Here is a 576,716-nt window from a genome sequence, read left to right as displayed (position 1 = left end):
TAATGTTTGTGTTGTCTCCTTTAAGATATATCACAACTGAAGAATAGGGACAATTCTTTACATGTATTGTGTGTCTGTATGCATGTGAAGTATTCGTAGGAGGCAGCTGATACTTCTTAATACTTCTTTAGGTACATACCTCAATATTGTACAGAAGCATATATATATATATATATATATATATATATATATATATATATATATATATAGTAATTATAAGATACTTCTCTAACTGCTTCACCAACACTAACTTTTAAAATTCTCCTGGAAGCCCTACTACATCCTATTGCTGCCATAACCAATTACCATAAACTTAGTGACTTAAAAAACAAAACAAAACAAAACAAAAAAAACAAAAACAAAAAAAAACACGAGTTTATTATCATGGTTCCAGAGGTCAGAATTCTAAAATGTATCTCACTGAGCTAAAATCAGTTTGTCAACAAGCCCAGTTTCTTCTGGGGCGCCTGGGTGGCTCAGTCATTAAGCATTTGCCTTCGGCTCAGGATGTGATCCCAGAGCCCTGGGACCGAGCCCCACATCAGGCTCCCTGCTCTGCTGGGAGTCTGCTTCTTCCTCCCACACTCTCCCTGCCTGTGTTCCCTGTCTCGCTGTCTATCTCTGTCAAATAAATAAAATATTAAAAAAAAAAAAAAACCAAAAAAAAAAAAAACGGGTTTCTTCTGGAGGCTCGAGAGAACCCATTTCCTTGCCTTTTCTAGCTTAAAAAGGCCATCCACATTCCTGGTTCGTGACTCAATTCCACTATCTGCAAAGCCATCAGTGGCCAGTCATGCCCTTATTATGCTACATCACTCTGGTGCTCTGCTTTCATCGCATTTCCTAACTCCGAATTCCTGCCTATTTCACTTTTAAGGATTATTTCTCCATCTCAAGATCACATCTGCAAAATCTCATCTGCAGGAGGATTTTGTAAGGTACCATATTCAAGGACATGGACATCTTTAAGGGGCCATCATTCTGCAACACCTATAATCATCCTCATCTTACACAGGAGGAAACAAACTCAGAAGTGGAGGAATTAAAAAAAAAAAAAAAAGTTGATGAATTTGTCCAAGGCCACAGTTAATTATTGGCAGAGTTTGGATTTGAACACAGGCAAGTTGGCTTCAGAGTCTCAGCCTCCAACAACTAGTTTAATATTTGTAGACTGAGAGAGAAGAATGAAGAAAGAAAGGGGCCAGAGATCTATTTTTTTATCTCTAAAATCGCATACAATGCCAGCTGGCATTTAATGAATTAAACTATTACTTTTAGTCAAATAATTACAAGGGAAAAAAAACACCATAGAAAAGAGAACTTAAAGACAAAAGAAACAATGTCCCAAAATAATAACTATGGGCCAGAGATTGATAATGTTTGCTGAACCAACTGCCAGAGAAAGGCTGAAAGATACTAAAACACAAATAAAGAATCACAGTAAAAGACTGTATGTTAAAATAACAGACAACTTTGAAAAGCAGAAGAAAGTAAGGAGGCTCTGAAGGGCTGATCAAAGAAGCCTAACAGAGTAGAAACCATAAAATTAGTATTTTAATTGGTTATCCTGGAATGCATCTAAAATGAGAATCCCTTAACCCACCATTTCCACCACCAAACTACACAAAATAGCCAAAGTATTCAAAGTATTAGATCTTCAGTGTTGTGTTGGAACTCCAAGTCGAATGCCAGTAAGGGATCCTTAACCAATTTAGAGACGATGAACTGAAAGCAGGAAACTGAGAAAAAGTAGAACACAATAACACTAATGACTTTGAAATTAACCTCGCTGAAGTCAGGATTCAAATTCATGATCTTCAGTTATGTAAAGTTGTACAGCCATTTGTACGCATCCCATTAGGGACAGCATTCTGGGCACCACTAAGTAAATGTGTGTCACCTTCTCCAATTACGTACTCCTTTCCAGAAAAAATAACCATTCTTTTACTAAATACGTCTGCATTTATTCACTATTTAGGAACTCTTCTACAGTAAGCACTGTGTTAAGAGGCATAAAGAAGGCCATGTTCCCAGTCACACACATGTGTTTAAGATGTGAGAGGACTATTTTAAATACAAACCTTTACAACATCGATTCATCTTATTTCCAAAGAAATATTAACTGTAGACAGCTTAGAAAATATACATAACTAAATATAAAATATTCATCTATTATTCTAGCAATCAACTAAACATCCTATCAACAAATTTTGAATTGTTTCTATAGACTTTTTGCTCATGAATATATCTGCACTTAAAATGTAGTCAACTTTTTTTAATTTAACAATGCATTTTGAAAAAAAAAATGCTTATGGACATTTCCCCCTATCATTAAATACTATCTTGTCTAATGGCTACATACTATTCTGTTGTAAATGCACACCATAATGCATTTACCTAAGCCAATTTATTTGTAATTTAGTGAATTTAGTCATGGCACTGTAAATTTCTCTAAAATATTTGCTCCACAATCTCTGCAGTAACACAGTTCCGTGATATTTATCACTATTTTCCGTCCAACTTTATTGTAGCATTTCCAGTATCTTGAAATTTCATTGCAATGGATAATATCTTTACATTAAATACAGAATTCAGGAAGAGTTTTTAAAGTCCTATTTTTAACATGTCAGGCTAAGAAATATAATCAATAATGGTCACTTTAGAAAAGGTTGCTAAGACATGATTTTTTTATTGTTTCTTGTTGCATTTACATGATTTCTCTAAAAATTACAGACTATAAAATAGCCTACATCTTTCCCTGCACCACCACTGCAGTGTCCTCAAACTAGTGAAAAATACCAGAAAAAAAAATGTGTCTTGTAATCAACAAAACAGGTAATTTCCCATGAAAATACTTTTAGAGTACCAAACAGAATTATTCTCAGCAGTCAGAAATGAAATATATCAAGTGATAAAAGCTTTGCATCACTAAATATTGATACTGTTGTTACTATTTAATGTTAGATAGTGTGGGACAATGAAAATCCAAAAAACAAAATCAACAAGTGAAAATATTCTTTTCAAGTGAATTTCTTGTTTATTACCTGGTTGCCTTATAACCACAAAGCAATTTGGACCCATAAGCAAACATTGCCACACCCTTAATGTCTCATTTAAATAGCAGAAATAATCTTCACACAAAAAAGCCCGAGTGTGGGGATTTAAGTTTGTGTGGTGAAACCTAATTGGTACATACTAGGTTCATTATTTTCTCCTTTAAAAATACATGCATTTGACATACATTTTTTAGACTAACATTAATTTTTCAAAAAAATCACATAAGAGCCATAAGTACTCAAATTTAAGATTGAATTCAACAATATCCCAAATATGATTAAGATCAGTCTATTTTTACAGATCATTTATATACATAAAAGTGAAATATATAGTTCTAAAATCTCTGGTGGAAAAATTTCAACTCATAAAATTGATACTTCAAATATCAAAGCACTTCATGGTAAGATACTTCAAAGTAAAATTAAGGTACATAACAATACCAAAGAACTGTGATTTTAAAATATTCCTGATTCAATTACTAATGAAACCTGCAGATGACATTCTACCTTTAAAGAGTGAGGATGAGGGGTACTGGCTATGATTTTCAACCTCTTCTACTAGCTCTTCATAGAAGGAGAATCCTAGGGTAAGCCCAGGCTGGGAATTTGTTTTGTGTAAATGAATAGATGTTTCCAAGAGTCCTTATCCTCTAATAAATGCATACTTCACAAAGGACCAGAAAAGAATTGGTGCCTACTGTATCATAGGCTTAATGTTTGCAGTTTGGGATTTTTTTCCACTCCAAGAATTAGGAGATTTTTTGATTCCTGAAAAAAAACCACTTCTTCCCCTAAGAGCAGTGCCTAACCGTTTAGTGAACCATTCCCTAGAGCTGACAGCAGTCCCATTTCACCCAAGCCAGAACTTCATGCTCAAATATCTCAGCCTTTGAGCTCTTTTTGAAAACAAGGGGACTTGACAGCATAAATGGAGGCCATTATTTAGATTTATTTCAGTCACTGGAAGACCTACATCACCTGCAAATGAGCGGGGGCAGATCTGACCCTCCACAGTGATAGGTTATAATGGACTTTAAATGTACTGGACAGAACTAGGACTACTTATATGCCTTTTAAAACTAAATTAAGGGGCACCTGGGTGGCTCAGTCGTTAAGCGTCTGCCTTTGGCCCAGGGCGTGATCCCGGGGTGATCCCCCTGTCCCACTGGGAGCCTGCTTCTTCCTCTCCCACTCCCCCTGCTTGTGTTCCCTCTCTCGCTGGCTGTGTCACTGTCAAATAAATAAAATCTTAAAAAAATAAAATAAAAAAATAAAAAATTAAGCACACTTCCTGGTACAGAGAAATTTCATCATTATCTGTTAATACTCCAACCACTAGAAAAAAAAGTATTCTGAATGTCCTGAGTTTCTTTCCTGCTAGTATCAGGCAGGCATAGAATGACCTGACTAATGAATTAATTTCAAGAGACCATATAAAATCCCTCTGCCAGCATGGCCACCTTTGTTGCTTTCACTAACACTCGGGCTATTGTGAATAACCTACATTTTTGGGTATCCGTAATGTGACAGATGCTGTGCTAAGTGCTTAACACACATTGCCTCAGATGTATCTTGTAACACCAATAAGCATTTTAAGTACGTTCAAAACAAAGGCTTATGGAGGCTGTTGGCTCTGACTCAGCCTCTTTCCAAGGCCTGGCACTTCCCTAGGATACACCATCTCTGCCCATTTGCACAAACCATGTTTTGTGTTCATTCATGTAATGTGCGTGTCCCCTATTTATAAAAATAATCTAGCTTTAGGAAGCTGGCTGGATCCCCAAGTCAGGGCCTCGGCTCCAACCACAGTCTACCCTCTATGCATCAGTTACATGAAGAAACTTCAGAGTCTGACCTTGCACGCCACTCTGCAAAGCCTCTTCAGGCAGCCTTACATCCCAATTTTCTCAACTTCAGCAGTACCTTAATCCAAGCTTTCATTCTAACTTTACAACTTCACCTTATAATCATTTCTCTCCCTGTCTTTATATTAACATGCCAGGTACTTGAAGATATGATCCATGCCCGTAATCCTGGTGCTCCCAGGTCTTAATACACTGACTGGGAAAGAATAGGTATTAAATAAATAATTGCTGAATGAATTACTGTGTCTCAGGAAAGATGATTTACTGCAGAGGGATGCAAGCTGCCCCCTGGCAGGTCTGGTCTAGAAAGGATGTCTGACACTGCGAACTGTTGCTTGGAGCAGTCTTACTTCTGTGTAATTGTCTCAGCGTTTCCCACTTAATCAATATTGTCTTATACGTGTATTACCTCATTCAATCTAGCCATCCCACAATTTACTTCCTCTGATAGAACTCTTTTAAAATACCACATCTACAATTTGGTGCTGGTTACAAAGATGGGATTTGAGCCTTGTAGATCAGGGTCTGTGATGGTCAGAATTAGTTGGTAAGAGTCCAAGAGAACAAAAATGATCAATTATTTAAAGGTTTTATGGCATTTTTAAATGCAGTGGTGTGTGTGTGTGTGTGTGTGTGAGAGAGAGAGAGAGAGAGAGAGAGACAGAGAGAGAGAGACAGAGAGAGAGAGAGCTCAAGAGTGAGCATGGGGCGGGGGGCAGTGTATTCAGCAACTGTAAAGCAGCAATGTGTTTTGAAGATGAGTGGAGGAATTAGCCACAAATAGTTCTGAGAATTGAGAAGTCTTATAATGGTGGGAAGACAGAGAAAAACTAAAGTCTCTAGTAAAGGGCAGTATCAGGAAAAGATGTGTAATCAAGTTATAAAGTTAAAACTGAAGTACACTTCTGGAGTGATTAGCAGATATAAGAAAACTTTATTCAAAGATGTTTATCTGAATGAAACAAGGACCTGACCATTTCCTTTATGATAAAGTATATCAAAATTTCTAAAGATTCCTTTATTTTTAAGGCATCTATATGTTTACAGCATAACTAGATGTCCTCAACTGAGAAGAATATAGCCGTCTGTTTTTAGTTGTATTAAGTAGTGCTTAGGGATTTGGAAAGGCAGAGACTAGAAAAATCAAACCAGTTAGGTTATATACAATCCTATCAGCTCAACAGCTTTACTAGTATCTCTACTTTCATGCATTGTATCTATTAGATTTCTTGGTGAGCCTTTGAAGAATAAGATACCGTTGTTGCCAAAATGAAGGAAGAAGCAGAAAATAAGATCTAAAAAGTGATTCTATCCATGTTCTAACAGAAAAAATGGCGGGGCGGGACAGGGGGAGACAAGAAACAAAACTAAGCATTTGAGTCAGAACAGGTATTATGGCGGTGATGGAAGAACCCGAGGAATTCTGGGAAGCGATCGAGAGAACAGCACTGCAGTAAGCCTCTACCACCACACCGGGCTGTGAGGATGAAATGCAGACACGAGCGACAGGAACCCAGAACAGGGTCACCCGATCTCTCCCATCCATTTTGTGGCTTCACCTTCTCTGCAAAGCACATTTTCAGACAGACCTTCTTTAGAGGATCTTTACAGCTCTCTAAAAAGTTTTCATGAGGATGCCGATAAATTCAGAAAAGCTTCCCCACTTGTTCTAGAAATCATCACTGTGGCAGAGTGGGGCATCCTGATAATTAGGACTTGGGTCACATGTCATGTGTTCACAAGCCTAGGAGTAGATGTTAAAGACAGGGATATGGAATAAACCCTTTAAAAAACCCCACTAGATCTGAGATTATCACGGAATAGGGGTGGGAGGGCAGTAATTGTTCTCCAAAAGACTGATTACCACCGGAAATATTCACAGTAGCTGCAAAAAACTTAGCTTACCTGAGAGTTCTATTCTGTTCATGACACACTAACTCACTCATTCAAAAAGCATATTGGAAAACAAGTGAGATGAACTAGGGATTACCTTCGGTTTCCTGCATATGTAACGTTTGTAAGGACATTATAAACCTTTGCTATTTAAGTGTTAGTAAAGCTGTGTGACATTTATATATGACACATACTTGTATACGGAGACCACAAGTGAAATTTGATTTTCTAGAGAGGTACAGGAGCAACCCCAACTCTTTTTCTAGCAATATCAGTATAAGCTAATGTTTTCATTGCATGATAAAGTGTCCCCAACTTAATGTGGAAGGAGGACGCCCTGGCATATTCCGGATTCAGCAAGCAGCAGCACCAACTGCCACTTCAGAAAAGGGAAGAAAGAACAAAAAGTTAGAAGTTGGGAGACTCATCCATGTCAGCAGTTCTTCTGAAGGGGCCACTGTGATGGCCTTGGTATAGGACAAGGAAGAAGAATTTCCCTGGCTGCATCGAAAGCTGGGTTTTCACCCATTTGGGCAGTTACATTTGTGTGAGAGATGTTTACAACTCAAGCAATACATACTGTAAAGTATCAGCTGAATCAAAGCTTTACCTCTGAAAAAATATGCCCTGGATCCAATGTTATGAAATTAGGGCTTATTTTCTTATATCGCAGAGTTTCTATTCAATAGTATTAGGATGAAAAACTGAAAAGCAGCTTCGAAAAGTGATTAGAAGTCAACACTACCTTACAGGAAAGGGAGCATAAAATTTGCGAACAGCTTTTCATCACCTACGTCACACATAAATACCACAACAATAATACACATGACAGAGTATCTACTTAGTTATCACAATATTGCAATTCTCAGTTTTTATTCCAAATTTCATTTCAGAGTAATATAAAAATACAGCAGTAAAATTAAATAGCAATGGAAAATAAAGAGAGAAGGGAAAGGCATTAGTTATAGGAGTAGGAAAGAATGCTTTTAAGTGAGATTAGATTTGCAATACATAATAGGTCAATGAAGCAAATAGAGAAGTTGTATTAAAAGGCAAGATTTCAATATTACATGTAGGTGCAATAGGTGGCCAGAACGAAATCTACAACTAAATGGGAGATAGGAAGAGGAAGTGATTATATTTGAAAGTATAGGTTGATGTGTTTAACTGTGATTTAAAACACCAAAGATCTCCAAAAATGAAATCATCATCATTAATTACCTACAGTATAAAACATTTCAAATTAGCATTTCTCTATATGGTCTAAACCACTGCCTGAAGACACTTCACCTAGAATCGTGTTGTAGAAAAATTGGTCTGAATTTGTATCAGTCATCAGCTTTGAGCTTTCACAGGATACTATTCTCTGACTCTACGTCCAACATTGAAAGACTAAATTCTTAATGCTTATTTGAATTGATACTGTTTGCAGAAGTGGAGTTATTTCAGAGGCAGAAAATTTCTTTCACACTTAGGAAAGTAGGCAGCTGATACCAAATCAAAGAGACACTGGTAAATGAAGATCCTTTTCTCATAAAATTTGATGCCTGACTTGGAAAATAAAATATAGAGATCATAGTATACCAGTTTGAATCATATTTGAGTTTGCTCTCTTACTTACCTGATAGGTAATACACTCTAAAAGTAATACAGATGTTTAAGATAAAGGTCCAAAGATAAGGAACAACTACACTATTCCTGTTTGCTTCAAGATACAGTTGTGGGCTTATTTTATCCTTGACCAGATATTCAAATCCATATTTGTCCCTCTCAGTAATCCCTCACATGCCAGAATTCTAATTTTTTACTAATTAATATAATAGCATTGGCCAATTTCTCTGTCACCAGAGTCTCTCCTTTAAGGAAAAAACATCACCCAAGTTGGAAAATAACTTTTTTTTTCTGCTTTCTATTTGTTTTTGCATCACCACTTTTACGAATGAAGTCCTTAGTCTCCTTGATTAAATGCTTAGACTTCAAATTTAATCCCTCAAAATAAAACTTTCCCCCAGACATTTGTCACAGTAAGAATCAAAAACAAAATGAACTATACAAAAGTATAAAACACATAAAAGAAATAAAAATTAGATTTACTGTGGAGAAAATTTTTGTAGAACACAGAAAAAGTCTAATATTTACTAGAAAAGTCAAATGCAACAAGGTTAAGCTGTTACTAAATTAGATTTATGTTCCTCTGATGTGGGATTTTGAGAAATTCCACATAGACAAATAACTTTCTTGATGGTCCACATTTAATATCTCAAGGAATAATGAAACCAGTTCTTAAAAGAGTGAGCTACGAAATAGTGTACTAGAAATGCTTTTTGTACCATAAACATATTTTCCTTAGCAAATATATGGGTAGCACTAACTTGGATTTGGTAGAGAATTTAAAAATTTGAATTAAAAAAACTGGAGAAGGATTTGTAGTTAATGTAATTTATTATTTTGAGATAGAAAGTGTTATTGTGCATTGCCCATACAGCTAACCAATTTAGATCTATGTCTCCATATATGTTATCCATATAATTCTGTTAATTTTTAATCACTAGATACTTAAGCTTTAGTGGTCTATGAAAGGCAGATAATGACATTATGTAAGTCTGAAGAATGGAACAGATATCTGCTGATATTAGTGATTCTTTAAGCAGTCATTTTAAGCATTGTTTAGTGAACTGATACAAATAATTCACAATAAACCCAATAATTTCATATAGAGTTATTTGTCATGCTAGGTGGATGCTTTCAAAAGTTACAGGTTCAATTTTGTTTTAGTTTATTCCACATCTATGTTGTTTCCAGGCATTGCTTTAGGTGCTAGGAATGGAGTAAACAAAGTATTTGCCATCATGGAGTTAATTAGGTGTGTGAGTCAGAAAATAGAGAAAACATATAGACAGGTAGTGACAGATAATCCGAGAAAACAATTTTGCTAATAGAATGTTGAGTGCCAGAGTGCTAGACTGGCTATTTCGGTGAACTTTGAAGAACAGAAGACATGAGACAGTAAACCGTGCTTGGCACTTGGAAGAACACTCCCTGAATAATACCTGATCCACGGCCCTGAAATCCTCATGGTCTCAGAGAAAAGACAGGCATATATTCAGTTAGTTATCTAAGGTAGATGTGATTAAATGACATGGAAAGCTAAGCTGGCCTCAGAAGAGATATACATGGGGTAAAATAATTTTCCCCTTGAGGTCTGGAAGATTTTTTTGGAGAGCATGGCGTTGGCAAAATATACTGTAGAACATGTGGATGTAATCAGAGGAATTTTAGGTGGAAAAAGCCATATGATCAGAAATATGGATACAGAAAATAAAATCTAGACTGCCACTAGTAGTAGCAAGCCTATATTTTGAATATTGATTTTATTTTTTTAGAATGACCAATTTGAAGCAAAGCCAATTCTAGCTTAGAACTTTAGTCAAAATGAAATGTGACAAACATGGAAATGAGATTTCTCATGTAGTCTCTAAATGAATAAAAATGCATTCTCTAATCATACACTTGTTCTTTTTTCCCCTAAAGTGGTCATGATAAGAAAAGATGTCACATGCGAAAGAAAAAAAAAAGTGGTAAGGAGATATTTTTGTGGTAAGACAGTTACAGAAATAACCACAACCATGAGTAAAGATATATCCTTAAGGTTTGCTTTGATGGCAAAAAGTATAATCATTAAGGGAATGGTACTCAAAATCATGTTTATTTACTTCTCATTAAAAATGGATATATACATCTATACTGATGCCTTCTAAAGATTATGGTCAAAGTAAGTGGCAGGACTCCGAAGACTCTTTCAACTGTACCCAGAGTTTGGTTTTGATAAAGCTCTCCTAATTTTGGCGTTCTCTCCTATGCCCCAGCCCAATGCATGTGCAGACATCCATCTGAACCCCAGCATCAACCTGTGGGACTTGGGGGGGAGGGGAAACTGCCACAGATTGATAATTCTGCTTCCTGTGTCATGAGGAACAAAGTCCGTAGTCTCTGACCCAGGCATCTTTCATCTTTTGCCGATATACATGAAACTGTGGCAGGCTAACTGGTTAGCTTGCAAGAGGTAAAATATCAGCCCCTTGACAGCGGTTAAAAGGGTAAGAGAATTGGTTCAAAAGAGTTCTGGATAGATCACTTCATACCCACAGAGCCTCTGAGAGTAAAGCCTGGAGATTTGGATTACCATCAACCTCCCCAAGTAATTCCTACCAATGTACTCTTTCAGGATCACAGTTTTAGTACGTTATTCATTCTATCAATGATTCAAACAAGTTAAATGTCTATTTCTGTTCCGAGTGTAGAAAATCAGTGGAAGCCGAATGCACAGAGGTTGGCATAGTACAGACAACAGTTCGGCAAGTGAAGTCTTCTCTGTTCCAGGGGTTAAAAATTAAGTTAGATTTCTCTCAACTAAGAATTTTCCCTTAGCCTCTTGTCTGAAGAAGGACCTTTCTTCTGGTTTACGTGGGTGGAGTTCCTAGATGGATGTTGAAAATGCTCACTTGACAGTTCTTAGATGTGACACGCTGATTGCTCTCATTTACTTTGACTCGATGGCTAGATGATATCAATTTCAGAGACTTCGAAGTTTTTCTGATTTAATTCACTGTTCTTTTTGCTTTATTCCCTTCTCGCTCTAATACTTTCTTTCACATACTCCTCTTCTATGGAGTTCAATCACCCTTTATTTTTTTTTATTTCCTCTTTCTGCCCTGTCACTATTCGGTCCTTCGCCCGTCTATTTTTATCCATTATGCATATTTTGCTCTTGTTTACAGAAAATGGGAAACACACATATATACAAGTCAACATAATCTGTTCATCAAAGCAGGAGTGGGAATTCCCCGTATCTATCAAACTTATCTGGAGAAGGTACAATTGATGTTGTGGAATCGTGCGTAGTTATTGTTCCCAAAGGAAGACCTAGGAGGTGAATCCTGGCCATCGCCTTAATAGAAAACCAATCTATTCCATGCCTTGGATATTCAAATTGCTTATTCCAGCAACCTGGGCTGTGCCCCCCAACACTGTTCGCCTATAGTTCTTTTTGGCTTCAGTGACTTCAAAATTAATAGACTGTTAAATACATTCGCAGCCTGCAGTGGATAAAAAGGGATAAACATGCTATTTTGGAGAAGAACACATTTTATCTAATATAGTGTGGTAAAGTAGCACTAATGCCATCTCTCAGGGGCTCTTGCTGATTAAGTTGATAATAAGGGTCACAGTGGTCAATTTTGAGATATAAAGAATTTTAAAACCATGGAGGGCATTATCCAGTATGATCAACCTTCATAAAAACTGTATCTATGAATCAAAGTGGGGAAAAAATCCTGGGATAAATATAAAATACGTTTAAGACAATAGATCTATTGGCACTTACATAGTCAACTGATTTTTGCATTTAATATAACTCAGTTGCGTTAAGAAAAATCAATTTGGGTAATGTGAGATAATTATTTTTAAGAGGCATTCATTAAAAATACATACCCTCTATTAATAAACATTTATTCATTCTAACTTAGTTTTATGAAGTCTGCTAATATTTGTGAAGTATACTAAATGGAGTTAAGAATCTGTGTTGTGATGTCAGAGGTTGTTTGAAACAACTACTCTATTTAATAGCTGGGAAACCTCACACATGTCACTTCAACTCTGAGTTTCAGTTCCATTATCCATAGAGATCATGTAAGGGGAAAGTGTTGACCTCCAAAAGTTGTTTTAAGAATGGTTCCCTACCTGTATAGGGTACCAGGGTGGGTCTGTCAGTTAAGCATCTGCCTTTGACTCAGGTCATGACCCCAGGGTCCTGGGATTGAGTCCGACATCAGACTCTATGCTCAGTGGAGAGCTTGCTTCTCCCCCCTGCTCTCTCTTAAATAGAATCTTTAAACAAAACAAAACAAAACAAAACAAAACAAAACAAAACAAAACAAAAGGTGCCTGTGATCAGTGGAGGTGGTGAGGAGGTTGACCACAGTGCCTAATGTTTGGTTAGACTTAACTATCATCAAGAGTTATTTTTAATCTCTTTTTAAGATGTAAGAGTTTTGTGTTCAAGGTCAGGTTTTAAATTTGTATTTTTAACCATGAAACTATGAAGTTTAATATGCTGCATTTTTTATTAAATGGGATAGAACATTCTTAATATTTCATTGAAATGGAAACCAAAAATAGAACTTAAATTTACAAGACGACCATTTGGTAGGTTGTGAGGTTTTCTGTTTTTTGTTTTTTTTTTTAAATATGACATTTTCTTTGAGTTTCGTATGGCTGAGTTTTGAAACAAACGAAATTCTAGAACATGTTGTGAAGCCTTTACTTCCTAGGCAGATTTAGTATTCCCTCCCTCTTTGCTTCCATTATGCGTTCTGCACACATTTATCACATGCTTTACACAAGCTTTATCCCTTTTTAGGTACTGTTTTTAGTTCATGGATTTTATCACATTGTGAGTAATCTAAGGGAAAGATCTTATTTGTATTAGCTCATATTTAACACTACCTCCAATATTATAGATATTCAATCAGTTTTGTGGTATAAACTATATGGTTTGGATTCATGACATTAGAAACTGAAAATTTACAATTGTCATTTTACTGCTTTATTCCTAAGGTCATCATTATATCATTAGCCAAACACGTTGAGGCATATGGCAGGTTTGTACTTGCTGTCTCTCTGGTGACTGGATCAACCCTTCTACTGTTAATAAGAAGACATGATATAGGTCTGTAATGGGCATTTAATTGTTAATAGAGGACGTTCCAGAGTTCTTATTTCTTTGACAAGGCAATCGGCAACATTGTATTGGCACTGCTGTCTGCTTGAGACACTAAGGGTCTGAAATGCAAAGAGCTCCTGCTGACACCGTGTGTGACCATGTAGAGAGAAAAATATTTTTGTATTAAGCTGATATTTCTAGATTCTTCCCTGACTTTTAGACTATCCTATATTCTGATACAATGCTCTACCACGTTAGACAGAATTAAAAAAAAATAATAGGACTTAAAATGATATGGAGGACAAACATGGGTTTAGGAAAAAGGCTACACATACAGAATCCCAAGTACTCAAATTCCTTTCTATGAAGCTCATGTGTTTACTTCATTCAAGGAAGCAAGGAGACCTTAGTCTTTCTTAGTATGTGACTTTGAATGATAGCCTATGCAGATAAAAATCAAATTAACATATGTTACCAAATTATATATTTTCTAAAATAAAAATGATATAAAGATACATTAAAAATTCCCATCTGTGAGCTTATTAGAAGATAATCTCTAAAAATGAAAATGGGTGTGTTAAGGTAATGATGCTAAGAGTTATTTATCAGTTGTCACGATCTTAGGTGATTCCTTTTCTTAAATAATTAAAATAAAATTTCAGAACCCTCTGATCTGGTCCCCTAATGTTTGTAAAAGCTCTTTCAGATCTTAGAAACCACGACATTATACATTCAATCCTTAGCATTCAACAAGAAGAGATTAGCAAAGTACCTGCCAAACGGCATTTTATCTCTTTTATATTCCTTATTTTAAGGATATTTTATATCATAATTAGGCTTCTTGGACATCTTCAATTCAATTATTGCATTTGGGCTTAACATAATATATAGTTATATACAAGAAAAACAGTCAGAAATTACGTATGGTAATATTTTCATATAATGTGGGGAAACCCTTTATTAAAGAGAAATGAATTAAAAGCTCCATGCAACTTCAGAGTAGCTGAACTTCCTACGTGGTGGTGAGGCTCCCAGAGCAAGTATCCCAAGAGAGATCAGCAGAAACCTCCTAGAAGACCTTATCTAACCTGCTCTCGGAAGTCGCCCAGCATCACTTCCACTGTATTCCATTTGCTGACACTGTCAAAAAAGCTCACTTTTTCAAGGGTAAGGGATACGGTTTCTGCCTTTCGAGGGAAGGACATCAAAGAATTTGCAGACACGTTTTTAAACTACTTCTGAGATACAAAGCAACATTATAGGATTAGACAGCCCATACAATGAAAATGTGAATTTGCGGAAATCCACAGTCCATACTTAAGGAATTGTCTCATCTGAATCATGTAACTAAATGGCACTGTTCAATTTACTGAAGCAGGATTTTCCCAGCGAGATCAAGAAATGGTTGAACTCCTCAGCATGCAGCAATTTTACTGAGCAAGCAACTTTGTATCACCTGATGCTTCCTCTGCTTCCTCAGCAGCTGAGCCATCAATTGTCTTGAATTTCACATCCATTCAAAGCAATAATGTGTTATTGACGGTGAGACATGCATGCCAGGCATTTAGAAGTCCTGCAAGGCAGCTGTTTTGTTTCTTCCAAACATTAAACTGATTACAGAAGATTAAATATAATATTTGTTTGAGACCAAATAACACAGGACTTGGCAGATTGTACAATTAGAGTTTCGAAACCAGTGATTAAAAGAATGATATTATCCTTTGTCGAATGGCAACATGATTTACAAAGTGGATTTTTTATAATTCCACCAACATCTGAGCAAAGCAACTATTGATTTTTCTAAAGTTGGCTGCCATTTAAATGGGGCAATTAGTTAAAGACTGAGAATAAGCAAAATCTTGCAATGCTACTGCTGCTGGTGCCCTGTGACTAATTTAAATCTTTAAAAAGACACAGATTCTAGGTCTCTAGAGAAAAAGCTCAGAGGAAATTTTTTTCAGGGCTGGTGTGCCTAAAGTTACAGGAGAAAACAAGCTCCCTCCAAATCTGCCTTTTAAGGCTAATAACATTCTAATTATAGAGAGTATGGTTGCCACTACCAGCTGAAAGCATTTTGTGGATTTAAAAAGCAAATTGAAGTGAAGAAACACAGCTAATGTAACTGTAGCATCTGTGGTTCTCATAGGTTTACGCAGCCAAAACCAATATATCTGTCAAGGTGACCCAAAGTCTGAGGAGGTTATGTTATCTCAAGTATGTTAATAAATCATTTCACAAATGACTATGAAACATTTATTCTTCATGTCCTCGATAATATCAAGAACTCCAAATCACTTTAAAGAATTTTAGAAATACCTCACTATGAAGTGCTCCCTCCCAACAAACTTAAATTTTTAAAGATTTGAGAGACAGTGCACGCGGGTGGGTGAGCGAGAGAGGACGCGCACTCACGCACAAGGGGGGCGGGCAGAAGCAGAAACACACTGCCTGCGGAGTGGGGAGCCAGATGCAGGGCTTGATCCCAGGACCCTGGAATCACGACTTGAGCTGAAGGCAGATGCATAACAGCCTACCTGAATGGGCCACCCAAGTGCTCCCAAGAAACTTAAATTTTTATAGTATTGCCACCTTTTCTACATTTGTTACATTTGACAAGTTGAGGTAATTACTTGACTAGCATATTCAATTTCTCTCTTGAGCTATGAAGTTATTTTTTAAATGGAATTTTCATGACTAGAAACCATGCTGAGCTCAAGAGTTCTACATTTACACCTTGCTAAGCAGTCTAGAACTAGCACTTGCTTTGTTTACCTCATCATCTGTATGGAAAGTGTAGTTACAAAAGTCATGGCTGGCTTAAACTTTCATCATTTTGAAATGAAAATAGTAATAGATTAAATATTGTAAATGCTTCTTCCCTCTGAATGAGAAATTGCAATATGAAGGTCTACAAGAAAGAATTTGGAAGGCAATGAGTAATTTTTCAAAGAATAATTTACATGCATCGCTTGTGAGAGTTAAAGGGAAACCTCACTGAAGTGGAGTCAGGAAGACAGAAGAGGAAGCCATAGCCCTCAACATCGGTAACAGAAGGAATTGTCACTTAAAGACTCCAACAGACATGTCAGTTACAGACCCCAAGAAATAACCACCAACGGGAAAAAATCAATTACAGGCCCCAAAAGGGAAAGACACACATTGCCATCTCCTACAAGAAATTGGCTATCCCTGCAAGTCAGCCTATGAAAAACCATCATTACCCTGAACTCTTACTTTTCTCCAGTGGATTTTATTCAAAACAACCCCTCCCCAACTTCCTCCTCCTCTTCCATAAGGTAACTTCCCTCTCCTTTGCTGGACTTGCCTATGGTTTTGCCATCATTTGCAAGTTCTGAATTATAATCCTGAACCAAAGCCATTTTTACTGGTAAAATAACTTTTATTTTGAAGGTTCACATGCTTTTACCTTGTAAAATGACTTTTTTGGGCTGTGAAAAAGAGTGGGACTGACAACAGAAATGAAGACATAGCATCTTTCCTAGGGAGGCTGCAAGCAACATGGAAGAAAAGATTCTGGTAAAATTCTGACACTTGTGACTTCCTTCTGTTCACTGTTCAACATTTCAAGGATAAATATGATTCTTTATAGATTTTTATAGGACACATTTCAAAATTCTCTACCAAGACAGTATAATTTGATGTTTTTTTTAATGATTAGAGAATATATCTAGGTTGAGGGAAATTGAATTTTTAAAATATCTTACAACCCTAAAAACCTCTCCATGATGATAGAAGAGAAAGATGACAGTGTCATTATTGAATAAGCCCAGAATGTGAGGCCCATCACAGGCAGTCCACCCAAAGGTTGCAAAGACAGAAAGGACTGTCACCTTTTTATATAGCCACACAGATACTGCCATTACAGACATGTTTGCAAGATAAACAACTGGTCCTCAAGTTAGAGAGCTCACAGCACCACTTCTCTATGATGAGAACATAGTTCTCATGAGGAGAACAGAGTTCATCCCAAATTCACTCGGTAGTTGAAGTGACCATCTTTTTTTCCCCCTTTAGTTAAAGGCAGTTAGCTAAAAATCTTCCCCTATCTTTATAACAGGACACAGTTAAACTACTTGGAGTAAGCGGCTGCCAAAGTTAGGCACCTACAATTCCCTAGAGACTGGGAGATAGAGATGCTATCTCCCTTGATGATTACATTTCAAAAAATGGTTCCCAGGTCCTTAAGAAAGATGTTTCTGAGTCCTAAGGTCGGAGGCATATTTAGCTTTTAAGAAGATTTGTGTACATTTCATGAGGCTGGGAAAGAACTTACAAGCTTTCTAAAGTAAATGCTCTACAAAGAGAATACTTATTTTAAACAGGTAGAATTAAGCTTCTTAACTTATATTTTCTCCTACTAGGGAAAGTGCATTCTTACAGCAGAGAGAGAAATTACCAATTATATAGTACAAATTAATCATTCATACAAGGTTTTCTAATGTATCTACACTTATTTTTCCCCAGAAAATAAATTCACACAAATTATTCAATTTCGTCCTACCCAAAGTAGAAAAGTTTGTGCTCTCATTGAGATGGCCTCACCAACAACTGTGGGCTGTCATCCTCAGAGACAAATTCTAGTCTTGCTAGCTTTACAGAAATAACTGTAGGTTACCTGTACAGCTATTAAAAGGCTTACATGTGCTTACCGCTTGGTAAATAAGAGGCAGAAGTCATAAATTTGGAGAATTACCTCTGACTTTTGAAAGCCCTATTTCATCTTGGCTAAGTATGTTAAAAAGCCATAATTTTCTTTCGCTTTAAGGGGTTACAGGAAATGTTCTAACTCTCCACCCAGCTAGCGCGCTATGTGACATATAATGCCAACAAAGCCACTAATGTGGAACAAATTTACCTTAATTTCTCAAGTGTGTATCAAGTCATGTAAGCCATCTGCCAAAAGAACGATAGCTCAGACAAGGGCAATATAAATTCACTGATTTTATTTAAAGTGAAAAACTGGTTCTATTGCCAAACAGTCATAAAAACGAGAGCCAAGAGCAGTACTGGATGAGAAAGGTAATAGGTTAAGAGTTGGAGGGATTGTTAGAGGGCTATGAGCCAAGGAATACAGGCAGTCTCCAGATACGGGGAAAAAGCAAGGGAATGGATTTTCCCCTAGGGCCTCCATAGCGAATGCAGCCCAGCTGACACTTTCATTATTAGGCCTGTGAGATCCATCATCTCAGACTTCAGACCTCTAGAACTATAGGATAACAGATTTGTGTTTTAAACCACTGAATTTCTGGTGGCTTGTTACAGCGGCAATAAGAAACTAAAACAGTAATGTATCCCATATCTATCACTTTCACATTATCAAGCTAGCTGCCACCATAGGCAACTGGCTCTCAATTCCACTCAGAATTCTAGAGCCAAGACAGAACATGTATGTTAGCATTCCCCCCCCCCCAAGTAAGAGTGATAGGTGCTAGGATATTTATCTACCGACTTTTAGACATCTTTGGTTGAGGGATGCTCCTGGGGAAGAGGGGAGAGTGCGGTAAATATCCCCTTGTAGCCTGACCTGTGGTTTATAGACTAGGTTCCCAAGGTCAGAAAAAGCCCCAACATAAAGCAAGGCAGGGGCTGACTTTGGAAAATGGGCCAGTATATATGAGAATAATGAAGGCAGATGCTGCATTTACATCCACTCATGCCCGACCTTAATTTTATTCTATCCTGTCATTGATTATTCAAGGTAGTGGCTAACCACAATTTCTTTAAAAAAAAAAAAAAAAAAGGCTTTGGAGGGTTTATGTGACAAACTATACTCCCAGTTCTGTGGTTGTTACCAAGGTCACAAATGATATCATCTGTCTCCTGCAGTATCCGTTCTAGATTCTCTTTACCCTTGATCAGTACTTCTGCAACTCTAGATTGCTTTTCTAGTAGGAAAACCCAGGTCAACATCCCTGAGGACTTTGCACTTCTGTTTATCCTGCCACTGTCTGGCCATGACTGCTACAATTTCCATTTACAGTTACAACCAGGCATGTAAGTACCCAAAGTACTCCTGGTGAATCCCCCAAGCTCCAATACAGTCATTCTTGGTCCTATTAGGGATCAAGTTGGGCCAGCTGTTGGGTCAGCAATTTAATCTCCTCACGAAAATCAGGGTTATTTATCCAAGGTAGTGTAATAACTCCTTTGTCTGCTAATCTATGGTCCTAATGTGTCCAAAACGGCCAGGCAAAAGACATAATTGGGATTAGTGAGATTCTTGCTGTGCGACATGATAGAAGCAACCCTTATTCTGCTCCAGCAATCAGACCTCTGGTTCAGCAGAACTGAAATATAAAGGATGGGAAACACAATCTCAAGTGAGTGACTAGTGATTTCCAATACAGTCTTGTCCTCCACTGCAGGGGAAGAAAGTTTCTTTATACATGGTCATCGAGACCATCTGATTTTACACCAGACCCTAATCTGTCAATTCCTTTTATCCATGCATGCATCAATGACACTAAACAACAAATGCATTGCTCAGTCTTATAGTCACTATTGCCTTCATATCTCTAAAATGCTAGACATATTGCATAAGCCAAAACATTTTATTAATATCCACAAGGGAGAGTCATTTTAATTCTGTTATAACACCATGCCAGGGCATATCATACGATCATGTTTTTACAGCCTCTGGCCAGCCAGGGAGTGATGTGATCCAATTCTAGAATTCCATCCTGAGACTCTCTTTCCTATGTCCAGTTCCAATAAAAATTATCTTAGTTTGGTTTCTCCAGAAGCAGATCCCGTGACAAACATCCAGAGGCAAGTTGTTTATTTGGCAAGTGATCTCTGGAAACACTGCAGTGCAGGAGTCACGAAGTGCGATAGGGAGGTAAGATGGGGAAGGGAAAGGATGACACTAAAGAATGCCCTGACAGACAAGTACCTCTGTGGCCAGAGAGCTTAATTCAACTGAGAGACTGAGAGCCTGTATGGAACATGTGAGTCAGGTTATCCCACTGAGGGTCAAATGCTTGACTGCTGTTTCAGGCACCATTAACTCTCTTGCACTCTGAGCAGACTAAGCTTGGGGAGAAAACTCAAGTCCAGAACAAAAAAATCTTTAAGCAAATGGAAATTTATGCTGGAAGTTAGAAGTTGGGCCAGTGTGTAAGGGAATGGTTAAATATGAGGGAAGGACACTGACCAGCTTTGCTATAGCCAGTAATATTGCTCCTTAAAACCTACCAATATAACCACTTCCTTCCGTGGGTGATTTTTCTTCCTCCCACCCACAGAGGACATATAGGTAAAATAATAATAATAATAACCAACAGACCATCCTCTCTGCTTATGAACACGGATATATTTTTGACTTTATTTTTCTTGAAATTCCAGATTCCACACAAACATGTCCTGAGTCCATCCAGAACTAGAGACCACCGTTTCCAGCCCATTTCTGTATTATGTTATGTAAGACAGAAGTGTTGGATCTAAGCCGAAGCATACCTGCTGCTATGAGAATCACAAATCGCCTGTGTTTGCCTTGGAATCCCAGGTTAAACTGGCACTTGAATTTGTCTTTACCAAATTTTTTTGCTTCCTTTTCCAACAGTTGTAGTCATCTCACACATTTTCCTTCTACTTTCCCAAGAGATTTATGGGTACAGAGTTTATACTGGCTGGGCCCTATTCTGGTCACTATGTCAAAAGCATAGTGTAAGTAGCTATTCCTTAGGAGATCCAGATTTTACATTTTTTTTTTACTTTAACATTTGCTATAATAGCAACAGACTTCCTGCAGTGCTATTCATCATGGTGGCTAGTGATTCCAGTCCTTTTCCAAAAGCACTAAAAGATACATTCACTGGTTGTCAAAAATTCTTTTTCAAATATTTTCCCAACCTTCTGAAACCTCAAAGCAAATATCAATAACCTACAAATACACAGAGATGACCTTTGGAGAACTCAAAATTAGATGTTTATTTTTCATGAAGGATTCTCAACCAGTTTCCTAAGATTGTTATTCTGAAAAAGGGTATTATCCTTTCAATTTGTTCCTTAATGCACATGTAAACTATTTTTCTGTATTGACATTTTAAATATATTGTCACATACACATGCAGAAAAACTCTTTGTTAATTTGGAGATAACTTTTTAAAAATAACTATTGTAGGGGCGCCTGGGTGACGCAGTCTTTAAGCGTCTGCCTTCTGCTCAGGGCGTGATCCCGGTGCTCTGGGATCCAGCCCCACATCAGGCTCCTCTGCTGGGAGCCTGCTTCTTCCTCTCCCACTCCCCCTGCTTGTGTTCCCTCTCTCGCTGGCTGTCTCTGTCAAATAAATAAATAAAATCTTTTAAAAAAAAAAAAAAAAACTTTTGTCTATCTCAACTCAAATTTTGGGTTGGGAGAGTTGTCCTTCTTCCTGAAACATTTTCCTTATATACTGAAATATTTAAATACAATAAAATCTACATGACAATGGAGATTTGTGGAGTTTTATATGAAATGATAATTTTTCCAGTTCAGCTAATGTTCAATCAAATAAATACACATGGGTGACAATACCTTTAGGATAACACCCAGTAAACATTTGAAGTACAAATTTTAAAACATAATTACTGATAGCATATGTGGTAAGTCAAATAATAGCCCTCTAAAATAACAAAGTCCTAATTCCTTGAACCTCTAATTGTTACTTCAAATGGCCAGCAAGGTCTTTGCAAACATGATTTAATTTAGAATCTGGAGATGTTGAGATTATCCTGTATTACTTAAATGTAATCACAAGTGTCCTTATAAAAGGGAGGCAGAGAGAGATTTAATTGCAGAAGAGGAAGAGGAAATGTAACACAACAAAGGGGTCATGAGCAAAGAAATGCAGATACTTCCAGAAGCTAGAAGAGGAAACAGATTTTCCTGTAACCCTCCAGAGAACCAGCCCTCTGACACCTTGCTTTTAGCACCGTAAGACTCATTTTGGATTTCTGGCCTCCGGAACTGTAAGATAATAAACGTGTTCAAAGCCATTAAGTCTAGTAATTTGTTACAGCAACCATAGGAAACTAATACAGCACACAAAGACACTCTGAAAGAAAACAAAAACCACCAGGGTGGGAAGCTGGGAAACAGGATATTAGTTATCAAAATTTTATTACAAAGGTAGGAGATGAAATTTCCAGTATTTATGTGAATAAAATGACTAGAACTCTGAGGACACCTTTAGATATGGAAAGCCTTCGTATCTACCACATCTCTCTAATGCCTCATGAATGAAAAAACAACATCCTAAATGTTAACAACGTCTTAAAAACTGATTTTTGGCAAAATAGTAAAAATTGATTACATATGGCTTCTACAACTTTTTGTTAAGCAATCTTCTCTATAAAGGCTAGTGGTATCCATTCACTCTTACTGTCCTTCTGTTCAGAGAGAATGTAATACATTTATTCTCCATAACATTCAAGTTAATGATGGCTAGCTTTTATTTTAATATAGGTCATAACCTTAGCTCAGAATGGTAGAATGCTTTTCACTTGATTGTGAAGAAGAGGCAAACATCTCTGATTAGAGTGTTTTCCAAGGGTCTCTAAAATCACATTTAAAAATAAACTGCCAAATCTATATCAATTCAAGACCACTTATGGCCAAAAGAAGTAATATCGGCTCACAGGAGTCTGGTGATCCAGAGAACTAGAGATGTTCCACAGAAACAAAAAGATTATAAAGCCTTACATCATAGCTTGATATCTGTCCAGTAAGTTATACAACCTTGACATAGGTCTTTCCTTTTCCCAAATATGTGCCCCCAAAGGAGTGAATTCTGGACGAGTTTTGACGTTCCAACAGGAAAAGAAGACAGGTACATTGTGAAGGATAAGGATGAGGGCAGCTAGAGAACACTGACCCCACCAATGAGGCATAAGAGCATGCTGGATCAAACACAAGTGTTGGGGTGCCTGGGTGGCTCAGTGAGTTAAGTGGCCGACTCTTGGTTTCTGTTCAGGTCATGATCTCAGGTTCCTGGGATCAAGTCCCGCTTCAGGCTCCATCCTCAGTGGGGAAGATGCTTATGGATTCTCTCTCCCTCTGCCCCTCCCCCTCCCCATGCTCCTATTCTCTCTGAAATAAAAACAAAAAAACAAAACAAAGTGTTTAGGATAGACCAAACACACAGTTTCATTTCCTTCTTAGTCCACAGTGAGTTGAACTGAAAGGTAAAAAGGGAATTGGAAAATTCAGTATGGGAAGATCAAGAAGGGGAGAGTAGATGACAAATTCTAAGTAGGCTCTATATTCTGTGCCTTTTATGATCAGAAATAGACCATGAATCAGTACATCAGCTTTTATATATGCAGGGCTTCAAACAGATTCATAACAAAAACAATTATGAAAAAGTAACATCCAATATGCCATTTCTAATCAACCTGAACCTGAGGAAATGAGATTTATATGACATTTTCTAAGTTCTAAGAGACCAAACACCACCACCACCACCACCACCGCCACCTCTTAAATACAGACTAGAATTGTTGAATCACTATATTGTACACCAGAAACAAATATAACACTGCAATTATTCTAGAATTAAAAAAATAATATTAAACAAAAACACAAGAAACAAAAAAGAAATTTAACTTCAGACACATGAATAGGAGGAATAGAATCAATGAGTGGATTGGGGGGTACTCCAGGTTGAAAGCAGAGTAAGTTGTTCTAAAGGCATGGTTTTGAGCATAGGGATTCAGGAGTTTTCTGAAGACAGTGTTCTAAGAAAAAATGTGCTTTCACTTGGAAAGTGGAAACTAAAGAATTTCAGAAGCCAGAGACCAGTGGGGGATTTTGTAATCAGGAACCCACATGGATCTCATTTAATCCCTGGATCTCACTTCACAGTTTCAGTCTGCTTTGCTAGATTCTTTCCTTTGGTTCCCAGAGATTATCGTCTGGATATGACCAATGGAGAGGTACAATGGAATAAAAATAAAGGAGCAAGTACTATGAAAAGAACAATACAAATAAAAGAACTATTTGTGACTCATTGAGCTCTGTTGGTAGTGGTTCTACGCCCGAAGGAGAGGTTTATCGCCCTACAGAACCCACAGGGGAATTACGAGCTTGAACTAGACGGTGTAGCGATAGATGCCTCCATACCCATGAAATACAAGCTCAATGCTGTACATTCTCGGCATTGAGACTGCAGTTATTGGTTCCCCAGTCATAGATGAGACGTTAGAGTTTTTAGAAAAGAGCGCTACCAGAAGCTCTGAACAAAGAGCAGGTCAAATTATGAAGTCCTATAAATCAGGATAGAAGACAGGAATTAAACCCAAAATGACTAACGCAAGAGCCTAAAAGCCTACTTGCAATTCAAACAGTTGAAGCAGAACAGAGCTGGACAGAACATTTTCCAAATTTGTACAAACATCTGCATGAAGACACACAGGAAAAAATTGTAAATGATACTAAAACCAAAACCTTTACTTGCATGCAACCTATGTCTGAACTGTAGCAGAGTTTATGAAATTAACTAGTATTCTACTCAGGCTTCAATACATTTAATCTTCCCATTCCTGGTCCCTCCCCCCAACCACTCAATACTACCAAGCTTTCTGAAAATCAACTAAATTAGCAGTTGTACCTGTATAATGTATTAGTTTATTGTGAGGGTGCATGCGTGCTATTCACACCCATTGTCCCCTAACTTCCTCCAGAAGTTCCATTTCCAAATGTTCAATTTTCAGAAGCAAAATGTGGGTTAAAAAAAGCTGAAAGGAATGATTTTATTGCATTTTGGGAATAAAATTATTGTGTGTGGATAAGGAGAAAAATCTTTCCATCAATCCTTGCTGAGGGTGGTAAATTTCATTAATACAGTTGGAAATTTGAACTGGAGCTGCGGTTATCAATTCATACTTCAAATATACACAAGTAGCTGCAGCTAAAACCAGGAGAGCAACACACACACACACACTTTCTCTCTCTCTCTCTCTCTACTGGTAAACACTCCTGTGGGGTGATCTTTTCTCATTAAGAAATAAACAACGTGTTGCATAAACTATTACACGTAGAGCCGAAGGAAAATCAGCATCATACAAAAGAGGCAAACACAGATTACTTCAAAAGGCCAAAGTCTGCTGTAAATCTGTAAGGATTATGAAGTGCAAAGGGAATTCTACCAAATCAGCATCCATTCCCCTTGAGCCCCATTCCCAACTCAGTGGTGCATATCAAGTTCCTAAGCATCCAGTAACATCGTTCGGCTTAGTTTTGACAATAACCTAAGAGTAACTATTCTATTTACTCCATGTTTGTATCGCACAAAGAGAAGATTTAAATGGTTTGGTTCTACTCCTAGAGATCCATATTAAACACAGTTAGAAGCACTTGTGAAAGATACTAAAATAGTTTATTTTCGAGTACCCATATAACTGAATATCTTAACTCTTAAGCAGCCACCTACCATTTTTTTGTAAAGATTTTATTTGAGAGAGAGAGAGAGAGCGAGTGAGCATGAGCAGTCAGAGAGGCAGAGAGAAGCAGACTCCCCCCTGAGCACAGAGCTCAACACGGGGCTTGATCCCAGGACCCTGAGATAGGACCTGAACTAAGTCAGATGCTTTACCAACTGAGCCACCTACTATTTAAACTAGTTACCCCAAGGAGAGAGGAAGAGGGAACACCCATGCAAACTCATGCTCTTCCTTATTAAAATGCCTTTGCCTAAACTCAAGCCTAGTTTACTGATGAGTCAATTGTGCCTAGAGTCTTTAAGGACTCCTTATGCCTAACCTAATTTTGGCCAAATGTCTAAAGCACTACATGGTTTAAGTGGCTGACTTTTCCTGCTTAAACTAGACCCCCAAACTTTGGCTCTGCCTATCAGTGTTTTCATAGCAAAAGAAAGTACCCTTGAACAATGCCGGGGGCGGGGGGGTGGTTAGGCTCACTGATCCTCCACACAGTCAGCGATCCACATGAAACTGGACTCTCCAAAAACTTCATACCCTACTGTTCACTAGAAGCCTTGCTGATAACAGCCAATTAACACATTTTGTTTATGTGTTGTACTCTATATTCTTACAACAAAGCAAGCTAAAGAAAATGTTAAGAAAATCTGAAAAAATACATTTATAGTACTGCATTTATCAAAAATCTGCATATAAGTGGACCCCGCACAGTTCAAACCCTGCTCAAGTTCAACTGTAAAATCGAACAAAAGCAGAGCTGACATATCTGTTGCAAGCATTCTTTAGCCCGTTAGGCTATTGCTTTAGGTCCTGAGGAGAAGCTGGATGAGAGCATCTTCTCACAAACAGGGCAGGACCGGCTTTCCCTTCCACAGCCACATCTGCATTTGGTCATTACCACTGTATCCCCATCTAATCCCCTTATCCATGAAATGCAAGGTAGACTTTATTCCTCTAGTTCGATAAACATTCCTGGATTTTACTACATCTTTCGGACAGAGAAGGCTTGTAAAAGCACAGGAAGTTTCAACTGCAATGGGAAACACACAGGTCAGATTCAACCTGGGGTGTTGCTGTGCTCTTTTCAGAATAGAGGATGCAAACTGGTGGGGAGAGGACACTCAACAGAAAAACAGAAATACTTCGAACCTTCCTGAGGCTACTTCCTCTACGCCTTTGTGTCCAGCGGAGACTAATGAGAACCATTTACCCCCTCAAGATATTCTGACAGTATATTAGTGTTTTCCCCGACCCAGAGACCTTTAAAATAAGCAGGATAGTTTTTTTCCATTTAGTTACCTCAAGGCCACAGTGTGCATCCAGCTACGTTACACACTTTTGTTTTTCATTTCAAATTACATCTGCTAAGTCGTACAACAAACTCACAAGATAACACAATGAGCCCTAGATTGCCATATCACTAAAACACACTCTGTCTACCTATATGGACCTCGTATCAAGTGTGAAATACCTCAAGTTCACTAAGATTTTTTTAAAAACATAATACGAACATTTTCACTCTTTGATTCTCCTGTAAATCACTTTCTTGGTGGTTTTCTCTACTCAATATACCAAAAACTCTAGAAATTTTATCTCCAAACCAGACTACCCTACTAAAATTTCCACTCCTATATCCCACCATCTCCTTGATGTCTATACTTAGATGCCTAATAGACCTCTCATATCTTATGCACTTTTGGCATTTAGCCTCCAAACCTCCAAAATGGCCCTAGTAAATTACACCCCTATTATTCATGCCTTTGGAGACCACTGCACCGATTTTGGGTGGGGTTATGTGCTTTGCTTAATCCAAGAAATGCTAAGGAAATAGGTGGTACAAATTATGAAGGCCTACCACATTCTGCTTTTGTGCTTTTGGTGCTCTACACCATCATTTAAGCAGTCCAGTTACTGGACTGTAGAGACACCACATGAAAAGGCCCCATAAAGAGAGAAGCCCATCTGGTCTCCATGTCCTAGATTTCCAGCCATCCATACCAAAATACTAGATATTTGAATAAAGCCATATTCGGCATTTCAGCTGGGTCAGTTGCTGCCTACAACCCTATGAGACTCCAAACATGACAGTCCAAAACTATACAGTTGAACATCAATCAGTCCTCAGAATTATGAAAAGTCATAAAATGGCTGTTGTTGTACACCAGCATGATTTGGGGTGTTATTTATGTAGCAATTGATAACCTCATCTGGATGCCTAAGGTACATTGTCATCTGGATGCTTAAGAGATCTCTTAACCTGACATCCTCTTCCCACCTAAACATTCCATACCCAGGCTTTCTCATTTCAGTTGACGGCAACTTTGTATTTTCCCTGTTTTCCCTCATTCTATATGGTCATCTGTCATATCATTCTTCAGTCTCTATTTTTAAAATGTACCCAAATTCCAACCACTTTTTGCTACATTCAGACCTAACATTCTTCCCTAACCCATCATCATCTCTACCCTCGATTACTATAATAACCTTCTAACAAATTTCCCTGTTTCTACCCTTGCCCTGCTAGTCTATTCACAATGCACAGCAGTTAAAGTAAATCTTAACATCACAGCTCTTTTCCCAAATGTCTCATTTAAAAAAAAAAAAAATCAAAGTGTTCATAATTGCTTTAAAGCTCACATAACTTGGGGTGCCTGGGTGGCTCAGTCAGTTAAGCATCTGCCTTCTGCTCAGGTCATGATCCCAGGGACTTGGGATCAAGCCCCACATCGGGCTCCTTTTCAGTGGGGAGCCTGCTTCTCCCTCTCCTTCTCTCTGCCACTCCCTCTGTTTGTGTTGTCAAAAAATAAAATCTTAAAAAAAAAAAAAAAGAAAAAGAATGACTTCAAGAAAAATAAAGCCCACACAATTTATCCCCACCTCCAAACTTCCTGATCATTTTTCTTATTTTCCCATGTTCACTCTGCTGCAGGCCTTCTGAACCCCCTGATGTTCTTCAAACTTGCCTGGCACATTTCCAGCTTGGAGCCTTTCACCAGTTCTTCTCCATGCTTAGAATGCTCCTCCCCTGCATATCTGCAAGAGTCACTCATTCTTCAAGCAATGGTTCAAATGCCTCCTTCATGAGGTCTATCCGGAACATGCTATAAAACTGCAACTTTTTTCCCTAAATACTACAGATTCCTTTACTGCTTTTTTCTCTCCCCCACCCCCAGCACTCATTCAATATATAAAGCAATGTACTTACTACAGTGGTGGTTTCTGAGTATTCCTTGCTAGAATATAAGCTACCTAAGGGTAGGAATCTCTCTATTGGCTCAATAATTATATCCCTTACACCTTCTATGGCACACAGTGGGCAATCAACAAATATTTGTTGAATTAAGTATGACTCAATGCCAATACTTACGAAATTAGTAAATGAAATCACATGTATTTGAAATCACAGTAAAACTGGTATACAAGATCTGTTATTACTTCATGACTGGGTTGTACAGACACTGAACTTTTCCAGTCACCACATGAGCTTGGAAGAGGACCCCAAGCCTCATAAAAGGACACAGCTTGACTCACAACCTGAACACAACATTGTGAAACCCTAAGCAGAGGACCCAGTGAGATGATGTTCATACTTCTGACCAATGACAACCACAACATAATAAACACATGTTGTTTTAAGGCGCTAAGTGTGTGGTGATTTGTTGTACCACAATAAATAGAATTTCATGTACCTCTTACTTTTAAAAAAAAAAATATTTTCCGACTCACCAGTTTATACTTCATAATACCTAATATCTGTTAATAGCCTTTGAGCTATTGGTATTTAGTTACTTGGTTTAAGGATATATTAATGGGTTATATCTTTATAACTTGCCAGCTATTTTCCTTCAACACATTAATCTTAGTCTGCTCTCCACGTTTTAAGGCATCAGTCCCATCTTATTTTTGTACCTCATTTTTACATCACTTTGTTTTTTCTGCTTTGAAAATTTACTCAGATTTGGTTTTCGTAAGTTTTGATATTTGATAGTTTGAAATTTTTTCTTCCCATTTTCTCTTTATATTATATCTTCTTTCTCTTCTCCTTCTAGGACTCAAAGTGAATATATTAGACTTTTTCACTGGATCCCGTATCTTTTATACAATTTCCTGTGTTTTTCATCCTTTTTCTCTGTATATTTTATTCTGAAGTCTTACTGCATACTCACTTGCATTTTAACGGTAGTTAATCTTCTATAACATAACCTATTGAGTTATAAATTTCAATTATTGTAGTTTTCAGTTCTAGACCTTCCATTTGGTTCTTTTCAGATTTCAGTTCTTGACTTAAATTCTTAATATTGTCTTTACTTCCTTAACCATCACAAGCATTTTTATCCTAAAGTCCACATCTGGATTCACAGGGGTTTTGGTTTGTTTTTTTACTGTTTATAATATCTCTTGATTTGCCAACTGAAGTTCATGTTTCTACATATGAAGTTACCATCCTACTTGGGGGCAAGCAGCCAGAGTAGGAGGTTAACAATGACAGAACACATTAAGCCCGGTGGTTAGCAATGGCTGCTCCACTTTGGTGGGCACTGAATTCCAAATTCTTCCCCAGTGCTTGAATCCTCACATATCCTAATCAGTCTCTTAACTTCTCAGCCATAATTATGGAACTGGAAGAAGCCTTGAACTAAATTCCAAATGCCAGAGTTCTTTCCCTCTTTGTCTCACATTGTTTCCACAGTTTCTCACTGATTTCTTAGCTCTTCCAATACCATTAAGAAAAATATTTAGAAATTAATTTCTTCCAACCTCCTTAGCTATTCTCAAGAGGAGAGTTTGTTTCAACCACACACTATCAGAAGAATCTTAACGTAAGTATTTTATGTAACTCAATAGTCAAGTAATTATTCTTGGGAAAGGCTACATGTTCCAGGACAGGTAAAATAATTGCCCAGGTAACTAGGTAGCTGAAGCACATCACAAAGAGAGAAACAAGTTAAAGCCCTTGGGCAAGATCTTCACGTCTTATAAGGAAAATACACTTTTTACGTAAGAAATCTGAAGCAAGAGAATTACCCAGTATGGGCGTATAAAAGAAAAACATTCATCTAGAATGCAGTTCATCTGTTTGCCTTCCTAAGGTTCTACACATTTAGTCTGGGCTAGTTTATAAACACTTCCAAGAAAGAAAGTTCTCCGGTATACTTGAAGATTTTTTTCCCCATTCAAAACTATTTATGAATAATTAGACTATTTTATATTGATACTTATACCCAACACATCATAGCCAGCATCAGACCTTATCATCACATGGAAAACACATCCAAACTCTGATTTTTCTCTCTTAACCTTGTACACATATCAAAGCTACAGGATACAAATAGAAAGAGAGGCAAATAAAGTATTGATCATTTTAGAGCTTGAAGGATTCTAAAGTGGATAGCTCAACATTTGATTGAATAATTCCCTAAGGCATGACAAAAAAATAAGTGAAGTGGCCGCAGGATTTAGCTGTGTTCTTTTCTTTGATAAGTGGCCTGTTCTTTTGTAATAGTAACACTTTGAACTGTTTCAGAGCAATTTAATAGCTATTAGCTCTTTTTTATCCTCAAGGTAGGAAGAACAAGTGTTATTATCCAGAGAGGTTAGGTGAAGTGAGAAGATCACAGAGCAAATTAGTACAGAGCAGAGACAAGACATTCTTCTGGCTTTGTGTTTTTCCATTATACCACATTTCCCCCTTGTGATGTTATACGATACACGACACAAATGTATATGTATAATGGTGAGAAAACGAACTTCCTCTTACACATAAACTCTGTTAAAAACCACTTCAATGCGTATAAAAAAAAAATCTTGAGATGCAGTCGATTAAAACTGCAATAAGTGTTGTTCTCAGCACAAACAGCTGTTCACACAGTATTCCAAAGGGACAGGCAATATTACAAAGAGACACTCTAGAGTAACATGAAAGGAGATGAGGGAGGCAAATAAGGGAGCAGCTGGAGCATATCAGCAAAGCAAGAAAACTTCGGGAGCCAATAGAAAGGCTAGAGAGTCGATTTATCATGTCTCTAATACGCTGACTTCCAAAGAGGCTAACTTTGGGCTGTTCAGATTATTGCAGTAAAGACCTTTACTGGTATGTTTACATTTATCAAGATATTTATCATTCTTTTGAGCTATTCAAAGATATTAGAATGATTTGGTTTTTTTTAAAGGCACCCCTCTTTTACCAATGTCATTGCTCTAGGCATGTGGGACATATAAGCTAATATTGTTCAATAGTCTATCTTTTAGAAAACCACAAATTGGCCATCATTATCATATCATTATGTTTTTTTAAAGTCAGTAGTTGCCTTAGTTATGTAATTGCTAATATTTTGCTATTTTCCTTATATTTTAGAACTTCCAAATGTAATTTCTTATATAAACATTTACGTTTTTAGTCAAATTCCAGCTAGCTAACATACAGTGTAGTATTAGTTTCAGGTGTATAAGTGTGGAATTGGCCTATTGTACGACACCCAAGGCTCACCACAAGTGCATTTTCTTATTCTCCATCACCTATTTCTACCATCCCCCCAACCACCTTCCTTCTGGTAACCATCAGTCTGTTTCTTGGGTTGCTCTCCTTCCCCCCACCCTTAGCTCATTTGTTTCTTAAATTCCACATGCAATATTTATTCTTACATTTAGAAGAGCCTATATTGAGAATTTGGTTAGCCTAAAAATAGTTTCCACTACAATATTAAAATGGTTTCCTCAATACGTACTTTCAACAAGTTTTTTTCTTATAGTTGAATGGTGGATAGGACTTCCGGTTTCTATTATTATTATTGAAAAATTAAACGTTAGTCCAGTTTTTATTCTTTGCAGGCTGTTTCTAAAATCTTCTCTTTACCTTTGATGCTCTGTAGCTTGACTGGCTATCATAAACTATTTGGGTTATTTTCTAACTTTATTTTAGTTGTAGAAATTGGTTCTTTTTCAAATGTTTGGCTATTTATGAGTTACTACTTATTTCATGTTTAAGCTATTAAAATATGAAATGTATTTAGAAGAGAATTCTAGACTATGGACATGATAATAGACCTGTGACGTTTTGTGCATGATTGTACAGTTGGTTATTTCTCTGGACTAAGTCATGGTGGTTGGTTTTCCCATGTGATTTTTGTCTGTGGTTTTATTGTGAGCTATCTTCTTTAAACTTTCAGCTGTGGGGTTCTTTAAAGCCTGAATGTGAAATAACTCCACTGAGGATTTGTTTCTGTTTTGTAACTGAAGACACTTTAAATTTGTGGCAGTGCACTGTTCAGGACACAAAATATAAACTACAGAAGGTTCTGGTTCAATATGGTGATACAGGAAGATCCTGAACAGACCTCTACCCTCAGACTCACTGAGTCTATAGCTACATATGGAAAAACTCCCTTTTGAAAAAAAAGCACAAAGGTTAAGTGACTACACATTGGGCAAATGGAAGAAAACCGCAAAAGGGATTGAGAGGCTGAGACAGAATCTCACCATAAACCCCACTCCTGATGCAAAGACCCATAACCTTGGGGGAACTCAAAACTGGAAACATCTCCCTGAGGAGCCGAGGGTTCAAACCCCATGCCAGTCATCCAAGCGTTTAAAAGACATACGCTTGAGAGACAAGCCCTAAACACACGTAACTCTGAAAACCAACAGGGCTCATGTTGCAAGACCCACAAGACTGTAGCAACAAGAGAAACTTCTTTTAAAGGGCTCACACATTCAAACTCACCCCCCTCTAGAGCCCAATTCGAGGCAGTTGCTTGTGGCCAGACTTAAAGGGAAGAAGTTCACCTGCTTATATTAAAGCCTCAGCCTGAGGGGCAAGCAACTAATTTAACACACAAATCTAGGAGCCTGCCGTAATACTCTCTGGGGATGGAGACTGGCAGGCGCCATCTTCACACTCTTCCTTTGCCATGCTCCAGAGGACCAGTATCTCCCAGAAGGGAGCTTTTATACACTTCTGGTGCCCTGATTTTTTAATGGATGCCTCTTAGGGGATGCTTCTTGATCACCTGGCTCCAGAGGCCAGGGGAGGTGGCATTCTTGATCCAGTGGACTGTAGTAACTGGTGTCACACAAAAAAACTCCCACCTTTGTGCAGGGTCCTCATTTTTGTGACTCCTGCCAGGGAACACCTCTACATTGCCTGGTTCTGGTGGTCAATAGGGCTTATGTCGTGGGCCCCACAGCACTGTAACCAATAGGGAGAGGGAGTCCTTAGACAGCCACAACAAACCCAAGGGCTCAGTCTTTCTGTGAAAGGGGCCTATTAGCTAACCATTGTGATTGTGGCCTGAACACTGATTAAATAGACCTCTAGAATTATAATCTTATCCAGAGAACTGGGAGGGCAGACTATCTTTGTGCTCACCCTCCACTGCACTCCAGGGTATCACTGTCTCCCAGAGGTGAGCTTTACATGTGTCTGGGGCCTTGGATATTACATCTGATGACCTGGTTTTTGCAGCTGCTGTCGAGGAGATGCCCCCTCAATCACCTGGCTCAGATAGAGTGGGGGTTTGCATTCCTGGGACCCATGGGATTGTAACAGTTGCAGAGAGTTCTTGGCAGGTCACCATCTCTAGGGCACTGCATTGATAGCAGACGGAGGCTAACTTGCCTGCCAGTCTTTCTGTGAAGGAGGCCTCTTTGCTTGTCCTGGAGCTTTGGCCTGAGAGGTAGGCTTCAGGTTTGTCACATGTTTAGTGGCCAATGAAGCTGCCCTTCAGGGAACACAAATGAAATGACAGTCCACTGAATGGGAAGGTATTTGCAAATCCTATATCCAACAAAGAGTTAATATCTAAAATATATGAAGAATTCCAGCTCAGTAACAAATTCTAAAAAGTGGGCAGAGGAATTGAACATTTTCCCCAAGATAGCATATAGATGGCCAACAGGCATAGGAAAAGATGCTCCATATCCCTATAAACAGGAAAGTGAAAATCAAGACCACAATAGCTATTCTGAGAGGTATGACACGGAATTTATCAAAAGTCAGTTTTGACAAGGATGTTGAGAAAAGGGAACCCTCATGCATTATTGGTTGGAATGTAAATTGGTGTGACCACTATAGAAAACACTATCGAGGCTACTCAAAAAATTAGAACTTCCATACAATCCAACAACTACTTCTGTGTGGTTATCCAAAGGACGACAATAACTCAGAGACACATGCACCTCCATCATCACTGCAGCATTATTTACAATAGCCAAGATACGAAACAACCTAAGTATCCATCAAAGGATGAACAGATAAAGAAGCGTGTGTGTGTGTACACACACAAAGGGATATTGTTCAGACATAAAAGAATGGCACGTTGCCATTTGTGACAACTTAGATGGACCTCAAGGACATTATGCCAAGTAAAGTAAGTTAGAAAGACAAATACCATATGCTCTCTCTTCTATCTAATCTAAAAATAATTAAAAACAAAAACCAAAAAAACCCCTCAGATATGAAGAACAGACCCATGGTTGCTAATATCCCTTTTATCTGAAACCAAAAGAGGTGGTCTGTTTCCAGTTCATTCACTGGTATTCTTGCCTTTGCAACTCATTTTTAATGTGGGGTGTTTGATTCAACTTTGTATCTTGGGACCCAGGCTTTTTCTTCTTTCCTCTCATCTTTAGATCGTTTAAAAATCCATATGCTACACTACCAGAGAGTAGCAGAATTTTCCAGAATAAGCAATAGCATAGTGGATGGAATTGTGATTTCTCATCGTTTCTGGGATCTGAGTATTAACTACCTTCCTCTAGCTCTGGAATATATTTTTCTTTTTTAAAATTGACTTTGAGTTATGGCCCAAGTGAGAGCTCTGAAAATAGAAATGCCATTTTCATAATTTTGTCTATGTCCCTTTCCAGAAAGTCTTGCCCTTTTCAACCTGAAGTAATTCAGGAGTGAGGGAAGTCAAGTGATAAAGGAATTGATCAACCACATTTGAAAGTACGAATATAGCATAGTCTTTACTCCACTTGCATTCAAGAACAAGCTATTTTAAAATTAACACAAGTGGAATTTTTAAATTATTGTTTCTGAAGGAAAACAATCATCAATTGCCTTGAGAATTCTTTTGTTTATAATCAAAACAGCTTAGTTTAGACTGGAAATACTTTACCCAAGAAATGAAAGTACAGAACTTTCTTTTGGTTTTTAAGTCTTGTATGCTTTGTCTTGTCAAAGGGAGTATGTTTACTAATATTACTAAGTTCAGAGAAATGCCCACAGAGATACAGGTATTCCCCACTTTCCAGAAATTCACATTATACCACATGGCTTTTTTACCAGAGATCTACATTTCTGTACAAGCAAAAATTCTCTTCAGATTTGTTAGTGAAATCAAATACTAATGTAGGTCTTTCATATGCTAAGTGGTTTAATGCAAATTTTCAGCATGTGGGAAACACTCCTTGCTTTACTCCATTGCAGCTTATGAAAAGTTCCATGGAAGCACTCTACTTTCAGATTGTGGGGTAAACTTGTACTTATGAAAACATGTGAAATCCTGGTTCAAATCTCTTAAGTTCTGAAAGACAAGGTGGAGTTAGGTCAAGCTGAAAATTTTCACAAATATGAAGTTACATTTGGGAGAAGCCCACACACACATTTTGTACTCTGGAAGTTGATGACAAGTGGGAAGGTTTTGGGAAGGCCAGTCTGTGCGCTGAGTCTCAGAATGGGACTCTGCTCAAAGCAGCAGCTACAGCTGCAGTGACAGGACTTATTTCAAGACACTTTGGAGAATACAACTTCACAGCTAGATCTTAGGACTCCATTCACATTACGAACTAGGGAAAGTACAAGCAATGCATGCTTACACAGTCTGCACGTTATACCAGATAATATTCGCAGCACACTAAGGTGTGTGTGTGGGGGGGGAGAACTCTCAATACACCATGCCTCTGTTCCTGCATTCCTCATCTTAGAATAGAGAATATTGGTGAAAATACATGGATGTGAAATATTAACTTAAGATTCTGCTTTATCAAAATGGTCTACATGACATATTGGTCTTGTGATACTTATTAATCCCGTACAGTTTTCAGTAGGCTGCAGTCTGTTTAGTTAGGCCTCTCCAAACTCCAAGTGTATATATTGAAATATTTCTTAAAGTGTGTATATATTCTTAAATCTTACATCAGTAATTTTTTAGTTCTTTTGTATTTATCATTGAGATGATGAATTATTATTTTTTTAATACTTTATTTATTTATTTGAGACAGAGAGAGAGAATGCATGTGCACACATGAGGTGGGGGGGGTAGAAGTAGACTCCCTGCAGAGCAGGGCGCCCAATGTGGGGCTGGATCCCAGGGCCCTGGGATCATGACCTAAGATGAAGGCAGACGCTTAACCAACGCAGCCACCCAGGCACCCCAAGAGGATGAATTATTATTTCAAAAGGGGGCGCCTGGGTGGCACAGCGGTTAAGCTTCTGCCTTCGGCTCAGGGCGTGATCCCGGCATTGTGGGATCGAGCCCCACATCAGGCTCCTCTGCTATGAGCCTGCTTCTTCCTCTCCCACTCCCCCTGCTTGTGTTCCCTCTCTCACTGGCTGTCTCTATCTCTGTCAAATAAATAAATAAAATCTTTAAAAAAAAAAAATACTTATTGTGCAACAACTCTGTCAGATACTGAAGACCAGGAAAACACAACAGTTAACAGAGAGGAAAGGTCTGCTACAGAAGAGCTTTCATTCTAGTGAGAAGACAAGAAAATAGATCTGTAATTCATCAGGTGTGCCTAATCACAGGGCTAGAAGGTGATACGTTCTAACTTTATATTGTTAGAGATTGCCTCTCCAACATCAAGTGAAAAATAGTAATAGCAAGATGAATTTTCTTTCAACTTTCTTTTAAAGCATTGCAGTTTTTGTGCAGTGATTTGATGCATGTGAACTGTATTCAAGTAAGTTAACATTTACTTTGTAAAAATTTGAACTTACCCAATTACCTCTATCTTTTGACTCCTATTATGATAAATGACACATTTAGATCCAAGGTTTTATCTAGGGCAAGAGACATGATCTATTGACATAGAACCTAGCACATTTACTTGACTTATAGTAAATTAGTTTATTAGCACTGTGTTTAACCCATTTGTTTAAAATATATTTTGACTGGATTATGCTTGTTATTAATTGGCAACTCAAGAGCCAACACTAAGAACATAGACATCTACTGAGGTGGTATCTTCTGAGGTTATTCAAAAAATCTTTCATTATTAGAGTTCTTAATTATCTTGGATTATTTTCTTTTACCCTGCTGAGTTGATACATTTCTATCTGGGCCCTGAGTTGTAAGAGGGACAAGGAGTTCTTTATGTAAAATATAATTTAGGTAAGATGACTGTCATCTTGTTGACTGCTATGAGTTTATTTCTGCTTTGAAAAAGACCAACAGAGGTTATGCTTATAGACTTCTCCTTTTGTTGCTTGAATTGTTAATGAAATCACTTCCAGAATAGATGGGTGTGTAGTACAACAGAAGGAAACCTACTCAAGATTTAAATGAAGTTGTCAAATTCAGTTTTATAAACTATTCTTTTTCCAGATAAAACCTAAAAGATGTGGAAAAACAAGATGAGTATATCAATAAACATGCATGCAATCCAATATGCTAAATCTTTACTAAATTCCTTCTTGTTCCATTTTGCAAACCCCTTATATATTAAAGTTAGCTTTCCAAATATTCAAACTACACTGTTTATACATGCTCACACATAATCTGGAAAAATTGTTTTCATAGAAATCAGTGAATTAGTTTTTAAAATATGCCATTGCTAAAATAGTATTTTTAAAAGTTACATTAGGTATAGTTCATGTTTATAAAGATTATGATAGGCATATGGACACCTTGAGATTTCAAAGGCATATCTAAAACTTAGAAAATATTTTCACCTCAATTTCAGCTCCATTTTCTATGTTACTACAAGCTACTATTTGGAAAATATTTTATTGTCACTAGTCTTTTAACATTAATTTTTATCTTTTTATGTCTTTGTGTTTTTTTTTTTTTATAAAGATTTTATTTATTTATTTGACAGAGATAGAGACAGCCAGTGAAGAGAGGGAACACAGCAGGGGAGTGGGAGAGGAAGAAGCAGGCTCCCAGCGGAGGAGCCCGCTGTGGGACTTTATCCCGGAACGCCGGGATCACGCCCTGAGTCGAAGGCAGACGCTTAACGACTGCGCTACCCAGACGCCCCTGTCTTTGTGTTTTTCTAATTAGGAACATACACGTGTTTTGTGAGGAAAGTTGAGAAAATACAGCAAATATAGAAGAAATATATTTCCAATACCAAAGACTCATTATTTTCACCTCAACTGAAAACTATGAGTGGGGGGATCGAGTCCTTCTTGTCCAACACCGTATATTCAGTCACTAATAGTGTGCCTGGAACATAGCTGGACTAAGTGTTCATCCAAGGAACAGATCATTATATACATTTTTCCTTTTAGCTTCCTGTCTATACGTACTTGCACACCTACACACACACATACACACACACGGAGGGCTTTCTCTATATAGATGTTCTATAGCACGCTTCTCAACTTACTAAACTCTCTTCTCTCCTGTCCCCACTGCCGGTAACATCACTCTTTAATTCTTAGCAAATAACTGTAGGAACTCTCACCTTTCAGCTACTTAGGTGACAATCAATAGACAAGTTATCCCTTCTTTTTCCATCCAGCATGAGTTCAAGCAGTCCTCCTCTTCTTTCATAATGTTTTTTTGTTTGTTTTTACCTTCCTTTGCATTCAGTCTCATGACCTCCCCCATCTAATTGGCTCTACTGATGAGAAGTCCTTCTTCTGGAACCTACCATCCCACAAGCAAATAACCTTAAGGTTCAATTTGCTAAAACAAAAGCAAAAGATAAACAGTCCACTAACTCCATTTCCTTTTCTAGCTACAGCTCTCTTGCTTGTTATGTCACCGTAAAGCTTCTCGGAATTTAATCCTTTCTTTGGTTTTATGTTTCCTCATTTTCTAGTTAATCCTCAATCACTGCAATTTTCTTTCTGTTCTCAGTGCTCTTTCCTGTTTTCAAAAACATCAATAGGTGTCCATTGCCATATATACCAGACATTTCTTGCTGTTATGACAATGACAAGTGTTTTTTCCTTTAAAATCATCATAAGTAACCATGGTTATACTTCACATTAAACTTAATTATAACAGTGTTTATTAGAAAAGCCTTTATAATTAATCGTATTGCTTAGCCTCCATTCCCCTTCTTTGAATAAACAAGTATTTCCAGTATATGTATTCTTCTAGAGCTAGTTTACATATACACACATGTAAATAATATGTATTTTTAGCTCTTAATACATGACTTGAGACTTCTGAAAACTTTCTATACTTTAAGATGATTGTAAACTTGTCCTTAACACCAGAAGAATGCCAAATCCCTGAAAATGACTTTATGAAAGAAATGTATCAACTATTTGAGAGAAATCTTATTGATGTTTTCAAGGATATGTAAGAGAGAATGACAACTATAAAGATAAGCAAGAAACGATAATGAGAAATGGGTAAGATGGCAGAAACACAAAGCATAGTAAATAAAAATGAAAATCAACCAATTTCGAATAGTGCAATTAATATTGCAAAGGAAATAAATTTAACACTGCCAAAATTTTAATTGAGTATACTGTATTGTTCATCGGGGCTTCTAGTACACTGGATAAGGGAGTAGATCACATTTAGTAGAAATAAAATGTGTTAATTAGTTTAGGAGAGTGCTCAGAGGTATGACATTTATAAAGTTAGATAACACATAGAATTCTAGGAAACTGAAACAATTTTTGTATTTCTTTATCCATAGGAGTAAAGGGGATTTGCCCCAGAGTAAAGATGCTTATACATTTTGCTCCAAGGGATTAGTAATGTGGGAGCTCATTCTACCTTGCTGCTTATCTGGAGGAAAATCTCATAAAGCAGAGATGAAATGACAGGTAATATTTTAATATATAATTCATATATTTCAATATTTAGATGGGCTCATTCAACCTGCATTCCTAGAAACTCCTTAAACACAGCAGACCTGCTATAACTCCTGAGTTTTATCAGTATGAAGAACAGACTGAAAATATGCTGATTCTTGGTGTCTTCTATCAGCATGACAAAAGCACTAAATGGCAGACTGTATTTAATCATTGATCAGGAGAAAATCTGAAAAATATATAGGAACATCAATGACTATAAAAAGCTGGGCTTTTTAAAATTGCACATGTGGAAAGTAAAGAGTGAGGACCCAGTTTGACAATCACCAGTGAACAAAGAAGGAACAATTAGAAATAATTTAAGAAAATTTTCCATATGAAACATAGGTTTATAAATCAAGAATCTTTAAGTCACAAAGACCAGGTTCTAAAATATGTATATGAAAATGGTCTTCATTTAAATATCCCCCAGGAAATAAATAAAGGAAAATAAGAAAAAAGCAACTCAACGATTAGGCAGGGAAAAATAGGTCATCTCTTTTTCTTTAAAACCATGGACCCAGGGGCGCCTGGGTGGCACAGCGGTTAAGCATCTGCCTTCGGCTCAGGGTGTGATCCCGGCGTTATGGGATCGAGCCCCACATCAGGCTCCTCCGCTATGAGCCTGCTTCTTCCTCTCCCACTCCCCCTGCTTGTGTTCCCTCTCTCACTGGCTGTCTCTATCTCTGTCAAATAAATAAATAAAATTAAAAAAAAAAAAAAAAAAAAAACGACCCAGATGCTCTTACCATATTATATTTTTGCCATGAGGGATATAAGGAATTTAGAAAGGATATAAGATCCAACTTATTTTAATAGGGATTATTAAATTTGTTTATTCAAAGATTTCAAATATCACCTCAAAGGAATATATTTTACTTAGGTTTATATAGATATATTTTATCCCACAATTTCTAGAGGAGAGCAATTTCCTATTGATTGCTTTCTCATTTTCTTTCCATCTTCTGTAGAATACAGAGCAGCTTAGCTATAGGCTGACAGAATCTGGAACTAAATCATACCCTTATTTGTGAAGACATTACTTTATATAAGACATGTATAGCAGAAGAGATCATCTGACCCAGTATGAGCCATGAAAACGCATACACACAAAGAGAAAGACAAATGCATCCAGACAATCACAGCTTATATCTGCTTAGAGAAGCTGAAGCCATAAGCTGGAAAAAACACTGCAATTGTAATTTTGAACAGTTGCTGGAAATGCAGAAAGAGAAACTCAAGAGTCTTAGGGAGCTCCTACATGTCCATGCTCCTTAAAATCAGGAAACCCAACATGTTCTATAAAAGATTTCATACCAATTCCCTGATGGCCTATCAGAGACATAGAAAAAGTATTCACTCTGAAATACACCTGGAGAGTTATCCATAGCAAATGCCTACTTCACAGGGTAATATTTCGCCAGAGCCTTCTCTCAGCTAATGTAAGGTAACTCCTCTGACTCCAGTACCTTCTAGCCTTTTTGTATCACCTTAGAGTATGATAGTTACTGGACAACAGAGCTTCAAAGAAATAGACTGGGAAACTCCTGGAAACTGGACAAACACTTGCAAATGTCGTAGCCTCAAGACATAATCTCCCTGAAGCAATGACATTCAACTGGAGATTACTGAACATGCCTCCTCGCCTGCACCTTACCACCATATTGACAAATACAGGGCTCAAATATAGTAACAGTGGATTATAACTGGATTAGATGAGATACAGAATCTGCAAAGTATTTAGGTAAGACAAAAATCAGGAGGGATAAAAAATATATACAAAATTCAAGAACACTAGAAAAATCTGAAGCCACTGGCACCTATAGCTACAGCAGATATTCAACACAGCTCACTTCCTAACGAGGTCACCGTAAATCCTAATGCTAAAAGCCTGTTTACCTCAGTTATTTTGCAATACAACTTATCTTTCAGTTAAGAAATTACAAAGCATGTCAAAATATAAAGCAAATCACAGCCTAAGGGACAAAACAATCATCAGAACCAGACTCAGACAGGACATGTATTAGAATTATCAGAGAATTTAAAATAATATATTAAGGGCTCCAATGGAAGAAATGACTATAGGCAATAACAGATGAGTAATATGAGCAGAGACATACAAATCAAGGATGAATTAAAAGGAAATATTAAAAATCAAAAAAAATCCAAAGGAAATTAGGAATTCTTTAATGACATCAACAGACTAGACATAGGCAAGCAAACTATCAGTGACCCTGAATAGAAACAATAGAAACTACCCAAACTGAAGCATAGAGTATAAGGCAATGGGGCAGAAGATCCAAGAACTGTGGGACAATTTCAAGTTGTAATATACAATTGGAATACCACAAGGAAAAGATAGAAGGATCAGAAATATTTAAATACTGGCCTAAGTCTTTTCAAAATGGTCATAAAACCACACAATTAGAAAGTATACAAAGTACCAAAACAAAACCCGACAACACTTTGGCATATTTCCTTTAACTATAGAAAACCAAAGACAAAGAAAATCTTGAAAAAAGCAAGAGTAGGATAAATCTACTTTACCTATACATGGATTTAGTAAGGCTTTATGTGGCCAAATATGTAATTTTAGTGTGTGTGCGCATTCCAAGGTTATGGAAAGAACATATATTTTAAGATAACATTCTTTATAATATAATCTCTTAAATTGTGCTTAATTATATTCCTCAAATTGAATTCTAATTCTGCCCACATGGATTTTTATTATGAAATAAATTTTATTATAAAATTTAAGTTTTATTGTAACAAGTTACCCTGTTTCTAGAATTCCAATTCAATGCTTCACATTTTGCTGGGCAGTGTTATGTGCTGTATAAGGATGTAAGTTTCTTCTGTACATCTCCCATTGATGGTCATAAATTGCTATAGGCAGCCTTATTTTCCTTTGTCCTGACACAAATATAATGAAGTGTTAAATATTAATATTTTTCTCATTAAAAAATTTTAGTGGACTTCTCAAAATCACAAGCAAAAACTAAGTGATTTTTTTTAAACATTAAGAGAGAAAAACTTATAACTTAGAATTTTATAACTGGTGAAATATCCTGAAAAGAGGAAACTGAAATAAAGATTTTTTCTCTTCAACATTTATGATAAAACTTTCAAAACGGGTATAGAGGAAATGAGCATACTTCAATATACAAAGACCATATATTAATAAGCCTACAGCTGACATTATCCTCGGTGAAAAGCTGAAAGCTTTTCTGCTAGGATCAGGAACTAGACAAGGATGACCACTCTTGTCACTTTTATTCAGTGCAGTATAGGAAGTCCTAGTCAGAGCAATCAGGCAAGAAATACTAATTAAAATCCTCCATATTATAAAGGAAGTAGTAAAACCATCACTATTTGCAGATGGCATGATATTATCAATAGAAAAACCCTAAGACTCCATTAAAAAAAAAAGGTGTTACAACTAAATAATTTTTTCAGTAAAGCTGCAGGATACAAAAATCACTGTATAAAAATCTATTGCATTTCTATACAACAATATACTGTCAGAGTTATCAAGGAAACTATCCTATTTACAATTGCATCAAAAAGAATAAAATACCTAGAAATAAATTTGACAAAGGTGAGGAAAGACCTGTACACTGAAAGCTTTAAGACGTTAAAGAAACTGAAGACAACACAAATAATTAAGATATGTTGTGTTCATAGATTAGAGAAATACTTTAAAGTCTACAGTATCCAAAACGATCTTCAGATTCAATGCAATCACTATGAAAATTCCAATGGCATTTTCACAGAAAAAAGAACGATCCTAAATTTGTATAAAACCGCAAAAGACCCTAAATAAACCAAAGCAATCCTGAAAAAGAACAAAAGCCGGAGGTTTCATGATCCCTGATTTCAAAATATATTACAAAACTATAGTAACCAAACAGTACATTACTCACATAAAAACAGACACATAGATCAGTGGAATAGAATAGTGTGCCCAGAAATAAAGCCGTGCTTATATAACCAATTATGACAACAGAGCCAAAATACACAAGGGGGGCAAGTCTATCTCTTCAATATTATGAAAAGGGGAGAGTGCAGAAAGTTAGAGGAATACATTTCTACACTTTACTTGAACTGGTAAGTCTTGACACCTATTTTTATGGTGACAAAATAGTTCTGTATCTTGATTGCAGTGGTTATATTTATCAAAATGTGTTAAAATGGCATCTCTAAATACAACTATACACGTGTTACAACAGTTTTACTAGTGTAGATATTGTAACATATTAATGTGAGCTGTAACTACTGCTGGAAACTGGGTGAAGAGTACAAGAAAAATCTGTGCAAGAAAAACCTCAAATAAATAACATAGCCTTACACCTGAAGGAGCTAGAAAAAGAACAAAACCCAAAACCAGTAGAAGGAAATAATAAAGATCAGAACAGAAATAAATGAAATAGAAACTAAAAAAGCAATAGAACAGATCAATGAAACTAGGAGCTGATTCTTTCAAAAGATCAACAAAATTGATAAACTTTTAGCCTTGAGAGAGAAGCAGGGGGAGGGGGCTCAAACAAAAATATAAATGAAAGAAGAGAAATAACCACTGGCATAACAGAAATACAAAAGATTATAAGAGAATATTATGAAAAATTATGTGCCAACAAATTGGACAACCTAGAAGTGGTGGATAAATTCCTAGAAACATAACTTCCCAAAACTCAATCAGGAAGACACAGAAAATTTGTATAGACCAATTATCAGCAAAGAAATTGAATTGGTAATTTAAAAAGGAAAGAAAGAAGAAAGAAAGAAGAGAAAGAAAAGAAAGAAAACAACAACAACAAAACCTCCCCAAAAACAAAAGTCCAGGACCAGATGGCTTCACAGATAAATGTCTACCAAACATTTAAAGAAGAGTTAATACTTATTCTTCTCAAACTATTCCCAAAAATAGAAGAGGAAGGTAAACTTTCAAATTCATTCTAGGAAGCCAGCATTACCCTAATACCAAAACCAGATAAAGACACAACAAGAACAGCAACAAAAAATATTACAGGGTAAGATCTCTGATCAACACAGATGCAAAAATCCTCAACAAAATATTGGCAAACCACATCCAACAATCCACTAAAAAAATCATTCACCAAAATGAAGTGGGATTTATACCCAGGACTCAAGGGTGTTTCAACATTCACAAATCAATGTGATATATCAACGAGAAAGGATAAGAACCATGTGATCATTTCAATAGATGCAGAATAAGCATTTGACAAAGTACAACACCCATTCATGATAAAAATCCTCAACAAAGTAGTTTTAGAGGGAACATACCTCAACACAAAGTCCTTTATGAAAAACCCACAGCTAGCATCATACTCAATGAGAAACTGAGAGCTTTCCCCCTAAGATCAGGAACAAGACAACGATGTCCCACACACTCTCACCACTTTTACTCAACATACCACTGGAAGCCCTAGCCACAGCAATCAGACCACAAAAAGGAATAAAAGGCATCCAAATTGGTAAGGGAGAAATAAAACTTTCACCATTTGCAGATGATACTATATATAGAAAACTCTAAACACTCCACCAAAAAACTGTTAGAACTGATACATGAATTCAATAAGGTCACATGATACAAAGTCAATGTACAGAAATCCATTGCCTTTCTATACGCTAATAATGAAGCAGCAAAAAAATTAAGAAAGCAATCCCATTAACAACTGCACCAAAAAATAATAAAATACCTAGGCATAAACTTAAGAGGTGAAAGACCTATAGTGTGAAAACTATAAAACATTGATGGAAAAAAACCGATGACACAAACAAATGGAAAGATATTCCGTGCTCATGGATTGGAAGATGAATATTATTAAAATGTCCATACTATCCAAAGCAATCTATAGATGTAATACAATCTCTATCAAAATACCAGCAGCATTTTTCACAGAACCAGAACAAAAAATTCCTAATATTCATATGGAACTATGGAACGCCCCCAATAGCCAAAGCAATCTCGAAAAAGAAGAATAAAACGAAGTATCACAATCCCAGATTTCAAGAGATACTACAAAGCTGTGGTAATAAAGACAGTATGGTACTGGCTCCAAAACAGACACACAGATCAATAGAACAGAATAGAGAACCCAGAAATTAATCCACAATTATATGAGCAATTAATCTTTGACAAAGCAGGAAAGAATATCCAAAGGGAAAAAGACAGTCTCTTCAACAAATGGTGTGGGGAAAACTGGACAGCTACATGCTAAAGAATGAAACTGGACCACTTTCTTATACTACATACAAAAACTCAAAATGGATTGAAGACCTGAAAACATAAAAATCCTTGAAGAGAGCATAAGTAGCAGTTTCTCTGACATCAGCCATAGCAACATTTTTCTAGATATGTCTCCTGAGGCAAGGAAAACAAAAGCAAAAATAAACTATTGGGATTGCATCAAAATAAAAAGCTTCTGCACAGTGAAAGAATCAACCAACGGAAATAAACGGCAACATACTGCATGAGAGAAGAGAGTTGCAAATGACATATCCAATAAAGAGTTAGTATCCAAAATATATAAAGAACTTAAACAACTCAATACCCAAAAGAATGAATAATTCAATTAAAAAATGGGAGCAGACATCAGCAGACATTTTTTCAAAGAAGACATACAGATGGTCAACAGACACATGAAAAGATGCTCAACATCACTCATCAGGGAAATGCAAATCAGAACTAAAATGAGATATCACCTCATACCTGTCAAAATGGCTAAATTCAACAACACAAGAAGCAAGTACTGGCGAAGACGTGAAGAAAAAGAACTCCCATGCATTGTTGCTATAAACGCAAACTGGTGCAGCCACTGTGGAAAATAATGTGGAGGAGACTTAAAAAGTTAAGAACTAAATAGAACTACTCTGTGATCCAGTAATTGCAATACTGGGTTTTTACCTAAAGAATGCAAAAACACTAATTTGAGAAGATGTGTGCACCTGTGTTTATTGCAACATTATTTACAACACCCAAGCTATGGTAGCAGCCCAAGTGTTCATTCATTGATGGACGGATAAAGAAGAGGTGGTATACACACACACACACACACACACACACACACACACACACACACACACAATTAATTGCACTGCCATAAAAAAGAATAAAATCTGCCAATTGCAACAACATGAATGGAATTAAAAGGTATAATAAGTGAAATAAGTTAGAGAAAAATAAGATTTCTTTCATGTGAAATTTAATAAACAAAACAAATGAAAAAAAAAAAAGACAAACCAAGAACACACTCTTAACTATAGAGAACTGATGGTTATCAGAGGAGAGGTGGGTGGGGGAATGAGTGGGGATTAAGAGCATACTTATTGTGATGAGCACTGAGGAATGTATAGAATTGTTGAATCACTGTATTGTACACCTGAAACATAACACTGTGTGTTAACTCTACTGGAATTAAACAAACAAAAAACTTAAAAAGAAACTTTTCTGTGTTGTCTTTATTGCTAGCTTGCTGGGAATCTATACTCATTCCAAAATAAATAGAATTTAAAAGGATAACTTTCTCTTCCTATGGAAATATGCACTCCTTTTAAGTGTCCTATAATCAAGACATAGAAATCTTTGCAAACATATTAACAAAACACTTCTTTTCATCTGACGTTGAATGCCAGTGTGAGCCAATTCCAAGCAGTCAGCATTCACTCATCACTCATCTACAGAGGACCTCCTAGGTGCCAAACACTGCTCCAGTCACCGTTTCAGGCTGAGTGGTTAAAAAATATCATATGGTTGGTTTCAGAGTTAATCCCTTGGCTTTAAGTATTTTCAATACCGTGAGGACGTACTTCTCCATCTTGACTCCTGGGTATTCTCCTAACTCATTAACTTTCAAACTACTTTTCTTTGACACTTACCTCAACTACCAAGTATCTGAAGGAAGAGGAGTTTCAGGAATCCAACTCACTCATCCCTTCATCTTATAAAGAACTTAGCTTTTACAAAGTTTGCATTTAAGTTACATTGTGAAGAACGGGTTTGTGGTTAAAACAAAAATAAAATTACTTTTAAACCACAAATACTTGCAAAACTCCTGTCTGATAACTGCTCTCCTCAAAGAGGGGGAGATAAAAATGAAATGGGTTACCAGTCTTTTAGCCCTTTTCTGATTCATTCCCCTTTCCCTATCTGGAAACTTGATACTATCTGACCCATTTTCAAACACCCCTTTCTGAAGTACAAGCACTTTAGATAACGTAAAAACCAAATAATGAACTTTCACTAGATGCTAAGCTTCATCTTACTATTTAGTACCCAAACCAAAAGGGTTTGCCATTAGTTGCCTAGGATAGTAAGATTTCAAATCCTAGATTATTGCAATGAAGTCCATTAAAAAAAAAAAAAACTTACGAGATAGGAGCACCTGGGTGGCTCAGTCATCTAAGCCTCCAACTCTTGATCTCACCTCAGGTCTCGATCTCACAGCTGTGAGTTTGAGCCCCATGTTGGGCTCCACACAGGGCATGGAGCCTACTTTAAAAAAATAAAAAACAAAAAACAAAACAAAAACAAACCCTTATGAGATTAAAAATTAGATGTCCAGGAATCAAGAGAAATAGTGAAAGTTGAAGCAGATGGCAAGTAGGACGGATATAGAAGCAGAATGATTATGATGTTCAAATCTCCTGAAAGGAAGTCAGCCCCTTTCTTAGGCACATAGAGATCAAGCTTTAAGTATCTAAGCACCTGGAATCACAAGCCAATAGATGGGATAGATTTTTAAATATTTCAGTATTACTGTCTTTTGAATATCCTGAAAGCTTCCAACTCAATAATAATAGTATTGAATATAACAATAAATTATACCTTGTCTTTCTCTCATTAAATAATGTCTCCAAATTATATCATCCACATCTAAGTTTCAAACTGAGTATCTATGATAGTAAGTTATTTTTTCACATAACGGGAGCAATAGCATAATTCAACTCAAACAATTATCTCAAGAATGATATTATAGACCTAAAGTCTTTTTAACTATATATTAATTTAAGCATTAATGTTAAGCATTGGACATATATGCTTCAGAGAGATCTATACCTTAAACCTGCATAGAACTTACACATTCGTTTTAAAATATACATAAAACATAAAAAATGTATTACATTCTATAAACATAAAACATTTTTAAGTAATTATGTAACATTTACCAGGCACTTAGCTATTTATAAAGAAGCACTTTCACTTCTTTTGTCTCATTGGTCAGAACAAACTTTTGAGGGAGGCATAATTAAGCCCATTTTAGAAATGAAAAATGACTGACTCATGAAGTGGCTTGCCCACAGACACACAGCTAGAAAATGGTAAATCTGACCCAGGTGTCATTCTTATGCGTAGAACTCTCACATTCCTTTCAGTCTATCCAGATATGTAAATAATTGTTAAAAATGAAAATCAGTAAGAATGTAATATAAATGAACTATGGCTTTACCTAATCATTTGTAAATACATTAGAATAAAAATCAAATAAAGTTCTTTAATGTAGATAACAGCATGAAAGTTTTCAAATTGGTAAGTCTGGGTAACAGTAAGAAAAAAAAAGTGTGTTCAGATCAGTGTTGATTTCTGTATATTAATGAACCACAGGGTCAAAAAGAGTTGAACACTGCTTTTAAAGGGAGTACAATATAAAACTGCAGTGACGGGTAAAAAAAAAAAAAAAAAACCATGCCTGTTACCCAATACTTGCCTGTTTAGCAAGATTGTTTTTTGTTGTTGTTAGCAAGAACTTTAAGTGTTCCTGGTCTGAGACTGTAACAAGTGAAATTAATATTAATGGAGGAAAAAGTAAAAATATAAGAAGGGTCAGTACATTAAGATCACAAATCTTGAGCTTTTGTGGCTCAAACAAATCACAATATAAAGTATTGGTTTACCTATGGCTGAATGTCTTATACACCTTTTCTTGGTTAACAATTCTGACAGCTTACGTTTAATTTCCTTGTCTTACAACATTGCTGTAACTCAAAGATCTTCCTACCTTAAAACCTGTAATTTACAGACTGCATCAAAGAACTGAAGGCACAGTAATACCATGAAAGGACAGTACAGAGAACAGGGATCCATCGTGATATTTTAAGAAAGGAAGAAAGTGGGTTAAATTCCACTTTCATATTTTACCAGACTGAGCAGAGACAGAATTAAACCTCATCCTTACTGAATGGGAGATGTCCACAAACCTAGGATTTCAGCGATTACATGCTCACTGCACAGGAAATATGGCTAAAAGGACAAGATTGGGAACATCACAAGTTTTAAAATCCTTTGTGGTTAGTGATTTCAAGTGATCATCCCACATTTCTTCTCCACCAGCAAGAGCGATGGAGTGTGATGGTAATAAATATTGGAGGATCAGATTACATGGGTTTGGATCATGGCTAGAATAGTGAATAGCTAGGTGAAACGCAATGAAAATCTAGGGGAAACTTGATTTCTTTAATTCTCCATTTCCACTTTTGTAAATGTCCTTTATTTATGCTTATGGAAATAGTACACTTAGCGGCTGTTGGCCCAAAGGAAATGTTTGATGATTTCTCTAGCCATAATTACTAGTAGGAATGCATCTTTGTCAAATACGAGGACTTCTAGAAGAGAAAACTAAAAAGCTAAATATAGTTACTTTTGCCATCTAGGGGGGATGCTATGATAGGTTTAATGATTTAAAAAAATCTATTCATTTTCCCTCTAGCGTATTGGTAACGGAAAAGTGAACATTTCAAATCTTTGTTATCTTGGTCCTGTAGTCAATGATTCACTAACAGTACAGTACATTGATGTGTTCTGGGATACACACAACAGTGAGCAACCATACCATATAGAAGGGGAGAGTTAAATTGCTATGTGAAATGAGGACTGCAGAGTTTGAGAAATCTTAAGATCAGGTTCCAGAAAATTGTGAAGAAAATATGTGAAGGGTGTACTCACAGGAAGAAAAGAAGTCCTGAAATATACTAACATATAGGTCTGCAGGTGTCCCAACCTCAAGAAAATTCTATACATACACGCACATGCATGTGTGCCCTGGAGGACTGATATTTTCCAAGGGAAATCAGAGAGAAGATCTGGGTTTCATCTGGAACCATCAGCAGCAGAATGGGTACACATTGGGGGAATTCGATGATGTCCTCACTGATGCAATTTTATAGAGACAGAGATTTAGAACTTCAAGAGGCTCAAAATATTTTTCATTTCCTTCCCCATTCCAATCTGCAGCATGACTGGAAGATCTCCTGGCACCAATTAACACGCAACAGGATTCCAGCGGATTTGACACTCCGAGGAAAGGTATCAAACTGGCATCTGAGTTTTTGATCGAGCATTTACAATAGCTCATCTTGTAGCCCTCTAGCAGATCAACCTGTCATCTGTACTCCTCTTTGAAAAGTTCCAGCCTTGGGGGTGGTTGATTTTTTATCTCCGTTCTGGTTTTTGTATTTGTCCAATGTTTTCTGAGAAATGTTGGAGATTTCTCCCTGTTTCTATGTCTCATTTACTGTTTTTACAAACTTTTTAAGTTGTCATTTCCTACTTTAGCAATATCCATACCAGAACGTATGATTTCTTTTGTATGAATGTTTCATTTTTCTTCAACATAAAAATTAAATTATAAATTGCTATAATATTCTTCTAATCATTCTTGATTCACATGACAGAAATTTCTGTCACCCTCTGCTAATTCATCACCCAACAGCCTAATCTCCTTTATTGTTTATACTACCTCTAACTTTCCTAACCAGTTGTTCTTACCATTAAGAAAAGAAAGTGAACACTTTTATGCTCCTAAGTAACACTGTTAGAACAGGAACCCAAAAGCCTCGTTCTCTCCTAGCGCAGCCATCCCGAGAGAGATAGGAACGGAGTGTAGATTTGCATACCCACATTATGGGAGGAGTGAAAGCAGCAGGAAGAGCAGGGAAGAGGGAACAGGACAGTCGGGCAGAAGGAGCCCCAGATCCAGGCTATCAGGAACCGTGGTCGGTAGGAGGAAATTATATAGCAGAGCCTCGGCTCTAAGGAATCCAATCTCTAGGGAAAACCAATAGCAATATAAAACTGCGTTGGATTTGATTTTACAAAATATCATCAAGAAAGACTGAGGTACAGAAGAACCAATATAACTTCATAAGAATGGAGGTAAAAAGTTTAACATTCATATTTACTCATTCAAAAGAGGTGAACTGCGCATGCAGTATGGGCTAGGAACTGCTGCAGAATCTTAAGTATAACAGTGAACAAAACCGATTCATGGCAATTATAGTGGTAGGATATAGGAAAGGTGAGAAGAGTAAAATCCGGAGTATAGTAGATGCTGTGAAGTAAAAGGGGGGAGAAAAAGGAAGAAAGAGATCAAGAACGTTGGGTGTTCATGCAATGATGTATTATGACTGAGGGAAATCTCAGACTGAATACTGGGTGGGCTCTTAAGCGCTAATGCTTGACTGTTACCCATCTTCCGTTGTAACACGTAAGAAAAATGTTTACATGAGCAAGTTTATGGTCACCATTAGGATTTATAAGTAGGGAGCCAAGTCAATGAAATTTATATTTTATAAGAACTGTCAGATTTGCAACATTGGGGATTAGAAAGGGGCTCCACTGAAGATGAGGAATGAGGACACCGAAGTGCAAATGATAACCAACATTTAACGACAGAAATGAAAAATGAAATCCTCAAGACAGAGATGTAACGGCCAGACCATTAGAATAATACCAGCACCAGAAGGGTAGGAATCACCAAGGGAGGAAAGTTCCAAAAATGAACGCTGAAGAGACTCAAACCCTGAAGCATGTCCAAGTAAGAAAAAAATGGCTATAGAATAGAAATTAATTCATCACAAAGTAAATGGGATCATTGAATTCAGCAATGTCTGACTGGAGACCGTAGGGAGAATATCATCGGCCATGTTGTGGGACTGAAAGGCAGACCGCTGTGTGTCAAGTAATGAATGAGAGGCTAAGAGCATAAAATATCAGTTCGCATAACAGATGCATGGCAACAGTCAGTTCACCAGAAGAGTTTTTATAACATCTTTATACATCGTCGAGGTATTGCCTAATGGCACTTATTTAGATTTAACTCCCAAATTGTTGAGCACCTACTACATGCTGTATACGGTTCAGGACACAAAGATACAGAAACAAATGAGATACAGCCTCTGCCTCCCGGGTACTAATCCTATAGCTAGCCATTGATGGTAAAGATGAGCAAAGAACAGTTTATTAGTGTGAAATATCGGCTGCCCAGAGAACGCTCTAGGAGCATTGACAAATGTGCTCAATATTTGTGTGTGGTATGAGAAAGGCAATTTTTGAACCATGCTGTGAAAAATGTGTAAGACTTTTGCCAGCCTTAGAATAGAACATGTTAAGAAAAAAAAAAAGTGTACACAAATAAAAATTCATCAAGTGTTTGAAAATGGCAAGTAGTGTCAAGTAGACCCTCTGTAAGGTATACACTGGATGTGCATATGTGCCTTATGCATGTGTATTGGGGTTAGGGTGAAAAGAAATCAGTAAAAGAAAATGAAGCCCATTTTTTGAAAGTTCAAGTGGCATGGTAAAGTGTCCGGTCTTGTAAGAAATGGAAAGTTAGGAGGTGTTTTGTTTTGTTTTTAATCAGGAAAGTTTCATGACCAGAATTGTGTTGTAGAAAGATCCTCCTGGCAGTGGCTAGGAGGAAAGGCAGGAGGTAGAGCTGGACCGGAACAAAGAAAACCAGTTGGGCGGCTATTTTAACATTCCTACAGAAAACCAAGAATATACTGAACCAAAGCAATAGCAGTGGGAGTAGAAAGCAGGGAGCATAGACTTTAAAAGGTATTTAGAGCTTGAATTAAAGTGTCCTGGCAACTGACTGAATGATGGGGTTGAGCAGCAAGGAAGATTAAAAGATACCCACTTAGTTTCCCACTTAGTCCCATTAACAGAAGAAAAATCTAAAAGGACGCTTGCCAAAAAAATCAAGATGAGATTATGAAATTGCTTTTGGATAGGTTTCTTCTGATTATAAAAATAGTTTGTCCAATGTTGAATATATACAGTATAAAAGTAAAATGAGAATCATAACCTGACCCAAAAAAGCCACAAGGGTTAACATATTTAATCCAGCTCTTTTATAGTATATGATTTTTTTTTTTTAGATTTTATTTATTTGACAGAGAGAGAACACAAGAGAGCACAAGCAGGGGGAGCAGCAGGGTCCCCGCTGAGCAGGATCCTGAGATCATGATCTGAGCTGAAGGCTGACACTTAACCAACTGAGACACCCAGGGGCCCCGGTAGTATATAACTTTTAAAATATAAAGTCACATAGCATTATGTATCGTGTCCATTTACTTATTTAAGCATTGCCACAGTAAGTCTTTGTAATCATGCCTCTTATTTCTACATAACACGGTTCAACAAACCATGTTTCCATTCTAACATTAACAGTGATGGGAATCTTGTACATAAAGATTTACATTCAAGATTAAGCTTCAAGATTAAAGATAAATTCCTAGAAGTCAAACGATCGAGGCAAAGACTTAAGCACAAACGAGGCTTGTGATATATACTGCTCAGTATTTTTCCTTGAAGTGACTTTCTCTTACACTGCCCCAGGAGTTCTTTCTGACCACTTTTTTTCCCCTTACTCATTAGAATTTATATGTCATAGTTCAGAATTTGGACATATTGGTTTTAAATTTTAATGATTTGATGTTGAACTTATTCGCATTTACTCAATTTTCTCAATTATCTTTTTGTTTTGTTTTGTTCTTCTATTTACTTGAATGAGTACTTTGTTGTATCACTATAACCCATTTATTCTTTGGCTTTAATATAAATCTTTTATATTTAGAAGGATAAATTTTGAGGTTAATTCCATTGCTGTTTCTTCCATTAGTTTCAGTAAAATGGGAAGAACAAAATCTTTACCTTAAATTTTAATTTCGATTTTCTCAATTCATATCTCTCCTTGGAGTAGTATGTTAATTCACAGAAGTCATGTATTAAGATTTTAGGTTTAGTGTAACTGAGAAAAGCCTTTTATGTCCATGCATTTTTTATTCAATTTTATAAGAGCATATTTAATTTTTTTGATGATCATGGAGTCATTAAGCAAACAATTATGGTTCACATCTGTTTATTTTCACATTAAATATTTAGTATGTATTAGACTCCAGTTAATTTGGAGGGGGTGGGAAGATGTAGAAAAAGATGGATTCCTGGGGCGCCTGGGTGGCACAGCGGTTAAGCGCCTGCCTTTGGCTCAGGGCGTGATCCTGGCGTTATGGGATAGAGCCCCACATCAGGCTCTTCGCTATGAGCCTGCTTCTTCCTCTCCCACTCCCCCTGCTTGTGTTCCCTCTCTCGCTGGCTGTCTCTATCTCTGTCAAATAAAGAAATAAAATCTTTAAAAAAAAAAAAAAAAAAGAAAAGAAAAAGATGGATTCCTACTCTGTAGTTCTTAGGCAAATTAGGAATTTTGCTTTCATGCATTTCACCCAATCTACAGATTATAGATATGGATACAGACATAGATTGAGTCAAAGAATATACAGCTCCTGTTTCTTTTAACTCAAATGGAAGATGATATAGTACGGGTAGAAAATGTTTTTGGAATTCAACATAGTTTATCAAATTCTGACTGCTGCTTACTAGCCTCAGGCATTTATATAAATGATTTACACCTCTGTGTCTCCATCATTAAAATGTTAATAGCTATCTTTGAGGTTTTTGGTTTTTTTGGGGTTTTTTTAAGATTTTATTTATTTATTTGACAGAGAGACAGCCAGCGAGAGAGGGAACACAGGCAGGGGGAGTGGGAGAGGAAGAAGCAGGCTCATAGCGGAGGAGCCTGATGTGGGGCTCGATCCCGTAACGCCAGGATCAAGCCCTGAGCCGAAGGCAGGTGCTTAACGCTTAACGAGTGAGCCACCCAGGCGCCCCTCCCTGCAGCATTACTAACAAGGGATGAAGAGCATGAATTCAAAAGTAAGTGGTTACAAGAGGAATGTAAACTCATCAACAACTGTCTAATTTGATTTTTTTAACGGTAAATTACCACAGTATTAAGGAATGTGGGCACCTATTTTATGTTTGATGATTTATCAGTATTCAGAGATACTGAATTTTAAAAGTAGAATTTAAACAGATCAATAATACATTGGAGAAAAACTATTTAAGGATTATCTTTCTTTTTTTCATTTCTTTCCCCTTACCCCCAATCCATAGAATGACTGGTTCCTTATCTGATCATCCCAGGAATCCAATCTGTTCTTAAATTCCTTGTGACAGTTGATACTACACTCAATCCCTGTTTGATTTATCTTTACTTTTTTTTAAAACCACTGTACACATGACTACAGACAGAACATTCATTTTGTTGGAGTTAGTAACTGAAGTCCAGTGGGAATAGTTTTAGGATTTCTTCTGTAGGTGGTAATAGATCAACTTTTCAAATGTGGCCTTAACACATGTTTCACCTATCTGATATACTTTTTCTGCCATATTTTTCCAACTTTACAATGGAGTGTTTTATTTGCCTTAAAAAATAAAAGTGATATACCTGCACTGCCTAGTGTTCACTGGCTCACCTCAAAGCCTTTGGTATAGAATGAAACACCCTCAAATCAAAGCCGACTGTGAGCAATGCAGTAAATTGTGTCACATGCGTTTGTTTGCTTTGCCTCTCTCCTCCCTTTTGGAAGGTCTCTTAAAGTAACAGTAAGGTCAGTTACATTAGTTTTACTCCTAACAAGAATACCAAGTATTTAACTGCTTTTGGCATTCCAAAAAGTCGAAGTCAGATTTGGAAGTTGTATGTTCAAGTGAAAGGAGCTGAGTGATGTGAATGTGATTAGATGAGGTATACATGACTAGAAGTTCAAGCCAAAAATGATTTATCACCCTGAAAGGGAAATGCAAAACTATTTGGAACTTTCTAGATATGGGAACAACATCTGAAAACAGCATGTCATTTCTCATTACATGATCTTTCAGAACACAAAATTTATTCAGCTTCTTTTAAGATGTTGCAAATTTACCTGGGTAAATTTGTTTTTATTGTTGATTTTTTATTTTGCTTTCAATTGATTTTTAATCAAACAATTGTATGAAGTATATTTTACATAAAGATTCAGCAATTTTAAGGGCCTGTTTCAGTTTTGCCTAGTTGAGTAACCACCACCGTCATGATACTGAATACTCCCCATAGCATCCAAACTTCCTTTCCCACCCTTCAGTCAATTTTCTCTCTTGGCTCTTGACAACCAGTGATGTACTTCCTGTCACTGTAGTTTTGACTGTTCTAGTATTTCATATCAATGGAATCACACTGAATTTGGTCTTTTACATCTACCTTCTTTCATTTAGCATAGCATGATTTTGAGATCCAGTCATGTGATCAAGTATAGCAATAATCTGCTCCTTTTCATTGCTAAATCGTATAGTATGGCTACAGCACAATTTGCCAATGCAATCATCTACTGATGAATACTGGGTTGCTTTCAGTTTGCAATGATTATGAACAGATGCTCGGAGTATTTGAGCACAAGGTGTTTGTGTGGAAATATTTCTTGGGTAAATACCTTAACAGCAGCATTGTTAGGTCAGGTGGTAGGTTCTGTTAGTCCATGTGAAGCTTACAAAGCTTCTATCTTCTCTACACTGATTGGGGCAGTTCACAGGGTACTACAAATGGCCGATCAAACTTGTAAGTTATGTTGCTCCAAATCTTTACGTTTGTTATAATTTAGTACTATTCATCTCTTATCATAAGCATCAATATAAAATTTGCTTTGTAGTTCTAGGATTTTACTCAATATATTCTATTCATAGGCTCAATTTTTTGATGCATAAAACTTTATGATTATAATTATTTGTGGTAGAATTCTTTTATCGTGTCGTGTATCTTCTCCTAATAGTTTTCCTCTAATTTTATATAAACTTAACAGGCCTCATACAGTTTAAGTATAACTATGTTATGATGAAGAGACTAAAGGAAAAAAAAAAGACAGTATATCGGATGCTGGACAGTATATTGGATTAAGAAAAGGTACAATAGGAAAGAAGGGAAGAGAATTCTGGAGAGAAGACAATGCAATTTAAATAGGGTTGTTGGGAAAGGCATTACTGAGAATTTGTATTTGAGTAAAGATCTCAATGAAGGAATGAAAACATCAGATAAGAGAAAACCAGAAAAAGGGAAAAGCAGATAAAAAGGCCCTGCATGTTTGATAAATTAATAGGAGTCCAAACAAGTGAGGTGAGCCTGACATGAAGGGACAGAACAAAGGAGATAGTGAGTGAAAAGATACAGAAGAGATTCATCAGAAATGTGAAAGTTCTATGTGGGGCCTTAAGAAGCTTTGGGCTTTAAGTGGGAATAACATGAGAAGTCATTGGAAATATTTCAGTACGGAAATGCAAGGAGATGATTAAACCTTCAATAGTTTTTTTTTTTGGGGGGGGGGGGGCTGTTGTGTGGAGAATATGCTGAAGCAGGCTACTATAATAATCCGAGTAAGTGCTGTTGGTATCTTGGACCAGAGTTTAGATAAACAGAATTAAAGAGAAGTGACTGGAAGTCTAGCCAAGATCTGCTGATAGATTGTATGTGATTGTGAGAAAAAAATGACCAAGTCCTGACTTAAGTAAATAGGAAGTTGCCACTGACTTAGGGTAGATAATTGGAGGAAAAAGTTTGGAGCAGGGAAAAGATTAGGAACCTAGTATTAGCCCTATTACATGTACGTACAAAAATACATATTCAGAAATACACAAGAGATAGAAGTTTGGGTTTTGTTTTGTTTTTTTCATTCAGTAGAAAAATCATGGGCTTTGTCATCAAAACAGCAAAAGTATCATTAGTTAATACTTACTAATTTTATGACCACAAATGAAATTTAAAACCTCTGGCCCTCACTTAACTGATCTAGCAAAAGAAACCAATCAAACCATGGGTTTCTGTATATAACAACATTTAACCATATTTATTCAACTTTTACAGTGAATCTGCACAAAAGTGCTATATATTTTTATTTTATTATATTTAATATACAGAATTTATATATAGATAGATAGATATATGGCATATATAGCCAGATGCAAAAATGATACCCAATTTCTCCCCTTCCTGACATTCACACTCTTCTGTATTTCCCTCATACTGCACCAGGATTGGTCTGTGTGATCAACTGTATACAACAGAAGTGATGTATGTTCGCTTCTGAGATTAGGTTATAAAGACTTTGGCTTTTGTCTTGGCCTCTTGGCCACTTCTTTCTCTATCTCTTTGTGTTACTTTAAGTAAAGAAAATAGCAAGTGACATCCCAAAATTGAAAAGTAAATACTAAAAAATAGTAGTTGAAATAACGTGTTTCAAAATGTCACTAAAGAAAGCATGAAGAAAACTCCCAAATGCAATTATTGCTACACAACTTTTTGTTTGGTTTCGCCTTATTTTTAAAAATATACTCTGATTTTACTTCAAGCTCTTTCACAACTCTGTTGCTCTCAGCCATCTGTATGCTCCTGGCCTGTGCTACTAAACTGCAGTCAGCCTCGTTTCTGGATGGGATTATTAATTTGAGAGTTACTGAAAAGCGTTCATAATTTAAGAAGTAAAAATTACGAACAACGAAAGTCCAGAATCAGAGTTGGGATTCTATCTTACATTTAAAAATTAATACCAAAACTTGTCAAGTTTTAAAGATACCATTCATCCCTATGGTTTGGTGATTGGGTCCAGTTTGTTGTCTCAGTGCTACGCCAATGCCTAAGTCATGCAAATCAGAAGAGAATGGTACAGTCCATTTTCAAGTCCGGTAATTTGATAAAGATTTAAAACCAGATGTTATGCAATGAAGACATAAAAAGTGAGTCCTATTCTGTTCTATAGATGCCTAAAAATCATTCTTGCCACTTCATTGTGGTCTCTTTTACTTTATGTATTTTATGATGGGATAAATAAGAGCTAAAGTGATGAAATTAATATTGGAAATATGGGATATCGGATTTCTAAAACCTTTCAGTAAACACATATTGAGTATTTGTCTTGAGTCACTACCATTTACAATTCATTCCCTAAAGTGGATTTTGTTAATTTTAATTTTGTTAATACCATCCCTTAACTATTGTGCATCTCTAGACTATATATATTTCTAAGTTTATTCGACTGTAGAATAACCCATTTTTGTTTTACATAAACATGCATGTATATGACTATGTATGTTTTTGTGCATGCACATACATGTATGTTTCATGCATATGTTTAAATATATTCCATACCTTTGAGCTTTAAAGTGTTAGCTAATACAACTACAACAACAACAACAAAAACCAAAAGCCATAAAACATTTGGTAAAGAGGGAAAAATATTTTAACATGTGTAACAGAAAGTTAGCATTCAGAATTTTTTGAACTTTCACAAACCAGTAAGATGAAGACAGATTACAAGGGAAAAGGCTGTGAATAAGTAATATACAGAAGGTAAATGTGAAGGACTAAAAAAATAAGGAAAATATATTCAATTTCATTAATTTGGGTGAAATGTTAACAACTGTTATGGACCCTCACCCCAGACTCATGGAATCTGGAATACGAGCCTGAATCTATCCTCCCCAAATACTGTTCTCCAAAACATAGCAGTTCAAAGTAAATGTGGGAGTGCCTGGGAGACTCAGTTGATTAAGTGTCTGACTCTTGATTTTGGCTCAGGTCATGATCTCAGGGTCTGATGATCCAGGGTCCTGAGATCAAGCCCCATATCGGGCTTCCCACTCAGTGGGGAGTCTTCTTGTCTCCTTCTTCCCCTGTTCATACTCTCTCAAATAAATAAAATTAAATAATTAAATGAAGTAAATGTGCAATTTAACTATTGAGTTGATATGATGGTTTGCTGTGAAATTCATGACAAAATTTGCCTCCATATTGGCAGTGATGAGAGTTGGCACCACTTAACCACTTGGTTAAGTGCCAAGTATAAAAGATTTATCAGGAATGTAGGGGAACTTCCCACTTCAACTTCATGTTTTTTAACTAAGGTATCCTGAAATAGGGTAGAAATGCCTTACAGCTACACTTGGGATATTATAAGATGTCTTGGTGTGACTGCTATCTGGCTAAGCACTGAATTGCCATTTTGTGTCCTTTGAAGCTCGTAAAACTGGTGCTGGATTCATACCGATAGTATTTCTATCATAAACCAGAGATGAAATTACATTGAATCAATGGCCATGGAGCAACCAGCTTGGAATCAGAATGTACTAAAAAACAGAATAAACTTTTGAAGAAGAAATCAGTCACTTTCAAGTGTTAAAGATTTCAGGGTGATTAAACTCACATAAACTCATATAGTGACAGTACAACCACTTTCAAGAGAGAGATCTAACATGGTTAAAAGAAATACTACAGAAGTCTATTCCCACACATGTCTAAGAAAAAAAGTTTTACTGCTCTCTATACATTGGAGCTTTTGGGAATTATAAGGAGACACACAGCCATATACACAGGATCTGCTACTTCAGGAAGAATCCGGGATCCAGCTCAGGCAATGAATTTTTTTTTTTTTTAATTCCTTGGTGGATTCTAACATACAGCTACCGTTGAAAAACAACTTCTCTATAATGAATTTCTCCAAATGACAAAAGAGAGTTTTATAAGCCTATTCACTAAGTAATCTCTGTAATGGCTTCAAAATGGAAAGTAACCAAAAATCCATTAGTAATTAAAGGGGAAAAAATGTCATACTCAAAACATAAAACATAGGCAAAATTAATAACCTATTGACATAAATATGGACAAATCTCAATGGTAAAGACTAAAAAGATTACAAAATTAAAAAATATAAAAGTTTGCATGAAAAACACACACATGATTCTTTTAGGACTACATGCAGGAATAAAATCATGGAATACTGTATATATGACAATTTCCTTAAGGTGGTTGACTCAAATATAGTAGGAAGGAGAAATTTTGAAAAGATGAACATAGGGGAAATTCAACCTTATCCGTGTGGTTTTATATTTTGACAAAAGACATAATGTAATTGTGAAAAATATGTTAATATTAATTATTTATAATACCGGAATCCTTGGAATAAAATTTGTATTTCTGAGTTGTTCTAAAAACTATTTGTGTAATCTGTTTTACAGAAGAATTCCAAATACATGTAGTACTTTCCCCTCTAAGAAGTGGAGTTTAATCCTCTTTCACCCCTTGAGGGTAAGCTAGGCTTTATTTCAAAGAACAGAGTAGATAAGGAATATTATTACACTTTTCAAAAAAGTGGAGAAACCTGCCAACAAAGCTTAACATCACCAATTACAGTATATGGATACCATGTCATCTCTGATATAAATTGAGGAATAGGGCATCTCAACTCCAGTATTATTACAAAAATCCGTAACTTAAATCTAAGCATGAGGAAGACATCACAGGAGCCCAGGTTAGAGGGCATTCCACAGAATATTTGGCCATTACTCTTCAAGCCTGCCAAGGTCATGGAAAATAAGGGCAGAGAAACTGTCGTAGTGAATTGGATCCTTGAACAGAAAGAGGAACTTGATGAAAACGTTGCTAAACTCCAAAGAAAGTCTGGAGTTACCTAATGATAACATACCAGTAGGAATTTTAGTTTTGACAAATACACCGTGAAGTGTAAAATATTAAAAATAAGTTAGATGAGGGTCAATACTCCCCGTATTACTTTTGCAACTTTTCAATAAATCAAAATATATTCTAAAAATGTTAATTCAAAAATATTTATGAGCTGAATTCTAAATGTAAAAAAAAAAAAATTTTCCTTGTTCTTCCCACCAAAGAACAGTTCCTGTTCAGTTTTCCAAGGTGATATAAAGGTTTAAGAGTTCTATGTTTATTGTTTTTAGAATAAAATCATCATAAATTTTAACATGGTGACTTTTGCAGGGGGTCTACTATTCCTGATACACTTATCAGTAACCAGGAGGAATCACAGACAGAGAGCCGAGTATGTATTTGATTTCCAGCAAAGGACAGTAAACTATTTTTCCATTTCAGTTTAAATCTTGCTATCTAAAGGTTAATGATTCTTCTTTTGAAATTTGTCCCTAACTTCCCAAACTAACCAAATGTTTAAAAAAGATGTTAATATAAGAAGTCTTCCCTGACGTTCAAGGAGTACAGAAGCTTGTCTATTTCCCACTGTCACTGAGGCAAACAAGCTTAGTTATATGTATAGGATCGGCTTGCATTTGCTAGTTTCGAAAATCACTAGTATTGGCCTCTTAATTTCCTTGGCTTTTCAGCTCTTTTTCCCCACAAGAGGTATCACTAAATTTCTCGAGAAAGAATAACAATCTAATAAAAATTAAGATGTACTAAAATTAATATTTGTTAAGCTATAAACAGCACAGCCATTTCTTTCAAAAACATGACAAATATATTGATTAAACCATTGAATACTCAGTTATTTATAAACTAAAACTATATTTTGCTATGTCAGCAGATCTGATTCTTTTGTATGGGCACTTTCCACACTTTGTGCAACCTTACTCTTGTTGAAATCATGAGAGTTTTCATAGTTTTTATTTTAAAAGTTTTGGAGAAGGGGCACCTGGGTGGTGCAGTCATTAAGCGTCTGCCTTCAGCTCAGGGCGTGATCCCAGCATTCTGGGATCGAGCCCCACATCAGGCTTCTCTGCTAGGAGCCTGCTTCTTCCTCTCCCACTCCCCCTGCTTGTGTTCCCTCTCTCGCTGCCTGTCTCTGTCAAATAAATAAAAATCTTTTAAGTAAATAAAATAAAATAAAAGTTTTGGAGAAGCTGGGCACTTACTAAGGGCAGTGAAGTTTTGAAATTATTATGAAGTACTGATTTTAATTCATTTCTAGCATTTACGTCTTATATGTGCAAAGCATATAAGCATACAGTTCCTTGCCAACAAATGGATCTCATTATTCAAGCTCTTGTTTCAATAGTGTCAGTCCTATTAAAATTTTCCTTTTGCAAGCATAGCTATCAGTCTTCTTTTACCTTTTTAAGCAAGTCTTTGACTTTCTAGGTCCTTAACTCCCAACATGCTAACCAAGTCCTGGGCTTCAGCATCTTCTTTCATTTTCCCATTGTCCTTTCCTCATCTACCATGATCTATGTGTTAATCTCTTTATGCTTCTCCAAACCATCCTGTATACCCTGTCATAGTGAATTGGATTCCCTCCTAGTTTCCCTATGGTATCTTAAGAGTTCTATTATAGATTTAAGCTCAATCAGTGATGAAAAAAACAGACCAAAGTTCAAGGATCCAAACTGGTGGATAGGAGTCTTATAAGTAAATGATTTTTTTTTTAAATAACGTCATTGAACAAATCATTTAACCCATCCCCAAAACTGTACAAGGAGAAGGTTGAGCCAGAAAATTTGATATCCAAATTTTTCTTCCTGCTCTAAAAACAGAAGTAGAACTAAAACACTTTACAAATAATTTTTTCCTCATCATATTTTTTCTCACTTCATATAAGATTAAACCTCAACTATGAAGTCTGGTTGCACTCTAGGAAAACGTGTGCGTGTGTGTGTGTGTGTGTGTGTGTGTGTGTGTGTGTAAATATGTGTGTGAAACATTTCAGCTCAACCTTTGTGGCAAATCTTCTTTGCCAAATAAAGTATAAATGCTTATTTTAATTCAGTTCACTAAATATTATGCAACTGGATGGCATTATGATTTATGCATTTCTTCATGTCGTACAAAGGAGGAGGCCTCGGATAATTACCAATACTTGTTTAGGCAAGCAATTGCTCCATTGTCTGTATTGAAATCTACTTTCTGAAAGAATGATCTTTAATAGAACAGGATATAATCTGAATTTTGTTCATGCATAAATAAGCAAAGTCCTATCCGGTTTTGTTTTGTCTTTGGTGTTAAGAAAGGAAAGACCTAAATAAAGTTTAAATGATACAATTATTTAACTAGTCGTCTGGAAAATCCAAAGCAGGTAACATACCACTGACATGGAGAATGGAGAGTAGCTGGATACTTTTATGTCCATACATCAATGAAATCCACTGGCAAATTATTAAGTTCCGGTGTCGTTTTCTCTGTAAAATTATAGTTTCGATACCTGCTTGGCATAGTACTAGAAGAAATTGGCCTAATCATTTTGTTTATTTTGACAGAGGGCATAATACACTTGCGTTACTTTTCAGCTCCCTGTCATTAAACTATTGAACTGATTTTAATTCACCACAGATTACAGGAAAAAAATATGATCTTTGGAAATCAGATCCTTTAATTACTCAATTTGAATAGGTACACAACTGAATTATCATTCTATAATTGCTCTTTACTTTGTATTAAATGGAAAATGCATAATGTTGAGGACATAACAGGTAATACAGGAAAAATAGTGGTAAATAGAAAAAATAAGTGGGGCCTTGCACAGAACCATGAGGATGATGTGCCGTGAATAGGAGAATAATTAAGCCAGTCCTCTGCACCTGAGGTCCAGTCAAAAACAAAAGGGAAAACAAAAATACTCAGCCATATGAGACCTAGGAAATGGAGCTTGGTGTTGCTAGTTTCTACATTATGTGGTGTGAGGAAAAATATGACCTACTGGAGAGTGAATAGCCCAAAGGCTAATGATGTTGTTCTCAACTTTCGCTAAATATACCACGTATCTACTATACTATCAATTTTACTTTTTTTTTTTTTGGATTCTAAGTAAAAGCATGACTTGGTGACAAACATGCAAAACTGCAAACGTACCCAAAAAACCCAGGAAGTCCAATATTTTGACATTCTTATGTTATTAAAATGCTTATTCTTAAGGTATCTAGATCTTATTTCCAAATACAGGGCTCTGCTTGCTATCTAGCCTATGTAACTTAATAAAATGCAAAAATTAAAAAATTCAACATGCATTTCCTGTTCTCTCAATGGGATTGATCAATAAAATTTCTAAAAAATATAGACTTTACCAGATTCAATCAGGTAAACACCTAAGTTTCCTGTCTGAACCGATGTTTTACTTCTTTCCCATATCCGCACTCAATTCTGCATAACCTACTTTCTTCTTTTTCACAAATATTCCAGACAATTTTATTGGTTATTCCCTATGCCAGAATACTGTATGTCTAATTTAACATCTACTTTTAATTTCGCTCTAATATAGCTTCTTCAATAAGACCCACTCTGCCCTCCATATTTAAAATTTCAACTTTGCAATGCTACATTTTCCTTCCACCATGCTGATTTATTCTTTAGTATTCATCACATTTTAATTTAGCATGTGCTTATTCACTGTTTATTGTTAATTACCTGTGTCTTCCTACTAGATAACGAACTCACCAAGGACTATGACCCTTCCATGCTAGTTACTGATAGGACGTTAGAACTTAGAACTGTATCGGGTGTATCAGCGGCACTTGCTGAATAAAAGATGTAGATTAGCAAGAAACTAAATTTGTTTATTTGAAATACAGTTCTAGAACTTTAGTTTATTTTCAAGTAAATTTGTTGTAAAATTAATCCTTGAAAGATACGTATTTTGTTATTTGAAAGTATAGATCACTTAAAAGTACTAAGGAAAAAGAGTCAAGGATATTAGCTATGTTTAAAATATATTTCTTTTTCAGCATTCGATATGCTGTAACTACACAAATCCATGATTTATCCTGTCTGAATATTCAATCTAAAATCAGAAATGCTTATTTTTCTTAAACATTATCCTTAAAATATAAATGGAGGCATTCAATAATGATGTAATAATTGATTTACCAGCCTAATTTCTTATCATCCGAAACAACTTTTCAGCATTAGAAAGGACTATTCTACCAGTCTTCAACCTGAACACACAGAAGTTGCTATTTCCACAAGATATTCAGGGCCTTCAATGAAGAAATACATCTATTATTATTGTATTGAAGTTGATCACACCTTGCAAAGTAACCAGATCTAAAGCTATGAAAATAGGTATGAGGTGACAATAAATTACCCTGAAGGGGCAATGGTATAACTAAATTGTATCCCCCAAAATTAATAGTTGAATCACTGAAACTCTGTGGCTGTATCTGGAGGTGGGGCCTTTAAAGAGCTGTAGCTGAAGTTAAATGAGGTTATAAGAGTAGGTCCTACCAATATGACTACTGACCCCATAAAAAGAGGCACTAGGAGGGACTCAAACAGAAAAAAGTTCATATGAAGACACAGCAAGATGGTTATCTTCTGCAAAGCAGGGAAAGAGGCCTCTGGAGACACCAAATCTACAGACCCCTTAATCTTGGACTTGCATCCTCTAAAAGAGTGAGAAGATTTCTGTTGTTTAACTCACCCAGTCTGAAGTATTCTATTATGGCAGCCCTAGCAGGCTATATCGGGAAAATGAATGCAAATAATGAATCATGGAATGTTACATCAAACACTAAGGATATACTGTATGGTCACTAACAACATAATAAAAATTATTATAATAAAAATATATATAGGGAAAATGAAAGGGTTATACTATCTGACATTTGTTTTACATAGGACAGATTATTTTTAAAAAAGGTAGGAACGTGATAAAGACTATATTCTTGTCCGTTATTTAGAAATTGCAACAGTTTGTTTTCTCTTTTTCACATTCTCAGGAAAATCCATGTTGTCATGCCTTAAATTTTGACTATGAGAATAAAAGAAGTACCTGTCTTCCTGTGTTAAGCACTTTCTGATCCTAAATAGACTATTCAGTATTAACTTCTATTCTAGACTAATGAGCAGCAGATTAAAAGGTATTATTTAAATCTAGTAATAATTCTAATGACTAGACTCTAGTTTTAAATATTTAGAGTATTTTCATTGTACCAGCTTTTGATCATCAATTAAGTGTACATGGGCTTAGTTTATCAGACGCAATGTTTTCAGGTAACGGAGGCAATTCATGAACTGGATTCTTACTAGGTTATTTTACTGTTTCTGTATAAAGTTATCTTCTGTAAAGAGATACAGCCAACAGCTTATGCATTCACACGCTTTTCTACTGAACACACATAAGCACACATACCAAATTTATATACCACTATTGACAGAAATGACTCGTACAAGTTGGAGCAATGATGCAAGACTGACCTTCTGTGGAACATGGAAAATGGACACCAAAGAAAATGGATTGTTGTGATTTGTCAAATTTGGGCAACATACAAAATACTGTCACTCGGAGATTACTATTTATGAGGAAACTGTATATGTATTTTAATATGGGAATTATTACAGCAAGTTTGCTGAAGGAACAGACCTGGTTGAAAGGACAGGCTTACGTGAACGAAAAAAAGGCAACAGAATCTGACAGAGGGTAGTAAATAAAATCCACTGAATAATTATATTAATAAAATAATTATGCTGTGTTAACGATCATGTTAGATTACAGGGAGAACACTGTTGGAAACCAGTCATTTTTCAATTATGAGCAAAGACATTTTACTGACATTTTCAGAGCAGTGAGATCACCTTTTATTCTGAAAGCAGTACTTGCAAAAGAGTACTTTTTTTTTCCTTTCTCTGAGGTTTTAATTGAATACGAACTTATTTTAGACACAGCCTCTTCATTTTAACTGAAATAACCACCTGTCCACTGAGTTATAGGAGTGAACTTTTGTGAAGAGATTTGTCAGATGCTTATAAACGCAGTCATTCTTGTTATTAGTGCACTCACCCATGGGAGCTTGAATGTGGCTATTAGAGGCGCACTGAAAAGACAGAAACCAGAAAAAAAGAAAGAAAAATGAAACCTGAATTCAAGGAACAGCAGAGAGGTTAAATGACTGGCAGGAAAGTGAAACTCAGAGCCCAGCACTTTTCCAAAATATTTTTATAACTACTATTACACTAAGGTCCCCAGAAACACTAATTAAGGGTTTTTTTAGCTATTACATTTCCAGAGAAGTTTCTTTCGTCTTGGTCTGATTTTGCACATGCTAATTCTTCCAGTACTAGTGTTAAGCTTTCTGGATCTGCTGGTATTCGTTCAATTTTTCTAGGATCAACTCAATGTGCTAGTCTGCGTGAAGACACTTTCAAGGTGAATTATTTGTTTTGTGCACCCACATCCATTTGTATCTAATTCAGTTAAAGTATAGATTATGTATTCAACATTAGATTTCAGTATTTATCTCATGAAACTGCATTCCTTCAGAACAGAGTCAGGATCTTATACACGTGACAATGGTTTTTTTGTATAAATGTGCTGTGAAGAGTCAAATAGGAAATACTGTTTGGTAATTCAAATGAAATAATGAGGAAACCATTCCCAATGAATTCACTTATTGTCCTCTTAAACTCCAGATATATAGATTAGTTTTAGATTTAACCAGAAGAAACATGGTATATTGAGGAAGAACAAAGAGCATATACTCACCTCCAGGAGTATGGAACCAGAAGTAAACAAAATGAGATTTTAAGAGAATACAGAATCTTAAAGAAAGGTTACAAAGTCCCATGTGATAAATCCATTTAGTGAATTCATTATAATTTTTAGGGAAAAATGTACCAAATTTCTTTAGATTAGAAGTATTGGATTCTGATAAACAGAGGTGGATTGGGGGGTCAGCAAATAATAGCAGCTAGGGGAGAAAACAGAAAATTGCCTGGCCTATAGAGTGCAGTTTTGTTATTTTTTTGGCTGCCCGAGACTGGTGGTAGGTAGCACTTGCGGCAGAACTCATAGGAAGTTGGATATTAGACCCCTCCCCCCCACCTCCAGTGATTTTTAAGTTTTCCATCCTAAACTTTGGAAACAGAGACCTATTTGGAGATTTTAAATCAAGAATGAAACTATGCCAAGAGGTAAGAATCAGTTGAAAATCTATATGGTTGAATTGTATTTCTCTCTACTCTCCTGGGCTTGTCACATTTCTACTGTCTTCCATTTATTGAAAATTTACTGTACTCCTATCGATTGTATCTTTCTGTTAGATACAATATTTATATTGCATTTTGGTGGGGGTACTAGTAGACAAAGGAGATAAGTATCTATGGGAAATCAACTATGATTTAACTCTCCAATATTTGAAACTTCTATCCTGATTACATCACTTAAGTATGTTCTATTATCAGTAAAAAGTCATTGTAAAATTTAAATAATATTACAAATGGATTTAAATATTTTACTTAAGCAACCGATATTAGATATTTTATACTATTTCTAGAACCTTCTGTTAAATTAGGCATTAGAATGACTATCATCACACATAAAAGTTCTCTTATTAAACACACTGTATATATAAAAAAATAAAAAGTGAAGTTACCAGGAGGGCATGCCTAGTTGAATTTTGATACATATTGCAGATAACACCCAGTGCTCATCACAAGTGCCCTCCTTAATGCCCATCACTCTTTTAACCCATCTTTCCCCACCCCTCCCTCCCCGCTCCAGCAAGCCTCATTTTGTCCTCTATAGTTAATCTGTTTTGTGGTAATGGTAAGCCTTTTGAAGCAAGATCTTCTCCATTAAATATTTTATTTTCAATACCTAGTAAAATACACATTGTAGGCAAGAACTACTGTGTGAATTGATAGGGTTTTTTTTTTTATTGATGCTATGAAGAAGGTATTTCATAATTTTATTTCAAATTTTTATTATTTTGAAGTATTGCTGATTTGTACCATTTGAAACCTTTTCCAAAGAAGTGATCACTCCAGAAAATTTATAGACAAACATTTCAAAGAGTTTGCATATATCCTAAGTTTTATCATTGGGGCAAATAAGACCATCATAAAGCTTTGTAATTTATAAAGTAAATAAAGTTTGTGGCCTTCCCAATGTTTTCACTGATTTTTGTTTTAAGTGAGGGAGACTATAAAAAATGAACTCGTGAACTTTTCCTGCATGTACTACTGAAACTGTTTCTCTTGCTCTTTCATTACTAAGAATCTTTCCTCTCCCTTGGCAATGCTATTGTGTGCTGGTGTGTTGTGTTTTGCTATTGTGTGCTTGGGGCTTTCTCTTGCACAGAAGAAATCTCCAAGTGATATTTCCATTTCGCTTTATCCACCATGAAAGATTTTATCCACTCAACTACAGTAACTATGTAGGACCTAATCATTTCTAGGATTACAAATGTAGGATCATATTGTCTTGAACCTACATTTTACATTAAACTACATATGTTACAGTCAAGTGAAGTCATTTGTTGTCCTAAACAGATAAGCCAAATTCCAAATTGATTATTACTTATAAAGAGCAAAGCTTGTGATATCTACAGTTTGGCTTTTATCTGACCACTTTACCAGATTCCTTATTTTGATAGTTTAACATTTCCTTGAAATGCCCTTTTACTTACAGAATAGAATCATCTGTCTGAACGTATTAAATATTTATATGCCTTATTGATGCTTTATATCATTGTTTTAGAATTTTTGTATTTTTAAATAATGAAAGCAATGGTGATATTTATAACATTTGTAGGTAAACTCCTTTATGGACATTCATTCCTACTGTAAAACATTTATATATTTAAATTTTATTTTCTATTTTAAATGCTGTCATATTTCAAATATGAGCTCAGAGGGTGGAGGAATAAGGACTTCTTTTCAACAAGCATTTACTGAGCTCCGATCATATGCCAATGACTGTCCACAAACTATTAGGATTAAATAACTGTCACTTTCAGGAAATTCACAGGGTACTTGACAGTTGCAGTACAGATTGCTGTAATTCACATCACTGATAAAGCAGCTCAGAATATGGTTCTAACCCAAGACCAGCAGGAGGGCAAGTTTATAGGAAACTTTTCCTTGAATCCATCCTGTTCACATATTATAAATGTAAACCTTTCCAGTTGAAAATAAGTGCCAGAAATCTGTACAAAACTGAATTCTTCATTTTCTCCCCCAGACCTGGGCCATCCACAATCTTTCTTGTCTCAGTTATTGGCCAATTCTTTCACTTGCCTAGGCCAAAATTTATGTGTCAACTTTGATGTCTCTCTTTATTTCACACCTTGTATTATTTCTACCAGGAAGTTGTGGAGACTATATTCAAAGTGTTATCAAGCCTAACAAATCTCACAACCCTAGTGCCCCCCCACCACAATGATAGTTTATCCTCAATACCACAGCCTTGTGATCCTTAAAAAAAAAAAAAAAAAAAAAAAAAAAAAAATCAAATTGGGACACCCCTCTGCATACAACCCACCCCAACTCCCTAATTCAGTCAAAATAAAAGCCACTTCAAGGCCCTGATTACTTCCTCCCACTACCTCTGATAGCATTTCCTACCACTCCCTACCAGTTCCTACCACTCTCCCAATGGTTCACTGTTGCAGCCATAATGGTTTTCTTACATTTCTTGGGACTGATCAAATATGCTCCTACCTTGGGGTCTTTGCATCCACTCTAGCTCCACTTGTACCACTCTCCTCACCGATATCCAGATGCCAATTTCCTCACCTCCTTCAAGTCTTTGCTCAAATATCAGCATTTTAATCATCTTATTTAACATTTCATCTACTCTTCCATTCTATTTCCCTGTATCTTCTTAGCACTTTATGTACTATAACATGTATAATTTACTTACTATATTTACTGTAGGTCTTCTCAAGTAGAATGTAAACTTCATAAGGGCAAGAATTCTTATTTGTTCCTTTCACATAGCCCATCATCTGGATTACACCTGGCATAATTAATTAGGTGTTCCACCAGTATTGGACGAATTTTAAAAGGTGGGATACTGAAATGTTGTAGTAGTATATTGGAATCACTTCTGAAATAGTGAACATCTTAATAAAAATAGGATAAAGAATTGTTTTAAGAAAATTTCATTGAGAAAGTTCATTTGAATCAAGTATAGTTCTTTTAATCTTAAATATACCAATTATGCTTGTCTGATAATTCGAAAATTTAACTTTTTATATTCCAATAAGTATACTTTGCACATACTTTATAACTGGTTTTCCACGTTTAATAGTACAAAATTACAATTGTATCATTTCTAGTTTATGTAATAAATATATTGTTTCTTTTATCTGTCCCATGACAGAGTTTCTCCTTTCCAAACTTCGGGATCCAAACACCAAACTGAAAAAAACTCATATCCTGCCTCAGGGGGGAAAAAAAGAAAAGAAAAAAAAAAAAAAAAACCAAAGACTCCACTTTAGTCCTTTGGATGATATGATCCTTGACCCTGTAGTTTCCTGTAGTTTCAATAGCCATGTCTGCCAAACTGAAGATAGAAAACCAATTCTACCTCCTGCTGTTGCTGCTCAGGACTGTATCACTGAGCATTTGAAAAGACACCTTCTCAAAAACAGCATGGAGTAAACGGCTTTCTAATATGAGAAAAACAACCTTGACTCCGAACATCACTTGGGGGCGAATCTCATTCTCTGAGCTCTTTGCTTCATTTTAAATGAGTTTTTCAGACAGCGCTCTAGATATAATCAAATGTTCTTACTCACATACATACACACACACCAAATACAATTTTCTGTAACACTGCCTATAACTTTGCATTTTAAATCCAAGTACATGAGTCTTAAAATTGGGCACAAATCATCTCTCGCCTTCTCCCTGCCCCCCATTTTGCAACCTGAAGTAACTGGATTTAAAGACCTTAAATTTATTCATGAATGCAACATCTGATTTACATGTTGAAGTATATATTGGTCATGATCGCCAATATAGCTTAAATATTGACTCTGTACTGGTTTTTGTTGTGGTTGTTTCCAACCCAAACTCCATCACAATCATGGAGCTATCTGTGTCTTCCACAGCAACACACACTGCTTTTCATTCAGGTCATCCTATAAGGAATTATTTAACACCATAAGGTTGTCTGATGACGATATTTGTCAAATTTTCTTCTTTTTATATTTTTTATTTATTTTTTTATGATTTTATTTATTTATTTGACAGAGAGAGACAGCCAGCGAGAGAGGGAACACAAGCAGGAGGAGTGGGAGAGGAAGAAGCAGGCTCTTAGGGGAGGAGCCTGATGTGGGGCTCGATCCCAGAACGCCGGGGTCACGCCCTGAGCCGAAGGCAGACGCTTAACCGCTGTGCCACCCAGGCGCCCTGATATTTGTCAAATTTTCAAAGGCAGGGCTGTCCAGCGGCTTTTAGTTTTTAAAAATAATTTGGCTATATTCAGCGTCAATAGATGATTAAAAGCTACCTGATAAAACTCAACACCCATACTAAGAAAAATATGTAATATACAAATAAATTTTAACAAAAAGCAAGTATATTAAATGCAAAAACACCAATAACTTCAACATTAATAAAAAAATTTATCAAGTATCTGGATTCAAGATAAAGGTGTAAAAAAAAGAAGTTTTTTTTTTTATTTTTAACATTCTAGCAATAAAACACAAAATTGGCAATGGAAACTATTCCATTTTTAATAGCAACCAAAGTTAAAATACTCAGGTATTAACAAACATACAGGCGACCTATATGAAGAACGATATTAAGAAACACCAGAGTATCTGAATAAATGGAAAGATACAGGCTTTTGGATGGGAAAAAAATCTAGATTTAAGGACATCAGGTTAGTATACAATGTTAATAAGAATTTCATTTGAATTACAATAGAGTTTCTTAGATAAAGTGTTTGTTGAATTCAAGATTTTAACCCCCAAACAGCTTAAACATTACAGTAAATATAACAGTGAGAGTCAGTTTGTCAGCACACCTCATGAAGTCACTGTAATTTCTTGATAATGGCAAAAGCATAGTAAATGAAACAATGGGAAAAAGACAATATTTCTTAAGATACTGTTACTCAATAACCACAAGAAAAAAATAACTGAATATTTCTATCTTATATCACATAGAAAAATATATTCCAATCTGATTAACGAATTAGATGCTAAATATTGAATAAAAATCTTGCATGGACATTTAAAAGGCTAAATTTAATATACATGTACTAAAATATGTATAGTAAGTATAAGTTAGAGAAAGAAATACCATATGATTTCACTCAAATGTGGAATTTAAGAAACAAAACATGAATACAGGGAAAGGGGAAAAAAAAACTAAGAAGAGGAGGCGGCAAACCATAGACGACTCAGAACTGAGGGTTGCTGGAGGGGAAGTGGGTGGGGGATGGGCTAAATGGGTGATGGGTATTAAGGAGGGCACTTGTGATAAGCACTGAGTGTTATATGTAGTGATGAATCACTAAATTCTACTCCTGAAAACAGTATTACACTATATGTTCACTAACTAGAATTTAAATAAAAATTTGGAAATATAAAAAAAAAAAATCTAGTTTGTCTCCTAAGTATAGCTACTCTGGCTTTCTTTCGATGTCCAATAGCATGACACCATCCTCTCACTTTCAACCTGCACGTGTCTTTAGGTCTAAAATGAGTCTCTTGTAGCCAGTATATAGATGGGTCTTTTTCTTTTTTTAATCCATTCTGACACCCTATGTCTTTTGATTGAAGCATTTAGTCCATTCACATTCAGAGTGATTATTGATAGATATAAATTTAGTGCCATTTGTATTACCTGTAAAGTCGGTGTTTCTGGAGATTTTCTCCATTCCTTTCTAGTCTTTCTTGCTTTTGCTCTTTCTTTCACAGAGTCCCCTTTAATATTTCTTGCAGGGCTGGCTTAATGGTCACAAACTCCTTTAGTTTTTGTTTTCCTGGGAAACTCTTTATAGCTCTTCTTCTATTCTGAATGAGAGCCTTGCTAAATAAACTATTCTTGGCTACATCTTTTTCCTATTTAGCATGTTGAATATATCATGGACTCACCTGACTAACCCAGTTGTGTATTGCACTAATAATTAGCTTAAAAAGGCACAAGACTGTTAAAGGTCACATTTAAACTCACTAGCAAGTAATTTAAAGTTGATGAGACTGGAACTCTCCTTCCCCATATTTCTACTATATTGCAATTAACACCATGTTGACACTGAAAAATGTAACTTTCCCGCTAACACAACTTCAATGACTATCCACTGTGCATTCCTTCGAGAAAACTCTACAACCAAACATTCACTGCTATCCACAAGTATGAGGCAGTGTTGCAAACTAACCCACTGGAGTTAGATATCACGTACTTGTTATTTACTGGTCATACCCTATTCATTTCAGCTTTTTCATCTTCACAGCTGGAATTACTTAATGGGATTACTACCCTCTGTACCTAACCCTACTTATCTCTGCAGCTGCATCTAATATAGTTCTTTCAAAAGCTGTCTTCTGCCTTTTGCCCCATTGCCACCTATTGATAACCCCTACTTTTTTATTCCAGTATTTACCTTTATCTCTTTTAAAGCACGTCTCATATTCTATTCTTCTATCAGTGTAATTGCATCTCGCCCTACTAGACTATAAGCTCCTTGGACAAAGTTATCATGTCTTACTTTTATACACAATCTCCACATAAACATTTTTCTGTGAATTTAGTTCAAAAACTAAACAAATTTGAAGTTATCACTGTGCCAAAAGGAAAATAAAAAATAATACAAGAGGCAGGCTGTATTCCTCCCTGAAGTGACCAGAGTAACAGAGGATTGAGAATTTAATCAAACTTAAAATCATTACCAAATTATGCATATATTAAATTTTAATAGGTATGAATATATACAAGCCATGTTACATATAGGGGTAGGGAAAAGAGATGTGTGGAGTATCATGCCAGATACTAGAATAGGCCTCATTTTATTTTCTTATTGGAGCCCCACAGAAATTCTATGTAATGAGTATTTTCCCTCCTTTTGCATATATGGAAAAAGACAATTGTATCCAAGTCACACAACTAAAGACTCGCAGAGCCAGGATGAGATCCCCCATCAAAATCATGTCAAACCTCTTTTGTACAGTTCGTAATAAGCCTGGCCTTTTACCTTTCAAGCTTTTAAGATAACTGCCACCTCGTCAGAGAGACCCTCTCTGGCCATGCTGGTTAATAGAATCCTCCACTACCACGCCACTTAGTCTCTACCTATGACCATGGTTCCTTTCACAGTATTCATGACATCTTACTCTGTTTGGGCTCTTAGAACAAAATACTTCAAACTGAGTAATTTAAAACCAACAGAAACGTACTACTCACAGTTCTGGAGGCTGTAAGTCTGAGATCAGGGTGCCAGCAGCGTTGGGTCTTCTGAGTCACATTTCTCTTACTCCCCCCTGGTGAAAGAAGCGAGGAAGCACGCGCATCTCTCTTTTATAAGGATACTAATCGTATGCTCCGCCCTGATGACCTTATGACCTCCCAAATAAGCGCCCCTACTAATTCCATCACTTTGGGCATTAGGGCATAAACATGCGAATCTGAGGAAGACACACATATTCAGACCACAGCAATGACCATCAGTATCTCCCTGACTTACTTAGTTATTTGTTGTTTGTATCTCCCAAAGTAACATAATATCCACGAGGGTATGGATTCTTTCTTGACCACCGCTGCACCTGCACTGCCTAGACCAGTCATTCTCGTGGCCAGCAGCAGGAGCATCACCTGCAACTTGCTAAAAATGCAAATTCTTGGGCACCACCCCAGCTCTAGTAAATCAGAACCTCTAGGGAAGTGCCTGAGTCATCAATGTGTGTTGTTCCAAGCCTTCCAAGTTATTCTAATGCATGCTGAAATTTAAGAAACGCTGGCCTAGAACAAGGCATTTAATAATTATGTATGAACAATAAAAGCATACGAGTGATTTTAAGTAATAAGGATTTGAAACATGTAACATAATATAAATGAGATTATGAAAATAATATAAAACAGATAAAATCATTTCTATTTAATCGAGATGAATGATAATAGCATAGGTTTATTTTGCTTATTTGTTCCTCTCTCTCTTTTTTTTAACGATTTTATTTATTTGAGAGCGAGACAGAGAGTGAGCGCGAGCAGGTGGGAGGAGCAGAGGGAGAGGGCGCAGCAGACTGCAATGCTACGCGCAGAGCCTGACACGGGGGCTTGATTCTGAGATCACGACCTGAGCCAACATCAAGAGTTCGGCGCTTAACCTACTGAATCACCCAGGCACCCCCGTTTCTCTTTAGCCATTGGGAATTCTGAGAAAAAAAAAACGTACCCTTATAGGTGATTAGTCCCAACTTGAACAGATAAGATTAGCTAAACAATTAATTTCTGCCTCAATCTCTTGCTCTTGGTTTTCTTCCAAGAAGCATGAAAGTTATGTGCTTCAACACTAAGTATGAAGAACTAGTAAAGACCTGTTCACAGTCCTTCTCATAAGCTGGCATTTGAGAGGCCATCTTTAGCGAGAATGCTGAAGAACCGGGAAGAATCACCTGCATAAGCATTCTTCAAGTCTGAATTCTGATGAAGAGTGAAATCAAGTAAATATCCAGATTTAACGACACTTAGATGATTTATGTGGCTCTCCCTGAAGCACCAAATTCCCATTATAATAAAATCAGGTAAATCTCAAGTTAATCAGGTAGATCAATTACGAGATTATAGGACCAAGTGATCTGATCCATCCTTGGGAAGTAGAATGAACTTAGTTTTATAAATAAGGAAAATGATAAAGTATTTCAGTTCTGACACACAGTCCTTGGAGTTTAGTGCTTCTCTTAACCAGTATGTCTTTACTACATGATACAACAGCATGTAATTAATTTTTTCTTAATGCTATAATGACCTTACACGTCACAAATATGGCACAGAATTTTATGTCTAAATTTAAGATAGGCTGGGATGCCTGGGTGGCTCAGTCAGTTAAGCGTCTGCCTTCAGCTCATGTCATGATCCCAGGATTCTGGGATCGAGTCCCACATCAGGCCCCTGCTCAGCAGGGAGCCTGCTTCTCCTTCTGCCTGCTGCTCCCCTCTTGCTTGTTCACTCTCTGGCAAATAAATAAATAAAATCTTAAAAAATAAATGCATTTAAGATAGGCCTTGAAAATTAAACAGTTTCAACAAGAATCAGTGTGCCAGAATTTGAGCCCGTATTTGTCTATGTCTCCTTAATAAGCAGGCACTGTAAACTGTAAACAAAAGGACAGATCACTGTCATCTTGAGGCTAAAAATAACTATAAATAATAACAACATATAATTTATTTAAAATATCTTAATGAAATATTTTTTTATCATTCACTGCAAAATACCAAAAAAAAAAAATCATCCAGCTTAATTAATAAGAGAAAGACACAGCATCTATGTATTTGACTTTGTAGGGATTTTCCATCCCCTTAGATCTGCCATAATATTTTGAAATCTTCCCATTTTGCTGCATTGTGGGGGGCTCTACCTGATCCCACAACCAGCACTCCTTTAATATGTCACATCTCTAACAAAAATAACCTCCACATCCCAAAGGCACACACTGCATTTCAGTCCAAGTAACAAGGTCTGGAGATATTTGAGAAAATTGTTTTATTGTGAGTAGCGTCACAAGCTTTTCCCCCCTATTTCTAGTGGGAAACATTTTAAAATGTCTTTATAAAGAGCATTTTTACAACTATCTAACATGTCTTTCTCACAACTCCCTCTTCCTCTTCACCACACATAATTTCTGCACGTCCACCCATTCAGTGACCAAGTTTTAAATCCCCTACAGCTTTAGCCAAGAGGAGCTGGCTGCTGCGGGAGACAGTGGGCCCTCAGGCAATTTCAGGAAAACACAAAGGTAGTGATTTTATATCTTTCCAAAAGGCTTTACTGCCAATTTGGATAGACTGAATATTATAGGATGCCAGGCCCTGCTAGATTATTTGGAAGTTGATATCTGTCACAGAATGTGTCCATTTTCCGTTTTTCTCATTAAATAAATTTAATTGAGCTACTTGCTATAAATTTTAATACTAATAGAAGTGCAATACAAATCATTTGCCATATATTCAAGTTCTGAAATGAGTTGTCAACAAAACCTACACACTTATCTTAAATAGATGATATCTATTTCCTAGAGTTAATATCGTCATCGTACTTTCAAAAAATAACAGTAGGTATACCAGCTGCGAAATACTTGAACTTATTGGTGGGAGATTACTTCATCTGTCTCAGCACCAACATGGAAAATTTACACATCTTGTCACTGCACGGTGTACACACACACACACACACACCCCATTTAATGTTACACAACCACCCCGCACCACTCTCACCCAAAGACAGACTAGATGCGTTGTTTTAAGCCATTTGAGGGAAGGATGTGGCCTAGATCAGTTAAATAAATCTCTCCAAAAATTGACTAAAAGCCGGTTTACTTTCTGAACAATAAGAAAGAATTGAAAATAAAATCCAAAATAAAAATATTGTACTTTAAAATTGATTTTTCAAAAAAAAATGATCTAACTTGTTAGATATAATTTTAAAACATAAAAATTTAAAAAATTAATAAACACAAAGAAGTGAATAAGGACAATTGGTATAACATAATTGGCATGCGTACGACTACATCAAAATATTTGTGGTGCAAAGAGACAATGTTTTGTAGCTTTTAGCTTTAGCAAACATTTATTTCACACTTCCATTAAGTGCCTATGGCTGCAGATACCCTGATAATCAAGATTTACAGGTTTCCTGCCTTCATTAATCTTATGGTTTAGTAAGAAAGGGAAAACGACAAAAAATTTTCTAAATATCTTTTTAGGGGAAGTAGATGGTGCAAGTAAAGAGGAAAAAAAAAAGAATTAAAACAAAAAGCCAAACATGTTTATGCCATTTAAAAAATAAATTTGACCTGAAGCCATTAAACTCCTAGAAGAAAACACAGGCAGTAAGCTCCTTGCCGTCAGTCTTGGCAATGAATTTTTGGATTTGACACCAAAAGCAAAGATAACAAAAGCAAAAAAATAAGTGGGACTACATCAAAATAAATCTTCTGCAAACTAAAGGAAACCTTAATAAAATGAAAAGGCAACCTACTGAATGGGAGAAAATATTTGCAAATCATATATCTGATAAGGGGTTAACATCCAAAATATATAAAGAACTCATACAACTCAATAGCAAAAACCAAACAAACAACATGATTAAAAAATGGGCAGAGGATGTGAATGGACATTTTTCTAAGGACATACAAATGGACAACAGACACATGAAAAGGTACTCAGCATCACGAATCATCAGGGAAAAGCAAATCAAAACCACAATGAGATACCACCTCACACCTGTTAGAATGGCTCCTGTCAAAAAGAAACAAGTGTTGGTGAGGATGTGGAGAAAAGGGAACCCTCGTGCACTGTTGGTGGGGATGTAAATTGGTGCAGCCAATATGAAAAATAATATGGATATTCCTTAAAAAAATTACAAGCAGAACTCCATATGATCCACCAATTCTACACTGGGAATCTATCCACAGAAAACAAAAACACTAATTCAAAAAGATACGTATATCGTCGTATTCATTACTTACAATATCCAAGGCATGACACAACCTAAATGTCACTGACGACTGGAAGAATAAAGTGCGTGATATATAGATATATTTCAGCCATAGCACAGAAGGAAATCTTGCCATTTGCGACATCCTGGATGGAACTTGAAAGCATTATGCTAAGTGAAATCATAGCAGAGAAAGATAAATACCATATGATCTCACTTATATGTGGATTCTAAAAACAAAACAAAACCCCACAAAAATACAAAAACAAAAACGAGACACACCAAGCAGCTCATAGATACAGAGAACAGATTGGTGGTTGCTGGAGAGAGGAGGTCAGAGTGGTTGAAATGGGTGAAGGGGGTCAAAAGGAACAAATTTCCACTTATAGAAAAAAAAAAGTCATGGGGAGTAATGTAAAGCATGATGTCTGTCTATAGTTAATAACTGCATATTTGAAAGCTGCTCAGACAGTAGATCTTAAAAATTTTCATCACAAAAAAAAAAAATGTATGGGTGGATCAGCTGGGTAAGTGTCTGACTCTTGATTTTGGCTCAGGTCATGATCTCAGGGTCATGAGATCGAGCCCCATACTGAGCTTCACGCTGGGCATGGGGCCTACTTAAGATTCCCCCTCTCCCTCTGCAACCCACCCCTGCTATCTCTCTCTCTCTCTCAAAAAAAAAAAAAAAAGGTATGCAATTAAAATATCAGGTCATTTCTACAATAAATCTGTATAAATAAGATGAAAGTCGTCTGTAAAGGGGTGACAGTTAAAGTCATGAGACTAGATAAAATCTCACATGGGTAGAGTTATGAGAAAAAAGACAAGGCCTAAGGACAAAAATAACAACTAACCTAACTATCTCGACCTCTGCTTCAGATGGAAGCTTTGAAGTTCTTTAAGTCATACGAAGGTTGATTAATTTGGACATCAATCGTTCTGGGCTATACAAAGTGTTTTAGTTCTACTGCACATGCCAGAGCTATTGTCATGTGAAGTTACTTCTAACTTTCCTCCAATCACATTGCAAACACTTACCTTTCACAGGTTATATTTCTGAATCCAAGGTCATGTTTTACTTTAGAGAAATGTTAATGGAAAATCATTATATTGATTTTTTTAAAAAACTAAGTTTCATTTGTATTTGGATTACAACAAGATGAACCGGAAATAAAGCAAATTTTTTTAAAAAGCTCATTGGCAAAAAAAAGAGCTAAGGTCCCAGATTTTGTTTATTATGACTCATGAAAACCCAGAACAAATAATCAAAATTTATCATGAAAGTCGTAAGTGACAAGCTTTTGAAGATTTTTATATGAAAGCTTGTCAAGGTTTCAACTCCCACTTCATGAACCAAAAAAACTTCATTTACTATCCACTTGCATCATAGTTCTTGTTCATCTTACTCTTAGAATTGGGTTTAAAGAATTGTCCCTTTAAATATGTTTTTCCAAGCATTTCTCTAATATCCTTGGAAGTCAGTTCAGAGGAAAAATAGATGTGAAAATTAACCAGCATCATGTGAAGTGGAACTTCAAAGCAGACACATTAAAGTGTTGAATTCAACTTTTTTCTTTTATTGGCCATGTTTGTTTTAATAATTTTGATTATAACTTAGACTAATGGCTGTCAAGTACAGTATATCAAATATTTTTGCCAATAGAAAAGGAATTGTTTACGCAATCTGGGACTAATTTGTCTAAATTTCAGAACTTTGAATAAGGTCAAAATGAAGTAAATATATATGTGTAGTTAAAATGGTTTCTCAGAATTTCTTAGAGCTGCAGGTTTTAATGTTAAAAATGCACAATTTGCATTCCACATCAGGAATTTGGTGATAGTATGGAAAGATGGAAAGGGATTAGTGAAGTCATTATGGCAGTTACATTGATAAAATGTGATGATATACAGCCATTTAAATAATGCAGAGAATAATACTATTCAAGGTGAAAACACTGACCTTATATTGTAAATGAAAGTTGCCAAATATTAATTCTGGTTCAAGATGACTAATTAAATATGTTGAATGCTCTTTCCAAAATGAAAACAAAACAAAAAACAAACAAACAAACAAAACACAGGGGCGTCTGGGTGGCTCAGTCGTTAAGCGTCTGCCTTGGGCTCAGGGCGTGATCCCGGCGTTCTGGGATCGAGCCCCACATCAGGCTCCTCCGCTGGGAGCCTGCTTCTTCCTCTCTCACTCCCCCTGCTTGTGTTCCCTTTCTCATTGGCCGTCTCTCGGTCAAATGAATGAATAAAATCTTAAAAAAAAAAAAAAACACCCCAAAATTGTAACATTGGAAGCAAAACCAATGCCACTAGCAAAAAATGAGGAGATTCTTCACCCAGGGGAAAAAATAAAGCTACTCAAACACACTAAAGAAAAAACAGTCTGCAGGCCCGTGCCCTTCTTTTCCTTGTCAAAACACTGGAACTAGGGACCCTATCACCAAAACCTGTACTCCCAGACTTTCCCAAGTGAGCTAAGGAAGTACTGTGTTCTCCATTTCCCTATACAGTAGTCCCACCTTTTCCATGGGGGGATCCATTCCAAGACCCTCAGTGGAAGCCCGAAATGGCAGAGTACTAAACCCAATATATACTATGTTTTTTCCTATACATGCATACCTATGATCAAGCTTATTTTCTAGAATAGGCACAGTAAGAAAGCAACAACAGTAACTTAGAATAAAATCGAATGAGTATATTTATGCCCTGTAATAAAGGTTATGTGAATGTGGTCTCTCTCTCAAAATAGCTTACTGTACTATACTCATCCGTTTTCTTTTAGTGATGTGAGATGATAAAATGCCTATGTGCTGAGATGATGTGGGGTACATCACATAGGCATTACGACATAGCATTAGACCACTGTTGACCATCACCTGGCAGCACGTCTGAAGGAGGATCATCTGCTTCTGGCCTGCAGTTAAGTCCAGGTCACTGAAACCACGGGAAGTGAGACCATGGAACAGGCAGGACTACGGTATTGTTCAAATGACAGAGCTGACCAGTCAAAAAATTGCAATACATATGATAAAAATCAAACAGCTAGAAGGAAAGGCCATGAACTCAATAAAGATTTACCTTTCAAAGCCAAAGACTACACCAGAAAACGGGAAAATTCAAAAATAATTATAATTCGTGATTAATTTTCTCAAAGACTTTTGAGTAGCTGTCATAACCAAAAATGGAAGTCTTCTCAGAAGAAGAAATACTGCAGTTTTTGGAAACTAAAGATATGATTGTTGAAGTGAAGACAGTAATACTACTTTCAAAATGTCCTGATAACAAGAATTAATACCGCTGAACATTTAAAAATAAAATGAGTAGGGAAAGTAAAGGTCAAACTAAGGAATTTTCTAAGAATGTAGAATAAAAGATCATGGAAATTGAAGGATGAAATAAGTGATGATAATCAGAGACACAGAGCCTAAAATTCCAACACACACCCTTTTACTAGTTCTTGAAAAAAAGAAAGCACAAGTGATAGAAGATAGAAAGTAAAATAGTAAAGTAAGAAAATATCATATGCTACAAAAAGACCCCAAAACACCATTAAATATCAAATATGAATCTTGGTAAATTTTCCTCATTTTGGTTCATCCAGGTGAAATTTCTTAGCTGCAAAGATAAAGAGAAAATGCAGAGCATGCACCTTCTTCCCTAAATGTTCACATAGATAAAATTATTCTTACAGAATACAAGGAGTAAAATCATAACCTATGAACAGTGACATTAAAGATAGTAGTTTTATATTTTTAATTATTTTATTAAAGTTTCACTTACAATAAAGTGAATAAAATGTGCCCATTATAGAGTCTTATAATTTGATGAATGTAGACGATTTAACTTCTACCCTAAAGAAGACATATTTCTGTCTCATCAAAACATTTCCTCATGCTCCTTTTTAGCTGGCCTCTTCCCTACCTCTCATCAAAGGACACCAGTGATCTGTTTTCTGTCTCTAAAGGTTAGTTTACCTTCTAGAATTCCATACGAATTGATCAAAAAATATATACTCTTCTGTGTGTGAACTGTTTCACTCACTATTGTATTTTTTTAAATACCTCACTATAGTAGCATATATCAATAATCAATTTTTAACTTAAAAAGAATATTCCATTGAATATACACCATGGTTTGTTTATCCATGTTCCTGTCGATGGATATTTGATTTCTATCCAGTTTTGAGGTCTTATAAGTAAAATGATTGGGCTGCTAGAAAAAAATCAATCTGTAAGACATTTTCTGGACAAACACTTTAATTTGCCTTAGATATTCATTTCTCTTAAGAGTAGAATTCTTGAGTCACATGGTAAGTTCGTGTTAATTTACATAAGTAATTACCAAAATGTTTTGCAAAAAAATGTGTGAGTCCCAATTGCTCCACAGTCTCATCAACATTTGCTATCATCAGTCTTTTTTTTAATTTTAGGAAATCTAGTAAGTGTGTAGAAGTATTTTAGAGAGAAATTTGCATTTCTCTAAAGACTAATGATGTTAATCATCCTTTATTTTTTTTTTAATGATTTTTTATTATATTATGTTAGTCACCATACAGTACATCCCTGGTTTCCGATGTAAGGCTCGATGATTCATTAGTTGTGTATAACACCCAGTGCACCATGCAATACGTGCCCTCCTTACTACCCATCACCGGTCTATCCCATTCCCCCACCCCCCTCCCCTCTGAGGTCCTCAGTTTGTTTCTCATAGTCCATAGTCTCTCATGCTTCATTCCTCCTTCTGATTACCCCCCCTTTCTTTATCCCTTTCTTCCCCTACCGATCTTCCTAGTTCTTATGTTCCATAGATGAGAGAAATCATATGCTAGTTGTCTTTCTCTGCTTGACTTATTTCACTTAGCATTATCTCCTCCAGTGCCGTCCATGTTGTAGCAAATGTTGAGAACTCGTTCTTTCTGATAGCTGAGTAATATTCCATTGTATATATGGACCACAACTTCTTAATCCAGTCATCTGTTGAAGGGCATCTCGGCTCCTTCCACGATTTAGCTATTGTGGACATTGCTGCTATGAACACTGGGGTGCATATGGCCCTTCTCTTCACTACGTCTGTATCTTTGGGGTATCCTTTATGTTTTTAATGGTTATTTTTTTATCTTTTATGTATAAACGTTTATCCATTTTTAATTGGGTCATGTGTCTTTTCCCTATCGAGTTATAAGATTTTTTCTTATATTTGAATTAAATATTTAAATATATGCATATATAATAAATATAAAATATAAAATGAATATAAATATAAAATATTTAATATATGATATTAAATATGTAATAAATATTAAATACATAATATAGTAAATGAAGGTATGAAATGTGAAATATACATGCACTTTCATATTAAGGGTATGTTTCAAACCGAATATTTCTTAAGTTGATTAAATTCAATGTAACGTCCTTTTCTTTTACAATTGGTGTTTTTTTGTGACCTCTGTTTTTGAAATCTTTGCTTATCATAAAGTCACATGAATCCTTCCTCATGTGATCTTTGTTGTTGACTTTATGTTTAGGTGCATACTCCATTTTAAGTTAATTTTTGTGTATGGTGTGAAACATGAGTTGAGGTTCATTTTTTTCACATCAGGATCTAGATATTTCAGCACCTTTTTTAAAAAAGACTACCTTTCCATATTTAATTCCTTTGTTAATTTTGTCAAAAATCAATTGGGAATATTGTGGGGACCCACTCTCTGTACGTTTTTGTCCATTGTTCAGTATGTCTATGTTTATAGCACTGTCAAATTGTATTGATTATTGCACTGTTAGAGAAAGTCTTAAAATCATGTAGTTTAACCTCTCACTTTGTTCTTTTCCAAATTGTTTTGGTTATTCTATGCTATTTGCATTGCCACCTAAGTTTTAGTATTAGCCTGTCAATTTGCATTAGAGAAAGCTGATCTATGGATCAATTTAAGAGCTAACATCTTAGCAGCATTTAGTCTTACAATTCATGATCATGGACTATCTCCCAATATGTTGGTATATTCTTTATTCCTCTAGCAATGTTTTGTATTTTTTTTGCAAGAGTTCTTATAAATATTGTGCCAAATTTTTCCCAAATGTTTTATGACACTGTAAACATTTTTTTCATTCAACATTTTAATTGAAGTATAATTAGCATACAGTGTTATATTCATTTCAGGTGTACAATCTAATGATTCAACATTCTGTACATTACTCAGTACTCATCAAGGTAAGTGTACTCATAATCCCCTTTACTTATTTTGTCCATACCCCCATGCACCTCTCCTCTGGCAACTATCAGCTTGTTCTATGTATTTAAGAGTCTTTCTTTTTTTTTGGTCTGTCTTTTTTTTCTTTATTTCTTAAATTTCATATATGAGTGAAATCCTATGGTATTTGTCTTTCTCTGACTGGTTTATTTCACTTAACATTACACCCTCTAGGTCCATCCATGTTGCAAATGGCACAATCTCATTCTTTTTTATGGCTGAGTAATATTCCATTGTATATATACCATATCTACTTTATCCAGTAATCTATGGATGGACGCTTGGGTTGCTTCCATATCTTCGCTATTGTGAATAATGCTGTGATACCATGTTACAAATAATATTTTTAATTTTCATCATTCAATTGTTCATTGTTAGTATTATAATAGTATATACAAGTGGAAATATATAGGTTATAGCGCAATAATATATAGAAATGGAATTGATTTTTGTGTATTGATATTTATTATGCAACCTTGCTAAATTTACCTGTCAGTTCTAAGCAGCTTTTTGTAGCTTCATAAGGATTTCTATGCTCAAGATCATGTCCTTAAACACTTTTACTTTGTTTTCAATATGCATATATTTTATGTCTTATTGAACTGTCTAGGTTTCAAGGTTAAATTATAAGGTTAAATAAAAATGGAAAGAAAGATCATACAGCTTTGCTCCTTATCTTACAGAGAAATCATTTAATTTTTCACCACTAAGTATTTGGATAGCTACAGGTTTTTGTAGATGACCTTTAGCAGATTTTATTTTTAATTTGCTGAGAGATTTTAATCACAAAAGAATATTGACTTTCAGCATTTCTTCTACATATGTATGGAGATTATTATATATTTTTTCTTTGTTCTGTTAGTACTGTAATTCATTGATATAATTATGTTCAAAGATTTCTCTTATTTTTTTATTATGTGAAATGTCTATGGTGAAATCCCCCTCTACATTCCTAATAATATTAATTTTGTTATTTTTTTTTCTTGATTAGCCTACCTAGAATTTTACAAATTTTAATGATCTTTTAAAATAAAGTTTTTATTTTCACTCATCTCCTCTATTGTTTGACCATTTCTTCTTCCATTAATTTCTACTCCTATCAGTTTATTTCCTCCATTTAGTTTGAGTTTACTTATAGTCTTTTTCTTAATTCTTAAGGAAATAATTTAAGTGGATTTTTCTTATTTAATGTGTTTAAGCTGTACATTTTCTTCTTCGTACTACTTTTCATCATCTTATCATTTCATTAATTTTGATGATGGTGGTTTCATTAACATTTAGTTCAAATTTTTGAGTAGAAAAGTCAAACCAAAGAATACATTGAGACTTTTGAGCAAACAGAAAAAGACATAGCTGCATGAAAGAAAAGATAGAACGTAAGACTCATATCGTAAAATTCAAATATGAATTCTACTAAGTTTCTAAATGGAATAACGAATGGAGGGTAGAAAATAAAGAAGTAATTGTTGCAACATATATAGTGTAGAGGTGAATCAACTGCATTAAAAAAAGAAAGGAAAGAAAGCCAGAAGCTGCCACAATAATATTCCATAGGAGATGAAATGAAGGTCTGGGTCAGGGCTAGGGATATGAAGGTATTAAAGAGATTAACAATGGAGTCTTTTGAAAGGAAAACAAAATTGTGCTCTTGCTTGTTTTATACCTTCGATGTTTATCTTTATTCACTTACACTGTTATCGCTGTATTTCTCAGCATTCATTATTGAATGCTAGAAATTCCTTAACATTCTAACATTTCTTAACATTTATGTCTTGAGTGTATCCTCCAGTAATTATTTTAATATTTCTGTCTGAAAATATATCCTTTAGAAAAGTTTCTATTTTAAAGAGGGTTCTGAGGACATGGAATCCCTGAGACCATTTCTCAACTGTTTTCCGACATTTTCATGGCTTTCTTACTGTGCCATCATTTGCACTGATCGTACAAAAGCAACGATGGGAATACCGTGACAAGATCAAAACATTGTCACCAAGTTGTTCTAGAAGCCATTGTATTCTTTAATACTATATACTATAGTAAATATTAAATGCCAGATTCATTTGAAAATGTTCTTGATAAAGCATGCAATTATAAGCCCTAATTTTCTCTTGAAACTACAAAAATTATAACAATGTGTTCAAAATAAGGCATTAACCAACAAGTGTGAAGAGAACAGAAGAGGATAAAACACCAATAAAACTATGAGATTTAGAAAGTAGACATGTAGAAACTCCCTTAGAAAACAATTTTTCAATCTTTTCTTTTCCTTCATGGCTTTGACAGTTTTGAAGGGACCTAGTCAGTATTTTATAAAATGTTCTTCAATTTTTATTTGTTTGATGTTTTCTCGTGATTAGAACGGGATTATTCATTTTGAGCAAGAACTCTAGAGGCAATGTATTCTTCTCAGTGAGTAAACACATGACATTGGTATGTTTTATTTTTGGTAATGTCAAATTTGATCACTTGGTTAAGGAGGTACCTGTGAGATTTATTTATAATGTTATTATTTTCCTTTTGTATTTACTAGTTATCTTGTGAGAAGATCCTTAGATACTATGTAAATATCTTGTTACTCATCATACTTTTGCCAGCTAGTTTATCATTTGCCTAATGATGGTTTTCTATTTTTAATTATTTCTGTATTTATTAATTAGAAGTTTATTGTAAAGAAAAGCTGTTCCTACTCCACAATTTAGTTATTGATTGATGCAGTTTGTTAATATCAATGTAAGCTTAGAGTTATTTTATTCTCTTGGTTCCATTTCAATTCTATCATTATTTATTTTGTTGCTAAAATTGTCCCAAGTTTGGTCATTTGGATTCTGTATCCTTTAGACATGCTTCTATAATTTTTGGAATACAGCATTACTTGCTGGCACTATAAGATATGTTAATCTCATCATGTGTTTCATTGACCCAGCCCTGGAGACAAGTGTTTTCTCCAAAGAATCCTCACAATTTATTTGAGAATGGCACTAGGCACTGTGTGTGTTCATTGCTACCGGCTTTTCTTGCCTTCTAGGCCCTTCAGTGGACAGAACTAGGAAACATATGCATGTATACTACATTAACACATGCATATATACACATCAACATTTATCTCTCAAACAATCTGTAGATGGAAGAGACAGAGATACAGACAGAGCATGAATTTCTATGAATATCTCCAATTACACCCCAACACCATGGGTTTCATTCTAGCCTTCCCCCTTTCCCTATTTGTTACTTTTTCTGTAACATGACTCTCATTATCTGTAATAACTTCACCTATTTCTTCAATCCTAATATACACATAAACCAGTTTTAGAATTATTGGCCCATATCCCATGAAAAATAAATAAGGAAGTCATAATATTTTTATAGTTATTTTTGTCTTTATCCATAGAGTTTATACTCAAAATACTACCTGCCAGCCTTTCTTAGACTTATTCTTTTCTTCACCACTCTCTTCAGTGTGTATTGTATTCATTTGCAGTACATTAGGTTCACTTATTATTGCTTATATTCCATTTTAGGTTCCCACCACATCCTGGTTGATTTTAATTGGGGGAGTATGTAAAATATTAACATGTTTCTAAGAAGCAGAGCTCTATAAAAAAGCATAATCAAATGAATCTCTATTTTCATTCCTGATGCACTGCTCTCATTCCTTCATTCTTTTCACTCCATTTCACCTCATGCTGTAGGTCATCGATCTCATTATTTGTTGGTTTATCCTTCTTGTATTTCTTCCGCTCTCTTACTTCTTACATTCCCCCCCCTTTTTTTTGTCATATAAGAAGGACAGCATTAAATAGATACCCTTGCTTTTTATGCCTTAATAATATATCCTGGAAATCACTCCACATCAGTTCATAGATATCTTCCTCATTCCTTACTACAGGTGCATAGTCCATTATGTGGATGTGTTATAGTTTATTCTTTTAAGATTTGTTTATTTATTTTAGAGAGAGAAAGAACAGGGGAGGAGGAGAGGGAGAGAGAATCTCCAGCAGACTCTCTACTGAGTGCAGAGCTGATGCGGAGTTGGGGGGAGAGGGGCTCGTCCTCACCACCCTGAGAACATGACATGAGCTGAAGGCAAGAGTCAGACTTAACCAAATGAGCCACCCAGGGACCCCTATGTCATAGTTTATTAAAACACAATTGATTATATGAACTTTCAGGTTGTTTCAATTATTTGAAATCCCTCAAAAGAATGCTGCAATGAATAATCTTTCACTGAGAATGTTTATGTTCATATTGTGGGAGATATATCATCATGGCAGATTTCTAGAGGTGGAATTGCTCTGTTGAGAACAAGCACATATGTAGGCTTCTTATTTATTGCCAAATCGCACTCGAAAGAATTATACTGCTTTGCCTTCTAACAACCAACGTATAAGACAGTCTACATCCCCAACAAAATGTGTTGTCATATTTTTAAGTTTTTCACTTTTTTTGTAGGTGAGAGATGGTATTTCACTAGTTTGATATGCATTTGTCTGTGAGTTTGAAAATTTTTTCATGTTATCACTTTTATATCTTTCATTGAATTGTATTTTCATGTGTTTTGCTTATTTCCATCTGTTTTTTGATCCTTTGTTCTTTAGTTTTTAGGAGTTCTTTATATGTTAATAATATTAGTCCTCTTTCTGTGCCATATGCTGCAAATTTTCTCTGTCAATTTATCAGATGTCTTTTGCCATTATTTATGATAGTTTTGCTGTTGTTGTTTTGCCATGAATATTTTTGTGTCATCACACTTATCAGTTATTCTCAAAATCTTTGGATTTGAGTCATACATCAGCATTCACCCATGTTTTCTTCTAGTAGCTGTATGGATTCATTTTTTTAACATTTAGTTCCCTAATAAACTCATAATTAATTCTTGTGCATGGTGTGAAGCACAAAACTAGTTTCCTCTTTTTTTTTCTCAAATACCTACCCAGTTGACCCAATAACATTTACTACAAAGCCCATCCTTGCCCCAGTGATTTAACTTCATCATATGCTAAATTTCCATATGTACTGTGAACTATGTCTTTTCTGTTTTTTTATTCCATACATATACTTGTAACTTTAGTATGAGTACTGTTATATTCCTATTATCTTAAAATTACATGTATATATAATACATAATACACACACACACACACACATATATTATATAACCTATATTTCATTAAAAATGGAAGTAATTTTTGGGGCGCCAGGGTGGCACAGCGGTTAAGCATCTGCCTTCGGCTCAGGGCGTGATCCCGGCGTCATGGGATCGAGCCCCACATCAGGCTCCTCCGCTATGAGCCTGCTTCTTCCTCTCCCACTCCCCCTGCTTGTGTTCCCTCTCTCACTGGCTGTCTCTATCTCTGTCGAATAAATAAAATCTTTAAAAAAAAAAAAAAATGGAAGTAATTTTTGAAAGCCAAACCAACCAACAGAAGCCAGAGAGCAACTGTTTTTCTAAACTTAGATAAGGATGTATTAAAACAGTGTTAAGAATATATTAACAATGGGCACATCTGGGTGGCTCAGTTGGTTAAGCGTCAGCTCAGGTTGCGATCCCAGGGTCCTGGGATTGAGTGAGTCCCACATCCCACATCCAGGATCCTTGCTCAGCAGGAAGTCTGCTTCTCCCTCTGCCTGCCCCTCCCCCTGCTTGTGAGCTCTCTCTGACAAATAAATAAGTAAAATCTTTAAGAAAAAAAGAAAAAAAAAAGAATATGTTATCAATGGACTGCCTTCTGTATTTATTTTTTTCAAATGTCTCCCTGTTTCTAATCTGAAAGAGTGATGTATATGCATTTTTCAAATGATATTTTCTCTTGTTTACATGATATCATTATTTAGAGCAACAGCAGCTGGTCTTACTGTGCTCACCTGTGCTAAAATTCTGAGCATATGGCAATTTGAACTGCAAGATTTATTTTTTAGAATGGAGCACAATGCACGTAAATGGACCTTTTGGAGAACAAGAGAGCGTAACACTCTCACTTCATTAGATTCAGTGGGACCGAATTATGTTTTTACCATCATCCAGCATTAGGGATTATGGCCATGTCTACACATGCAAACTAAAGGAATTAAGTAAACATCTGGGTAATTTGAATAAAAAAGGAATGTTGCTTTAAACAAAAGAATATTCTAAGAGGGCTTTTGGTAAAATTTACAGGTAACTCCCTTAGTTCTATTTGATTTAGCACTTGCAGCCATTAAATCATAGAATATGTTTGTGAAGTTGGTTAATTTTATAGGTTAAATCTTCAATACTGTTTTATATATTTTGTTTTTATACTGTTGGAATTGTTGTTGGTATCTATACCAATTAAAATATTTATTGTATTTATTGAAATATATTCAGGGGGGATAATATTAAAATTTACTTAGGCATTTTATAAATTAAAATTACTCTGTCATTTCCAAGCTTAAAGGAGCTCAGAGTAGCAAGTAAAATCCCCTCAGTCTTAGGGAACATACAACCCAGATAGGTAAGGTAAAAGTTACACACACGCAAAAAAAAATGTTTCCAACTATTTTAAAGCAATGCATAATTAAATACTTTCTTTATAAGAAACAGTACGTGGTCAATATTTGATTTTCAGAGAACTGATATATTTATAAATTAAATATGAATTTATATTTTGGCTTATAGACATGTTGCATAAATTCGGAGATTAGATTCAAGGTAGTCAAGCTTTAGAAGGTCAAAATTGGGATAGACTTATAAGAATATGAAAATGGTACTGTTCATCTCAATTGTATTATTACATTTGAAATACAGAAAATGTCCCTTTACAAAGGCAACACTGACCCTTAAAAATAAAATATGCTCACATATCTTCTGCAAATGTAATATATTCTGCCATGTTAAAATTACATTTGTTGTGCAGCTAAATTGCTTTTGATGTTTTTATTACAGTCAGATATGCTCTTCCATCACTCTCATTTTATAGTAATAAAGGATATGTATTATTTTATCATGCATTACGTTTTGAGCAAAGAATGGATAAAAGGAAAATAGATTTCACTGAGTCTGAGAAGCTTAACTATTTAAGAGGAAAGCTTTTTGCTTATGATGAATTAGCGCTAGCTTAAGGGAAAAAACTATGGCTGACTAAAACACTTTCACTAGCTATTAAAGAGGCTGAAACAGTTGACAAGAAGGTCTACTTGCTACTGCTGAAGCAAAAGAAAAGACAGATATTTGCGGCATCACACTCCTGCTTGATTAGAGGCAACCAGGTTGAATGCACAGAGAAACCAGCTGATATTCTAATACTACCAAGGTATTTCACTTAAAGTCAAAATCAAAGTCTGCACTGAGACTTTGTAAAAGAGGTACAAGAATGCTTAAAGGGTGTGGTATTAGTTATCAACTGCTATATATAAAAAATACCCCCCTCATTAGGTGCTTAAAACAACAATAAACCTTTTTGCATTACACAGTTCCTCTGGGACAGGAATTCCATCAGAGCTTAGCTGGGTGGTTCTGGCATAGGTTCTCTCCAGAGGTTTATTGAAAGATAAAATATTTAAAATTTTAAGAGTTTATTTGAGCAAAAAAATCGATTAGAATTGGGCTATACCCAATCTAACAAATAGAGAGGAGCTCTAAGGAGCTGTACAAAATGCAGAAGTTATATAGGCAGTAAGGAACAAGGACAGGAAGTTACACTAGGCAAAAAAGTGGGCTAGTTGTAGCAAGATTACATTCCTTTTGAGAATGGCAGAGGGTTATTAGGCAGATTACCTAAGTGATACTGATCAGCGGATTCCTGATGATCTGGTTTAAGATTCCAATCCTGGGAAAGACAAAATTGTGATTACTTCTTGGTTTGGTGATGTGGTACTTAACATAAGGAACTCCATTTTGATTTTGGACCTGTTGTCTGGTTTTAAACAGGTTGTTGTCAAGATAGGGACAGGCCTGGACTACATTCCTGTGAAAGCCTGACTGGGGCTGAAGAATCGACTTCCAAAATGGCTTACTAAAATGGCTAGTGAGTTGATGCTGGCTGTCCAGCATCATTAGTTACTGCCATGTGGCCCTTTTTGCTGGGCTACTTGAGTGTGTTCACGATATAGCAGCTGGGTTTCTTCAGAGTCAGTAGTTCACAAGAGAGCAAGGCATTTGAACTTGCCTGAGAAATCCACTTTTATTTCTTCAATATTCCATTAGTTACATGGGTAAGAACTGTCCAAAGTGCTGGGGACTACATAATGCTGTGAATAGTGGAAGAGAAGGATCAATGGGGTGTCTTGCAAATTGCCTGCCTTAGATTGGGTCTTTAAGAAATGAATGTCATTACAAAATCTCTCTATTCATTATAGGGAAAAAAATCAAAAACCCCAAAACAATAACTTATCATTATTGTTTTAATTAGAAGTAGATATTCACTGAGCACATGCTTTTAATATGATATGTTTTCTGAAATATTAAGATGGTAAGAGATACTAAAAATTAATTGGCAAAATTTCTACTTCAATTAATTGTATGTTTAGGAATCTACTATTATTAAAATATACAGCTCTAGGAATAAAAATATTGCTCACTTACATACATACACATTGCCTCTACCATAGCTGCCCTACTCGAGAACTTCTATGAAGGCAAATTCTTTGTCTTTTATCGACGCATTGCCAATAGCACCTACATAGTGCTATACACAGAAGGCATGCCATAGATGTTAGTTAAATTATATTTCAATTTTAGGACACGATTCCCCCAAACAAATACATTAACATTCATGCTGGTTCTGCTAGATGTATTGGCATCTGATAGCATGCCTCCACAGATACAAATACAAAAATAACTCAATACCTTGATTTTGTTGTTTCAACACTGATTTGGAGGTAGGTAAGTCTTATTATAAGCAAATTATCGGAGTAGGCAAAATTATTCCTTATTGCACTGATCTTTTCCAACTCCTGGTTCATTTTTCCTTTCATGGTAATCTCTCTCTTTAGTTGGGCTTAGAATTCATCTAAGGTGAAGAACTGTTTTGCCCACAGTCTTCCTAATATCAGGCACTGTGTCTTTCATCAAAGTCTGAAAGGATCTGACAGATCTATTTGTGAGCTTTTGCATTCTCAGGGGGCTCTTTTTTTCTTCCCCAGGGGTGATTTTTCCTCTTCAGATACCCAGTGTTCCTTTTCTTTAGCTACCTCTTTTGAACACAGAGAAACACTGTCACTCTATCTGTCATGTTCACTTGTTAATTGATGGATTTTTCTTTGAAATAAAATAGTTGCTGCCAATGTATGACCTAAACCAGACAGTGCATTTCAAATGTTTCATCTCTGAGCGGTAAGTCTGATAGAATCCTTTTAAGCATTCCTGACAGCCAGGGGAAGGTATTAAAAAGGGTTCTTCCAAGGTATTTCAAGCCAATAGACACACACCAGGAAACAGCATAGCTTGGGCTTCAGAAAGACCATCTGGCCACCACACCAGCCAAAGGGCCTAAATTACAACCTCTTTAAACGTCAGGACATTCCCTACCCTGTCTACCTCACATAGATATGTCTGCAAAATACACCTCATGCAGACTTTCTCAAGTCTTTCACACCTTTTTGTTTTGCTAGTTAAGCTGTGGGTATCTTGTCCTCTTCTCTTTTGAATGAAGATCATTTTTTTCTGTGATTTTTAAACATTCATCTACCTCCTTCTAAGGTGCTGATAACGTATTTTCTTTCTTTTCTTGATTGCTTCTACTTGTGGTGTTGAAGCTTTGACAATAAAACATGTTGCTGGGATGTGATGTATCTTCTTTATTAATAGATGCAATTGTACCATGTAAATTATGAAAATGAATTATAAATATACAATGCCTACTAATTAATCAGAAACAATTGTTTAGGACTAGATGCTCCTTCTCCCTATAAAAATAGCAAACAAGGGGCACCTGGGTAGCTCAGTCAGTTAAGCGTCTGCCTTCAGCTCAAGGCATGATTCTGGGGTCTTGGGATCAAGCCCCAAGTCGAGCCCTCTGCTCAGTGAGGAGTCTGCTTCTCCCTCTCCCTCTCTCCTCTCCCTGCATGTGCTCGCCCCCTCTCTTTCTCTCAAATAAATAAAATCTTTAGAAAATAAAAAATAAATAGCAAACATGATAAAATGGGAATTACTATATGGTATGATAAATATAATAATTCAAAAGAGATTAAATGATGATAGTACTTTGTAGGTGGATTTAGATTCAAATGAGGTGAAAGAATTAGACCCAGACACTTGCCTAAGTGTGCATACGTAAAAGTTAGAGCATTAGAGCTTGAAATACCACAAATCCCTGCTGATCAGGTCGTCAGTGATTTTCAGAGTATGTAAGATCTCACATGGGAAAGTGGTGAGCAAGAGATCCTGACCGGAGCATTTACACATATAGAGAGAAGGGCCAGAAAGAGAAAACCAAAATGAATAATGAGCCAGTGGAGCTAGACTTCAGCTACTGCTGCTTTAAGAGGCCTAGATGTATCCATCAAGCAACACTATAAAGGTTACTACATGTCAAGCTCTGTGCTAGCGTCCTACCCTCTCAGAGTTTACAATCTAATAGAAATAGAACCCGGAGACATAATCAGTCATAATACCACCTGACATTATAACATCGTGAAAGAAATAAGATTATGAGAAAATATTTCTAACATAAAGTATTTTTAGAAGCACTTGAAGAGCAATTTATGTTTATACAAACTAAATTATCGAAGCATCAAAAGCAAGGCATCCAAAAAGGGAAGTATATCGATGTATCAGCAAGTGCTCTGTCATGTTTTAAGACCTACATGATAAAATAACCAATGTCTGTTTTTTACTTCAATATAAGAAAAGTGGCAATCTTACACGTAATCATTTTCCCATATTAAGTATATAATTGATATCAAAGTTTTGGTGTAACTGACAAGGAATTTACAAACTTGACCGCTGCTCTACATGTTTGTCTCCTAATTTCTGTCTGGCAGAGTGTTGTGAGCAGTTCCCAACACTGGGTAGCTCTTAGTACCATTTCCAAGGGTGGCAATTCCTTCCCATCACAGCAGTGCATGCTGCCTGCTATCATCTGTTTGGATGTTGTTCATCAGGGCAGGGAACTATGAGAATTTCATATCTGCACTCTTGTTGTTTACTCAAAAATGGGGACAATCAATAGCTAACACTCTCTTCAGTGTGGGTGGAGAGAGCAGAAAGAAGGAAAAATAGAGAATAAAGCAATACTGCCAAACTTAACTTACTGTTCAGACTTTGTGCTGTTCAATGCAGTAGTTACCAACTGCATGTGGCTATTGGTCACTTAAGGTGACTAGTGAGAATAAGAACCTGAATTTTTAACTTTACTTAATTTTCATCAATTTGCATTCAAAGAGCCAACATAGCTATTAGTTACCTTATTGGGCACTGCAGTTCTAGAGAAATTAAATACATAAAAACAGTGATTCCCTCAATGTGGTCTAGCGATGTCCAACACTCTCTGAGAACCTTTTACAGGGCCGCAAGATCAAAACTATTTTCTGTAAAATTACTAAAAGGTTATTTGCTTTTTTACTTCCATGCTTTCACAGTGGCATTTTTCAGAGGCTACATGACATATGGTATGCGACAGACTGAATGCAGCAATAGATTCGAGAATCCAACTGTCTTTTCTTAAGCCAAACATAAAAAAAGAAAACAAAAGAAAAAAAAGCAAAATATGCCAGTTTTTCTTTCTTCCTTCCTTTCTTTCTTCCTTCCTTTCTTTCTTTTCTTTCTTTCTTCTTTTCTTTCTCTCTCTCTCTCCTTCCTTCCTTCCTTTTTTTTTTTCCCAGAGTGAGAGAAAGAGCCTGTGAGTGGGAAAGAGAGGAGTGAAAGCATCTTAAGCAGGCTCCACGCCCAGTGCAGAGCCTGATACAGGGCTCAATCTCACGACCCTGAGATCATGACTTGAGCCAAAATCAAGAGTCAGACACTTAACTGACTAAGCCACTCAGGTGCCCCAACAATGCCAGTTTCTATTTTTTTGAAAAATAAAGTTATATTTTATAAAGCATCTGTTGACATATGCATTCATTAATTTTAATAAATATTATATATTTTAAATTATCTATTTTAATTTCTAATATGGCAAGTATCAATAGGTATAACTCACATAAACAAATCTCTCTGGGGTCCACAATAATTTTCAAGAGTATACTGTGACCCAAAATTTGATAATTGCTAGAGTAAGCAACCCAATAATTTCACTGCCTATTTTGAGAGGAAAATTCCTAGCATGTTCAACAAAGCTTGAGAATCTTTTGTGTTGGATGATCCTCTAAGTATGATTGGAAGTAGTCCAAAACACTTCTAAATGTTTCCCACAGCAATCAATAATCAATATTTCCTCCTGGGTCAGACCATCTTTAAGAGGAGCACTTTTCCCACAGCAGCCCTGCTATTCTGGAGGATTTCAAGCATGCAGAGAATGCAATTATTCTTTAATACCAGTAGATTACCCAGCATCAGAATATCTGGTTTTAATGAACAAAAGTTAATCTATATTAATTTCAGAGATTTATAGGGAGATCTGCATCATATGTAGATAGAATACCACGATGTGCAATGTTTTGCACTGAATAGTTCCTGTACAACTAAAACTGTTCGCTGACCATGTGCTACCACCACGGGCCAGAAAAACCACACCCTGTTTAACGATAGCCTCCATTCTCTCCCCAAGGATCCAAAGTCATTATGCAAGGAATATTCTTTGAATCAGCACCAATTGCTTTAACTGTACCTTTATGAGGTTCCAAATTACTTCATAACATACTCATTAAATAAATTAAATGTTCTACTCTTCCTAAGAAGAACTGCCTTTAGTCAAAGCTTATACTACCCTCTTAAAGGCCCAATTTTTGCTTTCCACTACTGTCTACCACTCTGAATACTCCCATTGAGCTCTATGCTCAGTAGCGGTTGAGGGTTATAAAACACACAAGCTCTTGTTGATACATCTCATCCTGTGGAGGAGCCTCTAGACATCAGTCTCATCAGTACAACCCTTAGATGTGAGCAAGAGAGGCAACTATCCTGGGTTTTGCAGTAAGGAAAGTCCCATTTTGGACTTTCTCTGATCAACTCTCCACCCCCATTCCCATGGGAAAAGAGCTGCAAGGTCAAGGGATGTATCCAGCCTGAGAACAAACATACTTCCCACGTCTAGACCATGTATACCAAAGGTCTCAGAATTATTTGCACTAAATGACCCAAACCTTGTTTCTAGGACCTATTCTGGCCTCTCCCCCTGGATCTTTCTTCCCAAAGACATATGTGTATTTCTACTCCCAAGGGATAGCCAAAGGACCAGAAGTTTATAGGGTTTGAATAGGGGTGTTTAAGCTCAAGTATCCATAAAAATACACAAGAGGGCCTTCCTTCTACACTATGGAACTAGATGTGGGAATAGACAGGGGCAGGGCGTCATTCTAGCCCAGAACAAAGAGAATAGTTTATATTTTACTTCATTGGCAACTCTGAATGTTAATACATTATTATTTGGGCCTCCATTTATGCTCTTGCCATGAGCCACAGAATTGTTAGGAGTGGGCCTGAGCCTTACCTTTCTTTTTTGGGAGACACTGTGATTCTATTACCACAGTAGCTCAGATCTATCCACCAGATAAGGAGTCAGTGATCTGAGAAATGTGGGCAATAGAGATTCAACATCCATAGATTTCAAGTGTGATAAATAAGGACTAAAATTTTAGTTCACTTAAGAGACAACGTATTGTTATCCTTTAGGATATGGAAATTGCATGCCGGAGACTTATTATCAATCCACTTAGGAAAGGTACCTTACCCTGAAACTAATAATATATTATATGTTAACTAAGTTGAATTTACATAAAAATAAAAATAAAAAATAAAATAAAATAAAAATAAAAGGTACCTCATACATATACTTCTTATATGTATTTCTGAAAGGCTTTGAATAAAAAAAAAACTTAAGTTTGTTAGATAGGTCAATCAACAATTATCCTGTCAATCAACAAATGGCATCATCTTATTTTTTCCTAAATTCTTAGATACAGCTCCTCTTCTAAGTCTTCTAATTTGGCACCTCAGAGTATAAAGGCTTCTGGCTGGTTGGCAGCTGTATACAAATTCATGTTAATTCATCTAGTATCTCTTCACTCTCTTAGCTCTCCCAAGTGCAGGGAGTGAAAACAGAAAAATTGTTTGCTTTTATGTTTATCCCTAATTGGGAAATAATTATTTTCACGTATTTTAATGGAAGACAGTCAACTATAGTACATTAAGTGTCAGTTTCATTCCTGCCTTCTCTAAATGACCAGAACCCTAATGTGTTTTTTCTTTCTCTCTTTCAGTGCCCTACTTCCTTCCAAACAAAATTATATTATCTAAATATACCAGTGCTTCGAACAAACAAAAACAAAACAAAAAAACTATCTCCAATTTATCTCTCTTAGTTTTCATTCATTCAGTATTTATTGACTGCTGTAAGTTACATAGTGTCATGGGACCTGGAGATACAACAACAAACAAAACAATGCCTCTTCTATCATGGAGTTTAGATTCTAGTATGTGCACAATATGTGGAAAGGGAGGGGAGAGGTGTATCAGTAAACATACTATATGCCAATGAGTGTTAAGTGTTTTAGAGGAAGGAGAAGCAGATTCAGATGGAAACGGAAGAGCAGGTGTTATTGCTTTGTTTTATAAAGGGTGGTTGGGAAAGTATTACAGATAAAGTGATACTTGAACACATATAAAGGAACTGAGAGAGAAAGTCAAGTGTAAAATTGGAATAAGAGTGTTCTAGGCATGGGGCGCCTGGGTGGCTCAGTTGTTAAGTGTCTGCCTTCGGCTCAGGGCGTGATCCCAGAGTCCTGGGGTTGAGCCCCACATCGGGCTCCTCCGCTGGGAGCCTGCTTCTGCCTCTCCCACTCCCTCTGCTTCTGTTCCCTCTCTCGCTGGCTGTCTGTCAAATAAATGAATAAAATCTTAAAAAAAGAAAAAAGAGTGTTCTAGGCAGAAGAAAGAGCAAAGGAAAGGGTGAATGTGCCTACCATGTTCTAAGAAGAGCAAGGTCACAAATATGTGGCTACAGTAGAAAGAATGAGATGGAGAGTCAAAGAAAGGTCAGAAAGTTAGAAGGAGAAAGTTCATATGAGAACTGTCTTTTACTCTGAGCCACTGGAGAGGTTCATGAAGAGGAGTGAATGATATGATGCTTTAAAATGATCAATCTAGATGCTGCCTTGTGGGTAGAATTTGGGTTTGTAGTACTTAAGGTAGGCTAAGTTATGCTACTGTGATAAATACCCTAAAAGCAAATGATCTGCAACCATAAAACTAGTTCTCGTTTGTTCTATATCTACACTGTTGGTCAGAAAGAGGATTATGTTCATTGCAGTTATTCGGAGACCCAAACCAATGAACTTGTTTTCATAACCAAAGTATAAAAACAAAGGCATGACAAACCATATATTGGCTCTTCAAGTTCTGCTAATGAGTGCTGCTATCACTTCTGCTCATATCTCACTGGACCATGCAAATCTTATAACCCTGACTGCATTGAATTTGGTAAAGAATTTTAATACTAAAATTCATCCAAAGCAGAACAGACATTTAACATCCTGACTGACCAACATGCTTCCCTTATGATCACAAATATTTAGTTTGCTCCCTTCCGCACCTGCAAAATACCTTCAAACCCTTCCTCAAGAGCGTTCAAGAATTCCGTCCAATAATATCATCAGATTTAAAAGCACAAGATCCAGTAGGCATATCTGTAAAGGTCTAGATGTGCCACTTCTTGTTCTAAAGACCTAGAAATTTTTAAAAAATGCATACACCAAAAAAGTTCTATAGTCTACCTCTCTATCCTACTCCCATTGGCTTCACAGAAGAGGAATGGAATGACTGGAATAAACATTCCTGGTAAGAAATGGGAACAATGGGCATGGGGAGGAAGCACCTAGAAGTCACTGAACCATAGAAATTCTGCATTCCCGCCGAGTGGCCACCGTGACGGTTATGTACCAGAGAGTAGTTCTCATTCTCAACCCTGAAGTTCTCAAGGGTCCTTGGCTCTGACCTCTACACTTCATCCTCACTGTATACATCTGAAGAGGATATAAGCAAATGTAGTCCACTCAGACCTGAGCAGCTTGCTAAGCCTTCTTTCCCACCAAAAGATTTGGTGGCCAGGGACTATTTTAGGTCTTAATTGTCACATTTTCACAGGCTGGTAGGGTTTTTGACAGTACAATTATCCCAAAACTATAGTCATCTTGTTCCCAATGTTTTCAGTCATCTTCACGCACCAATAATCTTACTTATAATTCTTTTGGAGATGTGCCTCGCTCTCTGGACTTTATTGTGGGTATAAACTTAACAGATATCCTGGGAGAGGCCCATCCCTAGCATTTTTTCTCTAGACCTTCTTGCTCAACAAAAAGATTTACAAGGTGAAAAATTAATTCATTCAGAGACTTTACATGTGTCTGATGACCATTCTTTTGATTTGGCCTTTACTGCTGATAGGCTGAATTTTAGTCTTTGTTTTAAAGGCCTTAACAGTTTCATTGTTACTCTATGGAGTCAGAAGTCAGTTGCATCTTTATTCTGCCAAGTCCCACATTTCTGAACTCTCTTTAATCTCTTTCATTCTTTCTTGCAAACCCACTGATTCTTTTTTTTCCTGTTCTAACATGTCAAAATGAAGTTAAAAGTAAGAAACTAGTTGTTGATGTTTGCTTATTCTCTTGTATAAAGCTAAAAGCCCAATGGATACAATATTTGCTTTCCATGTGACCACAGGTTAGAATTTGACCACTATAAAACATGAATCACCATCCATCTGGCCTCCAATATTACTTCCTCGACACCTACCACCCATTGCCATAACCAATCCCAAGTATTTTTGGGTTTTGTTGCTGTTCTGGCATCTCCTAGAACAGTTTATCAGTTAGGATAGGCAAAGTTACACTGGTTACCAACCTGGAAGTCTCAGTGACTTAAAGCAACAAAATTGATTTTTCTCATATCCTACATACCTACCCATAGTCTGCAAGGTTGTGGGGCTTGTTAATGGGAACCCTAGTGGATTGATTATGTAAGTTCCATCAATCACACTGGTTCTTAATGCTACTGCCCTGAAAGGATACATATAAATTCTTATACATTTAATTGGCCAGTCAAGTCACCTTACCAAAACAGTAGTTTAAGTGGGGAGAAAAGTAGATTTCTACTATATGGCCAGTGTGAGAAAAGTGACATTAGCAAAAGGTACTAATAAATACCACTGTGCATTGGGATGGAACAAGGGAGACCATGTAGAAAGGTACTGGAATAACTCAGGCGTAAGATGGTTGTGGCATGGATCAGGAGCATGTTGTGGTAAGAAGTCATCCAAGTTTTGGTGCATTTTGAAGAGAGATCTAATAGTTTTTGTTAATGGAATGAGGTAGGAGAGAAAACTAAAGAGTCAAGAATCAATCTAAAGTTTTGACCTGAACAAACAGAACACAGGTGTCACAGATACGAAGAAGATAGAGAAGGAGCCATTTTGGGAGGTAATATCAAAACTTCAGTTTTGTGCATGTGAATTTTGAGAACCACACTCTGTATTTGGCTCTACGCAGGTAATGGTTTCTGAAGAGAGGTCCCTTCTTCTATGACGGCTATCTGGTTACACCTATTCTTTCAATCTGACACTGAAACCATTCATGCCGCAGGCAGTCTGGCGCACCTCAGGCTTGTAATGATGCAGCGATCACTCTCAGTCTGTTTTCAGCGTTCTTTTACCCACATATATTCTAATTTTGCAAGATTTATTATGTATTCCTACATTCAGTGACCCATAATACCTGCCACACTAGAAGTTAATGGCATTAATTAAAAGTTCTTTATTATGCTCTCTTTAGAAAAATTGATCTTGGAGAAAGCAATCATTCTACAGCACTCCCAAAAGTTCTGGGTTATTTTTACTCTATTAAGCACTATTTCCTTTTTAAGCAGATCATGCATGTCTCACTTATAAAGATAGAAAAATACTCCTCTCTTGTAACTACCCTTTAAAAAACACTTACAGGCTCAGGAATTATTAAAATCAAATCTGCCTTAAATGTCTCAGAAACTGGGTCCAGTGCTTCCTGATGTTTTTCACGGGGCTCTTTTAGCAAGTACGTAATAACATTACTCATCCTATTAGCAACAATAGGGTGCAACTTGAAAAACAAGTTTTATTTGATTTCAAATAGAACATTTACTCAATCATGCCTTTCAATTCTGGACACACCTTTGCAGAAGTGGCATTAGGTAGCCTCCAGTCACTTCTGCAAAAACCCAGGTTCAGCACACTATTCCCCAGGTTATTGGAATCTGTGGTCAGTACAAAGGACTACAACTTTGTGAATTATGGCCCAAGTCATAGATCAACACCGCTCCGATGGCTAAAAGTGGTGTTAACTTGTTATTCACTATCCAGTAGCACTTGGCATTAATTACCAATAATTCCTGCTCATGCATCTTTACTGAGACTTCACCAGCCCTCTTAAAAGTTCCCGAAGCTTCTGACACAGCTCAGACTCAGTGTTTGGCCTCATTTCCTGGACTTCTACTTGATTTGGTCCAGAGCCTTTGTCAATTTCCCATTACTATAGCTCTGTGGATAGTCACTTCTTTTTTTTCTTTTTTTTTACAATAAGAAGGGATTTCTTGGTTGGGTGGATTCCAGAGTACTCAATTCATTCTATCTATACTAGAAGAAAATGGTCAACACAGGTGGTAACTTCCTGAGTTCTACACCCAACTCCACTCCAATTTAAACCCATAATTTTCTGATACCTACTGTCTTTACCAGGACTGTAACACTTCAAGTCATCTCTTAACATCTAGCTTTCTCCTATGCATGAAGGTGCAAATGTGGTCATAGACCTCACCACAGCCACACAATCTTATTCTTTTGTTTTGTTTTGTGCTGTTTTTTCTTCAACTTGCTTCTTCTACACTTAAATTTGAATAAGATTAGGCCTTTTGTCTGTTGAAGTTGGCTACCATTTCCCTGGCTCTGGGTTGCTCTTGTAACCACAATGTTTGATCTTTGATTTTGTGTCATGTATTTCCAGTACGGGCCACTATACTGGCAAAAAAAAAAAAAAAAAAAAAAAAAAAAAAAAATCTAATCTCATAAAACTGCAAGTTCTTTCTCCTTTCCCTGCTGGGTGCTGAAAAACTTATGCTTCCATAGAAATTTCTGCCCTGCAGAAAACTTGTTCTAAATTCAGCAACCAGTCAAACACAGATGCAAAAGCCTTCCCAACTTTCACCCCATGATCCAACTTAAAGGATCTATCTCTGCATTTTCCAGCTGTGTATCTCAATCTCTAAGGCATTTGATTCTTTTCATCTTTCCCCAAGGGTGTTCAGTGTGTAGTCTGAGTTTTCCTTCCCAAGCACACCTCTTAGCCACCTGAAAAATGTCTGAACTGTTAGTCATATTGCAATCATATCACTCAGAGATCTTTCCTTCCCCACGAAACAACAACGAACAAACAAAACAAACCAGCATTCATTTTACATTTTGTGTTAGATAAAGGAGTACACGAATCACCTCCCAGATGCACTATTTCTTCAAAATTCCTGCATATAGCTTGTTTCCAACACTATGAACCTAAGTTCCTGCACTATGCTTGAAACACGCATGTTTGACATACATCCCCAAGTGGGCCCACTAGAGATGACCACCATCTTCCATGGAAAGGAACGTCCACTGCAATTGCTACTTGTTCTGTCTTGCCCCTCCACTGAACACTACTCACTGACAGTTTAGATTGGCACTAGTATAATTTGATTCTAGCGAGGCAGAAAATACCAGCGCTCAGGAAGCAAAGACAGTAAATTTGTGCCTCTGGCCCTCAAGTTTTAAAAACTTAAGATAGAACTCTACACAATTTACTACTAAGCAAATATGTCAACACGTGAAATCCAAAGGATGTTTTAATAATAATAATAGATAACATATGTGGTGACATTGTGTGCCAGCACTACTTAAGTATTTTAAATTTATTAGCTCATTTACTCTTAACAACATCTTACAAGTGCAATACCATTGTTTATGTACATGTGGAGTAGGAAACTGCAGGAAAGGAGACGTTTGGTCATCTGTTGAAAAGCAATAAAGACAGGATTCCAAAAAGACACGTACATTTTCTATGAAGTTTCTTCATAATTCAGATTAGCCCTGCATTCCTCAAACAGCATCAGGGAATCAGTCTACTCATGTCCCCTTCCTCCTATGCCATCCTACTACTTACCCAGCTCCAAATTCCTGAGTCCCTGCTTGCAGGCAATTTATGTCATCTAGTTTTTGTTTGATGTTTGTTTCTTTGATGGAGGTATAAAGTTTAACTTCAATAAGATTTGAACATCATTTCTTTTGCTATTATTTACAACTTCTTTTCACTATCTTATTAAAATCCACTGAACAAGGAAGTGGTAGATTTGGGTTGAAGGAACCCCTAACCGACCCAAAAAGCTTCCGATTATCTGTATGTATTTATGTGTATCAAGCAATTAGTCCAAAGTCACAGGGAAAACAAGTGGTGAAGTGAAGCTTTGGCTTTAGGCGGCATGGCCTCCTATCTGTGCCATTGACTCTGATAGTTACTACTTCTCACATCATCACTTTATGATAATGTAATCTACTTATACGGTGGTTACTAGAAGTATGGTTCCTAGAAAACTGTCTGGCAGATAGTGTTCAATAAATTGTTATTTATTTGTTATTATAGTTAATGTTAAGGGTGAGATTATTTTTGGTTTGCTTAAAAATATATTCTACCTATTTCTCTGTTTTTGTTTTGTTTTGTTTTGTTTTGTTTGCGTGTCTTCAGCTGCCCTCTTACTTTCCTTCACACTGACAGGTAAATCTGATTTTTCAAGGAAATTCAACATGCATTATCCAACTTATTTAAGCAATTTTTAATGGTTACCCTGTGTCCTAAAGATAAAGCCCAAGCTCCTTAACACCCGACTTCCCCCAGATTCTCCAACTTCATTTGTCATCAATGTCCTTACTCCAGAACGCTGAGCCATGTCTCACCTCTCTTACCTCTCACCTCTTTTACCCTTTACTCCTCAAAGCTGACTCCTACCTTCCTTCTTTGAACTAGAGCTCAGATGGCATGACCCCTGGCCCTGCCTCCCATGTAGCCAAGACTGAGTGAAGACCCTTGCTATGTGCACCGCACAATGTATAGGGAAGGCACTTGATACTTCCCCTGAAGCATGTCCATCACACTGTGCAATAATCTGCTTATTTGTTGAGATTTCCACAAGCTTAGGCCTTTCTCTGAGGCCACGTGTGTGTCTGTTCTGTTTAGTATCAATAAAAGGCCTAACACATGATAATGACCCAAAATATTTTTGTGGACTAAATCAACGTATAAAAAAACTAATGAATAACATTTAAATCAGGTCTACGGAAGAGGAATAATGCAAATGTTGGAACTACAACCTCTACTTTTTTTTTTTTTTTTTTTTTTGGTCATTTGCAAAGCTGGATAGTCAATTACTGATATGTAGCATCGAAGTACAAGGAAGGAGGGTATTGCAACTCAGGAAACAAATTCACAATTACCCTCTGTGGGAAGTAAGCAGACAGGATGCTGCCAGGCAGGGCTAAGAGAGGAGCAATTTATCCTGGAACCAAAAGTTTTAAGAGAAATTGTCTACAATAGAGATGGAAATAGAAAGGTGAGTATGGGGGGAGACAGAGGGAAAGGAAATGAGGGGGAAGAAATAAAAAAGAAAAAGAAAGAAAGATGAGAAGAAAGGAGAGAAGCAGGGCAGGAAGGGAGGAGGGACAGAGAAATCAGAAAGAAAGCTCTACAGATACAATGGAAGGCAAATACATGCATCTGGTAGGGTAAAGTAATGTATTAGTCTGAAAAAAATAATAACTAGGATGATCATTTTAGAAAAGAAGTTGTTCTACAACAGAACCTAGTCAATATATATTTTTTTGTCTGGTAAGGGTCTCTGAGGCTGAACAAAAGTCAACACTACAATGTCCCACCCCCTTCTCAAAGACAGTGCAAGTGATTCACTGAATCCACAAAAATACTTTCTATGTTCCATGCATGAAACAGCGAACAAGAAGGATTCAGTCTCTTAACTGTATTTATAGTTCAGCCAGGGAGTGGGAGATATGAATTATTTATAATGCTCCAGGCATTGTGCTATGTACTATGTATGCATTTTTTTCATTTAATTCTTAAAGTAACCCTATAATAATGGGCTTATTATTACCCCCGTTTTAAAGATGAAGAAAATGAGGCTTAGAGGTGACATTCTCAGCCCTTGCTATCTATTAGGATCACTAAAAGGGCTCTGTGAGGCAAGACCCCAAAACCAAAGGTTATGATTTATTTGACCCATAACGTGTACTAATGATGAATACAGTTGACCCTTGAATAATCAGGGGTTAGGAGCATCAACCCCCTGTGTAGTTAAAAATCCACATATAACTTTTGACTCCCCCTAAACTTTATTAATAGCTGACTATTGACTAGAACCTTCCCAATGACATAAAGTCAATTAACACGTATTTTGAATGTTACGCATATCATATACTGTATTCTTATAGTAAAGTAAGCTAAAGAAAACGTTATAAGATAATTTTAAGAAAAAGAAAATACATTTATAGCACCATACTGTATTTATTGAAACAAATCTGCATTTAACTGGACCTATGCAGTTCAAACCTGTTGTTCAAGGGTCAACTGTACATATTTTTAAACTCCCAGTAATTCTAATATGCACACAATTTTGAAAACATTGGCTTTGGCTGAGTTTATACTTTACCCAAATTTATTTTACTTGTAAGTGGTAATCCAGGACTCAAGACCCAAGTCTTTCTGATACCACAGCTGGAACCCTTAATCCCTTGCTATGTCCTTATGCTAACATCAAAAGATATCAAGAATAGTGCACTGTAGGTTGTCCACTGAAACACATGCCTCTTAACAGTCTAAGATCCATGATGAGTTAGACTATTGAAAAAAACATGCATCAGGAGAATGATATTTTAAAAAAAGATATGTTAGATATAAAAATGATATATTTCTTCTGGTTTCTATGAAGAGGTTCAAAATAAATTAAGGCTAGCATTCTCACATAGTAACCTGCTTCCTTCACGATGAAAAAACTCCTGACACAAGAGACACTCTATGGTCACTACCCTCTCCCCACCAGTTGGATATTGTAATTGAATACGCTCAATGCTCTCCTTCATTCTTGGATGTTAAGTGAAAATTTCCAAAATATACATTTCCAAGTGGTTTTCAAGAAATCCCTGACTAGAATATATTACAGCAATCTAGTGGTAATAAAATAAATGTTCCAAAGTAATATTTAAAAATAAATAATTCCAACCTCTTTAGAAGAATATATTTTAAAATATCAAGACACAAGGCCATTTCTGTTTTATAAAATAAAAGAGTAAAGTGGAGCTTAATGAGACCTTACAGAAGCAAAAGAGAGTAGCATCCATTTTAGACAATGTCATTTCTCCTCTTATTCTCTTCCATGTTTAAATTTGGCAAAGGTTTTGGTTGCATCTCATTTTCTCATTAGCCATAACATCAATACATCTTTAGTAACTAATGGAAATTAGGGAGTCAAGTTAGTCAGCCGGAAGACTCCTAAAAAGTCACTCATTTACTTCCTTCACTAAGGGTAAACAAACTCATTTTGTGTTTGAACTTTGAGACGGAACTGCCATGTTGTTTGCGAGATGGTTACTTTGAGAGAGACTTATATTTAGTTTATTTAATTTTTAATATTTCCCCTCAATCTTAAATTCATTTTATTCCCCAATTCCACCTCACTTTCCATAATAACAAAAGAAATGTCAATAAAGTCCAATGATTTTTTTTATTATTGTTTAATTTTTAGTATACAGTTGACCCATGAACAACATACTGTTAAGCTGTGCAGGCCCATTTACATGCAGGTTTTTTTTCAGTACAGTACTTTAAATGTATTTTCTCTTCCTTATGATTTTTTTTTAAAGATTTTATTTATTTATTTGACAGAGAGAGAGACAGCCAGCGAGAGAAGGAACACAAGCAGGGGGAATGGGAGAGGAAGAAGCAGGCTCCCAGCAGAGGAGCCTGATGTGGGGCTCGATCCCAGAACGCCGGGATCATGCCCTGAGCCAAAGGCAGACGCTTAACGACTGCGCCACCCAGGCGCCCCTCTTCCTTATGATTTTTTAATAACACTTTCTTTTCTCTAACTTACTTTATTTTCAGAATATAATAGATATAACATATAATATATGTATACATCAACTAGTTGTGTTATTAGTAAAGCTTCTGGTCAACACTATGACATCAGTAGTTAAGTTTTGAGGGAGTCAAAAGTTATATATGGATTTTCAATTGCAGAGGGGGTCAACACCCATAACCCTCAAGTTGTTCAAGGGTCAAATGCATATCATGTTACTCTTAAATGGATTACTCATAAGGTAAGAAATTTCCTTATTTTTATGATTTTACATTTTAAAATAATATTTTGAATATTATTAGTCACTTATAGCAGAACAGACATACAATGGATCTTCTATTCTACGCTACACCACAGTAAATGAGATAAAGCAGGGAAACCAAGTACAAAATCATAGGAATAAAGAGAATAGGAGAAGGTAACCAAAGACAAGAGATTCCAACAGAGCTTTGGAAGACTGAAAAGAAATAGAAGAATAGGATGAATTTTAATTAGGAGTGAAAAATCTACTACTTAAGTCCTTAAAAGGGAGAAATTTAAAAGAAAAAATATTCATGGGACCCTGGACTTAAAGGTTCCAGAATGAAGATGCAGGACATAGGCTGAATTTAGGGTGGTGGGTTAACAGTCTGTACACAGAGAGGATGGACATCATGGTTCCAGCCTCTTGCCGTTGTGCTGGAGAACACATCACTCCACCCCCAGGAAATGTAGTCCTTATTCTCAACAGAAATTAAAGAAGCTTTTGAAAACAGAGAACAAAGGAAAGGGCAGAAGGTATAATAGATGAAGCACAAGGTTGAAAAATGGGGAATTAACCGAAAATATAAGTAACCAAGGTCTGTTCACTGCAGAGGACTGCAGTTCCCAGAACACTGGATTTCATGCAAACATTGACTAGAGATGGGGCCAGATTCATGGGTATGCATCTTCTGTCATCTCATGGGGATCCACACTTAGAAGGATCACACTTTTATTTTAAAGCTCTGTGACTGCTGTCTTGAGATTCTTAATTTTCAACAAGGAGCTCTGCACTGCCAGTTTGCGTTGGGCATCACAAATTTTGCAGAGATGACCAGAAAAATATTTGATAGAGAAGAATGACTAAAGAGAAAAGACCTCCAGCTACTGGCAGACTTCACTACAAACACTAAGAGTCTAATTATTTCTTTCATACTTCACTCTTATATATGAATAGATATGTAAAAATCAGCAGTGATTTGAGAAACCTTATTACATGAAAGAAAGAGAAAAAAAGACAAAGCAAAATATAAAAATGAATCCAGAGAAAAAAGAATACAGAGAAACGAGAAAGACAGCCTCATGCAAAGAAACTATAATGAATAACTCTGAAAATTATAATAATATTGCACAAATAAAGAACATAATAATGTAACAATGAATGTTCACCAAAACTAATTAGCTCTTACAAATTAAAATATTATAACTAAAATGATAAATTCAATAAAAGCATTGGAAATAAATGTGGAAAAAATAAGAAGCTAAAATAGAATGATGAAACAATGGAAAGTAGGGGGTAAAGATTAAAAAAAATGAGAGGAATATTCCAACAAATTCAACAGCTGACACATAGCATAATTAATAGAGAAGAAATGAGAGAGAAGAGCATTTCAAAGGTATAATATGAACAGATTTTTCCACAATGAAAGCTCATGTGTATAAACACAAAGGCTTATTGAGTAGTAAAATAAAAAAAGAAAAAAGATTCTAAGTAAGCCAAATTTTAGCAGACCAGTTAATTAATGTCATTGCTTTAAATAGTGGGGTTTTCGGAGACTGTACTATTAAAAGTCTACCAGAGAGCACAACAAACCCACAAACAAGAGAAGGGAACACTCTAAGTAAAGACAAAGTAGTAACAAAACTGAATAGTCAATGAATGTTCATGACTAAATATATAACACATGTGCACTGGAATATAGAATTTATGTAGGGGTAGAATAACAACAATAGTAAAGATAGCAACTGAAATTATATACACTTTATAGTTTTCAAGGAATAGCCACATCTGTTATTTTGCTATTTAAAATGCAATAAAAAATGTAAAGAGAAAAATAAGCTAATGTGACAATAGTTAAATGAACAGAGCCAAAGACAGTCAACATTCTTCTTTTGTTTCAATTATCTGGGTGTTTCAAGACAAAGGACTTGTACAGGCTAAGTTATTTGGATTATGTCTTTATATACACAAACTTATCAAGAGAATATATAGTCATGTAGTCTCTTTACCAACTTAAATGGCAAAGAAAAGGAAAATTAATTTAGAAGACATGAAAGCCCTCTAATGTTTTTGCTAAATTACTTACCTTCTTTTTAGTATGAATCCTAAATTATCTCCAGTCTACGAAGGTCTTCAATACAGTCTCCAGCCATTTCAACAGTATTTTGTGGTATCCCCCTCAAAAACGGTATAAAACTGCTTCCCTCTCAGTCACAGCATTTGGGAAAGTCTTTGCCATATGATTTCTGTCATCCTCTATAGGCTTCATTTGCATGAATTAAACTGAATGAGACATTTCATAGTTTTTAAAGTGAATTTAAACCAAATAAGTGGAGTGGAATGAAATTCTTCTTTCTCTTCAATTTCCCATTTCATTCTCGGCTATGAAAAATCAGGTGGCCTGTTGTGCACTTTGCTGTGTTCCAATTGAGGACATCAAGCTGTTCAGCAACATGCAAATGAAACTCCCCTCAGGATTGTGTTTTCCTGCTCTTGGTTCAAGAAAGACGACAGTAAAAGTTTAAGGTAAAGCCTTGTCACTGAAATGTCAGGAGATCCCTATTTTCCTTCCTCACAAACTTCTGGATATGTTCAAAACCAGAATAAATTTCACTTATAAGAAAATTATTAAAAATTCCAGCTGTAAAACTGAAGACAGAAAAAAATCCTGACTCTATTCAAAAATCAAGAAAAGTGAATTCAACTTCTTTTGTTTTAAAATTTATCAAAATCGTATTGTTAAAGTCCTCATTAGTCACCTACCACCAGAATCAAGGAAATAATGAAACAGGAGTTTAAACGTCTAGTAACAGAGCTCACTTTTTATTTTAACAGCACCTGAAAACAATCTTTAATTTATGTTTTTTCATTTCAAAAGCCTTGGTCACGGTCCAAGACAGGAAAGAGAGGGAAGACAGAATGCCTACCCAGAATTCCTTCTATCCTACCATACCTGTACCAACTAAATTCTCAAAATGAAGGGTGGGCAAGAACAGAAAGCACCAGGGAACTTATCTATGACTGTATATCCTAATGGCCATTTAAGTCCCATGGAGGTCTCTGGACAATAACATTATGAGGATTGGCAAGTGGTGTCTAGCCAGATCTGCTTTGTACAGTTTCTGAACATTTCTGTGCCCACCCCAAAATGGTAGACGCAAGATGGACAATCAAGATTGTGGAGGGGTTTCACAAATGTAACAGCTCACCATATGCAAAGTAGCACAGATCATACAACCAACCGAAGACTAACATGAAAAGTATAGTGTCTTGAAATGAATTGTTCATATCTGTCAACATCTAGCAGCACTGCCTAACTTTACTATAAACGGGCATGGTTATATCAACAGTCATAAGGTAAAGTCAAGTATAATAAAATATTATCTTTACCATTTTATTTGTCCCTGTAACATTTACATTAGGAATGTAAAACTGATGATACTTATGCACAATACGAAAAGATGAGCAGTGTCCAAAAATTACTATGCCATTATTCTTTTATTTTTTAACTTATCCTGGGAAGATAACTGAGGCTATAACATGCCAGATAACCCCCATCATACACAAAAAAGTAAACACATAACATAAAGCAACACAGAGTAATTTATGCTCAAACCACGAAAGTTACTGTCAAGAAAAATACAAAATAAAAATATATGGAAATAGAACAAACTATGCATATACACATATGTATACAAATTCCAAACTCTTCTAAAGGTATAAACATTGAGAACTCATGAAATAGCTCATATTAAACAAGTTCTTTTTTAAAAGATATTAAGATAGATTGCCTAAATTCATTAATCCATTAATGTTAAATACTATTCCACTCTTACAGAAGGGGCATTGAGTTTTTGAAAAAGCATATAGAACTGGAGATCTTTTGGGGCCACCAGAGTCCTGACGTATTTTTTAGAGAGAAATACTCCACTCCATTCTAATATGGTGCCACTCTTTCTAGTTCAGTGCTGCTACACTGTGATTTAGAGAATGAATGTTACTACTTGTTTTTTAATCTGAATTCCAGTATAGTTAACATACAGTGTTCTATTAGTTTCAGGTGTACAATACAGTGACTCAACACTTCCATACTGAATGCTACTACTTGTAATCTCAGGCAAATCATTTAATTTATCTTAATCTCTGAAAAAGGAGAATACAATAATTCCCAGTTATACATCATCTTGTTGAGGATAGAATGAAATATAAACAGTGAAAACATGTTACAAAAAACCTACCACCAAGCAGGTAATGGGGGGAAAAAAATCACTGAGTTTAAAGCTGTCGTACCTCCCTGTGATACTCAAAAGTAAAATAGGAAGGTAACACTTACAAGTCTAACAACAGACTAGTAATTGGGAGGTAATCAACAAGTGGTAGTCTTGACTATAATATTTACCTTATTTTTAAAAGACATGATCACTGCCTTCTATTAATGAGGAACAGGAAATATTCAGGCTTGGAAAATTAATGAAAATTAATAGGCAATAAATAGTACTTAAAAAGTACACATACTATAGAAATTCAGAGAAAAAACTTCAGTTCAAGTTTGAATAATGAAAGTAAGCTTCACAAGGATGGGCTACTCCAGCATAATAAGTTTCAACCTCAGAGCATTTTACGTGTTCCAAATGTGGCTTCCACTACTAACCATAGTTACCCAGACTGAAATCCTGAATTTTTTTTTTTTTTTTGGTAAGATTTATTTATTTTTGAGAGAGAGGGGGACGGGGAGAGGGGGAGAGAGTCTTCAGCAGACTCTGCACCGAGCACAGAGCCCAACACCAGGCTGTATCTCACGACCCTGAGATCATGACCTGAGCCGAAAACAGGAGTAGGGCACTTAACTGACTGTGCTACCCAAGTGCCCCTAAAATCCTGAATTAAAAAAAAAAAAAAAACTATTCCATACCGATCATTTATATCTGAGTCTATAAAACTGGAAGCTACTGAGTGGTTTCTGTGTCTACACGGGACACGTCTCAAAAGTTTTTAATGAGTTTCTCATTTTATGTTACTTCACAAGTGAAACCAAATAGAAACCAAAGCCGAATATGGGCAGATGGTGTGAGTGCTGAGAAGTTAAGCAGCAGAGAAAGCATGTCTCGAATTAATCAAGTTCTGTCACAAGAAGTGAAAAATGTTTCATTTACTTCCAACTATGAGTTCATCCTTTGAGATACTGACTCTAAAGTGTAAACTTTTGGCTAACATTTATCTTCAATTTGCCTTTTGTCTGCCTTCAAATATATTACTAGTTATTATCCTTTCCCAGATAAGTTATAACAAAGTTGGGAGTCATATCATATTTGAAAGTATTGACTGTTATTAATACTTCTTCCTAATACATATTATTATTAATAGTCACCAAGCTTCAACATGCACAAATCCGTGCTCACTGAAAGAAAGAAAGGAAGTCCTACCTTTACACAAAATCTTAACCTATTGACTCTCAGCATAAGTACAAAAATGTATTACGTAAAAATGCTACTGTTATAATTTGTGCAGACATTTTCAGGAGTTGGTATATAATTAAATCTTGATTCAGGAACATAAAATGACTCCCTTTTCTATGAATCTCCAGGTAAAATGAGTCCATGAATATAAAAGAAAAATTTTGATCTACCCTTTGAAATCAGAGGTGCTAAATACACATTCCTCAGGATATGAAAAGTTTCTATGGAGTCAGGAAAGATAAGGGAAATGTGGTGGGGACCTCTACACTTTACCAGTTCCCTGTTTCTAGCTGTGCAGGGGAGAGCCCTTGATTGCTAACCTGTGCAGTTCCCATCTTTAGAGAAGATCTCTCTGTGAAAAATTACACGAAAAGTCAAACTCTACATAAAGTCCTGCTTTTAGGCAAAGACCTGTCTCCACTTGCTCTCAATATCCTGCAGCTATCTGCGGGAGCGGAAGCTTGTCCTGGAGCATTCTTTGAAAAAAAGATCCACTTAGCCAATTAAACTTCAGTCATATCTTATATCCGTATCCAGAGAAATCTAATCTTAAAAGCTATCATAGGGAGGCACCTGGCTGGCGCAGTGGGTTAAGCATCCAACTCTTGGTTTCTGCTCAGGTCATGATCTCAGGGTCCTGGAATCAAGACCTGTCAGGCTCTGCGCTCAGCTCCCTCCTTCTCCCTCTGCCCCTCCCACTCGTGCTCCCCCTTTCTCCCTCTAAATATATGGAAAAATATTAAAAAAAAAAAAGCTATCATAGGAGAGTTTATAAGCCTCTCATTCCAAAATCATACCAAACTGGCTATGGTAGAATTCCCAGTTGACCTTGCATTGACTTTGTTACATAATCACTGTATGTCATTCCTCCATGTTTTTATCCCAAAGGTAAGTACAATCATAAAATGCACCCAATAATATTATTACAATTGAGAAAATGCATGTAAGTGGTTAACGTAAGATACTTCACAGGGTAAAAACTCAGTATTAGCTATTATTTGAATGTTGTTATTAATATTATGTGATTATATTATAATCTTATCTCTATAGTTGTGCATCATAAAAATTTCATTCAAATTTCATTCAAAATACTTGCAGTAATGTATAGTCACTGACATAAGAAATATTACTATCCCCCTGTCTCAGACTTAGATAGGTGAAATTTGGTTACGGTTTAGCTTTCACTTATTACAGAAATTATTTACTAGAGTTCTTCTATGAATAATTTTTTTCCTTCTGTAAATTAGGGAGCTTGATTTCTCATGACATTTACCTTGGCAGTCATGAAGTACAATGCTGATCTTGGCATAAAGATGTAGAGGAAAACCTTTCTAGGACTAGAAAGAAAGGAAAGGAAAGGAAAAAGGAAACAAAAAAAGACTAATTTAAAAAATTGTTAGAAATGAAGAAAGAAGCATAATCTTATGTTCTAAAACAAGACTGTTTACTAAAAGCTAAAATATGCCTGCAATATGGCAATTCCTTAAAAAGAACACTGAATATTTTACCAAATATGTATAGCTACATATATTCTCCACTTAAACGTTTGATCGAATAGTAATTATTTTTATATTTTATATATTTATATTCTAAGTAACATTAAAAAGTAACACGTGGGGTTCCTGGATGGCTCAGTCGGTTAAGCATCTAACTCTCGATTTCAGCTCAGGTCATGATCTCAGTGCCGTAAGACTGAGCCCTGTGTCTGGCTCCATGCTGGGTGTGGACCCTGCTTAAGAGTCTCTCTTTTGGGGTACCTGGGTGGCACAACTGGTTAAACCTCCAACTCTCACCCCAGGTTGTTATCTCAGGGTTGTGGGATGGAGCAGGCGTTGAGCCCCGAATAGCCTCTGCGCTCAAACGGGAGTCTGCCTGAAAGACTCTCGGCCTCTCCCTCTGTCCCTCCCCCTCCTCACTCACTCGCTCTTCCTCTCAAATAAATAAATCTTTTTAAAAAATTCCCTCTCTCCCTCTCCCCATCCCCCACTAGCTTGGTCTCTAAGAAAATAAAATAAAATAAAAAAATAAAAAGCAACATGTATCATAAAATATATAAAATATGTAAATGAAAGATGAAGATGACTAATTATATAATTATATCACATTTTACTACTAATGTTACAGACTAACATATATACCAACACATACATATTAAAAAAGTACCAGTCTTTCTGATTTCATTGATACTACCATATGACCAAAAAAATGAAACACTCTAATGAAATTAGAGCATCATATGTACTTCAGTATGCAGTTGTTACATATATTTATTGTTGTATGCCTATACTCTTCCTCTTGGGGAATTTCTCATGGTCTATCATTAAGTGAGCAAATACTAGTGATTAAGAGTAGAGAATCTGGGACAACTTCCTAATTGCTAACGGTGTAATAATTTTAGATAAATCACTTAAATACTCTGGTCTTCATTTGTAAAGTTGGGAAAAAATACTGACTTTTTCGGTGAGATAATAAAGTGCTTGGTACGCTGCTTAACACATGACAATGGTTATTGTCACCACCATTATCAACATCACCAGAAGTTCTGTGAAGGCGGAAACGGTGTTTCTTTAAGCCCTTATAATTCACTGAAGGAGCATTAGTGAGATTTAGATGAAGATATCTCTAGTTAGCTGCTTATTAAATATTACTGTTTTATTCTGCTTCAATTCCCACAGATTTTGTTCATTCTGACCTCCACATTTTAGGAATTTGTAGCATACTAATGACATAGTTTTATTGAAAGCCTTGTTACCAAAGTAATTTAATTCATTTGAGAGATTTCTCCTATTGCTTACAATATATTACTTATAGAAACATTAATTATATTTTAAGTTTTTAAGTGATGCATTTGTTAGAGCAACCATAACAGAGTATCACAAAAGTGGCTTAATCAACAGAAATGTATTTTCTCACAGTTCTAGAGGTCATAAGTCTGAAATCGAGGTGTCAGAAGGGTTGGTTTTTTCTGAGGCCTCTCTCCCCGAATTGTACATGGCCATCTTCTACTTTTATCCTCCTCACATGATCTTCTGTTTGTCACTGTCTTGATTTCCTCTTTTTATAAGGACATCAGTCATATTGGAATAGGGCCCCCCCCCGACGACCTTACTTTTAACTTAACTACCTCTTTAGAGACCCTATCTCCAAATACAGTTATATTCTACAACACTAGGGATTAGAACTTTAATATATAAATTTGGAGGGGATACTATTTAGCCCATAATAGTTATTGAATTCATTAAAAACCAGTTTAATTTCTTATAGTTAAATTTCATTCTGCATTTTATGCTTTTTTTTTTCCTTTTTAGGACTTAGTCTTTGCTTTAATCTTTTATAGCATCTGCACGATGACATTCTTCTATCAATCATAACCAATTATTTTGAGATTAGCCATTCTTTTATGGAAATCTCTTTAATAGAAACAAACCTGACTTTTCTCTTTTTTCTCTATTAGAAATATACTTAATTTAATCATAAGCCAGTTTTTCTCCCTAAATGAAATCTATTGCAACTTTCAAAAAATATTCAGTTTTCAGAACATGATAAACATCCTTGGACATCTTTAAGTTTTAATATGATTGGCAAAGGTTGGCGTTTCATGTGTCCCTACATTATTTTCTATTTCATTAGATATGTGACTTATGGCCAGAGTTATTTGTATCCCAATCATAAGATTAGGTGTCTATTTTCTTTTTAATTTTATGTATATAGTTTGTAAGAGCAAGTTCAAGAAGAATGTGTACTGAGGTATATCCTTTTTTTTTTTTTGAAAAGCCAATAGAGACTGGAAATGCATTTTAAATAGATTTATATTAAATTGGATAACTACACTATTGGTTAAGTTCTATTTTTATTGTTATAAAGAGACATAGAGTATATTAAGTAATGGGCAGGGCTGACCAAAAGGAGGATGAATGTGCAAACTGCTTGTGCAAGGTCTCCAATTCTCTGAGGGCATATATCTTAAATTCTCGATATTATAGATTACTGGGATTATATATACAATCTTTTTATTTGTGTTTGTTATGTATTATTTGTAATATGAAAACATTCACAATGTTAGGCAACTTAATATTTTTTAAATATGTCAAGCACCTCAAAATGTGGAAATCATCCAGAATTCTTCTTATTCCTGTAATGTATTCACTGTAGGGGTATGTGTGTTGTTAAGTGTACAAGAGAAGCTAGGAAGCCCAGTAAAAGACTCAGAACATCACCCTGGGTTCCAACACTTGGGTTCCAGCTAACATTCCAAGAATGTTAGCCAGCCGCAGGAGGAACAAGAGCAATGCATTTATTTCAAAAATTATTTTACACAAGCAATAGAAAATCCTGGTCTAGTATTATTATTAGTATTATTCTCTTGAATACTATAAGCCTTAAAATATTCAAAAATCTATGATGAAATACTAATTTTTCACATTGAAAAATTGCTCTTTTTAAAAAAGAAAAAAACTGTTAAAGAAGTGCAGAATTGTAGAATTGACAAAAAGCAGCATATTTAAACATCTGTTCTTCATCAGCCTCATTCCGTGGGTAAGGGTGCTGAAGCATATTCATTCAAACAGCATGTAGTACATGTGAGCTATTAAACACCACCTCATCTCGGAGCACGTGTGGATTTGGTTCCTACTTCTGCTTGTAGCCTACACCCTCCCTCCTCACTGGTTCGAGCCATCCCAACCCTCAATCGTTAGTCTACATCCTGTTCTTCGTTTAAGATTCAGTTTGACAGGGGCGCCTGGGTGGCACAGCGGTTAGGCCTCTGCCTTCGGCTCAGGGCGTGATCCCGGCGTTATGGGATCGAGCCCCACATCAGGCTCCTCTGCTATGAGCCTGCTTCTTCCTCCCCCACTCCCCCTGCTTGTGTTCCCTCTCTCGCTGGCTGTCTCTATAAAAAAAAAAAAAAAAAAAAAGGTTCAGTTTGACACTACCTGGTATATTGTCGTATGCGGTAAAGATAAGGAATTGATAAAATTAATGGCTAAACAAAGGAAAAAACAAACTTAACCATGCATAGCGGAATGCATGCTACATAGTTTCATATAAAATGGAATAATCAGTGTGTTCTCTATCATTAAAATTTAGCCTGATTTCATTAACTAATTAATTTGACAGCAAATGTTCATTATCACCTACTCTTTGCTATATGTTATACACCATGCTAGAAGTTGAGGAAATGTTTTTATCGTAAGAATAGAGGAGAACTAGAGCAAACAATAATTTAGTTCAAAATAAATTAGCAACTCAATATGAGGCACACTTTTTACTTATTAATATTGTATTAAAAGTTTGTTACTCAATCAACTCCTCCTCAATTTTTCTTCATGTGTATTTAAGAAACTTTGACACCAAAAGACTTAGCATGATGGATTACACCAGCAAGAAAGGATTGCTCTCTGTAATGGTCTATTGCTGGGACATTAAAACTTCTGAGCCATTAAAAGTCTTTTATTGTAATACTGAACATTTATAAGAGAAGGATGTGGTACAATTTAAAGGTTAAATAAGAACAGCTTCAGTAATTATAGCAATAATAAGACTATCGATATCAATATTTACCAAGTGCTTACTTAGTGCAAGAAATGAGCTAATAAAAATATATGAATTATCTCACTTGATAATAACCTAGCTTCTCATTTCATATTTAGAAATGAGTTAATTAATTAATTTTACACTTGCACACACACACACATATATATATAAAAACCATGTTCATTTTGCTTTGTTTGCCATATCACCATTTTCTTCCTTATATATGCTTTTGTCATTAAAGAAAAAAATAACATTTTAAAGCAGTTTAAATATTACATTTTCTAAATAAATTATCTCTGTCTTACAATTAGACACTAATAACTTAGGATGCATAGAGGAATCTAATGGCATTCAATCAAATCATATATCTCACTGAAAGCTTGAACTTTTAGAATTTTGATGGTGGGTGACAACAGCTAAGGGAAAAAGGTCATCAAAAAAAAAATCTCTAAATTGACATTTTCACTGCTAAATGCATTACCTGGAAAGAATAACAATACAGTAACTTTATTCTTACATAATGATTAAAAAGATATATCCGGGTATAGGTTATAAGAAAATGCTATAATTTGTATAATTGCTATTATTTGCACTGCTTTAAAAAGAACAATCATTTAAGCGCTAAATGAAGTTCAAACATCAATTCCATTTAAGAGAGAAGGAAAGAAGACCCAAGTGTTTGTGAGAAGGTGTGCTATGAAATTTCTTCTTCTGGAAAATTTTGAAATAAACTTCAAATTTATTTCGCTCTATGTCAGTCAATGTAGAAATGCTCAAGAATGCATCTTGTCCATTCATTCAGTTTATTCATTCAACAAGTTTTTATTGGGCAGGATATATCTGCCAGATCCATAGCAAGAGACACATACTTTGGTGAGCAAAACAGAACTGTCCCTGTTCAAACAGCCTATTGTCTAGTAAGACTAGCTAAGCATGAATCAAATACCAAAATAAACATAAAATTACAAATATGACAAGTGTTCTGAATGAGAGATACATGGCACAATGGAAAATATAAAATAGGAGAATGTTATCTGGTCTGCATATTTAGGCAAGGCTTCCCTAAGGGTTTTTGAATTTCAATTTGCAGTTTGTGTTTTCCAGGTAAAAAGAATGGTTACAGTTTTTCTGCCAAGAAGAACTGGAATATGAAAATGCTTATGATTCCAAGAACCTGATTATTAAAAAGAACACAAGAAAGGCCACTGTGTCTTAAGCAGAACAAAAAGAGGAGGGATGACTAGATAAGCCAGAAGAGAAGAGAAGAGAAAGAACTACATATCAGGACCATGTAGCCTACGTTAAAGATTTAGATTATTAAAAACAAAGGAAAACAATGGAAGTGCTTTATGAACATAATCAGATTTCTGATTTCATAAAAACCATCTAAGGGAAACAAGACTGATGAAGGTAGACCAGTTAGAAGATAGGAAGCTAGATGGTGGGAATAAATTTCAAGAGAAGTAGACAGAATCAAGATAACTTATGAAGTAAAATTCACATGGAGATAGAGTTGTATATGCAATAAGTATGACTGAAATGTTGGAGTTGACCCCTGGGTTTCTGGTCACTGAACTCAGGGTGGTTTTGTGGCATGCAAGAGGAACATTGCATAATGATGAGGGGGGGGAGGAAAATACTAAATGTGTGCACAACTAATAACAGAGCTTCAAAACATATAAAATCAAAATTTAAAAGGAGAAATAGAGAAATCTACAATGATGTGAAAGGTAGAGAATTTAACACTGTTTTGGTTTGTTTTTAAATATTTGAACAAGTAGGCAAAAACTCACTAAGGATTTACAATTTTAGGACAGAAGATAATCCCTGAAGATAAGGAGAACATTTTTGGTGTAGGGATCTTGGCAGAAATCAGCCTATGGCTTCTTTAAATAATTCAGTGATACCTGATTATCTAAAAGATCTCCATTTATTTTCATTTTCTGTGCCCCAATCTTCTGCTGTTTTGCTAAATTTAATATAGAAGACAACTTTGAAACTTCCTGGAATTGTAAGATAACACTAGTCATCCCAGGAGCCTGGGACAGAAAAAAGATAGCTAGCCTCAAAACCAGACTCAAAGAAATCACCCAAAAGCTGTACAGGAATTCCATCAATGAGCTAATATTTTCAAAAGGATCTGAACAAAACATGGAATGAATGATTTTTAGTATGATAATGATGTTTCAACTGAGCAATGGAAAAATACCATGGGTAACACAGAAAGGTTGGACAAAGAATAACTCCCTAGCTCACAAAATAGCAATTTAGCCTTATTACCAATATAAGCACATGTAAAGGGGGAAAAAAGGCACTGTGAGAAAGGATAATCATCCTTAATAAGAAATAAAAAATCTGGCAGTCCATGAGGTAGAACAGGTAGATTATATCAAGAACTGAGCAAACACAGGAAACACTGATCTAGGAAACAAAAAGTGTCTAGTTGGGTATTCTCTTAAAAGGCAAAAGGATTAATTAGGCTTCACCATGACTTAGGACAAATATTCTTCAATACTATTAATTTATCTCTTTTTGATTCAAATCAATGCCCTCCCAATTCCTTACTTACTCAGCTTCCTCCAGTATCATAATGCTAGGACAGCAGATGCTATGCATACTGAACAACTGGGTCATTAAAAAGGATTATCTAGGGGCGCCTGGGTGGCTCAGTTAGTTAAGCATCTGACTCTTGATTTCAGCTCAGGTCATGATCTTGGGGTAGTGGCATCAAGCCCTGCATCAGGCTCCATGCTCAGAATCTTCTTGTCCCTCTCCTTCTGCTCCTCCCCCTGCTCTCCTTCTCTCTCTAAAATAAATAAGTAAATAAATATATAAAATCTTATTTAAAAAAAAAGGATTATCTGCCCTTGACATTTAATGAATTGTTATTCTAAACGCTGGTCTCACACACATTATGCTAACAGATCTTTCTCACATATGAGCATCCTAATTAACTTTATGGACCTATACAAGTGAGTATAAGACCCTGAACCCTAAAAAATTCCACAACAGATGCTAACCCAAGAAATATCCTAGTAGTTAGGCTTTCTTGATGACATCCTGATATTTCAACACACCCCTCCCTTAAAATGTCTATAAGCAAATATCTAAGACCAATATAAAATGAACAGCACAAATCTCTCAAGAAACATTCAAGAATACAAATATACAGATGGCCAAAATTAACCTAGATTTTCAAGGAAACAAGGTACATATGAACAAAGAAGGAAAAAGAAATGTAATCACTATTGCATTTCCTGAGAAAACTGTTCTTCGATAAGAAATGTGTAGGAAAAGAACTGATAAAAGCAAATGCAAGACAGTGTCTACGTTCTTAATAAACAACTACAACTGTGGAGGGTTTAATGAATTATATTGCAGGGTACTGAGGAAACTCTCAACTAATATCTCTGAGATGCTATTGGCAATTTTAGAAAAATCACGAATAGCATCAAAAGAAGTAAGAAGTATAAATAAAACCTCATTAAATTGGTGGAATGCCAAGAAATATGTAATGGTAAGCATGGAATTAAGTTGGGAAAAGAAATTTGTTGAAGAGGAAGCTTGTAGATATATAATGAAAATTGGTGAATATCAACTATAATGAAATTGCTAAATCAAGTATAAAAATGTGTTGACTTCTTGTGCATTGTTACTTGACTTGAATATAAAGAAAATATGGTACATTTATCATATATAGATATTAGCAAGATGCTCAACACATTCTATTTTGACAACTCACATCTCTTTGTCAATATTCCAAGCCCACTAAACAATTGTTTGATTATAATTTAGATTGCTGGGTAGCCTGATTTATTGAAAGAAAATATATGGATCAGAATTTTCAAGTATTTGGGTATACTTTATATAATACTTACTGTCAATTGTTATATACATCAGTGTTGTGAGAGCCTGGTTAGTGAGAGTTCATTCTTGGGACACATACCTAATCTCATTCATGTTTAAGAAGGGGGAAAAAAAAATTCTGAACCTATAATGCTGAGTACTAAACTTAAAAATCAAGATGAATTCCCCAGGGGCACCTGGGTGGTTCAGTTGGTTAAGTGTCTCCCTTCAGCTCAGGTCATGATCCCAGGGTCCTGGGATTGAATGCTGCATCAGGCTCCCTGCTCAGTGGAGAGCCTGCTTCTCCCTCTGCCCCTCACCCCACTTGTGCGCTCGCTCTCTCTCTCTCTCTCTATCTCAAATAAATAAATAAAATCTTAAAAAAAAAAATACCCCAAACCCAGCAAATTTTTCTGTCACATCAGAACTGATTCCTTACTAGTCTCTCTTCACCAAGGCAGTTACTTCAGTAGTGTGTGAGTGTGTGTGTATGTGTGTAAGAGAGACAGAGAGAAACCACGGAAGGACACAGAAGTGTGGAAGTAGTTCAGAAGAAAAGAGTGTCTCTGAAGTAGCTTATTTCCTCCTAAGGTTCTAAGATAGAAGTCTTAAAAAAAAAAAGATTTTATTTTTATTTATTTTTCAGAGAGAGAGAGATGGCATAAGCAGGGGGAGCTGCAGGCAGAGGGAGAAGCAGACTCTCGCTGAGCAAGGAGCCCCATGCGGGACTCGATCCCAGGCTGGGACCATGAGCTGAGCCAAAGGAGACACTCAACCGACTGAGCCACCCAGGCATCCCAAGATAGGAGTCTTGATACCATTAGTGTAAATCTCTACTACTCAAGCTCAATATTAATATAGCCTTAGTCTCCTCCATTTATATAAATGGAAGTAAAATCTAATACAAAGCACTTTACCATTTTCCCAGATCCCAGTATTAAATAAGCACAAGAAAATTTTTAAGTCTCTACATTTCTAATTTCAATTGACACTTGTAACATCAGGTGAACTGACTGCTTAACTGGCCACACTTAAATGCTGATATGGAATCACTGCCCATTTTGATGATGTGGAAAGTCACAGAGCCTCATCTTCTCTTATTAATGACATGCATTAAAATATTCACGGCAAGTTCAGAAAATGTGTGAATTATATGAATCTAGTAGGCATAATGATCATGCTCCAAGATCTTGACAGGTTCAAGTGATGGGCCAAATTTAACAAGACGGATTTAATCAAAATAATTATAAGGTTACACAGGGGATATCTTATGTCCAAAAACCTAATTGCACAAAAATGATTGGAAAGAAATGTGGCTTACCAGCAAGAAGTATGGTAGAAAATTATAAAGCAGCTTAGGAGTTTCGAGTGATATTCTCTCAATACTAGTTGTCAATCTCACAAAATGAATGTAAAATCAAGTTTTACCTTCTTTTCAATTGATTAAAAATTAACATCTATAACCTGATACCTATTATATTCAAAGCATACCTAGATTGTTTTCTTTAGTTATACAAACTGCCTTTTAAAAAAATATTAAAGATAGAGGGGTGCCTGGGTGACTCAGTCGGTTAAGCATCCAACTGTGATTTCAGCTCAGGTCATGATCTCAGGGTCCTGGGATCGAGCCCTGCATTGGGATCTGTGCTCAGTGGGGAGTCTGCTTGGATTCTCTCTCTTCCTCTGCCCTCCCCCCACTCATGCACACTCTCTAATAAATTTTTTTAAAAATATTAAAGATAGAAGCACACCCAGAGAAGCATGATCAGTTAATAAGATTATGTCTTGAAAAATGTTATAAAAATAGTTGAAAATCTCTAGATCTTTATCTTAAATGAAGGGATTTATGTGAATAAGGTACTAATATTGTACAATCTTAAGGTACTACTGGGCAAAAGTGGAAAATAAACTGATTTTAACTTCTTACGAAGTAAAAAAGATCATGAGTAATTATTTGTTGAGTGTTTACTAGGTATCAGGTGCTATGTAATTGAATCTCAAGATAGTTGCTACTTTGCCTATTGGGCACAGAAAGTGAGTGCTCGACTGAGTTTTCAACCACAGATTTGACCGTATCCAAAGTCTTTGATAATTCCAATTAACCTTTTTCTTATTACCAAAAGTTTTTCTAACTCTCAGATGGGCCCACAGGTGAAATGAGCCATCTGAAAAGGCAATGTGTTTTCAAACATTGGAAATGTTCAATCATGGGATGAAACACCATTTGCTATTTAATGAATCCTACTAAAAATACCTTTCTCCTAATTTATCATCTTTACAAATGTAGTGTTTCCTTTAGTGTGTTCAAAACATTTCCATAAAGCCGTGATTCTTTGAAGATTTTATGAATCTGTCATAACTAAAGAAAGAATCCTATTCAACCAGAGTCAAGTCCTACACTAACGTTGATTTGCTACTAACTGAAAATAAAAATTAAGAAAGCACAGATGATGTAAGCTCACAGACTTCAGAACTTTGGTCTGAGAAACTCCGTAGTCCATGTTTATACACACACACACACATGCGTTTCACACACATATATATGTGTATGTATTCACTAGGATTCCTTAATGGTTGCTAATTATAGATGATAATAATTATAGTGCTTATAGATTATTTAACCTGTGCTGGGGATTATAATTGTACTCATAATAAAATATTTAATCCTCACAAGTCCACGGGCCAGATTTTACAGATGAAGTGACCAAATTATAGAAACATTGAATTACTTCCTCAAGGCCACATAAACAGAAAACGCCCATACACAATTCAAACTAAGAAGTCTTACTGCTAATACATACTCTTAACTACTAAGGGTGCTGCCTCTCATAATTATCTTCCACGGTAATCAAAATAAGTAGTAACTGAAATATAAATGTCTTAAATTTTGAATTTAGGTTTCATTGGGAGAGCATGTAAAAAATCTAAATATGTTAATACATGAAATTTTTAACAATATAATTTATTTTGGGGGTGCCTGGCTGGCTCAGCTGGTTAAGCATCTGACTCTTAATTTCGGCTCAGGTTATGATCTCACGGTTGTGACCTCAGGCTCCATGCCCAATGGGAGTCTGCTTCTCTCCCTTTTCCCCTTTCTCTTCCCTTACCCCTGCTCATGTTCTCTCTCTAAAATAAATACATATATATATTTATTTATTTATTTATATATAATTTATTTGGGTAAGTGCCAAGTATTTTGTTTTATATTTTTAGCTTATCTCCTAACATCTGTATTTATTAAGTCATATAATATGGAGCCCTCGTGTGTATAATGAGTATAATTTCTACTGACCTATCTTACAAAACTCTAATGAGATCAGCTATGTTTAACTAAAATATACAAGTCGTTACAATATGTTAGGCATTGCATCATATGCTAGGGAATTTTCAACAAGAATACTATAAGGTCTCTGCATAGAAGAACCATACCATTTGGGTAGATAAAAGTTGAAAAATATTGCAAATCAATGTTATATATAATTATATAAAAGTGCAGGAACAGAACAGACTGTTTTGGGAAGGGCATGCCAGGCACTGAACTGGGAAATGGTCCAGTGAAACCTCAGCAGTATGTCAGCTGAGTAAGCCTTTGAAAAATGGATATGGGTTTAGCAACCAACAGAGCCTTCATGCACAATAGGAGGGAGGGACTGTGTTTACAAAACATGAAGGAATAAAACAGCTGAGTGAGCAATGGAAACTATATATAGTTCAGTATGGGAGTAAAAAATGAGGGTCCGAGTGATATGGGGGCTTAAGCCTACAGAAGAGTGGGCAACATGTGAAGAAGTACTGGTACTCTGTCCTGCAGCCAGTAAGGATCCATGCAGTGTCCCAAACAGGAGAATGATACGTGGATTATTCTGGTGGCACTGGGGAGTATGAACTGCGGGTAGGGCCAGAGAGAACAGCTCATAGTAGTGACAGTTGGAGGCTATGCTACTAGAGTCTATATAGGGCTTTGAGGACCTGAACTTAAATATGTAGAAAAGATGCAGAGAACAGGAGTTGAGGAAATTTAAGAAGGTCTAGAAGACCTGGCTTGAGTAATTAAAGGAATGACTGCAACACAAAAAAGATGCCTGGGTTGGATAATTGGAGGGATAGTGGTGCAACTAAACTGAATTCTAAACACAGGGCAAATAATTGTTTTGGTGAGAGTAAGAAGAAAACATGTTCAGAACTGAAGTTCTAGTCATCCATGAGAAATTTCAATATATGAATCTGGCACTCAGACAATAGATTAAACCAGTCTTTTTGAACTTGTGGTTGGCAATTTAAAACTGTGCAAGTCATTGCAATCGCACATGGAAAGTAAGTGAAAAAAATGGAAAGCCCTCCAACAAATAAGTTCATATTTGAACTTAAATATCAACTTAAAGTTGGTGATATTATTATTAAACACTTGCATGGTGGGACTGATAATGGAAGAGACACTAATCTTTGGTTTCTTCGGCAGAGACAATACTGCTGTAATAATGATAATAAGGTCCAAGTCTTTAAGTTACAGAATGAAACAGATGACAAGACAGGTAATTTTGTTTTGCCCAGATTCAGGCCTACCCTAGGGCTACCGTGGAAGAACCCGGCAGTAAATTACTATCAGATTTAGGTCAAAGTAGTATCATGAGATTTTTAGGGCAGAAATTCAATGAATTTTTGTGGACAGCCTACAGAATCTTCTTTTTTTTTTTTTTTTTTTTTTCCACTCTACAGATCAGGCATGAGAAGAGCAGATATTTTTCTATTAGAACTAATTTATCCTGAAGCTTTCCCCTATCAACTTAATACTTCAGGAACATTTATTTCCATCTACAATGATTAATTAGAAAATGTCCAACTGCTATGGAATTGGTCTGAGACTGAGCAAGCAGACAACACGGTAGGAGCTTAGCCATTAATATCTCATGGAATAAAGATGTTCATTTAAAAAACATAACCTCTGAACTGCTTAGAGAATCCTTAACATAATCACATTTCCATCAGATTCCCTTACCGAGAGCAAATATGATCTTTACAGAAAATGCCTGTAGTTCCTTCCTACAAGAGCTCCCACTACCTGAGTTACACAACGTCATTTGTATAGCAGAAAGTTCCCTGCCAATCAATGAACAAAGTAGTTGTGCTTTGTACTTTGTGTTTGGTCCTGTTTTATCTCTTCCAGCAACTATAGAACAAACGCACAATGCAAGCTTAGGAGAGAAATGTCTAAAATTTAGTTGAAAAAATAAGTCTGCATATAAATGCAGATGAGAGGCAGGTAAAATCAATTCCATGAAAGTTCAGTGGAGGAACTTCAAAAGACAACTAGAATAGCCAGAAAAAGCTCTGTGGTGGAGATCGACATTGGGAGAGGCTTGTCATAAAAAGAAGAAAAAAAAAATCACAGGTAATGAATTGATCAAAGGCTGTTCAGGTTATCAGATTATGGTGCATTTTGAAAGCCAGCCTAAGGAATATATAGTTGATAAAGTAAAATGATGACATTTCTAGTTTAATTTTTTGAAGATTTTTTTTCCATCCACAAAGAACTTTGATTCCCTCAAGAATAGAGTGCAATCTCCACTCCATGGCATACAAATTGCTCTGAAACCTAAATTTTGTTTATCTCTAAACCATGCTCATACACACTCTGGAACAGTCAATGAATAATTTATTCACAGTTTCATTGACCACAATATGCTCTAAATATCTTTAAGAATTTGCCCAAAATGTTTACTCTGTATGGAATATTTTCTTGAGTTGACCAATCTATGAAAATTAAAGTTTTAGTTCTAATGTTACCTATATTGTAAAAATTCCCTTTCCTAGAAATTATAATTACTTACTTCCTTTGATCTGAGATAGATCTACATACATTCACTTACCTATTTGTGTGTTGTGTATACACTCACATACACAACTAATATAATACTTGTTAATTCAGCTCAGCAATTCAGCTGAGGGTTTGTGTATTAATTTTCCCTCCTATATTGTAAATTAAAGACTCATAATATTTTAAAATTACTTTCTGTAGTCCATATGCTTAACACAATTTTTCCATGAGAAACACTTAAAAATATGTGTTAAACACATACACATTTACATATATACACACATTCACACCAGAATTTAATTCACAATCCATGTTTTTCATAATAGATGTTAAAACAAACCTATATGGACCTTACCAGTGGGACTGATTATGATGAGAACAGATTCAAATAAATCGACAGTGTTTCGGATAGCTAGGGAGACGCCAGTTTGTGCTCCCCTTCCACAGTAAAGAGTTAGTGGTAGGAAGTAGTGTCCCAGCCTTTTGACATTTAGGTCTGGCGTTGTTACTGACTCTTGCCAACAGTAAACAAATAGAACTGGTATGTGTTACTCCCTCATTTTATAAAGAGGCAGGTGTTCCTTCTCTAGGATCTCCTTTTTCTTTTTTTTTTCCCCTTCCACCGGCTGGAAACTGAGGTCAACAGAGTGTTGTGGATAGCAGAACTGGATCCAGAGAATCCTCACATGGAAAAAGTTTAAGGTTCCCTTTGATCCTACAGCGAAACTTTAAAGTGTAAATCATACTTCACTATGCAATGCTGGCCTTTTTACTCTGCAATCAGTCCGCCAGTCAATCGGTAACCAAGGGTACCCATTGGTGATATAACTCCCACAGGCACTTCTGACTCTCTGTGCGTGTATGCAAAGTGGATGAAGGAGCTCCTGGAAATTTCCTGGAAGAGAAATTTCCTGGCTGTTAGAAGCAAAAGAACACAGAAACCGGAGGAGGCATGAATAGTAACGGTGAAAGAGACCTGAGGGCATCTGAGCAGAGCACTGATAGCATCTGCTACACACACTGTGTAGCCCAAAATCATTTGGCCATAATGGGTACGACTGGAGCCCCAGTAGTACCTAATACAAGCCCCTACCTAGGAGGAGATTCTAACCAGATATCAACAGCCTTCTTTTATACTATTCTCAGAAATCTCAGGAAAAAATTAGCTATCAGAAATAATAACAGAAAATGATAAATTAGAGCTTTTAATATTCACAAGCATTCATTTAGATACACACAGGAACAGGTCAGGTGAATCTATCCTAAAAGTCGCACAAGTGGAACTCATTATTCAGAGATCACCTCTAGCAATGGGATCTGTCCTATGTTAAAGCCCTGGAATTAGAAGAGTGCTACCACTGAAGCCTCAGTCATTTCAGGTAATGATCTCAGATGGTTGAATTTCCATAAGAACTAAAACTTAACCTCAAAAATTCACAGGCATATCAAAATTTAAAGAGTCAGATGGTTCAAAATTAGTTATAGAATAGGATGATTGGAAAGCATCCCCTTTATTTGCCCAAAAGTAGACAAAACTCTCGCCTTCACTAACAACGACACCATCAAAGACCGACTGCAACAGTGTGAATGAAAGTGACCGTGAGTGAACACCCATGTGAGCCACGGCAGATACAACATCAACAACAGCGGAAGAATGAATGACTACGGACTCTCCCCTCAATACGTGAGACTTGGACACAGTTGTGACTCCAGGAAGGTTAGTGATGGCACCAAGCCAAAGCAAAGACAACCTCAGAGCCTAAAGAAGGAGCAATAAGCATCTAGAGGCCAATTTCAGGATCCATGTTAGTTAGAATCCCAGTCACATATCCTGATGAGACCTCTAAAAATATCATTGACAAAACCTCTTCCTCAACTTTAAGAGTCTTGGGGTAGAGACAAAAAGTTGATTCCCATGTGGTTATTAACCGACTGAAAATAATGGAGCAAGGTAACGGTATAACGGACGGCAAAGAAGGGTAAGAGCATCTTGACAGTGCTGATGAAAATGGAATTAAACAACAAAAAAAGGTTGTTTCATAAAGGTGGCCAGAAGGGAAAGATACGTAGGAAAAATAACATTATTCTGGTGTTACAGAATGGCCTCACTTTGAACTAAAGAGACTGATCAGGTTGCTATTAGATTGTCTCTCAAGTCATTAAATACGAGGCTCTACATAAAGGATTAAATGAGAACCAAGAACATGTGTAAATCCCAAGAAAACATATGAACCTCTGGAGCAAAATATAGCTATACTGGTCAGTTATTAAAACAAGCTAGGTGAAAATCTTTGTTTTCTAACTTTCAAAACACTGCTCTTTCATGTATACGACACCATCCGTTATTTCACCATCCATTTTCCTTGCTTTAGATCCTGAAAAAATGTTTTGCTTGAAGCAAGTGACATAAAGTATAGACTGGTAAAAGTCAGTGGGGGAAACTTATGTAAAATTTTTAACCCCACAGGCTTGCCCTCCTTTTCCATATTAAATTTCTAGATGGGAAAGCTAAAACAAGTATTTTTGTTTTTAAAAAATTGTGGATATATGTATATACAATATACAATATAACATTTTTGGCAAAGAGACATCTAAGTGCAATTTCTTAAACTGAATTGTTCAGTTTGCAGTAATATATCAATAATAGGTATTATTTGTATTTTTCCTATTAAAACCAAACTGGAGGATAGAATCATGGATGTAAACAGTTATTTTGCCATTAAAATTCTTAGAACTTAACTGTCCATATTTTTTATATTTCTTAGAATTTTCTTCTCATTAAAATTTTTCCTTATGTTAATTATAATTACATATATTGACCAAATAATTTTACATTTTATTTATGTGTCTTTATTGTTATATATCCTTTTTTTAAAGATTTTATTTATTTGTTTGACAGAGAGATCACAGAGGGAGATTGGGAGGGAGAAGCAGACTCACCACTGAGCAGAGAGCCCAATGCACGACTGTATCCCAGGACCCTGAGATCATGACCGAAGCCAAAAGCAGATGCTTAACCCACTGAGCCACCCAGGCGCCCCTATTGTTGCATATGCTAATACTATTATGCATTCATGGATTCTCTGAGACCTTATTTTCCTATAGAAATACTATAATTTTGTTGCGCCTGGGTGGCTTAGCCGTTAAGCGTCTGCCTTCAGCTCAGGGCATGATCCCAGGGTCCTGGGATCAAGCCCCACACCCGGCTCCCTGCTTGGCGGGGAGCCTGCTTCTCCCTCTCCCACTCCCCCTGCTTGTGTTCCCTCTCTCACTGTCTCTCTCTGTCAAATAAATAAAATCTTTTTAAAAAATACTATAATTTTATACTCAGTGGTTGGAGTTAACCTCTTCATGAGCAAAGCACTTATAAATTTAGAGAACTATTCTTCAAAACTAATGGTCACTTGAATTTTTAAATTAAATGCAATGACTAAGTAGATTATCTTAATATATAATAATTTTTATTGTATAAGTTTTGCTAAAATTATACATACTTGTATATTATATAGTTATATATTACAACAATATACAGCATACTATATGATAATATTTTACATATCACTATCACTCTTTATCATAAAATATTACTATATAAATAGAAAAACTGAGATGATGGAAATTTGGTTAACCTGATAGCAGTGATCTACAAGCAGATAGTGAATAACAGATTTCTGTTTTACATCTATGCTCATATGAAACATAGCTGTATTTTGACTAGTATTTCTATTTTTAGGATTCCCTTTTAATATTATTAGAAATAAATCATAATACATCTATGGTCACAATCAATTCTGCCTATCAAGGCCGATCATATTTCATCTGCATCCATACTTATTTATGCTCCTTCTTAGGCAAGGCCATTTGCTCCAGAGAATACAAAATTAGGTAATGAAGAGTTACCTCAAAGAGCCTGCAACTAACTATTAAATTTCTCCTTTAAATCAACTCAGGAAAAAGTGAAATAAATGAATTAAAGATCAAAAGAAAATGCTATTACACACCTGTGAGTGTACCGGAAAAGCTCATTTCATTAAAATTGTTTCATAAGACATATACTCTGAAATTTTCAATGACCTTGACTTACATATCGGCTCACCTACTCCAAGCATGATAGACCAAACTGAGCATGAGATTGGTTGTTTAGAGACTTCATTTCTTTTTTTGAACTTAAGATACCTTAGGCAAATCAACTCACCTTTTTCTAATATGAATTTCCCCTACTACTGTCCTTAATTTTATATATTCAAGAATTTGTTTAAGAAACTTTCACGTCATGAAGTAGAACTTGCTGCCAGCATTTTAAATTTTGCATTGTTGCCTTTTGTCTTGAGAGTTCCCAGTCTACCCTTTCTACATATCCTGACATTTCTGTGATGCTTGCCAAGCATCCAAATTTTTAAGAGAATTCAGGTTTTATTACACATATTGGATCCTCTAAGAATTCAATCTGGGAGAATTCACATTTTTACTTCAAACAGATTAAGGATACATGCTTTGTCCTCATCTCCATAGCCATGTTGAAATTATGATTCTGGAGCTGAGGGTCAAGTTCAGACTGCAGATTTGTTTCCCAGATATGGTACTCCAATAAGATACAAAGGAAGAGAAAGAAAGGGCGTGGTCATTATAAAAATTATTCAGTTCACAAATTCACAAATATTTGTCTTGAGAATGTAACATTTCTGCCATTTTGTATCCTATTTGCCACATGTGGTTAAGGTATAGTTGGAATGAGAATGAGGACATGGGATAGATTTCAGTGAAGTTTGCATATACTAGAGCTCAAAAATCTTTGTGAATTCCTCACTGTGTAAATCATGTTTGGACCAGGCCATTATAACTCTTATGTCATAGGTTAGGACTATCTGGCTAAATGAAGCTATGAAGATTCTGCCAGTCACATCTTCTTTGTTATAATTTATCTTAATGCAAGACACGGCACACTTTCTCTAAAGAAGTGAAAATATATATTATTCTATAAAATAAAAGTGCTTTGGTCAAGTAGAATGTTATAGATGTCCAAGTGACTTGACTGACTTTTCATGTTTCCTGATCTTTCACTCTCCTTTCCCATGAATCTTCTGTCCCAGAGCAGAAAACTGAACTGGGAATGTGGGATGAAAAGTTATCATTCTGGATTCTGGATTCGAGTCAAAACTTACTATTAATATTGACAGAAAATATCTTCATTCAATATTTATCCTTTACAAAGGAGGTGATTTATGAACATAGCTATAAAATATTATGAAATTGAATATAACCAATTAATCTTTTACCAGAGTCATGAAAGATCCCCTTCTTATTTCTTTTTTTTAAAGATTTTATTTATTTATTTGAGTGCATGAGCTAGAAGGAGAAGGAGAAAGAATCTTAAGCAGACTCTGAGCTGCACACAGAGCCCAATACAGGGCTCAGCCTCACAACCATGAGATCATGACCTGAGCCAAAACCAAGAGTCAGCCGCTTAACTGACTGAATCACTCAGGTACCCCCCCTTTCTTATTTCTAAGAATAATATTTTTTGTCTTAGAGTTTATAATTAGTTCAAGTGACTTGCCAATACTGTATGTGTGTGTACATACACACATATCTTCTTAATTATTGTCTTGACCTTGTAATGTTTACAAGTATCATCAGAGAACACAATAAAATAAACTTTAGCAAACATTCATAGAGGTGGAAAAAACCCTCAAGTTATCATTTTTCATGCTATTCACCAAGAATATTAGAATTAAAGCACCTACTCTTAACTACAGGGAACAAACTGAGGGTTGCTGGAGGGGAAGTGGGTGGGGTGATGGGGTAATTGGGTGAAGGGCATTAAGGAGGGCACCTGCTGTAATGAGCACTGGGTGTTACATGCAACTGATGAATCACTAAATTCTACCCTGAAACTAATAATACACTATATGTTAACTGCCTTGAACTAAAAAAAAAAAAAGAATTACAGCATATTTAGCTTCTTTTGGTATCTTATTTCATAGCTCCACAGCGGAACATTTTCCTTGGACACCTTTCATTTTTTGAGAAGTGATACTCTTAAAACATTTTCCGTATGTTTCAAATACTCTTTTCTCCAAAATTAGTTGTTTTTCCTTTATATAATCATATATATGTATCATTGTAACAAATCCAACATTTTATGTATTAAACTGTATTATTTCCAAGGCACATTATATTTAAACATGCAATTCAATGATGTTACATATTAACATCTGTTCTTGTGCAAAGACATAAATGTATTTAATATCAGTCATTAATGTTATTGTCCTTATGAACCTATATCATGATGTTCTACTCAATTCTATTTCTTCATCTTTCATTAAAGCAACATAAACTCCAACTGTGCAGTAATAAGCTAAGATAATGCCCACTTACTACACTATTGGCAATGAAACTGATTTTTCTTCACATTGCTAACCTTATATGCATTGATATCTCTACCCTTCATTTGTCAGATACAGACTAAAATATGAATATCAGAAAAATATTTTCATAGTTCAAATCAAACTGATATTATAGGCTAAAAGGGGAGCACAGGCAAAGATATAGATAAAAGAAAGCTCACAGCAGGGGCACCTGGGTGGCTTAGTTGGTTAAGCAACTGAATCTTGATTCTGGCACAGGTCATGATCTCAGGGTTGCGGGATGGAGCCCCACATGGGGCTCACTCTCAGCACGAAACCTGCTTGTCCCTCTTGCTCTGCTCCCGCTCTCTCCAAAATAAGTAAATAAACTCTTTTACAGAAAAGCAAGCAAGCAAGCAATTCAAGTTCATAGTGGTTTAGGACATGGGGGCATTGATTAATGACTAGAGATTAGGGGACAGAGGTACATGCAGATAGCTTAGGTCAGTGAATCCTAAATAATTAAAAAATTAAAGTTCATGATAATTTATTTGAATTTAACTATGCAGATAAAGAAGACTTAATTTTTTTTCTTTTTGAAAAATAAAATTACACACCAGCTATACAAAGGATGGGCTAGAGATGTAACAGAGACATAATAGCAGGATCCTCCAAGAAACCCTTATTTTTGCACAGTAGGCAAAATTTTACCTCTAGTCTGTAAGGGTCTTCAGCTGGGCCTGAGGATTAAATTGACAGAAAACAGATTAACAGGAGAGAAGCACACAAATTTATTTAACGTATGTTTTCAGTGACACAGGAGTCTTCACAAGGAAATGAATTTCCAAAGAATCGGTAAAACCTAAATGCTTTTATATTAGGTTGAACAAAGGGAGGCAGTTGTGGAAAAGTTACTAAAATATATGAAAAGCTAAAGGAAGATAAGAGTTATTTTAACGAGATTTGTTTGTACAGAATTCTCTCATTCTCTATTCCCGTCTCTAGTGATAAGAATGTTCTTTGATCCTTGTATAGGGAGGACATCTTTCACATGGGAGTTTTATCTCTGGCTTTCAGGAAGAAAAGAGGAGGTCAGAACACTCCTCTCATACCTGCTGTTGTTGAAGTGCCTTTAGCTCAAAATAATCCTTACGCCGAAGGGACATATTTTGAGGTGGTATATTTTGCCACCCTTCACTTTAATAGGACACTTCAAAGAAGTTAAAATCAGAAAAACTGGGGGTGTGGCCTAGAACAGCCTCAGCAAATAAGAGATGAGACATATGATACAAGTTGCAACTGCAGATGTGGTTTTTGCTTAAAGTATGAGGTAATTGACATTAAATGTAATAAATCATTACAGTGGTTCTAATCTAAGTAAGGGAAAGTGTTTACTATACTACTAAAGATACAGAATAAAGGAGAGAGAACTACCTGGAAAGACGTGTTCTGCCTGTAATCCTATCACTAAAATAAGAGTAAGATAATTACGTGGATTTATAAAATTTGAAAATATTATCAAGTAACCATTTCAGTAAAAAAAAAAAAAAATAGGCACTAGGAGTATTTTTATTGCATAATAAATTCAGTAAAATTTTATTCATCTAGACTTTTTTTTTTTAAGATTTTATTTATTTATTCGACAGAGATAGAGACAGCCAGCGAGAGAGGGAACACAAGCAGGGGGAGTGGGAGAGGAAGAAGCAGGCTCCCAGTGGAGGAGCCTGATGTGGGACTCGATCCCAGAACGCTGGGATCACGCCCTGAGCTGAAGGCAGACGCTTAACGACTGCGCCACCCAGGCGCCCCCTATTCATCTAGACTTCTAAGTGTCAAAATCAATCCATATCACAATGTCATGGCCACTTAATATCTAACAAAATCAAGGAGCACAATAAACACCAGCAAAAATTTCAACAGCAGAAATCAAACAACAAAATTGATAAAAATCTTCATTCAAAACCTTCATAAGACAGCTGCAAAAGAAACAAAGAGAAGGTCTTGAAAATGAGTGACACTCAGTGTTGCTCTAAACCCTACCTGCTGCCTTCAGAAGTCTCTAGAACTTGGTGACCTCTAGAACTTCCAACCTCTAGAACTTGAAAAGAAACACACTGAAGAGTATCCCATCCTTTCCACCTTCTAACTCAGACAAAAGGTTGGAATAGTGCCAAGGTGAGACGGGGGCGTTGTAGGAAATGGAAAATATATATTGTAATTTCTAGGTCAACCACTAAAAAGAAGTATAAATCATACACTAAAAAAGAAGACAAAATGAAATAATATAAAATGCTCAATTAAAACCAGAGAAGGTAGAAAAGAGGAAGAAATAATAAAAACCCATGAAACAAATTTAAAAAATAAAACTTTTACAAATAGTGGATATTAGTCCAATGATACCAACTATCACCTTAAACATGGGTATAATCATATTTAAATCATATAAATATGAGATTCTAAATACCAGTTCAAGCACAGAGACTGTCTGGGTGAATTAAAAAGAAAAGAAAATCCAACTGTATATCATCTAAAAGAAACCCACTTTACATATAAAATGTCAGGTGACAATAAGGGGATGGTAAAAAATAAACCATGCTAACATAATCTAAGGAAAACCGTAATAACTACATTAATCTCAGGCAAAGCAGTTTTCAAAACAAGGAACACTGTGACAGATAAAGAGAAGCACTACAAAATAACAGAGTCAATTCTTTAAAAAGAAATATAATCCTTAATATGTCCTAACATAACCTAACTACAAAAACGTCAAAATGCATGATGCAAAAACTGATAAAACACAAAGGAGAATTAGAAGAATTTACTATTAAAGTTGAAGAATTCAACACCCCTCTTTCATTAATTAGTAGATTTAGCAGACAAAAAATCAGTAAGAATATAGATGACCTAAGGAACAGTATCAATCAACTTGATCTAATTAACACTGATAGAATACTCCATCCAACAACAGCACAATACACATTCTTTTCTTTTTTTTTTTTTAAAGACTTATTTATTTATTCGACAGAGATAGAGACAGCCAGCGAGAGAGGGAACACAAGCAGGGGGAGTGGGAGAGGAAGAAGCAGGCTCATAGCAGAAGAGCCTGATGTGGGGCTCGATCCCATAACGCCGGGATCACGCCCTGAGCCGAAGGCAGACGCTTAACCGCTGTGCCACCCAGGCGCCCCTACACATTCTTTTCAAGCTCATATGGAACATTCATCGGATAACCAATATTCTGGGCCATTAAACACATACTAACAAATTCAAAATATATCCTCATAAGTATATCCTCAGATGACAATAGAATTAAACTAAAAATCAATAATAGAATAACAGTTGAAAATTTTTAAAACACACCTATCATTTTATGAGACCAGCATTACTGTAGCAGCAAAAGTGATAAAGAATTACAAGAAACCTATGCCACTATCTCTCGTGAACATAGACACAAAAATCATTTAACACTAGTAAATCAAGATCCAATAATAAATAAAATGTCAATAATCCAAGTAAATGTAAATATACTAATCTTTTCAGTTGAAAGCACAGATTTTCATTTAAAAAAATACTAACCAAAAAATAGCAGGTATAATTCTATTGAAATCACATTATTATCACTTCTATTCAATATAGTATCAGAGGTTCTCGTCAGCACAATTTGACAAATTAAAAAACAAAAGGTGAAAATTGGAATGGAAAAACAAATCTGTTATCATTTGTAGATAATAATATTATCTATTTGGAAAACTTCAAATAACCTATAAAAATTATTGGAATCAATAGCTATGACCAGTGTTATTATCTGTAAGATCAAAAAACGAAATATATCCTGTTTATACCAGTGATAGAAAATGCAATTTCTAGAATTAAAATAGTATTATACCTTATCGTTTAAAAGAGCAAGAACATAAATACTTCCTTGGGAATAAATATGTAAAAGAAAGAAGAAAATTATAAAACTTTCAATTCAAAGATATTAAGAAAGCATATAAAACGACTATATTTTTATAGATATTGTACCAATTTATAAAGATGTCAGTGATTCCCAATTTATATGAAGTCATTGTAATTCCAACCAACATCTCAATAAAATTTTCATTGACTTGACACATTCAACTAAAATTTACATGGAATTCAAAAGGCCAAAGAATATTCAATACACTGAGAACCAAAAAAAAAAAAAAAAAAATTGATGGTGAATATATAGATGACCTTGCAGAATTAAAGATCTTACAAAAGGAAGACATTAAGATATTAAGTGGTATGATACTGACATGGTGATGGAGAAATAAATAAATAGCACAGAACAGGAAGCTAAGAAGAATACCTACACATATGTAAAAGCTTAATTTATGACAGAGGAGTCATTACAAGTCTTTAGAGAAAAGATGGATTATTTAATAAGTAGTGATGGGACCAATGAGTATTGATATAAAAAAAGCTAAAAACCTATGAAATGCCATTTATAAAATTTTATGTCCATATGTAATTCATTAATTAGAAAGGAAAAATTTTTTAAAAATACAGATTTTCTATTCAATTTTGGGAATAGAAGGATGTCTTAACAAGATACATGAAGCATGAGCCCTGAAACAAAGACTGAACAAAAATTGAACATTCTGACACAAATTAAGAACTCTTCTTAATAGATACCACAAAAAAAATGAAAATACAAGCCACTAACTGGAAAAAAAATATTGTAACGATTATAATCAAAATAAATATGTGTAAAGTCTCTACTTAAAATAAAGCAATTTCCCAACTATCATCTCCTGAGCACTGGATATCCTCTAGCATAGAACAAGAATGTATTTTACATTTTATCAAAGTAAAAACTATGAGAATTGATTCTACCAAATCCAGCAGAAACACAGTAAGAGGAAAACATTCAGGAAGTCGAAAGCAATCTAGTATCATAGGCCAGATATTAGTAATGTATTGATTGCAATTCGTATGCAATGCGAAAATCTGAATTCTGTTAGCGTACTGTGTATGGATTGTATATTCTACTTTATGGATGGGACTGGAAAGCATTTCCTCCTTAGTAACACAGAAAGTTAGCTGTGTATATAATTTGATATCTTTAGATTGCATAGCAACACATTTCCCAAGCACTTCCTGATGTGAAATTTAACTCGAAAGTCACATTTGTATGCTCCAGCTCATGAACTTGACACTATTCTGACTACCACCGTGGGCAAGTTATTCTCCACATGGTATGGAATTTTGGAATTTAATTAGAGATGCTACATGATTTCAGCTACTCGTGAATTGTTGAAATGGAGATATGATAATCCTCAGGAAAATGTTGTTCTGACAGAGAAAAAGAATAGATATGCAGTTGATTTGCATTTTAGTGTTTGATGTAAGGGTGACTGCTTTAGAGAAAACTGCAAAATTGTCTATCATTTATCATTTGCTCACAGGGTCTGTGTCTGGTGTGACATTCCTCCCGTGACTATATAATTGCTCAGGAAGTTACAGGACCAGGAATTTTGATGTTAATGGTAATTAAGACTAAAGGCAATGCCAATAGCTCCGGGGGATAGGAAACTGAACTTGTTTTTAAATTAAAAAGAAAAGGCACTCATACAAATCACGGCATGTATAACACTAAATTATATGCGATTTTGTATATCTATAACCACCACTCTACCATCAGCTCCATGAAAACAAGGACTCTCAAACCTAACTCAGTGCATGTTACATGGAAGGCACTCAATAAATATTTGCTGAATGAATAACTGAATGACTAGATGAAATGACCTTTTTCTCCTTAGTGAATAGATTGTATGGAAACAAATGAAGGTTAACCAAGTTAAATACAAAGATTATTTTTTCAGTGTTCTGTGGGAGATACTCTATATCCTAGCAAATTTGCATTCTTTCATTTTAATTTTGGAAACTACAAATTACTTTATTACCTTTATTCCATACAGTTAAAGTCCACAGTCCAAGGAATTATTATATATTCTACAATTAGTTATTGAGCAACAAACAAATCTTGGCCTCACCCCTTTTCTCAAAGGTACAGAGTCACAAAAAGGATGACATTTAGTCAGAACCTCAAATACACCAGGCATCCAACAAGTATTTATTGAATTCAGAGAAGCAAGCCAAGCCTCATGAAACATGTCTGTATACAAATTCCTAAATGACCGATTTTGCTTATACTGACTCAAAACCTGTATTTTTTTTTTAAAAGACATTCCCAACCACAGAGTAAAGAAAAACAGAAAAAACACCTTTGTTCTTAGCTGTACTATCCATGAAGAAACATGTGAAGGTCTGTTTTACAAAAACGCATTGCATTCTTAGAGAACCATCAAATCACACCGCCAACAATGCTGTGGGAGAGGGGGAGAAGGCAGTCAGGTTTAGAGTTAATTTCAAAAGGATGCAATTTCAAAATGTTCTAAGCATAAATGCTATGAGAAAAGTGAGTTATTATTAATCATGGTACTTTCAAGTATCTCTCTACACTGTAGTTTAAATGAGGCCAGGTAGGTGTTAGTTAATTATATAAATTTTGCAAAGTGCTCTTTAAATATTAATGTTTTCACTTATAAATCACATTATAAAATGTGTTCATATAAAGCAGAGGCTCAGGGGTGCCTGGGTGGCACAGCGGTTGAGCGTCTGCCTTCGGCTCAGGGCGTAATCCCGGTGTTATGGGATCGAGCCCCACATCAGGCTCCTCCGCTATGAGCCTGCTTCTTCCTCTCCCACTCCCCCTGCTTGTGTTCCCTCTCTCGCTGGCTGTCTCTATCTCTGTCGAATAAATAAATAAAATCTTTAAAAATAAATAAATAAATAAAATAAAGCAGAGGCTCATAAATTTGATATTTCCCAAAGACAAATGGAATGATGATATTACTGACTAACAAATAGTATATATTCTAAAACCACTCAATAAAGGGTAACTTAGTACAAACTTCTGCAAAAATATAATAGTAAAAATAGACTCTAGGTTTTAAACAAAGCACATAATATCTTTTACACATGCACCTAAAATAATAGATGCATAAGTATATATTCAGTACATTAAACAGTTGTCTTCATTTGTATGTTTTATTTAAGATTTTATTTATTTAACAGAAAGAGAGAGCACAAGTAGGCAAAGCAGTAGACAGAGGGTGAGGGAGAGGAAGAAGCAGGCTCCCCGCTGAGCAGAGAGCCAAATGCAGGACTCGATCCCAGGACCCCAGAATAATGACCTGAGCCAAAGGCAGACGCTTAACTGACCAATCCATCCAGGTGCCCCTATATGTTAAACATTTAGCCAAAAAGAACATTAAATGTTTAGAAAATAATCACTCTGATTTAACATTAAATTTCACAATGTTTAACAGAATGTTCTAGATTACTATAAAGTGATGTTGGAATAAATTTGTTTACAATTATTTTCTAAGAGGGGTGCCTGGGTGGCGCAGTCATTAAGCGTCTGTCTTTGGCTCAGGGCGAGATCCCGGCGTTATGGGATCGAGCCCCACATCAGGTTCCTCCGCTAGGAGCCTGCTTCTTCCTCTCCCACTCCCCCTGCTATGTTCCCTCTCTCACTGGCTGTCTCTCCGTCAAACAAATAAATAAAATCTTTTTAAAAAAAAGAATTATTTTCTAAGAAATAAACTATTAATCAGAAGCTTTCAAAGTATTTCCACAAATTTCCTAGTCACCCCCAAAACAGTACAATGCTCACTGTGTATTTTTTCTGTTATTGGTAGTAGTGATAAATGGTGACAAGATTTTAAAAAGTCTGAAGAAAATTCAAATCTGTCTTCTCTTAATCTTTCCTAAACAATCTATTTTATTCCAAACAGTCTTAACATATGATGGATATCAGAACTTCAGTTTTCACTGGAAAAACATAAAAGGGAAGCTGTTATAAATTTATCTGAAACTTAGATTCTAAACCTCTTTAACTGACATATTAAAATTGCATAAATATTCCAACAACATATGCTCAATTGTCATTGTGTCTTCACTCAGTGAATGGATTGAGGCATCTAGGGTATAAACATTAATTAGGTAATGCTCGAAAGTAGAGTAGGGAAATAAACTTCCTACATTTGTAGGTAAGATTTATAGTGGTGACTTCAGGAAAGGTGGGTTAATTGAATAAAATAGCTAACATTTATAAAGTCTTTAGTATATGCCAGGCACTTTTACGTGATTGACATTAACCCCACATCAACTGAGTGAAGTCAGTATCGTTATTCACTCCATTTCACAGATGGGAAAACTGAGGTACAGAGAAATTAAACAGCTTGAGCTGACATTCAGACGTAGGCAATCTGATCTGAAACCAGGGTTTTAACAACTAGGCGTAATGCCTTGCAATGGATTAGATGGATCTGAATTGAAACAATTTGGGGGGTCAGTCACTGGTGCTATCCTGTGAAGGAAGCAAAGACCAATAAGACAAAGCAGCTTTCAATCTCATAGATGTTCATAAATCCTGAACACTTAGAGATGTATTCACAGATTTTTGGCACACCAAATTGTCTTTTCATATGATGTGCAATATTATACCTCTATAAGCTTTCATCTCCTCCTCTGAATTCCTGGGTATGAAGTGGCCTGGATTGCTTATTTTAACATCTAACCATCTACTTCTTCCTGTTCTGTGCAGTCGCTCAACCAGACAGCTCATTGAAAGCCTACACTGTTGAAGGAACTATAGTAACGTTATTTTTGTCCTTTTTCAACCAGATGTCTTCAACCCAGGGTCTTAGGTTATATAATGACTTTAGAAGAGGTCAGCAGGCACGGTTTCAATGGAATTGATTTCTGAATTCTCATATTCTTATATGTCTTTCTTAAAATTTATCTGAGAAAAAATTCTAAAGTCGCACAGTATGTTCCCACTTTGTACAGTCACAGGCACATCCCTTTATTTCACCCCTAGTTTTAAGAAGGTAGATTAAGCTAAGGTCTAAAAGACTCTAGGATGCTAAACAAAGGGGTACATTTAAATACTTAAATGTATTTGATTGCAGGAAATTTTCCTTTCAGCATTATTCGAAGCTGTCTTAAACCTTAAACTCGTCTTCTTTTTATACAGACACACACACAGGCATACAGTACCAATACAAATGCACATGCACGAAGTCTGACAGCAGAAATGGATATTCTGACCTACGTCTAAAGACTGCATTCAGAATAGCCAACGTGTAAGTTGCTGATGCTCCTCCTTTAAAATGTTAATGTTTTATATTTTCTGCAGGAGTATTAAATCCTGCAAGTTTCATTAGACAAAATACGTTGGTTTTTTCAGATGTTTTATTCAATTATATAGTTTAAACTGATTTTACGAATATATGAAATATTTATTACCATCTTAGTGAATTTTCAAGCTTTTTTCACATTTAAAAATGAAACATGTGTTATATATCTCTTAATATTAAGAAATATAGGGGCACCTGGGTGACTCAGTCAGTTAAGCATCCAACTCTTGATCTCAGTTCTGGTCTTGATATCAGGGCTGTGGGTTCAAGTCCCATGCTGGGCTCCACGCTGGGCATGAAGGCTATTTAAATATATATATATGTTTATATTTAATATTTTTAATCCTAAGGTGAAATAAGGTAAAATATTTTATAAATATTAAGAAATCTACTTATTTCACCTTAGGATTAAAAAAAAAAAACCTCAGATGTGTGCTTAAAATATGAAAGCACTTACATAGTTTTCCCCAATTATTTCATAAGTAGTAAAAAAAAATTGAAGACAAAAAATTGGAGAGCCTAGAGAAGCTATTACTCATTTAAGCTCTTAAAGAACAGAGCTCCTATAAATCTATATTAAAATTTTATAAATGATTTTCTACTTTGTAAGCCGAACATGTATGTTAAAAGACATAAAATCCTAGAAGTTTAAAAAGACATAGTCCAATACCCCACCCTAAACATTTCATAGTAATCAGTTTTGCTGGGAGTTAAGTAATATCTCTTCGTATGGCAATGATTGATACAAAACTTTCTCTATAGCACTGATAGACTGTTTTTTGCCACTGAAATGACCTATAAAATTCATGAAAGTTCTGTGTTGTACATCCACAGGCATTTGTTTATTCATGAACCTGTTGGTTAGCAACAGACTAGTCAGCTGGGAAAACAGGAACACTCACCTCCGAATCATTGTCCCTCATCTTCTAGTAGCAGCCAGGGCATTCCTCACAGCAATGGGAGAAATGTAAGATAGCAAGTACAGACACTCAAGGCCTCTTGAGGCCTTGACTGAGAATTGATAAAATGACACGTCTACCTCATTTCATTACCCAACGCTAGTCAAACGGCCAAGGCCCATACAGAACACTATAAGATTACACGGCAAAGGTCACGGTTACCAGGGGTAGTAAAAAATTGTAGCCAGGGCCATTTTTGCCACTGAACTCAGATGTATACATATTGAATCACATTGTCTTTCCCTATTATTTTTATAAAACAGTGAAATCTGTTTGCCTAGATGTCAGCTTGGAAACATTTTTAACAGCTTTGCGTTAAAGTGAAATATCCTGAATATTCTTATCTAACAAAAAAAAAACTTCACTTTATATGAATCAGAATTTCCAAACTATACATTTCAATATACAGGATAATTAAAATAGGTACTATTATGTTTAGAAAAGAGGTAAAGGAAAGACTTCACAAATGTCATAGGGCCTAGGGTTAATTTGATTATTTGTCCTGCTTTTTATATTTGCTGTATTTAATACCTTCCTATTACATACGGGTTTTTTTCTCTACTTGTCTATTAATATAATGATTATGTAATATAGTCATAGTAGAAGAATAATAATCAGAAGATGAAAATGAGTTAATTTTAATACTTAATCTAAGTCTTCATTTCTCTACCTGAATTTCTTAAAGTGAATGATCTTTCATTTTATCTTCTCTGCCCTCAGATACATGAATTTGTATAGCACACTAGCAGTGTCAGAGACAACACATTTTCTGACTAAATGGTGATGTTACAAGAAAATTGTGTTTGTGAGGAAAGCTCAGGATGAGGAGAGAGTAATTTCACTGTTTAGCTAAAAAGAACAGAAATATTAAATTACTATTTTCTATCTACGGATAGGAAGCTTTATACGATATCAGTTGCGAAATGTCAACAAGGGAAATGGTGTATTCACATGGGGCTTCAATTACCAAATCTACTAAGTGGCCTGATTAGAGTCAGGTGGAGATATGGCCTTTTCTATGCAAATATTTCAGGTGAACTTAAGAAAAATCATTGGCATTAATCTTCAAGCTCTATATTTCACAGAATAGCCTACAGAAAAATAATACAGTCCTGATGATAATAGTGACAATGTATTTTTCCTCCAGTAGAGCAATAACTGATGAAAGCAACAAGCTCATGATAGTGAGTCATCTTCCATTTCCCCCAGAAAATACACTCTTTTCTACCCTCAATATCCAGTTTTAAATTCCATTAATGTTACACCATTCTGTGAGCACACATTTGATGACTTCTACATGAAAAGCACTGGACTAGACATCTGGGATTAAAAAAAAGGGGGGAGGGAGTAAGCAGTGGCCTCCCCTTAAAGTTGCTTATAAATTATTAAAAGAAATAAGACATGTATGCAAATAACTGGAAGACAAATGTCAATTCTTTATAAAAGAGAAATAAAGTGGTCTAGAACTTCCGAAGACGGGTAATCGTACCACACTAAAGCAAAGCCATTATTGGTTGCCTTAGAAAATAAGGAACATAGTTCAGTCAGATAAGCAACAAGTACTTTGAAGTTTCCTCCCTGGCCCCAGTAATGTGCTAAAAACTGTGACGGAAAACAAAATAAAACAAAAAGATAAGCACAGTGACTGCCCTCCGTCCGTGATTTGTCTCCAGTCACCTAGAAAAAGACTTGATGAACTACAGAATATAAGTACATTTGGGGCCAACAAAAAAGAGATCAGTGAAGCCTGGCAGGAAATGCTTCAGGAGGAAATGAAACCCAAAGTGAGGTGGAAAGACAAGGGAAGACAATGTCTGAGGTGAAGGCAAGAGCATAAGCAGAGATGGAGAGTCCATTATCAGCACCTGTGTTCCAGGAAGAGTGAGCAGATACATTCATTTTTATAAATGTCTCTTTGAAGGAAATCACAATGATATAAAAATTTATTATAATAAGGCAAAGGCCTGACAAAAAGAGAAAATGGAATTTAAATACTAAAATTTGATTCAAAATGCAGTCAGGAGAACTTGTAGTTTCATAGACAAGTCAAGATTTGTTTGGCAGCTAAATGCAGGATGGATTGGAAGAGGCAGAGGGAGGAGAAACAGATGTCAGGAAAATTTCAAATTCTTCTGCCAATATAAGACTATATTCCATTCATCACTCCTCCTTGAGGAATGAAGGATTTATTTCCCCATCTGCTAGGAGTGCTGCCAGCAGACAACTTTAAATTGTCAGCCCCCTTTGGGGATTCCTTCAGCAAAAGGGAAGGACCCTGCCAAACATCACGCCCTCTTCCCAGGGTGGTCTGCATCCAGTATTCTTGCCTCAAGTGGGGAGATCTCTGAAGGGTCATGCCATCTTCAGAAGTTAAGAAGCTTAACTTCTTCCTCATTCCAATCCTGCTTCCTTCCCTTCCCTTCCTTTTCCTTCCCCAGGACATCTCAAGAGCTCTCCTCAGTAGACCGCCATCTTGGAGTCTGTTTCACAGGGAACCCAATTTGTGAACATTCTCTTTCGCTTCTCTTTACAGAACTGTAAAACTGTTCTTTGCGGCACACAACACTGCCAGAATGGATGTGATAACAGTGCTTTGGCAGCTATGTTCTCCTGTGCCTGTCTCTGTTCTTGCCTTAAGGAGCTATACTGTTACACTGACATCTATACTAAGTACTTCCACAGGGCACAGAAGCACTGAAAAACAATGCCAATAGCTACAGGAATGTTAAGAAAAATAGAGTTTCTTTTTCATTTCTAAACAGTAAAGAGGAACTATATCTTAAAATTTTTCCCTCACTCCATTTACCCTTGAGCCATCTTTTCTTGTCAAAAGACATTATTTCAGAGAAATTTAAACAACACATTGTCGATTCCCTCCTCTCTCCAGTGCAGAGATTCCTCCTCTCTCCAGTGCAGAGATAGTGGTCCCCACTATCCCCATCACCTCATCTCCACTCTGGGTAATCTTGTGTGCTGAATTATTCACTTTATGACCCAACTCTACCTTCACCATTTATGATAGATTAGGCCTGTAAGAATTACAGGAAAGAAGACAGGTTTATTTGTTGGTAAGTTGGTTTTCTTTTACAAAAGGTGGAGAAGGCATGCCACTTCTTTTGGAGACTTTTATTGGTAGCAAGCTTTAACAAGTAGAACTGAACAAATTAAAATACCCTATTCATCTACCCATGTTCACTTTAAAAAAAACAAAACAAAAAACTTTTGTTTTATGTGTGCAGAAACCTGTTTTAAAATGTTTAAAATGCTGTAGTTTGCAAAATGTGACTATACTAAATTTTTAAAATCATTCTGACCATTAGAAAATACTATGGATTTTAATAAAGATCACCTTGGAGAGACCAAGTGAAAGATAGGGGCGCCTGGGTGGCACAGCGGTTAAGCGTCTGCCTTCGGCTCAGGGTGTGATCCCAGTGTTATGGGATCGAGCCCCACGTCAGGCTCCTCTGCTATAAGCCTGCTTCTTCCTCTCCCACTCCCCCTGCTTGTGTTCCCTCTCTCGCTGGCTGTCTCTATCTCTGTCGAATAAATAAATAAAAGCTTAAAAAAAAAAAAAGTGAAAGATAAAGTGGGGCACCTGGTTGGCTCACGCTGCTAGGCCTCGGATTCTTGATTTCCACTCAGGTCATGATCTCAGGGTCCTAAGATGAGCCCCACCTCTGGCTGCTGCTCAGCTGTGAGTCAGCTAGGGATTCTCTCTGTCTGCCCCTACCCCACTCTCTCAAATAAACTAAATCTTTAAAATAAAATAAAATGAAAGATAGAGCAAGCATACCTGGTACAACTTGTTCTCTTCATATTCAAGGTGCAGAGCCTTTAAGGAGCTAAAACAACAACAACAACAAAAACAAAAACCATTATTCCTCTCCAAAGTTGTTTACTCACTGACTTATAACGGAAGAAAAAAAAATCCACATTTGTTGATAGTGCAAATTCACAAGCAAAGCTAAAGGGTCACCACTACTATCATTTAATTCCTTTGAAGGAGCATGTTCCAATTAAAGTAAGAATGGTTCAAACTTTTTTCAGACTGGACAACAGTGAGCCTGAGGTCTGGTCTTCTGGAGCTGACAGGGGTGCATTGACTCTGGGGTCTTTGGGCCTAGGCGCTCGAGGCCAGAGGATGCCGGGCAAGGAGGTGAGGGTGAGGTGGGGTTTCCTGAGGAATGAGGGCGGCGTCTGTCCCAGGGAGCTTTGTTCTCCTGGAGAATACAGGCTGACCAAAGGGCCTGCAGGCGCACATCCCGTACTGGCCGCTGGCTCCGCAGCCCAGCCATCAAGGCCCCTGCTCGCTGTCCCTGCCCCTGGGCGTCAGTGGACATCTATCACCCCGGTTTCCAGCACGGCGAGTGTCCAGCCGGGAGTCCGAAGCTGAACCCGGACGGAGCAGGGCCCCTCCCCCCTGGCCAACACCTACAGGCAGAAACAGACCCCAGCCCTCTGTCAACCCCCACCGCCGCTTCCCCGCCCCTGGGAACCTGGGGGCGCGGGGAAACCTTGACTGCAGCGGGTGGTAACAACTAAGGCCAAGCAAACTGGGGAGAGCACGCGTGGGATGGGAGAGCCGGATCTCCACCCGGGGTGGGGCCCGCGTCTCCCCAGGGGCGGCCACCTTGGGGCTCCGCAGGCCCCGGCCACTCTGACTCTGGGCACAGGAGGGCAGTGGCCTGGGCGCAGGGGGAGCAGACATGGCCCCGAGTCTCGCTCAGGCAGGAGTGAGGGGAAAGGCTATTTCGTTTCAGCCCCTTTGTCACGCGTTTCCTGCTCTGTAGCTTCCTGCACAGGAGGGGAAGGTCCTCAGTCGTGAGTCTACCCAGCCTCCAAACACACCCTCCCCTCACCCCCTAGGTTACATTTTCTGACTCTGTTTTTTCACTTTGGAGGGAATCGGGTCCTAACTAATGAGGAAAAAGAAAAAAAGAGAGAGAGAGAGTGATTTTCTTTCCTCAAGGAAAGAAAAGAACACCATTTTGCTGAGATTAGATTGTGCACCTGAGCAGCGTGTCTGGACGTTCCATCAAATCGTTGTAAGTCCTGTAAAACTGAATTTCTCGTATTTGTTAGGAAGCTTCATTTTAACTCTAATCTTATTTGCATCTACAGTATAACCCCCCCCCCCAATCCATGGGGGATGCTTCCGAAAGTAGTAGATGTCTGTAATGGCAGATAGTACCGAACCCTCTATATTTTTTCTTACAGATACCTACTTATGATAAAGTCTATATTTTTTCTTATAGATACCTACTTATGATAAAGTCTAACTTATAAACTATGCACAGTAAGAGGTTAGCATAAAATAGAATAACTATAAAATAGAAGTTATGTGAATGTGCACTCTCAAGCACTCTTAAAATAACTTATTGCACTGTATTTATCTTTATTGTGATGTGAGATGAAGTGAGGAGAAGGAGGTAGGCATCGCTACTTAGCATTAGGCTACTAAAGACCTTCTCAGGATAGGTGAGGCTCTTTTACTTCCGGATTGTGGTTGACCCTGGGTAACTGACACCATGGAAACTGAAAACTTGGATAAAGGGTAATTATCTATAGTCACTAGGGCTCTCCACCAATACAAAAATGCAAATAAGGTAAATCCTGCAGGCAGGCGTGGGGGGGGTGGAAAAGGAGGGAGGGAGGAGGAAGGAGGGAGGGAAGGAAGGAAATAAAGAAGGAAAAAAAAGAGAAAGAAAAGAAAGAGAAGGAAGGAAGAAGAAAAGAAAGAAAAGCGAGAAAAGAAAGAAAGAAAAAAAGAAATTAGCCTGAGACCCAACCATCAGATTAACTGTGGAGAACAAAATTAACCAATTAAGTACTCATTTCCAGGGAAGTGCCCAGCTGAAATCAAAAACGGAGCAAGGGTTATTCAACAGATTGCCCTTGTCAGACATTATAAATTGATTTAATTTTTCTGAGTTTATGCCCGGAGACTTACAGAAGAAATGCTTTTGCTATACAGATTTTAAGCTACATTATACTGTTAATTTTCTGTGTACAGAAATCTAAATGTAGGGGCGCCTGAGCGGCTCAGTCGTTAAGCGTCTGCTTCGGCTCAGGGCGTGATCCGGGCGATCTCGGATCGAGCCCCACATCAGGCTCCTCTGCTGGGAGCCTGCTTCTTCCTCTCCCACTCCCCCTGCTTGTGTTCCCTCTCGCGCTGGCTGTCTCTATCTCTGTTAAATAAATAAATAAAATTTAAAAAAAAGAAAGAAAGAAAGAAATCTAAATGTAAATGAGTCTCTCTTATTTATGCAGAAATTTGGCTACATAATACGGACTTGTTAAGTAAAAAGCTGTATTATATTTGTTACCATCTCAAATGTTACAGTACAGAGTTCCTCACACAATACCGAGCAAACTGTCAGCTTTAAAGATAAAGGTTAAAAAACAAATAATTAAACAAAGCAAGTAAAGATAAATACCAATCAGCAAAAAGCACTTGGGTATTTTCTGGTAACCAATTAATGAAAACTGCTCTTCAACTAGGAAAAGAAATAGTTAAAGCTTTTAAAATCTAAAACCTGGGTTGATATTAGCTACAGAAGTCTCACCTTTGAACAGGCGTATTTACGCCCTTTCAGAACCGGCAAAATGTCCCCCTTCTCCAGGCTCCAGCCAGAGACCGCTGCCCCCGAGGCAGCAGGCGGGCGGCGCCCCCTCTACGCGTCGAACGTGAGGAGCGGCGGCGGCGGGGCTGGGACAGGGGCGGAGCCCGCTCCGCTGACCTCAGGCCATGGGTGGAGCCCAAGCTGGAGCCGCCCTGCTGGTGAAATCCGAACCTGCGTCCGAGTGGGAGCCGCAGGTGGCCGGGGGGCTCAGACAACACCCCCCCACACACTGCTGCTGAAGAAGCTGCCCTTGGGGCAGGAGCACGTGCTGGGGCTACCGTGGATCTCGGGCGATTTCACCTATTCTCCCCCGAGGAGAATATGTACAAAATCAATGTCATCAGGTCACAGATTCAGGCACTGTCCTCTGAAATCAAGAAGCCCCAATCTCATCAATCCACAGGTTGCCCATCAATCCACGGGACCTGGACCCCAATGCTGGGTGCTTTGTCCACCACCAGTTCCACGCCCACGGTCCTCCGCCTGTGGCAAGTGGGAGCCATGGTGGAGTTCACAGTGGGAGACAAGCCCGTTAACAACCAACACAGGACTGAGAGGCACTGAGTCGCAACCAGCTTCTCAAAAGCTTTGCCTTCCACTTTAGCTTCTGTCATCCCTGGTGGCAAGAACACCCGCGAGTGTATCTATGACCCCAGGTCTTCTGTCTGGGGGATTTTGCAAGAGCCCTGCTGAGTCAGCGATGGGAGGGAGGGGCCTAATGTCCCAGTCCAACTCCGTGAAGCCCATGGGGCTTAGTACATGGGGTGGGGTGGTGGGAGGGCTGTCGGCCTCCACGTACAGGAAGGCCTCCCGTGAGGGGTAGCCAGGACTTCCAGACAGCCTGGCTGGGCCTCGTGGGCCCAAATTTAAGAACAACGTTCCTCTATCCAGATTTTGACTAGGTCAGGGCAGGGACCCGTTCCCTCCCTTGCCCCCCCACCAACAGGCCACTTAGAGTTGTAAATTCACAGATAGAGATCCATGGTGGGGTCTGGGGGGGTCTGGACCCTAGCCCCAGCCCCAGCCCCAGCCCTTACCATCAGGGGCGGAGCCATTGTCTGAGATGTGGGAGGGACCAGCCCCAACCGCCGCCTGCGGTAGGGCCTGGACCAACTGTATGTAGTTTTCAATAAACTCTCCTCCTTTTCTGTTAGAAAAGAAAAGAAAAGAGTAAGGGCCCGGGGGGGAGAAAGAAAAAAGAGAGAGAGAGAAAGAAGCAAGCAAAATATTGGAGAAACAGGAATCTGAACAGAAAATAATTTAAATATGGCAATTTTAACATATTCCCTTGTTTACTAATATCTTCATCCCTTTAGGTAAACTGGCTCACACTTATATGGATTTTATTCTCAAAATAGCTTCTTCTATGCCTAGTTATTCAGCATTTCAGTCTATTAATTAGCATATCAAATTTACTACAACTTGTAACTCTTAACTGTAACCTGCTAAAATTGTCCAATAGTATATTTAGATAATAAAAACATACTCATTAAGAAAGAGTGTATACTTCCCATTTTCTGTGTAGAAGAATTTTGCAAAAAGGACAACACAAACTTGAAGGATTGATTGCAGGATGATTTGTTTAATAGTCTCAGAATAGTTCAAGAAATGTCAGAAAAGTTTATGAGAAGATGTAAGTTAAAAATGGCTTCTAATTTCAAATATATAAAATCATTAGTATTTTTTTTACTAAAAAATATCCGTTTTTTTAAAAGATTTTTTAACTTATTTATTTGAGAGAGAGAGAGAGAATGAGAGAGCATGAGAGGGGAGAGGGTCAGAGGGAGAAGCAGACTCCGCGCTGAGCAGGGAGCCCAATGCAGGACTCTATCCTGGGACTCCAGGATCATGACCTGAACTGAAAGCAGTTGCTTAACCGACTGAGCCGCCCAGGCACCCCAAAAATATCCATTTTTAATATATGTTTTCCTCCCCTCTTTCTAGAGTGTTTACAACCTAAAAATAGACATTGCTTTGTTAAATATGTTTCTACTAGATATTAGTTGTTACTTTCTTTTTTTTCTTTTGATATTGGTTCTTTCTTAGTCAATACGTATTCTTTGACAATGATAAGATCTACTCAGTGTCTTGAAGTACTTGAGTTTTGATACCCGTTTCTCTGGATACACACCGGGTATAATACAGCTTTGCAAAGATCAGATGACTCTGGAAAGGTTCACGCTCAATCTCCTGGATCCCTAGAGCACCAAAAGGCCTAATAGCAGAAAGAGTAAGGCACGAGGAAGCCAGAAAGCCACCTGGGGAGCAATGTGGTTTGTTAGGTCTATGTAGTTACAGCCTGAGTAATTGCAGGGTGCTTGCTACGGGAGCAATTCAGTTTTCTAGGTCTCTGGAGCCTCGCAACAAGCAATAGATCAGACTAGCCACCAAGGAAAGAGCTCATGTTACGCAGCCCTACATATGGCAAGGAAGGCAAAACAACAAAGGACAGGAATCAATCTTTTTTATGACCTCCATTGGAAAACCCAAGTAACATCATATGGTACAAGACTAAGTGACCCACCTTGGGAGAATGCAATTGTACCAGTTCCTTGAAGCACGAAAGCAGCTCTGTGGATCTTTGGTTGAATGATACATGGCTCCTAAGTATACTGTTGGGAGAAAGGTGCCTCATCCAAGAGTGAAATGTTTTGCACCATTATTTTCTAGGTTGGATTGTAGAAACAGGGCTGTTCTAGTTTATTCTCTGTTGTGGGTTTAAAAATAATATATGCTGGTTTCCTAATGTTTGATATTCAGTTGATGATGGGTCAGTATTCTTTCCAAAAGACACTGTCTTCATTTAAGAAATTCCATTTTTTAATGATTTTATTTATTAGAGAGAGAGAGAGAGAGCTCGAGCAAGGTGAAGGGGCAGAGGGAGAGTGAGAAGTAGGCTCCCCACAAGGCAGGGAGCCCGAGGTGGGGCTCCATCCCAGGACTCTGGGAATATGACCTGAGCCAAATGCAGATGCTTAACAGATTAAGCCACCCAGGTGCCCAAGAAATTACATTTTTATAAAGGGACTGAGTCTATCCAATACTTAGCATTGGGTTAACTTAGCTGAGGAATCATTTACCTAAAATTCATCTTCTTATAGAGAATGACTATGTTTCAAATGCAGAGTTATTAAGCAGTCAGGTATCCAATCAAAAAATCAAACAAGTGAAAAATGGGTAAGATGAAAATGAATTTTATTTGAAATTGGTCCCAATTATTACATTTTGGATTTCATAACCACATTCTTTTGAAAAAGAATAAACTCTCCTACAGTAATTGTATTAAAATCATCGCAACATGAAAAATTGGGGGGGAAGCTGAAGGCCCAATAAAAACAGCAGAGAGATGATTTATCTCTCCTCCACTCAAAGTCATGATTGAGGCTAAAAACAATGTTAAACAACTGTCCCATCCACTGAAGTAGAGAGCTCTATATAGAATTCCAGGGAATGGAAGGGCCGAAACTCTTGGATAAGCAAAGTGAACCCTAATGATTTAAAACAAAGCTTAGGACAGCAAATGGAGAATAGAAAGGATAGGAATGATGATAGACATAAATTTCAGGGTAGTAGAAACGTCTTCTCTACAAAGATCTCTGGTGTTTAAGGTCAGTAAGTTAACACGGTATTATTTCCTCAATTATAACACTGAGAGTCAGGTTATAATGACAAACTGAACAACCATTAGGAGAAAATGAATCACAAAAGTAAAGTAACTTGTTTCTATGCAGGGAGGATACTTCCACCTTGTTGATAAAGAGAGAAGTCAAAGGAATGGCCGATTTTTTTTTTTTATGTTCTTCCATTATTTTACAAAAACTTGGAGGAGCTTAATCTTTGAGAATTATATAGTCATTGCTACCAGATTTTCTGGCACTGGGGACAGATGGACTCAAGAAAGCTGACTTAGTAACTCTGTCTCTTGATTTACGGCTCAGGTAAAATATTCCAGAGGGGATCCCAAACCCAGTATCATTCTTTTTTCTGAGCTTTACAACCAGACTTTGATGTTATGCCCATTTAAATTATTCAAAAATAAGTAATAAAATTCCAGTAAGGCAGAAAGTAGGTACTATCTACCTCTTTTAAATGCTAGAACGTTAGACATCAGGTTAGTCTATGTGGTTTCAGAAATAATGGAGTTATCTGTTCCTGGTAACAGTCCAATCAAAGATAATCTTAGTGTGCATAAAACCAAGAAGGTTTATACATCCTTTCCATCCATAGTCACAAGAAATATATTTATATATAAAATATATGTGTGTATATATATAATATATAATTTAACCTTACATATAAAATATATAACATATATTATATACTATAGTGTGTGTGTATATATATATATATATATATAGGTAGTGAAAGAGGACTTTGGCTGCCTCCATTTCAACCTCAAACTTTCTAGTCGGGCGAAAGCTTGTCTCTTGGCTCAAATATAAGACCCTGAGGGCAAAGCATCTGCTGTTGGAAACTGGAACTAGTCCATCAAGCAATAAGGACCGCCCTGAGCCAAAAAGACCCCCTCCACGAGCGACTCCACGGCAATGATCTCTTTAACTTTCATTACCTACCTGCATATACCCACCCACCTTTGCCCCACATTTTCCTTGTATAAACGTGGAAGGATTTTCGGCACTTTGGCGATAGTCTTTGAGACACTAGTTCCCCGTCTTCCCAGTGTCAGTCTCACTGAAATAAATCCCTTTCTGGTTTCACCACCACTCATCTCTCTGCCTTTGGATTTTGTTGGCAGTGAGTGCGGAACCTGGTCTGTTTGAGACACTCAGAGCCAGGAGCTCCTGTACTCCTGTGCCCTGCCTATGGTAAGAGACTTGCATAGAAATATTTGAGAATCATTCTGAGGCATTGGAATCAGAAAAACACGCATGAGCTTAACTGTATTGGAATTAGTTTCATAGCTAGCATTTTGGTATCCACCTGGAATTGACTGGTAACAAAAATTAGATCAGAAATATCAATTATAATATCATTGAAGTACTTTAAAGACTAAACTTTCAGGATCACAAAGAAACTACACCATTTAGTACACATCTTCTTTGGCTGGCAACAGGAGAATGAGGAGCAGCAGGAGAGAGATAAGTAATGATATAACATTGATATAATAATAAGTAGCATTTATTTACTACTTAAAATAATCCAGGCACTATTTTAACCACATCACATGTATTAACTTATTTTTAAAATTTTTTTAAAGTTTTTTTATTTATTTGAGAGCGAGAGCATGAGTGGGAGGAGGGGCAGAGGGAAAGGGAGCAGCAGACTCCCCTCTGAGCAGGGAGCCAGATGTGGGGCTCAATCCCAGGACCCTGAGATCATGACCTGAGCCAAAGGCAGACACTTAACTGACTGAGCCACGCAGGCACCCCTGTATTAACTCATTTAATTCTCTATCTGGACTGTAGGAACTACTATTGCATTTTCCAAATAAGAAGACTTGGGTAGTGAGAATAAATAACTTGCTCAATATGACACGGTCATGTAGTGTCAGAGTTGGGATCCGAACGCTAGCATTCTGATACCAATGCCCATGCAAAAGTGAACAGTCTGACTAAGATGTGTCTAGACGAGCATAGAATAAGGATTTCAAAGGAAAGACAGATAGATCCCAAGATTTTGCATAACTGGCTGGTAACCCAAATTTTTTTAACAACAGTAAAGATGAACTAAAAGTTAACAGTAGATTCATCTGTAGTGATACCTGTCAACTACTTAATGTTGCCGCAAATAAGACGCCTGTTTCTATACCCTATAAACAGTATATAGTTCACCCTTTGCTTAATTAAACCATGTTGTTCCCTCCATAACATTTAAAAAATTAAAGAACCACATCAGACAACAGGGAAGGTGACGTACCTGAATTTTTTGGTTTAAGCCACGTCTGTAATTTCTATTTTTATATTCAAAATGAGAAGTCAGAAAAGACACACCTTTACCCAATGATTTTGACCGTGACTTCTTCTTGGTGCAATGTGTATCTACCTACTGTTTATTTGTTCACTGTTCAATGCCACCATCCCCTGAACTTTTGAGCTTAAAAAAACCCAAAACTTTACAAAAGTTTATCAGTGCGACGTCACACGATGCTTTCATTTATACTATCACAAAAAGCTTACTGCATCCCCTTAAAATATACTCTGTAAAGTATACTTTTAAATCATCTCCTGAAATTCCAGCAGTATAAATTTCATTGTCATTAATGGCAACTGCCCTGCTGAAACCCCACGTGATGGCCGCATAATGTACACCGCGGTCTCCGGTGACCACCGTGGCCTCTAACATATTGATTCACTCCGACACAACTAATGCACTATTTTGCCTAGTTTTGTTATTATTCTCCTTCAAAATAAAAATGTTTCTTCTATTAAAATTACAACTTGTGACTTAGAAACTACAAATAAAAGCAGTTGCACTCCAACTTGTGTTAAAAGGCCAATATTGAATTCTTAGAAATAAATTGTGATTTTGTCAATTATATCTCAGTAAATATGGGGAAAATTCTTTGAGACAAATGAGGAAAAAATTGTAATCGCTATAGATGACCATATCCAAGGTAATTCTTCAAGATATAGAGAACTCTGCTCTGGTTTAGGAGATGTCTGATGCAATATTCCTCAAGCAACTTCCAGATAAGAAGACATTATATCCTGTTTGACATAGAACAGTCCGGGCTATGCCTGATGTCCCACCATAATCATTAATAGTAATCCTTTACCTTCTCAAAAGTGCCCCTGTGTGGACTAAAATTATGTGGTTACTCAAAAACGACTAAATATCCACTGACCTTTCTGTTCATCAAGTTAGCTGATATTGAATTTGATCTTATTGAACAAAGTCTTGCTGCTTCAAGGTCGAGGATATCATGCATTCGCCACAATTCCATGGCCACAGAGTAAATATACTACTGTAGAATAGAATTCTGAAATATAAAGCTACTGACTTGAAATGTTTCTGCTCAAGTGTACAGATCCAAGAAGCATTTCTTAAGTAATTCTACCTTGCTTAGTGGTTGCTCAGATTTCTGTATTGTTTTTTTCTATTATTAGTACTTGTAAAATTGTATTCATTATAACACACAATGACTTGCAATATGTGAATAGTAATTCAACAAATCTATTTTACTGTGTTTTCTAGCCTCTTCCACTTTTTAAAAGTGAGGTAATTAATTTTCTCTGAGGGATGCTAAGTCAAATCTAAATGCATATATATGATCATTAAGAAATTAGGATTGCCAGTCAGGAACACCAACAAGTGTGTAGGTTAAATTTCTTAGCTGAGTAATTAAATGGGTTGTAGAGAGTTGGGTTAGGCATTTCATTAGATATAGTTCTAGAGAGAAAATTATTTTAATGTTAAATACACTCTATATGAACCTTTTAGGAATTCTGTGAATGTCAAGAGCACTCAATATATCTTGAGAAGAGATGAGTGGAACATGGAAGAAGAGATGGAGTTCAAACTGAGATGGATTCAAAATGCCAAATTTAAAAACACTAATTATTACATAATTTTCAATAGTAAATCCACCTTCTTGATAGTTACCCATTGTATTGTTTCCCGAAGTCCATTTATGTGTATTTACACTAACCAAAAGATTCTTAGATGTACCTTAAAAAGAGGGAGACCCAGTTTTCTAGTGTTTTGGTGCTGGGATCATGCTGTTAAAAATGTAGTCTTATTCAATGAGACATTTCAACCCTAAGGTAGCCCTGTTGTAGATCTGAAATAATTGGCTGAAACTGACACATCATTCTCCTAATTATATGTGATTTGGATTTGTACATAATACAAAGAAGAAGGTAAAGGAGAAGGTAACATCTAGCACAGTTCTTTTGTGGCGAATCATAACTCCCTAAGATTTGTTACCTCCTCCCATGTTTCCAAGAACTACTGCCAGTCTCAAGAAAAAACAAAGTATCTTCTCTCTGGAACACAAAGTATTACATACAAATCCAAATCACATCCAATTAGGAGAATGATGTGTCAGTCTCAATCAATTTTCTCACTGTTTATTCCTCAGGTTGGCAAACCTGATGCCTGGATCTCTCCTTCTTCCTAACTATTTCTATGCCTCTTTAGTTGCATCTCTATGTTCATTGGCTGAAATACCTTATTAAATTCTTTTCTCATGTATGGTAGAGCAATAATACTTTTAAATAAAAGAAAACAAATGCTATGGATATAAACATGCTGCCCAAAATTAATTTCTTAATATTTAGGCTCTAAATTATATTGTCTGAGAGCAATACGATCACATTTGGCTCCCAGAGTGGATCAATTTAATCAATTCACAATAATGATTTGAAAATTGTCAGTGATTTTAGTAAGATAAGCACGATGCCATACAGTACTCAGTCAAGTTGTGGTGTGTGTGTGTAATCAGAGGGAAGATTGAGAGGGGCTGGGGGATGGGTAACACCTGACGAGGCAAAGTTGCCTTAACTTTAATATTGTTAGGTCATATAGAGATGTTCCCTTGGTCATATAAAAATCTTGTCTTCCTTAACAGGGTTTTGCAAACATTTGACTTGGAGGAAAAAAAGAGATTATCAGAAGTTAGAAGAAAACACATATTAAGTAACTTCGTGTGTCATGCTGTGTATTAACTGAAATATACAATGCACTCTCACTTTAATCCAATGACCCAGTGATGCAAATACAACTCACAGTTAAAAATCTGATTTCTAGAACCTTTTCTCGGTATACCTATACTCTTCTCCCACTCAGAGGTCAAACCCCCCATTCTTCTGTTCAACCTAGAAAAAAGAAATAAAGTGACATTTCTTAGTTTTCGACATGAGAGGTTCAAATGAAAGACATTTTATAATCCTGATGAGAGTGATTTAAGACTGAATGAAGCTGATTTTCCTGTGTGCATCATGAAAGATTTTTTGTTACCTAATAGCAACATTTGACAGTCTCAATATTTATTAATGATTTTTCTCTCATAACTAAGAAATCATATATTTTCTAACATATGTTTTTGGAATCCCCTTTTAGTTAAAAAAATAAATAAACAAGAGTACTGTCTCCACTTTATAGTTTTTATGCTAAAAATCCTCTAAACCTCCTGGTTGAGGTTTTTGCTTACCAGGTTTGAAAGGGAGGAATATTGGGGCACCTGGGTGGCTCAGTCTTAAGGTGTCTGCCTTCGGCTCAAGGCATGATCCCAGCGTTCTGGGATCGAGCCCCGCATCAGGCTCCTCTGCTTGGGGCCTGCTTCTTCCTCTCCCACTCCCCCTGCTTGTGTTCCCTCTCTCGCTGGCTATCTCTCTCTGTCAAATAAATAAAAAAATCTTTAAAAAAAAAAAAAAGGAGGAATATTTTATCCAGGCCCCAAATCTACATGTTTGCGTCCTTTCCTCGGCAGCCTCAAGGTTAAGTCAACATGTGAGTATGAGCTACGCAAACTGGGAGCTTCCATGAGTTATAATCAGGAGCAAACAAGCTGCTCTGCACTGACAGAATAGGAGCTGGATGAAACATCAAGCTTTCTCACAGAGAATTTCAGAGAGGTGAGGTTCTGGGGTGATAACCATAAAAGCCGGAGAACAAAGTACAGGAAAAAAATGTCTCTTTGTTGTCATAGTTAGTTTTCTAAACAGGAAACAAATGGCAGTAAATAAAACGTAAGGCAATCAATAGCAGATTTATCCTGAAATATATTTTTGACCCCCATACTTGGCTTTCCTATTACCAGCACCACTATCACGCAAGAATCTCCTGGAGTTTGCCTTTTCCATCATGGAATTCATGTCCAGGCTCATGGATCACTCACACTCTACTCTTTGTGAGTGACCTTCCTGGGAATCTTACCACCAAGAAGCCCTTACTTTTGCATCTATTTAAATCATTCCTTTGGGTAAATACAATATTCTCAGAATATATGAGAATAGAAAAAAGTACAGAAAAAGATGTACAGACTTATTTTAAAAGCATTTAATTTCATCTGCAACACCTCAAAATAATTTCCTTTTGAGGAGTCATGATTTACATCCAAAAATATAAATTATCTAAAGCTTTAAATACTGCTTATAATATGTGTTCTATTTGTGGGTCTTATGTTTGTTATTAGACTTGGAGTAGTAGTAACAAAAATAACATGCTTCTGGGGGTGCCTGAGTGGCTCAGTAGGTTAAACATCCAGCTCTTGGTTTTGGCACAGGTCATGATCTCATGGGTCATGAGATAGAGCCCGGTGCGAGCCATGAGGACGCGGGGAAATCTGGACTCAGCAGGGAGTTCATTTGAAGATTCTCTCCCTCTGCCCTCCCCCAACACTCTCTATCTCTAAACAAATAAATAAATCTTTAAAAAATATGCTTCTCTTTCTGATGATGAAAGAGTATTCCTCTTGTGAAAAGATATAATCTGTATATGGCATCTTCAGGTTCCCATTTTGAATCATTAACGTAATTGATTATGTTATAATAAACAAGGAAGATTGTTCAGCAAAATGAAGGAAAACTCTTTAAATGTGCTACCTACATACATGACGATGTATAGATATGAGATTTTTTAGATACATGTGTATTCACATTTATGAATGAAGATAGAAAATTTCATAGAAAGAAAATATTTGTTTGAAAGGCCGAAAAGCAATAATGGTGGAATTTCTATCATTATCACAGAATGAAGCTGTAGGCAAGTTACGATTATCATAAGAAGCTACGTTTCTGCATTTCTTGACTGTAATGGTTTTCCAATCCCCAGCTGCCACACTGTAGAAAACCTCATCCCCTGTTGCCTTCCATAGTAAATTATGCCTGATTGCTCAGCACCAAGCTTTATAATTTGAATCTCTGGGCCAAAACATTTACTAATGATCACTGTTCCAAACAGGAATAATCAATAGAGCCTACTATTGCAGCACTGGCCTTTCTGGTTTTAAAAAACAAACTGCTTTTCTGCAGCTAATTATGTTCCATTTTAAGCAAATACAACATTTTCCTTTAAAAATTAATTTGTGCCCCTATTATGCAGTCACAAGTAATTTATTTAAAAAAAAAAAAAAGACATGCTCCTGAAAGATACAAAGTAAATTGAAATCCCATAGACAAGATGCCAATCCTAATAAAAAGCTCAAAAGTAAAATCTTGAATGCCACAAAAGGACAGGAAACTCTAGATTTTTCTTTGTGTATTGTTTTCATTCAATTAAATAAATTTCTTCCTTTTATATTTTTCCTTTTTTTTTTTTGCAATTTTCCTCTATAAATTTTATCGTGTTTTCTTCAGTAAAAATATCAGCTTTCTTGTGTATATAACATAATGCCATCTGAAAGACTTTAAGATATATCTAAATTGAAGATTCAGTCCTATTTTTAAAATTTTTTTAAAATTTAAATTCAGTTGATTAACATATAGTGTATTATTAGTTTCAGAAGTAGAGTTTAGTGACTCATCAGTTGTATATAACACCCAGTGCTCCTTACATCAGCTGCCCTCCTTAATGCCCATCACCCAGTTACACCATCCCCCCACCCACCTCCCCTCCAGCAACCCTCCGTTTGTTTCTTATATTAAGAGTCTCTTCTAGTGTGTCTCCCTCTCTGATTTCTTCTTATTTTATTGATTCTGTACTATTTTTAAGAGTACATTCAATTAAAAGAGAGCTGCTATCACTAAAATGATTTAAAGCCTGTCAAATATCTGTTGATCTTGAAAAGATCAAAGTAGTTACGTCCTTCCTCTTTGTTCCCTGACTTGGCCAGTGCTGACACTAAATGTGCCTGTTGATTAGAGACTTGTCATTATAGGGACAATGTACTAATCAGCTGATTGTTAATGGACATCATTAGATAATTCACTGCCACATTTAACAGGAAAATTCTATTCCCATAATTTCCTCCGGAAATTTACTCAATTCACCTCTATTTTTATGTGCTTTATAGACTGAAAATTGCCATACAAATACTAATTTGCTCACTTATGCCAATTCTCTTTCAATAAGAAATTTCAAAGGCATGAAGAGAGCTGTAGGCAACGTTTTTGCGAAGCATCCTATCTCACCAGGATACCACTTAAAGGTAAATAAACCCATTTCAAACCAAAACGTGGTCCCATCATCCAAAAAAATCTGGAGTGAATATACAAAACCGTGAAAATTCCTTTTTCTCAACATTCCAGGGGATTTCTGGTTGTTTTCAAATTATAATTTGTGATGTAATTCATGAGAAGAACGATATAACAATTGAAAGACATTTTATACCATCAGTTTTTTCTCTAACCACCTATTTCCATCACAATTCCCTATTTTGATCTCAGATCATTTCTACATTAATATTGTAGATCTTTCACAGTGAGACATGAAAATACAAACGAGTTAATGCACACACAGGCATCGTTTATACACATGAGATGCTTATATCTGAGTTTTTAAAAGTTAGAACCGGTGGAAAGTTTTTTTTTTTTTTCTTTCCTTTATTTTTTCAAGAAAGGGAAAGAGAAAGCATGAGTGGAGGCACGGGGGTGGGGTGTGGCAGAGGGAGAGGGAGAGAATTTCAAGCAGACTCGTGCTGAGCAGAGCCTCATGTGGGTCTCCATCTCATGACCCCGAGATCATGACCTGAGGGGAAATTGACAGTCAGCTGCTTAACCTACTTAGCCACCCAGGCACCCCAAGGAAGGTTTATTTTTTTTAATAAGAGATTATCTCTCCCAGATTTTACCTTGGTTTGTCTAATTTTTTGTGTGAATATAACAAGAATCATGCTTGAAAACTAAGAACTTACATCTAGGAATATTTTATGTGAGTAAAGTAAAAGGAATAGACATACTATTTTACTTCCTTCTGAATGTTTCTCTCAATCCCTATTTTAGGGATCAAGTCGTAAACAGTTTGAAGTTCTTACAACCGTTCTTCCCATTTCAAAAATACATAATACCTTCATACATTATATTAGTTAACCCATATAATAATCTTTGAAAGCAGTCATTATCATTCACAGTTTAGTATAATAAAAATACTTGTCAAAAGACACAGAATCAAAATACCGAATACTTGTCTTACAGTTTGAATTCAGTGCTCTCCACAGTCCAGTACCTGGTCATTTCCAGGCCAGGCCGCATTCCCAGTGTGAACAATCAGGCTGCATGGTTGAAGTGGGTACTGGTAGTAACAGCAAACAGCGACCCAGTGAGAGTAGATCATGGCGCTACATAAGCCCATTTCCATCACCCACCATCTTCACCACAAACCAGCTCAGCAGGCCCCTAAGTACTAAGGTTAATCAGTTTAGTGACAGTAGAAAGAAGTGCTTTGCTTTCTTTCTCAATGTTGGAATTATCTGCAAGAACTACTGTACAACCGCCTGCCATTCTTCACGCAGGTCTGAGTTGACTAGAGCTATCTTGAAAATACCAAAATTCAGGGGCGCCTGGGTGGCTCAGTCTTTAAGCGTCTGCCTTCAGCTCGGGGCGTGATCCCAGCATTCTGGAATCGATCCCCACATCAGGCTCCTCCGCTGGGAGCCTGCTTCTTCCTCTCCCACTCCCCTGCTTGTGTTGCCTCTCTCGCTGGCTGTGTCTATCTCTGTCAAATGAATAAATAAAATCTTTAAAAAAAAAAAAAGGAAAATAACAAAATTCAGAGACTATTTTAGATTTTGGTTTTCGTATCTGTAAATACTTGTATCTGTAGCCAAAAGGACAAAGACTTTTTAGAATCCCCTAGAATGGAGGTGCTTGGGAAAGATTTTATATGATAAATAAAGAAATTAAGACTTGTTTTTACAGACTATCACAGTCACTTATACAGGAAATAATATCAAATTGACCTGGCCAGAAAAATTCTAATACAAATTTTTAGTTTTTATTGCTGATATAAAAGTGTAAATATTAATATAAACCTATATATGGAAGACAGACAATATTCTCCCTAACCTAAATACATTATATTTTGTAACTTGTACATTTGTTATAATCTTATTTCTGAGGTAGTGTTTTTCATTTTTATTGATGACTCATATGATGCATTTCTTTATATAGGTTGTTGAGTCTATGGATATATTTAGATGACATATTTTAAATAGTATGTTATTCATACATACATTTTGCTGTTTGCCCATTTTACTGGGAAAATGATGTCAAGGTAGTTTTCAAATCAAATGGAGGAGACCTTTTAAAAAATGACATAAGCATAGAGACATATTTAAAGAGGAACATTAAGGTGATTTCATTATAGCCATAAATATGTAAACTTGATGAGAAAAAAATAGCCTCTAAGACTGTAAAACTAATGAGATTTCGTTACAATGTGCCTGTAGTTAATACTACTCTTCTATAAATCAGAAGATAAATATTATGTTCTGTGTTTTTTTTTTTTTTACCACATTAAAGAAACTGGAGAGATTTTAATGTTTCAAGTTCATTTTAAGGATGGAAAGAATGTAAGTATTTAACCCAATTAAGAAATAAATTTTAGCTCAAGATTATTATCGGCATGCTTAATAAAAAAAATTATGACATTATCATGGAAAATTTACAAGTATAAATATATTTTATACAGAATCAATAACAAATATTGCCAATTTTCATGGATAACTTAAAAAATATACACTGTAGCTTAAGTTTTATTTTTCATGACATCGAACATGGAATATTTTGTTTGAAAAATGAGAGCATTACAACCTAAACTGAACTAACAGTGTCCTAAATAATAATATAAAAATATAAAGGAAGATATTTAAATAAATCACCATTTATTTAAAGATTAAAGAACAACAACAGAATCCTTTTTTGGGATTTTTATAACAGCAGGACCCAAACAATGACACTATGGCTCTTACCATTTGAATGTATTTGATCGCTTCTGCTTTGTGTTATTGTTCTTATAAGCAACAAGCTTCTTGAACATTATTATTAGTTGAAATAATATGTCTATAGAACATGTTGAGTTTTCTAGATGGACATGTCCATTCATAACAAAGTGTTGCTTTTGTCCCTTTATTTTCCTTGGCTTGGTGCTACTGACTGCAACTTCCAGCGCGTTGTTTATTACAAAAGGCGGGGGTGGTTGTCTGTGTGTTTGCATGTGAGGTTTTAATTTAAGGATGATGTCTGCTTCAGTTTTTGTGATCTCAGTATTCATAGTGGAAATTGGCCTATAGTTTTCTCCTCGTACAGTTTTATTCTCCTTGTCTTTGTTACTAATATTTTTCTTAACATAAAATGAGTGAATGAATTCCTGTTTGTCCTATCATTTAGAACAATTTGTGTTTCATGGATTATCTGTTTTTGAAGTTTGGTAGAATTCTCTTAAAAAATCGTGTGCAGTTTATGTGTGTGAATACTTATTTGTCTGTTTTGTTTTTCTTTTCTTATCAAATCAATTTAGATAATTGCATCTTTTTGTAACAGTTGTCTTTCCTTTCGGATTTTAATTCTCTTTTTTTCTTTAAGTGAGATATAAATGACATATATTATTATGTAACTAACATATAACATATAACTTAATATCATACAACTGGTTTATAATGTTACTTCATATTTTAAATTTCTAATATTCTAATATACCATATGTAACTTCCTTTATCTTTCTTAATCATCCCAGATGAGATTTTTCTATTTAATTCCACTTATGAAGAAACAGTTTGGGTTTCCTTGTCACTTGTATTTTCTTTTATTTTTACTCTAAGTTCAACAATCAGATATATTAATTTTCCACCATACCTATCAATTTATCATCTTATTCTTTTGCAGCTTTTTGAGTTGCTACACATTAATATTCAATCTTTCTCCCTTTCTAATATATAAGTCTATATATAAATTACCTTCCAAATGCCATTTTAGTTACATCCTAGAGCTACTGTAATGCCTTGTTCATGTATATATGTGTCTAGTTTTTCACATGAAATTTTTTTGTCAATAAATTGCTTTGTGGTATATTTTTAAATTCCTGAAAGTAAGACATTACATCCTATCTCTTCATTATTGACTTCTAATAATCCATTGAGAAAGGGATCCTATTTGGTGTAAACTCATTTAGTCTGTGCTGAGATTTCTTTTGCAGCTCAATACACGGTCAGTGTTTATAAATATTTCATGCATGGTTAAAGAAAAGTGTTTACTTAATTTTTTAAACCAAAATTCTATATATGTTCTATAGATCAGATTTGTTAATTGTATTAAAATATTTTGTATCTGGGCACTTGGGCGGCTCAATTGGTTAAGCATCTTACTCTTGATATTGGCTCAAGTCATGATCTCAGAGACATGAGATTGTGCCCCATATATGGCTCTGTGCTCAGTGGGGAGTCTGCTCTGCCCCTCTCTCCTACTGCCCCTCCCCCTGCTCTCTCTCTCTCTAAAAAAAAATAAATAAATCTTTAAAAAATATTTTGTATCATTGCTCAATTTTTTCAATTTTATCTATCTGTTGTAGATAATTTCTATTATTTGTTTGTTTATTTTTAAGTAAGCTCCATGCCCAGCGTGGAGCCAATGCAGGGCTTGAAATCCCAACCCCAAGATCAAGACCAGAGCTGAGATCAAGAGTTGGATGCTTAATTGACTGAGCCACCCAGGTGCCCCATAGATAGTTTTTATTAAAATCTTCAGATCTGACTTTCGATTTCCCTTTGTCATGTTGAAATGTTTGCTTTATGATGTCAACATTTTATTTGAGGAATATATAGTTTCAGTACAGTTTTATCTTTCTGTGAAATCACAGAAATAATCTAAGTAATTCTTCTCTTTGTCACCAATTTGCACACACATATAAATGTATACTGGTTTGTATACACACACACACACACAAATTCACATATATATATAATTTTATGCGTCTGATATTTTTATTCTCTATTCTATCCTTTATTTCTAAATATAATAATATACACTACCATATATTATGAATATATAAGTAGCATTATATACTTACCTGCCTGCTATTTTATTAATTATGTTTGCTTTATTTTTTATTATTTCCTCTCCTGTGTTGACAATTAAAGTCTGTGTATTTATATTTGTAACAATATGTTTACACTTTTACAATTATTTTTGACCTTGGAAATTTCATGATTTAATCACTGTCTCTTCTAGCCTCCTTCTGAATAATGTAGAGTTTGAATGCTTTAATTTTAATCAACCCAATCCAATCTTATTTATTATTTTATTTACTCCCAAATAGGTAATTATTATCATTACTGTTTTCCGCAGTTGTGTTTGCTCAGATTTACTCATAAACTTAGCTATTTGTGCAATATTGTGTCAAGCATTTCTCTTACTCAAATGGATTCACTTTTTTTATGGATGTACAATTTACAAATTTTTTTTCCTGAAAAAAAGATTTTTCCTCTTATATTGAGCTTACAATGCTAACTCAATGAGATATAGAAATATAGGTGGACATTTATTTTTACTGACTTTTTATTTTACTGCTATTTAGTTCAGCAAGTCTAGGTCTTTTTAGCTGAAAATTTATAAATTTTCTTAGTCCACTATTTTTCCAGAATCAGAAATGAATATTTTTATTATTAATTTGTTATGAATAAAATAATAAATACCAGTTCATTTACTTCAAAGTTTAGTTGTTTGTGTCACTATTCAAAATGTTATTTTTTCAATAAAATAAGATCTATGAAGATAGGGGCGCCTGGGTGGCTCAGTCGTTAAGCGGCTGCCTTTGGCTCAGGGTGTGATCCTGGCGTTGGGGGATCGAGTCCCACATCGGGCTTCTCCGCTGGGAGCCTGCTTCTTCCTCTCCCACTTCCCCTGCTTGTGTTCCCTCTCTCGCTGGCTGTCTCTCTGTCACATAAATAAATAAAATCTTAAAAAAAAAAATCTATGAAGATAAATTAAAACACTGGTCTTACTAAATTGCTGTATTACCAAGAACTCATGTAATCTGCATTAAATAATAGCATAGAAATATAATAGTCAGAAAGTCATTATCATACTGATTAACAAACTTTTTTAACTGTACTAAAATAATTGTCGCTAGAGTTTGTGCTCCTTCAGCTGTCATAGATCCTGTTTCCAGAATCAAATGATGCTCTTGCTTGTTTTGACAGGAGTGATACACTTCTGGATGGCTCATTGTATTTGATGTGTAGATGACTCAGTTCATTAATTTGACTAAACACATTGACTGTATTACAGCTCCTTTTCTTCATCATACTAACTTACCAATCAAATCAATATTCTCATTATATTTTAGTAGTAAGGTATAATGCTACAAATAATAGCTAACATCTTACACTTGAGCACCTAAAGGAAATTGAGATTTATAATTGAGCACTTCCAATTGTTTAGCACTGTTTTAAGTATTCTAGTGTTACTAACTTACTTATATTTTACAAGAAACCTTTTTCTGCTGCTAACTCTATGTGATAGGTAAGAAAACAGAGGTAAGAAGAGCTTACATGTCTTGCTCAAGGTCACACAAGTAATGAATGATGAGATGTGTTTACAAATACGCTGCATTCCTGAGATATCTGACAAGCTCTGTGACATTGCTCCACTATTCAGTGCCATGCAACTGAAAGGGACACTTGCAGAAATTACCTTGCAATTCAAGTACCAGATAATTCAGAAAAAATAACAAAAATAATATCTTTTTCACTTTTGAAGGTTACTCTTAAATTCATTAAGAAATGTACAAAATCACAGGACAAAAATTATAAATCTTAACTCAAAGAAAAAAGAGGACTTGAAGAAATCACATTATATACCTGGTTTGGAAGGCTCAATTGTACAAAACTGTTATTACTCCCTTAATTTTTTTATTGATTCATTAAGAAAAATACAAGACACTTTTGGCGAATAAATGCATAAAATAAAAAGGGTTCTAGAAAAATTTGCATTTAAACATGTAGTATAAAGTTAAATAATGTGCCCCAAAATAGGAAAATTGGCATGACAGTCAAGTTGATACAACAGAATCGAATGTGTAGAAACAGACTGTGTGTGTATGTCAGTGTGACTATACAGTATTTGGCTTCTGAAACATAATGGGAAAAAAAGCACTAAAGAATGGAGGAATTAACAAACAGTGCAAATGAGAAAATTTAAAATTTGAAAAATCAAAAATACACTGATCTAGCATATCCCATATGACAAATATGTATTTCAGACGGTGTTAAAAGGAAAAGTAAATTTCTAAATAATACAGCAATTTTAAGGAAATATTGATGAATATTTATTATCAAGGTAGTGAGGAACTTTCTAAGCATAAAAAGAAAGAACTACCCAGAAATTAATTAATATCTTTAACTACATTTAAATTGAAACTTCAATATTTACAAATTATCATATGAAAGTATAAGGCAAATAACAAGCTCAAGAAATTGGACAATATACATGACAATGAGTTATTGATATTATGTTTAAAGTTCCTAAAATCAATGCAAAAAAAAAAAATACTATCCCAGTAAAACTGTGGGAATGTGTATAGGCTAATAAACATGTAAAAATGACCAAATTGATTATTACTTGAGGATTTACCCACATAACTACAATATTTTTTCAAGGCTAGAATTCCATCAAAGACTTTCTTTTCTTTAATGGTAATTCCTGTGATTCCAGGCACTACTGGGGGACTCGTAACTTCATCCAACTCTTCTCAATACCATTTTGTCATATGCATCAAGAGTCTTCAAAATGGCAATAATCACTGACTGCTAGAAGTACTTGTAGGGGGGCGCCTGGGTGGCACAGCGGTTAAGCGTCTGCCTTCGGCTCAGGGCGCGATCCCGGCGTTCTGGGATCGAGCCCCACGTCAGGCTCCTCTGCTATGAGCCTGCTTCTTCCTCTCCCACTCCCCCTGCTTGTGTTCCCTCTCTCGCTGGCTGTCTCTATCTCTGTCAAATAAATAAATAAAATCTTAAAAAAAAAAAAAGAAGTACTTGTAGGAATTTCTCACAGTTCTGTTTATACTATACACACACACACACACACACACACACACAAAGAGAAGAAAACACCTTAATACAATAGGTAAGGGTATAGTGTGATTAATTATGATCTATTTATTTTCTTAAAAACTGATTCTGCATTATTTTATATCATATTTTTAAAGAGTAAAGAAAAAAGAGAAATATGTGTGATTCACTGATCTATGAAGTGAACAGGGTGTTACATTGTGTACAATAAAAGGAAAAATATGCTTTGTTGATATATGCTATTAACACATATAATATACATATATATTATAGATATAAGTTTATGAAGGTGATAAAAAATTTATTCTCTGCTTTTCATAGCTCCAGGAAAGGAGGGGATAAAGCTAAAGAGAGGACTTGGGTTTGGAGCTATCAGGGCTACCACGGACTTCTTTCTAGTGGTGGGGAGGGGACTAGGCTGGTGCTTAGGCCACCACCCTAGAAGTTCTGAAGGGTAAAAGTGGCTCTCAGGGGCAACAGGTTAGCAAAGGCCCCAGAGAGACACAGGTATGGTAGGATGCCTCCTTCATCCAGAAATATTAACACTGTCTTGTTTGGATAATATAATGTTCACCTTTGGATATCTTCCTTTCCCTGTTATAGGTTACTTTTTATTTTTCAGAGTAATTCTGTTTTACTGATTTAGAATAGTTTTAATATAAGAATCCAACTGCAGGAAAAAAGGATGCTGGTGCTTCGAAAAAACTTGGTACATTCTTCTATTTGCACCTGATTTCAGTATAATTATGTGAAATTACAACCCAGTGTATGGGTCTATATTTATAAATACAATGATGAAGACTTTCATTGCATAGATTAACTACCAAATCCTACCAAGAATCTGATCGATTTCCTTAAATAAAATCAGATTATCCCATTATGTCATGTTTGTTATAAAAAGCATCCCAATAGGCCATTTTTTAAAAAAATTGGTCTTTAGGTAAACACCCAATTAAGGTAAGTTAAGTATTTAGGGAGAAAATGTATGTTTATGGTAAAACAAAACAAACAAAACTGCAAACAAATTATATTATTCCCATATGGTTTTGATGGCTTACTTTAGAAATGTTTGAAAAATATATTTTCTTCATATTAATTTTATTTATTTATTTGACAAATATTTGTTGACTTTCTACTTTGTGTCATGCACACATTTATATGGATTATTACTCACGTTTAATTTAGTAAATTATCTGTCCTCTTTTGAAAATGTAGCGGTCACAAGCCCTCCAAATGGGAGAAAATAAATGCTTTTTTTTTTAAAGAGTAAAATAATTACTAAATTAAGATTTTCCTTTCCTCTTAGATTTTAAGTTAGCAACTTCGAACTTGCAAACACTTTCAGATGCTTTTATCGTGTGATATTTGGTTTGGATTTTTATTTGAAGTTTATTCAATCTGGAAAACATTCTCTAAGAGGGTCCAGAAAGAGTCCTGTATATGCAGGTCTACTCACTCCATGCATTCTGTCTGTAGCTAATTCAATTCAAATAGCCTCAATCTCATGTAAAGTGTTGTGAAAAACACAGCCTCAATCTGTGCAGTTCCAACTGCATACTTTAAATAGACTGTGGCTGGTGTATGTCCTCACATAAAGAATTTTTTGAGCTGCCATAGAGTATTGGCAAGAACCTTACAGATGTGCCACCTGGTCACATTTGAGGGATTATCCAAAAGTAATGAAACAACATTTAAAATACACTTGCTTACTCAACATTTCTATCAAGACCTGTGAGTACCAATAAGAGTAAAGCTCAACACACTGTATCAGTAAGTATATAAATATTGTACCACACGAAGCAAATAAAATATTAAGAATTACGTTAGGGGTTGTAGAACTTTAAATACCTGTCCTCTAAAATATGTCAGCTTCCTTATGCTAACTAAAATTTTACAACCAAGCTAGGAAAAAGAATGCTATGTCAACTTTTCATAGTGAACCCAGGTTTCCATCTCTTATACAACGAAACATCCTGTTTTTGAAGACAAAGGTTTCAACTGTAATTTAGTACTGAATACATTTATGTGGTGCTTAAATAATTTAAGCTAAGTGAATTAGACTACACTTACAACTAAAATCAATTTATATTTGTTGGATGAAACAGCTACCTCTCTAATATATGTGTCTCCTGGCTCTAAACCCCAAATACTAGACTATGTTTTTAAAACTTTATAAATTATTTCTGTGGTGCCATAAATAGGTCATCAGCATGTGCTCTAGTGGTTGCATTCAAGAGTCAGAAGTCTTGAGTTATATTCTCACTATGTAAGTGATTTTTTTTAATACTCTGGAAAAATCAATCAAATAACCAATAGACAAATATAATTAGTTTTGAATAGAGACTGATGATACTACACTGGGGTTTCTAAATTAGGGCATTTGAATCAGCCTGACTTTAATCTTCCTCATTCTAGGGTACCAGGCTTTGGCAGTTTAAGAAAGGAAATGTGGATAAGATTAAACAAAATTTACAAGTAGAAAAAAATCTATTGTCTGACTAAGCATGAGAAAAAACTCTAGAAGACACAGAGGCACATGTAAAGGTCATTGCTATTTCAATTTTAGCATGCCTTCTGCTTATTGTCTCCACATCAAGGTATCCTATACTATTATGTTGCTCCTTTTTGGAAATTAAACCTATTTCTTTATGTTCTTTCATACCAGGTTTAGTCTCTAGACAATGCAAAATTGACTATCCTAGACACTCATCCACTGTTGGTGGGAATGCAAACTAGTGTAGCCACTGCAGAAAACAGTATGGCAGTTCCTCGAAAAGTTGAAAATGGAACTAGCTTATGATACAGCAATTGCACTACTGGGTATTTACCCAAAGAATGCAAGAACATTAATTCAAAGGGATACAAGCACCCTTATGTTTAGAGCAGCATTATTGACAATTGCTAAGATATGGAAGCAGCCTAAGTATCCTTCGATTGGTGAATGGATAAAGATGTATATATATATATATATATATATATATATATATATATATATATATATATATATATATATATGGAATATTACTTAGCCATAAAAAGGAATGAAATCTTGCCATTTGCAACAAAATGGATGGCGCTAGAGAGTATAATGTTAAGCAAAGTAAGTCAGAGAAAGACAAATACTATGTGTTCTCACTCATATGTGGAATTTAAGAAGCAAAACAAATAAGCAAAGAGAAAAAAATAAGGGAGAGAGAAAAATCAAGAACAGACTCTTAATTATAGAGAGCAAATTGATGGTTGCCAGAGGGGAGGGGATGTGGGGATAGATTGAATGGGTGATGGGATTAAGAGTGCTCTTGGGACGACTGCGGGGTGATGTACGGAGATGCTAGTCACTGTGTTGTACACCTGAAGCTGATGTAGCTCTGTATGCTGACTAACAGGAATCGAAGTAAAAACAAAACAAAAAATTAAAAGAGAAAGAAATACTGACTATCCTATCAAAACTTAAGTGTTATGTGTCTCATTTACTGAATATGCCTTGGGTCTAGAAGAACCTCTCATAAATTCATTATCATGTTCTTTTCCTTATTCACTAATTTCCCCATTAAGAACTTTTGACAATTTTCTACTCTACACCTGCCCTTGGATTCCATATAAAGTCAGCAAATCCATCCTACAGAGCCAGTATTCTCTTTTTTTCTTTAATATACCTCCTCTTCCTGTCCATATTCACTGCCTTGGTCTCTATGTTTATACACTGTACTTAACTTCATAGATCCAATTCCCCACCTATTTTCCCTGCATAGGCTTCTCTTCGAATTCAATAAATAAATTCTATTTTCATTTACTATTTCTACATGACCTTTGCATATCTTTGTAAATGGCATTTTTTTCATCTACTATATTTACTACATTTAATCTTTCTCTTATGTATACCTTTTCTGTTATTGTTAAATTGAGTTATTATTACCAGTAGTAAAATAATTAATTTTAAGGACTGTAACAGTAATAGAGTTATAGTCCACACAAAGAATCATGTAGCCAACTAAGGGAAGAAACAAATAATCATGTGATTAAATAATTGTCAAATATTTTGAGGTAAAAATATAAGAATATAGTTTGATATGTAAATTATGACTCACAGAGTAAATATTATAACTTAAAGATAATTTCATAGACCTTAGGTTAAAAATTTGAACTGTTGAATATCACATTAAAATCTACACCATAGAACAGAAGAAGAATATAAGTCAAAAAGATGAAAAAAACAAGCAAACAAAAATGTGATGGTAGAAATAAGGTATTACTCAGAATTTAAATATCCAGAACTCTGGGGAAAGAGAAAAATTTATCTTATTTACTTACCTAAAGCAACTGGTATTTTATCTTGCCTCTAACTTCAAAGACTGTCTGGAAAGAACTCTCCTGTGTAGATTTCCCTGGGTGCTAATTAAATATATAAATACAGTGTACTTGATGCATTAAAGAGATGATTGATTTAACATCTAGATGTTTCTTTTCAAACACAAGTATTCGAGGCAGCTTTTATGGTTGTAAAAATACAGAGCATTAAATGCTACATGATAAATAGAATTACTATTCACGTAGAGACATCATATATCTTCACTGATTTAAAAGAAACTGAGAGTAGTTTGACCATTTTAATGAAGCGAATGTCATTACTGTCATTGAAGTATTTTCTGAATAACTAATGTTGATTTGTTCTCTTCCTTTTGTCAAAGACTTATGGTAATCACCATTTTGGCCACATTTTGAGATCTGAGGAAATTTGAAATTCTAGGGAATGTAATAATAGCGACTAACTTGATATTTTTTCCTTTGGAAAATTTTCATGCTACCTACCTCAATATTCCTCTCTTGTGAGCTAATGCTCAAAATAATGGTGGGGGTATTGCAATAAGCATCTTTAGAGATAAAATACGTTAATTTTTTTTTTTTTTGGCATTTGGTGGTTGCTTAGTGTATTAGAATATTACCTTTATATAATTAAAAATTGTACCAATTTTTCAATAATTTCGCATGAAAGAGTAAACTGTAATTTAAGTGATGGGTGGAAGATGCAAACTATTGATATACTCTGCCCCCCACCCCACAGATTTCCTAAAGCAGGAGTGAAAACCCAAAATAGATTTATTTCTGAGATAATTCTGATGTCCACTACAGTTTGAGAAATGTCATAGAGATCAGTGTCATTTAAAAAAATGTTGAAAATTCTCTTGAAGAAAAGGCTTTGTCTACACTGTGTTATTCATTCTTGAACAAAAGAGAGTTGGGAAAGTAATAGGGCAATTGGACCATAGAACTGGAATTTAGGATGATCAAATTGTCTTGTTTCAAATAATTTGCCCGAAGCCACGTTGGAGTGTTGGTATCTAGTTATTATGGATTTCATTTAACACGTAAATAAGTAAAATGGTTTTTGGATCACAGTATCAGAGATATAAATGATAGCGTATTTGCATCCAAATAAGAATCACTGCAAATTTTAATTTCCCCTATTATTGGAAATTATATTTTAAAAATAAAAATAAAATTATCATTCTAGTTCTTGACTGCTATTTATTGAAGCATTTCTCAGTGAGTTAATAGGGAAAAAAAAAAAAAACAGTGGAGCACTGAAAGGACACCAGCATAAAATTATTGGCAAAAATCCTATTTTTGAGGCATTTAAAGTAAAATGAGCTTAGATTTATTTACCTTTTACAATGGCAATTTATTTATTTCCTAATTTATTGAAGTAAAACACAAATTAGTACTAACAAAAACAATAAGTAAAAAACATGATAAAAAAACCACAAAACAGTGAAATATATAGAAAACATATACAGCCAATTTTAGCTATTCACAACTGCCAAGGATGTATGATTTAATTCACTTGACTCAACCCCTTTAGTTCCATCAGGGTAACCACCACAGAGAAGGGAGCAGTAAGCAGTTTTTGAAAGGAGAATCTAGGAAGTAATTTGAATAAATTAATCATAGAGAGGATAACAGAAATATTGTGTAAAGACTGCAGTGGCTTTTGAAGAGAAAATAGTTTTTTCTCCTAGAGAAGAGCAAGAGAAGGGTAGTTAAGCACCCCAGAATGACGGTTTAAATTTTGTTTTGTTTCATATATAGTTATATACATATCCCCAGTCTCAAAACTCCAAATTTTATTGCTGTTATTACCAATCAAAATTTTACATGTTAAAATAGCTTCTAGTTACCAATTCCAATGGGGGGAAGTTTCCCAAACCAACAAGCAATTCTCTGGACATCTACTGGGTGTCTCTACAACTCTACTCAATCTTGATCCTATCTACTTGAAGATAGCATCAGATTTCACAGGTTAAAGGTTAAGTCCTGTTAAGACTGCTTCTCCCTGTAGACACCAGTCACAATCCCAGAATGTCACCTGTGCTTCTGACCTCCTGGCTACAAATTGGAGGTTCCAATAATTCCCCCAAACTCAGGATACCAATCACAAGCCCAGGTTCTTATCTGTACTTCTGACCAACCTGCTGTAGATCAGAGGTTCCCATGACCCCCTCTCGGGTTTGATTAATTTGCCAGAGGAGCTCACAGAACTAAGGAAAACATTTTACTCATTCGACTACTCGTTTTCTATAAAAGGATGTAACTCAAGAAGAGCTGGATGGAAGAGATGCATAGGGCAAGACATGGGGAAAGGACAGTTTCCATGCCTTTTTCAGCATACCACTCTCCCCAAATCTTCATGTGTTCATCAACCTGGAAACTCTCTGAACCCAATCCTTTTGGGTTTTTATGAAGGCTTTATTACAGAGGCATGATTGATTAAATCATTGATCACTGGCAATTGATTAAATCTCCAGCCCCTTTACACTGCTCGGATGTTGGGGGGCAAGTGGCACGGTGGGTGGGTGAAATTGAAAATTCCAACCCTCTAATCTCATGCTTTGTTCTCCTGGTAATCAGCCTCCTTCCTCAGCTATGGGACAAAAGTCACCTCATTAACATAACAAAAATACCTTGATCACTCTCATCACTTAGGAAATCCCAAAAATTTTAGGAGCTGTGTGCCAGAATTAAGACAAAGAACAAATATATTTTTCTTATTATAAATCACAGTATCATGCATGTCAAGAAAGTGGGAAAGAAACTATACCACTCATCTTTTCCATCATTCTCAGTGTTAATCACATCATACTTTGGGATACCAAACTCAGAAACATACAATCATTTGTAATCATCTACTCTCTTTGTTTCTCACAGCGTGTCTACTATGCTTATAGTGCATATACTATGTCATGTTTCAGAACTTGCCGTTGCTGTGTCTATCTGCTATAAAAATGAGCCATCTTAGACCAGGAACAAAATTTTCTATGAAACTTATTAAATTAATCTGATATAAACACATAGATATTCAACGGTCTCTACTCTTGTCTTGATCACTTTAAAGATTAAGAAGCACAAAAATCTAACAAATATGTGTTAAATAAAAATAAACATGCTTATCTAATAAATAAATGCGGGTTCTATTGGTACTTTTTGTATCTTATTTCAATTTCTCTTTGTTAGGTATTACCCTAATCTCATCATACTTTTCCCTGTTCTCATAGCTGACTCCAAATTTGCCATTTCTCACTTTTCTCTAGCTACTACTGCAATATTTTTACACAGAGAACATATGGGACTTGACTTGTATATTCAAAGCACTATTCTGACCATCATAAAAGATCCAAAATTGAATAGGACATAATACCTGATCTCAAAAGACCTTCGAGTCTGAAGAGGAAGGTACACATTTCTAATAAATAACACAAGGGGACATGAAGTTCAAGGCTTTCTGAAGGGGGTTTGAGTTGATGTGGCAAAGTACTGAGGGTATTTCAAAATAGGATCATAAAGTCTTGTGGTTCCATAAATGGAATTATGATTTGGGGACATTATTCAATCTTACTCATTTTAGTGGTCATGAATTCTTTAGTTTTTGTTCATCTGGGATATTCTTTCTCTCTCCTTCTATTCTAAATTATAGCCTTGCTGGAAAGAGTATTCTTGACTGCAGACTTTTCCCATTCAGCACTTTGAATATATCATGCCACTCTCTCCTGGCATGCAAAGCTTCCGTTGAGAACAATTTTACTAATTTTAAGTAGCACCATTGGGATGAGCTGCTTTTTTTTTTTTTTTCCCTCTCTTTCTCGGGTAGTCATTGGGTTGGTTTGTACTCCGCTTCCACACAGCTGTGGTTCTAAATCCCTAACAATGTCACTTCTTATGTAAACTTATGTGTGCTATGGTCCTACACTTTGTGTTTTGCCCCACAACCAATCCATATGTCGCAATCTTAACACCCAAGATAATAGTATTAGGAATTGGTGGGCCTTTGGGTAGTTCTTAGATCATGAGGGTGGAGCCCTCTTGAATCGGATTAGTGCCGTATAAAAGAGGTTCTGGAGAGATCCCTAACCCCTTCTACCATGTGAGGGCAGAGTGACAAGGCACCACCTAGGAATCAGGAATGCACCTGCATGCAACTGTATTCAGAACTTTGATCAACAAACTTCTGCTGTATATGAGCTACGCAGCTTCTGGTATTTTGTTAGAGCAGCTGGAACAGACTAACACAAGATGGCTGCACATTTCTCTACCGCCTAAATATGAATGTTTGTGTCATTTATTTCTTTATCCCCAGTGGATAGTACCAGACCCAGGACAAACTAAATGTTAACAAATGGTTACGCAATTGAACAAGTTTGATAAAGGGGGGTGGACATTTTGAAATCTTCCCTTAGAAATGAAAGAGTCTTTCTAGGGATTGGAAGTTCCCTCTGAACATCCTCTAAGCCACTCCTTTCAGAAATGTATTCAAATAAAGTTTCCAATCACATTCATTAAATTTTTATATCAAAATTTTAAAATACAATAATGTATGACTCTTTATGCACTGATTTTATTTTCTTAATTTAAGTTGGAGAGTTGGATTCACTTTATTGTCTTCTTCTTCTAGACATTTGCACATCTCATACTTCCCAGGGGTCATGCAATATCTTACGCCCTATCTTCATAGGCACCCCTGATGTTCCTTTTCCTTATAAAGGCAGAACAACAAAAAGATAGCTTAAAGCAACTCTTTCAAAAAGACTTCATGAATTTCAATTGGCTGGCACTCATGCTACAATAATATACTTAGAATACTTTTTATTGGCCTTTACAGGTATTCACAATGTTATGCTACTAAAGATTATGAATGATTTATGCAGATGGATAACTTACGCATTTTTTTAGAAAGTATTATAGTTTTTTTGTGGTCTCTTTTACTTTTATGTCAGTATTCAAATCATAAGGGCAAATAAAATTGTTTACGATCCACTTTACTAACCTATATAGAGAAGAAATCTTTGCTGGCGATTTGATGAGGTGGCATTTGAGAATGCTGGCTTGTGGGAGCAGTCTCCAAGAGGCTGGTATATGTTATTGACAAAGAAACTAGCATATTGGTTAGTTGACAAGACTCAAGTGGGTGATGAGTATTAAGCCTTAAAACTGGATTTCATTTAGGAGGACAGAAATTAAAAGACTAGGTTTACTTTATGATGTAAAAAAGAAACCAATGATAGTTTGGGTTGTAAACCAGTGAAACAGCTGTGACAATGAATCTAGTGAACTCAAAATAAATTCATTCAGTTAACAATTAGGATAATCAAATTTGTGACATTGAAAAACATTCTAAAACCAATCATATCATCAAGAGAGTATAACAATTGTAACATATATATACTAGCAAACAGTGTCTCAAAATATATGAAACAACACTGGACAGAACTGAAAAGACAGACAGTACTACAGTAACACTTGGAGACTTCAATAAGCCACTTTAAAAAAATGGATAAAAGTGACCTTACATAAACAAAAAGAGAATACTAGGAACAATTGTACATCAACAAGTTAGATAGCCTAGATGAAAGTGACAAGCTCCTAGAAACATATAAATTACCTAACCGCACTCAAGAGAAAATCTCAACAGACCCATAACAATAAAAAATTAAATCGATAATCCAAAATCTCCCAATAAAGATACTCCAGGACCAGATGACTTCACTAGCAAATTCTATCAAACACTGAAAGAATTCACACCAATTCTTCTCAAACTCTTATGAAAAACAGAAGAGGAAGAAACACTTCTTAACTTATTCTGAAGGGCCAGCATTACCTGAAACCAATATCAAATAAAGACATCACAAGAAAATAAAACTACACACAATATCCACAGTGTATAATGATGCAAAAATGCTTAACAAAATACCAGCAAAATGAATACAACAACGTATTAAAAGGTTTATACACCATGACCGTGTAGAGTTTATCCTAGAGATGCTAAGGTTATTAAAAATAGGAAAATAAGAAAATCAATGTAATATACAACATTAATAGAATGAAGTTAATAAAACAAGACACATGATAAACTCAATGGTACCAAAAATCATTTGAAAAAAATTTAACACACTTTCATGATAAAAACACCAGAGACTAGGAACAGAAGGGAAATTCCTCAACACAATAAAGCCCAGTTTTAAAAAATCCATAGTCTATGTCATACTCATCTTGAAAAATTGAAAGCTATCCTTTAAGATAAAAAATAAGTCAAGAATACCTATTTTCACCACTGCCCTTCAATATTGTGCTAGATTTCTAGCAAGAGCAATTAGACAAGAAAAGAAAAGAAAAAGCACCCAAAATACGAAAGGAATAAGTAAACTATCTTTATTCACGTATGGTATGATTTCGTATATAGACATCCCAAAGAATCTGTAAGAAAAGCTACTAGAACTCATAAACAAATTCAGCCAAGTTGCAGGGTACAAGATTAACACCTAGAAATTATTTGTTTTTTAATACTGGCAATGAAGAATCCATGAAGGAAATTAAGAAAACAATTCCACTTATAAGAGCATCGAAAGAATAAAGTACCTAGGACTAAATTTATTTAAGGAGGTGAGAGATTTGTGCACTGGAAACTATAAAACATTGTTGAAAGAAATTCAAAAAAACACAAGTAAATGGAAAGACATCCCATGGTCATGGATTGAAAAACTTAATATTGTTATGATATCAGTACTACCCAAATGATCTACAGGTTCAATGCAATTCTTATCAAAATTCCAACGGCTGTTTTACAGAAATGGAAAGCCAATCTCACAATTCATTTGGAACTGCAAGGAGCCCAGAGTAGCCAAACCATCTTGAAAAAAACCAAAGTTGGAGAACTCACACTTCTGGTTTCAAAACTTACAAAGCTACAGTGAACAAAACATTGTGGGTACTGACATAAAGACATATACACCAATGGAATAGAAATAAACACATCTGTGGTCAATTGACTTTTGACAAGCCTGTCAAATCCATTCGATGAGGAAAAAAATAGTTTTTCTACAGATGGTACTGGGACAACTGTATTTCCACATCTATAGGAATAAAGTTGCAGTTTTACATGAAAACATATAAAATTTACTCAAAATGGATCAATCACCTAAATATAAGAGGTAAAACCATGAAGCTCTTAGAGAAATACATGGAGATAAATTTTGATGACCTTGGACTGGCCAATGAATTCTTAGATATGACACTAAAAGCAAAAACACAGAAGAAAAAATACATAACAGGACTTCATAAAAATTAAACATTTTTGTTCATCAAAGGATATAATACCAAGAAAGTGAAAAGACCTACAGAATGGAAGACAATAATTGCAAGTAATATATCTGAGGATTTAATATCCAGAAGATATAAAGAATGCCTTCAACTTGATAACAACAGACAATCCAGTTTAAAAATGGGCAAAGAAGGGGCACCTGGGGTGGCTCAGTCAGTTAAGCATCTGACTCTTGATTTCAGCTCAGGTCATGATCTCAGGGTTCTGAGATCAAGTCCCACAATGGGCTCCATGCTCAGCAGAGAGTCAGATTAAGGATTCTTTCTCCCCTGCACCATTTGCCCCTCCCTCAGTTCTCTCTGTCTTTCTCTCAAGTAAAAAAAAAATGGGCAAAGAACTTGAGTTGACATTTTTCCAAAGAAGATATGCAAATGGCAGATAAGCACAGGAAAAGCTCAATCTCATTAGTGATTAGGGAAATGCAAATCAATATCACAATGAGATAATCCACACCTACTAGAATGACTGTTAAAAAAATTGAGACTTATAAACGTGGAGAAATTGGAACACTTGCATACTTGCACATTACTGGAATGAATGTAAAATGGTATAGCCCCAGTAGAAAACAGTCTGGAGTTCTTCAAAAGATTCAACATAAAATTACACTATTACCCAGCAATTCCACTTCTGAGTATATAGTCAAAAGAATTGAAAACTGAAACTCAAATATATACTTGAATAACAATGTTCATTGTAAAATTATTCACAGTGCCCAAAAGGTGGAAACAACACAAGTGTCCATCAAAAGGTGAATTGGTAAGCAAAATGTACTACATATATTCCTGGAATATTATTCAGCCATAAGAAGTTCTGATATCTGCTTCAACATGGATGAACCTTGGAAACATTACAGTAAATGGAATAAGCCAAACACAAAAGGACAAACATTTTATGATCCCCCTGGTATGAAATATCTAGAATAGGCAAATTAATAGAGAATGTTAATTAGAGTTTACCAGTAACTGAGAGAAGGGGAATGGGTATTATTGCTTAATGGCTACAGATTCTGTGTATGGGGTGATAAGAATGTTTTTAAAATAGTGGTGATGATTTCATAACATTGTGAATGTAATTAATGCCATTGAATTGTACACTTAAAGTGGTTAAAATGTCAAATCTTATGTCATACATATTTTCCACAATAAATAAATGGTTTTATAAAAAAAATCTAATGTGGTTAGTTTCCTTATATATTATACTTATTTATCAAATAAAACAATCATGTTCTAGGGCCTTTTACTTTGGTTGTACATAATATATTCTGCATCACTTGCATTTTAAAATAATTGCATATGCCTTGATAGACACATGTACACACACACACACACACACACACACACACACACACCATTTGATAAGTAGATTTATGATATATCAGTATATTTTGGAATTAAAAAAGGAATAAGTTCCTAACATATGGAAAACAGAGTAAAAATAGAAATAATCTGAATATATTTTGGACAAAACAAACTAAGAATTTGTCAAAAAATATTCTATAAGTATGAAAAGGGGTATTATATAATTGAACAAACAACAAAAATTTGTAAAACTAATCCTAGAGCTACTAAATTACAAATAAAGAGGAAAATTAAAGTTGTTTGAGTTTTCCTTTCCAAGTGTAAGTTATTCCTTTCAATACTAACAATAGTACTTTATTACTAATCTTTGGTTCTACAGATCATGGGTTTCAAAAATCATGACTGTAGATTTTCAAAATATAAACTATAGTTTTCAAGCCATTTTCATGTTTCACAAACTGTACCCATGCTGCATTCAAAATACTTTTGATTTTCTTGTGTGTTTGATGTAATTTATGTGTAAGATATGTCACAAGTTGAACTGTAAATATTCACACTTATTACAATATATATATTTTTGCAGCCAGGTCACTTCCAATACTACTCAGGATTGTAGAATAGCAGAAAAATGGAAGTGGTTTCCAATGTATATTCAACAGCTTTACGGTTGAGACTTTTTAGCATCCATTAGATCACCCCGGTGACGTTATAAGCTCAGCTAAAGAAATCGTTTCTACTTATCCTCAAAATATTTCATCACTTTTTTGCAAAATTTATCTTGTGATCATAATTTCTATTTTGTTATGGGTGTACACTGGTGTTCTCTTAACTTCAAAGTATAAGAAGTAATAAATATCTGTCCATAAGCAATTGGGTAGTGCACACTTAAAGAATCGGACTGTGCCTCAGTCTCCCCGACAAACGACATTTCAAAAACAGAAACTAGGTGCACCAGGAGTACCTGATTCATGTTGTCTGAATACGTGCGTAAGGGGAAGTTTGAGATTTAGGTGTAGGGGATGCAGGGTGAAGATTTGAAAAGATTAAGTCTAATTTTAGTTCTAACACACTTGAATTACATGAAAAATCATGTTCCTTGTAACACGGTAGTGTGAACATCCTCAAGAGGTGAAGAGGTCAGGCTACATTATCACCAAGAAAAATATCAGAATAGACAAGAATCAGGCCCAAGGGAGAGGGAGAAATATAAATAGAACAATGTCCTCAAAGAAAAGCTAGCAGGTTTTCCCGAGACCTTAAAAAGTTAAACTCAGCACGGAGATCCAGGAAAGCCATTTGTGTTCCTGACACTTTTATATTTGAGGAGAAACGTTGTATACAACAGGAATAGATCTGCAGATGCATTGCTCACGTTGTGTCTTTTTCGTCACCAAAAACATTTACCCATGCATATATACAGGTACACACACATAAACAAGATTGCTTCAGGACGTTAGAGTTGCCAGGAAACAGAGAGAATGAAGCCATTTGCCCAGAGTCACAAATTAACTACATTTCAACTCAAACTTGTCGCTTCTGTTTCAAGCATGCATTGTATGTATCTGCAAGTGAGTGGGTGAACCTCGTTAAACTGTTGGTTAGTTAGGCTCTGAGCACAGATTCCAAGTGCCATCTAAAGGCTGACATCCTGTAACCTCTCTTTGGATGGTTGGGTATTTATAGTAGTCTAAGAGACGCAGAATGGCTAACAGATAAGCTAAATTTCTTAAAAGACAGTTTCCTGGCTTTTTTTTTTTTAATTTAAACTACATATTGCTTTTAATGATCAATGACTAACAGAACTGTAAAGGAACAGAAATAAAATCTCAAATATTTTAGAGAATCTGAATTCAGTTGCTAATGGCAATGCTAATAACACTGTATATTAAACTTATTGCTTACACCAAGTACAGTGGTAAGTTTACATACATTTTCAAATTTTACAATATTTCTCCTGTGAGAATATGGAAGAGTAGGTAGCTGGCCAAATTTGCTTAGATCTAGAGTTTGAATTCAGGCCGCTTAATACCAGGACCAGGCCTTAAATGCTAGCCTCGGATACTGCCTACATATGATTGACATTTATTAGCCACCAAAGATGTCTTACTCCTATTCATGCTGGTGTTAAATCAGATATCTGTTCTTCCTTATTTACCCTGGAATTGTGCAAAATGGATTAAATGGGCACTTACAATGAAATATAAGGCCTAAAATTATTAAAACCTCTTTGTCCCAGCTCTCCAGAAAAGCAATGAATCAATTTGGATTAATTACCATATATGCCTACTTTGAAGCTTTCTGAAGTTCTACTAGAAGAGATCCCTCATCACTTTCTGTCTTACACTGAAGCACAAGATTGCTGTAAAGCTTAAAATAGCTGTACTGCTCTCCCCCAGACGTGGGTGCACTTCAGTCATGGCAGAAATAGGTCCAATATTATAAAGCAAAATTGATTCCTTAAGGTGTTGCATTACATAAATGTAAAATAGTATTATTAGTTCTTACAGTCATCATTGCACCATTCATACTTGAAGCAATTGATATTTCCACAAATCAGGCACTGTACAAATTCTGTCATAGTAAAACATTTATTTGTTAAAGTGGTATAGATTATTCGAGATTCTACAGTCTTAAATCATGGATGGCAATGTAACATGGATTAATACAGAACTCGATGCCAATGTAGGCTTTTCCGTTTCCTTCTTTAAAAAAAAATACTTGTAGGCCAGAAGAAAAAAAAATTTGGCTTTAAAAGGGGATGAACCATGGTCTGATAGAGCCAGTTCCACCAGCATCAAAGACTTCTGCTTCAGCTCCTGTGGACAATTTCTTCTAGGACACCAGTTCAACAATTAGCCTTTGTGAATTGAAACATTTTTAAATTTTATCCAGTAAAAATATCAGTGGCAACTTTTTTTCAGGAGAGAAAGAAGTAGTGCTCTTCAGATTAACTCCAGCCTCTGAAATGGGGAGGGAAATAAAAGAAAGAAGAAAAAGAAAAGAAAAAAGACAAGAAAGGAAAAGAAAAGAAAAAAAGAAACAAAGAGAAAATACGTAGGTAATAAGATCATTGTGCTAGTAATTTAGAAGTTACTGAACTATAAGCACCCAGGCAGGAATTTATTGCTATAAAATACAAGATACACCCCTAAAAACTATCTAGACATGCACATCGGCTCTTAAAATGTTGCTTGGTAATTTCAAATTCTGAATATATAAAAGAATCTCATTTTAAAAAGGAATCTAAATGCATTAATAAGCCTAAATAGTGATGCAAGTCAAAGCCAAATTGTGGAATGGCATTTTCTCTTGCTTTGTTTTTCACATTTATATTCTCAAGAAAAAAAATAATGATTTTATTCATTAATGCATGCTATTTAAGTTTTAACAAATAATCATACTGGTTTTAAAACTACGAACATATTAGACCAAATTTGTTCATCACATATAAAATCTAAGTGATCTCTACTTTTTAAATATAGTCTGTTGGGAGTTTTGTATCATATTGAAATTTTATAAAATTTAATTATACATTAAACATTAGTGAAGACTATTACTCCTCTTCATAAATTAGTTCCTCACCCACAGCAAATAAATGTGTAAACTGACAATAACTCACAAGAAAGGCATTCCATAGTTAATGTGATTTTGAATAAAATAATATAAAAACCATTTAAAATATTTAAACATCAAACTGTAAAAATATGCTTCCTCTAATGTGGGTTCTCAGCATCGTAGATTTAAGATATGTTTATAAATTCCACCTTGAATAGAGATGAAAAATAATTTTTGACAAATATATAATTTCATAAATATGAAATAGAAGTAATTTTTGTCCCTTCCCATTCAAAAAGAACTATGTTTACAAGGTGGGGGTTATAAAATGCATGGCACAGATGAATCATGAAATATAGAAGAATTTCTTACATCAAAATGCGGATGTAGAACATACTTGGTATAAAACAAACTTAATGTGATAAAGGTAGGAAAAATATTGTAGAGACATTTCACTTAAGAAAATATTTCATCTGGGGCCCTGGCTGGCACAGTTGGTATAATGTGTGACACGATCTCAGGTTGTAGGCTTGAGCCCCACACTGGGTGTAGAGATTACTTAAAAATAAAATCTTTAAAAAAGGAGGGGAAGTTACTTTCAGTACAAACAATAGTTTTTGACAAGTATTAAACAAAGGATTTACACAATGTTTGAAAACTGTAAATACATAATAGATGTGTAACCTATTTACAAAAAATACCTTGGAAACGACTGAAATAGAGATCTCACTATCATTCTTTACCTGGAATGTTCTAAGAAAAAGATCGCAAAATCACTTTAAATTACGATGGGATTATATCTAAATTCCTATCTATTGGGTTCATAGCATAGCTTATTTTGGCGAAATAATATGTTCCTTTTGATAGAAAAAAGATGTATTTATAGTATACCAAAGTTCAAGTTTCAGGAAGCAGTGATATAGAAAAGACTAAATACAAATAGAAGAAAAATACATTGGACAATATAACTAGTTTGACTTTAGAAATAATAAATTCTTCTGGAATAAAAAACTACTTTAATATCAAGTTAATGAGGGGCTCCTGGTTGGCTCTGTCATTAAGCATCTGCCTTGGGCTCAGGTTATGATACCGAGGTTCTGGGATGGAGCCCCAGGTCGGACTCATTGCTGAGGAGTCTGCTTCTCCCCCGCACCCCACCCCACGCCATGCTCTCTCTAGCTCTCTCTCTCTCTCAAAAAAAAAAAAAAAAAATCAAGTTAATAATTGTATAAGCTTATATATTTTAAAGAGATTCATTTCCACATTACATAAAAAACTATTAACAAACTATGGAATTATGGCTTTTATAAAAGCTGTTAATTTCAAAGATTAGACAATTAGCAATCAGTTTTGGAAATTACTGTCTGAATTTGCCTGCCCTGAAGTTACTACCATTACTGAAATGATGACATAATATGAAGCTCAATAAAAATTTGTATATGTAGGATATTCAAAATAACACTTTTTACTTCACTTATCAATAGACAAACTCTTACAATGATTCCATAAAGATCTAAATGTGAACACAAAATTACACGAGCATCACAAAGGAAAAAAAAACGGACTGTAATAATTATGCGAAAATGTTACAAGAACTAAAGATAAGGAATTTGAGATAGGCTTAGGATGTTTTGATAATGGTCCTTATTTAACAGTGAAAAGGTATCATGCAAAATACTGGGAACAGATAATCTTATTAACAGTACTACAAAGAAAAGAGGAAATTAAAGCTACCCTGATATTAAAAGAAGGAAAAATGTCCTGACGTTGAATGGATTGTGGGAAAATGCTGTTACTACCCTTACTCTGAACACAATTAAGAACTATGAATGATTTTTATCTCGTATAGTTAGGATATCTAAAAAAAGAAGGAAATGATTTCTAAAAGTCATTGCCGGTACTAGGGTTCTAGTTTTTTCTGATTTACTGTAATGGTCAAGTAAATGTCAAAAATGGCTATAATTATTTTAAAAATAGTTTAAAGTTTTCTACACATGTGCATATGTGCCTAATATATTACTCTTATTTTTAAATATTTCACTTGAAGGGCATATCATAGAAAAAAATGAAGCTACAGAACCAAATGTTTTATAATGGTAATTTTTACTGGGAAATAACATTGGAAAGATATCTGGATCATATATACACATTTGCTTTGCTATTTAGCCCTTATTTCATATTTTTTTCCTAACCTTATGTTAAATGTTGCTGTTTCTTTATAATCAGCATTACTAACTTTTTATTCATTTATACCTTAATAGTTTCTCTAAAAAAGTGTCTCTTTTCAGGGTTATTGCACCTGTAGCAGGGGTTTTATGACATTAATGCCTTAACTGATACTAAGCAGAATAACCAGAAGTCAAATTAATTAGAATCAGGAAGCTATTTCCTTAAAGGCTAGTGCAAGCAATTGCAGAATAAGGGGTATTTCTTGTGCCTACTTACATACGCACACACACACACACACACACACACACACAGTGCACATATTTTGTTGGTCTGAATATTACAAATACTTTTTAGGAAAGTTTACTTAAGACATTTTCAGTATAAATGCAACTAGTCAGGGGAAGCTGGGTGGTTCAGTTGGTTAAGTGTGGGACTCCTGATTTTGGGACTCCCGGTTTCTGATAGGGTCCCCCATCAGACTCTGCACTCAGCAGGGAATCTGCTTGAGATCCTCTTTCCCTCTTCCTTTGCCCTCCCAACACTCTCTCTAAATAGATAAATAAATAAATGCAACTAGTCAATTGTTCCTATTTTAACTTCTAAACGTGGCATATGAATTGTTTTACTGGGTTTAAGTATAACAATCTTTTCAAACATAAGTTTAACATATGTAAGTGCCAGTTTACATGTAATTACCACCAGTTTTATCAATGATTCCTCTTCTCTGCTCTCAAATCATCTGGGTATGATTAGAATCTTATAATTTTATTATAAAAGGGTTGTATGTGATATATTAAATATTTTAGGTTCATTCTATTCCTAGACACATGCAGGAAAGGTCCTAAGGAAAAAAAACTATAGCATAGGGCATATTCTGGCTAATAGAAATGAAATAAATGTGTTAATTATTCACCCTTAGGGAAAAAAATGATCTCAACACCTATATCACTGACTGGATGAAACGCTTCTGTCTTCTGTGTACCTTCCTTTTAGAGTTTGATGCTATATGAGGAACTGTGGTATAACTGATTTAATAATGTTGCCATGGAAACATTGTTATATTAAAAACAAAAATGTGTTGTAAGGTGTTTTTTGTTTGTTTTTTGCTTACTTTAAAAAAATATTTATTTATTTATTTATTTATTTATTTATTTATTTATTTATTTATTTATTTATCAGAGAGAGAGAGTGAGCAGGGGGAAGGCCGGGGGAGGCAGGTTTCCCGCTGAGCGCAGATCCCGAGATAGGGCTCGATCTAAGGATCCTGAGATCATGACCTGAGCCAAAACCAAGAGTGGGATGCTTAACTGACTGCGCTACCCCAGCACCCCAGTTTTTTGCTTACTTTTACTGTATATATACACAGGTAGCATTTTAATTTAAATTTAATGCAATGGGCAGTGTCCAAAATTTTGGAAAATATATTTGCCTTTGGGTGGTAACCACAGTTGTTACCATCCTGCAGGAAATAAAAACTTAAAATAAAAATGTATATCCCTTCCTCCCCCCTGAAAAAGAGCTGGGAAGCCGTGAGCACAAGAACTCTCCGCCAGCTCTGCCTCACTCTGCTCACGCCTGGTGAGGCACTGCTGAGCGTGGGAAAGGCACGAGAGGACAAGCACGCAGGTCAGTCTCTTCCAAGGGGCTTCACTGGGTGTATTGACAGGGGTAGAAATGACAGGCCTGCTAAGGCGGAAATCATTTGCCAAGTACCAAGAAGAGTTACATCGAGGTCTCAGGATACTTGAACTGATAACTGAAAAATGACTTAGATTGACTCTCCTTCCAATTCTTGATGACACAGCACCATCCTGGACCGTGCTTCTGAGAGATTAATCATTTACTTTCTAATCCCTTCTTAAAGATATTCTCCTTCAGAACAGCTAGATGTCCAAAGTTACATGATGAATGAACTTTCAGAAATCAAAGGCAGAGAGAGAGAGGAGGAACAAAGGCAGCAAGAGAGGGAGGGCAGGAGAGAAAGAGAGGTTCACAGTGAGAAAGGGAAGCACTGGGTGGTGAGGAAACAATGTACCTTCATGCAGGTCAGTTCAGAACACAAAACAGAACACGAAGTGTGTGCCAGACACCGGGCTACTGATTGTTCCTAGTGAGCCATCTGTTCATTTTTTGCAACATGGGATTGGGATCCTGAACTCAGAGACATGATGCATGAAAAATACGGTGTTTAATTTGGGAGTGGAATTCATTAGGGGAAACCCTGAATGATTGTCCAAGTTATTATCTTTTAAATACAAAATGTTTTAAAAAAGAAAGACCCTATTTTTACCACTAAAAAATAAATCGGTGGCCTTTTTTAAGAACTTTTAAAAGCAGAATATTTTTTCTGTGCCAAACCTTAAGCAAATGGCTGATGCTTCCAGCTGTTTGAACAGATTGCTAAAGAGCTATTCTGCTCTGGAAACACACTTTCTGATCCAATTAAAATGCAGGAATCAAACACTCATTTGAAACTTCCAAAAAGGAAAAAAAAAAAAGAAGAAGAAGAAGAAGAGTAATCAGTTGCTGACAAAAGAAATACCATGAATATTTCATATGTAGTCTTTTGCTCCATTTTATAGTGGCTTCATTCATTTTGGATAACACTGTTCTGTTCATCCACTTCCAGGGAGGTAAAATGTATCATTTCAGCTCCTATTAGGAAGTGGAGGTCAAGGATAGGAGTGAATACATTCTTATCAAGCTACTGTCTTCACACTGGGAAATATTTGTAAAAATGTACATTATATCGTGCATGAGTATAAGAGTGACTTCAAAGTCACATTAGTATTCCCTTTATTCTTACAACATGAATCAGAAATGTTCAGTTGACCAGAAATTGTCTAAATTTAGTAACTGGGAATTCATTTAACCAAACTGAACTTTAGTTTGTACCACTGACCACTGAGTAAGTTCTAATGGAAAATTTCAACAAGTTACATAAGCTTGCAAAAAAAATTTAAAAATTATTTATAAAAGAATATACCCACTTAATGCTGAACTATGAGACAGGTAACAAAAATCTCACCTGTGTTTCCTGGACAATCTGGTCAACATTAGTCAGCAAAGCATCTGGGAATAAAATTTTCAGTGTCATAAACAAATACACAAATTCCATTTTTAAGAAACAGACCCTAAAACACTTCTCACTGAAATCTTGATACAATTTCTCTTAACAAGACTAGACTTTTTTTTTAAACTTACCTGTTCTTGGGCTAATTGAAATTACTTTTGTAAATACTTTGTAGTTGTCTATGGCTACTTCCTGATATATAATACCCTAAAGGTAGAATTTTTAAAATATTGTCCTAGGTGCTAAAGTCAGTAATTATTATTATGGAATGCCCATTTCCTCAAAGAGTTCAATGAGGGAATCAGACTTCTACTCATTTTTCCCTACTCAAAGTTAACATTTCAACTACAGGGTTGCATGTGATTAATATGGAAAGATACACCAAGGAAAAGAGAATCTAAAAGGAAACATAGCTTCACTATGTTCAACATGCAGAGTATTAGTCATCTACAGTAATCATTATTCAATAGCCCCCAAAATAATATTATGTTTTATGAAGTACCCAGTATCCTCATATAAAACACTAAAGTTCTATATGCAACCATTCTGCCTTTAAATGTCCATATGTATGTTCTAGTTGGCTATAAATGTTTAATACCATTACCTACCCTGCATAGCAGACATTCTATTTCTTTCCAATATGTCCTCTTTTAAAGCAAATTCTCCTAGTCTTTAAGAAGTAACACAATGATAAGAAAAAATATTATGAAAAAATTATTCTCAGGGTTCACAGGTAAGTGTGATGAGAAGAGTACAAAATTCATTTTTATAGAACCTTCAGAACAAATATTCATAGAAATTTATAATAGCCTCTGGAGATTAGGTTTTACATGAAAGCAATAATAAGACATGTTCACATTATACAGGAAAAAAAATGTTTAGGAAATTACATTATGGTTGAGCCAACATAGTATATTTCATAAGCCCTTCATGTTACTTGAATAATTTATTGGACATACTCTGAGCAGAATCACAATATCTATCTAGTTCATGTTTCAGGCAAGATCAAATGTACATCCACTTCCAAACAAAATGAAAGGGACTTCATGACTTTCTCTGAATGTATTTGAAAAAAAAATTTTTAATTTTTAAAATTCATGGACATAACAGTCATCTATTTGAAAAGAGTGGATGAAATTAGACAAGTTGTAGAGGTCATTATAATTAGGAAGTTCAGAAAAATAAATTTCTACTGGAGAGTTTATATCCCATTATAATCTTATAACTAAGAGATACAGCTTGTACAGTTGTTCTGGGAGAAGTTCTCTGGTAGCTAGCCCATTTAAATATAATTTTGCTACATTGATTACAATCTATGTTGCAGGATACAAAATTCTGATTTTAACTGATTAATTTGATTAGCATACATGTTAGTATATCTATATATTATGTAATTAGATACATAAGTATATACCATGTATATATTTTATCAATGGTAACTTTGGATCCTAAATTTCAAATTTGAGAAATAGCTGACAAAATCAGAAGACAATGGTACACTATTATATTGACTACTTGTAATATTTGATAAAATTACAAATATATTACCCTTATTTAACTAGGTAATTTCATACCTAAATAGACTCCCTGGTAGAAACTGCTACTTTCTGTGTCCCACATTTCAGACAATACCACATTTTTTAGGAAGACTCAATCACGGTAATACTTTTACCATTCTTTCTACATTAAGTGATACTCTGTACTGCTACAAAAAGGATTGGTTTTATTTCTGAAAGCAAACAAACAAAACCCCCCAAACCTGACAAAAGTTAAGTGTATGTGTAGTCACAGCATGCATTTATCTAGCATGGGAGGAAAAGGACTGACCAATTTGAAAAGACCGAGCTCTGAAACTATTACAAAATCCCCATCATTCATTTTGGTTAAATTCTCTTTTCTCTATGTAATTTTAAAAACAAGGTAATTCTTATCCATAAATTTGACCCCAAAAAATGCTTCACTCACAACCATTATAAGGTAAATAATAATAATGACTAGGTAACGATGATGGTGATGGTTATCATCCTCACCTACGAAGGATAAGAAAAATATCCTTTTCCCATCCGGCCCACCTCTATGCTGAAGTCCTTTCCCCAAACACCACAACACTTACAGACTAAAACATCCACATTCACTGTTAAAAAAGACTGGATGCGTCCTGAAATGCAAGGGATGACTGAGCCAGGAAAAGAGAATACTCTTCATTCTATCTAATATAAATGAACATTGCTTTCTTGGCATCATAAAATAGAAGTGGAATTTTGTCGTACCAATAAGAAAACGGGTTCAGATCTGCAGTCTTTGAAAAATGCCCCATTTACCTTTGCAATTCTATGTACAATAAGATGCTTTATGATTTCAGCACTTTTTTTTTAACTATTGCCATTTAATTGATTGTTGTTAAGCTTATTGTTGTGAATAACACAGGCGAAAATGGGAAAACTTCAGAACTAAGAGGCAATTGTCGTGGATCTTGTGATAATCGTTCCAGTTTTTTACCTTTACAAATGAAACATTTAGTTTCCTTTCAAGAATACAAGCAAATAAAATAGTTAAAATATAGTTTGGAAGTAAGTACTTTGTGAGTGCTCTAAAGTGAAGGAGAAGGTACTTCTCAAGAAAAGATAAAAAGAGATTCCTGTAGATAAGTGGAATACATTTAATTTTCTTTCAATTTCTCAACTTCTTGTGGGAAAGTATGTATCATTCAGGTAACAGACTTGTTATGTCTATAAATGGTTTACAATAATTCTACAACTTATATTCTAAAACATTTTTAGTAAAATATATCTACGGAGCAGCTAAAATCATCAACTGTCTGAAAGCATAAAATTGCTTATTGTGGCCTCAACCTAACTAACTACATTTAGTGGTTTAAAAGAAAAAATTAGGAAATATATTGGTCCCAGTGAGGGTATTATGTATCTAATTTATTTATTTATTGTACCTCTGTCTCAGTCTATTTGTAGAGTAAAAATAAATAGTACTCATCAAACCAAACTTTGTTTCCTCTTAGGATTCGAACGCAGGATGCTCAGCTATTACATATATTAAACAAAAAGACCTACTTTAATAATAGTTGGACATTTTCAAATTGAGGGACACTTATCCAAAACAAACAAAAAATAACACAAGAAGACATATAATTAAAAAAAAATGTTTGGAGCAAATATCTGTAAATATTTGTTTGTTAGTTGTCATATTGAACAACCTGAAACCATAGTGTAGAATGGCTAAAAATAAAAGAAAAATAATTCAGGACATGGAAGCAAAAAACAATATATATAACCTATACACAGTCAGCAACAGCAAACCATATGTGCTTTGGATCACATACACATAGCTGGTTCCATGAGAAATGCAAGAAATAACAGAAAGAAAAACAGTAAGAGAATTTCTTGCTTATAGTAATGAAATAGCCGGATCACAAATCGACATTGTGCATATAATCAAAATTCTTATTACTGCAACTTCCCCCCTGGCCCCATCGATTTATTTATCTGTCCATTCACTCCTTCATTCGAGTTAGTACTGTGTTTCGGATATTATACCGGGTACATTTAATAACCCCCAACCGTCCCATAGATTTATTTTTCAGTCACTTCACACTGAAACTGCCCTGAGCAAAAAGTTTTTCATATACTTATAAACAAAAATAAAAACATTTGACCCTCTTGATAGGCCAACCTTTCATTGATCTCTCAAAATACTAACTTTTAGAAAGACAGAAACATGAGCCTTCTTATCACTTCTAAAAACAAGTGTTCATGCATTTGGTTAATATACCCTGAAAACAGTCTTGTAAAACCAATGAAAATTTAAATGGTTTCAATGACTTTAGTCAAACTGAATAAATTTCACATGATTAGATATTATAGAGTTCTAAATGTTTATAAGAAATAAAAGATATTGAATTAAAGTTTCATTTGAAACATAAGCAGAAAATTGATTTTTAAAAATACAGCAACTGGAAAATATAATATAAGCTAATCAGTAGCTTGGAACAGATATGCTAAACTGCGGCCTTTATGCAGGATTTCAGAGCCCCCTTGACCACGACCTTCATAATGCCAGAGATTTCTTCCTTGAGGATTCACTTGCCTCAAAAGCATTTATATATTTGGGACATTTTAATACCATATAGGTAAAAACTAGGAAAGGGAAAAGCAATATGCTTTTGTGAATCAGCACCTTTTGAAGAATTAAGTAATTGATGCTAATTAGAAATGTTAAATTGGGATTAGAACATTATTACAGAAATAGTGTTGAAGATACACTTCACTCTGTGTAATGCTTTTGATTTTACAGAACACGACCACAGATGTAATCTCATTTATTCCTCAAAAGAACTATACACTTGACCCATGAAAGCTGATTAGATTTTCGAAATGTGAAAGGGAAACTTTAGAAAGAAAACCAGGGCAGAGGAGGTATTTATGAAACACCTAAGATAATACTAGCCCATTAGATACGTTTTTTCAAGACTGGCATGGAAAATAATCTCTAACTGCTTTAATTTTACCTGCTTCTGAATGTCATCATGATAAATCGTGTATAAGATGTGTCAGTGTCAAGTTAAAATTAACTGAAATTTTTACATACGCTTCTAGTAGAAGAAAATTAAACTAATGACTACCATTCTTTATCTGTGTTTTAATGATATTTCAAGTGATCTATAAGAGACAATAAACTTACTGTGTGTTTAACTTACTCCCATGGAGCGTGTTATATAAAGTACATATCTTATTATATTATAGCTAAATTTTTTTGTGCAAGATTCTCATATGAGCTTTATTTTCAACCCTCAACCCCAAACACCAAAGAATGTCTTAATGTCAAACCACATTTACCAATCTTTAATAAAACAGCATCCAGTTGCAATATAATGTAAGATTTTCAATGAGTAGATAGGAACATTTATCTATGGACCTCGATTTCAGTGAAAGTCCAAGAATGCCATATATCAAGGAGCAATATTATTGTCCAATTAAATTTAAGAACTTTTTAATGATGCAGTCCCACTAAGCTGCATGATTTCTACTTAAATTTCATCACAGGTTTTGGTTAAAATAAGTGCTTTTACTCTAAGAAAGAAACATTCCAATTGAGAATTATAGGCAGAAGGGAGAAATGAAACCACAATCTGATTAATGAGCAATGACTTTATATTGCTTATAAATGTAATAAGAGTTCCATTAGAAGTATTTTTTTATTTCACTTAGTGATAAAAATAAACATTCCTTTGATAAAGGGAGCCTTGTATTTTTGTCTCCCTTTTTAACTTAGAGAAAAATATACAACGCATTCATTCTGCAAAGGTATACTGAATGAATGAAACACCTTCCTGTGTTCAGGGCAGCAGCATACAGAATTCTGGCCTGTGACATAAAACCGAACTGGATTTTTTTGGTAAATGCAAAATCACTTGAATTTCTTTTGCTCCCCACCAAAAAAGCTATGTCATGGATGAGAAGTACCATAAATTCATTAAGGTGCCTGAACCAAGAATGTTGTTTAGAAGGGTACTTCTTTTAACACTGTCTGGGCATGCTTATCGAATATTTTATTTTAAACACCATAATAACACAGAGTTGTTCTTTTAAATATCTGCCTAAAAACAAATGCCACTGTCCTTGAAAGAAAATATGCAATCTACTCACTGAAAAATCTAATCAGCCTAGGTGGACTTTTGTAAGACTGGAGGAAGTATCATTATTTATGTAAGACTTCTTTGTCCGGTGACCACCTTTACTTTGTGCTCTGCTATTGTTGAACCTGGAAGCCAGTCCTAGGACAGGGGAAGGCACTGCTATGTCATGCTTTTATCCCTAAACCATCTTATCTATGTTACCTTCATATATCCAACTGTACCTAGAAGGTTTATACACCTTGGCTCTATAAGAGAAACAAAACTGGAATTTCAAATTCCAATTTCCTATATGAGTTTTCAAAATAATTTCTTCATTAAAAAGAAATAATAGGTTACACAGTGCTTTCCAATATCCACTCAGAATCTGAGAGAGTTGCTCTTCCACTACGCCCATCAGAACTGTTGGACTGAATTAACATCGCATTCATAGACATGCTTCTTTTAGAAGACAGTTCACACGTGTTCAGTGAGTTAATATAACAATAGTATTCCTTTAATTCTCCGTTCAGGGAGTACCTGTGCCTCGCTCTGGATCTCTCAGCAGGCAAAGTGAGAAACTTACTTGGCTTTGAATGTGCTCTTTTAGATGTGGGCCCCTCCGTGACCGAATCGGGAGGTCGACTAGCTAACTGCAATGCAGTTGAGTTGTTCCTGTTAGTATTTTGGGACTCAACATTTGTGACAGCTTCATTCTGTGGTTCGGCACTTGGCTTTGGGCCAGTCTTTCTTTTCTGCTTTTGGGACACAGAAGCGCTTGGAGTCCAGGTAGGAGGCAAAGCAGAGGTAGTGGTAGAGGAGTCCTGACTTGAACAAGTTTCTGAAGACTGTATCACATTGTCATTGGCAACTTTACAACACTGGGCATTCTCTTCATGTCCCACAGCTTGTTTGGACATGGACTGGGGCAGTGTGACACTGCAGCCTTGTATCTGAGCCCCATTAGTTTGAGAGTAGACATTGCTGACCTTGGTGACTTTGTGTTGCCCGTTATTGTTACAAACCTTATACCGGATCATGAGGATGATGATGAAAACCAGCACAGATGCTACAATTATTCCACCAATAATAATAATCATGGTGCCTCCCAAAAACTGGGACTGCATGAAATGGCATCGCACATAATCCTGTTCCGTCGTAAACTGGATGCAACCCACGACTCTTGTGGCAGTGAGGGAAGTGATGCCATCGTCGTATATTGCCAAGACACACAAGTCATACATAGTTCCAGCAGCCAGGTTATTGACAAGAAAAGTTTTGCTCGTAGGAGGTATCATTCTGAGGGACAATGGAATTTGTGTTAATATTAAAAACAATACATAGAGACACACAGAGCCATTATGACTTCAGTTCTGTTTCATTTCGGTACTCATTAAGATGAGCACATTTATAACAGACATGAAATATGGGAGAATGATCTAATCTTATATTTGCCTAGGTAAAATGGTTAGAAGTCATTGTTGGATTCTGCATTGTATTAACGGTGCCTGCACCGTGCCTTGACAAGCTTACTAATTACATTGCTTGGCAAAGCAGAACTCCTAATAAAAGCCACTGCTAAAAAATCATTTATGACAAATTGCTTTTGAAAGGTGTGACTGTGACATTATCTGACTACTAAACAAATCCATTTAGCACTTACAACACCTCTGTGACTAAAAGCCAATTTGAAGGAAGGGAAAACACTGACAATCACATTAGAAACCAGAATGGAAATGCATCAGAGTATTTATTTTCCAAATCAGTTATAAGCTGCTATGGAATGGTACCCAGTAAACCTATCTTTTGTAACTACAATAATTACTGAGGTTAAAGTACTTTATGTACAGATCTCAGCCTTCTCTTATGTCATCAATGTTTTTATCTAAAAATGAGGTTGATGAAAATGTATGAGGAATAGCATCCTAAAAATATGAACAGAGCAAGGCTGTTGACCAGAGGCTAAATCCCTCATCCTGCCCATTGTGGGCTGATGAAATTTCCTTCAGAACAGTTGCTAAAGTTTGATAAAAAGTTTATAGATACCTCTGAATCCATTATATCACAAAACTTTTCTGTGAGTGCTTTTTTCCACTAACTTTTTTTAAAGTAGCAATCAAATAGGACCTAAACTAAGATTTCGTTTAGAAAAAAAAAAAAATGTTTGAAACTATATTTTCCCTGAAAGAAATTTTTAGGAAATTTGAAAACTTGGCAATGCTCATCTGTTATACAACCTGGACAACGTGTTCTAAATGAACCAGGAGGAGCGCCTGGGTGGCTCAGTCGTTAAGCGTCTGCCTTCAGCTCAGGGCGTGATCCCAGCGTTCTGGGATTGAGCCCCATATCAGGCTCCTCCGCTAAGAGCCTGCTTCTTCCTCTCCCACTCCCCCTGCTTGTGTTCCCTCTTTCACTGGCTGTCTCTATCTCTGTCGAATAAATAAATAAAATCTTTAAAATAAATAAATAAATAAATAAATGAACCAGGAAACTTTTAGGGCAGAGTATGTATTTGTGATTTGTGAATAAAATCACTATCATTTAGTGAGTGTATGATAAATACCAGGCATTACTAAGCACTTTATATACGCTATAATTTTATTCTTTTTTTTACTGGAACACTATAATTTTATTCTTACAATGGCTGTATAAGGTAAGCATTACTATTTTATTTATGACAAAAACTGAAGTCGGGAAATTTAACCAATTTTCTGAAAGTCACATAGAATTTTCTTGTCATGGGGATTAGGATCTTAGAATTTGGAAAGTAGAAACTGGCCTACGGCATGTTATATATGCATATATATAATGTTAGTAGCTACAGGAGGGTGAGGGGTAGGGGTGCACACTCTTCTTTGACAATGGGTTAAATAATGGATAGCCCAGGTAAAGAGCTGAGTATGAGAAGGACAAACTACTCTAGGCTAATATGCATGCATCATAGTCTACACGATGGTACAGTCAGTGATGAGAGGGATATTAGAAACCATTTACTTTAATCTCTTGCTTTTAAAGATCAGGAAATTAAAACTCAGCCATGTAGAACTTTGCCCAGGATCAATCATATGGCTAGCTGGGCCAGTTTGGTTTTCTTCTACCAGCCCATGCTCATTTTTAAAAAGTTCTCTCATTTCCATATGTGAGTGAAAATCGAATTATCTTCAATAATTCATCTGGGTAAATAAGAATTGAGTTGATCTTATTTCAGAAAAGTTTCAAGACAAAATATATATATATATATGTATATTTCAAAAACCATGATTTTCCATCATTTCCTAGGAGTAATATCGTCTATCATGAGTGAAATTATATGGAGAGGTAAAAATGTATATTTCCAACTGAAAATTGGACAAGATGTGACTATAAATCAATGAGGCTGAACTTTAGAAAAACATACCAGAAAACCTATAGTCAGATGCAAATTCTCCATCGAAGCCTTTATGAGGAGATTACGTGCTTAACTCCAGTGATACTTTCACTGCTCAAAATATTTATAAACTTTCTCTTTGGAACTGTCTTAAGAACCAGTGTATATGAAACAATACACATGCACATCACTCAATCACTCAAAAAAATCAGTCTCATTATTTTATAGTTACATCCTATTTTTGACCAAAAATGGCAATACCCATCTTGATCACCCACCTTATTCACAAGACTTGGCTCCAAATGGCTTTTGCTTGTTTCCAAAATTCAAATTCACCCTCAAAAGACGAAGATTTGCCACCACTGAGGATATTCAAAATAGTATGACGAAGGTTCTAAAGATAATTCCAAAAGTGCTTTGAGCAATGCCAGCATCATTGGGATAATGGAATAGCCTCCCAACGTGACTTCCTTGAAGGAAAGAACACTCGTGTGGATGTGTAAGTTCTGGTATGTTTTTGAGTTTTTAAAATAAATCAATCTTGTTCTCTGATAGTCACATCTCTTAGATGAGGGGGAAAAAAGTAAGTAAGCATAATATTAAATATAAATTTGAACTGTCTAAAAATAACACCATTCAAAATATTTCCCCACAGGTAATCACCTTTCACAAACCTTACATTATACACTTAAAAAAAAAAATGGAGTGCTGTAATTACAACAGAGTAGCACTGCCAATTAAAAAAAAAAAAAAACAAGTCAGTAGTACATTAACAAGCCCTACATTAAGATACACCGTAAGTATAAAAATTTGGTTAATTTTTCTTACCTGTAAACAAGGGTGTCATCATAAGTACCATTGTACTGGATTTGGAACATACGTATTCCAGGAATATTCCTTTGAAAATTAAATTTAAGTAGCGCGGTAGATGATGTTGCTTCTGCTACTACAATTTTATCTTGACTCATTTTAGTATCACCATTACTACTGCTTGCGTTCGAACCTGACTTAGTAGAAGTTGAGATATCTGAAGATCCAGGATCAGGCTCATGGATGTGGTTTGTACTGTTTAGTAAGTGAGGGAGCTTAATTATATGAAGATCCACTGTTTGTGTTGCTTCCCCAGCAGGATTGGAAGCAATGCAGGTAAAAGCACCTGTATCCTTTACAGTTGTTATAAGAATATCAAGTGTTCCGTTATCATACACCAGAGATCTTGTGGCATTTGAAATCAGCTTCCCTTCGGGAGAAATCCAGTGAATGGCAGGTTCAGGGTCCCCCCTGGCTTTGCACCTCAGGGTTGCCCTTTGACCTTCCAGGACTCTCATCTCATGTGTATGACGAGTAATGAGAGGAGGCTCACATAAAAACTCTTCCTCAGGAATTGACCAAAAATAGCGGCCTGTTAAAAGTGCTGGAGAAGCACAAGTCTCTAGGTCATCTTCTCTGGACAGACGCCTCAACCACAACAATTCACAATTGCAATGCAAAGGGTTTCCACCAAAACTTAATGCAAAAGTTGATGGGCTGATTATTCCTGAGGTTGCTAGTACCTGAGCTCGCTGAAAGAGAGGGTCAGGTGGTAGCTTCTGCAGTTTATTTGACGTTACATCTAGCCGAGTCATCTTGTGCAAGTGGGAGAAAGTCCCCTTAGGAATGTTATCAATCATATTGTGATCCAAACTAAGTGTGTGCAAGCTAACCATCTTCTCAACAGCGTCCCAAGGAATTGTTTCTAAATTATTGTAGGACAGATCCAGCTCCTCAAGGGCAAAGACATCATCAAATGCTGTAGAAGAAATTAAAGTCAGTTGATTGTTGTTCAGTATCAAATGATGGAGATTGGAAAGCCCACTGAACATATCATTTGTAATTTTAGTCAATCTGTTGCTATTCAAATGCAATGCCCTCAAATTTCGTAAGTCAGCAAAAGCATGAGGTGTAATAAAACTTATTGTATTCCTGGATAGAGTCAGGTCCACCAAGCTGGTCATATTGGCAAAATCTTTCCTTTTAATATTTGTAACAAAATTGTCTGCCAACCGCAGTTCCACAGTTCTTCTGTCAATGTTTGGTGGAACAAATAAAAGCCCTTTCTTGGCACAAAGGGTTGCAAGATTAGGAGACAAAATCTGACAGACACAACGCTTTGGACAGATCTGAGCTCTCACTGCTATGCCAATGAAAAACAGATAAAAAAGAAATTTTTCCATTGTAGATCAGATTTAAGAGCCTGTAAGAAAAGATACAAAATGTAGTGTTAGCATCCAATCATTTCACTAATGTTCATATTCCTACTGGAATAATCCTTTTTATGAAAATTGCAATACAGAAACGATTTACTCATTTGTTTACTTAACAAACAAGTATAAAGTATCTACTCTGTATTGCAGGCTATAATTGACACTAGGATGAAAAATATACCAATCATGGCCTCGTGGGATTTAAAATAAAATGGGGAAAACAAAGAAGCCAACAGATTATTACAATTCTGTAAATTATGTGCTATTCTTGAAATATGTCCAGAGTACTTCATGGATGCATAAAAAAAGTGACATGCAGCTGACTCTGGAGGGTAGGAGTTAGGAAACTTGCCCATAACCCTGAAAGACATCTCATAAGTTCAAAAGATTAAGGATATATTTAAGGATTTGCAAGCACTTCAATTTACTTAGTAGAAACAATAAAAGACAGTATTTGTTACTGTTAACTTTGTGGCATGATATTTGAAAGTAATTAATCAACAATTAAATTTTATTCATTTTTACAAATTATCTTGAACACAGTACAACCTTCATAACCTAATTGCAAATAAAGGCTCTTATTCTCAAAAATAAAAAGCCTAAAAATTTACCACAGATGCTCTGAGCTCCTTAAATATTAGAATATTTTATTTGACATAAAATTGGATTTTAAAAGATAATTTATGAAAAGTAGTCATCAAAATTCTTGACAGTGAGTCCCAAAAGATGCTATAAATTCATTTTTTTCTTTTAAAATCTTAATGCATTTAAATTTAACACAAATATAATTTTAAAAAATCTTGATAGTTTCATTTTCTAGTTTGATCTGAAGTATTTGTTCTTGAAATTAATCATCAAAAATTAAAATACTAATACATATCAAAAGCCATCAAAAGTTCTCATAAATTACATGTAGCTTTAAATGGCAAGGAAAATAGCTAGAGAAAATCAGTCAAATTTTTAATTGACGAAAATATAAAATATGGAATTATTCTAGATATGATGTACCTAGTTTTCTAAATAAAACATATTCTTATAGGTTTGATTTATTTTATGCCTATTTTATATCATATTCTATGTGGTTGTAATGAAAAAGAACTGTCATGCTCAACAAATGAAATAGTCTTTCCACAATAAGCAGCAACAAAAAATACCATATATATATAATATATATATTATATATATAAAGACCATATATATATATAACATACATATATAAGAAGCAACAAAAAATACTACATATATATATATATATATATATATATATATATATATATATATGATACTATAGTTTTCACACATTGGGAAAAAAAAGCAGCACAGAATTGTGATCCTTGAGAAAAGTGAATAAAAAAGTGAATGAACCTTATTGTTGCTCCTTAGAGACAGTTTTCAAAGCATAGCACAAGGAGGGATAACAAGGTGGCACATGACCCGTTGAAGAGGATAGACTGGAGTGCAGAGAGTCTCCAATGGCTTGAATTTATGAGGCAGAACACCAGAAAGAAGAGAGTTATCCAAAGAAAGAACTTCAGTAATCCGATGGGTAGAAACAGGGCAATAGATACTAACCATATTGAAAGACTGGGGGGAGGAGGGAAGATGGAGGAAAAAAGTAAACAAAAACACAGTGACCTGTGGAAAAATATTGAGAAGTCGAAAATATTAAGAAGCAAATAATGGGAATATCAGAAGAAGGCTGTAAAGTGGACATAAAGGCAGACATTTTTCACATTTGTAATAAAGAGCAACCCATAAATCCAAGCACAAAACAAGGAAAACTATACCAAGACACATCATAATCAAATTGCAGATAACCAAAGGAAAAAAATAATAATCTTAAAAGGAGCACAGAAATAAGACACATTACAAGAAGATAAAATGAACAAAATAAAAAAAAATGGCTGACTCCTCACCGACTTCTCATTGGAAATAAAGCAAAATGGAAGACAATGAAAAATATATTTCAAGCACTTCAGGAAAAGAAAGTCTGTCAACCTGGGTGTGGACCCATATATTCATAAAAAAATTAAAGTAAAATAAAAGCATTTTGAGACAAACAAACTGAAATGTTCAGTACCAGAAAAGCTGCACTATAAGAAAATATAATGGATATTCTATTCAGGTTGATGGAAAATTGTACCACATGGAATCTTGAATCTTTATAAATGGGTGAAAAATAACAGAAATGGTATATCTGTGGATAGATATAAAATATTTTTGCTATGTTTTAATCTATTTATAAATAGTACTTCTGGTACGGATATTAAAATTTACAAAACAAACAAACACATAAAAAAAAAAAACCCACATCATTTGCACCCTAGCAATCAAGTAAGCTGGATAAGCTGGATATTAATTTTTTTAATAACATCAAAAAGCTGAGGATATAAATTTACAGTAACAATATTCCAGAAAGTAATAGTCTTTGATGGAAGGGAAGAATTCCATAGATGTCCCCTGACATCCCCACCCAAACAGAAAAGTAAATAAGAAGACCTATCTCGCATTAATTAGGGTAGGGAGAAATGAGCCTACCTTTCAAGAGTTTAACAAACATTTTTTTAAAGATTTTTAGTTTATTTATTTGAGAGAGAGAGAGAGAGAGAGCAGGAGCTGGTGGGAGGGGCAGAAGGAGAGGGAGAAGCAGACTCCCTGTGGAGCAGGGAACCGCACATGGGGTTGATCCCAGGACCCGGAGATCATGACCTGAGCCAAAGGCAGACGCTTAACCAACTAAGACACCCAGGTGCCCCTAAGAAACTTTTTAAAAATGGTTTATTTTTGAAGAACAGTTTTAGGTTTACAACAAAAATGAGAAGGAAGTACAGAGATTTCCTATATATCAACTGCTCCCACAGCAAGCTTCTCCATTATCAACATCACTGCCAGACTGGGACATTTGCTGCAATCAGTGCATCTACTTTGACACATCATAATCACCCAAAGTTCATAGTTTACATCGGGGTCCTCTCTTGGTGTCATACATTCTACAGGTCTGGACAAATGTACAATGGGAAATATCCACCATTGCGGTATATACAGAATACTTTCACTGTCCTAAAAGTCCTCTGAGCTCTGCCTGTTCATTTCCCCCTGGCTCATCTCTGGCAACCACTGACTTTTTTCTCTTTTTACTGTCTCCATAATTCTGCCTTTTCTTGAATATCATATAGTTGGAATTATATAGTATGTAGCTCTTTCAGGTTGACTTCTTTCACTTATTAATATGCCCTAATAATATGTTCCTCCATGTCTTTTCATGGCTTAATAGTTCATTTCCTTTTAGCATTGAATAATAGGCCATTTTCTATATGTACCAAAGGTCATTTATCCATTCACCTACTGAAGGACATCTGGTTGCTTCCAAGTTTTGGCAATTCTGAATAAAGCGGCTCTACACACCTGTGTATAGGTTCTTGTGTGGACATAAGTTTTTAACTCCTTTAGGTAAATACCACAGAGTGTGGTTGCTGGACTGTATGGTAAGAGTATATTTAGTTTTGTAAGAAAGTGCCAAACTGTGTTGCAAAGTGGCTCCACCATAATTCCCACCAGCAATGAGAAGCTTTCTGTTGTGCCATAGCCTTGTCAGTATGTGATGTTATCAGTGTTCCAGATTTTGGTCATTCTAATGGGTGAGTACTGGCATCTCACTGTTTTAATTTGCATTTTCTTGATGACTTATGATGTGGGTATCTTTTCATAGTTTGCCATCTGTATATCTTCTTTGTTGAGGTGTTTGTCAAGGTCTTTGGCCTATTTTTAAATTATGAGTTTTTTTTTTTAATTATTGAGTTTGAAGAATTCTTTGTATATTTTGGATAACAATCTTTTATCAGATGTGTCTTATACAAATATTTTTCCCTGTCCCTGGCTTGTCTTCGCCTTCTCTTGACGTTGTCCTTGGTCTTCACATTCTCTTGACGTTGTCCTTGGTGGAGCTCAAGTTTTCAATGTTAATGAAATCCAGCTTATCAATTATTTCTTTCATAAATCATGTCTTAGGTGTTATACATATAAAAGCATCACCATACCTGAGATCATTTAGGTTTTCTCCTATGTTATCTCTTGGGAGTTTTAGAGTCTTGCATTCAATGCTGTGCAGTCATATTGGTCTGTCATTTGTTACAGTATTACCATAATTCAGTCCACTTCAGCTTCTTGAGACTGTGGTTCGAAATTTGCTATTCAGGAAGACTTGGGGTGTTAACACTAGGATGGTTTTGAAAATCTGTCTGTTTTATAGATGAACTATCTGATTTTCAAACATTTGGAGACCTCAGCTAACTTTATATCTCTGCTTCCAGCTTTTTTTGGTGGCCAGTGAGAGCTCTTTGATCTTTCATCTCATCCCTGCATTTCCTCGCTTTTGGCTGCAATTGAGCTGCCCTAGAATCAATGAAGGTAGATGTTTCCTCTACGAAGTTTCTTGCATCTCACCAATGCCACCCCAGATACTCTGTGGTTGAAAATCAGACATACCTGTATGGGAAGAAAAAAACTGAGCTCTCCATCCTCTCTCTCAAGTCTTTATATAGCTGAAAGCCCTGAGTGCCTGATTTTTCCTTGTGCTCTTCTACTTCTTACCCATCATTCTTCCAAAGCTGAAAGTCTGGGTTGCCCAGAAGATTCATTTCAATTTTCTTTTCCTCCCCCAATTTTCCCCCCATTTTTTCTTATCTGAAAATATGGAGTACCTGGGAAATTGTCTCAAAGAAACATAAAACAGAATGGTAGTTACCAGGGGCTGGGAGGGGGGTGGGGAACTAGGGAGATGTCGAATGAGGGTACAAACTTACAACTAATAGATAAATGAGTCCTGGAAATCTAGTGTACAGTATAGTAATTACAGACAAGAATATTGCATTGTAAACATCAAAATTGCTAAGAGACTATGTCTTAAATGTTCCCACCACACACACAAAAAAATAGCATGTAACATTATAGGGGTGTTAGTTAATGCAATAGTAGCAATCTTATTGCAATGTATGTGTATCAAATCAACATGTTTTAAACCTTAAATTTATACAATGTTATATGCCAAGTATATCTCCATTAAAAAGAAAAAGCTGAAGTCTTAATCTCCAGTACCCCTGAATGTGAGTATATTTGGAAATAGGATCTTTGCAGATTATCGAGTTAAGGTGAGGTGATTAGTGCAAACCCTAATCCAATATGATTGTATCCTTATAAACATAGGAAATGTGGACACAAAGGCAGACATGAAAAAAGGGAAGATAGTATGAAGCACAATGAGAACATTATCTATAAGCCAAGGAATGCCTGAGGCTACCAGAATCTAGGGGAGAGGAATAGAACAGATTCTCTTTCACAGCTTTCAAAGGCACCAAATATGCCAGACACCTTGATTTTGGACTTCTGGCTTCCAGAATGGTGGAACAATAAATTTCTGTGTAAGCTACCCTGTTTGTGGTACTTTGTTATGACAGCCCTATCAAACTAATTCAAGTCTCAAAACAACATTTTCTGTAACAGTAGAATTTTAGAAGTAAAACAATCCGTGTTGTAAGCTTCCAAGTATATGTGCATTTAGAACAGACAAGACTAATGTACAGTAATACAAATCACACCAGTGGTTTCCTAGTTGGAGGATGGTTGAATGGGAAAAAACACAAAAAAATGGAGTGGGTGTCATGGAAATAGTCTGTATCTTATTTGAAATAGTGATATCCGAGTGTATACATTCATCACAATTCACTCACTATACACTTAATATCGGTGCATTTTATGTCAAGTGTACTTTAATATAGTTGATTACGTTTAAAAAGGAAATCTGGGTTTCTTCTTTTTTTTTTTTAAGATTTTATTTATTTATTTGACAGAGAGAGACAGCGAGAGAGGGAACACAAGCAAGGGGAGTGGGAAAGGCAGAAGCAGGCTTTCCGCTGAGCAGGGAGCCCAATGCGGGTCTCGATTCCAGGACTCTGGGATCATGCCCAAGCCGAAGGCAGATGCTTAACGACTGAGCCACCCAGGTGCCCTGAAATCTGGGTTTCTAATATATTTACAAATACGAGTTCCAAAGAAAGAAGAATTTATAAAGTGATACATTATTGGTGGCGAATCAGAATTTAGTCATATTTTAGAAACACGTATTTTCTTTGTTCTGCCCTATCTTGGCAAAGATGTGATTCCATTCCAACTCAAATCATGCATCCTATTTCATAAGCTGATTTAGTTCATCAACATATACACTGCCTGATATGATTTCACTGCCCATATGGTGATTTAGAAAGTAAGATTAAGTTTAGAATAAAATGTAGGCCACTTTCTTAATTCCACGTTTATTTTTTGCTTAAATGAGATCTGTAAGTAATGAAAGAGTCATATGAATTGTGATTAATGACGTTTCTCACATTATCTTAGGACAAAGTGGAGATTTCAAAACTCGTAGAAGATGGAAAACAAGGAATCAGGTAGCTTTTACTTCCCACAAGTTCACAAACTAATCATTGACATATTTATTTATTAGAATAATATATTACTACTTGAGGAAAATGAGTGTGAAAGGAAGAGCAGAGTAGTTGTCATGTTTTATTGAAATTAATGATTTAAAAACTTATGAAGATAATCAAATATACTAACCTCATTCTTATCTAGTTAAGTTAAATTCTTTCAAAACGTGTGTCTTGCCTTCTCTAACTGGTTAAATGCAAACAACACAGATCTGTTTTTAATAATAATATTTGAGTGGGGATATAACTCAGTAAATAGTCATACAGCTGCAGCTCTCTAGATAATATTTACACATCTCTACATTGTATGTTCTTTCAAGCTAATTCTTTTCAGACACAAAGTGACACATTTATAAACAAAGAAGAGTCTATCACACAAAACTGGAAAATGATTTTCCAGTACGGCATCCTTCTTTCAGCCCATGGCTATTACACAACATATGCTCAAGAGAATCAGTATTTATTTGGCAACTAGAACAGGATATACATGCAAATTTAGATTTTACAACCAACTGAGAGTATAATCTACTCTCTGCAGAAACCAATATGGTACCAATTTATATGTTGAGTTAAAGGAAAGCTGTTGGACCCCTTAGGAGCTGCCTTGCCATCATTCAACAGAGCTCTACCAATTCAATTAGTGTCCCTTTGCCCAGGCTAATGCCTGGGAACAGATGCTGATGCCTACTGACACTGATGAGTTGCTTTAGGATGTGTCAAAATGGTTACAGTGCTGCAAAGGATATTTTATAATACAGTTTAGATAATGAAACTCATTTGATATTCATTTCTAATATTTTAGGTTTTCTACTCATTTTTTGCAAGGACTCTAAATGGAAAATATTATCACTCTTTTCTCTGCTAAAACATGTACAGAGGATATTACTATTGAACCTGGTGAATTCAAGCCTCAAAACAAGGCAACTATAACCTTGAACAATTATCCTTCAATCTTTGATTTTAAATAGTCTCTAGCCAAATTCCTAAGTACACTCAAAATTAAAGCTTTAAAAATGAACTCATGCATCTGTTTACTCATTCTTTTACTAATTTCTTCAGCAAAATTTATTTAGCATCTCTACTACAGGCAAGGTGCTTTGCTAGAATCTACCAAATTTAGAAGGCTGGGATCTGACCAAGACAAGCACATTCACAATTACAATAGAAGGCAGACTGAAAAGTTTTAAGTCAACATACATTTTAATATTTAAATTTACACAAACAAAATGGGCCTTTGAGGACTGCGTAATTTTTGTTATCCATGTGTGTATACATATGTGTATTTTTAATTCAACATGGCCCATGTATACATAAACTCATATTTACACTAAAGGAGTACAGATAAGAGCCCAGTTACTAAAACAAATAATTATTTAAAAAAAATTAGTTACCATTCATTGAGCATAGGTAACATGAAGGAAGTAGTGGTCTCTTTTATTTTATAGATGAGGAAATGGGATTGAGATACCGATAACATAATGTAACCAGTTTACTAAGTGGAATATTTGCCATGCTCTATCTACCTCGTAAATGTGTAGATAGTTTAAGTACTTCTTTTTTTTAGAATTAAGGTGAAAGCTACACAGAGAGATGTCATTTTTTTATAAAATATTTTTAACATTAATTTTGTTAGCCTACATCAGAAAGCCAAGATTGACTTGTTATGCAATGTACTTATCATACCAAATCCTACTTCATTTTTGCACAACTTCATATAAAGTGGTTATTTTTTTCTCATTTTATATGTGAAATAAAATTAAGAAATCTTAAGGAATCCCCCCAAGGCCACACAGAAAGAAAAAAATTAGGTAGGTCTAAGATGGAGATCTATTTCCAAAACCCATGCTTTCCCTAGTATAAGATGATTATATATATTAGTTATAGTGTGTTTTTCTGATTATGTAGCACTTGGACATAAAGGGTTGTTGATTCTAACAATAATGACTCCCTAAGTTCATCAAGTATTTTCCTCATTTATGTTCCTGGTCTCTGTTCATAATCAAATACATTTAAAAGGTGCTAGCAAATTTCTACAGTGGAGACTTAAGAGCATCTTGACAGTGACTTAAGGGCAACCGAAATGATACATTTCACCACCATCATTCATTTCTTTTTGGCATGTCAAGACATGACTGAAATTACCCAAATACTTAAGTCCATAATACTGATTATTCTTTTAAGAATATAAATTCTACTTCATAGAAAGGAGATTGATTGCTGTGTATAAAGAGGTCTCAGTATTTTCCCACGGATATGGACTGAGTTGTCCCTTTTCTGGCCCACTTGGAAGTCTGCCTACAGAGTCTCTATAATGTCACTGAGCGCCCATGGATTCGGAGAGTTAATACTACCAGTAACTCTGAAAGAGAATGTATTCTCTCTTGCAGAAAATAGCTTAGGGAGAGAAAGCAGCCTACAACAGCCTGGTGCTAAGAGGCTGTGAAGATTCCCAACAGTGAGAACAGCAGTAGTTTGAAGTTGGGTCAGCTGGTACAGGTGACAAGTGGTTTGCTAAAATGAATTTCTGTTGATTGTAAACATCCTTACGGATGTTCAGATACAAGTGGGAAATATGTGGGAAGTGGGAGGGGTGATGTGTGTATAAAAGTGTAAGATAATTTATATTTAGAACTTCAACTAATTAAGACAGTAGTGCCTCGAAGGAATAGGTATAATTTATCTGGGGAGTAGATGGTTATTTCTTTAGCAAAATAATTTGATAATCCATTTTGTATGTGAATGGTGAAGAGCCCGAGGCATTGATTTTAAAGGGGCAATGAAACAAGAGCTAGCCAAATTCCAGTTTGATAAATTAAAGAAAATTCACTGTGTGGGAAAGGGAGGAGAGAGGACTGAAGGAAGAACACACGGGGAGAAGATTCTGTGTAAAGTGTTTAAGGGCTTGGGCCTTCACATAGACAGTCACAGAGAAGAAAACTCTGAGATACAGAGTTATTTGCAAAGATATTACACTACCGCTTCCCATCACCTTCACACCTGAAGTGTAACTCCCCCACCCCAATATCAAGACTGTGGGAAACATCAGGGTAAAAAGAGCTTGCATTCCATGCCTGGGTTGTCATTGAATGATGAGGAAACTGAATCTCAGTGAAAGGCTGAGGACATTATTAGTCATGTAAGACTCCACCCTGGATTTCATAAACCCATTTCTCTTTCTGTTGCATCTCATTGCAGGATAATCAGGTTTCAATGGACATAGGGGAGAAGAAAGGTCCAGGATAGGGAACACTATTACAGACGTGAAATGCAATGAAATCACTATCCTGCCATTGCAAAGTAGCAGATGACCCCCATTTTCTTCTAGTGTCCAAGAATACAGCATTCTTAGAATTCACCTTGATTTTATGACAATTTGAAAGGGCATAAAATGGGTTATAACACAAATTTAAATGCCACTAATCAGTATTTTAAATCTAGTAAATGATTTACCCTTTTTCTTTGGAATTCTGAAAGGTGAATCTCTTAGCTTTTGAGATGTCCTGCTATCCATTATGTTTCCGTTTCCTAATGGTGTTTAGCATTTCATGTAACGAGTCTCAAATCTCCGTGGTTATATTGGCTCTATTGTGCTGTTGCCATAGCAATTAAAGAGGCACTGTTGTAGAGCAATGCAGACAGGATGATGAGCACAGAGATGCTATTTGACACAATTCAGGCATCTAGAAATCTGGATACTTCTTCAGAAAAAAAAATGTGGTTTACATTTTCTCTTGATATTATTGTAGGCATTGAGTCAACCAAGTTATCACCAATGGAAAATCTAATTGAAAATCTAAAAAAAAAAAAAAATTGGAGAGGAAAGAAAGACATACACACGTACAGAGGAAGTAGTGAATTTACTGAGGGTTTAAACACTAAATATGTGCGGGTGGAAGGTTCCGGCAGTACTCCTACAGAAATGTTTTGACAAACTAAGACCATATGGAAGCTTTTATATCACTGAAAGCAATGTGTGTTTTTCTTTCTCCTCTCTCTCTTCCTGTCCCTCTTTTTTCCCCCTCTTCCTGTCTCCCTCTCCCCTTCCCTCCCATCTCTCTCAAATACACCCACCCTCCCAGTCTTACTAGATTCTCCTACTTTTTGTGTTAACATTGTTTTGCTTTTTATAACATAATGATCACTTCGATTTGACATTATGCATTTCAAAAAGTAACATGATGGTATTATTACATAAAAAGCCCATGCCCAATTTTATAAAAAATTATAAATTTAAGAGATAACTGACTAAAGGATACAGACAGATGTTTCTTAGAAGCCTGGACCATTCTCTTTCTGTATTGAACTGCCACTTATCCATTGCACTTTGATTTCTAATACTCTCAAAATTAACATGTCTACAACTGAGTTCCTAATTTTCTCTCTCAAATCTGCTTTACTCCTACTATAGTAATTCTCTGCAATTATTTAAAACCTACTTCTTTTTACTTTGTATTATTTTTTTAAGTAATCACACCCAACATGGGGCTTGACCTCATGACCCCAAAATCGAGTCACATGTTCCACTGGCTGAGCAAGCCAGGTGCCCCTAAAGTCTAGTCCTTTTCAAAGTCCAGACCCAGAACATTCGAATTATTCATTACTTCTCTCTTTTTGTCATATACCAAATCCAGTTCATTAATTATCCTGTACACTATACAGGAAGAGTATATACATGATGGGGTCAAGTCTACTGCTATGACTTATCATCTTTCCCTTGGAACGTGACAATAGCCTCGTAACTAGTTAACCACTTCAGCTATTATTCCCCCTTCGATCTATTTTCCACAAACCAGTCAGAGTGATCTTATTAAAACTCTAGCAGATCAAAAACTTTCCACTGGCTTCTCATCTCATTTATCTTTTGTTCACCACTGCATCCTCGACACCTAGAGGAAGGAATGGCACAAAATAGGTTCTAAGTAAATATTATAAAATATTAAAATAGAATTACCATATGATCTAGTAATTCCACTATTGAGTATTTATCCCAAGAAAATAAAAAAACTAATTCAGAAATGTATATACACCCCTATATTTATTGCAGCATTACTTACGATAGCCAAGATATGGGAGCAACTCAAACATCCCTTTACAGATGAACAGATAGAGAAGATGTGGTATATATAGAGAGTGGAATATTATTCAGCCATAAAAGAACAAGATTGTGCTCTTTGTGAAAATATGGATGTACCTGGAGGGTATTATGCTAAGTGAAATGAATCAAAGAAAGACAAATACCATATGATTTAACTTAAATGTGGAATCTGAAAAACAAAATGAACACAAACAAATAAACAAAAAGCAAAATCAGACCTATAAATACTGAGAATAAACTGATGGTTGCCAGAGGGGAGGAAAGAGGAGGAATGGGCAAAATGGATGAAGGGGAGTGGGAGATACAGGCTTCCAGTCATGAAATGAATAAGGCTCAGGAATAAAAGATACAGTAGGAGATACCATCAATGATATTATAATAGCATTGCATGGTTACAGACGGTAGCTACACTTGTGGAGAGCACAGCATAAGGTACAAACTTGTTGAATCACTATGTTGTACACCTGAAACTAATGTAACATTTTGTGTCAACTATACTCAAAATGAACTTAAAAAAATAGGCATAATATTTTTATATTTATTAAAACACAAATATATCTTGATAATCTAGTGTTCAAGCAAATTATAATATACTTCATGTTTGAATGCAACACAGTCATGAAAAATCTCTGACAGTTAAAAATAATAGGAAAATACATGTTACAATGTATGGTAGGCAGAATTCTAAGATGTTCTCATTATTCCCATTTCATGGTGTATACATTTCCTGGTTTAACCTTCCCTTAGAGTGTAGCCAAAACTTGCAACTTGCTTTTAACCAATAAAATATGGCAAAAGTAAAGGGATGTCACATATATTATTAAGATGCTTAATTATTTGACTTTGAGTTAATTAAAAAAAAAAAGATTATTCTGAGGGCATGAACTACCAGGTGAATCCTTTATAAAAAGATCCCAGCTTTCCTGGGATCAGTTTGATACTCCAAGCAGCAGAGAGGAAATGTATTTTACCAACAACTTTAGGAAGTTGGGAAGTGGCTCTTCTCTAGTTAAGCGTCCAGATGAAAACTCAGCATAGCTAACAGTTTTATTGTACCCTTATGAGAACTTGACTACAAGAATCAGCTAAGAAATGCCCAGATTAATTCATGAAAACTCTGAGATCATAAATGTGTATTGTTTTAAGCCTGACATTTATTGTAGTACCATAGCAATAGAAAATTAATACAAAATATTTAGATGAAAAAGTGCGATGTAAACTTGGATGTGCACTATGATCACAATTAAAAATTATAAAAAAACTAAACTAAAACTATAATGCTTGATAGAATTCTTATTCTTATAATGTGGGGCTAAATAATATGGTTCCTTCCACTAACTATAACTGAAAAAGCTGAATGAAATACTAATGTAAAACTTAAAAAACAATCTCCATTAAGTTAACAACGCAGTGAAGTATACTAGATTAAATCTGAGGAAACATAAAATCCCACAGAAATTAGCCTACTTCTCAAAAACAATTCTGTCCTGAGAGCTTTTTCTGATCATGAAAACAGAGATGTCCTTAAGGGCCTGTGTTGTTGCACACGTACTCAGAAGATATGCAGAGAAATGTTCTCCCTAGTGTTATTTGTAATAATCCCAAACTGGAAACAACTCATTTGTCCAGCCATAGTAAAATGGAAATATACATTAGAGTATATTTAAACAAAGGAATACTATAAAGCAATGAATATGATTGATTCCTGCTATGGAGAACAGCATGTTATTTACAAACATAATGTTGACAAAAAAAGAAAGACGTGTGAATAAACACAATGGACTCTTTATTTATATAAATTTGAAAAACTAGGGACATATTAAAAAAGTGGTACAACCATAAAGAAAAGCAAGTAAGTGATTAACATAAAAATCTCGATTATGTTTATTTGTGAGGCATGGAGGGGTTGGATATGGTCTCCAGTTGACAGATAAGGCAGTCAGGGGTACTGTCACGTTCAATTTCTTAACTGAGAAGGAGGCTTTCTGGATATTCATTTTACAATTACTCATTGTACTGTACAAGTATGTTTTGTGCACTTTTCAGTATCAATGATATATTTCACCAAAAAAATGTTTAAAAATGCTTAGGGTGTTAAAAAGTAGTCAAAGTGTCCTGTGATTAATAATAGTCTTTATTGAAGTAATTTTTCTCTTCTAAGCCAAGAGGGTACCACTTAGGCAATAGAAGTATCATAGGAGTGGGGTGGGATGTGCCCCAAAGACATACTCCATGCATGGCATATTTCATTCATACCATGCTTCATTAGTTAGTGAGCTCCTGGAGAGCAGGAGCTCATTGTCTGTGACCTTTGGAGAAGTCAGAGGGTTAAGAATTTATTCAGGTTTTGTTACACGAATGAATGACTACTACGACTATTATCACTGCTAAAATTAGAACTATTAATATTGTAGCCACCATTTGCTGCTTCCTTTCTTTATGCCAGGAACAGTGCTAAGCTTGAGGAAGCATGAAAGTTCAAAATATTAGCCAATGAAGTATTAGGGTTTTTTTTGTTTTGTTTTGTTTTGTCTTGCAATGGTTTAATTCCTTTGTACATTCCATTGTTCATTCTTTCCCCTGGTCATTTACTTAGAACCTCGTCATTCACTAATGAAGGGGTAACAAAAAGTAAAGGAAATACAAAGAAAAATAAAAAGTTAGATCCTACCTTATGAGTTTTCAAAGTATATATTTTATAATGTACCCTAGCATATACTTAGTTTGGTGTTATGCATTGAATTATGTTCCCTTATAATTCATATGTTAAAATCCTAATCCTCATACCTCAGAACATGATTTTATTTGGAAATAGGGTTAACACAAATATAGTTAAATTGAGGTCACACTGGAGCAGGATGGACTCCTAACCCAATATGACTGGCATTCATACAAAAAGGGGGAAATTTGGAAATAGACACATAGAGAGACCACTGAGTGAAGATGAAGACGGAGCTTAGGGTGATGCTTCTCTAAGCCATAGAACATCAAAGATTGCCAGCAAACCACTAGAAGGTAAACAAGCAGTATAGTACAGATTCTCTCTCAGAGCCCTCACAAAGAAGCAACTCTGCTAACACCTTGATCTCAGACTTGTAGCCTTCAGAATTGTGAGACCATAAATTACTCTTATTTAAGCTACCCAGTTTGTGGTACATTTTGGCTGCAGAACTTAGCAAACTAATGCAATCTCTAATTAAAAGAAAATTTTGTCTCACTGAATTTAAAAGTTAAACTTTATGCCGCTGACAAAAGATACATATACAATGTGGAAATATATAAATGCTGGGGTGCCTGGATGGTTCAGTTGGTTAAGCATTAGACTCTTGATTTTGGCTCAGGTCATGATCTCAGGCTCGTGGGATGGACCCCTGTATTGGGCTCTGCACTTAGCTCAGAGTCTGCTTGTCCCTCTCCTTCTGCTTCTCCCCGCCTCCCCTAAAATAAATAAATAAATAAATACAATCTTTAAAAAATAAATAAATGCTGAAAAAGAAAGATGAAAAAAATCTTCCACTTGAAAAAGCTAAAAGAAGAAACTATAGCTACAGTCCTATCAGAAAACAGAAACTTTTAATTAAAAAATATTACTAAGGAAAAGATACACTTCAATAGAAAGATATACAAATGATAAAATTCTATGATTTTTTAACAATATCACTTCAAAATGTATAAAGCAACATAAAGCCATAATCATCAGATATAAGTTAATAATCCACCATTTTTTGTATGACAGAATAAACAGAGAAAATAATCAGTAAGGATATAGAATAGATGAAAACACAATAGCTACTTGCTTTAATAAACATTTCACACACACACACGTTACACTTGTGCATCAACTGAGAAATATACATTTCTTAAACACAAAATATTTTTAAAAAACAAAAATTCTTTGAGTTAAAACAAGTATACAAAAATGTCAAAGGATTAGAATTTTTGAGAATAATTTTTTAGGCCACAGTGCAATTAACCAAGAAATTAATAAGAAAAACACATGCATGGAATTGACCTGCACCCACTAAATAACCTATGGGTCAAAAGAGAACTAAGAATGCAAATCAGAAAATATTTTGAATTAAATGATAATGAAAACTCTACATATTGAATCTTGGGGACTATATCTAAAATCATAAAGAGGTAAATGTATATCCTTAAAGACATATTTGGAAAAGAAGATTGAAAAGCAATGACTAATCATCACTCTTAAGATGTTTTAGAAGAAACTGCAAATTAAACCCAAGGAAAGTAAAATAAATAAAATAGTGAAGACAAGGCAGAAATGATTGAAATTGAAAAAATATATATAATTCAAAAGATCACAAAACCAATGATATTTAAAATAACTATTAAAAGTGATTACTTACTATCAAGACCGATTAGGGCAAGGAAAAGGGACTTCATTGGAGATAATAAAGTTATTAATTTTTAAAGAGTCTATTTATTTCGCTACTTGAGAGACAGAGAGAGCAAGTGAGGGTTGGAGCAGAGGGTGAGGGACAAGCAGACTCTGTGCTGAGCACGGAGCCTGACATGGGACTCGATCTCACGACCCTGAGATCATGACCTGTGCCAAACCAAGAGTCAGACGCTTAACTGATTGAACCATCCAGGTGCCCCCAATGAAGTTATTTTTGAAAAAATATATCAAGCTATTAGAACTACTGGGGCCATATATCTGAAAATTTACATGACAGGGACAAATTTTTATAAAAATATAATTACCAAGTCTGGCATGAGAAAAATAATAAAATTTGAATATTCCTATAACTATTAATGAAGTAGAATCTATAATTAAAATCCTCCTACATGGAAACCTTTAGGCACAGATGGTGTCACTGATTAATACATCCAAATAAGTAAAGAAAAAATAATAGCAATTTTACACATTCTTTCGGATAACAAAAACAAATAAAACACTCTCAATTTATATCATGAAGTCAGAGCATTAATGCTAAATACTGATGAGGATGTTGTTAGAAGAAAATTATGAACTGATCTCACTGTGGAACATAGGCACAAACATTCGTAACACATTATTATTAAAATAAGTTCAGTAATAATACGTAATGATGAGTTTGGATTGAAAATGAAAATACGTAATGAAAATGAAACTATGTAATGATGAGTTTGAATTGACCTCCAGACTTTTTTTTTAAATATTTCAAAATCAGTCAAATTTTTCAATGCAGTAAAAGAGAAAAACATGGTGATTTCAATAGATAGATAGATTTCAATAGGTAACATAGAAGATTTTAATAAAATTCAACATCCAATTTGATTAAAAAAAACTTTCTGTACTAGGAATACATGGAAAGTATTTAACCTGATAAATGGTATCCTAAAAATATTATTCTTCATAATGAAATATTGAATGACTTCTGTTTGAGAAGTAACAAGATGACAGTATGTCCACTATCGCCACTTTTAACAATGTACTAGATGTTTTAGATGGTAAGACAAACAAGAACACAAATAAAAGATATAGATAATGGAAAGAAAGAAATAAAACTATTATTCTTTGAAAACTGGTAACGTAGAAAGAAAAGCTAAAGCTGCAGATAAATTTGCAATAGCAGGAAAAAAGTCAAATACTTAAGATTACATTTAGTGAGAATGATGTAACAAAAACACAAACAAACATAAATAAAATATTGAATTAAAAATAAGTTAATAAAAACACTAGAGGATTCAATATCCCAAAAAGTGCCATTGATTAAAACTTCAACCACCATCACAAGATGTGTGGATTTGTGCTATTACATAGAGTGGCTTATTATAAAGCTGTGGTAATTAAAATAGTATGACACAGGGACCCTATAAAAACAATGTAGAAGCAAGCAACCGTCTAGAAGATATTTGCTACACGTATAATAATAAACAATTCATATTCAAATTATGCAAATAATCCCTATAAATCTCTATAAGAAAAATAAAACCAATAAAAAATAAGTAAAAAGATTTGAATAAGCACTTTACTAAAAGTAGCTCATTAAAGGCCAATATACATATGAACAGGTATTATACCAGATTAGCCTTCAAGGGAATGCAGAATAAAATTGCAATGGGCCATGACTACAAATCTACATATCCACCACCACCAACAAAAAAGTAACACTAATTCTAAGCATGGTGAGAAAATGGAGCAATAGGCACTCTTGTACCCTACTGGCAAATTGCATAATTATGACCTGGCAGTTTCTACTGAATGTGGAACATACATATACATATTATGACCCAGCCTTTACACACATTGACATATACCCAATACCAACGTATGCTCATAGGCACTGAGAGGCATGTATTAGAAAATTCTTACGAGTATTATAAACAATAGTGGAAAAAACAGAAGGAATTCAAATGTCCACAGATCATGGGTATTCATATAGTTCAACATTACACAAGAGGTACAATGAATTGGATGACTTCTAACATGCAAAAATGTGGATGAATCTCACAAGCATAATATTGGGCAAAAAAGATTACACACAAAAGGTACTAGATGATTCTTCCATACAGACTACAAAACCTGGCAAAAATAATTCATGGTGTAGAAGTCAAGATACTGGATACTTTTGAAGAGGAAGGATGGATTACTATCTGGGCAGGGCATGAGGTGAGTTGCTGGAGTGCTGGCAACAATCTTTTCCTTGACAAGGCAGTGTTTACAGAGATTTTCACTTTGTAATAATTAATCGAGCTGTATGTTTACTTTTTGCACTCTTCTGGTTGTACTTCAGTAAACATTTAAAATAAAAGTAATTCACATGAGAGCTGTTGCAGCCCTTTCTTTATCCATCCAACAAGGGTTTGTTGACCACTACTACAATCCAAGTTTTCTGTCAGACAGTGGAATTAGAGATGAATGAAACAAAGTCCTTCTCCTCAGAGAACTTTAGTAAAGATAAAAACAAAAAACAAAAAAACCATAGAAACATTCATTAAAAATACAGTGCAGTATTTGCTAATTGACCGGAACCTTGCTGCTCAGAACATGTTTGAACATCAAACTATATGATAGCAATAGATTAGAGTCAGTTGAATAAAACAGGAATCCAAGAGTCAATGCTGATAACACTAATAGAAATGAATAAAGATATAAACAAGTGGGGGAGAAGGAAATGGTATTTTTTATGATAGTAGAATGCCAACTGATAAATGTAGAAAAAGTAATAGAGCTAGAAAAATCACCATTAGGCAAAAATCATGATAATAATTGATTCAGGCACAATCATAAACAGATGTTAAAATAGTCAATGAAAGTTTGATGAAAAATAGGAAAAATAGGTTAAAAGAGACTAGAGACCTGAAATCTCAGTGCAGTGTGGATTGGACCACGGAATAGAATTTCTTTTTTTTTTCTATAAAGGACAATATTGGAATACTTGGCCTTAAAACACTCTTTAAAAGTGTATTATTCTTCCTTAAGTGTATTTCAATATGTATTAGCAAAGATTTCACTTTGTAGTAGATGTCTGCTGCTTTTGTTTGTCAAGCATTCCTTCCTCCATATGTATAAAGAACTGCTCTGTCTATGCCAGGTGGTCCTGGGGAGATGCCTAGTCACAGTACTCTGCCTGCCTGCCCTAGACACAGGGGTGGCCATGTGAGCCAAAAGAGGCAAATTTGGGTCACTGCCTTAATTATCTAAAGTTGGATGGAAATGGAAAGGAAACATTCCCTTTCCTCATTTAATTCTTAAATAGCTGTTCCTGCAAAGTGGTTAAATATAACTATGAACAGTTGAGTAAAAAATGTCGTAAATCTTGGTGTACACTATAGAAAAATGTCCATAATAAAATGTTAGTGAAAAATGATTGACTTCAGAATAATCTCCTTTGCTGATTCCATTTATATTAAAAATATTCTCTATGTGGGTATATTAATTTGTATTTGTATAGAAACAGATCTAAAAATATGTAAGTCGAAAACAAAACTGCTAAGACTGGGAAAGAAAGAAAATCCTACTTTTCTTTCTAAAGCCCTTGTAGTATTTGAAATATTCATAATTACTTTGCAAATAAGGCAAATGCAATGAAAACAAGTTTTTTTGTTGGTGTTCATTACTATATGAAGCGTACAAGAATTTCCTTTTTATGCTAGGTGTCTTATTGTGCCTTTAAATGTCCTGTTTAGCTTTGTTTTCTGGGCCATAGTAGATTCTACGCTTTATTCTTTTTAGACAGCTGGCATTATGCTAAGGTGATGCTAGCAGTAAGAACTACCTGGACTCATAGTCCTAGAGTCAATTCTGGACTACTTGGACAAGATTCAAGCAGAAGAATGTATGATGATTACAACATCCCCATGTACAACCCATGTATCTTTCTCTCTCTCTCTTTTTTTTTTAAAGATTTTATTTACTTATTTGACAGAGAGAGAGATAGCTAGTGAGACAGGGAACACAAGCAGGGGGAGTGGGAGAGGAAGAAGCAGGCTCCCAGCAGAGGAGCCTGACGTGGGGCTCGATCCCAGAATGCCAGGGTCACGCCCTGAGCCGAAGGGAGACGCTTAACGACTGCGCCACCCAGGCGCCCTGACCCATGTATATTTCTGTGTCTAGGACCCACAGTAGCTGGCTCCAAGACCCAGTGTGGAAGGTACAGTTGAGTGACTAATGTGATAACTGTTTAGTTATAATGTAAAAGAGACCTAGCACAAATGAGAGAAGAGAAGAAATCAAGATTCAGGCGTTTACCTGACTAAGCCAGCCAGGCACCCCAACAGGTACTTTTAATATGGTGAAATCAGTGAGGGAGTGTAGAAGTATAACAGCAATAAGAATAAAATGGTATAGTATTTATTAAATATTATTAGAGATAAACTCAAACAGAAATATCAAAACTGCTACTTTTTTCCTAAGTAATTCCTTCCAGGATGACCTTGAATTTCTCTCCAATCTCCTACTTCAATCTGTGCTAGACAGAGATGGCCCTCACTGATTTGTGAGAGACACATGTTAAATTTTCAGGAATTTTGTGAGCTAATTCACCTCACAATGATAGCTTGAAATTGGGCCCTGGTAAGAATAATTACATTATATAAATTCACAAATGCTACTAATCGGGATTTCTCCCTAAACTGCTGGCCAGCAATTTATTATACATTTGCCAAAACACTATTATTTAATAGCCTGTCAATTAAATAGTCTTTATCTTAATTTAGAACATCATTAAGACCACATGGACCATGATTCTAGGACAGAATTTGTACAGGAAATAGAAGTAGAACAAAAAGTTGGAAAAACAACGTCAGTGAGGACAAAGAAGCAGAAAGCATTAAGAGGCATAAATGGTGTGAAAGGCTGGGAAAACCCAAATAACACTGATTGAGATATATCCACTGAAGTTTACAGCTAACAGTTCATTAATTTTTGTGCACTTGTGGAGAGAAGAAAAGTTTGCAGCGAACTGAGGAGAACATGGCAGGACAGGAAGTATAAAAGTGAGTTTCTTTGGAATACTGAAAAGTCTGGCTTTGAAGAGGAGGCTGAAAGAACAAGGCTTAGAGAAGCATGTAGATCAAAAGGATTTTTACTTTGTTGTTTTGTTTCATTTTGTTTTTAGCATAGTCCAAGCCCATACTAGGCTGAGGAAATGAGCCAAAAGAGACAGAACAAACCTATGACAGAAAAAGTACTTGTTAGAGCAAGGCCGCTGTGAGGCCAGGAGGTGATTAAGTCGAGAACAAAATCCGATCAGGAGACAGGAAATAAAGAATGAGCTATACATAGAATCAGATAAAGTTTGTTTCGGAAACAGGAAGTTGACAGAGTGTGTCTGTAATGGCTTCTTTTCTCAGAGAGGAAGAGGTGACACAGGTGTCCAAAGGTGGCATGGACTGGGTGATGCTCGGAGAGAGAGGAAAGGTTTAGAAGAGGCCTTGAGGTTGGTGTGAGCAAGGACACTGCCTAGGGAACAGCTAAAGTAATGAGAAGATAGTGTTCCTGCTCTTGTATTTACTTTTGGTTACTTCTCCTCCACTTTGTCCTTCCAGGTGACGTTTGAAATGGAAAACTCAAAATGTCATCCCTCGATATAAAAATATTTGCAAATACTATATAGCATATACACTTTCAAGATAAAGTTAAACTTTCTTCAATTATGGCTCTAACCTGTTTTGCTGCTTTCTTCCCTATCCTCCCCAGCCCCACCCCCCAATGCCTTGCTCTAAACACCCTAGCCAATTTGTTCTTGGAACACTCATTCAGGCTTTTTCATCACATTTCCAAAGGAAATACTCCTTTTCCTTTCTTGTCTAGTGTAATTAATTCTCAACCTTCAAGTTCCAGCTTAAATGTCCTCATCTCTGCAAGATATTTACTGACACTCCTGCTGAGCATAAATTGCTATCTCTTTTATCTTCTAATAACATTTTTTATAAGCCCTCTTGTCAAGAACTTACAAGACTGCATTATTATTTGTTTCCATATTTGTTTCCTTCCTAATTGTGAGCTGAAGAGTTGTGTACGGAACATGTGTTTTATGCTTCTTTTTTATCATAGTACTGCATATAAAATCTACAATGGTGTTTACTATATGGGATGTACAAAAGAAACACATTGAATAAATGTAAGGATGGATGGATGAATGAATGAATGAATGAAAAGATTTGTTGCACCCAATAGACAGTAGAACAATCAGAATTATAAATAGCAGTGCTACTAACTGTAATAACATGTTACCTGACGGTGGAAAAATGAATAGCATATATACTACAAAGTCAGAATCTACAGAAAGATAATTTCTAGAAGATGTATAATTCCACTTTTCCACCTACCTATTTCCTAAATATTTTACTGCATAGATAACAGAATTAACGACCTGTTTTCTGTTTGAGGCAAACAGTATAATTAAATGAATTAAAATTGTGGGCTAAATTTATTGGGCTCTATCGAAACATGGCTCTGTCACTGAACACCTATGAGGGTTTGAGCATGTCTCTAAAACCTTTGGTATCTTGGATTTCATCAATAAAATGAGAGTAATAATGATATGACTTAATTGTGAAAATAAATACACAGATGAAGTACTTAGATATCAGCTTTTTCATAGGTGTTCATTAAATGTAAACTATTATTACTGGCTATTAATAATTAGGAAAGTAGTCTAGTATACTTAGAAGATTCATTAATAGAGGTGGAAAATTCAGTGCCCCCCCACACACATACACACACATACACATTATTGCTCCCACTGAGGCATTAGCTCCTTGAGGAAAAGTGCTATGTATTATTTAAACTCCTATTTCCAGCACCAAGTACATTACCTAATGGATAATATATAATCAAGGACTACCTGTTAAATATATGAATTGAAAGGTTAAAATCATACATTCAGTATATAAATTCTGGTCATGTGTTTATAGAAAATGATTCTGTTTATTGACTGGATCCCTAACTACGGTCAGTAGTTTCACATAGACAGCCTTTTTGCTATGTTGTTAAAACAAGAACAAGACAGCAGAGTGCATTAGTGCATGCATGCCACATTCCTTTCCTGAAAAAGACTATTGAGATTTGACTTTTCATTGGTGATAAATAAAAATTACACTTTCTGTGTTAACATAACAATCTCAAATACATTCATGGAGGGTACAAAATTAATTGCCTGCAAATAGCTGATATCAGGATAGCGAAGGGGGAGACAAGAGGGTTACCTGTTAATTTCTGAAGTACTTCAAAAAGAAAATGATTATTGAGGATTTTCTAAGTTGTATTGAGGTTTCTAAATACGAAGAAAAAAATCTACAATGACACATAATTTCATAAAATAAATTTTTATTTGATTATATCCTAAGAGGTAGAACAGTTTTTTGGTGAAAACATCTGTTTTCCTGAACTCTTTGGGTTACTATAGGTAAATCAAAATTTTATTTTAGCCAGTAGGTCTAATTAAACATTTACAGAAATGTTCACTCAGCTTGCTAACAATAATCGTCAAGAGCTTTCTTAGTGGACAAGGGTCCCTTTGGAATTACATTTTTCAAAATGAAAATTTGCTTGGGATGCTGAGTAGTTAAAATATTTGGCTTTATTTTAACAGACAAAAAAGCACACCTGTGTCTAGGACACCTTTGACAACTAGACAAAAGAGCATTGTCCTCAAGTGTTGTCCTAAGCTTAGAATAGAATGGATAATATAAGGGAAATTACACCAGTCTAAAATGTAGCTAAATAAGTTCGGTGGTATTAAAATACCATACATTCCAAATTACCAAACAGTAAAGCTCATTACCTACTTCCAAATATATTGTCTAATCACTCTACTGTTCAAAAACCTCCTAAGTCTCTGGGTTTATTACAAAATAAATCTATACTCAGCATGATATTCAAGGCCCTTCACAATTTGTCCTTAATATTGTATGTGAATTATACCCTACTATATAACTTTATTCATCGTACATTTAAGCCAAATCAGCTTTATTACTTTTGGTCATGCCTTTGCTCACCCACCCATCTCCAACTGGAATACCCTTTCCTCAAAATTTTACCCATCAAAATCCCATTCATTCTAAGAGTGTCAGTTGAAATGTGTTTCTCTCCGTGAACCTTTCAAGATCATTGGGTTTAAATGCACCCTTTTTTGAGCTTTGATAGAATTTTATCTATTTTTCACCTGGAGCATTTAATTAATTCATCTCCAAAGTCAAGGACCCTTGGAGACAGAAATTCACGCCACAGATAATTGATGAGTGTATACTATTTGTGAAACACTGTTTTATTGAATGGAGATGTGAAGATTCTCAGAGCACTGAATGCAAAATCTACATAATGACCAGGCTCCCCTCCACAAACCTGTCCTCTTTGATTATTTTAAATAAAACAGAAACAAAAAGAAGCAATCAAAAGGGAATTACCTTCCCATATAAAAACTATATGCCAAGACTACAGTCATATTGTACATTTATTCATTATTTCTTCCCTCCAGTTATACTGATTTCTTCAAAGACTAACCTCTTCTCTTGAGTTCTGGATTCTGGATTTTCTTCCTTTCTACCTTCTCAAGGACATGATTTTAATAGTTATGTCTTTTTCTTACATTAGCAATTTTCCTGTCTACTAGGTCAGAGCACACAATGTGTTCTAGTGTCTCCCTATTAAAAAATGAACAAACAAGGGGCGCCTGGGTGGCTCAGTCGTTAAGCGTCTGCCTTTGGCTCAGGGTGTGATCCCAGAGTCTTGGGATCAAGCCCCATATCGGGCTCCTCCGTTGGGAGCCTGCTTCTTCCTCTCCCACTCCCCCTGCTTGTGTTCCCTCTCTCGCTGGCTGTCTCTCTCCGTCAAATAAATAAATAAAATCTTTAAAAAAAAATGAACAAACAAGATCTCACTTCATCCTGGAAAAGTCAATTTATTCTTCTATGCCTTAGCTACCCCTTAGGAAAAATAAAGATACTAACAGTGCACATACCATTTGGTTGCCATGAGAATTAAATAGGTGTTCTAAGATAGTATAAAATGCTTAGGATACTGACTGGCTCAGAATGAGGACACAGTAAATCATAGGTGGTGTTGTTACTCTTGTCACTACTACCATGCTATTCTGCCTCCTATCCATCTGCCATCTAACATTAATGTTCTGTCAAGATTCAGAAGTTTCTTTGAGCTTCTATTCTTTATCTACATTCTTACCTAACATAATTTCTTCATTCCCAATGGTTTTAAATAATTTCTGTAAGGTTATTATTCCCTCCCAATATAGTTCTAGTTCTGACTTCCATTCTGAGTTTCTGACACTTAATGTCTAATTGCTCCTTGACATCTACATTTAAATGTTGAAGAAGTATCTCACATATATCACATCCAAATGGAAGACTGATTTAATTCAACAAACCTATTCCCCACAACATCATTTTCCCAAGCTCTAAAGTGCTAAAGATTCATGTAAGAGTTAATATATTATCTTTCCCATGTCCCAACATCCAAATCATTGGTAAATCCTAACAATACACAACCAAATAGATCCTGAAGCCATACGCTTATCCTTATTGTCACTTTCCTAGATCAAGGTGCCATTATTTTTTGCATAAAATGCTGAAATTTTCTACCTAGTCTTTTTGCTATCTAAATTGGTACTCCACTTATTGTCAAGAATAGATCTGAGCACAATTAGCTCTAAAGTAATACTTTGTTACATGAATTAATGAATAAGAGCATGACTTTCTCCCATTCACATAAAAGGTAATTTAATAGAAAACTTGAAACTGATTCTAATTTTAAAAACTATTTACTTAAAATCCTCTCCATTCTCAGACTGGGAGAGTGAATTAAAAAATGCGATGACACTGGCTTTAAAAATAAATCAGCAGGGTGGCTGGGTGGCTCAGTTCGTTAAGCATCTGCCTTGGACTCAGGTCATGATCCCAGGGTCCTGGGATCGAACCCCACTTGGGCTCTCTGCTGAGCAGGGAGCCTGCTTCTCTCTTTCTCTCTGACTGCCTCTCCCCCTGCTTGTGCACTCTCTCTCTCTCTGTCAAATAAATAAATAAATAAATAAATAAATAAATAAATAAAATCTTAAAAAAAAAGAAATAAATCCACGTTAACTCCAGATCCTTTTTCTAAGATCGCTTTTTGTTTTATTTTGTTTTTGCATTAAAGTACTTGCTATGGAGACATACTAACATTCCTTAATTATCCCATAAGAGGTAGCCTGGCAAAAAGAAAATGCAATAATGATTTCAGTAGCAAAAAACAAAACAAACAAACAATTTCCTTTTGAAGCATCTCGCTGGGGGCGCCTGGGTGGCACAGTGGTTAAGCCTCTGCCTTCGGCTCAAGGCGTGATCCCGGCGTTCTGGGATCAAGCCCCACATCACGCTCCTCCGCTATGAGCCTGCTTCTTCCTCTCCCACTTCCCCTGCTTGTGTTCCCTCTCTCTCTGGCTGTCTCTATCTCTGTCGAATAAATAAATAAAATCTTTAAAAAAAAAAAAAAAAAGAAGCAGCTTGCTGGAAGATGACCAGAGTATAAGAAAAGGCAGAGGAATCACAGCACTTATCCCAATATGACAATTTACTGGTGACGGTAAAAACATGCAGAGAGTTTCATGATGTGATTATCCAGTACTGTCAAAGAAGCAATGATTTCTAAAAGAATGTTAGCATAGAGGTTTTTTGAAGCCCGTGAGTTTAGGAGAGTAACATTTTGGCAAGGGCTTGGAATTTAATAGGGAAAGTTAGTGCTAAAGCAAAAGTTGGTTTGCAAAACCTGGTTTTCAAAAAGGATAAAGTATTAACTATTCAATTCAGGTAAAAGTATATCAAAAGGAAGAGAGGTAGGGGAAATGGGAGAAACAAATTTTTACATCACTGTGTAGTATTGATAAGCCTTGATGTCTTTCACCATTTACCGCACTTACTTTTAAGTTGTTTGGGTTAAGGTAAGGAAACAAGTTTAACTGTGAACTACCTAGGAACTAATGGAAAAAAATCAATATATTAAAGAAAAATTTACATGACATATTCAAAATTCATTTGTCATAGATTATTAATAATTTTGTATCAATATTCATGGCAATAATAGATTAGAATGCTGTCTTCCTTTAAATATGTATCTTTGATTCTGAATGTAAAAACATTGAAGAATAGATTCATTTGATTATGTTATCATTTGACAGCTTCTGGGAGTGAACTAACATAATTTCATCTCGCTCATAGTTATAGATACTTTCAAATAAGATGGTATTAACACTAATAAGTAAGGAGAAGGTTGAAAATTGTATATTAATCATTATGATTCATAGTAAATAGCAATTTAGGGAGTTTAGATGTAGCCACAACTAGCACTAGAAAAAAGAATGTAATGTGAACAAAGCAGAAAAGAAATGATGTCATGGTTTTCAGGTTCTCTTCCTTTCCCTGCATTAAGTTACAGCAATGCTGACAAGAATTAACTGTTGCCAGAGAATGGAGATCAAGTTGGGCATTGGTTTTTATGTTAGAACTGAATCATTAATAAAACATCCCAATTTCTAACTTTTCTCAAGTGCAACAGACTCATCAGTTTTGGTTTATTAAGTATGTGGAAAGAACTGAAACTGTCAAATGCTTGGACTTAAATTTGCAATTCTAATAAACTGCCCATGTAATGTAAATTGATGTTTTTTAATCAGCTTTGCTATGGCATTTGGTACTTTAAGCCACCCAATCTGTTTAGGAAAATTAAACTAAAAATTACATTTGCAATATTTTTATTCAATAACCCTTGTTGTGAACAGCTTCAGAAAAATGAAACAACTGCCATAAGTTTCCATGTTAAACAGATGTACCTGTTTAATTTAAATTCATTTATGTAAAAAAGTACCTTTATACATATTTTTAATTTTTCACAAAATTATGTTTCCATATTGGGGAATCTTTGCATAAGTGTTTTATGCAAAAATTTAAACACCATATGTAACAAAATAAAAAACCCAGCTTTTTACTCTTTGGCTCTTATATTTCGAGAGAGATTTGGCTTTAAAATCAGGATATTTATGATATATCTGTAATCATATTTAAAATTCTTTCCATATAAACTGGAGAATGCATTTTCCAGAATATAACTCATATGTTAGGATTCTAACCCTGCTTTGAGAAGTCTCTGATAAGAAATATTCTCTAGTTTTGTTGTTTTACACAATTTATATAGCATGTGTATTCAGGTGACATTTTCACAGTTTAATTGCAAGCAGTGGAAGAACCCTGCAACTCTTCTGAATACATTTCTTAGTTCAACAGTTTTTCACGGTGGGTGTCTTTAGGGTCTTCTATATATAGTATCATGTCATCTGCAAATAGTTTTAGTTCTTCTTTTCCAATCTGTATGCCTTTGACTTCTTTTTCTTGCCTAATTGCTCTGGCTATGATTTCCAATACTCTGTTGAATAAAAGTAGGGAGAGTGGGAATCTTTGTCTTGTTCCTGATCCTAGAGGACTAGTTTTCAGCTTTTCACCATTGAGTATGATGTTAGCTGTGGGCTTATCATATACAGCCATAATTATATTGGCTTATGTTCCCTCTATACCCACTTTGTTAAGGGTTTTGTTTTCTATCATAAATAGATGTTGAATTTTGTCAAATGCCTTCTCTGCATCTTTTGAGATGATCACATGATTTTTAACTTACCCTTTGTTAATATAGTGCATCATTTGGATTCATCTGTGGGTGCTGAACCATCCTTGGATCCCTGGAGTATATCCTACTTGATCATGGTATATGACCTTTTTAATGTATTGCTGATTTAGCTTGCTAATATTTTGTTGAGGATTTTGCATCTATTTTCATTGGGATATTGGTCTGTAATTTTCTTTTTTTGTGGTGTCCCTGTCTGGTTTTGCTGACCTCATAAAATGAGTTTGAAAACTTTCCTTTTTTCTTTTTTTGAGAAATATAGGTATTAAATCTTTGAACATTTGGTCCTGGACTTTTGTTTGTTGGAATGTTTTTGATTACTGATTCAATCTCCTTACTAGTAATTGGTCTATAGACATTTCCTATTTCTTCATGATTCAGTCTTGGAAGATTGTAAATTTTTAGGAATTTATCCATTTCTCCTAGCTTATCCACATTGTTGGTATATGATTGTTGATAGTAGTCTCTTTGATCCTTTGTATTTCTGTGGTATCTGTTGTAATGTCTCTTCTTTCATTTCTGATTTTATTTATTTGAGCCCCCTCTCTTTATTTCTTGGTGACTTTAGATAAAGGTTTGTCACTTTTATTTTTTTCAAGTACAAACTCTTAGTTTCTTTTTTTTTGTAAGATTTTATTTATTTATTTGTCAGAGAGAGAGAAACAAGCAGGGGGAGTGGAAGGCAGAGGGAGAAGCAGGCAGAGGAAGAAGCAGGCTCCCAGCTGAGCATGGAGCCCAATGGGAGTCAAAGGCAAACGCTTAACCAACTGAGCCACCCAGATGTCCCTGAACTCTTAGTTCCATTGGTCTTTTCTATTGTCTTTTTAGGCTCTATTCTATTTATTTCCACTCTGGTCTTTATTATTTCCTTTCTTTTGGTAACTTTGGGCTTCATTTGTTCCTTTTCTAGTCCCTTTAGGTGTGAAGATAAATTGTTTATCTGAGATTCCATTTCTTTCTTGTAGGCATGTATCACTATAAATTTCCCTGAGAACACTTTTGCTGCATCACATAGATTTTGGAGTGTTGGGTGTCTGTTCATTTGTCTCTAGGTATTTGTTGACTTCTTTGATTTCTTCTATGACCCAATAGTTGTCCAGTGACATGTTGTTTAATCTCCATGGTTTTTTTTTTTTTTTTTTTTAGTTTTTTTTATTTTCAGGTTTCTTCTTGTAACTGATTTCTAGTTTCATACCATTGTGTTCAGAAAAGATGCTTAATCTGATTTCAGTCTTATAATTTATGAACACTTGTTTTATGGCCTAACATGTGACCTATCCTGGAGAATGTTCCATGTGCACTTGAGAAGGATATGTATTCTGTTGCTTTTGGATGGACTATTCTGCATATATCCCTTAAGCCGACCTGGTCTATTGTGTCAGTTAAGACCAATGTTTTCTTATTGTTCTACCCTTGATGTCAGTGTAATAGTAAAGTCCACTACTACTATTGTATTGCTATCAATTTCTCCATTTAGGCTTGTTAATATTTTCTTTACATATTTTGGTGCTCCTTTATTGGGTACATATATGTTTATAAATGTTGTATCTTCTTGAAGATTGACTCTTTTGTCATTATGTAGTGCCCCTCTTTGTCTTTTATTATAGTTTTTGCTTTAAAGTCTACTTTGTCTGATATGTATATAGAGATTCCAGCTTTCATTTTGTTTCTATCTGCATGGAACATCTTTTTCCATCTCTTCACTTTCAGTCCATGTGTGTTATTACTTCTGAAGTGTTTCTTGAGTTTCTTATAGATGTGTCTTGTGTTTTTATCCAATCAGCCACTCCATGTCTTTTGATTGGAGAATCTACTCCCTATACCTTTAAAGTAATTATTGATAGATATGTACTTACTACCATCTTGCTAATTGTCTTGCCAATTATTAATTGGCTGTTTCTACACTTCCTCTGTTTCTTTCTTATTCTCTTTCTCTCTTTTATTATGGTTTGATGTCTTCCTTTAGTGTTATGTTTAGATTTCTTTCTCCTTTTCTTTTGTATGTTTACAATAAATTTTTGCTTTGTGATTACCATGAGGTTCACACATATCATCCTAGGTATATGACTGTCTATTTTGAGTTGATAGCAACTTAAAACCTGAACACATCCCAAAACTACATTTTTACTCCTCCCCCAAAGTTTTATATTTTTGAACTCACATTTTACATCTTTTTATTTTATGTATCCCTTAACTAATTAATGTACTTTTGGTTGATTTTACTACTTTTGTCTTTTAACCTTCCTAGTACCTTTATAAGTGGTTAATCCGTCTTCTTTATCATATATTTACCTTTTCCAGTAAGATTTCTTTTCAGCTTAAAGAAGTCCCTTTAATATTTCTTATAAGACTAGATTAATAATGATGCATTCCTTTAACTTTTCTTCTCTGGAAAATTCCTTGTCTTCAAATCTGAATGATAACTTTACTGGGTAGTTTTTCTTGGTTGGAAGTTTTTCTCCTTTCAGCACATTGAATATGTTATGTCACTCCTGTCTGGCTTGCAAAGTTTCTGCTGAGGAATCTTCTGATAGCCTTATGGGCTTTCTCTTGCATGTAGCAAGTTTTCTCTTAGGGATTTTAAGATTCTCTCTTTATCTTTAACTTTTGATGTTTTAATTATAATATATCATGGTGTGGCTCTCTTTGGGTTCATTTTGCTTGAAAATCTCTTGGCTTCCTGGACCTGGATGTCTGTTTCTTTCCCTGGGTTAGGGAAGTCTTTCACTATTAGTTCTTCAAATAAATTTTCTGCCCCCTTCTCTCCTCTCCTCTGGGACCCTTATAATGCAAATGTTATTCTACTTGATGTTGCTCCAGAGGTCCTTTTTTTCTTTTTTTTCAGTTTGCTAATTCACACTTCTACTTCATCCAGTCTGCTGTTGAACAATTGTAGTGCATTTCTCTGTTCAGATATTGTATTCTTCAGCTTTGTGACTTGTTTAATACTTCATGTTTTCTCTTCGTTGACGTTCTCATTGTGTTCATCCATTCATCTCCTGAGTTTAGTTGAGAATCTTTATGACCATTTTTTTGAACTCTCTATCAGTTACACTATTTATCACTTTACCATTAAGGTCTTTTTCTGAGGTTTTTGTCTTGCTCCTTTGCTTGGAACATAGTTCTCTTTTTCCTTACTTTACTTGACTCTATGTTTCAGCATATTAGGTAAAACAGCTACCCCTAAAGTGCCCTTGAATAGGTGCTGATTCCTCTTGTTCAACCTTCCCCTCACTCTTGGTTGTCTCTCGAAGCTTTGTGATGGTCAAAACCACCTGATTATTCTTGATATGCTCCTGTCGTTGGGGTATGCCAAGACCTGTCAGTGACCCAAGGGGAAGAATTTCATTTAGTACCTAGTTTCTGGCTGATTCGAAGCCAGAACCTCAGACAGCAGTTTTTCAAAGTATGCAAATAAATACAGTCTTGTCAGTTTGCAACTGTAATACCTGCTGGCCTCCAAACCAGGAGATCTGGAGGTGCCCTCTGGGCAACAGTTGCCATAATTGCAGCTCCAGATGAATCTATAAGTTCCTTTCTGGAGTCATGTTGAGTTGTAATGAAGCCTCAGAAATGCACAAGGATGGTGTTTTCCTGCTTACATTTCTTGGGATTACCTCCTTAGCTTCCAGATGTGCAGGAAATCTGAAACCTGTCCCTTAGGCTGAATCCCCAGACTAAGTAAATAGAGGTTTTTCACAGGAAGACTGGGGTTGGGTTTCAGTCTGTGGTCTGTGCAGTGCCCTGGAGGTGGTCGCCTGCCAAGGACTGTCATTTTGATTGTTAACATTCCAAGGTACTATGGAACATTAGCCCTCTTGGCCACCAGGACCAGACAATTAAGAGGTGCCCCCTGAGTGGGTTGAACATACCTGCTAGCTTAAAGCAAGGCAAATGGAGAATGTAGTGGGTGGTGTATGCTTGCCAGCTTCAGCAATGCAGCAGGAGTGACTTGTCTATGCATGAGTAGGGGGGTTAGGCTGGGAGTGGGAGAATGCACTGACTACTCACACCTGCAGACTTTAGCTAGGCAGTAGAACTCCGTGACCTTCACACTCAGGCACCTCAGCCAGGGAGCAGAGGAGTGCTGCAACCACCTGTGCTTTACAGGCTCAGCAAGAACAGCCGCCACCTTCCCCCATCTGTCTCAGTGAGGAAGTACCAAGGTGCCACATCTGAGCTCACCTGCCTGTGCTAGTAGGCTATGTGGAAAGTGGAACAATGTTGTCCGCCAGGACCTCCATCCTGGGAAGCATCTCAATTGTCCCCCTCTCTCCAGCCAATGTCCCCAGATCAGGAAATGAATCTCCATCACATAAATTTAGGTACCTTCAAACTAATATGTATATTTTTTTGCTGGGTCTCAGGCTGAACAGTATCATACATATGACCTTCAAGAGAGGTAGCTCAGGGGTGCCTGGGTGGCGCAGTCGTTAAGCGTCTGCCTTCAGCTCAGGGAGTGATCCCAGAGTCTTGGGATCGAGCCCCACATCAGGCTTCTCCGCTAGGAACCTACTTCTTCCTCTCCCACTCCCCCTGCTTGTGTTCCCTCTCTAGCTGGCTGTCTCTCTCTGTCAAATAAATAAATAAAATCTTTAAAAAAAAAAAAAAAAGAGAGAGAGAGGTAGCTCAGTTTCTTATAGCACATTGGAACCCCCAGACATTAGCTCCATTGGTTTTCTGAGTCAGGTGTTCTGGGGACTCATATTTCTTGTGCTCATCCCAGGGGCCAGGGTGCCCAATGTGGGGCACCAATCCCTTGCTTCTCCAAAAGAAGTACGTGTCTAGTGATATCCCTCCCTGTTGTGTGTTGGTATGGTGAGGATAGGTTTATTTGTGACAGTCTCTACCTCTTCTACCCATCTGGATATGGTCCTTTTATCAATTGTTGTGGAGAACAGTTCATCTAGTTTTCAGAAGGGAATGATCTGTATGCAACTGTAACTTGTTGTGTCCATATTAAGGATTTTGCTCTGCCACCATCTTGGACACCCCTCTCCAATGAGCCCATGTTATTTATGGGTCATAAACAGTATATGAAAGATCAAGAGCTGGAGATCAAAATATAAGTAAGCCATTGTTTCTGCCCTCACCCTTGAGAAGCTCACCATCTAATTTGGGGAAGTGGTAGAGGTATCAGTTATGTAACAAGTAAGTGCAAATTCAGCTTGAGAAATGAAGTATCATTTTTTTATAGTCTTTTAACAAAGTTGACTCTACCAAAAAGAGAAATAAAAATCTCAAATCTTTTAATTAAGTACTTATTATGGTATTCACTTATCAATGAAAAATAAAAAAGTAACTTAGAAGTTAGGAAGAGAGGATGAATGTGGAACAGTTTTATAATTTATCAAAGTATATACACTATGCCTCTTTGAGCCAACACACAAAGAAACAAAATAAATTCACATCAGCAAACACACATTAAGCAATTGGGGTGAGAACACATAATTCTATCAAGGGGAGAGAGGGACAACTTCACAGAGATGGTGATATTTGAGGTGGTTCTGGAAAAACAGATAGGAGTTTATCACTGGGAATAGAGAGAGTGGAAGAACATGAAGGAAAGACAGGGAAGTGTGAAGAAGCAGGTGCGCAATCAATGTTCATAAGGTAGTTATAGTACAGCATCTGGAGAGGTTTAAGAAGGCATTCTTTACCACAGAAAGCACATCCAATATTATCTAATTAGGTTATAAGGACTTGTTGGAAATGTTTTAAGCAAAAAAGCCAAATCAGTATTTTAGAAGGAAATTTTCATCATGAAACAGAAGATGGAATGGGGAAAGGTAAAAAAATGGAGACCAGGAGATGTGTTAAGATACACTGGCACTAGATTTGGGAATTTGGGAATATTACTTCACCTTGGTTTTCTCACCTGTGAAAGGGAGTTAATAATTCTGCAGAAATTGCACACATAAAACAATTAAAATACAGTAAAAGCACAATCAATATTTCTTAATAAAGCAAGAGAAAGTGAGACAATAATAGTGGTGATATAATGAAAAATAATTTCAGAGATATTAAAGAGTCATGTTCAATATCTTGACCAAGGAAAATCATTTTTTGTGGGTGATTTTAAAAGCCTCACAGGGTACTTTTTTATGTTTCATGTTCAAGTATACTTGGGGAACAATGGGATAACACAACTAAGGAAATTTCTTTACTGCAGAATATCTCAGAACTTTTTTCTATATTAATGCATATTATGACTCCCCATGAGGGAAGAAAGCAGTCAAGGTTTCCTGAACTTAATTAAACATTTTTTAAAGAAGTACTAGGTTCACTTTTAACATAAAATCTGGTATGATCTCAGGTCGTTTATGAACGCCAGGGAGTTTGAGGGCAAATGGTATAGGCCCTGAGGAAGATTCTAGCTCTAAGGAAGAATAATTACTCTTGTATTACTCTTGTCAGGATATGGTTTTAAAAATATTTTTGTGAAAGGCTTTTATTTGAAATTTAATATTGTGGTAGGCAAACTAATGACAGCAACAATGATGTCTAAGCCTTAGGTCCTGGAACCCAAGAGTCTGTTACTTTACATGGCAGAAAGCACTTTGCAGATAGAAGTTACAGACTTTAAATGGATAGATTATCCTTAATTATCTGGGTGACTGTAATAAAATCTTGGCCCTTAAAAGCAGAAGAGAAAGGCAGATAGGAAGATCAGAGCGAGGCATGATGACATGAGAAAAGTTAGGAAAGATGTGAAGTATGAGAGGGACTTGACCCACGATTGCTGGCTTTGTAAAAAGGAAGAAAGGGGCCACAAACCATGGAATGTGAGGGGCCTCTATAGCTATGAATGGCTCTCACTGACAGCCAGCAAGGAAATGGGGACCATGGTCTTACAATTTCACGAAACTGAATTTTGCCAACAATCCAAATAAACAAGGAAAAGAGTTTTCTAGCCCTCCAAAAAGGAGCACAGCATAGCTGACACCTTAATTTTACCCCTGTCAGCCTTCTGACCTACCAAAACATACATAATAGAAAAGCACAGAAAACATAAGTGTCCCACTTGATAAATTTCTGAGTAATAAATATTTGTGTAACCAGAATCCAGATCAAGAAACAGACCATTCCCTCCAGTTATACCACTATCCTGACTTCTAACATAACAGTCTTGTCTGTTTTAAATTTTATGTATATGGAATGATACAGTATGTATTCTTTTGCATGTGACTTCTTTATTTAAATATTGTTTGTGAGATTCTTCCATGTTGTTTCATTTCATTCTCACTGTTATACAGTATTACATTACATGGACATAATGCAATATATTTATGTATTCTATGGCTGCTGGGCACCTTTTCTAGATTTTGGTTATTGCAAATATTGCTATTGTGGATATTCTTATACTTCTGTTTTTTAAATATATGTAAACATTTACTGAGTTTATAATGAGGAGTAAAATCGCTGGATCATAAAGTATATATGTGTATGTCTTACCTTTAGTAAATAATGACAAATAGTCCCACCCCCTCCTCAAAACAAAAAATGAAAAGCAAAAAGAAATTATATACCTTATACATGAAGAATGCTCTTGTTTAACTACATGTAAAATACATAAATATATATGTATGTATATAATAGAGACACATACAATGTATATAATGTGTATACATATACACACACATATATATAGTATAAATATGTGATAAATGTAGATACAGTCAGTTAAACACATAAAAGGCTTTCTAACAAAAGACTGTAAAAACTATTTTATAATGTTTTTTTCAATTCTGTATACTGCAATAATTCTGTCATGTCCTTTTTTTTTTTTAAGACTTTTTAAAAAGATTTTATTTATTTATTTGTCAGAGAGAGAAGCAGGCTCCCCACTGAGCAGGGAGCCTGATGCAGGACTCAATCCTAGGACCCTGGGATCATGACCTGAGCTGAAGGCAGACTCGTAACTGTCTAAGCCACCCAGGTGCCCCAATTCTGTCATGCACTTGAATAATATTTTAAAATATTATGTATAATGGCCACTATTAACCAATCTCATAATTGGATTACAATAATTATTATGCATATAGACTTTCTCCAAGGAGTTGCAAAAAAATGCAGTACTTCAACGAACTTAGTAGTAAATAAAATTTCGGCACATCCATTTTCATTTTCTTAGAATAAATTCCTAAAAGTAGAATTTCTGTATTAAAAGATGTAGACTTGATGCTTACTTCTAAGTTTGCCTCCAAAAGCTCTTAATTTCACATTTTATTTTTTATTTTTATTGTTTTAAAAGATTTTATTTATTTATTTGACAGAGAGAGACAGCCAGTGAGAGAGAGAACGCAAGCAGGGGGAGGGGGAGAGGAAGAAGCAGGCTCCCAGCAGAAGAGCCTGATGCGGGGCTCTATCCCAGGACCCTGGGATCACACTCTGAGCCAAAGGCAGACACTTAAAGACTGAGCCACCCAGGCGCCCCTAATTTCACATTTTAAATGTGAAAAATAAACCATATTCAGATCCATTTCTCTCAAGTATAATTACTTTTATCTAAAAGAAGGTTGTTAGGGCACCTGGGTGGCCCAGTCAATTAAGCCTCTGCCTTTGGCCCAGGTCATGATCCCAGGGTCCTCAGATCTAGTCCCCAGATCCAGCTCCCTGCTCAGCAGGGAGTCTGCTTCTCCCTCTCCCTCTGATCCTCACCGCTTGTGCTCTCTCTCATGCTTTCTATCTCTCAAATAAATAAATAAATAAATAGAATCTTAAAAAAGAAAAAAAGAAGATTGTTAATATAGACAACAAACTGAGGGTTTGTTGACAGAGGGAGATGGAGGGGATTGGATAAATGGGTGATGGGTATTAAGGAGACCACGTGTTGTGATGAGCACTGAGTATTATATGTAAGTGTTGAATCACTAAATTCCACATCTGAAACCAATATTACCATATATATTAACTAGAATTTAAATAAAAACCTGAAATAAAAAAATAAAAATAAAAGAAGATTAATTTTATTTTTTGTGTAACAATTTACTGCTATTTAAAGATAGAAGAAAAAAAAAGTTATATGCAGTGGAATCCTTGTGCTGGCCTGTATTAGTTTGCAACAGACAACTGTGAAACTTTGTAAATGGATTGCTAATCTATTAGTAGCTTAAAATCAGTCACGGTAATACCTATGATATCAAAATATCAGCAAATGTTACAAATCAGAGGTTTACTTTTTTCAGAGCTAAATGATCAGCATACCATGATTATGTATACTCCTGGCAGGGTAGTTTAAGCAATAAGAATGTGATATTGGTATTCCTAAATTGTCTTTAAAATGTTGGTAATGATTTTTTATTTAATCAGGTCAGGACTTAAAAGAATGCCCATTTTATCACAAAATCAAAACCACTGTAAATCAGGTCTGTGGATCTAATGTATAACATGGTGACTATAGTTGACAATACTATATTGCATAATTGAAATTTGTTAAAAGAGTAAAACGTACACATTTTCACCAAAAAAAAAAAAAAAAGGAAATATGAGAGCTGATAATTCTGTCAAATAACTCAGTTGGGTGGGGGTTCCCTCACAATGTATACATATATCAAATCATCACATTGTACACTTTAAATATCTTACAATTTATTTGTCAATTTTACTTCAAAAAATCTTTAAAAAAATAATGTATGTAAACACTTAGCACCATTCTTAATCATGACGGTGACAACACAAAATTCTCCTCTACATGGCAAAGTAAGCAAAATGAAAATACTCGAGTTAATAAATCTGTATGAATTCCATTCTATCATCAGTGGAAAGAAGAACAGAAAAAAATCATTGCGAATTATATATTGTGAAAATATTCATTAATTTGAGAGTTGAACTGTGACATTGTAATAGTTTGCATTTCTCTAATGATTGGCATAGCCAAAACTTTTCAAGAGTTCGTCATCTATTTTCCCTCCATTATGTACGAGTTATCTGTTCATCTCCTTTGCTCTTTTATCTGTTGGCCCCTTCATGTTTTTTGTTACTTTGCATAAACTGTGCAACAAAGACTATTAAGAATTCATTTAACCACTTGTTGCAAATATTTTTCCACATCTGATTTTCTGAGTTGTTAATTTTAATGAGATATAATTGATATATAACATGGTGTTAGTTTTAGGTGTACAACATAATGACTTGATACATATATACTCTAAACTGATTACTACAATAAGTTTAGTTAACATTAATCACCATAATTAGAAGATTTTTTACTTGTGATGAGAACTTTTAAGATCTATTTTTTAGCAACTTCTTTTTTTTTTTTTAAAGATTTTATTTATTTATTTGACAGAGATAGAGACAGCCAGCGAGAGAGGGAACACAAGCAGGGGGAGTGGGAGAGGAAGAAGCAGGCTCATAGCGGAGAAGCCTGATGTGGGGCTCGATCCCATAACGCCGGGATCACGCCCTGAGCCGAAGGCAGACGCTTAACCGCTGTGCCACCCAGGCGCCCCTATTTTTTAGCAACTTCTAAGTATACAATACAGTATTGTTAACTATAGTTATCATGCTATACATTACATCCCCAGGACTTACAAGTGAAAAAAAAATTTTTTTAAAGAATTTATTTATTTATTTGAGAGAAAGAGCACAGGCTATGGAAGTGGCAGAGGGAGAGGGTCTAGCAGACTTCCCACTCAGCAGGTAGCTGGACAAGGGGCTCAATCCCAGGACCCTGGGCTCACGACCTGGCTGAAGTCAGACGCTTAACTCCCTGAGCCACCTGGTGCCCCACATCTGAAAGTTTTTTATCTTTTGTCCAACTTCATTCATTTCACTCATGCTCCCAACCCCAACCTCTGGCAACCACCAATCTTTTCTCTGTATCTGAGTTTGGTTTTTGTCATTGTTATTTTTATATTCTACATATAAGTGAAATCATACAGTATTTCTCTTTCTCTTAGTTCTTTCACTTAGCATAATACCCTCAAGTTCCATCCATGTAATTGCACATGGCAAGATTTCCTTCTATTTTTGTGGCTGAACAATATTCCTGTGTGTGTGTGTATCTTCTTTATCCATTCATCCATTGGTAAACACTTAGGTTGTCTTCCATGTCAAATAATGCTGCAAGGAACATGGGGGTGCAAATATCTTTCTGAGATACTGATTTTGTTTTTCTTTTTTCAGATAAACATCCAGAGGTGGAATTGCTGAATTGTATGGTAGGTCTATTTTTAATTTTTTGTGGAACTTTCATAATGTTTTCCATAGTGGTTGCACCAACTAGCATTCCCACCAACAATTCATAGAGGCTCCTTTTTCTCTCCACCCTCACCATCATTTGCTCTCACTTGTCTTTTTTATAATAGCCATTCTAATAGGTATGAAGTGATTTCTCATTGGGGTTTTTATTTACATTCACCTGATGATGAATGATGTTGGCTACCTTCTCATGTGCCTGTTGGCCATTTGCATGTCTTCTTTGGATAATATCTATTCGGATCCTCTACTCGTTTTATAATTGGGATTTTTTTTTCTATTGAGTTGCATGAGTTTTTGTATAAATTGGATATTAACACCTTATCAGACACATGATTTAAAAATATTTTATCCCATTCTGTAGGTTGCCTTTTGATATTATCAATGGTTTCCTTGCTGTATAGAAGCTTTTTTCGTTTGATATAGTCCCACTTGCTTATTTTTAGCTTACTTATTTAGCAGTTGGTTTCTAATAAACTATTTTCTTAAGTTGTGTGTTAAATGTTTAACGACCAGCTCTCTGAAAAGTAAATGTATTCATATAAGTACATATATAAATTTTTTATAAATTTTACTGATGTATATGATGTGTAATGCTCAATATGCAAATATAACCAATTTATTCTAACAGAAGGATTTTTTGGTATCTACACCTATCCTGCAGTCATAATTGATGAACAAGAGTGGCTTTGACTTAAATATTTATTGGTATTTTTGTTTATATTAACCTGCAAGACATAAGTGAAACAAGAAAAATGTATGTCACTGTTTCTTCAATGATAGGTGCAACTTACTTGCTAACTCAGATAATAGTTTCTAAATACCAGAAGAATATTTCTTCAAGTTTTTGTGATATTCATAATGTAATGTCTAGATATGAGACATCTTTTTTTTTAATTAACTGATTTAATTTTGGGGGGAGGAGCAGAAGGAGAGGGAGAGAGAGTCGGGAGCAGACTCTGTGCTCACTGCAGAACCCGACGTGGGGTCTGCTCCCACAACCCCAAGATTATGACCTGAGCTGAAATCAAGAGTCAGACCCTTAAATAACTGAGTCACCCAGGCTCCCCTAGATGTGAGATGTCTTTAAAATTTAATCTGCATGAGGGACACCTGTGTGGCTCAGTCAGCTGAGCATCTGACTCTTGGTTTTGCCTCAGTTTATGATCTCAGGCTGAGAGATGGAGCCCCTTGTCAAGCCCCACCTTAGTGGGGAGTCAACTTCTCTCCTTCTCCTTTTGCCCCTCCCCCTGCTCGTGCTCTCACTCTCTAAAATCAATCAATCTTTAAAAAAGCAAATAAAATAAAATTTAATTGGCACTAGTGACATTTTCTCCATAAGTTTCCTAAGTCCAGACCAGCAAAAAAAAAAAAAAAAAAAAAAAAAAAAATGCAGCCCTGATTTGTAATAGTTACCAAATTCTGTGGTCTAAATATGCCCACCGGATCTGATTTCATATTCATTGTGACATCACCAAATGCAGAGTTGGAGAAAGATGCACAATAGAGAACATTAATGTAGCATTTCTGCCATGTAGATATAAAAGACATAAATAAACTCAATAGCATAGATAACATTAAAATATAGTAATTAGAGTGTGATGAGTTTAAGAATTTTTTATTTTGTTTTATTTATTTGAGACAGAGAGAGCACACATGAGCAGGGGAGAGATGCAGAAGCAGAGGGAGAAGCAGACTCCCAGCTGAGCAGGGAGCCCATTGTGGGGCTCAGTCCCAGGACCCCAGGATCGTGACCTGAGCTGAAGGCAGATGCTTAACCCACCGAGCCACCCAGGCATCCCATGAGTTTGAGAATTTATTCACTTCGTTTTCAATATAATTTAAGTGTAAATTAATATAATTTAACTTTAAATAATATCTGTATAAAACAGTTAGTTCTCTGAAAATAAATGTTATGCATATAAGTACATACATATTTTACAAGCAGCACTGTATTTAACAAGCAGCCCTCATGAGCCAATATAAGATTGTACCAGCATACCTATCTAACCCATGATCAAAAACTTAATATTTAAGTAGATCAGAAACTTAATACATATGCGCATACGTCTGCAAAAAAGAATGTTCAAAAAAGCTTATCCATGACAGGCCCAAAGTGGGAAAAAACTCATAGGACTAAGAGAAAAGTATTCATCAAGAAACTGTGATAGAGGGGTGCCTAGGTGGCTCAATCGGTTAAGGGTCTGCTTCCAGCTCGGGTCATGATCTCAGAGTCCTGGAGGGAGCCTCTGTGTTGGGTTCCCTGCTCAGTGCGGAGTGTTTCTCTCTCTCCCTCTGCCCCTCCCCCTGCTTGAGCTCTCTCTCTCTCAAATAAAATCTTAAAAAAAAATGAAACTGTGATATGTTCATACAATAGAATACACACAATTATAATACACAGTAATACAAATAATTATTGATAGATGAAAACCATGCTTGAATCCCTAAGATATGCCACCAAGTATAAGATCAAACACAAAATAATGCAAAACACCTGATGTCATAAATGGATACACACGCATGCAACACTCCTCTCTCTCCACCCCAACACACACACACACATATATATATACAGATGTACATAAACCAGTGAGATTTAGGAACTCCTTAGAAGGGAAAAATAAAGCAATGTATCTCCAAAGCCCTAACTTTAGAACTGGCTGTCCCCATCCAGTAAAGCTATTTTTCTCCTTTGTTATAAAATATGCTTCCAGGAATTCCCTTTTCATATTCAGATTTTCCAAGTAGGACAAAAAGAGATACTACCCTTATTATTATTATTTTCTATACTGACTTATAAAAAATACCTAAATATCACAGAGGAGTTATTGATTTAATTTTAGTTCCTATATTTATTTCTTTAGTTATATATTTATAATTTATTTATATAGTTACACATTGCCACTATGGAGCAAAAAATTTTCCTTTTTGTATTGTCACATGTATGTGCTATTATTGATTGGAGTTTCTGGAATATATACAGTTCTCTTGAATACTAACATTTTGGAATAAAATTTAAATTCTAACTACTAAAATAAGTAACCCACACATTGATACTGTATACATGTATTACAAAAAATAAAAACATGGGGCGCCTGGGTGGCACAGCGGTTAAGCGTCTGCCTTCGGCTCAGGGCGTGATCCCGGCGTTATGGGATCGAGCCCCACAACAGGCTCCTCTGCTATGAGCCTGCTTCTTCCTCTCCCACTCCCCCTGCTTGTGTTCCCTCTCTCGCTGGCTGTCTCTATCTCTGTCAAATAAATAAATAAAATCTTTATAAATAAATAAATAAATAAATAAATAAATAAATAAATAAATAAAAACAAAATGCTTCTCAGCATTGAGTAGATTCTTATTCTGATTCAAAAAAAAATTCTCTCAGGCTTTGTATACTAAATGAATCACACGTTATTAAAACATTAATATCAACAAGAGCTAATTATGTAAAATTAAATAACAATGTTATTCACTTAGAATTATTTTAGTTGCCTTCTAACCCTTTGAAGGAAATGATGATGTGTTTGGCTCTCTCAGCTAGCGTATAAGATAATACAATGGCAGGGTTACAACTTTCCCTACTTAAGGGATGAAGGGATAAAAGGGCATTTATTATTGATGCATGCAAAAGATACTTATGCCTGAGAGTGCTATACCAGAGTTCTTTAAAGGCTATTTAAAATTGCACTCAACACCAATAAAAGATTTTACATTCTACATCTGTAATTCTGATGTTTTCTGCATATTATTATACTAAAATATTTAATAGGTATGATTAAATAATAACAGAAGTTATTTCATTGCACCATTGCCTGACTGTCTTTCTGGAATAGTTTGTTTGAAAATAACCATGAAAGAAACTTCACTAATAGTGTTAATATTAATTTGTTTTATAAGAGAACAAAGACATTTAGAAATATTAGTCATTAACCTACATATATGTTGCTTAAATTCCTTAGTGGCATAAATACTTTTACACTTTTTTTTTTTTAAGAAAAAAGTCATATAACTATTTTGTAACTTCCTTAAGGCTATGCACTCAGCCTACCACATTGATCCATTTTTGTCTGTGTCTTTCAGGACATCACGGATCATTTAATAGGTTACTGGGTATTTCTCTCTACCAAGAGTGATCTTTTATAATTAATGCACATTTCAGAGTTGCCTTCCAAAGTTAATGCACATGCCCAAATTACCTTCCCAAATATTCATGAAATTAAAATTACAGATTGGGATTACATGGATGAATGAAAGAGAGAATTAAGAAGAAACAGAATGCCTCGGATAATGTGACTATTTAGAGCAAGAACAGCGTGCATATCTAGATTTGGTGATGCTTTGCTTGTTCCCTTCTGTATTACCAAAGCTGGGAATACCTGCACACAGCATGCTCTAGCAACACCTACTGGTTAGGAATTGAATTAGCTGAAGTCAGGGGAGTTCAATCGAAAGACCTCAGCAAGGGTATAGAAATAGGTTCACAATGCATTCAGATCAGGAAGAAAAAAGTGAACATCGATAACATCCCTCCATGGAAATAGTAACTTGAACCATCTTTTTCCCACAAATTTGACAGCTATTGTTATCATAAAGTAAATCATTTGGATAATATTTAGCCTGAACTACTAGTTCTCCTAGGATGCGTATGCCTTGAGAAAATGGTTTGACCTTGCTTAAATGGAAAACATGGTATAGCATCACCAGAGAAAAAGCAAGATGGTTGCCACCTGGCTTGCAAGGGCTAGTCGTAAGTATAATGGATTAATGTAAAAAGAGAAATTATATAGATAACATAGCTATTCTATTGAAATTATTGTTACTGCATTCTCTTAAGAATTACACATTACTTACACAAAAAAATTGAAAAAAATTCACTTTTCATGAAAAAGCCCCTTCTTTTCAAAAAAATCTATTCTTAAAGTCAAAAGAAACTGAGCTAGGACATCCTATCTACTCAAATACTCATTCGCTTTTCTTTCTACTCTGAAAATTATTTTATTTATATATAAAAGAGGGGGAAACTTGTTAATAGAAAACTTTGAGAAAATGGAAATCATGAAAATAGGACTTTCTGACTAATTTATGAAACTGCAACTCTGTTCTGTATACTGCAGAACAGACTCTTTGGAACCGCCAAAGACATTTAGAGGAGACTGACATTATTCGATATGGAAATCTGAAGTTACAGAAAATAGATATAAAATTATCAACAACAAATTATATTCTCCAATAGCCTAACTCTGCTAAGGGGGAAAAAAAGGACAATATCTTGAAAACTGCTCTCCTTCTATTCTCTTTAACAAAGAAAGGGGTTTCTGGTCAAACGTTTAGCAGTACTAAGCCAAAACAAAACAAAATAAACCAAAACCCACACATTCATGGTCACCAATATTTTCAACATTACATATAAGTCAACATTTCTCACATCAGTCTAACACAGCTAATTTTACTTTCTTTACAAACACATTATAAATATTTATTCATTTGTAAAGTACTCATTACTTAATAACTTTTTCAAAAACAGAGCCACGCTGTGTCTAGAAATAATTTTGCTTAATCTTATTTTCTTATCTATGCCCTACACATCTTAGTTTCTCTCAAAACCCTAAAAAAGAGAACACGGAAAGATTTAGGACGTATCTGCCAGGAAAAGGATAAACATTATTGGTCCTACTCTTCTTATTTTAGCTTACATTGTTTCATTTTAAATTTCTTTGAATTTACTTCAATTCTTTATTTTAGCTTTGTTCATAGCGGTAAATGCAGAAATTATGAACAAATTCGCAAATAAGTTACATAGCGCCAGCAGGTATTATAATAGGGTACTGGAGGAAAGAATAGAACAAAGGCCTTTCTCCTTGTATTCCTAGGTCTCGTACTATATGGTGCCCCAGTCCAGTCCAGTCCTACTTCACTGCAGTGTCTCTCTTGGGTGGGTGGTACTAGGTATTACCTATACAGTAATCTATATTTTCCAAAATGAAATGTATAATATTAAAAAGTCACAATAGTTGACATATTATATGATGGATCATCAAAGCAGAGAAAAGGAATGCCAGTGTTAAGTTTTCCTTTGATTGGGTCTTAGTAATAAGTAACATAACATAGATTGACAGTTCATATTAGTGTTTCATGGAATTTTACAAAATGCATTAGTTTATTCAAAGTGCACTAATGATAAGCATACATCTACTTATTTCCCTTTTTCAACATTTTGGTGTGCTTTACAATGTAAAAAATTTATTTACTGGGTCTGCAATCTTTCAGATGATACATGATTTTTTCCCCAAATATTAGATACAGTTCTCCGTATGCCCATGCCTACATTTTCAACATTCAATGTATTTGTGAAAAATTGGTCTGCAAGACAGAACTAAATTAGAATTATACCAGCATTTAGTTTTCATTGGTCTGCTTTACAAGTTTCAATGCTGAATATCATTTTAGAAACTCCCAGATAAATTATTTGAGCTATTTTAAAGCAGCAACTCTTTAAACACAGTAATTTATCTATATGGCTGAGAGGTTGTACATGCAGGAAATAAATCTTTAAAACACGCCTCTGGTATAATTTTTGTAAAAAAAAGTCCCTATTTTCTTTTTCTGAACTATCCCCTCCATCTTTATTCAGCAAATATTCACTGTTTCCCATTACATGTAAATGTATCTATAAAGTGAGTGGTTACTTTGGCCAGATTCCATAACTTTGAGATTGCTCTCAGTGAATAAAACTCAGTGCTTCCAGTGCAATACTCCGATCTCATTTCTGATTCAGAGCTCTTCCTTCCACCATCTCGGGAGGTCAAGGTGACTAAAATTCAGATGGGAGTAAGTTCTGTCTTTGCCTGTCTTTCCACATTGTCCCCTCTCGCCCCAGGCAGGCTAGTGGGCTGGGAAAAAGTTCAGATTTATCTTAACTGCAAGCTGTGGATGGATGCTTCTCTAACATTAACTTGACTGTTGAGGCCACCGAGGCAACCGAGATTTTTTTCCCCCAAACGCTGGCCCTGTTGTAGAGTGCATTTGAGAATCCTTCGAAGTCCCTTGAGGGACTCCCCACTTCTCAGTTCCCTGATTCGGAAAGCCCACTGGAATTAACCACTTTCACCTTTCAATTCCCCCAAGCTTCCTGCTTTGGTTTCCTGTCTCCAGAGCAACCTCATGGGTGGGGAACTGGCAAAATCACTCAAGCCTAGCCAGTTTCTCAAATGACCACTAGTCTCAAAGAAAATTTGCCCGTCCTAACCCTGTCAGTTAGGGAGCTACACATTGCTCCTTTGTGCTTCCCACTCTGCTTTGCTGCCCCTATCTTCCTTCTTAGGAAGGCCCAGGCTTACCGGACAAAAAACAAGCAAAACAAAATAAAACACAAAACCAAAACACAAAACCGCTCATTATGCAGATATACAATAAGGAGGGAAAGGGCTGTTAAAAAGAAGGGGAAAGACGCAATCATATTGAAGTATATAAATGGATCAAATCAGCATGCTGCATATTTTAAACTTACACAATATTACATGTCAGTGAGATCTCAGTTAAAAACATACACTACTAAAAAGAGGGGAAAGGAATATCCTTTTTGGAGACCTTCCAGTCTCTATGAGTGAGTCTGTTTAAGGTGCTGTATTTGTATTTGCCTCATAAAGAGGCAAATAACTGCCTCACAGAACAAGCATTACAAATCCCCTAAGGCCAAAGATTTTGTCTATTAGCAGTCTGAGAAAGATATGATCCGTCACTTCAGGATGAATATAATTAGCTTCTCTTTTTCTTCAGCTTTGGGCCCCACTCCCCAGTTGAGAGGCAACGAAAAGGTTCCTTTTAATATCCTATAAGAAATAAACACATGCATATACAGACACCTAAGTACATGCAAACGTTATATATCTGTATATCAAATATATACACACATGCATAGAAACATACGTGCTTCCTTTTTACTTTAGGTATTCGAAATGTATTTGCTTTCTTGGTGGATATATATATATATATAGCCTTTACTTGCTGAGATCTGCAAAGGGAAAAGTATCTCTTTGCCAACAGCATATATTAGAAAACTCTGTCAGTCAATACTACCCCATTTGTAGTAATAATGGAAGCAGAATTCACACTTAGAGTGCAAAGCTGAAGCCTAAGTTTGAGCTCACAGAAATGTATAGGCGTCCCTTTTCCCCTTTACTCCAAGTAACCAGGTTTCATTCACGGGGCTTTTATATTTTTGGTGATATATATTTTTTTTAAGATGGAAGGTTATATAATTTCTGAGCTTGAGATTTGTATCTTTACAGAGTGGTCAGTCCCATTATTATACTTGTGATCCGGTGAATTCAGAGGACAACTGAAAGCCATATTTTCAAAGGTTAAAAAAAAAAGCTTTTTTAACCAAGATTAAAATTATTTTTTGATTACATGCTGTTTATGGATGAACCATTACTTTCATCTAGAATCATTATTTTAATATGAACTCCAAAGATTTCCATCCACATTTCCAAAATCTTTTTCTCTCCACCTCATTTATTCACCCATTAGTTTTTAATACTCCCTTGACTACTCTTACCTCTATTTAAAGTCATGAGGTCTATTTGACTTCAAAGTACTTGACAGGTGTTCTATTTCCAAACAAGAGCATCTGCTTAAATTATTCAGACCAGAGGTTCATTTAAACTCCTTGTTCACTGCCCAAGTTTGTGTCCTAGACAGAAGAGGCAGTACTTTCATATTTTAGCCTAGAGGCACAACAGAGCGAACCAGTGAAATGCAGCAATGGGTATTCATCGATAGCCACTCTATGTCTCAACATGTTTAACAATCCTGGCTTCAATCCACCCTTCCTTCTCCAAGGGCATTTGCAGACAGAAACTGCCATATATGTTCTCTCTTAAATCTTCATTTTGTCTCAATTTTTTTAAGCACAAATACTCAAGAAATAACAAGAAGTCATGATGAAGTAATTGGCTTCCATGCCCGAAGTTTCTGACTTTCTCCTATTTCACACTTCACTTCAAATTCCTTCTTTTGAAATATATCAGAGACCTACGTTCAGATATCAGTCCCTTTATAGTATTTGATATGATTGTCAAGTAATTAGATGATGATAGAGACTGTGATTATTAAATGTTAGGGTGAAGTAAAGATGTAAAACAATGTGTTATGGGATTAACATGCAGACAATCTCAGCAGGCTAGAAGGATAGACAGAGTTTAATAGAATTAAATGTCCTAACTTTAGTTGGGTTTGAAAAGTAAACATAGCTCGTTCAATATAGTGACTTGAGCCCTTTGGTCTAACTTCTTCAGCTCTGAAATACCCAATGAAATGGCAAACAGAATACAAATCAAAACATAAATAATTTCACCATCAAACAAACCAACAAATGTAAGTAAAAGAAAAAGAACTTAGAAAATAACAGAAAGCTTTGGGAGTGATATTTAAAATTTTTAGCTACCAAACAGACGCCTAACTACATTAAGGTCCTGTAAAAGTAAAACAGCTTTTAGGGATAAAGTGGAGCACCCCTCTGTCGGAATCCCACTGACATCTCTAGCTCACGGTGTGGATTTGGTGAGTACACGCCATGCTGAGACATAAATAGAAATGTCTTCTTGAGCGCCTCTCTGTTTTCCCTGGACAGCAGGACACTACTGTAAAGTAACATACAAACATATAAACACACGCAAAGCACCCCCTTGCATAATATCTAGGGTATTATTTGTTGAATAAGGATCTACCTCAGCTTTCAGATTCCCAATAATCATGAATACCGACACAACTTCACCCTGTTAAGGCTACTCAGAGTCAGGAATTCAATAGAAGGAATCCAAGCAATTCTCTCTCCAAAGATTTATGCCAAGGAAAGGGAGAAACTAGGAGATCGTTATCCCATGAAAAAACAACTTGACAAAGTTAAGAAAGTAGCAAAAGTGAAATGATAAATTGGATATTGCCCAAAAGCCAGTAATTGACTATACATGGCTAAAGAGTACATCAGATTTTCTTTACTCTTGATTGAAAATCAGAAATATGGACAGCAGCAGCTGTAACATTAAAATACCACTCGAGGTGACCTTGACGGACAGTGGTGAAGGACACTTTCTCAGTGGGCAAGACTGAGCAGTGTACCTGGTTGCAAGTTTGCCTGGAAAGAGAGATGGATAGAAGTAGGGATTTTCTCTGACTCATGGGTAATGTCTGATATTTTGGCTGGGCAATTAAGGATTTGGGGAAAAAAATATATGATCGAAAATTTGGTCACAAGAGATTCTGTGGAAGTGGTTTATAGATAGACCTCTCTGGGTCCAGAGAACAAAGAAATCTGCATCTGTTGTGAATGCTCAGCACAAAGCACCTCAGCAGGGTATCTTAATAATCAGGTAGATAAAACTTTTCTGTGGATATTAGCCAATTTCTCCAGCTCCTTCCGTCCTTGTGAAAAAAAAAAGTTGTCATAGCAGCTATAATGCTGTAATTTATGATCCTATCAAAGTGAAATTCTACTTACCAAGGATTGTCTAGCTAGAGAAACTACTAAATGATCAAAGTTTAAGTAGCAGAGATCAATAATGGGCCCTCTAGTATGGTATGGTCCCCTGAGATGGGACATCGAACTGACTGATAACAGGTTGATTATAAGGGACCACTTCCAAAACAAAAGAGACAGCATGCTGTTCCCACAGGAATAGATATTTATTCTGGGTAGAGATTTGCCTTCCCTGCTTACAGTGTTTCTGTTAGTTAAAACCAATATTTCACTTCGTAGGAAAGAATGTGGTAATGGGCTTACATTCTTAGAGTTCCCAGATATGACCATATCTACCATCACCCTAAAACAGCAGACTTGGTAGAAAATGGAATGACATTTTAAAGACTTGGTTACAGTGCTACCTATGTGGTAACACATTGCTGGGCAATGCTCTCAATAAGTGGGATATGGGATATGATTTGAATAAGTGACCTATATATAGTGCTGTTTCTCCCAATCTAGGATTAACAAGCCAGGAGTCATGTTGTGCAAATATAAATAGCTCCTTTCACTATTGCTGCTAATGATTCTCTAGTGAAAATTTTGCTGCTCATCACTGCAACTCTGAGCTCTGCTAATTTAAGAATCTTAGTTCTGGGGCGCCTGGGTGGCACAGCGGTTAAGCGTCTGCCTTCAGCTCAGGGCGTGATCCCCGCATTATGGGATCGAGCCCCACATCAGGCTTCTCTGCTAGGAGCCTGCTTCTTCCTCTCCCACTCCCCCTGCTTGTGTTCCCTCTCTCGCTGGCTGTCTCTATCTCTGTCAAATAAATAAATAAAATCTTTAAAAAAAAAAAAAGAATCTTAGTTCTGAAGGGAAGAATATTTCTCCCTAGGGTCACAACAATGGTTCTATTGAGCTGGAAAATGAAAATGCCACCTGGTCACTTTGGACTCCTCATGCCAGTGAATTAACATGCACGGAAGAGGCTGATTATCCTGGTCATTAAAGTAAAACTGGATTGATACTGTACAAAAGTAAAATGGAGCATGTTTGGATGGAGCAAACACTATTGGGGACTTTTGGCTTTCACATCCTGTGATAAGTCAATGGAAAACTGCAGCAATCCAATATGGGCAAGACTGTCAATATCACAGATCATTCAGGAATAAAAGTGAAAAGTCTGGGTCACATAACTAGATGAATCTATTACTAGCTGATCATTACTTGATGAGGGCTGCTATGGATTTAATTGTGTCCCCCTGGAATTCAAATGTTGAAGCCCTAATCCCCACTGTGATGGTATTTGGAGATGGAGACTGGGTGAAGTAATTAGGGTTAGATGAGGTCATGAGAGTGGGGACTTCATGAGGATTGGTGGTTTTATAAGAGGAGGAAGACAGAGAGATGGCAATCTCTTTTTCTCCACATTTAAGAAAGCAGTGGTCTGCAAGTCAGGAAGAGGGCTTACCAGGAGCCAAACTGGCCAGCGCCCTGATCTTGAACTTTGCAGCCTCCAGCACTGTGAGAATAAGTGTCTGTTGTTTAAGCCCCCCTGTCTATGGTATTTTATTACGGCAGCCTGAACTGACTAAGACAAGGGCAAAGGAAAGATAAAATCTGTAGGGTTAGAAGAAAGATGCAAATGTCAATTTGGACCATATGACCAGGTGCAGGAACAACAGATTGTTTCAGTTATATTACATAAAATGTGGGGAAAATATGTATCTACATACATACATTGTACATTTATATAATGTATATTATGTGTGTGTGTACGAATACTATATGGATGATATGTGTGTTTATGCGTGTATTTAGGTACGTATATATATACACAATTGTTTTCCTTCACTTATTCCCCCATTCATGAAACATGTTAATAGTGGTTAACTTATTTCTCAGTATTTAAGTTACAAGCTACCAAAGGGTGAGTATGACTCAGCTAGAAAAGAAATGCATATTACTCAGAATTAGACAAAGTGACTTGCATCCTCTTTGGGGGAGGTTAGGATGCTCTCGGTTTATGTGGGATAAGTGCATGGTTTTTCTATCGCTTTACTCAGAAAGAATAAGATTTAAAAAGTGAAATATAAATGCCACGTTTTGGAAGGTGGACAATGGTGGTGTTAAAATGTATAAATCTGTAAGCTGGAGTGACGTTTCCCTGAGTTTACATTATAGATAAACGGTAGAGGTTGTCTAAACAGAAATTCATGTGAGAGGTGGAAAGAGGAAGTGAAGTAGCAGTGATTTTTCTCTGAAAATGACCGTGATGAGATGAGAGGAAAGGGAGGCAGAGGTGCTGGTGGGTTCTTCCTGTGTCCTGCCACTCCATGTCTAGCTCTTCCTTCCAATTGCTGACACTGCTGACCGGCGGGCCCACCGAGAAAGGAATATCAAGAGCCTTTCTACCTCCTACCCTTATGATCCCTCTCTGGCAGCCTGGATCGCCCAGCTTCCCTGCAGATCTGATTCATGAACCTCTGCCAGTGCTGCTGGGCTGCTAACGGGTGACCATTCTCTGACTTCCCAAGTGCCACTTCTGGATTTTACCTCCCCTAATACATCCAACATCCAAAGTACGTATAGTAGTTCTGTTTCTCTGACCAGATATTGACTGATGTAGAGGTTTATGTATATGGGGGACAATAAAGTTAAAATGTTCATAACATTCTGTATGTCAAGTAACAGTATTGAAATAAAATATAAAACTGATGAGAAACATTAAGAAAAAATCTTTTTAAAATCTTAAGATTCTTTAACATTCTTAGCTTTGATTTTCAGAAACACATTTATTCAAACTAAATTAGAAATTAAAGTGTATGGATATGATACATATTGATCATTCAATAGGCCTGAAAGAAGAGTTTTGTCAAATCAAAACAAAAACAAAACAAAAACTGTGTGGACCATATAACTCCACTGTAATTGAAAGGAGACAGATATAAATACCAAAAATAGAAACCAGACATTTGGTTATATTATTATTATTATTAATGATAATAATAGTAACAATAACTCACTAATCCAAGAGGAAATTAAATATGTTTTTATAAAATATTACCAGATAAATACCATGGGGTCATTAATCAAAAGTTAATTTATAAAGTCAGAGACATTACTTAGCAATAAATCCAAGCTTAAAAGTTTCATAAATAAAAATGGAAAAAATACAGAAGCATTGAACTAAATACATTTTAAATTAGCCACAGAAAATAAATTCTGAAAGAATTACGTTAAAAATGTTAGAGGAGATTCCTGCTCCCCTGCTTGTGTGTGTGCTCTCTCTCCCCCCTTCTGTCAAATAAATAAATAACTAAACATCTTTTAAAAAGCAAATAAATGTTAGACGAGAAATTTAAGAAATTATTACCAAAAACTGCAGAATCAGAAAATTCAAGAAATACTTTTTTAGGAAAAAAAAAAGAAAAGAAAAGAACACCTCTCAAGCCCTAGTCTAATCAACAAAAAACTAAACACACATACATTCACAAATATGTAACATTTAAATAAGCAAAGGAATATAATCACTTAAAGGGAATTTGAAAAATGAATGATATATTTGAAATTGTAAATGAAATTTATTTTTCTTTAGGAAGACAGTAATTTTTATCCTGATTCAGAGAAATGCAGAAAAAAAATTAACAGGCAAATGATCATTAATAGAACTGGAAAAGCTGTTAATTTACTTCTTATTAAGATAAGTGGAATTTTTAAAATAATTTATATACTTTTAACTTTTAAAGGCAAAAATTTTAATGGCATTTAAATGTTCTATAGAACACAAAATAAAATAGTCTGCGCAAATTTGGTTATTATTTTTTTTTTAGATTTTATTTGTTTGACAGAGAGAGAGAGACAGCCAGCGAGAGAGGGAACACAAGCAGGGGGAGTGTGAGGGGAAGAAGCAGGCTTCCCACCAGAGCAGGGAGCCCGATGCAGGGATCGATCTCAGGACCCTGGGATCACGCCCTGTGCCAAAGGCAGACGCTTAATGACTGAGCCACCCAGGCACCCCAAAATGGTTGTTATTTACCATGGACAAGTAGACTTAGTCAAGAAAAGAATCCCTGAGGAAATGACTTCTAAATAACTAATGTGGTTAAAGAAACTATATGTGATGGGGTGCCTGGGTGGCTCAGTGGTTAAGCGTCTGCCTTCGGCTCAGGGCGTGATCCCAGAGTCCTGGGATCAAGCCCCACATCAGGCTCCCTGCCCCACTGGGAGCCTGCTTCTTCCTCTCCCACTCCCCCTGCTTGTGTTCCCTCTCTCGCTGGCTGTCTCTCTCTCTCTGCCAAATAAATAAATAAAATCTTAAAAAAAAAAAAAAAAAAAAGCAACTATATGTGAGTAGTTCCCATGTGGCAAAAGAGGAATTGAAGGCTTTGAGACAGGCAGTGTTGATGAAGGATTTAGAGTTTAACCTAAATGAAATGGCAATTAATTGAAAGGAGTCTAAACAGAATGTAATCACAATTGCCTTTGAAAAAGATCACTCCAACTGCTATACAGAAAATAGACTGGAGGAGTTTAGAATGTATGAGAAAAGATCAGTCAGAAGGTATTGCAATCATCTATCAGAAAGATCAAAATGGCAATAGATGGAGAAAAACACTTGCACAGGAAAAATAGTATTTAGGTAAGAATAACAGGATTTTGTGGTATATTTGGTGTTACAGTGAGGAAGAAAGGTGTTAACGTTGACCTTCTGATTTCTGATTTATAAAAACAGATGGGAGAAGATATGATGGACGTCTGTGAGATGAAACTGAGAAATAATTCACTGAAATAGAACACAACTGGAGGACCTCATCTGGTGGTTTGATGGTATAAAAGGAATAAGGGCACCATTTGGCAGAGAGGGAAGGATGGTGAATGAATTCAATATTGGATATGAATTGGAAATGCCTCTCAAATAGTCAAGTGAAAATAAAAAGCAAGCACCTAGCAAAATGAGACTGAAACTCAGTAAATTCTGAGCCAGAGAAAATTACTCTTGAGATAACTAACATATAGATAATAATTAAAATCTTAGAGGTAGAACAGACTACCTAAGGGAAATACATAGAATGAGTTTGAAAGCTAAGACCTTTACTGAGAGGGATTTCAATATTTAAAATCTTATAATCTGAAAAGATGGGAGAGGGACACAGCAGGGAAACCAAGAGTACCTGGCATCATGAACGCCAAGGGGAGAAATTACTTCCAGAAGGAAGGGGCACACAACAATGCCAAACGTTGAAGGGAGGCTGAGAAATAGGAGAACCAAAGTAGGTTTATTACAGAATTTCTCACAGAATTGCAGTTTTAATAAAGTGATTGGAACACAAGCCAAATTTATTTTAGTGAGAACTGAAGAAATTAAGACAACTCTTTCAAGAACCTGAGCTATGAAAGGACAGGATAACCTGTAGGGCATGAAGTATGAAGGGATTTTTTTTTCTTTCAATTGTTTTTAAGTACAATATTTGGCTAGGAAATAGCACATTTCACAAGTGTGTGTCTCTTTTAATAAAAAAAATATATTTTTAAACTAAACTCTACACCTAGCATAAGGCTGGAACTCACCACCCTGCGATCAAGGGTCACATGCTCTACTGACTAAGCCAACCAGGAGCCCCTCATAGATGTGTATCTTGATGAATATCTATTCATCTAGTTAAACTAGACACATAGGCAGGACCTGCATAAAGAAACAAAACATTAATGGTATCTTAGATGTCTCCTTCTCAACTTCTCTTAAATTTTAAAAGCATAGATTAGTTTTGCTTGTTTTTGTACTTCACAGAAATGGAAGTAAATACTGGGTACTTTTTTGGTGAGTGTAGTGAAGAAAGCTTTCTTTTTTAAAAAGATGGGAAATATTTAATGGGTTATAAGTCACTGTGTTGAAGCAATTCTTTTGAAAAGAAGTTCGATGCACAAGAGGCAGAAGGAAAAATCAATCAAATTATGGGGAAAAGGACTAGCCCCACAAAGGGGGGAGTACCTCTCCTACACCTCAAAAGGGGAAGGAGAAAAATCCATGCACATGTAGGCAGATTTTTACTACTAAAAGTGGGAAGTTGAGTGAGTTCTTTTCTGGTACTTTAATTATTTTTTCTTTTCCTTTTTTTTTTCTTTTTTCTGTGAAGTTGAGAATATCTGCTAGATTTGGGGCAAGTTCAGTGGTGGTTTTGCTCTCCCAAAGTTTAGAGAGAATAGAGAGGTCTGAAATGTTTATGGTGAAGAACCGGAGAGAACGTTAATCAGATAGACAATATCGGCAGGCAATGTTTACAATTTGTCTGAAATTGGCAATAATGAATTTTACATTAAAAAACTGTAGCATTTTCATGAAATATATTTTACCAATAATTCAATGGGAAAATATGATCTCTTCATGGAAATAAATATTCATGATCTCAGTGGCCCTTTTGGTAATATTGAAATGTAATACAATTCTCTTTAAAAATGTATTTGTGGGTTTTGTTTTTATATTATCTTAAAGAGAATATATATATAAAAAATGGTCTACGTTCACAGAATCAAGCTTTGTCTTCATGTGGTGTAGGTTATAGTGGAGGTGGAGGTGACAAGGAGTAAACATGTAATTATGAAAATGACTAATATAAAGGAAACTTGCAGAATATGTTAGGATTATAAAACTGGGAATGACTATATTATCAGAGAAGTAAGAAGCTTCTCTAAGGAAGTGAAACATAAGCTAAATTTTGGTAAATGAGTAATGGTTAAGTCACAAAACATAGAAGAGAGATGAGTGAGGAGAAAGGAAAGAATATGATAATAAAAAAGAAAATGTTTAAGGCCCTGTATCAAGAAATACAGAGTTATTGTACAACTGAGAAAGGGTCATGAATCTAATGCTTGTTGTAAGGAAATTGCATGAAATGAGGTTGGACAGAGGTATGGATATGGAAAAACCATAAAATGAAGTCCATGATAAGTATTTTTGACTGTAAGAAAAATGTTCCAGTAGCAAATTTGGGATTGGAGAAAGACATGATGTTGTAATACTCACGGTGAAAAATGGTAGTGTCCTTGACTATACAGTGTTGACAATGAAGCTTGACATAAGAGGACAGATGTGGGAACTAATTAAGAGGGAGAATCAACAGGATTTATTGAGGGGCACCAGGGTGGCTCAATCGGTCAAGTGTCTGCCTTTGGCTCAGGTCGTGATCGCAAGTTCCTGGCATTGAGCCCCATGTGGGGCCCCCTGCTCAGTGGGGAGCCTGTTTCTCCATCTCCATCTGCTGCTCCCCCTGCTTGTGCTCTCTCACTCGCCCTCCCTCTCAAATAAATAAAATCTTTATTAAAAAAATAGGACTTATTGACTTATTAGATTTGAATGGGTAAGAAAATGGAAGGTTGCCATGGATGACGTCTAGGTTTTCAAGTTGAGAAAATGAATGAATATATTGAGAAAAGTGAGGGAAAGAGTAGGTTTCAGATAAAAGATCATGAGTTCAATATTGGACATTTGATTTTGGGTGCCCTTATGGTTAAATAATTACTGGTTATGGAAAAAGAGGCCATACCTATATACAGCCTGGAGAAGAGAGGTTAAATAGATGATTTTTTTTTTTCCCTCACTCTTTAACCATTCAGATAAGTTTTGGTGAATATCATTCATGCCAAGCTCAAAAAAGAAATAACATCATGTTGAAAAGACTCAACCATATGTCCTGAAGTATCATCATCTAGAGAAGAAAAGGCAAAAGGAGGATATGAGGGCTGAAGTAAAGGAGCATTCTGCTTTATTTGGCAAAAGATGACCTATACATCCAGGGCCCTAAATGTAATGTATCTTCATCTACTATCTGGAAGGTTTGCTTTAGGTTAGAGATTGTGGAGAATGTAGATAAACTGGATTCTGTTAGTACTACTGCCCTCTCAAGATAATTTGATACCAAAAAACAGATGATCCATTCAGATTTCAAGACCTGAACTATTATAATTATAACTAAGAATTAGTTTTATAGAACAGGAAAAAATGAAGCAAAAGTTTTGTATTTAGGAAAAATAATGGAGGAAACCGTATTAAGTCTGAAATATTTTCTCCATATCTAAAATCTAAAATGTATAGTCTGTTCTACTGACATAAAACTTATGACTAGAGAAAGCTAAATATTTCTCTTTCACGTACTTTAGTTTCATAATAAAACAATTTTCATTTATTTTTATTGTTAACAGATAGAGTCCTTTTGTGACATGAACCAAACACTCAATATTAAGCATAACCTTGAGGCAAGTGCAAGTTTGAAGTGCAATAGTTGAAACTTTTGAGGGAAAAAGCATATAATCAATAAAACTAGCAGCAAAGATCATGTCTGTTATGTTTTCTTTTACTGTGAAAGTAAAGTACAGGAAGAGAGAAACACATAAACTAGAATTAACTCCTAAACTTAGAAACACATAAGCAATAAAACTTGTTGATACTTCAGAAAATTATTATACACAAATAAAGCATTGTCAAAACAAAGGCTATAAATTTTAAGTTTTGGAATGATATCAAGATCTTAATCGTAATTTGTGAAGTTTTAATTTGTAAAACAGTTGACCTGTGGATTTGTTGTCATAATTCTAGGAAATCAAAATTTTTAATTTCTGAAGTAAAATTTAAAATCATATGGTGCCCAGATTATCAGGGGATGGCTAATGAATATGTCATTCATATTTTCATTTCTATTTCATTTTCCTCCAAGACATTTTGCTCCTATTATTTTGCAGTATCTGGCTTGATGTTTTCTCTAGGTTGTGCAAATAGATGCTTTTCAAATATATATGTTTCCAAGTTACATAAGCAGTAATTTTTGAAGATGTTTCTATATTTTTATGCATTTAGATTCATTTTCTAGTACTGCCTACAATTTACTTCTTCATGAAAATTAGAAATAAATGCACAGATCTTTTTGTTCAACTGAGAAATTCAATTGCCATCATGAACTTATCTTAAAAGCTCTGCTTTTATTTGCTATGCAAAATGCTAGTACACTAACATAAAAGAGAAAGCTTTAAAATGACACTAAGTTTCACAAACGTGAGAGGAAACAGACTATGTATAATTCAAAATTAATAAACTTGATATTGATCTTAATTAATTTCTATCTAGTAAGTAGGGGTAATTTTGCTCTGATTATATGTGTTTTAATTTCAGATTGTGAATTAGGTAAAGCTAATTCTTATTTCTGGAACTACTTATGAGACCATAGTAAATTACCTTTACTAAGTTGAATTTGACCTGTTTAACTCAGTGTTAGTCTGAACTGAATTTTTTTTTTTAAAGATTTTATTTATTTATTTGACAGAGATAGAGACAGCCAGCGAGAGAGGGAACACAAGCAGGGGGAGTGGGAGAGGAAGAAGCAGGCTCATAGCAGAAGAGCCTGATGTGGGGCTCGATCCCAGAACGCCGGGATCACGCCCTGAGCCGAAGGCAGACGCTTAACCGCTGTGCTACCCAGGCGCCCCGTCTGAACTGAATTTTTATTTATTTTTATTTTTTTTTTTTAAAGATTTTATTTATTTATTTGACAGAGATAGAGACAGCCAGTGAGAGAGGGAACACAAGCAGTGGGAGTGGGAGAGGAAGAAGCAGGCTCATAGCGGAGGAGCCTGATGTGGGGCTCGATCCCACAACGCCGGGATCACGCCCTGAGCTGAAGGCAGAGGCTTAACCGCTGTGCCACCCAGGCGCCCCTGAACTGAATTTTTAAACCCATACTTACATAGCACTTGCAACATGTCAAATACATGTACCTAATGTGTATTAGCTCACTTCATTCTTACAAACCCTAAGAGTTACGTAGTATTATTCTCCCCATTTTATAGACGAGGAAGTCAATGCACTTAGTTAAACAACATGCCCAAAGGCATACAGCTAGGCACGAGCACAACCAAGATTTAAACCCAAGCAGTCTGGCTCCCAATTTTATATTTTTAATCATTACTCCATACAGTTTTGTAATTTATGTAACAACAAAACTACTGAAATGACATGTCAAGTCAATACCAAAACATCTTTCTTATCATTTGGTATACATTTCACCAAATGACAGACTGGGCACCTTCTACGTTGGTAGGGTTGGGTGGTAAATCAAACAGATGGGACACTTAACTGTGATAAGTCAACAAGAGAAAGAAAATACTTCTTAGATGGAAGGACACGTAAATTGGGTGTGGCGGAAGAAAAAGTGCATTCCTGGTTAAAAGAGAGTGGGAGTTTGAACAAATTGTAGCTGAAAACTTCCCTAATCTAGCAAGGGAAACAAACATTCGTGTCCAAGAGGCAGAGAGGACCCCTCCCAAGCTCAACCACGACAAACCTACGCCACGTCACGTCATAGTGCATTTCGCAAATATTAGATCCAAGGATACAGTATTGAAAGCGGCCAGGGCAAAGAAATTTCTCACGTACCAAGGCAAAGGCATCAGAATTACGTCAGACCTGTCTACACAGACCTGGAATGAGAGAAAGGGTTGGGGGAGCATATTTAAAGCTCTTTCAGAGAAAAACCTGCAGCCAAGGATCCTTTATCCAGCAAGGCTGTCATTCAGAATTGATGGAGAAATAAAGACATTTCAGAATCGCCAGTCACTAACCAATTTTGTAACCACGAAACCAGCCCTACAGGAGATATTACGGGGGGTTCTATAAAAGTAAAAAGGCCCCAAGAGTGATACAGAACAGAAAGTCACAGCCAATACAAACAAAGACTTTACTGGCAACATGGCAACATTAAAATCATATCTCTCAGTAATCAGTCTTAATGTAAATGGTTTGAACCATCCGATAAACGCCACAGGGTTGCAGATTGGATAAAAAGAAATGACCCATCCATTTGCTGTCTACAAGAGACTCATTTCAAACCCAAAGATGCATTCAGACTGAGAGTAAGGGGATGGAGTACCATCTTTCATGCAAATGGACCTCAAAAGAAAGCTGGGGTAGCAATTCTCATATCAGATAAATTGGATTTTAAACTACAGACTATAGTTAGAGACGCAGAAGGGCACTATATTATTCTTAAGGGAAGTATTCAACAAGTGGATATGACAATTATAAATATATATGCCCCCAACAGGGGAGCAGCAAGATACACAAGCCAACTCTTAACCAAAATAAAGAGACATATAAATAAAAATACATTAATAGTAGGGGACCTCAACACTCCACTATCAGAAATAGACAGAACACCCTGGCAAAAACTAAGCAAAGAATCAAAGGCTTTGAATGCCATACTCGACGAGTTGGACCTCATAGATATATATAGAATACTACACCCCAGAACCAAAGAATACTCATTCTATTCTAATGCCCATGGAACATTCTCAAGAATAGACCATGTTCTGGGACACAAAACAGGTCTCAACCGATACCAAAAGATTGAAATTATCCCCTGCATATTCTCAGACCACAACGCTCTGAAATTGGAACTCAACCACAAGGAAAAATTTGGAAGAAACTCAAACACTTGGAGACTAAGAACCATCCTGCTCAGGAATGACTCGATAAACCAGGAAATCAAAAATCAAATTAAACAATTTATGGAGACCAATGAGAATGAAAATACAACAGTCCAAAACCTATGGGATACCGCAAAGGCAGTCCTAAGGGGGAAATACATAGCCATCCAAGCCTCACTCAAAAGAATAGAAAAATCTAAAATGCAGTTTTTATATTCTCACCTCAAGAAGCTGGAACAACAACAGAGGGACAGGCCTAATCCACGCACGAGGAAGCAGTTGACCAAAATTAGAGCTGAAATCAATCAAGCAGAAACCAGAAGTACAGTAGAGCAGATCAACAGGACTAGAAGCTGGTTCTTTGAGAGAATCGATAAAATTGACAGACCACTGGCAAGACTTATCCAAAAGAAAAGAGAAAGGACCCAGATTATTAAAATTATGAATGAAAAAGGAGAGGTCACGACAAGCACCATTGAAATTGGAAGGATTACTAGAAATTTTTATCTACAGCTATATGCCAATAAACTAAGCAATCTGGAAGAGATGGAATCCTTCCTGGAAACCTATAAACTACCAAGATTGAAACCGGAAGAAATTGATTCCTTAAACAGGCCAATTAATTATGAAGAAATTGAGTCAGTGATAAACAACCTTCCAAATAACAAAACTCCAGGCCCGGATGGTTTTCCTGGGGAATTCTACCAAACATTCAAAGAAGAAATAATACCTATTCTCCTAAAGCTATTTCAAAAAATAGAAACAGAAGGAAAGGGGCGCCTGGGTGGCACAGCGGTTAAAGCGTCGGCCTTCGGCTCAGGGCGTGATCCCGGCGTTGTGGGATCGAGCCCCACATCAGGCTCCTCCGCTGTGAGTCTGCTTCTTCCTCTCCCACTCCCCCTGCTTGTGTTCCCTCTCTCGCTGGCTGTCTCTATCTCTGTCAAATAAATAAATAAAATCTTTAAAAAAAAAAAAAAAAAGAAACAGAAGGAAAGTTACCAAACTCATTCTATGAGGCCAATATTACCTTGATCCCCAAACCAGGCAAAGACCCCCTCAAAAAGGAGAATTACAGACCGATTTCCCTAATGAATACGGATGCCAAAATCCTCAACAAGATACTTGCTAATAGAATCCAACAGTACATTAAAAGGATTATCCATCACGATCAAGTGGGATTCATACCTGGGATGCAAGCGTGGTTCAATATTCGCAAATCAATCAGCGTGATTCATCATATCAACAAGAAAAGACTCAGGAACCATATGATCCTCTCAATCGATGCTGAAAAAGCATTTGACAAAATACAGCATCCTTTCCTGATTAAAACCCTTCAGAGTGTAGGAATAGAAGGTACATTTCTCAATCTCATAAAAGCCATCTATGAAAAGCCTACTGCAAATATTATTCTCAATGGGGAAAAGCTGGAAGCCTTTCCCTTAACATCAGGAACTCGACAAGGATGCCCACTCTCGCCACTATTATTCAACATAGTACTAGAAGTCCTTGCAACAGCAATCAGACGACAAAAAGGGATCAAAGGTATTCAAATTGGCAAAGAAGAAGTCAAAATGTCTCTCTTTGCAGATGACATGATACCCTATATGGAAAACCCAAAAGAAGCCACTCCCAAACTATTAGAAGTTATAGAGCAATTCAGTAACGTGGCAGGATACAAAATAAATGCTCAGAAATCAGTTGCATTTCTATACACGAATAACGAGACTGAAGAAAGAGAAATTAGGGAATCCATCCCATTTACAATAGCACCAAAAACCATACGTTACCTTGGAATTAACTTAACCAGAGACGTAAAGGACCTATATTCTAGAAACTATAAATTACTCTTGAAAGACATTGAGGAAGACATAAAAAGATGGAAAGATATTCCATGCTCATGGATCGGAAGAATTAACATAGTTAAAATGTCCATGCTACCCAGAGCAATCTACACTTTCAATGCTATCCTGATCAAAATACGAAGGACATTTTTCAAAGAACTGGAACAAACAGTCCTTAAATTTGTATGGAAACAGAAAAGACCCCGAATCTCCAAGGAACTGTTGAAAAGGAAAAACAAAGCTGGGGGCATCACAATGCCGGATTTCGAGCTGTACTACAAAGCTGTGATCACAAAGACAGCATGGTACTGGCACAAAAACAGACACATAGACCAATGGAACAGAAGAGAGAGCCCAGAAATGGACACTCGGCTCTTTGGGCAAATAATATTTGATAAAGCAGGAAAAAACATCCGGTGGGAAAAAGACAGTCTCTTCAATAAATGGTGCTGGGAAAATTGGACAGCTACATGCAAGAGAATGAAACTTGACCACTATCTCACACCATACACAAAAATAAACTCCAAATGGATGAAAGACCTCGATGTGAGACAGGAATCCATCAAAATTCTAGAGGAGAACATAGGCAGCAACCTCTACGACATCGGCCAAAGCAACCTTTTTCATGACACATCCCCAAAGGCAAGAGAAACAAAAGATAAAATGAATTTATGGGACTTCATCAAGATTAAAAGTTTCTGCACATCCAAGGAAACAGTCAGAAAAACTAAGAGGCAGCCCACGGAATGGGAGAATATATTTGCAAATGACACTACAGATAAAGGACTGGTATCCAAGATCTACAAAGAACTTCTCAAACTCAATACACGAGAAACAAATAAACAAATCAAAAAATGGGAAGAAGATATGAACAGACACTTTTCCAATGAAGACATACAAATGGCTAACAGACACATGAAAAAATGTTCAAAATCATTAGCCATCAAGGAAATTCAAATCAAAACCACACTGAGATACCACCTTACGCCAGTTAGAATGGCAAAAATAGACAAGGCAAGAAACAACAATTGTTGGAGAGGATGTGGAGAAAGGGGATCCCTCCTACATTGTTGGTGGGAATGCAAGTTAGTACAGCCACTCTGGAAAACAGTGTGGAGGTCCCTTAAAAAGTTAAAAATTGAGCTACCCTATGATCCAGCCATTGCACTACTGGGTATTTACCCCAAAGATACAGACGTAGTGAAGAGAAGGGCCATATGCACCCCAATGTTCATAGCAGCAATGTCCACAATAGCTAAATCGTGAAAGGAGCCGAGATGCCCTTCAACAGATGACTGGATTAAGAAGTTGTGGTCCATATATACAATGGAATATTACTCAGCTATCAGAAAGAACGAGTTCTCAACATTTGCTACAACATGGACAGCACTGGAGGAGATAATGCTAAGTGAAATAAGTCAAGCAGAGAAAGACAACTATCATATGATTTCTCTCATCTATGGAACATAAGAACTAGGATGATCGGTAGGGGAAGAAAGGGATAAAGAAAGGGGGGGTAATCAGAAGGGGGAATGAAGCATGAGAGACTATGGACTATGAGAAACAAACTGAGGGCTCTAGAGGGGAGGGGCGTGGGGGAATGGGATAGACCGGTGATGGGTAGTAAGGAGGGCACGTATTGCATGGTGCACTGGGTGTTATACACAACTAATGAATCATCGAGCCTTACATCGGAAACCAGGGATGTACTGTATGGTGACTAACATAATATAATAAAAAATCATTAAAAAAAAATACTGAAAAAAAAATAAAATAAAATATTTAGTGGAAAAAAAAATAAAAGAGAGTGGGAGGACACTTCAGACTAAAGGAATAGTATGCAAAAATGTCCGAAACGGAAAAGGCATGCATGGCATTTAAAGAACTAAAGGACGTTAACCAATTTGGAATTTCATTTAAGGGAAGTATGGTACAAGACTATTTCAAAAGGTATGAGTGGTCTTTGAGGTGTCTGCACAATGTTTACAATGCAATAAGAAACTTTTATTAAGATTTTATTTATTTGAGAGACAGAGAGAGAGAGAGAGAGAGAGAGAAAATGAGTGTGAGGGAGAGGCAGAGGGAGGGAGAGAAGCAGACTCCCCATTGGGCAGGGAGCACAACACAGGGCCCGACCTCACCCAAGTAACCCAAAACTTCTTTTTTTTTTTTTAAGATTTTATTTAGTTATTTGAGAAGGAGTGGGGGGAGGGACAAGCAGACTCCACACTGAATGCAAAGCCCCATGCAGGGCTTGATCCCATGACCCTGACCTGAGCCAAAGTCAAGAGACGGAGGCTTAACTAACTGAACCACCCAGGCACCCCTGCAATAAGAAACTTCTTAGGGTTGCAAGCTATGAGTTCGTTATAGTTAATCTTCAAAATGATTCCTTTTCTGCATACTACCACCTCACAAAACCCTTTGAAAATGATGGTAAAGGTATGAAACAAGAAATTAATGCAAGAAGACAAAGATAACTGGAGGAGCAACAATAGATATCAATATATTTTAACCTATTGGCAATGGTTGAAAACAAAAGAAATAGCCACAACAGACTTGAAAAATCAGAAGGAAATAGCTAACTGGCCCACACAAAGCAAAAAAATCTATTTTAGATTTGATGGCAAATTGAACTTGAAAGGAAGGGATAGGAGGTTAAAGAACCAAAACGAAAGTTTACACAAAATAGTAAGATTTCCCAATTTGCTACCCAAAGCCACATAATGAAGGGATGACACTTTCTCTACCTCCAAGAAATGACAGCTTTGATCTGTTTAAATTGATTCATAGGTCAGTATTTGAAATCTATATAAAAAATAAACTGGGGGTGCCTGGGTAGCTCAGGTGGTTCAGTGCCTGACTCTTGATTTGATGCAGGTCATGATCTCATTGGTCATGGGATCGGCACAGCATGAGTCTCCCTAGTCAGCAAGAGTCTGCTTGAGGATTCACTTACTCTGCACGCCCTCCCCGCCCTGCTTACATGTCTCTCTTACTAAAATAAATAAATCCTAAAAGAAAAAGTAAACTGGACACAAACAATTTTACTAGTAATTAAAATTAAGATAGATGTAATTAAAACTTAAAAAAAAAGAGTTGAAGATACAGTTGTGTACTGCATCCAGGAATTAAAATGAAAAGTCGTTAAATATTAAATAGGAAAAGAAAGATAAATATGCTTTTGTGAAGTAAAGAATAGTGGAAACAGAGGGGAAGAAATAATTATATACATAACAATAAAACATTCCCAGAACTAAAAAGAATAAACCAAGTTTAGGTGAAGAACCCCAAATGTACAGAGACCTATCAAGTCATACCAAAATGATTTAAAATCCAAATGGTACTGGATGTCATAACATCAAAGCTGGAAGCTAGAAAACAATGAAGCAATAAATTAAAAAACTTATGTGAAGTAGATTTTATCCTAGAAAAAAATTCCTACCCAGCAAAACTAGCCATCAAAAGTGAGAGAAAAAGAAAACATTTTTAGACATGCTAGTAGGATGTTAGCAGGAAGCTAATAGATGCTGTGACTCAGAAAAATATGGGAATAAAACAAGAGAATAAAAGATATGTTAGTCAGGAAAAATTGGTCCAACATAGGAAAACTATAAAAAGTTCTAGCATCAAAACAAATGGAAGCCAAAATTAGTAATAACATATTTAGAAGCCAAAGAACTGAAGGCATGGAAAGCAGTATCTCTCATTCATGAATTAGTTAATTTATTAAAATAAAATAAAGTAATTGCCAGAACATAGTGAATTCATTGATAGACATGTGCATGTGGTAAATGTATTAGATCTTTTGGAAAAAATGAAGATGGGTTCAAAGAAAACCAGGCAAAATAAAAAAGTAAATATATTACTATGTCAGAAAAAATACAGGATTATAGAGACAAGGAAGTATGGTTGTAGTGAATAATGCTCATTTGTATAATCAAAAGAATATTAATGGTTATTACTGATTTAATAACAACCTTAACATTTAATAAAAATAAGGACTAGAGGGAGAGGAAGTGAGTAAAAAATGTAGAAGAGCCAACCCATAATAAACTATGATGAGAAGTTAATTTTAAAATAGGTAAATTTGAAATATACAGAGTTGTAATATAAAAATACCATTCACAAACATGGAGAAAATAACAGGTAAAATAGTATCTCCGGTACAGCAGGACTGTGGCTTGGGAACGGTAAACCAGGGGAATATTCTATTCCTCTTCTGTAACAACCTGCATTTTGAACTACCTACTTATATTACCTTAATAAAAATTAAACTTTGACGTGATTACTCTGATTTCTATGGGAAGAATTAAATAGAAAATGAAAAAATAGTTATGATAACATTTAATGGGTGCTTACTATATAGATAAACAGGGGTTTGTGTGCCTTAACTCATGATTCTCATAAAACACTGTTAATACCAGAAAGATTAATTAGAAGGTTATTACAATCATCTATGTGACAGATAACAGATGTCTGAATTAATTAGTGGAAGTGAAGAGGGAGATTAAATTTTGACATCTAGATATATTTTGGAGACATTATTTCATAATACTTGGTGACAGATTAAACACAGTAATAGAAAAGAGGACACATAAAAGATATCTGATAGTTTTAAGGTTTGACCAACAACTCAAACATCATGCTTCAATTCTTAAGCCTAGCTTTTCAGATTCTCTGTAATCTGCTTCTGCTCTGTAATTTGCAAATATCATTTGAAAAACTTGAATATTTTCAAACTGATCTCCTACTAAATATAAACATAAACATCCTGTTTCTTGCCAAGCTCTGACAAGCCCTGCTACCAGGACCAACACTTGTGCACTCAGATTTAGGTATACTCAGCTACTGAGTTGTGAAGACAGACCCAGGAGGAAAATAAATTTTCTCTTAACATAACAAGGCCTGAGCTAATACCCAAGAAACTGAGACAAGAGTACATTAGCAGGATGAATTAATGTTTCCTCCCTTAAGTACAACTAGACTATGTAGTTTTAAGAAGGAAATTAACTCTCCATGGCAAGAAATTAAGGAGAAAACTGGGTACCAGCAATCTTTGTAGATAGGGTGGACTGGAGTCAAAGCACTGGCCATATTCCTGCCCAAACCACAGGACAAGAGCTCACCATTCCATACGCCGGAATTGAGGAACTATATTAGATGGCTAAGAGCTAAAAGTTAGAATATAGTAGTAAGAGACAAGAAGTACTGCATAATGATTAAGAATTCTCTATCAGGGGTGCCTGGGTGCCTCAGTTGGTTAGGTGACTGCCTTCGGCTCGGGTCACGATCCCAGAGTCCCAGGGTTGAGTCCCACATAGGGTTCCCAGCTGCTTTTCCCCCTGACTCTCTCCCCTCTCATGCTCTCTTTCACTTTCTCTCTCTCTCAAATAAATAAACAAAATCTTTAAAAAAAAGAATTCTGTATCATTTTCTCATTTGTAAAATGGGAAGATAATAATAAAACTTCCCTTTTAGAGTTGTTGTAAAGACCAAAAAAATAAATCAAGTTTTTCAACAGTGTTTTACTTCCCTCAAGCTCACCTAAGGCAACAGCCCTTGCAAGACACAAGAAGTAACCTGGTGTCAAGTGACCTGTTCTCTGTGCATTCAGGAGTGAGATGAATACTAGATTGGTCAAGACCCTCATATGCGAGCCCTGGAAACAGCACCGCAGAGGTTAAGGAGATTAAACTCAGGTCTTCCAACTCCATACTATCCTGTTATGTCTTTATTAAAAGAACTGTTTGATCCACCATTAGAATTTAATGTGACGTGATATTTAGGACTGAAGGTGGTCCAGCTTCTAATCTGGAGATGGAAGTTGAGACTTTACCCTTTCTCCTGGATTATTTGGCAGATTAAATTACAGGCTAGATTAAGCAAAGAAAATTTTTAAAAAATGAAAACACAAACAAAAACAAAAAACCTCCTCAAACCTAGGAGACCATAGCACTGACCTGTCAGATAGAAAGATCTATGACTCAAATATCACCTTCAGGTTGTCTTAATGCCCTCTTTGTTGCTTTCCTTCTGCTAAAATCGCATTCCTACTGTACATGCTAGATAAAAAACAAAAACAAAAACAGAAACTCTCATCTTCCAATAGTGTTTAAGTTATGAAGAGTCTCTTTTTTTTGTTTGTTTTTAAAGATTTTATTTATTTATTTGACAGAGACAGAAGCAGCTAGAGAGGGAACACAAGCAGGGGGAGTGGGAGAAGGAGGCCTCCTGCTGAGCAGGGAGCCTGATGTGGGGCTCGATCCCAGAATGCTGGGATCATGACCTGAGCCGAAGTCAGACATTTAACAACTGAGCCACCCAGGTGTCCCATAAGTTATGAAGAGTCTTAAAACATAGGTAATGTAGGGCAGCTTGGAATTTAGAATCAAAAAGTCCAGACTTTGGTTTTTCTGTTGTATACCACGAGTAATATTGATAGAGCTAATGATTGTGAGTGTCAATTTTGTCATCTGAGAAACATGAGTAATTAGGCTTCTGAGATTGTTGAGGGATTTCATTTTGTGATGCAGACAAACACGAAGTTCAGTACCTGGTTTATGTCAGAATTGTATTTCCTGATCTATTTGGATCTCTACAGATTTATTTTCCTACTGCTGACCTTCTTGAATGCTTTTCATCTGCGCACAACATTTTCCATTTATTTTTTTAAAAAACATTTTATTTATTTATTTATTTATTTATTTGAGAGTGAATACGAACAGGGGGAGGGGGAAAGGGAGAGGGAGAAGCAGACTCCCTGCTGACTCGGCGCTGGATCCCAGGACGCTGCGATCATGACCTGAACCGATGGCAGACACTCAACTGACTGAGCCACCCAGGTGCCCTAACAAAACTTCCCATTCAGATGGGTTTCACAGTTATCTGTCTACAGTGTTCCCTATGGGCATTTATTATAACCCCAACTTCATTACAAGCTATTTTTGGGCAAGGAGTATGTTCTCCACCTTGTTGACCATTCCATTTAATTCAAATCTTGTTACTGTTAAATTAATGCTTACTAATTGCTAGTAAAAAAACAAAGACTACATATATATATATAAAGGGTAGCTGTTTATGGACCAGACTAATGAGATCATAATAAGAAAGGATTAGAAAACATTCTCTAAAGCATTGGCTCTCTGAATCATGCTCACAATCAGAGGGATGAAATTGTTAAAATAGTTACAAATTGTTATAAATAGTTGTTTCTGTTGTAAATTAAAAATAGATCTGGGTGAACTATATGACCAATTTAACCTAGTATGCTTGAAATCTTACCTGCTAAGTGACCAACACTATGAATATAGTCATTTCTAAGGATGAGAAACAACTTTCCTATCTTATTTCTCATCACTTTGAACACACACCTCTATTCAGTTAGCACCGTCCACTTGGTTTCCTCAGTTCACAGGTATCTGTGTATGTCCTTCTTCTAGTCTGCAGGGTGGGTTCCTCTGTTTCTTCAAGTCTTCACCCCTTTCTAGATTTAGGTCAATACAACTGCCTTCATGAAACTTTTCATCAACATGTCAACTTACACATTCCCTTTTGAAAGTATACTGATCTTTATTAAGTGGATGCTGTTCAGAAGGTAATAAAGATACAATCATTTAAAATACAATCGTACAGAACATATAAGCCTTTCTTTTTTTTCCTTTTCCATTTTTATTTAAATTCTAGTTAGTTAACATATAGGGTAATATTGGTTTTGAGTAGAATTTAGTGATTCATCACTTACATACAACACCCAGTGCTCATCATAACAAGTGCCCTTCTTAATATCCATCACACATCTAGCCCATCCCCCATCTACCTCCCATCCAGCAACCCTCAGTTTGGTCTCTATAGTTAAGAGTCTTTTATGGTTTGCTTCCCGAGAGAAGCCTTTCTTAAGAGTGAGATAACTGCCATAATTACAGTGTAAATGACAATTACAAAATGTGGTAAATGCACTTGATAAAATGAGTACACTCAAAGTGACATTGAGTAAGAGTAGCTGAGACAGAGTATTATGCCTTCAAAGACAATTGAGAAAATAGGGAAGATAATTACAAAAGGAAAAGGCCTCCACATCAGGCATGATAATAAATGGTTTATTGAGAAACAAAGAGTAGGAACCAGTTTTATCATCCTACTGGTTCCCTCAGTAATGAGTTAAAAAAAAATCTTTGATACATGTTCACCTTAAAAAAACTATACTCTAGTAGTTCTGGAGGTCTCTCCAAAAGATTCAAGAAGACTTACCCCCAGGGATCAATTAAACTGTGAAGCTTGAGAAGTTTGCCTCATTGGTTCTTTAAGCCCAGGCACATATATTCCTGGTTTTTGAAGTGAATCCTAATGGCAATAGAAATTTCCCTTTACTGATTCTTTTTTTCCCCTCTCACCCCCTTTTATTTTGTGTTTTTAAACTTTATTTCTTGTTCTTAGCCAGTTCTGCTGGTCCTATCTGCATGCTGCTTAACTTCTGGGTTGGGCTATCTGCCATGCCATAAACAGGTTCAAGAATAAATGTGTCCGGTACCTACAAGACCAGTTTGCCTATTGACAGAGCAGTCTTTGTATACCTTGAATCTGATTTGTACACATATGAAATATTATTCTGCACTGGCAGTGACACTCTCTGAATTATGCTTGAATGTGTCCCCTTGGTTATCTCCTTCAGAATGAGCAGATCTATTCTCTGTTCAGTGAGAGAGGACAGAGAATGCAATTTGATGTTCTTCTGGCTTATCTTTTTGAGAGCACAAATCATTTAAAATATACCTTGTACCTACTAGAGAAGAGAATAGATCTTTTTGGATTTTGGCTGATCTGTATGTGTCCTTATGTCTACTTTTGGCATGTGGCTGAAGTTACAGAAATAAAGCTGCAAGTTTTCTATGTGCCTATATATATGTAATTGGGAACAATCAGGATATCGTTGTTTGAATATGAAATATTTTCCTATCTCTAGAGGTTATTAAGAAATTAAAAGTAAATGTCTTAAAAATATAAGACCTCTGTTTCGATTAGTTTATAGAAACTAATATTCTCATAATCCCCAGGAAATAGAGAAATTAAAATTGCAATAATGTAAATGTGCTAGTCTTTTCAGGAAAAAAATCTTCTCACAGAAATTCCTAGTTAAAAAGCATTATATAATTACATAATAATCCAAATTCCTATGATGAAAGTCATTCGCATATCACACTGTTTTGGTAGTTTAGTTTTAAATCAGTTATATATTCTTTTGCTCATACCATTGGGGAATTTAATAAAAGTGCATATATCTTTGTGTAAGTAAAATTTTGATTTTTATCTCTTAAATGACAAATGGGTTTGGAATATCTAGTTAGCTTATGATAAGGTTTCCTTCTATGTAATCTGTCCCAGAGAGTAGATATTCCACATTTATAAAATAATTTTTTTGTCCTCTCCCTCTCTCTGTCTTTCAGTCACTCTGTCTCTCTCTTCCTTTTGACTTAACATTTTGAGGCATTCTTAAAATTTTGAGAATTAGAAAGGTTAAAGATACAGACTTTGTCTTAAGAACTTACAGGGAAGCCCCACATTTTCAGGGATAGTTGAATCTCTTCTAAAGTGTCAGCTGGAAGAGTAAAACGGGTCCATTTAGTACATTTTATCACAGATTAGAAGGTGCAGAGACCAGAAAACTGAGCTTTGTGTCACTACACAGCTTCCACAATGTGAGGCTGTTACGTAGAACATTTAGAAATTACATATTGCTCTCAATATTATTTTTACCCTTCCAATTTTTAATTGTCCAAAGTTCTTCACCACAGGAGGCCAGTTATATATAATCTGTAAACTTGGTTTGAACATTTTCTCCCACAAAGCTTCCCAAATACTGGCTGTTGAGTTTTTGCTCCTTACATTCCCACATCCATGGGCCGTGGGAATATGGGGAGGGTGTTCATGCTAATTTCTACCTTTCTTCAAAGCAAGGCATTCAAATCCTTATTAACCTGCTCCTGCTTTTATGGTTTTTTCATCACATGCTGCTCCTAACGCTCATGCATGAACCTAAAAATACACCAAAAGACACTACATAATCCCCTCTGCTGATACACTGGTCCATGCCTCCTCGTTTTTACATCTAGCGCTCAGGATCTCCTTGAAGCAGAATTTAGTTCTCATTTACTCTAGTTTTAGTACTTAGTACATGCTATAAACTCAGTAAGTGTTTGTTGAATAGAGTTTCATCAGATTTTACATATTCTTAAAACGGTTAAGATATTCTAGACTAATTTTCTTCTGCTTACAAAAAAAAATCTATGCTTAATTATGGGTGCTGAATTCTGGTAACATATCATCAGTAGCTATTTTTTGCACAACATTTGACTACATGTTTTCAACAAAGTGATTTTCATTATTTAATGTGTCCCCTAAGTGATGTATACAAAGCCACAGTGCTATTTTGAGCCCCCAAAATTATTTGTTTAACGGAATGGCAAATCTAATCAGGTCATATTTATTCAATAGACAGAAGACCAAGTCCATAGACATGTTTTCATTTCTAGATTCTGCCTAAAATATCAGCAAATTATTCTCAATGTCTGTATCACTCTTCCCTCTTATATGACATACCTTATTTCTTTTTCTCATATTGATTCTTTTTTGACCTATTAGATGGGATGAATTTGCTCAATTTAGATGTTGAATCTTCTCTGGGCAGTGCTGGAGGAGCACGTAGAGAAAGGTAGGGGAGCAGTTTCTCCTCTAGAGTAGCAAACTGGTTATCAGGCTTGGACCACCTGATTTAATAGTTTACGGATGGGGCTTCAGAAAAGCTCTAGATTCTCAGGCTTTTGCAGCTGGGTAGTTGCAGACTATCTCAAGAGTCTCTCCATGAAAGAACCGCTCAGGCGAATAGTTCTGACAGTTGGGACTGCTTCATCAGTGAGATTAGTGGGCTTTTCCGGGTCTATGTACAGCGAACAGGCAAGGGTACTTTGGCTTCATATACAAAGGGCATACGCTTAGCTTAGGCAGACCTTGGTGGTCAAAGCTCAGTCTTTAACTTAGGCTTCTCTAGACATTAGATTTCTTAGAAATCAGTTTTGTATACATTGATATTCTTGAATTATCCCCAGAATTCAGTTCATCTTAAATGAATACAACCTTAATCCATAGCTAAGTCTCAATTATACTGTTCTCCAATTCCATTTTCCAACAAGTATCTGGGTTCACTTTACAGTATAAAGGATGTGGCTTTGGCCCTGGTTTGTTACTCAAAGAAACCTAGAATACCAGTCCATTATCACAAATAATCACTGCAAAGCTTTCAGCTGCTAAGTCTCTCTTAAGTGCTGTACTTCTAGGAATATCTCTGTTTATTCTAGTGGTAATAGTGCAATAAAATAGCAGTTGACTACTGGTATATTTTTCCATGTCATATATTTGTGCTTTCCCTAACAAAAAAAGCAGTAAACTCTGGCTAGACAGGTGGCACATATGTCTATATTCCCTGAATGCTGAACACAACAAAGGCAGTCAAATCCAGAGGTGTTCAAATTACCTATGTTGAGCTGGGTATATACCTATCTCACTGTGCAATGTGTCTTCGGAAGGTTGTCTTACAGCTCAACTGGGGTATCACTATGCTTACCTCTGGGGCTCCTGAAAGTCCAGTCTTGAACTCTGGTCACAGTAAGGCCAGCATGAGCTAATTAGTGCTTTGTAACGTGCTGTTTAAAGTTTGATATTCTCAACTTGGCACCCAGGATTAGCTTGTCTCTATCATTTAGGGATATATAGACCAATGGTTTTACACCTAGTCTAACTGGCCACACAGTCTGGCCTGGCTGCAAGGCTGATGGTCTATCCAAGACCCCACTGTACTTTCATCTGAGCTCCCTGAAGCCAAAATTCCTCGTATATATCTCGATGGCTCATAAGCTGAAGAACAAGTCATGCTGTGCAACAAATAAAGCACCCTGAGGAACAGCACCAGAAAGCAAGGCAGCCCCTTCGGTGCCTGCATTTTCGTCCCAGGTCTGCTGTACCCTATCCTTGAATAAAGCCTGATAGGAGTATGTCCTGAGGAGACTCATGAGAACTTTCCACGACTGACACCTGTGTAACTGGGGCAGTTTCCCTTCTATATTTTACTCTGTGCTTATAATATATAAGAATTAAAATTTAATCTAATATTCCTGATACGTTTTCCACTTCCATAATTATCGCCAACGTTTCTTCCCATATAAAAGGCTCAGATGTTTGTTGACATCCAAAGTCTTGCTTCAGGGACAAAGCAGGCACAGAATTGTGCTGTAATCCAATTTTTATTTAAATTGAAAATACAGATGCTATTTATTGCTTTTCTTCTGTAGCTAATCTTAGTAACGTTATCCTCCATCTGCTTCTTGATTTGCATCGATCTCTCTCTCTCTCCCTTCATCTGCAATAAAACCATTACCACCACTAACAACCTAAACATATTTTTAATACAAGTAATAGCTAATATAATGATTATTTCTAGAATTAATGAACTGACATTTCAAAAAAGGAAATGTTCATCTCTATTCTGAATGTTTATTAGTTTTAGAGCTAATGTCCATTTCTGTTCAGAACATTATAAGGCAATTAAAAATTAGAAAAGAAATTAAGAGAATAAGTCACTCATTCATTTAACAAATATATTTTGAGAACTTGCCATGTTCCAGGCACTGTTCTAAGCATATCATTTTACAAATGATATTATAAAACAACATAATTAAAATGTATGTATACAAATCCGCTGTTCAATGAGTTGAATTAGCTTTAGTAACCCGATCACATTACATATATAATGTAGTTTTGAGAATTAATATATATAAAACCTAAAAACTATCTTCATTAGCTATCAAAAAATCAATGAAAAATACTGAAATATATCTGTTCTGGTAATAATTCATATTTGCTATAATTTATTAGTTAAGTAGAGCAATTTTTACATACAAAGACTGCCATGCTATTTGGAAACTGCTAATTACTTTCCAGTACTGTTTTCTTGTTAGTTTGTTTGGTTCTGTTATTGAGGGAGGATGTATAACCTACAAGTGTCACTTTGTCTTGATACCACTACTAAGGCACACATATTAAGTAGGACATGAAATACTTTTTAATTTTAAATTAATTTATTTTTTAAATAGGCTCCATTTTAAATAGGCTCCATGCCCACTGTGGGAATTGAACTCATGACCCTGAGAACCAAGAATCGCATGCTCCACTGACTGAACTAGCCAGTCACCTTAGGACACGAAATAGCCTTATAAAATTTATTTTCTATACCCAGAACACAAACAGGAAAGAACGATGTCCTCCCCTCCAAAATTAAGTGGTGTTAAAATTTGTCTATAATAATATCCAATTCCCTCTCCTTTTATTTTCTGTCCTCATCTTAATGCCAAATAATTCTTGACCCTTCTCAGATACTGTCTTTCCACTGTATACAGTTGACTAAGCAACTTAAACACTGATATATCAAAAAATGATATGTTTCAGAGCCTAAGTTTACAGGCAAGGAAAGAAAACAAACAAACAAACAAACAAACAAAAAAAAAACAAAAACATTGCACCCTTTGTATAGCATCTTCACTGTGACTTTAGCCTAAAATTTTCTTACCTGGAAGCAAAGATTTTCATTTTGCAATTAGAACTTAAGGACCTTAAAATTCAAAGCTAAGAAAATGTTGTCCTAGACTATTAAATTTTAGTATGGTTAAGACTGACTATTAGCAACTCAATGCAGCTGAGGGATGTTTCTAAAGGGGTGGAAGGATGTGGAAAATCAATCCCCAAATACTATTATCTTAATGCCATTTCATCTCATCTCATTTCTCCGTCACATGACTCCCCCAATCTCCCTATTCTAGGGATTTAGGGCCCATTCTCATTCTGCTTCTTCCCTCTGGGTGAGGTCCCTCTCAGTTCCTTGTTTTCCATTGTCTCAAGACAAGTATTACCATATCCGATTGGAGATGTGAATGACCTCTTAGGTAAGGCACTCCTCCCTCCCTCTCTATGGCAAATGCTGCTTTTCTCCAGGTTTTAGAGCATTCAGTCATTCTCAGCAGAGTGATTTATGCAGTCACTACCAGTCATTCAAAGTTGGCACGGTGAGATAAAACCTATTTACCATCTCAAACACACTCTCTATGGTGCTTCAAGTGCCCCAACATCCAGGATGATGAGAACATGCTGTGAGCCTTAGGCTCCTCAAGGACCCATCCTGAAGAGGAGAAAATGGGTTTGGGAGAAAACTGGGAAAATGAGAGAACACTGATGGAGCACAGATAACCTTAACTCTGAAGTGACTGTCAATAGTAAGGGAAAAGAACATTTTGAGTCTAAGAACAAGTGTTCTTGTCTTTTAAGATGTGTGCAGGTGGGTGTGATGACTCGAGTTCAATATTATTAATAAATATTAATTTCGGAATGAAGGACAAAGAAAAAGACATACGTGTCTTTGCAAGATTTTAACTGTCGCTAATTGTATCCCTATTATTACTCAGGTATCTATTAAGTGCTTTACAAACATACATGTACTTAATTCTCACAATGATTTTTTTAAGGGTTTGCTCTTGCATTTTTCACATGCAGATACTGAGCAATTGAAATCTTTTGTTCAACGTTTACAGCTAATGCTAGAGACCAATTGTATTAGGTTCCAAAATCAGTTTTTTTCCCCGCTCCATTACCAATCTTACCACATGTGTATTATTTCATATTGATATCTGATATTGTTAGCTAGAGTGAGATAATGTCATGATATATCAATACAGAAGTGTCATATTAAATTTGCTGTAGTTTATTGAAAAGCTTAAATACTATATATGTATTTCCACGCCTTGTATTTGACTCAGAAGTCAAGAAGTGCCTGAATTTTATCCCTTTTTCTTTAGAGTCCTGCTGTTGAGAACTAATATTTTTTTAAGGTAGATATCCACCTCTCCTTTTATAGCACTTTGGCAGTACCACTGTTTTTTTTCCAAAATTTTCTTTGAATTGACTTTGTAAGTCCTTTCCTTAGGGGACTCTTATGACCTAGGATCTAAATTTTTATTCCACTTTTAGAGTATATGTTTTCTTCTGCCATGTGTTTTTATATTTAGAAATTAAAAAAGAATGTTACTCCCCTTATTAATAAATTACTGACTTTAGTTTGCCTCTTGTTTATATAGCATACAGTTAAATTCATACTAAGGATGTTAATATTATTTGTTTTGCCTACATCTCTAGTTGTCCACTGTACTGGGCATACATAAGTTGCTTATGTATTTTTAATTATTGAACATTTTAAATTATTGAACATTTTTAATTATTTTTAATTATTGAGCATATTCATTCAATTATTACAAATTATTTACACTGAGAAATCTTGATCAGAATGTACCATTTCTTTACCCAATTTTTTTGGGTATGTTTAATTATTTTTTAATTATTGAACATATTCATTCAATTATTACAAATTATTTACACTGAGAAATCTTGATCAGAATGTACCATTTCTTTACCCAAAAAAAAGGATAAAACTAGATAACGTATACATAGTTGCAAACTCCTCACTTCTACTAATCTTAGTTTATTTAAATTTGAGGAAGTCCAGCATTGTGGGGCTAAAATATTAAATAATTAACTACTTTTTATTTAGGGACAGTTGCTGAGAATTTTTTGTTGTTGCTAGCTATGATCAGTATTTTGAGAAACAACAATATTGATCACAATAAATCCCGCCCTTTAGGACCTTCCAATTTGGTGGCACCTGGCTGGGAAGAGATGGAAGGATACAGAAAAATAATTATAGAATATAATATGACTTCAAATTCTAAATCAGCCGCATGGCACACCATTAAGGTGTCAGATTTTGGAAATGTCTTCTAGCAGTTGTAGCTGGTTACAATAATATATGATCACAGGATTACTGTTGGTTAAATGAAATACTTTGTCCAGTATCTTACAAATAATTGAAAATGAATAAATGTTTCATTTCTTTCCTTTCCTTTCCACTGATTCTAATTTATAGAGATTCTTATTTCCTTCAATTATGCTTTTTATTAAAAAAAAAAAAGACTTGTAGGCCACAAACACCTCCCTCAGTTAAAAATTGTAAAGAAGCAATGACAGAACGAGCAGCGCAAGCCACTTTCCCAACTTCCAAATCCAGTAAGAGACTAACACTAACCACATACGTCTACCTCATCTGCCCTGTCATAAAACTGAGAGTAAATCAAGTTTAAAAGAAATGTATCCACATTGATGAGGAAAACAGGTTTGAAGGTCCACTCCAAAAGAAGTTACACCCGGAAATGCTAAGTACAATGGAAAACGAAATCTAGAGTAGAAAACAAAGGCATGAATTGTGGGTTTTTACTTGGTTCGGCAATATGTTCCTCCCACCCTAGCAAACAGGCAAATACACACACACACACACACACACACACACACACACACACTGCTGTGCCTGGCAGCAATCCATTCTGTACCTCCCCAGGCAAAAATTTGTCAGAGTTTTTCTAAGACAAAGATAATAAACTCTATAAGGATTAGAATAATTTTTTGGTTATTCGTACTCTACAGCAAAAATCTTCATATTCTGATATTTATTGGTCTCTTGACTCAGAGTAGCAGCCAGCAATCTATCTTCTTACCCTCAAGCTAAATTCACTAGTCAATAAGCTTGGATCATGCACGATGCTCCCAATTTGATTTATACTTCATTTTAAAATTTGAACATACAACTAAGTTTCCAGGTCATCCAAGGAAAATCAGACAGCAAGCTAAAATAAACACCAGAAAGAAAGCAACAGAAGGTAACTACAATGAAGAAAGACCACCCCTCACAAGAAATCCTCAATTGGTAGCCTTCAAAAGACTAAAATAAATTTACATGGCTAAAATTTAGAACGATACTATGATACGCAAAAAGTAAGAGACAAGAATGAATGTATACGATATGTTCAAACGAAAGAAAATCCACAGGATTTTGTGATAACAATCAATAAATTGACCCATACATTTGAACAAAACAGAAAAGTAGACAATCTGACAGTAGGTGCAAGAGTCATAAAAAATTAATAAAGAAGTTTAACCTCTAACAAGACAAAGTTTTAGTAAAGGAAAAAATAGTGAATTAAATCTTTAAAAATTTATATAAGAGAATTCCTATTGCTTAAGGTTAAAACATTTCTAATTGAGGGGGCCTGCTGAATGTTAAACACATGCTTATAAAAAGATATATTCCTAGAATCGTTCAATAGGAAATTGCCCGTCTTTCTCTCCCAGCTCCGTGGTAAACTATGTGAAAACAGGAATTTTGCTACTTTGCTCACTGTCCTGTCTTGAGTACACAAAATGAAAGAGTCAGCACTTAGTCACTATTTGTTGGCTGACTGAATAAATTAAACCATTTTTAAAGTTTCTAGAGAGGAAGAAATGAAGACTTGCCACATGGGTATTGGACACTCGTCAACAACACTGATGCCAGCAAGAAGTGGAACAATGTCTTAGAGCCAACCTACAAACTGAGACAGAATATTTCCAGACATGGAGGATCTCACCAAGATTTCCTCACTAAAAACTTTCCTAGGAAGTATTTGAAAATTGCTGCAATAAAGTAAGTAAACCAAGAAAGAGTAAAACCTACGGTCCAAGAAACAAATTGATCCACTGTTCCAGCCAGGAGAGCCATTAAAGGAAGTTCCAGTATAACCATGTATAGCAGGCCTAGAGAGCCAGCAGTAAACCCAGGATGAGCAGGACATAGATAAATCCAAAAGGAAATTTTTTCAGAAAAAATGTCGATTATCAGAAATAAAGATGTGAAAACCTAAAGAATGAAAGAAAAACTGAATAACAATTAAGAAGATCAGGAAAAGCAAGAAGTCTTTTTTTCTCTTTAAGATTTTATTTATTCATTTGTAAAAGAGAAAGGGAGATAGCACAAGCAGGGGGAGGGGAAGAAAGACAAGCAGGGTACCCACTCAGTGTGGAGCCCAATGTGGGGCTTGATCCCAGGACCCTGAGATCATGACCTGAGCTGACGTCAGCTGCTTAACCAACTGAGCCAACCAGGTGCCCAAGCAAGAAGTCTTAAAAAACAGAAAATGTAAAAACAGTAAATTTTAAAACTGACAAGTAATATGTGTTATGATAGATCTATCAGGTGAAGGACAGATTTCTTATAAGAAATACTTAAAATATAAAATGAAGAAACTGTCTCAGTGGGACAAATGAATACCCCAGGATGTCTATTTTCTCAAAGATGATAGATAATTTGAATAATTTACATATTGTCATTTACATTTGTAAAATCCAAAACTTTCCTTTGGAGGGAAATTTAATTCTAAATAGAGAAGTATAGACTCCCATTTAGATAAGAAACATAAAAAAAAAAAAGAAAAAGAAAAAGAATGACAAAGTACTTTTCCAATAAGATACTGAAAAATATTACCAAGATACTTAAACTTAAAATAGAACAATACTATCAAAAGCATATAAATAAAAATATATTCCAAAGACCGGAACTTGAATATAAACTCTTCAAATCATCACAAAATGGAGAGGTGTTATATTCACTAATACATAGCACTGGAAAATCTGTTTAAATACTGAGAAAATAATCCAGCTGGGTATCATATTTCATGGTACTCGGCAAAAAATTAACTTCCAAATGGCCAAATAGATAAACAATTTTAAAAACTATAAAAATCTATAAGGAAACATAGCTGACTAGTCAATCAATCTCATGAGGAACAAGAAATTTCTATGCATTTAGTATCAAAGCTTAACAAAATATTTGATACATTTGATTTAATATATATTTAAAATTCAGTAGATTAAAAACCACTAGAAAAAATATTGGTAACCAAATAGGAAAATATTTGCAACAAATACACAAGGTAAGGCTCTCTTAGCAATCAATTTAAAGAAAATTACTTTTAAAAAATAAGTAAAGAATATAAATGGAAAAGACAAAAAATAAGAAATATTAGAATTATACTAAAAATCTTTAATGATTAAGACATAGAAAAATACTAAGAAATTATTATCTTCTATATCCAATTGAAAATATTTGGAAATGTCTGTTTAGTGAATATGCTTAAAGCAAGAAATAGGACAGTCAGATGGGCATACATGTATCAATGCTTATGAGATGTTACCCAGGGCAATATAGCCAGAGAGGGTCCTGTGGAATTCTATGATATATAGTATTGTAGAATTAATATACACTGACACAGTGATACCTAATAAAACGACCCCTAATTACTCTCTAATGAAGTAGAGATGCAAACAAAAATTTATGTGATATATTAAAATATTCATAACATAAAATATAGCAAAGGTTAATTCGCTAGGATATGCACAAATAAAATATTACTGAGCCTTTATAAAAACTTATTTTTGAAGAATATGAAATAATATAGAAAGAATGCTCATGATAGATTAACATAAAAATCTGAAACTCTATATAAAATACAATTTCAATGAATTTACTGACTTATCTACCATATATATTCACATCCACAAACTTACAAAAATATAGAATATTGGATAGTCTTGTAGCAACATTTTAATAGCTGTAATATCTGAGTAATGTTTATGAATTATTTATAGTTTCTTATTTTTGTGCATTTTATACAATAATCACACTCGACTATTATAATCAGACAAAATTACATTCTTAGAAAATTACAACATCAGTCTTCTATTGAAATATCATATGACAGGCAGGGATTATGAACACCGTAGTATTATTAAACAAAGCAAATACACATGGAAGAGAAATGGTCAGAGGTAGGACATGGATGAAGTACAGCATTATGAGTAAATTGCAGATTCTGGGATACACTTTGAAATTTCCTGAAATCCCTAGGAAGTGATTATATTTCTTTTCATGTGGGTCATGACTTAAATAAATTATCATGTTAAAAATAAAACTCTGGGAATGAGGTTATAGGGGTAGACCACAGACAAGAACACCATTGTGGAGGGGGACAGATTTGTAAACATGAGACTTGCTGTGCCAGAGTCAAAGCAGTGGAAATGAGAATGATAAGGATGCGTAAAATCAATAAAGTTGGTGACAGATTAATAATAGAAGTAGAGGACAAGAGGAGGCCATAATACTCTGTTTCTGGCTGTGACAAAGGAATGCAAAGGCAGTAGACTTCCAAAGATAAATTCAGTTCCAGGTATAATGTACTTGAGGACCATTTGGGACATTCAAGTGGATATTATCAAAAAATAAATAAATAAACACTTGACCACAAAAGTCTCTGGCTAGAAAGTGATGAGTTACCAATCTTCTTAGTGCTTGATCCACATTTCTCATTGGCAGGATGATCAATGCTATTAATCTTTCTTTAGGAGTAGGGTGATTGTATATTATGGTTATGTTTGCATGAGTCCCAGTTGATACCCATTGCCTCAGAATGCTGGTTGGATTAACATTTGTCCAGCTAAAAGTTTACCAGTTTGGTCAAAAAATTTTAATGTTACCCTACCAGAAGCCAGTGGTCCTGTGTCCAAACCAGTAGATCCTTTGAATTAATATTTAAGGATTAGAGACAACAAAAAATGCACCATTACGTGGGCGAATAAATTCTTTTCTAGTAAAATTATATTACAAAATTTATAATGTAATGAAATTTTCTAAGAAAGCTATTTCAAGAATGAAATGTATATTTATTATTAAGCATGGGAGTTTTGCATATCATAGTGCACAAAGTCTGACTCATATCAAACCTGTGTGCTTTTTATGTTTTACATATAATTTTGTAATGCATTTGCATTTATCATATTTGCTATGAACATATAATTTGTTGTTCTACCATACTGGATAACCAAACTTAAGGAACTGTATTCCTTTTTACAACGTCTTAAATTCTAGGTACAGCAATAACCACTCCTTAAAATGAGTGATATTCAGAAGGCTTATCTAGCATAAATTTTCAGGATAGCCTCACCTTTAAATAAAGAATGGCCCACTCCATCCCCTAATAAACTATGGATAACTCATCTATTTCAACAATATGACTTGAAAATTGAGATGAAATAAACCTCTTAATGAAAACACAGCACTGCCAAAGGCACATTTATTAGTAATAAACCAAGACAGATATTCAGTGACACTGTTAACAGGAAATAATTTTAAAATGAAATGATTGTAGCAAAAACTACCAATCTAAGTATTAATTAGTCTTAAAACTTACACTTCCCGTATCAGAACTGAGTAAATATTTGGGGAAAAATTAAGTGAAACACATGTTGATCTGAAATAACAATATGCCATATGCAAAAACTTTAATAATTTTTACCTACTTTACCTATTGATCTAACTTTATTATTAAGGATGACTGGTCAGTCCTTACAGGTAAGTAAATACATTATGCACATGAGACAGGTAGATAACCATCTCTGAACTCTTCTCCTGATGTTGACTAATCGTCTACATTTCTAGAGAAAATGATCATGACAGATCTGTTATCATATTATTTTCAAATTATTCTTGAGATATTGTCTACTGAACACCTGAGCTATAATTTCAATAAAGTTAGAATGATTTCTAAAAGACATTTTAAAAAATAGGTAATCAAATGATTTCTTTAAGGCAAAAGCATTATACAGATAATAAATTGGCTCATAAAGCTAAAAATTTCAATTCACCTGGAGGTCAACACACTTTAAATCTATTTTCACCAAATAGCATAGCCTCAAAGTACAGAGAGCAAACCTTTGCCAATTTGTGAAGAAATAAGTAAATCCAAGACAATACTTAGGGATTTTAATGCATCTTTCTCTGTTATTGATAGAATATAAAGGAAAATGCAAAATGTATATAGATTTAACTACATAGTGAACAGATGAATTCAGGGAATACATAATGTACATAATACCCAACAATTGTAAGAGAGTTATGTCATGCACTTATAAATAATCTTAAAATTTGACTATGCATGAGTCTATAAGACAAAGTCTTAACACATTTAAACAGAAAGACCACGGTTCCCGACCAAAATGAATGAAGTTTTAGATCAATCATAACTGTTACCAAATAATAAAAAAATTCCTAAATAATCAATTTACAAAAGAAAATTTAAATAAGAAAATATATTGATACAGTGATGTGTGTCAGCTAACTCTCAATAAAATTAGAAAACAAACCCCCCAAAAGAAAAATTATATTGAATTGAATGTTGATGAAAATGCTATACATCAATAGTAAGTATTGCAACTAAATCAGTACTTAAAACAAACAAAAAAAATGGTTAGCCTTATATTTACATATTACGTAGGAACCAGAATTGAAAAATAATTAGCAAAAAATAAAATAAAATAATCCAACTCCAGGGGTGCCTGGGTGGCTCAGTCAGTTAAGCATCTGCCTTTGGCTCAGGTCATGATCCCAGGCTCCTGGGACCGAGTCCCACAATAGGCTCCCTGCTCAGTGGGGAGTCTGCTTCTCCCTCTCCCTTTGCCCCTTACCCCCCACTCATGCTCTCTCTCTCAAATAAATAGATAAAAGCTTAAAAAAATCTAACTCCAGTAGTTAGAAAAAATACATTAAAATAAATCATGGAGAGTAATAGGAAGGAAATAATAGTGATGAAAGCCGAAATTAATTGAATAGAAAACAAACATACCAGAGAAAATATCAACAATATCAACAGCAGTTACACCTTTAAAAGACAAAATACATGAACAGTTCATGGATCACTGGTAAAATTAAAAAAGAAAAAAGAAGTCCAAATAACTAAGATAGGGAATGAAAAAGGAAATACTACTACTGAAGATGCAGACATTAAAATAATAAAAGTATATTTAGCTTAAAGGTATGAGCTCCTAGAAAAAAAAATATGTCTTTCAAAACTAACTTAAATGGAGTTGAAAAACCTGAATAGTCTTATAATCACTAAAGAAGTGGAATCTATAATCCCAAATCTTCGTACAGTGAGAATTCCAGGCTTAGACATGGTCATTGTTAAATTCTACAAAACTTTCTTTTCTTTCTTTTTTTTTTTTTTTTTTTTTTAAGATTTTATTTATTTATTTGAGGGAGAGAGGGAACACAAGCAGGGGGAGTGGGAGAGGAAGAAGCCGGCTCCCAGTGGAGGAGCCTGATGGGCTAGATCCCAGAACACCGGGATCACGCCCTGAGCTGAAGGCAGACGCTTAAGGACTGAGCCACCCAGTCGCCCCTAAACTCTACAAAACTTTCAAAAAAGAAATAACTTCAATCCTACATCAACACTTTTAGAAAATATAAAAGGAAGGGATATTTCCCCAAAGCATTTTATTTTATTTTCCCCCAAAGCATTTTATTAAGCAGTGTTACCATTAAGCATATGAGAAAAGATGATTATAGGAAAATCTCATTCATAAACACAGATGTATATATCTTAAGGAAAATATTAGCAAATCAGATTCAATAAAACATAAAAAGGATCATATATCATGGCAATAGAGGTTTAATCCAGGAATGTAAAGCTACTTAGACATTGTGAAATCATACATTGATCTTAGCAGATGTGGAAAAAAAAATGATGGATGATATAGCCTAGTCATTAATGTTAAAAATTAAGATTATTGGCAAATCAGGATTAGAGAAGAAAGCACACATAATATTTATAGTGAAACGTTTAATGTATTTCTATTTTAAGATAAAGAATAATGATGCTTTCCATAACAAATTCTATTCAAAGTTCTACTGGATGTTTATCTATCAGAGTAAGGCAAGAAAAAAATTGAGTAAGAACTATAGAGGACAAAACAAAGCTGTCATTGTTCATAAATTCTAGTATAATTGGGAGTAGAAAGTACATAAAATCTACAGATATATTATTAAAATAAAGAGGAAATTTCAGTGAATTTGTTAGATACAAAATCTAAATATAAAAATCTATTGTGAGTTCTTATTTTGACAATGATTAGTTTGATATGAACCAACCATCCAGAAAAAAAGTAAGTGTGCCTACATGTGTATCTGTTGAAAGTAACTAAGGCAGTGGAAAGTTTGTGGCAAGATCCAGAAGTTCTCCACTGGGACTCCAAAGCGATTCAGACATTTGGGTCACTATAAACCTAAAGGCAACTTCTGATTCTGCAGTGAATTAGAAGACAATGTCTGGCAAAGATGCTAAACACAGCTTTTGAGAGTTCCAGGGTGTGAAGCCAAACAAACAAACAAACAAACAAACAAACAAACAAAAGAAGGAGCTTGGGCTTTCTAAGTAGGAACGGCCTTAGTAAACATATAAGAATTTTACATGGGATCAAGAAGAGCTTCATCTACAAACAAGTGTTAGGCTTCATCTAAGAACAAGTGCAAACTACTATAGATCAGTCTTCAGAAGGACTAAAGTCAAACCTTAATTGGATTGAAGTGAACATTCCTCACCTTACTTGCATTTTCTTAGCAAAAGTACATCCTGAATGTAATTTTGTCTACTGAAATATCATCCATATACTCAAATTATTTTCATAATTTTTCATATCCAATATTTGGAAGAAAATTTAAAAAATTAAGCAGCCAAATAGAAAGGCAATATTTGACTGCATAGAAAAAAGTAAAAGACACAGATATCAAACTTTTTGATTTATTGGTTGCCAGACACAAACCTTAACATAAATTTAATACAAACCAGAAGTTAAATGACAAAATTTAGGATTATGCAAGAAAACTAGAACTCATTAAAAACTTCAAACAAAAATTCCAGAACAAAAATTCGGAACTCAATAGATGGATTTAGTAGGAGATTAAACATTTTTAAAGAAAAACTAGAAATTTGGAAAACTATATTGGAAGAAAATATCTAGTTTAAACATTAAGAGGAATGATGATTGGGAATCCAGAAAAGAAAATTAAGAGCTACATGGAACATAGTGAACAAATACACCAGAGATGTAACTGGAGTTCCAGAAGAACTGATTTCCAGACGAGGGGGAAGAAGTAATATTCAATGATACAATGAACAATATTCCTTAAAGCTGGTAAAAGGTATCAAGAAATTCAAGAAAACCTATGAACCCTGGCATGATAAATAAAAAAGTATACCTCACTGTCTTAGTCTGGTCAGGCTGCCATAAGACACCAAAGATCAGGTGACTTATATAGTAGAAATTTATTTCTCACAGTGCTGGAGGCTGAAAGTCTGAGATGCACGCCTATATGTCGTAATGAGAGTTCTCCTGGCTTGCAGATGGCCAGTCTCAGAAGAAGCAAACTCTGATTCTGGTGTCTCTTCATATAAAGCCACTAATCCCATCCCATCATGAGGGCTCCACTTTCATGACCTCATTTAACCCTAATTACTTTCCAAAGGCCTCATCTCCAAATATCATCACATTGGCAGTTAGGAATTCAACATATAAATTTGGGGGAGAACACAAACATTCAGTCCATAACACTCACTTAGTTGCAGTATAAAAAAAACCTGATAAAAAACAAAACAAGGAGGACACCTAAATAGCAGTAAGAGAAAACATATTATTCCTTCATAATCCTTCAAAAGAAATAAAATTAAAGGAGCAATGGAAACTAGAAAACAATGAAATGAAACAAAATATCCACAAACTTAAAATACTATGCCCAGAAGACTTTTCTTCAAAAATTAAGGTAAAAATAGAGAGTTCTGCTTCCAGCTATGATGAAGGAAATGGGACTGATACACCCTCTCACATTTTAAACAACTAGAAAAAGTATACAAAATATGATACAATATTTTTACAATACATTCTATAATACAATAATAATATTGTATCATATTTTGTTTATTGGACAACAGCACAGAAATGTAATTCTTGATAGAAAAATAGCAGTGAGATTATCCCTAAAATTGTCTCTGCTTCCTAACTGTAACAAGGGGAGGAGTGACCCAAACAGCACCTAGCAATCTTCCCAATTATGTGGCTAGTGATCAGAGTGCAGGGAGGTCGAAGGTCTGGAATATATATGCAGATATCAGAGAAAAGGAAGCTGTAGAGAGACGTCAGAAATCTGCAGAGGGATCCCTTCATATCCAGCAACCAACAATATAAATTTACTGTGACTGGTATCCATGTTAAAAAAAATACCAGGAATGCAAAGAAGTGAGAAAATATAACCCCAAACCAGAAACACTTAATAGAAAAAAAACATGGAAATGAGATGATGAAAATAGCAAAAACACTAAACAGTTATAATAAAGATGACCCATATTCTCACAAAGTTAGAGGGGAAAAAATGACCACAATAAGGAGAAAAACAGAAGATATACAAAATAGACCATGGGGATCTTTTAAATATGAAAATTGCAGTATCAAAAATGAAAAAAAAAACACTCAAGATAATATATATAGCAGATTAGATATTGTAGCAGAAATGTGTAATGGATGTGAAGACATAGCAAGAAAAACGATACAAAATAGAGCACATGGAAAAAATGCTAACAACAAAAACAATAAGATAAACAAAAACAAAATAAAAACAAAAAAGTACAGACCAGTGACCTGCGAGACTATCACGCAATCTAACCTATTTGTAGTTGGAATCTTAAAAAAGTTCCTGAGCAAGAAAGAAATTTGAAGCAACTATGGCTGACATATTTCCAAAGATTATTTAAAGAAATCACAAACCAACAGATGGAAGATGCTCAACAAACCCCAAACAAAAGAAATCAGAAAAACGACACCGAGGCATAGCCTAAACAATTGTTTTGCAAAACACTAATAGAAATACAGCTAGGGGGGCGCCTGGGTGGCACAGCGGTTAAGCGTCTGCCTTCGGCTCAGGGCATGATCCTGGCGTTATGGGACCGAGCCCCACATCAGGCTCTTCCGCTATGAGCCTGCTTCTTCCTCTCCCACTCCCCCTGCTTGTGTTCCCTCTCTCGCTGGCTGTCTCTATCTCTGTCGAATAAATAAATAAATAAATCTTAAAAAAAAAATACAGCTAAAATCATGCACATTTCATAAAGAAGAACATAGCTGTAAGAATGAGTATAATTTTTCAAAAATTATGTATAGAAAACAGTGGAAAAAAAGAATGGAGAGACATCTTTAAAGTATTAAAAGAAAAAATTACATAAGATTAGGATTCTAAAAATTACTTTAAAATAAATAAATACTTTTAGGGGTGCCTGGGTGGCTCAGTCGTTAAGCATCTGCCTTTGGCTCAGGGCGTGATTCAGGCATTCTGGGATCGAGCCCCACATCAGGCTCCTCTGCTGGAAGCCTGCTTCTTCCTCTCCCACTCCCCCTGCTTGTGTTCCCTCTCTCCCTGGCTGTCTCTCTCTGTCAAATAAATAAATAAAATCTTAAAAAAATAATAATTAAAATAAAAAATAAATAAATAAAATAAAATAAATAGTTTTAGAACAAAGAGAAGCTGACACATTCTTCACTTATGGACTTATAATACTAGAAATATTTTTAAAAATTCTTGAGATAAAAGGAAAATGATACTAGATAGAATGAAGTTATGTAAATGGCAAATATGTGGGTAATACGAAAATATTTTTCTCATCTCTTTAAAATAAAATTGTTTAAAAATAATAGTTGTAGATTTTACTTTATTTATACATGTTGAATATATTACATGGTTTACTTCTACATAGGTAGAGTTCCACAACATTGCTATTCCACATTCTACAACAATGACAAAAGACAGAGTAGAAATATGGGCATAAACCATTATATATGTGATATGGTATATGGGTAGTATGGTATAATATAATTTAAAAGTAAACTCTGATACATTAAAGATGCATATTATAAACCCTAGAACTCTGGAAAAATAAAGAGGTAAAACTATATAATCTAATAAGTAAAATTAAATGGAATAATAAAAAGACTCATTATTCTAAAAGAAAGCAGGAAAAGAGGTAAAACTGAACCAAGGATTTACGAGACTAATAGAAAACAAGTAGGAAAATAGAAAATTAAAACCCAACCATATCACTAACCACATGAAATACAAATGGTATGACCATTACAATCAAAAGGCAGAATTATTAAATTGAATATAAAAACAAGACCCAATAATATGTCCTCTAAAAGAAATCCATTTTTAAAGATTTTATTTATTTATTTATTTATTTATTTATTTATTTATTTGAGAGAGAGCAGACACACGAGCACAGGGGAGAGGTAGAGAGCAGACACAGGAACATGGTGGGGGGGGGAGAGGGAGAGAAAGAAACGCAGGCAGACTCCCCACTGAGTGCAGGGCTCAACACGGAGCTCAATCTCAGGACCCTAAGATCATGACCTGAGTAGAAACCGAGAGTCGGTCGCTCAACCAACTCTACCACCCAAGTGCCCTAAAAGAAACCCATTTTAAATTTAAAAATGCAAACAGCTAATAGCAAAAAGGCAGAAAATAGATCATGTAAATACTAATCAAAGAAGCTAGAGTGTCTATATTAATATCATTCGAAATACATTTCAGAATAAGAGAAATCAATGTGTCAATTTCTTTCAGAGTGCATAATGATACTAAATGTGTATATATCAACAGGTCTTTATATATGAAGAAAAATGAAGACATTATCAGATAAACAAAAAGATAAGTTATATCAGCAGCCTACCCCAAATAATGGAAAAGCCAATGGGAGTCCATCAGGGGAAGAAAATAAAAAATAGGAGAGAAAAAAAAGGAGATGGGGTGCTTGGGTGACTCAGTCAGTTTAGCAGCTGCCTTCAGCTTGGGTCATGATCCCAGGGTCCTGAGATTGAGCCCCACGTGGGGCTTCCTGTTCAGTGGAGAGCCTGCTTCTCCCTCTCCCTTTGCAGCTCCCCCTGCTTGTGCTCTCTCTCTCTCTCTGTGTGTCAAATAAATAAATAAATAAATAAATAAATAAATAAATAAATAAAATCTTTTTTAAAAAATGGAGATAAAGGAAGGAATAAATAATAAGGTAAATTTAAAGACTACTATGGCTGCAATAAAACCTGCTATGAAAAGCAGGAATTATTACGAAATACAATGTTAGGGGGTTAGCACTACCAGATAACAAAACTTAGGATAAAGCTACACTAATTGTGGTAGTATGGTATAGGTATAGATATAAGCAAATAAAGTATCCAAAACACTATCTTCATTTTGCAGCTGAACTCTGCAACATTTGCCATACATTAAGTGTCCATCTATACATAATTTTTAAGAAAAGTGGCAGAACATAGCAGAGGGATAAAGAAAAAATTGTTAATAAGTCATATAGCTATTAATATAAGAAAAAAATCTTAATCCTACCCTACACTATATGTAAAAAAACAATGCCAAATAGATTGTGTATGTAAATGTGAAAGTCGAAAATAATTAAGCTTCTGGAAAATAGCATAAGACAGTAAATTCATGATTTGGAGACTATAGAAGTCTTTAAAAAATCAATAAGTAAAAGTTAGGAAACATTGATAAATTGTACTGCATTAAAAGTAAATGTAAGGACTTCTCTTTATCAAAATCCACCATTATAAAATTAAAAGGGCAAAAACTCAGAATGAGACATGATATTTGTAACACATATTTGATGAAGGACGCATATTGAGAATACATAAAATCCTTGTACAAGTCACTGAGAAAAGGACAGACTACTTTAAAAAAACAGGCAGTCTTAAACAGCAATGCATTTAAAAGAATATCTAAAAGGACAACAAACAAAAACTTGCTGAAGTTCATTAGTCATCAGCCAAAATGCAAATTAAATCCTCTAAGCCGCTAACCAGAGTGGCTACATTTCAAAGACTGACAGAGAAAGACAAATACTGTATAAGCTATGAGCTCACTAATACGTAGAACCTAAAAATACCAAATTCATAGAAACAGAGTGGTGGTTGCCAGGGCTAAGGAGTGAGGGAAATGGGGAGATTTGGGTCAAAGGGTACAAATTTTCAGTCATAAGATAAATACGTTCTGGGGAGCTAATATACTGCATGGTGACTATAGGTAACAATTCTGTACTGCCAACTTGAAAATTGCTATGAGAGTAGAGCTTTAATGCTCTCCTCATAACAACAACAGAAACAAAATGGTAATTATGTGAGGTGAAGAATATATTAACTAACCTTGTGGTAAATATTTCACAATACATATGTGTATCAAATCATCACATCCTATACCTTAAATTTACACAATATGTCAATTATATCTCAGTAAAGCTGGGAAAAAATAAAAAGACTGAAAAGGTTTCTTCTCCAACATGTAAAGAACTTGGAAGTTGTCAGTCTAGTCCTTGTAACATAACAAAAAGCTGAACAAATGAAACAACAGTGACTTTTCTTGGGCCAATTGGAGAACTGAAGTCACAAGAAAAACTACCACCATGAAATCTGGAAAACCAGCTACAACCTGAGAGACACAGCCAGCATACACTTAACCTGGAGCAGAAGCTGCTAGAACCATAAACTGCTAACAACAATTTAATAGTAATTTTGCTAAATTGCTGAAAGATGAGAGTAAAAGTGAAGCCACAGTCTTAAGATCCACCACATTGATGGCTTTTACCTCCATAAACCCAGAGGGACTCAGAGGGAAAAGAGAAAAATAATCCCCTTCTGTTTCTAGCAGGGGGAAGGGGAAACTAACCATTTTAAAATACTCAGATCATTCTCCATGACAAAGGCATACTCTTCAAAGGGAAAGATTTTACCAGAGCCTTGTTCTGGCTCTAGGCCTCCGGAAAAAAGATTCCCATCCACCAGAGCCACATTTAGCCTTTCTGACTCATTCTAATAAGAGGAAAAAGCTATAAGTCCATAGAAAAACTTACGAAGATCACGAACAGGAGTCACACCTCACTTAAAGACAGACTAAATCATAACATTATAGCAGATTTCCCTTTCCCCACGTGCTACCACCAAAACAGAGCTCCAATATACTCAAGAGTGGATTAGCTACAAGACAAAGACTCTAGTGAAATAAGTCAAGCAGAGAAAGACAATTATCATATGGTTTCTCTCATTTATGGAACATAAGAACTAGGAAGGTCGGTAGGAGAAGAAAGGGATAAAGAAAGGGGGGGTAATCAGAAGGGGGAATGAAGCATGAGAGACTATGGACTCTGAGAAACAAACTGAGGGCTTCAGAAGGGAGGGGGTGGGGGAATGGGATAGGCTGGTGATGGGTAGTAAGGAGGGCACATATTGCATGGTGCACTGGGTGTTATGTGCAACTAATGAATTGTCGAACTTTGCATTGGAAACCAGGGATGTACTGTATGGTGACTAACATAATATAATAAAAAAACATTAAAAAAAAAAAAAAAGACAAAGACTCTTCCCAAAGAGGAGTTCTAAGAGAAGCACAAAGTTATGACAGAAGACAAAAACAAAGACACTAGAAGAATTTGAAGATTCTAGCACTTACTTATACTACAATAAATACTAAAAAAAAAAAAAGCCCCTCTCTAGCCAGATGAATACAAATCTTCAGATTGAAGGCCTATTTACTTCAATTCCTTTTAATCAGTACAACATGTCTGATGTTTAATTTAAAAAATTACAAGGTATGACAAAAGCAAGAAAAACACAGACAAACCAAGCATCAGAACAAGACTTGAATATGACTCAGATATTGTAGTTATCAGAGACAAAATTTAAAATAACTATGATTAATTCATTAAGAGCTAACTATATAAGAAAAAGACAACATGGAAGAACAGATGGATAATATAAGCAGAGAGGGGCACCTGGGTGGCACAGCAGTTAAGCGTCTGCCTTTGGCTCAGGGCATGATCCCGGCGTTGTGGGATCGAGCCCCACATCAGGCTCCTCCGCTAGGAGCCTGCTTCTTCCTCTCCCACTCCCCCTGCTTGTGTTCCCTCTCTCGCTGGCTGTCTCTCTGTGTCAAATAAATAAATAAAAATCTTTAAAAAATATATAAGCAAAGAAATGGCTCTAAGAAAATTAAAAAGAAATGGTAGAAATTAAAAGTACACTAACAGAAATTAAGAATACCTTTAATGCATTCATTAGTAGTAGACTAGACTCAGCCAAGGAAAAAATGAATAAGCTTAAAGATATGTCAATAGAAACTTTCCAGACTAAAATACAAGTGGGGGAAAAAAGGGTACATCCAAGAACTGTGGGAAAATTTCAAAGGGTGAATCACAAGCAACTGGTATATCAAAGGGAGAAGATACAGATAATGGAGAAGAAATATTTGAAGTAGTAATGGCCAAAACTTTTCTAATATTAAAAACAAACAGCAAACTATAGATGTAGGAAGCTAAGAGAACATCATACAGAAAAAAACATTTTAAAAAATCTACACTTAGGCATATTATATTCAAACGGCAGTAAACCAAAGATAAAAGGGTAATCTTGTAAGAAACCAGAAGAAGAAAATCACCTTACTTATTGGAGAAAAAGGGTGAGAATTGTATTGGGGTTCTCATCAGAAACCATATAACAAGAAAGTAGATTAAAACACATAAAGTACTGAAAAAAATAAAAATAAACCAATGTGTCCAGCAACATTTTTCTTCAAAAGTAAAGGAAAAATAAAGACTTAATCAGACAAAATAAAACCTGATGTGAATTCATCACAAACAGACAGGCTCTGCAATAAATGTTAAAGAAGTTCTTTAGGGAGGAAAAAAATAATATAAGTCAGGAAATTGGATCAACATAAAGAAGAGCATCAGAAAAGGAAAAAACCAAAGTAAAATACTTTTCTTATATTTTTAATTGATTTAAAAGGTAGTTATTTATTTCAAAAGCATAATCATAATCAAACAATGCTTTACATGAATATAACATATGGTTACGTAAAACAAATGACAACAATACTACAAAGGATAGGAAGAAGAAATTGGGAATGCTCTGTTACAGGCATACTTGTGAACTAGTATAGTGTTATTTAAAAGCGAACTTAATTAGAAGTAAATGTATTTTTCAAATGCTAGAGTAACCACTAAAAAAATCTTTTAAACAAAAATGTATTAATTATACTTTTGAAGAGAGAAAATGAAATCATATAAAATGTTCAAATAAAATCAGAAAAGTCTGAAAAATAGAAGCAGTTAATAAATTAAAAAGAACAAGTACAATGAATAGAAAAAGTTAAAACACTGCAAAAATTAATCCAGCTATTTCAATAATTATTTTAAATAGAAATGGCACAAATATTCCAAGACAGAGATTGTCTGATTCAGTTTAAAAAATGCTTAACTATAAGTTTTCTATAAGAAGCCTATTTTAAATATAAAGAAACTCTGATTACAAGAGATGAAGATAGATCATACTAATACTAATCAGAAAACAAAAAAACAAAAACTTGACATAGTTACATTAATTCAGAGCTGACTTCAGAACAGATTATCATGAATAAAGATTACATAATGACAAGAGTCAGTTCAAGACAACATAATAGTCCTTAATATGCATGTACCTTACAACAGAGCATCAAAAGAAGTGAGGCAAAAACTGACAGAACTGCAAAGAGGAATAGATGAACCCACTTTTGTAGCTGGAGACATCAATACCCCTGTTTTAGTAACTGATTGATCCAGCAGGCAGGAAATAAGAACTAAGCAGAATCACCAATTAGCTTAAAATAACTGAAAATTATAGAATACTTCATCCAACAGCAAAACACACATTCTTCTCAAGCTCATATGGAACAATCACCAAGACAGAGCACAATCTGAGCCATAAAACACACCTTAACAAATATAAGAGAATAGAAAACATATAGAGTATGCTCTTAGTTGACTATGAAAAATGTTATTAAATCAATAACAAAGATAGCTCAAAAAATAAAAATAATAGGAGATTAAGAAACACACTTCCAAATAACTAATAGGTCAAAAGTCTCAAGGGAATTTAGAAATATTCTGAACTAAATTGAAATAAAAATACTAATTATCAAAAACAGCAAAATATAGCAAAAGCACTGCTTATAGGGAAATTTATAGCATGAAATCCATATATTAGAAAAAAGAAGATATAAAGTCAATAATCTAAGCTTCCACCCTTGCAGCATAGAGAAAGACGAGCAACATTAACCTAAAGTAAATAGAAGAAAACAAATGATAAAAAAATCAGAGGAGAAAACAAATGAAAAACAGAAGAATAATAGAAAAATCAATATAACTGAAATCTGGGTCTTAGAAAAGATTGATAAAATTGGTAAACTTCTAAACAGGCTAATCAAACAAATACAAAAATAAAAACAACAACAAAAAAACCCAAATGATACAAATTACTAATATCAGGAATAAGAGGGTCATCTACACTGATTCAATGGACGTTAAAAGTATAATAAAGGAAATAGACTATTTCTTAACGATACTGAATGAACAATTAACAATTTTCTAAAAAAACAAAGTACGTACCCAAACTGTCTCATTGGTGAATTTCACCAAACATTTAATGGGAAATGATATTAATTCTACACAAATTCTTCCATAAAAAAGCAGAACACTCTTTAACTCATTCTATGTGGCAGGCATTAGCCTAATACAGAAACCAGATAAAGAGATTGCAAGAATAGAAAACTACAGTTCAAGAGTTCTCTTTAATATAAATGTCAGAATCCTTAAAACATTAGCAAATTGAATCCAGCGATAAAAGAAATATAATAAATGAGTTATTCTGGGCATACAAGGCTATTTCAAAAACTGAAAATCAGTGTTCCATAGCATCAATGAACTAATGAAGAATTAAGGTGAAAAATCTATGTGTATGTGCAAAAATGTTCTTTATTTGCATACCCTTACACACTTGAGATAACCTAAACATCCACCAAAAAGAGATAAATAAATTTTAGTATATTAATACAACATCACTATAGTGATGAATATTTACAATTTGCAACTATATGCAACAACTGAAATACATTCCAAAATATTAAAAACAGAATTAAAGCAAAAGAGACAAGGTACAAATGGTAAGTACAGTATTAATCCATTCCTATAAAGTTTAAAAACTGACAAAACTAACAATATTGGTCATAGAAGTATGTATAGGAAGTGAAACTCTAAAAGAAAACAAAGAAATTATTATAACATAGCTTAGATTATTATACAGTTGTTAGCTTAGTGAAAAAGGATAACATTTCTGATAAGAAGCAGAGAAGGACAAAGGCAATATTCTATTTCTTGAACTGAATGGTAGTTTCAGTTACCTATAATGTAGTTATTCATTAAAACGTACATATGGTTTGTGAACCTTTCTGTAAGTGTTAAATGTTTCAATAAAATAAGAACAAATTTTTAAGTAAAACATTAAGACATAATCATAATGATAATAATCATAACAACAATGACCACTGGCCAATGGGAGTACACAGCAGTATAGACAGCAATGATGATCAAAGAAATAAATTAGAACATGGAAAACCAAGAGATTTTATCTGTAGAACAGTCCCAAAAGAACCTTAAATTTTTAACGTTACACCCTAAGAGAAGATATGCCAGTGTCTTCCATTAATCATCTGTGGAAGCTCAAATAAATGAAGAATCTTCTCATAGTCCCTAATCTTTCAACTGTAAATAGAGTCAAGCTGTTTTAAAATTCTATTCAATTACGTGACTATCTGCTTACTTGCTTTTTAATTTAAAAAATGTATTTCCTACTCACTTCTAGATTCAGACTAGAAATTAGACTGATCATTTTATTTCCAGTTATCATAAAGATTGTGTATTTAAATATGCCAAAATCAAGCTTTACAAAAGTAGAGGACATTATTCTGGAGGAGGAAGAAATTCTAATAAAATGAATATTATTAAATTTTGAGGGTTTCAAAGCATAATCCTGCCCTTCCCCAACTCAAAAAATTTTTAAAAATAAGCCATGAACTTCCTTAATGGTATTTTAATGCTGACTACAGTGTAAATTGGGAATAAAGAAGACATTAAAGACAGTCAGACACTGGGTAAAGGTTTGATGAGTTCCAACATCATGACCCGTTAAAAACTCAAACTGATTATTGCAATAGAAACTCCATATAATGTTCATTATGAAGAAAATGGTAAAAAGGACAATTGTGCTTTAGTAGTTTGAAAAAGTGTATATATGCCAAATTAGTACTTACCATAAAATGGTCTAACACAAACATCGTCCACTATGGCAAAACATGAGAAACAGTTACTTTAAAGTCAAGAAAAATATAAGAATGGCCACACTCACCATTTGCATTCATCACTGTTTAAGAGATCTCCTAACCTGTTCAATTAAATAATAGAAATATAATACAAAGGAAATTGTAATGATGCTATTTGTATAGATATAAAAATAAAATTATATAATTATAAGAACAACTGCAAATAACTAAACTAATAAGAGTTTATCAAAGTTGCTTAGCAGACGTAAGGATAAAAGCAACATTACAGACACAATCATTTGAAAAATATAACATTTTAAAAGCTCATTCACAAAAGCACAGAAGTTTGTGAAGAAATAGAAAAAAAATGTAAGACATATAAGGAGAAAGGTATAAAACTTTTTTATAGGACCTGAAAAAGTTCATTGATAGATACACTTCATAATAAAACTTTTTTCTAAAAAACGATTTTTTCCCAAGCCAAAATAAAAATTACTACAGTAAATGTGACTCCAGTAAAATTTAACACATGATTTTTCACCAGACTTGCCTATTCCCAAAATTGAAATAGAAGGATAAAAAATAAAAAGCCAACATTATTAGCTAAGGAAAATTGGAAGGAGAAACAAAAGCAGTGGATTCATTAATTCTGCAATCTATCAAGACTTCTAAGTAGAATAACTAAATTACAGCATGGCAGTTGTGCAGGGATGATGAGGAGAACAATGAAATAAGACAGAAAAAACAAGAAATATTTCTGTGCATATATGAAAGCCCTGTGTATGGCAGCATTAGAGTTTCAATTCAATGGGGAAAGGATGGAATGTTCAATAATTGGCATTAGAACAATTGGTTATCAGAATGAAAAAAAGAAAATAGAACTGAACTTTACTCCAAATCCACTTTAATTTCCACACTACATAAAAAATGTGAAGAAACTTTTAAAATATTAAAAGAACATATAAGAAAATATCTTTATTTCTTTAATAACAGAGAATTGCTTAAACAATGCAAAGAAAGAAAGAAAGAAAGAAAGAAAGAAAGAAAGAAAGAAAGAAAGAAAGAAAGAAAGAAAAACATACATTCCCCAAACCGAAAGAAATAATTGATAAATTTGCCAAATTAAAATGAAAACATTTTATCTGGACGAGGACTTCCTGGGACATTCCCTTTCTTGGAGCTTGGGATCCTTCATGCAGATTCCTCTTTGTAAAAATGATTTAGTTTCTCACTGCACTGTCCCTTAAAATTAAGAACTGAAATTATTAAATATTTAAAAATGCTGATGAAAACTCGATGACAATAAAATACAGTGAATTAAGGCATCCATCCTATGTATGAAATGTGTCAGTAGCTTTATATTTAAGAACTATCTCTGGGTTATTAGACAGATAGGTAAGCCCCAGATTGCATATAGACCTACACTAAATAAGACCTAAAACTCAGATGAGACCATAAAAGAGGGCGTTTAATGACCACCTCCCCAGTACAGTCTGAGGCAACATAATCTCATCCATGTTACCACTAACGTATCTGCACACTCTCTGATGGAGGTGCTTCTTCCCCTGACTGGATGGGAAAGGGTCAGGTTTCCTTGGGGATCTGCCAGCTGTAGGAACAATTCCACAGCCCCCACTCTACTTTTACTTTAGCGTGTGTAAACAACTCCTGAATGGGTAAAAAATGTAAGCTATATATTATTCCCCACTTATGCCCTTTTGAGTGTCAAGGGTCTGGTGCAAGCATTAAAACAAAGCTGTGTATCACCCATTATCTTATGAGTTTGTGTCTCATTTAAGAAGAAAAAAATGTAATTCCTGCCTCAACCCTTGAACATACAATACTAGTCCTTGATGAATATGGTATAACATTATTAAAGTGAAAACACTAGCCACAGATGAGGGGCACTTTTATAAAACTCAAGAAATCCACAAAAGACTAAAATGCGAAATACATTTTTTAAAAACTACTATAATCTGATAAGAAAAATATAAGCTAACATAAAAATTAACAAAGGACTTCACCAAAAAAGAAATCTGAAAGGCCAATAAACTCATGCAAAGATTCTCAATCTTATTCGTAAATCAAGTAAATACAAGGTAATACAAGAATGAGAAACCATTCCATCTCAAATATGGCCATTCCATATACAGTAATATTTCATAATATATAAGGAATTTATTTAAAACCTGACACATAGAAGAAAGTTCAACAATGAAACTATGGACACATTTATACCATTTTTTAAAAATAAAGACTTTATTTTTTCAGAGCAGTTTAAAATTCACAGTAAAATTGAGGGGAAGGCAAAGAAATTACTCATATACTCCCTGGCTCACATATGTAAACACTCTCCTGTTTTAATAGTATCCACCATAGTGGGACATTTGCTAAAAATAATGAATGTAAACTTGACACGCCGTAATCACCCAAAAACCCATACACAGTCTATATTATCATTCACTCTTGGTGTTCCACATTCTATGGGTTTGGACAAATGTATAAAGACACGTATCCACCATTATGGCATCATACAGAGTATTTTCACTGCCCTAAATCTGCTGTGCTCTATTTACCCCCATACTCCTAAACACGTGGCAACCACTAATCTTTTTTGTTGTCTTGATAGTTTCGTCTTTCCCAGAATGTTATATGGTTGGAATCAGACCTTTTCAGATTGGCTCCTTTCACTTCCTGACAGGCATTTAGGTTTCTTCCAGGTCTTTTCGTGGCCTGATAGCTCTTTTCTTTTTAGTGCTGAATAATTTCATTGTCTGGATACACAGTTTATTTATCCTCTCACCTACTGAAGGACATCTTGGTTGCTTCCAAGTTTTGGCAATTATGAGTAAAGCCGCTGTACAAATCCATGTGCATGTTTTTGTACAGATGTACATTTTTAAGTTTTTTGAGTAAATATCAAGAAGGATGATCGCTAGATCTTATCATAAGAGTATGTTTAGTTTTTTAAGGAACAGGCAAACTGTCCTCCAAAATGCTGTACTATTTTGCATTCCCACCAGCAAAGTAGGAGTTCTTGTGGCCATTCTAACAGGTGTGAAGTAGCAGCTCATTGTTGCTTTACTTTGCTTTTCCCTGATGACACGTGATGTGGAGCATATTTCATATGTTTTGTTTTATTGACCATCTGTATATCTCCTTTGGTGAGGTGTTTATTAAGGTCTTTGGCTCCTTTTTAAACTATGTTGTTTGTGTTTTCATTGTTGAGTTTTAAGAGTTTTTTGTATGTTTTGGATAACAGTCCTTTATCAGATATGTCTTTTGTAAATATTTTCTCCCAGTCTGTGGCTTGCCTTCTCATTCTCTTGACGTCTTCTTTCACAGAGAAGTTTTTACATTAATGAAGTTCAGCTTATCAATTATTTTCCTGGATTGTTTCTTAGGTGTTTTATGTAAAAAGGCATCACCAAACCCAATGTCACCTAAGTTTTCTCCCATGTTATCTTCTAGGTGTTTTATTGTATTGCATATACACAGAGGGCTCTGATCCATTTTGAGTTAACTTTTGTGAAGGTTTTAAGATCTGTGTCTAGATTCAATTTTTGCATGTGTATGTTCAGTTGTTCCAGCACGTCTGTTGAAGAAACTGTCTGCTCCATTGTACAGCTTTTGTTCCTCTGTCAAAGATGAGTTGACTATAATTATGGGGATCCATGTCTGGACTCTCTACTCTGTTCTACCAATCTATTTGCCTATTCTTTCTTTAATCCCGCACCTTTTTGATTACTGTAGCTTTATAGTAAACAGCTTTATAGTTAAGTCTTGAAGTTGGGTAGCATCAGTCCCCCAAGCTTGTTATTCTTCAATATTATGATGATTATTCTGTGTATTTTGCCCCTCCATATGAACTTCAGAATCAGTTTGTCGATATCCACGAAATAACATCCTGGAATTTTGATTGGGATTGAATTGAATCTACATATCAAATTGGCAATTAATGACATCTTGGCAATATTCACTTCTCTCCATGAACACGGACTAGCTCTCAATTTTTTTGTTTGTACATTTATGCTATTTTAATGTTTTACTTGCATGAGACCCTTTTATAAATTCCAGAATTTACAATTTTGGGATCATATTGTATTACATATTTGGGTTTATGATACAAGATAATTTTGTATAATTTTAACCAAAATTATTTTCAGATTTATTCTTGTTTTCAATAAACTTTTATTTATTAAGAATGATTATAGAATGCTGGTTAATTTAAATTCTAGTGAAGTAAAAATTACTGAATGCTCTAAACACAGAATACTAATTTGCAAGGATATACAGCATACCAAACACACCTATTACTAAAACAAGAAATAAGATATAAATCTATAACTTACCATTCCTCATCAGGATTTCCAGTGCTTTGGAGTTGTCATTCTTATTATTTTTAATGCATTCGATATATATATTTTTAAATAAATCCCTGATATCTGTTGTTTCACATGAGTATTTTGCATAAAAGGGCATTGCAAAATATGTAAATAAATGGTCTTTTGGCTTATTTGGAGTAGAATAATTAGACTTTTTCGTATCATGGTATGTCTTACAGATTGAAGTTACTGTTTTATTAATGTCTGGATTTATTTCTGAAAATGATTCAGGATATATCCTGAGAAACAAAAGCATTAAAAAAAAAAGCCTATTTCAGCAAAATACTTGTCTAGGTGTAAAGGAAAGACTTGATAATTTCTGAGGCCTAGTTACTTTTTCACATGGGTATCATGTGGCAAAAATAAATATAAAGATACTACTAAGACTGGAGAAAGATGAGCTGGACTTAGACTTGATGATTGCTAGGTTCTTATTGGATGTTTTCTTCAATATCTTCCTTATTTATCACTATGATTCATAATGAGGTATTATAGATCCCTATACATGAATACCCTTGCACAAGAAGTCATATATATGGATTTTGTCTCCAAATGAAATCAGGTAAACCACTGAGAAACTGCCCACAAACCATAGTAAAGCATTACCAAAGAATTTTAAGGAATTTCTCTATAATAAAAGTTACCTTTAATAAAAGTTACTTACATATTATGATGATTAGAGAACAAACCCAAAAGTGATTCAGATGCTGGATTTCTGCCGGACTCACTATTATGTGACTCATTCTTGGACACCAGTTTCCAAATTGGGGGCATTTGAATATAACTACATCAACAAAATCCATGAATGCCATAGGTCTACTTCATTGTCGTTATAATTATTAAAGAGTCATTCTTTAACTAAACCTGACCTAAAATTTTGAGTTTCACCATTTCATTTCAAGATACATAAAACAAATATTGAAAACTGCTCCAAAATATAACCTTGATTAAATGAAAATATTACATTAAAATTACATATAATTTTATTTGTCAGTATTTCCTTTTCAGTCCTCTCTTTTAAGTAGAGAATTCTCATTAGAAAAAATTTACTCTCTTTTTCTGTCTCCTTATAAATAATGAATGTATGTTTTCAACTGTGGATTATTTCTGCTTTGAAATCATTATTGTAGTAGGTACTGAAATAATCTAAAAGGCACTCTTTTGCTTGTAATGGAACTCTATCTTCAAGACATAAATAAGTAAGCAGGTATTAAAAGGTTATTTGTTTTTCCGATATTAAACAGTATGTTAAAACTTCAGGCTTTAGAACAGTAATCCATGTCTGCATGCAAGTGATCAAAAAGAAAGCCAGATTCTTATTATGGATTTAGAATTAATTGCCTGACACGAAGAAGAACATTCACCTTAAAAAAAGTTGCTTTCACCTCAGCAACAAAGCTTTTACTTGAGTTGCCAAATCTTATGTGACTTGTGTTTTGTATAAATATAGGGGGGAAATGCATCTTTATGTCAAGTAAATCATACCTTCAATATTGATAATGACTGAAGGTAAGATTAATTAGGCAAATGAGAAGCCACTACCTGCCAAGTCACAGTCATCATCCAGCTTTACCAATGTAATGAAGGATGATGAGAAAGGTTATCATTTGAGACTAAGCCATATGTCTCCTCCTGCTTGTCTCCACCCCCAACTGGTGTGTTTTATTTATCCCTTCTGGGTGATAAAATATCTTCAACACCACTGAGGTTCTCCAACATTCTAGATATTAAATACTTCTGTGTCAAAACCATATAAGTTAACAGTCTTAGATATCAAGGTTAGCACTTTTCGAAATCAAGTCTCTAGGTTTTCCTAAATTATTAATGTTTCCAGCTGGCATTGATATGTCTACAGAGTCCCTGATTTTTTTTCACACGTCCTTCCATGTAGTTCTGTAATTTCATTGTGTTTTCCCCTTTATAAGTCATTAGTAATATTATTAGTGTTTATAATCAGTGTAGCCTACACTGATTCTTCTAGTCTGTGAGTTTCTTGCTACAGTAAATCATAGATTTTTTTTAAAAAATGAAGTCTTTGTACCCAAATGTTTTCCTCGCTAAAGTCTCCCATGCTCTTTTTAATATTAATGAGAGATGCCTCAGTTTACCCAGAGAATTCTAAATCTGACATATGTTAAAATACCTCCCGTGCAGGCCACAGTGATATAAGGGAGGTTAACTAGACATGAAACAAGGTGCTTCTCCCAATGATTGGGATAATAACTTAGGTTAAGTCTGTACAAATTGGATTTTTTCCAATGAATTTCATAGCCAATGCTTTGCAATTAAGATTGTTGCCACACATCTAATATCAGTTGCCAGGAATACTCTCCACATGACATCAATCTCTCCCGGTCCTAAATGTAAAGTAATCATTATCTCCTACAGCAAAACATTTATTCAGACCTCATCCCAGGACACTTCACAGTAAGAACCATCGTATTAGCAACCCACAGAGCTGACGCTAACAGTAGGCAGAGAGCAGTGGCCTTTCTACATCAAGTATTGCCAGCTAAGACATTTTTAGTTTTGGTGTCAGTACTTAAGGGCTTTTGGGAGAACTGTGCATTATCTCTCTAGCTTCTGGAATTTTTACCTAAGTGAGACAACACATCAGCACATTAACAATAGTCCAATGTTGAAACCTATCTCTGAGGCTCAAAGTCTACTTATACTAAGTAGCATATTTGCATAATCTCAGATGGAAAAACTTCTTTTTCCACTGAGCTCACATGACTATTTGTAGCTTTCCATCACTAGTTATCTTATGATAGTTATTTCTGCATTGAAATACCCTTACCTCTCCTACTGATCTATAATCATTTTTAAACAAAAAATTCCAATTGGATTCATTTGTACCTGCTTCAAACAGCAAGGACAGGGTCTTGATCCATCACCTATCACAAAATAAGCTCCTGAGGAATGTAGCCAAGACTAAGAAGGGGAGAGGGTAGCAGTATAAAAGCACTGGAAAAATAAACACCCACCGAGAATGGCAAGCCTGCAAAAAACTGGGTCAAACTCTGACAACAAGAAAACAAAAAACAAAGAGATTTCATTGTTGACGCTTAAAAATTCTATTGCAGTTGATGTCCTTGAAACTCTAATTTTCCTTCTGTTTTCTTTTCCTTTTTTTTTCCTAAGTAGGCTCCACACACAGCATTCAGCCCAGTGAGGAGCTTGAACTCATAGCCCTGACATCAAGACATAAGCTGAGATCAAGAGTTGACACTTAACCGACTGAGCCACCTAGGCACCCCTTCCATTTGTGTTTTTATGGCTCAAGCATCTAAGATAATTTCAAGTATATAAATATATACCCAAAGGTATTAAATGTAAAAATATATATATATCTGGTTGAGAGCCTATTTGTTAAACTACCTCATAGAGATAATATACTTATTATATTATTTGTTAAAGTATCTCATAGAGAGAATATAAGAATCAAACAAGTTAATGTCTATTAAAAAGTACTGGAAGGTGTCAAATGATAATATATTGATTATTATAATGAACAGTTAAGCCACTGTCAATTAATGTTATCACAGTTGATAATTTACAAGTCTTAAACATAGGGAAATTTGTTTTAGAAAAATAAAAATATATATTTAATCTAAGTAAGAATACTTACTATTTAGAAGTCATATTAACTTTGTAGAGTGATTATCATTACTGCTATGTATATAGTAAATTATCTTTAGATACATATATACATATGTATATATTTAGACAGGCATGCACATTTCCTGTTCAGATATTATTGTTTATGGTTTAATTTTATCACAGTGCTTTAGTTAAACAGGAAGGAACAGTAGAAACAGACAAAAGAACTATTTTACTGGCCAAGACTAATTGAAAATGCCACAGTGAGACCATCAAAACAACCAACACTACACCTCAACTGTCCTACACTAGTAACGAATAGATATTCCATTGCCTCATTATTTTACTACTTCTCCATGCTTTACTTCCTCTAAGAAAGTTCCTAGTATTCCATTTATTTTTAAAGGGATTTTAATGGATGTGCTATGAATTTTCAATGAGCTATTTGAAATTTGAGGAACCTAATTAGGAATGTATTTACTTTCTCTTTTTTCAGGGTGATTAATTCCATGCAAGACTTTCAGCCTAATGTTACTCCAAAGAAAAAATAGAAAGGGAAAAGGAGGTTCTACTTCTACAGACTAATGGACTGGTAATTTAAAAATTGAATTAAGCATTAACTCAGAAGAGTCCTTCTCAATATATAAATTATTTCTGTTTAGCCTTCTATTGCCAGGTTAATTAAGTAAATCCTTTGGCCTTGATTATACCCATTAGTAAATGAAAATGTATTTGAATTCACTAGTCTTGTGATTTACAGTAGAGAATCTGAGTAAATATATTTCCTATGCTAACAGCTTTCATAAAGTCAGACTTTTTTTTAAGAAAAGTCAGCTTTATCTGTGGAAAACAAAAATGTATTAAGTATCTAATTTATTGTTCAGGCATATAAAATCTCTGTAGGTTCTTGTGGGGTTACCTTTAAGAAACAAACCTTATATATCTCTATATCTTCAAAATGTCTAAAATCGACTCAAGCTTCGTCAGGGTCCTCCATTTCTTTAAAAAAAGCAAAACCTGGAAAATCTGAAATGTCTCCCTCAAGTTGCTTTATTTAATAAAAAGCACAAGAACAAAAACAGCAAAAGCAATTTTTAAGATAAATGAATAAATGATGTACGAAGAGTACAAGGTAATAAAATATGCACAGAAAAAACCTACACTAAAATAATGATTTGTAATCTATCTTCTGCATACTCAGACTCATCATTTTATGCTACAGTTATAGTTATAATGAATTAACTTCAGTATAAACTAATATATCCTATTTGTTTATGTCTTAAGCATAGTCCTTCTACATTACTTTGAGTATACTAGCAACAACACACTGAATGCCTCTTTTAACTATGCAATAGATAGCACCACAATTCAGAAATAAATTCTTAACAGTCTCTCTTCCCTTAAGGACACGGACCTGTCTGTTGCTGGCACATTGAAGCTGTAATATGTTACAAAATAAAACTAAGGTTATTGAGTACTTTCTACCCATTCTCTTCAAGGAAATTTTAATTGCTAAGCACCTAATTAAAATAAATAATCTAGGCTAAATCAAACTTTTACTGTTTATAAAAATGTACTCATAATCATTTTGTATGGTGAGATTGTGAAACAAATACATCCTTAAGAGAAGCAAGGGATGCCTACACCAAGTATTTGGGAGAAGGGAAAAAAGAAATACATCAAACTTAAACCAGATAAACTAAAAAATTTACAAAACAATAGGATTAGAAGTATGAACTAGGAAAGTCTGAACATTCCCCAAGATACTGTTCTTACTTTTCAAATCCTATAAACATAAACAATCATGTAATTGATGTATTTACCTGATATATCCAGTAATGAAAAAGCCCAAAGATAAATAAGCAGTTGGGAATTGGTTTGGGGGTGGCGTATAATATATTACATTATGCATCTTGTATAATCTTCATGTCCCGATTTCAATCCATGTCCCTACCTGTGATTTCTCTTTTATTTTTTTAGTATGCATATTTATAAGTTGCCATAAACTCTCCTTCAAGGACACAGAGAATACGTCACTCAGTAAACCAACCAATCAAGAGAAATGCTGTTTCCTGCACTAGTCCCTCACCCTCCATATACCACTGGAGATCACAGTCATGGAAAAGGCACTTGATATTTAAGAATCAAAAGACTAAGGATTTTTTTCTATCTTCTTAATTCGTTAGACAAGCAACTTTAATAAAATATTTGGTCATGCTGAATCCTTTGCTCATGTGCAAACATTATTATTTTAATCTCTCCCCTCTCTATGCCTCAAAGCTGCAAATATAAATCATGAAAAGCATGTGAAACAGTCCTGAAAGAAATCTCAGAAAATCCCATAAAGATATAGGTTATCAACATAAAAAGTAGTAACTATATCTTCAGAAAGATAAAACTCATAAAAGAAGTGTAATAGTCAGTAATGAATAATCCTGGTTTTCATTTGTATATTAGTTTGCAAGATTTCCAGTTAGCCTCCTCTAAGTATTTTTAAAACCCCTGGCAATGATCAAACTGAATGCAGTCAACTTACTTCTGGAGCCAGAAGAGTTCCTCACTGCTGTGAAGGAGTCAGCACTCTGCCTGGCTGCTGAAGAAGACGGACAGGGTGAAAGCATCTCCAAAGATGATTCTGAGGATAGTGTCAGAAGGGTGCTCAGCTACTACATATCTTCCCCACACCTGGCTGAATGGTTACAGGGACTCTTCAAAGGAGACAAGCACAAAAAAAGTGTATCAAAATATGTTTATAGAGTATCCTTGAAAAATAGAGTTGCTGTTAACTCTGTGATCAATCTCAAAATATACCAGGAATATCACTAAATAGAATTTAAATAGATTTGCATAATAAGGCTTTCTAGTGGCCCTGATCCCAACAGATACGTCAGCATTCTGTTTTTCATCTTTAGAAGTTTCCTTATCTCATAATTGAAGATAGTTTAAACAATCGAAAGATATATAGTTCAGCTTTCTTTACATTTCAATCAATTCAACTTGCAGACTAGTGTTAAAAAATTACAAAAGTCAAGAAATATTTAACCATCCCCTACTATGTTTCAGGCACAGGATGCTGGCCATTCAGCCATGAATGAAGATCATAAATCCTGACCTCATAGCAGCAAATTGTTTTATGTTGTGATGCCTGTATTTCCTTCAAGACAAAAATCTACTTATTCAAACACATCTATGTCTATGGAGGAAATACTCAGATGTGCCACTTGTACTTTAACTTCATGTCAGATGATTGCTGATTTCTACCTATTTCTGAGAGTCCTGTGTTAACCTAGATAATAACCGACCTACCCCTATGAGACACAATATTTAACTTTTCCCCCTAACATCTATATAATAATGCCAATTAATATTCAACCACTATCACTTTTAATGCAGAAATAGGCTGTATTTTTTTTAATGTTTTTGAAATGAACAAAGGCATTGTAATTTTACTTAAGCCATGACTTATTTTATCTGCAGGAGCAAAAGTGAGGAATAATATAATTTGAAAAGGTATTATTAAGAACCATATAAGGTGATACAAAGACAATTTGGGTTTAGTTTGTTTCTGCTGTCTCCATTTGTAAAAATGTGTGAATAATCTTGTAAAGTCAAAATTTAAGAGGGTGATTATATTGTCCCGAGATGGCTGACAGTTAGGGCTTAAAAAAAAAAAAAAGTAAAGCTACTACTTAAAGTTTAAAGTTTATACTGAAATTACTCAGAAATGCTAAAAATCAATGCACAAATTAATGATAAAGTGGAATAAAAGTCAATTATAGCTCATTTCAAATTACCTTTATGAATCTGCCAACCAATGCTATCTTTTTAAAATTTATCTTTATTTTATTACAAAAGAAAGATGTGTCTTAGAGAATTAGAGAATAACTCAGATATACCACACACACACACACAAATATAAATCAATCATATGCCAACCATCCTGAGACAGCTATTGTTGCCTTGTTATTTATTTCCTTCCATGAATATTTTAAACTATTTTTTACATTTTATATGCACGATAAAAATACAAGAAATACAAAAGCAAATCTCCCTCCAAAGCAAGACATATACCCCTTAGAAGAAAACAATTTCAAATTTCAGAACATCCTCTCAGAAATACTTTATGCATATACGAATGTGAGTCTGTGTGGATTTTTTATACATATATAAGATTGTACCCTATTTGCTCTATTCTTTTTATTTCATACACCACGAAGATCACTCCTGTTTTCTATCACCAGCCCTTTCATTCTATGTGTGAGTATCTATCATATGCATACAATATAATCTGCTCATAATGTGTCCCAGTTGAAAATTAGCAAAAATCCAGGACTTACATTATAAGATGATATAATCAATGTCCATATACATCTATGTACACATATTAGTGAATATACTTATTTTTTTTTTAAGATTTTATTTATTTGACAGAGACAGCCAGCCAGCAAGAGAGGGAACACAAGCAGGGGGAGTGGGAGAGGAAGAGGCAGGCTCCCAGTGGAGCAGGGAGCCCGATGCAGGGCTCGATCCCAGGACTCCGGGATCATGCCCTAAGCCGAAGGCAGACGCTTAACGACTGAGCCACCAAGGCACCCCTAGTGAATATATTTATAATAAATTCTTAGAAGTAAAATATTAAGGCTCAGAAGCCTGTTATTGAAACTCTGATTATGTCCCTCTCTGTAGTAGAAGTAGCATAAAGCAAGAGCAAAATATTATTAATATCTCCAATTATTATACTAACAATAAAAAAGGACTGATGATCAACAGTATTTCCATGCCTTCATTTTAGCATGGAAAGCATAGTAACTGCCACAATCCTTTCTAAATTCTAATAACCCTAAGTTCTTTTTACGTATGGTTATATCATTTATTGATAACATTTTCCCTTTTCTTAAAATACCTTTCATTAAGTACTTACTATGTGCCAGCTGCCAAAAAGCATGTACTATCTAAACCAATTCTCCCAAGAATCAAATGAAATAAATGTATATTCGTATACACTACTATGAAAAGTAGGGATAGAGATAAGTCAACTAACCTTGGGCAAGGTCATATAGCTAAGCACCAGGCAAGGCTGAGACTCTTAATCTAGGACTAGCTCACTCCAAGTCAATGCTCCTATATCTGATATTGTAAGTGAAGATTTCAGAAAACCATTATAGGATTCTATAGTAAAGAAACACGAAGAACGTGCTGGATTTTTTGTTATTTTTGTTTTGTTTTTTGTTTTTTAGTCCATATATTTTGGTCAGTGCAATGCCAAAAATAGTAGGTTTTAGACTGGTATTCTACTACTGCAATTCTGTAGTGCGATCTTACAAAGATGTCCTTTTCTACTTGATAATATCTTGAAATAAAGCATCTTATAAGAAATTCTGATCAGTCCCTTAGTTCCAAGTTGTTGCTATGTTGGCCTTCTTCCACAATCTTAGAAAATTTGGCAACTGTTATTGTTTATGTACATGTATTCCCAAGAAATATGGTTCTTCCTCTAACAATTATCTTAGATGCCAACACTAAACTCTGTAACAACTCAGGAAACATGGGCAAAACTTGGAAAGTTATTAGGGAATATTTTTTTCAAAACGGAGAATCATGATCCCTTCCAGCTCCTAGTGGTATTTTCTTCCCCTCAAGGTCTTTGCTACGTGCTCAGCAGTTGTCTGAACACACACTTTGATTCAAATCTCCTTATCAATAAAGGCAGGACTTTAAAAGTCTTATAAGCCTGGATGAGAATCATAGCAATGACCCATATATGACTCTGTTTTCTCTCTTAAAATGAAAAATAATATTATAAAAAGTTGTCATTATTTCAAAGTATCATACATATGAAAGTACCAATCTGGAATAAAAGTCATTGTAGGCATGCAATAATTTTGTTTTTCTCAGGAAGATCTTCTTAAGGTTTCCCTAAGTTTTACCACATTCAACACTAAAGAAACCCCTGAAACATTTGAAGGTAGCAGTAACATAATCTTAAGTATTTCCTTCCAATTTAAAGATCCAGTTTGAGCAATTATGAATCCACCAAAAAGCATCATTACTTATCTTTCTCCATCTTACCTCTAATAGTACAAAATAAATAACATGAAGGACGCAATCTCATTAGTTTTTAAATTATATTTACCTTGTGTTGAAAATGATTAAAAATTAAACATTTAGTCATCCGGATGTTTGATCTACATGATGCAAAAAGCCAGCTGTTTTGAAATATATGATGAATAAATGAATTAGATGGTTTCACTGTAATTTAGTCAATCACTCATTTGATAATCATCTAATAATATATTGTTTGGCATAATATAGCCATGATCTTAGTGGACTACTCCAAAAATGTGGGTATAATATAAGAAATGCTATTTTATTAAGACAAATAACTTGAAAAAAATTTGGACCAGAAATATAGAATAAAGTCAGAAACTATTTCACATCAATGGGTTTTTGAAATGCATAAGTATTCAGGGGGATTCATATACATGCTATTATTAAAACATGCTTCCCTCATCACTAGTACTGTTAAACCTAATTTAAAAATTAGAGACTCTGATTAAATATGGAAATCTATTTGTGTTATTGAATAAAATTGTACCATATACCCAGCTATAGGAAAATGTTTACAAATTATTATACACATCCAGGATCATATGATGAAGAAATTAATGCACCACTAGAGCATTTGTTGCTTAATGTAAATGTCACTTTGTAAATGAGAACAACTAATCATTCCTTTCCTCTAATAGCAAGAGTTCAGCAGTTAAATAAAACATAAATCTTGGTGACCTAAAAATTTTATTACTGCATTTGTAATTTCCTGTTAACAACTCAAGAAAATAATTTTAAGTGATGCTGTTATTTCAGTAAGATACAACCCAAGGTGGAGGCTTATTTGGGAGGGGCGGGGAGAAAGAATAGACAGTCAACAGGAGGAACTGTGCTAATAGAACTGTTCTATATTTTGCCTGTGTTTATATATACTTACATATGTGATAAAATTTAGGAAACAAAATGTAAATACCCACAAGTATATGTAAAACTGATTACCTGAATAAGATAAGTAGATGGTCTCAAGGTCAGTTCCCTGGTTGCAATATTAGATATTGTATTATAGTTATACAAAAAGGTTACCATTAGGAGTAAAACTCTGCTTAGGGTATATGGGATCTCTCTGAATTATTTATCTCAACTACATGTGAATCTACATAATGGTATATCATGTGCCTTAGAGTGACCCTTAAGGGCCAATGATTTCAGGCTAGAGTCTCAGCATTCGTTAACAGAAAAGAAATGTATAGAGCATCAAGTTTAACATAGTAATGCATTATTTGGTCCTTATCGAATCACTTCTGAGTTACAGTGTGTTTCACAGAAAGAACTTGAATCCATTAGTCAATGAAGAGGATTGAATGGAACCTGGGTTTGGGGACTAGAGTACATCAGCAGCATTATTGCCAGGACAGGGATTAGATTTTACACCAGGAATGCGGTATGGTAAATTATCTAACTGCAGAGTGCCCGACGGGGTTGAGGTTAAGTAGAGTCTCTACCTGATCTTAACTGATACTTTCTTTTTTTAAGTTAATAATCAAAGAAAATGTAGATTTCTGGTGTTTGGGAAATGTGAGGTGGTTTAAGGATGGAAGAAAATGCTTAGTAGTGTGGACAGGAATTCTTCTGTGTTCTTCTGGCCGTGGTTGTTGCTCATTTTTAACCAATTTTAAGCTTTGATCAAAATGGTTAACAAATTATATTAAAAATACGTCCACTGAAAATGTATGAATCTAAACAAATGCATCTCTGATATAAGTAAATTGAACCCACACACAGGCATACTATGTATATATAGTACAGTATATATAGATATATGTACTATATATACTATGTATATATAGTACATATATCTATTATGGATATATATTTGAAATATATACTTGAAGCATATATGAATAAGGTAGATATTTTGATTAAGCACACCCACATAAGTGTGTATTAGAATACTATATAAGTATGCACAGTGGGATATTTTAATGTATATAGATATAGGGGGATCGAGATAGAGAAAGAGAGTAAGAGAGAGAGAGAGAGAACATGCTCTCTAATAAGAACCCTAGAGCATATATATTTGACTGAAGTCAGTGAGTTGAACACGAGGCTGTAAGTCCAGAGTAACCACTGAGAAACTGTGAAGTAGATTCACAGTGGGCTTAAAAGATTTTGGAGCAATCTTAGGCAATCCAAGGACCACATGAAGAAGACTAGGAGCTGAAAACATTGCAAATATGCTGAAAAGCAATATGGGTGTAGAAAATATCTAAAAGCACAAGGAATACTTCTTTGTGGGGATGAGGGCTGGCCTAAAACCATACTTAAAACTACAGAGAAGAACTAAGAGAATGGAAGTGAGAGAAAGCACACTTATAACATACAACTAATGGCACCTCGTGTACCTTAGATCTCCTATTGACCTATAAACTCTTTGAGTCCCTTGAACATCATATGGATAATTTTGTGCCTCATAACACCAACCATGCTCACCTACACACAACAGACACTCGAGAAACACAAATTAACGAATTTTAACTGCAAACAAAGGAAAATCATATACTAAAAGAGGAGAAAGTTTCTAAGAGAAAAGATGACTTACAAGAGAAGAAAGTTCTAAAAGTAAAATCTGTATGATACAATTAGAAATGATTTTTGATGGTAAAGAGGTTACTGGAAGGAAAAGTTAAACCGTGAAGACTGCAGAGGAGAAATTCTCCATAATGTCAGATTATAATTTGGCAAGTAAAAAACAGAAGGAAGGACACAGAACCAAAGTTGAATATAAAATAGTGTTTGCAAATCTCTTCCAGATACATTATTTCATTAGACAGTAACCCTGCTGTCCTTGGTCTTTTCTTGTTCAGCATTTTAATACTGACTTGCAAGAGGACATAAGAAACCGTGCTTATTAAATCTGTGACTGACACAAAACTGGGATTTAAAAATGTCTCCATAGGTTTAATGGATGGGCCAACACCGTCAAAATGAAATATAACAGAGCCAAAGGTAAAGAAGCTTAGATTAAAAAACTAAACTAATATAGTGTAGGGTGAAGGATATGTCTTTAAAGGCAGTTTATATGAAATACACTTAGGTTATTAATTGTCCCCATGGTCCTAAGGGTCAATACTTTCAGGGCGGCAATCTCAGCATTTATTAATAGAAAAGAAATATCTAGAACAAGTTTAATAGTCAGTTAATTATTTAGTCCTTATCAAACCACATCTAAAATACCGTTTGTCTCATTCTGAATTCTTGCAGAACATGACTAAAGATGGACTCCCAAAGAAAGCATGGCTGATCCCAACCACTACAATGAAAAACAGTTGAAAACTAAAACTGGAAATAGTATCTTGGAAAAAGATAAGAAACAGGGCTGATATCTTCAAATACCATTTGAAAGAGGTGGGAGGAGGTGGTGTTAAAGTCAGAGACTTGGAATGAAGAATAAGAATTGCAAGGGGATTTTGTACATTAAGGAACATGCTATTTTCATAGTTCTGCATTAGTATGGTCTGCCTGAGAGCTCACTATTGCCAACGGGTTCATTCTATATAACTATCAAAGATGATGTTCTTGTGTGGGACTCAAGGTCGGAAGAGATGACTGTCGGAACACCTTCTAATGTTAGTATTTTATGACATTGTCTCTAATGAGCCAGCCAGGTTTAGGCTGGTCCTTCTTCAAAGGCAAGCTGACGTTCCAGCACCCTGAGAGGGTGGCTCTGTGAAGTGCCCTCATTCAAAGTGATGAGGAATGAGATACATGTATATTTCATCACTAGATTATAATATGATAAATATTTAAGAAAATAAATGAGGAAATTTACCTCAAATCCTAAGACATATCTATAAGCAATACATTCCTACTCCAAGACATATGTCTGTGGGTGGGGGGAGTTAGTGTTAATTATTTTTTCAATATGTTCTACTTTGTGATTTTGATGTTTGACCAAGGGAACTGTAACTTCCTTTATAACTAAAAATGTGTGCATTTAAATTTTACTGTAAGTGCTATTAGCTCTGCGAACTTTAAGTCTCTAAGAGCACAATTTAATTTTCTTCTTTAGGGTGATTATATGCATTAGCCAAATGATTCTGCATTGGTGTGACTAACCTCAGAATAAAATAAAAGCCAATTTTAAATTTTTATGTGTGTTCTTTACCATTTTCAAAGCTTTTTCACACATATTATTTAGTGTGGTCTTCAATATAGTTTTACAAGGCAGTTAGCACTGTTATTTGATCTCATTTCAAAGGCCCAAATATAAAAAGGCATTTGCACAAAGCCATACCGCTAATGGTAGGAGGTAAAAGAACGGATTATAGAATCTCTGATTCTGATAAGTCTCTTTCCATTCAACTCCATTTTAAACAATTTTAGAAAAAGTTACTCATGGACAGGAAACTTCAACCAAGTCACGTCAAAAAAGAAGAGAATTCATAGCACTATAAGGGATGTAAGCAATAAGAAATAAAATGGAAATTTAATTCACAGGAGCCAAATTGGTAAATCATTTATGCACACTTCTAATTTATTTTGGAGCTAAGGGCAATATATGTTGAAATTTATCTCAATATACCAAAAATGAATAAACGGAACAGAAAATGTATTTTAATATAGAAATGAAAGTTAGACACAGTTTCAAAATGTGCATGTGCATGGATGCCTATTGATGTTGGCTTTAAATTACCATCTTTGAGATTACATTATTGAAATATGTGGTTTTCTGACCTGCATCAGTAACTCCACTTAATTACTGAAATAATTTAATGGTAATGACACTTAAAATTACGTTAAAATTTTCTCATCTAATCAATGAAGTTCTCTTGATGCAATGTCCTTAATATCCTAGATCTGTTTGCACCCGTTCCTCACTACCATTATCATAATTCACTATTTCCTTATATTTTACCTACATTAATACAACAGCTTCATAAGTGGAATTTTTGTTCCTGTCTTATCACAAGACAACATATCCTCCATATTTTCACTTTGCCACCACCATAATTATCTCTATAAAATGCATATCAAATTATCTGCCATATATAAAATTCTAGGGTGGCATATGAGGCCCATAAGTATCTGGCTTCAGCCATTCTTCATGCCCCTAAGCTCCATGCATACTAACCCATACCTTGCAAAGACAAACTTGAAAATCTCACACTATACTTGCAAATCCTCAAACCAACTTGCCTTTTGGATATGTGAGGCGTCTGCATTGGCTGCTCCTTCAATATGGAATATTCTTACCCCTCTTCTTTGCCTAGCTAACTCCTTATCTTCCAAAATTAGCCCCAATGTTGAAGTAAGACAGAGAGGGAAAAAACATGCCCACACACACAAAAACAAGGATGGGTCACATGATCAAATTTATATTAACAAAAAATTATTCTGGCCAATGCTGGCCAATGTGGAAGCAGAGAAACAAGTTAGGAGATGATTTCCATAGCCCAGGACACAGATAAAATTTTTATAATAGGATGATGGCAGGAGCACAAATGGAACTTGGTACACATCTGTCTGCTGTTGAGCCACTGCAAACATCATGCTACAAAGCGCACACCTGAAATTGTGACTCTATCACCGACTAGCTTTATGATTTTGACAAAGCCCTTTTACCTAAGCACCAATGATCTCATCTAATATATTTTACGTGAAAATTAAATGAGATCATGTAAGTGAAGAATTAACACAAAAGCTTGGAATATAGCTGCTAGTCAAAGGGGGAGGTTACCTTTTAAAAAGTATCAAGCAAGGCAAGTTTGAGACAAATTTAAAAAGTAGAAGATCATTGCAAATACCAAATGCACACTTAGAGGAGAAAATGACCCCCATAATTCATATGATCTAAAAACATAACATTAACAACAATAACAACAGTAAACCAACCAAAAAACCAAAAGGTTTAGATGATTTCAACCATAAGCAAAAGGAAAAAATAGAGTGACAAGGACCTGAAGTCTGTGTGTGCTCAGACCTTAGTCCTAGACTCAACACTCAACACTTTTTTGTTGTGGTTGTTCTTGGGCAAGTTAATTAATTTCTTGCATTATCAAATATTATACTTATAAAGTAAGGCATTTGGACTATATAAACACAAAATTTCTTTTCACTTTTGAAACTGAACATCTAGATACCAAATGTTCATTTTGTGCAAGGTACTTTACTTTGGGCACTACTCACATAATAACCTCACAACGGCCTTTTATTCAATTCTAAACCAGAGTGCAAAAATACAGAAAAATAAAACCCTTTCAATTTAGAAAATCACCTCTTTCCAGATGGTAGCTACACATGGGGAGAGCAAAGCATAACATATAGACTTATCAAATCACTGTGCTGTATAAATGAAATTAATATAACATTGTGCATTAACAAAACTTCAATTAAAAAAATCAACTCTTCCATAAAAGTTTTGAAAATATCAAGAGCTATCCAAACATTATTTAACAAAGGTAAGAAATTACTGAAGTTACAAAAGTATTTTCATTCAAACTAATAACCTCCCTGTACTCAAAAGGGATTAATTTAAAATAAATAAATAAAGATAGGGCATCAGGTTTTGATCGCTTGATTACATGATAAATTGCAAAAAGTGAGCTTACGATGGAAACCTTCACTTTGGATTTCTAACTGCAATTCAGATTCATTTTTAAAAGATGCCATATGTAAATAAATAGTTAATTCATGTGTTGAGCTGAAGGGGAGTTTTTAAGCCACAATGGATGGGTCTTTAGCATTATCGGTTAGTAAGTTCATTTTTCTTAAAAGACCTCACAAAAACAACATACTTGATCAATTTTTGATGGAGTCATTAAAATTAAAGTTGCCATTTTTGTCAAAGTGATAAAAATGTCTCTCATCTAAAATGCTCAAATATTCAACTGAGTTAAGAACATTAGAACCAAGAGACTCATAAAATGTTTTGGCTTCAAGATAAAAGACAGCTATAAAATTTGGAAACATTCCCAATCTTATGCAGTAGATTTGATGGATTCTCTTAATGATGAAGAATTAAGAAAGTCAGAAGTCTAGAGAAAGACTAACTCTTATTTACAAGGGAAATCTGAGAGTTAAAGGACTAGAAACATGTATAAGGATCATGCAATGTCTTACACTCTTGTCTTATTAAAACATAGATAAGGATATAGGTTTCAATTTATTTTATTTTTATAGTTAAATTTTTTTGGCCAATTTTTGAAAGAGGTGTGTTTTCCTTCATTGAGAATCTTTGAGTTCATTAAAATGATCTATCTCTAAGAGGCTCAGACACTATCAGACTATTTTGCTGAGTGATTCTATTCAATCTTTCATTTTCCTCTCAATTACAGATTTTTTAAAAAATTGTTAGCCTGAACTCTCAAAGAGGTAGTTACAACCATTTTATTTGTGTTTTCTTCAAAAAGAAGCAATACCAACTAATTTTGTCTGCACGTATTTTAGTGATTGCTGACCCTGCAAGTTTATCCAACAAATGTGACTAATGGCAGATTGCCCAAAATGAGGTACAGCCCCTTAGATTTTGTAAAAGCCACACAAAGAGCAGAAATATTGTGAACATCATCACCAGAATCTTTCCACTAAATGAGGATTGATCTGAAAATAAGGACAGGCCATGTTATTGCAGTGTCATGAAAACAAAGCAGATACTACCTGAAATGAAAAAAAGAAAAGCTCCTTAAGGATATCCTAATGTAATTTGTGTGTGATTAAAGCTAGAAGAAATTCCTAAAGAAGAATTTAAGGAGAAACAAAATTGGTTTTCTTAGGACACAGATCATGAACAAAATTACTTTAGATGAAAATGAATTTAGGACCATTTGGATGTTTTTCTTCCAATAGACTTGTCATATTCTCAATAAATCCTAAATGCTACAAGAAGCTTCTTCCAAAAAAACTCTGAAAAAAGGTCTGAGTGTTTCTTAACATGGAGTTTCTGAAAAGTAAGACTTCTTTTGATACTTCAAAACAGCATTTAATAATCAACCCCTAAGCAAAGATGTAAGGAGGATGATTTTTTTTTTTTTTTAATCTTTCTCTTTTGGCCATATGGCCCTTTTCAGTATCCATTCCTGGTATCACAAGACCATAAATACCTCCATACGATCGTGGAATATCAAATTCAGTACCATCTGCAACTGGCCTTTCTGGAGTAAGAGAGAGTAACTGCATTTGAGATTATTGGCTACCCCCATACTTTCTGCCCACCAACACACAAACCTCCCAAAACCAACACAACTTCCATGGTTGAAATATTTTCTGTCATACAGACAGAAAAAGGACTTTGGCTCACAGTCGTATATGCAACCAAAGGCATTGCCAGTATGCAGATCCATACTTGTCAGACTTCAAGTCTGAATATTTTGAAATTTTTTGTTGTTGATAGTTTGTTTTTATTATTTTTTCATTATTTATTTATTTATCTTTTACCATACCATGATGCTTAACTTTTGCTGCTTCACCTCAATTGCTGATCTGAAGTTTATAGAGCACTTACCTCAATATTAAATGTCATTAAGGTAAAACATTACCAATAAACAGTTCACCATTTTAATTTAAAATGGCTTTTAAGTTAATTTCCAGTATTAAGATTACATTCCTCCAGGCATGTATAAAGTCATTAGCCTCAAATAAATGATTAATAAGTTTTTCACTGTGAAACGTCAATGAATGTTCCATTTTCAATTGGAAGTGCCTTACTGTGTACAAGTATTCACACATGGCAAGGGTTTCATAAAATGCTACGATATTATAACCCTGTCCTGGAACACCATTCAAATTAAGAGTAAGATATGGAAAAACAACTAGTAAATAGTCTGAAAGCCAAATAAATAATTTTATATAAAACTGTTAATACATACAATTACAACCTTTTATTTATTCATGTTAACACTACATGCATATATTGCTCTGGCAAATATTATGTCGATTTAGTCTTTTTACTGAAACCTTATCAACTATCTATTAAACTAGTACTCATATTACTATATGGTACATATTTATACAGTTTAACAGTTTAACTATAATATGCTTTATAGCTTTGAACCTCACGCAAAGGAGGAAGGTTAATAATAGAATAATCTGACAGAGGAGAAGATGGTGCATCAGAATCTAAAGAGCCTTTGAAAAATAATGACTGATTCCCATGATGGTCATTAAAAAGTCAAAAGAGTAGGAAAAAACACATGAACCCTTATATAGATTGTGGAGAAAGTATCACTAAGTTCATATATATATATATATATATATATATGCATGTATATATATATATATATCATGTATATATATGTATGTGTATATATATATACATATTTTAAGGATTTTATTTATTTATTTATTTGAGAAAGAGAGAGCACGATGTGGGGGGTGGGGGAAGAAGGGGAGGGAGACAGAGAAGGGAGAGGAAGAAGGAGAAGCTGGCTCCCTTCTTAGCAAAAAGCCTGACAGGGGGCTCAATCCCAGGATCCTGGGATCATGATCTGAGCTGAAGTCAGGCACTTAACCAACTGAGCCACCCAGGCGCCCTAAGTTCCTATGTATTTACAGGGACACATCAGGCTTCAATTTCAACACTCTAATATCCTTATGGAAATGCATGCATGATAGACATTCTTATTATATTTCTAGAATGTTCTTGAAAGTATGTATGTATGTTACTTGCTCTAATGCTCATTAGCAAGAATTACATTTCACATAGTATATTGCTTATTTAACAAAGACTGAGTTCCACTAAACTATGACTTAAGAAAGAAGAGTTTTGACTGATCGGGATTGGAAAGGAGAAAATGAAGGTACTTTATAGAAAAGGCAAGCAATAATGACAGTTCCATGGATTCTTCTGAATAATCAGATTTATAAAATGGGATAATTAAGAACACAGATGTTGAAAATAATAAATGAGGGAAGCAAAGACTGTATTCTACTTTTGAGCTCCAAATAGGGGACTCCTATAGCAAATAACAAGCCAGCCTATTTAAGTAATGTGTTCCCTTTTTGTCTAATTAATCTATTATGATCATTAATCACACATGGTACTGTATGCTTGGGTCTGTAAGAGCAAGCCTTTAAAAAAACAACTAGATAAGCACTATCAACTTATAAGACATTTCAACCAAGTGCACCATAATTTTCTATTCAGGAAAGAAGAGGGTAACAATTTGAACAATAACTTTTTTCAACATTTTTTCAGCCAACGTGAAAGAAAGCAAAAAATATGTAAAATGGCACAGTTAGGAGTAAACAGTGATTATTTCAGAGAAGAAGAGAATATGTCTTCCATATACAGGGACCTAGAGGTCCTATGAAATACATCTGTATTTCCTGGGTGATCTTCAAAGATTTTAAAAAGTAAAGCAATATGCCTCAGTGGAGACTGAGAAATACTATTTGGCCAGAAACTCTCTGAAATAATTACATAGCTGTGACAATTTATAGTAATCTTAGTAAATATTAGCCAACACCTGACAAATAGATTGGTAATAGGGTAAGAAAGGTCTAAATATAAATTTTATTTTTTTTTTTCTCCAAGCGATGGCACAGCAACTGAGGAATTAAGGAGAACTTTTGGGTTTCCATTTTGAGCCAGCTGACACGTTTCCATGTGTCAGGCAGTGGAAAATATCTGGTAAGGGTTAGAAGAGACAGGAAGATATCTTGCTAGGCCTAACCTAACTGCCACATGATACATAGGAATGAAATTTGTGAAGCAAGATGTAGTCAACTGTCAACTGTTGCCAAACAACAGATGAAGCCATGGAAGCAAATGGAAAGCAGAAAGCATAATGTAAAACCTTGGGTTCAAAATCAGATAAGCCCTGGATTGTTATGCTGACCCTACTTAAAAACTATCACCTGGGGATAATGTGAACATCTTTAAGCCTCCAGTTTTACATCCTTAAAATGTGAATACTGGGATGCCTGAGTGGCTTTGTCAGTTTAGCGCCTGCCTTGGGCTCAGGTCATGATCCTAGGGTCCTGGGATAGAGCCCAGGGAATGGATCCTTGCTCCGCTGGGAGCCTGCTTCTACCTCTCCCACTCCCCCGGCTTGTGTTCCCTCTCTCGCTGGCTGGCTGTGGCTCTCTCTGTCAAACAAATAAATAAAATCTTTAAAAAAAAAAAAAAGAACTGACATGATAATCATATGGTGGGTAAACAAGATTATGTGTATAGATGAAAATAATTATTGCAATACAATAAATTCCTAAGTTTAGTTTATTATGTTATATTGTATATTAATGATAATACATTCCTGAAAATATGCTTACAATTTTACATTTCCTAACCACGTTTACTCGGATTATATCTACCCTCAGCAATACAAAGTACAACTTTACAACATTCTATAAAAAGGGAGTACGCATATTTATTACATTACACAAAGATAAAAAAAACCTGATCATATGGGTCATTTTTCTGCTTAAACCATACTGTAATATAATATCTTTGTGCTTTTAATTATCATAAGTCAATTCATGTGAGCTCATGAACATCATTTTTAAAGCTTAAATGTATATTAGAATAAATTTTAGATAAAGGTGCTAGCTAATTGATAATGAAATATAAATGTCTTAATCTGTTTCAAAAGCTTTTAAATTTTAAATTCTAGTGGCCTCCAAGACATACTGTGAACTTGAAAGGTTATTTCAGTCTTGCTAAATGTGAGGTTATTTCAGTCTTGCTAAATGTGACAAGTTAGGCATAGTTTTCAATGTTTTGAAATCATTTGAATAAGATATGTAAATATTCTTTTTTTTTCTTTTAACAGAAATTGTCATTAGATTTACTTTTTCTTCCCTTATTGTATTGTGGTAAGAACACTTAACTGAGATCTACCCTCTACACAGATTTTTAAGTTACAATAGAGCATTGTTATCTATAGGGACAATGTGGTACAGCCGATCTCCACAATTTATTCATCCTGACTAACTGAAATTTTATCCCCATTTCCTCTTACCCATCAGCCCCTGGCAACCACCATTCTATTCTTTGCTGTTATGAGTCTATTTTAGAGACCTCATATAAGTGAAATCACACAGTATTTCTTCTCTGTGACTGGGTTATTTCACTTAGTATTAATGTCTTCAAGCACAATCTGTCATTTCTTAAGTTGAATTTTACTAAAAACTTTTAGCAAACATTTTTGTTTCTATATTTTTTTTTTTGGTCTGCTTTGTTTGGTTTGTCTTTTGTCTTCTCTTCCATATATATATATATATATGTTTTTTTTTTTTTGGTCTGCTTTGTTTGGTTTGTCTTTTGTCTTCCATATATATATATATATATATATATATATATTTTTTTTTTTTTTTTTTTTGGTCTGCTTTGTTTGGTTTGTCTTTTGTCTTCTCTTCCATATATATATGTAAAATATATGTATATACACATATACGCATATGTGTATATATATATTCTCTTCCAGTATTTTATATATATAATAAAGTCTTGAAGGATGAAAAGAATAAAATGATTTAAACAATATTTGGTTTGTCAGAAACAAAAGGTGTGATCAGAGAGAATGTAGGAGAATATAATGAAGTTGTATTAGAGGTAAACTGAAGGCTACAGATTACTAAGTGAGTTTTATGGTGCCATGATAAAAACAGTGGTGAAGATAAAGGCTGTGTGTGGGTGACCTGAAATAATAGCTCTTATAATGGTAAGATAATTTTAGCAATGATTTATTAAAATATACATATGCATATTGGATATAAAAATACCATGCACTATGACTACAAAAGAATGCTATAGTCTTGGGCTGTTTTCATATTTTAAAAACTCATACATTTTTAAAGCTAATCAGCTGAAAAATAATAAAGAACTCCCTCAAAACATATAAATTTTGCTGAAATGAAAAGGCTTAAATAGATCAAACAAGATGATATATTTCAAATAAATACATACATAAGCCCCCTTTAAAAATGATTTAAGTGCCCCAAGTCAGGATAAGAGACAACCAAAAGAACACAGTCCTACAGAAGGTTCTCTTTTTGTTTTTCATGATGATGGCTAAAGACAAAAGATTCTACTGGTTCCTAATTCTGGAAGGCCAGAGGAAAAGGACTTCAGAAAAATCACTGAAGACCCTGAACCTTTCTAGTCTGACACTCTGCAGTCCAGCATTCAGCTTCATCCTAAGGCTACTCCCCTTTGTGATTGTAGGATGGCTTCTGGTGGCCCTTGCTTCTTCAATTCCATCTGCCACAAGGGAAGTGGCAAAAACCTTTCTCTCTAACCCTGAAAAGTACCGTTCTACCAGTTTTAATGGTTCAGCAGAGGTCACATGTCCACTCATAAAGTAGTAGTGGAATGTCAATCACAATGTGCTTAGAGCTGGGTTTCTGAAACACATTGTTAACAAAACAGGTACGATTATTATGATTGGCTTAGACTAATCAAGCCTAAACTGTGGAGATTTGCCCCATCACCTAAATGACCATGCAACTGGGGAGAAGTGATATGGATTTGAGGAAATCAACCATAATGTCTATTGCACCTGACAAGGCCATCCTTTCCACGCAGACATGGCATGATAAACAACTAACATAAACAACTGTAATTCTAGAAATAAAGCATTTTATGTTATGATTGTTAAATGTCCAATATAGGTATGTGTAAAATATAAGCTTAAGAATGGTTACAATAACTGGCATTTTTGCCTGTTTTTAGCAAAAGACATATTTCTCTGCCCTTTCTAATCCTTGTCAAACAAATCAAAGGCCAGGTACATAACTTGACATTTAATAATATGGTTGGCTAATTCAATAAGCTCAATGGTCACTTGTACTAGTGATACTTCAAAGTGCAAGACAGAAAAGTACATATTCTAGAATTACGTCTCAGAACCATCTTATTGTGAACCTACTATTTGTCAGCATTTAGTTTTAATAAAGTAGATATGCTCTTTCCTTCTGACAGATGAGGAAGTAGAGGTATAAAATGGCTAAGTAACTTCCCCAAGGTCTCTGAGTTAGTAAGAAACAGATCCAGTACCATAGTCAGTTGTCTTAATATAAGTCCAATTATCTTTTGCTATATGCATTGAAAGGTGTTTACATTGTTATCTATGCCTAATAAGATGTTAAAACTGGATATGTTCTCTCTTAGTTTTGGGAGAAGTCACAAAAGCTACAAGCATAAAAGTGACAAGTATGTTTGCATTTCACAGTGAATGCATTTCCTCTAGGTTGCCATGCATGATTCTTGTTTTACCCATCAGACATTTGTCTATTACCCATATTTGGGTAAACTAAAATAAACCCAGTCTTGTTTGCTAACAAGAGTTTCACATCTGATCAGTTGGAAATAGGTACCTGACTCATCATTGATGGAAGTGTAACCTTCTTTACTTTCTATGTCCCTAGTAGAATGGCAGCCACATAGCCCAAATCATGAATGCAGGATCTAAAACCTGTTAAGTGACTTTTGCCTCATAATCCTTTCGTAAGGCAAGTAAGGTTTGTGGCTAAAGAAATGAGCAGAGAGATTTCTTCTTGGAGGAATTTGTAGGAATTTTGTGGCATTTTCCTTCCTTACATCTCATACAAGGAAGGAGGTATGCAAGTCCTTCTCTCTTAAATTCAATGAGGAACATTAGAGGGACTTGTGCCTATTAAAGTTTACAGAGGAAGCTGAGACTGATACTAGACCACAATTTGGAAAATACTAGAGGTAAGGAGGTTATATGGCTGGCATTTTGGCTGAGGTCATAGAAAGTAAAGAGACATGGACACCTTAAAGCACTAATCTATAAGCTCATGAAATACTATTACAGCAATGTGTAAGAAAATGATCACTGATATGAGATTGTGTGTCTATGTGTGTGTGTGTATGTGTATGTGTGTTTTTCCAAAGCAGTAAGTATAAAGTGAAGATGCTATGATTTAGGAAATAAATTGGTTTAACAAAAAGCAAAGGTTGAAAGAATGAGGGAGAAACTAGAACTCAGAAAAACAATTTCATTAGAACAAAAAGATTCCATTGAGAACCAGGACTTGAAGAAGAGAAGTCAGGAAGAAAGCCAAATAGTAACCAGGAAGAATTATAAACTCATTTGTTTCTGAAAGAATAGTCTCCACCTGCACATTAAGACCAGATGTGAGATATGATTTAATGTCCTTCTGTTAAAAGAGGAGGTTAATAAAAACCGAAGACACAGAGTTGGAATTCAGACCTGTGGTATGGAGCCATAGAAAGCCATTCTGATTCCTACATTATAAAGCTATTTTAAAACCCAAGATAAAGTCAATTAAACATTCCATATGACTGGATCAGAGGATAGAATGTTCTGATGACTCAATACAGAGGAAGAAGACAAGAAGAAAAAAAAATTTTAAATGTCAAAGATCTGGTCTTATTAGAATTCCTCTTTGATTTTTAAGCAAACCATTTCAGAATAGTAATGAGGAGCCATTTATTTGCGGAAGCACTATACGTGGGGGGTGTTTTTTCTTATTTATTTTTCATTCTTTCCATTTCATTATATTCTTCTCTTTAAAATATACAGTTTCCTTCAATTCATGAGTATATTACTCTTGAATATGAGGACCTGGAAATCTGTCTGCCTCTATATATCTTTCCCCACTCATATTTCATATAACCCCATTAATAGTCCTTATCTGGGAAGTTTGAGGGAATATATGACAATAGCACTGTTGGGATGAGAAGTTCTGGAAAATCATGATGATTTAGTATATTTGATCAAAAAATCTATAATACCACTTGTCCTCTGCATCTGGAAAATAAGAAGTCTGTCTTTAAATTCCTAATAGAGTAGGAAACTTCACCAAATGGATAACTAAGGCAAGGGGAGAATTTTAATCTGAAACTGTTAAACAAGAATAGTTTCTAAATAATGAAGACTATTCAGCAACCATTTTTGTATGGTAATTATGTGCCAAGTATTATGTACTTGGCTTTGCAGGTAAACCAATACATTGGTGCTGTCCTGGGAAAGCTCATGATTTAATGCAACTCTTTAAGGAGATTCATGACCAAATATGTATGGGTCACCAAAGAGAAAAAGAAGCAAGCACATGGACCTGTTCATACTATCTCAAGAAAACAATAATGACAATAAAGTGTTCTTCCCCATTTCATATCTCAGCCATATGCAGTGACCGTGTTCTTAAGTCTCATATTTTCCATTTCTATCATTAATTTCGCCTGTTTATGTTGTATAATGTTCCCATGTATGAATATACCACAATTTACATATTCACTGCTCTGTCAGTGGACATTGGATTATTTCTGAATTTTTGCTATTATAAGAAATGTAGCCATATTAAGAAGAGCTTCTCTGGAACTATATTCCTATAGTGTAATTATCAGATTATAAGGTATGCATGTATTCAAACCTACAAATTATAGTGACAAATTGTTTCACAAAGAGATTGTACCAATTTACCTCTTAACCAGCAGACAAAACTACAAATATTGGTCTATATACTTTAATAACTTGATTTATGAATATTTTAGGGTTTGTCAATATGGTCGACTTGAAATGGCATCTTATTTTGTTTAAAATTTGTATTTCTTGGGATGCCTGGGTGGCTCAGTCAGCTAAGTGTCTTCCCTTGGCCCAGGTCATGATCCCAGGGTCCTGGGATAGAGTCCCACATCAGGCTCTTTGCTTAGCAGGGAGCCTGCTTCTCCTTCTGCCTGCAGCTCCCCCTGCTCATGTGTTCTCTCTCTCTCCCTCAATCTGACAAATAAATAAATAAAATCTTTTTAAAAAATAAATAAATTTGTATTTCTTAGATTACTAGTAATAGTAGATGCATTTTTATTGGTTTATTAACCATTCTTATTTCCTCTTCTGGAAAATATCTATTTATGCCTTTTGCCCATTTTACAAGGTGATTTTAGAGATTTTAGTTTGTGAATAGATTTTTCACATATCCTGATTCTAATCTTTTGTCAGCTATACGTGTTACATAGATCTTCAAGTTTATATTAATGAAGAGAAGTTTATGGCTTATCTGTGTTTTATGGAATATTTAAATATAAAAAATCTAATTTAATGAGAGTTACATTCCTCAATATTATCCTGTATGGTTTGCACATATTTTTCTACTGTTTATTATTGACTCATTGCTTAAATATTTTCCCTTATATCATATTCTCCCATTATTTACTTTAAAAATTTTTAAAGATTCATTTTGCACACTTCAATCTTTACTCCAACTACAATTGGTCTGAGAGTACTACAGACACAAATTTCAAGTATTTTCACACGTATAATCAATTGTTCCCAAAGCATGATTAATAATCAATTCTTTCCCCTCGATGATCTGCAAAGACCCTTCTGTTTTGTATAATTTTCATATTTGTGTGGATTTGTTTGTAGATTCTTTTTTATTTGACGCTTTCTTGACTATCTCCATGCTAATCGCACATTGTCTTATCTACTCAAGTTAGATGAACACTCTTGCTCTTTGGTTTGGCCAAAACCTAAACTTGTTTATTTTTTAAATGTGTCTTGGCTCTTCTTGATAATTTGTGTTCTTCATTAATTTTACTAATTGTCAAGTTTCATAACAAAACCTATTATAATTTTCTTTGGAATGACATTTAATCTATGCGTCAACTTTAGAAGAAGGTATCATAAGTAACACTAACTCAAAATTCAAAATAATTTCTCTGGAGAAAATTATAATCCTTGGGGAAATTTTTTAATCCTTTCTTGAAAGACATTAAATGATACAAAAAAAGAGAAAGTTATACTTAGTTTATAGATAAGAAAACTGTTTTGACATATATTAGATTCTCCAAGCTATTCTTCATGTTTCATAATGTCTCCTGCATATCCCCCATTTCTACTTCCATTGTTTTTTTGTGTAATTTCTACAGTTCTTCCTTCATTCATGAATTCTTCCTTTTATCATGTATAATCCGCTATTGACTGGATTACTAATTTGAACATTTTTTCATTTGATTCTTTTCATAGTCTCCTATCCCTTTCTACATATCTACTACACACACACACACACACACACACACACACACTGGTTTTATATTTTGACATCCTTCTAAAATCTGAAAATACTGAGTCTGATTTCTGATTTTGTTTTCTATTACTTCTGCTTGGTCTTACTTATTATGTCATTCATAGTGCTTCCCCGCCCCCATATATTTTCTGATGTTTTATTGTGGATTTATGTTAATAAAATCTTACCTATGAAATTTTTTGAATCCTATATTTAAGAAGGTTTCTTTTAGGGAGAAAGTAAGATTACATCTGCCAGTTGTCTGGAAACACTACCAACCAGGAACTAATCTGAAAATAATTTACATCTCAAGAATGCCTTGAACCAAAAATGTGATAAATTGACATCGCAAATCATTCCATATATGATAGTCCGTTTGAGGCTTTGAGTTTTCAGGAGACCATTTATACATCTCCCATAGCCCCAGTGCTAAATTCAAGGCAGTAAAGTTTGTTTTTGTCCCCCCCCCCCTCTGTGTAAAGCATCTTTTTTTACTTCTCTCTTTCACTAAGCATGTCACTCCCCAGGACTTTGGCTTTAGAGAGGCATCTCCTGTGTGTTCCCTCATCTGGTATGTGTCCTGGCTTTTGTCTCCTGTCCCCAGCATATGTACCCATCCAAAAAAAAAATGGAAGTTCAAAATCTCCCTGAGAGCAACTAACAAGTTTATAAGTTGCTTATCTCATTAGGTTTCTATTTTCAACTTCATTTTTATTCTTCAGTCAGCATCCATTTATTTCTTACAAGGTGTGTGTGTGTGTGTGTGTGTGTGTGTGTGAGAGAGAGAGAGAGAGAGAGATTTAACCAACATTTTTTTCTTATTGACGCTAAGATATTTGTTCAGGATGTCTGGTCCTCCCTCTGACAGAGAAACTCAAAACAAAATTTAAATATATATTTCCAAATGTAATTTTTTGAGATATTTTTAGAATTGAGTCATTAAATTATAGATCATTAAATATGACAAATTTAAAAAATGCATCATACATTATACTATTTTCTTGATAGTTACATCAAAATGAATTACTGTTACCTTCACTTTAAAACAGCTTAATGTTGTTACTGTAAACACATTTGCACTAATAGGAAAACCTCTATTGAGTACATGTTTGACAGAATATAACCACATTAGCTATTTCAAAAAAGATTAAGAAAATTTATGCTAAATGCTTTCTAAAACTTTGCCCTGAGGAATTTTCATAACCCATGATGCAGGAATACACCATAAATGAAACTTGATTAAACTTAGGTTTTTTCAAAATGACTGTGAACTAAGTAGGGCTCTTGGTCAGGATCTAGAATTACTTCATACTAATGTCAACACTAATATTTTGATACTTCCATGTACTTCCAAATTGGAGTATGTCTGATCTACTGTATTTATCATTACTTTAAAAATGTTTTGCCCCCAAATAATCCGGATGTATAGTCTTTAAAAGTTGTCAGTTATGCAATGTATTATTTTTTAATAATAACAACTACATACTCTCTCACTGTATTTGAGTTTAGAATAGATAATAATTTATATATAACACTTCAGTTAATCTATCCCAGAGAAAGAAATCAACTCAGACCCTAGGTTTCAGTATTACACTTTGTTTGTTTCGTTTGGCTTTTTGTTTCTTTGGTTGTTGTCTGTTTCTTCAGGCATCCTTACACCTAATGATAAAGTCACTTAGGCCAGAATATGCTATATTTTCCTCCACATCTTTATACAAATATATCTTAACATTTTTTACATTTAAGTAAAATTGAGATGAATCTACTTAATATTTCCAAAGTAAGCTTCTATTTTCTTTGAACTTACTCTATTATTTGGATTTTATGGAGAAATATTCCTAAAATAATTAAATTTCAAACAAGTACAGACTAAATAAAGAAGGATGGCATGCAATGATATTTCTGCATATGAAAGGAAATCCCAACACCATAGTTAATGCTATAAGAAGACGGGAAGGTAAGACTTTTAATAGGCATAAAACATTTCTTTCACATATTTTGGGAACTATTCAAAGCAAAATATGTTAAGTAGAGTCCACAAATGGGAAAAATCAATATATGAGCGTCAGCCTATCAATATGTTTATGGAACAATGTGAAAAGTGATTTCAAGTTCTAGTCCTCAGAAACCCAATAGGATTCCAGGTCTGAATTCAAAAACATACAAGAAGAGTGTGTTATCATCTAACAGATAAGCAAGGAATATTATTGAGGTCTAATCAAAAGTACTTAGGAAACAACAAAAGGAGTTTTACTAGCCAAAGCTGGGGTAACTTAAACCCAGTGCTAGTGAACAAGCAATCAATCCAAACAATTTAAAAACATACTGATTACGTTTACAGGATGTCAGGAAGCCAAAAATTTGAAACCATGTAAATAATGTAAAACAATCAAGCATCTACTCTGCTCTTCCTCTGCATGAACTGTATATACCTACGTGTAATTACACTTAAGTTTTACCTTTTAGATTTTCAGCCAATAGATGAAGAAAGAATGAGAGACCTAGAACCTAATGAAATAATGAATCCCAATAGTGATCAACAAATCCCTAGTGAACAGCTAATGGATAACTGTGTAACAGATATGTCAAGTTCACGTACTTGAGAGCTCATACTTGAGAGAAACCCAGAGATCATTATCTCCTGATGAAAAACATTTGGATGTACAGAGCACAACCAACAAAGAATACTAGTAAATTAAAAAAAAAAAAAAAGTAGATTTAAATCTTATCCAGCCTCTATGTCTAACTACCAGTCTACAGGAAATACAATTAAGAGAAAATATGTAAAAAAGTAGCAGTCAGCAAATCCATAAGGTAGGGATCTATAAAATACAAAGCAGCCTAGCGTCTTCTATTAATTCATTGTAAGGAGGGAAAAAAAATGAGAATTCATAGGTTAGAAAACACCTAAGAAACAGTAACTAATTGCACTTTTGGGAACACCTTCGGATCTAGATTATTACAAACCAGTCATGAAAAGAATGTTATGAAGCAAATACGGAAATTTGAATACTGCTTGACTATTTGATTGTATAAAGAAGTAATGGTATTTTTTTAGGCGTGATAATAGTAATGCAAGAGTGTTAAAACAAACATGCCTTAACTTTTAACAATGTATACTCAAACATTTAAAGATGAAATAATATGATGTTGGGGTTTGCTTTAAAATGATTTAATTTGTACAATGAGATTAGCTAGATGAATGAAATAAGATGGTCTATTTGGTGATAATTATTAAAGTTGGGTAATGTGTACTTTGGGGTCTATTACATTGTTCTAGTTTTTTTAAATGTAAGCTCGAAATTTCCTATAATAAAAATAACAAAATTTTTTAGGGGCACCTGGGTGGCTCAGTCGTTAAGCATCTGCTTTCGGCTCAGGGCGTGATCCCGGCGTTCCGGAATTGAGTCCCACATCGGGCTCCTCCACTGGGAGCCTGCTTCTTCCTCTCCCACTCCCCTTGCTTGTGTTCCCTCTCTTGCTGGCTGTCTCTCTCTTTGTCAAATAAATAAATAAAAATCTTTAAAAAAATAACAAAAATAACAAAATTTTTAAAAATGTAATGTAATACAATGCTTATTAGAGATGTTTACCTCCAAAACAACTTCATTAATAGTGAAAAACAAATACTAATCTGAAATGTTTTACTAATTCACTCCATAGTCTTTTTTAATGTCAAAAATTGGTTTTGATAATTGTATAATTTGTATGAGTGTGTATGTATGTCATCTTATTTATTGCTCAAAAAAAGTCAACACATGATATTTAAACATCAACAGATGTTTAGTTTCTGAATACCTATAAATTTGGTGAAGAGCCACCCAATTGGTCATTCAGAAGCAGCGAACTTCTGTAAGGGACAACTGAATTTTAGGTTTTGTGGCAATATGATCTCTGTTACAACTTTTCAACTCTTCTCATGTAGCACAAAAGCAACCATAGATGATATGCAAATGAATGGCATGATCATGTTCCAATAAAACTTGATTTACAAAAATAAGCAGTGGGGTAGATTTGGCCCATGAATGGTAGACTGTAGTTTCCCAACCTCTGAAAATTATGCGTATGGTATTCACCATACTTCAAATCAGTATAGCGTTGATAAAAGAATAGGCAAAAGACAAGAAGAAGAAGCCTAAAACTAGATTTCAATATATGTAAAAATAGAATAAATGGCAAGGGAAGGGTGGTACTTTAGTTCAGTAAGAAAAAGATTATAATTTCATCATTTTCATCAATAATGGTAACAAATTTAATATCCATTAAGAAAAAAGATCATTTTGGCCCTTAGCCACATTATTTATGAAAGTATGTCCAAATTGATTAAATATTTAAACATGCAGAATAAAGCAATAACAGTCTTAGAAAAACTTTATATAATCATGTACATTCAATGATTTGGGAAGCGTTCCAGAAAACTTTGAGGAAAAGGACATACCTGACTATATGAAAATTAAAACTTTTATGCAATAAAATATTTCATAAACAAGGTTAATATACAAATGATATACTTTGGTTAATATTTGCAAGGTAGGTATCAGGGAATCACCTAAAATTTAATGGAAAAGACAATCCAAAGCAATATAGAAAAGGCTATGGTTGGCAGAAAATGTCAATGGCTTCCTAATGTATATGCTTGCCTTCTTCTTTAGTAACTGAAACCTGCTTTTAAGCCAGGTATTCTGCCAAAACTGTAAAATATTATATTTTACAAACTATATTGTAACTACGTACAGCAATATCTACCTTCTAGCCAACGTAATACAAGCAGGAAAAACCAATATGTGCATTTTAGGAAGATTTATTTTAAAGGAAGGGAGCAAGCACTTAATTCCTCTTCTTGCTTCCAAGTGTCTGGAATTTAATAGCTAAGGCTCCAGCTTGTGATAATGGACAAAGTGGAATATACCAAGCAGGACAGAGCACAGAGTAGACCCAGAACCCACGTCACAACAGAAAGCCACCAATACTTGTACTGCCTACTTGTAGATCCCTTATGTTCAGTGTACTACTATGTTGAGTGTTTCATTTAATGTAGCTGAATCCAGATCAAATTAACAATAAGAACACAACTCATATAGGGGCGCCTGGGTGGCACAGCGGTTAAGCGTCTGCCTTCGGCTCAGGGCGTGATCCCAGCGTTATGGGATTGAGCCCCACATCAGGCTCTTCTGCTATGAGCCTGCTTCTTCCTCTCCCACTCCCCCTGCTTGTGTTCCCTCTCTCGCTGGCTGTCTCTGTCTAATAAATAAATAAAATCTTTAAAAAAAAAAAAAAGAACACAACTCATATAAAAGAAAAATGAACAGCCAATAAACACATGAAAAGATTCTCAAACTCCAACTAATAGTGAGATATTAGAAAATACCCATCGGTCTGACAGAAATTTAAACAATTAATAATAACAACAGATGGCCTGGATATGGGGATATACTCACATATTGCTAGAAGACTGTGAATTTTGATAGCCTTTTTAAGAAATTAAATGGATAATATTAACAGAATTTTTGACCCAAAAAGTCTTCTCCTGGAAATCTACCTCATTCAAGGGAAGAAAAAAAAAAGAGTTTAAAGATTTATGGATAAAGGTCCTGCATTTTATGCTGCATGGTTATAGTGGTAAAAATCAACAGAAACAACGTAAGTGATATCAATGAGTATATGGATGAACCAACTATTACCAGATTTATTATGAAGGAATTAAAATAAGTAAGGTATACTAGTTAATGTGGCAGAATTTCCATGAGGTATGCTTAAATAATGAATGTGCATAATATGAGCCCAGGCTTATAAAAGCTAACAGTGATAACACACATGTATAAGTGTGGACTTTGAATATGTTTGATAGAATAAAAAAATATTTGTATTGCAGAATACAGAAAAAAGATACATGTATAGACTGTGTAAAGGTCATTTACTATAAATATGTAAACCTTATACATATTATATATATATATATACAAGCATAATGAGACATATAAAATTATAAGCTTATCACCAAAGATTACCTGGGGTAGGGACAGACACTGATGTAGATAAAAAGGAGCAGAGCTAAGAAAAGAAGGGAAAAAAAGCTTTATCTCACTTGAAAAGGGTCTATACAATTTTATATAACACTGTCATTGGTGCATGTGTGTGTGTATGAAAGAGAGAGACAGAGAGGATGATGTAGAAATAATCACCAAAACACTAATGGCCATTTTAGAATGATTACTAAAGATATTTTATAATTCAAAATAATATGTATTATTTTTGCATAAGGTCTTTAACCTCAAATTGTATTATTTCATTCATAAACAATTAAAAAATTACCTTAGTTACTTCAAGAATTTTCACAGTCTAGAATAAGATACTTAGAGCACTGGAAGCCATGATGGCATCAATATTTACCCACATTAGTATCCGTGCAGTCTCCAGGAAAGCACTGAGGCCACAGCTGCCGCTTAGAGTAGTGTGTTATACGGGTTTGTTTTGGGAATTTATTTATTTGTTTTTCCATTTTAACTGAATAAATTTTGAGGCTCATTTGCAATTATATTAGTAAATTTATAAGAAAATTTGTTACTTTCTCCCTTTGAAAAATGATACATTTTAGTACTTTAAAACATTTCTAGAAACAAACAAGTGAACTAGTCAAGCCACATAATAATTTATCCTTATAATTAATGGATGATGCATACAGCTGACTGCCCTGCACACATCATTTCATACATCATATAAGATATAACAAAATATATATTATATTTATCCTTCATTAAGAGCATTTAAATCATGAGCAGATAGAAGCCAGAAACCTAATTACTTACAATAAGCTTATTTCTCCAGAGATATATCATATATTCCAGCTAACATAATAGGTATCTTCTTTATTTCCTCTCCTAAAATATTTTTAGAAAGACATTTATTCCCTGTTGAGTGCAAACCAAGGAACTAATAGGAAAGTGACATGATCCTTCATATTTGATGGTGGCTACTAGATTTTAAAATCAGCCAAGGAAATGAGCTGTTAGAAGGAAACTTGTCTTAAATATTAACAATAAAGGTGAAAGGACTATTTGCAAACCTAGGAAACAAGCTTACAAACTAATAATTTGTTTTAAAAAAAAGTGCGAAAGATGAAAAGCATCCTAGCAACTGAGACAATGGGTAACAATATATTTTGGACATGAGGAAAAGGAAAATGATGTCAAGTAAGTAATAAATCTAGAAAACGGAGGTGAAATTCTCATTGGAGGCTAAGTACAAACAATGTGGCACCTGTTATAAAGTACTAAGATGAGACAATGTGAGGGAAAAGGGGAGAAGCAGAAATCACATGGCTACTCTGGAAGTTGGAAATAATTCCCCGAACTACAGCTGTGGCTGCTACCATCTAAAGATGGCCCCTGTATAGAGAATAGGAGAAGACTCTAATTAAAAAAAAAAAAAAATGCAATCCATGGGGCGCCTAGGTGGCTCAGTCATTAAGCGTCTGCCTTCGGCTCAGGTCATGATCCCAGTGTTCTGGGATCGAGCCACATTGGGCTCCAGCTGCATTGGGCTCCCTGCTCAGTGGAAAGCCTGCTTCTCCCTCTCCCACTCCCCCTGCTGTGTTCCCTCTCTTGCTGCCTCTCCCTCTATCAAATAAAAAAATAAAATCTTTTAAAAAAACACAAAACCAAAAAAAAAAAAATGCAATCCAAAAACCATTTGGAAAGGTCTATTTTGGCCACTGCTGGCCCACAGATTTTTAAAAACGTACCATCCTTCATCCACTTCTTGTGGAGGTTTTATCTCCTTGAATCTAGAATAAAGAGGTCAGATCCTCAGAGTAGAAACTTTGGGATAAATAATGGATCTAACTAGATTGCAATATTAAGCAAATGAGACACAGATTTTCGAGAACCTCTCCATCCTTATGCTCTGCTTCACATTATTACCATGAGCATTAAGTCCCATTAAAAGAAAAATTTCTTCAAAAAAGTCACACTAAGAAAATCAAGTTTAAGTGATTTCTCCCAATAATATTTGTGTAATAGGGATTTTAGGAAACACTTCAACCTTAAAATAAGACTGGGCCCATCACAGATAGCACCAGCCGGGTAACACTATTTGCAGGGCTGGGGCAAGTATCTCCAGAAGGCTGTGTATGCTCTGAATCAGTATCCAAAAGGTCCAGGAATCAAGGAGTGGAAATGAAAGTGGCACTACTCACTGTTGCCCCTCATGACTCAGTAGCAAAATCTCTGATTCCTGTTCCCATGACTTTATGCTCTGCTAACCTAGAGATCTTAGTTTCAGGGAGAGAGGTGCTTCCACGAGGAGATACAACAATGATTCCATTGAACTGGAAATTAAGACTTCCTGTCCATTTTGGGCTCCTCATGCTTCTGAATCAAGAAGCGAGGAAGGAAGTTACAGTGCTGGCTGGGGTGACTGGTCCTGAATACCAAGGTGAAATTGGACTACTACTCTACAATGGAGGTAAGGAAAAGTATGTCTGGAATATAGGAAATGCCTTAGGTATCGCTTGGTATTACCATGACCTGTGATTAAGGTCAATGAAAAAGTGTAACAAACCCATCTAGGTAGGACTACTAATGGCCCAAATCCTCCAAGAACGAATCACCCCACCAGTAAAGTACCGTGACCAGCTAAGGTACTTGCTGAAGGCAAAGGGAATACAGAATGAGTGGTATAAGAGAGCAGTTACAAAAACAAGCTTACAATCATGACTTGTTACAAAAACAGGGATTGCAATTGTCATAAGTATTTTCCTCTTATTTTGTTATGAATGTTTATGTGTATATATACATATATTAAGCAACTAACTTTTTTTTACTTTCTGGGTTTTTCCCTTCCTTTCTTGTTCCTTTATCATATGACAAAAGTTGTATTGACTTTATATCAATATTTAAGTATTGTTAATTTTAAATCATTATAGCATATGAGTTACAAGATATCATGAGAAGAGTAAACCTTCAAGGACCTCATACCCTCATCTGGAGAAGGGATTAGTGTTTTCATTTGTATACAATATAGTTGTATCATGTTAGGTGAGATTATGATCTTGTTACTGTTTTTACTTGGAGATTAAGTATGGTTTAAGGAGATGTGTATAGGTGTCAAGATGACAATGGGTGGACTTGTGATGGTTAATTTTATGTTGAGCTTATGTTTAAGCTAAGGAATGCCCAGATAGCTGATAAAACATTATTTCTAAATATGTAAGGCTGTTTCTAGAAGACGTTAGCATTTGAATTGGTAAACTGAGTAAAGCAAATGGCCCTCCCCACCGTGATTAGACGTCATCCAATTCATTGAGAACACAAAGAGAACAAAAGTGTAAAATAAAGGCAAATTCTCTCTCTCTGCTTGAACTAACACATCCATCTTCTTCTGCCCTCAGACATTTGTGCTCCTGATTCTTGCTTAGGCTGTTAGACTGAAATCAGGACTCATACCATCAGCCCCTTAATTCTCAGGTCTTTGGATTCACACTGAATTGTACCAGCAGCTTTCCTGGTTCGATAGCCCGCAGTCAGCAGAGTGTGGGATTTCTTGGGTTACTTAGCCACATGAAACAATATCTATAATAAATCTCCTCCTATACATCTCTCTCTCTCTCTCTCTCTCTCTCTCCATATATATCCTATTGGTTATTTTTCTCAATTGGGCCTTAAAATGATTGGTCCCATGACAGATCAAAATTTAGAACCTTAATGGTTTAATGTACTATGACATACAGCAGATTGGAAATTGTTTCTTATCATGAACAAGTAAGTACTTCTGAAGACTAATTTAAGAAACACAAAAATCACCTCAGATTTAAACAGAATCTCAACATGGCTATCTAAAACATTTGGAGGCTGTCTTCCAGAAAGAATCTCCTAATACGAAAAGGTGCTAGACCTTCCATATGCCTGGATTGGAAAGGTAGAGGATTAAAACTAAATTACTTTCCGTGAAGAGGAATCTTTTCATTCATTGCATTAAGGTGAAAAGAAAGCCTCTTCCAACTCAGGTGATACTAATCTAGCTCTGAAGACCAGATTTCTGATTATAATCCAACCAGAAATGCACTACCTTGTGGGCCAACTTGATGCCAAAATGCCATCTAAAACATCTCTTTCCAATGTGATGAAGGCACCTCAGAACCTGGTGCTACAGAATCACTTACGTGTTACACAGCTTTAGAGTGGAATGTGTCAGATGTTCCATTTTTCCATCCATCTGAATCACCTATTGCCCATAATTATGGGCTCCACTGAGTTACAGGGAAAAGGGGGGAAGTAAATATGAAGGCTGGTTCCTAGGAGAGTCAGATCTGCAAATACTGTACTTCCCACATATAATGAAAGATAGAAAAAGATATTCAATCTTTTACAACCCCAAAGAATGAAGCAATACTATCTTCAACATTTAGGCTAATTCTAAGCACAGGCAAAGAGGGGAATAAAAATGAAAGTTTGTCTGTAGGAGAGTCAAATTTGAAAATGCCACCAATTCTCATCTATTAAAATATTACAAAGATGTGCATTCCTTTCTGGCCCCAGAGAATGGAACAGCATCAATCATCCACACTCAAGTAATTCAGGGACAGGCAAAAGGAAGTAATAGTCTTAATTCAGGTGTCTTCCTTTTTTCCGACTTCCGAGAAAAGACTTGGAACTGAGCACAGGAGAAAGCACTTTGATATGAAGGACACTCCACATTGATACACTGAGTTTTAATTCAGGTAAGAGTTGAGTATTCTGGAAAGTCAAAATATATTATATATTATTATATATATTATATATTATTTGCAGTGTTTTTTTTTTGCAGGGTAGAGAATATATTCCTATTTTATTTAAGAAACCAAACTACATGAAGGTCAAAGTCCTCCAAAGGAAAAAACCTACACTATCAGGGTGTGATACAAAAACAAACAAACAAAAAAAAAAAACCAGACATGATACTGATAAAACACTCTGACATCTATTGTACCACCTGGCGGTACCATCTTAGAGAAGGAAGTGTGCTCATTTCCTAGGGCTTTTACAATGAAATGATCATCAAATCTGGGGCATTTTACTCTGGGAAATGTGCACAGTATTCTAGACAAGTAGTTATAAATAGTCATTCTCCTAAAGGAATGGATGACAAGGAGCAAAAACTGAAGCCCTTTTAAAAAAGCAAACACTTTAGCCGAGAAAGAACACTGCCTTACTGTCATCACTCTGAAGGCCATTCATTCTGTTTAATGGGGGGAAAAATGTACTCAAAGATAACTGAGAAAACTGGTCCAATAGACTATAATTAATGCCATTTTTTAAAAGCAGAAAATGTTTTTATTTCATGGACCTTGAGAATAATTTGATTTTTCAAGGAAAAAAAAAGGATGGGGTGTCTGGGTGGCTCAGTCATTAAGTGTCTGCCTTCCGGTCAGGCGTGAAACCCACGTTCTGGGATCGAGCCCTGCATCAGGCTCCTCCCCTGGGAGCCTGCTTCTTCCTCTCCCACTCCCCTTGCTTGTGTTCCCTCTCTTGCTGGCTGTCTCTCTCTCTCTCTCCCTCCCTGTCAAATAAATAAATAAAATCTAAAAAAAAAAAAAAAAAGGAAAAAATCCAATGCTAGTTTGTAGAAAAGTTTCTTCTAAGGAGCCATTTTTGAAGCAACATTCATTAAATTAAATTTCTTATCATAAGATAATCACATGGTACATAAGTCAGACTCATCATCAAATATCACTACCCATCATCTATATTAAAAAGATTGGAAGAAATTAATATAATTAAAATAATCAAATTATTTAACTGCTAATTAAATAACTATATTCCATTTGTGGATAAATGCAGACATCATCATCAGCCTTTGAATGGTTACACTGCAGTCTTAAAATATTTCTAATTTTTAAATTTGCATTTTCATTTCTTTTTTTCTTGAAGTCTTACCTGAAGATCTAACAGGATATGCCAATGATTAAGTCAGACACTGGAATTTGACAGTGGTATATGAGAACCATGGGTGGAAGAGCCATCTGGCTTCCTTAGAGTCTATAAAAATATACTTTGAACTATTTCAGCTTGAAAGAAGGGGGCTGTTGCACCAAGTGCTTTCTATGTCTCAATTGAGAGATAGAAAACTTATACATTTAAATAGTACTACATATCCCCTCGTCTCCAGGGAGTACAGTGGGAATTAATGTGATTAGGCTTATAAAACACACTGAGCCCTTAGACAGAAGCTGGCCTTTTTATAATCAAGATTTTAGTTAACTATTGTGCCAGTGTGTCCACACTGACTTAATTTAGAAGTGTAGGCTGTCTACAAGATGTTGGATTTAGTGTTTAATCATTCTCCTGCCAGTTCCCCAAACCAACTCTCTCCTCATCCTTAGAAGTCACTTTGCCACCTTCACTTCTGGGGCCTCCAATATCTCCTCTGATTTTCTGCAATCATTCTTCTGAACTACACCTGCAACTCTTACCTTGTAACTCTCATCTGAATCAACTTAGTTTCTTTTGGTGACATTTCAAATCAACAGAGTCCTTTTACTACCATATTTTTATCACCTTCCTTCTCCACTTTTTTGCTTTAGCAGAAACTTGGCATTTCCTACACCTCAACAGCCATCTTGCCCAAGTGCTCATTATGCAAAGGCCATATTGTCTCTCCTTGCTCCTGATTATGTGTGAAAATGTAGTGAGGGCATGATTCTTGCTAGCCAGGTCACTTCTCCTTTAAAATAAGCAAAAAGATCAGGCTCTGCATCACCATGATGAAGGAACTTGACTTCTCTGAGCTGTGATGTCTTCATTTATAAAGCAGACAAAACCTCAATTTTTTCTAGGCATCACTGACTTATGTTTACAGATGGAGTCATGTTAATAATCATTACCAAGATTTCATTTAAAAACTCTGGGGCACCTGGGTGGCACAGCAGTTAAGCGCCTGCCTTCAGCTCAGGGCGTGATCCCGGCGTTATGGGATCGAGCCCCACATCAGGCTCCTCTGCTATGAGCCTGCTTCTTCCTCTCCCACTCCCCCTGCTTGTGTTCCCTTTCTCGCTGGCTGTCTCTATCTCTGTCAAATAAATAAATAAAATCTTAAAAAAAAAAAAATCTCCTTCATCTGCTCCCATAACATCTTTACCCATCTACTAAATCAGTATAGAATCTTCCTAAGTCTTACATCTATTCCTGACAAGACTGCTCTCCCTGACATTGCCCCTGCTCTGCTTGGTTTTGTTTCAATGAACTGCTTGGCCAGGGATCACCTGCTTTAAGGTGGGAAGCTTGTTAAAATGTAGTTTCTGAATCCACAGATCAGCTTGGAGCTTGAGGTTCTGCTTTTCTAAAATGCTCCCATATGATGGTGATGCTGCTGGTCCAGGGGCTAAATCTGAGAGGTCACAAACTTTCAGATTAGTGTGCTAAACTCAGCTTTTCCTTCTGGTGTCTATGATGCTATTACCATCACCCTGAACCTTCTCAATAATGAATGGTCTGTGTCAAAAGAGTTGAAGGAGTTTATCTCTCCATCACATTACTCATTTTCCTAAGTATTACACCAGTTATTGCTGCAGCTTTTCTTCCTGCCAGTAGGACACACGTGGTAACATACAGCTAAACTGGGGGAAAGGTTCCATCTACCACATCAGAAACTCCCATTTGATAACTCATGGTTTTTGATGAACCTACTTTGACCTGGCATCTTCTTTGTTTTAGGAGACATTCTTTCCCAAGAAAATCCTTAATCCTCCTTATAAATTACCTTCAATGTGTTTTGCCCAATGAGTTCACTATATATTACTGGCCTGAACTTCAGCAGTAGGAAATAGCTTAAATATATTAGGCCTCCCATATTATAATTATTACTTTCAAGACTTGTTATGTGAATATAAAAAAATACATCATATGGTTCACAATGTGTGTTCAAAAATGTTATCTATTCTTACTGTCCATCAATACTTAATAAGCACTTGAACTGATTAGCACTCAATAATCGTTTCCCTTAGCAGTCATAGTTCTAGAGTAGCAGCTAGCTGATTAGCAAATCCTAAATCTAAAAAATGTGTTTTTAAACATGTATCCAGCAAATAGACACAGAATACCAAATATCTATTAGGGATATACCAGGGAATAAACCAGATAAAAATCACTTCCCTCATGGAGAGAACATTCTAGAGAGGGAATTAGAATCAAAAAGTTATTTTAGCTTTTTGTTTGCATTGGCTATGAGCAAAGTTCCCATCTACAGTAAGCCTTTGGTATGTACGCTCCTATTGTCAAATGTGCTGCCATCATCTTCACCAGTACAAAGAACAAAAGAGGTATCTTATATCCTAATTCCAACTCTTTTCTAAGAGATTTGTGTTTTTGGACAAGTAATTTACCTTCTTGATTACGAGCTTCCTCATCTATAAATTATAAGCATTTGACTGCATTAACTCTAAATTTCTCCCCAACCATATAGATCTATTATATTATTATACACTTTACAGAAGTTCAAAACTGGGATCCATTTTCTCCCTCCTTGACAAGTTCAAGAACTGGCTTGTATGTTTTTTCCATCTCCTATTTGCAGACATCTGTACTAACTTTAATAATCACATTGTGGAATTCACACCACAATCATTATAAAGAAACTTCTCTCCCTCAAGCCATTCATGATAATATTCACTCCATATCAGTCACCTATGCCTTCTGTAACCATGTTTTATAATTTATCATCTTATACCGTATTCTAATCCCAAGGTTTCAAATATCTTCTCACCCCCAGATCTCACAAAGTAACACATTTCCCTCTTTATATTCATCAGAACTTAGATGAAAGTGCCTTCTAACTCACTCAACCCATTGATTCATTTCTAGCTACTTTTATTTCCCTTGAAACGTATGGTCAGCCATTCCCATGCAATCCTTACTCCTCTCCACAATTACGTTCTGTGATAATATCAACAGTAGTCACAAGTCCCTGTATACACTCAGCTACTTCTCCAGAGTCACCCCTGGGCTACAGAACATAGGTGGAAAAACATCAACAAAATTTCTTCCAAATATGTATGTGTCTCATAGCAAGTACACTCTTAATGTTGCTTTAAAAGTGCTTTAGTCCTGTCTTGCTGATTATTTTTTTCTTGATCTATAAATCCTCACCTTTTCTTCATTGTTGACAGATATTCTCTCCTCTTATTCCCCTAATGTAAACAGACCCCCACTTCAGTTTGATTTTTTATCATTTAAACAGACAAAAATGGGTCTTTTTCTCTTTCAATGGTTACTCTCAACTTTAATGTTCCCACTTTATTTCTTTCATTGCTCTTTGTAATATTCCTCCTTCCAATTTTACTATTGACCATATCTCCACATAAAGTGCATGTCAGGGTACCTGGGTGGCTCAGTTGGTTAAGTGTCCAACTCTTGATCTCAGCTCTGGTCTGGATCTCACGGTTGTGAGTTCAAGCCTTCAAGCCCTGTGTTGGGCTCCACGTGGGGCTTCAAGCTCATTTTTAAATAAACAAAATGCAGATCATTTTCTGATTAGTATCTGGCATTGACTCAATAACCCTGTTCTCTGTAAGGCTCTCATCCACACAATATTAATGTCACATAAACATGTAAGGACATGCACTCATGAAGTATGTGGATTTTTACACTATGACCAAAGTCAGTTGGAAATAAAACAGCCCAGCTGTACCTTAGAAGTTCCTAATCTCAGAAGTTATATTTACTCTTTTAAAGATGAACCAAGTTCTGAGGTGCTTACGTGGTTCAGTCAGTTAAGCCTCGGACTCTTGGCTTTGGCTCAGGTCATGATCTCAGGGTCATGGGATCAAGCCCCTCATAGGGCTCCATGCTCAGTGCAGAGTCTGCTGGAGAGTTTCTCCCTCTCTCTCTCTCAAATAAATAAAATCTTTAGAAAATAACAATAGTAAGATGAAACAAGTTCTTCCTGAAATAACCTTACCTTTGTAAACTGCAGAAACTCCTTCCCCAAACTCCTCCTTCATATTATTTTGACATGTTGCTCTATCTCTCACTGGAGTTTATATCATTTTCACGAGTATTTCTTAAAGTGGTAGCCTAGTCTTGCGTGGGGGGGGGGGTAGTTACCAAGGAAACTAAGAAACAGGCATGAGCAGATCAGTTTTGAGTGAGATCCTTGCTCTGCTTGTATCACGTAGTAGAACTTCCACTCCTTACTGCGCAGGCACGGTCCCCATACCAGAAGCGTGTCATCACCTAGAAGCTTATTTGAAATTCAGAATTGTAGGCCCTACCCCCGAGACTTATTAGGTCAGGATCTTCATGTTAACAAAATCTCCTTGGTGATTCCTGTGTACATTAATGTTTGAGAGGCACTCATCTAGTTCTTCTCACTATTCTGGTGGGTGGTAAAAACGGCAAAAAACCCCTGCGAGTCTGTCATCTACTTTTTTCCGTTCTGTCTTTCTCAAACTGTCTTCAACTTATACTGTAATAAATTCATTGGGCTTACACAGTTTCATTTCTACAAACCAACTTTTCCATTTTTGAAACAATAGATGCTTCTGATCAGTACAACATGCTCAATTCCTCAAACAGTTACAACCAGCAAACTTTTTTACCACCCACTCACCAAATGACCCTATACAGATGATTACCGCCAGTCTATTATGTGTTGCCAATTATCTCCAAATTTATAAATCATAGACAGTAAAATCGGATGATTTAGGAATTGGAGGGGGTTTGGAGAGCGTTACTCCAACTCCTCTCATGGTATCTGGCACAAAGTATGCCCTTAATATACATTTACTGAATACAAGGAAAAAAGATACAAAGAGAAAACTGATTTCACAGAGAATAAATAATTATTTATCAAGAGCAGAACAAAGACTAGAATCCAGCCTCTGAAATCCTCCCCAGTTCTCCTTGCTCTGAATTATCCAGTTCAGTCCTTGCTCTCTTCTGTGTCCCTATAGAACTGAGTCTCAACTTTAGCTGCAAAAGAAAACCACCTGAGGAGCTTTAAACATACAGATGCCTGAGTCTCAAGATTCTAAGAGTTCTCATCACAAGGAAAAAAGATGGTTTTTATACCAGTATGGCATCATGGAAGTTCACTTACTGTAGTAAGCATTTCACAATATCAAGTCATTATGCTGTACGCCTTAAACTTGCACAGTGTTATACGTCAATTACATCTCAATAACATTGGAAATAAGGGGAGGAAATTACAACTATCCTCTCTTGCACAGGATTGTTAATTCCCACCCCCACCCCAGCCTCTGTAATTTCCCAGGAAATCAGTAGCTCAAATATGTCTTAATTTTAATAATTTTCTAACTAATTTCTCTGGCCTCATTCTTTGCCTTAAGCAATGATATAGCCTAATTCTCCTACAGTAAAATCCCCATCGTGTTATTTTAACTTCAGAAATATTTTAATAATTCATGTTTTCTATGATAGGAAATAAAATCTTATAAACATATTAATTATACAAGATGTAAACAGACCAATATTTCACTTAAAATACAAAGATTGAGGGGCGCCTGGGTGGCTCAGTCATTTAAGCATCTGCCTTTGCCTCAGGTCATGATGCCAGGGTCCTGGGATTGAGTCCTGTATCAGGCTCCTTGTTTAGCAGGGAGCCTGCTTCTCCTTCTCCCTCTGCCTGCTGCTCCCCCTGCTTGTGCTCTCAAATAAATAAATAAAATCTTAAAAAAGAATAAACTAAAATAAAACACAAAGATTGAAACACTTTAAAAACTATATTCTGTTTATAATAGTCATGCCTTAAGTAGGAGGACATAGAAAAGCAGAAAATAAAGAGATGGGAAAGACAACTTTCTCAAAAAAAAAAAAAACAACACACTAGTGAAGCTATATTTACATCAGAAAAATATATTTTAAAACAATATCCCCTAAAATAAAGGAAAATTTAATGTGTCAATACACAAGGAAATATTAAAATTACCAAAATCTCTCCTTTTTATAGCCTCAAAATATTTAAAGAAAAATTACAAAACTCAAGAAATAGACAAATCCATGATTTTAACACGTCTCACAGTAATTATAAGATAATCAAACGAAATAAATAAGAAGACTTCTGCTTCCAGTAGGAAGTAGATGTTCTAAAGGTATACTGACTTTTTTTTTTTAAGATTTTATTTATTTATTTGACAGAGAGAGACAGCCAGTGAGAGAGGGAACACAAGCAGGGGGAGTGGGAGAGGAAGAAGCAGGCTCCCAGCGGAGGGGCCTGATGCGGGGCTCAATCCCAGAACGCCGGGGTCATGCCCTGAGCCAAAGGCAGATGCTTAATGACTGAGCCACCCAGGCGCCCCAGATTACTGACTTCTTAAAGCAAAACATAGTAACAACGTATTTTGGAGTTTTTGGAACGTGTTGGTATAATAATTGTACTAAGAGTAGGAAAGAGTATCAGATAGATAATATAATGAATATTAAAGACAGATATCAAGGTGAATATTGCAAACTCTAGAGCAATCACTAAAACGGGAGAGGTGTACTTGCAGATGGAAAGGCAATAGAGAAAATAAAATGGGATATTTTAAAATATTCAGTTAATATGGAAGAAGAAGGAACAAAGAAGAAATAAACACATGCAAAGCTTCTTGGCAAGTTCTACCTATAGGAGAGCCTCCATACACAGAGCTGAGTGGTGTGAGGGTAATGGAACTAGCCGTGGTTCAAATGCCACAGTCTCTTGCTGTTCTTATAAAAATACACTAGATATTCTTGAATGGATGTTTCTGTTCATTGTATTCCCTTATGGTTAATTTCTGTAGACTTTTTTTTTTAAAGTTTATTTACTTATTTAAGTAATCTGTACACCCAACAGGGGGCTCAAACTCACCACCCCAAGATTGAGTCACATGGTCTTCTGACTGAGCCAGCCAAGCAGCCCAATTTCCATAGACTTTAAATGATATTTTATAATTTTCATATAACTTGTTTGGCTGAGGAGTTTTGCCAAGCTCCTTACATTCTTACTTCATCTTCCTGGAAGTTAATCCACCACCATTAATTTTTTTTTATTTTTTATTTTATTTATTTATTTTTTAACTAGGCTCTGCACTGGGTATAGAGCCCAACACAGGGCTAGAGTTCACAACCGTAAGATCAGGACCGGAGCTGAGATTGAGAGTCGGACACTTAATACACTGAGCCACCCAGGTGCCCCTGTTTAATTTTTTTTTTAGTAATCTCTACACCCAACACGAGCCTTGAACTCATAACCCCAAGACCAAGAGTTGGATGCTCTATCGACTGAGCCAGCCAGGTGTCCCTTCCCTCATTCATTTTTTAAAAGTGCTAATTTCATTTGGTCAGTTGTGGAAAAAAATAAAAAGAATTATTCCTTTAGGTCTTCATCTAATAAGATACAATAAAAACAGAATCCTAATAATCTCATAAACTTAATTCTCAAAATGCAGATCTTGCATTGAAAGCACAGAGTTTAAGAAAATGATAAAATATATAACATGATGGAATATCCGTTACTGATCAAATCAAGTATTATTAATTTGGTTCCTACTTACTAAACAGGCATGGATGAAAACAATAAATTAAAAATGGTTCCTAATATATTTGTGGGCCTACCACTTCTCCTAGAGAAAATACACATATTCACATATCCCAAATTCTACAATTTCAGAGGCTTTGCTGCACTTCTGAAGTCCATTCACAAATCCCAAAGGATTCTTGTATTCAAGGAACATCCAATGAGTACCACGTAAAAATAGAAAGACATGTGGATTGCCAATATGATGAAAGGATTAAAGGTTATAAATTTTTTTCCACGTTGGGTCCATAAGATATATACATAACATGTAAGAGATTTGTTACTTTATTGATTCTGTCTCTTTGTAAAAAGAAGTCTGAGCATCCAGACATTAGATAGATTCAATAATTAAAACATGATCTCTATTCCTGAGAAGTATCTGATTAAGAGCTAAGTGAAATTTGCAGGCTACTGCTATTTGGCATCTGGCTGAAGTGTGCACAGATACCTACATCAGAAAGTCACTTAAACTGTGATCTGAAGGAAGGATAAAATTTGAATAACTAGAGATGAGGAGGAAGAGAATCTTACACAGGAGACACAGATGTACCTAAGAGAGAAGTCAAATACAACCTGGACTCTTCGAGGAGGAAGGGAATAAACACAGCTAATATTTGTAGAGTGATTACTATATGCCAAACACATTTCTAAAGCATGTTACATGTGTCAACCTCATTTAATCCTAACAGTATCTAGTAATGTTAAGTATACGTTATCATCCCAGTTTCACAAATAAGGAAACTGCAGCATCTGGAGAAAGAGTACTTGCCCTTGCTTACCCACTAAAGTTAGAACTTGAAAATGAATTAAACCTCTGGCTTCCAGAAAGACTAGTATTAAGAAGAGAGGAAATAAGTTTCTGTAGACCTTGCAGCGTGGCCAGGTGCTGAATAAATAGATTCTGAATCAAGATTTGACTCGGAGGTATTTTATCTCTCTTGAACATATTGTGAAATATTGGAGCTTTTTGGGCTTGGAAGTGGTACAATAAGGTGATGCTTTAGAAAGATTTATTTAACAATCTTGTTTGAAGAGAGGTAGATTGTTGAAAGAGGTATTGGAGTGAAAGAAACATGGATTAATGGCCTCAAGAGAGGCGAGGATGAACAAATACAGATGATGAGGTAAAGCGTCTGGTATCTAAGATGTAAGAGCAGCAAGCAAGATGTTAGAAGTGGGGGGAAAACACTTTAAAGAGGAAAATGCTACTTAGTTGTCCTTCATTTTTAGGATAAAATAATTATTAGTTTCCCATTAAGATAATTTTTAGACTTCAGGAAAGAAAGTCCAAATTCTCATCTTAAGCTATTATCGTATTAAGAACTTGATTTCTTTTTAAATTACAAATTTTCTTGATAATAGAAAAATCTTTAAATAACTTTGTCAAATATTCTAGACATATTTTCAAAGTATTCTCATATTAGAAAATGAATTCCCTTTGTAGCAAAGGATGACCTTTACAGACTAATAATAAATTAAAAGAAAAATAGATATTAATATTTTTAGTTCAAAATTCTCGTGTTCCATTTTGCTAACATTTTGTCCTTGCAGAGGCAGTTCAAGGTTTTTACAAAATAATAAAATAGAAGCTTTTAAAACTAAAATAGAACATATCAGAAATGATAGTGCAATATAATAGAATTCATCATCATTGAAGGAATACTGGCTAGAAGTTAGAAAATAGAAAATTTAGTCCATTTCTCTACCATGCTTTCTGACATCATGCAAATGTAATCTTTCTGGGTCTTATTTTGCCATCGGCTGAAATAAAAGTGATTCAAATTTCAGGACTATTCCAGTGAGGAATTAGGACTTTATAACTTAACAAAATATAACCAAAGATGAAATTTAAAACAATGAACTTCAGAGGCCCAAAGATCCACTGTGCCAAAATAATGAATGAAATTAATATTGTTACAGATGGCTTGAAACATAAGTTATAGAAATATAATTTATTTTGAGTTTCTCAAAGGGATACTTCCCCTAATTAACATTTTTTATTCAATTTATATGTATTTTTGAATAAGTAATGCATCTATGCTATTCATAAATCAAAAACATACACAAAATTATACAGTAAAAAGTTTCCTTCTAATCCCTGTGTTCATACATCCAGTTCCCACATGACACCTCCGATAATACCCATTCTCCCAGAGGTTTATATATATATATATATATATACATATATATGAGTACAGAAATACATATTTTTATTGAACTGTATTTTAGCTTTATGCTCTTTACTTCACATACCATAGAGCAAGTTCTTCCTCTTCTTTTTTTTTTATTTTTATTTTTTCCTGTGAAAGAAGCTCTGGCTAGTTTTATTAAAGAAAAATTTTTCATGATTTACTTTTCACCAGTCTGTTCTGACATGGCTTCTAATGATCTCATTATCACCTGGATCAATGACAGGCAGTGTGCATGCTCTGTAGTATTCCCCACATGCTGCGCCCAATTCAATATTATTGCCACTGTAGTGACACCAGTTTCGGCCAACATGGTGTAGTATTCCATGTCAGATTTCCACAAGGCTGGGCAATTGTTGATGAGGATGACCAGTTTCCCTTGCCATGTCTGATCATTTGCAGAGTCTCCTTGTACCCCGGCATGTACTTTCTACTTTTCATATCGAGTTGGAGCCTAGAGTTGATCGATTCCAGTGAATTTTTCATCTTCTTTGCAGCCACCATCTTCCTGCCTTAGGTACGGGATGTCCCCAACCAAGAGTAGCCACCAAAATGGCCAGGAGAGAGAAAGGAAAGAGCTCCCACAATTCCTTGATTCTCTGCCAGTATAGCTTGTCTTTCATATCTCTGTATAGAAAATTTCCTTATTCATTTTGTTTTTGTTTAATTATTAGAGTTTGAGAGCTTTCCATTGTATGGACATACCTTAATCATTTAACCATCAAACACTATGAAAGCTTAAGTTGTTCCTGCTATTATAATAATGCTACAGTATAATTTTTTAATGCTTTTTCGTGTGTGTGTGTGTGTGTGTGTGTGTGTGTGTGTGTTTTAAGTAAACTCTACCCCCACGTAGGGCTCGAATTCATGACTTGATCAAGAGTTGCACACTCTTTGGGGCGCCTGCGTGGCTTAGTCATTAAGCATCTGCCTTCGTCCCCAGGCATGATCCCAGGATCCTTGGGATCGAGCCCCGTGTCGGGCTCCTCTGCTGGGAGCCTGCTTCTTCCTCTCCCACTCCCCCTGCTTGTGTTCCCCTCTCTCGCTGGCTGTCTCTCTCTGTCAAATGAATAAATAAAATCTTATATAAAAAAAAAAGAGTTGCATACTCTACCAAATGAGCCAGCCAGGCGCCCAACAGTATAAAATTTTATACAAATTTTATTTCATGAATATGTAACCATACAACCAGTAATAAATTCTTGGGAAAAGAAATGCCTGGGTTAAAAGGTACATAGAGTTTTAATATTTATAGATCTTGTAAAATTGTCCAACATGTGAAATGTACCATTTCTACTCTCACAAGCAGCACGTGTTATTTTGTTACTAGCAATTACACCAGTAGTGTGGGTATAAGAAGTTTACAGATATTAACCAATTCAAGAGATTAACTTGAATTAATTAGGATTAGGACATCATTCCCTATGTGTAAGAACCATTTTGTCATTTTATTAAATGTCTGCCCTTTGGTGTTCAGGTTTCATTTTTGTCTTATTCTTGATTTCTAGATACCACATTTCTATGCTATAAATTGCAAATAGTTTTCCCTGTCTTTGTATTTGATTTTTGTATCTTTGTAATACAGATTTTATTCTAATGTAACTGATTTTTGTAATGTACTGTTTTTCCTGCCATGGTTTCTAGATTAGGAGTTATGGCTATGAGGCACCGCTCTATCGTAAGATTATACATTTTCTCAGGTTTTCTTCTTATATTATTAAGAGTTTATATTTTACATATAAATGTTTTATCTATTCATCTTAGAATATGGTTTTTTGTCTTGTTTTTAGCTCACAACACTACGTACAAAGTAGTCATTTGTCTCAGTAAACAAAATTACATATCTCTACTACATAGCTGCCAAGATTATTCATCTTGATTTTCCACTTTTTTCTTCTCTTTTACAGGGCACAAGTGCTTGAAAAAAATAAGCAATTACCAACATATACATGCATATAAACATATATATTTATATATAAATTGAATGTTTAGAAGAATAGAAGCCAGAGTTAAAGTCAACAGATAAAGTCAGTGGTAATGAAGAAGATAAGTACACAATATCTTTGGCTTGGTTATTCTTCAGGAAATCAGATTTTCATATGAACTCTGCTTGGTATCTGGTATAAAGATGCCAATTATAAAAAAAACATTATTTCAAACCTAAGAGACACTAATTCTAGTAAATAAATATAGTTATATGAAAAAAAATCATTCTTGGGCACCTAGGTGGTGCAATTGGTTAAGCGTCCAACTCTTGGTTTCAGCTCAGGTTGCAATCTCAGGGTCATGAGATGGAGCCTCGTGTCAGGCTCCGCACTCAGTGCAGAGTCTGTTTGAGATTCTCTCTCCCTCTCCCTCTGCCCCTCCTGCTCATGCTCTCTCCCCCAACCCTAAAAAAAATTATTAAATGTTTAAAAAAAAAATCATTCTCTTACAAGTTATTTGAAAAGCTGTGTTGGGCTTGGGGGCAGTATTCTGCATAGAAAAATTCTGAAGCTTTTTGGGGTAGTGGTAAAAACCAAATGGGCATATGCAAATTAATAACTGACATTTTTAACACTACCTTCTAAAAATCTCTAGTTGCTATTAAGTTAGGCAGTAATGGGAGATAGGAAAGAAAAAGAAAACACACATACATTTAATGGCCCAAGGTCACAGATTAGAACTCCGGATGAAAATTGAGCGTTGAACGCAAATTTCAAGATCTTGAAGTTGAATAGGTAATATGGTCTCTTTCTTAAGCCTCCCCTACAAAATTTTCAATCTAAATTACAAAAAAAAAATTTAAAAAGAATCTGTTTTTGTAATATTTTGACCTATAATAAAAATGAAGCACTAAATGAAAATAGTTTTAATCACAGCATCCGATGTAAACTACTGAAGCGCTGTTACTAATGGTGACTTATATAGCAATCATTATATCCAAGCACCATTCAAAGCCCCTCTCATATTAACTCATTTACACCTCACGTAACCAAATGGGCTAGGTACAAGTATTACCTCCATTTTATAAGTAAGGAAGCTAGAGCAAAAGGATGAAATAACTTGCTCAAGGTTCTACAGCCGGCAACGATCCAGCTACGCAGAAACCAAATGAAAAATGACAGCTTCACCACCAGATCTGGCATGCAGGGATCTAGGATAGCTGCAGAAACTATCTATAGAGCCTTAATGAGCACAGCCAAGATGTCTACCGCACACTACAGAAAGGAACTTGTATGTTCAGGAAGTCATGCTCAGTAGTTTTCAGTATACGTCAGAATTGGAAAGAACAGGATCCAGTCCCAATTTAAAAAGACCCAGAGAAAGCAAAACAGGCTACCAGTGGTCCAAAGCTAGAGGATGACTAGGAGAGGTTGACTAACCAAAGACTTTTATAGATAGAGATCTAGCTCTTCCAGCTGGGCCCACATAAGGGAAAAAAGAATACTCAAATTTGTAAATGAGGTAGGGGTCCATGAGCTCTAAGAAAGAACCGGCACTCCATCTATTCAGGAAAGAAACAGGGGCAGGGGCATCCAGCAGCCACTTCTGAGCTCTAGAATCACACACATCACTGTCCAGTGTGTTGGTCACTAGACACATGGGGCTATTTAAATTTAAATTAACTAAAATTAAACAGAATAGAAAATTCAGTTCCTCCATCACACTAGCCACATTTCAAGAGTTAAATAGTACAAATGGCTACAACTATCATAATAAACAGCATTGCTACAGGATAACAACTTTACCAGCTATCCCCCTTGCTAAATAAATTATATCAAATTTTAGAATGAACTGATTCCAGTCCTAATGTGGACAGTATGTATAAACAGCCATGAAATTTAGGAATGTAGAGTCAGAAGAAAACAAAGCAAGGAGTGACAGCCTATATTGCATATTGAAGCCATCATTCTTGTCTAAACTAACACTCTACCATGTTTTGTTTCCCTCGATCCTTACTACTCACAAACTCCAGGAGTAATGGCTGATGAACCCTTCCAAAGAAACTCCTACCCCATGGAAAGGTATTAACAGGAGCTAGAATTTTTCCCAGCTTTTTTGTTTTCCTCAGCGAAGCAACTGCTAAGCCACAAAACTGAAACTTTAAGAGAATGAAATTCAACTATAAAAATAAAACTTTCATCAGTTGAAAATTAATTCCCTTAGACTGCATTTTTCCCTCACAAACATGCATGCTCCCTACTTAAAAAGAGCCTTGAGAAACTACAGGAGGATAAAATTCAATATCTATTGCATGATCATTTTTCCATTCAGCAGTAGTGAGAATAATTTGAAATATTCATTAAGAAAACTAACTACTAAAATAGATCATCTTTGTTGATTAGTGTGGCCCAGCACAGAATACTTTAAATATCTCTCCACACATCAGTTTCCATTTCTGAAAAATGGGGATAAGACTAATATCTCCCTCTACACTGAGGATTTTGAGATTTTTAAAAATGTAAAACTCTTCTAAATGAACATCAATGTCTTGAAACTGCGATTACTACTCAAGGCTTCAACAAATGAGAAAGAGAAGCAGCACAGATTAAATATGTCCCTGGTCAATTTTCTCTCGAAGGCATCCAGAAACATCCAGATAAAATAATAAAAGCTCTGGAATATGAACCTTCTGTGACTTCTCACCACCTTTCAATCACTGTTAGTAATATGGGTTTTCCTTATGCGAGCAAAACAGAAAGCTGATTAAATTTGGAGAAATAGTATCTGAAAAAAATCTTCTTGATTACAAGAAAATATCCATGAACTAACATACAACCAGACATATTTAATACTGACACAAAATATGCCTTGATAATGAAGCTGGTAACTTCAATTTTAGGAAATATTCAGTCACAATGGAATATGAGAGAAGTAAAAATAAATTTAACATAGTATTATAACTGGATTTACATTTCTAACTAGAAACGGGCATATATATCAAAAAAGAAATGTATTTTGGAATTTAAGTGAATAGTAGGTATTAGTTCTAGACTTAAAACTCCAGTGGGAATTTTTTAAAAAACTGATGTTCTCGTGTATGAAGGGAGCTTCAGCTTCATCTCATTCTTGGTTTATAAAAATAGAAATTGCAAGTTTACACTAAAAAATCTCAGAGCTAAAAGAAGTAAGAAACTAAGCAGGATCATACGACAGTTTAGTTGCCCATGGACTGAAAATCCTAAATACATCTTCCTTGCGTCACGCTTTTCCTGTAGTCTGATGTTTATCATCTCTTACCCATGTAAAATGTGTTTCACTGACTGATAATTAACACTGCCAAACCAAGAAATGAGTAAGTGGTGGGAGAAAATGCCCAGGTGGGTTTCCTGCACTGGATGGAGGATAGATTAGAGACTTCTACGTCCCACCCAACTACATGGTTTTCCTGATGGTACCTCTTACCTTTGTTAGCCCCTAATAGATATTCCTAATGTAATTTGCTGTTCAACTTCCCTTAGTTTTCTTTAGCTTGCTACGCACAAACACCCCTATGAGAGAACATTTCAGTATCAGCCGTAGCATATCACTGTCTTATACCACACGCACCTTCCTGCATAAAACAATACTGGAAACCAGACAACCTGATGATTCTGAGACCAGCCATTCTCGAAAAAGTCAGAAAAGGAAGTCAAATTTAAGAATGTGCATTTTCAAGCCTTCTAGTCATGGCTTATAATATATATATTACATATATAATAATATTGATATAGTAAGCAAAATGTATATTTTGAGGAAAATAAGTATGATTTTTGTAAGCCAAAGAAAGCAAAATGGCCTCCTGACAAATTATCATGTGCTGACCAGCCAGCTGAAATAAAATCATTGGTGCCCAGACATTTGGCAGTTACCCTGCAGATAGAATTACTGTCATCACACCCAACTTGTCTTCTCATGTATTGATTTGTGTGGACCATATCTCAATTCAATCAATACCAACACGTTAGGAGAAAGTCTTTTAAAAATTCTTTCTGATTGGATTCTGTCTCAAGGTAGAAAAACAGTTCTTCTGTGATTGAATGTACACTGCATAATTATTCCTAAGTGGGTGTTTTGTTTTGTTTTTTTTTAGTGTCATTGGATTAAAGAGAAATTCTAGAATGTTTGAATGGTAAGACACCCCAAGTAAATTAAGAACTTATTTACTTAGCTCTCAAGCTAGTGAAAGTCAAACTCATTAATCTTAGAAGTAAATACCACCAAGAAAAATTGCCACTAGGAAAAAGATACAAAATGTTGGCACAAACAACTGAAAATTGCTTTAAGCAATGTTCTGGTATGCTGTTACCTTTTACAGTTAGAGAAATAGCATACGTTTTGCATTTTTAAATATAGTTTATTAGCTATTTTTGATACCATTTTAAAATTAAGCTAAAGGTATAATATAATGTATAAACTTGTCGAATTGCTATGTTGTATACCTGAAACTAATGCAACATTGTGTGTCAACAATACTTCAATAAAAACAAATAAATAAATAAAAGCTAAAGGTATAACAGCACTCATATAAAATTTAGCAACCGCCTGTGGGAGAGAATCTTCCTGTAATTTTAATTCCCCATGTCTCCCCTATAAATGATTTGCAAACACTTGTAAGAAGAGCTTAATTCTGTAGTTATGTTTCTGGGAATGATGGAAGGTGAGATGAATGAGGATATTTTCCCAGTGTTTATAACACTCAGGACTACTATGTGAGAAAAAAGGAGACGGAAGAAGAAGCGGAAAACATTTGATCATGATTGCTACTGTGAACACATTAACAATTCCAATCCAAACTAAACCTATTTTTGGTGCTTAATGTGTATTGATCAAGTTGTATTCCTCCCATGAGATATTTTATTCATTGCCAAAGAATAATGTATTTGATTTTTATGTAAGTTCATCTTAATATTTAAATATAATCCTTGTATAAACTAGACTGGACAGGTATTATTTACCTTTCCCCCCCAACCTGAAACTAGTAACTCTTCCCAAATTCTTGAACTCCAAGTACATGGCTCCGTGTCCTGCTTTGTATACATGCAGCCCAGCTGACAGAGCACATAAGAACAAATTCTCTGCTAGATTCTGACTAGACTACCAATACACAACTAGGATGGGCAGCCAGGTTATGCTAGAAAATGAAGAATGGAATGATTCTATGAGCAGTTGCTTTACAGATGAGTAATATTTTCCAAAAGGAAAATTAGACTCCATTCAATTGATCCTTTCTTATTCTTATTTTTTCTGATAGCTAGATCTTTCTAGCTACTCTTCCCTCTCTATCCCTGCACAAAGTGTTCAAAGTAGATTAGTATTGGGAGGCTTTCCCCTATCAATATCAATGCAAGCAATTTACCTCCTAATAGTTCTTTCTGTCCTATGAGGCTCTGCACTATATCTCCCAATCCTCTTTGCCTTGGAGAGCTGTGGCCTTCTGGTTAGACTTTCTGTCAGCCTCTGACCTAGTCACATCAAGGATGAAAGTGAGTCCCATATAAGAAGGAAGAAGTGTAAACACCTACCAGAACACTGGACATTCTTCCTACCATTATTCAAACTACTAATGAAATCCTGGTTTTTCTGACTATACTCCTTAGTCTAACAAACTCTAAATATTTTTTTTTAATAGAAAGACCTCATAATTTTGGCAAAATAGTTAACATCCATTAACCTCAGCTCTCTCATTTGTTGGAAGAGAACGATAAGGTAACTTCCCTCTCACACTTCTATTAAGATAAAATTAGATTAAACTGTATGTAACCAATTTCCACAGTTGTTGTGGATCACATATAGTCAATAAATGCTATCTCTTTACACTAGAAAGAGAAGGAAGGATAGGAGCAATAGTAGTAGACTACCTTCTGATTCACATGGCTTCCCTTATATTCTTATCAAGGCAAAACCTCCTCACATGGAACTGCTACAAAGCCTAAATGCAAAGTAAAGAAGAATGCTGGCAATATAAGTTACCGGGTGATTGTACTGTGGCAACTTGGTTAAGCTCAGAACTATATTTCCCTAAATTCCCTTCTTTGAATTGCCCAGGTTAGAGTTAAACAAAAGTTGAATTTTCACAAGATGTATTTATTTTTTTAAGACTTACTTATTCATTTCAGACAGAGAGGGAAAGAGCATGCAAGTGGTGTGAGGGGCAGAGGAAGAGAATCCTCAAGCAGACTTCCTGCTGAGCCCAGTGCAGGGCTCCATCCCAGGACCCATAAGATAATGACCTGAGCAGAAACCAAGAGCCGGTCGCTCAACTGATTAAACCTCCCAGGTGCCCTGAATTTCCACAAGATTTAGAAAGCAGAAGTGAAGCAACCGTCATAACTTTCTAACAGTGTTTTTGCAAACACCTGTGGTGACAAACAGATACAGAGATGCCCTGTGGATTCCATGTAGTTTCCACTCCTCTGCTCCATGTACAGCTCTTTTTCCTAATTGACCTCGTGACCAAACACAGATCCAGGCCCACAACAGATGCTTAACTGTGAACTCATAGGGGAAGCTACACAGAGTTCTCCCTATGAACTCACCTTTTTGGTCACACTTGGGCAGCTCAATGTGGTTGGCTTTGTGGATTTGTTGGTTAGTGACTTCTCCAACGTTCCTTTCAGTATTTTACTCCCCAACTCCTCCACAATTGTGTGAGGTAAGGTCTCATTCCTGTAGCTCCATTATCCCATAAGACTCATAGTATTAAGTGTGAATTGTGGGCCAGAATACCTCACTGTTAAAATTACTTCTCCCTACATGTCTACGGTTGCTATAGTGGTCATTATTCAGTATTTAGCATAGAAGATAGTTAAAATGTTTAACATTATCTGGCACAAAAATTATGCTAGTATTAGAAATATGAAGCATGAGGGCACCTGGGTGGCTCAGTCGGTTAAGTGTCTGTCTTTGGCTCAGGTCATGACTCCAAGGCCCTGGGATAGAGGCCCGCATCTGGCTCCCTGCTCAGTAGGGAGCCTGCTTCTCCTGCTCCCTCTGCCTGCCACTCTGCCTACCTGTGATCCCAGTCTTTCTCTCTGTCAAATAAATAAAATCTTAAAAAAAAAAATAAGAAAAGAAGTATAAAGCATGGGATAAAAGCTTAAGAATGATGTGTTAAGGGACACCTGGCTGGCTCATCAGAAGAGTATGCTACTCTTCATCTCAGGATTGTGAGTTCGACCTTCAAGATGGGTGTAGAGATGACATAAATAAATAAATAAATAAATAAATAAATAAATAAATAAATACACAAACAAACAAAAAAAAGAAAAAAGAAAAAGAGGAAAGAAAGAAAGAAAGAAAGAAAGAAAGAAAGAAAGAAAGAAAGAAAGAATATGTTAAACTACCTTTCAATGAGCACCTAAAAGCTTTTTATTGAAATGAATGATAGGGCACAATTTAAAATACAATTCTGCTCCCATCACATCCTAGCTCTGTGATGTTCAACAAACCACTTAACCACTTTGAGATCATGTTTCTTCATTTCTTTTTTTTTTAAGATTTTATTTATTTATTTGAGAGAGACAGAGTGAGACAGAGAGAGAGAGAGACAAATCACGAACAGGGGGGAAGGGCAGAGGGAGAAGCAGACTCCCCTCTGAACAGGGAGTACGATGCGGGACTCAATCCCAAGACTGTGGGACCATGACCCGAGCCGAAGGCAGACGCTTAACTTACTGAGCCACCCAGGCACCCTCTTCATCTCTTACTTAGAGATATTACTCATCTTCAATAATAATACTTATTTGTAAAAGTACATGGTTCGCAGAAAGTACCAAGTTAATATCATGTCAATAATATGCTAGACTTTAACAAAGTAAGTTTTACAGTTCAAAGGTCTTTTTTCTAAGTGTTTTTCTGGGGGATGTGCTTCAAATATTGAAGATTCCTAAATAGATAAATTAGATCACTATATTAACAAGTTAATACAAACCGATAGCCTCAGCACTCAAATAAAAGTTATTTGGTAACTAAGCATATGATCAAGAGTATCTTCTCAACTTTCTAATCAGAATATAACATATTTAAGTGCTCCCATGTTTCCTGTTAGTTCAAACAAAATATAAAAACAAAATCCTCCCTCTACCTAATTATCTTCCTATTTCCTGCCTTGCTTTCATAACAAATCTTGTCTACACTTGCTTTCTCTCCACTTCCTCTCCTCTGCATACTGGTTAAACTGTGAAGTTGGTTGCACTCCTACCACACACTGAAATGTATTTCTCTAGTTCACTGGCTCTCAAACTCCAGTGTGCAAAATAATCGCCTGGATATTTTTTTAATCAAGATCCTTAAGCCACATACCTCAGAGATTCTAATTTTGTAGTCCCAGATTGGAAGGCAGGGATCTGAATATTTATCAGCATTCCTAAATGATTCGGATGGAGGTGGTTAGGAATAATGTCATGAATATCTAACAGCCAGATCTGCTGGCAACTCCTCAGCTCTTATTCACATTTGACCTTTCTGCAATACTTGATACTCTTTATGATATCTCCTTGAAATTTCATCTTCCCAGATGCTCACGGCCCAGGTCCTTGAAAACTGCTGGCTCTCCCATAAATAATTTATCACTGAGTTCTTAAGACTGAGTTACAGACAGTATCATCCACCCTAAGTGTTTGCTTAGTGCTTGATGTAAAGCTTCAGTTGCCCCAGGCCTTCCCAGATGTCTTTCATGGGATTCTCTTTCCCATTTCCTATAATCTTAGTCCACTGTTAAATACGAAATTACACTTGAATGACTAATACTTATTAATGACAAGTATTCCCTGAATGTTTATGATGCGTGCTAAGCACACACTTACTTCCCGTATAATTCTGTGTGTCATGTTTTCCCTCATCACAAATTTTTGTTGTTTACGGGTCCCTCCCTACCCAAGCTATACGCCTTGCTTGAGAGCCCCAGGCCACATTCTACTCCCCACATTGGGGTCACTTTTTCTGTGTATTTTCCCTGATGGCCTTACTGACACTCCTTTCCCTATGCTCCATATCACAGGATATGCTGTAAGCGGTTCATTCGCCTAATCACTACCACCTCTAACCAGCGGGCTTCTTGAATGGTAAGGACTAGGGCCCGTTGTAGACCCTAGCTGAATGGCTTTTTTCTGAACTAATTAAAGCTGGTTATCAGATCTTATTTATTTAACTCTTCAACCCTTCTAGCAGGATATTGTACTTCACATAATGTGATCCTTGGACCACTACTAAATCTCCCTGGATGATGGTTAAACAGATAGTTTCCTATGCTCCCTGCTTCCCATAGCAAGATTTCTGAGGCTGAGCCCAGGAATATTCATTTTGATAGGTACTTTAGATGATTCTCATAAATAATAAAATTTTCAAAATATTGCTTCAGTGGGAAGAGTTCCTACTGAGACTGAAGAAACTTATCTTCTACTTGTGACAATACCAAGAACTTGCTTATGATTAATTTAGAAAACCTTTAAAAAGACTAGATTTTGTGTCATTTAGAAACAGGGGATTAGAATAAATTATCTACAATGTATCTTCTATCTCTGAAACCTTCTTTTAGTTTTAATAAATTGGAAGAACTAGAGATACACTTGCAAGTAAAATTTCTTCTAGCCATCTGAAATGGAAGTCTATCTTTTGTACCTCATAGAAATGAATGAGTAGTAATTTAAAATCACACAAGGATGCAGGAGACAGAAGTGCAATGAATCCAAGACTGAAGCCAGAGCTATTCTTCTTGTTGCAATTAGGTAGAGTAATGGATGATCAGACTTGGCCAAAATATCCTAACTTCTCTAGTTTCATATCCTAAGTAGTTCACAAATGGACAAATATTGCTTTTTTTTTTTTGAGATTTTATTTATTTGACACAGAGAGAGACAGCCAGCAAGAGAGGGAACACAAGCAGGGGGCATGGGAAAGGAAGAAGCAGGCTCCCAGCAGAGGAGCCTGATGCAGGGCTCAATCCCAGAACCCTGGGATCACACCCTGGGCCGAAGGCAGACGCTTAATGACTGGGCCACCCAGGCGCCCCAACTTTTTTTTTTTTTTAAGAGTATCATTCTTGGACCACATGCACCAGAATCACTTAGGTTTCTGCTTAATACTGTAGTTTCCCAGGTGACACCCACTACGTACTGAATCAGAATGTTTGACCCATAATAAATACCTTTACAATCATCCCAGGTGACTTACTCACCTGCCATTTGAGTACCGCTGATACACATCATCTAAGTAGTTGCACTGACGTATACACGACAGACGAACAAATTGTTCCAATCTCTAGAACAAAAGGATAAATAAATCCTCCAAGGTCTTATGCAAGCCTGTCTTCTGAACATGCACAGAAAATACTTGCACAGTCATGTGGACTAAAACAGCATGTTTTCTGACTTTAGTAGGAGTGGGAGAATCAAGGCTGTGGGCCAGGATAAAATTATAATCCAGCATATAACTAGTGCCTTGCAAATGTTCAAACATTTTGATCCAGCGCAGTTCTGGGTAGCAACAGAGGCAATGAACAGGATTTAAGGGATGACCAGTGGCACCTGGGTGGCATAGTTGTTTAAGCGACCGACTCTTGGTTTCTGCTCAGGTCATGATCTCATGGTATTGGGATGGAGCCGTGTGTTTGGCTTGGCACTCAGTGCAGATTCTGCTTGAGATTCTCTCTCTCCCTTTGCCCCCCCTCTAGATACTAAGCTTTCTCTCTCTCAAATAAATAAATCTTGAAAAAAGAGAGAGAAAGGGAGATGACCAAAGAGTGGAAGGCAGCTCCAGAGACTGAGAAAAGAAGAAACAACCATAGTACACAGAGAGGCAGAAGAGAACACTTAAGGAATAAGATAATGAGTTAAGTAAGTGCAATCAGTTTTGCTGAATTAGATAAACTGGTGTTGACCCTAAAATCTGTGATTAGAAATCATCTGATTGAACAAAAATTACCTGTATTAAAATGTAGTGACCACTGATATATCCAAGGGCATAGGTATATTAAACTAACAGTAAATAAAGATCTTCCTTCTTTTCTAAAAGGAGAAATAAATAATGAGAAAACTTTTACAAGGCATTAAAGGTATTTGGGAAAATTATGCTAAAATTTCAAAATTGTGCATGCAATTCAATTTTTTAATAGGACAAATACATATCATTGTCTACATATGCAAAGCTTTTATGAAGTTCATTATAAGGTACTTACATTTACATATGAGAAAATTCTATATAAGAAGAAATGAATTCCATGACACACATGGACACAAAAATGGTTTGAAAGATACATTACAAGATTTTAGAGAGTAAAAAGAGAATAACTATAGCAACAATGGTTATTCACCACTTCCCGAACAAAGTTGTATGTATTAAGTCATGATTAAAGGGAGATGGTCTAAGTGCCAATCACAAATTTATCAGAAGTAAAATTTATCAAGTAAAATTATAGGGTGTTTTTTCCCCTTTATAATTCTATGAATAAAAATGCCTGCCTGTTCATTGGAAAATTAGTCTGGTATTTTCTCAAGGTCAAACTTCTCTGACAAACATGTTTCCGATACCTTGTTCAAAAAAAAAATACTAACAGTTATTGTCTGCGTTGGATCTAAAATGATTTACAGGGGCGCCTGGGTGGCACAGCGGTTAAGCGTCTGCCTTCGGCTCAGGGCGTGATCCTGGCGTTATGGAATCGAGCCCCACATCAGGCTCTTCCGCTATGAGCCTGCTTCTTTCTCTCCCACTCCCCCTGCTTGTGTTCCCTCTCTCACTGGCTATCTGTAACTCTGTCGAATAAATAATAAAATCTTAAAAAAAAAATAAAATGATTTACAGATCCCTGCGACATTACGTACTCTTTAAGCACAGGACCCCAAAAAAACAGTGATTTTTTTTTTTTTTTAGATAGAAGATTTAAGAAAAACTTTTCTTGCTCCTTTAATTAATGGTTAAGTAGTGTTAAATTGTTGATTATTTAGAACTTTGTAAATAGTTAGACTATAGACGAATTTGATCATTATGGCCTGAAGGAGCCCAGCACGGCCATCCTGTCTTCCAGGGCCAGCGTGAAAGCCCCATAGCGCTGGTGGAGTAGCTTCGGCTTGGCATGGAGAGGGCCAACGTCTCCCAGGTGGCTGCAGTTTCAACAGTACTGCATACAGAAAGCCTGCAAGGATGCCCTGCTGTTAGGTGTTCCAGCTGGAAGCAACCCCTTCCTGGATCCCAGATCCTGTGCTTTATTCTTCTAAAGACTGTGGGGAAGAAGTTCACTGAGGAATGCTTTTAAGTGCCAAGTGATGAATGACTGCCTCCAAGTCACAAGAAAACACTTTTCTCCAGCCAAATGACTTTTAGGTATTTCAGACCTTTCCTGTGGCCCGGTCCTATAGCCAAAATTCTACAGAAATTAATGAGCTTCTACTCTGATAAAGAAACTGGGTGAAGGAGGAGACTCATAATGGCCTGATTCTTTTTGGTAATATGCTTTTATATTCAAGACAAACAAAAATGTTACCACCAAATATACCAAAATACACCTCTTTCATAAGCGATGTCTTAATTTTCCTAAATGAGTGTTTTATTTCGAACGCTAAACATGGGAGCTGCTTCTTAGCAAACTTGTTTGGAAAGATTCATGTTGAGTTGTGTATTAGATTGCCCCATCCTGTGTATGCAGCAGATTTGGTCTTTGTCTTCTTAAGTTCCTCTCCTTTATGATGAGGGAACAGAAAGAAAGCTGAGGACAAAGCAGAAACTGACGCCCTGCAACACCCCCCCACCCCTGGCCATGGGATGTACATGACATTCCTCAGGCACCCCTGGCTGCCCAAAAGCTAAGGAAAAGAAAAACAAATGGTTAACTAACAGAGATCACAATCCTGCAAGACCTGAGTCTCCCTCAGTTTACACATGTCCTAGTGATTTACAAGGAAGAAATTGTCTTATCAATAGCCTAACTTCCAGAGACCCATAATTCAGTTTCCTGGAGCCCTATTACCATCCCCTCCATAAAATTGAGGGAGGCTGAGATAGAAGGAAATGTAAATAAAATGGAATTTCTTTTAAACCTGAAGCCCATGGACAAGGACTTGTGATCATTCCTCCGGGAGACTCCCAATGGTCTTCATGTCAGTGCCTCATTAGAGGGAGGGACAGCCTTGGCTTGACCATAGCAAGGCCTCCAGTGCAAGTCTTCTTTAACATATGAAAGTGCTTTCTTAGCCTCCCCTTTTCCTCACCTCCCCCAACCCCATGGTATATAATCAGCCACCTCTCACAACCTGGGGCAGCAGCTCTTTCTGCCCACGGGTCCTGTCCCTGTGCTTTAATAAACCACCAATTTTGCACCAAAGACGCCTCAAGAATTCTTTCTTGGTCGTCAGCTCCGGACTCCACCCCACTGAACCTCACCTATATTCCACAACCTTATCACTTTATAGTTATGGCTGTACTTAAACAAAAACTACATTATTTCACGTCTTTAAAAAATGTTTAAATGTGATATTCAGAACACTGCCAATGATTAAAAACAAAATAATGTGAAAATACTACTGATGAGGGAACAGAAGACAAGCTGAAGACAAAGCAGAATCTGACACACACACCCCATGGGATATATGTGACATTCCTCAGGCACTCCTGGCTGCCCTAAAACTAAGGAAAGGAAAAACAAAATAGTTAACTTGTAGAGATCACAATCCTACAAGACCTGAGTCTCCCTCATTTAGCGATCTAAAGGAACAAAGCATTTCTATCAATAACCTAGCTTCCAGAAGGAAATGCAGATAAAATTAAATGTCCTCATTGACAGATACTTGAAGCAGGCAAGTATAATGTTCCTCCAGGAAGCTCCCAACTATCTTCCTGTTAATGCCTTGCTAGAGGGAAAAACAACCTTAACTTGACAATGGCAAGGCCTTGGGTATCCTGTGACTCTTCTTTAACATATGAAAATCCTTTTGAAACCTCCCTTTTCCTTAACTCCCCCAACCCCATAGTACAGAATCAGTCACCACTCACAACCCCGGGGCAGCAGCTCTTTCTGCCCACGGGTCCTGTCCCCGTGCTTTAATAAACCACAAATTTTGCACCAAAGACTTCTCAAGAATTCTTGGTCGTTGGCTCTGGACTCCACCCCACAGAACCTCACCTATATTCCAAAACTACATCACTAAACCTAAATGAATTCTTAAGGTCACAAGTGTTTTACTTTGATGAGGAGCCTCTGATTTTATATAGGACACTTTTAAAAGGATACTTTATTTGTGTTTGTAACTATCTTTGATGAGTTTAGCAATAAAATTTCTGCTGAATTCATAAAAAAATAAGGCTTGAAAAAATGAAGATATAGATTACAGGGTTTTTTTTTTTTTTTTCCAAATCTAGTTTTCAAAAGCCTCTTTCACTTTACCGAACAATTCCTATTCCTGTTTGATGTGGGGAACAAAGGCAAAAGAAACGTAGGTAAAATTAAATTTCCTTGTAACTCGCAGCCCATTGACAAAAATTAGAGGCAGGCAGAGTATGACATTCCTCCAGGAACTCCCAACTGTCTTAACGTTAATGCTCGCTGGAGGAAAAAACAACCTTAGCTTGACAAAAGCTAGGCCTCCAGGATCCAGTGAGTCTTTTTTAGCATTTGAAAATCCCTTTGGCAAACCTCCTCTGTCCTTACCTCCCCAACTCCACAGTATATCACCAGCTGCTCCTCACAATCCCAGGCCAACCTTTTCTGCTCACTGTCCCTCTCCCCTTGCCGTCATTAAACCAACTTTCTGCACAAAAGACATCTCAAAAATTCTTTCTTAACCGTTGCCTCTGAACCCCAACATTTCCATATCACTATTCTCTATGCGAAAGAAATCAAGAATATTCCTGATGACAAATAGATTTAAGATTCATCAATTCCATAGGGTGCCTTTGACAAAAAGGAATGAGGGGCAGGACTTATTATTTCATACCCATTTCAAGCCTTTTATAACAAAGCTTTCAAAATGACTAGGGGGCTATATGGAAGTTTGACTTCATCATGTGATCACAATATTGCTTAACAAGTTATAAGTACTTAAATATTTTAAATGGTTGTAAAGTCTTCTCCCATATTTTGAAGGTACTCATGAATATCAAAGGGTTTTAAAAGCCATTTGTATCTTAGTTACAAAGGAGTTTTTCAAGTTACCTTATGATAAGCTTCCTACCAAATGCTGTAACTATTTTTATAGTTATTTTATAATTTTATCTGTAAAATGCTACATTTCTGATATCCTCCTGAGATGGGTCAGACAAGAGAACTAATTCCAATGACAACGATAGGAATCTCCCATCTCACATCATTTAGGGTAAAAGTGAAATGCATAATGCACACGCTTGCTAAACAGGTCACACAGGTACCCCCCCCCCCAAAAAAAAAAACCTTTATTGAAGACAGCATTGTGAAATTATTTTGTATGTGTCTTGTACTTAAAACTTAATTTAAGTATAAACTCACTTCTTCTCCATAAATCTTTTATAAAGAAATGCAAAAGCTCAAGTATCATACTTTTTTGGGCTAATTAGGACAGTTCTAGTACCTAAATGACCAAGATTTCATAATGCAAATGTAAGCCCAAAATGTAGTTGGGAGATATACATTGAGCCACTGGAAAACAAGGTTGTATTCCTGTCTCTTAGTAAGCAAATGACCCTGTGATTTGGTTTCTCTTGGCCTCAATTCCCTTTCCTATTAATTAGGAATAATTATATTAGCCTAAGAAGCATAACTCAACCGGTGAGAGAAGAAGGCTTTTTAGTTTAAAATAAGTCCACATGAAGAAATATATGTGAGCAGCAAACTCATACAAAATAATGAACAATGGTGGTGCTATGTATTTCTACCTGGTTTAGGAAAAATATACAGGGTTTTTTTTCTCCAGCTTCAGTCTCAGTAAGAACCTAAAAACTGAAATAATATGAACAAAAGCCACACTCAGTCCCTTGGTGTTCTTTCCTTAATTTTTGCATAAGTGATCAAAACTTTATCATTTCCTCCCCTACAAAGAAATGCTGTTGAAGTTCCAGGAATTATTGCACGCTAGATTTGCTTAAAAATCGTAACAGTTGTGTTCCATAGCTGTACCCTGGCAGAACGCAATATGCACTAAGGTAAGGAGCCCTCTTAAGCTGAATGACTTAGACATATGTTCTAAACTGCCTTCTGCCTCACTCCCTTCCTGGGTCCAATATTCATCCTGAGTGAAAGATTTGGGTTCATTAAATCTCTTTAAAAGTGGTTCAATAGAGCTGCTCAGGTCTCAATAAATCCCAAACTGCGAAATATAAAAAACAAATCTCACCAATAAAAACATTCAAATATTACCAAACAAGAATAAAACTCAGTGTGAATGACTAATGCATTCAAATTCATTTCTTTCATGCCTTTAAGTGGCTAGGATTAGCATAAAGAGCCTTCTCAGAGTGTAGGCAACAATAAAAACTGCAATCACTCATACTTTGTAGTGACTTTCATTTTTGAATCTGGATATTCTTTAATTTTCATAATAGCCTTGGGAGGTAAATATCATTATCCTCATTTCATAGGAGATGAAATTGAGAGATTAGTAATTTGCCCATAGCTACACAGTTAAGTGAACTATATGCTGATTTCAGTCCTAGGCACTGGCACTAAGATTACTGCATTACGAGAATTTATACAGCTAGATGGTTAGCACTTGAGAGAAATAGTGTCAAGGTGACAGCCAAGTTAAAATCCAGAAGTCAAAAGCATGAAAACAAACAAAGGCATAAAGGATAGAGTGGAAAATAACTGCTAGGCATTAAAATAATAAAAAGCTAGTATTTATTGATTGCTTATCACATCCTAGGCACTGTTTGAAAATATTTTATATGAACTAACCATGTAATCCTTATCACAGTCCTAAAACTCAACGGCCAAAATTGTGATGCCATCCATGATTTCTTTCATTCTCCCACATTCTAATCTATCTACAAATCTATCAACAAATCCTGTGGTCTTCCGCTTCAAAATATATCTAGAACCTGACCACCTCCCACCATCTGTCCCACCCAGACCGCAGGATAATGCGGGATCATGGCAATAGCTTCCTGACTACTCTTTTCCTCATCAAGCCCTCTTCAGTCTGTTCTCTAACCCAATGGCCAGAATAATCTCTTTAAACCACAATTGGAGGGTGTCATTATTCTTCTCAAAACTTTCTAATGGTTCCTCATACCCCAGGCAGAATATAAGTCTCTACAGAGTTCTAAAAGGCCCTCCATGATCTGACCTCATCCCTGCCAGTCCACTTTGCCTCCCACTGCTCCAGGCCCACTGACAGGGCTGCTTATCCTTGACCATTCTAGATATTACTCATCTTTCTAAGGGGTTGTGTGCTTGCAGTTTCTTGTCTGAAAAACTCTCCTAGGTATTAGCATGATTTAGTCCTCAGGTTCCTCAAGTCTCTGTCCAAATATTAGCAGTGAGCACTTCTCCAACCAGTCTGTATAAAATAACAGGCTTCCCCAAAGCTACCCACCCTTAGCCAATTTCATTTTTCCTTGGAACCTATCAGTATATACACATAGGTTTTGATTGTCTGTTTGTTTTGGAGGAGAGGGAAGTCTATCTCTCCCGTGGCAATAAAAGCTTCAGAGATAGATTTTGTCTGTCTTGTACACAGCTATTTGTCACATACTAAGTGCTTAATAAAAATCTGTTGAATAAAAGAATGAAGTAACAATTCAATGAGGTAGGTTCCATATTACATCCCCTTTAGAGATGAAGAGGCAAAGGCATACAGAGATAAAGTAGTAAGTCACAAAGGTGGACCAGGCATAGCTTGTAAAAAAAATATGTGGTGGCAGAGTGCATGATCCTAGCCATTGAACACACTGGGCTCTAGATAAATGCCAGTGACCTAAAAAGACCTATGCTACCTACTACAATAGCAGGACTGTCCAAATGCCCTGCCCTGACTTATTTCCTCCTGTTGTTATAAGGCTGCCTTTTAAAAACACATCATTAGGGGCGCCTGGGTGGCACAGCGGTTAAGTGTCTGCCTTCGGCTCAGGGCGTGATCCCGGCGTTATGGGATCAAGTCCCACATCAGGCTCCTCTGCTAGGAGCCTGCTTCTTCCTCTCCCACTCCCCCTGCTTGTGTTCCCTCTCTCGCTGGCTGTCTCTATCTCTGTCGAATAAATAAATAAAAATCTTAAAAATAAATAAATAAATAAATAAAATAAAAACACATCATTAAAACCCAGTGCCCAGACCTTAGTTTCTAAAGCCAGAAGAACTAGAGCTCCTGGAGACGTAGCTGACACCAAGAGTGTAGGAGGAGGAGAAAGTAAAGTGAACTTCTTGTGCAAGAAAGTAAAGAAATACTGGAAAACATAAGCTGTGTCAAAACGATATATAGATCCATCCATCGATTAATTTATCTATGCACTTAGTAACTACCACGTGCAGGCATCATTCTTCCCAAATCAGCTCCGCATGTAGGATACACTGCTGCCTACCACCCAGCAATGCATCAGATATGCAACAATGTAGCAAATGCAGTAGTTTCTACCATGCAGTCTAGGGCTACTGGAATTACAGAAAGGGAAATTGAGCACGCAGTACGTAGAAAGCATTGAATCTATGAGTCTGCAGCGAAAATCATAGGAGGAAGGGACATGCTCAAGTATTCAGAGGTCTTGCGTCACGGTACCTTCAACAGTTCATTTAGATCAGCAAAAAACTTGTACCTATAGCTAGCTAAATATCCATTTATCTGAGAAACAGGAAGAGGAGGCTAATGTGACAAAATATTAACAATTACTAATCTAGGTAGAAATTTATTGGGAATTTATTGTATTTTTTCAGCATTACCGTCAAATCTTTTTTATCACAAATAGTTGCAGAAAAGGCTATCTTTTGGGCTCCAGGACCCAGTTCCAACATGGATGGACCCAGTTCCCCACACCAACTGGCAATTCTCGAACACTAGATGGGCATCCTACAATTCAACTCAAGTCTGACACTACTTACCCAGAGACAGCATCAGTCCTATAAGACTATCCCCGGCCCTTCTCCCACTTTCGTTGTCAGTCACAAGCTCAGGTTGTTGTTACCACTACTTCTGACCAACTTGCTATAAGTCAGAGGTTCCAAAGACCTCCTCCTTGGGTTCAATTAGTTTGTTAGAGCAGCTCACAGAACTCAGAGAAACATTTTACTTACTAGATTGCTGGTTTACGATAAGGAGATAACTCGGTAACAGCCAGAAGAGATGCAGAGGGTGGGAAAGGGCAAGGAGCTTGCATACCCTCTTGAGGCGCCTCACTCCACCACCATGCACCAACTCGGAAACTCTCTGAACCCTGCTCCTGTGGGTTTTTATGGAGGCTTCATTACTTAGTCATGATTGATTAAATCATTAGCCACTGGCAATTGATTCAACCTCCAGTCCCTCCCCCTCCCCCCAACCCTAACCCTAACCCTCCAATCACAGAGTTGGTTCTCCTGGCAACCAGCCGCCTTCCACAGGTGGGGGTCTAACCGTCACCTCATTAACATAACAGGAGACACCTTTGCTGCTCTCCTCTGGAAACTCCAAGGCTTTTAGGAACTCAGTGCCAAGAATGGGAATGAAGACAAAATATTTTTTTTTCTTATAAATCACACTATCACAGGCTGCTTTCTAAAAACATTAGAAACATCAAAACATTTTTAAAACTTTAAAAAGTAAAAACAGTTTGTTGTCCCAGGTCCATTTGTGTTACTACGTGAGTTTTTTGGGACCCTGCAATTCTTCCATAATAATTCAAATTCTTCAGCTTTTCTCCATTGTTTACATTGATTTTCACATACTAGAATCTTAATACAAAAAATGTCAATAACAATGGTTCAATTTGAAGATTACACAATAACTGAAAGTAGAATTTGTGTCAAATTCACTTTTTTCCCTACCATTGGGATTTTCCTAAATATTTCAAGATTGTAAATGGGGTCACAGGTTAAATTCTAGAAGATTACTTCCATAGAACACTAGCATTAGCTCCCAGAGCACATCATACCTCGTGTTCACTTTAATCTCTGACCCAAATTTAAAGGGTTGGATTTTCTATGTGCTGTATGAAAATATCTATTTAAGCCCAGCATTGCCTCAAAGGTACTAAAGTTAATTATAGTAACAGTTCATTTTGCAGTCATATCGTTCTCTAAGTCAGCTTTTTAGGAGGCTAGTTATCCCTCAAAAATGCAAGTGTGTCTGCTCCTGCTCCTGTGGCAGAGACAACTAGCTACTAAAATAGTAAATGTCTCCCTCTTTTGCAGAGTACAGAGTTGCTTCTAGGAAGCAGCTCCCCGGTCAAGGGTTATTCCAAATGCCTCTTCTTCCATCCAGTCCCTGTATCCCCACAGGTCCACTTGACTGCTCTCTATGGGATGCGAGCAATCCCTTTCAGGCTGAAATTACTACATATCAGATACACAATCTTCCTCAAATTGGCTTGGTTCTTTGGGCAGCTGAATACTGTCGATGCAGCAGGGGAATTTGAGGAGACCCTAGATAACCAAGGAGCAAAGCCAGGAAAGGACCTCTGGGTCCACACGGAGAGTAAAGCCACCCAATAAACCTCCATTTGACTTTATGTGAGCAAGAAATAATTTTTTGTTACATTAAGCCTTTGAGATTTACATTTGTTATCACACGTATTGTTAAGTCCAACATTACATGTAGAAATCAGTTGACAGCAAACTTCCCTAAGAAGACTCACCCACACTAGCTTAGGTCTCCCCATTGAATTTGCTTCCAAAAACCAAGTCTTCCCTGTTCATAATGACGTGGGGACCAAAGGCAAAAGAAAAAAACTTAATTTCCTTACAGCTTACAGTCCATTGACAAGTCTTTGAGATAGGCAGAGTGACCTTCCTCTAGGAATTCAACTGCCTCGATATTAATATTTTACTAAGGGCAAAAGGCAATCTTAGCTTAACTTTATACTGACCTCCAGGATCCTGTAAAGTCTCCTTTAACATATAAAAATTCTTTTGGAAACCCCCCTCCCACACCAAGATATATGTTAGCACCCATCTTCCAGCATATGGCCCATTGATAGACATCTGAAGGGTCTCATGACTAATGTTTTATTAGACAGTAATAAATGACCTTGTCCCAACAATAGCTAGCCCCCTCAAGGTCCTGGAAACCTTGCTTCCAAAATTCCTTAGTGACTTACTCTACCCCAAATCCCCTCCCAACTTGAAAATATATAATTGGCCACCCCTCACAACCCCAGTTCAGCTCTTTTTGCCCTCAGGTCCTGTCCCTGTGCTTTAATAAAACCACTTTTTGCATCGAAGACATCTCAAGAATCCTTCCTTGACTGTTTGCTCTGAACCCCAACATTTCCACATCAATAATACTCATCATGTGTAATTACAGGTTTTGCTAGCATCTACCTCTGTAGCAGACTGTAAACTTCATGCAGTCAAGGATCCTGTCCGTTTATTCCTAATCTGTATTCCCAACACCTTGTCTAGTGCCTGACACACATAGGCATATCATAAATATCTCAGAGATTAATGAGCGACTATTGTTTCAAGTAACATTTCTGTCTATATGAGAACAGAAAGGTGAATAGGAGAAAATAATCGAGGGGCCGCAGGGTGGCTCAGTCAGTAAAGTGTCTACTTTTGGCTCAGGTCATGATTCCCGGAGTCCCAGGATCAAGCCCTGAATCGGGCTCCCCACTGGGAAGAGAATCTGCTGCTCCCTCTGACCTTACCCCCTCTTGTGCTCTGTCTCACTCTCTCTCTCAAATAAATAAATAAAATATTTTAAAAAAGAAAAAAAAGAAGGGACACCTGGGTGGCTCAGTCAGTTCAGCGTCTGCCTTTGGCTCAGGTCATGATCCCAGGGTCCTGGGATCCAGTCCGACATCAGGCTCCTTGCTCAACAGGGAGCCTGCTCTTCTCTCAGCCTGCCACTCCTCCTGCTTGTGCTCTCTCTCTCTCTGACAAGTGAATAAATAAAATCTTTTTAAGAAAGAAAGAAAGAGGGGCGCCTGGGTGGTGCAGCAGTTAAGCGTCTGCCTTCGGCTCAGGGCGTGATCCCGGCATTATGGGATCGAGCCCCACATCAGGCTCCTCCGCTATGAGCCTGCTTCTTCCTCTCCCACTCCCCCTGCTTGTGTTCCCTCTCTTGCTGGCTGTCTCTATCTCTGTCAAATAAATAAATAAAATCTTTAAAAAAAAAAAAAGAAAGAAAGAAAGAAAAAGAAAGAAAGAAAGAAAAAGAAAGAAAGAAAGAAAGAAAGAAAGAAAGAAAGAAAGAAAGAAAGAAAGAAAGAAAGAAAGAAAGAAACAATTTTTAAAAAAGGAAAATAATCAATAGTATGTTGGTGAGGGTAATTTCTCATTCTGGGAAAACAATGTCATTTCAAAAGTCACTTTATAGTATTCCTAAGGTACTCAGGAGTATTTTAGATACTTCTACATACATGTGAGTATGCACACATGCACAACACACCACATCAGCTCAAGATTCTCTCTCTCCCCAATTATCCAGTAAATGAGGCTCACCTTATAAAAGTAACATCCATTATCTCTCATAATTGACTTACTTATTTCTTAAAAAAAAAAAAACACGAGAGAAAATTTGATGATCGTAGTTAATACTTTTTAACTCCCCAAACCCATATATTACTAGATTGTGTGTCCAACCTCAGGCAAATCATCTACATTGGAAAGGGGTAGTTTCAAGAAAGCAAAGAATCCATCCTAGTAGTATAACCAAAGGACATTTATTATAGAGTATAAAATGGTTTTAAAAATCACTGAGAGAGGGAATCCTGGCTGGCTCGGTCAGTAGAGCATGCAACTCTTGATTTCAGGGTTGTGAATTTGAGCCCCACGTAGTTTGTAGAGATTATTTTTTTTTAAATCACCAACAGGGCCCAAGAGGCAGATTCTAGACTAGGCTTCCAAAAATAATGCCTCTTCCTTGGGTACCAAAGGAGCTAGTACTCCTTCCACTATCAAGAAACCAGATGTTGGGGCTGCGAATTGCCAGCTCCAGAACCATTCTGTCTCTGTCACCATCTGTACCAGCAGAATGGTGATGGCCTTCTTCCCTGTGCCTTCCTTGCCTTAACTCAGTTCCAAATTCAAGTCTCACCCAAACCCATTTGATTGATGGAAACTAAAACACATACAGAAACTCTGTTGAAATTTGCCTGGGTAATGTAGCCTTTAGTCTCGAACCTTTGTTGTACAGGAAGGTCCACTAGACGGTGATTGGCATAGACACTGATTTAAGTAATTCAGGATATGACAGATACCTGACCTATACCCTACAATGATTTAAAAATACCTCCAGCCACAGGAAAATCCAGAGCCCTCTTCCTCCCAGCTTCTACTCCTAGAGTCCAACCCTTCTTCAATCACCTCCTTTCCATGTATTCATTCTCTCAAGAGTACAATCAACTTCCCTGAATGGTCTTTGCAAGTTTTCCTTCCTTGATAAAATTTCACCAGTCCCACGTGGTAGCTTCCCTGATATCTTAAATAATATCCAGCCCTAAAGACCAGAGATATTGTCATGATGCTTTACAACTATTCCTCATTCATCCATCACGAAAACACTAATTGTTGTAATTATTGTATTCAAGAACCCTCTCCCACAAGACTTATTACAGTTCCCTTTAAAACTTGTTCTCTGATACTCTAAGTTTTCTCTGAAACTCACTTCAACTTATTACTCTGATAGCTGGCCCTTCTTGAAGACTTGCTTCCTCTTCCCCTTTTCAAGAAGAGGCTTCCCCCCCCTTCCAATACACAGAAATAGAGGAAGCAAATAAGTAGAGTAAGAAAGTCAGGGAAGTAGAATGAATGTCCTCTTTGTGCCTCCTCAATATTTTTAAACTGTTTCCTCCCTTTTTCAAAACCCCAACTCCTTTGAAATGAATGTCATCAGACTTTTCCACTCCATATCCTTCCTAGTTGTCCTCACCTTCTGACATTCTCCTTATCATATTCCTCATTCAGTGATGGTTTTTGGTTCCCAGTTTACGGTCTCCCTAACCACAAATGATACTTTCACCATGTTTAGCTACATTAAAAGTCAGGATAGGATCCATCTACCACAATGGCCTTTTATTTCTTTGCATCCTTTGTCTCAATGATCTTTTCTTCCACTTTACCTCAGTCACCCAAGCACATGATTGTACAAAAGACCTCTCATAATTGAAAACAGCACCTCTTATCTGACTATCACATCCAACAATTTTCTGACCTCACTGAGGCCTCCTCTCTACCATATCATATTTTCACAATTCATCACCTTTTTCATATTTTCATATCCTTCTTGCTCAGACAACATTCATTTCATCTTCACCCATTCTGTTGGTTGCACAGCAAAGGACACCAAAAACAAATGAAAAGGCAAGCTACAGAATGGGAGAAAACATTTGCAAGCCACATGTCTGAAAAAGAGTTAATATCCAAAATATATAAAGAACTAATACAATTCAATATCAAAACCAAACAATATGATTAAAAAGTGGGCAGAGGATCTGAATGGACATTTTTCCAAAGACGACATACAAATGGCCAACAGGTTCATGAAAAGATGTTCAATATCACTAATCACCAGGGAAATGCCAATCAAAACCACAATGAAATATCACCTCACAACTGTCAGAATGCCTAGTATCGAAAAGACAAGATATAACAAGTGTTGGCAAGGATATAGAGAAAAGGGAACTTTGTGCACTTTGGGTGGGAATATAAATTGGTACAGCCACTATGAAAAACAGTATCAAGATTAGTCAAAAAATTAAAAACAGAACTACTACCATATGATTCAGCAATTCCACTTCTGGGTATTTATCAGAAGGAAACAAAATCAGTATCTCAAAAAGATTATCTGCATGCCCATGTGCATTGCAGCAATATTTACAATAGCCAAGATGTGGAAGCAAAATAAATGTTCAAATGATAAATGGATGAAGAAAATGTGGTGTATATATACAATGGGATATTTTGCCATTGGCAAAGCATGAATAAACCTTGATGATGTTATGCTAAGTGAAATAAGTCAGACAGAAACAGATAAATACTTCATAACCTCACTTATATGTGGAATCTAAAATAAAAATTAAAAAAAAAAAAAGAAAGCAAAAAACCAAATTCATGGATATAGTTAACAGACTGGTAGTTATTACCTTAGCCTGAGATCAGGAAGTAGGTAAAATGAGTGAAGGGGGCCAAAAGGTACAAATTTCCAGTTGTAAAATGATTAAGCCATGGGAAAATAACATACAGTATCATGACTATAGTTAATGATACTGTATTGCATATTTAAAAGTAGGAGGAAAATGGATCTTGAAAGTTTTTACCCTAAGAAAAAAATTGTAGCTATGTATGGTGACGGATGTTAACTGGACTTATTGTGATCATTTTACGTTATATACGAAATTTTATCTTACATTGTACACCTGAAATTAATATAATGTTATGTAAACTTAGCTCAATTAAAAAAAAAGAAAAACAGAAAAACTCAACCCAGTAGTTGAACAATACTGGTTCACTCAACAGAACCTGTCAGCTATATTTCCAAAATATATTCCAAATTTGGTAACTTCTCTCCATTTCCACTTCTCCAATCCTACTGGAGTCCATCTTTACCTCTTTCTTATATCAGCGCAGCAGCCATTCTTTTGGTGTCCGTGCTTCTCTTCCTGCCTCCCTCCTGAGCAAGAGTGATTTTTCTTAAGTGTGAAGGGGGTCAAGTTACTCTCCTGATCCAAATCTTCAATGTAATACACTTATACTTAAAATCTAAACTTTTTAGCACAAGTCCCAAATTTCTCTATAATCTGAAGGCCCTCCACTTTCTTTTATCACATCATTTAAGTCTCAATTACCTTATTTCTGCCCTTTAAATACTTGAAGATCAATCCTTTCAAAGGGTCTTTTTTATAATGTTATATTTCTATTTATATCTTGGATATATTAAACTTTTGTCTCTCATCGACACTGCAAATGTCTTTTACCAATATATCATTTGCTTATTAACTTTGGTTTTTTTTCTTTTTATCAAAAAGAAAAATGTAATGCTTACATAATGAAATCTCAGTATTTCTTAATGACTCTTGCCATTGAGCACTGCAAAAGGACTACGTATTTGCCTTATTTTATTCTAGTAGTTGATAGCTAAATACTTAATATTTGGGTATTTATTTTGATCTATGATGATACGTAAATATCTTACCTTAAGTATTTTCCAAATTGGAAAATGATCTCAACATTATTTACTAGACTCAGCTGAGTAATGCTGCATTATTAGAGCATAACTTGAACATTCATTAAAAGTTTCCATTAAAGAAGTTCAAATTGACTGTGGTTGCAGAGGATTGATGAGAGTGCTGTGATAGCAAACAGTTTGCACAATTTGCTCCCTTTCCATGAGCGGAATGCAGAATGTATTTGCTGTTTTCATGTCTAAATAAATGAGACAATACTTATAAATAGCCTTATCTTTCCAACCACAAATTAATATATGCTTATTTTATGTATAAAAGAGTACAAAGAAGAAAAAAAAAAGAGTACAAAGAAGAAAATGAAAATAACGTATAGGCCCAGTATAATTTTTGTGAGATGTTGGTGTATCTACTTCCAGGCACTACGTATAAAGTCTGCCTTTCCCTCTGCCTGTCTCTTCATTTCTTAATGGAATTGTATTACACATGTAGCCTATAATATTTACTTCAGAGCATACTGTGGACATGTTAAGTATTTGATGGCCACACCACATTCTAATGTATGTGTGTGTGTGCATGTGTGTGTGTTTACAGCAACGTACTCTAACTTAACCATGATTTTTATAATTTAAGATGTTTCCTTTTTTTGCTTTATAATATTGTTCTGTAAATTCATATTTTTTCCAATTGTTTTCTTAACAGATATTTCTCAGTGTGGATTTTCTGAAATAAAAGGCTTGCTAATCTTCAAATTTTTTTTTTTAAGATTTTTTATTTATTTATTCGACAGAGACAGCCGGCGAGAGAGGGAACACAAGCAGGGGGAGTGGGAGAGGAAGAAGCAGGCGCGTAGTGGAGGAGCCTGATGTGGGGCTCGATCCCACAACGCCGGGATCACGCCCTGAGCCGAAGGCAGACGCTTAACCGCTGTGCCCCCCAGGCGCCCCTAATCTTCAAATTTTATACATACTGTCAGGTGGCCCTTCAATAGGTCCCACCAATTTATCCAACAAGGAGTTCATGAAAATTCCCATTTTCTCACAGACTTGCACATATTTGACTGCTAATGAATTTAGTCATATCTTAATTGTTATTGACTCTGACCATTTTGCCTATTTTAAATTGCCTAATTATTGTTGATCTTGTTTATATTGTCATATTTTTATTTATATCATGGACGTATTAAACCTTTGTCTCTCATCTGCACTGCAAATATCTTTAACCAGTATATCATTGGTTTATTAACTTTGTTTCTGTTTCTTATCAAAAAGAAAATAATAATTTTTACATAGTGAAATCTTTTTTCTTGATGATTCTTACTTTTAAGCACAAAAGTAAAATTTATTCACCTCTTTTTCACTATTTGAATAGCTAGATATTTAATAGTTGGGTGTTTATTTCAATCTATGGTGATAAGTAAGTACCTTACGTAAGTATTTTTCCAAATTCAAAATTACCTCAACATTATTTACTAAACAATCTACTTTTTTCCTCAAGATTGTAAAAATTCTCTGGGGTGCCTAGGTGGCTTAGTCAGTTAAGTGTCTGCCTTCGGCTCAGGTCATAATCCCAGGGCCTGAGATTGAGTCCTACATCAGGCTCCTTCCTCAGCGGTGAGCCTGCTTCTCCTTCTCCCCTCTGCCTGCCACTCCCCCTGCCTATGCCCTTTCTCACTCTCTCTCCGTCGAATAAATAAATAAAGTCTTTAAAAAAATTGTAAAAATTCTAGCCTCAAAAGTAGATTGCCATATTTACTTGTGCTTGTTTCCCTAATAACTTTTTGGTCTTACTGAATTCCTTGTCAATTTTTTTATCGATATTTTAATTACATGTTAGAAGTTGACATGTTAACAGAGCAAGTTTTATATTCTTCTTCTTCTTTACCATAATTTTCCTGATTTATTCTTTCAATGTACAAGTTTATTCTTCAAATGAAATTGGGAACTATTTGGTTATGTTCCCCAAAAAAGGTGCCATTTTGTAGGGAGTGGGTGGTAGGGAAATTCTAATAAATGCATAAAAATATTTTGGGAGAAATGACATCTTCACAATACTAAGACATGTCATCCAAAGGAGTTAATGTCATTTATTTACATCTTGTCAAGCTTCCCTTGTGAAGCGTTATAGTTTTATTTAATAAAGTTCTTGTACACGTCTGGTTGAACTTATTCTTGGGTATATTATGCTTCTGTTGCTATTTTGACAGCACAAGCATTTTATTTCCATCTGGTTATTGCTGATTTTTTTTTTAAGATTTTATTTATTTGTCAGAGAGAGAGAGCACAAGCAGGAGGAGGGGCAAAGGCAGAGTGTTCTCCCGCTAAGCAGGGAGCCCGATGCGGAACTCGATCCCAGGACCCTGGGATCATGACCTGAGCCAAAGGCAGACACTTAACCGACTGAGACACCCAGGTGTCCCTATTGCTGATTTTTAAAAGTAAGCTCCTGAGTCATACATATTTATATTCTGACCAGGCATTTGAATCAACTCTTAGTATATCTAACATATTTATAGATTTGGGGAGATTTTGAACAAATAATCTGCAAATAATAATAAACAGAACTCTTGATTTCCAACATCTATTTTTTTCCAGTATACTTCAAGAACAATGCTAAACAATAATGGTAATTTCCATTCCAGAACCTTATTAATTTAACTTTTTAAATTTCTTATGTAATCTCTATGCCCAACATGGGGCTCAAAATCACAACACCAACATCAAGAGTCACCTGCTTTATCAACTGAGCCAGCTAGGCACATTCCAGAACCTTGTTAAATAGTATTGGTAATAACAAGAATTACCGTATTGTTTGATTGTAATAATAATGGACTTAATGATTCCCCACTAAGTACGATGCAAATATATCTTGTATATTAGCTTTAAAGGTGTACTCCTATTAAAAAAAATTGATAAAACTATGTGGAAAGCTAGAGAAAGATACAGATACAGATAAGTTAATATGAGTTTACATAGCGATATATCTCAAATTACTAAACTGACCAGTTCTTCTTGGTCATTATTCTTATTAGCTATAATTGTATTCACTTCTACTTACCTATGTAATTTTTACTGTTCTTGAAATTCCCTGGGTTCAGAATTCATCATCACTCTTCCCACCATCTTGGTCTACTCCTCTCAATTTTTTCCCAGTTGAGAGGTTCATCCATCTAATCACTTCAAAATTTCTCTGACTGACCCCAAATCTCTTTATGCAGCTTTGGACTCCCTTCTTACTTCTATTTTATATTTTGAATCCCTGCTCTTATCCTACTTGCAACTCAAAATCAACTTAAAATCAATATGTCCAATCCTGGACTTACCCTCTTCCCGATAACCCAGACCCTCCAGCATTTATTACCCTTCTTAAAGTAATAATTCTTCCATTAATTAATCAGACAAAAACCCATAGTATCACCTCCAACTAATCCTTTCCTCTTTTTCTCTTCCTGCCTCATTTGCCAGTGTTTGTGGGTTGTGCTTCTCCATGGCCTCTTCATCTTCTCATACCTACTCCAAGTCTCCTGATGAGCCCCTATCCTGTCTCCTATGTATTGCTATCCATGTGAACTTCCTAGTCATGTTACTTCTTGCCTAAATTCCTCCATAACATAAAATATTCATAGAATAATGTTCAAATTCCTTTGTCTGGCATTTGATGACTGATATACTTTCCCAGATAACCTGGGGCCAGAGGCCCATTGTATGAGCCATAGTCTGGGTACCTAGGCCAGGCATTGGCACGTATCATCTTTTGTTCCTGTGATATGATGATTGGTGACAACTGAAAGCATTTTAGAATAGGCAGAATCAAAATCTCTTCATGTTATCCAAATACATAAATTATAATACCAGGACGAGAGGGGCTACTGGTTATAAAACCCACAACAGTATAAACACCAAGGGAATTTGATGAGACAGGGCTCAAAGAAGGTGGGAGTCAATTTCTGAAATAATCTTTGAGCTAATGTCTAGGTGCATATATGGATGTATAACCATAAAAGTATAATATGGACATTTACACTTCAAAAATCTTTCACCAAATTCACCTTTCCAGTTCTGTCTCCTACTCCTCATACACTCCTGGGAAACCAACGGAGTCCTGGTGTTCTTTGAATACTCTCAGCCCTTACGTAAATTTACATATGCTGAAGATGGGGACAACACAGGCTATGCCTTGGTCCAACTCCAAGTCAGTTAGACTTGAAGGCTGTTGGGAAGCCTCCTGTCACTCGCACTTTTCCACCAGAGGTGGCTCCAGAAATTGTCTTGAGACCCACGGCCATGATCAAACGTGCTTCATGAGTAGAGAGCCCCCTAATAGCAGGAAACATAGTCTTGTACAGCATAGATGCTCAATATATATTTATTAAATTGAACTAAATTTTCTAAGACAACTGAGGGTACACTAACATTAAAAAAAAAAAAAATTAGCCCAAAGTAAACTGATGCTCCAAGCTCATCAGGGCATAATTAGTAGACATATTTCTCATATTATCTTACATGGCCAAAGAAAGTATTTTGGGGGTTAGTTACAGGGGCAAGTGAGCCTAGGAAATGGGACAGAAACAGGAAGTTTGTGTCCCTGAGATTTCTGCCTTGTCGAGGGAGCACTATTTCTCCTTCTCCTTAGAAAATCTTCACCAGGAAACTCAGGTAATACTTGCTGTAGTCCAGCAACAGACGAGATGGTCTCAGGGGCTTGAATTATTTTTATAGGCATCAAGGGAAATTTCCTCACTAAGAGTTAAAAATATCAATTAAAACTAAGACAAATATGCATGATGAAGGAAACATGGCAACGGCATCCAATCATAGGGACAGAGAATAAAAATCCTTTCAGATTTTGAGTTGACTACAAACTTGGTTTCAGTGATGCTGCTGGAAATGTCATGTGTCACTGCCTCAACATAACAAGAAAACTTAACCTGTTCAAAATGAAATGTGTAACTGCTGTCATATGCAATAGCGCCATCGGCAACAGAAGCCGAGGGCACAAGGAAAGGGGTAGTGATATTCTGCTTGACTCCTGTCCAGTCCACTAGGAATATTGCATTGAATTTCTCTGGAAACACTAACACATGCTCAATACCCAGAGGAGAATAGTCCTGATGATAATCCATGACATATGAGGAGATCAAATAACTTAGAATTTTTAGACTCAAAAAGACTTAGAGAAATGTTACCCATACTTAAATGCTTAAATGGTTCTCATTTGAAAGAGACAGTCCTTTTGAATACCTTTCAAAAGGCATAAACTCTTCTAACTTGTAAAAGTAGGACGCCGTGTTGTTTGGGACTTAAAATATAGGGAAAAAATCTTTTTAACGAGCTCTCCAACAATATAATCATATGAAAACAACTACTAATATGTATTGAGGGTTTTCTTCCAGGCACTATGCTATACTTTAAGTGCATCATCTCTTTTAATCTCCTTAACTGCTATGAAGTTTTTTACTAACTCTGTATTAGAAAGAAACTGAAGCATGAAAGAGTTAAGCTCTCTGAGCTAGCAAAGATAGAAGACAGACCCAGCTGGACTGTTCCATAGCAGTAACTCTTAACCATTACATTAGTTACGTTGCTACGGTTGTTTTAAAGGAACCAGACAGCTGCTTTTTGGAGACTATAAAAAAGAAATCATGCTTTAATATGGAATGGTAAAGATGATCCTTGAAATTTCTCCTCATCTCATTTTTAAAATTCTCTGCTCTTGTGTTCTTTAGGAAAGATAAACCCGTGTCTTTAGCCAACATTCTCCCAGGATTCCAGCTTCCATCTGTTCTGGTCCTCAGTGTCTGGGAAGTAAACTGTCAAATAATAGAGTGCCTGAATGTTGGAGGACACAGGGGAAGGACATAAAACACATGGTGATAGAAACATACATTTTGCTTAGGATGGTTGTTGTTGGGGAAACGATGTTGTCTCATCACAGGGTTCAAAAAGTATCCTCAACTTTAACCTCTAACACACACACACAAACTCTATGTCTCTCTCTGCTTACCCCAATCTGCCATAGTATGTGCTATGTCTATAGGGTTCACAATATGTAATGAAACTGATAGCATACTGTGTATAATAGGATATGTGTTATTTTATAGATTGTGCATTATATATAGTTATTTATTATAAAACATAATTTATATTTTATAGTCATTATGCTACAAAAGCATTAAAAAGCAGAGTCAAAGAAACTATATTTCTGGTTACATGATAGTATTAAACAGTTATTGAAAGCAACATAAATGGTTTTCATCCTTTCTATATGCTCTAAGATAAAGCTATGTTATTTTTTCTTTACATTTTATTTATTTATTTGGGAGAGAGAGTGAGAGGGAGAGAGAGCGCGAGCTCAAAGGGAGAGGGAGAAGCAGACTTCCACTGAGCAGAGAGCCCACCGTGGGGCTTGATCCCTGGACCCTGAGATCATGACCTGAGCCCAAGGAAGATGCGTCACTGACTGAGCCACCCAGGTGTCCCAAAGCTATGTTATTTTAAAAAGATTCAATGATCAATTGATAGCACTTGGAATCTGCCTGCATGCATGTTGTAAATACACACGGTTTTAAGTTTGCTGGCAAATCTGAAATTCACACATGAAGTATCTGAAGTATCAAACCTGGTTACAAGCATTTTATAGGACTTTCAGGATCTTAGAGTATCTCTTAAGTCTAAAGCTCTCAGAGGTTTGCAAAAATAAAGCAATGAATAGTATCAAAAATGAAACATCACTGTCATTTTCAACAGTGACTTCAAGCAGGAAAAATATCCTAATTACTTCTAATTTCAATTTTCTACATTAGCAATTTATTTTTATATCACCACCTGTTACATGGGGCAATTTGCCAAAACGTGCATTGGCTATAGTGATTCTGAGAAGGAAAAGATTGGTTTTGGAATAGTGAAGAATTCACTTTGAGACTTTGACAGGTAGAGATTAGAAGGCAAGTGTTCCATGCCCAGGAAAAATCTGAACACAGGCACAGAGAGGGAAATAATGGTTTCCTGTGTATGAAAAGATGAGAACACTAGAGCATCTAAAGCAGAGGGTTAAAGAATATATGGAATTAAGAGTAAATAAGCTTAAGCAGGAAGTGTGTGTGTGTGTGTGTGTGTGTGTGTGTGTGTGTGTTTCCCAGTGGGGAGGGAGTGAGTGTGCCCAGAGAAGATAATTCATAGAGGAAAGTGAAACAACATTACTAAATTTACTTTTATTTTTTAGTGCATCCTGAGAAGCTACTGAGGTTGGAACCAGGATCTTAAATCAACGCAATCATGCAAAAGCAGTTGATTTTCAAATATACCAGAGCATTTAGAAACTAATATGCATAATTTGTCAGTGGGTTTGGGGAGGTATTTTAATTTCAAAAATACCCATGAAAGGAAATATTTTCTAAAATATTTTCTACCTCAATGTTTTCAAAGGATATTGCATCAATCAAAATAGATATCTTTAATTGCACTAATATGTATTCAATATTCCATTTTTTACAATTGTTTAGTTTCTGTTCGGTCATTATTTAATCACAGTGTTGTCAAAAAATGTAATAAAATTAAGAATGCTTTTAAATTCAGATTGGTGTATTTTCCTCTTGCTTTATTTTATGAAGGAATTACACAATCCATACCTGTGTAACCCTTAATTAGTTTACCAATAAAACATCTGGAGAGTCAAAAGTGCATATGATTTCCCTAAGCACTAGATTTTTCTCCTCAATTATAAATCAGTTAAAATGTATTTTTAATACTACATTTACTATGGCTGTCTCATACTAATTATGTAAGGCTTTTAATCCACTTTGATTACTTTTTACTAAAATATATGGTATAATAAATTGTGACAAAGAAGTATGAAGTAACAGCATACAGGCATAACAAATTATTTGTGTTTAAATAACTGGTGATTTAATACGGCTAATTATGTTTCTCTAATCTTTACCTAACATTCAAAACACCTATGTCATATTATTTACAATTTTGTGTGTCTTCCTCAACCTTTTACTTCAGAGTGAAAGATACTAAGGGGAAAAAAAAAAGGAAAAACAAAAGATAGTTAATAAGTAGTGGTGGGGGGGGAGTCCATGAATCATGACACAAATTGTCTTTCTATCAATTCATATTGGCAGTCACCATTTAATCCAAATCATCAGGAATGGAGAAGTGCGAAACAGGGCTAAAATCCTGGAATCTATTCCAGTTCTTCATGATATTCCATGTCTCTTGCCAGACAGCCTGCTTTGACGTTACAATGGGAGAAACTAAATTATCAATGAAGAAGCACCTGCTTTAGCCAGTAGCTTTGGCCTTACACGTTACCTCAATCTACACAGCAACTTTCTCTAAAGCTCCGTGAACTATTCACATATGCTGTCTCATCTATTTCTGTAACATCCATTGAACTAGATGAAGACTAATGTTATCACCATTTTCCAAATGGAAAATGTGAAGTGCAAAGTGATGATACGGTAAATCAGAAAAACTAGTATTCAGGTTCTAACACAAACAGCCTTTTGGTCTAGAATCTATCTTCTCTGTATGTTTACCAGACAGGTGTACTTTGTAGTAACACAGATGAGTCACAGATTCACAACGCATACATATTTCAACACCTTGTTGGAGGACAAAAGTGTTATAAGAGTTATGATGGATAATCTGTTAACTCTTACATTGAGTATAATGTTTGTGATATTTACCAAATGCTACAAAAAAATTCAAAGAGTAAGATGGATCTGGGGCGCCTGGGTGGCTCAGCCATTAAGCATTTACCTTCAGCTTAGGTCATGATCCCAGGATCCTGGGATCAAGCCCCGCATCAGGCTCCCTGCTTGGCAGGAAGTCTGCTTCTCCCTCTCCCACTCCCCTTGCTTGTGTTCCCTCTCTTGCCGTTTCTCTCTGTCAAATAAATAAATAAAATCTTTAAAAAAAAAAGGTGGATCTTACATAGGTTTTTTTGCAATGAAAATTATTTTTGTGTTTCTATTAAGGCATAAAACAATAAATATTAATACATGAAAAGAAGCTATTGTCAGAAATAAAACATGGTTTAGGGTCAATTTTAAGAACTTCAAGGTATTACAGAAATGCACTTACAGTGATCAATATACATTTTTCTTGCTCAAGAGGCTTTTATGCTGATGCACTCATTTTCAACAAGAGAAAATATGTTGTATTGTGAAAACAAAGGGAAATTGGTTGATTTATGTGACTACAGTAATGCTTCACATTTTAACTTCTGATGTTTCAGGACCGTAGAATTATCCCTCACCTTTCAAAATCTTTTAAATGTAAATCATAAAGCCATTATCAAACCACAAAGAACCACATGAATACCTGATATAGGACACTACAGACCTGATAATTATCACTTTGGCAGCATATTTGTAGAGTTAAAGAGCAATTTGGTGTTAAATTTTGTGTTATCTTCCCAAGAAAATGAAAAATATCCATATAAAAATGCATAGAAAAGCCGCGCCATGCTAAGAGTATTGATGTGTACATGAAATGGGAAAAAATAGTAATCTTATTACTACAGCATGGTGTTTTGGAACATTGAAAAATATATTATCATAAAATAGCTAACATTTGCAATTTGCATTACCCAAGATATTATTCTTTCCAGTCTATAAGCATATAATAAAAAATGGTACAGATCATATTGTCTTAATGATGGTGAAAGAGAGATATTAATGTACTTCTTTCATCCTTTTTGTTTTTGAAATTCACAATCAAATGCATTCCCACTTTTCTGGAGTTATCTAATATAATACTTGAATGTACAGCTAATATTTCATATGACCCATCAAAGGTCCTTTTCAGACCTTTAGAATAACATTTTCAAATGCCCACCAAAGAGATCATCCTGTCTCCAGGAATGATCAAATATGTCTCAAGTTACTGTGCTGTGGTTTTACATTAGGAGGGGAATATTGGCTGCCCGTTTATATAATTTGCACTTGAGAGAGAGTGAATTTTTTATTCTTTGTCTACTCAGCCATCCTATATTTTTGAAAAGCATAAAGTTCTTTGTGCCATTTCTTCAAATACTCATCCTTGAAATTCTAACACCGGGGGATTTAGATAGAGTTCTAATGTAATGCCCTGTGTATTCTGCTTGGACCTGAGATCTTTCATCTTTCACTGATATAAGCTACCAAAGATAAAAATAGATCATTTAGGGAAAGAATCCTAGAAGTATGCAAGACAGAGGTGCAAAATCATGAAATATGAGACAAAGGGAAAAGAAATTTGAGGAAGGAATTTCTTGGATCATCTTTTAACTTGATGCTGCCTGTTATACATGGTAGATGCTTTGACAATAAAGAAAGTTCAGACTTATCTAATTATAATACCCAAATACAGGTTAATCAGTGACTATGATATATAAATTTAATAAAGAATAGAATGACCTACTTCTGTGTGTGCTGAGGGCATTTAATTTTTCATGAGTGCTCCACATGACTCTGTCTTCACAGTGTCCTAGTCTTTCCTATCTGTTGCTCCTTCAAAGATATAAATGCAAGTAAAATGTGATGTAATAAAGGTCATGATGGAAACAATTAGAGTGTGGAAACATATCTTCAATTTACTCATCTAAAAGCAAAAGTTTCCCCTTAGTATAGAACTGCATTACAATGTAGTGCTTTGATGCCTTAAAATGTTGGAATTATTATAGGTTTCTAACAATAATGTATTCCCATTTGTGTTGGCACTGAAAAAACATATGTTTCTGGGGCGCCTGGGTGGCACAGCGGTTGAGCGTCTGCCTTCGGCTCAGGGCGTGATCCCAGCGCTATGGGATCGAGCCCCACATCCGGCTCCTCCGCTATGAGCCTGCTTCTTCCTCTCCCACTCCCCCTGCTTGTGTTCCCTCTCTCACTCGCTGTCTCTATCTCTGTCGAATAAATAAATAAAATCTTTAAAAAAAAAAAAAGATGCCTATTTTAAAAAAACCATATGTTTCTAAATTAACAGCCTAAGGCAAAGGAAAAATGGCACTCCAATCTACTTCAACTTGTAAGACTATATTGACAAAGCTTACTTGGCATGTCAGGATCTTCAGACTGACGATTAAATATGTTTTCACTTCGGACATTTTCGTTACTTAAGTTTCCTTTTACCACTGATCCCAGAGGATATGGGACCCAATTAAAGAATATGCTAAATATTGTCCTTGTGGCAGTTCTTATCATAACTCTAGTTATCTGTTAGTAAAAACATAGTCACCAGAATTAGACATTATTACCCTGTATTTGTCAAGTCCTCCCACATTTTTCAATTTCAATTTTACCTGTAAAATGTTTTCCTCACACCAACCCTGTGAGGTGAGTGGGCCAAGTTTTATTTTATAAACGAAAAAAAGTAAGGACTGAGAAGTTTAAATGGTATTCTCAAAGTTGTACAAGTTCATATCAGAGGCAAAGACAAAATCCAGGTGTCCAGTTCCTAGGAGAGTTCCCTTTCTACAAAGGCTATCCACTCAACCCAGCAGAAAAAGCTTCCCTTTGCTCAATTAGTAACATGGTAGGAAAAAATATTGCACCATGTTGTTGGCTAAAGGAACAAGAGATAAATTATTCCCTGTGTCTGTGATTTGCAGATTAGATTATGACATGGTCTATAAAAATATTTATCAGACCATCCATCCTTTGATGGCCAAGGCAGTCTTATTTACTTTGCATTCCCAGTGCCTAGCAAAATACTAATCGTAAGAGGAACATAATGGATACCTGCTATTGATGAACGGTTCATGAGCTCTGTCTTTAGGGGAAAAAATATATTATTTTAGTGTTTCGATAGAGGCCACATAATACTAGGAGTCAGAAGAACACTAAGGTACTAGAATATCAAGAGTCCATTTCTGTCACTTTCCAAGCATGTTTTACTGAACAAATTTCCTATCTGTACTGTAAAGACAATGGCACCAACATTTTCTACCTCACAGCATTTCTGTAAGGATTAAAAAATACAGCATGAGAAAAATGTTTTCTAGGAGATGCAAAGAGATATATGAATATAAATTAACATCATTTCTGTCTGTATTTGAAATACCACATTTAATGTATTTCCAGAAGCATAATTTAAAGGCTCTGATAAAAATATTTAATACATATTAACATATTTAGTTATCATTACTTTTAAGCTTTATAAAATTTAAATTTGTTTACGTATTATATAATTTAGTTTATGTTATAAAAACATCTTATATAATTAGGTTATATTAGTTTTAAAGCTGACTTCCAAAAATTAACATTGCTTGGAATTATTTTTTTGAGAACTAGGATCTTTCTCTCAAAGAATATAAATTTTAGTAAGGACTAGGAGAACTGCAAGCTAGAATTTGGTAAGTCAGATGTTTTTAAATGTCTTTTTTTCATTTAACAAGAGAAAGCGATTAGAATATTATATGAAATGTTGTTCAAAGTTCAACCCATTAAAAACATATTTAACCAAGAATGTAGAGGGCTACCTTGCAGTAACTTCCGAGGAGCAGCTCCTGACAATGTAGAGTTGACTATTAACACTAACAGATACTCCCACTGCATTCTAAGGAAAATACGACAGCTCTTGGTAGAACCATTTTGGTTCCTAACCTCCTACCATTTTAATTAAGAGAAACAACATATCTAATATCTAGTATAATATGAACATATATTAGCATCTACAAAGTCCTCACTAATAACAGCAGAAATCCCAGAGGTCCAAAGTCCTCAGGATGCATCATTTCGGTGAGCTGAGTAAAGAAATAGGGGTCTCATTACCTGTGTGGATAGACTGATCTCTCATTATAGCATCTATTTAGGATGTCAGAACTCCTTGCAAGGGCCACAGCAGAGCTGGTTCCGTGTTGATACAATAGACAGAAATGAGTTGGGGAATAAGGAAGGTCTTAACCTGCATTTGAAGCAAAACCTGGAAAGATTCCACAAGGGAAGTTTAGGCTTGAGAAAGAAACGTTGCACAGACAGTGGAGCCCAAGGGCAGAGAAGAACTGTTCAAGGGGCTAAACTGACTTCAGCATCTGTTCCTGCCACAAAGGTCCTAAAGACTTCCTTGAAATTGTGGAGAATGTGGTCATACCTCTGGATCCTTAATAAAAAAAGCAAATCCAGCAACTCTTGCACTTTTGATTCTGCTGTTAGATACAGGATACAATTTTCATTTAGCCCTAAGCAATCCTATGTATATCTAAAAACTCTAAATGAAGTGTAAAAAGCTCAGAGCAAAAATAATAACAATAATAATAATAACAACAACAACATGGAGTTATCCACACAGACCTGGCACTTGACTGAGATAAACCCCAAACTTGGGTAAACAGAATAATCTCAGTCCTGACTATTGTGCTGGGATAGCAGGTTGAGGGTAGTGTCTGCAAATTCAGAATGGAGTTCTTTAAGAATTAGAGATTACTATGGACAGATTCTGGATCTAATCAGAACACCTTGGTTTATACCTAGGAAGGAAGAAAGGAGATTCAGAAGAAGTAAAAAATCTGTCCTCTTCCTTACCTCAATGCTGATAGTTTTTAAAATGTCATATGATTAAATGAAAACAAAACAATATATCTGAACATGACATGCTGAAAACCATGTAATTCCACCATCATAAGATGACAGATGTACATGAAGAGAGAGTAACTCTCCCTAATTATAATGATAGACCTAAGGAGCCTGACTAGCGAGGGGCACCTCCTATCTGGCCTAAACAATGGAACTGGTACTGAGGGGCTCAAAGGTCATTGCAAATGCCCGTAGTCAGGAAGGGGGTGGGAGATGCATGAAATAAACCCCTTTCAGATTGAGAGCTTGAGATGAAAAGAGTTTATTATTAACTCCTGTGATCTCACAGAAGACAATGTTAAAACAAAATTCCTAAATTCTAATGAAAGTAACTGGAGTTCCCTGAGGTCACTGATCCAGATGCTTATTTCCATTTTTAATGTAAACTCCACAGTGCGGGTCCTTATTGCTTCCCACCCAGAATGCCTGCACTGTCTTTTAACCAGTTTCTTTGCTTCCAATATTTCTCTAACTCATCAGATGAACCATTTTCTGATTATACTCACAAAGGAAGTTCCAACTGTGTAATTCCCCAACACATTAAACTTCAAGGGCTCCCAATTTCCATCAAAATTTCATATGAATTCCCTACCTCTAAACTATTTTGAGGCATTTTCTTCCATGACTATCCTACTTATACCCTAAACTCCAGCAATATTTAGACTAGTCATTCCTAAATATTATCTTTTCAGCCTCTTTTTGTTGTTTTCTTCACATGGTCCTCTTATTCTAAAATGCCTATTCTTGGGGCACCTGGCTGGCTCAATCAGTAGAGTGGGAAACTCTTGACCTCAGAGTTGTAAGTTCAAGTGCTATGTTGGATGTAGAGATTACTTAAAAATAAAATCTTTAAAAATAAAAGAAGATGCCTACTCTCTTACTTCAAACAACTCAATCCTACCAGTTCTCCAAGGACTATCTCTGGTGCATCTTTCTTTCTGATATTTTCTGGACTCCTAACTAGATCTTTTCTCTCATTTAACCTATTAACCCAATAGTCTCATATTTTACTATTCACAATCTGCTTTGATAGATTCATTCATGAGGTTGCCATAGTTCCCAAAAATATAACTATTTTTTAAAAACAAAAATTATGACATCCTTTAATCACTCACATTACAGTACATAGTACATTATGATACTTGGGAGATGGGCACCTGGGTGGCTCAGTCGGTTAAGGTTCTGCCTTTGGCTCAGGTCATGATCCCAAAGTCCCAGGATCAAGCCCTGTGTTGGGCTTCCTGCTCAGCCGGGGGTCTGCTTTTCCCTCTGCCTCTGCTCCTCCCCTACTCAGTGCTCTTTCTCTCTCAAAATAAATAAATAAATAAATAAAATATTTTTTAAAAATGATACTCAGAAAAATCTCCATGAAATCATTAAACTTACTTAAAGAGTTAGACATTTCAACTTAACTTTCTATGGCATGTGTTAACTTTTAAAACTGGACTCAAAAATGTTGATATTGGAGTATATGGGGTTTTTTGGCTTATAAAGTTTCAGATATATTATATATACCAGCCAATACAGAGTCCTGCAAACATACAAGTTTTGCATTTGTCCTTTAAAATAATTTATGACGGGGCGCCTGGGTGGCTCAGTCGTTAAGCATCTGTCTTCAGCTCAGGGCATGATCCTGGCGTTCCGGGATCGAGCCCCACATTAGGCTCCTCCGCTGGGAGCCTGCTTCTTCCTCTCCCACTCCCCCTGCTTGTGCTCCCTCTCTCGCTGGCTGTCTCTCTCTATCAAATAAATAAATAAAATCTTTAAAAAATAATAATAATTTATGACAAGACATTTAAGGAAATATCATGGTACATCTAAATGTTCTTGCTTTTAAAGGATATATCTGAGTCAATGTTCAGTAGCCAATATGGTTTGCTGACCTTAACAAAATACAATTACTACAAAGTAATGGGTTCCAGTTTCATCATAAAACAAAAATAATGCTTTTCTGAGTCCTAAAATCATAAAAAATATTAACATGCTGCCCTTTTATACTTGTCATTTGGGAGCAATTTGTAACTACTGATGAACTGTTTCCTAAAGGGATTACAGTAATGCAATTCCTAAATTATATGCCATATTAAGAATAACCCAAAGGAGTCAATCCAGTGTAGGTAGAAAAGTGAAACCACAGATCTGACTTTCAATATGGCAAAACAGAATTAAAACTGAAAATGATAAAAATAAAAATGCATCAAAAAAAATAAAAATTAAAAATTAAAATGGACCCAAATCCCACAGCTTGAAAGAAATCAGATCAGTTTGGTATAATTTGTGCAACAGGTCTTTAATAATGTCCTGGGACATACAGTTTTTAGAATCAGTCCACAAAATATATTATAGTTAATCATGCCCTAGAAGAAGATTCATATTTCAAAGTCTCAGTTTATATATCTATATAGTTAGTGTTTCATGAAGGATTACAAAATTTTCCTATGGCTCCCAAATTATATTATACTATTTTACTTCCCCTATTAAAGTACAGAAGATCTCATACCTGATCAACAGCACTGTGTGTCCTTTCTCTGTATTAAGCTATTTGCCTTTAGGGCTTCTTGAACACTGTAAGACTCCATGGGGAGAAAGTGCACTAGACAAAGGAATATCTCTGATGAGCCCATCACTGGAAGAACATCCCAATATAGTGACACTTTTTTGGTACTATTCAAAGATGCGTATAACCTCTCATCTAGAAGAAATGTTAAAACATTTAATTTCAGAAAAGTTAGTATCACTGGTGATTCATACAGGTCTACCACTGAGTGACATGTAATGAAGCTTATTATAGTGAATGTCCTTCACACACTGAATCCAGTTTTGCTTAGTTTTATTAAAAACTATTATATAGTAATCCTGAATTTATTTTATAACAATCATTGTAATATTTAAAAAATCTAGTGACATTTAAGAAGAGTGAAAGCCAATGGAAATAACTGAACTTAGAGACAAGGCAAGCCAAGATAATGTAAATCATACAACAATAATTTGGTAGGACTGGTAATCTTAAAATAATATTGCAGAAGATTGCATTAGTTTTTATTTTTTCACATTCTTATCTCTAGGGAAAAATGTAATTCAGTCACATTAAACATATAACAACTGTTCATTTGGATTGCCAGGTATAAGACGTGGAAAATTTTTACATACATACATATTAGAAAAATAGGGTCATGGGACACCTGGCTGGCTCAGTCAGTTAAGCATCTGCTTTCTGCTCGCATCATGATATCAGTGTCCTGGGATAGAGCCTCCTGTCAGGGTCCCTGCTCAGTGGGGAGCCTGCTTCTCCCTCTCCCTCTGCACATCCCCCCTACTTGTGTGCACTCTCTCTCTCTCTTTCAAATAAATACATAAGATCTTAAAAAGAAAAGGAAAATGGGGTCCGTGTCATTATTTTAGTGGTACACCTACCCAATTCATTTAAATATATTTTACCTTATGATTTTAAAAAATTTTTTAACTATAGAGGGCGACATTTACATAAATTGCTGAGAACATTTTGCCTGCTGTTTTTAAACATCTATGTGTATAAACGGATATCTTAACTTATACTCATGACATTACCACACATAATATCATAACTGCAATGTTTTTGTGGAATTGGACCTGATCCTAAAACCTGAATGAATAGCGAACTAACATTGACGTCAAATGTGTTTGTAACAAACGTCAGTGGAATTTTTCACAAAACAGCACTGGCCCACACTAAATCAGTGTCTAAAAATGGTCCTTAATTGATTATTTATAACTATCCAAATCTACTTAAAAGAACTCACTAGGGCATTTTATTTATTTTTAAAGCATTTTAAAATAAAGAAAATCAATATATGTTAAATATTTTTAAAAATTTAAGGAGAATATAAATTCCATCCCCCAAAGTAGCACGAGAGCCTATAATTAAGCTATGACATTGGGATATAAAAAAATTGTAAAATTAATCCAAGTTCTTAGTTGAAATTCATTTTCATAGCAATTTATTAGATATAGACTTCAGGCATTGTGCCTAAACCAGTTATTTTGTTATCCACCTGCATCCTGAAAACAAGCCTGAAGCCTTGGGATTGGTAGCTTCAGTGTACAGATAAGACATACAAGTCCAGAAAGGCTATGTTATTTGCCCAAGGTGACAGAATTTGAAACCAAGTCTGAGTGTAAATCCTATGCTTTGTCAATTATAAAATTAAAAAGTCCAGTAAATTGAGTTAAAAATCTTGATTTGCACATTTAACATTTATTAGATTATGAAAGCAATATCCTTATACATCTAAATACAGGAATTTTTAAATAATTAAAGGAAAACCAATACCTATTCTTTTTTTTTTTTAAGATTTTATTTATTTATTTGACAGAGATAGGGACAGTCAGTGAGAGAGGGAACACCAGCAGGGGGAGCGGGAGAGGAAGAAGCAGGCTCCCAGCGGAGGAGCCTGAAGTGGGGCTCGATCCCATAACGCCGGGATCGCCCTGAGCCGAAGGCAGACGCTTAACCGCTGTGCCACCCAGGCATCCCTATTCTTAAAAGGAATACAGATAAATATAAAGAAAAGAAAAATCATCTACTTTTCTACCACTATTAACAATGTGATGTATTTATTCCTAGCCATTTTTTTGCCTTCCCTAAGAATACAGGAAGATAGACACATATAATATTTTCTTATAATTCAACTTCTCTATTTCCCAAGTACCTCATATATAAAAACGTAACAACAATATTTAATACCTACAGTTCATAGGGTTGTGAGGTTAAATATGAATAATGTAAGTAAATAGCTTAATAAAGAACCCTGCACAAGATATTACTGTTAAAAACAGAAAAAGTAATGGTAGCTTTGAGGATGAAGAAAGAGTCTACAATGTTAATTTTTTGTGTATGATTTCTTATCTCCTTTTAAACACAGTCCCTTATCTCACAAAACTAACCCTTACCTAGTCACTTCCTACACCAAAATCCAGGTTCAATCCACCATCAAATCTTGATCGACATAGCCTTTTGTGCTCCCCCTTATTTCCCCTCTGTGACCTTGCAGTCTATTATCAAAAGACAGCAACCAGAGTGATCCTTCATAATAATAAACCAGTTCATGTCAAGTCTCTGCTCAAAACTCTCCTTGGATTACTATCTTTCACGCTGAAAGTCAAAATCCGCGGGCTGGCTCACAAGGCTTGCTTCTCTCTAATGTCTTTGCTCACTCATTCCGACTTAGCCACCAGAGCCTGATGGCTATTTTGTAAACACAGCCAGCTTGCTGCTGTCCCAGCAGTCTGGAACTCACGCTTCCCTCAGTCTCAGGTCCTCCGGATATCTCCATGACTGCGTCCCCTACTCATTTTGGTCTCTCTGAAATTGTCCCCTCATAAGAGAACATATGCCTGATCACCCTTGATAATACATCAGCCCTCCAGCTCTGATTACACACTCCTATGGCACTTTCACTATTTTCCTTCATAGCACTTATCATCGCTTAATATTTTATATTTTATTTCTTAATTTATTGATCATCTAACACCTTGGCCTAATAAATACACTCATTATAATAAGGATTTTAACTCTCCTTCATTGTACCCTTTACTAAAGCCTTATAGATAAATATGTATGGAATAAACAAATCAGGAGAAGCTTCTTAAAGACAGATTTCTGAAATTGTTTCCGAAGGATAATCAGTTGAATTTGAGCAGTGTTCCAGGAAGAAGCCCAAAGAAATATACAGAGTGGAACAAAAGATAGTAGAGTCTGTACAAATCAAATAATTCAGATGTATTGCTGTACGTAGTGTGAACACAGGAGTAGTCATAGTTGAGACTAGAAGCTGGATCTTATTGGGGTTTGGAGGGTCATGAATGTCAGAGAACAAGTTCGAATTTAATTTAATAAGCAATGGGGAACCTCTGGAGGTTTTGGGCCAGGGAAATTACATGACTGAAGCACTGTAGGAAGATTTATCTTGCAGGAATATAAGTATGGATTAAAAAAGGGAAGAGTGTAAGTAGAGAGTCCAGAGCTTTACATAAACCATTTCAACCTGATTCACCCTAACATTTAATAAGTCAGAAGGATCAGTCAGATTTTAATTTGTTCTTCCATTTAAGGTCAATGAGTTGAAAATAAAGAGAATACAGAGACACATGGCATCTTTACAATAGAAGATGGAAACAAAATGGTAAAGAACACAAATATCAAAGGAAAAATACCAAGAAAATAAAATGTATCTACTTGATATAAAGGACTTTTTTTAAATGACCAAAGAAAGCCTGAGTACACAAATGTATACCTGATGATTAAACCACAGATTTTATATGACGAAGATACTCTACTGCAAAACAAAAATATTTTTCCACTTATTTCCTCTCAAAGGGATATGATGCAAAATAGTAATACTGTTGAAGAAATGAGAATCTTCTCACTATTTTATTACTGTACATCTGAATTAGCAGCAAGTAAATGACAACTATACTATATGTACTATACTATAGTTATATTATTATATACTATACATATAGTGTATATATACTATACTAGTACACTACTATATATACTATAGTATACATTACTGTATGTACACCGTGGTAAATACATTATTACTAGTGTATACACGAGTACATCGTTACATTATTATGCACATGTTATACTGTACTATAATGTACAACATGGAATTAGAATTTCCGGGTTCTGAGGAAATAATATGGACTCAAACAATGGAAAGAATATAATCTAAGAAAAAAGGTCTGTTCTAAAGCCATGTATTTCTCAAAGGCAGCCTTCAGAAATCCCTGAAGAGGGTCAATAATTCAAATTATAACTTTGAAATGATAAACATTTGCAATATTTGCTAAATTTACATGATCTAACAGCCAATTCAGAACGATAATTATATATCTGAACGAAGTCATTGCTTTAAACTGTTCAACTCAGAGGAAATTTTTTCTTTAATTTTACTTGGGATGTGTATATAGGTCCTTCTTGGTTTTCCCCAGTATTTCTTTATTGAGTAAAAGTCTTCAAATATTACTATATCGTAAATCTTTAGCTTGATATCAACAAATTTGGGGGAAATTTTTGAGAAAACTGTTGCCTGTGTTTTGTGTCACGATTACCTCCTTACCCATAAACGAGTGATTCATTTCAATAATTCAATTGAATAATTTCAAACACTTTTCTAGGCATTTAGATAAAAAGTAAATTTTAAATATGTTAAATATATCATGCCCTCAAAGACATCTGAGTCTGTCTAGTATATGTGGGGAGAAAGATAAGGAAATGATTTAAACAGATTGGTAAGTGCTGTGATTTAAAAAAAAAAAAAATGCTGTGATACTGAATGACCATTACATTACATTTGCATGGGAACACCAAGAACCACCTGAAGCCTCTCCAGGGTATATGGTGAGGGCAACAAGAAACAAAGATGTGTGACAACAACCTCAACTTTGAGGCATCAGAGAAACCTTCCCCAAAAGGGGGAAATTCTGTTGAAAACATAATTTGAGGATAATGAGAAAATGACACTTTAGGGAAAAGAAAGAATAGAGTCAAATACTGAAATATGAAATAGCTAAGTATGTTTAGACACCTGCAAATAGTTTAATAATACTTGGACAAGATTTTGTACCAGCCATACTCACAACCCAATTAGAAAATTCCACCCAGAGAAATAAAATGGTATTTGTCTAACCTAAATAATGTACAGGAACCTTTGAATACGTAGTTATGTTGAAGAGAATGAGTTGAAGTAAAACAATGGAATTATTTTACAAATAAGAAATAGGGAAGTCTTTTAAGGCCATAAAACAGCTGGGAAGCATAACCCACAAGTCAGTGAGCCCAAAGTTGACTGGGCAGTAAATTTCAGGCTCCTGTTGTTGGGTAATTTATCTGATGGTGTAAAACAAGAAATAACTGCAGGGCAATCCATGCCTGATTAACAGGAAATATTCTTCAAACAAATTTTTAAGCCAGCCCTTGAGCCAAATCAGTGTGTATTATCTAAAGTAGAAAGAAAAGCAGTAAATCCTCATACCTCGTAAATAACTACAGAACGTTTTTTTTTTTTTGCGAATACAGAGACACATGGCATCATATACACACACGTATGTATTCATATATAATTTGCAATACTCTTTTTAAAAAAAACAGCTGGTGATGAATCTAGCCTGACATTTGAATTTTAATAGTTTACAGATTTAAATGAGAATTTACAGGGGACAGAACAGCAGCCCAGATAGAACAAGTTATTCCAACCTGTACCACCATTCACCCGCATGGAACATGGGCTGACAGGTGACCCAGAAGAAGGTGAGCCTGACAGCTGGGATCCCACCTTGCACATTCTAGGAGCACACTGGATTTCCTGTGTCAAAACAGTCTCCACACATGCAAACCAACTCTATGTCTTTAATGCCAACATCAGTATCAGACACATAATACCTAAGTAGTGCTCAACAAATTGAATCCATGAATTTCAAAGTATCTTCCAAGGACAACAATCATACCAACAGGGCAATAATCATATCTCTCTTGTTGACTGTTGGGTCTTCAGATCTTACCACTATTTCTGGTACATGTAGAATGTTATCTATAAATATTTACTGAATAAACAAATCAGTAAGTTAAAGATAACAGCACCCAACCACAGAAAAAGAAGACCAGTTTAGAATTGTTTCATTTTATCTACTCTGATAAATAGTTTCACCAACACCTTAGTGAGAAAGAAGTAAATATTCTTTTTTTTTTTTTTAAGATTTTATTTATTTATTTGACGGAGACAGCCAGTGAGAGAGGGACACAAGCAGGGGGAGTGGGAGAGGAAGAAGCAGGCTCATAGCGGAGGAGCCTGATGTGGGGCTCGATCCCATATCACCAGGATCACGCCCTGAGCCGAAGGCAGACGCTTAACCGCTGTGCCACCCAGGCGCCCCAGAAGTAAATATTCTTAAGGAGAAATGAGGGAAAAAAGGAACTTAGAATTATAGTCCAGATTCAAGAACTCAGAATTGAGAGACCAGATAAGCTTCACTGTTGACAGAACAGTCCCTGCACAGGGCTTAGACCCTCTGTGCAACAAAATATTAACTCAGCAATGTTGAAATAAGTTGTCAGTCAAATGTCCCTAAAACCTAGAATGCTAAATACTGAGAAAGCATTTTTTTATCTGCAATAAATAAAATCAGCTCCTAAAATACAGCATGCACAATCATCAATCGCATAAATGGAAACTGTTCAAGTATATTTCATTGTTTCTCTTTAAAAAAAGGGAAAAACATACACAATTTCAACTGATATACAAAGGGGCTTTTAACCTAGTATTCTTTACTCCAGTCACTGAAATTACAAGATTGCTATATGCAGCAAAAAGTATCGCTATAGGACAATATTCACTAATGAACCATTCGCTTATAGAATTAACCCCATTCAAATCTCTCTCTCTCTACTTCACACCAGTATAGATGGTCAGATAGATCAATATACAGAGAGCTACATCTTTGACCATGTTGTCAACTTCTTTGTCATTACTCTCACGTTACAAATATGTCACATATCTATAGTAAACTGTAATTTCATTTATAAGAATTAGGATTTCATGAATTCTATGAAGGATGTGGAATAACTACTAGAATCAAATGTATAGACTAAAGAGGATCTCACAGAATAAAACTTGAAAAATGAAAATAAAATATCTACAAGACTGTTTTAAAGGAACAAAGTTTTAAAAAGGCCCTTGGGATAATTAATTTTTTTAAAAAGCCCTGGTTTGTTTTTGGTGTACTTTTTTCTTTTCCTTTTTTTTCTGCTTCACCTTCTTCCCCCCCCCCCAAAAAAAACCCTTAACCTCCTGGGAGGGGGTAACAGGCAGTGATTGCTAATAGATGTAGAGTTTCTTTGGGGAGAGATAAAAGTTCTGGAATCAGATAGTGGTGATGGTTGCACAACCTTGTGATTATATTAAAAAACACTAAATTGTACACTTCAAAAGGGTGACACACAGTATTTGAATTATATCTCAATAAAAACATGGAAAATAAATTTTAAGAAATTAACTACCTTGGAATTATGCTGAGAAAGTTAAAGGTGAAGTAAAAACTCTCCTTTTATGCAATTGATAGCTATTATTTGAAAATATACATAGGAATGATAAGATTTGAGTGTTTTTCTTACTCTAGGAATATGCATAGTTGCAATTTTTTGTTGTTGTTGTTAAGTATGAGATAAAACAGCCTTCAAAAGTTTAGCTTCATACTTCTGTACAAAATTCAATAATACTTTAATCTCTGTTAATGTGGAATTTAGTGGTATTTTCTTTCCCCATTATCAATTTTCTAGACTGGTCTAGCAGGACCTTCTATATACTTCTGGGTTTTTTATTTTGTTTTGTTTAGTTTGTTAATAAATTGGAGTAAATTAGAAAACATAATTTTATCTTCAAGTTACATTTAGATTCTAGAAAAAAAGTTAATTATTTTTTGATCTAAAGATCCAATCTTTCATCTGTATGACAAACATTGTGCTGAGGTCTGATGCAAACACAAAACACTAAAAATTCCAATCTCTAGAAACATAAAGCTGTGAACTTAAATAAAACCCAGAATGAAACATCCTTTATCATGGAAGTCAAATTTTCCTATTACTTTAGATTAAATTAAATATTTAAGTTTTATAGATAGTTTCCCTTTAAAAATTTGCAATATAAGGCAGATCAGAAACTCCAAAGCAGTTGAGCACTGTTTGGTATTTCATATTGTTAAGGAAATTCCCTTTAAGAGGCAGACATTTAGTTTGTTTTAAACAATGCAAACAATATTCTAGATAAGGTTAGATGCTAAATTTCTACAACTCATTTATAAAAAATAAATTTGTAAATGTTGACATTTTTGTTGACTTCTCTAATAGTATAACATCTAGCATATAGTTTTATTATTTAGAATATTCATTTTTATTTTTATTTGATCTATAACAATAATGGCTATTTAAACCCTATATTTAAGCTTATTATTATGAATTATTACATGTACAAAGCAAAAAATGTCAAACTCTATAAAAGGATAAAACTGAATATCATTTGCCCCTCCTACCTGGAGGAAACCACCACCTACTTTTGTGTGTGTATATATACTCCCAAAGAATGGTAATTCGTAAATATGCATTGGTGTGTATCTGCATATGTGTAGGTATATTTTTTTATGCAAAGAGTAACATTATAGCCCCCATAACTTCTATTCTTATGTAACCATATATATTTGATAGCGTTCTGTATCAACAAATATAGATCAATTTCCATTAAAGAGCAGTACAATATTTCGTTAAGAAACCTGCCCATTATTGATAAATACTTAAGCTGTACAGTGTTTTATAAAATATGTTTTGCAATTACAAATCACACTGCAATAAACTTTCTTGTAATGTACATTTGACTTGCATAACTGTATCTGTGAGATAAATTTCAAAGCCATACTTTGATCCTATCCTTTAACAACGCTGAAGTACTCTGTAATGAAAAGCACTCTGCAATTGTACTCTCCTCTCTGATTCATTAATGTATCTCTAAATACCCATCACTTAATCACGATGAAGATAATACAGCAATCTATATCTTTGGAAAATTTGAATGCAAATACTAGCAAAGAGTATATCCTTAGAGTTGCTTCATTAAAAATTAAACTGGCAACTGATTAAAATATAATTAAGATCTTTTATCTGGAATTAGTCAATTTTTAGAACTAAGACAACAAAAAAAGGAAAAAAGAATCAGGAGGACATTATTGGTTCAAACAAACGAACAAAAGAATAGAATGGAGAAAATTATAAGTCTTTGTGTATGTGTGAACTGTGAGAGAACTGATAGAAAAAGGTACCATGATTCCATTATTTGTTCGTTTTTGCTTTATTGTTGTACCTTTAGCTAGACTCTATACTCCAATTAAGGTTGCCAGCAGTGATGTAGAGTATCAGGATTTCATAATTCAACCACTGTTTAATCAAAATGTCACTTTGGTCTGTCACTGGTTATACTTCAAAAAGCTCAGGGTTACCTCAATTAAAAGTGAGTCTCTCAGCACTTTGCAAATTTCATGCAGAATCATACAATGAGTGCTCTGCTCAGACTGAAAAAGACAGGGAAGAGAATGCTATTTTTATATCTCTAGCTATATTCTATTTTTGCTGATAACCTTCCAGCTCAATGTTTTTCCCTCTGTTGAATCACCTGAAGAGGTTGCAAATGATATGATATTACATTACATCCTCCTTGTTCGCAATTATGAACAATCTAGTGTTGATTTTAATTAAATAATAGCAATGATACTTCCACAAAAGGACTAACTGCAGGAAAACTAACCAGTCATTCAAATTTCAGTCCACACTGACTGATTCAAAGTGCAATGTCTTGGACTATACTTAAAAGATTTACAAAATACGTGTTTTTTTTGTTTTTTTTTTTTGAGGTCCCCTCAAAATATACCACTTCAGCATGTGGACTATTTTGAGCTGAAGGCAGACCCGGAGGACTCAAGAGAAAATTTTGTCCCTCTTTTAACTACACAAAAGATTCTAAACTGGGGGTCTTTCCCAGAATAGAGGTTATTACCAAAGATAATTTTTATCTGAGTGACCCACTGATATGGCAGGGAAAACATCTAATTACCAAATATCTGCTCTTCTTATTAGTGCTACGTGAACTGCATTCCTTCCTTCTGAGGTTCCAACCCCTCCCCCTTCTCCCTAGTTCAGAATGACGTATATACCTCATTTTGCCCAGAGTCTTTGGAATTTCCACATCTGTGTGGATTCCTGGTACATACAACATTAAATTTTATTTTCTCCTGTTACCCTGTCTCATGTCGATTTGATTCTCAGTCCAGTGGGAAGGACCTAGAAGAGGACAGAAAATTCTTGCTCCCCAACGAAATTATTTCAAACCTTGGATAGATGAAGCAAGAGCTATTTGATATTAAAATATCTTATATATAGTGGCTGGGAACCATTTCCTTTTTGATAATTTAGGAACTTCTTGTTGCATATGTAATTGATTAAACTAGTCACATTCCACTAGAGGAAACAGGAACACTGGCTAACCACACTACATTATTTTCTTCAGAGGCTGCCACCAACTTCTTCTTAACAAAGAATGCAGAGTTGTGATTTCACTAGAATTAGTTAATAAATTTTAGGGTACACTAGCCAAAACTGACTACGAAAAGGATGTTTCTATCTCCTCTATATTGAAATAAACGAAAATGAAGGCAAATATTCAACTCTTAAAGAATGGATGATACCTTAAGAAGCCTCCCCAGTGCGATGAAAATATAATAGAAATATGAGTAGCTTTTGGGGGCACCTGGCTGGCTGAGACAGTGGAGCATGTGATTCTTGATCCTGGGGTTGTGAGTTTGAGCCCCATGTTGGGTATAGAGATTACTTAAAAATAAAATTAAAAAAAAAAGAAATATGAGTATGTATTGCCTACAATTACCAATTAAGGCTAGAGAGTGAGAGATACATTTTTCTTCATGAATTTTGTAACAGAGACATTGAAAATTGATTATTAAAGCCATTTAATAGAGGCTCCCTATACCAGTAACTGCATGATGTTGGAGTTCCCTAAAAAACATAGATGTGTTTGATTACTTCTCCAATGTACCACTTAATAGGAACTCAAACACACAGACATTTTTTCAAAATCCCCACAGGTATTAATTTTAGCCATTTTATTTGTCAAATGGAAGTTTCTTTATTTAATGACCATAGGAACACTGTGGTCCTGAGGGAACAGCAATGAGCCTTTAAGGAGATAGAAGGCTAAGTTTGAACAGCTGAGCTGACCCTATGCTGAAGTAGTGGCTCTCAAACTGACCCAGCTCACCCCAAGCCAGGGGTTTATTACTTCCTTCTTCCAACTGAAAGCCTACCAGAGAATCAGTACAAAATGATGGCCTGTCCCAGTTAAAACTCAGTTCACTATTATTGCCTATAACATTTAAATTAAATTATAGTAGAAAGTTAGAAAGGAAGTTGATCAGAAAACACGGACTTAGTCCTACCAAAAAAAAAAAAAGCACATGATTTTAAGAAACACATAAATCATAATGCAGAATGCTACACTTCAGAAGGCTGAAAAACAGACCATGAAAACAAATGCAAAGCTACAATTATTCAGGATTTGTGCGATCTCTCTCTGTTTTACAAAGAGAAAAAGAAAAAGAAGCTACTTGAGACTTTTGAAATTTATATTTAAATTCAGTCATTGTCATTTTCTTTCTTACAATTTTACTTCACATTATTTGACAATTAATAAAAGATGATTATTTTTCCACAACCATTTAGCCAAGGATTTATTCACAATCTTCTTTTAAAGTGTGATAATTACTAGCAGTACAATATATAGTGTGCATATTAATAACAATTTAGTATTTGATAAAAATAAACAAGCTGTGTGTGTTTGTGTATGAATAGTCTCTTACTATTTTATCATAGTAAAATAAAGCCTACCTTACATATATATTACCAGTATTATTTAACTTCTCCATGATTAATACAGATGCAATTTTCCTTAGCTAAATTCTATTAGAGCCATTCATTTTATTAACTTTTAATTTTTATTTATTTTTTTACAAGATTTTATTGTTACGTAATCTCCACACCCAACTTGGGGCTGGAACCCACGACCTTAAGGATCAGGCATTGCAGGTTCCACCAACTGAGCCAGCTCGGTGCCTTTAGAGCCATTCATTTTAAAGATTTTACAGTCAGACTATGGCTTGGCCACTTTCAATTTGTTGCCCCAAAATAACAAAACTTTCTAAGAAATCTTAATGTAGTGAAGGGGAGAATTTGCCACCCCAAAATATGCCCCTTCAGCATAAAGATTAATTTAGGTTGATTGCTTTTAAGAAATAGCAGACATAGGAAAGGCTCTGAAAACCAAGTAGAAGTTGCCTTTCTGTAACAGACTTTCACATTTATAAGAAAAGCCTCCATTTGTAAGGGTGTCTTCCTTTCTGTACTAGGGAGAGGAGGATTAACTAAATCTTTAAAAATTCTTATCAATAGTGGAAGAGGCACAATCTGCATTACAACCATACCCGTAACAACCATTACTGTTTTGTCTGGTAATCTCCCCCAACTGGCTTCCCATCCCCTCCAATAGCTTTTCTTTTCTTTTCTTTTCTTTTTTTTTTCTTTTTCTTTCCTTTTTTCTCTTTAGCTGGAGATGGTGTTTAAGGTGATGGCTTGGGCAATTTAGAAGAGTTATTCAGTTTTCTTGGGTATTTTCTATACATACAGGAAGTATACATGTTGTTAAATTTCTGTTTTTCTCCTGTTAATCTGTTTTTTTTTTTAAGATTTTATTTATTTATTCAACAGAGATAGAGACAGCCAGCGAGAGAGGGAACACAAGCAGGGGGAGTGGGAGAGGAAGAAGCAGGCTCATAGCAGAGGAGCCTGATGTGGGGCTCGATCCCATAACGCCGGGATCACGCCCTGAGCCGAAGGCAGACGCTTAACCGCTGTGCCACCCAGGCGCCCCTGTTAATCTGTATTTTTATTATGGGGAGGGCAGTTTTAGCCAAGAACCTTGAAGGGTAGAGGGAAAATTATTTTTCCTCCCCTACAAGTCTGGTGACCACTGAAGGGACATGCTGAGACACCATACTTACTCTGGAGTCTGCAGATGGAATCCTGGAAATTGATATATATCATGCTAAGAAAATAAATTTTTATGTGCATTGCAACGTGCCACAGATGGAATATGTATTTGCTTATTTTAGAATTCTCTAGTAGAAATTTCAAATGATTGGTACAACATACATTACCTACCTTACATTAAACTCTAAAATCACAGAAAGATATTGCAATAAGAAAATGTAAATAAAATAGTTCATATTTGATATATTCCAGGAAGACTTTCAAATCCATTGGGCAACACCTCCATAGAAAATATTTAGGTGAATGTGACTTATATTCCCATGCATCCCTTGACAAATGTATCGCTTTTACTAAAGGTAAAAACAATGAATTTGACTGCATTCATTTTGTAACTATGTATTTTTTACAAATAAATAATTATCAGAAAGTTATGACGCCATTATAATTATACTGCCCCACGGTCTACACCCTGCACCTTATTATAACTGTAACAGTATGTCAAATGCCTGTAGAATAATTTGGTACATAAATGAGAACATCATTAAATAAAATGAGGGTGTATAAAGTCCCAGAATAAAGTAATTGTGCAATCTAGATTCAATTTACAGAAGAAATGAATAGTAAATATGAGTCACTGAAACATAATTAGAAGGTAAAATAAAAATCTTGGAGAAATGACAAAATGTCATTCTGAACCAAACCAAGCCAAAAATGCAACTTAGAGAAACAAAGACAAATTCTCCCTTGGGCCTTAGGTGAATGCATGATCTCTAGCATAAGAGGACAGCCCTTTCAGAGAAACTTCTCTAATGCGGTGATAAGTAGGTACAGTAGTAAATAGGCAAGTCAAAATTAATTCCCATGTACATTCAGCCATGTTAGGAAACACCTTAGGAAAAGGAATTTTGAGGAAATTTGAGGCATTTGAGGAATCCACAAATACTTCCAAAAGTTTAAGAAAGGAATGTATTCTTCAAAAGTCCATGAATCCATAGATAGGGAGCAGCATGCTTAGATCTTGTAGATATTTAAGAAATATTTGCTGAAAGTATTGGGGCGCCTAGGTGGCTCAGGCATTAAGCACCTGCCTTTGGCTCAGGGTGTGATCCCAGAGTCCTGGGATCGAGCCCCGCATCTGGCTCCCTTCTCCGCTGGGAAGCCTGCTTTCTTCCTCTCCCACTCCCCCTGCTTGTATTCCCTCTCTCTCTGGCTGTCTCTCTCTCTGTCAAATGAATAAATAAAATCTTAAAAAATAATAATAATAACATGCCACCTAACCCAGGACTCCTCTCGTTTAAAGAGAAGCTCCTTGGACTTCCATGCATGTTATTTAAAAAAAAAAAAAAGTATAAAAAAGGGAGTGGGGAGGGGCGCCTGGGTGGTACAGTAGGTTAGGCATCTGACTCTTGGTTTGCATTCAGGTCATGATCTCAGGGTCCTGAGATGGAGCCCCACCTGGGGCTTCATGATCATTAGGAAGCCTGCTTCTCTTTCTCCCCCTCTCCCCCTCCCCCCATTCATGTACACTCGTGCTGGTGCGCACTCTCTTTCTCTCTCTCAAATAAATAAACAAATCTTTTAAAAAGGGTGGATGGGTGGGGGAGAGACAGGGTTGTCTTCCAAAATAGGCCTAATGGCTGGCTATATACCATTACCCAAAGGTGTGTCTCAGTTATCCCTGCCCCATAACTCAGTGGATCGAAGTAACAAGTATTTTATTTGTTCACAATTTGTAGGTCATTAATTTGGGCTAGTTTTTCTGCTGGTCTCATTTGTGGTCACTCCTGTGACTATAATTACCTGGAAGCTCAATTGTATGTGGATGCTATAAGAAGACCTCATTCGCACTGCCACACCTATTGCTCAAAAAAGTTGCAAAGCCAGTCCAGATTCAAGGGGAAGGCAAACAGACATCTACTCTTGGTGGGAATACCTGTAATGAATTTGTGGCCATACTGAATTCACCGAGAGGAAGTAAGAAAGTAAATCACAGATGGGAACACACCACAGGCCTTAATCTAGAAATGGTCTGTTCTGCCAACAAATATATTTATACTTAAGCATCAGATTTTGGCTGACTGTCAGGTCCCTCTGTCATTGAAATAACAGCATAGAAATCTGGATTAGAGATGACAAAATGAGTTTGTTATTTGATTTTTTTTCTGGCCCTATCTCAAAGGAAGGAGGTATCTGGGGGTAAAGACTGAAGCACTCATTAATGACAGTAACAGCAGCACAAATAACAGTAACAGGAATAAGAGGTAAGCGTAATGCAGAGCACAATTGGACAAATGCAAACATTTTAATGATAAATGATCATCAATGGTCTCCAAGTCCCATCTGATCCTAACATTTACAGAATTCTCTGATTCTTCTGTACTAGGAAAAATGTTACAGGGAACAATTATTTATTAATTACTTAAGACATACCAGCTAGCTTACACTGGTTTGCAATACCCTTTTGCAGATGGGAACTGGACATTAGAAAGAGTATATCACCCAAAATCACACAGCCTAGTTTAGCAAAAAAAGTTTAGGACATACTTATATCCCACACCCAGGATCAAACATTTCTCCGTACAAATAGCTACCAAATCCCCTAATGGGTAACCATAAAGTCTTTCATAAACTTCCACATATAAAATATGGTAATTCATAGAGTACCATAAAGAAAAAGAAATTAAGAATAAGGTGCATATCCAGAGGATGGCCCTACTCCTTGAAGGAGGTTAACGCATTTATGTAACAATCAACAGAAAACAGCTTTAAGAGGCAGATGAAAATGGAAATCTCCTAGGTATAACAGGTACAGCACCCTCTTTAGAATCAGAAATATTTGAATTTGAATTTTAGCCCTATCATCCATGAGTCATATAATCATGGGCAAGTAAGTTAACTGCCCTCAGTCTCAGCTTCCTCCTCCAAAGAAAGGAAAATAATCATACCTATAGGTTATAGGTTCATTGCATGGATTAGAAGAAAGTAAAAACCAACGGCGCCTGGCACAGAGAATATTCTCAGCAAATGTACTTATGAGGATGATGACGATGATCTATTATACTTATTATCTAAGCGATATTAGCACTTTTCAGTACTTTCCACATAAAGTACATGGAGAAAACTCATGTGCTTTCCTTAGCAGAGAAGGTCTTGGAATGTTATTCATCCTCGGGCTCTTAGTTCACAAAGATATCTAACTATCTTGTCCTTTTGTTGATAAGTCCCCATCACTGAGTTAAAAAAGAAAACACACCCACTGAAAAAGTTTGCTATATGAGAGCAAGGGGGAAAAAAATCAATGAAAAATCAAACACAGACAAGAAAGAAAAGAAGTTGGGGAAATTTTCGTATCAGTACAAACTGCCTTAAACATGCTGTGGATTGGTCCCTAAGGGCTTTCCGCAATGCAATCACTAACATATACAACAAAGACCCGGAGTCTTTAAGGAAAGGTTAACTATTTAGAATTGATGAGTCAATTTGAATAACTATTAGCATTTGTATTAAAAGTAAAACTTAAAAAAAAAAAACCATTTTTAAACATGGTGCCTAAAAAGAATAACATTCAAGGTTATGGAGAATGTTGACAGACAGATGAGTGGAAGACTCATCCTGCGAGGATACCTGATAAAGCGAGTTTTACTGCCATTTCCTTCTGTATTCAGATTATTTTCCCCTGATCAGAAATCAGGTGACCTCTTATGGAGGCTGGAGAAACTGTTGGGAGCCTCCCTATGAGGTAATGTTATTCAATTATGGAGGATTGTAACACAAACTGACTTAGTTAATATTCTAGAAATCAGTATCATCTAGGTTTAAGGGTAAATTAAGAGGCAAAGACTTAGGAGTATCATCAAGACTGACTGAGGACTAAGGTTGTCTCTCTGAGAGAATATTTGTTTCTCACTCTAGATCACAGTTTCCCCAGAGTGGCTTCTATGCCATTTGGCTTTTATGTCTCAAAGGAGAAATAGTTACTTAGCAGAACAGTGGAGAATATATTAAATGATGAATAAATGTTTTTAAAAGAATCAAAGAATGGGCTTTGCGTAATTCTTTTCTAGATCAGAGAGCCCAAGATGTAGCCAGATTCTTCCGTCGCCTTAGGATAAGATGAAAATCTACCCTTCTTATCTTGCTCCATTTCATTGTTTCTCGTATACATTATGAATACCACTATATTTACAAATTACTTTTCTCTCAATATTTAGTGGAAAAGAATTCAGTAATTTGGCCATTATGAGCAAATCTTACAATGTGAATGTTTATAGGCTGAGAAATATGATGTAAAAGTGATCTCAGATATCTTTTTTTTTTTTTTTAAGATTTTATGTATACATTTGAGAGAGACAGGGACAGAGACAGAGCTCAAGCAGGGGGAGAGGCAGAGGGAGAGGGAGAAGCAGATTCCCTCTGGGAGCTGGGACATGGGGCTTGATCCCAGGACCTGGAAATCATGACCTGAGCCGAAGGCAGATGCCCAGCGATCTGAGCCACCCAGGTGCCCCAATCTCAGATATCTTCACTAGCGTCTAGACTCAGAATGGCAAATAATTTTAATTTTGTGACAGAATTTGGATTGATGAGTTGTAGCATCTTAGAGTTAGATGTTAAGGACTCCAATGTCTTGTTTGGGTTCAAAAGGAGAGAAGCCATTGATCAAATAGTGTGACATGAGTGCTGGATGGATGATTACAGCATAGCATGTACCTGCTTTCTCTGTTTCAAAAGCAAGGAAATAATGGTTCTGCTCAATGCTACGCTAGTCAGCCCGTGTGGTTTGCTGGAGCTGCTATCACACTTCCATGTAAAGTGAAACAAACAAACTGGAGGTGGTGATAAAGATGTACAATAGATAACATTTATTGAGTATAAAAGGTAAAGGACTTGAAATCATGACATAGAAAACCGTCCCAAACCAGTTAGGTCTAGTTATGTTTATTTTATTTATTTTTGTTAAAGATTTTATTCATTTATTTGAAAGAGTGTGTGAGAGAGAGAGAGAAAAGATGAGAGTGGGGAGGGTCTGAGGGAGAAGCAGACTCCCAGCTGAGCAGGGAGCCCAACGTGGGGCTCAATCCTGGGACTCACGTCATGACCTGAGCCAAAGGCAGACGCTTAACCAACTGAGCCATCCAGGCTCCCAGGTCAAATTATGTTTAATCATAAGCAAAGCAATCATGGTTTGGGGATCTCAAGTAACTCAGTTTAAATAGTTGAGGTACTGTCATTGGGAACTAGACTTATTGTGTGCCCCTCCTCCCATATTAAAATTAATTAGAAGCCAAGGATGTCAGATGTTTGGCTCAACTCCAAAAACATATTTGATAATACGCCTATACAAAATGGAATAATCCAGTTGAGGTGGAGTGATTTTAGAATCACTGAAAGTACTCAAGCTTAGTCAAGATGACCACTTGGCAGGGATGCTTTAGATAAAATTTAAATTTGAAAAGATGTCAGAATAACCCAGAAATTTTATGATGCCAGACCCATCAGGGGGTAAAATGAATTTAAATTTGAATGTCTTGGGTAAATCATGCACTCACCAGTGTACCAGAGATCCTTCAACCTATAATTTCTTAAACCTAGCCAGATTTCCTGGGTTTAAGATTTACATCTGCTTGGTCTCTGAAGACAGTGGACTGTGTGGTCCTTGGTTTGGATGGACTTTAGCATTCCCTGGAGCCCTGAGGATCTAGGACCCCAAGCATAAGCTTTGACATCATCCAGTTACTACCCCTTTAGTTTTCTCTTTTTACCCTTGTGATAGCTAATGATGATGGCAAAGATGATGGTAATGACAGCAGGTAAGTGTCTTTTATTATTAGCTTCATCTTATAGGTGAGGACACTAAGGCTCAGAGAGGTTACAAGACTTGCTCAAGGTTACATGAGCCTAAGACATAGGTTTGTGAAATCCCAAAGTTCATGCTTCTAACTAGTGCACAATACCAACCTCCATAAAACACAGTAACAACTTCCAAATGTCCTCTTCTCTCTTAATACGAAGCAAAAAAATATCAAAATAGAATAAAAAATACCAGTTACTTTCAAGCTTATGTATTTGTTCACATCCTTCCTGTTACTAAGAAAATAAGTTCCTTGAGGTCAGGATTCAATGTCTAGTTATAGGTTGTTGAAGTTCCTGACATTTGAACAGTCAATACATGGCAAATATCCTACATAATTCCTATAAATAACCCCTAAATTTCAATCTAAAGTTAGGCACATTTCTATTAAATGAGGCACCTGAAATTAAATATCTGTGAACAGTAGTGACATAACAGTATCCATGTAGAAAAAAGCATATGTACTACTCCATGCAATGTTCGATATCGCCATGGAAATCATATGCATGTGCATGTTGTTATACAAATGCCTTAACACTAATCAATCCACATAAATCTTTTAATAACCCAATTTTAATACCATTGAAAAAATAACAAAAAGAGATAATGACTAAGAAAATACCGCAGCCTATATTTCCAAAGAAGAGAGAGTCTTCATAACAGAGCTGATATGTTCCCACTAATAAATCACTTTAATGCAAATATCCTATAACTTTGGAAGCAAGACCACTAAGATTCATGAAAAACCTACTTCAAGACAGGAAATGGGAAGTCACCATGGGGAATGGAAGGCAGGGAGCTGCTGATATGCACCCTTCAGGTCTCTTTAGTATTTCCTCAAAAGAGCTGCACAGGGCAAAGTAAAAATAGAGTAATATAAACAACTCTGTTTTGGCTTCTATCTCTGATTAAATACACTAGTTCTAATTGAGTATATATTGAGCTAATTAGCGTTTTCTTTCTGTCTTTTTCCAAGAATTCAGAAACTGCTTCCAGTGTTGGGGGAAAAAAAGATCCTACAACTTTATATGTTTATCTTATTACTTCTTCTCTAGACTCTTTCTGCTATAAAATCTAGAATCGATTCAATATCCAATGGTAATTCTGCAATTGTTCTTCATAACATCAAATTCAAATATTTCTTTGGAAGGTTTTTTAAAGCGATGAATTACGTATATGCTCCCACAAAGAAAAGAATAGCATGAGCTTTATGGTTAGATAGATTTCTTTTATAAAAAGATATATCTTATCTAGGAAGACTAAAATTAATCAATTCGCATTTTCTTCCAAAGTGACCAAGTTCATAACTTAATAAACATAGGCCGCCAAAGCCAATTTCTGAGGAACCTTACCGATATAGCTTGTAGTTTAGTAATAAAGCCCTTTCGTGTGGTTTACTGGGTATCAGCAAGATGATAGTGCATTTATATAACCATGTAATTCCATTATAATTTTCTATCACTTGTTAACCATCTTCATAATTAGTATTATGTCATAGTTCAGTAAAAAGTGTTCTGTCAGAACAGTATCTATCAGAATACTATGATGAAAAAGTTTAGAATGGTATTAACTATCTCTGAATTAAATTCTTATATTTCTATCTCTTGTTATATGAAACTGGAGTTTTCGTAATAACATACAATTTATGTTGATAGGATATAACAAAAATGGTTCGCTTCTATCCAGAATAGCTTCAATACTGATAAACATAATTCTTCTTAATTTCACATGCACACACCATGTAATGGATAAATTATTACTGCCTTAGGTTTTAAATAGTCTTCACTGATTGAAGGATGCCACAGGAATAAAAATGTGGGCTGTAGAAATATAATAAGTAGTCTCACTTTCAGGGTTTATTAACAAGGTAGAGCTATGCACGTGTGTGTCAGTGGAATGATGTAGCAAAATTACCTGTTAGTCATATATCCTATTTATTTAAAGGCCTAAATTCACATATTTATTCTTCAATAAAACATAAAAGTTAGAACTGATTACCTGTACACAAAACTCGGAAAGTAATGCCAATATATTACTTTTCTAAGTAAATATAAAATAACAATCACTGGAATGAGTTAATAGATTAGACATTTAAGCCACTAGAAAGTTTTAAGTAGTCTTCCTCCAACCTCAACATTGGTACATATTTATGAGCAATCTTATTCATTGTAATTTTTTCTTAAAATAACTGAATAGATTTGATGTAGAGCTTATTACATGGTAGTTTTATGTAGAGGCAGGGACATTGTTAGGTATCTGTAAGCATCTCATCCCAACCACAAAACAACACAGCAATAGTATCAGCAGAAAGCAAGACCCTAATTTCACCAGTTAGAAAACTCAGCAAAACTACCAAGCCTAAAGTGCTTCAAGCAGCAAGAGGAAAGAGAACACTGGTTTAAATAAACAAAAGGGAACTAATGGTCATTCAGGAAAAGACGAAAAGCAGATATAACATATGATGGTCACTTAAACACCAATGCCATAACCAGACCCTGCTTTAACACCAAGAATGCATTTAATGACAGAGGAGACAAAAATGATGGAAAAGGGGATAAAGGTTGGACAATTTTCCTTCAAGTGACCATAGTTCTTGCTATCCCCTCATGAGAAAAAAAGGGGAAAAAAATCACCTCTGGCTGGTATAAGTCAAAGACATATCTTAATAAACCCCTCCCAAATCAGTCAAGCACAGGAATCTCATATTTCAAAATTGAAGTAGACAGGCATGTGTGTGTATGTGTATTTGTATATACATCACATGTTTGAAGAAGAAAAGAGGTGTGTGAAGTACAGAGGACTGGTGTTGCTCAAGGTCATTCTCCTCTTGAAAACAGAAAAGGAAAAAGTGACTAAAAGATCTGGGGGGACAGGAGTCAAGTGGCAAGTTCTTCCCACCTGCCTATAGGCTCACATCATTTACCATGGGTGTCCTGACTGCCCTATTGTTCTGCCCCTCTTGCTGGTGAGTGTAAGAGAGCCTAAAAAAAAGGAACATTTTGCTGGGAAATTTCCTATTAACACCTGACAGTCGTAACCCATTAGTGAGACAAGCCAGCTTCGTCTCCGTACAAGGTCAGTGGACTCAGATCTTCAAACTACCTGGTGTATACCTCTCTGTCACTCCAACAAGGGAGAAGGGAAGGGTGACAGAAATCTCCATTTTTAAGTAACTTCTATATATGAAACTCTGTGCAAGGAGGCCTATTTGGTTTTGACATTCCACCTAACTCCATTCTGTACAAATGAATGGCGTTTTAACACATGAATCACACCATAATCTATGTTAGGCTCCCAAGCACTAACAGTCAGTTAATGCATTTGCCTCAGGATGAGGCACAAAGACAGGACTTAACCTGCAGAAGAGTGAAAAGGCCAGAGAGAAGTGAAATGAGGAGGGAGATGGAAAAAGCCCATTATTTTCCCAGGTACTTCTATTCCACACCAGCGTTCCTTCTTTCTTGGGTACCCTCTAAAGAGGTATGCCTTATTTGCCAACAAATATTATGAGTATGATATAGTTTCTGTTGTAATAATATTTTGGAGAAATCTGGGGGGCAAAGACGTGTCTTGGTGATATTGTTAATACCCGCCAATCAATTTTCTGACCAGGATTTGCTGAGTGTTGGGGAAAATCCAAATACATTAACTTAGAAAGAAGATAAAAGAAAAGAAAAACCCTCACCTAATTCCTCCCAAATTCCTACCAATTTTGGGGTTTTATTCAAGCAGTACCCTTTTCTTTCTGAGTCTACAGAGAGTAGAGTGTGGACCTGCTTTTCTGTTCAAGTCGAGTCACCCTCTGTATCCTTCCTTGGTTCTCCCCTAGAGCTGGAACTTGCAGAGCGTTATCTATCTGAAGACTGGCCCTCATCGCCTTCATGTTTATTGGGGACCGGGTGGGGGGAGGAGTTGTCTTTTCGTGGTTATTCCAACTGGAGATGAAACAGGAGTATAAATGACCTAATTAAATCCAGGAGAGCAAGAAGGGAGAAAAGAGAGAGGAAAAAATGGAAATCTAGGAAAAACACACTTAGTTTCCGGTTTTGAATCCTGAGAAATCATGCAATAGTTGAGTATCAAGGCGTTTTTGCAGCCAGCTTCCCTTCTATGTTCTTGAATATTCATTTACAAGGGGGTGGAGGATTGCAGGCGCAGGAAGTCAGGCAGGACCTCACTGCCCTCCACGCGTCTCTCTCCACCTCCTTCCTCTCACAACCAGGCCGCCACCTCAGCCATGATGCGCCTACTGTCTGCCAGGGGGCCTGCTGAGCTCTCCCGCCCCTCCCCAAAAAGTGTCGACGAGGGTCTGGCAGCTGCAGTGGCGGAGCCCAGCCCCCAAGCCCGCTGCATATACGGCCTTGTAGCACCACCAGCCTGCGAGGGCTGCAGCAGCAGCCGAGCCCAGACTCCAGAGGAGTCAGGGACCTCAACGCGCAGGAACAGCGAGAGCAGCTAGCTAGTGGCCAGCTTGTAGTCTGCAAATGCCATCATATGGATATCTATAGAAACGCAGCAAGCAGAGAAAAAGAGGCAGCGCCCCGACACTTTCTAAGCGGCTTTAGCAAAGAGAAACCTTCGGCGCATCTCCAGTCGCTGCCTCCAAGAGCAGGGCGCCTTGCACTTGGCCAGGCCAAACCCTCCGCTGGGTGCACCCAGCAGGCAGCTACCCAAGGCAGGACACAAACGAGCACTCCTGAGCTGAATTATTCAGACCGCCTTCACTATGGAATAAAACATTGATGAGACTACTTTGCAAGTGCTTTATTTGGTTAATCCGAATGCTCTCGAGAAAGGAGTGAAATTTCTGCAGGGGGACACAGAGGTGAGGGGAAAAGGAAATGAGAGAAATAAGGTGCAAGGGTAAGGGGCTTTGGAAGTTGGCTAAATTTGTTCTGACTCTGCCAGCCATGGGAATGTCCGTTTTAACGTATCAGACCCAATATGTTAATTAGGCAGTCGCAAATCCACCCTATTCCTTCTAAATCAGTGCACTGGCAAGAATTTCCAAAATACATATTATACAGAAACAAGCAAACCCAAACCAACCAAACCACGCGCACACAAGCTCCACAGCAGAGACAATATAGCTGGGCATGGTATTGGGGTGGTGGTTATGGTTTTAGCCTTGTTCCTCCAGATATAAAAATGACTTATTTCATGGATCTATTTTGCCGTATCCAAGCAAACGCTCGCAGTTAAATACCTTACCTCAGCCCACACGCCGGTGACAATGAATTCCCTTTCATGCAAAGCAAGTTCCAAGAAAACTCCATTTCAGATTAAAGTCTCCAGATGTGTAATTTACAACTACTAAAGGGTCTGGCAAGCTCCTCCACAATAAGGAAAGGAAAACAACCTGGCACCAGAGGTAGAGTAGGGTCAAAACGATCCTTGCCTGAAATGATGGGTGGAAACCAAACACCCTCTCGCACTCCACAGTCTGGGGAGGGTTGGATACCAAATGGTCCGTGGCAACCATAGCCTGAAGGAAACATGGAATTTTTAATCTCTGGCATCTTCAGACAGGTTCAACATGCCTAGCTTTCCAATATCATCACTTAGGGTGGAGCGTATCCATATTCCCTTAGCTTTCACTGCTAGATTAAGTGCTCAGGTATAGATTTATATCCCACCTACTAGAAATTTTATTACAACATCACAGAGCGCCCTTGGATAGCCAGCCCTTCCTAATGATTTTTGAAACATTAATAAGTAAAGTAGCCTGCAATGCAGATAAGACACTAGAAACAAGATCAGAAGGAACTGGGTGAGGCGGATAGTCGTTTGCTTGTTACCTGGTGCCTCTAGAGGAAAAGACGGTCGTAGGAGGACTTTCTGCCCGCAGGTACAATCCCGGCAAGGTGGCTCCAGGTGGCTTTCACAGTCGTACGCGGGTCTCGCTCGTCACTTCGCTGCCCTTTGCCATAGCTCAGCACCCGCATCCTAGGGAGTCCGAAAGGCGGCTCCTGCCACTGCCGCCGCTGCCCGCAGGTCGCGCTGGGTGGGGGATCCGCGGAGATCGCCCCATGAAACCCGCGTTTCTGCGCCCGGGGAGCGGGCAGAGGCAGGGCGGCCGCGCACGCACACAGACACACTCAAACACACACACACTCACACACTCGCACACAGGCGCGCGCGCACTCGCATTCACTCTTGCACACGCACATCCAGCACAGCACGGGGAGGGAGAAACAAGGAGGGGACTGGTCCTTCTCACGATCGGCTTTGATGCCCACCGGACCACAGGCAGAAAAGAGAGTGGTTTGGCATCGCCTTTTGATCACGTTTCCTTCAAGTTCTCCTCCAACCCAAATCCACGTAATTCAAGAGCTGGTGACATTTTGGTGGGGAGGAGAGAGCCGGGAAAGGGCTGAGGAAGAGTCGGGGATTTTGTTAAGCAGTTTGAAAAGCAATCCTTGTTACCTTGTTTGTACAGAAACCAGCTCGAAGGGCTGAACTTTTGCCTTCAGATGATGTGGACAGAAACATAAATATCCTTCTGGCCAAGACAGGAAGGTCTAGATGCACGGAAACAAGACGGCTACAAGACCCTCTGGTGACCTTGTGATGTACCTGGAAGCAAGTTAATATTGGAGCTTTCCAAGCCTCTGGGTAAAGCGATCCACACACATGGGTCCACAGCCAGGCAGCGGTTCCGAATCCAGCCGGGAAAATAGGTCTGGGCGTTCTCCCCGCTCTTCGAGAATCTGGGCATCAAGGGGGCACCGACGAGTTAACAACATTTGCTTCTGGGCAGTTGGATAAAAGACAGTCAAATGCATCAGAGTGGCGCGCGCCCGCGCGCGCGCACACACACACACACACACACACACACACAGAGCTAGCTGGAGAGCGGCTTACCAAAAAAAAAAAAAAAAAAAAAATGCCAAGAAGACTTCAAAAGGTAGAAAAAATCCAGAATCTTTTCGGAAAACAGAAGGGTCAGCAGGAAGGTTATGAAAATCTCCTCAGGTCTCTCAGTCTTCCTCTCTCTTGTGAATGTGTGTGTGTATTTCCAGAAGGTTTTCTTGGTCGGCCCCACCCCCGTCCAGTTGCGCTTTTTTCTCTTGATATAAACCGACCGTGCAAAATGGATTATATGGGTGGGTTGTTCTCACAGCCCAGACTCCACAGTCAAGAATCCTAAGGGAGCAGCCAGCTGCGAAGCCATTCACATCCTCTAGGGAAAAGGAAAAACACGCGCAAACACACGCGCACACACGCGCGGGCGCGCACACACACACACACACACACACACTCCTCAGTTCGGGCCGCTCTGCACACGCTGGCCGACTCCCTACGCGCTGCTGCACACAGCGCTCCGCCCGCTGCCCGCCGCGCCGGGGCGAGTCCGCAGCTCAGGCGTGCGGCTGGCAGCCCAGGTCCCAGGCTGCGACCAGGGCGGGCCACGGTCCCCGGCTCCCTGCGGCAGCCTGTTCGGGCAACGGCAGCCGCCCGGCGGGGAAGGACTGCGTCCGGCGCTGCAGCATGGAGGCGGCCGCGGCGGCGGTGGCTGCGGGCGCGCGGCCGTGGGCCCGGCCCTCGCCGCAATGACGGGAACTACCGCGCCTCCCAGACTGAGTCGGGCGAGACCCCCTCCGGGGCCACCGCGCCTCCCTCTGCCCTCACGCCTCCGAACCGGGAGTGCTCCGGGCTAATTTACCCCGGGCTAGAGGAGAGGGTCCATGAGGTGCCCGCAAATCCCCAGGCAGGGGAGGCGCGGGGGCGTTGCAGGGAGGGGGAGAGGAGAAGGCGGAAAATCTGGAGATAAAGGCGAACTTCTAGGGGCTTCCCCAGCCTCTGGTAAAAGGGAAACTTGTGGACCACCCACTGCCCCCACGGTTACGGGATAAAGGAGCGTCACTCGGTCAAGCTGCGACTGCTAACAGTGCTGGGAAAAGTCATTAGCTATAACCTCCCGGAAAATCTGAGACGGAAGACTGCTGACTTGAGGTCTCTGTCACCTGCGACTGGCCTCATCCAGGGTCCCCTTAGTAGTAGTAGGTAGTGGTTGTCTTACTAATCAGATTGGAGAAGCTGAAAAGAACGTTTATATTTGAGAATACACTCAGCTGAGCCTTAGACATTACAAGTGCTGAGCTGGTCACATTTTAGTATGTCAAGGGCAGAAAGCAAGCCCAGTAGTCGACATCAGCCAGGCCTGACCACTAAGGTCAGCGGGAAAGAGATCAGATCTGAAGGAGCAAAGAGAAGGGTGGTGGGGAGAACGCTAGACTGGGCCCTGGCGGATAGGGGTCGAAGGGCCGGCATTTCTCCTGACTCTGCCACAAGTCCTGGAGTTTCTCTCCTGGACCCTACCCTCACTCTCTCCAATCTGGAAAAAGCTTCCTTCAGGGAACCCCAGTGAAATCACGCTGATCCTTTCTACTGGAACCAGGAAGCCCTTTCACTTCTCTTTGAAGGGTTCTCCAGCAATGGGTCTTCTGCCCCAGGGGACACCTTCTCTTTTAGCTCGGACTTCGCTGGCCCCGACACCAGTCAGAACCCAAAGAGAAGGGTAGAGCTGCGGGTTGCAGAGGGAAGCTGGCTAATAAGGGCCTCTTCTGGGCTACTTGGCAAAGCCACCAGTTAGTGGCCCCCTCAGGATGGGCGCTCTCGAACTTTGCTACCACTATTGCTCTCCCAGGCTTTAGAGTTGCCCTGCGGATGCACAAACGCACTCACACTGGAGCACACCCACTGAGCTCACCCAAGCGCGTACACGTGCACCCACGCATAAGCAGGACCACACAGCCGCCTCTTTGGGGAAGGAAGCCGAGGGCGTGGAGTGCTTGAGGTGGAAACTGCTCTCATCTCCTTCCTCTGCTCTGCTCTCGCTCTACGCCCCCCGGGCTCCAAGTCCAATCCGAGGTTTAAGAATCCGCGCAGCCCGCGTCGCTGCTTTGTTGCGAAGGAGCGCAGCTCTCCGGCTGCAGTTCCTGCTGTGCCTCCTTCCTCTCGATCTGCCGGCGGCGCCGGGTCCGGGACTCTGGGTGGGGGGAGGAGGACCGCGGAGCCCGCGCGGCGCCGCAGGGTGGGAGTTCCAGAGCTGGAGCGTCCAACTCACACAGCAGAGGGCTGTGCGGCGACACCTCACAAAATAAACCAAAGGGACACCGCTACAGTCCAGGTGAGTCTCCACTAAAACCGCCAGCGCTTCCCCTGTGGCTTTTTGTCCTCCGAAGGGTAAGAATTGAGTTTCCGAAAAGTCTACGGCAAGAACCTGTGGCGAACTGAGTCCAGGGACTCCCCGAGGAACAGGGAGAGAGAGTGTTGCCATCGCCGTTTCGCTAAACTTGGCCACTTCTGGGACTTCACTGGAGGGCGGCGGAGTTGCACCAGTACCAACTAGAAGCAGCTGTGAGCGAGCACGTCCAAATACTTTAGGACGCGGGGGTGACTCCTTTTTCCTTCAGGATTGTCCCACTTGTCACCCTTTCCTGCTGAGCTGATAGGAACCGCTGAAGTCCGGGAAGTAAAGGTTTGCAGTTCTTCCTGGGGACTAAAGTATAGAGAGATATTGAATGAGAAATCCAAAGACTGGCTGGACTAAAAAACTTTCCTTTTTCGTTTTTTTTTTTTTTCCCTCTTTCTTCTTTCTTTCCTTTTTCTAGTGCTCAGACGGAGGTGAGGAGGAGGTATACTTACCAGCTGTAGGAAGTCTAGAATTGAGAACAGGGCAAAGTTCAAATATATGAGTGGGTGCTTTTAAGAAGAGGTTGTGTGTGTGTGTGTGTGTGTGTGTGTGTGTGTGTGTGTGTGTGTTTGCACGAAAAAGATGAGATCAACGTTTCCTTAATGTGGAAGAGTAACGGTGTATAACTTCTAAGTATTCTCTATGTTGTTAGCCCTACCAAGCTCGTAAAAACGTCCTCTCTTCATTTAGTTTAGCCTTACTGCACCATTATGCATTATATTTGAAAGTGCTTTCTTCTACTTTTCCAGTTTTATGTTATTTCAAGGAAGCACTCACTGATAAAGCCTTGTAACTCACTGTCCGCATACAGTGTTTGTTCCCTTCCATCCTATGGAAGATTAGAGTTTGCCAATGGAGAAGAAGAGAGCTTTGTTTTACGTGGTTGTCTGTAGAAGGTGGCAAGACTTAAAGGAGAGGCTAGGATCCTCTTTCCCAAAGGATCTCAAACTTAACAAAGGGTAGTTTTTATTTTTATTTCCTTCAAAGGAGAAACGGCCTCTGAAAGGAAGATAGATAGCAATTCCTGGTTTGCCTGTGTGGTTGTTGTTGGCACTAACCAGCTATGTAATTGGTAAACTTTGAAGAGTCCAAGCAAATTCCTCGTAGAAGGGAGTCCATTTATGCATTGGTATCTAAAAAGAACTAAAACGTATTTCAATAATTTAGTTTTTATTTTTCTCAATATATCTGCCTTTCTTAATTTATCTCCAAATTCAATGTTTATGCCAAATCACTTTTAAAATTATGTCAAGTTTCTTTCTCTCTCACACATTGTTTTTCTAATGATCATGGTGGTAAATGTTGGACTGTTTTCCCAGAATAATCCAGCATTTGAAAAAGTTGTGTTTTGCCAATTTCAGACAGCAAATAGAAATGTGAATGTTTTTCAGTTAAAATAATAATAACTAAAAGGTAACCTAGGTTTCTATTATATTATTATTTGACAGTTGAGTCTCTTCTAAGCCAGTGAGAAAGGCATAAATTACTCTAAATTTGTTGTTAACAGCTAGTTTGCTTACTCCATGAATTTTATTACTTCGCATGCATTTATCACACGTGCAGATTGACATGTGTGATAAATTGTCTTTTCAGTTCATTTTTTGTTGAGGTACACTTCTAAAATCTTATTTAAGGTGAAATTATTTCCACATTTTCTGGGTGATAAATCGCTATTGTGAAGAGCTTTTGATTCTCTTTACTAATATAAAGTTCTCTGTCAAAGACTGGAAAATGATATGAAGAAACAGTAGGGAAAGACAAGTTTCTGAAATGAAGTAATAACCTTAAAAAAATAGTTAAAATAAGTGAAATCCAAACATCAAGATTTTAAAAAAATAGCTGTCATATTTATGCCCTACATAGTTTTGAAATATAAAAAGAGATTTCATTATCTAAGAAACATGGTTCTGATGTTCTACGTGCCTGTAAAGTTCTAAGGTACAAATTGTGGTGGCAATTAGATCTTACTAAAAAAAAAAAAAATCAACTGAACTCTAAACAGAGTTGAAGACCTAGCATATTTCTTTTTAGGTGAACAGATTTCTCATGTATTTATTTTGGTTCTTCCAAAAAAACTCAAATTTATTAACTATTTAACATTCTTACTAGATACAAAAGATATTTTCCCTTAATTTTTAAATACAAATTCTTTATTGTTTTGTGATATTTTACTTGTGTAAAGCATACATGTAATTTTTTTTCTTCCTGTTTCTTTGTTGTCTTTTTAACCTTAATGGATGATGATAATGGTGTATTATGTGATTAAGGTCTACCTCATGAAAGCTGGAACTAACACTAAGACCCCAATAAATTATCAGATGAAAGTGGCCATTTTTTTTTTTACTAAGGAAAGCCTTTATTGAGACTTAATTATTAAAACACAAGTGTAATGATTTTTAAAGATTGTGTCATAGGCAAGAACTTTTGGAGAGAATTCAAGGAGAAGGGGTTATTTCAGAGATGAGCATTGCTGGAGAGACAAGGTAATTCTTAGGCACTATTGCAAGCAAGACATAGATATTGTCTTTAATATCCATCCATCTGTTTTTCTTCCTTTATTTGGTTGTCCTGGTATCAATTCCCTGTTGTCTGGTGCTTCCATTTAGTTACCCAGAAGCCCCAAAGCACAACATCCTATCTAGAAATATCTAATCCAGAGAAGAATGGTACAATATTGTGAATTATTTTCCTCTTCCTGTCAAAACCTCTTGACTCTAATTAAATTCTTAAGAAAACATTCAAATCATGCTAATTCAAACTAAAGTGTCTGTGACTATTTGTTTACCCACTTCAGAAATATGAAGCCAACTTGATTCCTAAAAAGTAGAATTTCTGCAAAGTGTGTTACATATCCAGGATGCGGAGGCACTACAGTCATTCTTAAATTTGCATACAGAATTTAACATTAAGTATGGTACTTTTTTTTCTATTTTATTTTTTATGTATTTTTGAAAATGCTGTGAACCTGGTTTTTAACCTTGGAACAGACATTTTGAATGTTTTACATTTATATATCCAGGAACATTTCCACTTGATCTCCCTTTCTTTTCTTTTCTTTCTTTCTTTCTTTCTTTCTTTCTTTCTTTCTTTCTTTCTTTCTTTCTTTCTTTCTTCCTTCCTTCCTTCCTTCCTTCCTTCCTTCCTTTCTTTCTTTCTTTCTTTCTTTCTTTCTTTCTTTCTTTCTTTCTTTCTTTCTTTCTTTCTTTCTTTCTTGTAAGCTCTATGCCCAATGTGAGGCTTGAACTCATCACCCTTGAGATCAAGAATGGCATGCTGTACCCACTGAGCCAGCCAGGGGCCCCACAACCTGATCTTGACACTGTTGTAAAATGGAGCCAGTCATTATGTAATTATCTTAAAGACAAATTATCTTAAAGGGTCTCATTGCTGTTCTTATTTATTTTTAATGTTTTTTTATTATATTATGTTAGTCACCATACAGTACATCCCTGGTTTCCGATGTAAAGTTCGATGATTCATTAGTTGCGTATAACACCCAGTGCACCATGCAATACGTGCCTTCCTTACTACCCATCACAGGTCTATCCCATTCCCCCAACCCCCTCCCCTCTGAGGCCCTCAGTTTGTTTCTCATAGTCCATAGTCTCTCATGCTTCATTCCCCCTTCTGATTACCCCCCTTTCTTTATCCCTTTCTTCCCCTACCGATCTTCCTAGTTCTTATGTTCCATAGATGAGAGAAACCATATGATAATTGTCTTTCTCTGCTTGATTTATTTCACTTAGCATTGACGTGATTTGTGAGTACGGTAGACACACCAAGTCATATAAGATGGAGGTGATAGTTGTTGAAAGTCTATGGACTTCACTTCTTCAAACTGGATACATTATCCTCAGTTCTAAAAAACCTGAGAATAAACTCTATAAAAAAGCTTTTGCTTTTACGCTTTAGTTTTTTACAGTGTTTTCTAATGTTTATTTTTCTCCAAAATCTGCCCCTGAACTTCAGTCAGGTGGCCACAAGTCGGCAGTAATGTGCCACACTCATCTGGTTGAAACCACAGGGTTTGGCTTTCTTACAAGCCGCCACAGATTTAGAGTTAAGAACTATTTTCTATTTGTTTTCTGAAAGATGCATTTTCATTAAGATACATAATGTTGGATAAATTTTATCTACATGAAAAGAGATAAATTTTTTAGAACAATTATTTGTTAACATAAAATCCAAAAGCATGATTAGGTAATTTCCTCCTAATCTCTTCCCCAGTTCGCTTCTCCTTTAATTATGGTCTCTTGAGGAAACGGTTTCTTGTCGTTAGTCTACTCATGTTGTATCTCCTAGTCATTCGGGTCCTTTCACTGACTCCGCTTTCTTAGCTAGGTTGGTGGTAAAGTTCCTTGGATTTACTTCTCAGCTATAGCGCCAGTGATTTGTGTAATGAAAGCAAATCCTTCTGTGATTGTTTACCATCAAATTTTGTTTCCATATAATGGCCTTTCTCTGCTTGCAGTGCTATTCATTTCATTGTTTTAGCCAGTGTCCAGCACTAGTCCCTGGGGAGAGAAGAATAACCATAATTCTCTTGGTCTCTGTCCCCACAATAGTGCTTACCATCTAATGCAGTTTATAGACCAACAAGAGGTCATTACAACATGACCTTGCTTTATTTCATAACTACAATCTGCTATTAAGCCCAAATCTTTGTCAGACCTCTGGAAGCCACCTCCATTGATTCCAATAATAGTTTCTTTATTGCTGTTAGTTTCTAGTTTGTTTTTCATATTTATTCAAATTTTCTTGAGAGGTAGCCTGTGAAATATCCAGACACAATCTTTTAACAAAATACAAGGTACAACACAGCATATTCAATAAAGTGTTGGAATATAATACATCTGGATTAAAATCTTGGTTCTGAAATTTACTGTATTACTTGTGGAAATGGTTTACCTCTAGCCTGAATCTCTACTATGTGTATGATAAAAAATACTCATATTTGGAGTTGGTTAAGAGGTTGTAATGATTTGCTGGTATAAACTATCTAGGAAAAGCAAGTACTCCATACATATCACTTCCATTCTTTGTCAGTCTATTTTAGATTATGTAATGAATAACTAATTTTACTGAAATATTATAAATTATCTAGTTTCTCAAAATAATGTATTTTTAATCAAGAATTTTTTTTCATAAAAGTAAGATAAAAACCCTCAGGAAGATGCTTAAAACATTTTACTAATATTTTTATTTTCCCTCATATTAAATATTCTGTAATCTTTGTGACATATTGTTGAGCAAAATCTTGAATATTCAAGTTGCTATCTTCAGACACTATTCAGCCTCAAAATGTATTTTAAAAGTTTAGAACTAGTTCCTTAAATACCTTCCCCTTTATGAGAAGTACTCTTGCTAGAATATAATCAAAGAAGCTTCAATTTATGTAGCTTAACCCTGGCTCTCAGACTAGTTACATGGTCTATATATGTATAGTCTCTTGACCATTATAAAAATTAAGAAATATGTTGAGAACGTGAAAATTTGGGCAATATGAAAATAAAAATAAAAATATTATTAAGTACATATTTGGTCTCTGATTTATTAAAATCCTAAATATTTATATTTGTAGAAAATATAATTATTTTTAAACACCTTATCTTTTTATTGCATTATGTTGCTGTGTGATAGTATTTTCCCAGTTTCTCTGAAGTGAATTCATATATTAGCAATGTTAATTTAACTATTATCCATCTGTTGTATCTTTTGTTTCTGCTTGGATATGCCAAAAACATAAAATATTCTTATTTTGTGTTAGATTGGCGTGTTTTAAATCTTGGATAATATAACATCAGAAACTTTTTTAAAAAGATTTTATTTATTTATTTGATAGACAGAACAAGAAGTGGGGAGGGACAGACAGAAAGACAGAGAGCCAGACTCCCTGCTGAGCAGGAACCAGGCTCCAACTCAGGACCTGGAGATAATGACCTGAGCCAAAGGCAGAGGCTTAACAGACTGAGCCACCAGGTGTCCCTAAAATTAGAAACTTTTTAAACGAAAAGAATATATTATTGAACAGTTAACCTAACTTACTGATTGTGAGGTATATTAAATACTTTAAGTTTTTCATTAGCAACAGAATTTAGGAACTAAGAAAGAGTTAGATGGGAAATCATTGTGAACGATTGTATGAGGTTGCAACCTTTCTATATGGTTTTCGATTATGTGATCAGCTCTATAGTTAGCTTTTACAATTTTACAAATTTGAGGGCTTGCTACATTTTATGGTAGAACTTAAAACTCTTGATTTCTGTAGTACTGATAAATGTAACCAAAAGTATGAAAACATTGGCATTGAATTCATTCAATTATTCATTCATTCATTCACTGATTTTCATACCTTATGCTTGAAGAATAGGTCCTTCCTGTTCTTTTTTTTTTTAGATTTTATTTATTTATTTATTTATTTATTTATTTATTTATTTATTTATTTATTTTAGAGAGAGATAAAGAGAGAATGTGGGGTGGGGGAAGGAGCGGAGGGTGAGGGACAAGCAGTCTCCATGCTGAGCACAGGGCCAGATGCTCACTGATCCCAGGACCTTGAGATCATGAGCTGAAATCAAGAGACGGAGGCTTAACCAAGTGAGTTGCTCAGGCGCCCCATGGTCCTTCCTGTTCTTGACTCCATTTGCAAAGAGATGTTATTGCTCTCTAGTTTCCATTCATACTAAAAGAGACAATATGTCTTTTAAAAAAATGGGAAGCAAAGAATGTGAGCAAATTGTAAAGTTAATCACTTAGAACTATAAAAACGATTCCTTGTATATTGTCTAGGAATGCTTTTTCCCCCCACTTCAAACATTAATTCTCTATTATCAAAAGTATTTTCATACTGTTCCACTGAGATATTTGTTTTTATATACTTTTAATAAGATGGAGATAGGGGCGCCTGGGTGGCTCAGTCGCTAAGCGGCTGCCTTCGTCTCAGGGCGTGATCCCGGAGTCCTGGGATCGAACCCCACATCAGGCTCCTCCACTGGGAGCCTGCTTCTTCCTCTCCCACTCCCCCTGCTTGTGTTCCCTCTCTCGCTAGATGTCTGTCTCTCTGTCAAATAAATAAATAAAATCTTAAAAAAAAAAATAAGATGGAGATAAATGGAAGACTTATCTGTATGAAAGATCTGTATAACCCGCTAAAGGTTTTATTTTTCACTTTGGTGAATAGTGGAAAGTTTGAAATGTAGTTTTAAACCTGAACTTTGTCTTATTTTTTTTTTTTATTATATACAGTTTGAACTTTGTCTTAAATGTGAAAATGCTCATAATGCAAAAAATAAAATACTTTTTAAATTAATTTTGAAAGATAGACACTTGTTTGATGCAGCGAACTAGAATAAGACTATTTCTTTTTCTAGTGACCTCATCTTGGAAATTTTGATTGGATTCACTAGTACTACACTTACTCATTCATTTAGAAAATTGCCAGTGAGGTATGAGATGGATTCCTTGACCTCCTGAACTCATTTCTGCCTATTGTGTTCTGTCTTTACACTATGCAACTAGAGTCTCTTTCCCACTTTTGTTATTTAATCACTTCTGGTTTCTCCTTGACAAGAGAATATCACTTTATAAGTGAAATGCATGCCTGTTTTCCAACACCAAGCAACACAGGAATGATTCTGTTTGGAATAAGAAGAGAATTAGAATACTTCTTTGAATAGTCATGAAAGAGCTTTCTGGAAAATTTTGCAGAAAATGCCTCAACTGGAACTTACAGTGAAACTTACTAAGTTAAAGAAGAAAAACTGTGTGTGTAGAGCGGCCATACTTAGACTACTTTCTATAAATGTTAAAACATTTTTCTTTATAAAATATGCAAGGTAATTTTACCCTCATATAGCAAATGTCCAGTTCAAGTGGCAACTGTGCTTTGAAAGCTAACTTTACTTTCCTTGAAACATTTTTTTTTCTGTTTTCCGAATATACAAACACACAGTTACCTTTTGGGATTGTTTTGCTTTGACTTTTCCGTATGAAGTCTCTCCCACTGTGGTTCATTTGCTGTTGCTGTTTAATACAATGTATCTGTGCCATGGTGTGCACTACGAAACAAATGCTGAACCCGAAAGGCAAGAGTAATGAATAGCCCAAGAGTAAACCGTGGATTTGAACAAAATTGTTGAATTTTGGAAGAGAAAGTGAGCATCAGGTACAATATACCCGAGTGTGTTTGTAGTTTCAGCTATGATCCAGTCAGCAAATTTAGAATTTCACATTCTCTGCAGATCACTTTTACTCAAGGTGACAACTATTTGTAAAGTGTAATGAATGCAAAGATTTAATTTTTATCTTTCATAGTTTCAAATTTAACATTTATTCTTATAACTCATAAAGACAGCTGTAAGATAATATGAATATGCATAAGATAACTTGCCAGGTTTTTTTCTTAACCATTTATTTTGTGATTTCAAACAGCTCAGTTTCTCCTTTGTTATTTTAATCTTAGAAAAAGTCACATATATAAAACTTACATGGAACAGACTGTTCAATAGAGGTACAACATTTATTTTTTAAATGTATTTTGTTTTATTTTTTCTAAGCTAGCAATTGGGACATGGATAAAACAGAATACCTGACTTTAAGAAACTGCAGTCCATGAAAATAAGAAGTTTTTTTTTATATATATATAACAGTCACCATGAAAAAGCAATTGACACTTTGTTCCATTTTCTGTTTCTAGTAGTCTTTGTGTTTCAGGTGTTAACAGCATGAACTGATAATGAAACATTCTTGGAGCACAATCTATTAGTAGTTACCTCCAAATAAATAAGTACTTTTTCTAGCTAATCTGAATTTTTATTGCACTGTATCTTTGATTTAAAAAAAGGTTTTATTTATTCATTTGAGAGAGAGAGTGAGCAAAAGCTAACGAATGAGGGTGGGGGTGGGGGTGGGGAGGCAGAGAGAGAGGGAGAAGCAGACTTCCTGCTGAGCAGGGAGCCTGACACAGGGCTCCGTCCCAAAACCCTGAGATCATGACCCAAGCCAATGATTTACTCAAAATTAAAATCAGATAATTGACATTTACATTAATTCCGTATGTAACCCCTATACTTTTATATGTGTGTTACTATAATCAGAATGTTTTGTTGTATTTGCTCCTAGGGAGGGAGAAATTCATTAATATATTTTAATTTTACTTACATAAGCAGTAATATATACCTTTAAGTAAATATATATACTGATCACTAATGATTACTTTCCAAATTATTGTTTATTAATAAAATGTTATCAGTTTTCAAGAACAGAAATGTATAATTAGAAGGGAATTTATAGACTTTAAAAATTATTTATTCTATTTATAGTTGACACATAATGTTGTCTTAGTTTCTGGTGTACAACATAGTGATTGAATGTCTCTTTATATTATGCTATGCTCACCACAAGTGTAGCTACCATCTGGAGCCTATTTCAACCACTAATTTTGTTTTTAAAAAGTGACATGCAGAGACCGTAAGCTAACTTTTCCATGCTTCATGGAGAGAAGTAAAGGCAGAATTAGAATCAACTAGATCCCGCTGCCTACTTCTCCCACTCTCCAGTCCTATTAGTAGGTCTTCTCCTATTGCAAAGAAGGGAGAATCACCTGGGCTACATTTGGATAAAAGTTGATTTAAAAAATACTTGTAGAATTTGAGTAAAAAAATAGTAAGTAGTGATTCCTTGTGGTTCCAAGGAATCATAGCAATATGTGGCACAATTGGAAGTGCCACAAAGAAGAGCCATTAACTTAAATAAGCCTGGGGATCTGTGAGTTTAAAGTAATTAAACAAGGAGCCATTAGACTAACATGACTCTAATGCCTTGGTAAACCAAAACCTAAACCAGAGTCAGTGCACTGGAATCAGAGAAAATGAAACTTAGAACAACCAATCATATATAGCCAACTAAGATCTCCCAAATAACGCAACTGCTTAAGCTGTAGCGATTCAAATAATGCCTTTGCTTTGCCTCCACATCTTCTCCATAAAAACCTCTCCTCTAGCTCCTGTTGCTGGAGCTCTTCTAATCACCTTTGGTCTGGTGCTGCCCAATTCAAGTCAATGTGTGTTCAAATAAACTCTTAAATTTTTAAATTTATAGGTGACAAAATCATGGGATTAAGTGATAGCACCTGAGTGAGAACATCTGACTAAAGATGGATCCTGGAAGTATAAGAATAGCAGAGGAATTAATGAAAAAAGAGATGGAAATAAGTTGAAAAAGAACGTATCTTAATACAGCGATGGAGAAAATGATATCAGGAAAAGCAAAGACAAACGATTTCAAGAAATGGGTTGGAGAACAGTATCAAGTTTTGCAGAGAGATTAGTAACAGAAGGAATGAAATAAGGGGAGAAGATTTAACAGGTATCACTAGTGATGCTAGAAAGACCAGTTTCAGTAGAATAAAATTAGAGGATAGGCCCTTCTTGCAGTGGGTCAAGGAGAAAATGGCAGATGAGAAATCTAAGGGTACAGATCATTCATTCAAATGAAAAGACATTGGTGCAGATAGAGGGTGTTGAAGGATCTATCAAGTCAGATCCCATTAAGAAATAAGGCATAAAATATGGAAAAGAGTTAATAAATTGCTGGAGCACAGCATCCAAAGAATTAGTAGAAGATCCTATCTGCATGGGATCAGCCCCGGGCAGAAGAGACTTCTTTCTAGAAGCATGACAGAAGCTAGTATATATTGTCTTGTCTAAACTCCGTAATTATTTACTTTTACTGTTGCAGCTTACTTTATATTTTTTTAATTAAATTGAGGATATTTTCTTACTGATATTTTTTAATTAAATTGAGGATAATGGCATATAGTAAAAAAATATATAAATATCTGTCTTTTGAGGTACAAAGGTTCTGTGATAGATGTATTATTATGAAAAATTTGTGCAAACAAATTAGTAGCTAATATTTTTTTTTAAAACTGAATAACCAAAGACAACATAAAACATGTAATGCAAAACTAATAAAAAAACAAAAAAGATGACAAAACAGTTTAAAGACACCTTGGTTTTTCTGTCACCAATTACCACAAATTTTACGAGAATTCACGTAGGTACAATTTTTTCTTCTAACAGCACACACAAAAACTTTGATTTTCCAAGGATGAATACTTTATAAATGAGAGAACAATGATATAATGGGAGAATTGTTTTGTAATATAGAGACGATAAATTCAGAATTAATGTTTGAGTTACTGGATTTCAGAAAATATACAATTTGGTTTTTAGAAAATCTAAGCTATTTTTTTTTCCATCATGGGGCCGACTAGTTGTGGATATGTTAGAGGAGGTCATCAAGAGGACATATGGAGCGTATATGTGACTGAACCCAGTTAAGGCCTCTATATGAATAGAAGTAGGTGGGTGTGGAGCTCGACTTGTCTTGCAGCCACCCCAGACAAGACTCATATGTAAGTTTGTTTTTGTTTTTGTTTTTAGGTTTTTTTGCTTATTAAACTTACCACCTACCAATCGTTTGCCTCTTTCTTTGGTTTTTACTTGCTCTCCATGTACAGGGGACAGTTTGTGAACCAACAGGGTAATAACCTCGCAAAGCTTTTCTTTATACTTCTAAAAGCAAAGGTGCTGAGGTTTATTAATTAGGCAACAGCTCAAGTAATTTATCAGCGTGAGGGTGGTTAGCCTTGATAAAGTCAGTATCAAACAGACCTGTACCTTAAAGCAGTACTTATCACTGTGTGGCCCCTGGACCATTATGTTGTTAGAAATGCAGATTTTCAGATATACTCCAGATCTATTGAAACAGAAACTCTGGGCTGGGGCCAAGGAATCTTTTTACAAGACCTCTAGGTGATTCTGTGCTTCCTATATTTTGAAAACCATTGTTTTTTAGTTTAATATTATAATAAATATTAGCAGGGCCAACTAATACAAAACAGATATTCAAATTTTACATTAATTTCATTTACATATTAAACAATTTTTATTAACTCTGTTTAAATGATAAAACACATTTTATTTAAATACTGAAGTCCATCAATTGCTATATATTCGAATGGAAAAGCACAAGAAAAGCACTTTAGTAAAACTGCATTTTATTTAGAATTAATTTTATTTTCTTTGATTTTTCTCTCCCCTCTATTCTAGTTGAACTTGTGCTTTTAGCTTAAATTAATTAACTTTTAGGGGCGCCTGGGTGGCTCAGTTGATTAAGCATCTGCCTTCGACTCAGGTTATGATCCCAGGGCCCTGGGATCCAGCTCCACGGTGGGCTCTGTTCAGTGGGGAGTCCCCTCCCCCCCGCCCTCCCACCCCGGTCATGTTCTCGCTCTCTCTCAAATAAATAAATAAAATCTTTTAAAATCTTTTAAATCTTTTTAAATCTTTTTTTAAAAAAATAATTTTTAATAAAAATGCTTAAAGTATCTAGATAGTTTTAATACTCTGTATATATTGACATGTATATTTGAATCAAAAAAAGTTGTAGCTTTAAGGTAAGCACATTGATTTAAAATTTTCCTTTTTTTAAGAACTAATTTCACAAGATTGCAGAATCTATGCAATCAGTAATGTATGCTAATATTTAATTTGATGGAGGATGACAAATCTTCGATTTTTAGATTAGAATTCATATATTAGATAATGGTCTTCATTTACCAAGCACAGTTCTGTAACACTGTGGTCATCCTGAGTATAAAAACAAAAAGAGAAGTTCTAGGTTTCTGTACATGTATCATAGAGCCAGAGAATTAGTAGGAGAAATTTCAGCAGTTTGGACAATGTTGCACAGAGTGACCAGCCAAAGAGGAAATTTGACGCTGGAATCTATTTTCTAGGTTTAAAATTGCTACTGGCTGTAATACACTGGTAAATATTTAACAACCAGCTTGGCAAGAGGGGATAGGATGGGAAAGGTTTTGATATATAAACTTTGCCAAAATCCGTGGTTTAAACGATCCAACCTTGGGCGATTTCAATCTACTGTATGAGGTCAGTGAACCAGATTTGGGAAGAGATGCACACAATTGGCTGCATCTAGCCCACAAGCCGGTCCCAGACCATAACTGGAGACAAGGTTCTACGTGTCCTTGCATGGCTCCGTTATTAAACATTCAATAGCTTTAACCAATATGTACTCTGCCAAATGTTCTCAAATCTGGGTGGTGGTGTATATGGGGAGGTGGTGATTTTTCCCAAATGAAACCATGTCTTTGATGTAATATTAAGAGATAAATTTTTTTAAAAGTCTGCTTTACATTTAGTAGACTACTGAATGCATACTTTATAAAATGAAAAATATCTGTAACTCTCCTTTCTTCTATTCATCATTATGATTTTTTTATGTGATGGGCATTTCTTTTTCCTGGCTGTCATACAATTTGTATTTGTTTCATAGTGCTAAATATAGAAAAATTCTATAGTCTATCGGGCTTGATGAAACTTTAAAAATTGACAAATTTGAATTCATATATTACATAAAATAATTTCAGAAATGTTGATTTTAATATATTCACATGCAATTTTTCAGAAATTTCAGAGTTAAAAAAAATCCTTTCACCTGAATTGTCTTAAGTAAGTAATCTTTGGGATTTAAAAAAAAATTTTATTTATTTGTTTATTTTTTAAAGATATTATTTATTTGAGAGAGAGAGAGCACTCGGATGAGCAGGGAGAGGGGAAGAGGGAGATAGCGAGAAGCAGACTCCCCACTGAGCAGGAAACCCAACATGGGGCATGATGATCCCAGGACCCCATGACCTGAACAGAAGGCAGATGCTTAACCGACTGAGCCACCCAGGTGCCCCAATTTTTAGGATTTTAATTGAATTACTCGTGTAATCACTATTAAGAAGATGTGAGTTAATTTGTTTCGTATTTTCTTTAGCTATTTTGCAAGACTGAAAATGCTTAATATTTAAGTATTGAGTCAAACTAATTTGGAGAGATAGTTGTTGAATAGTGTTACTAAGTGATCAGAATATAAGCGGAAAAAAGACCATGAGTAAGAATATCATTTTTATTTTTTTAAAGATTTTATTTATTTATTTATTTATTTATTTGAAAGGGGGGGGAGAGCCATCATGAGTGGGGGGAGGGGCAGAGGGAGAGGAGAGAGATCCCAAGCAGACTCTCTGCTGAGCACAGAGCCCAACAGGGGCTCATCTCATCACCCTGAGATCATGACCTGAGCCAAAATCAAGAGTTGGTCGTTCAACTGACTGAGCCACCCAGATACCCAAGAATATCATTTTTAAAGCATACAGCAAATAAATGAAAATTTCATTTTCTCAGAACATGTGAAAAAGCGTAGGATATCCATGGTATTTATTTAACTTTGCAAGATAATTTTTAAGTATCCCAGTCAGTGAGATACTTGCAGTTGCCTGTAGGGTTTTATGTTCTGAGAAGATCATGTAGAAATAATGGATACTTTGGGGACAGGTACATTAGGGATAAGGTTTCTCTTCTTTGCAAGAGTTAAGGAAAGAAAATAGAATTGAGAAATACAATATAGACACCGTGAATATTATATATCGAAAGAATTCTAGTTTATATTCTTTAGTCTGTAAGATGGGGGAGCTATTGCATTACACAAAATACTGGCCACCTCTGTTCCTCTGAGCATTTTTCTTTGATTAAAACCATTTGTAGTAAATGATGACCCAAGCCTTTGGTTACATTTTAACGGGGTTATGGTCTAATGAAATAGCGTCTTCAAAGGGGTTTCAATGATCAGAGCTATAAAAAATTAGCTTGCTAGTAATATATTTAAAGTGAGATATCAGTTCTTTCTATAACACCAGGCATACTGGTTATCATCCCATTTTTGGACTAACACTTTAGGCTTTCCATGGCAGAGTTTGTCTATCTGAACAGCATGAAACTACCTTTCCTTAAAAATAAGTACTCTGCTATTGTTTAATTACGCTTCTTCTTAAAACCCAGGTCTGGCAAGTCTCTTAATCCCTGTTAAGAGTAAGAAGGGGAACAGAAATGCATTACAGACTTAACCTTGGATGAATCCAAGTCCAAGCAACAGAAGTAGAATGTCTTAGAATTTTAATCCTACAATATAAATGTTGAGAGAAAGAAAAACATGAACACTGCATAAATTATAACTTAAAGTCTTGCTAAACTAGGTTGCAAATGTGTTCATGAGCAGCCAATAACATTTTACATTTATATAATAGACTTCTTGTTACAGAAAAAATTTCTGTGATGCTCTAGGAACTTCACATTGGCTCATGTTGTTTATATGGGAAAACTGAGACAAGGAAAAGCTCTTTGCAGTATGCGGTTTCTTTTTGCCTGTCTTATCTTGGTATTAGTAGAAAGCCTTGAAGTAAGAAAAGTGTGTATTACCAGCCCTGTTCTGAAGGTAAAAAAACTGAGGTGCAGAAGTGTTATTATTTTCTTAAAGTTACTCAGTTAATGATCAAAAATCACAGTGCTCTATGAATATCAATCCTTTGATCTTTATTCAAAAATATGGGCAAAAATAAGTTCTTGTGTAGGTAACTTAAGGTTCTTGAATAAAGTGTATGAAAGTAACTTGTGGTTATGAAATGTTATAAAAATGTTAGTTCTTGGTCTCTCATAGGCACAATAAATGGTTGATCATCATGTATATCTTTATGTGTAAATTTGTTTTTAAGTGTTATAACGCGGACCTAAATACACAGGAAAAAGAAAGATCAGTGGTAGGCACTTGAATGTAGGGTCATTCTCTTTCCTTGATGTCCAGTCTGAAGTGCCCAGTGATTATGTACTCGGAGTGGTGCATGGTGAAAGATGAGAACATGTATTTGTTTCAAATTCACAAGTTTTTAATTCAAAATTACATTTATCCAACTGTTTGAAAAAGAATAAATGCTTCTCAATTATTAACCGTGACTTAAAACATCATTACCAATTGATGCAAAGAAAGCTACTGAAAATAATTTTAGAAATAGAAATCTTTTTAAAATTTTTTAAAAAGATTTAATTTATTTTTTGACGGAGAGAGAGCGAGCGCAAGAAGTGGAAGAGGCAGGCAGAGGGAGAAGGAGAAGCAAGCTCCCCGCTGAGCAGAGAGCCTGACGCAGGGCTCTATCCCAGGACCCCAAGATGATGACTTTAGCCAAAGAGTCATGACCTGAGCGCAAGGCAAACAGTCAACCGACTGAGCCACCCAGGCACCCCAGAAATAAAAAATCTTAATACTCAAAATATATGTATGATGATTCTAGGAGTATAACTTAATAAGTAAGTAATTCAAACTTACTTGTAGGTTGACTGCTTCTACAAATTATTCATATAACTTTTCCATCAACCTTATATCAAGTCAGCCGTCTAATAATGCCCCTGGATAATAGATCTGTCAATAAAATGTGGCACCTGTTTAGAGATTTGGATTGTTTTATTTTGTGTATGTGTGAGAGAGAGAAAGAATGGTAACTTATGACAATTTTAAAGGCCCAAGATACACAATATAGGATAATGGATATGATCAGAAATTTAGGAAGCAGATCTTGAGTCTTTTTTCCTGTGTCTGCCACATTTTAGCTGTGTTTGCCTCATTGGGCAAGCTGTTTAATCTCTCTGAGTTTCTTCATCTATAAATTGTAGATGACAGGGGCACCTGAGTGGCTCAGCAGTTAAGTGCCTTTGGCCCAGGTTATGATCCCAGGGTTCAGGGATCTAGTCCCACCTTGGGCTCCCTGCTCAGCGGGAAGTCTGCTTCTCCCTCTGCCCCGCCCCCCAGCTCATTCTCTCTCTCTGTCTTGCAAACACATGCACAAAAATAAATAAAATCTTAAAAAAAATTTTTTTTAATGTAGAGGACTATGCCACTGCACAAAATTGGTAGAAAGATGAAGTAATATTTATGGAACACATAGAAGAGTGCCTCGCATAAAATAAGTGTATAATGTAAAATTATGTTTAAAATTAATGCTAAGATGGGCTCAAATATATATGATTTTGCTTCTTGTTGTTTTCTTTTTTTTTTTTTAAAGATTTTATTTATTCATTTGACAGAGAGAAAGCCAGCGAGAGAGGGAACACAAGCAGGGGGAGTGGGAGAGGAAGAAGCAGGCTCACAGCAGAAGAGCCTGATGTGGGGCTCGATCCCAGAACGCCGGGATCACGCCCTGAGCCAAAGGCAGACGCTTAACCACTGAGCCACCCAGGTACCCCTGCTTCTTGTTGTTTTCATTTGAACAGACTAGGGAAATTATAAATTTATCCTAAATCCATAAATTAAATGCTTTAGTCACAAAGCTCTCTGACCCAACCACAACTATTAATTTACTATATATCTGAGAGAACTATAATTTTCATTCTTTCATAAAAATATAAAAGTCAATACTACTAGCCCATTTTTGAGGACTTAAAAGCATTACTTTTTGTTTAAGATTACCTTGCACTTTGTTGAATCAGCAAGAAAATACTTTTAAAACTTCAGATTTAGATATCTGGCATCTAGTTTTAGAAAAACCAGCCTCAAGAGTATGTTTGGCAAATTTCTACTTAAAATCTTGCTTCAACTTACTATTTTATGGTGAATAGAGTTTTAATCATTGGAGGAATTCTGACATCCACTAAATTTTATTATTCTAGTAAACGTCTATATCTTTACTGTTATTTATTTATTTATTTATTTATTTTTTTTTTAATGATTTTTTATTATATTATGTTAGTCACCATACAGTACATCCCCGGTTTCCGATGTTTACTGTTATTTATAATACCACATATGTGTCTATCTTTCGTTCACTAGAAAACATTATCTATTTTTGATACTAAATGCAATTCTTTCATTGATAACAATAGGTAACAATAGATAGAGGTTAAAATCCCAGGCTCTACCACAAGATTGGAGTCAAATCCTGGGACACATTATTTAACCAGTCCCTTACTTCAGTATTTTCTACTGTAAAATGCAGTAATAATACTATCTATCTAATAGATTGTTACAAATATTAAAGGAATCAACATATACCAAGAGCATAGTATAGTGTCTGGTGATAGTAAGTGTTCCTTAACACTAGCCGTTATTTTTATATATATAAATAACACATAAGAAATCACTTGGATATAGATATTTCAAAAGGAAGTATTGGGGGCGCCTGGGTGGCACAGCGGTTAAGCATCTGCCTTCGGCTCAGGGCGTGATCCCGGCGTTATGGGATCGAGCCCCACATCAGGCTGTTCCACTATGAGCCTGCTTCTTCCTCTCCCACTCCCCCTGCTTGTGTTCCCTCTCTCGCTGGCTGTCTCTATCTCTGTCAAATAAATAAAATCTTTAAAAAAAAAAAAAGGAAGTATTGGTCTTAAAGTTAGTCACCAAGAACTGTGGGTATGAATATACCCATGCTGTATTTTCATATCATTACAATTAATTATGTAAATTCCTTAACACATTTTTTTTTAACTCAAAAGTGTTTTTATTTAAAATGGGCTTTCCTCTCTTCCTATGGTATAATCGAGGCAATAGATAACAAATGTACAAGGTTATATCATGGCTCTCTGGAGATAATATAGTTTTTCTCAGAGGCAGAATTGAAATGAGGATATGTCATTTCTGGGATCAGATCATTAAGCACAACCTCTTAAAAGTTGAAAAAATATCAGAAAAAAAATCAGTCACATGCATTATTAATTCCTTAACATGCTAAGACTAAAATCAGACTTCAGAGAGTAAGGAAAGAAAAGATAGGGAAGAAAACCTCTTTCAAAGGGAGGAAGTAAATTAAACAAGTTTTTCCCATAAGCCATTAAATCTACCTTGAAAATAGATAAAGGGGAAACAGCAACAACAAGAAAACAGAGATTTGAAGGGAAGAGCAATTAGCCCAAAGCTACAAAAAGAAAAAGCACTTTTTGTTTGTTTGTTTTCAAAGCAATCAAATCTGGTTCTTGAAATAGCTTTTCCATTTTCTCCTTCTTAGTGAAAACAAACATCACACAAATCCCCATGTGAAGGGAATGCTGAGAGAATAACTTCTCCAAGCAAATTTGCATGTGCCCACAGACCAAAAGTATTTGAATGGGCACTTAATTTATTTTAAATTATGTCAGCTCTTGCTTATTAATTCACGTTATAAGACTTTGTGGTTAAAGAATTCTTTAAATTGCTTTCAGATTAATAAAAATCACTTGGAAAAAGGATACGTATTATCGTGTATATTGTTGGTAGCTCTTTAAATCACGTCAGTGCAAATACTTAGAACTCTGGATTTGATTTCAACTTTCTGTGCTTGATTATGAAATCACTAGCAATGATTTAAAAATGTTTCATGTGTTTAACATACATGAACACATCAGGAATCCATTTCATTATATTTTAATCATATGTAACACGTAAAATGACTGTTTACGTGTGTGTACGTATACATTCTACAATATACAGAAAACATATTTAAAAATTTCCCACCACACACTTCAAATCCAAACCTGAGACCAAAAAAGGTTTACAATATCATGTTAAATTAAAACACATTTATGTTTACAAATATAAGTGGACCTTTTTTTTAAGATTAGAAAAGTAGACACCGATATAGTAAAGTGATTATTTCAGAAGGTTGTTAATTATGGTTGATTTTTAAATTCAGATTTTAATGATCTGATTGTTTAAATTGTCTCATTTTCATGTTTTATATTTTAAATCTGTAGCTGTTTCTTTTACTATATATTTTTGAGTTATTTTCTTAGTAGTTGCCCTGAGATTACAATTTACATCTTAATTTCAGACAATTTAAATCAGATTAATATCCAGTTAATTTCAATGATATATTAAAATTTGTTTCAAATAACTCTATCTCTCCTCTTTCTTTGTACAATGCTTTGCACACAAATTACATCTTTGTGCGTTATAGCCCCATCAATGCAGTTTTTAAAATATTGCTTTATGCAGTTGTATTTTAAATAAGAGAGTAGAGTAAAAGAGTTACAAAGGAAAGCTACATTTTACACCCTCTCTTATGTTTTTCTATATAATTACCTTTACCAGTGCACTTAATTTTTTTGTATGGATTCAAGATAATATCTAGTTTCCTTTTTTTTTTTTTTTTTTTTTTTTTAAGATTTTACCTATCTATTTAAGGGCATGAGTAGTGGAGTTGGTCAGGGAGCAGAGGAAGAGTGAGAAGCAGATTCTCTCATGTGCAGGGAGCCTGATGCCGGGGCTCAATGCAGGGCTCCATTCAGGACTCGATCCCGGGATCTTGGGATCATGACCTGAGCCACCCAGGCCCCCCAAGTTTCCTTTCATTTTAGCCTGAAAAATTCCCTTCCAGGGCATTTCTGCTAGCAACAAATTCTCAGTTTTTATCTTGGAATTCTTAATTTCTCCTTAATTTGTAAGATACGGTTTTTCAGAATGTAGGATTCTTGGACTGTCAGTATGTTTTCTTTCAGCACTTTGAGTACATCATCATACTGCTTTCTACCCTTTATGGTTTCTGAAAAATCAGTTGTCAATATTATTGAAGATCCTTTGTATGTGATGAGTGACTTTTTTTTTTTTTTCTACTTTCGAAGTTCTCTCTTTGTACTTGTCTGGCAAATGTTTGATTATGATATATTTACATGTTTATCTCTTCGAGTGTATCTTATTTGGAGTTTACTAATCTTAGATGTGCAGATTCATGTTTTTCATTAAATTTGCGAAGTTTTCAGCCAGTATTCCTTCAAATAGTCCTTCTCTCTCTTCTCTTCAAGGATCTTCCATTATATGCATGTTGGTAGGCTGAAGCCTACCCACAGGTCTCTGAGGCTCTGTTCATTTTTCTCCATTCTTGTTCTCCAGCTTCTTAAATGGGATAATCACAGTGGATCTGTATTCAAATTGATTTATGCTGCCTGCTCACTTCTGCTGTTATTACTCTAGAGAATTTTTTATTTCAGTTATTGCACTTTCAACGTCAGAATTTCTACTTGATTCTTTTTTTATAATTTCTTTTTATTGATATCTTCTATTGGTAAGACATCTTTCTCATACTTTCCTTCTGTTCTTCATGCAAGATTTCTTTTAGTTCTTTGACCATATTTAAAATGGCTGATTTAATGTCTTTGTTTAGTAAGTACAAAATCTAGGATTTCTTAGGGACATTATCTATTGACTGCTTTTATTCCTGTGCATGGTTCATACTTTCCTGATTCTTCTCTTTGCACATGTCATATATTTCGTTGTTGGAAAAATGGACATTTTAAATAGTACAGTGTTCCAACTCTGGAAATCATATTTTCCTCTCTTCCCTGGGGTTTGTTATTATTGCTATTTATTTGGTTACTTTGCTGAACATAGCCTGGAGAGTATGTATTCTTTGTCATATGTGCTACTGAAGTCTCTCCTTGCTTCAGTTAGTGGTAGCTAATGATTGAAAAGAGATTTCCTTCAATGCTTTGGACCAGTAAATCTCCCAGACATTGCTGAGGAGTGCTATGCTTGTACTGGGGTATTCCTTAAATGCTCTGGCAAGAAGTTGACAAGTCTGCCTTGGTAGTCACTCTTTGCTTGTGCGCACTCTTTAGTGGTCAGAGATTAGGACCTTCGCAGGTCTTTCCTTAGTATGTTCACAAACCAGCACGTGACTGTGACTTTCTAGATTCCCAGGAATATGTTGGCATTTTTAAGCCCCTATGCGCACATCATTTCCCAGTTTTTGCATATATATGATTTATTTATTTATTTATTTATTTATTTATTTATTTGAGAGAGAGAGAGAGAGCAAGCTCAAACAGGGGGAGGGACAGAGGGAAAGGAAGAGAGAGACTCCACAAGCAGACTCCCTTCTGAGCACAGGGTCTGATGTAGGGCTCAATCCCAGGACCCTGAGATCACGACCTGAGCTGAAATCAAGAGCTGGCTGCTTAAGCTACTGAGCCACTCAGGCACCCCATCCTTTAATGTTTTTTGATCAGCCTCTTATTAGCCCTAACTGGTAATGCTACCCAGGCAGCTATGAAGACAAACAATTACTACTAATTGTTTTTGGTAAATGTCCTGAGGATAGAGTGGTTTTCACAGAGCAGGCCCTGAATCAGATCAAATAAAGGCATCCCTTGAGAATGGAGCTTTTAAGTAGCTGCCAGACAGGTCAGATCGAATAGTGACAATTCTCTGGGACTTGGGGGAAGCTACAATCCCATTTTGTCTTATCCAGTAGCTTCCAAATGGCTGGTTTTTCATAACATTTGTAGGTACCATGCTGTTAGTTTTTAAGGCTACTGCAGAGCAGGGGAGATGGGGAATGAGCTAAAGGTAGAAGAGATAGAAGCTTGCTGCTCTTACTGAGATTCAGCCATTTTTCTTGAGTAAACAAACACACTTTAGATTGTCACAGGTCTTTAGTTGATTTCCAAAGTTCTGAAAAGGTTGGTTTCAAAATGTGTTGATTTTGAAATGTTTTCAACTGTTTTCATTGCTTTTATGGAGGAGTGGATTTTTGGAGGTTATTTTTCAACCATTCTAGAATTGGCCCTCTCAGGAACTAAAATTGTAACCTAGATTTCCTGACTCTTAACTATAGAGAACAGTCTGATGGTTACCAGGGATGGTGGTGGGGGCGGGGATGGGTGAAATAGGTGATGGAGATTAAGGAGTGCACTTGTCCTGATGAACACAGGGTCATTTATGGAAGCATTGAATCACCATATTGTACACCTGAAACTAATACAGCACTGTATGTCAACTATACTGGAATTAAAACAAAATAAAATAGATTTCCTGAATTTAAATCCATGCATTGTCTGAAAATACCATTTTCTTCCACTGTATGGTGTTTACTGACCTTCTTAGCTACATATATTTGATTTCCTGTACATGCTTTTATATTTTAGCTAATTTCCTTTTTTCCCTTTATCTTATTTCTCCACCACTCTACTTGTGAAGGTTTTCCTTATAATCTATATAGCAATATCTATAATACTACATAAAATTCACTACACCATTATTTTTACTAAATTGAGCAATTTGGTGAATATCCCAAGAATTGTCTATTCCTTTAGGGTACAGAGGGTTGATATTTTAATTTTACTTAAACCTTTGTTGCCTTAATATCAGTAAGATGATAATTGTCTTACTACCACAATTTTATTATTGAAAAAATTGTTATGTCTAAGATAAAAATGGTTAGACTTTAAAAAATCTTCACAGCATAATGATTGTGTGTGTGTGAGAGAGAGAGAGAGAAAAAGGAAGGGAGGGAGTAATATGGGGGTTATTATTGCATATTTGCAGTATTAGTCATTTTTAACATACGTTTGCTGACATATGAAGTCAAGAATTCTTCTCTATCATAATTAGTGGTATAAAGTTCCAGGGAGACTTTTCATATATTAAAGCTCAAATGTACTGAAAATTACTGCTAGTCACCTGGTCTGCAATTTGTTTCTGAAGTTTGAATATTATGCCAGAAGAATTTTTTCCAGCTGTTCCATATGTACACAAGTTAGTGTTATTAACAGAATATAGGTATATATAAATGGAAAATTTTTAAATTTATCTTACTGCCAAATATGTATCATTATATTATTTAATGACTTTCCCTTCTCCTCCATCTCGATATTCACTTTTCATATATTTATTGACTATTAAAACTTCTACCAAGATGTTTGTAGAAAAATATATTGGAGCTACTGGTTTTCTTTTAAATAATAGGTCAGCATATAAATCAGCAGAAAATTTGAATTTTGAAGTTTATATGTGACTGTTATTTGTTTTTATTATGAGTTTTGAGGTATAGAACGAGATATATTAATGTGTACTTAGGGGATCTCACTGAAAACAATCTTTCTAAATATAACATATTTTAATGTACATAATAACTTAATGATTTAAATAATAACCAATAACTTTTGATCATTAAAAACTATACAAATGGGATAAAATTAATATTCAGTAATCTGTTGCCTGTCTATACACTAAAAATGAAGCAGCAGAAAAATCAATTGAGAAAACATCCTATTTACAATTGCACCAAAAAGAATAAAATATCTAAGAATAAACTTAGCCAAGAAGGTAAAAGACCTGTACTCCGAACTATACTCCAAAACTATACAACACTGATCGAAGAAATTGGAGATGACACAAACACATGGAAAGATACTCCATGCTCATGGATTGGGAGAACCAGCATTGTTAATATGTCTATACCATCCAAAGCAACCTACAGATTTAATGCAACCCCTATCAGAACACCCACAACATTTTTCATAGAACTAGAACTAACACTACTAAATTTACATGAAACACAAAATACTCCAAGTAGCCAAAACGATCTTGTCTTTGAAAAGGAGGACAAAGCTGGAGGTATCATAATCCCAGATTTCCAGATATACAACAAAGTTTTTTACTATAAAGTAAGTCAAAACAGTATGGTGTTGGCACAAAAATAGACACATAGATTAATGAAACAGAATATAGAGCCCAGAAATAAACCCACACTTATATGATCAATTAATCTATGACAAAGGGGGCAAAATATACAATGGGAAAAAGACCAAACGATGTTAAAAAAAAAAAAAAATGGACAGCTACATGCAAAAGAATGAAACTGGATCACTTTCTTACACTATATAAAAAAATAAACTCCCAATGGATTAAAGATGTAAATGTGAGACCTGAAACCATAAAACTCCTAGAAGAAAACATAGGCAGTAATATCTTTGACATAGAAACACTTTTCTAGATACGTCTCCTCAGGCAAAGGAAACCCATGCAAAAATAAACTACTGGGACTCCATCAAAATAAAGAGCTTTTGCATAGTGAAGGAACCCATCAACAAAGCAAGGCAACCTACCAAGTGGGAAATGATATTTGCAAATGATACATCTGATAAGGAGGTAATATCCAAAATATATAAGAAACGTATATGACTGAAGACCCCAAAACAAATAATCTGATTAAAAGTGGGCAGAGTGCCTGAATAGACATTTTTCCAAAGAAGACATATAAATGGCCAACAGACACATGAAAAGATGCTCATGAACATCATGAATCATCAGGGAAATACGAATCAAAACTGCAACGAGATATCACCTCACACACGTCAGAATAGCTAGAATCAAAAAGGCAAGAAATAAGTGTTGGTGAGGATGTGGAGATAACGGATCTTGTACATTGTTGATAGGAAGGCAAATTAGTGCAGCCACTGTGGAAAACAGTAGGGAGATTCCTCAAAAAATTAAAAATAGAATTACCAGAGAAAGACAAATACCATATGATTTCACTCGTATGTGGAATTTAAGAAACAAAGCAAGCAAAGAAAAAAAGAGAAAAAAAGATTCTTAAATACAGGATTCTTTTTTTTTTTTTAAGGTTTTTATTTATTTATTTGACAGAGAGAGACAGCCAGCGAGAGAGGGAACACAAGCAGGGGGAGTGGGAGAGGAAGAAGCAGGCTCCTAGCAGAGGAGCCTGATGTGGGGCTCGATCCCAGAACGCCAGGATCATGCCCTGAGCCGGACGCTTAATGATTGCGCCACCCAGGCGCCTCTTAAATACAGGAATTCTTAAATAAAAGGAATCAAAGATTTCCAATTAAAATTTCTATAAAATTCATACAAGTTCATCATGTTAGGCAAGGACTTTTTTCATACAGTCCAAAATATAATTAAAGTGTAGGTATGAAAAGTCTATTCACCATCACATATATATGATGCATACAGAAACTCTATATAAGGACATTAATTGTAAGTGTAGATTTTCATACATAGCCAGGATGTGCAGAAAATACAGCTACATACCAGGTACATTTGGGGAGATAATGCAGGAGCCAACCCTGTCATAGTGTCTGACATTTTCACATTACTCACTGCCTTAGTCTCAGGGTGAGAAGGGAGAGATTTTAACATATGAAAACTTATTTCAAAATTCTCTTTCAGATTGTACAATTATGCACCAATAGTGAACCCAGCATGTTATGAAGGGAAAGAGGCGGAATAAAATCGGGAGTAAATGTGCTCATTAGAAGGGCAAACAAGGGTAGGATACTGAATTAGAAAACCCTGGTCTAGATAACAGAAGTGGGTGCATGGAACTGAAAAGAACAACTGATAATTTGGGAGCAGTTACCATGTACCGAGTATTATTAAGCCTACAGGAATTATTCTCAGATCGAAGTGGGAGAGCTGATATAATGACTAGCATTCTGTAGGGACTTAGTAATTTAATTAAAAAACTCGTGTTTATATTCACTTGTTATGCACACACATTCAAATGACACATACACATGAAGAACTTATCATTTGGCACCTGCAAGCACAGGTGTCAATCTTGTGAATGGGAATAGGCAAGTTCTATTGCTTTTTGGCAGCTTCGTCTTATCAAGCGGTACCATTTTTTTCTTTTCTTCCTTAGTAAATTTATGCCTCCCCTAGGATTTATATTACCTTGAGAGATTTTCATACCAGTACATTTCTGTGTTTGAAGAACTTGGGCTCATATGTTCTAAGATAGTAATGTCCTTAGCTAGTGCCAGTTAATGGCAATTTGAAAGGTATCTAAAAACTAACTCTTCTTTTTAGGGATTCTGTGGTTTGATTTCATTTTTCCTTTTGGTTATGAAGAAAAAAAAAACAGTTTAGACCCCAGTGACTAAAATGAGACACATTTTATTGCACTCGTCTAAAAAGATACAAATATATGCTTTTAACAACAATCTAAATTTTTCTGGTCAGTAATTATAAATTTATAGGTGTGTTTCTTATCTGGCGTTGCTGCAAAATCTTCCAAATATTCAGATTTTCTGTATTTTGGAACACAGCCTAATAAGGATCATAGGTTGAGGTAGTGGAAACTAGAAAAATTCACGTAGTAAACTAGTATTTATTGAGCACAAGGTGTATGTCAAAGATGTGGCTTCGTTGTGGAATCCTAATACCGACTCTCAAAGGCAGAAGAGGAATATCCGATAGGCTAGGAAGGTGCTTGGAAGTAGGATGGCATGAAAGAGTCTTGGACTAAGATATTTTTTCACTACTTCTCAAATAAATTTAGCTTATTTAAAAAATCAAATATAATATGCATGCACTAAAGAAATAATATATTTGTTGGTGTAAAGCAATGGAGGGAAGGGGAATTTTTTAAGCCTGAAGCCAAATACCTTTATTATAATATTATAATATAGAACTCTTTTTTTTGAGTTTATTTATTTATTTTTTAGAGTAATCTCTACACCCAATGTGGGGCTCCAACTCATGACCCCAAGATCAAGAGTTGCACGCTCTTCCAACTTAGCCACGCAGGCGCCCCACAATACAGCATTTCTGTGACTCATCATCACTTTATTTCCCTTAGAAAATAATACTTCCTGTCTTTATGTTGCCAACCTAGCTTCTAAGCACTACCTTTATTTTAATAAAGAATTATATCACTTTATAGACATCATCTTATCATCCAAAATCTGTACACTAACACTAAAATAACCAAGATAATATGATTTAATAAATGCCTTTAAATATCTTAATGGCCAAAGAAATTCTGCTATCTATTAGAGGTTTCCTGAAAGTCGTGTTTTTTTTTTCTATGCATCTATTAACTTACTAGAAAGAATTCTATAAATAGAGTTACTTTTTTTAAACCAAGGAAAAAAGTACAGTGATATATAAACTTAAGATTGACCTTTGAATAAATGACAAATTTTTACCAATATTTATACATGTAGTTCATTACTCACAATTTCATTACTTTAACACAACTGAAGATTATACTCTAATCTGTCCATTGCTGTAATTCATGTTCAAATGCTGAAGACATCTATATTTAATGGCAAAATCTGCATATATATATATTAGAATTATTAGATAGAAGGAAATAATGGAAATGTTCACACTTAACCATTATGTTATAGGGTGGAGTCTACATCAATAACTGCTTAAACATTTTATTTCCATTCTAGATAAAAAGATGCAATGCCACCCTGAGAAAATTCTGAATACTGTGCCCCAGTGCCTTGCAAGTGTCACATTTTGTTTCTAAAATCCAGTCTGGACTCCGTGTTGACACTGGCAGGCAGCTTTAATGAAAATCATCTCCCAAGCAGCTGCAACTTCCACTTCAGTTTTAGTCACAGCAGCTCTCCTGATTAGCCCCTGCAGGAGCTGCCACCAAGCTGCACCCAAATCTGCTCTCCAGAATCGCAGACATGTGTAACACAAGGCCACGAGTTACCAAAACTCACAAGCGCAACGTGATAAACTTTCTGTTTGGCTTAATCATTTTGTGTGCTCAGAATAGCCATAGATGTTCACATCATCTGCATTGTCTAAGAACTTTCAGCATAAGGCTAGTAATTTGTTATTATGTGATTTTTGCCCACTAATGATAGATGATGTTCAAGAGCATGGAGAGTTAAAAGAACAGCAGAAACCATAGCCACCTAAGGGTTTTATTCTAATCTTTTGTACTTAATCACATGCACTTGCACTCTTGGTTTCCTGCAGGTTTTCTGTATAACTCAACAGGTGCGGGATCTGCATAGTTCTCTCCAATTCTTATGTAGAAATGGCACAGCATGGAGGTGAGGTTTTATTTAGAATAAATTCTACCCCCGAAGAGTCTAATTGAACAGTCCTCGGGCTGGCAGAATTTTCTATGAACGTGCAAGGTTTTTTATGATACAGTTGTAAATTTGTGCTTTGTTTGGTCTTCTGATTTAACTTGCTATAGGGTCTTAGATTCTGACTAATTATTCTGCACTTAAGGAGAGTTTTTCATTCATGGGCGTGCGAGCATGAATATGTATATCTGCGTATATGCTTGTGTGCACTTAGCTCATAAAGTAGACTGGGTCCTCAAGGCACCTGATTAAATTGGGGCACAGGCATGCCAAAAAGGGTCAACCACGCAAGGGACTACATGGGTGGAACCTTTTTAAGAGACCAAAGGAAAACAATATTATGCATTGCACTGGATAAGGAAGACACACGAAAGAGGTAATCTCTGTGTATTGAACAGAAAATCAAAGTCAGAAGGCAAAGATGAGCACAACAAGACCAGAAAAGGGGTGCCTGGGTGGCTCAGTCAGTTACGTATCTGACTCTTGATTGTGGCTCAGGTCACGATCTCAGGGTTATGAGATCGAGCCCCACCTTGGGTTTCACACTGGGCAGGAAGCCTGCTTGAGATTCTCTCTCTCTTCCTCTCCTTCTGTCCCTCTCTGCTTCCACCCCCCACTCACGCGCATGCGTTCTCTCTCTCTCTCAAAAAAAAAAAAAAAAAAAGACCCAAAAATCTGTAGTAGGAATTTACATGGCATCCCCACATGCCAGTAAATAGTTTTAGACATTGTATTCCCCATCCCCAACACACACACATTTTGGTAAAAGAGGAAGAAATGACTTGAGCTAGGCTACACAGCACAGGCAATTAATGTCAGAGAAAATCTTAGATCTTGGGTCTTCCCAGGGTTTGGAATGGGTAGATGTAAAATAATAATAGAAATTGATATTACTGAATGATATTACTGGGTCAGGTACTGTTTTAAGAGCAAGCAACAAAGAAAGTAAAACTTAAAGCAATTCGTAGTCATGAAAAATGAGGAGAATCCGAATACCAACCAAGGAGGAGAATAGGTAAAGTTATGCTTACGCTAGATATGTGAGTGATGAAGGGGTCTGAGGGAAGACAGAAGAGGGAAAAGAGTGTCAGAAGAATGGAAGAAAAGGAGAGAGAAGGAAGAGATGGGTATGGTTCCCAGCAAAACGGAGGCTGAAATCCACATCGTCCGCACACACTGCTATGTGTAGTAGCTCACAAAGTTTGAGCAGGAGTAGACAGGGCGCCTAGCTGGCTCATTTGGTCAAGCCTGCAACTCTTGATATCAGGGGTTGTAAGTTCAAGCCCCATGTTGTGCATATAGTTTACTTAATAAAAAGAAAGAAAGAAAGAAAGAAAGAAAGAAAGAAAGAAAGAAAGAAAGAAAGAAGAAAGGGAAAATAGGAGGTACTCTTGCCTGGCCTGGAAGGAGGCTTTATAAGGATAGTAAGTTAACATTTTTAAAAAAGGAGTCCATGTTCAGCCCCCCTGACTAGACAGTGACTCCAGGCAGAGTTATGGTCACTATATAAAATAACAATTTTTTTCAATAACAACATAGGGTTCAAATTAGACATAAGGTGGTTGGTAAGGAATGCAATTTGTATTGAGAGATAGAGAAGAATTTCAGGATCCAAACCATTGAAGCAGGTGAGCAAATCGCAGGAAAGTGGCCACCTGCCCTCCAACCTGATTTAAGCAGTTCTTTTATCAGAGCTGATTAAGGTCATAGATGCTCCAGGGATGCTGAGTTGTTTGTGGGGAGTGTAGACTACAGCGCATGGGAAAGGGAGCTCTCACAAAGCACGTAGAGAGCCAAGCACTAGAAGAGTTTTGCAAACCTGGGAGAAACTTTAAGAGAATGAAATAGATGAGTAATGTGAAATAAGGTTTAAAATTATGGAAGACGAGGAAATAAACTATTTAGAGACTAAGAGCTTGTGATAACTTATGTATAGTTTCAGCAGTATGAAAAAGAAGAAAGACAGGAAGCAGAAAATGGATGAAGAGGAAATCGATTCAGGAAGTATAAATCCCTCAATATGACCCTTGCTAAGGGAAGAAAAAACAATACTAGTGTGTTTTATAGGAAAAGCTGAGTCAAGATAAAATGCCAGTGAGGAAAGAGATCTAGAGGATAGTACAGTAAATCTTTTTTTTTTTAAAGATTTTATTTATTTATTTGACAGAGATAGAGATAGCCAGCGAGAGAGGGAACAGAAGCAGGGGGAGTGGGAGAGGAAGAAGAAGGCTCATAGCGGAAGAGCCTGATGTGGGCCTCGATCCCATAACGCCGGGATCACGCCCTGAGCTGAAGGCAGACACTTAACCGCTGTGCCACCCAGGCGCCCCGATAGTACAGTAAATCTTAAAGTCAGATGAGTTGAACTACATAGCCTTGGAAAATCCTACTGAAATGAATAATGAACCTTGGCAGACTTTGGGGAAGTATTTTTTTTAAAAAGATTTTTAGATTTTTTAAGTAATCTCTACACCCAACATGGGTCTTGAACTTACAACCCCGAGATTTAGAGTCATATGTTCTACTGACCGAGCCAGCCAGGTGCCCCTAAATAGTCTTTAAACAAAGAGTGGGAATCGATGCGGGGATTTAGCCATGTGATTTCTAGGAAGATGGATTAAACAGGGTAGCATCGCCTCAGCAGTGGAGATACTGAACTATTACAAAGCAAATCAGAGCCAAGACTCAGTTACAGCAACTGAAGGATAACATGAACTTGATCACAAAGAATGAGATAAAAACGCAATATAAAAAGTGAGTTTAAAACCATAACAGGGAGGGAATTCTGGCATGATGGAGTAAAGACTCGTAGAATTCTGCTCTTCAATAAGACCAATGAGAACAATAGCAAAAGTTGTCAAAGTCAACTTTTTTAGAACTCTGAAAATTTTTCAAAGGCTTGCAATAATTCAAGGAGCATTATTCAAAAAGAATGACAACCTCAGCAATCAGGCTCAGATGGTATAGGATATTAGACTTGAGCCGGATTGCTAGAACAATTTTATTTAATCTTCTGGACCAAAACTTGGCCAGCACATTCTTGAACTAGGTGAGTTAACATACATAAAGCATCAGCACTGGTGAGTAATCCTGCCTTTTTCCTAAAAGCAGACTTTCTCCTAATCCCTAGCACAAGGCGGGGCATACAATTAACTTCTGCAGAACAACATTAATACAAATAAATGCATGTATGAATGAATGCGTGAATGATGGCCTGCTCTACTCTTGTATGAATATTATCTGGCTGGCTTATTATCCATGGAAAAACTCAGTAAGATGTGTCTAACACTTACCATCTTGGGGCAGTTACCTAAAACCTCTGAATCTTAGCTTCTTCATGTATAAATTGGAGTAGATAACAGTACACAGTACTGTCAGCTTTGCACAGTATCATAGCCAATGAGGATTATCCTAGGCATGATTATTGCTAATAGATAAATAGTATTATTGGGAAGGCAAGGCGAGAGTACCCAACGCAGTACCTGACATGGACTAGATTTCAGTAAATGTTTGTTAAATGAATATATAAACAAGTGAATGAACACATCGATCCATGAGATTCTTTTGTGGAGAGGGATAGCTCATGAGTATTGGGCTACCTTCTTGCTGATCCAAGGATGTACTGGCTGTTTTATTTACATTCTTTACATTCCCTTACTAGGTATAGGACTCATCCAAGGAGTGAAGAAACACCCTTCAGGCACTGTGGGCCTTAGAAGAGCGTGGGAGCCAAAAGTCAGATTGAAAGAGGTATGAATAAAAAATGAGATTTTGGGATACCTGGGTGGCTCAGTTGGGTAAGCGTCTGCCTTTGGCTCAGGTCATGATCTCGGGGTCCTAGGATCGAGCCCTGCATTGGACTCTCTGCTCAGTGGGGAGTCTTCTCGCTCTCCCTCTGTGCTCTTTCTCTCTCTCAAATAAATAAACTCTTAAAAAAAAAAAAGAAATTAGATTGCATAAGAGGATGAGGGTGAGATATTGTTAGCTTTGAAAAGGGGAAGAATTTATGACAGGATAGTGGGAATTAAAATAGAAAAATTTTTAAAAGGTAAGCATTAGAAATTCTGAGGCTTATCATACCAACAGCAGAATTATCAGCTGATTCATGTCAAGCCAGGTGAACTTATTTCAAATAATGTGATACTGCAATTGTCCTGCCTCAATAAGCCTACAGGTGTTGGGATTTATAACATAAACCAGACTTGGGACACTGTAACTGCCATTACACTGTATTCCTTTCTATTTACCACTTCTGAGTTATAAATGCACACCTTAAAAATGCTAACAAATATTGTTCATATGCTTTAGATATACCATAAAAGCTCAAGGAAAAAAAATGCATCCATATTCTTATTTAAAGGTGGATGCCTGTATTAAAGTTTCATAATAAAATAACAATAATGATCAACGTTTAGACATAGGGTTCGCTAAGTACCATGCATTGGTTTTAGGAATTTTTAATCTATACTCCTCACAATGACCCAGTAAGATACTACTAGTACCCTCATTTGGCAGTTAGGGAAACTGAGGCACAGAGAGATTAAATAACTTGCCCACATTTACTCCGGCTAGGGCTAAAACTTTAAGCTAGGCAATCAAATGCCAGAATTTTTTCACAAAATTTACTATCTTGACTTAGAAAAATTGCATTGTGCTTTGTCATTATGTAATAGGATTTATCTTTTTATAGTGCTTTATGAAAATAGAGGACATGGGAAGTTATGATAGACACTGGGAAAAAATAGACTTAAACATGAGGCCGAGAAATGAGACTTTTACTACAAAATGTCCTCTGTGGCTAACTACGCCTCAGCCCTCATGTTCAGGCTAACATCAGAATCACAATCAACTGCTTACACAATTGGGTATACATCTACTTTTTATTTGATGGGATTTGGCTTCTTTTCTACCTCAGCTCCAGCCATTTTGCTCAAGAAACACCTTATGAAGAGAAATAGGTGAAGTGATAGAGAAAGGCTGTCAGGAGATGTAACTGCTCCTGGATTGGTCCATATTGGCTGTGTAATCTGGGACCGATCCTTCAATTTGATTTACCTTTGCTCCTTTGTCCCCAAAATTAGCACACAACGAGACTGTATTATATACTTCAAAGTTACCAGGGGACTAGACCTGCAATGTTCTCACCATGCAAAATAAGTGAGAATTATGTGATGTAATACAGGTGTGAGCTCTGCTACAGTGGTGATCATATTGCAATATACGTATGTGTATCAATCGATGTGTTGTTCAAGACGTTGTGTGACACCTTAAACTTACGTGATGTCATATGCCAATTATAGCTCCATTTAAAAATTTTTAAAGTGCATTGAAAGGAAAAGAAATTGAACACATCGGCGTGTGCCGTATAGTATGGATTCCTCTCAACCATGACATATCACAGGTAAGAAGAATACCCCTCCTGCCCCAACCGGGGCCTTCTTATAGTTTAGTGCTGACGTTCACTTACCTCTTTGTAACTTGTGCTGTTATAGGCTCTTGGCTGGACTGTGTTATGGCTTATTAGTCACTGCCTTTCCACAGGGCCATGTGATAACAAAAAATACAGTTTCTGTTAGAAGGCCTCATGCTCAGGGTTAACATAGAGTCTTCTACAAGATTCTGTAAATCTGGTAACAAGAATTTCTAGGAATTTCTCTTCATGTTTCTTTCTTTTCAAATTTGTTACAAATACTTGGGCTTTAAGAAATTCCATCTCCTTTACACTGTATGAAACTTATTGAAAATATTTTTGCTGTATTTCTCATTATAAAGTCTTTCCTCTGGGGTAAAGTGAAACTATGATTTTGTTTTGTGTGTGTGTGTGTGTTAGAAAAAAACACAATAAGAACATAGATTTCACATTTTACTTTTAACAAAATACACGGTTGGAGAAAAATGGACCCAATAAAATACATTAGATTAATTCACATAATGTTCATATAGTTCCATCATTAAATCAAATAGTCCAAAATTATATCAGTTCAACATAACGGTAGGTAGAGAAATTTTGGTCTGAAAAGGAAATTTCTAAGTGAAAAGAATTGTGACTTGAAGTGAATAAAGTCTATTTTTTTGAGTGCCCATAACTGCAGCCCTAATTTTAAATGTTTCTAGACTTAAAAGACACGACTAACTCATATTTGATTTTTTAAATGTAAGCTTTTATATTGAGAATGCAAATTTATGTGTTTTAATTCTTATCTTATTTTAGCATAGAACAAATTTAGTGGAGAATTCTTTCATCTTGGCAAAAAATAAAGGGCATTTATCTTCCTCAGTATCTAATTCTCTTGAGGCAGAAAGTACAGTGCTAAAGAATAGTTACATGAAAAAATTATGAACAAAACCCTGATGTTAGTCTGAAAAGAAACAATAAAATATAACAGATTTGCTGCTATTTGCAAAGTTTTTTTTCTGTTGGAAAACCTTATATGAGGTCAGAACTATGTCACTATAACTATTAGTTACCCAGCCATTTCTTTTGTACATTTTTAGTACACTCCTCTTACTATATCAAAAATAACTATTATTTTCAAGTTTATCATGGCCACTTGGGGAGGCCAGAAATAGACTGGTAAAAGTAGAACATTATCCTTATACAATTTTGTTCTTCAAGTCATTCTTTCACTGAATATGTAATTTTTAACATACCTGTTTACTAGACATTTGAAACATCAAGTTAGTGCTGCTGATCTTTTTTTTTTTTTTTAAGGGGGGAGGGTCAGAGGGAGAGAGAGAATCTTAAGCAGGTTTCATGCCCAACATGGAGCCTGACTCAGGGCTTGATCACAGAACACTGAAGTCATGACCTGAGCTGAAATTAAGCATCAGATGCTTAACCTACTGAGCCATGTAGGTGCCCCAGAAGTTATTGCTTTATAGCTGATAGATAGAGTCATGGGTAGGCAATAAAGCCGGAAGAGTGTACAGAATGAAAACAGGAACGGGACTAACATTTAAGCCCATGTTTCAAAACTTATGTAAATTATTTCATGTTTCTGGAGTATTTTTTATTCTTATCTAAATAAGCACAATTGCTAATATGGGATCGAAATTTTCAGAATGGCAAAGTACACTTGTTACACTTTTCTGGTAGAAATACACTAGGCATATATGTAAGGTGACTACATGGTTATTATCATACAAATGACTGTCAGTTATTCAGAAGGAAGACAATTGGTTGTGCTTAGAAATCAGGACATTCAGGTTAAGCTAAACTGCACATTCATATTTATCTAAATAGTGTATAGACATAATTTCTTAATATGAGTTTCCTTTTCAAAAATCAAATACCGCTATAAATATCGGGGTGCATGTATCCCTTTGAATTAGTATTTTTGTGTCCTTTGGGTAAATACCTAGTAGTGCAATTGCTGAGTCATAGGGTAGCTCTATTTTCAGCTTTTTGAGGAACCTCCATACTGTTTTCCATAGTGGCTGCACCAGTTTGCATTCCCACCCACAGTGCAAGAGGGTCCCCTTTCTCCACATCCTCACCAATACCTGTTGTTTCTTGTGTTGTTGATATTAGCCATTCTGGCAGGTGTGAGGTGATATCTCATAGTTTTGATTTGTATTTCCCCAATAATCAGTGATGTTGAGCATCTTTTCATATGTCTGTTGGCCATTTATATGTATTCTTTGGAAAAATGTCTATTCATGTCTCCTGCCTACTTTTAAATTGGATTTTTTGGGAGGACTGTTGAGTTTGAAAAGCTCTTGGGATTCTCTCTCCCTCTCCTTCTGCCCCTCCTGCTCATGCTTTCTTTCTCTCTCTCAAATAAACAAATCTGAAAAAATATCATGATTCTGATATAAATACATGTGGGCTTACATAATTTATTATTCATGGAAACCCTCAATTAAAATGTTTACTTGTTCATCCATGATGCCTTTTTTCTAAGGAGCATAATAAATTTTCTATCTTGTTGAAAAAAATAAAGAAAAAGAAAGAAAAATCTAAAACAGATCTTAAAATTATGTTTGCCAGGGGCGCCTGGGTGGCACAGCAGTTAAGCGTCTGCCTTCAGCTCAGGGCGTGATCCTGGTGTTATGGGATCGAGCCCCACATCAGACTCCTCCACTATGAGCCTGCTTCTTCCTCTCTCACTCCCCCTCCTTGTGTTCCCTCTCTCGCTGGCTGTCTCTATCTCTGTCAAATAAATAAATAAAATCTTTAAAAAAAATTATGTTTGCCAGATGACCTAATTCAATGTGACACATTCTTCTTGAAAATAAAGAATATTTTATATTTTCAAAATACTATCTCATACACTGTAGCCAATAGACTATCACCACAACCCCATGAGAGAGGTAGGGCACATAGTATTTCTATTTTGCAGAGCAGAAACTGAAGTATTGAGAGGTTAACTGATTTGCCCAAGATCACACCTTTAATGAATGACTTAAATGTAGGAGTCCTAACTCAAAGTCCTCGGGGTTTTCTAAAAAATTGCTCTGGACCCCTTTGTTTTTTTAAGTAGGAGATAGATTATGAATATTTATATATTTATGATTAGCCATTATTAAGCACAATTATTGTTATTCTAAAGTTTTGATATACTGTAGCAGCATATGCATGTATCCTAATTGATGTTATAAAATAATTAGTTAATATGAGTGTTAATTTCTGTATTGGATATTTCCATTTGACACTGCAGATCTGCTCTCTGCCCTTCTCTATCCTACATTCTTCCCCAGAAGACTACACGACCTACATAGCTAACTCACTGGGTCCCCATGCTCTCTGACTTCTAATTGGCTTAGGCCATTCTGAGGCACTGAAACAAGATTAAAAGGCAGGAGGATAGAACTGTAGGGTTAGCAGTTCTCTTGTTCTCATCCTCCTCAATTACCTTAGGCTGGTATGTCCACTGCTTACTCAGAGTGGCCTTTCCTACACAATTCTCAGTCCTTCCCAATTCTAGCAACCTCTGTCTTCCCTCACACACTCAGGACTAGGGGTGGTGACAGCTTCAGATTTATACTCTAGTCCTTGTGTTTCCCCCCACTTTCCCATGCCTCTTCAATTAGTTGCTTTACAAATAAACCTACCTCAGATAAACCTAATTTGAGTGTGCCATCTGTTTGCTATTAGTGCCATGGATAATATACTCTCTAAATCAAGAATTGCTTCTAAAATCATTAATTTCATTTTTGAAAGAAGATATATTCTAGAAATCATCTGTTAACAGAGGAAGTACTGAAGACTCCTTAAATAATTTCTTCGTAGAATAGGAAAATGTATAAATAAATAAAATATGCATTTTCAATTATTTAAATGGATAGCTCAATAGACCCACTTAAAAAAATCTCAAATAGTGGATACTCATTTCCAAAACAGAACTTTCCAAATATTATGTGGCAATATTATCTTCTTAGGCTATTGCCTTTCTTAGTCTTTCATGTTTTCCAAGAATCGTTTGGATTAGGATGAGGAAAACAATGACGGCTATAAAATAGTCCAGCTTGTGTCTGAGATTCATTTATCTACAAGCAGAATCATATAGCAAAGGTTAAAATGAATAAAGTCTTAGTCTGCAAAAATATCAAAATAATGGGCGGTTTGATTACAAGAATGTTTCAGTGACAATGAATTATCATAGAAAATGAACTTCTGAGTCAGACAGACCTGCCCTAGAACCCTAGTTCCAATACTTCGTGACCAGGTGAACTCAGGCAAGTCGTTTAACCTGTTCCATTGTTTATAAAAAGGTAGATAATAAGGGCTTATCTCACAGTGTTGTTGGGATGATCAAATAAGAATGAAATGAGTGGCAGTGCCATGTATTAGAAAGAACAGACTTAGAGTCAGAACAATTAATGCTACTTATTAGCTGTGTTTCCTTGGGTAATTTATTTACTTAACCTCTCTGAGAGTTAATTTATCTATCTGTTAAAAAAAATGTGGTAAAATACCTGGTTTATAGACCCATTGTAAGTATTAAATTAACACACATACATAATTATGTATGCTTCTCTCTATATTCTTCTTAGTTGGAAGAAAGATGATATCGAAGAAAGATGGTCTTCTTGGGAGTCAAGAATTCACTTGAATATATGGTAAAATGGGGTTTGAACTCAGGCTGCAGGACTCTAGAATACAGAGGATTTATGTATTCAAGGACTTTCTTTTATTTTCCAAGAAGGCAGAATTTCATATTGGTTAAGCATGTGGACTCTGATATCAACCTGCCTGATACGAGCCCTGGCTCCAACAGTTACTGTGTATCTGATGTGTTCTTAAGCAAATTACATAATCTCAATTTCCCTGCTTGAAAAATGACTATAGAATTGGACCTATCTCTTAGGATTATTGTGAAAATTAAATAACAGAAAGTCTCTAAAACATTTGCTGTAGTGCTTGGCATATTTAGTTAGTGCTCCATATAATATATGTATAATGAATAAAGATGAAATTCAGAAAATTAATAAGGAGGAACACATATCTGTTTCGACTCCCGAGAATGTTATCTTTCTTCAATATCATCTTTCTTGCAACTAAGAAGAATATAGAGAGAAGCTTATTGAATTATGTAAAATTAACTATGAACTTTGGGTTAGTAGAAATACTTAATGTAAACAATATATTTTGGACAATATAAAAAGACCAACACCAATAATTATTTCAGATCTAACATTGTGTACCAACACACGCACATACAAACACAATTAAGTTTAGATTTGTTCAGATTTAGATTCCATAAAGAGGAAAGGATTTTTCAACTCCCAGTAGAAAATTTCTATTTATCCTTGAGTTTCCCTCTGAAAACATTATCATTCTCCACAGCTCTTGTGGGAGACACAAATTGGTGATAAACCTGATGTCTCTGAAGCCAGGTTCTGACACTATGTGAGATGACTTTCATTGCAGAATAAAGATAATTCAGTTCCTGAAATTCCATTTCTGGATACATATTTTATCTTATAATGTTTCTTTTAAAAGTGATGTGTTGAGAAGTTTAGAAGTGGTTAATTATGAAATAAATCTATCTCTAAGAGCTTTAAAATTCAGGGACTCTTCACTTCGGTGATGTTTATATTTAAAGCAAAATGAAATGCAGAATGATATCTTTCCTTCTAGAGCTTTCTTTCAATTACTGTTTACCCCTCTTCCCTTTATTGCCCCACGAGTAGTTGCTTTTTAGCAATCTGAGTAATCAATCTTCAGTAGACATCTTTTACAATTTTGGTCAACCTGCTTTCATTTCTTGTGGCTTCTTCAGTGTAGGGCTCCATGTCTTTGTACTTGAGTCATTTCCTAGCAAGTCTATTACGATTCTTCTAGAATTTTTAAAAGGTCGCCCCCTTATACTTGTCAAAAGATATGGTTTGGATCCTTGCTGATTGAGTTTCTAGGTCATGATTCTGGTTTTAACTACAATTTCATGATTTATGGGAATGCAGATCTTGCTATGTTCTGCACACATACCTTCTCCAGGGACTAATAAATCTCAAGTCTCTAGGCTAGCTGAGTGTCGTAAGAGCCTGATTACCAGAACTGGGATTGGTTGTATTACCAAGAGAAATCATGTTACGGTTTAATGGGAAATATAAATGATTGAATATTTTAAAAATTGATGTTTGATTGTAAAGGGTTTGGAGAGTGAACCCTTTGCAAGAATAGTGCCTGTACTCTACCATTTTTAATTTGAGATTTTCAAATACACCTTATAACTACCCTAGTCTCCTAAGAATCCTGAATGACACTACACATTATCATCTACAAAACGAGCAATACCTTGTGTATTTTAATTAACAACAATATATTTTCTATTAAGGAAAAGTAAAGAACATTTGCAGAGGTACTTATGCAGAGGCCAACCCTCTCCTAAGTATCTAACTGTCCTATAAAGTTCAAATGTCTGGCAAGTCTTGAGCTAATTTAATTGTGCCAAGCACAGTTGTGGCTTTAATACTAAAAATTTGGAAAATGTCATTTAGATTATTTGGCTCTTATGAATATTGTCTCCTGCTTTAAGTATTATAGGTATTGAGCTTTCATAGATTAGGAAAGGGCTGTAGATGGATAGCAGCAGTGATTAAATAATGTATATATAGGTATATAGATCTGTAAGTATATAGATTAGGAAAGGGCTGTAGATGGATAGCAGCAGTGATTAAATAATGTTTTAACATTTGAAAGCCATAGACGATATTACTCTCCCATTCTCTTTTAAATTAGCCAGATAGCATTGGGCTGCCACTTAGTACATACCTTCTACATGCTTTCTATATGAAACTTGACAAAACCTTGCAAAAGGAAAACTCAGTCATCATCAAATTGAAGAAAATGCTAAAGGGTGCTAAACATATCCTACCACAGGCTTCTCATGGAAATTCAATCAAGGATATTTACCAGGATGTTTATAATATCGTGAAGCTAATATTGACACGCTATAACCTAGAAATACAAATACAAATATTAAATCCCATCCCTGATGATGCCTCTCACTGTAAGATATGAGGCACTCTGAAGGCACCTTCATTTTAAGACTTATCACATTGAAATAATACTTCTCCTTGGTACTCTCTAGACTCGTCTAAACATGGAATGAACTACGAGTTTCTTGAGCAGAAAAATCTTTCTCTATTTAGAAAAACTAACAATGACAGCTGATCTTTATGTAGCACCTGCTGTGTTCTAGACACTATTCTAGGTGCCTTGCATATGTTAACTCAAAAGACTCATGATGCTTTGAAGGAATCTTTATTACTATTAGCATCAGCCCATGTTTACTAATGGGGGAACTGAAGCGCAGATGAAGGAAGTGAATTCCAAGGAATTTGCTAAAGATACACTGCTGATTAAGTGCCAGAACCCAGCTGGGATAGCCCTGGCATCTGTGTGCTTAACCACTGCAAAATGTAGTGCCTGCTTCTCAGTAGTTCACTTAATCTTGGTTGAATTAAAATAAGTAATTTAGTATTTTCTGATTATAGTTTACAGAAATCTTTGCTTCTGGATCCAGAGGAATAATTGCAGAGCTACTCTGTAGAGACACTCCTCTTTCCTTCTGTTTATTTTATAGGACAAGAAGGTATTTCTTGCTTCTCTTGAGATTATAAATTTTCCTCCATAAGCTTTGAGAATCTTATTCTTGAATGATAGTTTCTACAATTGGTTTGGTGTATAAAGATCATTATATTTTACCATCTTGCTTTCGAATGCCTCATCATTCAACTGTGCTTACTTCTTGTGTGCCTGAAAAAGTGCTTAAAATACATTAGAGAGCACATTTCTTCAAAGCGATTACTTTTTCTTTAAAGCAATTTTATGTGCTATGATAAACATGATAAATTTATTCATAAAACAAGAAAGTCTGGCATCATATTGAGAACTGTGTTGTCAGATTGAATAGTCACACATTATATTTCATTAAATATATATAAATATTTCATTAAAATCAGATATAATTGATATTTGATTGGTATCAGATATCATGATCGGCTATGTTAGGTCGTAAGCCATGTTTCTATGTTCACAGTGGTATAAAATGTGTTCTCCTATTGTAATAGACCAGCTATGATGGATTATGTTATCTTTCCTCTCCTCCATTAACAGAATTCAGCCATACTTGAAATTATTAATTGTTGTATGCTCCATTAAATAAAATGCATATCTAACATATAGGGAAGCCCTTGAAGCACAATAATTTAGAACTTGGTTTGAACAAATAATTTTTATAATAAATTCTATATTTCCTCAGGATCTTACATATGTTAAGAAAAATCCGTTTATTATTAGGTAACTTTAGTTTGGTCTGGTTTAGTTTTCTTCAACAAGGCAGCATTTAAAGTTCCTAACTCCTCGTGGGTTTCACAATAGTTAAATTATTTTCATGTTTTTATTTGTTATTATTTAATGTGGGAATTTTAGAAATGATAAAGTTACCAGTGAGTTAATGAAACCTATTCAAAACACACTTCTAACATAATTTGTTATTAAATATACACAACTTTTGAAAATAAAAAAATGTAATGAATATTTAGTGTCTATAATATGACAGATATTGCTTGAACACTCTTACATTATCTTATTGTTCCATTTATATAGTATTTTTTATAATGCCAATTTTTCTGCAGATCAGAATAGCACTTTCGAAGCCTTACCTATATTCAACGATTGTGACATTTGTATTTTCACAGTCCCCTTGACCTCCATGTGCAGGGCCAGTTCTCTGGAATTCTAGAACATGTCAGTCTTGCTACTAGGCTAAGAAAAATCTCCTGAGGTTATCATACCTGGATGTCTGTATTTTTCCCAATGCTTGTATCCTAGTCTTAGTAATTTTCTGAGACAGAACATTTTAGGCCTTCTAGTAGAGTCCACCTGGTTTTTGACAACTCCTCTTTTGGGGGCAGGGTAGTATAATACTAAAGAGGGCAAGTTATGGTTGGCCAGGCTGTTCAAAACCACCTGATGACCACCACAAAGTCATCAGGTCACAGGGACAAGTCCCTTAGCCTCAGGGTTGCTATATAGTTACGTGTTTTGGTTTGAATGACAGCCTCATCTCCCAATATGAATGAGTGCACTTGAATACTCTTGTTCTCTTATGAATTTAATTAAGGTCAGTTCTCTAAAACGTGGAGATGATGTTTATTAACTTAAAATCTCGTTTACAGGAAAAAATATGATTACATGTAAGGTACATGATATATACCAAACAAATGTTAGTTTCCTGTCTCTTTCCTGTCTGTCATTTACTTTTTAACATTAAGTTTGTACAGTTTAATTGTTATATATTTCTGTGCACGACTATGTTCATAGTCACTGACTCATTCTTCCTTTCTCCTTCCTTAAAATCTTTCATTATCCTACAGATACACTCACAAGCGTGCCCAAAGATGTTATATACAAGAACATTTATTATGGTTTTAATAGCAAACAACTGAAAAATAATTTAGTATTTGTCAGTATGAAATGGGTTTAATAAAATATTGTAAATTTATTCGATGGACTACTACTTAACTGTTTAAAAAAGCATACTAATAATATAAAGAGATGTCCAGGATATAGTAACTAAGACAAGTGGAGCACATACGATTTTTAGGGTTATGGAACTACTCTGTATGATACTATTGTGCTGGGTACCTGTCATTATAAATTTGTCCAAATCCATAATATGTACAACACCAAGAGTAAACCCTAATGTAAACTATGGACTCCGAGTGATAATGATGTGTCAATGTATGTTCTTCAATTTTAACAAATGTACCACTTTGGTGGGGAATGTGGATAGTGGAGGAGGCAATGCATGTCTGGAGCAGAGGATATACAGGAAATCTCTGTATCTTCCTTTCAATTTTGCTGTGAACCTGAAATTGCTCTAAAAATAAAGTCTGTTTTATCTTATTTTATGATTTTATTTTATTTTTTTTTTTATTTTTTTATTTTTTTAAAGATTTTATTTATTTATTTGACAGAGATAGAGACAGCCAGCGAGAGAGGGAACACAAGCAGTGGGAGTGGGAGAGGAAGAAGCAGGCTCATAGCTGAAGAGCCTGATGTGGGGCTCGATCCCATAACGCCGGGATCACGCCCTGAGCCGAAGGCAGATGCTTAACCGCTGTGCCACCCAGGCGCCCCTATTTTATTTTTTAGAAAGTGAAGAGGGGCAGAGGGAGAGGGAGAGAAAGAATCTTAAGCTGGCTCCATGTCCAGTGCAGAGCCAGAAGTGGGGCTCGATCCCACAACCCTGACATTGTGACCTGAGCTAAAATCAAGAGTTGGATGCATAACCAACTAAGCCACCCAGGTGCCCCCAAATAAAGTCTATTTTTAAAAAAGGAAAGCAAATGGGAGAACACTATTTGTCACATGAGGAGTTTCAAAACTATTAACAGAGATTAACTCTGAGACTCAGTTCAGGATACTTACTTTTCACTTCATGCCCCTCCCCCCTTTTTTAAACAAGGTCAGTTAAATAGTTCTAACAAAAAAGCAGAATCTTTATTTCAGGCATATGTTCTTACAAATGATACTTTTCTAATTACAGATTAGGACAACTGAAATGCTAGAGATAAAAGAAAATTTAGTTTTGGCAAGGAATACTGGCACTTAGTTTCTTGCTAGTGAACTATAAAATTGACTCATTTTCAGAAAATAATTTGGCAATTTTTTCACAATTTAAAATATGTATAACATTTGACCCATCAAGTCTATACCTAGAAATCTTAGAAGAAATCCTTATAAAATTGTACAAACATATGAATGGATTTATACACATGTTTTCAAAAACACTTATCAGAGTTTGCTTTTATCAATTATGAAAATGAAAAATTTAAAACAAGCTAAAGGCCCATTAATAGAAATCAGGTTAATAAGTTATAGTGTATAATAAACTGTAATGCAAGACAACAGCTATAAATTGGTAGGTTTGTACCGGCTACCCTGGAAAAATATCCATAATATATTATTGTTTGAAGAAAGCAAATGGAGCCCAATTTAGTAGAAACAATTAAAGAATAGATACAGGGGCGCCTGGGCTCAGTCGTTCAGCGTCTGCCTTCGGCTCAGGTCATGATCCCAGGGTTCTGGGATCGAGTCCTGCATCCGGCTCCCTGCTCAGTGGGGAGCCTGCTTCTCCCTCTCCCACTCCCCCTGCTTGTGTTCCCTCTCTCGCTGCCTCTCTCTCTGTCAAATAAATAAATAAAATCTTCTAAAAAAGTAAAATAAAGAATAGATACATACCAAAAATCTTATGGAATTTCATTGCCTTTAAGTCCTTCCGAACAACAGCAAAAGGCTATTCTAGTTTATATAAACCAAGCTCCACTTTAAATTATAGACAATTAAAATTATGACTTCCCATTTTTTTTTTAATGACTTCCCAAGTGGACTGTAAGCTTCTTGGGAAAACTTTTGATTTCTTATTTCTTGATCCCCTTCACATGGTGAAAACACATAATGGATTTCAAAGGATGCTTCCCATGTTCGCTCTTCTTTTACCGAAGCGTATGGGTTCTAGAATCACAATGCCTACGTGTGAAAGCCCACTCCAAAACTTCCTAGCTAGGGGGCCTTACGTAAGTTACTTAACTTCTTTGTGCTAGGGTTTCCCTATCTATAAGACAGGAAAAAAGTAATAACTATCTCATAGGCTGTTATATGGATTAAAGGTATTCAGAACATTACCTGTCCTATTGTAAGTACTCAGTAGTTGTTAGCTATCATATTAATGAGCTTTTAGAATGTTATGACAGAATTTGAAAAAAGAATAATACGATATTCCCTGCCTACAAGATGATGCATGACATTGGTGTCTTTGTGTTCTATTTAAAACGAAACCACTCTATTGTGCAAGACAAGCAAACTGTTCTACTAACACTGAAAAACCTGTTTTCTTTTGGAGGTTACAGATATGCTCCTGTCTCCTATCTTTAACTTATCCCATAATATAACAATAATCATATAATATGACAAACCCTAATATAATCATTACCATTACTGTGGGGGTCAGACCACAGATCTAACCTTCTGCGTCCTCTAGGTGCTCCTTCGGTCTTCAGAAATCCACCTGGTCATTTATCCCTTTGAAAATTAATCCCTGACCTTGTTTCCTTTCTGTTGGCATTCCATCACTAAGCCTCTTGACCTTCATTGGTTTCATTTCCCCCTCCCACCCCTATTTCTTGACCATGATTGCCACATGTATTTCATTCTGATATACTTTGTATGGGGAAAAAATATATATATATGTACTCAGTTCATCTTCTAATATCAATAAACTAATATAGTAACAACACAAAGTAGAGTAAGGCAAAACTCTCTAAAAATATCAGGACGGAGGATAGGTAACGCAGGCTGGCAATGATAATGCCAACTACTTAGCAAAAACATGGAGGAACTAACAAAGCTGCTCTCCTCCCCCACTGATTAAAAAAATAAATAAGCCAAAATAAAAATAAACATCTAAAAACACAAAGACAAACAAAAAGGATATTTAGCAAAACCAATTCTATTTTTTAAGCCCATTCTATTTTTGAGTGTTTTTAAAGTTTTCCTGTTTACCTTTAACATTCCTTTCACAGATATTATTTCCCATTGGAAGCAAATCTACATAACTTTTCTCCTAAAGGTTTATTTTATAATTTTTTATTAGCAGAAATGGCAAGAGGATGAGGATTTAGTAAATTTTCCTTTAGGGAATCGTCTGATAGAAAGAAAAAGATATTCTCCAAATATTTCCACCAAAATTTTACATAACCAATTTATTCTAAATAGTGTCTAATCAAGAGGATCTAAAGATTAATATTGGTATTTCATAAATTGTCCTTATCATCAAAATTTTTTGTATGTAGCCTTATTTTTACATGTAGCTTTATTTATTTTTAATAGCACTCTATTAAAATCAGTAGCCTAGGTTTACTATTCCCATTTACAGATGAGATAGTTAGACTCAGAGAGGTATACTGTTAGGTTCCCAATAATTAACATAGTGCAGACAGAATAAATATTCAGAGAATATACGAAGTTTTCAAGTTGACAAGGATTTTGATTAAATAGGGGAGAGAACTCATATATTTAATTTTTACCCCTTCTTCTAGAGATCCATTGGGTTGCAGCTTTTATTTTAGAGATTATTCAACTCCTTTTTCTTAAAATAATTCTTTCCCCGAAATGGTCAAACCTGTGCATATAGGTAGACTCTCAAAAATGTTTGGTACTAAAAAGCATGAACTTGAACAATGTTAATCACTTTAAATTTCACACAGCTCATTGCTAAATGTTTTCTTTATTTTTATACTGATGATCGTGATGAGAATAACAATGAAGCATTCTACATCACAAACATCTGAATTGCCTCCAATATATTTGAAAAACCTATTAAAAGTCCTTTCAAAAATATATTTTTAAAAACAAGTTCTGTTTTTCTTTCTAAGACATTATTGTTCCAAATGAGAAGAGTTTCTGCCAGATTCCTATCATGCACACATTACTATAAACGAACCAGTTAAAAACTTCATGAAATTGCTTTTTTACCAGTCAATGAGAACCAATTGTGAAAAAATCCATTTTTATTTGTTTTTGTTTGTTTTCTTTTTCAGGATTAGTCTTATATTCAGGATTAGTCTTATATTGCCTTCAGTCCCTTTTGCCAAAATAGCTATTGGCACAGGAAACCCAATATTTTAAAAGCTGTATGAACAATGACTATGCCACCGATGAAAGAGAAGAGTATGTTTTTTCATCACTCTCTAGGGGAAAAAAAAGAACTTACCTCCACTAGAGGGAGCTGTAGTTTTCAGGTGTGAAGACCTGAGGCTCACTTTGGAGCTGCAGTTTTGACAATGACTGACCAGGGTCTAGGCACCCTTTACTATACTATCATAGATAAATTACAGTGCTTGCGTGTGGGTGATGAAGAAGACGGATGAGTAGAGAGAGAGGCAGAGGGGGTTGATATTTGACCTGTGCCAAAAGTACAATAAATTAAATATCAGTGTCTAGAAAGAGATATGTTGATCCTTAAACAACCTGGGTCTGAACACTGTGGGTCCACTTTTAAGTGGATTATTATTTTTTTTACATTACAGTACTGTACATGTATTTTCTCTTTCTGATGATTTTCTTATTGACATTTTCTTTTCTCTCATTTATTGTAAGAATGCAATATATGATATATATAACATAGACAATATGTGTTAATAGACAATTTATGTTATAGGTAAATCTTCTGGTCAACAGTAGGCTGTTAGTGGTTAAGTTTTTGGGAAATCAAGTTGTACAAGGATTTTCGACTGCATGGTAGATTGGCGCTCCTAACTTGTGTTGTTCAAGTGTCAACTGGATATTTTAAATATGATTGAGATTGTATATCCAAAACAAGAGTAGTTAATTTAATTTATTGTTCTTGAGATTAAGTAGATAAATAGGATCACGTTGTTTTTTACATGCACGTGCATGGGGATGAGTATTTTCTCAGTGTGAAGTTATTTCCGTGTGAATGTACATCATATCGCATATACCGTGTGCTTGTGACAGATCCTCACTCCCAATCCCGGTTCCACCAGCTCTCTACCTTCTCCATGTTCACACCAGGTAGCAACATGGTTGTGGAAAAAGACATAACTGCATCCACTGATGTCACTTTAAATTAATGAGCACAGTCTTACGTGAGCTCTAGGCACTCTCTAGCAAGTTGAATACATTTCCTGGTGTGTTCGTACTCCCGCTCTGAGACCACTATTGTTGCCTCCTTTCTCCTCTCTTTAATCCTCTAGCACTCCTTCCTCCTCCTTTAATCCCTGTATATGATATTTTCTGTTTCGCTGAAAAAATGAAAGAAATGAAATGATTTATACACATTACTAATCTACCCATATTCTTTCTCTGCCTTCCCTTCTGTTTGGATGAGTTGCCCATTCACGGTTCAGACCAGCTTTTGGTCACACTGGCTCTCATCTTTTCAAGTACAACGCTTTAGCAATGATGCATCCCTGCTCTAATTGGCATCATCCAGTTTTCCACTCCGCTGACTCGTTCTCGTGATCATACAAATATGATGTAATATTATTCTTTTTAAAACAAACAAACAAAAACCTTTAGCACACATATACCCCTAGATACTACTAAATCTGTTTACTTTCAAGCAAAATTTATTAAAATATTTGTCTACATTTGCTATTTATAACTCTTCTCTCCTCCTTCTTCTTCTTTTTTTTTTTTTTAAGATTTTATTCATTTGTTTTAGAGAGAGAGAGAGCATGAGCAGGGGGAAGAGTAGAGGGAGAAGCATACTCCCCACTGAGCAAGGAGCCTGATGCTGGGCTCAACCCCAAGACTCAGATCATGACCTGAGCTGAAGGCAGACCTTAACCAACTGAAGCACCCAGGCACCCCTTATTCCATTAAACCTTATCTAATTAGGCTTTTGTTTCCACCAGTTTTGCAAATCTGCAGAACAGATTTTGTCAAAATCACCAATGACTGTCATGTCAATTTTCAGTGCTCACTTTACTTGACCTATTAGTTCTCATTTAGTGATGTATTGACTCCATTGCTTTCTCCTTAATACATGATCCTACAGGATTTTCTCTTCATTCTCTTCCCGCCTCACTGGCATTCCTTCTCAGTTTCATTTATGGATTCCCTGTCTTCTGAATCTTGGTATGCCCCAGAGTTCAGTTGCCAACACTTCCTTTACACGCTCACTCTTTTGAAGATCTCACCACATGGTTTTAAATGCCATTTATTCTAAGAGCTCCTAACTCTAGACCTCTAGCCTGAACTTCAGCATCACATTTCCACTTGTCCATTCAACTTCATGCAGGTGCCTAATATTCATTTCAAACTCAATATTCCTAAACAGACTCCTTATTCCATAACTCTTCCCCATCTGCTCTTCCCACAGCCTTCATCTCAGTAAATATAATTCTCACAGATGCCTTGGAATATTCTTACACATATTTAGGGGACAACCTTGGGGTCCTCCTTGACTCTTCTTTTTTTTTTTTTAAATCATACTCATGAATCTGTTAACAAATCCTACAATTTACATCTTTGAAGCACATACAGAATCTGACCATTTCTACAACACCCTCTATGACCATCTTGGTCTAAAATGCTACCATTTCTCTCCTTGCTCCAGCCCATTTCTCTCCTTGCTTCTGTCCTAAAATACTATCATTTTTCTACTTGCTTCTATCCTGTTTTAAAAGCACATCAGAGGATCCTATTAAAATACATGTCAGATAATGTCACTTCCATTTTCCAAATCTTCAAATGACCTCCCATTTCTCGCAGACTAAGAGCCATAGTTGTTTTTTTGTTTTGTTTGTTTATTTTATTTATTTTTTTGTTTTGTTTTGTTTTAGAATAGCCCATGAGTCCTTTCTGGAACTTCTCTGAGCCACATCTACAACTTTTCCCTTACTCCCTGAGCTCTGGAATGCTGAACTGATTCAACAAATATTTAGTGAGCCCCTATAATGAGGTCAGCATATTTGAGATACTATGGGCAAAGTAGTAAACAACGTCTGGTGGCTTCCTTGTTTTTCTTCAAACCTACTATACACATTACTGTTAGGTTTGCACTTGTTAGTTCTGTCTAAAACACTCTTTCACCATATGTTCACATGGATGGTTCTTTTCTCCCCTCAGTTCTGTGCGGCAGTAAGGACCTGGCTCATCTTGATTCCTTCTTCTCATCCCACAGTAGTATGCCCTACAATCTTAACTCTCCTTTGTTTTTCTTCATACCATTTATTACTAACTGACATGTTCTACATTTAATTATTTTGTATTTCTATACATGAGAACATATCAAAAATTGTGTGACAACAAAAGACAACAGAAGAGAGAAAAGAAAAACAAATACGTTATTTTTAAAAGCAGGGATATAAATAACATAAATGAAAAACATGAAGATTGTATTTATTGAATTTTTTTTCATTTAAGTATATACAGTTAACTCTTGAACAATTGGGGGTTAGAGATTCTGACTCTTTGTGCAATTGAAAACCTGCAAAGAACTTGTGACCCCCAAAATTTAACTACTAATAGCCTACTGTTGACTAGAAGCCTTACCAATAACATAAAGTCATCTAACACATATTTTCTATACTATGTGTATTATACACTGTATTCTTATAATAAAATAAGCTAGGGAAAAGAAAATCATAAGGAAGAGAAAATTCTTATACAGTTATAAAAATATGATAAATGCTATAAAAAAATCTGCATATAATTAGACCCAAACAGTTCAAACCCATCTTGTTCAAAGGCCAACTGTACATTGTCCTGTTCATATGCCAATATTAAGAAAACAGAATACTGTGTGTATAGCTTTTTGGGGCTCACTTGTGAATAATACTTCTTCATTAACAAAGATGTTCTACTTGGCTTTTAAAAAGACTGATAACAGAGTAGTGCTGAATAAAATCTTTCTGATTGTTTGATTATCAAAATATTATCCAAATTCAAGCAAAGAGTACACAGCCAAAATATTGTCTATGCTAATTAAGAATTGGAGTCCTTGCTGGGAGGATCCAAGTGGCTCTCCACTCTGTTCATGGATAAAAGCCAATCCTAATCTAGCTATTGGCTGTGTTCATCACCCCAAAATGTTTGCAGATAGTCTAATGCAATCAGAGTCTTTATTTTGATGTATATTTGTATTTTGGTTTACTTGTTACAACATGTGATAAATATCTTATATAATTTTCAGCCTTTGTTGTTTAAAGTGGTCATTTTTTCATTAGCAAAACAAAGAGGTAGAAGCCACGTTTTTGAAATAGATTGCTTGTAAGGCTAACATTCATGAAGCTATCCATTTCATTGGAGTTGTATACCTGTAATTTGATAAACCATCACTAACCTGGGATTGGCTTTGAAGTTTCAAAACCTAAGCTTCCTTCTAGTGTTACTACTGTAAGTAATAGATAATAAACTCAATTGTTTCATAATATTATTCCTAAATATTTTAAAATAAAGTTTTAAAAATTACGTTCGTAACACAAAGATCGTGCCAATAGGTTCTAACATATTAATTAGTCTTTTAATGCTCAATGGAAAAAAGCACCCAATTTCTCATCATAGCATTGATATCTTTCAAAACAAACACTCAGTATATCTTTCCAGCCTCCTAACCCATCACTTTCTCTAGTATCTGTGTGGCCAAAGCAAGCACAACTATCACTTATTCTGTAGAATATTTACTGACATTGCTTCCTACTTCCTTCTTCTCAGAATTTACTGTATTTTCGCATAAAATTGTATCAAAACTTCTCTTCTTAATACTAATCACAACCTGCTTTTAATTAGGTGAACTAGAATAAGGTTTTAGCAAATCTTTCTTCCCTACAAAATGGTATGATCTTTGAGAGGAAAAATGACTTCTTAGACCTTTGTCTATTAGAATCTAGCAAAGCGGTTCTCAACCATAGATGATTTTGTCTCCCAGGGGACTTTTGACAATCTCTGGGGTCACTTTTGTTTACCACGACTTGAGGGTGGGGTGAGACTGGCATCTAGTTGATAGAGGCCAATGTTGCTGCTAAACATTCTACAATGCACAGGACAGCTACCACAACAAATGATTATATGGCCCAAATAGTTAATAGTGCCAAGGTTAGTAAATCTTGCTTTGGCATTTGTCCTTATGTGGTTTCTCCCTATATGAAATAAGTTTATCAGTTTTGGGATATCTGAATAGTGTTGCTAAATGCCAACATTTTCTTTGATTTTTTGTATGTTATAAATTTTATTCTACTTTTAAAATATTTATTTATTTATTTGAGAGAGAGAGAGAAAGAGAGAGAGAGACTGTGAGCAGGGGGAAGGGCAGAGGGAGAGGGAGAGAGAATCTCCAGCAGACTCCCTGCAAAGCACAGAGCCTGATGTGGGGCTCGGTCTCACAACTCTGAGATCATGACCTGAGCTGAGATCAAGAGTCAGTTGCTCAACTGACTGAGCCCCCCAGCCACCCCTGTTATAAATTTTAAATTACTATCATTTTCATTTTATTTTACTTTTTTATTTTTAAAAGATTTTATTAATTTGAGAGAGAGAGAGTGAAAGTGAACAGGATGAAGGGCAGAAGGAGAAGCAGACTCCCCCCTGAGCAGGAAGCCCAATGCAGGGCTTGATCCTGGTACTTCGGGATCATGACCTGAGCCAAAGGCAGATGCCCAACCAACTGAGCCACTCAGGCGCTCTCCCCCACCCCCCATCATTTTCATCCTAATAGGACTTCCCAAGATTTAGGACTCTAAGTTTCCAACTTTTCTCTTGCTCTCCCACTTTCTCACCAGCTTGAGTAGAAAAGAAAGAAGAAATTAAGGAAAGATCACACAGTTTTATATTACACGGAGCTAGTTAAAAAAAAAAAAAGTGTGATGGTGTTTTCTGCAATCTGTTGAGCTTTAGGTCTCATTTTGTTTCCATAATGGGATACAACCTCCAGTCTCACTTGCTCCTTTCAGATTGATAATTTCATCTATTTTAGTCCCTTGAAAATTTATCAGACTTCCAGATTAAAAACTTTGAATATGACATAAAAAGAACTTGAAATAAAAATACAAACTGTTGTAATGAATCATGGAACTTTGCATCAAGAACTGGGGATGTACTGTATGGTGACTAATATAGCAAAATAAATATTATTAAAAAAAATACAAACTGTTTTACTAAGACTACTCTAGATGAAGAAACCCTGGAACAAGATTACAACAAGAACATTGTGGAAGGGAGACTTCAGATTTGTGATTTCAGGAAGTAAGGAGAAAGAAGGCAAGAGAAGGCTCTAACTGTTGCTCTCACTTATGCTCTTCTTCCCCCCCAAACCCTTTGCCTACACTTATCGCATTAGTTCATTTTTAGAATTCTGTGTTGCGAGAATTTGTTTCCCTAGTTTACTCTATTTCTCCTCTGTGCCTTGGTGCATACTGGTTATTTTGCTGGAATATCCTTTTAATCTTTGTTTATTTGCCAACTCCTACTGATTCTTCAGGATTATGCTCAGTTTACCTCTAAGAAGCCTTTCCTGATAATCCACACCTCCCAAAGGAGACACAGGTATCCTTCTTAGACACTCCCTTAGCCCTTTGTGTTGTTTACTAACAGAGCGCTGAACACACTGAATTACAATTATTTACTTGTTGACCTCCTCCATGAGGGAAGACTGTGTCTTCCCTTCAGTGTCTAAGTAATTACTTTCTGAACAAATGGATAAAAGAAACAATAAAGAATAAAGTCAGAGAGTTGTTGTGGTCTTTGGAAGTACTGGAAACTGAATTTGGGAGATGCCCAAAACCAAACTTTTTTTTAACCCAACCTTTTAAACCTATGTGAGAATTGAACATGCAAAGAGAGAAAGAAAAATCATTGTGTGGATTTAATTTTACATGGGCCAAAACTTTCTTGTTTGTTCCCCTACTAAATTGCTATTTAGATAAAGTATGGTAAGAATTGCAGTTATTCATATCCCAATATCTCTGTGAAAGAAGTGAGCAAAAACAACAACATGGGGCGCCTGGGTGGCGCAGTCCTTAAGCATCTGCCTTTGGCTCAGGGCGTGATCCCGGAGTTCTGGGATCGAGCCCCACATCAGGCTCCTCCGCTAGGAGCCTGCTTCTTCCTCTCTCTCCCCCTGCTGTTTTCCCTCTCTCACTGGCTGTCTCTCTGTCAAATAAATAAAAATAAATAAATAAATAAAATAAAATCTTAAAAAACAACAACAACAACAACAAATGGTGTATTCTATCTATGACACTAATTATTTGGCAAATTTATGTGAAATGTAAATTATAAGAAAATTGAATAAAATATAAGATTATGAGCAGATTTCCCATAAGTACATTCTCACAAAGGCATTTGTATTAATTATAAAATCTAATCTTGAAAGGAACTTAGGTATCATCTAGACCTTTCCTTTTATCCTACAAAGCAATATCCACAAACACTTGCATGGAAAAACAAGACTTATACTGAGTGGTTGGAAACACTTATAGGAAGAGGAAGTGGCTGAATAATTCTAAACAAGGGAACTGTTCTTAAGAGGATATGCAGCCACCATGCGGTAGCTCAGTGTCAGGCACGGCAAAGGTATTTGATTTCTTATCCTGCTAGTAAGCAACACCTGAGACTAAAACCAAGGAAACATTATAGTAATAGTAGAATATAGATCGTCCTGATGGTCTGAACAGAATAGTTTAAGTCCTCAGAAAAATTTCTTGCTCCTGAGTGTAGATGAGAAAGTGGGTCCAAGTGAGGGGCTGACCCCTTCCACTGACCTGTTCTTAAACACGCAGTATAGGAGTCGTTTGTCCCAAGCACAGTGGTGATGAGCTATGATTAAAATATGGAAAAGCCAAAAGCGAGCATGGTGTAAATGTGGTAAAACCTCATGTTGTTTTCTGTAAGTAATCATGACTCCTGGAAGCTCAGCCCACAACATCTCCGTGTAGAGCCTGGGAGATTTCATGTGGAGAGCCTGGCCCTCGCACCAGCAGTACTTTCTGAAATCTCTGAGACAGACGTGAGCTTTTCAAGGAATGTCATCGCTCAAGGAGAATCACAACAGTCATCTATGAATGAAAAGAAGATACCAGCTGAAGAAAACAATCCTATTTTGAGGTGGAGGAAAGAAAGGCAGTTGGGAAGACTGAAACAGAAAATAAATTAGGTTTTTATTTTTTATTTTTCGTTTTCACATTGAACTAGGTTTTAAAGCGGAAAAATATAATAATACCCAAATGTTGATAATTATAACTTCATTTCATGATTTTATTGCACTAGGTAGTCAAAGAACAGCATTTCTAACAAAATATTGCCTTAGCTTGGTTAATTTTGAAATAGGCAAAGAAAGCAAGGATCGAGATATTGGCTATTGGCTATATGGTGTGTTGGTAGTATGGTCTGATTCAAAGAATATCAACGGTTGATACAAGTGAATTTTGATGTCAGCAGAGCAAAACGTATTATCACCTAGGACTTGGCCACATAAGGGAAGAAATCTAGGAAATAGAGTTTATATGAAGTTTACTTTCCCTTATGGGAAAAGTATATATTCCTTCATAAAACAAATGTTCTTTTTACTGGCATAAAAGGCAATATAAACGTTTAGCCACGTTGGGTAAAGCGAAGTCTATAAGACTATCTTAAAATTGATGGTATTTTTTCCAGACTTTTTCTAAACTGTAATAGGAAATATTACAGGATTTTTCTTTTCTATTTAAAAAAAAAAAAGGTGTTCTGAAGTTAAACTTATCAAAACAAGAACAAAATTTTCAATAGCAGTATGAAAGTTGCAGCTTTTTGTGTAACTGAAAGAGGAATGAGACAGTTTCAACTCCAACATGTCATTACTCCAATCCTTGCTAACTGAAAATCTAATGGGCCCATTAGAGAATTGAGGTTTCAGGATAAACTATTGTCCTAAATCTGGACACACAAGTGAATATGGAGAGTCACGGTTAATATACACTTGCCTGGAGAAACAAACAAACAAGCCAGTAAGAACACTTAAATGGTAATCTTGACATAATTCTGGAGGGAAAGTATGAACTAGCATGACAGTTAGAAATTCTGCGGACTACAGTCTTATAGGGTCTTTCACATTTTCATGGGCTTTACTTTCAGAAACCTTTTAATATTCTTATGGTAAGGATCTGACAAAGATAACTTCTTGGCTCTGGCAGGGGTAAGGAAAGAGTAATCATAGGGAAATATGTTCTATATAATGTGTTATATTTATATAATGTGTTCTACTCTCCAGAAAGAAAGTAGTTTGCCAGAGCCCTAGCTCACCTGCGGGAAGGAATTCCTACCCACTTCAACCTCCTGTAGTCTTACTGACTCACCTAAGGAGAAATATATCACCACAAAAATACCAGTGAAAGTCAAAGCCAAGAGACAAGGCCCACTAGAAGACTGAGCTTTAATTATAAAATTATAGAAAGCTTCATCTGTCCCACATTGTAGCACCACGTCAGCAGAGCATCAGTATAAGAGTGAGTTATAGATCAAAGAATGGAAAGACACAGACTTTCTCTGAGGAGGAGTGCACAGGAAGCACAAATTCAAGAATGGAGAAAAAGTAAAAACACTACGAGCATTTAAAAGTTCTGGCCCCAAACATCAAACACTGAACACAGCTCAGCTCCTATCTAGTAAATATACACTTTTGCACTGATAGTCTATTTATTTCACTTCCCATTACCCAATCTATGTCTTTATTTCAACAACGACAACAAAATTATAAGGCATCCCCCAAAAAGGCATTGCAAGGCATGCAAAGAATACACACAGTCTGAAGAGACAAAACAAACTACAAAATTAGACTGAGATATGATACAGATGTTGGAATCACCAGACAGGGAATGTAAAATAGCAATGATTAGTATGTTAACGGCTGTAATGTAAAAAGCAGGCAATAGGAAAAAATCAAGGGTATGAAAGCAGAAAGATGTAAATTCTAAGGGATCACAAAAGAACATGCTACATTTATAAAAAACTAACAGAAAAGAATACCTTTGATAGATTCATCAGTAGACTAGACATAGCTAAGGAAAGAAGCAGTGAGCTTGAGGATGGGTCCATAGAAACTTCCCACGCTCACATGCAAACAAACAAACAAACAAAAAGAAAGAAAGAAAGAAAAGAAAGGAAAAGAAAAGAAAAGAAAAAGAAAAGCCCCAGAAGACAATATTCAAGAAATATGTGATAACTTTAAAAAGGTATAACATATATGTAATAATAATAAGAGACAACGAAGCAGAAGAAATGTTTAAAATAAGAAAAGCAAAAGTGAACATCTAGCAAAATAAACACCAAAAAATCTGAATGTTTGCATATGATATTCAACTGCAGAAAACCATAGACAAAGAGGAAATCTTAAAAGAAACCAGAGAAATGAAAAACGTTCTTTATATAGAAACAAGTATGAGAATTATAGTGGGCTTATAGTCAGAAACCATGCAAACAAGAGAGTTGAGTGAACTATTTAAAATGTTGAAAAAATCCCCCCCCCACACATAGAATTATATATCCAGTCAAATAATCCAAAAATAGAAGGAAAAAGACTAAGATAAACAAAAAACTCCAGGAAACAGACCATTCCTGCAAGAGGTGTTCAAGAAAAATGTTTCAGGGAGAAAGAAATGATATAGGTCAACAACATGGTTCTCCATAAGGAAAAGAAGAATGTCAAAGAAGAAATATATGAAGGTAAAGTAAAATCTTTTATTTTTCTCATTCTTAATTGATCTAGTAGATAAATATTTGTTCAAAATGGTAATAGTAACAATGTTTTGGGTGATTATAGGATATGGATAAGGGAAATGAATGGTAGCAATGTCAAAAAATGGGAGGGAGGAACTGGGAATATTCTGTTACAAGTCATCTGCACTATATGTGAAATACTATAGCATTATGTGAAGGTAGACTTAGACTAGTTGAAAATGTATATTGGAAACTCTAGTGAAACACTAAAAGATTCTTTTAAAGTATAGTTGATATGATAAAAAATTAGATAAATGGAATTATATAAAATACTCAAACCCAGAGAAGATGGATAAAGAAGAGATGGGAGGAAGAAACAAAGAGGAAATACAGTTAATGGAAAACACAAATGTGTTAGTATTAATCTGACTCTATTAATAAACATTTAAATATAAATGGCCTAAATATGTCAATTAAATGGCAGAGATTGTCAATCTATAACCATACCGGACTCACCTATATGGTGTATACAAGAAACTACTTCAGATATAAAGACTTTGAGATATACTTCTAGTTGAGTTTGTTTTCAACTAGTTTATCAACCCATATCCAAGTCAATAAACTGGAGAGCATGAAGAAAATGAAATAGGTATACATCTAATACAATATATGCAGGATCAATATGCAAAAAAACTAGAAAACACTGATGAAGAAATAAAAGAGCATCTCAATAAATTGAGAGATATTCCATGTGTGTGGATTAAAGAACTCAATATAGTTAACATGGCAATTTTTCTCAATATGATCTATACCAGGTCTTTTTTTTTTTTTTAAGTTAACTCTATGCCCAATATGGGACTTGAACTCAAAACTCTGAGATCGAAAGTATCATGCTGTACTGATTGAACCAGCCAAGGGCTCCTTCTCCACTTGATCTATAGACTCAATTCAAGCCATACCATTTCCAAGCAAGTGATATAAATATCAACAAACTACTTCTAACATTTATGTATTAAAGGAAAATACCTATGGGGCGCCTGGGTGGCACAGCAGTTAAGCGTCTGCCTTCGGCTCAGGGCGTGATCCCGGCCTTCTGGGATCGAGCCCCACATCAGGCTCCTCCGCTGGGAGCCTGCTTCTTCTTCTCCCACTCCCCCTGCTTGTGTTCCCTCTCTCACTGGCTGTCTCTCTCTTTGTCGAATAAATAAAAAAAAATAAAAAATAAAGGAAAATACCTAGAGTAGCCAGCACAATACTGAAGAACAAATTTGGATGATGAACACTTTGTGTATTAGTTTTCTCTTGCTTTTATAACAAATTACCAGAATCTGGGGGGCTTAAAGCAATGTACGGTTGACCTTTGAACAACATAGGTTTGAACTGCACAGGTCCACTCACATGCAGACTTTTTACAGTACAATACTGTAAATGTGTTTTCTCTTCCTTATGATTTACTTAATAATATCTTATTTTCTCCAGCTTACTTTATTGTAAGAGTACAGTATAAACACTTATAACAGAGAAAATATGTATTAATTGACTGTTTATATTATCAGTAAGGCTTCTGGTCAACAGTAGGCTGTAGTTTAGTTTTTGGTGAATCACAGTTATATGCAGTTTTTTGACTCTGTGTGGAGTTAGCACCCTAACCCCTGCTATGTTCAAAGGTCAACCGTGTTTATGTTGTCTTAGAGTTCTGGAGGTCAGTAGTCCCAAATGGGTCTTGCTGGGCTAACATCAAGCTGTGTTCCTTTTGAAGATGCTAGAGGGAAATTCATTTCCTTGCTTTATCCAGCTTGTAGTAAATGCCCGAATCCTTAGATCGTGGCCTTTTCTTTTTTCAAAGCTAGCAATTTTTGGTCAATTCATTCACAAGCTGCATCACTCTGACACTACCACTTCAGTCTCCCTCTTACACTTATAAGGACCCTTGTATTAACATTAGGTACCTCCAGATAGCGTAGGATAATCTCCTCATCTTAAATTCACCTGATTTTTGACTTTTTTGTTAAGGAATTGCAAATGTCTTTGTGTTTCTTTTTGTTAACAGCTTTATTAAGGCATAATTAATATTTTAAAACATCACATATTTATATAAATTGATGAATTTGGACATGTGCATACACCTGTGATACCATCACCACAATTAAAATAAACATATTCACCATCTTTTAAAGTTTTCTTGAGTCCCTGTGTTTTCTTGTTTGTATGTTTGCTTGTTTTGTTTGTAGTAAGAGCACTTAATATGAGATATAACCTCCTAACTAGTTTTTAAGTATATAATACTGTATTGTTAACTACAAGTACTATGCTATACAGCAAATCTCTAGAATTTACACATCCTGTATAATTGTGACTTTATACTTATTGAACAATAAATTCTCATTTCCCCCTCACTATTCTATTTTCTGCTTCTGTATGTTTGACTATTTTATATACTGCATATAAGTAGAATCATGCAGTAATTGTCCTTCTTTTCACTTAGCATGATGTCTTCCAGGTCCATCCATGATATCACAAATGACATCAACCTTTTATAAGGCTGAATAATATTCCACTGTATGTATATGCAACATGTTCTTTATCCATTAATCTATCAGTGAACATTTGGGTTGTTCCCTTATCTTGGGTATTGTGAACAATGCTTCAATGAACGTGAGAGTGAGGATATCTCTTCGAGATCCTGATTTCAATTCTTTTGAATATATATCCAGAAGTGGGATTGCTGGAACATATGATAGTTCTATTTTTAATTTTTTGAGAAGCCTCCATACTGTTTTCTAACATTTGTTATTGCTTGTCTTTTTGAAGATAGCCATTATAACAGATGTAAGGTGATATCTCATTGTGGCTCTGATTTTCATTTCCCTGGTGATCAGTGATATTGAGCACCTTTTCTTGTGTCTCTTAGCCATCTGTATGTCTTCTTTAGAAAAATATCTATTTTTTAAAAGATTTTATTTATCTGTTTGAGAAAGAGAGAGAGCCCACGCGGGGAGAGGGGCCAAGGGAAAGCAGGCTCCCCACTGAGCAGGGAGCACAACTCGGGGCTCAATCTCAGGACCTTGGCATTATGACCTGAGCCAAAGGCAGATGCTTAGCCGGCTGAGCCACCCAGGTGCCCTGAAAAATATCTATTCAGATCTTCTGCCATTTTAAAAATAGAATTGCTTGTTTTGTTTTGTTTGTTGCTATTTAGTTATATGCATTCTTTATATATTTTTTATAATATATCTGTTACTCATGAAAGTAAAATTGATAAGTTGAACAGAAGAAATTCTGTTTTGTAAGTGATACTATAAAGAGAATGAAAAAACAAACCATAGACTGGAAGTAAATATCTGCAAAACACATATCCGATAAAGGAATAAAGTACTAATATTTAAAATATGCAAAGAACTCTTAAAACTCAACGATAAGAAAACAAGTAAAAATGATTTAAAAAGCCTAAATAGTACTTCAGTATAGAAAATGATTTAAAAAGCCTAAATTCCACTTCAGTGGAAAAAATAGGCGGAAAATAAGCACATGAGAAGATGCTCAATATCATTTGTCATGAAGAATTGCAAATTTAGACAATAAGGTACCATTGTACAAATATTAGAATGGCTCAAATCCCCAATTCTAACAATACCAATTGCTGGCAAGAATGTAGAGCAACAAAAATACTCATTCATTGCTTATGAGGATACAGAATAGTACAGCCACTAGGGAAGATAGTCTCAAACTTTCTTACAAAGCTAAATATGGTCTTATGAACTAGCAATTGCACTCCTAGGTTTTTATCCAAGTTATTTGAAAGCTTATTTCCACACAAGGACCTGCATACAAGTGTTTAAATCAGCTGTATTCAAAACTGCCCCAAACTGGTTACAATAAAGACGTCCTTCAGTAGGTGACTGGATTACCAACCTGTTATACATTCATATCATGTAATAGTATTTAGTGATAAAAAATGTGCTATCACCCCCCCCCCCACAAATACATGGAAAAATCTTTAGTGCATATTGTTTAGTTAAAGCTAGTATGAACCAGATACTTAATATACGATTCCAATTATATGACATTCTGGATAAGCAAAAATAGAGACAATAAACAGATCAGTATTTGTCAGGAATTATACCATTGGAGAGGCAGGGTAGTTTGAAGAGTGAAACACAGGATTATTTCAGATAATGAAAGTATTCTGTATGATACTGTAATGTTGAGTAAATAACACCATACATTTGTCAAACCCTTTAGAATCTTGTAGCACAAAATGTGAACCTCATTATATACAAATTAAAAAAAAATTGGGAAGTTGAATGATACAAGGATAGAATGCAGAATTGACAAAACAATCTAATCATTTGAAACACTCATGTGAAACGACCTCAGTGAAGGGGTGGAAAATAGGCTGCATGCCTAATAACTCCATAAATGAACGGATTTTAAAAGGACCAAATGCAAGAGAAACTGTACAGTAACACTGCAGTCTAATGATGAACCTATTTCCTCCTGGGGATCATGTGAACAGCTGTGAACTGCTTGTGTTAGTTTCTAGAGGCGGCCATAACAAGTACCACACACTGTAGCTTCACTTACAGAAATTAACTGTCTCACAGTTCTGGAGACCCAAAATCTGCAATCGCTGTGTACTTTGGGCTATGTTCACTCTGAAGGCAGTAGGAAAGGTTCTGCTCTAGGTCTCCCCTAGATCCTGGTAGCTCCTTAGCTTGTAGCAGGGAGAACACGGTGTTTGTTGAAGGAGATCATTGAGAAGACATGTTCAGCATTGACCTACAAGCTGGACCTCGGCAATCAAAGGCTTCTCACTCCCTCCCCTGTCCTTTGAATGCATATCCTGCCCATCATTCCCACAGTGGGAGCTTTCTTTAAGCACACAGCCTTGAGAGAGCAATGTGTTGTTGAGACCATCTGAATGGTATATGTGACTGAACCCAATTAAAGCCTCCATATCAATTTTTTTAAGGTTCTAGTGGGAAGATGTAGAGATCTACTCATCTCGTGGCTGCTCAAGACAACCCTGGTAAGTTCCATTGTTCCCTGCCACCTACCAATTTAGAGTAAGCCTCTTTCTTCGATCTCTCCCTACGCTCAGCTCCGTGTGCTGTGGTCAGTTTCAGATTTCACCTGGGAAGCTTCTGAGGTTTTAAACCAACAGTGCTCTCTTTATGTGCTTATCTCGCCCAAATTTCCCCTCTTTGTAAGAATCCTAGTCATATTGAATTAGGGGACCACCTGGGGGGGGTTCAGTTTGGTTTGATTTGAAGAACTAAAATTATGATACAAACCTAACTGAAGAACATTCTACAACATTTCTGATCAATACTTCTCAAAGCTTGTCAAAAGTGTCAAAGTAATCAATAAGAAAAGTCTGAGAAATGATCAGAACCCAGAGGAGCCTAAGGGGACATGACAAATATACTGCGTCACCATGGATGGGTTCCCAGAACGTAAAAAGGATGTTATATAAAAACTAAGAAAATCTGAATAAAGTATAGAATTTTAATTAATAATAATATATCAAAATTAGTTAATTATGTATAACTGAAGTACCATACTAATATAAATTGCTAATGATAGGGGAAACTGGGCATGTAATACACAAAACTTCTGTACTATCTTAACAATTTTTCTGTAAATCTAAAATTATTCTAAAATAAAAAATTAATTATTTTTTTAAAGGAATGAATTGTTTGCCTTAGGCCTATAACCTACTCTTTCATCCTAAATCCTTTTTCTCTAAGGCAATTAAAGATAATTGCCTTATATATTTTTACAGCCTAGTTACTATTTAGGAGATATAAATTCATGATTTTCACCTTTGTAACTTTATTAAATTTGAAAGTTAATGTTATTTTTACTCCTTAGATGCAGTTTCTCTTTTGTAGTGAAATAACCTCCTTATTATTTCAAGAAATGAATTTTTTCCTTGCTTTTTTGCTAACTAGGTATTTGACGTAGACAAATCACTTAACACTGAAGAAGTGATTGGCAGACTTTTCACTTACCTTTTACTATTTCTTTATTTAAATCCTATACATATACACATTCAAATAGTATATACTAAAAATTAACTAGTTTCATATATATTTGCCTTCACGAAATCATCATGATATAAATTCAGCTATTGCAAAGAATCTTGGAATTTTATTTATTTTAAATAATGTGGAATTTCCGATAGGAAGGAGTCCACAGACCCCAATCAAGAAACTACAGTACTGGGGCACCTGGGTGGCTCAGTCGTTAAGCATCTGCCTTCAGCTCAGGGCGTGATCCCTGCGTTCTGGGATCAAGCCCCACATCGGGCTCCTCTGCTGGAAGCCTGCTTCTTCCTCTCCCACTCCCCCTGCTTGTGTTCCCTCTCTCGCTGGCTGTCTCTCTCTGTCAAATAAATAAATGAAATCTAAGAAAGAAAGAAAGAAAGAAAGAAAGAAAGAAAGAAAGAAAGAAAGAAAGAAAGAAAGAAAGAAAGAAACTACAGTATTAAATGACCTCAAATTCAATAGTTCTACTAAATAAATGATTGTATTTAGACTCATGAATCCCAACATAGTCAAATACCTTTTTAATGCATCTGAGTTGCTGGAGGTCCTTTAGCTTTGTGACTCTGATATTTACTCATCTAGCTGTTCATTTATTCAGCAGCTACTTGAGTCTCCTCATGCTGAGGAGAGTGGTAGGTGCTAGGGATATAAAGATGAAAAGACATAGTTCTTGCCCTGTGGTCAAAGTTTACACACAGAATAATAATAATAATAATAATAGTGATAATAATAATAATAAAACATTTATACGTGGCCATTTGATTCCTGCATGATTATTTAGAAGTTTCTAAAGTCATTAAGAAAGCAAGTTAAGAAACTACATTTGCAACGAGCAGGAAAACAAAAAAATCCTCTTCCATGATTAGTGAGTTGTTTTTTTTTTTATTTATGGCAGCAGGGTCTCATGTCAGTGATATTTTTAGAAGTGGGGCTGAAAGAAAAAAATATATAAATAAAAGAAAAATTCTCAAGCCAAAAGGGAAGAGCTGAGGGCATGCATGTATCAAACCTTCCATTTAATCTTCCTGAGACACAGGTTCCCAAGACACAGTCCTCTCCTTCAATAACCCTTTTATAAAGTAAGTGCTTAACAAATATTCTTTTACTATACTAAAAGAGTAGCCTTTAAATGACTCTCCTATGTATAATAAATTTAAGCACGATTAGAATTTCTACTGGATTCAAAGGTAGGATTTCTCTTTTATTTGTTATCTGGACCCAGGTGTTACCAATCAAAGTCCTGGTTATTTTTTTCTCTGATTAGTTGATCTAGTTTTAATTAAATACACTGTTAATATGTAAAATTAAGTGTTTTAATTTTCTCAAGACATTAAAAGAAAAATATTATTTTCTATTAAAGTAATTAGATATATTTATTATAATATAATCCTTTCAACTTGAAAATATTTTAGTATATTTACAGCACTAACTGTAGCAACATCATTATGTTCTAATAATAGTAAGAAGAATGATCACTTTCTAGATATTTCTGTTTTTATTTTTAAATTAATAGCTCAATAAAATCGTATCCTGTTTGGGTTCACTGTTATGTCACTTTTACTATAGTGAAATAATAGCTAGTGTTTTTACTTAAGTGGGCAAAACTTCCAAAATACAATTACTTTTAATCTCATAAAGACATTTTACAAAAATTAGATGAATTATCTTCCTTTGCATTTCTGCTTCTAAATTGATCATATGTCAATTATATATAGCTAGAATAAATATATGCCTAATATAAAATTCATTATATTTTTGATATCATAATATACCAAAACTTTCAAATTTACACATATATTTATTAATCTTATCATAGAACATTACTATGACCAAGAATCACAAGTAATGTTATTTCAATACCCTGTCTTACGAACACCTTATTTTCTCAAAATACATAAGGAAAAATATAGCATGGTCGAAAATTGAGTTCTAACTTGTAGAGATTTTTATTTTTATCATGGAAAAAAATATGTCATTGGAAAGGAAACAAGGCATAGATCATAGTTAACTAAAAAATTATTCAGTAAATCCCAAATTCTAGCCACATGCTTCTTTGCAGAATAAGTTAACTACACTGAATATATTCCTTACTCCATTACCTTAATCTTGAGGAGTAACTGGAGTCAAAATTAATGTGACTGTATTGTCAGTTTGTCTACTTAACCGGATCTGAAAATCAAATTTCGCATAACCCCTTGTATTGGTAGGAATTTAATAGATACTTATTAATGTGATAGTAATCACTTCCTTCTACTTTAAACCTTCATTTTATTTTTCAGGAATGTGTTCATAAATATTAAACTGGTTTAAGAACTTAACCAGTGAATTTGAAGAAATTCACTTTCTTTTAATTTTTATTTTTAAAAATTAAAAAAAATGTCATTGAATTTATTCTCTTCCTTTGTTTCATGACTATCTTCGTTGTTCATGCGGTGCTGGCCTTTGTTCTCACTCCCTTGTTACTTCAGCAGAGTTTCTCTCTCCCATTCCAATTTGGTCATTCAATCCAGTTATACACGCTCCTGGACAAGATCCGTGATACCATTTTTAGAGGAAAAACATTCTCTGGTTCATTCATTTTCTATGAAACCTGGTTTAGTGCTACTTATTTCTGGAATAAATCTCCTGTTTATCTGTGGACAAAATGCTCTGCTCTTGAAATTTTTGTCCCTCTTCCTTTGCATTTGAACTTTTTATTCTGCCTCACAGATTTGCGCACTGAACCCATGTCTCTTATAATGCAGTCCCTTGAAAAGCCAAACTCTACTCAATCTTTAAAAAGGAAAGCAGTATTTATTTTTGGTAGTGTGAAGTTTCACTGATTCCCATATCAAGAAAATCATATACGTAAAATGATTGTAGAAAATGTGGAATGTAGTGTTTTCTTTGGGGACTATTGAGGGATTTCAGTAGAAGAATGGTCATTGTTTCATTTGAAAAGTGAATTCTTGAACCTTTAAAATTTATGACTGCAGCTATGTACAATAGATTGTGAGTAAAACAGATTCAATTTCAGTGCCTATAAAGGTGAAAAATATTCTCCCCCCTAGGCATACATATTTTCTCTGCTGGGTTTCATTGAAAGCTGACTTTTTGTGAAAAAAAAAAAATAGCAGGCTAGAGTTATGATTTCAATAATATAAAACTTTGTGGGCAATTTTAGGTGAATTTGCTCCTCTGTACATCTTTTTGATTACATGTCCCATTATATTCCAAGATTAATAAGATAGTAAAAAGAATTAATGTATCTAATTTGATAATTTTGGGGAGACAAAAATAAAATGTCTGTAATTACCAGCATGGATTTTTGTTATTTTCTTTGTATGTTCTCTTCTGGATATTCTCTTTGTAACTTTCCACAGTCCTATTTAGACCAGGTATGCAGATCGTTCTAACAGCTTTATTGAAGGAAAAAAAAAAAAAGGTTTTACTTTCATTCTAGTCTGAAGTATCTATCTGTTCAACATACTATAAACAGAAATCTACTATCAAAGTTTCCTCTGAGAATAATGTTTTTCTCACTTGATTTAAAAACCATTTTTTATAACCTCTGTCCACTCATCTGTTCAGTTGGTTTTAAATAATTTTCAAGAAAATGCTTCCAAGTTTCCCTGTATCACATAATGACACTATTTTTTTTTTCTGAAGAGAGCACAAATTTAGGTTATTTATTTTGATAATAAGTATACAACTACAAGGGATCTTATAGCACTTAATTTTATATTTATGTGTAATTATATATTTGATAATAAGTAGATAGGTTTATTTTTCCCAATGGCTTAATATACCTTCCAGTGGAAAACTAATTTTTTCTGCATTGATTAATTTTCCTAAATAATATATTATAATCTACATAAAGGCAAAATCCTCCATACATCTAAAAATCTTTCCCATTTATCACTGGGCGTATAGTTGGCCCATGCTGAATAAATGTGAATGAATAGGAGACTATATAGCAATGAAGAAACCCTTATCCAATCTACTAGAAGAGACATGAAGACATGTGGTCAGTGATCAAGAACTGTAGGCAACACTATCAGGGTAATTCTCCAAAAAGATTAAGATTTAGGCAGGAATGTTATAGCAATAGTGGGTTCGTCTTGGAAGGGGTGGGTGGCATCAGTACTTTAGATCCTTACAAGAGTCACCATTTGAGAACCATAATTAATAAATTGATCATCTAGTTTGTTACCTTTGTTTCTTAGATGGGAAAATTGAATTCGGGAAGGTTATGTGAAAGAATTCAAGGTCAAACAACTAATTATTGGCAACCCTGAGATGATGATTTACAACTCTTGACACCTAACTTGATCTTTTAAATTACAAAGCAATGACAACTTAGTTTACATTTTAAATAAAGAAGATTTTTTCCATATTAAGGAAATGTAGTCTATGATTAACACTAAAATTCACAGTCACCTATGGTTTGCATTCAAGCATACTTACAACCTGATAAAGACCTCTACAATAACTACTGGTAGATTCATTCCTTGGTTTCTTATTCTGTGCTCCTTTTGCTACTCAGAATCATTTTGGTACTTCAAAAACTAGTTAGTGATAGATCTATTAGCTCCAGCTGTGAATACACATTGAGGAACGCAGAAATTTCTGAAGGTGTGAAAATAGCACTGAACTCATATTCAAACTGAGCAAGGTGTGACTCATTAGAGAAATGTCAACTACCTGTTCTAACTATACTAAATGTAAAGCCAATGTATGACATGCAGCAACAAAGATATATAATTTTGTGAAAAGAGTCTCTGCCAGACTTAATTTTCACCATAAAAAGGGAAGTAACAGGCTAATGATACATTGATTCTGATAAGTTTTTAGATTATGGTATTTTTGACATTCTAATTAACATATTAAAACAATCAATTTTAACCTGGACAATCTCTAAGACATTATGCTTTAGCTTTGGGGTGTTATTATGAAGTATTAAGTGATGTATTTTTCCTTTCCATCATTGCTTCCTACCCTTTGTACTGTCTTGACCCAAAGACAAAATTGAAAAAAAGGCACCAGCAACATAGTGCCCTTAGATAAAGATTGATGTAGTAGAAAACAAAAGAATAAATAGAAGACAATTCTCAGACTTTTATTGTTAAGATAGTTTTTGTCTAAGCAATATTGAAAAATATATGATCGTGAAAATGCTTTTTTCCCCAGTCAAGAGAAGATCCCCCAGGCTACAAGGGGAGAGAGAAATACTAAAGGGAAGTGTTATGGTCTGAATTGTGTACCCTTAATATTCATGTGTTGAAGTCCTAACCCCTAATATCTCAGAATGTGACTATATTTATAATAAGAACTTTAAAGCAATAATTAAGGTAAAATGAGGCTTATCAGTGTGCCTTAATCTAATATGACCGGTGTTCTTATAAATAGAGATTAGGGCACAGACAGGCACAGAGAGAAGACCATGTGAAGACACAGAGAAGACAGCTATCCATTAACCAAGGAGAGAAGTCTCCAGAACAAAACAACCTGCCAACATCTTGATCTCAGATTTCTAGCCTCCAGAGTTTGTTTGTTTGTTTGTTCGTATATGTACGTATGTATGTATGCATGGGGGGGTTGGGGCAGAGGAAAAGAGAGAGCGATAATCCCAAACAGACTCCATGCTGAGCATGGATGATGTGGGGCTCTCTCCCAGGATCCCAAGACCATGACCTGAGCTGAAATCAAGAGTCGGATGCTTAGCCGACAGAACCAGTCAGGCACCCCTCCAGAGTTTTGAGAAAATAAATTTCTGTTATATAATCCACCCACTGTATGATAGTTTATATGGCATCCCTAGTAAACCGGAACAGGAATTGAGAGATTTAAGTGCTGGTATGAATTGTGTAGTTTTAAAGAGCCTTCTGGCCTGCCTGTCTTCCCACTCACATTAGCCTTATAGGTAAGAATATTCTGATAATCAAAGAGATGTCTCTGACCTCTTTCTGACATGACGCAAGAGGCGAACCCTGTAGGAGTTCAGCGTGTGCGGATGGTATGCTCTAGTGAAGTGGCCGTTTCCCATGTTCCTTAGTAGCTACAGATATTACTTATAAAAGACTTGGCAAGTCTGAAGGGGTCTTGTGATTATGATGAAGGGACACTTCATTTGAAAGGGAAGGAACGTCAAGATAGTTGCCAGAATGTGAAGGGAGACTCCTTTCCTCTGTGGGGCCGGTACTGGCATGCAGGCTTGATTGTGTCTAAAGACCACATGATATTGAACATCTCAGCAAATGCCAAAGGTAATCTGATGATAACCAGAAACTAATGTCATGATGCTTCATAAATGTACTGAAACATCAAAACTCTTGCTGGAGGTGGTGGTGATAATGAGAACACTGTGGAGTAATTGAATTTACCCTGACTTGCCAAGATTTTTGGCTAAGATGGAAGAGGTGTGTCAGTTTGGAACTTCAAGAAAGCAGGTACTGCAGTGCCCACAAGAAATAAATTGAGGGTAAGGCTGACAAAAGAAAAAGGAAAGGAGGTGCAGAAATAGTAAAGAAAGCCTTTAGACTGTGAAGTAGGTCTGACATCTGTTAAAGGAGAGGAGGGAGAAAGAAGGATTGGGTACTAACAGTTTCTGACTACTAATAGTTCTGAGAGACGTGCAGTCATCCTAACAGGCTCTGGTGCAGAGACGGTGCAAAGAGGAGTCTTGCACTGGATGGAAATGTCCAGGCCATAGAACCTCACTAGGCTCAGTTACTGGCTGGGAACTGCCCCAAGCAAACACAGCGTTGACGTGAATGCAGCAGCGAATCTCAAGGAGGCTACAGCTGAAGATTGTTAGCTAAATGCACTCAACGAGCCTTTACTCTCTTGGAGGGAGATCTGGGTAGTACACCTCCATGGCTGATATACAGGGTATCCAGTTTTAGATAAAATTTATTTATAAAAATATGAAGAATTCTCATCTGAGGCCTGTGGTTTCAGAATATTTACTCTGTTGTGTTTGACATTATAGCTAAAATAATTATTATTTAAACTTAATTCCGAAAGTTATTCAAGTCCATGTGTAAGGAACTATGGATGCTTGCAAATGGCCACAGATTGCTGCTGTTCCTTCCATCAGTGCGGGGGTCTAGCTCCCCTTCCTTTGAACCTGCAGTGGCATTGGCACTTGCTTTGATCAATTGGGTGCAGCAAAAGTGATTTTGTGCCTGAGTTTCAAGAGGCCTGTGGCTTCTGCTTTTGTTCCAGATCATCACTGAGCAAGCCCAAGTTAGCCTGTTAGAAGTCTCTTGAAGAGAGTCAAGGCATCCCAGCCAATAGCCTTACAACTGTCAGTTACGAGAATGATGCTACCTTAGATCATTGGCCCCTGCAGAGCCACCTGCTGACTGCAGTCACATGCACGAACCCAAGCAAAATTAGAAAAACTGCTCAGCTGAATTTAGTTCAAATTGCCAACTCACAGAATCATGAATTGAGAGTCTTGGTGCTTTTTTTTTTTTAAAGATTTTATTTGCCAGAGAGAGAGAGAGAGAAAGCGAGAGACAGAGAGCACACAAGCAGGGGGAGTGGTAGGCAGAGGGAGAAGCAGGCTCCCACTGAACAAGGAGCCCGATGTGGGACTTGATCCCAGGACCCTGGGATCATGACCTGAGCCAAAGGCAGATGCCCAACTGACTGAGCCACCCAGGCATCAAGAGTCTTGGTGTTTTTAATCCACTGAATTTAAGTGGTTTGTTGCACAGCAAAGGATAACCTATTCACACACACACACACACACACACACACACACACACACACACGATATTCCATATGCAATATAAGTTGTTCAGAAGAATTTGAAAAAGAGTCAATATTCTTATGTAATGTTTTTCAGTGAAGTGTGAACTGCTGTCACATTTAGAAATATTGAACTAATGAAGAAGGTGAAAATTTGCTGTAAATTTAAATTTAGAATTGTTTAAAACTACAATGAGATAACACCTCACACCTGTCAAAATGGCTAAAATTGACAACACAAGAAACAACAAATAGTGGTGAAGATGTGGAGAAAAAGGAACTCTCATGCATTGTTGGTGGGAATGCAAACTGGTGCAACCATTGTGGAAAGCAGTACGGAGTTTTCTCAAAAAATTAAAAAGAGAACTACCCAATGATCCAGTAATTGCACTACTGAGTATTTACCCCCAAAATACAAAGGCGTTAATTCAAAGGGATACATGCACTCTTATGGTTATTGCAGCATTATTTATGATAGTCAAATTATAGAAGCAGCCCAAGTGTCCATCGCATGATGAGTGGATAAAGATGTGGTACACACACACACACACACACACACACACACACACACACACAGGAATATTATTCAGCCCTAAAAAAGAATGAAATCTTGCCATTTGCAATGACATGGATGGAGCTAGAGAGTATTATGCTAAGAGAAATAAGTCAGTCAGATAAAGACAAATACTATATGATTTCACTCATATGTGGAATTTCAGAAACAAAACAAATGGGCAAAAGAAAAGAAAAAAAGAGAGACACAAACCAAGAAACACTCTTAACTATAGAGAACAAACTGATGGTTACCAGAGGGCCTGTGGGTGGGGGGATGGGCAAAATAGGTGAAGGGGATTAAAGAGAACACTTTATGAGCACTGAGTATGTACACAACTGTTGAAACACTATATTGTACATCTGAAACTAATATAGTGCTGTATGTTAACTATACTGGAATTAAAATGAAAACTTAATAAAAAATAATTTAAAACTTTGAATTATTTTATTAATAAAAAATATCCACCAAGTTAGTATCTAAGTTATATCCTACAATTGACAAAATAAAACAATAATATATAAATAAAATATAACAAACTATAATAAAATATAATGAACATGTAACACTATTTGTCAAGGTTGGGGGAAAATTGTGAAGGAGTCCAGTTATAGGGACCAAGAAATTCCCTGAGAGTAAAGCCACGCAAATTGGCTGTGACAAATCGGACTGTAGTGTAAGTGCCTGACATTAAGCTTTTTGATTGTAGTATAAATTTTGGTACCTCTTTCCCTTGGCATTTTATGGAGTTGGTGATTGTATAATATTTCTTTGCATGGATACAGTGGTTTGTCTAAGCTATTTTCATACTGCTGGATATTTAAGTTGGTTCCAGTTTTGGCATATATAATATTTGAATACATATTACTAATATTCCACAGACCATACTTTTGGTAACATCTCCCAAAGTAACTCAAGGACATTTCCCAAAGTGTGGTCTGTGGAATATTAGTATTATGTGAAATAATCATAAGTGATTTCTGTGTGTTTTGGGGATGTAATAGAAATGAATACATGTGAATGCTGACACTTTATACTACTCCTGAAGATATGCAAAGCATATTGAGTTTCTTACAGGCTCCAAGGAGTACTATAGTAGAGAATTTGGTTTGAAATAGTTTAGCTCAGAAAGTTCCTGACATATTTAATCAAAGAAATTTTTCACTGTGGCTCTCTACAAATAATTCTGAGAATATTTATGTTCACATGAACACAATTTGAGGAATACTTATCTCTAAAATTGGATGACACTACATCCTAAAGAAAGTCCTCCATAAATATTGTTTCTCACAGTGAAGTTTTTGAAATTTCTTGAGTGGAAGCAAGTTCCAGATCATATTCTGACAGAATCTTCAAATGTAGCCGTTAGACTAAGGTTAGGATTAACTCTCCTTGTGACAACAGATCACCCAGCACAGTTATCACCTAACTGGAAGGGGGGTTGTACCCTTCACACTGGAAACATAATTTGGCTGAGTATGAAATTCCCAGAACGATTTTCCTTAAATTTTTTGTATTCACTGTTACTTTAATTTTAGGCATTTACCAACACAGAAGAAAGGCAGAGTTTATGCTGATTTGTGTTCATTTATGAGAAATCTAGTTTTACTTTCTTCATTTTTTTCCCCTTATCAAATGCATGTAGTTTTTTGTCTCCAAAAATCTTGTTGTATGTACTGGGCAAATGGAAAATTACCTTGTTCTGTATATTTGTATCATTTCAGATCAAGAAAATGTATTTTGCTTTATATTTAATTACTGCTTTTGTTCCTGTTCTGTGTTTTTGCCTCAGGAATGCTTATTATGAAGCCTCCATTTGTGTGTGTGTGTGTGTGTGTGTGTGTGTGTGTGTGTGTAGACAAATCTATCACCTATCACCTTCTCACTCATTAATTTTATACCTTTGTTCTTTTCTGCTTGGTTATAGGAAAAAGAAAATTTCTTTAAGCTTATCTTCCTTATAACTGCTCCACAGGCATTCCACTCCTTACAATCTCCAGGACAGCATGTAATTCTCAAAATGAAATGTGATTTTTCATGTGATCACTATGTTACATTATGTTCCCTCCCTCTTTTCATCTTGGTTTGTGTCATCCTATCATCTTTTTGAACTTGGACTGTTATGTCCTTTTGCCTGTTTCTTTTGTTCCCAAGAAATTGAGAACTCTTGCCTTCTACTAAGGATACAAAAGTTTTCTTTTTTATTCTCATTATTTTTTCAAGTAACTTACATAGCTACCCTATTTCATTGAATCTACAGTGCTATCAACTCTAAGACGCTTTGTTTTCAGATGACTAAGGAAGAAAAAAAGTCAATGAAATTATAAAATTTCCTAATACATTTATTGTTATCTGAATCCCAATTTTAGACATGTCAAAATATATTAAAATTATATGTATTAGAATAAATAGAATACAATATATGATTTTTCTGTAACTTCAAGATATTATTCCTTAGTTTTTTCCCAAGTTTTCTTCCTCTAAGACCCACGTATTATTTGTTTTTTATTTATTTTGAAAAATAAAATGTATGCGAACTCTAACAACAAAAAGGTATGCAGATCTCCCTTGCCTCTCTGTTCACTATAAGCCTGGTGCCGGTGTTCAGTAAGAGTGCTCATACATCCCCCCCTTTCTTTATCCCTTTCTTCTCCAGTGCCGGCCATGTTGCAGCAAATGTTGAGAACCCGTTCTTTCTGATAGCTGAGTAATATTCCATTGTATATACGGACCACAACTTCTTAATCCAGTCATCTGTTGAAGGGCATCTCGGCTCCTTCCACGATTTAGCTATTGTGGACATTGCTGCTATGAGAAACAAACTGAGGGCTTCAGAGGGGAGGGGGGTGGGGAATGGGATAGATTGGTGATGGGTAGTAAGGAGGGCACATATTGCATGGTGCACTGGGTGTTACGCGCAACTAATGAATCATCGAACTTTACATCAGAAACCAGGGATATACGGTATGGTGACTAACATAATATAATAAAACAAAATTAAAAAAAAAAAAGAGTGCACATACATCCTACCTCTACATCTTCACACTTACTGCTCTTTCCAGCTAGAATGAGGGTTTTTTGTTTGTTTTGTTTTGTTTTGTTTTTAAATAGGAACCTGATGGTGCCTTTCCTTACCTTCTTCTACACATTGTTCAAATGTCACATTCTCAATATGGGCTTCCCAATACCTCTTAAAATTTCAATACTCTATACTCCCAGATCTTTGTCTCTGCTTATTTTTCTCCATAGCACTATTTACTTTCTTTATATTGTCTGTTTCCTTTAAAAGAATTTAAGTTCTACTTCTTTTGTCTGCTGTGTTTACTACTGTATTCTCAATGCATACCATACAATAATGTGTAGCACTTACTCAATAAATGTGTTTTTAAAAAATAAATAAATATTAGGTCCAATTATCTTTGTTGTCAAGTGAGAAAACTAAGGACCGGAATTATGGACAATGAGTAACATAAGTGGGATTCCAACACAAGTCAGTCTGATCTCAAAGTCTATGCTCTTCATTGCTAGTCAGACTTGTCATTAATAATGGTTTAGGCAAACTTCTCTAATCTTTGAATTTAGAACGATAAGTAGATCTTGAAATGTATGTGGTTATTTTCTCAGTTGTCTAGAACCTGAGATGTGGATCAATATTCCTGGTGGTTAAGGAAGATCCACCAGCAGCAAATAAATCCTCACCCCTATTTCTCAATTGTACTTGGCACTACCTCTCAATTCAGAAAACTTCCTCTTTTATGTCATCAGATGGATTCAGAAAAATTAAATGTTTTTATCAACAGAAAGAAAGAGTTTTTATGTTTTACTTGGAAATTCTTGGTGCTTGAATGACCTTTAGGAATTAAGAAATAAACTCCATTAATTTTTGTTCGAGGCTCTGTGATAAACAGAAATAAAGACAATTTGGCATCTGCATGTTATCTCCATTGGCACCAGGTACTCTTTTTAATCCTAAAACCACCACAGTACTGTGTACTTTGGCATATCAATGCCTTTTTCATTCTCAGCAACCTTTCCAGCTCCCTATTTAAGAATATTATACACGCTAATTAGAGAAGTTGCTTAAAAAACAAAACAAAACAAAAAAAACCTGGATAATATGATATTTTCCTGAGGAAAAAGAAAGCTAGAAATAAATGTATGCAGAAAAGAGAAATGAAAAATAAACTAGGTGCTAGTTTGGAATATTGCTGCCTTTTTATTTGACTTTTGCCGTGAAAGTTTGCATTGGGGGGTCATGAAAGTGCATGCCTTTATGGGCCTGGATGGCATCACTTATAAGAGAATCCACTAGGAAAATGAATATGGTATTGGAACTCCAAAGTATGAAAGAATGTGGATTATATTCAAAGTGCCTTTTAGGAATACTGAGGAAGAGTTTCTACTCTTAGTTGTGAAACTATTTAAGAATAATTGATTAAAACTTGTAAATACAGGGGGCGCCTGGGTGGCACAGCGGTTAAGCATCTGCCTTCGGCTCAGGGCGTGATCCCGGCATTATGGGATCGAGCCCCACATCAGGCTCCTCTGCTATGAGCCTGCTTCTTCCTCTCCCACTCCCCTGCTTGTGTTCCCTCTCTCGCTGGCTGTCTCTGTCTCTGTCAAATAAATAAATAAAAAAAAATCTTTAAAAAAAAAAAACTTGTAAATACAGAATTGTGCATTCTATAACAAAAATAGGATTACAGAAAGACAATTCAAAATAATGAAATATTTTATTGAAACATAAGGCCATTTCTTATTTATGTTTATTATTAATTGTATATGGAGGCAGGGATTTTTTAAAAGATTTATTTATTTATTTATTTATTTGAGAGAGTGAGAGAGAGACAGAAAGAGAGTGGGGAAGGGTAGAGGGAGAGAATCTTCAAGCAGACTCCCCGCTGAGCACAGAGCCCAGTATGGGGCTCGATCCCATGAGACCATGACCTCAACCAAAACCAAGAGGGGGACGCTCAACTGACTGTGCCACCCAGCCATCCCAGGGGCAGGGATTTTTATCTATTCATTATTAGATTCCTAGTTCCTAGAGCAGTGCTGCCATTTGCTGTATTTGTTGAATGAATAAATTAAAGAATTAAGAATGTTGGCCTTGAGTGTGATGAAAGGCTAGCATATTAGTTTAGATGATTGGCTTGATGTTGAACTCCTTTGGAGTTTACATTTTCTTTGCTCTCATAATTTTATGAGTCAGGAATTTGGAAAGGGCTCAGCTAGAAAATTACTCATCTCTATGTGACATTCAGTGTGACTACTTGCTGACTGGGCAAACAGCTGCTCTGGTTTTGAAAAACCAAGTTGCTTTAATTTTCATGTCTGATGCTTTGGTGAGGATGACTGAATTTCCTCTCATTATGTGTAGTGTCAGGGCCTCTTCACAATATCCCAGAGCTGGTAGTCAGAATTCTTACATAGTCTAGCCCCACAACTTCCTACTATTTGGGTTTTAGGCAAGTTACTTCACTTTTCCAAACCCCAAATCCCCTCACTCGTGAAGTAAGATTAATAATTTATCTACCATATTGGAAAGTTGCAAATGATAATTTGGATAAATGTTTGTGTATTTGTTTTAAGTTTTTATTCAATTTCTAGTTAGTTAGCATATAATGTAATATTGGTTTCAGGAGTTGATATCAGTGATTCATCACATACAAATAATACCCAACCACAAATGTCCTCCTTACTATCCATCACCCATTTAGCCCATCCCTCACCCATGCCCATCTCCCCTCCATCTATAGTTAAGAGAGTCTCTTATGGTTTGTCTCCTCTTTTTTCCCTGTTCCCCTCTGCTCATCTGTTTTGTTTCTTAAATTCCAAATATAAGTGAAATCTCTGACTGACCTATTTTGCTTAGCATAATACAGTCTAGCTCTATCTAACTCCATCCATGTCATTGCAAATGGCAAGATTTCATTCTTTTTCATGGCTGAGTGATATTCCATTATATACACATCTTCTTTATCCATTCATCAGTTGATGAACATTGAGGCTATTTCCATAATTTGGCTATTGTTGATAATGCTGTTATAAACATCAGGGTGCACGTGTGCCTTCGAATCAGTATTTTTGTATCCTTAGGTTAAATACCTAGTAGTGCAATTACTGGGTCATAGGGTAGTTCTATTTTTAACTTTTTGAGGAACCTCCATACTGTTTTCCAGAGCGGCTGCACCAGTTTGCATTCCCACCAACCATAAGAGGGTTCCCCTTTCTCTGCATCCTTGTCAACATCTGTTGTTTTCTGTGTTGTTAATTTTAGCCATTCTGGCAGGTGTGAGGTGATTTGGTATAATGCCTTGCCCATAAGTGTTCTTATCTATGAGTTATTATTGTTGATTTGAATTTTAAATTATAGGGATATTTTGTTGGGGTAAAAGAGTAAGAAAGATGTCCTGGGCCAAATCCCTGCAATGACTAAGTGTCCATTGATAGACAATGGATAAGGAAGATGTGAAGGTGTGGTATGTACACACACACACACACACACACACACACACACACACACACACATAATGGAAGATCATGTTATAAGAAGGATGAGATCACGCCATTTGGGACAACATGGATGGACCTAGAAGGTATTATGCTGTGTGAAATCAATCAGACTGAGAAAGATAAATACCTTGTGATTTCATTAATAGGTGGAATCTTAAAAAAAAATGTAGAATCAGGAGTATAAATATACAGAACAAACTGATGGTTGTCAGAGGAGAGGGAGGTGGGAAGATAGGCAAAAAGGGTGAAGGGAGAGGGAAATACAGGCTTCCAGTTATGGAATGAATAAGTCACAAGAATAAAAAGCACAGTGTAAGGAATATAGTCAATAATGTTGTGCAATATTCTGTTGTGACAGACGACAGTTACACTTGTAGTGAGCATAGCATAACATATAGAGAAGTTGAATCACTATGTTGTACACCTGAAAGTAATGTAACATTGTCGACTATAATCAAATAAAAAATTTAAAAAAGGAGGGATGCTTGTGTGGCTCAGTTGTTTAAACATCTGACTCTGGATTTCGGCTCAGGTCATGATCTCAGGGTCATGAGATCAAGCCCCAAGTTGGGCCCCATGCTCTATGTGGAGTCTGCTCAAGATTCTCTCTCTCTCTCTCTCTCTCTCTGCTTCTCCCTCCCTTTGCCCCTCCCCCACTCTCTCTTTCTCTCGAAACAAATGAATAAAATCTTTAAAAAAATTTTTAAAAAAGAAATAACATGGAAAAATCCTTCAAAATACATTTGTTTGAAGGAAAAAGAATATGGGGATGAAGTATTTAAAAAATAATTTGTGGAAAAGGTGATGATGGCATATAATAAGGATCTTGAATCAGTAGAAAAAGTATAGCTTGACTGGTAATAACAATAGCAAATTTTAATTAAAATTAAAAGCATATTGTATCACTACCTAATCTGAATTTAAATTTCTTAAATTTTTTCTATGCCCGCTAATGAAGATTTTTCTCTAAAACTATTACAAAATTGAGTTTTGTAAAAAAACTTATTCATTTATTTATTTGAGAGAGAGCACGAGCAGGGGCACGGAAGAGAGGCAGAGGGAGAAACAGGCTCCCCACTGATTGGGGAGCCCAATGTGGGGCTCAGTCCCAGGACCCCAAAATCATGACCTGAGCCACCAAGGCACCCTACAAAATTGACTTCTTTTAACTATCTCAGTTTTCCCAAATACAAACATGTACCATGACCTAACAATTGATATTTTATTTATGAGTCAACATATAAATTTATACTTCATGGAATAATCTTTTAACATAATTACTAGGTCATTAATTTTGAAATTAGTTTTCCAAAATTCACTTCTCTAGAGAGTCATCTTTATTGGATACATAGACTGGTTCTCATTCTTCAGGAAAGGAACAGTTATCTAAATACTGGATTTCATGACTCAGTGAAATGTTCTATATAAAGCAAAGGAAATTGCTAATAATTGTCATTATAATTGAAATTTCATACTCCTGGAAGATGGTTGCAATTCAATCAAAGTGATTTTGGACCTTTGAAAAAAAATATGCTGATATGTAGCTTAGCATGGAATTAGTAGTTTATGTTTTATTCTGAAGCCTATTCTCTCCAGTTATTAAAAACATAACTTATTTTGAAATATTGTTCCTTTCACTCGGTATAAAATTCTAGTAGTTTATGATCTCCTTTGATCGTCCCAAATATGGGCATTTATTTCTCCGTAATTCTTGTATTTATTCAAATTTATTCAAATCTTTATTGAACATCAACCACTGAGCATCATCTGCACTATGCTCAAAGTTCTAAACAAAATGATTTTTTCCAAAATCACAATGTTTCTAAAATTACACACTTACACACACAAATGTGTGCATAAACACACAAACACATATAGTAATCATTGGTAATCTTTTCAATTCTGTGAAATGCATGATTTAGTATGAACACTATGCTTTTAGAGTTTTCTCATAATAGAAATGTATATATTTGAATATGTAAGCATTCAAAGTATTTTTTAACATTTTCTTGGCAAACAAAGATGGATTAAAAATAGCTACTTATTGCACTATTCATAAACTTTCAGGAACATGACTAAAATTAGTGTCTATACTACTGTCAAATTAGAAAAATGGGAATATTTCAAGCAATAGAGAACAGCCAGATTTTATAGGAAAATACCTATTGTATTTTACAAATTTTATTTATTGCTTATATTTAAAATGATAATAAAACATAAATCAACATCAAAATTACTGTATTTCTATATTTCAGAAATAATTTGCTTCAAGTTTCTTACTTCCCCTAATCTCATTCTGTACCTTTTACACTGTAATTGTTTATTTTTCTCTACAGTGATAGTAGAGCATAAAATGCCATAAGCCTTGACAGAGATCAGGATTTAGTAATAACAGATACTTGTTGATATGCCAAGCTAAAGTCAAGATTTAATTTACATTTAGGTTATAATCAGCAAGGGGCAGTCCTATAAGAAAGATGAGAACTATGATCAAGAAACCATACTGTTTGGATGACTGCCTGTCTTCAGAGCAGTTTATCTGATGTGACTCAGATGGTAGGATTGGGATAATGTTACCTAAGACATAACAGTGGTTTGTCTAAATGAGTTTAAATCCAGGCACGGCAATTTACTAGTTGGTGATCTTGGGAGTGCTGTTCGATGCCTCTATAACTCAGTTCCGTAAGCACGCTTAAAGCGTCTTGTGAGTATTGAAAGCAATTATCTATAGAGAACTCTTACCACAATCTTTGGCACATAATAAACACAGTAACTATTACCTGTTATTATTAATTTAAATTTTATTAACATCATTACTACATTCAGTCAATAACCAACTTAGAAGAGTTTCATTAAAATAACCTTCACAAATTTGGAGTTACTATTTTTACTTTTTGTTTTGAAATAATTGGAGACTCACAGGAAGCTGCCAAAGAATGTACAGGGAAGTCCCATGCAGACTTGACCCAGTTTCCTCACAGTACAATAGCAACATCAGGAAATTGTCATTGGCACATCTACAGAGTTTATTCAGGTTTCATCAGTTATGTATACACTCTAGTTCCAAGCTAGGCTGGAAATCAGATGCCTACATGCAGTTGTTAGAGTCTCTGGGGGGAGGCTCAAAAAAATATCATCTTCCTATCTAAACTGATTTCTGAACAAATTTGGGAAAAACCCAAAATGTAGCCAACGGATCTTAAAATAATCGCCTTTATTACTCATAGTAGCAAGGCTGGAGAAAGTTTTATTTTCAACATGTTCCATTTCTGGGATGTTGGAATATTCTGTTATTTATCCAGATGCTGTTACAAGAGTGTGTTGTTTGTGAAAATTGATCAGGCAATTTACCTATAAGTTGTACTTCAAAAGTTACTTCCACATTTTCTACTTACATTTCAATACAGAGTTTAAAAAGAACAAAAATGTGGAGAAAAGACTTTGGGTGTTGATATATGTGGGAGGAAGCTTTAAAGAACGAGGCTATAGCTCCAGGAGACTAGGGAGGAGTTTGCAGTGCAGAGCTTGGCCTTTAGAGCCTAACGTTCTCCTAGCTATGAGCGTTCACTTATACCAATGCATAAAGCTTCCCTTGCTGTGGGATGATCCTTATGTTTTGCTCTTAGTCATGGAGTGACTCTTGCTGAATTGATAGCTAACTGCTGTTCATAGGTTTTAGATAATAGGGATGTTTTCACTGAAAATAGCACAAACACAAAATTTTTGACCCATTTTTCCCCTCTTCCCTTCAGCGGGGTTTTTAAAGATGTTTGATCTCCTTGAAAGAGTATGATCTAGTCTTCAGGCTTTGAGTTATAAGTTAGCTGTCTTTGCAGTATTTCAGCCTACTGACCTCAAGCTAAAAAAGTTGGGCAATCTGAGAAGTTACAAAATTGAGAAATGAGCAAAAAAGAAAGGTTTGGGGCAAAAATAAAACTACTAACATTATCACTTACTATTTTCAATGTAGACTGTACATTTTCAACACGTTCTACAAAGCTTTTTTTGACAATAAAAACTAAGCCTTGCTAAAAGGTAAGGACATGAAGAATAATTCACCAAAAATAATCCACAATAGGTTTTCACTACACATAGATGTGTTATATGAAAGACAGATATTGGAGCCTTTTAAAAAAACTATTGAAAAAGCCTGTTTGCCTGAAGAATTACTGGCCTGACATCATGTCTTGCCCTGAATTTCTCCTGTTGATAATTCTCTACCAAAATTCCCTATTCCTCCTGGAGAAGAGATATGGCAATGACAATATTTAAACTCTATATTCAAAACACAAGACCTGGATCATTAAATATACATATGACTATATGTAAATGTGTGGCATTAATTGTTATGCTTTTCTTCTTCTGATTGATCATGTCATGGTTATGCTAGTTTAGCAAACAGTGTTTCCACCAATAATAATATGCTTGCAGTAGCTGTTGGTTTGTGATAGGTTTCTTTTGCCCTCTGTGGACACAGCTAGCCCTGCCTGAGTACGCATTCACATGTTTCAATATCCAGAACAGTTTTGATCTTGTTTTTGGGACTGGTGGTTTTCCAATGTAGACATTTTATAATTTTATCAGGAATTTCTTTGTCAGTATGTTAATTGTTGCTTTCGAATAACCTTCTTTGACTTATCTACAGCTTACCCTGAAATCTTTTATATATATAGAAATCAGTCTTTCTTCGGAACAGAGTAAATGACACTTTATTCAAGTATCAACTTTTCGAGATGAGTCAGATGAAAATCACTTTTTAATACCTGTTCCTGTGTAAAAATCTTTGAGCAGTGATAATCACTAAGTCCGGAATCAATTAGTAAGGCCTTATATCATCACCACCATCAACTTTAATACTGATAACACTTACTAAACTTTGCTTTGTATACTTGCGACTCTACTACTGGACTCATGTCTCTTAAGAAAGTTAATTCCAACTCATTTAGGTTCTCCCAGCAGGCTTGCACATAACTCTATCTTTAAAAATTAAATGACTGCAATTAATTCACATTAGATGTTTGTTACCAAGGCAAAGTGTTGAGAAAATTGGATATATGTGATTTTTCTAGGAAGGAAAAGAAAAGAAAGTTCCATAGCAGAATGATGGATGGGGGAGGAAGTAATGGCTTGTACTACCATGCCAAAGGGTGGATCTGAGTAATCACTGAATAATCGTGAAAGTTCTGGCCTCCGAATACAAAGTCACAAAGAAGTGAAGATAAAGCAGAAAATCTAAGTGGGTGGATAACTGAAAAATAACTTCAACAATTTTACTAGCCTTAGACCTGATTGGAGAAAGCAAGCCTGTAGCAATATTATCAATGCTGAAAACTATTCAATATGTAATTGAATGTTATTTGTGTTTTGGATAATTGAATTTTGATTCCCAAATAATTCAAGTAGAGTGTAGCAGTGAAGCGAAAATCACATTCTAGTATATTTTGCATGAATGCTTTCCAGTTAGAATACACAAGCGGCTCTGTGGTTCTATCACACTATGCAGTAGTTGCCGTGTCACACTATGGCCAGATTGCCATAGGAGATCACACGCAATTGTAAATAAACAATCTAAAATGTAATGCACAAAAATTAAAGTGTCTTAATAAAATGAACCGGAGTTCTACTAGCGTTAGGTGAAACAGGTTAGTTTTATAGCTTATGAAAATAGTGAATTAATAGGGCAGACACTGTATTTTGGCCATTGTATCTTATTTTATTTATTTATATTTTTATTTTTATATTTTGGCCATTTTAGAAAGTAAGTAAAAATTCAACCTGATTAATCATTATTACTAAGATTAAGTATATGTGAATCAACAAAAAGCTCAAAATCTTGTATCTGGCTATAGATATAAACTGTATATGACCTTTAGCAAATTAATATCTTAAAAATGTCTGAATCATAGTATTTAATGTTAAAGCTAATTCTGTATCCTTAGAATTATTTTGAAAAAAGAAGCTTCTTGCATCTAGTTTTAATCATTTCTACATGGTTCCTTTTTAATATTCTTATTTGAAAATGAGCTAAAATTAATTTTTAAATTCAAATCACATATCTAATTAACACATCTTTAAAAGTGTAGCCAAAATAGAAAATAACCTTCATTCTTATGTTTACAAGGGGTCCTGGTTTCTATTATACTTAAGTTTTGCTTTAGCACAGTGTAATTTAGTCCATATTTCAAAGGTTATTAGCTTACTTGATGCCAAAAGGTCATCCATATTAGCGGTAATTGGCTTTTATAAATATTGCTCATTATGCAAATGTATTATTTACAAGCACCATTAGGCCAAAGTGGATTTGAGAACTTGGGTAATAGGTTCTCTGCATTCATTATGAGGCAAAATATTTGACAATAGATAAATTAGGAGTTCATCTTCAATATTAGGATATAATTGAGAATATGAAAAATTTGGAATGTTTTCTGGCTCATAAGCACTAAAACAGGACTGGTGGAGAGATAGAGATAAAATTAGATTGATTATAAATATCTGAATTCAGGAGATTATTCTTAACATCTATGCTGGAAATATTTGGTAATGCCTCTAACCAATCTAATATGCTTCCATATTATACCAAGTCAGTATCAGCTAACTTTGCGAGAACTAACACTAAAATATTTGGTTCTGGATTCACAGAGTACTGGAAGTAATAGGGGTTTTAAATTTTAGACACATCCAAATCTCACTTTCCTTCTTATAGACTGAGAAAGAAGTTTCTGCCTGGTTTAGATTATTTGAAAAGTTGTTCTGATATATTCGTGATGGCTTTAGTTAACAGTACTGTATTGCATACTGAAAGTTTGCTAAGAGACTAGATTTCAGATGTTCCTGTTCCCTCTCTCCCCCAACGCACACACAGAAAAGGTAACTATGTAAGAAGATGATCTTGAAATTAAATTTTTAGTAGTCATTTCATTACGTAGAGGTATATCAAATCATCGTATTATAAATCTTAAATATATATAATTTGTATAAAAATAAATTAAATCAACATAATAAAGAAAAGTCCTGCAAGAGAGCACAGGCCCTAAGAGGCCTGCGTTGGTGGTGTGGTGTGTTGACTTCAGAACCAGGGATGGAAGTTGCAATGGTAGCACTGAATTGTGGCATTATTTCTTTTAACTAACAGTTTTTGAGCTCTGGTACTGGAGATGGGAATAGAAAAATGATTAAAATACAGTCCTTGCTTTGTTTTTATTTTTATTTACCTTTTGTTTGTTGGTTGATTCATTTGTTTTACTAAATTGCTTGGACTAAACTTGAAGAATCTGTGTCTCTCATGGTATGCAGTCACTAATGTTTAAGCTCAATATTTTTGCAGAATCTCCCATTTTAATCTTTTTTGCTTGGCTTCTTAGGGGTGACACCTTCCTCTGCATAGCTTAGTGATCACTTTGTAAATGATCATATGTTGTCTTCAAACATCTCAAATCAGGAAGACTTTCACCCTTCACCAATAGATCTTAGCATGGGTTAAAAGCAAATTTCAAAGTTTGGGCATTTTTAGAATCTACCTGGGCTTTTATTTTTTGCTAAACTGTCCTGTTTCCTCTGCACACAAATGTAGCTTCCTGGTAAGTCAGGCCTGCGTGGAAAGACTGGACCCTTTTCAGGTGCCTTGGAATATGTGTAGCCTTGCAGTTAGCCAGGGGGTGTATGGGGAGATGATCAAGCCCCTCAATGTCTCTCTCATATCTAGGATTTCCTTTTAACTGCTTAGCCCTCCCCATTTATTCCTCACCAAGATCACTCACTGAAAACCGCTAGATTTTTCATTTTCCACACCAGATCAAGTAAGCCCACTCCACAGCAAGGCTGCTCGCTTTCACAGCCTGATCCATCCTTAGGGAACCATTTTATTTATTTATTTTTAAAGGCAAGGAAGAATACTGTATTCAGTGTACTCTCAGTTTTGCATTTTATGACCGAGGTATTTACCAAAAGCATCAAAGAGGGGATTGACATTGAAGTAGATGTGAAAAAAAATTCCTGACCAAATACGATTTTACAGAAAGGCTACAGATAGAATACTCATTCAGTTAAGACAATGTTCAGGTCCAGGGTGACAGGCTTTTGAATTATGGTAGTAGCCATGCAAATAAAGAGTATCTACATGATGTGATCTGAAAACATTAAAAATGGGTGGTGAATAAGATTTTGGAATTTTTAGAATAGAAAAAGGGTGCAACCATAAGTCAAAAGAGAATTCAAGAAAAACTTAGTTTCAGAGAAAGACAATACATTATCCTTTAGGCATGTTAAATTTGGGATGCTAGTAGGAAAGGCCTTTAGGAAAATGAGGTATAAGTACTCAGGAAAAAGTAAGAACTGGAGATAAGATTTGGAAATCATTGTCGTAAGCATGATCATTTAATCTATGGGAGGGAATGAGTTTTCTAAGATTATAAATATATGTACTATATATATTAATATGTAATATATATAATTATATGTAACATTATATATATATACACATAAAATCTAGTTTTCTAAGATACATATATTCTCTCTAATTTCTCTTTCAAATTCCTCTAAATTAGAGATTGTATGGGAGGAATAACAGCCAGAGAGATGACCAACCACTTGGCAAGTTCTAACTAACAGAGAGAGAGGGAAGGAGAAAGGAAGGAAAGGGGGGAGGCAGGGTGGGGAAGAGAGAAAGATTGAGAGAGAGAGAGGGATTGTAAGTTTAGGACAAACTGAAGAATGTTCTCCCTGAAGGTAGGAAAGGAGGAAGAGGTCTTACCAAAGGAGACAGAAAAAGAATGATTAATGAGGGAGGAAATGAACTAATAAAGACTTCTGAGAACTAAATGTGAATGAAGCTCCAAAGAAAAGCCTGATTGTACCAAACACTGCAGAGAAATGGCAGGCAGGATGACTGAGAAGAGGATTTCAGTCATTAGGTTGTCATTGGAGATCTTGCCCGTATAACTCTCAGGGAACTGAAATTTATGGTAGATAATTTTAAGTAAGGTATTTCTATAGAAAGAGGATGTTATTTCTAATTATATTCATGCAAAGCCTTATTTTATAAGTATTTTTATTATTTTAATAATGAGAAGAGTTCAACATCTTTTTGATTTCATCTATTCAGTAAACTATACCAGAATGATACAATAATCATATCAATAACTGTTCTTCTAAAATTTACATTCTTTTGTTATTGATTTGTGTACATCATTTTAAAAAGACTTTTTAAGGGGTGCCTGGGTAGCTCAGTCCTTAAGCGTCTGCCTTCGGCTCAGGGCCTGATCCCAGGATCGAGCCCTGTGTTGGGCTCCCTTCTCCACTGGGAGCCTGCTTCTTCCTCTCCCACTCCCTCTGCTTGGTGGTCCCTCTCTCGCTGGCTGTCTCTCTCTCTGTCAAATAAATAAATAAAATCTTTTTTAAAAAAAGACTTTTTAAGTACATGAAAGACTGAACTTAAGGTCTTTGTGCATTGTGTCATTTTTATTATAACATTCCTCTGAATTTGAGATTGTATAAGAAGAATGAGAGCCAGAAGGGAGATGAACCACTTGCCAAGGTCATACAGCCAGTGAGTGAAGGAGCTGGGATTCGACCTCATGTCTGTTAGAGCCAGTAATCACTCTACTAAGCCATACCTCCAGAAGCAGAAGATGCATACTCCTGTGCCCATACAAGCTTCCTGCCATGCGTATATAAGCACAATTTTCCCATTCCTACTCTCAATGCTGTAATCCATACTCTTCCTACCTACATTTTAGCTGTACCTTTCTCCTCTACTGATTCCTCTTTCCCCACCTCTAATTTAACATACATACTGCAGCCTCCATGATCTTTTTAAAGTGACAGTGATCTTAAATAAATAAAAAAAGAAGACACTCTTGCTCCTTTCAGTGTTCTTGTAATTATTTTTAAACTTTTTCTCTAATATTATATCACATTTCTCCTTTTCTTAGGCTTATTATCAACCTGTCTTACTCTTTGTCCTGGCTTTTATTTCCATACAACTACATTTATACTAGATTATAAACTATACAACAGAAAGAGCTATATGTTGTTTAACTTGATGTTCCTATCCCTCGCAAGTTAAAATAAAAACTCCTTGTACTATTCATTGGATTTGCTGAAGTTTGTGAATGACATGTATGTATCATACATGTGTCATACACCTCAGTATCCGCACTTTTTTCCTTTCAGATATTCAATAAATATTTATTGAATACATGAATGAATGTGTGGGTAAAAAGAAATTTCTAATCGGCTACTAAATATGCATTGGTCATAGATATATAGAGCAGCTTATCTCTTTACTCTTGATAAAACAACAAGATAGAGGAATAACACACCATCTTTGGTCAAATAAAAGCATATTTCTTTTTTTAAGATTTTATTTATTTATTTGACAGAGAGGGAGCCAACAGAGAGGGAACACCAGCAGGGGGAGTGGGAGAGGGAGAAGCCGGCTTCCTGCTGAGCAGGGAGTCCGATGTGGGCTGGATCCCAGAACGCTGGGATCATGACCTGAGCCGAAGGCAGACACTTAACGACTGAGCCACCCAGGTGCCACAGAAAAGCATATTTCTTGAAAAATAGCAACGATTATCCCTTAACTAAACTTTGTAATTTTTAGATGCCCACAGATGTCTCGAGGGTGCATAATGTGTGCGTGTGCACGTGGTGAGGGTAGAGCGATGGAGAATACCATAGCTTGAAACTTATACCAAGCACGTACATGTAGTCCTTATGACTGAAATTCGCAATAGCATGGCTACAAAAAGTGATTACTTAGGCCAATTTAAGGAAAGATCAATCATTAAATTATTTTTTTTTCTTAATGATTATTGTTGATAAACACAGCTTTTGATTATCTGGATTTCTACGTCTTAATCAGTTGTATTGACAATGTGCACTAGGTCCAAAATAATGAACTAATTTTATTGCATCTTTACATAAACCCAACTAATTGTAAATAGAAATTATACTCAAGACTCCATAATATTTCAAATAGCATTTAGGGATTATTATGAATACTGATCTTCTCTCCCTGCAGCTAAACAATGGATAAAGTTGCCAATCACAAATTAGGAATAAGATGATAACAAATCATTGGTTGTGGTCTGATACTAGGACCATAATCACCTACAGAATATTTTTGCTTGCCTGAGTGCAAATGAAACTGCTCAGATCAGCAGGTGCTTCCTTTCTGTGCCAAGAAATCTCTCACTGAAATACACTAAAGAATTAGAGCTTTGTAATGGCGGAAAACCCATAATACAGAGCACCTGGATCCAGATCTAGTTTGATTTCCAGGTTTGATGAGGGTAGTTGGGGCTGAATGGATAAAGACAATAAAAGGCAGGAAATATTGAGCAGGTGTGCATATCTCGGTTCACTTTTCATACTTAATATAGGCACAACATTCATGAATGTAAAAATTGTAATATGAAGCATCTTTAAGATTATATTAGGATGTTAGCAATATTAATTCCAAATCAGGTTGTCTGAAAGGGTATATGTACCATCTCTAATCCTTCAAAGTATTATTTTTTTAGTTTCAAAAATTCTTGGGAATCAGTGACAATGGATACTTCAATTGTATCTGCTATTTCGTTAATTTTTTTTTTTTTAAAGAAGCACATCTGACAAAATGTTACCAATTTTCAGTTGCTATTATTGACACCTAGATTCCTGTTATACAATTTTCTGGACTTACCTCTTGCTGAAGCCATTTGCCAGCATTGATGGGAAGCCAGAATTGGTATTACTGACTCCATCTCATAGATGTGCAACTGAGGCACCAAAAGGGTCGATGACAGATGTTAATGGCAGGGCCAGAATTAGAATTTTCTTTTCCGATTCAAGGGCATAACAATATCTTTCAAACAGTAGCTTTCAAATATCATAACAATATCTTTCAAGAGCATAACAATCTCATGTTAAGTAAAGTAACGACTCTTTACTTGTGTTATTGTATTTCTTCAGGAGACTATGCACAAATTTTTAGGTAGATAATCTACCATTTCCTGGACATGTATTTATTGCTCAGAGTGATGCTGTAAGTCTAAAATCATTCTTTATGTTTGATAGATTTAAAAAAAAAATGAAGACAATGTGTATTGCTTAGCTCGGCTGTACTGTTACTTTTTTTTAATGCCACATTTCAATGATTTACAATAAGAATATCCTATTCACATTATATACTTATAAGTGTGAGCCAACTACTTATTCAGCGTGAAGCAGCAGCCCCTAGTTGAAACATGCAATTCTCATTTCAGAGGGGAAAGAGCAAGTTAGCTTGTGAAACATAATGACTTTTAAAGATTTATTTATTTATTTTAAAGAGATAGAGATCATGCGTGAGAAAGGGGCAGAGGGAGAGGAGGGAGAATCTCAAGCAGACTCCCTGCTGAGCACAGAGCTTGATGTGGGACTCCATCTCAGCACCCTGAAATCATGACCTAAGCTGAAACCAAGAGTCAGACTTAACCCACAGAGGCACCCAGGTGCCCCAACCTAATGACTTTTAAAGCTTCTTCTCAGAACTGACCCATGTAATATCTGCTCACAATCCATTGGCCAAAGAAAGTCACATGCCCAAGCCCAGCTTCAAATGGGTGGAGGTTTCTGCTCCCACAGCTGTGGCTGCAAGGGCTGGAAATGCAATCCTCTTGCAGTAGGGAAACCAGCGGTAAGCATACCTGCGCATGGTGTTTCACTCAGATTGATAACTGACAGAGGTGCACTTTTGATCGAGGTCTACGGACTTCACAATCAACATTGCCTTTCAAAGATAACTTGTTTTATAGAACAAAATAAGATTATAAAATATGTGTTATTTGTTCTTAACTCATACTTTTTATGATGAAATGGACAAAGTTGGAATTTCAGTTATCACAGGGGGCATGACCGTGTTTAACTATAAATTCCAATGTTGGTTTTCCTTAATGAATCATTTCCTTTATCTGTTTTGGCAAAAATTGTATATGCATATTTCACATGACATAAATAAAGTTGTTTAGAAAAGAATAAGTGGTTAATATGACAGTTCTTTTCACAGTTTGCTAATTTAACAAAGGTTCTATTTTTGTCAAAATAGCCAACTATGCCTGAGAACATTACCAAATAATTAAATCAAGGTTCTTTTTTTTTTCTGGATTGTGATTGTCAAAAATCTGTATGCCAGATCTATATGGGATGCTAAAACATAAAGCTTGAAAGGATTAACTGTCCATTTCAAGAAGCCAATCTCTTGCAGAAGCACTGAGTGACCAAGTGTACAGGAATCATGAGGTTAGAAATTGGATATAATAAAAGTCAATACAATAACCTCTTTCATGTGTCAAGAACACATCACAACACTGTGAAGGAAAAGTTTGTCTCCAACTTTCCTGCTTTTCTTGTGTATCTCCCCATAGCCATCTGGTATAATTAGGACTAATTAGTACTCTTCCTCCACTGTGTACCCCCTCTGTCAGTCCTGGCACACCACAACTTATGTGCATTTTGAAGATATCTGGATGTTGCTAGGCAAGGTCAGGTAGCCATGCAAAGATAGGAGAAAGATAGCATTCGGCTTAGTGAATTTTCTATTAAGTGGGTGGCTCAGAAACTTTGATTTCTCTCTTTCTTTTTGTGGACAGAGAGGTACTACAGGTTAGTGGTTAAGAATATGTCCTCTTGGGGTGCCTGGGTGGCTCAGTCGTTAAGTGTCTGCCTTCGGCCCAGGGCATGATCCCAGGGTCCTGGGATTGAGCCCTGCATCAGGCCCCCTGCTCCGCTGGGAGCCTGCTTCTTCCTCTCCCACTCCCCCTCCTTGTGTTCCCTCTCTTGCTGGCTGTCTCTCTCTGTCAAATAAATAAATAAAATCTTAAAAAAAAAAAAAAAGAACTTGTCCTCTCAACCATACTTCTCTGCCTTTGAATTCCAGCTATGAGATTTTCTAGCTGTGTGACTTTGTCCAAATTACTCTCTGTGTCCCAGATTCTATATTTATAAAATAGGCATAATAGGTTTGTTTTGAGGCTTAAATGAGTTTATATATCTATCTGCAATAGTTTAGAATGTTTTCTATAAGAGTTAATAGTATTTAAATAATAGCTACAATAGCTATACTGGAAGGGATTCATATCAGAAGTATACGGTATATTAACCAAATTAGTTACCCAATGCTGCATTTAAGGTCATTGTATAATTTAATGATAATAGAATGATAATTTATTATTTCTCATGGTTCATGTGGAACTTAAGAATGGCTCAGCAGAGAGATTCTGGCTTGGAATCTCTTGCGAGTCTAATGCAGTCCAATATCAACGGATGCTATGGTCATCTCAAGGCTGGACTGGAGCTGGAGGATCCACTTCCAATGTGGCCTATGCATATGGCTAGGAGCCTCAGTTTCTCTCCCTGCAGGTCTCTTGAGTATCCTCATAGCATCATGGCTGACTTTCCCCAGAGGGAGGGATTTGAAAGACCGAGGTGGAAGCTGCAATGTCTTTTATGACATAGTATTAGAAACCACATGCTGTCATGTGAACTGTATTCTATCAGTCATTCAGTCAAGATCTATGTCAAGGTGAGAGGATCTATGCAAGTGCAGTAATACCACAAAGGTCAGGGTCACCAGGGGCCTTTTGGGGCTAACACCTGAACTAACTTCATAAGGGAGTGAGACATTAAATAGAAAAGAAGATAGATTAATTTGCAGTGTGGAATAAAACTGCATTTGGAAAAGAACTAGTATGCTCATGTTCGTGTGATCACTGCATTCTCTTTTTCAGAGCCTCTCTAGAGGTGAACTCTAATAAAAATCAACATGCAGCTTGCTGATTATGCATTTAGAATAAGGAAAATTAGATGGAAGGTTAGAATATTTAGTTGCACAGACAATAATGACCTGATACATTCAATGTTGCAGTTGGGGTTATAACTGCCCCAGAATTCAGTCTGTGAGTCAAAACACTGCCAGGCACTCTCAGGCTGTTCCTGGGTGGGATTCGTCAGTGTTTGCTTCTGTTACTCCTTAAAAATCTCTTTGCAACAATGACTAACCCTATGTAAATGGCACTTCTCTTCATTCAAACCTTTTTCGGGGAGATATTCTATCCTATTAGACCAATTGCATACCTTTATTAGACCAATTGCCTAATGATCTTATAGTTTAATGCTCAGAGGCCAATCCCATCAAAAATGACTGGAGGTATCTCGGTGTTTCCTCCATGTGCTGTATATGTGCCCTATGCTCTATTCCAATCTTTCCCATTTTTCTTGGCTCCTCAGAATTTGTACCTCAGGGCTCCTGTGGGTCTTTCAGAAAGTTCTGCTTCTTCCCAGATGTAGCGTTCACTTCCCTTGATGGAAAACTACTGAGAGTCTATCACTTTAGCCTCTCGCATATTTCTCCTCAGGGAAGGAAGAATGATTTAATCTCTCCCCTTTCTCTTGGAGTGAGCTGCGTGTGGAGAGTGTCTTCCTCTTTTCCTCCACGTTTGGAGGCCCTGCCCCACAAGAGAAAACTAGCTGTAGACTACACAGGCACTGCAGGTTTTGGGGAGTAAGTTAACCTAATACTGTTTTTTGTTTTGTTTTGTTTTTTATAATTTGGAAATTCAGTTACCTTCAAATAAAAGACACATTCTTTATCAGCAATAAAGATGATACTAGGCCCCTTTCTGCCTTATTTCTTGTCTTATTTCAGGATTGTATTAATTATCAGACAGGTATTAATTATCAGCCTCCTAAATAAAATTCCCTATAGTGTTCTATTCCTTGTTATTTCCTCAGAAACTTTCTCTCTCATATTGAGGAGCTAGGAAACAAGGGATTACAAAGCCAAGATGGCAATGGCATTCCAACAATGGTTTTTCTCATCAAATGCCTTTATCTGTGATACATACCATGTGTTCCTTTGGCCTCATGAAATCCTTTCACATGCAACTTGCCTTTCATTTTCTGTTATAGAAGATTACTTATTAATGTATTTATTTATTATTCATACTTTAGCTATGTGTAAAAAGGATTCTGTTGCTGTTTATATTTTATGCTAGACAATAAATTCTAAATGGCTTATGAACGCTTATGCTTTTTATCTTACATTACACCATAATCCTATTTGTAACTTCAGAGTCTTCCAAGTGAGCTCTATGGAATTGTGGTATATATTACAATGACAAAGAGACTGCTAGTCAGAGACTTTAATTCAAGTCCCAGCTTGTGACTCTGGATAACTCACTTATTCATGTATAACTTAGGTTATTTATGGTTCTGTCTATAAGACATCATTGTTATGAGGATCAAATAAAATATTATATATAAAAGAAATTTAAAATAATATAAAATTTCCATGAAAAATTACCATAATTATAAATAACCATTAATATAAAGAAGATCTCTAATAGTTGTAATTTTAAGATATTGCCTCAAGTTTTTGGTCGTTATGGGGGAAGTTGCCATATGTTCCATTTTAGGAGATATTAATAGTAATTATTAAAATCGTATTTTAAACATGTGTATGTTATAGGAAAAAGACAACTTTAAATCTTCTTTTCAAATAGGATACTCTTACTCTTGAGAGAATAACATATAGTTGTGCCTGACTACTAGTTTTTAGAAGGTATAAGGAGATTCTATGATCTAGTCTTGTGACTTGCTGATAGTAAATAAAATGGTTACATGTGTAAGAAACTTATTTTTAATATCAAAGAAACATTTATACTACATAGAACAAGAAGAATGAGAATACTGAGCGTATTCATACTGCTGATAGTTATAGTTCATATTTTGTGTTAATTCCAAGTTAATTGCAGATTCTTTTTTTTTTTTAAGATTTTGTTTATGCACTTGAGAGAGAGAACAAGCAGTGGAGAGTGGCAGAGAGAGAGCAGCAGACTCGCTGCTGAGCAGGAAGCCGGACGCAGGGCTCGATCCCAGGACCCGGAGATCATGACCTCATCCGATCCCAGGACCCGGAGATCATGACCTGAGCCGACTCTTAACTGACTGAGCCACCCAGGCGCCCTGAATATTCTTGATTAGGTACGTTCAGTACTTCTGCTTGATTGGTCTTACAGTGTTTTACCCATCTTCTCATTGCAGTTCTTTCTCTAAATGTTTCTGCCTGTCTCCATTTTCATTAAGAGGTGACAAACTCGTGGCCCAAGGACAGAATCTAGCCCAAAGTGATTTTTTACTTGGGCTAGAGAGTACTCACTTTTTTTTAAAACTAATATGCAAAATCTGAACATTTTATATAATAATCCATATTACTAGATTCTACGAAAAAATTAAAAATGAGAACTTGTAACATTGAGCTCTCATTTTTGCATGGCTGAAATACACTGGAGCCAATTTTCCTCCTCTGGCTAACGTAAGATCTCTCTAATTCACCGGAGCCAGACCCTCCCATACACCCTGCTTTCTATCGTCTCCTCCTTGTTTGCTTCACCTGTGTGATCTGTCTTACTCCTGAAGTATTCGCGCTTTGGACCTGGTAGAGTTTTCGTTCATTTGTAGTCTTCTTGATCTGTCTTTTAAGTATTTTTCTCTTTGAACTTTGTTTATGATTCTCGAATTAATTATTTGGAAGTGGTCCTTCTAATTTAAATCTTGATTGATGAAATTATAACATACCTTTGTTTCTTAAAATTGAGAATTCTTACTATTGTTATTTCATGGGTTCCTTGACTATATAAAGGACACACACACTGAGAAAAACATTCATCAGATCTGCACAGCTTGATAGGAGGAATTTATACTCTGAGAAACTGGAAGGGCAGAGGTGTTTCTGAGAAAACCAAATTGAGATCACGAGCATGGAGTACTTACTATCATGTCAGGTAATTACAAATTTGCTTATCTTGTGCTTATCCTTTTCAATGTGGCTATTCTCTCTTCTTACCAAAGCTATCTTACAAAGTGGCTGGCATTAAAAAAAAAAAAGACAAAATTTCATCTCTGAGATGAATTCAGTGGATAATACCTGGACATTGTTCAAACAAATCATTTTTAAATTATGGGAGGAAATTTAGCAAGTTGTGCTCAAAGTATTAAGTATTTTATTTTTCAGGAGAGTTTTTTAGGAGGATTCCTTAGAGTTACTGAAATATTCCTGCTGTTACAATTTCTTTGTTGAGTCCACACATCTGTTTGCTCACTAAACAGACTGTGAAACATCCTAGGAGTGATTTGAGTTTAAGTGATATCCTGACAAATGGCTCTAGTTTCGATTATTGGGATGGATGGAGCCTGTACCCTAATTAGGCATAGGGTGAGTGTTCCAGGGATACCTCTCTCATCTGGGATCTTTTTGGAATGAATTTTGAAGAATGCCACTCCCGTAGAATGAGGAACACTGCTTCAGCATCTGGGAAGAAGCTGCCTTGTTGTCTTTAGGGAATATCCGTACTCCTGGTGTGCACAAAAGAGAAGCCTCTTAACATATGCACTGCAACCTTGGATCCTTGTTTCTGTCTGAGTGTGGTTAAAATATAGAGATCTGCTTATTTTTTAATTAACTAGGATTTGGTTTGGGATTCCTGAATTTTAGTTGAGCATACGTAAAACTTTTTCATGTGTTTCACACATCTGGTGTAGAAATGCATTCTGCCTCACATTTCAGACCTATATTCTATTTCCATCTGAAAATTCTTTGTAGTCTCATCAAGACTCCATTCTTTATTTGTATCTCTATCTTCTGCTTCAGCTCACCATTTTATTCCCATGAGATCTTAAGGAAGCATGTTGCTTTTCTCAAAAATGGAACAATTGAACACACCTCTATTTATACTTTGAGAAAGGACAGTCTTGACATGATATGCACACAGGTTTTACTTATAGGGAAGAGGCAAAAGGGAGATACCATAACTTGCCTTTTTATTATCCACTATTAATTTACAGGGCAAAGCTCTGAGTTAAATGCTCAGTTCTCCCAATTACTAATGGAATGCCATTAAGGCAAATTAATTCTGTAACAAAAATCTCTTGGGAATTGGTTATATGGTCCCAAAAACTTATGAGTGTCTTCCACACTTTTTCAGGCTATTTCTCTGTTTCCAGCTCACTAACATGCTATTGATTAGGAAGGAGTATAAACTAAATGAATTAAGTTGTCTGGTTAAGCGATTATACATAACAATACAAGGGGATGGAATCACAGTTCATTTATTTTTAATAATAATCTATAAACTTTTACCTATTTTGTAAGTTTGTAGGAAGGACATTACTAAATGTTAACAAATAATCTCTATTAAATATTTGTCCACAAAAATCTGATCTGCTTGATAAAGGTATGGACAGCGTATCGAAATATTTTTATAGAGCTCAATTTGCTCTCTCCACAGCACAGGTTCAACCATTGTTTGTTCCTTCTCTCATACAAAACTTCAAACTCCTTATTTTAGATAAAATCTCAATTTGATGTAACCAGTTTAGAGATATATGTTCTCTGATAGAATCCAGCCAAGCCATCTTATAGAGATTTCATCTCTAGTACCACCTGTCAATCTCTTAATATTCCTTCAGATTTCCTGGTACCAGAGGGTTACTCATTCTTGATTACATTGCTTTCATCTTAGAAACGGACCCTTCATGGCCTCAGGTGTTTGGATGTGTGAAAATGAATAAAAGAAACCCCATTTAAAATGGAGTCCAGACACCCTGAATGGGGAGTTCTTACACATTACCCCTTGCTACGGTTTTCAGACCCTAGCAGGAAAAAGCATACTTTGCATTCCCAACAGGAAAAAGCTTACTTTACTACCCTAGCAGGAGGAAGGAAGATTTTCTCCTTGACCAGCAACAACCCAGCCACAACTTGCCACAACCACAACTTGCCACAACCACAACTTGCCACAACCACAACTTGCCACAACCCTGACCTCACACTCTCTTCCAAAGGACTTTCATTACAAACGGTCCTGGCAACTTCCTTCTTTTCTCTATAAAAGAATACCCCTCTCTTTTGTTCTCCAGACTTGCCTATGATTCACCACAGTTTGCATATTCTGAATTGCAATTCCTCCTCTATTGCCAAATAAACTCATTCTGCTGGTAAACTAACTGGCTATTTTATTTTTAAGGTTGAGAGATGTTTTCTACATGATTAACTCATTTTTCTAACAGCAGTAACAAGATTTTCCTTTTTATCTCAAAGTAGAGAAGTATTCATTCAAAGTTGTGTATCAGGAGATTTACGGTATTTTTACATTAACATGTGTATATTCTTTTTAATGATGCAGCAAATCTTACCACATAAAATTAAAACACAAGTTTAAGTAGATTAAACTTGAAAACAAATATATATGTAACTTGATAAACTATGAAGCAATAATTATATTAGTTATCTTATAACCTTGGTTGATATATATATCATATATATGTAAAACTTACATTTTACTTTTCTCTCTCATTCAGCCTTTAAAATTTTTAGGACTCTCTGAAGGCTGTTTCACATATGCTTATAGACTACTTTCAGTAATGATATGGTAACTCTGGTTTTATTTCTATCCTCTTCCTCAACCTCCATTGTATGGACACAGGTACAGTCATGGCCTCTAGGCACCACTGGTTCTATTGCTCTCTGCCGTGTCTCCTGCTTGCCCTCTGGTGCATTTTCCCGGTCTGCCTTATTTTCGTACACACTCTGTGGTCTCTGGCTTTTACACCAGAGACAAATCAGTAAAGTTGGGGAGAATGCCTCTTTCTCCTTTTACATTACTGCAATAAATGGGCAGGAAAGATAACTCTATCGGCAGTTAAGACTTTGAGTGTCTCTACTGTATTTTTTAAAAAAGATTTTATTTATTTATTTGTCAGAGAGAGAGAGAGTGAGCACAGAAGTGGGAGGAGGGGCAGAAGGAGAAGCAGACTCCCCGCTGAGCAGGGAGCCCAATGCGGAACTTGATCCTAGGACCCTGGGATCATGACCTGAGCCGAATGCAGATGCTTAACTGACTGAGCCACCCAGGTGCCCTCTACTCTAGTTTATGTGGCTGAATGTGACCTCTGATTTGGGAGTTCATACTTACAAACAATTTACAACTTCATCTTGTAAAAGGAGAGGATCATCCATGAACTGGTGAGGTGTGGTTGGCTACTGATTTGGGGACACTTGGAGATACAATGACGATTGATTAAGGAAGAGGTTTGGAAATGGGATGAGAGGTGTTATGTTTAAGAGGTTATGTTTCACAAATTTTGCCAGTGGAAGGCGGTGCTTGGATATACTAGGCTAAACCTCAAAAAGTGAGGCTTGGTTAACTCTGCCAAAAATTGTGCAACTCTCCAGTCTCCAGGGAACTGACCTGCAAGGAAACCATAGACCATGGGAGATGGGAGATTGGATTTTCCTGCTGAACATTCTGTGTTCACTCTGCTGTCCTTTCTAGTTCTTTTGCCTTCTCTGTCATATCCCTGTCCATCCAGTCTCATCTTTCCTGGTTGAACCTTCATTGTTAATTGTTAATTGTTAAAAAGATAACCAAATCAGTGTCTAAAGAGAAATCCTGGATTTCCTTTTTTTCTTAGATTTATTTATTTATTTGAGAGAGAGAGCACGAATGGGAGGGGCAGAGGGAGAAGGAGAGAGAATCCCAAGGGCAGGGCTCAATGTCATGACCTTGAGATCATGACCTGAGGTGAAACTAAGAGTTGGACCTTCAACCAACTGTGCCAGCCAAGTGCCCTGAGAAATACTGAATTTCTAATAAAAAGGCTCTTTAATTTTCAAATACAGCAAGGCAGGGCTGATATATCAGTGTAAGTACCTGGAACCAGCAAACAAATCTGAATAACAAGCAGCATGTTTTCTTCCAAATCACCTGGTCCTCCTGAAGACAAGATTTGATATTAGGTCAAGCTCATTGGAGGTTTTTGGTTTTGTTTTTTTTTTTTCACTTTTTAGACTGAATTCTCTCTTCAGGAATCTTAAGTAAGTTATGCAAACAGGCTTCCATTGGACCTGCACCAGTTATTCCCAAATACGTCTGGATGAACTGCAAATTAAACTTAGAACATAAGAGAGACACCTGCTACATTTATGTAGTTGTACGAATACATTGTATTTACTGACATGGCTCACATGGCCACAATATTTAATGGTTATTTCAGATATCATTGATTATCAACACATTTCTATTTAGTTTTTTTTTTAAGATTTTATTTATTTATTTGACAAAGAGAGAGACAGCCAGCGAGAGAGGGAACACAAACAGGGGGAGTGGGAGAGGAAGAAGCAGGCTCCTAGCAGAGGAGCCTGATGTGGGGCTCGATCCCACAATGCCGGGATCACGCCCTGAGCCAAAGGCAGATGCTTAACCGCTGTGCCACCCAGGAGCCCCTCTATTTAGTTTTTAAGAGTTATTTACAAATTCCATTTTTAAAAGTAGCTAACACTTTTTTTTAAGTTGCCTATATTGTGAACAATTTCCCAAGTGGAAGGACTACAGCAAGACTTATGAATAGTTTTGTGGCTTGTTATATATTTCCCTTCTTTTGTTCATTGAAAACATTTATTAAGCAATATCTAAATTCAAGTCATTGAATTATGAACCAGGTATATATTGGTAGGCAAACTAGACATGTTCCATACATTTATGGTGTCAAATACGCAAATGTAGAAAATCACTGGACAGTTAGTTATACAAATACAAATAATTGTACATTGTAATAAAGTTACAAAGAGAAAACCAGGGAGAGAGCTAATTTAGACCTGCAATCCAGGAAGTTCCTAAACTGAGTTTTAAAGCGTTTGTCTGTCTGTCAAGCAGAGAGCCAAGAGAGAACTGCTGCAGTAAATGCATGGGGTGCATTTTAATAGACTGTGGGTCACTGTGGCTGTAAGGTAGTGAACGAGGCAATAGAGGCGTGAGAAGAGGTGGGCAAGATGTTATGCTGGTATGTGGCTTATAAACTATTGTAAGTGTTTATTGACCTGCTGTCCTAAATATAGTGGAAAACAATTGGCTGGTTTTAAGCATGGGGGCAGATAACAATTTTATTTATCTTTTTTTAAAAGATCACTTTGACTTGTGAATGATAAATGGAGGGAGGGGAGACTGAAAGCAGAGAGGCCAATTAGACATTTATAATAGCCTAGGCAGGTGGTGAAAGTGAGTGGGTCTATGTTAGTGGGAATGGAGATTGACAAAGTGCAGATATTAGAATGACATTTTGAATAGAATTGATAGGGTCTGGTGATGTCGAGGCATCAAAGCTCTCTTTCATATCTATGGCTTGAGTGAATGGAGAATAGGAAAAGTCAACATGCAAATTTGATGAATATGGGTTATCTCATTTAAAGTTGAGAATTAGAACTTACCTATAAGTTTATTTCTTTCTTAGAATATGATTAATCAATCGTGCATTTATTCAAAAACATTTATTAGCATAAGATGTGTGCCAGGCATTTTACTAAGTATTGAAGATATAAAAATGAATAAGATATGGTCCTTGCTTCAGAAGCCATAATTATTCTGCAAGAGATTGACAAATAAACAATTATGTGCAAGCAAATTCTTCTCATGAATATTTATGAGACAATCCAAACAAATTATTAGCAAAACAAATTCATTGATGTACAAAAATGATAGCACATCATGACCTAGTTGGTTTTGTCCTAGGAATTCAAAGGTCAGTTAACATTAGAAAATATGTAATGTATTAAAGGAGAAAACATGTATAATCATCTCACTGAGAGCTTAAAGAAGATTGTGATAAAATTCATGCTCTTTCATGATTAAAACTCTCTTATTCAATAAAAAGAAAAGAAAATTTCTTTCACCTACTAAGAATATCTACCAAAACTTGCAGTATATATAATTTTTAATGGGGAAATTTTAGGAGCATTCTCTTAGGAGTAGGAAAAAGAAAAGGATGCTCCCAGTCTTACTTTATTTAGCACCACGCTGGAGACCCTACACAGTACAGGAGGATAAGAAAAAATTAAATTCCACAAGAATAGGAAAAAGAAAAAAGAAACCAAAATAAATCAAAACAGGATCCAGGGCTATTGTGTATCAGGTTGGGTTAAGCTTTCAGACCTAACATAAAAACACCAAAATCCCATGGGTTTAACACACAAGAAAATGTTTACTTTTCAACAATGTAATATCGGATTCAGTATGTCAAGAGCTGTGAAGGATCTGGTATTTTACCCTCCTTGCAAGCAATATATTAGAGATATGCATTAGAGATAATGGACTTTATTACTCAGGGCAGCAAGTAGCATGTATCTCATGTTTTCTTTGTTCCCATTGCTCAGTTCCCATAGGATGACTTAGAGGACCAGGGTATATCTCACACTCAGTGGACTGCATTACAGGAGAGGAACTCTGTGCTTAAAGAACCTAAATATTTTATACTAGAGAGTAAGCATGTTTGCCTTGTGCAACAGAGTCAGACTATCTTTATTCTCCAATGTTGTTTGTTATATAAACTCCTTTGAAAAGATAGTCCAGACAAAGGCAGCCAGTGCCTCTGTAAAACGGGGTAAAACATGAGAAACCAATGGATAATTGTCTTCCAACACAGTAAAACCATTCTTCTCATCTTGTTCTTAAGGATTCAGATTCTTTTCCATTTCCCATGCACCACCTCATTACCAAGTCAGAGGAAGAGAGAATGTGGAGAAATCACACCCATGTACAAATGCTTCATCCCAGAAGCAGCAAGCAATACTTTCTCTCATAGCCCATTGTGTAGACCAAACCCCCCAAAATAGAAGTATATGGACTATTTGGTGAATATACTGCATCTGCCATAATTTCAAGTCAATATTACACAAAGTTTTTAAACAATCCATTAACTAGCTGATTGGCTAATTTTCGAATTTATTGTGGAAAATCAAAAGCCTAAGGAGAACCAAGATTCTCCCAAAGAAGAGTAAGATGGGAGATATTTTATCACATATCACCAAATTTTAGTATCTATTAAAGTCTAAAATAAAAGCCATTAACTATTAGCACAAATAGGGCAAAATAAAGACTCCAGAAATACTCATGCATGTATAGAAACTTGATATATGACAGATGACTGTGGAAAGGGAAGGTCTATTCATTAAATGGTGCAGATATTATTACCCAACTCTATAGAAAAAATTAAGTTTATTTCTTAATTAAAAATTTAAAAAATCATACTTTTTAAAAGATTTATTATAGGTTTAAATATAAAGGGAAGTTAAAACAAGAAAATAATGAAGAATAATTTCATGACCTCAGGGTGGGTAGGAATTTATTAATTCCAAAAGGTGCTAACTATAGAAGAAAAGATGGCTAAATTAGAACACATTAAAAATTTAAAATGCTGTTCTCCACAGGGCACCACAAAGACACTGAAAATATAAGTCACAAAGCAGGAGAAAATATATGCAATGCCTAAAACTGATAAATGTTTCGTATCAGTATATATAAATAACTCATAAGTCAGCAGGAAAAAAATTTAAACAAACCTTTAGAAAAATCTGCAAAACATGATGAGGCATTTTACAGAAGAGGAAATAACTGCTTAGTGAAGATATGAAAAAAATACATATATTTTTTAGATAGACAGCACAAGAGGGGGAGGGACAGACGGAGAGAAAGAATCTTAAGTGGGCTCTATGCTCAGCAGGGAGCCCAATGTGGGGCCCCATCTCAAGAGCCTGAGATCATCACCAGGCCTGAAATCAAGTGTCAGACACATAACCGACTAAGCCACCCAGGTGCCCCTGAAAATATTTTTAATCATATTAGTAGGTCAATGTAAATTAATATAACAGGTTCTTATTCTCATGGCCCAGATTGACAAAAATTTTAAAGTCTGAAAATACCAAGTGTTATAATGATGTAAAGCAGTAGGAACTCATTTGGTGTATGTGTGAGTTGAATTAGGTTAATAACATTTTAAAACAATTACTCATTATCTAAACATGGACATACACAAAGACTCAACAAATTTACTTCTTGCCATAAACTAGAGAAAATTCTGCAAGTGGGAATATTCTGCATACGGAAAATCCTGTACCAAGAGACATGCATAAGAATTACTGTGTTTGTAATATTAAAAACCAAAGGGTGTGAGTAAAATCTTCATTGACAAGAAGTTAAAGAATTCTTCCTGTCTGACTACCTTCAGACTAAGACATTGGCTTTTCCTGCCTTCAGACATGAACTGACACAATGGCTTGTCTTGTGCTTCAAGCCTGCCAGCCTTTAGACTGGAACCATACCATCCACTCCCCTGGATCTCCAACTTGCTAACTCACTCTGGGGATCATGAGATTTAATTTGTCAGCCTCCATAATCACATAGCTACTTCCTTTCTCTCTCTGGTTTGTTTTCCTGGACGACCCTGACTAATACAGTTATTAAAGTTATCCGTTTGATGCTGTTGGAGAACTAATAAGTAGGGAGGAATTGCTAGATCAGAATTGGGTAAAAGGGAGAGATCCAGAAAGTTGAATCCAGATTTGGGGTTACTTGATGCTGTTGGAAGAGGTAATTGCGAGGGCAAGACAAAAGAAAAAAATGAAACTATTAAAAGGAGCCAAAGAGGTGGGAAAAAATCAATTCCTGTTCAAAGAATAGCTCAACCTAGAGTTCTATACTATGTGCAAATATCTTCTGGGAAATAATTGAAATAAAGATAATTTCAGACAAGTGAAAACAGAGAAAATTATTACCAATAGATACATAATACAAAAAATAATGGTGCTCTTCAAGTAAAGATGAAAGTTCAGAAATTCAAGAAGGAATGAAATAAAACAGGTAAATCTGAATAAATACTAAATGAGTAATAATGAAATATCTTGAGTTTTAAACATTCACAGAATTGGAATACATGGAAATAATGTCAAATAGTTCAAATGGAGGAAAATCAAGTTATACCCTTTTAATGTTCCTTCCATCATCTGGAAAGAGAGTAAATTACTAATTAATATTCAAATTTGATAAATCAAGGATGCAGGTTATAATTGCAAAGGTAATAACTACAGAAATTGAAAAAAGAGTACACCAAGCTAGCTGGAAAAAAATGGAATAAGAAAAAATAATACAGAAGATGGCAAGGAAAAGGAGAAACTTAGGAGGATGAAAAGAAAGCACACACAAATATATTATATTTAAACCCAAATATATCTGTGACCATACTGCATAGAAATTGGTTAAAGGAGAATTAAAGGGTAAATTTTGTCAGACCAGATTTTTAAAGTCCCCAATATGTGCTACTTACATGAGACACATCTAACATATAAATTTATAGAAAATATAAAAGCAAAAGATAAGAAAAAAAAATACCATGTATAAACAACTAACACAAGAGAGTTGAAGTAACTATATTAATGTCAACCAAATAGAATTTTTATTGGAAAGCATTGGAAAGAAGAAAGGGGCACGTGGGTGGCTCAGCTGATGAAGCATCTGCCTTGGCTCAAGTCATAATCCCAAGGTCCTGGGTTCAAGCCCCACGTTGGTTCCCTGCTCAGTGGGGGGTCTGCTTCTCCCTCTCCCTCTGCCTCTCCTCCCCCACTCATGCTCTCTCTCCCTTGCTCTCTCTCTCTCAAGTAAATAAATAAAATCTTTAAGAAAAAAGAAACAAAGAGAACACTTCACAGTAATAAAATAATAGTAAAATTACCAAGAAATATAAAACATTATTATTTTTTTTAAGAGAGAGAGAGCAGGTAGGGAGGAGCAGTGGGAGAGGGAGAGAAAATCTTAAGCAGGCTCCATGCTCAGTGTTGAGCTCAATGGGAGATTGATCTCATGACCCTGAGATCATGACCTGAGCTGAAATCAGGAGTTGGATATATAACTGACTGAGTCACCTAGGCACCCCAAGATATACAAAAATTCTACAACTGTGTTTAGTTAATAACATAGGATCAAAATTTATAAGGTGAAAATTAACAAAACTACAAAGAGAAATGTAAAAATCCACAATTGCCAAGGGAGATTTTTAATAGAGCTCTCTGAGTAACTGAGATAAATAGATAAGTAAGTAAATAAAAATAGATTGTATGAACAATGTGTTTATTCTAGTAATATATTTAAAAGGAAAAAAATAAAATAAATTAAACAATGTATTTTACTACATTAACAGAATAAAGAAAAATTAAATGTTTATCTCAGTTGATTAAGAAAATGTAGTACAATTTAACATTCATTTATGATAAAAATTCTTTGCAAATTAAGAATAGATGGGTCCTTTATAAATCTTATAAAAGGTGTCTACAAAAATCATAGAGTACACTTCATACTTGATGAAATTTTTATTTTTATTTTTATTTTTATTTTTTTAAAGATTTTATTTATTTATTTTGACAGAGAGAGACAGCCAGCGAGAGAGGGAAACAGGCAGGGGGAGTGGGAGAGGAAGAAGCAGGCTTCCAGTGAAGGAGCCTGATGCGGGGCTCGATCCCAGAATGCCGGGATCATGCCCTGAGCTGAAGGCAGACGCTTAACGACTGAGCCACCCAGGCGCCCCTTGATGAAATTTTTAAAGTGTTCTTTTAGAGTTCAGAATCAAGACAAGGGTACTTGCTATCACCCTTTGCATTCAACATTATACTGGAGGCTCTTGGCAATTAATTAAAGCAGTAAAAAGAAACTACAGGTCTTAAGCATTGGAAAGAAGAAATAAAACTATCATTATTTTATGCTTATGTACATAAAAAATCAAAACAATATTCAGATATAATGTTAGAATTAATAAGTGAGTTCACTCTAAACAATCAGATGCACTCATGCTAAATGTAGTGGATTGCTCAGTTAGTATGCCTAAAGCAAAAATCCGTGTTCTTCCACTGTTAGACACTATCCAGTTCTTTGGATGTCATAAGTGAAAGTCACACTTTACCCTTTTTCACCCTGCTTTGTGCCTGGGAAGGCCCAACTTTAGATACCGCACCAATAAGCTACCATGTCCTAGGCATCTCGATTAGGTTAACCAATGGTCAATACCAGTAGAAAATCAGAAGTTGGGAAGAGAGTGAAGTTTAGGTATTTATTCTCCCAAATCTATGTGCATTTCTCCATCTCCTCTTTTCTCAGAGAGGCAGTGGCTGCTTTTCTCTATTGAAGGTCATGGCTACTATAGCCACAGCTGTCTCCCCGAATAACTATGTTAACTCTTTTCTTTGGATAATTATTTCCATGGGGATATGTTGAATTTGAAATGTGACTATATCAAGCAGGTAATTGGATATGTGGCTTTGAATCTTAGGTATGATGTAAGAAGTATAGAAAAAATATGAGTATCATCAGTTTAATGATGATAGCTAAACTCAGTGGGGTGATGGAGGACACACACAGAAAGTGTACATGATGAGAAGAGAAGAAAGCTAATGAGTTTCCTTGGGGGAAAACTCATGGAGTTTTTAAGTGATAGTCTCAGGAGGCACAATGTGCAAGGGAGATTAAAAAGGCATGGACACAGTAGAACAAGAAGAACCAGTGCCAGTGGAAGCCAAAGAACATTTCTAAACTAAGAGGGTTATATGTACTCAAAGATATTCAAGAATTAAAAGTAAGGAAGAACTAGTGACCTTGGTAAGAACAATTTCAATGGATTAGGGGAGCCAGAATATTGCCAGGTGAACCGAGGAGACCCTGGGCCCTGCGGCCTCGACCCAACCAGACCCAAAGGAGTTGCTGAAGGTTCTTGGTCTTGTCACGAGAATGAATTCAAGGACAGACGTGCAGCACAGAGGATAAGTAACACAAGTGGGAAAGTTTATTACAGTGAAAAGTAAACTCTTGAGAGTGGGTGAGCTCAAGAGAGGTAGAGAGCTGTGCACCATGGGGGTTGGGTTTCTATCTTTTATTCACAGTTGTTTACTAGCGGGTAGAATGTTTATTACCTCAGGTGGGAAGTAGGGTTTCACACTTTTTCTTCTTAATTTGGTCAGGGGATTCCTGTCATGACACTTGCCATCTTGGGCCTGTCTTGTTTGATCTGGCTTCTTGTGGAGTGCTGCCAAGACAGGCCTCTGACCTTCCTGATAGCTGGCCATGACTTCCTCATTGCTGACCTCCAGGTGTCCTGTTAGAACCTAACTAACTGCCTGAGCTAACAAGAATACAGATTCCAATAGTTGTCAGGAGCAAATGGATGGTGAAGAAGTAAAAACTAGGCATGTTTATTTCGGAATCTTGTTTGTGAAGGGAAGAGAAAGGAGGATTGAAAAATTTATTGAAGGTTGAGAGGAGAATAAAGAATATGTGGGGGAGGAAAATTAATTTTCCTTCACCCTTCTAGCTTCTTGGTTGAGACCCCCCTGTAATAAAAGACAGATTGACAGGAGAAAAACAAACAAGGTTGATGGCATGTACACATTCTGTGTAAGTGGGAGACACCCTGGAAAAACTAAGTAGTGACCCCAAATAGACTCAAGCCACCACATTAAATACCATCTTCAGTTAAAGATAAAAGATGCTGCTGGGGCGCCTGGGTGGCTCAGTTGTTAAACGTCTGCCTTCGGCTCAGGGCGTGATCCCTGCGTTCTGGGATCGAGCCCCACATCGGGCTCCTCCGAGCCTGCTTCTTCCTTTCCCACTCCTCCCACTCTCTCGCTGGCTGTCTCTCTCTGTCAAATGAATAAATAAAAATCTTTAAAAAAAAAAAGATAAAAGATGCTGAAGGGTGGGGGAGCCATTGGCCTATATTTTGACTTTCAACCTCCTTCCCTGTTCTTACTATTATTTTATTACCTAGATCTCTGAGTTTATTTGAAAATCCCTTGCTAAATCAGTTTAAGAGTGTATTTGTTATCTCTAAGTTTTTTGGTGAAGTAATCCTAAATTCCCATCTTAAGCCAGAAAAGGCAGGAGAGAAGAAAGATTCTACAATCCTTCCACAAATTCTGTCATTTACAATTGTGGGACCTGATATCTCCTTTTATGAACCAAACTCTTAAATTATACCTGTAATCCACCTGTAATCTAATGATTCATTATAACAGAAACCAGGCCATCTCTGGTATTAAAAAGAAAACTATTCTGATGCTTGTTAAAATGGTAGGGAAGACTTTCTTCAAGACTATTGCAATAGGGGACAACTCTACTCCAATAAGGAAGAAAAAGGTTGTGTAAAACTCCAAATACAGCAAAGACAACTGGGTATTTATAGCCAAGGGGCAGAGTAAGGGAGTCAGTGAATGAGAAATAACTGAAGAGAAGATTTCAAGGGGATTCTTGCTAAACAGACAACAGGATTCTTGTTGAAGTCAGGCCAAAGTGATCCGATATCAAGGGTAGAGGACAGGGAACTTGAGCATATATCAAGGGTGATCAGATATCAAGGGTGGAGGGATTCTTGCTAAACTAAGTGGTATCCTTTGTTGAAGGCAGACTGAAGTTGAAGCCTAGATGAGAAAAGGGCTCAAAGGAGCCTAACTAAAGTTTGGTCAGGAAGAAGTTTTGTTAATGATTGATTATGTTAGTAAGATAAACACGTTGGGTTGGAGCACCTTGGTAACCCAGTTGCTTAAGCATCCCACTCTTGTTTTTGGCTCAGGTCATGATCTCAGGGTCATGAGATTGAACCCCATGTGAGGCTCCATGCTCAGTACAGAGTCTGCTTGAGATTCTCTGCCTCTTCCTCTCCCTCTGCTCGTACCCATGCTTGCGTGCGTGGGCGTGTATGTCCTTCCCTCTCTTTAAAATAAATAAATAAATAAATAAATAAATAAATAAATAAATAAATAAAATCTTTACGATTAACTTGTTGGATTGACTTGAATCTGATAAAAACATATTTGTTAATGGAAGTCTGACATTATTGTTTTGTCAATTTTTTTTTTAATGATTGAACAATGTAAAAAATTATCTTATGTATTGAGAACTCTCGCATTATGCTGGAGGGAATTTACCCTACCAAAGAAACAAGAAAATAAAACAAATTAATGTAACATCTAATGCAATTGCCTTTTATTATTTACTAGGCTAAACAGAACTATGTGAAAAATCATTAAGAAAAGCATTGTCTCTGGTAAGAAATTTCCCCCGTCATACCAGTTACTAAATAAGCTATTTGTACATGAACTTGTTCAGGGAAATATTTAGTCAATGCTATAACTATAGCTTTCTTGCTTGCCTATTGTTTATTATTATGGAAAATAAAACAGAAATAAACTAAGAGAGTAAGTCACAAAAGAAAAAAAATAAAAACTCCAGTCAACTGAAATGAACTTTTCTTATTCTCTTAGGATGTTATTCTTTCCAATATATTGTTTGATGGTATGGAATATGCAGATCAGCTCTTCAAATAATTTCATATTGACGTGCATATCCTACTGTTTAAAATCAAAGAGAAAGAGAACCTCAAAAACAAAGCAGCAACAGAGCTTAATAGTTTTTTCTGTTTTTTTTTTTGTTCTGTTACACTTATTACATGTTTTATAACCTACTTATTTGCCTGACAAATGCTAAAAGTACAGAAATGAGTTATAGGGTTTTTTTGTTTTTGTTTTTTGTTTTGTTTTGTTTTAAAGCATTGCAGGGTAGCCATCTTTGGTCTTAAATTCTTTTTCATATGATATCCACTAACTGTTCTTAAATAGGAAGGTAATAGGAACTTATCTTTCCAACTCTGATTATGAAACAACCATTCATTAAAGTCAGATTAGCTCTGACATCTATAAGCATTTTGCTGCTTAGTCAAATATTCAATCATTTATGTACTTCAGTGTAAGCAAACCAGCTAGTAAAAAATATTAAGGGATCTTTTATAGGAAACCCTGCGGAATCTGTCAGCTTTTTATATTTTCCCAGTTAAAAAAAAAAAATTCCCCTCTGGTACTTTCCATTTCTTTTCTTCATGGAGACTACATTGCATTTCACAGAATTAAACCAGATGGGTGGTAAAAGGAATTTATCACCAAGTTTAAGTAGTGCATTTCATCAAAGTCTTTCAACTTCTACATGGAAATTTTATGATGTGTTTCTTCTTCAAACTCTTATGTAAATTAGCACGGGCCCTGAGGCCCAAAGTTTGAAAAAAGTTAGGTCAGACTTAAAAGCACCAGGCTGTGGAGAGATAAGAACCTTAAAGTAAAGCCAAAGCATTAATCTATACTATGCCTTCAACTGGCATTAACTGTACCAGCTCATAAATGGTCATGATTATGCATAGAGATACGTAGAGAAGGTTGTAGACTGAGAAAAGATAACAAAATAATAATCTTATCTGAATAACTAGCCTAAAGCCTTCTTAATCTTTATTGTCGCAGCTTTTTCATGTAAGTGGATAATTTAAGTAGTTAGCGTCTTTACCCAGTTCCCCAGACCAGGTCTTTTCTCTCCATTGCTAGTCACTGACTTTTTCTCTTCCGCTAAGTTTCCTTGTAGTCACTTCTGGAATTAATATCTATAACCCTGATGGCATGAGTGTTCTGATGACATTCAATTTTCAATCTTCACTTTATTGCATGGTGCAGCTTTAGAGGGTGTGGAGAGTGTCAGGTTAGGGCTGACTCTGCCAGGAATTTCTATTTGCAGACTTTCTTTAAAAACAGGATGTGGGAAGGACATTAATAATAAAATGCATTGTTTCCTTCATATTTGACGATGATACCGTGACTGGCGTTATCATTCCAGGGTTTGGGGTGTGGCTGAAAACCAGGGCCTTTTGTAGCCGCTTTTTCTACCCTGTTAGAATGTTAAAGAGAGCCCTTTGGTCTGCAGCTGCTGATGCATTTCACTAAGTCTGACGCAGCTTGGAACTGTTGCCTGTTTCTTTTTCAGAAATTAATTCAGAACATGGAAGCCTTTTGGAATGAGCCTATGTGGGTGCTTACATGCTAATAATGTATCAGTGAGAAGCCTCTGGTTCTAAGTAACAGAATATGACTCAGGCTACATTATAATAAATTTATTATCAGGACACTAGCAATCACAAAGAATTTTTTTTTAAATTCTGATAATCTATATAGTGATGGGGATAACCCAGATTGAAAGTCAGGAACTGATGATGAGTCTCTTTCTGTAAAGACATATGTTCAGTGACCTCTTGTCTTTTTGCCATGATGCTTGCGATTCAAATTCTAGGGAGATAGAGAATTTGATTGACCTTATTGGAGGGACAGTTCCACCAGAACACCTTGGGATTGTTAAGGGCAGTAACTCAGGATTAAGTGATACCAAAAGAAAATAAAAGGTGATCTTTGGGTTATTGGTTTTATTACACTATTACTGGTCTTTGAGTAATATAGTCAATTGTTTAAGATGTGCTTTTGGATTCTGGTTTCCAAGGACTCTCCAAAACATTTCAAGCATTGGACCTAATTCAACCAAAAATACTACCAAATCTGGAAAAGAACACATTCTTACATGGGTAAAGAGTAAAATACACTTAAGAAATAATACAGTGAATAAGCATTGAAATCTAAACTGAGTTTTCAAATGTGAGATAAATATTATGACATAAGAATACTGAAAGGGGTTTTGAGGACCTATATTTTACAATAGCATTCCCAAATATTGTGATACTTAATGCAAATCGTATTGAAAATGCCTAAACACTTGTGGGAAAATAAACTTTATTTGACTCTGAAATTTTTAAAGACAAAGCTGTATGCATTTTGACATTTCCCATCTTAAAATTGGAAAGTGCTACACAATGGGTATTTGTGCCGCAGTAGTCATGGAACCCACATATCTTTCCACTGTGACTCATTGTGTTTTTCTGTGACCAGAACATATGTAGTGTTAGGCTGCTGAATTAAAAAGATTTTTTCTTCTTTATTTTTATAGCTGCCAAATGTCCATAAAGAATCTTCTTAAATGCTGATAGGATAAATACTAATAAAAATAATAATGGTAATGAATAACATTTTGGCTGTATGCCAAAATTTTGAAAGTATTGTTGTTGCAGGACTTTTTGTTTGTTGGTGCCCACGGTTCTTGGTCACGCAGTTTCGAAGAGTGAAAAAGTAGACCAGACAGAGTGGTGGGCAGTGATGTAAGGTTTATTGAGCGATAGCAAAGTGATAGTACAAAGCTCCCAAGGAAGGAGGGGACCTGAGAGGGTTGCCTCTGGAATTTCTAAGTCTAGGGGGTTTTATGGGCTTGTTGGTGGGCTGGTTCAATCTGATTAACCCTTCCTGCACCTATCATCCAATCAGATTTTTGTCCCCTATCATATGGGAAAGGGTGGAGGACTCCTTCCAGGGTGGTGGTAAATCCTCCTAAGGGTGGTTTCCTCTTAGGGCAGGGGGTCGGGGGAGGGGCCTTGTCCCTGCCTCCCTGCCTTCTAACTATCCTTTATCATTGCCTCATTGAATCTTCACAACAATCAAATGAAGTAGATCAGGGTTTCTCAACCTCACCATTACTGGTATCTTGGACCAGATAATTCTTTGTTGGGTGGGGAAGGTGGAGGTTATCTGGTGCATTAAGATATTTAACAGTATTCATGGTCTCTACTCATCTAGGCGGCATAGATGCAGGTAAACCAAAAGTGTCTCTGGGCATTACTAAGTGTGCCAGTCAAGAACCCTTGAAACAGATGCTACTGTAGTCTGCCTCTAGAAAAATCTTTTGGTCAAGAAAGTTTACTTCATTAAATTTACTCAGCAAGGGAGAATACCACTTCAATAGTGGTATCTCAACAGACAGAAATCAGGTAAATTTATTTTCAAGAGTTTTCTTGGTTAGGCTCAAGAAGTTACGGTAAGCCTTTTAAAGCAGGGAATTGATTAGGACTGGATAAAGTTCACATAAAATAGTTCAGGATTGGAGGACACAGAAGGTGTTAAGGTGAGCCTTGATGAGTAAATTGTTTTATTAAAAAGAGAACTGCTTCCTGAAATGAGCAAACTGTTTGCCCAGGTCTATTGATTTTCAATAATTTCTACATAAGCAGTAAAGTTATATATAGGTTTGGTGTCTCATCTTCCTGGGCAAGAATTTGCTGGTGCAAATTGTTAAATTATATTGATATAGGTGGGCTCAGTTTTAATTTGCTAATGCAAATATTTGCATCAATTTGCAGACCCTCATTTTAATCCTTCTTTAGCCTAAACTACAGGATAGATAATGAACATGCGGGGCAGGATTATTCCAGATCTGTACTGCTGTTTGAGGCATTGTCATCATGTATCATGTTTTGAAGAGTGTCTGTTTTAGCCTCTGTTATCAACTATTTCTTTCCTTCCCTCTCTCTGTCTCAATGATCATTTGATCGAAAAAATTCTGTCCAACATTTTGATTACTGTAACTATCATGGACTGAATGTGTTTCCCCACCCCCACCCCCTCACCCCCAAATCATATATTGTTCTCCCTAATGCCTAATGTGATGGTATTAGGAGGTGAAGCCTTTGGGTGATAATTAGATTTAAGTTAAATTATGTGGAGGAATTTCATGATGGGATTAGCGTATCTGCCAGCACCTTGATTTTGGATTACCTAGTCTCCAGAACTGTGAGAAATAAAGGTCATTTAAACCACCCAGCATTTTGTTATAGCAGCGTGAGCTAAAACAGTAATATCTACAAATTCTAAGAAAAGGATTATGACTACAGTTTGTTGTGTACTTTCAATTAGCAGACTAACATGTCCAAATTAATCTAAGACAATGGATCCAATTTCCAGTTTGAATAACATGGAAGAAAAGAGTTTGGAGATATTAGCCAAATTACCTATTTCCTGACTTCCTATTTCCTGATTTCTTTATTTTCTAGATCTTTGTAGTAATATTAAAGATGTTAGAATGACTCTAGGGATTAAGTACAACATTCTTTGACTAAAATTACACATATTTTATGTTGAAAGTACGATATTATGTTTAGGACACCTCTGTTTTGAAACATGACCATGCATACAGTCTCAAGGGCAAGAAAATACATGCTATTAGTAATATTGTCTATATTCTATGCGATTCTCACATAGGATTCCCCACCCCCAATTCTGAGACCTCTTATAAGCATTTAAGGGCCTGGAAGACAAAAGAAATTGACAATAAATTTTGATTTTGAGTCTTAAATTGAGACTAAAATATTATCCTTCTTCAATTGTCTTAAGAATTTTTTTTGCCAAGAGGGAAAGTTGATGGCCCAAAGTGGACTCTAGGTAAAATCAGAGATTGAACTGAGTGCACATACCAATTTGCTGAGAAAACAAATCGCCGTCCTATCTGTAGAGTTTGGCCAATAGACTTTTATGGAACAAGTATAATAGCACTTAATGGGGTGGGGGCACAAAATCATCTGATTTTAGCCAAAATACCTTTATGGGATTGCTGAATCATATTATATTATATCAGACAACTACCACTGAAGAGTGGACTGGCACACAGGTGGTGAGATGTATAATTCAGAGATTATCAGGTAGGTCAAAATAGAACATGAGAGATAGCTTAAGTTATGAGACTTCCTTGTAAAGTCTGTAAGTGAGACAGTTTCCACATATATACCATTTTCCAAAGGAGACTTTCTAATCTCTATTTCTGTGCAAGTCAGTTACAAAGTCTAGTAGGTGCTCGAGTATAATTTTGGTTGGAGACATCACCCTCTCTTTTCAAGTGTGGCCTGATAAGAGATTTTAGAATTTTGGATGTCTGGCCTATTGTGGTATTTTCACACAAAAATCATATTTCACGGAAAGTGAAGAGAGAACCAAAATCATATTTGCTTCAGAATGTATGCCCAAATTATGTCTAAATGTGTTCAATAATCTATACGTTAGTTTTCCAATGGATTTATCCCTTTTTTTCTCATACAACTAGATTGGAATGTAATGTAATCATAGGAGTATCTTTGGGATTAGCCTCCAAAAGTTCTTACCTAACATCTATAACTTTTCTTTTCTTTCTTTTTTTTCCCTCTCTCTCAAGATTTTATTTAAATTCAAGTTAGTTCACATACAGTATAGTATTAGTCTTAGGGGTAGAATTTAGTGATTCTTCAGTTGCATATAATACCCAGTGCTCATTACATCAAGTGCCCTCCTTAATGCCCATCACCGAATTATCCCATTGCCCCACCACTCTCCCCTCCAGCAACCCTTAGTTTGTTCCCTATATTTAAGAGTCTCTTATGGTTTGCCTCCCTCTCTTTATCTGATTTTATTTTTCTTTCTCTTTCCCTATATTCCTCTGTTTTGTTTCTTGAATTTCACATATGAGTGAAATCATATGGTATTTGTCTTTCTGACTGACTTATTTCACTTATATCTATAACTTTTCCAAACCCCTCTGGTTTCCTTTACGACTTGACATCTTTTAGATCAGGCTCAGGGTTTTCCTGATGTGGGAAACAAAGGCAGAAGAAAATTATTAAATTTCCTTACTACCTACAGCCCATTGACAAGTCCTTGAGACAGGCAGAGAATGACATTCCTCTAGGGACTCAACTGCCTCGATGTTGATACTTTGCTTAGGGCGAAAGGCAATCTTAGCCCAACCCCCAGGACCCTGTAAGTCTACTTTAACATATAAAAATTCCTATGGAAACTTCTTTTGTCTCTAAACCCCCCAAGATGCTTGTTGACAATCATCCCCCAAGCATGTGGCCCACCAATGTACATCTGAAGGGTCTCATGACTAAGGTTTTATTAGACAGTAATAAATGACCTTTTCCCAACAATAGCTAGCCCCCTCAAGGTCCTGGAAACCTTGCTTCCAAAATTCCTAGAGACTTATGCTATCCCAAACCCCCTCCCAACTTGAAAGTATATAATGGGCCACTCCTCATGACCCCAGTGCAGCTCTTTCTGCCACGGGTCCTGTCCCCATGCTTTAATTAAACTACATTTTGCACCAAAGATGCCTCAAGAATTCTTTCTTGGCCTTTGGCTTTGATCCCTAATGTTCTTTCCTACATCATTTTTTTAAAAAAAGATTTTATTTATTTGACAGAGAGACAGCAAGACAGGGAACACAAGCAGAGGGAGTGGGAAAGGGAGAAGCAGGCTTCTTGCCTAGCAGGGAGCCCCATGCGGGGCTCAATCCCAGGACCCCGAGATCACGACCTGAGCCGAAGGCAGACACCTAATGCCTGAGCCACCCATTCTTAATCTGCCTTTCCATATATAACCTGAGTTATGTTTAGCCCTCCCTTTCATTCTCAAAAGTTTTCTAGTTTGAATAATAAAATATATGTCCATCTTCTCTACCTTTCATTAAATACCTCTCAGTCTTCTATCTGGTTCTCTTTATTTTTATCAGCCCAACTCAAATCCAAGCAACCAATATTTTTTGCTCAGATCACTGAAATAAACTATTTGGTTTCTTTATTGCTCCTGTCTCCTCCTCTGCTGCCCCCAGCAAGGGCTCCATCCCACTCCACCCGAAGGGATACCTTATGTATTCTGCATACAGAGAGATCTTTTCAGATTACAAGTCTGGTTATGGGCTTACCTATCTCCCCTGGTTTATCTGAAAAAACCTCTCCCTGTTAGCATTATCCGACCAAACTTCTTTTCTTTCACCAATACATAGTAATCTCTTCCATAAAAGAGTATTTTCACATTCTCTCCCTCCTCCACTTGCTCTGATTAATATCTCATCCATCGTATCTAAACCCAAAGGTTATTCTCACAGGGAAATTTTCTATTACCTCCTGTGGTAGGCTGAATAATAGTCCCTCAAATATGTCTGCATCCTAATCTCCAGAACCTGTGTTACGTTATACGACAAAAGGACTGTAAATGTGAAGAAATTGAAGATCATGAAATGGAGAGATTATCTTGGATCATTCATGTGAGTTTGATATAATAGCAATGGTTCTTCTAAGAGGAACAAAGGAGGAATCGGAGTCACAGGCGAAGGTGATGTGATGACAGAAGCAGAGATTAGAGTGACTGGTTTTGAAGATGAAGGAAGACCATATCTAAGGAACACAGGAGGAGGCCACAAGAAACTTAAAAAGGCAAGGAAACAAATCCTCCCCTTAGAGCCCTCAGAAGGAAACAACCCTTCTGAAACTGAATTTAGCCCAAGTGAAACTTATTTTGGACTTCTGACCTCCAGAACCATAACAGAATAATTTGTTGTTGTTGTTTTAAGCCACTAAATTTGTGGTAATTTGTTATAACATTAATATACACTGGTACATTAGATCTTAACTAATGGTATCACCAGATTTTCCTTTGTCACACTCACAAAATCAGCATTTTTACATTTGATTATTTATTTTTAGTTCTCTGTTTCATAAGTTGTAAGCTATATAAACTCCACCAGAGTTCCTGGCATATAGCATACATCCAATACATTGAAAAATTTTACTTCTTAGACAAACAAAAAGTTTCATAATAACATTAAACATCTCAATTTTTGTGCATCTTTTTTTCTTCTGCTTTTTAAGGAATTGTTTCTTTAGAGACAGATAGGGAAGTACAACTATTTCCAGTTATCAGAACTGTTCTCTTCCTTCCATTCTCCTTCAATATATAACTGAAGGAAGCAGAATTTATTGCCCTCAAATAAGGATAAGGCATAAAGATTATTTTGACCTGATTTTTTTAAAGAAACAGCAGTCACAGAAGAAGCTGTGAAAATCAAGTCAAAGTTACCTTTTCGTAAGAGACATCTCCGTTTGTAAGGGAAATCTCCATCTGTAAGAATGTCTCTCTGTACCAGCAGGAGGAAGATGACCTAATCTCCAGAAAATAGAAATAGAAAATAGAAATGGAGAAGGCACAGATTAAATCTCTATGAGAACCGAATCTTTGTTTACTGTGCTTTCCTGGTAACCTCTCATAACTGGTCTCACCCCATCCCAACGTCTTTTTTTGTCTTTAGCAGAAGATGGTACTCAAAGTGATGACTGGGGCCATTTGAGGGAGTTAGTCAGTTTTCCTGGGGGATGTACATTATTAAACTTCTGTGTGTTCTTCTCCTGCCAATCTATCTTTTATGACAGGGGGATCTCAGCCAAGAACACACAAGGATAAAGGGAAAATTAATTTTTCTGCCCCTACACTGGTAATGGAGTGTTCCATCTCATCCTTCTGGATGTTACACACAAAACTAATAGGTCACGCCAAGAAGGTACTTCCTAAATTTTACTAAATGAAAAATTAGTTTTACTTTCCGAAAACTACATGTAAATGTGCTTTGTTTGTCACAAAATATATGCTCCTAAAAAATAGTGAATAAAATATTTGTTAACAAATAATTTTTGCTTTAAGGAATCATATGGAGTTCTTTTATAAAATTGAATATCCATCTTTTCAAATACTATCATCATTCTTGGTGACTTTCTTTTAAAAATATACTATGCTTAAAATGCATATAAACTACAGATGAAAGCAGGAAGTTTCAGAGGATTTGCTTATGAAAATGTGCTCATTTTCTCTAAGTTTTCAAAGGTGCATTATTTTACAAAGCCAGCTCCTCCAACACATTTAAAATTATGTGCTTGATTTTAAAAACCCAATTTATGCAATTTTATAGAAAGCATACTTTTTGTATAAAGACTAAGTATTTTAATATTATTTGTTAATATTTCACTTTAGATATTTCCATCTGTTTTTATGACCATGTGTTTTAGAATTGATTGATCTTCCGTTTTGCCATAACCTTTAATGAATTGATTATGGTAAAGAAAAACCTCAGATAATTATTTTATAATATACCGAGGGGGAATGGGTAGGGCTGTCTTCTATTTTTTGAATTACAATATTAGAAATATTACAGAAACACCAAAATAGACCACTAACAGGACTTATAGGGTTCACGAAAGCCTGATAACTATGGTTCATGCACTTCCAATTTTCAATTTTTCTCTGAGAGATTGAGGTCTGCTCAATGGTGTGTATTGAATTGAATCTTTTCTCTGCTATCAGGTATATCTAATTTTTGCTTTTAAAAGATGCTTCTTGGCTAGATGATTATTAAAATAAGTATATGCCAAGAGATCCATTCGAAGATTTAAAATGAGGGTTCTTATGTTAAATCACACTTACAAGAGAAATAAGAGCTCACCTTCTAATATTAGCACATTGAGTCTTGACTCCTGTTTTTCTCCTAAGTTTTAATTTTTCTGCTTTGCCTTCCAATGCATTTCAACTAAATGATTTGCAAACCAGAGGCTTGACACTATGGTTACATTATGGTCCTTATTAAATTTAGAGGAAACACTAACATGTGATACTCATAAGAATGATCCTATCACCACGTGTGCTCAATAGTACCAGTGTTTTATTTTTAAGGTGATTATACCATATTGTTTGATGTCATTGGATTTCATATCATGCTATTTTTGGAGACATTGATAATATTCTTAGATTGACCATCTTCTCATAATATAAAATAATTCTTTAACTGCTTCAGTGTATTAAAGACAACAGGCCCATAGTGGAGACACTATCCTAAACCCCACATCACCAGAGATTTAACTAAATAACAGTTTTGGCTGTCCCAGAAATGAAATGTTAAACCAGTGAATCGGGAATCATCTTGTCAGCATTAGTTAGGTCATCTGCCTGATCAACCCCTGCGATCTCCTATGAGGGAAGTAAACGTGCAATCACCCGTCTGTCTTTTTGTCCACTACAATGCCTTTGTTCCTGCTTTTTTCTACCTCTAAGATCTCTTGCTTTGTATAGCTCTTCAGGGCTTCTCTCTACCTGTTAGATTGGATGCTGCCGTGAATTGCTGAATGAAGCCAATAAGATCTTTAAAGTTACTGGGTTAAATTTTGTTTTCTGACAAATGGAAGACAGATAAATCTAAGAGAAGATTATGATGGATATTTATAGCAAGGCATATTATTTGGGGGTTGGATGACCTTTCATAATGTAATGTAAGCAGTTTGTGAAGCCTTTGAAACTATCTTCAAATTTCTGTGTGTGTGTGTGTCCATTTTTCTGAAGAAAGAATCCATAGTCACCCAAAATGTTAAGAACAGTGCTCTCTAAGTTAGTGATCTTTATAGCCTAAAAGAAAATAAAATGGACTACAGATATTAAGTAAAAAGAACTTGATTTAGACTGAGAGCGGAGAAGCCTTAGTTTTATCTGCTATGCTAAGTGATTTCATGTAAGAGAGATTTTGAAGTTTAAGAAAGCGGAATTTTTTAGTGAGAATCAAATTTTAGCTTGATGAACTCCATGAATGCCATGCCTAAACTTAATACACATTTCCGAATAGTGCGTGTTACACTTTCATTAGTAGGCATTATCTCAGCTGGCCAGAGGATCTGGCAACTGCAAAGTCTTGCTTTTTCTGACGCCCATCTTGCCAACATCCTGTCTGTTCTTCACATGGCAGCCAAAGGGGATTTGTAAAAACCTTTACTTAAAGCCCTCCAGTTGCTTCCCATTCCAATTAGAACAAAATCTAAAATTTTATGTACGGTTTGCAAAGCTGTGTGCGATCCCCGCCTGTATCTTTGATTTCATTATATGCAGATTGCCCTGTAGGCCCTTATGCTTCAGTCACAGGGGCTAGTTTCCAAAGCCGGTTCTGTTTTTGGAGGCTTTGCCGCATTTGTTTCCTCTGCCTGGAAGGCTCCTCCTCTGGATCTCTGGATGGTTTACTCAGCGTTCAGGGGCCTCTTTGAACATGGGCTCCTACGAGAGGCTTTCCTTGACTACCAAATGTGAAGCTGTCTCTTGTTTTCTTTATCACTTCATTTTAATTGGTGTTCTTCCGACCACTTGGTAGCAGTCGTTAATAGCTTACATAGTTGTTTGCTCATCGTCTGCTTGTGGGCACTTGAACGTAAACTTCACGAGAGCGAGAGTGTTGTCTTTCTTGCTTACCACTGTATCTTCAGCGCTTGGAACTTGTGTGAAATGTGCAAAAAACTCGGTAAGTATTTGTGAAGTAAATTAAATTAAGTTTCATTAAGTAAGGGTTGAAGCAAATTAAATAAAGTTTCATTAAATAAGGGTTTCTATTAATCTCCTAATTGGTATGGTTACAGGAAACTGAAGACAGGGAATAAGAAATAGCCTTTGACAATATAGTGCTCAGCTATGGTCATACCAGCTGAGCCCCACTCTGCAGGCATTCCTAGCCTCTATCTTTATTTTTCTCTTCATTCAGATGTCTGTAATAAAATGAAAACAAATAGGAATCATCTACTTTTCTCTGAATGACCTTGAAAAGGCACCATTTAGTCTCCCCTTCACTTTCACTCTATGCGGACATATGCCTGGTTTTCCAATTTGTTGTTTGATAAATGACTGAAAATCTTGCAATTTGATTAATAACTAATACTTATGCAGATCTGAAGATTGATATTTTGTACTCATGGTACAAAGGTTGATAAACTTTTTTAAAGATTTTACTTATTTATTTGAGAGAGAGAGAAAGAAAGAGAGAGCACGCAATTGGGGGAGGAGCAGAGGGAGAGGGACAAGCAGACACCATCCTGAGCAAGGAGCTTGACTTGGGGCTTGATCTTACAACCCTGAGATCATGACCTGAGGCAAAATCAAGAGTCAGCTGCTCCACCAACTGAGCCACCCAGGCGCCCCTCATTTATGATCTTTTAAATAAAGATCTAAGGGTTTATATCAGAAGACTGGCTTTTCAGCACAGCATAAATGATACAGAAGCTGCTGCATATCCAGCCACCTTGCTATGCTGGGACTCTGGGAGCACATGAGGATGTAAACTGAAAAAAGGTTTTAAACTTGGCAACCAGCAGGGAGCACTGCTATACTCTGAGTAGGGATGGGCATAGAAGAGCTGCCCTAGATGTACGTGCCCGTAGATCTGGGCTTGACCACATGACACTGTGTGTCTGCAAGTTTGCTGTCAGTTTGCTGTTTACAGACAGGTTTAATTCAATTGGTTCTAGCAAGGCTTCTAGTATCATACAGCCAGCCACAACTTCCAAGAGGAGATGTGAGACTTCCAGCTAGGAGGCTCAGTAAGCACAAACAGTGCTCTCTCTCTCTCTATGACATGTACATATCAGATTTGTACTCTGCATTAATAAATAGACTTATTAATTATGCATTTCATTATGCAAATTCCAAAATGGTTTTTGAGATAGCTGCTCAGTGGAAAAAAGTATAGATAATATTACATTAGAGACTAAAGTGCAGTGGTAAAAACATATTGAATGATCTTATTCTGAATAATGGTATTTATAAGAATGTATATGAAGGAATATTTTGGGAAGAGTAAATATGAACCCCTAGTGTGTCCTTCCAGAACATTGAACAGTATATAGGCATTAAGTCGAAGCACAAAAGCTGAAGTAAACAGTAAGGAAGTATGGAATAGCTAAAGCAAGATGACAGAAATAAGACAAACTGTTTATTATAAAAGGTAATACTTTTTTATTACAATGGACAAGTAGGTAAGAATGAAGAGAAGAAATATAAAAACTGTAAATGAGCCTTTAGCTAAAGAAGTTATAGAAAGACTACACATGTAAAAGGAAACAGGAGAGAAACGTTGATGAAAGAAGAAATAAATGAATTAGAAAAGATGATTATATCATACATTTTTACCTAAATTCAAAAAGTAATACATTATTTTTCAACAGCCAAATTACCATTAACATTTATTTAAGGAATAAAGAAATAAAACACTGAGAAGTCCTGAAGTAGATAATAGCATAATTGTGGGTGAGGTTAAAAATAATAAACCTATATGTCAGATACAGTTATATATTATAATAAGGATAAAATGATTATCAAACAGATATAATCCTTACATTCCTGGAGTTTACAACTTCTCAGAAGAATAAGACAGTAACAACAAGACTATTAATTACATGTATTGCAAATTGTGACAAGTACACTAGAGAGAACAAATAGGACTCTGTTATCAAGAATATGAGGCTGGGGGCACCTGGGTGGTTCAGTCAGTTGAGTGTCCAGCTCCTGATCTCAGCTCAGGTCTTGATTTCAGCGTTGTGAGTTTGAGCCCTACGTTGGGCTCCACACTAGGCATGGAGTCGATTTTTAAAAAATATATATTGGCTGTATCAGATTTACATAGGTTGTAAATGCAGGCTATCTGAAGTGGTGACATCTAAGCTGATACCTAAAAAATGAAGGAGGGGAGTAAGGTCACAGGCAAAGGAAACAGCATATTCAAAGGCCCTGAGATGGGCAAAAACTTGGAGTATTTGGAAAACGCCAAAGTCAACATGACAGAAGAATTGGCCATGTTTACTTCTTTAATAAATTTGAGAAGATTCAAGATTATATGTATAATACTATCACTTTTCATCAATTTTGATACTAATATGTATATGACAAATGATAGAATTATGTTAGGATTACTTTCGATAAGGATATGCCTATGGAGATTTTTTTATGTGTGAAATTCATCTGTCATAGGTGTTTCAGCAATAAAGATAAAAAAGGGAAAAAATAGAAAACCGTCTCTGTAATCATGTTTCTGCTCATAGTTTTACAGCAGTAGATTTTAATTTTTTGTCCCAGGTCTCCTTTCCATTCTTAGAAACTATACTGTGAGTCGTTGAATACACGCTCTACAATTGGTCTTTCTATGTTGAGCTTATTTTTCTATGAAGAATGCGGTTTTATCTTTATCTGGACATTTTAATTTTTTCCCCTAGTTTTTCTGATGCGCACTCTTTTCTTTTTGCTATAATTCCTTGTCTAGAAAATCAAATTTGATTATCTTACGCCACCACATAAGTTGCTATTTACTTCTCACTTATCATGATACTCAGCTGCAAGGGAAAATGAATTCCTAGTCTAAATTTCAGTTTATTATATATGAAATTCTATTCACTTGAAGGGGATACTGAGGTTATTCTGTCTTTGGTCATTTGTTGCCAAGTAAATCAACAGAATTGGTATCACAGTTTTTGTAAGTCTCAGAAGAATTCCGTTACTTCTTTGTTACATCTATCAGGAAAACCGTATTTGCAAAAGATGGATGTCACCTATGCACATGGCTGGCTCGGTACTTCTCCACAGAGTCACTGACTACTGCTGTTCTTTGATATTAATGATTGAGTATCTCCAATAAGCTCTTTTCCTTGAACTTATTTATGGCTTTATTGAACACTTAATGTTCCTTTTTTTGTGATTCAAGTTTACTGTCATTGCACTAAGTATTAAACCCATTGTCTTACTTCAGGATTTTAGGATTTTGTTTATTTCCTCATCTGGCCTATAATTCCTCTCTTGCCCTAAATTTTCTGGCTTCATTTCTGGATGATGTTCGCTACAGTCTAACGTTGTATCCATCACTACATTCTAAAGCTGTATTCCTCTGATTGTTTTACCACTTCTAGTCGGGAGACAACCTTGCAACTGTAGCAAATACAGTACATATAATGCATAAGTGCACATAGTACTTCCTGTCTTAAGAAGATAGCCAAGCATCTGTATGACCAGCAGGGCGCTGTAAGAATTCCAAGTGTAAGAGCACTTGGTTGGTGCTCGCTTGAAATATATGTATTTACGCATCCAATAGGAAATTCTTCTGTATACTTTTGTTAACCTAAACTTTTTCTGCCCTTATGCAGTCACAATGCTTTCATTTTTAGTTACATGCTTCTGCTAAAATGGCAAGTGTTCGTAAACAACAATTTGTCCCAGCCATTTTCCAACAGAAGCCTGTTTTAGCGAATGATGTCATGTTAAAAGACCCTTGACCACACTTTTACAAAATGAGCTGTTCGTGTCTTTTTGTATTTCTTGCTGACAATAATAGTTTTGTTCAATGGAGAAGTATGTTTTAAATATGCTGAGATGTGTAGAATTCATATCTCATAATAGTAGCACTTTCCAAATATGAAATAGAAACTGCAGAGTTGTAGAGGAAATCTGCAATAAAATTGCCTTTTACATTTGTTATATTTGTAATCAGCCATTAGTGATGTATGTGTTCATATGCTTCTCTTTTTTATATTTATGTCCTTTTCCTGGGTTTCTCTTATAAAGTCAACTGTAACTGTGCTTGAAAGAAAATAAGGAATGCTTTTAGTATTTGTGCACTTTCAGTATTCATTCGACCTGAAAAGAATCCTGATATAGTGGAGAGAACATGACCTTTAGAGATAGTCAAAGGCAGATTTGAATCCTGGCTTTTTCCCTTTTGATATGTGTGTGTGTGTGTGTGTGTGTGTGTGTGTGTGTGTGTGTGTGTGTGTGTCTGTGTGTGTGTGTGTGTGTCTGTGTGTGTGTGTGTGTGTGAGTGTGTGTATGTGGAAATGTTAAAAGCATTTTTAATGATGGAATTTAAGTCACCGTGTCAATGAAATATTTTTTGATCAGAAAATTCTATAAGCTCTTCTTATATCATACAATTCATCAAACTGCCTCTAAGACCCTTTAAAAATACTCAAGTATGTATTTTTAGCATTGGTTTCCATTTTTTTCTTTCCTGTCTCTTCTATTGAAAAAGACTGTTGAAAGAGACTAATGTCGGCACTTTTAATATATCTCCTTTTGCAAATGCTGTTCACTCTTTTTTCGAGCAGCCTAAGTTCTTTCTGCTCTCATTTCTGTCCATTAAAAATGTTATTATTTCAGATATATTTTGAATTCCAATTCCCAAATATAGATTTCCTGGATCTCCGCTTAGTTTCTCTTGTGAATGCCCACAGACCTTATCCAAGACACCCTGATTCTATTTTGAGTATAAAAGATGAAGCTGTTAAGATGTTTGCTAGCACTGTAGTAGTTGGCCTTGTGTTGCTTAACTGCCCATCACATGCTTGTTCTTCTCCAACTGTTTTTCTGTTCTTTCTTAATTTAAAGCTTTCCTTGTGTTATTCTTTATGCCTGGGACTCTCTTCATTTTTCATTGCTTTCGCCTGCCATTTCTAAGTCATCCTTGGACATCCTTTTCCCTGGGAACTTCAATGTCCTTTGCACGATTCAGGCTGGATTAGATGTTCTTCCTATCGTGCACCCAGCTCCTTCTACTTAGTTAGCACAAATAACCCCATGTGAGCATTTGTCACATTACAAACGTACTTGTTCATTTATCTGGCTGTCTCCTTCACCAAGATGTAAGCTTTACTAGGAAAAAAAATATGTCCTGTTTACTATTGCAAACTTGAATGCCTGGCACAGTCCTGGGTACACATGAATATTATATAAGCACTCAATATGTATCTTTTAAATAAAAGAGTAATTTCTATTTAATAAAGTGATGACTTTTTATATTCCTATTTGGGACATGTTTTGTTGTTGTTTTATTTTAATTTGACTATTCACATTTAGATCTTTATTTTTTTAATTTAAATTCAGTTAGCCAACATATAGTACACCATTAGCTTCAGATGTAGAGTTCAGTTAGTCATCAGTTGCATATAACACCCAGTGCTCATCACATCATGTGCCCTCCTTAATGGCCATCACCCAGTTACCCCATCCCCTCACCCACCTCCCCTCTAGCAACCCTCAGTTTGTTTCCTACAGTTGAGAGTCTCTCATGGTTTTTCTCCCTCTAAATCTTTATTTTCTTTTTAAAGATTTTATTTATTCATTTTGAAAGAAAGAACACAAGCAGGGGGAGCAGTAGAGGGAGAGGGAGAAGCAGGGAGCCAGATGCAGGGCTTGATCCCAGGACCCTGGGATCATGACCTTGAGCTGAAGGCAGACGCTTAACATACTAAGCCACCCAGGCACCCTGGGACATGTTTTTATTTACACTATTTTATTGCAAGTTCCTTGAAGTCAAGGAAGTTTTAAAATTCTTGACTTATCATTCCCAACTTAGCCTAGTACTCAATTGACATCTTTTGAATTTATTTCTATTCAAGGGATTTATAAATATTATTTTTGTAGTTATAAAAATACTATTTTATAATCTTTTGAATTGTGAGAAGATATCAGTGCTTTTTATTTTTTATTTTTATTTATTTATTTTTTATTTTTTGCTATTCAGTGCTTTTTAAATGTGTATACAAGAGCGTGCCTTTTAGATTCTATGATAACATTCTGAGCAGTTGAAATATAAAGGCAGAGAATAGACTCCATGACTAAAGCTCATTTTTTTTTAAATACAGAAAGAATAAAGCTGTCTGTTTGATGCCTAAATTAAAGTGGGGAAATCCTTCTATTGAATCATTTAGAAGAATTAATTTAAAAGGTCAGAAAGAGGTGCCTGGGTGGCTCAGTTGCTTAAGTGTCTGACTCAGTTTCTGCTCTGGTCATGATCTCAGGGTCCTGAGATCAATCCCCGCCTGGGGCTCTACACTCAACAGGGAGTCTGCTTCTCTCCTTCTCCCTCTGCCCGTCCCCCTGCCCACACATGCTCTCTCTCTCAAATAAATACATCTTTAAAAAAATTTAAAAATCACGTAGATGAACTTGTATTTTTATTGCTTAAGTAAAACTGGATTTGTAAGTAAATATTAAATTTTGGTTGTACCCTAAATTAGAAGTTTAGGGGCACCTGGGTGGCTCAGTCAGTTAAGCCTCTGACTCTTGATCTTAGTGTAGGTCTTTATCTCAGGATCTTGAGTTCAAGCCCCGTGTTGGGCCGCAGGCTGGCATGGAGCTACTTAAAAAATAAAAGAAGAGTGTAACTGGATTCTAGTCCTGGCTCTACTAGTAAATGTACGTTCCACGGCAAGGCACTTGTTTAATAAGCAAGAATGATATCAAAATAGATTTTTAAAATCCTTTTCAGTCTAAAATTATGATTCAATGTAAAAGACCTAAAGATGAGGATGCAATGAACTCTTAAATCATACAATTTAATTTATCTGCATTTCAATTTCAGTTGACTAAACTCCTATTTGGTGGTTAGAAAAAAGAGGTGGAATATAATTATTAAAAGCATCATAAAAAATAATAATTGATTTAATTATACTTGTATGCATTTTAATGACAAATTATTGCTCATATAGACCTATTAATTTATTTAGTCTTATTTTATTTTTACTGCCCCTTTCACATACCTGGGTAGAAATGTTAGATTAAATTAGTTATCACCTGCAGAGTATAAAAGCTTTAATAAATAAGATTACCTGGAGCTTACTTATTTATTGGACCATTCTAGATTTTTATAATATCTGCATAATGACTGCACAAGAAGAATCCTTTATTCTTCATTTCCCCATGCTGCAAGTGTGTGTGTGTGTGTGTGTGTGTGTGTATACATACAATTTCTTTAAACCCCAACTATAACTACAAATACCCTATTATCATGAAACCGTGAGAGAACGAAATATGCTAGGAACAAAATTATCTGAAAAGCAGTTTAATAGCAGGAATGCCACTCCTGAAAATCTCACAAGTTCTAACAGTGGTTATATCCATTTTTGTTTATGTAATCACTTAAACGAGAGAACCAGTTATTCAGGTTTATTCAATTTCAAGTAGGGAAGAAAAACAAAAATTTTGATGCTGAAATGTTTCCTAGTAACTTGTATTAAATGCAGCCAGTCTTTTTGAAGATGACATCGTGATGATGTAACAGAGAACTCTTTATTTCTCCACCTGTATATCCCATAAAACATTTTACAATCTATGGACCAAATATGTTTTCAGTGGATCATTGAGAGCAGATAATTCCTGTCCAGTTATGTAATAGCTTATTTTATCTCTGTTTCAAATAGAAATAATCTAGTGAATTAGTCATTCCATGTAAACTTCCCCTGTTGACTATCAACAATCTCAACCCCCCAACCCCCACAAAAAACAAAACAAAAAAAACCCACAAAAACTTTTTTGTGATACTGTTCCTCTGGAAAGGTTTCTGCTGAGTGACCTTGTTTTCACTTGGAAAAACAGCAATTCACGGATTCTAAGGTAGGATGCACCATGATGAACTTGGTAAATAATGTCAAAACATTTGCCCTACTGAGAAGCCTCTCTTATTTGCCTCTCGGAACTGAGCCAGGGATCCGTGAACTCAATGCTCTGCTCCTGTATTTTTAAGGGTGTTCACGCAAAAGAATCAGCAGTGAAAGTATTTCAGGAGCCAAGACAACTGCCTAGGATCTGAGTGTGAAGTACAGAAAGATTTGACAGCTTTTTTGTCATGTTGAAATTTTTTTCAGTACCTGATTATCTTCATTACCATAAAATTCTCAGCTTATTATATTAAGTCATATAGATACTTGATCCTCAAACTCACTACAGATTTTAACTTTTTCTTGATTTATGTAAATATTAGAGATGGATATTAGGGCAATGAATGTTTAGTAACATTAATTGGTTACTAAAATAAGGCAAAATGTTGTATTGAGTTATATTTTTTAAATAGTCAACTTCATAGATTTTAAGTACCTAATTTGATTAGCTTTTACAAATGTATACAGTCATGTAGCCATCTTGCAAAGATCAAGATCCAGAACATTTCTCTTACCCTGACATTCCCTCATGCTTCTTTCTAGTCAGTACCACACTCCTAGGACCCAAGCAATGGTTGTCAGAACAATGAATTTTCTCAGATTGCATATATAACTGATATCATGCTACGCACTTTTCCTGTACATGAACTGACGTATATTGATCAACTTGATGTTTTGAGATTTATCCACATTGTTGCTATATCAGCAATTGTGTCTTTTTATTTGTGGACTATCATCCTATTAGAAGATGATAAAACCTGCTGTTTAATCATTTTTCTCTCTATAGATGTTTTGAGTTGTTTCAGTTTTTGTACGTTACAAATAAAGCTTATAGAATTGTTCTTGTACAAATGTTTTTGTGGAAATGCTTTCCTTTCTGTTTAGTGGAATCTCTGAAACATAGTGGGGTCATATGACATAATCTGGAATCTGATTAGGTTTTCTTAAAGGGTCATATACACTGGAAAACATGAAAACTACTATATCAAAATAAGCAGCATTGGTATAAGTTACCATCTGTATTGGAATCCCTGGGTATCACGTATCCGACGGTGAAATTGAGGCCGTTTTATGGGTAGAGCATTTGTAATTGAGACAAATTACAGGAAGTTATAGTTCATGGCAACTATCAGAGCGTTGACTTTGGGTGAAGCCAAATACTTCTTTGCCGCGACATGCAATTTGCTTTCAGATGGTGTTAGATTAACCCACTTACGTGCTATTAAGAAGCTACTTGACGTTGATCAGCCCACTTTTAACTCCTGAGTTTTGGTTTCGTTTTGTGTTTAATTGAGAACATTAAAAACCACAGTGCAGGGTCATTGTCATGCTTTGAGATGAACGTGTAGAGTACAGAGCAAATTCTAATTAATAGTATTTATTATAAAGTATGTGAAGAGCACATGGCTTTCTTGTCCTCCAAGTTGTAAGCAGTAGTTTAGTGGGAGGAAATGACGGGACAGGACCTCTTAACAAACCACAGGAGAGTTCACCTAGCCACGCAAGCTGGAAAAAGAGGGGTTTGGAGTTAGTTTACGTTCCCCAGGAAGGCATGTGGGCATCTTCGGAGTGTGTATAAAGCCTGAGTAACAGGTCGAGTGATTTTATTTGGGAATACAAGTGATAATGTCCAACCCCATGTTCAAACTGAGCATTTGTTCACCTTGCTGTGTATTAAATACGGAGGAACAACACAAAGCAATGAACTCTGTGCAGTAACAAATCTATGGGTACACACTGAATTGTACGTGTGTATGAAAACATGTAAGTTTTGCAATTAAATGTGAAGATTCATAATACAGATCTTACAAAGTACAAATAAAAATTTAAAACAGAAAAAAAGCTAGGTTGGCTTTATTCAGGATCTAGAAACAATGTTTAAGAATAGAGGTTCATGGGGTGCCTGGGTGGCACAGCAGTTAAGCATCTGCCTTTGGCTCGGGGCATGATCCTGGCGTTATGGGATCGAGCCCCACATCAGGCTCCTCCGCTGGGAACCTGCTTCTTCCTCTCCCACTCCCCCTGCTTGTGTTCCCTCTCTCGCTGGCTGTCTCTGTCTCTGTCGAATAAATAAAATCTTTAAAAAAAAAAAAAAGAATAGAGGTTCATATTACATTTTGATGACTACTTATATCTTTTCCCAACAGTTTTGTAATGAGAATCCTACACTGAAAATAATGTAAAATTTTAATACAAATTTTGATTATGTGGATTATATAGCTGGACTTACATAACAGACTCCGCATGTTTTAAAAGCAAAAATTGTTCCTTTTATCCCTCATTTTTATTTCTTCTCACCAGAAACTCCTTACGAGGTCAACAGTGGCACCACTGCCCATTTGTTTATTTTAAAACAAACGAACAAACACAACCATAATGAAAAAAATCCAGAATAGTTCATTTAGTATAGCGAGACCAAAAATTGATCATCTGATTTATTATTTTTAATTATACAGTTTATTTTATACTCTCAAAGGTACAAATTCACCTTTCTTATTTCTTCCTTAGAATTATTTCTGATTGAATAACATGTTTAGGCTAGAAAGATCACCTAGCTATCAATACACATGGTTTCAGTTCTACTGTTGACTTCTGGGAGATCAGAAAAGCGTGTTAGCATATGTATGCTTTAAATTTTTCTGTTTCCTCTTTCTAAATGACTAATTTAAAACATTGTGCCACTCGGGTGTAAATATAATGTTTTCCAAAGCATTTTAGAGTCTTAAATCTGAAAATTTCATGGACAGGAAAATGGTTTTGTATAACCACAGCTTTAATGTTTTTTTCCTAGGAGAAATTACCAAATTATTATTCTTTCATCAAGAACTAAATATATTCTTTTATATTTCCAAAGCATGGTCCCTGTTGACAAGGACAATTGAACATAGTTAAAAAAGAAGCAGCGTTTAATTTATTTTCAGCTGGCAACCACAAGAATGGGTTCTTTCTCTTATTTATTTTTATTTAATCTATGAGGCTGATGGCTCCCTCGTGAGAGGATAATATGAATACAGCAATCAGGACATTATTTTAACATTCCTTACGTGCCATCTTAGGTTTCTACATAGCCTGCCATTGTATCAGGCAGAAGACAAAGCGAAAAGTCTTTTGCACCATGATCTTTGAATGTTCATTTATATTTCAGATACATCAGAGGCTCCAAGACGACCTGCAAATATAACCGATCAGATAATACGTGTCCCGGAGAAGTTAAGTGGCACTGTCTGGCACTGTGTTGGATGCAGAATTGTATAGATGGACTTACTGCATTTCAGGATGTGAGAGAATAGAACTTTCAGATATAACCAACTCATACATAGACAATGAATGTAATGAAAAAGCAAGGAACTTTATGGTCTTCATCCTGTTTTGTCTTCACTGATGTTGTCCTCATTTTATTTATGATGAATTACTATAGGCATAGTTTAGTGAATTAATGGCATTATTGACTTAGACTTCGATGTATCATTTTCATGTGCCTTTTCCCACTGTACTGTCTACAAGTGAATGACGCCTTCCCAGACAACTTAGAAAACAAGCTATGAGTATTCATGCATGATGAGATTGGACGATAAAAATGGCAAATTACAGGAGAATCCCATGGAACGTGCTGCTTTGTCATTGTTTTTGTGATTCTGTTCTTTTATGTATTGATGACAATATAAACTATTACCTTGTTACTAACCCAAGATTTAAAGTCAGCATATACGATTCAAAATAATTATGGTGGTCCATTTTTGAGGCAAGCAGTATACAAGTTTTCATTAATGCTTGATGGAATTACATCTTAAAAGAATATAATAAAAAACGGCCTTGCAGAAATATTCTATTTGATTTTTTTTTAAAAGATATTACTGTTTTCTAAAAAAAATCTGACTTCAAAGTAATGAACTTAACTGTATTATCTAAAATCTTCAATGCAGATAATATAAAAAGTGTTGTGGCGTTTTTAAAAGAGAAGTCTATAAAGCCCCAAAACCCAATTAAAATGTATTAATTTTACATGTGAAAAAGAGGCATAAATTATATTCTATCAAATACTTTGAATTAATTAGAAACCTATTTTTAGGAATACTTCATTAAATTAATAGCTTTATATTTAATTTTATTAAACTAAATAAATTATAGAATAGCCAGTTCACTTAAAAGAAACATGTAGCAATATTTGGGATAAAACTATCTGCATAACTGAATTATCATCTAAGACAGAAATCACAAGGTGCCTGGGTGGCACAATCAGTTAAGCGTGGGACTCTTGGTTTCAGCTAGAGTCATGATCTTGGGTTGTGAGCCCCATGTCAGTCTCTGCACTCAGAGCGGAGTCTCCTTAAGACTGTCTCACCCTCTGGGGCGCCTGGGTGGCTCAGTTGGTTAAGAGTCTGCCTTTCGCTCAGGTCATGATCCCAGGGTCCTGGGATCAAGCCCCACATTAGGCTCCCTGCTCAGTGGGGTGCCTGCCTCTCCCTCAGCCTCTCCCTCCAGTTTGTGCTTTTTCTCTCTCACTCATGCTCTCTCAAATAAATAAATGCAATCTTTAAAAATAAAAATAAAAAAGGCTCTCTTCACCTCTCCCGCTGCCCCTCCCCTCCTCCTCCACCGTGGGTGCGTGCTCTCTGTCTCTCTGAACTAAATAATCTTTTAAAAAGAAATCACACTGAAGGAAGGATGGAAATGGAGAAGAGGAAAGGTTTCTAGCTGGCTGCTCGGTTGGTACACAGAAGAGAGATGTTACCACTCTTTTATCTGAATGTGGCCTCAAGATACGAGGTGTGTACAGCTGAGATAACGCACAGCTGAGATAATAAAACCGTACAACTGACTCTGATTTTACTGTGTTAGCATCAAATTTTATATACTAACCATTTGCTAAGACATAACTTTTAGAGATCCTCTCAAACTTAGCTATGTATTTTTTTCTTTTAAGTAAGTTTTATGTCCAACGTGGGGCTTGATTTCAAGACCCAAGATCAGGAGTCGGATGCTCTTTGGATGAGCCGGCCATCAGCACTTAGCTCTGTATTTCTAGCGTGTACTGTTAAGATGTCCCACGTGACCAGTGAATGCAATGCTAATCTGTGAAGCTGTTTAAAATCACGCATTTATAGGTAGATGTTACTTTTATTCTGAATAGCAGTTAGAGTGAGAGAGCCAATAGTTAATAACCAAGCTGCCTTGTTTTATTATGCCTACATTTTTGTTTGCAGAAATATAATTTAAGTAATTTTGAGGAGATGCTGAATTCGTTTGTAGAAATGTAAAACTAGACTTCAGGAGTTTGCTTTTGACATGTTTGGAACTTTTAATATAATAATACATTTTAAAGATAATTGCTTTGTATTTTAAAAAGGAATTTTAGTAGATAATTTCTTAAATTGAAAAAATTCAGTAACTTTCTGCAACCAAAATATCATCATGACTAATTAGAAATGGATGAAAATGAAGTCATATTAATGTACGTAACTCATATGCCCAGACCTTATCAGTCTACTGCTTTAACACAAGGTTTCACTGATTTTCCTTCAAAGCTATCATTCCGCTTAGCTGCTGAAAGTCCAATCTTTTTTTCCCGACACTTATTCTTTTTAGGAAAAATTTGAGAAATCCCCGGAACAGTGTTTCTCAAATTTAGCACGTATCCCCATCACCCAAGAGCTCCAGTTTGGTAAGTCTGCACCAGGGCTCAATAATTTGCATTTCTAATGTTCCAGGTTGGTGCTGATGCTGCTATTCTAGGGCCCTCCTATTGAAAACCATTACCTACAGGAATGCCGATAATTCCATGGCCCGCTTTGTCTTGATCACCACATTAGTGCACTAGCCGATTACAGTATTCTGATGTTTGACCTCTTGGCAGAAAGAGAACACTTGAGACGGTTTCTGCAGCTGCTTCCCCGGGGCTGATGCCGCTCTACTTAGTATCACTTCATCCTACTTAGGAACGTTGTCTTTTTTGGTCTTTATTTCATTTATGTCCACTCTGACCTTCCTTATTTTCCTCACACAGAAAAAAGAGGAAAATTACAGACCACTATCCCTGATGAACACAGATGCTGCTGTTTGTGACAACATGGATGGGTTGTTTCCATGGGCATTAAATATTGTGTCATCTCACTTATATGTGGAATATAAACACACCAAACTTATAGAAACAAAGCAGGTTAGTATTTGCCAGGGGCAAGGGGCAGGGGCTAGGTGAAATGACTGAAGGTCATAAATGTACAGTTTTAAGATCAGTGAGTTTTGGGGATCCAATGTACAGCATAATGACTATGATAAACAGTACTATACTCTGTATTTGAAAGTTGCTTATAAAATAGATCTTGAAAGATCTTACCGCAAGAAAAAGAATTTGGTAGCTGTGTGAGGTGATGGATATTAACTAAACTCACTGCGGTAATAATTTTATAATATATACATTTATCAAATCATTCTGTCATATACTTTCAACTAACACAAAATTATATGTCAATTATATCTCAATAAAATTGGAAAAAAGAAAATAGAATTATCAGATATATAGCACATGAAATGTTCAGAAAATTGAGAGATAAACCTTTAAAGAATGAGCAATAAGCAAATACATCTTCAAATCACGAGGCAAATTTGAAAAAGAACAGAACAAAACTTTTAAAAGTAAAAAATTTAGGAACAAATTAAGTACAACACAATGAATGGGTTAATTGATAGATTCTGTACAGATAAAAAAAAATTATAAACTAGAAGAACTCTTGGAAGACTCTCCTTAGAATGCAGACCAGATAGAAAATAAAATGTAAAATATGACAGAGAGGTTAATGGATTTGATGACTAGATCTGTTTAATATATTATTAAGAATTGTGTTTGGCCTTTTGTAACAGAGATCCAAAATAAGTGTTTTAAACAGGTTAGGGGTATATTTTTTATCACATAAAATAAGACAAGAAGTAGACAGTCGAAGGCAGAGATGGCTTCTCCTTTTTGTTATCAGAAATCCAGACTCTCTGCCCTGCTCTCTCTTTTGCATTTGGTTGAAAGTCAGTGACCAAATCTTTCCCCATCATGGCCACTTGCCAGGTATCAAGACAACGAAATAAAGCAGTAAGAAGTGTCAAAGGCAAACGGCCTCCCGGTTAATTCTGACCCCTCTTTAAAGGAAACCCAAACCCAAAATTTCCATCTACATTCTATTGTCTATAAATTTAATCACATTTGCTAAAATTTCACAGAAAATTGAAGAGTGGGGTTTTCAAACAGTCTCCAATTAAATCAAGATTCTTTTTGAACAAGAGACTGAAAGTATGAATATTGGTTAGAAATCTTGCAGTCTCTGTTTCTAGTAAGTATAGTAAATTGTCTGGAGCTATCACTGAGATATAAATTAAAGAGACAACTCCCAAACCGGTAGAGGGAGGGAAATGTTCCGTTGTTGAAAACAGTATCCTTTCTCCAGTGAATTATCTTGGAAATTTTGCCAGAATCAATTAACTAGAAAAGTAAGAGTTATTTTAAGAAGGTCAATTTGATTCCACTGATCTATATATCTATCCTTATGCCAGTACCATACTGTCTTGATTACTATAGCTTTGTAATAGGTTTTAAATCAAGAAGGCAAGTCCTCCAACTTTGTTATATTTCAGGAATATTTTAACTTTTCTGGGTCCTCTACCTTTCCATATGCATTTCAGTATCAGACTACGAATTTCAGTAAAAACACCTGCAATTATTCTGGTAGAAACTGCATTAAATCTTTTTGGGGTGAGTTGCCATCTTAATAATATTGAGTCTTTCAATCCATGAAAATGAAATGATTCTCCTTTCCTTTAATCCTTTTTATTTTGTATTTCAGTGCATAAACCTTCACTTCTTTTATATATTGATCACATCCTGCAACCTTGCTAAGCTTGTTTATTACTTCTAGTTTGTGCACGTGCACACACACACACACACAGACATTTCTCTGGATTTTCCATATACAGAATCATGTCATCTGTGAATAAAAACTATTTTAATCCTTCTTTTACAACCTATATAATTTTTAAAAAAAGATATCTATATTTCTTTTTTCTCCTGATTGTCTTGGATAGAATCTTCAGGACAACGCAGAATAAAAATGCTGAAAGTTGATATCCTTGCCTTGTTCTTAATCTTAGGAAGATATTCATTATTGCACCATTAAGTGTGATGTGTAGGTTTTTTTGTAGGTATTTTTATCAGGTTGAAGAACTTCCCTTCTATATCTAGTTTGTTGAGAGTTTTGTCCCCCACTTTAAAGAAATGAAGAATAGGTGTAGTTCTGCGTCTTTGATTGTATTCTCATTGATAGAAGCAGAAAAGATCCTTTCTACTTTTTTGTCTTTAAGAATGAGTAAAATCTTCCAAGAGCCACCCCAGCACACCTTTCCCAGTGATATTTCAGGATATTGCTTACAATTAAGCAAAGTCCACTCTCTGAGATGGGATCAGTTTGGTAGGAAGCACATGGCTTCATGGGCTGATGTTGGATACCTATTGTCCGGATTAATGACTCTGATGAGGCCCAGGTAGCCATCTCTTCAAGATTCTTTCTCTCTGTTTGCTTGCTGCTCTTAGTTTTGGTTTGAGCCCAAGTCTAGCTTCACGTTATAGTTAAAAGATAGCGGCCAGCAGCCATGATGGCTACTGGCTTCCCTTTTCATGTTCAGTTGGCGAAAGAGAGAGGAAAAAGAGAGAAAGAGATGGAGAGAGAGAGAAATGGAGTTAATATATTTAATAAATAGATTTGCTGCTTGAACTGTTTTTAAATAGTCATTATTTACAAATGTGAATCTTGAGAAACACTTGGATTTAAAAATGATTGGGTGGGTTGGAGGGTCACAAGCAGAGGGCGTTTCTGACTTTAGGATTGTCTAGTGGGGTCTCAGGTAAAGTTGGGGAGAAGTAAGCTGCCTGAATGGCGGAGGGGCTTTGGAGAACCTGAAAGAACTCTTGTTAGGAATGGGAGAAAGAGCTGAATAAAGCTATGGCTTGAAAATGGGTATTTTTATAAATAAATGAAAGAATGAACCTGCTAAATTGTTGCCAGTTTCTTTGAAAATGTTCTAATGTCCTGACAGACGTTTTCAAACTAATTTCCACAATTTCATTGATTTGAAAGATGTATTCTGACCTAGAATCTTGTCCATTTCAGTTTTAGGATCAATACTACAGACTGCTTGTTGAAAATAGTTGCTAAGAGTAATGTGGTGTCGAACATGATAAGGTTTCTGAAATTGCTAGATTCTATCGAGTTTTGTGCCCTAAGGCTAAGGACCAAAACCTTAAATAATTTTCAGAATTTGATCGGAATCAGTACAGGGCAGGAAGTACTGATGTGATATGACCTCAGTGTTCCTGTCCTCGGAAAGAACTATAATTGCCCCAGAAACTTCTTGTAGTAGAATTGGAAGTGCATGCAGTAATCTAAACTAGAGGCAAGGGGGGATGTGTCACTTAAAAACCTAAATTATAGTAGGAGTTAATGATGGGCGCTTTAAATCAGAGATTAAAAATGACACTTATTATTTTTTCATATTAAGCATTATTTCTATGTGGGAATTGAGAAGAAATTAGTCTTTGAAGGGCCCAAGAATGTGCATCACCTTGACCATCTGTGCACTACTCTCCTCAATCAAGGGTGAGGGATATTTCTTGTCAGAATTTCATATACTATTCCCTAGTCACTTAGCAACACTTTGGATTTTTATTATAATTGAGTATGAGCCAGCTGGATTTCAGTTGTATTGTTAAAATGAAACAGTTTGACGACTGGTTATGGAGAAGATGTCAGTCGGCTAGGGATCATTTCAATTTAAGTGGCTTTGCCCAAAGAAATCTGAGTAGAATCCTGACATTCATAAGCAAAATCACTTATAATCTTTTTAAGACCTCACGTTTGTGAATTATCACTTAAGCACACATATAATTGCAAAATCATATTAAAATCAAGTGCCATGATGCAAGTTTTCTAATAGACTGTCTGAATGGAAGAAGGAGATTTTTCTTTGTTTTGTTATTGTGAATTGAGATTAACATTATCATAGAATAGGCATGGCTCAAACATCCCACATTGGCACCTGATAAGAAACGGTATATGCGTTGCTGCATTTAGCCAGGATGCTCCCCTTCTGTAAACATTTTGTTATAAAACCAGGTGGATTTTATCAGTGTTGAACCCCTGTTTCTGCTCACAACCCTTCCTTTCTAAGTCATGCCCCCTCCCCTGCTCCTCAGGAAGAAAGACTGATGCCGTGCCTCTTCTCTTGTACTTTCACACATGCAGAGAGCTCTGAAATAGTCCTATGTTTCCTCACTATATAACCTCAAAGGTAAGTTACCTGATTTTTCAAATTTTACTGAAGTTCTATCTCTGTCATTGAGCGAACTTTGCCCTGGTCCATGAACTGTTTTTATTGAGTGAATACATATAATAATTTTGAATATCATAGATCTGAACCTTTTCAGAATTTGCTATTTTATTCTTAATTTAGAATTTTCTTCTAGATAAGAACCATTTTAG

General features: G+C 35.7%; 1 protein-coding gene, 1 long non-coding RNA gene and 1 pseudogene across 4 annotated transcripts; 1 reads left to right on the top strand and 2 right to left on the bottom strand.

Annotated features, from left to right (window-relative positions):
* Positions 1-192,238: 192,238 nt before the first annotated feature.
* LRFN5 (leucine rich repeat and fibronectin type III domain containing 5) lies at positions 192,239-433,763 on the bottom strand. Of its 2 annotated transcripts, XM_087858985.1 has the most exons (6): positions 432,128-433,763; positions 319,895-320,066; positions 208,281-209,685; positions 204,672-205,384; positions 198,415-198,458; positions 192,239-192,622 (listed from the first exon to the last, which is right to left on the bottom strand). In XM_087858985.1, exons 3-6 carry the CDS (start codon positions 209,663-209,665, stop codon positions 192,605-192,607), a joined length of 2,160 nt encoding a protein of 719 aa, XP_087715111.1. In that variant the 5' UTR covers positions 209,666-209,685; positions 319,895-320,066; positions 432,128-433,763; the 3' UTR covers positions 192,239-192,604. The 2 variants fall into 2 exon arrangements, with proteins under 2 accessions (XP_087715111.1, XP_087715110.1); XM_087858984.1 differs by lacking the exons at positions 192,239-192,622; positions 198,415-198,458 and having other exon boundaries at positions 202,330-205,384.
* LOC123793615 (large ribosomal subunit protein eL30 pseudogene) lies at positions 363,043-363,716 on the bottom strand (annotated as a pseudogene).
* Positions 433,764-435,116: 1,353 nt separating the features above from the next.
* Positions 435,117-569,480, top strand: LOC123793626 (uncharacterized). Of its 2 annotated transcripts, none has more exons than XR_006780041.2 (5): positions 435,117-435,462; positions 467,701-467,789; positions 498,680-498,736; positions 531,358-531,567; positions 569,348-569,480. It is a non-coding gene; the product is annotated as an uncharacterized LOC123793626 (long non-coding RNA). The 2 variants fall into 2 exon arrangements; XR_015722997.1 differs by lacking the exon at positions 435,117-435,462 and adding an exon at positions 452,515-452,665.
* Positions 569,481-576,716: the final 7,236 nt, after the last annotated feature.

The sequence above is a fragment of the Ursus americanus genome, chromosome 35 (genome assembly GCF_024610735.1).
Source record: "Ursus americanus isolate L20-20 chromosome 35, mUrsAme1.1.p, whole genome shotgun sequence".
In the NCBI taxonomy this organism is placed as follows: domain Eukaryota; kingdom Metazoa; phylum Chordata; class Mammalia; order Carnivora; family Ursidae; genus Ursus; species Ursus americanus.
The sequence above is the reverse complement of the archived record's forward strand: the minus strand, read 5'-3'. Positions and strand labels throughout refer to the sequence as shown.

Excerpts from the sequence above, each read along its gene's own strand:
- LRFN5 (XM_087858984.1), bottom strand. The coding sequence starts at position 209,665 with ATGGAAAAATTTCTTTTTTATCTGTTTTTCATTGGCATAGCAGTGAGA. Across the intron at positions 205,385-208,280 it reads GATGACACCCTTGTTTACAG|AATGATACCTCCTACGAGCA; the intron begins GTAAGAAAAATT and ends ATTGTCCCTCAG.